This window comes from Gopherus evgoodei, chromosome 10 (genome assembly GCF_007399415.2).
Source record: "Gopherus evgoodei ecotype Sinaloan lineage chromosome 10, rGopEvg1_v1.p, whole genome shotgun sequence".
NCBI classification, from domain to species: Eukaryota; Metazoa; Chordata; order Testudines; family Testudinidae; genus Gopherus; species Gopherus evgoodei.
Window position 1 is genome coordinate 43,962,873 of NC_044331.1, and position 576,716 is coordinate 44,539,588.

At 46.4% G+C, this 576,716-nt stretch overlaps 4 protein-coding genes, 1 long non-coding RNA gene and 1 other non-coding gene across 32 annotated transcripts; 3 read left to right on the forward strand and 3 right to left on the reverse strand.

Annotated features, from left to right (window-relative positions):
- Positions 1–5,382: 5,382 nt before the first annotated feature.
- On the reverse strand, positions 5,383–9,310 carry LOC115658959. Its single transcript, XR_004002412.1, has 2 exons — positions 8,109–9,310; positions 5,383–7,072 (listed from the first exon to the last, which is right to left on the reverse strand). It is a non-coding gene; the product is annotated as an uncharacterized LOC115658959 (long non-coding RNA).
- Positions 9,311–10,919: 1,609 nt separating this feature from the next.
- Positions 10,920–50,009, reverse strand: HEXA (hexosaminidase subunit alpha). Of its 3 annotated transcripts, XM_030577401.1 has the most exons (14): positions 49,765–50,009; positions 31,080–31,178; positions 29,822–29,887; positions 29,578–29,624; positions 28,905–29,015; positions 26,978–27,079; positions 25,405–25,537; positions 24,075–24,255; positions 23,297–23,383; positions 21,925–21,997; positions 20,392–20,572; positions 19,834–19,924; positions 13,195–13,299; positions 10,920–12,570 (listed from the first exon to the last, which is right to left on the reverse strand). In XM_030577401.1, the coding sequence occupies exons 1-14, from the start codon at positions 50,003–50,005 to the stop codon at positions 12,507–12,509; spliced, it is 1,581 nt and encodes a 526-aa protein (XP_030433261.1). In that variant the 5' UTR covers positions 50,006–50,009; the 3' UTR covers positions 10,920–12,506. The 3 variants fall into 3 exon arrangements, 2 of the variants coding, with proteins under 2 accessions (XP_030433261.1, XP_030433262.1); XM_030577402.1 differs by lacking the exon at positions 26,978–27,079; XR_004002290.1 differs by lacking the exon at positions 10,920–12,570 and having other exon boundaries at positions 13,212–13,299; positions 19,834–19,920.
- A 37,030-nt stretch (positions 50,010–87,039) lies between these two features.
- On the forward strand, positions 87,040–225,590 carry ARIH1 (ariadne RBR E3 ubiquitin protein ligase 1). Of its 2 annotated transcripts, none has more exons than XM_030577593.1 (14): positions 87,040–87,493; positions 128,737–128,804; positions 155,035–155,179; positions 173,914–174,006; positions 174,351–174,406; positions 181,657–181,723; positions 183,660–183,766; positions 187,438–187,480; positions 189,240–189,311; positions 210,235–210,365; positions 210,471–210,528; positions 219,910–220,182; positions 221,063–221,175; positions 224,052–225,590. In XM_030577593.1, exons 1-14 carry the CDS (start codon positions 87,125–87,127, stop codon positions 224,134–224,136), a joined length of 1,680 nt encoding a protein of 559 aa, XP_030433453.1. In that variant the 5' UTR covers positions 87,040–87,124; the 3' UTR covers positions 224,137–225,590. The 2 variants fall into 2 exon arrangements, with proteins under 2 accessions (XP_030433453.1, XP_030433454.1); XM_030577594.1 differs by having other exon boundaries at positions 219,922–220,182.
- Positions 225,591–230,676: 5,086 nt separating this feature from the next.
- BBS4 (Bardet-Biedl syndrome 4) lies at positions 230,677–336,612 on the forward strand. 16 transcript variants are annotated; one of them, XM_030577496.1, is made up of 19 exons: positions 230,977–230,992; positions 243,982–244,033; positions 259,683–259,830; positions 267,768–267,937; positions 285,079–285,158; positions 290,216–290,505; positions 300,081–300,144; positions 301,156–301,267; positions 302,971–303,043; positions 311,326–311,379; positions 316,142–316,269; positions 317,784–317,838; positions 319,213–319,281; positions 320,456–320,608; positions 320,760–320,931; positions 323,742–323,811; positions 328,408–328,549; positions 329,622–329,832; positions 332,904–336,612. In XM_030577496.1, the coding sequence occupies exons 7-19, from the start codon at positions 300,117–300,119 to the stop codon at positions 333,053–333,055; spliced, it is 1,419 nt and encodes a 472-aa protein (XP_030433356.1). In that variant the 5' UTR covers positions 230,977–230,992; positions 243,982–244,033; positions 259,683–259,830; positions 267,768–267,937; positions 285,079–285,158; positions 290,216–290,505; positions 300,081–300,116; the 3' UTR covers positions 333,056–336,612. The 16 variants fall into 16 exon arrangements, with proteins under 16 accessions (XP_030433349.1, XP_030433345.1, XP_030433347.1 ...); XM_030577490.1 differs by lacking the exon at positions 290,216–290,505 and having other exon boundaries at positions 230,976–230,992; positions 285,079–285,153; XM_030577486.1 differs by lacking the exons at positions 267,768–267,937; positions 290,216–290,505 and having other exon boundaries at positions 230,975–230,992.
- Positions 327,989–328,144, forward strand: LOC115659305. Its single transcript, XR_004002524.1, has one exon. It is a non-coding gene; the product is annotated as a U1 spliceosomal RNA (small nuclear RNA).
- An 8,169-nt stretch (positions 336,613–344,781) lies between the features above and the next one.
- On the reverse strand, positions 344,782–366,917 carry ADPGK (ADP dependent glucokinase). Of its 9 annotated transcripts, none has more exons than XM_030577049.1 (8): positions 360,950–362,311; positions 360,763–360,839; positions 355,878–356,103; positions 353,353–353,415; positions 352,097–352,217; positions 348,676–348,872; positions 347,755–347,853; positions 344,782–345,773 (listed from the first exon to the last, which is right to left on the reverse strand). In XM_030577049.1, the coding sequence occupies exons 2-8, from the start codon at positions 360,828–360,830 to the stop codon at positions 345,222–345,224; spliced, it is 1,326 nt and encodes a 441-aa protein (XP_030432909.1). In that variant the 5' UTR covers positions 360,831–360,839; positions 360,950–362,311; the 3' UTR covers positions 344,782–345,221. The 9 variants fall into 9 exon arrangements, with proteins under 9 accessions (XP_030432909.1, XP_030432911.1, XP_030432914.1 ...); XM_030577051.1 differs by lacking the exon at positions 360,763–360,839 and adding an exon at positions 359,815–359,948 and having other exon boundaries at positions 360,891–362,311; XM_030577054.1 differs by lacking the exons at positions 360,763–360,839; positions 360,950–362,311 and adding an exon at positions 366,896–366,917.
- Between the last annotated feature and the right edge of the window lie 209,799 nt (positions 366,918–576,716).

A 576,716-nucleotide genomic window follows, 5' to 3' on the forward strand; every position in this document is an offset into this window, starting at 1 on the left:
CGCACAGCACTGAGCCCAGGCCTGGCGCATGGTGTTCTGCAGCTCCCGCCCCATCTCTGCCCCTGCCCAGCCTACCCTTCCCACAGCAACAGGGTCACCTTGAGCTGCCCCTTCCCCTGGGACTGGGCTCGATCTCCAGCTGGGCTGGCTCCCAGCCCTTTCATCTCTTGCACAAGGGAAGAGTCTCAGGCTTAGGGAACATTGCAGTCACGCCCATACAGGAAACAGCTATAAATGATCCTAGACAGGCTCCTCTAGATCCTAGAACCTGCTCCTTCTTGCTGCCATTAACACTTGGCAAAGGGTCACACTAGGTAAGAGCCTCTTGATTTCATGTCCACTCGATTCTCCCTCAACAAGGACCTAACCCACGCTAAAACCTGATTTTAGGTCGTTCCCCAAGGTGTAAATCAGGGGTAACCCCAATGAAGTGGCTGGAGTTCTGCACATCAGGGAATCAGTGTTGATGGTTATTCCTGACACCCAGCTCTGTCCTGACTACTCAGCAGCCATGGCGATGTAGTGTGAGCGTTGACACAGCAATATGCTAGTAGGCACATGTAAAATGATGCCATGGTTGAATAAAAACTAAGGGATCCAGCGTGGGAGAGATGGGCTAGCCCAGGAGAGACAGCAGAGAGCAGCTCTTAAGGACATAAATGAAGGCCTCAATGCCTTGTTGCACCTGGGACTGAGCCAGTCACTCAAGCCCACACAGTTGGGAGGAGGGTTGGAAAATTACTGATTATCCCATCAACATGGCAGATTCAGTCGGTGATTCAAATGACTCGGAGCTGTCATGTCCCATTCTGCTAGTAGTGGGAGTGGGAGGAGCTAGAAAAAGTCCAAGCCCCAGCTGAAATGTCACCCTCTCGAAATGTATCTGAACTGACATGGCTCCTTGGCATGATCGACTTTTGGTGCTAATTCAGACCTGATCTGGCCCTAATAGGCCAAGTGCTCTATGAATGGCTTACAAAAGACACTCAGGAATCAAGTGCAGTTGAGGATCTACAGCTTCAATTGACCACCTCCCACCATGTGAATGTTAGGTTGTTTCGGAGCCTACAACCATTTGGGCAGTTGCCGGCGGGGTGGAGTGCTACTCCACTTATACTGAGATGACTGGGAGCCCTTAGCATGTTTTTCCAGGTGACTTTCACTCTGCAAGAGCAGGTATCTCCTGCTAGAGAGAGAGGGTGAAATCCTGGCCCCATCAAAGTCAGAAAGATTTGCCATGTTTCCTCGATTGTCCGGTATGGGCATGGGCAGGCAAATGGGTCCTAAACTATTTTCAGGGTCTTGATAATATCAAGTTTGTGACAGACCATGAGCCACCCACACCATTAATAAACAGCAACAGCTTAGTCAAGGTGTCCTTCGGTCCCAGAGATTTCTCATAGACTCATATACTCATAGACTTTAAGGTCAGAAGGGACCATTATGATAATCTAGTCTGACCTCCTGCACAATGCAGGCCACAGAATTTCACCCAACCACTTCAATAACAAAACCCTAACCTATGTCTGAGTTACTGAAGTCCTCAAATTGTGGTTTGAAGACCTCAAGCTGCAGAAAATCCCCCAGCAAGTGATCCGTGCCCCACGCTGCAGAGGAAGGCATTTGGAGAAATTTAAACCTGTATGAATCATAGAATCATAGAAGATTAGGGTTGGCAGAGTCTTCAGGAGGTCATCTAGTCCAGTCTCCTGTTCAAAGCAACTAAATCATCTCAGCCAGGGATTTGTCAAGCCCAGCCTTAAAAACCTCTAAGAATGGAGATTCCACCATCTCCCTAGGTAACCCATTCCAGTGCTTCACCACCCTCCTAGTGAAATAGTGTTTCCTAATATCCAGCCTAGACCTCCCCCACTGCAACTTGAGACCATTGCTCCTTGTTCTGTCATCTGTCACAACTGAGAACAGCCTAGTTCCATCCTTTTTGGAACCCCCCCTTCAGATAGTTGAAGACTGCGATCAAATCCCCCCTCACTCTTCTCTTCTGCAGACTAAACAAACCAAGTTCCCTCAGCCTCGCCTCATAAGTCATGTGCCCCAGCCCCCTGATCATTTTTGTTGCCCTTCGCTGGACTCTCTTTAAATTGTTCACATCCCTTCTGTAGTGGGAGGCTCAAAACTAGATCTAGGTCTGGGTCTAGATCTCTCTGGACGCTATCCCTACCCTCCAGGGTATCTGCCTCTCCTCCCACTTTAGTGTCATCTATGAACTTGCTGAGGGTGCAATTCATCCCGTCATCCAGATCATTAATAAAAATGTTGAACAAAATCCTGAGTGATCCCATCTTTTCTTCAACTCTGGGTAATAGAGAAGCCTACGTAGTTACCACTTTGAGGGGCAGGTCAGCCATGGCAGAAATTAGACCTGATTAAACTAGCCCCTAGTGTTATACAACTAAGTGTACTCATGGCTACCAGACATGGTTGGCTCAGTCACCAGTGGGGATCCCACATCCAGCCTGTGACTCCTCTGCAATGAGATGGGAACTCTCCAAAACTGCAGGGCTGATCTCCTATGGCCATCATGTTGTAGACCCACAGACCTTGCAGGACATGATGGAGAGGCTACATGTGAGACACCAGGGCCTCACAAAATGCCAGGCATGATTCTCAGTACTGTGGCCCAGCACAGAGCAGGAAACAGTGAGGAAGGATGGCCCAGTGGTTAGAGCGCTAGCCTATCACTTGAGAGACCAGCTCTGAAGTCCCAGTTCTGCCAGACTGTATGTGTGACCTTGGGCAAGTCACTTGTCCCTCAGTTCCCCCTCTGTACTATGGGGATAATACCCTGCTTTGCCAGGGGATGGATAGATTAAGGATTTGTGAGGTGTTCAGGTACTATGGCAAAGGAAGCCCTACAAGCCCCTAAGATAGTTTGATGTGAAAAGGAAGGTGGCACCATGTGACTCTTACCAAATGACCAGAGAGACACAACTCTAAGGAACTCTTAGCATGATGTGAGAAGTTTGGAGGAGCCTAGCATGAGAGCTGCGTAAAGACCAGGACTTACCTATCAGGGAGCCATTGACCTAGGGCCATAAAAATTGTATTTCTCATTGGATCACCAGGTCACAGAGTAATAGAAAGGCAACTTCTCTCCTTCTGGCATCCAAGAATAATAACCCTGGCCAACAGGCCATTGTCTGCCCACCTTGAATGCCAAGCTTGGGGAATACAGTATTTTTTCAGGCATATTTATGCCAGTGCCCACCACCCAGCAGGGGATGGACTGGCCAAGAGAGGAGCACAGAGAATTCTACCCTAAACCCCCCATGCTAACACTGCTGAGTTACACCCCACCAGTCCCTGCAGTCAGCCCAGGGACTCATCAGAACAACTCTGCCCCAGCCCTAGACATAACTTCCATCCCACATGGCCCTGAGGAAATAGCTCCAAATCCAAGCACACTCAGGCCTTCTGTAACTGGAGGAGTGCAGCCCGACTCTTAAACCAGTTTTGGTTATCACCTGTCCTCACTGCACCCTGACACCCTACCTGGCTGAGACTGGTACCAAGTACTCAGTGCAGTAGACCAGGGCCATCCTCAGCTGCCCTGAAAGCCTGCTGATTGGCTGTGTGACCCTCAGAGAAAAGGCGCTTATCCCACAGCTGAAGATTGTTATGGTGACACATGCCCTCACCCTCCGGAACAGACTTTACACATTGGGATGTGAAGTCCAAGTGCATCCACTAGACAAACACAAGCTCAAGGCCAGCTGAGTGGATCCAGGCAGGGGCTGAAGCAGGTGACTTGGCTGGATCTCTACAGGCTGTTGGTAAGTATTTACTCTCGCTAAGGATGGTTTGTGCTAAAAAATGGTGGGTAAGATGTGTGTGCTGTGTCTTTGAATTGATAGCAAGAAGCCAGGTGAGGTGGGGCCTGGAAGATTGTAGCAGAAGTGATAGAGAAGCAGAGAGAGGGAGGAGATTCTGGGATAATGCTGGTTCCCTTATTCTAATAAAGCTCCTTGTTCAGTATTAGAAGAAAGTGACTCTGGGATTCTTTACCATTGGCACATAGCAAAGTATTAATCTGAGCCCTTTGGGTGGAGGCAGGGAGAGCATCTCTGGAGGTGGTGGGGGGCAGACACAGCCTTTATCTGAGGCCCTTGGGCAGGCATGGGGCAGTGTTTAAATGGTGGCATTCAGCGGGCTCGGCACAGGATCTGAGCCCCTCAGGTGAGTATGGGGCAGGATTTCAATGGTGATGATTGGCGAGGGGGACTGGGCACGGGATTTCTCTGAGTCCTTCCAGTGGGTGTTGTGTGTAGGTAACTAGAGAACCAGCCTTAAACAGCATGGCCATGGCAACCAGGAGCCCAACCGGCATGCGGTAATGAAATGCCACCTGCAGCTGGACCAGCAGCCCCCTCCTGGGCCAGGTACCTGCCAGCTCCGTGGTGTGGGAACTGCTGCATCATGGCAACTGCGCTAGCAACCAGGAGGGGCCTACCAAGCCGCTTGGCATGCAGCTGCTGGGAAGCCAACTGACCTCCTGGATGTGCCCCCCCTGCAGCTGCGCCCAGTGCTGCAGAAGAATGGCCCCTAGGGAAGCTGGTGCTGGCAGGCCTAGAGAGCTCCCCTCTCTGCCCCATGCACAAGCAGCTGCCAGCGAGACTCTGCTCCCTCCAACAAGTCCCCAGCATGGACTCTCCTGCTTGGCCTTGGGCCTCTCAGCCTGCTATGGGGTGGGATGGCTCCGGAGAGGTGAGGGGTGAAGGGGGTGCTCTCACTAAGGTCAATGGTGGAGGAGGAAGAGGCTGTGCAGCCCGCGGTAGGCCACTGGGAACCAGAGGCAGCTGTAGAGGGCATTCCTCGAGATCACGAGTGAGAGCATTTGGAGAGGGAGAGGAGAGCTCTGGTGACTGCGGGACAGGATCTGGGAGGGGATGTCACATGGCATAGCTCATACAGCCCTTGGAAGAGGGGAGGGGAGCAGTCCGTTACCACACACACCAGCATGGCTGGCTCCTTGGGGGCAGTTGCATTGAAGGCCAAGGATGGAAGGGGCCATGGAGAGGGGTGTTCTCCTGCCTAGAGCTGATCTCTACAGGGCAGACAGCCTGGGGTAAGTGGGCCCTGCTGCCTGCACTGCACCTGCCCTGTGGATAGACAACAGCTGCCAGGTGCTTTTCACTCAGCATCCCCACTGCAAAGCTCTGAGCAAGGTAATAATCAGCCGTCTGCTCTTCCAGCGGAGCAGAACTGGAGGATGGAAAGCTGCATGCAAGAGCACCGCACAGCGGGGACTCAGGGTCACCAGCTGTGCCCTCCAGTTCTCAGCTCTGAGCTCCTAGCGGGCATGGAGGCCAGCAAGGTGTGGGTTCACTTCTCAGGGGGTTCAACAAATGGCTGAGGCAAAACCAGGAGAGCAGCAGCTTTTATTTCAATGGCAAATACCTTTTCCTAAGCATACCGAGCTCTGGAGATTTCCCAGCTCCTGGGGCAAGGGTTTACACACTGGGGAGCAAGTGAGAGAGCATCAGGCTGCAGATGGGGTATATCCAGGTGTGTTTGGGCACAGCTGAGTGATACGTTGGACATGTGCACACACCACACACGCTTAGGGGCAGAGCGTGCAAGCATACCCGCAGATCTATGAACATACACGTGTGCACGGTGCTGTGGGCATCTGACAGCATCTGGCTGTGCAGGTGGCTATAGATCTCAGATGGGTACACGTGGCTGTGGCAGGACAGCTGGGCGAGCGTGCCTCTGGATGCATGGCTGTGTGTGTGATGGGGCATGGCGGATGCAGGTGTTTGGTGCGAGCATCTCTGTGTCTGGTGCACTCAGGGCACTGACATCTGCAATGGAGCTGAGTCCTGCTTGCCAGTCAACAAGGGAGAGACTAAGGCTGCTCCTAAAGGCACTAGTGGCATGAGGTGCCTCCACTCTCCAAGGCAGAGGCTACTCCACTCCAAGGCCATAACACCAAAAGTTGTGTTATTACCAGCTCTGGATTACTGTTTGCTTCCTGGGCCTTTTTTCCTCTCCAGAGAGAAGGAGCATTTTCACTCCCACTAAATTGTCACTGGGCTGTCAGTCACTACTGTGGAGTGTCAGTGCTGGGATGGGCTCGGCGCACTGCTGACGCCATTGGCGCCAGCAGACAGGTGGTATCATTGGCTGTGCTTTGCCTCCCCCACACCAGACGCTGCAGCAATGACTAACTCCATCTGCTTCTCCCCAGCCCCCTCCATGCTGTGGCCCCTCACTTCCATCCCCTCCCCTCTTCATAAGAGCCTGGGAACACCAAACCCCCATGTGTGGCTCCTGGACTGAAGTCTGGGGTGAGCTTCCTGCCACAGGTAGCTCTGGCCAGAGCCCAAACTTGCTTCACAGGGGAGGCTTCCCTGGTATCGCTTGGGGCAGGGTGGGGTGAGCCTTGTGTGCTGGATGCGGGGGTACACTGAGACCCATCCATCGACCTCAGCGGTGTTACACCAGGGATGAATTTGGGCCTTGGCTCTCAACTTCCCACATGGGACTCAAGACTCAGCTGTCACCCTCTCAAGCTGCCTCCTTGTCTTAGCAGTGTTGGGCAACTCTCCACAAGGCCAGGCCGCAGTAGGGAAGCTTGTGGGACATCAACATCTGCTCAGTTCTGCAGCCAAACCTGGGCCCCCATCTCACAGGCAGTCCGAAGCTGTGGGTACAGAACAGGGCAAAGCTAGGTAAATCTCAGCCCCCACCATGTGTGCGCAGGACCATAGTTCAGCTGAGCGGAATATCCAGCTCCCATTGGCAACACCTGGGAGTTCCCCCTGAAGCACCCATGGGTGCAGCTGAAGTCAATGGGAGGTGCTGGGGCTCAGCACTTCTGACAAACCAGCCTATAGGCAGCGAGTCAGTCATTCCAAGGCCACTGCTGGAAATCTCTGATCTTACCTAAGCTTGGGTAAACCAAACTGATCCTGGCCTCTGGGTTACTCCAGCCTGATATTCACAGCAAATCCCTGATGTGGATCGGGCTGCTTTGTCCCACCTGCACCTCCATTGCATCCCATGGTCTCTGCAACCTTGTCCAGACAGGCAGCAGACTGTCCTCATGCTGTGGAGTGCAAGAGAGACAGCAAGGAAGCCCAATGGCTCTAGGAACAGGGAACGGGACAGCACCTTTGCCTCCAGGCTGGCACAGCAGATCTAGCCCAGGCTGACACCATCACAAGTCAACACCAGCATATGGTCACTTGGTGGCCAATGGGAGGGGTTCTGACTCCACATTACAGCTGGCCCCATATGGGTAGGTGCAGCAGAGAGACCGAGGATCAAATGGAGTGTGGGAAGTCTAGTCTACTCTCTAGAGGTTCTCATACTGTGCCAGTCACCTCATACCAGCTAGGTGGTATGCTGATAGGTGCTACAGGGGAAAGTGACCCTGCTGCTATCTGTGCGGGGCCGGTCCAGTCCTGTGTCCATCTAGCCCCATTCCTCACCTCTGGTCTGGCAGCTCCATGCTGGGCTAAAGACCCCCATAATGGCTGCTGAGCTGCGGTGAGGGGTTGGCCCTTTGAGAGCAGTGTAAGACATTTTACCAACAGTCCCAGAGCAGCTGACATATGGGATGCAAGAGCTGGTGAGGGGATGGGGAGGGGAAGAGAGGCAAGAAGTGAGGGTGAAACAGGCTGAGAGGAGGGAGACACCCCGCTCTGGGTGGGGGGAGAAAGAAAAGGCCGGAGGCAGGAGGTGAAAGGAGCAGTCAGATAGAAAAGACATATAATGGGAGGCTGAACCCCTCTCTTCCATGCCAAACAAGCAAGGCCCTTTGCTACCAAAGCACAGAAGAAGCTCGCCCTGCTACTTCTCAAGCTGTGCCCATGCTGTGTGGTAGAAAGGGCTCCCCAAGGCAGCCTCATGTTCACTGCAAACTGATTGGAAAGCCAGCCTATGGGAAGTGTGTGTGGGGGTGGGGAGGAACAGTGTCTCTGCTCAGAGGCCAGGTGGCCAGGCCTGACAGCACAACTAGCAGCCCCAGGAGTGTGCACTTCTGCGGCTGGGCGGGAGGGCCCCACTCTCCTCACCCCTGTGCTCTGAAGCCAAGATCGGGCGCAGTGTGAGGCAACCCCTGCCAGTCAGCTTCTGCCTACCTGTGCCGGCTTCATGCAGAACAAAGGCATCTGCGCTGCATAGTAACAATTTACACTGCATGGGAAAAGCTACAGCCACCTTTAAAAATAGAAAGGGATGAGAATCCTTCCCCTTCACGTGGGCCACCCCTCGCAGCTCCTCACAGAAAGGGAGAGGGGCACTCGTCCCCAGAGCAGCACTGCCCCCAGCTGGCACCTCAGCCACACTGCCTGAAGTACAAACAGCCATTCCAAATATGATCATTGTCCACTGGTATCTGCCTCCCCCAGCCCTGTGACTGTGCCAGGAAGCCTGGCTGAGGGGTGACTGGGCGGTGTTACACTCAGGAATCACTGCCACAAAAGGGAAACCAGGCATGTTCCCCAGCGGGGTCACCCAGAGCTGAGGCCCTACTGCCAGTGAGTGTGGGGTCGCTGGGGGAAGAGGCTTAGGGGGGAAAGAGGTAGAATGGGGGTGGGCCAGGGGCAGAGCAGGGGGGAAGATTAAGAGGCAGGGCCAAGGGAGTTGTCCCAGGCCCCACAGCCACTAGGGATGGGCCTGCCCCTTGCAGTAGGCTCAGACCGTGGGGGGCCAGCTGGGGGATAGAGCTGGCTGCCAGAGCTGGTGCTGCCACGTATGCAACGTGCAACTGGCTAGGGCACCATGAAATTTGGGGCAATTTGGTGCTGCAAATTTCCTGGTGCCCTACGCAGCTACGTCTTCTGCGTATGCTAGGGACAACCCTGCACGCAGGCCTTGCGACCCCACTCAGAGAGTCAAAATGGCCCCAGTGCATCCGCTCTTTCTGGCCACAGGGGGAAAGATGGAGGCAAAGGAAAGAAGCAAAATGTTGAAACAGTCCTGTCTCCCTGTTGTAGCTTTTACTTCTGTTCCCTCCCCCACTCCTCATGGCAGTTATAATGGCGGGGGTACACAGCTGCCTTCTGAAGCTGGGCCCATGCAACTTACATCTGCTCTCTCCCTGTGCAGCACACAAACTTTAAATGGCAAAGCCCACTCTGCATGGCAAGCGGGTGTTTGGTATGTGCCCCTACAGAGAAAGCAGCATATCTCACCTTCAGCAAACATCCAACATAATTAGGCTTGGAAGGAGATGATTTTCAATCGGTCAATGTCAGTTGAGGTCACCATACACAAACAAAGTGAGGAAAAAATATTTCCATCAATAATAATCAAAATGTATAGCTAGGCAAAGTAAGAAAAATGCTGCTTGAGAACTTGATTTAAGGATATTTACTTTGTATATTTTGACATGTAATGTTCATAATTTGTGTTTTAACAGTTATAAAACTTTTTGAATCTCAATATCGACTGTCATTAAATAATTGTGTCGCCCTCCTCTCCCATAATTTCCCATACCTGTGAAAATTTAAATGGATAAAAACAAAAAAAAATGCTTAAACAAACATTGATATTATCTGAAAAAATTATATTAAAATAATCAAATCTGCTAGCTTAAACATAAGAATGGAAAGGAGTGTAACACTTTATATTGCTACAAAGGCATTTAATCACGTATTAACAATATCAAGCATTCCAAAATCATGACTCAACGTCCACCCCACCAAAAAAAAAGTCATGAGATTGCTTTAAAAATCATGAGATTTAAAAAAAAAAAAGAAGAAATGTTGGGATCTTTTTATTCCCCTTGTGGAGTTTTGAGCCCTAAGGGGTCATGTTTTCAAGCTTATCCCCGCACCAATGAGGGCTTGAAGTTTTTAAAATGAAAGCTGAGATCTCACATGACTCCAGGAGTTGGGGCTTCAAGAAAAAATACCAAGCAGTGCCAGTCTCACGATGAAATCATGAGAGCTGGCAACACCTTTTAAGATAAAAATGTATCTGGATTTTCCAGAAAATTGCTCTCAATAAGTTGAATGATGTTTACAATAGTTACAAACCTACATGGATAAAAGCAATACTATTGCCTAGCTCTTCTATACTGCTTTTCATCCATAGACCTCAGAGTTTTTATCATTCCCGTTTTACAGATGGGGAAACTGGGACATGGAGAGGGATAAGTGACTTGCCCAAGGTCACCCAGCAGACTTGAAGCGGAACCAGGAATGGAACCCAGGTCTCAAGTTCCAGTCCAGTGCTCTAACCACTAGGAAACATGGCTTTCCAGTGATCTTTATCATAAAAATCATGCATATTAAACCACTTGCAACTAAAGGCACCAATTTTTAATATTGCATTTGGGAAGTCTGCCTCATTCAGCACAGGCTGTGTGGCACAATCCAATGTACTTTAAAGACAGCAGTTTCCTATTTTCTTTTTTGTTTTGTTTTTTAGTAACATACATTGTAGGCAGTAAATTAATTTACCCCCGTCTTTAAATTAGATACAGTGATTAGGCTGTTTCAACTTTTCTTACCCTGTAGGTCATGGCACTGCCCAGATTGCTGCCTGGAAGGGGCACTCTACTATGGAAAAGGTTGGGACATGCAACACTATTTCATACTATAATGCAGGGTCCCTGGAAATGCTCCCTCTCCTTCCCTCCGTTTAACAGCACCCTCCATGCATATAGGCCAGTACTGAGGGCTTTAGCTCGGCAGTGATTTTCAACCTTTTCTCATTTGCAAACCCCTAAAACATTTCAGATAAAGTTGTGGATCTCTTTGGAAATCTTAGACAAAGACTGCGGACCCCCAGGGGTACACGGACCACAGGTTGAAAACCACTGGCCTACAGAAACAGCAGATCTCCCAAGTCTGTCCCCTAGTGGTGACAGGAAGGACTGCAGACAATCATCCCTTTAAGAATATATTCTAGAACTAGAGATGAAAAATAAATTGAAACTCAGCCACTTCCGGATATTTTTAATGAAAATGTAACAGTCATAACATCTGAACAGTTGTAGAGAAGTGACAGCCAGAAGTGGCTCATTTAAAGCAAAGTTGCATAGTGTTCCTATAGTGCAGCATCTTGTCCAGTACAGAAAAACTAACCCAAAACCAGATACCAGTTGGACTTTCACCAGGAGATCCTATCTGTCCAAGACAAGTGTCTCAACTCACTGATCATCCAGTGAACAGCTGAGCTGGTCCCTACCTCTACGAGTGTACAATAAATTCAAATGAAGACAAGAAGATGATAAATCTGAGCCAACCCTTGCTGCAGGAACTCCACCGGGAGGTTGGATACACTGACTGAGTCCTGTGTGAGGCTGCATACCCAAAGGGACTGGCCAGTGAGGGCCCAAATGGGATTGTAATATCGTTGGGCAATTCTCTTAGAGCTTCCTAAAAAGGAGAAGGCAAGAAGGAAGCTGAGGGAGGAATCTGGAGTGACTGCCTCACAGAGGCTTTGGGGGGCCACTCTCTTGAGACAGGCAAGAGAAGGCGGCAGCATCCAGGGTAAGGAGCAGAGGCAGTGGTATGAAGAGGAAAGCACGACTGGGCTGTAGGCAGAGTGGTTAGGAGGAACAAAGGGAAAAGAAACAGCAGAACAAACAAGGGTTGGGCTGAATGGCCTGGGCTAGCCAGTCCCCACTAACAGCTTGTGCTTGGTGTGGAGAAAATCTTACATGCCAACGGTGTGTCCACACTAGGAAACAAGGGGGGGATTACCACACAGTAACAGTTTAGCATGGAGAAAGTAGTCTGTAGTTTTAACACCTTTAGTGGTCAAGGTAAAAGCTAGGCAGAGCCTAAGGTTTCATCTGACCAACTAAAACTACAACTGCCTGCCCCACCTGGCTAAACCCCTTGTGCCCCCAAGACCTGAGACCACTCACAAGCTATATAGTTAGGCACACAGCACGAGCCAGGCCAGCCTGGCTTCCCAGCAACATCATCATGCTCAGGCATGTCCAGGACAGGGAGCAAACCCTGAGTTGAGGCCTCTGCTCCCAGAGGTAGGCAGGCATGGAGGTAGATGGGAGTGGAGTTGTTCTGCGTGCACTAGGAGTCGGGTGCAGTAGCACGGCAGTGCAGGGTCTGCAGGTTCCCATGCTGGTGGAGGTGGCAAGTGTCTGCTCTGAAGTGATGCTCACACTGGTACTGCGGTGCTGCATATGTCACTACAAAGTAAAGAGGCTTTGTAGCTGCCAACCTGGCAGCTCCAGCCTGGGCTCTTCTACACACTAAACCCTGTGCATCCCCAGTGTGATAGCTGACTGAAGCCCAGCAAGCTACCCTGCTGCAGATGGGCCAGGAGCCTCACACAGCCTGCTCTAGCACTGGGACGGACTGGAGAGGCACCTTCTCTCTTTGGGACTCCTCCTTTATTGTATTTAAAATTCAAACAGTAGAAAAAAGGCAAAGTATCTAAATCGGCTCATTGCAAGAACAAGAGCAACAGGGATGCCCTGTAGCACATGGGAGCAGTTATCATCCAAGAGACACACACAGCATGCAGGGCAAAGGGGTGGGGGCAGCTGAGCTCTCCATTCAGAACCCACTGTATTCAGCATCACAGTATCCTGTAAAGAGAGGCTGCGCTGGGATGCCTCGCCTGGAACAGAAGAGACATAGGGATGTTACACGGAACCCAGGCATTCAGGCTTCCAGTCCTTAAAGGGGAAGGAGTTACTCTAAATCTTTTGGTGCCCTGATGAAGGTGATGTGCTGAAGTAAAGGGTTCATTTCTTCTCTCCCCGGCATACTGAAGTTTTGAGGTATCTGATGATATTTTAGGTCTCAGGAAAGTGAGAGTTAAGATCAGTTTTCACAGGCTAAGCAGGGTGAAGCCTGGTCTCTACTTGAAGGGAGACCCTCAAGAAAAATCCACATGCTACAAGAAGCAGTGCTGGCAACTCTGTAGGGAGTATTCTGCCATTGAATCAGCACTGAACCAATGCTTCAGCATGGCACTAGGGGTGCTGTGCTGCTGCGTGGTGCCATCTACCAGAGTTGGCAAACTAAGGTCCTGACCACTCATGGGAATTAATGATGCCATGGCACTTTGCATAACTCCAGTGCCCTGGTGAAATCCCAGCTCCCAGTTATGGTCTGCCTCCCTAAATTCCCTAGCAGTTCCAAAGGGACGGCTCACTGCTGCGCCACCCCAGAGCTGACTCAGTGATTTCCTGTGTCCAGCTGGAGTCTGGATGAAAGGAGCTAAGCCAGTCACCATTACCTGAGCAGCGTGCAGCGGAAATCTGCCAGTCGTATATATGCATCTTGCAGATCTCTCACCGTCTTATTGCTCCACAGCCTCTCAGCTATGGCCCCAGCTCTTGGCCTTGAGAAAATGAGATGCAAAGATATGTTACTCTATGCAGGAGGTCAGAGGGCTGCTAAAAGCAGGGACTCCCAAACACTCCTGCACTGAACTGTGAGATGAGACTTTTCCTACTGAGGCAGAAATGCAGGGATGTCAGCAGAAAAGCCGGACTAACCTCCTGGGGAACGTAAAAGGCTCCAGTAGCAATCCCTGGGAGTGGAAAGGCACTACTAACACCCAGGTCGCTATACTTTGCTATACGTGGGGTCAGCATAGACATGATTTAACTGAACAAAAGCCTCTCCAAGGCCAGGAAAAATTGGAACAATGATGGAAGAGGCTGGGGAGCTGTGAGAAAAAGAATGTCAAATATTATTAGTAACTATTAGTCCTTAAGACCTTAAAAGAGAAAAGCAACCATTCTATTCCATTCTCCATGGTAACCAGGACTGCAGCCACTACCCTTCTGTCTGTTCCAAATGTTAGTGGGCAAGCTATGGCCTGCGGGCCACATCCGGCCCATGGGACCGTCCTGCCCAGCCCCTGAGCTCCCAGCGAGGGAGCCTAGTTCCTGGCCCCTCCCCTGCTGTACCCCTTCCCTGCAGCCACACAGCCACATGGGCCGCTGCTCCCACTAGGCTGCGTGGGGAGCACAGCTGGCTCTGGCCGGGTGTTGCGGCTTCAAGCTCCTGCTGCTGGTAAGGAGGCAGGGAGCCGGGGAGTTGGGTAAGGGAGCGGGGCGTCCTGGGGGGCAGTCAGGGAGGAGGGGGCAAGTTGGATGGGATAGAGGTTCTGGGAGGGCGGTCAGGGGATGGGGAACAGGGAGGGTTGGGAGTGGGAGTCCTGGGGGGCCTGTCAGGGGGCGGGAATGTGGATAGGGGTCGGGAGAGTAGTCAGGGGAAGGGAGCGGGAGGGATTAGATGGGGGTAGGATCCCAAGGGGCAGTTAGGGGCGGGGGGGGTCTCAGGAGGGGGTGGTCAGCGGATAAGGAGCAGAGGGCAGTTGGATAGGGGGTGGGAGTCCCAGGGGGTCGGAAGTGGGAGGGGGCAGATGGGTGAGGGGGCCAGGATGTTTGGGGAGGCACAGCCTTCCCTGCCCAGTCCTCCATACAGTTGCCCAACCCCGATGTGGCCCTCGGGCCAAAATGTTTGCCCACCCCTGTCCTAAAGAAACTCAAGACAACAAGAGATTAACATCCACCTCCACAGTGCAAGACAGATGGGGTTAAGAAACCACAGACCCCCAGAAATAAGAAATAGGAAACAAACTCTGCAAGCTCTTGTTACTCAGACAAGTTCCTCTCATGACCTGCATGTGTATAGAGCATCTTGTGATGCTAGCTGCCTGCTATGAACACCCCATTTCTCTTGCCCATCAAATCCCGAAGGAACACCTTGCTTTCCTACAGCAGTGACCATTAGCCTGTTTCATCCTAGGAATGAATTAAGTGCCAGAGACTTTTTTTTTTTTGGGGGGGGGGGGGGAAAGAGGGTGAGCAACTATAAATCAAATAAACTGTTCAAATAGTAGCTTACTCAGAAAACTAAAGGTTCCACAGGCCAAACTTCCCAATACTCCAAGAAATCCAAACCAACTAGCTTTCACCTCAAATTTGAAGCTGTACATTTGCTTGCTTTATGAATAAAATGCAACCTCTCTCCAGTCTTGTTCCTCCAAAATATTTTCTCTTGTATTGCAAGCCCTCAAGGATGTGAAATGCTGCATATATAATCAAAGAATGAATGGACTAGGTCCACTACATTTAGCAGAACTATAACGGATTTTGTTGGTTTTCTTTCTCAATGATTGTTGCCCTCTAGAAGTGATATTAATTGTAACGAACAAGGAGGAAAAAGCTCATTGACAGATATAAGCACCTATACAGGGTACAGCTTTGAAATATTGAAAGAAATTGCTTAAAGGGGAGAAAAGTCCAGTTAACAGTAGGGATTAACAGAGAAATACAGTCCTTGAAATAAAGAACAAAAACCTCGGATAAAAAAATCTCTGATGAAAAAACACCATTTACTGGATATTGAGGGAAGCAGCGGGAAAACTGAGTGCTGAAATCTGAGAGTTTGTTTGGTCAGTATCCAATTGGCAATAAGAGCCACGCCCCCTCCAACATTCCCTGTCCCTGAAAAGGTGTAAAACTGAGGTCACCGTGAGGGTGGGGCTCAGTTTGCTGAACCTTCTCTCCAAAAAATGCTGCAGAAGTGAGATTCAATACCAGACACCTGACCAGCCCCTGGAATGGGCAGACTCTCCCTTTCCAGAGTTCCCAGCACAAAGGCCATGTCTACATCTAAAATTTTGCAGCGCTGGTTGTTACAGCTGTATTAGTACAGCTGTATAGGGCCAGCGCTGCAGAGTGGCCACACTTACAGCAATCAGCGCTGCAAGTGGTGTTAGATGTGGCCACACTGCAGCGCTGTTGGGCGGCTTCAAGGGGGGTTCCAGGAACGCGAGAGCAAACCGGGAAAGGAGACCATCTTCGCCGCGGTTTGCTCTCGCGTTCCCCGAACCACCCTGCAAACCGCAGGGAAGGAGACCTGCTTGCTCGGGGTTCCGGGAACGAGAGAGCAAACCGGGAAAGGAGACCAGCTTCGCCGCGGTTTGCTCTCGCGTTCCCCGAACCACCCTGCAAACCGCAGGGAAGGAGACCTGCTTGCTCGGGGTTCCGGGAACGCGAGAGCAAACCGGGAAAGGAGACCAGCTTCGCCGCGGTTTGCTCTCGCGTTCCCCGAACCACCCTGCAAACCGCAGGGAAGGAGACCTGCTTGCTCGGGGTTCCGGGAACGAGAGAGCAAACCGGGAAAGGAGACCAGCTTCGCCGCGGTTTGCTCTCGCGGTCCCCGAACCACCCTGCAAACCGCAGGGAAGGAGACCTGCTTGCTCGGGGTTCCGGGAACGAGAGAGCAAACCGGGAAAGGAGACCAGCTTCGCCGCGGTTTGCTCTCGCGTTCCCGGAGCCACCCTGCAAACCGCAGGGAAGGAGACCTGCTTGCTCGGGGTTCCGGGAACGAGAGAGCAAACCGGGAAAGGAGACCAGCTTCGCCGCGGTTTGCTCTCGCGTTCCCCGAACCCCCCTGCAAACCGCAGGGAAGGAGACCTGCTTGCTCGGGGTTCCGGGAACGAGAGAGCAAACCGGGAAAGGAGACCAGCTTGATTACCAGAGGCTTCCTCCTTCCACGGAGGTCAAGAAAAGCGCTGGTAAGTGTCTACATTGGATTACCAGCGCTGGATCACCAGCGCTGGATCCTCTACACCCGAGACAAAACGGGAGTACGGCCAGTGCTGCAAACAGGGAGTTGCAGCGCTGGTGATGCCCTGCAGATGTGTACACCTTCAAAGTTGCAGCGCTGTAACTCCCTCACCAGCGCTGCAACTTTCTGATGTAGACAAGCCCAAAGGAGGGGTGAGATTTCATTTCAGAGATTGTATTTCTTTCTGTTCTTTAAATAAAAACCTGAAATTTCCCTTGTTGAGTCACCACCCCCTTCTAGTGAGACCTCAAGGAATCCGATATTGGATATATAAAATTGTCCTAAGAGAACCTCAAATAATAACTTGAAGCAATTGCTTTGATGTTTTAAACTAGTCCTTTGTGTACCAAACACTAGGACCACACTGCTAAGATTGCCTTAAAACAAGCACATCCTAACTCTTTGCAGAATTACTAGAAATAGGACAAATGTACTACAGATACTAAAGAACTGATAACTGACAATTATAAGCATAAGAAATATTGGTTATTTGTACTATTCTATGGCATAAACAGCATGTTGTATTCAGCACATGCTAGAACTTCTGACATCTAAACTTGACTATAGACTATTGATTATATACTTATGTGGTTCTGGCTGAATACATAAACTTGTTGATTGGTTAAGAACAACTCAGTGTCCTGATTAGAAAAGCACTGTCCCAAGGTAAAAGTAGATCTGAAAAGAAGGCAATGTGAATGAGTAAGCTAGTGCTCCCTGTACTCAATAAAAAGGCGTTCTCTGCATTGTTTTCCATTCCAATATTGGCTAGAGCATTTATTCAATTGGCAAATCTAGTTCGTTAGATTTCAGCTTTAAAATCTAGCTGACACCTGAGCACATTAATAACATTGCCCCATTCATGCTTCCAAGTCACTGGGAAAGCAGAGTGTCATTTGCATGCGGGATTAATGGTGTGGCTGCAGCTCAAGCCAGCACACCCAAACTAGCTTTAATCTATCTAGCTTAGGGTCCAGATTAGTGAAGCTGGGAGCATGAACTTCAGCACAGGCTGTACAAATCTTTCCACAACTGCCATGGCTTCGCTGTTACTGGTACCTGAGCTAAAGTAAAGCTAGCTTGGATATGTCTACAAGTGTGGCAATCACACCCTGTGATTGCAGTGTAGATAGACCCTAGAAGGTGGGTGGTGGGAAAGAGGAGAAATAGGAGTCTCTTAGCAAACAGGATGTTATGCTAGTCCACAGCCAATATACTGAGTGTACTTAAGGAAACCCGCCTGCTGGTTCCTCACAGATGTTCCTTAAACAAACAGCACACTGCTCGTGTGCACCAACATGCCTATCACCGCCATACCTGGAAACAGACTGAATGGGGTGAGAGGGCAGAGCAGACAACACAGGATTATGTGCTCACTGATATTTTGCAGCAAAAACATGAGCCCCCGCCCCTGCGTAGTAAAGTGTAAGTGGAGAAGAGGAGAAAGCTGAGCTGAGGTTGACCAGTCTTTCTACAGAGAATTTAAGACAGGAAGATTGGCTAAATCCTGCATAAGGGTCCCTGGATCAGGTATTGACCAACAGTTATATTCATTCATTTAGAGCTTCATAAAGGGGAAACAGCAGGAAGGAAACAAAAAGAGGATGGTAGCATGACAACCTCACAGAGGTTTTACAAAGCCTCCCTCTTGGGGGAAGTAATGAGTCCCACAGAGCCAGAGAATACTACTGACACCTCTCCTTTGCCAACTGAGCTGGGGGGCCTGGAGCAGGCCAGTTTGGCATGAGAATGACAGGAGCAGAGCAAGGTCACTGGGCTGGTGGGACAACATTTTAAGTCAATGAAATTATTTTTTATTTTTGTAGTAATTTAGCAAGTGAGTGTTTAAAAAAAACAAAAGCCCTTGGAAAACAAGAGCTCAAGGAACCACTTTGGGCCCAGCCTATGGTATCAGCCAGTTAACTCTGCTCCAGAGGGAACTGGAGACTGTAAATAATTAAGGCCATTCAGTTCAGCACAAGGCAGTTAGATGGAGGTGAGTTTCACAGTAAGGCACAAGGACCAAAGCCTGGTACCATTCAGCACCCAAAAGATGGGGACTCTAAAGCACTGAAGCAGAGCAGCTCATTTACAAAGGTTGCATGTATGCCTACCACCCAAGGCCTGTGCATTTACACTGGATACATACGCAACTGGAAGGCCGCTGTCTGCCAAGATGTGCCAGTACATCTACATTCTGAAAACAGGGAATCCTGCACTGCACAGTCTTCCTCCCATAGAGTGTCGTGCTAGGCACAGGTCCCCTACACCCTGAGCTGCTGTGATGCACTCACACAACATGGGGCTTCCCCTTTTGCTCCCCTCTGTGGAGTTTCACTATATCCAAGCAGATAGCCATAAATTCAGGTTTATAGGTGAGCCAGCCACTACAGTGATGGGAGACAGATTAGGAGACCACCACACCTGCTGTACTCCCACTGAGACACAAGGGCCCAATTCTCTTCTTCTCACAATCTCACCCTACTGGCCCCAGTGGAATGGAGTTCCCTGCAATTTACACAACTCAGTGGACAATCGGGCCAAGGACAGTTGCTCATGTTAGAAGAGAAGGGCTCACGCCAGCCCTCCATCATAGAATCATAGAATATTAAGATTGGAAGAGACCTCAGGAGGTTATCTAGTACAATCCCCTGCTCAAAGCAGGACCAATCCCCAACTAAATCATCCCAGCCAGGGCCTTGTTAAGCCTGACCTTAAAACCCTCTAAGAATGGAGATTTCACCACCTCCCTAGGTAACCCATTCCAGTGCTTCACCACCCTTCTAGTGAAATAGTGTTTCCTAATATCCCACCCAGACCTCCCCCACTGCAACTTGAGACCTTTGTTTCTTGTTCTGTCATCTGCCACCACTGAGAACAGCCGAACTCCATCCTCTTTGGAACCCCCCTTCAGGTAGTTGAAGGCTGCTATCAAATCCCCCCTCACTATTTTCTTCTGCAAGACTAAATAAGCCCAGTTCCTTCGGCTTCTCCTTGTAAGTCATGTGCCCCAGCCCCCTAATCATTTTCGTTGCCCTCTGCTGGACTCTCTCCAATTTGTCCACATCCCTTCTGTAGTGGGGGGACCAAAACTGGACACAATACTCCAGGTGTGGCCTCACCAGTGCCGAATAGAGGGGAATAATCACTTCCCTCGATCTGCTGGCAACGCTCCTACTAATACAGCACAATATGCCATTGGCCTTCTTGGCAACAAAGGCACACTGCTGACTCATATCCAGCATCATACACTGTAATCCACAGGTCCTCGGATGGGTTCTCTTACCAGAGCCTGGGCGTCAGGTTAGTTACATCCACAAATTCACCCCACATGCAGGCCTCTCCGCCAATCACAAGCGCCTTCTGCTCAAGGCTGCCTGTCAAAAGAGATGCTTGTTCAAATGACAAAGGATTGGAAGATGGGGTGAGATCCATGGAGCAGTGTGTGGCATGTCCCCTCTGTCTCCAGCCCACAGAGAGGAGTTTGTTACAGCCTCCAGCTACAGAGCCTGGCTCATCAGCTCAAGCTGTAGAGACTCAGGGTTCTGCCCTGGAGGTTCCCGATGGCAGCCATCAGCTACACATGCTGAAGGACAGTTTGACTGGTTTCATGCCAGAGGGAGGCTGTTCAGTGCCCATCCCCTGACTGGCAGGACAGCTGCCAGTCACTGGAGCCAAAGCCACAGGCACTTGTGCTCACTCGGTTCGGCAGCAGAAAGTTCTCGACTGGCTTGCTTGTTAGTTGACTGACCAGCCAGGATTGTCACATCACCCTGTTGACAGCTAGCTATGTGTGAGGCCCCGCAGGGGAGGCTGACACAGCCCACAAGCGCAAGGGACACACCTTCAAACTCCAGAGGCTCCACCTGGTAAGCCGCCTGCCAGTCCTGTCCATATGAGATGCGGTTGAGATACCAGGGGGCAGACAGCAGGGCCCTGTAACCAGCCTTGGTGACTCGAGCCACCTCCTGCTGGTATGGCCCAGCGTTCTCCCGCCACACATGGATGATGGTGTCTGGCTTCACCTGGCCACACATGACAGAAATACGCATGATGCTCCATGCAAGGCGTCACTGTGCCCCACTCCCCTAGCACTTGAGAAAAGCCAGGCCGACAGCCCGAGGCAATCTGCAGCACACAGCACTGCAAGGCACACACCACCCACATGGGGACCTTCAGCAGGGACATGGGAACAGTGCAACCCAAGGACGACCGTCAGTTCACACTCCCCAGAGCCACATACACTCCTGAGCTGTACACACTTACCTCCTGCTAGCTCAACCCTGGACCCTGCAGCAGAAATGGGAAATCACTGCTGCATTGGTAATGGCAAGAGTTAGTGAGATGATTCTTCTGGACAACCACACCCCAACAGCAATGCAGCACAGGCACGCCGCGCCCTCATGTGAAACTGACCCCATGGAGGACACTCACGTCGTGCTTTCTACTCCACGCACCCAGCCCAAAGGGTAAACTAGGAAGGATGCTCTAGCAGCCAGGGCACTGGACTGAGACTCTGAACTTTCTACATGACCTCAGACAAGTGTCTGAGCTCTGCCTGCGCCTCAGCACCCCATGCTACAGCCCCTTCGGGCCTTCCAGTGAGAAAAGAGTGTGAGGTGCTCAGTTACTATGGCAATGAGGGCCAGGTAAGTACCTAGACTGCTAGCTCCCAGGGGAGTCCCTGCTGCTCTTCCCCTAGCTGACACCCTCTCTGACCCACACAATCCCCTCACGGTACCAGGCAGAAGTGGCTGGCTTCAGCTGGGGAAAGAGAAGAGAAGGGGCCTGGAGAGAGAGATGCTGGGAGTGCCTTCCCTGAGGGGGGCTCAGCAAGGCTACAGCAGCAGGGCAGCTCTGAGTTCTCAAATGCCATGCCAGCAAGTGACAGTGCCTGGCTGTATTCCTCATCCATCCCCACCACCAGCAGGGCCATGGTGTGAGCCAGGCCCCTGCGCTGGCTTGGAGTGGGTATAGCGAGCAGCTGATACAGTAGGCTGTGACTGAATAGGTACACCTACTGTGGAGGAAGCTATGGGTCCAAAGGGAGAGAGTGCCCGGGACAGGATCAAAGATCTGCCTTGATTATGGGATCAGGCCACAAGGATCCAGGGGAAGAGCCATAGCCAACAAAAGAGGGAAAAAGCCCATGGGTGAGGGTGGAGAATTCCTGCCCCCCCTCTGCCAACCCTGGCCCAAGAGCGAACCCAGTGCCTGGCAGAGCCCAGCAGGGGATGGGGCAGGAGGAGACCATGCAGTAAGCAGTCATCCCTCCATGCAGCCAGGCCCCTCCCTTCCCAAGACACACTGGGACACACTGCATTGGCTGTTGCTGAAAGCCAGAGGCCTGTAGCAGGGAAAACAGAGCAGCTCTCACCTTCACACCATTATCAAACACCTCCTGCCACACCACGTAGCCCTTGCCATAGGAAGAGATGATATTCAGCAACCTGGAGCCAGGAGAGAAGCAGTACAGAATAAACAGGGACAGCTCCAGCCAGCAGATTCCAGCCAGAGCCTCCATCACTTAAGTCACGGCCTGTGTCTAGACCAGGGGTATCAAACTCAAATGACCACAAGGGTCACATGAGGTCTAGTGCATTGACCCAAGGGCAGCATCACTGACATCCCCACTCTCACTGCCCCTGGCCCCACCCCCACCCCTTCCATGAGGCTCCCCCCACCCCACCTCTTCCCACCCCCTTCCTCAAAGACCCCACCCCAACGCTGCCCCTTCCCTGTCACCAGGGGGTGCAGGAGGTGTGCAGGGTGCGGCAGGGGCCTCAGAGCAGGGAGTTGGTGTGTAGGGTGCAAGAGGGGTGCAGCAGGTGGCTCAGCGCAGGGAGTACAGGAGGAGTGCGGGGTGCAGCAGGGTGCTCAGGGCAGGGAGTTGGGGTGCAGGAGGGGTGTGAGCTCCGGCCCAGCGCCGCTTACCTAAAGCGGCTCCGGGGTGGCAGTGGCGTGCATCGTGGCCGGGGTAGGCTCCTGGCCCCATGCCGCTTCACTCCAGCATCCAGAACCACGCCGCTGGGGGAGCAGGGGTGGGCACAGGGCTCTGCTGCTGCTCCTCCAGGTACCTCCCACGAAGCTCCCATTGGCCGCGCTTCCCTGTTCCCGGCCAATAGGAGCTGTGGGGGGTGCTACCTTGAAGAGAGGCAATGCAGGAGCCCTCTGCCTCTTTCCCCCTCCCCTCCGGCCCAAAGGGACGTGCTGCCAGCCACTTAAGGGAGCAGCGTGGGGTTCACGGCGCCACAGGGGGCAATCCCGCGGGCCGAATCCAGCCCACGGGCTTTAGTTTGTCCACCCCTGGCCTGGAGGTAGGCAGAGGGGCAGAGGAGGGGAAGCTTGGCGGGCCGCACAAAAGAGTCCCACAAGCCGCCGCGTATTTGAGACCCCTGGTCTAGACAGGAACATTACCTAGGCCAGGTGCTTACAGCAAGACAGGAAGTTACCTTGGTTCTCTCCCTTCCTCATTCCAAGGCAGGTCCTAAGCAGGGCTCCCAGTACATCCCCCACCCACTATCATCAACCCTGGTCCCCTCTGGGGTAAACTCTCCACACAAGCCTGTGCGGGACAAGGAATGGTGGGGCCATACCCAGGTACCAGCTTTGGAGTGGTGGTGGGTATTCTCAAGGGGTCTTGCTCCCCAGGAGGAAATAGAGCGGTGGGGTGGATGTGTGAGCCACGGAAGGCAAACTGGTTGTGCCACAGCTGCTGCTTTTCTGATGGCCCCTGCCATGGCCCTCACCTCTGGATGTAGAAAGATTCCAGTTTGGTGTAATCTTGGCCAAACCCCATCCACTGCATGAAGGCCTGGATTTCCGGATTCGACCTCCTGCGCGCCAAAGAGAGGAGCAGTATGAAATCACAGGCCACACTGCAGAGTGTCCAGTGCCCTGGGGACATGTGCCAAGAGTGACAGGAAGGAGAGCAAGTTATGGCGTTGCTATGCCACACTGGCCATATCTACAGGGTGGGAGGGATCATCCCTGATGGCCCGATGGATGCAAGCCCAAGAGCTGTCTCTGGATGGGCTGGTGGTGTCTGCTTCTCTCAGGCAGCTGCTCAGTGCTAATGTCTCTTGCCTTGTGTAGTTAGACAAAGACTGGGGGCTGATTTGTTTTCTTAGGCCAAGAGTAACTGCTAGTGAGGAAGAATGGTCTGTGGCCAAGGCACAGCTCGGGGGACCTGGGTTGTGTTCCCAGCTCTGCCACAAACCAGTGTGATCTCATGTCTCTCTGTGCCTCGGTTCCCCCTCTGTGCAATGGGGATAATAGCACTGCTCTCCCTGTCTCTCTCTTCGATTTAGCCTGGAAGGTCCCTGGGGCAGGGACTGTCTCTTGCTGTGTTTATGTACAGTGCCTAGCACAGCAAGGTGCCAATCTCATTTGGGACTTCTAAGCACTGCTATAATCCAGACCCTTCCTAGCTAGTGATCACAGTCGACAGTCCAAAGCCATTTACCCCATGGACCTGTCCCTGCTATCCCAGCCCCTGTTGACCCACTACAAAGAAGCATAACCCACCAGCAGGTGAAGTCAACCTCGTCGCCGCCAAGGTGGAGGTAGAAGTCTGGGAACACGGTGCTGACCTCCCTAAAGAGCTCTGTCATGAACTGGTAAGTGGTGTTGAGGATGGGGTTGACCGGCCCATAGGCCCCGGAGGGAATCGAACCTGCATAGCAGGGCGTCAGCAAGCCCGGAGCACCTGGGTTAATACCAAAGAATGCTGTATGGAAGAGTTTATGTGCCACCAAGCTCTGGGTCACTGGCTGGCCAATGCCGCCTGCTGCTCCCCAATATGGGAGGGGACAGCCAGGCAACTCCAGGCAGAGCAAACAAGGGGGTCAGAGAGAGGAAAGTGCAAAGGCTCCGCGCAGGACAAGCAGTTGCTTGGTTCGAGCCATCTTCTCCCATCTCATGCTTCAGTGACACATATCCCAGCACACAGCCCCCACAACACCAAGTGAGCATGTCCCAGCCTCAGATCAAAACACTGTGCACAAGCGGACAGGGGCAGACTGTGGCAAGAACGGGGAGGTGATGTACCTAAGGTCAGCCAGCAGGTTAGTGGCAGGACTGGGAATAGACCCAGACTTCCGGACTCCCTGTCCAGTGCTTCATCCAGGTCAGGCAGCCTCAGGCATGCCAAGTAAGGCTGAGAACTATGCGGTTGTGCTGGAGCGGGAAGCTGGATGCAGGGAGTCACCTCTGCAGGATGGGAAGGGGCCAGAACCTGACCCCCCTCCACACCAGGCTCTTAGCCTACGTGGGGAGATGGACTGGGAAATGCAACAGTTGCATGGATTAAGGTCCTACAAGGGGGCCATGGCTCCAGACTATTGTGCTCCCGAAGGAAAGCACAATACTAACTGGACTAGCCAAGATCTGGGCCAAGACTGGATTACAGGCCCACACACACCCCATCCTCTCCCTTACAAATTCAGTACTTGTGAAGCAGATTAGCAAGCAATGTTCTGAGACAGGCATGAAGCAGGTGTGTGCAGAGATGAGCTGAGGCATACTGGCAGAGGCGTTGGGGGCCCACGACTAGGATAGCAAGGATCCTGTAGATCAGGAGTGAGGTGCACAGTCTGGTGAGGACAGCACAAACAGCGCCTCCCTGTACTATACCTGGTTATATCCTCCCCTGAGTTCCTCACATCCACCAGACAAGCAGACATAATAGCTAAGAGCAAGTTATTGGCCAGGCCCAGGCTCTGACAAAGAGATGCACACACATCTAGCTGGATATCAGTGCTAAGACCTAGATCACTGAGACCCATCTTTTGGCACAACCCCAGAATCCCCAACCCATCCTTTGTTCTGGGCCCCCTGGGCAGGCTCAGTTACTTACCTGGGCCCCAAGAGAGAGTGTGGCCAGGGGTGTCAAACTCCGAAATGACTCGGATCCCACGTAGCCTGGCATACTCAATCACCAGCTTCACGTCGTTCAGCGTGTACACATGGGTGGCAGGATTGTAAGCCCCCTGGGAGAGCACAGGAAGCATAGGTCCCTACTACTCCAACATATGCCCATTTCGACCCACCTCGCTCTACCGTTAGCCATAGCCACTAGTCAGCTCCCCGCTGCGCTGACAGGAAAAGCCCCGTGCCCGGCCCAAGCAATCTGTAATGACTGAAAAGCTTTGGTGCAGCGCACAGATATCTGCCTCCATCCCACAACAGTACCAGCTGGGCAATAGCCACTGGCAGCACCACTTCCCACTTGGGGCAGAGGAGTCTGGATAGACAACCCCTGCCAAGTAACTGGCCGCACTTTACGTGCTCCCCCAGCAGGCCAACGTGTGGTTGGGAATTCCTCCTGTCAGGCTGCTGCCCAGTCCGGGTTTCCAGCAAGTTTCCAGGAACTGCATCAGTATGATTTCCTTACATCTGTTCTGACACGGTCATGTAAGAATGAAAGAAGATGGGGAACTGCCCCTGGGGGACCCAGATCTGTCCCCAGGGCTGCTAACAAGGAAGCTCTTGCTCATTACAAGTCACCAGCATTGCTCCTTACATTCTAGGGTGAAATTTGAGCAGGGTTCTCAAACTTCATTGCACTGCAATCCCCTTCTGACAACAAAAAATATACAAATCCCAGGAGGGGGGACTGAAGCCTGAGCTCGCCCAAGCCCTGCTCCCTGGGTGGGGGGCAAACCAAAGCCAAGGGCTTCAGTCCCAGGCAGAGGGCCTGTAATTTGAGCCCCGATGCCCAAGGCGGAAGCCATTGGGCTTCTGCTTCGTCCCCGGGCATTGGGTCTCGGGCTTCCATAGTTTGAAAACGGCTGCATTAGAGAATGCAGCTCTTAAACTGAGGCCAGTCATGCCAGCTAAAGTGCAGCACATGGCCACGGTCTCTCCATTCACAGCCCTGGACCTGCATTTCCCACTGTCCCAGCTCTGACCCGACACTGCATTGCCTGTGCATCTCAATCCTGCCCTAACCCTCACCCTACTATCCCAGCCCTGGATCCATCAGACACCAACACTGCCAATTATGCTAAGTTATGCATGTTGCGATTCAGTGATGCAAATATTGTCCAGGGCCTGGACTGAGATCACTGGACTCATTTCACTTGTGATCCAGGCTTCTATTTCAAACCTGATCTTTCCTTGCAACACAAAGCCAAAGAATGCATGATGCTGCAGTCTCCAACAGATACTAACAGAATCAGGTACTGAGGGCAGCACAGAGGTTTGGCCTGGAGGCATATGGGCTGAGGACCACTTTTTACATAGAGAGAACATGCATGGACATCCATCAGGAGAGGACAAGAATATGGGGCCCACTTCTCGTTTGCAGGACATGGGATTCCAACTGGTTTTAATGGGGGCCTCATATATCAGTGGTGGGAGAACAGGGCCCCTGGAGCTTGCTCTGACAGCATGCTTTAGGGTGCTGCACAGGAAAGTGGATGCACTACCTTTCGGCTGAGCTCCGGGAAGGCTGCGCTCTCATACGGGAAGGAGGGGTCATCCACGATGTGCCAGTGAAATACATTGAACTTGTTATAAGCCATGACATCCTGGGGAGCCATAAGAGAGCAACAGTTCAGATAAACATACCCATGCCCTACTCTGGCAGCTCAGCCAGCCTGCTTTCACACACCTTCTATGCCAAAGTGGCCTCCAAGCAGGGATCAGGGCACCCAGGGCTATTCCCTCTCGACTTCCATTTGGAACAAGCTCCAGTCACAAAGACAGGCTCATACACATACACGAGCCCTTCCTGTTCCCTCTTGGATCTGAGAATCACGGGGGATCTACCCATTGTTAATTGGAAAGAGGTTCTGCAGGTCTGCCCTTGACACTTGTGAAACTGCCACAGGATCTGCACAAGAGGAACTGATGGAACATAACTGTGTTGCCAACGCAAAGGAATCCTGCACTAACCCGTTTACTTTGGCTTGGCAGGGCTACAAGCACAGTAAAGCCTTGGATTGTCACTAAGGTCAGCAACTAAGACTCCAAAAACAAAGTGGGCAGACCAATAAGGGCCATTTTTCAGAGCCAAACACCAGTCTGAAGAGTGGCTGGAAATATTCTATTTCAGACTAATGATCTGGGGTCCCTTGCTAAGGGACAGTTACACAGACCTTCCCATGGCTTCTTACGTCTCTCCAAGCCCTAGATCACTCTCTCCTTTCCTGTCATTTTCAGAGTCAAAGATTCGAAGGGCAGAAGGGAGCATTATATCATCTGGTCTGACCTCCTGAATAGCACAGGCCAGGGAATTTCACCCAGTTACTCCTGAAGCAAGCTCAAGAGTTTTAATCCATCTTCTCCTCCCTTAAATTGGGAATCATTTAAAGAGACACTAGTCCATCTCAAGACTGCCCCACACTTGTTCCTGTAAACCACGCTTGTCCTGCTGTAGGAACCGCTTTGCATTTCATTCTGTGAAAGGGATGCCAGCATCAAGAGAGGGTGAGAGAGATTAGGCTCAAGGAGGTGAACGAGTCCCTCATTTACAAAGATCCTATAAATAAGGCCAAGTAAGGAAATACCCTAGGTACAGCACAGAAAGGCCCCAGGGGTACTCCCTTTGTACGGAAAAGGGAAACCATGTGCAGGCAGGTGAGGCCCCTTCATTAGTCACACTGGTCTATAGTCCTATACTCCCTGGGGCTGGCAGGAAACACCAATGCTCCCCAGCGTGGAGGTGAGGGAGACTTGGGGAAAAGATACCAGAAGCATAATTCCAAGGGACTATCTGCAAGGATTCCATCTGGCCCCGTTCTTGCTGGAAAAGCACAGAAACATCAGCCACTGTGGCTTGCTCCAAGTGCAGTGGGCTAGTGTTCCTACTGCCTAGAGAAAAGGCCAGCTTTGAAGCGAAGGGAAAAGTCTGTGGGGCTCTCTCTCTTTCTCCAATTCATCTGCACAGAGAATGAAAACAGCCCAAATGAGGCAGCTGCGAGTTCCCCAGGGAGTGAATCTACAAGGGGCCTAAGGAGGACAGCAAACCAGAAGGAATACAGGGCATTAGCAGCATTTGTCCTTGGTTTAGATCCACCCCCACCCAATCCCCTTCCGACAGCCCCTCTCCCCACTATGGCGGAAACCCATCAGGTAGCTTCACTCTGTGAGCTTCTCTCCTCGCCCTTGAGCGTTGCCATGGTGCTTTATCTATACCCAGCTGTAAGGGCTGGCCCTGGCTGGGAGGAACTATCTGATCCTGTAGCACCATTAAACACGTCTGCAGAGCCAATGCAGTGCCCAGTCTCAGAGGCCCTCAGCTGCCCTGCAGAAGGGAATGGCTAGCCAGACTGCCCTGCCTACAATGCCACATCAAAGGCTGGCAAGCCAGCCAGCAAGGCAGGGCATGTGCTTGGGCACCCGGGCACACACCAGAGTCTCTAGGATGGCTCTCAGAGGCAGGTAGTGGCGAGATGTGTCCAGCAGCAGGCCTCGGTGAGCAAAGCGGGGAAAGTCCATGATGTTCGTCTTGTTGAGGTAGAACTGCAAGAAAGGGCATGTGGGTGATGAGCAGCTCCTCAGGGAAGGCTCAGAGCAAATACACAGATACCCTAACATCATCAGGAGAGTGCTTTCTACAGCAGGGTTAGCTGCCTCCCCAGGCAGAGATCTCTACCTCCTTGGGGCACAGGAGGGCTGGGCAGGAGCACTTTCATTAGCCTGCAGATAGCATTTTGGAAAAGCCAGCTAGAAGAATCAGTACAGAGCTCCAGGACATGGCTCCCTCCAGCCAGGGGCTTGGCACTATTCAGAGCCTTATACTGTCAAATCATGTGGTCCCCAGCCCTATCTGTGCTACCTCATTGGTGCTCCAGGAGTTGACTTGCGTCCCAGGTTTAAAAATTCCCCCCTGAAGCCCCAATCCTTGAGGTGGAAGACTCAAGAGAATTCTCTTTGCAGTCCATCCGCAGTGTGGCCACATTTAGCAGCTAAGCAATACTTCCCCCATGAGGCAGAGCAGGGCAGGGCATCCCCACTAGAGTTTGCACCCACCACCCTGCCCTACATCAATGCCTCCCTCCAGTTCAGCAAGTGTCACACTCACCATCCTGTCCTCATCTCTCCAGATGAGCTGGCTGAAGGTCTCCAGGCCTGCAAGAAGCAGACAGACAGTTAGGCTTTGGGCATGGATTCCTCCCCAAGGAGGAAAGCCCAATTAACAAAGCAAGCTAGAACACATTGGAACAGGGAGACGCTCCATCCAATGGGCCTGGGAGTAGAGGCAGCAGCAAGGCTCAACAGAAAGCACTAAAGGGGACAGACACCCCAAATGAAAAATGCAGCCTCACCTCGGAGAGCTCCCCAGACACTCTCTGAAGATAGCAGCGAAGGGTCCTCCGAAGTGGACAGCTTGTCTGAAACACAGCAACACACAGGATGTTGGCACCTCTAGCAAAGCCCTCCCCAGCCAGGTGAGCCCCACTGCGAATTACAGCCCCAGTTCCATGACATGGATTGAACTGGGCGCTGCCAAGTTTTAGATAGCTTAAAGAGGAATGTTTCAACAGGAAACCTTGCTCCCAACCAGAGTCCAATCCACACTGCTTGCCTAGCTTAGTGCCTTTGGCACTCTTGGGTCACTTCAACAATAACTGGTGTACCCCAACAGATGAGACTGAAAGGTGGACTTCTGAAATAATGGAAGATGTGTGGGAGCCAGATATAATCAACCCCCTCCTTAGCCTTCCCATTTATACAGTCTCAGGTGAAAGTGTTTCAAGAAAGAACAGGGCAATAGTAAACATGACTTTTGTATGAAAAGCAACATAGCCTAGCAGATAAAGCACTAGAGATGGGGTCAGAAGACCTGGGTTCTACTCCTGGTTCTCCCACTAGCCTGCTGGGAGACCTTGGGCCAGTAGTCACTTCCCTGTCTGTACCTCAGTTTCCTCAAATGTAAAATGGAAATCATGATACTGCCCTTCTTTGTAGAGGGCTTGGAAATCTAGAGATAGAGAGTACTATATATTCCTGACAATTGTAGGCCCAAAACCAGCCTCAGAGTCACTTGCTCACCAGTGAGGCACGACTCAAGATCCTGGGTATAACAGACAGAGCGCTCAAGTTTCAGAGGGGTAGCTGTGTTAGTCTGGATCTGTAAAAGCAGCAAAGAATCCTGTGGCACCTTATAGACTAACAGACATTTTGGAGCATCCGACGAAGTGGGTATTCACCCACGAAAGCTCATGCTCCAAAACGTCTGTTAGTTTATAAGGTGCCACAGGATTCTTTGCTGCTTAGACAGAGCACTGAAGTTTTCCACAGTAATGACCCGGGATGGACCCCAGCACTGTGGGTTCCAGAGAACAGGAGACTCCCTGGTTAAGTATCTTATTGACAGCTGCCAGAAGTCATTACTCCCTAAAAGAGGGCACATTTTGTACAGCTGTGTACACCCTTCATTTGTTGCACTGCATCCAGGGCTTCCTGGCAAAGCTGTTTGGCTGCAGCTTATCACCTCCTGGTTTAAAGTGGGCCTAGATCTTTGGTCCTGATCATAGCTACCCAGCCAGCACAGTTCTTGCTTTGTGATAGACTGATGCTTACAGCTCTCCACAGAGTCCATGTCGGGAAAGCCATCACAATGCGGCGTGGAAACGGAGACCAGCAACTCAGTGCAAAGAGGCTCCCAGGGTCGCGTATCTTCTGCAACACACAGAGAATATGGATTAACCAAACACTGATTCAGCACACTCTGCCTCCCAAGCCCAGTTTTGCAGGATAACTGCTGTCTGTTAAGTGATGGAAATGCTGACTGATCCCTGCTCACGTGTGTGGCAGGTGTGGCTTTTAACTACAGGCTGGAGCTAAGGAAGGTTGGAAGGGCTGTGAGGGCAGAGTGAACTAAGGTCTGGAAGAGAGGTCCTGCAGAGAAACTCTACTAACAGCCTAGTCATGGCGACAAAACTTAGACTGAGCTGAATGTCATGTTACTGTTGCTTCAACTGCAAGTAAAAGAACTGCCCCAGCAAGTGGGGCAAATGCAGGTGTTAATCCAGAGAGAAGCAAGAACTCTGCCTGTTTATAGAATCATAAAGGTCAAGAGACAGGGGCTTCATCAGATCAAAGGGGACAGCAAGTTCCAAACTCAAAGACCTGTTCTGGAAGACATTGCCAGAGCAAACAAACAACCCAGCCAACCCTTTGCTAGGCTGCTGCCTAATTCTCTCATTCCAAGAAAATAGTAACGTGAGTAATGCGTGTGGCCCCTCGGACTCTAACCCAAACACCTGGAAGAACAGCCTGAAGTAGGAGAATCTGATGACCGCTGCCTTGGACATGATGGGAGAATGAGCAATGGGACCAATACCTAACAAACCACCTGAGCAGGAAGTGCCACCCTCACCAGTGCCATAGGCCCTCAGTGCTAGAGAGGTCAAAGGACAGGCTGGTTAGACTGATTAGTGGCAGCTAAGGGAGACCAGAGCCCACATTATCACCAGCTCACACAGAACTTTGGACAGCAGAACTCTGTTTGGAAAGCAGAGAGGGGAGGTCATGTTTTATTAGACTGAGGCAGGCAAACTTTTTGGCCTGAGGACTACATCAGAGTTGCACAACTGTATGGAGGGCTGGGTAGGGAAGGCTGGGCCTCTCCAAACAGCCAAGCCCCTGCCCCCTATTCACCCCCTGACTGCCCACCTCAGAACCCCCAACCCATCCAACCCCACCTACTCCTTGTCCCCTGACCGCCCCCTTCCGGGACCCCCATTCCCTGTCCAACCCCCCTGCTCTGTGTCTCCTGACTGCCCTGCCCCCTGACAGCCCTCCCCCCAAGGTCTCCCACCCCCTATCCAACCGGGTTCTGCTCCTCATCGCCTGACCACCCCCTCCCAGGACCCCTCGCCCCTAACTGCCCCCTGGGATCCCACCCCTTTATCCAACCCTCCCTGTCCCCTGACTGCCCTCCCGACCCCTATCCACATCCCCACCCCCTGAAAGGCCCCCTGGGACTCACACTCCCAACCTTCCCTGTTCCCCATCCCCTGACTGTCCCCCCAGAACCTCCACCCCATCCAACCGCCCTCTCCTCCCTGACTGCCCCCTAGGACCTCCCGCCTCCTTACCCCCCCCACCCCATTGTCCCCTTACCAGCAGGAAGAGTTCGCAGCTGTGACACCCGGCCAGAGCCAGCTGTGCTCCCCACACTGCCCAGCGGGAGCGGCAGGCCAGAGCACGGCCCGCACGGTGACATGGCTGCGGGGGAGGGGTCGGGGACGAGGCTCCCCAGCTGGGAACTCAGGGGCCGGGCAGGATGGTCCTGCAGGCCACTGTATTTTGCCCACGTCCCTATTAGACAGTCTCAGGGGCTGCAGGGTCCTTGGATGGAGACACAGACCCCGTTTCCAAACACTGTGAGGGAAGATGATGATGCATCTCCGAGTGCATCAAGAGGCTTATGGAATGGAATCTTATCACCAGGCTCCAATCCAATGAAATTAGCAAAGAGAGTCCCCACTGATCAGACCCCTCTCATGTGGTTGGCCAAGGCAACAACAGGGTCGGAGGAGACTAGCCCCAGCCAAAAAAAAAGTGGAGAGGATACAGTGGCACTTAGTGGCCCACTGGGTGACAGCCCTAGTCATTCCTTCCTGCAAACCAGAGCCCAGTTTTGATTTGGGGTAGGATTTTCCGAAGTACCCATTATCAGCCTAACTCTGCTCCCCCTGGAGTCCCTGGGCAAAAACACTCATTGACTCCAATGGGAGCAGCTAGGTCAATCTGAGCAATGGGTGGGACTGTCCAAAGCAAGGATGATTAATTGAGGGGCTGTAATGTAAAGCCACCACTGGGAACCATGATCAGCTATGTCCAGTTTCAGCTCAGAAAGAGTTCAGCTCTAGAGTAGAAAGAGGTGCTGCCCACCAGGCCCAATGGCACCTGCTTATACTTTGCCCACTTTAACCAGCACCATTAGCTACTCCCCTCCCTGAGCATTAATTCATGGGGGGAACCAGTGCCAACATGCTTTGGCTAAAGATGAAGGGGATCAATATGCTAAAGGATCTAAATGAGAGTACACACAGTTACAGAGACTAAGACTTCCCAAGGGCTCTGTCCCTCCAAGTTTCAGATGGCATGAGGGTCCACATGCTGTGAGTTAAAGTTTGCAAAATACTTCCATGACAGATTGCAGGATATGGGGAGGGAAGAAGGGGTGGGTAGCAAGCCTTTTAATTTAACTCACAAATACAGAGAGGTCAGTAACAAAGGCTGCCACATTGCCCAGGCTGGGTAAAGCAGAAAACCAAGATCCCTGAGTGTATCAGGGATGGGAATGTCCCTTTCGCACAACCCCACTACTGGAGGGAGAGAGACAGCAATATCCATCACTGAACTGAAGAGGTAAGGCCTCGGCTCACCGCAGGACTCTTCTTGGGACCAAGAGAAAGAAGGGACAGCATTGCCTAGCCTAGTCAAGTGGAGAATTGAGTCAGGTGAATAAGGGATTTTTTAGATGGACTTCTTTCTGAGCAGGCAGAGGAAGGCCAATAGAACAGGCTATAAACAGCTCTCTCCAAGTGCAGAGCAATAGCTGTAGTTCTCCTCTTGCAAGGCTGAGCCAATAGGGGCAAAATTGTTTCTAATGCAAAGGTCTTTCAGAATTTTCCATCAGGAATCTGCTGTCCTTTAAGCAGCCTCGCTAGGAAGCAGTGGAGTTGTCTGCTCAGTGATGAACCGAGAGCTGGCAGGGCACTCACTAGCCAAACAGCCCATATGATTCTAACCTGTCCCAGATAGAAATGAAAACCACTGCCCCAGCTCTCCAAGGAGCATGCGAAGGGGAATGCTACATGCAACAGAAGTGGGTTATGTAAAGAAAGCACTGAGCCTTGATGGAATCTCCCCCGACAACCTTGCCCCATGACGACCGGCCCAGTGAGATCTAACAACCAACCCCACTGAATGCAGATAATCCTCTAATACAGAGAGTGCAGGGAGCATCAGCAAAGTGCACCCATATGCCTTTGAGAGAGGGCCATCCCCAGGATGGGATGAAATCCACTGCCAGCAAGGAATTTAATGGTGCAACAATAACCAAGCAGAGCCTGCAGCTGAGTCCCACCCAGCCAGCCCCATGCATCTCAACTAGAAAGAGTATGTTTGACTATCAGAGAGAGAGCAAGCAGGCAGCAGAGCAGCCACACCCCTTTGAAAAACATAGATAAAGCAGGCATCCAGAGGGAAGGGGACATGCTCGCCATTTGAGCTGAGACCAGCTCTGGGACATGGAGACAATCACAAGGATCCAGGCTAAGAGCAGTGCCAGGAAGTTGTTGTATGAATCAGCTATTGTCAGAGACTGGAACACAAGCAAGGGTCTTTAAAAAAAACAAAACAAAAACAAAACCACAATCACAGCAAATTAGGGTCAGTGAAGCACCAAAAGTGATTGGAACTGGGAGTGCAGACTTGAGTTCCCAACAAGGTCCTGAGACCTGCACTGGCCACACTTCATTTCCAGGAATTTAAGATGTTGAGTTTGCTGTTGGTTGCTTTCTTCAGGCAACCAACAGAAGTTACTAGATCACAGGCCCTGGTTCTCATGAGGGACTTCAAATCATAGATTCATAGATTCTAGGGTCAGAAGGGACCAATGTGATCATCTAGTCCGACCCCTTGCACAAAGCAGGCCACAGAACCCTACCCATCCACTTCTATAACAAACCCCTAACCTATGCCTGAGTTACTGAAGTCTTCAAATTGTGGTTTGAAGACCTCAAGCTGCAGAGAATCCACCAGCAAGTGATCGATGCCCCACGCTGCAGGGGAAGGCGGAAAACCTCCAGGGCCTCTGCCAATCTGCCCCAGAGGAAAATTCCTTCCCGACCCCAAATATGGCGATCAGCTAAACGCTGAGCATGTGGGCAAGACTCACCAGCCAGCACTCAGAAAAGAATTCTCTGCAGTAACTAAGATCCCATCCCATCCAATATCCCATCACCAACCACTGGGCATACTTATCTGGCAATAATCAAAGATCAATTGCCAAAATTAGGCTCTCCTGTCATACCATCCCTTCCATAAGCTTATCGAGTTTAATCTTAAAGCCAGATATGTCTTTTGCCCCCACTACTCCCCTTGGAAGGCTGTTCCAGAACTTCACTCCTCTAATGGTTAGAAACCTTCGTCTAATTTCAAGTCTAAGCTTCCTAGTGTCCAGTTTATACCCATTCGTTCTTGTATCTACATTGGTACTAAGCTTAAATAATTCCTCTCCCTCTCTAATATTAATCCCTCTGATATATTTATAAAGAGCCAGCATATCCCCCCTCAGCCTTCTTTTGGCGAGGCTAAACAAGCCAAGCTCTTTGAGTATCCTTTCATAAGGCAGGTTTTCCATTCCTCGGATCATCCTAGTAGCCTGACTCTGAACCTGTTCCAGTTTGAATTCATCCTTCTTAACCATGGGAGACCAGAACCGCACACAGTATTCCAGGTGGGGTCTCACCAGTGCCTTATATAACGGTACTAACACCTCCTTATCTTTGCTGGAAATACCTCGCCTGATGCATCCTAAAACCGCATTAGCTTTTTTAACGGCTATATTACATTGGCGGCTCATAGTCATCCTGTGATCTACCAATACCCCAAGGTCCTTCTCCTCCTCTGTTGCTTCCAACTGATGCGTCCCCAATCTATATCTAAAGTTCTTATTATTAATCCCTAAGTGCATGACCTTGCACTTTTCACTATTAAATTTCATCCTATTACTATTACTCCAGTTTACAAGGTCATCCAGATCTTCCTGTATGATATCCCAGTCCTTCTCTGTGTTAGCAATACCCCCCAGCTTCGTGTTATCCGCAAACTTTATTAGCACATTCCCGCTTTTTGTGCCAAGGTCAGTAATAAAAAGGTTAAATAAGATTGGTCCCAGAACCGATCCTTGAGGAACTCCACTAGTAACCTCCTTCCAGCCTGACAGTTCACCTTTCAGTACGACCCATTGTAGTCTCCCTTTTAACCAGTTCCTTATCCACCTTTCAATTTTCATATTGATCCTCACCTTTTCCAATTTGACTAATAATTCCGCATGTGGAACTGTGTCAAATGCCTTACTGAAATCGAGGTAAATTAGGTCTACCGCATTTCCTTTGTCTAAATAGTCTGTCACCTTCTCAAAGAAGGAGATCAGGTTGGTTTGGCACTATCTTCCTTTAGTAAAGCCATGTTGTACTTTGTCCCAATTACCATTGACCTCAATGTCCTTAACTACTTTCTCCTTCAAAATTTTTTCCAAGACCTTACATAGTACAGATGTCAAACTAATAGGCCTATAGTTACTTGGATCACTCTTTCTCCCTTTCTTAAAGACAGGAACTACGTTAGCAATTCTCCAGTCGTACGGTACAACCCCTGAGTTTACCGACTCATTAAAAATTTTCGCTAACGGGCTTGCAATTTCATGCACCAGTTCCTTTAATATTCTCGGATGAAGATTGTCCAGGCCCTCGATTTTGTCCCATTAAGCTGTTCAAGTATGGCTTCTACCTCAGATGTGGTAATGTCCACCTCCATATCCTCATTCCCGTTTGTCATCCTTCCATTACCCCTAAGCTCTCCATTAGCCTTATTAAAGACTGAGGCAAAGTACTTATTTAGATATTGGGCCATTCCTAGGTTATCCTTAATCTCCTTTCCATCCTCAGTGTGTAGCAGTCCCACTTCTTCTTTGTTTTCTTCTTATTTATATGGCTATAGAACCTTTTACTATTGCTTTTAATACCCTTTGCAAGGTTCAACTCTACTTGGCTTTTAGCCTCTCACTTTATCCCTACATGTTCTGACCTCACTAAGATAGCTTTCCTTGCTAACCCCACCCTTCTTCCACTCCTGGTAGGCTTTCTGCTTTTTCTTAATCACTGCCTGAGATGCTTGCTCATCCAGCTTGGTCTACAACTCCTGCCTATGGTTTTTTTCCCCTTTCTTGGGATGCAGGCTTCCGATAGTTTCTGCAGCTGCGACTTAAAGTAATTCCAGGCCTCTTCTGCATTTAGATCCACAAGTTCTTCAGTCCAATCCACTTCCCTAACTAATTTCCTTAATTCTTTAAAGTTAGCCCTTGAGAAGTCAAAAAACCTAGTCCCAGATCTATTTTTGTTTATCCTTCCATCTAGTTTGAACTGAATTAGCTCATGATCACTCGAACCAAGGTTGTCCCCTACAACCATTTCTTCTATGAGGTCCTCACTGCTCACCAAAACCAAATCTAAAATGGCATCCCCTCTTGTCGGTTCTTCCACTACTTGGTGAAGGAATCCATCAGCTATCACATCCAGAAAAATCTGAGCCCTACTATTCTTGCTAGCACTTGTCCTCCAGTCTATATCTGGGAAGTTAAAGTCTCCCATGATCACACATTTCCCATTAGTGTTTACTTCCTTAAAAACATTAAAGAGGTCTCTATCCATCTCCAAATCAGATCCCGGCGGTCTGTAGCACACCCCAAGCACTATCTCAGGAGATGCTCTAGTAGCTTTCTTTCCCAGTGTGATTTTTGCCCAGACAGACTCTGTCTTGTCCATTCCATCACTTCTTATTTCTTTACAGTTAACTTCCTCATTGACGTACAATGCTACTCCACCACCTTTGCCTTTATTTCTGTCTTTCCTAAACAGCACATAGCCTTCAATACCCGTACTCCAGTCATGACTACTATTCCACCACGTTTCTGTTATCCCTATAATATCCGGTTTCACTTCCTGCACCAGTTCCTCCATTTTGTTCCCTAGGCTCCTCGCATTAGTGTACAGACATCTTAATTTTTGCCGTTTGGCTTCACTCACGTTAGGCACAGACATTCTACGACCAACATCACCTGTTGGTCTGTTATCTACACTACCCTTCCTCTTTATGCCAATTCTTCTGTCCACGGCTGTATCCCCTCTTACGTTGTTTACTTTCCTCTCAAGGTTAAATTCCGGTGTGGAGATCTCCTGAACATCTCCCAACCATCTCCCCCAAATTTCTAGTTTAAAGCTCTCTTAATCAGGTCAGCGACCCTCCATCCTAGAAGTCTATTTCCCTTCTTGCTCAGGTGAAGTCCATCCCGAGAGAACAGTCTTCTGTCCGTAAATGCTTCCCAATGGCCGTACATCCCAAAGCCCTCCTTATAGCACGACTGCCTGAGCCATCTGTTGATTGCCATAATCTTGTTACACCTTTGTCGCCCTTCTCTAGGAACCGGCAGAATCCCACTTAAGATCACCTGAGCCTCGATTTCCTTAAGCGTCTTACCCAGTCTGGCATAGTCTCCCTTGATACATTCCAGAGAGTATCTAGCCGTATCATTCGTTCCCACATGAAGGACAATCAACGGATTCTTTCCCGCTCCCGCTAGGATCCTTTTCAGCCTCAGGTCCACATCCTGTATCTTAGCACCCAGCATACAACACACCCTTCTGTTCTCCCGATCAGCTCTAGTTACAGGCCTGTCTATTCTTCTCAGTAAGGAGTCTCCAATCACGTAGACCTGCCTTTTCCTGGTGACAGTGCACTTCTCCGGTCTATCCCCTGCACCCACTGGCTGCAAGTCCTCTTGATTCCTATATCCCCTTGCAATCCTCCTGGGGCTCACATTTGGTGTTGCCTCCATTGACTCCTCCCCTCCTCTTGCAGGACTATCAGCTCTTCTCTTTTTCCATGCCCTCTCTCCTTCAGCGGCCACCTGCTGTGCCCCTTCTTCATTTTCCAACTCCGCAAACCTGTTCCTGAGTTCTATTTCTCCTTCACTGGCCCGTCTTTTCCTCTGCCTGGTTCTCTTAGTCACATGCTTCCACCAGCCACTTTCCTCACCAAGCAGTCTCTCTTCTGAATTCTTTGGTCCTGCTTCCATCTGCACATCTGAGCTTATCCCTTCAGCCCCCTCGTGTCTGTGCTCCATCATCTGCTCAACCCCCTGTCTAAACTCAACCAGAGTTTGCACCTGCATCTCCAGTCCTCAGATCTTCTCTTCCATCAGCTCTATCAGGCGGCACTTCATGCAGACAAAGCTCTTTTCAGGCGCCCCCTCCAGGATCATGTACATGCCGCAGCTTCCACATCCAGTCATCCTCATTGTGTCTTTCACTGCTACTTCTGTATCAGTCATGGCCTTCCCACCTGGAGCCTGGTAGTCAAACCAACTCAAGCCCCCAGCAGGCACCAGACCACCACCATATCCCTTAAGCAGCTTGTCAGTTCCTCTGTCTTGGTCTCCCCTGCAACCTCCCACTGAAACTCCCCTGTTTACAGCTCTGTTTGCTGGCTCCTGTGCCGCTGCCTGACTGGCTGGCTACTTATATAGGACTCCTAATCAGGTAAGCCCCACCCCCTAATCAGGGCTCCGCTGCTCTCCCAGCACACTGCCCCTAGCAGCCTCCACACACACACACACACACACACACACACACACACACACACTACACAATACAATCCACAAACTACAAAAACCTGCTTCTCCAACAGAACTCCCACTGAAACTCCCCTGTTTACAGCTCTGTTTGCTGGCTCCTATGCCCGATATCCCCTGGGAGAGCAATACAGCAGGGCACAGACAATCCAGGAAGTTTTTGGGAAGTGTAGGGGACAATTTCCTAGTGCAAGTGCTGGAGGAACCAGCTAGGGGCAGAGCTCTTCTTGACCTGCTGCTCACAAACAGGGAAGAATCAGTAGGGGAAGCAAAAGTGGATGGGAACCTGGGAGGCAGTGACCATGAGATTGTCGAGTTCAGGATCCTGACACAAGGAAGAAAGGAGAGCAGCAGAATATGGACCCTGAACTTCAGAAAAGCAGACTGACTCCCTCAGGGAACTGATGGGCAGGATCCCCTGGGAGAATAAAATGAGGGGGAAAGGAGTCCAGGAGAGCTGGCTGTATTTTAAAGAATCCTTACTGAGGTTGCAGGAACAAACCATCCTGATGTGTAGAAAGAATAGTAAATATGGCAGGTGACCAGTTGGCTTAACAGTGAAATCCTTGCTGAAGTTGCTGATCTTAAACACAAAAAAGCAGCTTACAAGAAGTAGAGATGACCAGGGAGGCATATAAAAATATTGCTCAGGCATGCAGGAGTGAAATCAGGAGGGCCAAACCACGCTTGGAGTTGCAGCTAGCAAGGGATGTTGAAAGTAACAAGAAGGATTTCTTCAGGTATGTTAGCAACAAGGAGGAGGTCAAGAAAGTGTGGGCCCCTTACTGAAAGGGAGGCAACCTAGTGACAGAGGATGTGGAAAAAGCTAATGTACTCAATGCTTTTTTTGCCTCTGTCTTCACAAACAAGGTCAGCTCACAGACTACTGCAGTGGGCAGCACAGTATGGGGAGGTAGTGACCAGCCCTCTGTGGAGAAGGAAGTGGTTCAGGACTATTTAGAAAAGCTGGACAAGCACAAGTCCATGGGGCCGGATGCACTGCATCCGAGGGTGCTAAAGGAGTTGGCGGAGGTGATTGCAGAACCATTGGCCATTATCTTTGAAAACTCATGGCGATCGGGGGAGGTCCCGGATGACTGGAAAAAGGCTAATGTAGTGCCCAACTTTAAAAAAAGGAAGGAAGAGGATCCAGGGAACTACAGGCCAGTCAGCCTCACCTCAGTCCCTGGAAAAATCATGCAGCAGGTCCTCAAGGAATCAATTCTGAAGCACTTGGAGGAGAGGAAGGTGATCAGGAACAGTCAGTATGGATTCACCAAGGGCAAGTCATGCCCGACTAACCTAATTGCCTTTTGACGAGATAACTGGCTCTGTGGATGGGGGAAAGCAGTGGATGTGTTATTCTTTGACTTTAGCAAAGCTTTTGATATGGTCTTCCACAGTATTCTTGCCAGCAAGTTAAAGAAGTATGGGGTGGATGAATGGACTACAAGGTGGTTAGAAAGCTGGCTAGATTGTCGGGCTCAATGGGTAGTGATCAATGGCTCCATGTCTAGTTGGCATCTGGTATCAAGCGGAGTGCCCCAAGGGTCGGTCCTGGGGCTGGTTTTTTCAATATCTTCATTAACGATCTGGAGGATGACATAGATTGCACCCTCAGCAAGTCTGCAGATGACACTAAACCAGGAGGAGTGGTAGACACACTGAAGGGTAGGGACAGGGTCCAGAGTGACCTACACAAATGAGAGGATTGGGCTAAAAGAAATCTGATGAGGATCAACAAGGACAAGTGCAGAGTCCTGCACTTAGGATGGAAGAATCCCATGCACTCCTCCAGACTAGGGACCGAATGGCTAGGCAGCAGAAAAGGACCTAGGGGTTACAGTGGACGAGAAGCTGGATATGAGTCAACAGTGTGCCCTTCTTGCCAAGAAGGCTAACAGCATTTTGAGATGTATAAGTAGGAGCATTGACAGCAGATGAGGGGAGAGATAGCTCAGTGGTTTGAGCATTGGCCTGCTAAACCCAGGGTTCTGAGCTCAATCCTTGAGAGGGCCATTTGGGGATTGGTCCTGCTTTGAGCAGAGGATTGGACTAGATGATCGCCTGAGGTCCCTTCCAACCTTAATAATATATGATGATGTGATCATTCCCCTCATTTGGCTTTGGTGAGGCCTCATCTGGAGTACTGTGCCCAGTTTTGGGCCCCACACTACAAGGAGGATGTGGAAAAATTGGAAAGAGTCCAGAAGAGGGCAACAAAGATGATTAGGGGGCTAGAGCACATGAGTTATGAGGCTAGGCTGAGGGAACTGGGATTATTTAGTCTGCAGAAGAGAAGAATGAGGGGGGATTTGAATGCTGCTTTCAACTACCTGAAAGGGAGTTCCAAAAAGGATGGATCTAGACTGTTCTCAGTGGTATCAGATGACAGAACAAGAAGTCATGGTCTCAAGTTCCAGTGAGAGAGGTTTAGGTTGGATAGTAGGATAAACTTTTTCACTAGGAGGGTGGTGGAGCACTGGAATGGGTTATCTAGGGAGGTGGTAGAATCTCTTTCCTTAGAGGTTTTTAAGGTCAGACTTGACTTAGCCCTGGCTGGGATGATTTAGTTGATAATTGGTCCTGCTTTGAGCAGGGGGTTGGACTAGATGACCTCCTGAGGTCCCTTCCAACCCTGATATTCTATGACCTACAAGCCCCTAAATGATTGAAGTTCTGACTACCTACGCAACTGCCTCCCTCACCACCTGATACCATGACAGCTGCCATCAGCTAAGGCAATTTGAGTTTGCAGCCCCCTGTGTGGATGGGAGATTACTGTTGGGAGGGTGTTCTCAGTGTCAGTGTGAAACAACACCTCCATCTGCCAGAGGCCAGGTTTAGCAACCAGGTCATCAGGCTGCAAAGTTTATTTGTTTGAACAGGCTCTTTCAAGGAGGGCAAGAGGAGGTTGAGTAGATGGGAATATTTTGGGGAGCTCAGAGAGAGTTTAGTTTGCGGGCACTGGATGCTCACTCCAAATACAAACAATCCAGACCAACTAGATCAGAGTTCTGCATGAGCACATTTTGAATAAGTAGATAATCCACACTGAAGTCTCCCCAACTCTCTGAAATATGATCACTAGGCCCCTTTCTAACTGGAACTTCAATTCAACACTGGTTCAATGGAACACAATATTCCTTTCCATATATGGCTTGGATTTTTTCCTTTTCTGTGTTATACCTGACAAAACCTTGCAATAAGATTTTTTTTTATATCAACACAATTAGACAAGTCACAAGGGAGTAATTTGAGCCCATATGAGCCACTGTACTTTGGAAAGACTGCAAGGACATGTTGAAGCTGAGGAGGAAGATCTGAGCACACACGATCACGAGCCCAAACACTAAGAAATGTTCCAAGTGATTTGATGGGCATGTTTTCCTGCTGGCATAGATGGTGAAGTGTGAATAATAGTTTTATTCTTAGTTTTCAGTGTAGTGTAGCCATGTTAGTCCAAGGATATTAGCAAGACAAGGTGGGTGAAGTAAGATCTTTTAGTGGACCAACTTCTGTAGGTAAAAGATGAGATTTTAAGCCACACAGAGCTTTTATCAAAGAATATCAGGGTTGGAAGGGTGCTCAGGTCATCTAGTCCAACCCCCTGCTCAAAGCAGGACCAATCCCCAGACAGATTTTTGCCCCAGATTCCTAAATGGCCCCCTTAAGGACTGAATTCATAACCCTGGGTTTAGCAGGGCAATGCCCAAACCACTGAGCTATCCATATCCCCCCTTTTGTCAGGTCTGGGAAAGGTCACACAATATCACAGCTAAATACAAGGTGGAACAGATTGTTTAGTATAAGTAGTTAACTCATATTCTAAGAGACCACTCTGTGTAAGTTTAGATTTCTAGCAACATCTAGAAATGTGGGGTCCTTTCAGATCTTAAATCAAAAGTTTTCCACTGCTATTTACAAGAGTCAGATTTGAGAGAGAACCACTTGTTTATTTTCCTATCTGGTCAAACCCCAGCTCTATTCACCTGTAATGTTAGCATAAGGTGCATTAACAGTAGATTGTGCAGAGTAAATTCTAATACTACCAATTCCCTTCTTTCCTTGTCCGCTTTGATCAATGGTGAAATGGTTCAAATTATTAGGCATCTGATTTACTGTTTATTTTTTATTAATGGGATGTATTTTGTGTTTCTCAGAGCTATTGTTTCAGGCTGTCTGCAGACTTAGGCAAACATTACAGCCTCAGTGTACATTGGTTTCACAGCCTCATGACAACAAGGGCTAGGGGAATATTTTTAAATGAAAGAGTAGATTCTGGAGGACATGATGGCAGCCACAACAAAAAGTTACCGGCTTACTGGGAAGTCATGAGCCATCCCACACCAAGTTTCTGCCCTTCAGCACTTCACCTTATAGCATGAACCCAGGAGTAAGTCATGTCCCCTTCCTGCCAGGATTAGAAAAACCTTGCTTTTTGTCTTGGGAACAGGAGTGCTTGACAATTTCCCCTACCAAAGCAGGTGCTCCTGGATGGAGAGAATGTGGATGGAGAGAATCTGAGGATACAGATGCCTTTGTGAGGGGGTAATGTGGAGGGGAATTCTTCCAACTACTCTTCATACAGCGAGCAGCATGTTCAGGGCCAGGGCTATGCTGGAAAGGGAAAGAGCTGAGACAGTGGAGAAAACCAGAGCTGGTGCAGTTACAGCAGCAGCAACCCACTACAAGCGAAATGGGGGGACGCAAGGTAAAGAGTAGAACCCCAATGCCATGGATGGGATTTGAAGAGAATGAAAGAAGCCAAGAGACCCAAGGAGAAAGCGACAGAGAATGTATTCACACACAGAACCCTCCCAGAGAGCGAAGTGAGGCAGCTGATTCCTTACTGCCTCTGCACTGACAGCATGAAGGCTTGGAACTGGCCCAGCTTGTTTTAATAAGAGACTAGACCAGTAGTCCCCAAACTTTTGAGGGTCACCCCCCACCCATCTGCGCCCACCTGCCCAGGGGGATGGGGAAGACATGGACGGGGTAAGGGGGCCGAGGCTGGGGCCAGAGCTGTGGGGTGGGTCTTGGGCTGGGAGCGAGGCCAGTGGCCAAACCTGGGCAGGGGGCCGGAGCTGTAGTGGGCTGCGGTGGGGACCGACAGCCAGACCCACAGCCAGGTGCGGCTCTGCTCCCATCCCAGCCTTTGCCCTGGACTGGGAACAGAACTGCGGCCAGTGGCTGAGGGTGAAGTTGTGCCGAGGCCAGGGATGAGGCCAGGAGAGGGGGAGGTGGCTGGGGGCAGGACTGGAGCAGAGCTGAGAGGGGCTGGACGGTGCTTCCTCCCTGCCCCCCATGGGGACTGGCTCAGGCCCACCGCACCCTCTCCCCAACGTTTCTCCACACCCCCTATGGGTGCCTATCCCACATTTTGGGAACTTCTGGACTAGACATATTCTCCTGCAGTGAATGCCCTCTTATATTTACAAAAGTAATGAACTCCAATAAGGGGCAATCCTCCAAGTACTGACCTTGGGTTACAAGCACATGTACCAGAATTGTAGGCCTCACATCATCTATGCCTAGGTTACCATCACACCCTGTGAACACCCAAAGAGGATGGGGTGGAATAAAATAAGTGCTACTTTCATCTTCGGAGCAGGAGCATCGACTAGTAGTTGAAGTGCTAGTGTGAAGGACTGCTCTGGATTCTGTTCCCATACTTATAAACAGTTATGAGTTTGGGCAAGTCACTTACGTCCAGATCCTCAAAGGCACTTAAGCACCTAACTTTGACTTGGAGTTAGGCACCTAAATGCCTTTGAGGGTCTGGCCTGTCAGCTCTGCCTGTTTCTCCATCTGTAGAATGGGGGTGACACTTCTCTGACGGCAGTACAGGTTAATTCATTTATATTTATGAAGCACCTTGAGGCCCAGGCACAAAAGGGAGGAATGTAATTCAGAACAGAACACACAGGCCAATTCAGCAGCCTCATCCCATACAGATGAGAGTTCAATGAGCATTCAAGTTACTTCCATATTTAATCAAGTATGGTCAATTTATCACAGGGGTCTGCAATCTTTCAGCAGTGGCGTGCCGAGTCATGTATACAGTCTAATTTAAGGCTTTGTGTGCCGGTAATATATTTTAATGTTTTTTAGAAGGTCTATCTATAAGTCTATAATATATAACCAAACTACTGTTATATGTAAAATAAACAAGGTTTTCAAAATGTTTCAGAAGCTTTATTTAAAATTAAATTAAAATGCAGGTCTTATCAGTTTAGTGTGATCCTTGCCCTTGCTTTTCCTTGCTGAGTTTTCCAATGTCTGGCACGTATTTGGATACTTTAAGCTGCACTCAGGCTTCTGAGTGATCAGTTGTTACCCAGCTGGAACCCCAGATAGGCAACTTAGGTGAGTGGAGCTGGCGGCTGGTAGGGCACAGCAGAGCCTGAGGCCTGGACTCTGTCTGGCAATGGGCCTGCGCTGGAACTCCAACCGGAAGCAAGGTGAGTGGGGCTGCAGCAGGGGACCCCGGCTGACAAGGGGCCAGCAGCCAGAACCCAAGGGCAGTGACTAAGCGGCTCAGCCCGCCGCTGCCGCTCTGGGGTTTCTGCCACTGGCTTCTGCCAGCCAGAGTCTCAGCCCACTGCCAGCCTGTGGTTCCTTCACCCAGGCCAGCAGCACGCGCTGAGTGGGACTGGTGGCGGGATGCCGGCTGGCAAGGGGCCAGCAGCGGGAACCCCAGAGCTGGGGTGGGCTGAGTGGCTCAGCCCGCCCTGCTCTGGGGTTTCAGTCGCCGGCTCCTGCTAGCTGGGGTCTCAGCCTGCTGCCAGCCTGGGGTTCCTTCACCCAGGCCAGCAATGGGCACAGAGTGGGACCAGTGGCAGGCTTCTGGCTCGCAAGGGGCCAGCAGCAGGAACCCCAGAGCGGTGGCAGGTTGAGCAGCTCAGCAGGTGCTGAGTGTGACCGGCGGTGGGATCCTGACTTGCAGGAGCTGGCAGTGGAAACCCCAGAGTGGTGGCGGGCTGAGAAGCTCAGCCCGTACTACATTCCATCAAAAATTGGCTCGTGTACCACCTTTGGCAAGCATGCCATAGGTTGCCAACCCCTGATTTATCACCACTCTTAGAATTAAGATTGGATTGCCAATGAAAATGGGATCTAGTGTCTGCCTGTGTTAGACAGAACTAACAAACAAGATCCAGGAAGTGAGATGGGGAGCAAAACTGCTTTGTTCGCCTGTCTGGAGGCTTGGTAATCATTTGTTTGAGTATGCTTGAGTGTTTTATACACATGTTCAGGGGATGTTTGCCAAGTCACTGCTGTGCTTCATCTGGTATTAAGGATTGGGATATCTGTTACAAATGATTAACCTGACATCTCAGTGTGATTTTGTTTATGTTTCTTACGCTTTTATGTTAAAATTGTTAGTTCTTTGGTGCAGGGAGAACACTGAACTAGGAATCAGAAGACGAGGGTTTTACTCCAGCTCTAGCACTAGCCTGCAGGGTGACCTTGGGCAAGTCATTTCACCTTCCTGTGCTCCAGTTTCTCCATCTGTTAAATGAGGATAATGTTACTGACCTCCTTTGTGAAGCACTTTGAGAGTGTGGAAGTACAGAAAGAACTGACAGGGATTTGTAGGGGATCTTAACGCATGACAGTCTCTGTTAGCCAGAGTTAGGCTAGCTGTAACCCTAATAACGCGAGATTTGTAGAAGCGAAGATTGTGTGAGGCGAGTGGAAAAGAACTGCGCGAGAAGTTGTTTTTCAACTTTGTGTAGATAATACAATACGTAGACTGGCATCTCTTTAAGTGAGAAAAACAAGATATCAGAATGACCTATGTACAAACAAAATGCAGCTGTTGCTTATTATTGTCTGTAACAAAAGTATAAATGCTTGCTGTAATTGTTTACCTGTTGAAAGACCTGTCTAGGAAAGGAGACCCTATGTCCTAGTGCACTCTCTTCCTGTTGTAGCTGCTAAACAGAATAAAGTATCTGACTCTGCTGCACCTAAACAAAAAGCGAGAACTGAGTTTTTCTCTGACAAGAGGTACTGACGAAAAGGCTGATGTAAGAGCTATGTATTATTTTCATTCAGCAACTAGTACATCTTTACCTTGATATAACGCTGCCCTCGGGAGCCAAAAAATCTTATCGTGTTATAGGTGAAACCGCATTATATCAAACTTGCTTTGATCCACCGGAGTGCGCAGCCCCGCCCCCCCAGGAGCACTGCTTTACCGCGTCATATCCAAATTCGTGTTATATCGGGTCACGTTATAACAGGATAAAGGTGTACAATGGGACTCCAATCTATGACTGGGGCTACTAGACTCCAATAGACAACTAATAGCCAGTTTTGTTCTCAAAGGAAGCCAGTTTGGGTATGAATCAAGGGAAGGGACCCATTAGGAGGGTTGAAACAACTGACTTTCCAATGTTTTGAAAACTCAGAATTCACAGCACCATACCACAGGTTCATTTTAAATGAGGAGCCCACTTTGGCTCTCAGTTTACCAACATATAATCTTACTATGAAATTTAAGAAGATTAAGCTTTTTAGAAGATAGAAAACAGATGTGTGTGCATTTAAAGGAAGAACTTACATATTACTTGTGTGACCCAGGGAGAGGCAGGTGGGCTCATATATACAAATCTAACTGTACCCACTCACAGCCTCCTGCCCCAATTGGGCTAACATGATTTTGGCTTGTAGTATTTGTGGGACAACAACTATAGATCAATGTTACAGCCCAACAAGTCCAGTACTCACTACAAAGAAAAAGTTGTGTTAGAACACAGATGTTCCATAAGCTATTATTATAGGACATGTAGCATAGATGTGATCTAAAAGTATCACCTGAATTATTTTTGCACAGCTGCTATTTGTTGCCCTCTATCCATACACGTTAATTTCCAACTGTAAAACCTGCTTTGAGGAGCAAGGGCATGCAGACCAGCAGGAAGCACAGACTTTTGGCTACTGTAACCAAAAGCCAATCCAGTGCATACCCTTTTCATAATCAGACATGCAAACACTTTGAGGACACCTTGTCCAAAGGCTGCCGTTTTGCAACTGACAGGAAGAGGGGCTACTGGCTAAGTCAATACAGTCACATTATTAACCTACACTGTGTTAAACCAAAGCACTCCATTTCCTTCACTCTCAGAACCAGGAGTCATGTAGCTGGTAGCATATTTGTTTGTATTAATTTTTTATTTCAAGTTGCCAGTGCTGCAAAGACTGCAGTGGAAGACATGTGCCTGAAGAAGTGTCTCTATAGGTCTCTCTTTTAAAACTCCATGGAAATACTGCTACTGATCTTGAATTTTGTAAAAGTTTTGATGTCAATGCCCAGTGCTGACATAGGGCAAGCTATCCTAACCCCACCAGCCTTCAGTCCAGCCAAGCACCCCACTTTACACAAGGAGTTAGTGCTTTATTTTGTGCTTCCCGAACAGGACGGAGGTAGCAACATGAAGCACCCCAACACAAATAAGCATTCTGGTCTGCAGTATCCATACAAACCCCAGCCCAGGCCAAATACCTGCACCACAGGAGAATCAAGATGGTACCTGGCCTGCCAGCCTCGAGCCTTCATTGGGAATACCAAAATGTGGGTCTTCGCAGACTAGGGAACCATTTAGTAGAGCAGGATCACACCCCCCACTCTAGAGCAGTTCACCACATCCTCCCCCGACTATACCACCCTCCTTCACCAGAGCATCAATCACACTCCATCCCCCTCTCACCACACCGCTTTCCCAAACTCCACGGCAGCCCGGCCCAGCCTCCCCTCACCATAGCGCTCCGCCCCCCCCACCGAGCAGCGCTATATCCGTGGAGCCCCCGCGCCCTCGGGCCCCTCACCTGGCGCGCGCGGGCCGGCGTCGCGTAGCAGCCGCCAGTAGCGCGCGAAGGCCTGGTCCAGAACCGCGCATCCCGGTCCCACCGCCGACGAGCGCGCGTAGCCGAACCGGAACTGGCCGGGGCTCAGGCGGCAGCGCTCCCCGCCCGGCGACTCGCGAACCAGCTGGGGCTGTGGCCACACGGCGCCCGCGGGCACCGGCACCAACCCCACCAGCAGCAGCGCCAGCCCCAGCTCGGCCATGACAACCGGCACCGGTCATGTGACTCCAGCCTGGTCAGGTGACGGCGGGTCGCGTGACAATCACCCCCGCAGGCCACTGGCGGGGGCAGGGGCAGTGGAGTCCAGGGCTCTGGCTACAGAAGCGGGGTCTCCCAGGAGCCTGCCCAGGGGGCGTAGAGAGCAGGGTGTTCTGCGGCCAGGGCCTCAGCTTCACACCAAGGGCCTTGCACAGCCGCTCACCACTGGGGCCCTCATTCCCTCCAACCGCTTCAGCCTCAGGCCCGGGGATAGGGAGCGCCCAGCTCCCTGGTGCAGGAAGGCACAGAGCCTCTAGAGGGCCTAATCCACACACGGTGCACAGTTACCACACAAAGGCTGCTTATACTGGGGCCTGGTTTCATTTGAACTTAAAAATTAGATCAACCAGCTGCATTGTTCAAGGCAGGCACGAGTACCGTATTAAGGGTACATGACACTGCTAGGGGGACATAATTCTATCACCCACCCAGCTACTGCCTCCCAGCGAGATAGATTAATTACAATGACAGAAAGCCCCCTTCCGTCAAGATAGGAAGCATCTACAGTGCCATGTAGCTGTGCTGCTGTAGCACTGATGTAGCCTAATACAGCTATTCTCCCATGAGAAGGAGTGTGTGCTGTCCCAGTATAAGGGAGCTTTATAGCTCTATGACTTTGTCCTGATAGGAGCTGTACAGCTATATTGGTAAAAAAAATTACATCCCTAATGGATATACCAATACCCTGTTTACACTTGACTACACTACTGGCTGGGTTTTATAATTACAGATTATACACTGTCATTAATCTCACTTGTCAGGGGAGCCTTTCAAGGAGCCCCAAACTGTCAGTGTTGGTAGCAATCCCAATGCCTTATAGTTCACAGGTTCAGCTGAAAGATGGCTCCCAAGGGCCTCTAGTTTGACTCTGTAACTTGCAATGACAGAAAAATAGTGCAAACAATATGTCAGTGATGGAGAGTTTGAACACCACAAGCACTGGGGTTACCTAGGGAGGTGCTGGAATCTCCTTCCTTAGAGGTTTTTAAGGTCAGGCTTGACAAAGCCCTGGCTGGGATGATTTAGTTGGGGATTGGTCCTGCTTTGAGCAAGGGATTGGACTGGATGACCTCCTGAGGTCCCTTCCAACCCTGATATTCTATGATTCTGTGAAATAAAACAAATGTTGTTTTGGACTGGAACATGAAGCATCAAGTCACATGGCAACATCCAGGGCATATTGGAGTTGGCAGGCCCCTAAGTTTCTTCTTTTTTTCACCCTACAACAATGCCACATAGCTTCACACACACACTTTTTTTCTTTTCCTAGCTCCCATTTCAGGAGGAGGTATCCACCCTCAGTTTACCCTGTATTTCTATGGTGGCTGGTCTGTCCAAAAGCAGTACTAATATTTAATCACATAAGAAGAGCAGGCTCCGGAGAAATAGCAGAACTGCACTGCCCAAACTCCAAATATTGCCATTGCCTCTTCTATCACATATTGCTATGTACAAGATGGCAAGAAGCTCTGTGACCTCTGAGCAGGTTTCAGGACAGAATTAGCTGTAGGAGCCATTGATCAGCTGTTATTTTCAGCTTTTTCATTGGGCTGGAGGGGTCTGAGCCATGGGGAGGGAAATGGGAAGTGTCCATAGTACATATTGGAGGTGAGTCCCCTGATTCCTGCTAGTTTGTGTTTGTCCTTGCTGAACGACCTGTTCTGGGGATGAGAACTGACTCACACCCTGGTGCTCTGTGCCAGAGGTGGGACGGGAGCCACTTCCAGCTTGTTCTGTTGGGCAGAGTGGAGCTCAGAGGTTTCTTTGGGGCCTTTGCTAGGGAGATTGGATGGATCCCCAGGGGGCACAGATGCTGGGGGGTATGCGGCTGAGGATGGGAATAGGTCAGTTCGCACTCAGTGGGGCAGGGGGCAGCCTTAACTAGAGATGAGTGGGATCTGGGGTGGGGTGGAATTTGGGGTTTGCCCTCATTGTATCTGCAGCTGGGCCCAGCCCATGCTTTGTGTTCCAGCTAGAGGTGCCCATGGGCAACACCAGTGTGGGCAGAGGTGTAGGGTGGTTTTGTGCCTCTGCGATTTCAGATTCTCAGGCAGAAGCTGCTTCTGGCTTCGACTTGTTATTGAGCTCCTGGGAGAGGGAGAGCTGCAGTCGCTGGCACCCAGAACCACGACCAGTTCCTGCAAAGGGATGGGGACTGTGGTGAGGCCCAGGGAAGGGCAGTATGTACAGTTGTGGGGACCCCAAAATCCCTTGGGGTCAACGTCTGTAAGGACATACAACTCACCCCCATGAGAACAGCCCAGTGGGTCCCCAAGGCCAGTGTGACTCTTCCCAGGTGTATCCAGGGTGTGAAGTTCCTCGCTATCACATGCCCTTAGTATGAGAAAGCTGTGTCTGTGCCAGGTGGGGGTCAGCTCCCCAACACCGCTGGTCATGGGCCCTCCGAGCACCTCCCTGGAATGTCCAGTCCCTGATTCACTGGACACTTGCAGTATTCACAGATCCGCTGCTTCCAAAACCCAGCGCACTCTAGCTTACCTGTCCCACCTGAGATCATCACTCTGCTTAACACACAGCACTTCAATTTGTTGACAGTGAAATCAAGGATAAGTTTATTTAGCAAAGCCCAGAGATTCAAGTGATAACAAGTAGAAGTGTTAGAAACAAATGGTTACATATGGAATAAAATCATAACACACATTCTAACGCCTAGACTTCATTAACTAGGTACACTCATGTCTTGTAGAGTAATGCTCACCCAAAGTCTCTGCAGCATTTTACAGCCAGGTTGTCTGTGACCCTCTTTTTATGAGACAGATAAACTGTCAGCTTGCCTCCTCGGCAAAGGGTCCCCTGTGTTTCCTTGCACCCCACATACACCAGAACAATCCTTTGTCTTTGTTCATAATCAGGATCCTTGCCCCTCCTACCCCCGCTGTTTCTTTCATCTTGTAGATTTTGCAATCTCTTATGTTGCCTAGAGGCCTCCATTGTGAGGCAGACAATACACACATGGCCAGATGGGGAGATAGTGTCAGGTATCTCCTGCCTGAAAGGAACATCTCTGAGGTATGACACCTCCTGGTGACCTGCCTTGACTCCAAGACCTTAAGGGCATAATTGGACATATAGATACAGTAATTCCTCACTTAATGTTGTAGTTATGTTCCTGAAAAATGCGACTTTAAGCGAAACGATGTTAAACGAATTCAATTTCCCCATAAGAATTAATGTAAATAGGGAGGGTTAGGTTCCAGGGAATTTTTTTTCACCAGACAAAAGACTATATTATATATATACATACACACATGGTATAAGTTTTAAACAAACAATTTAATACTGTTACACAGCGATGATGATTGTGAAGCTTGGTTGAGGTGGTGAAGTGAGAGGGTGGGATATTTCCCAGGTAATGCCTTACTGCTAAATGATGAACTAGCAATCGGCTGAGCCCTAAAGGGTTAGCACGTTGTTAATGTAACTTCACACTCTACAAGGCAGCACGAATGGAGGGATGGGAAACAGCATGGCAGACAGAGATAGAGACACGCACTGTGTGTGAGAGAGAGTGTGTGAAAGATGCTTATTGCTCCTTTAAGTATGCTGACCCCACTCTAAGTACACTGCCTTTTTAAATAGATCAGCAGTTGAGACAGCAGCCAGCAAGCTCCCTCCATCCTGAGCCCTGTCATGTCCCCCACCCCCCACGCTATGGAAATGGGGTAAGTGGGCTGCAGGAGCAGGGGGGAGGGGGACACCCTGACATTAGCCCCCCCTCTGCACCGCCCCTTGCACAGCAAGCAGGAGGCTCTGGAGAGCAGCTCCAAGGCAAAGGGCAGGAGCAGCACATGGCAGTGGGGGGAGGGACAGCTGAACTGCTGGCAATTGATAGCCTGCTGGGCAGCAGGGGAACTGAGGAGAACGGAGAGCTGATAAGGGGGCTGCCAATCCACCCTGGTTCCAAGCCCCCATCAGCCAGCTCCAACAGGCTGCTCTTCCTACAAGCAGTGGACAAAACAGGTGGCTGCCAAACAACCTTACAAGGGAACATTGCGCAACTTTAAACGAGCATGTTCTCTAATTGATCGGCAATGTAACAACGAAACAACATGAACCGGAACGACTTTAAGTGAGGAGTTACTGTACAGAACTCCTTCAGTATTCTCCATACACACATTTCACAGAGATTATGATGACTAGTGGGTTATGGCTCTCAGTAGAGACCTGACAAGCTACCCTTTGGAGAATTGCAGATCTCCAACCCAGGGGATCCCTGTAAACTGCTGTGTATCCCCTGTGCCCTCTGCCAGTAGGCATCAAGGGGTCTCTGGGTCACAACTGGTCTCCTCTTTCCAGCAGTGGCCTATCCTCGACACTTCAGTGAGAGGCAGTATCCCTCATGCACCTGCTTAATTGTGCCCCTTGGACTGGGTGAATCCTCCCTGCCCCTGCTCCCTAGGGAATCAGGAGGTTTATAGCCAGGAACATCTGCTCCCAGCAGTGCTCTCCCATCCCCCACAGGGACACTGGCAGCTCCTGAGCCTGCAGAGTCACTGTGTTTCCTCCATACTCTACAGCTGGGGTGAAGCAAGGGTCCCATTGGAGCCAGGTGCTGGCCCATGACTGCTCTGGGGGATGGTGGCCCAGTTGGGTTAGGCTGGGGCTCTTGGTACCTAGGGGATGGTGGCCCAGCTGGGATTTGCGAGGAATCTGGGAATGGGGGGCCCAGTTGGGTCAGGGTGGGGCTCTTGAGTCTGGAGAATGGGCACCCAGGTGGGTCAGGCTGGGTCTCAGGTTGGTGGGGTGCAGCGGTTCCCACTCCATGACATTGTGAGTCTGTCCCATTTCACAAGGAAGGGCTCGGGGGTGGGGGGAGCGGGGCAGAACAAGGTGCTCAAGAGACCTTGGAGGGACAAGGCTAGATGGCAAAGCAATGAGCTAGGCAAATGCAGCTACCTCAGCTGGGTTCTGCCTGGTGCCTTCGCCCCTGCCCGCTCCAAGCTCCATCACTGAGACCCTTTGTTTTGCAGATGGGGTCCAGGAAGCCCTGGGGATCAGAGCAGAAGAAAGGCTCTGGGGCGAGAGCGATGGGTTTGGATGGAAATCATGAGGGGGGAGAAGTGGAGTGAGGCAGATGTTGTTTGGATGGGGGTTGCCGGCCCACTTCTGGGACACAGCGTCAGCCATCACAGGCTGGATCAAGGGCCCCTCAGGCTGCCCCCAGCTGAGCCCCCTGTGCCAGGTGAGGGGAGCTCATGATGCAGCTGTGGTGAGGGGGACCCTTCCTGACCCCTGTGGGGATCGACTGACGCCCTGATGCCTGAGGGCCCATTACAGCGAGGGGCCAGTGCAGCTACAGAGGGGCATGTTCCGGGGCCCTTTTAAACCAGTATGTTGGGGCATGAGTTCCGCAGGCCGCAGCGATGGGGAGACACCTTTGGGAGATCACACTGGGGGGTAGAATCCCCTGCAGCCAGTGCCCTCTCTCACATGGAGCACAGAGCCAGCGCCCCCCAGAGAGAGACAGGACAGAGAGGGACTGGAGATGGGGTTGATATTCAATAGGGCTCAAAAAGAGACTGGATTCTTAATAGCGACTAGGAAAAACAATTTATTATTATTACATTTTGTATTAGTATTTATTATATATTACTATTAATTAGGATGTTAATTATTATTATTTACTATTTATCTATATATTATTAATTGCTATTTTATTAGTTGTTACTATTAATCCCTAATTGTTGTTGTATTTTTGCACTTTTCCTGTTACTCTTTTAGGGATTTTTATTCTCATACCATAGTTAGTGGGAGCTGGGATGTGGCTGAGGTGGGGAGGGGTAGGCAGAGGTGGGACGGGGAGGTGTTACTGTGGTTGTGTGTAACGGGCTCTCTGTTCCCCCCAACATCCAGGCAGCTGAGTCAATGGTTCTGGTGGCCAAGGTGAAGGAGCTGCCCCATCAGATAACGCTGACACTGAAGGACATCTCTCCCTGTCTCTGTGTCCATCTGTCCACATAAGAGGCAAGTGGGCTGGCTAGAGAGTCAGTGTCCAGCGATGACACATCAACTCTGGGCATGGGATTGCTGCTCACAGGCTCCCGTCTGTGCTAATCACTGTGAGTTGGGCGTAGGAGCTGACCTTTTCCATGACATTATTACAACAGTGGTTCTCTGGGGCCTCTGCCTCAGGAACAGATGCAGCGTGGCCAAGAAACAGAAGGAAATGACAAATAAATTAACCTTCCAAAAAACTCCGGTAACCTCAATCATGGGAAGAAATAGGGAGAAAAGAATCCCCTCCGAGAAACGCTAATCTCATCACTTCCTGCCCTTGTGGGTGGTGCTCAGGGCTTGGGTGAGATGAGAGTGGGAGAAACATCTGAGTACTTAGATTGTAACCTCTTTGGGGCCCTGGGGTCATCTGCTGTTCTGTGTCTGTACAGCACCATGCACAATGGGGGCCTGGGCCATGACTAGTGCTCCCAGGTGCCACCACACCAAGAGTCATCATGTGGCTCATAATAGTAGCCAGAAGTATAACTGCGTTCAAAAAAGAGTTGAATAGGTTCATGGAGGGTAGGTCCATCAATAGCTATTATTGATCATGGACACAACCCCAAGCTCTGGGTTTCCCTAAACATCCAACTGCCAGAAGCTGGGACTGGATGACAAGGAATGGATCACTCTATCATTGCTCAGTCCTGTTCACTCTCTCTGAAGCTGTCACGGAGTCACCGGGCTAATAGGCGATGCTCTGGAAATACTCCATACGAAGCCAGTCAGGACTCTGGGGAAGCATGTTTCTCTCTCTGAGCACACTGTCTCCAGAGCAACAAGCTTACACAGCTTCGACCTTTCTGGGTCTGACTTCAGAGCATTCAGCATCGTCTTTTCACACCGTGCACTTCCTGCAGCGAGTCCACACAGGCGGAGCTCCTGGGGAAACCAGAGGGTCCTGCACCCCAACTTTGCAGTCAGCCATGACTCTCAGCCAGCTAGTGAAACAGAAGGTTTAATAGACAACAGGAACACAGTCTAAAACAGAGCCTGTAGGTACAGAAAACAGGACCTCTCAGTCAGGTCCATCTTGGGGGCTGGGGAGACCAGATCCAGGTTCTAGGTCTCCCCTGGTCTCCCCAGCCAGCTCCAAACTGAAACTCCCTTCAGCCCCTCCTCTGGCCTTTGTCTCTTTTTCAGGACAAGGAGGCCACCTGATCTCTTTGTTCTCCAACACCTTCAGTTGGCACCTTGCAGGGGAGAGGCCCAGGCCATCAGTTACCAGGAGACAGAGTGTCAGCAATTCTCTGTGCAGACAGCATCACATCTGCCATCTAGGGCTCTGCAACAATCATACACCCTTATTCCACCACCTAGATACTTCAGACATGCATAGAGGAAACCAAAGCACCCACACAGTATTCAGAGAAAACATTAAGAACATTCCCACTTCATCACAGAAGCATCTGGCACTGGCCACTGTCAGAAGACAGGATACTGGGCTTGATGGAGTCATAGAGTCATAGACTTTAAGATCAGAAGGGACCATTATGATCATCTAGTCTGACCTCCTACACAACGCAGGCCGCAGAATCTTGTCCATCCACTCCCACATCAAACCCCTAATCTATGTCTGAGCCATTGAAGTCCTCAAATCGTGGTTTAAAGGCTTCAAGGTGCAGAGAATCCTCCAGCAAGTGACCCGTGCTGCATGCTGCAGAGGAAGGTGAAAACCCCCCAGGGCCTCTGCCAATCTGCCCTGGAGGAAAATTCCTTCCTGACCCCAAATATGGCAATCAGCTAAACCCTGAGCATGTGGGCAAGACTTACCAGCCAGATACCCAGGAATGAATTCTCTGTAGTAACTCAGATCCCATCCCATCTAGTATCCCATCACAGGCCATTGGGCATATTTACTGCCAATAGTCAAAGATTGATTAATTGCCAAAATTAGGCTATCCCATCATACCATCCCCTCTGTCATAACTATAAAGGGAAGGGTAACAATCCTCCTATATACAATACTATAAAATCCCTCCTGGCAAGAGGCACCAAAATCCTTTTACCTATAAAGAGTTAAGAAGCTCAGGTAACCTGGCTGACACCTGACCCAAAGGACCAATAAGGAGACAAGATACTTTCAAATCTTGGTGGGGAGAAGCTTTTGTTTGTGTGCTCTTTGTTTTTGGGTGTGTTCGCTCTTGGGACTAAGAGGGACTGGACATCAATCCAAGTTCTCCAAATCCTTCTGCACAAGTCTCTCATATTTCAAACTTGTAAGTAACAGCCAGGCAAGGCGTGTTAGTTTTATCTTTGTTTTCTCAACTTGTAAATGTTCATTTTGCTAGAGGGTTTACCTCTGTTTGCTGTAACTTTGAACCTAAGGCTAGAGGGGGTTCCTCTAGGCTCTTGGAATCTGATTACCCTGTAAAGTTATTTCCATCCTGATTTTACAGAGATGAACTTTACCTTTTCTTTTAATAAAATTATTCTTCTAAGACCCTGATTGATTTTTCATTGTTTTAAGATCCAAGGGTTTTGGATCTGTGTTCACCAGGACTAATCGGTGAGGGTATACTCTTAAGCCTACCCAGGAAAAGGGGTGTAAGGACTTTTGGGGAGGAATTAGTCTCAAATCTGCCCAGGAAAGCGGAGGTTAGGGACTTGAGAAATATTTGGAGAAAGGCAGAGTTCCAAGTGGCTCTCCCCTAAGATTTGGAACATGCTTAGTGGTGGCACCTTACTGTTCACCTAAGCTGGTAAATAAGCTTAGGGGGTCTTTCATGCAGGTCCCCACATCTGTACCCTAAAGTTCAGAGTGGGGAAGGAACCCTGACACCCTCCATAAACTATCAAGCTTAGTCTTGAAGCCAGATTTGTCTTTTGCCCCCACTACTACCCTCGGAAGGCTGTTCCAGAACTTCACTCCTCTGATGGTTAGAAACCTTCATCTAATTTAAAGTCTAAACTTCCTGATTGCCAGTTTATATCCATTAGTTCTTGTGTCCACATTGGTACTGAGTTTAAATAATTCCCCTCCCTCCATGGTATTTATCCCTCTGATATATTTATAGAGAGCAATCATATCTCGCCTCAGCCTTCTTTAGGTTACGCTAAACAAGCCGAGCTCTTTGAGGCCTGGTCTACACTACGAGTTTATCTCGCATTTAGCAGCATTAAACCGAATTAACCCTGCACCCGTCCACACAATGAAGCCCTTTACTTCGATATAAAGGGCTCTTAATATCGATATCTGTACCCCTCCCCAACGAGGGGAGTAGCGCTGAAATCAGTATTGCCATTTCAAATTAGGGTTAGTGTGGCCGCATTTGACGGTATTGGCCTCCGAGAGCTATCCCAAAGTGCACCATTATGACCACTCTGGACAGCAATCTGAACTCAGATGCACTGGCCAGGTAGACAGGAAAAGCCCCGCAAACTTTTGAATTCCATTTCCTGTTTGCCCAGCATGGAGCGCTGATCAGCAGAGGTGACCATGCAGTCCCAGAATCAAAAAAGAGCTCCAGCATGGACCATACGGGAGATACTGAATCTGATCTCTGTATGTGGAGATGAATCTGTTCTATCAGGACTCTGTTCCAAAAGACGAAATGCCAAAACATTTGAAAAAATCTCCAAGGCCATAATGGACAGATGCCACAACAGGGGCTCAACACAGTGCTGTGTGAAACTTAAGGAGCTGAGACAAGCGTACCAGAAAGCCAAAGAATCAAATGGACGCTCATGGCAGGAGGGGCGACTGACAACTGTAGCTATCTCACAGTTCCCGCACTCTCCGAAAGCCATTTGAATTCTGGGCTGAGCTCCCAAAGACTGAAGGGTCAAAAACATTGTCGCAGGTGGTTCAGGATATATGTCATCACCCCCCCGTCCGTGAAAGCAAAGGGGAAAAAGTTGTTTCTCACCTCGGCCAGGAGCACCCATGACAGCAGAAGAGGGTACAGTATGACTGATAACCATCATTGCCAACTTGCAAAAGGCAAGAGGATGCTGTTGTGTAGAGCTGCAGTACCATGTCTGCAATCCAGAGAAAAGAGCATGAAATGATTGTCTGCCATTGGTTTCACGGAGGGAGGATTGACTGACGACATTTACCCTAACCACCTGCCAACAAATTTTTGGCCCTATCAGGCATTGGAATCTCAACCCAGAATTCCAATGGGCAGGGGAGACTGTGGGAACTATGGGATAGCTGCCCTCAGTGCAATGCTCCGGAAGTTGTCACAAGCCTCGGTGCATGGACGCACACTGTGAATTAATGTGCTTAGTGTGGCCACATGCACTCGACTTTATACAATTGGTTTCCAAAAATCGATTTCTGTAAAATCGGAATAATCCCATAGTGTAGACATACCCTGAGTGTCCCTTCATAAGACAGGTTTTCCATTCCTCGGATCATCCTAGTAGCCCTTCTCTGTACCTGTTCCACCCAGAACTGGGCCCTGTCATACTGAGAGGCTCTATCCCTGCTGTGAAGAGGAGGAAGAAGTAGGGATCTGCCATGACACCTTACAGCTGGGACTGCTGGACATGCTCATTTCAGGAGTCTGATCCTGGAAAGTGGGCAGTGACACTTGGCTAATGCTGGGCAGCAGAGTCACCACTCAGAAAGGGGGGATGGGAGAGCTCAAGTGAGCATGTTAGTGTGGCAAGGGGCAGGGCTGGTGCAACCATTTAGGCGACCTAGGTGGTCGCCTAGGGTGCTAGGATTTGGGGGGGCTCCATTTTCTTTGGCAGCAACTGCAGCGGCCAGATCTTTGGCTGCCCTGGTCGCCATTGGCGTTTAGGCGGAGGGAGCTGGGGCAGAGGAGCGTGGGGAGGGCCGCCTGCAGCAAGTAACGGTGGGGGTGGCATGCAGGGGAACTCCCTGCCCCAGCTCACCCCTGCCCCGCCTCCTCCCTGAGCATGCCGTGGCTGCTTCACTTCTCCCGCCTCCCAGGCTTGCGGTGCCTAAGCCAATTGGCGCCGCAAGCCTGGGAGGCAGGAGAAGTGAAGCAGCCACGGTGTGCTCGGGGAGGAGGCGGGAGAAGTGAAGCAGCGACGGCGTGCTTGTGGTGCTCGTGCTTGTGCGCGGAGCAGGGGTGAGCTAAGGTGGGGGGGGTGCCTCAGGCGGAGGGTGAGGGGTGGGGAACTGCTGCTGGGGGAGCGCCTCAGGGCGGAGGAGGGGAGCTGCTGTGGGGAGGGCACAAGGTGGAAGTTTCGCCTAGGGCATGAAACATCCTTGCACCTGCCCTGGCAAGGGGTAACTAGGGTCTCTGGGCAGTGCAGGCCTTTGGCTAGGGGTGCAATGGCCTCATGGGTTGGGGCATTGGTTGCAGAAGCCCTGGCCCCAACGCTGGGTCCTCATCTGCATTCATTGGCTCTTCCCTTGGCTTCATTTCCACATTGTGCCTGTTTTGGAGCATCAGATCCCTGGTCCAGCGGCCCAAGCCCTTTGAGGATCTGAGTCTGGCCAGGGGACTCCTCTGCAGGGCTCTCAGGGCCCATCTCTGGGGGAAAGGGACTAGTGTCAGGGAACCCTGGAGTAGAGTTTTGGGCCCAGCTTTGTGGCTGCAGATAAATGACTCTTGGTTGTGGGGGTTTCCTGGGGGAAAGGTACACTGGAATGAAGCTGAGGAGATACTTGGGGGAGGAGAGCTCCAACCTCATGGTTAGGGGGCCTTTGAGGAAAGTGGCCTTCCTCTCTGGGATGCAGCCCTCTGTCATTCTCCTGATTTACAATACTCTCTCTGCAAAGACCCTAAGTGTGATCCATTAGTGTCAGCCCCAAAATATAGCACAAGAGGACTGAGTTAAGGATCTTGGGAAAGGTAGTTCAGGCACTTCCTGAGCTTATGAGTGATTGGCTTTGCCACCTAAATGTATGTTTAACATCAGGGTGTGGGTGAAATACACCAGGGGAAAGAGACAGGGCCCAGATTTGGGGGTTTGTCTCAGGACCTAGCCCATATTGTCTAATACGTAAACGGAATAGCAGGAGCCCTGGAAATGTGGTTCCCTTACATTGAAATCCCCCACATAAGAAATGCATTTGGGAAATATTCTGTTACATTTCCATGTTTCCATGACAACTAGCAGCTCTTCTCTGCCTTACCCAGGGAAGGTGCTGTTGCAGATAGTGACACTGGCCCTTGTTCTCCTCCCACTCCCACACCAAGTTTCACCCCTGTGCCTCCATTCCTTTCTGTGGGATTCCCTCCTGATTCCTCTGGTGTGAGATCAGAATCAGACCTGCAGGTCCAAGTTAGGGGAAACGCACTTCTGGGAATGGGGAATGTTTCCATGAATTGACTTTTATGGCATCAGAGGCCCTGGTTCAGCAAAGCAGTTACGCATGTGCTTTATTTAAAGCATGTTATAAATCCTACTGGAGTAGAATTTAGGTATATGCCTAAGTGCTCTGTTGAGCTGGGACCTGAGGGTCAGATTTTTAAAGGGATTTTGGCACCCAAAGATGCAGATAGGTGCCTAACTCCCTTTGATTTCCAGAGTGACCTGTGAAAATATGCCCCAGGTGCCTCCCAGACACCCAGGGCTCATCCCCTAGAACCGTGAGGAAGGGAAGCACTGAGGGCTTTGACAAGGTCACCCCAGGGTCTGTGGCAGAGCTGGGGATGGAGCCCAGGACTCCAAAGGCCCAGGCAGTGCTTCAACTACAAGTCCATTGGTTCCTTGCCGGGCGCCGGCTATTCCAGGGGAGCCTCATGGGGCTGGGATACTTGTTCTCTAAGTGCAGCCATGTGTTCAGAGAAGTGGACTACACTTTCGCTGCAGATACTGTCCAGAATGAGGCCAAAAGGCCAGATCCTGGGAGAGGCTGCGGGGAACAGAGTTTCTGTGGGAGTTAGGCATCTTGCAGGATTGGGCCTCCAAACAGCTGGCTGATGCTGCCATGACACACCTTCATATAGCTGTGTCCCCCTCGCAGAGCCCCACCCCTGTGGGTAGCTGCTCCCCATTCATGCCCCAGCTCAGCATGGCACTTAAGAATGTGCCCAAATGTGCTTGTGAGGAGTCCTACTGACTTCAGTCCCCATGGCACTGGCCTATTCCTTCCATACAGCAGTGCTAGGTTACTCAATGGTGTAGCAACACCTGTGGAACTCAGTGGGCAGAGCACAGGTTGCAGGATGCACATGGCTGGAACATTAGTTGCCCTGTCTCTGTTAATAGTTCTCTTAATGAAGATCCAGTTTAGTTTTAGAGACATGGAGCCCTCTCCGATTATTATCCAACGTGTGGTACATGAAACAAGGGGCAGATGCCCCAAAAGGTAATGCAGAGTTGGGTGTTTCTGAAGGGTCTTTCAATCCCTCTCTGTGTCTCTTCCTGCCTAAAGACAGCCTCCAAGTTATTTAATATGGTTTGTTGCTCCCTGTTAAATATGGTTTTTGAAACTCTGGTTTGTTGTAATAATTCAGACAACAGTAAATGATTTTGGAGTTACCGAACAACACTGGACTCTTAACATAAGAACACGAGAACGGCCATACTGGGTCAGCCCAAAAGTCCATCTAGCCCAGTGTCCTGTCTTCTGACAGTGGCCAATGCCATGTGCCCCAGAGGGAATGAACATCCCCTGTCACCCATTCCCAGCTTCAGGCAAACAGGCTAGGGACACCATCCCTGTCCATCCTGGCTAATAGCCATTGATGGATCTATCCTCCATAAACTTATCTAGTTCTTTTTTGAACCCTGTTATAGTCTTGGCCTTCACAACATCCTTTGGCAAGGAGTTCCACAGCTTGACTCTTCCTCCAAGGAACTTAACCTTGTTCATGGTTTTTTAGTCCTTAACAAAAATGGGTCCTGATCACTTTTGTCCATTTTATGTCAGTGAAATTCCACTGACTTCAGTGGGGTTACTGCTGATTTACACCTGTGTGAGAGAGGAATCAAATCCTGGGAGTGAAGGGGCCTGTCTACAACCCTAAATGTTGCCATGGTTAAAATCACATCTTCGGTTGAATCTCTGCAATGTTGTGTATAGACCAGACCTAAAAACATTCTGCAACTGGTCCTTAGCAACGCTACAGTTCCACTTTTTGTGTATTATTTTTGTTGTTGTTTTAGGGGACTTAGTGTCTCTCAGGTGTGATTCAAAGACTTTCACCTCCCAATCATTGGCTTAATTTGAAGCTAAGCCATTCACAAAAAACATCCTTAGTGAAGAAGGATGCTTAAGCATGTGTTTAACTTTAAGCATGTGCTTAAGTCCCACAGCCTCAAGTGCCGTTTGAATCTGGCCTAAATCAGTCATGGCCAAACATCATTAGCATCAGATAGCTCTTTGATGGCCTATGTGAAATTAATTGATGGTCTTAGTATACTACCTAGGGGAGAAGTTTGAGCCTTAAATTAAAAAAAAAATGCTAATTGGCCTCATTTGGGTAGTTCAGCAGACATCCAGTACTGAATAAATAGACTGAGCCCCCTTAAGCCTGGGGGGTCCCTTAAGGTGACTGATGAGCAAAGATGGGGTAGGGAATACTGTGGGGGATTTCACCATCGTCCATTTTGTACCTGTTGTGCAGATATTTGAAGATATATGTTGTGATCTCTTCAAATTGCATCAGCTGTGCCATGGTCCAGGAAAAGTTGCTTTAGGAAATGGTGCTGCTGATTCAATCTGGGACATACTTCCCCTTGTGCCAGTGCTATACTAGTGACTCAGCTGTGCTGCTGGAGGACCTGCCTGGTAATAAGAATCCCCTGCCATTATTCTCAAGAGAAAAGAGAGGACCTCCACTGTCCTGCTAATTTTAAACTTGGATCATTTTGGGCTGTCTAATTTCAGTGGGACGAAGACAGTCTGCGGGCTGTCAAGTGGAGCCTATAGCTTCAGCACTATTCTCTTCATGTTTTCGTAAAGCATAGAAATGTCTGATATCATCTAACACTTACTTGTAACATCATTTGAATCCTTCTGTAACTAGCAGCCAGATTTAATATGTATTCCTCCCCAGCAAGAACTGGGAGAGCTAGCATAAAGGAAATAGTAAGAACTGGTTGAACAGTGGCCCAATTCAGCAAAGCACGTGCTTAAGTCCCACTGAATTTAAGCATATGCTCCAATGCTTTGCGGAAATGGAATCTAAATGAGGGTGCTAGCTGCTAAATCCGGATGGGTTTGCTTTCCACATCAATTAACATAAATTATCCTGGAGATCTGATTGGACAGCTTGCTCTAATTCCCTGTTTGCTTTGCTCTTTGACCTAAAGGCTCCTTCAACACACTCAGTCCTGAGTGACACCAGCTTCCAGTCTTTGCCTTGGGTCAAGTGGACCTGTTTATATGGTGGGCTGAGGACAGCATTGGAAAACAGAGTTATTCTTTCAGAGAAGCCAGCAGCTGCATGCATCTCTCTGACTTGAATTCTGACATTTCAGATTAAAGGGATTTCTTTTCCTACTTGCATTCTAGTCATTTCTATCAATCCCTTTTAATCTTCTTTAAGAGAATTAAGAGGAAATATTTGAATGGGATTTAAAACACAATGAGGGCCCGATGCTGTGAACATTTATCCGATGCAGGAACTTTACTCATGCCTGTGGTCTGCTGGGAGTAACAGTAATGGTGAACCCAAACATTTGCAGGATTGAGCCCTTATATTGCAAATCTCTGTACTTTTGGAACAAGGTAGCTCAGGACAATGTCACATAAGAGCTGGAATGTAACAAGCCACCTGGATGAAGTGGTGTCTGGCATATTTACTGTGCTATATTGGAAGTAAAACAAGAATGTATTTCCTTCATTGCTGTCATAAACAGATAAGTAAGAGTTAATAGAACAGAAGTACTTCATCTCTCTTTTGCCTATAAAGGGTTAACAAGTTCAGTGAGCCTGGCTGTCACCTGACCAGAGGACCAATCAGGGGACAGGATACTTTCAAATCTTGAGGGCGGGAAGTTTTTGTGTGTGCTGTTAGATTTTGGTTGTTGTTCACTCTGGGGGCTCAGAGGGACCAGACGTGCAACCAGGTTTCTCTCCAATCTCTCCGATACAGGCTCTTATAAGTTCAGAATAGTAAGTATTAGGTAGATAAGGCGAGCTAGCTATGTTTGTTTTCTTTATTTGCAAATGTGTATTGGCTGGAAGGAGTTTAAATTTGTATTTTGCTGAAAGGATTTTAATTTGTACTTGTATACTTGGGCTCGGAGGGTATCCCAGTGTCTATAGCTGAAAGACCCTGAACATATTCCATCTTAAATTTACAAAGATAATTTTTACTGTTTTTCTTTCTTTAATTAAAAGCTTTTCTGTTTTAAGAACCTGATTTTTTTTTTATTTTGGTGAGATCCCAGGGGATGAGGTCTGGATTCACAGGGAATTGATGGGGAGAAAGGAGGGAAGGGGGAGAGAAAGGTTATTTCTCTCTGTGTTAGGATTACTGTCTCTCTCAGGGAGAGTCTGGGAGAGGGGAGAGAAGGAGAGGGAAGGTGAATTTTCCTCTCTGTTTTAAGATTCAGGAGAGGAGGGTAACCAGGGAGGGGAAGCCTGGGAAAGGCAACGGTGAGGGAAAGGGTTTACTTTCCTTGTGTTAAGATCCAGAGGGACTGGGTCTTGGGGTTCCCCGGGCAAGGTTTTGGGGGACCAGAGTGTACCAGGCACTGGAATTCCTAGTTGGTGGCAGCGCTACAAGTACTAAGCTGGTAACGAGCTAGGAATTCATGCTGGTACCCCATCTTTTGGACGCTAAGGTTCAGAGTGCGGATTATACCATGACAATTGCGTTTGGAATAATTTATCTGGGAGTCAGTTTTACTAAAGTTTTTACTGCTAATATATAGTCATTCTAATCCTGTAATGTAAGCCAATCTCTTGGATGATCAGGGCTAAGAGTTAAAGTAACTGTAACCTGAATTGGTGGCTGTTATGGTTAAAAAATGACAGCTAAGTACAATGTAACACAGTTATTAGTAAAGAAGATCCTAAGCTAAAGACAGTTTTGATTTGGTACCTGATGGTGCAGAGAACTTGGATTGACTACCCTCTCTGTATCAGACCCTGGTTCTAATGCAGAGATTCAGTCCGGGGTAATTTTGCACCAATTAAAAAGCAATCCATGACATTGCAGCTGGATTGGTTGTTGACATTCACAATATATATGGCTTCCTATTACATTATTCTGCTGCTGAATAGATTTAACAGATGAATGCGGTTAATTTATTTTTCAGATAGAGTGCAGTGAAGAAAGGACTTCTGGAGATGTGAGGGCACAAGGAAGCATGACAAAATATTAGCAATTTCAGTATTAGCAGGCAGGCAAATTCTCAGCTGTGGATATATTTGTGAATGGGAGCATTTTAACAAATAGTAACTTAAAAGGCAAGTTTACTATAAAAGTTTGGGATGAGATTTTCAAAGCCAGGGAAAGGATGTGGCTATCCAGTTCAGGCAGCTTTTGGAAACCTTTACCCTCACCTTGAGGGGTATTTGCACAATCAAAAACATATTGGATTATTTTATTTTTTTTTTGGGTAAAGCATCTATTTGTGGGTGTACAAGCACAAATATCTTTGTTGTTTTCAGCTCACAGCTTTGTTGCTTTCAATACTGGGCAAACTGCAAATATTTGTATAGTATCTAAACTAGTAATACAGTGGTATTAGTTAATGAGTTTATTGGCAGTCATTAACTAGTTAAATCAGGAAGTCAAAGTCTAGTCTAGAAAAACCCTTCCTGTGTGATCACTTCAAATGTCTCCAGCTAAACAGGGCTGGGTCAATAGTGGGAATGAGACCTCCAAAGAGTACCTAGGGTGATGCTGCAGGAAGTGATTGATCGAGTAGGTGGCACTCTTTCCTAGGAGCAGCCCTGCTGCCTTTGAAAGAGATGTAAAACCAGAATCTTGACCATGTAAGAGGATTGTAAGCTCTTTGGACAAGGTATGTTATTTTCTATATTGTACAGAACCTAGTATAACTGCTGACTTGGTTGATGCTTCTGGATGCTACCACACTATAATGAGGATAATATTAAATTAAAGATTTTGTGCACTTGTCAGTATAGGAATGTAACCTTCCTGGCCAGTCCAACTCAGATAGCTGCATTCTGCATATCTACAATTTCCTGGCTATTTAATTTTGCATACAATCTTCTTATCTCTTTGGAACTGGTGCTGTGCACTGTTAAGCAGTTGACATGTTCCATCCCTATAGCTATATACTGCATTTCAGCACTGGGTGAAATTATTCCTATATTTCAGCATAAGTTTGTGAATCCCTTCGCTGTAATGAAAAGCATCTCATACTGTGCAAGTTATAATCCTAATACAACAAATGCATGCATGTATAAACCAGTTTAACACATCTGACAAAGTGGGTATTCACCCATGAAAGCTTATGCTCCAATACGTCTGTTAGTCTATAAGATGCCACAGGACTCTTTGTCGCTTTTTACAGGTTAACACAATGTGTCTTTGTTGCCCTCTAGTGGCTAGACTATTTAGAGGCATCTATGAAAGCTACTCACTGTCAGTTTTTGGGACCTACTCCTTTAATCAAGAAGTAGAGGCTCATGCTTTAATCCCCAGAGGTCCCAGAGATGACCTAACCAAGGGCATCATTACATGAGGAAAGAAAAAAAGTTGTAACATTAAATACAGAGGCTTGCGCCTTCTTATAGGTAGCAGGGAGGTTCCTCTATATTCAAGGGAGGCCTTGCAATAGATACAGTCTGATTTGTATCATCTGCTATTCTTCGACTCAGAGCATGGCCCTTTGTATGTTTGTTTTGCCTACCCACTTCCAGACGTCAGCAGCATTGGCTGAGAGGTGGACATGTTGGTAGATAAGCTCCTGAGAATCATGCAGGCTGAGAATCTTCAATGTGTGAAATTCTCAGGTCTGTGTGTAGTGGGGGCAGGGTTTATGGAGCCATGAATTCTGTCTGTGAGGACAGTGACAGAGTTAAAGCAGTTAGCTGAACCTAAATCAACTAGTAGCCAGAGATGTACATTGGCAAATTGCTCAGTCTATAATGATATGTCTACACTATAAGTGCTACAGCAGCACAGCTGTGCTGTAGCACTGTAGTGTACATACTTACTACAGTATCAGAGGGGTAGCCGTGTTAGTCTGGATCTGTAAAAGCAGCAAAGAGTCCTGTGGCACCTTATAGAATAGCAGATGTATTGGAGCATGAGCTTTCGTGGGTGAATACCCACTTCATCGGATGCATCCGATGAAGCGGGTATTCACCCACGAAAGCTCATGCTCCAATACATCTGTTAGTCTATAAGGTGCCACAGGACTCTTTGCAGCTTATATTTACTACTGTGACAGAAGAGAGTTTTCCATTGCTGTAGTAAATCCACTGTCTCAAGAGGAGGTAACTAGGTTGATGGATTTTTCCAACCCTGAGCAGTGTATCTGGTTGACCTAAGTTTTATATGTAGACCAGGCCTAAATGAAATGAGTGTGTTGAAAGCCTCTAGTTCAATAAAGCAGTTAAGCATTTGCTTAACTTTACCTATGGTGATGATTACAATGCAATATTTCCTCTTGTAAGTTTCAGTGTTATCAGTTATTAAAACTGTTCATGTAATTATCATAGAGTGAAATAGCACAGGGTGCCCACTTACACCTAAATCACATTTTAACCTGGATAGAAACACTCAAGGAAAAATTAAAAACAAGAGCAAGCAAAATCCATACTTCTTCAAAAATTGTACTCTAGATACAATTGTAACTAGGCAGCAGTGTCATTTTACAAGGAAATATTCTCTCTAAGGAGTAAGTTGGTAATCAGTGAATATCAACATTATGGAATTGTGATGAATAATTAGCCCCTGGATAATTGAGTTCCATAAAATTGTATGAAAAGGAAACCAGAGAGTGGCAAAGTCTTGACACATATCTTGTAGTAAATGAATCAGTTTCTCCATGTTAAAGATTCTGTCAGTCATAGAATCATAGAACTGGAAGGGACCTCAAGAGGTCATCTAGTCCATTCCTCTGCACTCAGGGCAGGACTAAGTATTATCTAGACCAGGGATCAGCAATGTTTGGCACGTGTCCCATCAGGGAAATCCGCAGGTGGGCTGAGGCGGTTTGTTTACCTGCCGTGTCCGCAGGTTTGGTTGATTGCAACTCCAGCTGGCCATGGTTTGCCATTCCAGGCCAATGGGGCCTGGAGGAAGCGGCATGGGCCGAGGGCTGTGTTGGCTGTTGCTTTTCACAGCGCCCATTGGTCTGGAAGGGCAATGATGGAAAATCCCCAATGACGGAGATTCCACTACTGCCCTAGGCAATTTATTCCAGTGCTTAACCACTCTGACAGGAAGTTTTTCCTAATGTCCAACCTAACCTTGCAGCAACTTAAGCCCATTTAAGCTAAATCCCTTCTCTTTCTGTAGGAGGAGAATCTCATTTTCACCTTTTGCACAAGGGCAAGAAGATGATCTCGTGGCTGTTTATAAACATTTATCATTGGGATGAGACCCAGAAGGAAAAATTCAGGTGTAAAAGGCAAGCTGTGGTCTGAAACTTCTCTGTTGAATAACAAGAAAGCAGGGTAGATTTGATTTAAATCAATTTATTTAAATCATGATGTAAATCTCTAGTCAGGAAGACTCGATTTAATCATGGGTTTTCTACATAAAAATGCATTCTTCTTGGTTGTTATAACTTTAATACATAGTCTTCACAACTCAGAGATGGATGTCGGTTCATTTTTAGAAGGTACACACTATACATCTTTTAAATGATTTATTTGAAAACTTTTCAGATTAGCTTTACAGCTATATCAGAAAATGAATAATTGTTTGGTTATTTCATTTACCAAAGGTAAGTTGAAGCGGATATTATGAAGTCATTGGGAAGTGAACTATTCTCCAGTTCAACAGGTTAATCATTAATATGTTGTAGGATTTCTTGCCATGCTGTATTAGGAGGAGAACATCACCAGACAACATTTAAAATGGTGTATTTACTAAAAGAACAACAGGGCCAGCTCCAGCTTTGCCACGCCAAGCAGCGAAGAAAGAAAAAAAAAAAAAGCCCAATTCCATAGAGTGATTGAGCTGCCGCCAAAGTGCCGCCAAAGAGGAAGTGCGGCACTGAAGGACCCACTGCCGAAATGGCCACTGCAGGCCCGGACACGTTGCCCCAACAACGGATGACTGCCACCCCTTTCTGTTGGCCGCCCCAGGCTTCCCTTCACTGGTGTCCTGGAGCCAGCCCTGACAAAAACATTATCTATTCTGGATTTTTTTTCTTCAACAGCAAACATGATTTTTTTAATAAAACAAGCATATGAATTTTTGAATTAGTTAAACATTAAAGTTTTTAAATTCAGGTTTGTTTTGTTAAAATTGTTTTGAACTAAAATAGTAAATGAAATATAGTCAATTTAATTTTTTTTTTATATCAGCCAGGTCAACATGGGAAGCCTAAATATTGCTTCTGCAACTACTTCAGTCATCTTCACCTTCATTTTCCTGTTCATAATCCGAAAAAGAATACAAGCTTTCCTGCTTTTTCAGGTCCTAAACTATTTCTCAATTTGGAATGAGTTAGTTCCAAAGGAAGAAAATATTCTTTCTACAACGCAGAAGAAGCTACTGCTGTTAAAAGTGAGATTATCACTTCAACAGTCTCTGAATCCAAGTGTATCATGGTACAATCCCCACTCTGAACCTTAGCGTCCAAAGATGGGGTACCAGCATGAATTCCTCTAAGCTAATTACCAGTTTAGAACGTGTAGCGCTGCCACCAACCAGGAATTCCAGTGCCTGGTACACTCTGGTCCCCACAAACCTTGCCCGGGGACCCCAAGACCCAGACCCTCTGGATCGTAACACAGGAAAGTAAACCCTTTCCATCACCGTTGCCTCTCCCAGGCTTCCTCTCCCTGGGTTACCCTGGAAGATCACGGTGATTCAAACTCCTTGAACTCACAAACAGATGAGGACCATTCACCTTCCTTCCTCCTTCTCTTTCCCCCTCCCAGACTCTTCCTGAGAGAAGAGAGAAAGTAATCCTGACACAGACAGAAATTAGCCTCTCTCTCCCTCTTCCCTCCTTTTCCCCTACCCAATTCCCTGGTGAATCCAGACCCAGTCCCCTGGGGTCTCACCAGAATAAAAAACAATTAGGTTCTTAAACAAGAAAAGCTTTTAATTAAAGAGAGAAAAACAGTAAAAATGATCTTGTAAATTTAAGATGGAATAGGTACAGGGTTTTTTAGTTATAGGAGCACTGGGAATGACTCTCCAGCCTAAGTATACAAGTACAAATTAAAATCTTTTCAGCAAAATACCAATTTGAACTCCTTTCAGCCAAATACACATTTGCAAATAAGAAAACAAACATAAGCCTAACTCGCTTTATCTATCTAGTACTCACTATTTGGAATCTATAAGAAACTTATCAGGAGATTGGAGAGAAACCTGGTTGCATCCTGATCCCTCTGAGCCCCCAGAGGGAACAACAACCAAAACTAACAGCACAGCACAAAAACTTCCCTCCCTCAAGATTTGAAAGTATCCCTGTCCTCTGATTGGTCCTCTGGTCAGGTGACAGCCAGGCTTACTGAACTTGTTAACTCTTTACAGTCAAAGAGATATAAAGTACTTATGTGCTATTAACTTTTCTTATCTGTTTATGACAAAGTGCTTAAGTGATTTCCACCAGTTCACTGCTGTGACTTTCTTTAAAACATCATCAGCAAACATAGATTTCTTGAATGGTTCTTATTCCCAAACTGGGTCTCTTTTACAGCCTGCTGCCATTATAGGTTTTCCCTTCTAGTGAGAGAATGGTATGGTAGATCTCAAATCAATGAAGGCTACACTGAGAAAGACCTCAAGACTTCTGGAATATGCTGCTCAAACAGTTTCACTTTTGTTTCTACTGCTTGTCCCTCCCTTCTCACATTTATCTAGCCAAAACAGCTAGCCAAAAACTCAAACAGCTAGCCAAAGCAGCCAAAAACTCAAACAGCTAGCCAAAAACTCAAAAGGTAATAACAAAATGTTTTTTTAAGTACGTCAGAAGCAGGAAGCCTGCTAAACAACCAGTGGGGCCCCTGGACGATAGAGATACAAAAGGAGCACTTAAAGATGATAAAGTCATTGCGGAGAAACTAAATTAATTCTTTGCTTCAGTCTTCATGGCTGAGGATGTTAGGGAGATTCCCTAACGTGAGCCATCCTTTGTAGGTGACAAATCTCAGGAATTGTCACAGATTGAAGTGTCACTAGAGGAGGTTTTGGAATTGATTGATAAACTTAACAATAACAAGTCACTGGGACCCGATGGCATTCACCCAAGAGTTCTGAAAGAACTCAGATGTGAAATTGTGGAACTAATAACTATGGTTTGTAACCTGTCCTTTAAATCAGCTTCTGTACTCAATGACTGGAAGTTAGCTAATGTAATGCCAATATTTAAAAAGGGTTCTAGAGGTGATCCCAGCAATTACAGACTGCTAAGTCTAATGTCGGTACTGGGCAAATTAGTTGAAACAATAGTAAAGAATAAAATTGTCACACACATAGAAGAACATAACTTGTTGGGAAAAAGTCAACATGGTTTCTGTAAAGGGACATCGTGTCTTCCTAATCTATTAGAGTTCTTTGAAGGGATCAACAAACATGGACAAGGGGGATCCAGTGGACATAGTGTACTTAGATTTCCAGAAAGCCTTTGACAAGGTCCCACGCCAAAGGCTCTTATATATGTAAGCAGAGTCAGGATGAGTGCTACCCTGACATCTGGTGGTGAATTGTAGGGAATGTGGAAAGAATTCCAAGAATTTCAAAGAATGGGGAAAGATTTGCATTGGCATCCACCCCCCACTTAGCATAAACCCACAGCAGACTGGGATGGTTATTTTAACAGCTCTGGGATCCTCAATTTCTTTGTTATTGGGACAGGAGGAAAAAAAAAGTTTGTCACCCTGATTGTGTGAATGGGGAGCTGTGGGACTGCTTTGTGACAGAAATGACTCAATCTCAGTTGGGTGGTATTTGCTAAACATGGGACATGGGTTCCAAAACCCCATGAAGGGAGAGAGGTTGGGGACTGGTGTGTGTACCTGATGGTATGGGCCCCCCCTGTGAGGGCCTGGAACACCAATTGCACATCCTCCTCTCTCCACTGTTAAAGAGTAGAGCTAATTTTGATTCTATTAGGAGTCTATCTAAAGACTGCTGAGCTGAATTCACATTGAGCCAATAGTGCACCAACACCAGGGCTCCCCTACTAAGAGCTGAAATCACTGAAGGGGCTGGGCTGAGCTGAGCTGAGTGCTGTGTTAACCTGTGAGGGCGCCTGAAGACCTATTGTTAAGCGGCTGGCAGAGCGGAGCAGTTTGCAGTGTGTTGAAGCAGCCGTGGTTGGAGCAGTGGGCAGAGTGAAGTGGTTTGCACGGACAGCTGGAGGAGTGGCACAGCTGGTGTGGTGGAGCGGGTCATGGTGAAGGCTGCAGCAGAACTTCACGGAAAGGTGGAGCAGTTGGCCCTGGCCCATGTAAGGTGCCCCTTAACACCTTGTGTGGACTCTCTCCCTCCCCTTTCCACCCAGGCTGGGGGGGTAAAACTTGGCAGATAAACTCTTGAATTCTGGGGTGGCACTGACCAGAGACTTTTTGGCTGTTGGGCTTTGGGGTAATTGGACTTAAGACCCTAAAAGGGAAAGGACATTGCCAAATGTACTTGGAGGTGGGTTTTGTTTATTGTTTGTGTTATAATCCTGTTTGTGGTGTTTCTCCAGTTGGATGCCGCATTGTTTCCTTCCTTTATTAAAAGGATTTTGCTACACTTAGACTCCGTGCTTGCGAGAGGGGAAGTATTGCCTCCTAGAGGCGCCCAGGAGGGTGTGGTATGTAAGTGTCCCAGGTCACTGGGTGGGGGCTCGAGCCGGTTATGCATTGTGTTATTAAAACGGAACCCCTGGATACTGAACCCGGCCCTTGTTGCTGCCAATTCAGAGGGGCAGAAGGGTTACATATAAATTAAATTGTCACGGGATAAGAGGGATGATCCTTTTATGAATTGAGAACTGGTTAAAAGACAGGGAACAAGGGGTAGGAATAAATGGTAAATTTTCAAAATGGGGAGGGGTAACTAGTGGTGTTCCCCAAGGGTCAGTCCTAGGACCAATCCCATTCAACTTATTTATAAATGATCTGGAGAAAGGGGTAAAGAGTGAGGTGGCAAAGTTTGCAGACGATACTAAACTGCTCAAGATAGTTAGGACTAAAGCAGACTGTGAAGAACTTCAAAAAGATCTCACAAAATGAAGTGACTGGTCAACAAAATGGCAAATGAAATTTAATGTGGATAAATGTAAAGTAATGCACATTGGAAAAAATAACCCCAACTATACATACAATATGATGGGGGCTAATTTAGCTACAACGAGTCAGGAAAAAGATCTTAGAGTCGCGGAGAGTTTTCTGAAGACATCCATGCAGTGTGCAGCGGCAGTTAAAAAAGACAAACAGGATGTTAGGAATCATTAAAAAAGGGATAGAGAATAAGACGGAAAATATCTTATTGCCCTTATATAAATCCATGGTGCGCCCACATCTTGAATACTGCATACGGATGTGGTCTCCTCATCTCAAAAAAGATATACTGGCATTAGAAAAGGTTCAGAGAAGAGAAACTAAAATGATTAGGGGTTTGGAACGAGTCCCATATGAGGAGAGATTAAAGGGGCTAGGACTTTTCAGGCTGGAAAAGAGGAGACTAAGGGGGGAATATGATAGAGGTATTTAAAATCATGAGTGATGTGGAGAAAGTGAATAAGGAAAAGTTATTTACTTGTTCCCATAATATAAGAACTAGGGGCCACCAAATGAAATTAATGGGCAGCAGGTTTAAAACAAATACAAGGAAGTTCTTCTTCACACAGCGCACAGTCAACCTGTGGAAATCCTTGCCTGAGGAGATTGTAAAGGCTAGGACTATAGCAGAGTTTAAAAGAGAACTAGATAAATTCATGGAGGTTAAGTCCATTAATGACTATTAGCCAGGATGGGTAATGAACGTTGTCTCTAGCCTCTGTTTGTCAGAGGGTGGAGATGGATGGCAAGAGAGAGAACACTTGATCATTACCTGTTAAGTTCACTCCCCACTGGGGGAATCTGACATTGGCCACTATCGGTAGACAGGATACTGGGCTGGATGGACCTTTGGTCTGACCCAGTATGGCCATTTTTATGTTCTCATGTCCAGACTTCTTCTCCTTGTCCAGGTCTATTCCACCCCCAACAATCTTCTATTCATTGAACTTTTTGAAACTTTGCACTTTTAGAGAGAGGTAAGGTATTGATTCTGTGTACACAAATTTGCAGAGGGACAAAAGGGTTGAGGTCTATTATTTCTCACCTCTATATATTATTTATTTATTTATTTAACAACATTTTTGCTGTTAACAAGCATGTTACCTCTGGAGACACAAATCCACAGTTTGAGAACTGCAAAACTAAGCATCTCTGATGGTATCTTTTAGACTGAGCACTGAGTCCAATTGGGTAGATAGAAAGATTAACCTAAATAATCTATACAGAAGCTCCATGGGACCCTATAAAATAGAGACATACCTATCTTACAGAACTGGAAGGGACCTTGAGGCTAGTAGTCCACTTCCCTTCCTTCACTTGCAAGACCAAGTACTAGTCCTCACAGTCTCCCCTGCTCAAGATCCCTAAATTGCCTCCTCAAGGATTGAACTCACAACCCTGGGTTTAACAGGCCAATGCTCATCTCTCATGAGAGTGGGTCCCTAATCCATGAACTATTGGAACTCATTTACAACACTTTTCTTAACCATTACATGAATATATTGTCTCATACTATGGAATTAGAATTTATAATCCCTATTCCATGATCACATATCTTTGAGCTATAATGTATCTTAATTCAAACTATCTTTAGATAGGTTTTTCCTCAAAAAGTATTTTATCAAAAAATCTGATTTACATAAAAAAATCCATTTTTTTTTAATCTTTAAAAAAAAAAATCATTGATTTGTATCCACCCTAACAAGAAGGAAGAAAATTTGGAGCATGGTCACCCACAGATTTAATGAGGTGCCTCTTTGAAAAGAAAAGACAGTTTGCTAGGGTTATGATCTGTTCTGAACTTAAATGAGGCTTCTTGACACAGGATGTTAAACATGTTTCAATATTAGCAACTGAGAATGGTTAAATATGTATTCTAGGTGAACATGTACTGTGCTGTCGTGTAAACAATGTTGATGTATTCCTGCTAGTTACTTAAACAGGGAATTTGATATTCCAGAATAAAATTTAAGGATGTATAAAAACTAGAAATTAAACTTGTGGCAGATGAGCTAGTGAATATTGCTGTTTCTTAGTGTCTGGGAGCCTGGGAAAGACAATCACTGTATAGATGGTTTGGTGGTATAATATAATCACAGAAATTCTGCTCTAGAGCAAGATTTGAGGACCTCAGCTTGAACAATTTGTTTGGTTGGTAATAAACTTATGCACAAAAAAAAAGACAATTCTAATCACCACTGATAGCAGAGAATCAAGCATAGCTTTTTAGTAAGGTGTTCATGATCAGTTGGAGAAAAAGGCAAATTACCAAAAACAATGGCGTGATCTCTTGTAATGTTGTCCTGAATAGCAGTGGCATCTCCTGTGAATGGATAGCTTTCTAACCTAGTTTATAGATGTGACTATTCAGTTGACGCACCTCTGCCACCCGGCCAGGGGCAGCTCTAGCTTTTTTGCCTCCCCAAGCACGGCAGGCAGGCTGCCTTTGGTGGCATGCCTGTGGGAGGTCCCCGGTCCTGCGGATTTGACGTTATGCCTGCGGGAGGTCCGCTGGTCCCGCGGCTTCAGTGTACCCGCTGCCGAATTGTCGTCGAATCCGCGGGAGTGGCGGACCTCCTGCAGGTGTGCTGCTGAAGGCAGCCTGCCTGCTGCCCTCTCAGGGACTGGCAGAGCGCCACCCGCGATTTGCCGCCTCAGGCACCCGCTTGGAGAGCTGGTGCCTGGAGCTGCTGCTGCACCTGGCAATAGAAAAGAGAGATACAGCCCAATGATGGGACTGAAGATGAGGAAAGTTAGTAAATAAACACAACTATGACATAGTTGGCATCACAGAGACCTGGTGGGATAATACGCATGACTGAAATATAGGTATAGAAAGGTACAGCTTGTTCAGGAAAGACAGGCAGGGGAAAAAGAGAGGAGGTTCATAAATACCATAGACTCTAGGACTGGAAGGGACCTCGAGAGGTCATCGAGTCCAGTCCCCTGCCCTCATGGCAGGATCAAATACTGTCTAGACCATCCCTGATAGACATTTATCTAACCTACTCTTAAATATCTCCAGAGATGGAGATTCCACAATGTCCCTAGGCAATTTATTCCAGTGTTTAACTACCCTGACAGTTACGAACTTTTTCCTAATGTCCAACCTAAATCTCCCTTGCTGCAGTTTAAGCCCATTGCTTCTTGTTCTATCATTAGAGGCTAAGGTAAACTAGTTTTCTCCCTCCTCCTAATGACACTCTTTTAGATACCTGAAAACTGCTATCATGTCCCCTCTCAGTCTTCTCTTTTCCAAACTAAATAAACCCAATTCTTTCAGCCTTCCTTCATAGGTATGTTCTCAAGACCTTTAATCATTCTTGTTGCTCGTCTCTGGACTCTCTCCAATTTCTCCATATCTTTCTTGAAATGCGGTGCCCAGAACTGGACACAATACTCCAGTTGAGGCCTAACCAGCGCAGAGTAGAGCGGAAGAATGACTTCTTGTGTCTTGTTTACAACACACCTGTTAATGCATCCCAGAATCACATTTGCTTTTTTGCAACAGTATCACACTGTTGACTCATATTTAGCTTGTGGTCCACTATGACCCCTAGATCCCTTTCTTCCATACTCCTTCCTAGACAGTCTCTTCCCATTCTGTATGTGTGAAACTGATTGTTCCTTCCTAAGTGGAGCACTTTGCATTTGTCTTTATTGAACTTCATCCGGTTTACCTCAGACCATTTCTCCAATTTGTCCAGATCATTTTGAATTTTGACCCTGTCCTCCAAAGCAGTTGCAATCCCTCTCAGTTTGGTATCGTCTGCAAACTTAATAAATGTACTTTCTATGCCAACATCTAAGTCATTGATTAAGATATTGAACAGAGCCGGTCCCAAAACAGACCCCTGTGGAACCCCACTTGTTATATCTTTTCAGCAGGATTGGGAGCCATTAATAACTACTCTTTGAGTACGGTTATCCAGCCAGTTATGCACCCACCTTATAGTAGCCCCATCTAAATTGCATTTGCCTAGTTTATCGAATATCATGCGAGACCGTGTCAAATACCTTACTAAAGTCTAGGTATATCACATCCACTGCTTCTCCCTTATCCCCAAGACTCATTATCCTATCAAAGAAAGCTATCAGATTGGTTTGACACGATTTGTTCTTTACAAATCCATGCTGGCTATTCCCTATCACCTTACCACCTTCCAAGTGTTTGCAGATGATTTCTTTAATTACTTGCTCCATTATCTTCCCTGGCACAGAAGTTAAACTAACTGGTCTGTAGTTTCCTGGGTTGTTTTTATTTTCCTTTTTATAGATGGGCACTATATTTGCCCTTTTCCAGTCTTCTGGAATCTCTCCCATCTCCCATGACTTTCCAAAGATAATAGCTAGAGGCTCAGATACCTCCTCTATTAACTCCTTGAGTATTCTAGGATGCATTTCATCAGACCCTGGTGACTTGCAGGCATCTAACTTCTCTAAGTGATTTTTAACTTGCTCTTTTTTTATTTTATCTTCTAAACCTACCCCCTTCCCATAAGCATTCACTTTGTATAGTGTAAGGTATTGCCGTATATATTAAAAATGTATACACTTGGACTGAGGTTGAGATGGAAATAGGAGACAGACTTGTTGAAAGTCTCTGGGGTAATGATAAAAGGGGTAAAAAACAAGTGTGATATCATGATAAGGAGTCTACTACAGACCACCTAACCAGGAAGAAGAGGTGGATGAGGCTTTTTTTAAACAACTAACAAAATCATTCAAAGCACAGGAGTTGGTCAGTAAGGGGACTTCAACTACTCGACATCTGTTGGAAAAATAACACAACAGGGCACAGATTATCGAACAAGTTCTTAGACTACGTTGGTGATAATTATTTATTTCAGAAGGTGGAGAAAGCTAGTAGGGAAGAGGTTGTTTTAGATTTTATTTTGACAAATAGGGAGGAACTGGTTGAGAATTTGAAAGTGGAAGGCACCTTGGGTGAAAGTGATTATGAAATGATAGAATTCATGATTATAAGGAATGGTAGAAAGGAGAACAGCCAAATAAAAAATAATGGATTTCAAGAAGGCAGACTTTAGCAAACTCAGGGAGTTGGAAGGTAAGATCCCTTGGGAAGCAAGTCTAAGGGGAAAAACAATTTAAGACAGCAGTTTTTCAAAGAGACATTATTAAGGGCTGTCATGGTATAATCCCCCACTCTGAACCTTAGCGTCTAAAAGATGGGGTACCAGCATGAATTCCTCTAAGCTCAATTACCAGCTTAGTACTTGTAGCGCTGCCACCAACCAGGAATTCCAGTGCCTGGTACACTCTGGACCCCCAAGACCCAGACCCTCTGGATCTTAACACAAGGAAAGTAAACCCTTTCCCTCACCGTTGCCTTTCCCAGGCCACATTGCTCCATTTCCTGCCACAGGTGAGAGTGGGGGGTAGGACTTTCCCTGCACTCACTGGTGGCGGGAAGTGAAGCGCTGCGGCTGGGAGCTGGTGGAGTAGAGTGGGCTGGGGCTGGGTTACTCCGCTTCCTGCTGCTGCCAGAGAGTGTAGAGTCAGTGAGGGAAGAGGTGGAATGGGGGCAGGCTGGGGCTGGAGGGAGTTGTCCAGGGTTCTATACCCCCCTAGGGACAGCCCTGCCCCTTGCAGGAGGGGCCAGCCGAGGAATATGGTTGGTCGCTGGTGCTGCCGCTGCCACGTATGCAGCATGCAGCTGTGTAGGGCACCATGAAATTTGGTGCCCCAAATTTCATGGTGCCCTACGCAGCTGCATATGCTGCGTATGCCTAAGGATCGCTCTGGGTGTATAACTAGCTGGAAAACTGCTCCTAGAGATTAGTTATCAGTGGTTCATAGTCATGCTGAAGAGCATAATGAGTGGGGTCCAGCAGGGATCAGTTCCGGGTTTGGTTCTGTTCAATATCTTCATCAGTTATTTAGATAATGGCATAGAGAGTACACATAAAGTTTGCAGATGATACTGAGCTAGGAGGGGTTGCAAGTGCTTTGGAGTATAGAATTATAATTCAAAATGATCTAGACAAACTGGAGAAATGGTCTGAAGTAAATAGGATGAAATTCAATAGGGACAAATGCACTTAGGAAGGAACAATCAGTTGCACACATACAAAGGAGTACTAGGAAGGACTACTGCAGAAAGGGATCTGGAGGTCATGGTGGACCACAGGCTAAATATGAGTCAACAGTGTAACACTGTTGCAAAAAAAGGGAACATCATTCTAGGATGTATTAGCAGGAATATTGTAAGCAAGACACAAGAAGTCATTCTTCCACTCTACTTGCGCTGATTAGGCCTCAACTGGAGTATTGTGCCAGTTCTGGGTGCCACATTTCAGGAAAGAGTCCAAAAAAGAGCAACAAAAATGATTAAAGGTCTAGAAAACATGACCAATGAGGGAAGATTGAAAAAAATGGGTTTGTTTAGTCTGGAAAAGAGAAGACTGAGAGAGGACATAACAGTTTTCAAGTACATAAAAGGTTGTTACAAGGAGGAGGGAGAAGAATTGTTCTTCTTAACCTCTGAGGATAGGACAAGAAGCAATGGGCTTAAATTGCAGCAAGGGAGGTTTAGGCTTGACATTAGGAAAAACTTCTTAACTGTCAGGGTGGTTAAGAACTGGAATAAATTGCCTAGGGAAGTTGTGGAATCTCCATTATTGGAGATTTTTAAGAGTGGGTTAGACAAACACCTGTCAGGGATGGTCTAGATAATACTTAGTCCTCCTGTGAGTGCAGGGGCCTGGACTAGATGTTCTCTTGAAGTCCCTTCCAGTCCTATGATTCTGTAACTTCTGTTTACTCCAACTCCTCATCAGATCAAGCCCTTATGTACAGGGTGGAGATAAGAAGCTACTCCTGACACAGTGAGACCCCAGATCTGAGTTACCATTTTCCTGCAGGCGACCAACACTTGCTAAGAGAAGAAGCCAGCCCCCGTGTTGCGCGGCTGCAATTGTGATGGGTGGAGGCAGTTGAGCTGGATTCCCTTTGGTCCAAACCCATGTTTCATGGGAGGTCCTTGCGTATAGAAGTCACTTCCACTTTGATCCACCTGAGCACAGCCTAATTCTAGTGATCTTCGTCACCTCTCTTCCCAGACATTTGGGAAGGGTGACGAGAGCATGAACTGTTGGGATGGGGTATGGAGGATCTAAGAGAGGTTAATAACAGAGCACTGTAGTTTAGCTGGTTAAGGCAGCTGTCTGGTAACCAGAAGAGCCTGGGTTCAAATCCCAGTGGTGCATAATACAGGGTTTTTGGTAAGCGGTGTAGTCTCTAGTGCCTAGATAGCTACAAGAAGCCTGAATTCTATTCCCCATTTGACCACTAATGTGCCATATGACCTTGGTTAAGTTATTTGCCTGGCTAAAATTCTCTAGCCTGTGAGATTCCAAAGGTCAGGCTAGGTGATCATAACAGTGCCTTCTAGCTTGAAAATTATGATTACTTAAGGGGTATTGCTGTATGGTGAGGGCAGTGGATAGTTTTGCCTATAAGTTAGTGCAGTGTTTGAATGGTGTCAGACACCTAGGACCAGAGTTTCAAAGGTTCTTAGGCACCTAGGGAAACAAACAGGCATGCAGGAGGGTTTTCAAAAGTGCCAGGCAGTCAATGGGAGTTAGGTCCTCTATGGTGCTTTGAAAATCCCATTGTGTGCCTGCATCTTTAGGCTCCTAAATACTTTTGACAATCTGCTCTTAGAATATTAAATAGAAAAAATGTTGTTAATGCATCGGCAAGGCTGCCCAGTGATAACCTATGCTCTTCCAGAACACTGAGTTCAGCAAAATTCAAACCTCTGAAAAGCAGGAAGTACAGAGTTAAGGAAATGTCCACACAAGCTTAACTTGGCTCCCAGGAGCTAGCTTTATAAAATTAACTAATAATTGCTGGCAAGCACAGTAGCTTATTTGGCAAGTTATTATTTAATTTATTTTATCTGTTTATTTATATTGTGGTAGCACCTAGGAGCCCCAATCATGGATCAGGACCCCATTGTCCAACAGATCCTTTGTTGCTGCCTAGACCAGTGTCCTTTGTTCCTGTGCGGCTGGGCTGGGTTTGTCCCATACACACCCTGTTATAGTTTTGGCTTTCAACATTCCCTGGCAAAAAGTTCCGCAGGTTGACTGTGAGTTGTGTGAAAAAATACTTCCTTTTGTTTGTTTTAAACTTGCTAACTATTAATTTCATTGGGTGACTCTTAGTTCTTGTGTTATGTGAAGGAGTAAATAACACTTCCTTATTCACTTTCTGCAAAACAGTCAAGATTTTATAGACTTCTGTCATATCCCCTCGTAGTCTTCTCTTTTCCAAGCTGGAAAGTCCCAGTATTTTTAATCTCTCCTCATATGGAATCTGTTCCATACCCATAATCATTTCAGTTGCTCTTCTCTGAACCTTTTCCAATTCATATATATATATTTTTAGATGGGGCAACCAGAACTGCATGCAGTATTCAAGATGTGGGTACATCATGGATTCATATAGTAAAAGTGGAGGAGTTTGGTCTGCCAGACCAATCAGCAAAGCCAATACTGACAATCTACATGAAGAGGCTGCAAAACACCATGCCTCTAGACTGTATCGACATGCACAAAGCCTTATAAGACAATCACTGTCAAAGCCAATTTTAGAAGTACTTAATGAGGCTGTTAAGAATGCTGGACACACAACACAGTTTATGCGAACAAACATGGCTGTCGCATCATACTTTCTATTTAAGCAAGAGATACCACTGTGATGGGTTCAGTCACAGAGATCCCCTTGGGACTGTCACCTGATGTGCTGAAATTACCTCTGAGCCCATTTTCCCTGATGGCTTAGGACTCCAGAACCCTGCTTGTTGAGCCAGACACTCCAGCCTGCTGCAGCACAGACCCAGGTCTGAACCATGCCCCCAAAACTGCAGGCTTTAACTGAAAACCACTCAGCAGGTTATTTATCTCCAGCACCCAGACACCCTACTCCCCAAATAAATCCATTTTACTCTGTAAAAAGCTTATACCGGGTAAATTCATAAATTGTCTGCCCTCTATAATACTGATAGAGAGATATGCACAGCTGTCTGCTCCCCCAGGTATTAATCACTTACTCTGGTTAATTAATAAACAAAAGTGATTTTATTAAGTATAAAAAGTAGGATTTAAGTGGTTTCAAGTAATAGCAGACAGAACAAAGTAAGTCACCAAGCAAAATAAAACAAAACATGCAAGTCTAAGCCTAATACATTAAGAAACTGAATACAGGTAAAGCTCACTTTCAGAGATGTTCCAATAAGCTTCTTTCACAGACTAGACTGCTTCCTAGTCTGAGCCCAATCCTTTCCCTGGTACAGACTTTGTTAGTGCCAGCAGGCATCTTAGGTGAAAAGCAGGGATTTCATATGACTAGGAGCCTTTTGTTCTGTTCCACCCCCTTTTATATCTTTGGCACAAGGTGGAAATCATTCGTCTCTTACTGGGTTCCAACCCTTCTAAATGGAAAAGCACAAGGTATAAGATGGATTCCAGTACCGGGTGATATGGTTACATGTCCTGTGAGACCCCCAAGCCTCCATTCTTTCTGGCCTGACTCACACAAACACAGGAAGGCTTAAAAGTAAACAGAGCCATTTACAACCAATTGTTCTAGTTAATGGGAGCCATCAAGATCCTAAGCCACCATTAATGGACCACACTTTGCATAATTACAATAGGACCTCAGAGCAATACTTCATATTTCTAGTTTTAGATACAAGAATGATACATGCATACAAATAGGATGAACACACTCAGTAGATTATAAACTTTTGCACAAAAATATTCCAGTTATATTATATTTACACTCAAAAGCATATATCCATAAAACGTATGGAGTACAACATTACAACCACATACTACAAACTGGAGGCCAATGTTAAATGCATTGTCACTTGTTAATCTTGAAGTTGGGCACTGGTTCTGAACAAGACCAGCAAATGCTCACTGTCTTTCTACAAGAAACTCATCTGACTGGTTAGAAGCATGAAGTGCAACAGAGAAAGACTCAGCAGTTGAAAAAGTGAAGAACTCTGTCACCACATTCAAAAAAATGTGCATACATGGTTGATGAATGCGCCAATGCAAATGGGCACCAATTATTAAGTCACTGTGTATGTTATCTTGCTGTCAGTGGTAGGCCAATAGATGCATTTCTAGATGTTAAGGTTATAGAACACACTTTGGCTGCAGGTTCAGGTTATAGAACCCACATCTTAGAAGAGTTAAATGCTTGTAAATTGAACCTGAAACAGATGGCTGCTTGTGCATTTGATGGAGCTGCAAAAGTCTCTAGAAGACATAGCGGAGTACAAGCTTTGACCCATCCCTATGCTAACCCCAAATCTCATCCACTCATCTCTATACCAACCCCCTACTGCAAATCCCAACCATCCATCCCTATGCCAACCCCCCAAATCCCATCCACCTATCTCTATGCCAGCCTCCCACCCCAAATCCCATCCATCCATCCATCCCTACCAGGGCTGGCTCCAGGCACCAGCTTATCAAGTAGGTGCTTGGGGCGGCAACTCTCGAGCGGGGCAGCACTTTCAGGTATTCAGCGGCAATTCGGCGGAGGGTCCCTCACTCCCGCTCAGATCAAAGGACCTCCCGCTGAATTACTGCAGATCGTGATTGCGGCTTTTCTTTTTTTGGCTGCTTGGGGCGGCAAAACCCCTGGAGCCGGCCCTGATCCCTACGCCAACCTCCCACCCCAAATCCCATCCACCCATCCTTATGCTAACCTCCCACCCCAAATCCCATCCACTCATCCTTATGCTAACCTCCTACCTCAAATCCCATCCACCCATCCTTATGCTAACCTCTCACCCCAAATCCCATCCACTCATCCTTATGCCAACCTCCCATCCCAAATCTCATCCACTTACTCATACACCAACTCCTCACCCCAAATCCCATTCACTCACCCACCCCTACTCTAACCTTGCAGCTCAAATCCCACTAGCCCATCCCTACGCCAACTCCCCACCCCAAATCCCACCCGCCCCTCCCTTTGCCAATCCTCTACTGAACCCCCCATAGAATTGCCTCCCCATCCCTATCACAAATCATCCCTGTGCTGACCCCTCCCAACATGCTATGGGATGGGGCTGCGGTGAAGGGGCTGCGTGCCCTGCTGGTGGGGCTTGGCAGTGTGTGCCAGACATGGGCTCACACAGCCTGAACTGGGCCCCCGCCCCCACCCCCACACAGAGGGGCCCATTGGTGACTTACTTGCTTAGCTACCACAGTGGACATTGCCTAGAACCTTCACCTACAGACTAACAGTGCAGCAATGGGGGAGGGGAAAGAAAAGGGCTGCCACACTCAACATGGCGGATACAATGTGAGGCCTAGCAGGGTTTCGCCACATCCAAGATGTCCTCCTTAACGGTGCGTAAACCAGCCGGCGGAACCTTTTGACACACTCAAGATGGCAGCCGCAACGGAAATGAAACCCAGCGCTTTGCCACGCCCAAGATGGCCGTCGCAACGCTGCTGAAGGCCAGACCCTCCTCCGGCCTCACTCAAGATGGCGGCCGCGATGTAACGGCGCGCACGGCAGAACCCCGCCAAGCGTACGTGCGCGGTGCGTGCGTGTGGCGACGCGCGGTGACGGAGCTGGTCCGCCGCGTCCCTTTGTTGGCTCAGCGGCGGCGGCGGCGCTGTGTGTTGTTGTCCCGCGGGCAGAGCCAGGCCGCGGCGCAGGAGCAGCCAGGAGCCCGCGCGGGGGGAGGGCTCAGGGTCGGCGCGGGCAGCCCCGGGCCGCCGCCTCGCCATGGACTCGGACGAGGGCTACAATTACGAGTTCGACGAGGACGAGGAGTGCAGCGAGGATAGCGGCGCCGAGGAGGACGAGGAGGACGACGACGAGGACGACGAGCCCGACGACGATAACCTGGACCTGGGCGAGGTGGAGCTGGTGGAGCCCGGGCTGGGCGTAGGAGGCGAGCGCGACGGGCTGCTGTGCGGGGAGACGGGCGGGCTAGGCCCCGGCGGCGGCAGCGGGCTGGGCGGCGGGCCGGGCCCCGGCGGGGGCGGCGGCGGCCACGAGCAGGAGGAGGACTATCGCTACGAGGTGCTGACGGCCGAGCAGATCCTGCAGCACATGGTGGAGTGTATCCGGGAGGTCAACGAGGTCATCCAGGTGCGGGCCGGCCCGAGCGGGAGGGAGGCGGCCGGGCCTGAGGGATCGGTTGCCGGGGACCCGCCCCCTAGTCGGGAGCGGTGCAAGCGCGGCGGTTTCGGGGGGTGGGGGTTAAAGCAGCGGGCCGCCTTTGGGGGCGGTGACTGGCTGAGGGGCACACGGGATGGGGGGCGGCTGGCAGTGGCAGGTTGGGGGATGTTCTCCGGGGTGGGTGGTATGTGGGATGCAGCCACCAGACTGGCGGGGTTTGCCAAAGGCCAAACAGTTTCTCTGCAGAATTATCAATGAGGCGGGCGGTGATAATCTTTCTCGCACCCACGATAACAGCACAGAGGTCTGAATCGTATCAGAGGCAGGGACCCCGGGAAAAAATCTGCTGCTGCAGCTAATCTCTTTTGTCTCTAATGCCTGTACTATCAGATTAGCCTGTTGTGGATCACCTGATCTTTGTCTCCTGCGCATCCTTGGAATTCAGCTTCAGGTTGGAATTTGGGGTGTGGAGGAGTGGGGCTAAAATCATCCTCGGACTCCTGTAAGGTTTCAGCTCTATCTTGGTATAACAACTATTCCATACTTGACATCTCAGGAAACTTGTTGCTTGCAGTGTCTTAATCGAGAGGACTAAGAGATGGTTCTAAACCTGTAGTAATTTATTAGCTAAAGTATGTGGTTCTCCCATCTCCTTCTGACTTCCGTTTACCATTTTAGTTAAGTATGACATGCTGTTTACTTCTGTAGTCTGATTTGATGAGAGGATGGTAGCACATGCACAGAGAGGAATGAGAGCATGATTGCTTCTACTAACTCAGAAAATAAAATTTGGTTAAGAGGACAGGCTTCCTCAAATGCATGGTCTCCTGTTGATGAATTTGGATTGTTTCTTTTGATGTAACTATTTGATGTAACCTTCTCTCAGGACTGGGTGAGCCCAAGAACTGCCTCTTAAAAAAACAAAACAAAAAACACCATCACCACCAAACAAAAAAACAAACCTTCTGGTCAATTAACTGTGTTGGAGTTGAGCAAACTGAAGGTAGTTTTTGTTTTAATGTGTGTGGGCGGGGGGGGGGGAGAGGATGGGGGAAAAAATTTTACTTAAAAAATTAAGATTTTTTTTTTGGTCTATCCAAAGAACTTGGTGTGTATAGACCAGTATACATACCTTTGGCTAACATTGCAAAATGCTTGTTCTGTCTGCTTGAGTCACTATTCAGTTTATACAATAAAATGGAGATACATTTGATACTCAACAGAATTATTTCCTTACATCCAGATTCATCCCCCTCACTTGTTCCTGAGTGTATTTAGCAAGTTATGTAGTTAGTAAGTACATACAATGTGAGTAATGAATGTCACACTGACAGATTATTTTTTCTGGCTGTCTGGTTATAGAAAATTTAAAAAAATTAAATACTATAACAGAGTGGTCTAGGTATTAAACAGTCTTCCAAACCAAACCTCTTATGTAAAAATCTTCTACATCAGAACGCTAACAACTGACAATGTAGAAGAAGCTCTCTATCCTAAGTGTTGCATTTTGTCATAAGGTAACTTAAGCTATCATGCTTATGTTGGTACTGTATTATGCTGCATTAAATTATTAGGCCACTTTCAGCATGGTTCTTTGCCTAAGATATGACATTCTATCACTAATGTAAAATTAAAAAACACAGGCAATTTGAACCAGATTAGCCTTACTCTAGTTCATTTGTGGACTGGATGCATTCACAGTGCCCAAGGTTTTGATTACAAATTAGTAAATGGTAGGAATTCTGGTGATGGTTAAAATTTTGTTGTTAATTAAAAGGGCTGCTTCATCTACTGCCTTCAGACAATATGACAATATTTTTATACTGATGACTCACTACTTAGTCTCTCTTAATGCATTTTGTTGCATCTGAACCAGCTTCCTGACTGCTTCATAGCAGTGACATGAATTTGCTTTACACAAGCTTACCAAGGCCCATATTAAGCTTAAGAGCAAGGCTATTGTATGTTATAAATCAGAGAGTCATTTTGACTATCATTTCTAATTTTTCTTTAGTCTTTTTCTGTTTAATTATAAGTTGTGTAGATGAGGCTTTGTGGTTGAACAGCAGTGACCATGAGTTGATAGCATTATTATTCTAGAACCAGAGAAAAGGTTGTACAGTTGTACTCACAAAAAACTAAATCCTGCCCTTTAGTATCTCTTCCATTCCAGTGCTGATTAGGATAGATGAATATGATTTTTATTGGATTTTTGTATTTAAATATATCTATATTTTTAAACTATTTACAATTAAATTTGAAATTGATGAACTTATTATAATCTCTTAATATTTAAATAAAAATTAAGCAGTACATATTTGCTGCTGAAGTTTTAAAGAAAGTTAGACTGCAGAACTGGTGAGGAAATCACTTGCTAAGCGTCTGGAACCAAGAGTTTGTTGCAGTGCTAAGCCACTTCTTGACAGTAGTAGCCTGTTTTGCAGTTGCAGAGAATGTATTATCTTCATTTTTAGTTTGTTCAGCTAGTTCAGTTTAATGAGTAGTTTATTCAAAGTTGAGAAGCCGATTGGGAGCTGAAAAAGCAGGAAAGCTTGTTTTAGTATTCTGATCTGGGGGCGGCGGGGAATGAGGTGTGAGGAAGAGATCTACTAGTTCTAAACTCTTGAAGGACATTGCTTCTGGTAACTATCAGTTAAATACCTTAATGACAGAATACTTTCTTAGTTTAAATAAATCTGTTTTTAAATACAAATAATGTTTTATCAATTTTTTTCTGATGTATGCTGCGCAATTAAGGTAGTTTTATTTAACTAATAAAAAGTTTTAAAATACTACTTGCACATTTTAATTGAATTCCAAGTTCCATCCAAATGCATCGTTACACAAATCACAAGTAAAAAGTTAATCTGTGTTAATATAAAAAGTTAAATAAATGTAATTCACCATTTTCTAACATCATAAATTCAAAAATTAAGAATCTGAATAAATGTTAGTTAGACTATATCTTCTGGTTAGGCAAAAAGTGCCAAATATGTATAAAAGCTGTATTTAGCTGCAAATCAACATGTTTTAGTGAACCAATCAAAGAGAACCAACTTTTCCTTAGGAAAATAAAGTAGAAATGCAAAACAAAATTAAAATTGATGGTTTAAAAAGGTTTCCTGCTTGCTGATTTAAATTGCTTTTAAAATTGATGATTTAAATCAAAGTGATATAAATCAGTCCCGATTCATTCCTCAGCAGTCAGTCAGTTGTACCAAGTGTGTATGTAAAGTTCTAGAGAAGAATTAAGGGGCCATTGAGGACTAGATTGAAAATTGCGTTTTTCTAGACTTGAACCACTCAGCAGCTTCTCTGCCTCAGTCGTTCATTTCTAAGTCAAGGTGTGGTCTTTTGTGCATATCTTTATTTTTTTAATATTGCCTCTTGGAGCAGTAGTAGTTGTGTGTATGTGGTCACCTAGACTCCTATAGTGGGCCTCTCGAGACAAGACGTCCAGAGTTATGTAAAGTTTAAAAAACAACAACCCCCCCTCCCCCCACAAAAACCCAAAACCAAAAAACCCAGCCCACTGCTCATATACATGCAAGATACCCTGATCCTTCATTACATTAATATATTCTGCGGCCAGAAGGACCATTGTGGTCATCTAGTCTGGACAACACAGGCCATAGAACTTCCCCAAAATAGATCTTAGAGCATGTAGTAGCAGAGACCATTAATTCCACTGGGGTCCACACAGACATTATGGTCTGTCAGTCCAGAACAACTTGTAGAATCAAAGCCATTTTACTGCTGTTATATATTTTTATGGCTCTGAATTAGCCCTAAGTCTGCAAGACTTTTTTGTTTAATTCACGAATTCAGAAAATCAGTTTCAGTGCTTGGGCTAGAATAGTAACAAGTAAACTTTTGACCTACAATCAGCTTAGGCGCTAGAGGGAATTGGAGGAGGGTTGTTGATTTGAATGCCAGTGGATTTAAAATCTGTTCATGGATAAATAAACTTTATTTGGTATTTATAAAGATATACAGTCAGGCTTTTATTTTGTTTAAATTGATTTTCCAGTGATTGCTATTCTCTACTCTGTTGCTTTCTGATAAAAGATTCCAGGATTCTCATCTGTGTTCTGTCTGTGACATTCAACCAGGATTGCTGGTGCTGTTTTAGGTTCAGTAAACCTTATTTAAGTTCGCGTAGTAGTACTGGCCCAGATTCTGCTGCAGATCTGTGGTTGCAGTCCCACTTGTTCCATTAGATGTTTTGGCTTCTCTATATCTTCATTCAGCTTACTGATAGCGTTGAATGTCAAGCAGTGGATAAAACGGGTGGGTAAACTTTTTGGCCCGAGGGCCACATCTTGGTGGGGAAATTGCACGCAGGGCCAGGAATGTAGGGCTGTGCCAGGGAGTTGGGGTGTGGGAGGGAGTGCGATGTGTGGGAGGAGGCAGGAAGGGGCTCGGCAGGAGGGTGGGGTGCAGGAGGGGTGTGGGGTGTGGCAGGGAGGGGCTCAGGGCAGGGGGTTGGGGCGCAGAAGAGGGGTGCGGTGCGGGCTCTAGCCCAGCGCCGCTTACCTGGAGCGGCTCTGGGGTGGCAGCGGTGCACTCTGGGGCCAGGGCAGGCTCCCTGCCAGCGGCGGGCACCACATCTCTTCAGCCCCTGGGGTAAGAGGGGCAGAGGGCTCTGCGCACTGCCCTTTCTTGTGGGTACCTTTCCTTTTCTTAGCCAGTGGGAGCTGCAGGGGTGGTGCCTGGAGACTTTGGCAGCGGTGTAGGGCCTGCAGCTCCACTGAGGTGGCAATCCCATGGGCTATAGTTTGCGGACCCCTGGGATAAAATCATGTTTACAGCTATTTTGTAATGGATGATCATTCATATCATATTAAAGTGAGATTTTTGATGAAGAGTTGCCCAATATCCAGGAAGTTTAGCATTGTCTGGCAGTTCTTCCAGAATTAGTGAATATACCTGTGTCTGCTCAGAATCTAGATGCAAAAGTTAGACTGACTTTGTAGAATTTTTTGACTGAGCAAACTTGCAGTTGTAGCAAAGAGAAAAATACTAATTAAAGCTGGCGAAGCTACACAAGGATAAAACACAGAATCTGGCTGGTATAATTTCCATGTGCTAGCAGGTTCAATGGGTCTTTGGCTATATTAAAACATTTGTGAGAAAGCATAATAAAGGCAAGTCTTAAACAGGAACAGTTTATTATCAGATTTGATTTGGTCTGAGCCCATGCTGAAATTGTAACTTAATTGAAATAAAATTGTAGGGCACAAGCATAGCAAACTAACTGATAAGTCTCAAAATGTGATTGTAAACAGGGAGTTATCATCGCGGAAGTATGTTTATAGTGGGGTCACACTGGGATCTATTGGTCCTGCTCTATTTAACATTTTTATTTGAGAAAACAGAATCATTGCTGATAAAATTTGCAGGTGACTCAAAAATTGGGGGAATGGTAAATTTTGAAGAGGACAGGTCACTGGGAGCAATCTGGATTACTGGTAAACTGGGTGCAAGGAAACTGTGTTTTTAATATGACTGAATGTAAATCTAGAAACAAAGACTGTAGGCCATATTTACAGAATGAGCGACTTTATCCTGGGAAGCAGTTACTCTGGAAAAGATTTGGGGGTTTGTGTGTATAATCAGCTGAACATGAGCTCCCAGTATGCTCCTGTGGCCAAAAGGGTTAATGCGATCCTTGGATGCATAAACAGTAGACTCTTGAGTAGGAGTGGACAGATTATTTTACCTCCATATTTGGCACTGGTGCGACTCCTGCGGGAATATTGTCCAGAACTGGTGTCCACGATTCATAAAGGATGTTGATAAATTGGAGAGGCTTCAGAGAAGAGCTGTGAGAATGACTAAATGATTAGAAAACATGCCTTACAGTGATAGACTGATCTCCTTGAGTCTATTTACAAAGAGAATTAAAGGGTGACTTGGTTAGTCTATAAATACCTCCACAAGGAACAAATATTTAATAATGGTCTGTTCTAGCAGAGAAAGGTGTAACGTGATCTAATGGCTGAAAGTTGAAGCTAGACAAAGTCAGACTGGAAATTAAGAGTAGTTTACCAAGGATCAATTTACTAAGGATCGTGGTGGATTTTCCATCAGTGACAATTTTTAAATCAATATTGGATGTCTTTCTAAAAGAAATGCTCTGGGAATTAATTTGGGGAAATTCCCTGGCCTGTTAGAAAGTCAGAGTAGATGATCACAGTGGTTCCTTCTGGCCTTTGAATCTATGAAAACTTAATTGCAAATTTCCTGATGACAGAATTTGTCATGCTGTTGAAATGCTGACTGATTATGTCATTTTTTTTTTTCTGAGGCTGGATACTCTACATTACAATTAAAACATCACATAGTTTGCGTCATCAACTCCCATCAAGAATGACCATAGAATTCTAGGACCATTCTGGAGATTATGTTAAATGATATAAGTTCTTGGCCCAATGCCAGTGATTCAGCAATCTGCAATTTCTTGACCTTTTAATCTGAAAATGACTGCTTCCAGAACTAGGTGAAACTTCTTTTTTACCTCTAGAGTCTGGTGTACCAGAGCCAATGGAAACAGTACCAAATTACTCTAAACTGCTGAAAACACCGCATTTATTATATCGGCATGCTTGCAGAGACATAAGCAGAATTGCAGATGCTTGGTAAGGTTTGCTACATATAGCAATAAGCATTTATGTTGCTAATATCTGGTTAGAAACTCACTCTTCTTTTGAGGAAGAACTGTCATGGGGTGCAGCTAACACAAGGGGAAGACGTGTAAATAAGTCACTTAATTCCAGATGGGAACATCATGAGTTTTTCAGCTAACCAATCTTGTAACTATAGGTCAGAATGTTATCTGTGTTATTTCAGAATCTGATTGTGTACAGCACTGAACCATTTTGCAAACCACTTTGGGTTTTGATCATCAAAATAAGTATTCAGATTTCTTACATATTTTCCCCAAGGCTTTTGCAGATTAACTTACTGGGCTGATTTTTAAATGAACAAACATATATGCTGGGAGATGTCTGAGATCTGATCCACTAACAGACAAGGCTTTCTTGTTAAAAGGGACACTTCCGATACAAGTGACTTTCTTGCCAAGTATTTCTTCTGTCAAATCTTTATTAATAGGATTATGCCTGAATAAATGGTTCACTAACTATGTTAGTATTGAGGCTTTTCTGTATCAGGTCGCTACTTCTATCTTGACTCTATTTATTTGCATTCGTTTTATTTTGTTCTTCTGTAAATAACACAAAATTGTGAAAATTAAGTTTTAATCTTTTGATCCATATTTCTACTTATTTTGATGTCTCAGTAGAATGGTTAGTAATGTGGATAATTAGTTTTGTTTCTTATAGCTTTCTTTTCTTTTCATTTCAAGCAAAAGACTTGTGTGACTTCAGTCTTTTCCCCATCTTGGTAAACAGGCTTTACTTGAGCCTCTGAATTATATCAGTAGTACTGTTGTCCGTAGCAGAACTGGTCTTTTGCAGTCATGGAATGGATAAAGGTATTATGAATATTTGACTAAAAATCCTAGGTGGCTGACATGGCAAAAATATTGCTCAAATCTTATGAAGAACCCACTGACATGTAAGGGAAAAACTGTTGAGAGTCTGGCAGGGTTTCATAATTGCATAATTTTGTAGTTTGGTGCTCTGTCCTGCAAGGATGTTGAGCATTTTGGCCCTGATTCAGTGAAGTGCTTAAGATTGTGCTTAGTTTTAAGCATGTGTTTAAGTGCTTTGCTGGATTGGAACGAAATGCTCAGCACCATGGAGGATCCAGACCTAGTACAAAAATACCACTATATCTTAAATTTAACATACTGGGTTCTCAGTAGTTGAACAGATGAAATGTAGTATATTTGAGTGCTTGTAGTATTGAAAATTAGCACCTCAGTTAGGGCCTAGTCCTGCTTCCATTGACATTAGCAAGTCTTGTTGATCTCTGTAGGGGGAGAATCAGACCCCTACTGGATAAAAGCCTTCACACAGAGACAAAGAATATCCAGGCCACTCCTAAGTTGCAATGCAGTGTTTGTTAAAAGTATTGAGGAACAGCCTTTTCAAGAGTACAGCACAAATGGGGCCGTGCAAATTCCCCAGAATGCTCTCTGGCAGTTCAATAGAGCTCTTTTGTAGCAAACGTGAACTTATTGTTGCTTGGAAAAAGTGGTACTATGAAACAATGGTTTTCCTTATATGTTCTGGTTAGTACAGAATGCACTGATTTCCGGCCATGGGATTTATGAAATATCCTCAATGTTGACTAGACTCAGTATTGCTGGCAACACAGTCAAGACGTGTTGCCCACAGCAGGATTGATTTGCTAGTGGCTGCAGAAAATGCTGATACCATACTGGCTTGTATTAAAAATCTTACCTAATATCTCAGATGGACTCTTGAATTACGTGCTCAAAACTGCCTGATGCTAGCATTCTAAGTAGGCGTATGTTGTAGGAATAGGCACATTTAAATCTAATTGGCATTATGTTCTGATCTGTCCTAGTAGCCTGTATGAGGTAAATTGTGACACCTTGGAATCTGTCTTTTCAGTGAGTACTTAAACAGTATTTCATTACAAGCTAGGGTCCTAAGCATTGTGATGCTAGAAGGAAATGCTTTATTAAACTTCATGCTTCTGTCATATGGTGTTTATAAGGTGTTTCATTATAGCAGGAATGCATTGTGTTTCCCAGGAGCAGGGCAGCTTTCATTCTGACAAAGCTCTCCTGTAAGAGCTGCTTCTTGTAATTATTGTGCAGGTTTAAAAATGATTATATGGTACTTGTTTGTACAAATTGGTCAATTGGCTCACCTGTCAGTTAATTTCAGACATTTTCCATTGCATAAAATAGCTATTCTTTGGAATTAAAGATTAATTTTTTATAGGATAGTTTAAACAAAAAAAAGATCCTGCATCTTGGCAGGGGATTAGACTTGATGACCCTTGTGGTTCCTTCTAACCCTGTAGTCCTATGATTCTATATATATATATTTTGAATTCTTTTCTTTAGTAGGATAGGCAAGTCCACTATATTTGTACAAGTTTACATAGCTCTGAAGTTCAGGTTACTAAGTGACATATTTGGCTAATGCCTTAGACTTCTGTCTCTAGCAGTGAATTACAATTCCAGCTCTGGTAATGAGTTTAAAAAAATAATAATTTGCTGGTCTCATTCTTGCCTTTAGCTTGATTTCTTGCAAAAATCACCACACATCAGTGGGATTCTGGCAGCCTTCACGTAAGAAGCCCAGGACTGTACTAGGAGATTGACACGGGTCAGCACTAGATGTGTTGGAGATGCTTTCATGGTGCCTGAAAACATTTCCTTGTTCTAGCTCCTGTTAAATCAGAGGTGGGCAAACTATGGCCCGCGGGACCCTCCTGCCCGGCCCCTAAGCACCTGGCCCGGGAGGTTAGCCCCTGGCCCCCTTCCCTGCTGTCCCCCTACCCCACAGCCTCAGCTCACTGTGCCATTGGCGCAGTGCTCTTGCTGGGCAGCGCAGCTGCAGAGCCGCGGCCTGACCTGGTGCCCTATGCTGCATGGTGGCATGGCTGGCTCCAGCCGGGTGGCACGGTTACCTGTCCTGGTGCTCTGGGTGGCTTGGCTGTAGCGCTACCAGTGCTCTAGGCAGCGTGGTAAGCGGGCAAAGAGCACGGGGGGTTGGATAGAGGGAGGGGAGTTCGAGGTGGTAGTCAGGGGGCGGGGGTATGGATAGGGGTCCAGGTGGTCAGAGGGCATGGAACGGGGGGGTTTGAATGGGGGCAGGGATCTCAGGGGGGCAGTGAGGAATGAGAGGAGGGTTTGGATGGGGAAGGAGTCCCAGGAGGGCCATCGGGGTGAGAAGCAGTGGGGCGGGGGGGTCAGATAGGGGCCTAACAGGCCCTCCATACAGTTTTGGAAACCTGACATGGCCCTCAGGACAAAAAGTTTGCCTGCTTCTGTGTTTAATGTTCACTTCCATGAGCACCAAAAGTCCCAACTTAAAAAATAAAAGAATCGGTGAAACATATTTAGTTAATATATAGCTAGGGCATTTAAATGAACCAGGGTTCACCTACTAGTTCTCGCCAGCTGAAATGAAAGAACTTGACATGCCAAACTATAATGTATTACTAAATGAATGGCTCACTGTGTGCCACTGCACAGTTACAACTGAGACTGTAGTTTTCATGGAACTCTTAACTTGGAGCAATATATGTTGTCTTGGACATCACCTTACCTGTTCAGAGGCATGAAACCATAGTTCAGGTTTTGAAGCTTGCCACAACTGAGGATCAGTTTGCTTTTGGTTTTAATCTTGTATGAATTTTATTTTCTTATAGGAAATAAAAGTAAACTTGGTGCTTTACCATATTTTATGGTATGGCAATGATACAAGGCAGCCACTGTGCATCCCACTTGTGCATGTTTTTCACATCTTGCTCAGAGCTATACAGAATGCAAAGTTAAGTTTAGTAATATGAAGCACTGAGTTTTGATATGACAGCGAGTCTCTAGTTCGGGGTATATTAAAGTTACACCTGGAAAACTACAGCATTTGTCTGAAGTGACACCATTAACTCAGATTAAAAGTAGTTTCATAAACTGCATCTTCAAATCCACCTGCCAACTGTTGTACTTTTTCACATTCCTATTCTGAAAAGTGTTCCTCTTTCCCATTACTTTGTGAAAGTGCCAACTCAGTAGGAGAAACTGACTACACAAAGTGGTGTCAGATGCATTAGAACAGGCTGGAGAAATTTTCTTTCGCCTGTACCTTTGTGTTGTAACAATAGTGGGTTAAAAACTTTCATACAGAAGTTATGTTTAGGTTGTGCCTCTTAATGCAGAATATAGTTTCTTGTTCTATTAGCCAAAGTGACTTAGTGACTGGTACAGTTTAAAACACAAAGATTCTACGTCTTGTGGATGTGCAAATACAGACTGTTGCTGGGTTTTTTAAGTGTAGTTATACAATAGCATCTGGGTTTGCCAGAAAATTGCAGTCTTGTTGGTTGTAAACATACACAGATACTGTGTACTATGAATGGCATGTTAGAGCAGGGCCATGATACCAATTCAAGTTGAATTCCATGTAGGTGAGTATTAAAAACAACCTCTACCAAGCTTATAGGGATGCTGGTGAAAGGGTATTATCATAAAGAGGAAGCGTCTGGCTCTGCTTTTAAAGTATTTGAATTCTGTTTTGTAGTCTGATATGAACATAGTAGTTTGCCATTGAACATATCACTATTCTGGGCTTTTTTGGTCAAGAATATTGAGAAGCCAAAGATTATTTTTAATCAGCGTTTGGCTTCTTCACCTGCCATTCTTATTCCACACAACTTTATATTTTGTGCTGTGAGCAAAGTCATTTAGCTTGTGCACTCTGTTCAGTAATGTTTTTGATTATTTCCCATGTCAACTCAGGTCCAGTATAGTTTGTATTTTTCTGGAGTTCAGTGTTGTTTCCTAAGCATTTAAAATGCCAGTATCTGGAATACAGACAGATGACTTTCAAACACACACTTTTTACATGGCATAGTTCAGAGTACTTATTCTTAGTATTCAAAATACTTTGTACATGCAAGTATAATGAATTAACTTATCTGAAAACAACAGCTCAAGCAACTATTTGCACTAAGCCTTTCACTTTCTCAGTGTTAGTGGTCCTAGAGAAAACTTTGGCCAATATCTATACTTGCAGCTATAAAACAATTTAAGTCCACATTTACATGCCTAATGCTATGATTTTCAAAAGCTAAGTAGGACCTGTGCTTCTAAGCCACATAGACACTTTTGAAAATCCAACCCTTAGTAGCCTACTTTAGGCACCTATTTCTGAAAACTTTGACCACTATTTCAGAATCAGCGTGCACATCATTGTAACTTCCGGAAACACTAACCTTTTTGACAGCCTCTTTTGAAGGCAGGGCCTACTGGTGCTACTGTTTTGGGTAGCGCTAGGGAGCAGATAGGCAGGGTTCCTGGCTGTTGAGAATTGGGACTCTGTCTATGGTGAGGAGTGCTCCCAAAGGACTAGGTTGTAGTGAGGGAGCATCCTGATCTTGGTGCACATCTCTAGGAAAAGTATGAAGTCAAACTCAGCTGCTGGCATGCAGTGCTGCTGCACAGCTATGCCAGAGCTGTGTCCTTCCCCTGCTGCCAGGAGCTGCCACAGCAGTCCTGCATTTTCCTTGGCAGCTGGGGCATGCTCCAGTTTTCAGCAGCTGTGGGGGAAGAGGAGGAATCCAATGCTGCCATTGGGGTAGAGGAGCAGTTGAGGATTTTGTAGCCAATGCCAGCAAGGGAAGTGACTGGTTCCTAACAGCAGTCTAGGAATACTTAAAGAAATCACCTGCCTTATACAAGGAGCACCTAACAAGAATTCTGCTCCTTAGGTTCTCTTGGCCCTAATGGAGTTCCCCTACTGTACTCTGTGGTTTCATCCTGAAACCATGGAGTTCCCTCACTCCACTTTTCAAGCAAGGTCATTTGCATCTGTCCTAAACAAAAAAAAACTCATATCAAGGAAATGTTTTAACCCAGTCTTTACTATCTGGAGACCTTGGGGAGCAGTGGGAGACTCTGGACCACTTTCCCCCATACTCTGTACTAGGGGTAACTGTGGCTTGATTGTGAAGGCTAGAGTGAAGCATGCAAGTGAGGAGTCTTTTGTCCTAGCTGGCTCACCTCCATCTCTAATTTCTTGGTCTGAGCTAGCCCACTCTAAATGTTAGAAACATCTTAAAAGCATGCCTTTACCCTCAACAAATATCAGGTCTGAGAAATGGGGGAGGAAGGGGACTGGTGGCAACAGCAGCATGTGAAGCTGTGCAAAGCATGATGGGGATCTAGCTACTTCATAAATTGACATGTCAAAGGAAGCCTTCTGCAGCTGTACTAACCAGTTACTTTGATTTAGGCATTGGGATGTACGTTAATTTGAAGGCCTGGCTGTAGTTTGCAGGATTCTTCATCTGTTTTTTCAACAGCAGACTAAGTTGGGTGAAATAAAAGGTTTTTTGGTGAGTAAAGAGCTGCGTGTGGGCAAAAAAAAACCCGTCTTGCAGTTGTTTTACCTTTTGATGCACAACAAAAATGTGTGAGCAATTGGCTAAACTCACTGTGCAACTGCAGAACTACATGTCAACTGGCAAAATAACTTCTGTGTATTCTCTCTCAAGTATTTTAAATTTGGATCTACCCCATCCCTTAATTCAGGGGAATGTAGGACGAGACTCTACTTCAAAAATTAAAATGAAACCATCCCAAACCTTTCCACTTCACATATTTGCTGTCTTCACTCATATCTGCTCAGTACCCTGAGAGGACAAAGTTTACAGCTGTCAGCACTGCAGAGCCCCGATAGTTGCTGAAGAACTAAGCTGTTTTGTGCCTCATGGATCAATGAAATAGCCAGTGAAGTTCAATTCCAGACTGTTTAATGGTGGTTATGATGTGATATGATATGAAAGAAACACAGCTTTGCTCTTGTAGGTACTGGATAGATTTTTATAGTGCTTGTAATTTAAGTCAAAACTTTTTTTTGTTTTAAACATGGAATGTACATATATGGGGCAATGGGAAATAATTTAACACTGCCCTACTATGGTGTGTCAGGTCTACATTAGAAGTGTTTTGCCATTTAGGGTACACTGATATCCTATGCTGGGAAAGCACACTTAGCAAATATACAGTGTGTACTGGCAAAATTGTGGTTTTGTCTGTACTTGGATTTTGATGACACAGCTGTCTGGTTGCACCATCATACTCCTGACTGAAATGTCCTGGCAGCAAAAACACAAATAGAGGTTAAGGGAGCGTATTTTCTATTTTTAATACAATAGGAAATGTAAATTTCCCCAGAATTACACCTCAAACTCATCATTGTCAGTTGTCATGTTTTCTGCAGGCATGCTGAGAGAGGTAGGCCTTAGGAGGAACTTGAATGTTATGAAGGTAGCTGAGTCCATGCCTTGTAGATGAGCTTGGGAAGGGCATTCTATGCATAGGAACATGACATGGTATGGAGGGGCTTGTTTGAGAAGCTGACAGATGAGTAGATGAGGCCAACATCACTAATGGGGCCATGGGGTGATACGGAATAAGATGATGACTGGATCTAGAATGGAAATAGTTGACATTCTGTTTCTTATGCATGCGCACACTTGAACAAGTCCATTGTAACAGATATCACAATGGATTATTTCACTGACAGTATCATTCCTATGAATCCTTTAGGTATGTGTGGTGAGAAATTGCAAATTACGTACAGGATTGCAAGGAGGTCCTTGGTTCAAAGAATGTAACTTTCCTTCAAATTTTACTTTAGAGTCAGTTTGATGCTCATGAAACTGAGGGATTATGGGCAGTTACTGATAAGCTTCCCATTATGACTCTGCTTGTAACTTTAGCAGACCCTTGCTGTTTCAGTACTTAGGCCTTTCAAGCATGGGATATCAAACCGGACAAACTATGCATTCTGTTTGTGTTGTGAACATGCAAACCTACGAAGCTACTACCTCTTGCTTGTCTCCTAGAATAGGACTTGATCTTTGGGTTTGTGACCTCTACATCACCAAGCCCTCATGTGTGTGTGTGGTGCATACACATGCTTTTACCTTTTGGAAAACTGCTGCAAGGCTGTTCCAAAAATCTTATTTACATCACAGTTGATATCATTGGGGATTGCACCTATTTTTGCTCAACAGTAGAAAGCAAACATAAGCTGTGTTCAGTGGAACTTACAAAATAAAGTGGGGAACAACATGAGAGAGCCAGAATAATCTGGACAAATAGGAACTGACTCTTCCAATACACTGTTGTAGGGAGGAAGAGTAACTGGGTGAAAATTATCTCTTCATATTGATGTTTTTCATAGGAAGAAAGTCCACAATCTACAGTCCATTGAGGTACTTGGATCCCTTATGCGGACTCTGGAGTTTGGAACTTTAGTATGCTGAGATTAGGCAGCTGGAGAGAATGATTAGAAGAAAGATTAGGAGTTAAATATATAAATCTTGGTTAGGAGACAGATAATGTGTGTGGGGTGGGGTTAGTGGACACAAATCTGGAAGGGTTTATATTGTGAAAGCAGGTGTAACTAGAACTAGTAGGACAAAATTGAAATTGAGTCTAAATGCCGCCTAATGATGAGATTGGACTCTTGGACAGTCTCCCAAGGAAGTGTCAGAAGCCTCATTTCTTGATGCATCTTAAACCTAGACTGGACAAAATTCTAGGAAATATATCAAAGGGTACAATACTGCATTGACAGAGAACTCCTGGATAACTTCATCGCTTTTCTATGAGTCTATAAACTGAAGTTGTGATAATGCACTCTGTTTCTTTATAAATTCTGAATGCATCTTTCTAAATTTAACCAAACTTGTGCTAGATCTGTCTTCAACTTAACTGTCAGCTTTCACTATGGTGGAAGGATTTTGTGTGGCAGGAACTTAAAACCGCCTGGCAAGCATGTAGGACGGGGTGGGGAACCTTGTTTCTATCAGCGGCCACTGACCCACAGAGAAAAAAAATCAGTCGTGGGTCGCACTCCACCCCAGGAGAGGGGCACAGGCTTGTGTCTTCCCCTAGACTTGGAGGTGGGGCCAGAAAAGAGGAGATTGGGGTGTGAGGTCTGGGAGGGAGTTCTGGGCTGGGGTGTGGGCTCTGGCCAGGCAGTGCTTACTTCAGGAGGCTCCTGGTTGGAAGTGCAGTGGGGCTAAGGTAGGCTCCCTGCTTCCTGGGGCTCTGCTCTGCTTCTAGAAGTGGCTGCTGTGTCCAGCCCCTAGGCAGAGGGGCCAGAGGAGCTGTGGAGCCTGCACTGGGTGAGCGGGCATTGCACGGAGCTTCCCTGATCACTTCTGCTCCTAGAGGCTGCAGTGATATGCTAGTTGCTTCCAGAAGCTGTGTGGAGCCAAATGGGCTTTTAGTGGCCTGGGAACCCTAGCTTCCTCCTGCAGTGGGCTGGATCCGGCCTGCGAGCTGTAGGTTCCCCACCCCTGACCTAGGAAATGAGGGGTGGAACACTCCTGTACTATTACCATAAAGGTCTGCAGAACAAACCCACCCAAAGAGCCATTGTCAATGGCCAGAGTATTTCAAATAATAATTTAAGGACTTCTGGGTGGATTGAGTCAGTTTTTTTCTGTTTTTAGATATGAACTAGCCAAGGGGGTTTTGAAAAGCTTTTTTTTTCTGTAGAAAGTATACATAAGACTTTTCTTACTTACATCTGAGCTTGTTTAGCTTTGAAGGATCTAATTCAAATAATATATTAAATAAATGTTCTTACCTGTATTGCTGATAACTGAAATAAATACTGAATTGTAAAAATGCAGTGTGTGTACTTGTAGGTTCTTATATTTTTCTGTCAGTTTGGGCAAAGGAAGTTGATGATGCAGCCTAGTTTTGGATAAGCTTTTCTGTTAACAGTTCAGATAAATGAGGTTCATAGCCAAGCCTGTCCTATCAAAGGTGCTCTGTGTATCGTGGTATAGATCTTGAGGGCTGTTAGAAACATAAGATATTTTGCCCTTGGCTAGGAGTGTGAAAACTCCTTACTGTGCTATTGTAACTAGCCTGGAGTCCCATTCTGGAAACTGGCTATGTAAATAGCTCACTATTTGATTCTTGCTTCATTTTCTCCCTGGGTCTCTGGATTTCTGTTGATGCACTTTCTCACATCCTTCTTTGTTTTTTGCCGTGGAACTTCTGATGCCAACACTTCATCTTCCTATAAATGTGCATGTTGCTTCCTTTGTGCATAATGAGGGACAAGCGAATCCTGTCCTGCTTACCTCCAGTCCTAGAAAGACTGGCATTGGAAGATTGTTTCAGCAGTCTTCGCTCTACCACTAGTCATAACTATGGCTACGATTATGTCATGGAGGTCACGGAATCCATGACTTCCAGAGACCTCTGACATTTTCCACTTCATCCCAGGAGCAACTCTCAGCTGTTGCTGGTGGCAGGGGCCCTGTAGCTCCCAGCTGCTACAGGTACTGGACCCTCCTCCTTCTCCTTTTTGTCAAGGATATTTTTAGCAAAAATCATGGGCAATAACCAAAAATTCACAGAAGCCCGTCACCTGTTCCTGACATTACTAAAAATATCCCTGGTCATGGGCTTCTGTGAATTTTTGGTTATTGCTCATGACTTTTACTAAAAATATCTGAGACACAATCTCAGCCTTAATCATAACAGAAGTTATTAAAACATGTTGGATATGCCAAGATGCTGCATCATTTTGTGGTGATCTTCTTTGGATATCAGAGTGCTCTGTGGTTTGTCCCTCTCCAGTAATGGGCTTTTCATTCAGGCTAGCCACAATGTTAGTGTCTAGTAAAATGGAGGAGGTGGTAATAGTAATTCTGTGAAAGGAGGGCCTGATATTCATTCAGTGCCTAGTGACTGATTTGACCAGACAGTGTCCAGGGAGCAGGTAGACTGTGCAGTCTGGAATATGGCATCTTTAATCCCATTAAAAGTGTGTTGATGATAGCATAGCAACATTTTTCCTTTACTCAAAGTACAAAAAATCCTGCTGTTACTGAGTGGAAGTAATCAAAGTAGTTCAGTGGGCAGGACAACATGCGGCCTGCTCCTTTTTCTCTTCCAAAAATTCTTGGAAACCTTGACTGACAGAGACAGCAGCATTGCCATCAGACATGGGCAAACAATGTCAGTCTCTTGAAATGTAGCTATGACAGAATTAGGCAACCAAGCCATTTCCAAGCTCATATGGTTGAGTGCCACATAGACTAGAGACCTCAGAGTAAGTGGTCCCAGCTGGAAAATGCTGGCATCTCAGCCAGATAAAAATGCAAGCAGTTGGAGTTCTTCATAAATTCAAATGATAAACTACATGGCCTAGTGTCAGAGCTAAGTTAGAACACTGTGCTATACAGTGCTAGCAAACAAACAAGTAATGATCCAGAGGAGCATTGTAATAAACAGTTATGCGACACTGTCAATAAACTCAAGTTTAGAAGATTTCCCCTGCCAATCTCAATAGCTTCAGTAGTTTGCAGTTTTTAAAGGCCTTGCCTTTTGTTGTGTGAAACTCTCACAATCAGGATAATACTGACTATGAGGAAGTGGTAAAATTGAATGTGCAAATTGTCAAACGCACAAAGTAAACAGGGAAAAAAATCTCTTTTCCTAATCTTTCTTTTATAGGAATCTTAGTGTTAGTTGCAAACAATAGTAGGTAAAATAGCTTCACAAGCTATTGTCAGATTTAGTCCTCTGCCATTTTTTCCCTGTTCTTCCCCTCCAAAAAAAAGTAGTCTAGCAGAGAAACGTTACTTCTTATGTGAATGAAACTGCCAGATCCACAGCTCTCTGAGGCTATGTCTACATTGGAACTTTGTCAGCAAAACTTTTGTTGTTCAGGGGTGTTAAAAACGCACCCTGCCGAATGACAAAAGTTTTCCAGATGAAAAGCGCCCCAGCAGGAGAATTTTGTTGACTTTGTTGGCAGGAGAGTGCTCCTTGGTAAGGGGTGGCCTTGCCATGAGGGGAACTGAGGCGGCCGCCTCAGGTGCTAGACTATAGGGGGGCGCCACTAGGACCCAGAGTGTAGAAAATTGTCTGCTGCTGGTGCATATGTATTCTCTAGATTCACAGAGATGGTGGAGTGCTGTGCTGAAGGAAGAAGGGCCCAAGAGACATAATAGGCAGGCAGGTGAAAAGGTTAGGGGGAATAACGGAAAGCAGCAGGAGCTGCAGGGAGAGAGGAGGAGGAGCCTCTCGCATACCTCTCTGTTACCCCTGGGAGCCTGGACTGATTAACACCAGCTTCTCAGGGAGCTTCCTGTTTCCTGCTGTTTCCCTGAACCCACTTGAGAACAGGCAGTGTAGGAGCCAGGTAGGCCCTTAAGACACTGATATCTTCCCTCACTCAGGCCCTGCTACCAGCCTGCTTATTTGTCCCCTTCAACTGAGTGTTGAGAGCCGCTATAGCTGGCACAGAACAGCAGTCATGAGTGAAAGAAGAAAACGCTCCTCTGGGGCAGCATTCAGAAAAAGAAAGAAAGCAAAGGAAGCCTTTCTATCTAAGCAGGAAGGAGCTCTCCTGAGATACATAAGACATAAATGTTCACAGTGAGCCTTCCGGCCCCAGTGAGGATGTGAGTGGTGAGAAGATGCCTGATCTTCCAGTTAGTCAGAGTACAGGTGACCTGGCAGCTACTGCAGCATCTATATCTCCATCTCAAATGGATGTAACCATGCACATTCCTGAAGAAAAGTGTAGATCAGAGAAGAGTGTAGTGGAGGTGCAAGAAACAGCAGCTGCTGAGTTTAGTTCCTTAAGTGCAGATGATCCAGGACTGTGGATCCTCTTGAGCAGTAGCCTGAGAGACTTCCTTGTACTGCATGGGCCACAGCAAGTGAAAAACTTCATGTTCCCCAAAGACAGTGAAAACAGAAGTTTCCATCCAACACTTTACTGGCGTGAAATCCCCAATGGTGACAAAGTGGAGAGGCCATGGCTTATGTATTGAAAAACTCAGAATGCTGCATACTGTTTTTGTTGCAAACTCTTCCAGTCTAATGTTCCAGCCACATTGGGTTCTACAGAAACAAAGGACTGGAAAAAATCTGGCTAGAAATCTGGCATGCCATGAGAAGGCAGCAAATCATCAGAGAGCATTCCATAGGTGGAAGGAGCTTGAGAGGAGACCATAGATGATCAGCATCAAGAGAAGATTGCATCAGAGTCTCTACTGGCAAAATGTTCTGAAAAGGCTCATTGCCCTTGTGAGAGTGCTTGCTACCCACAACCTAGCACTGTGTGGCACTTCAGATTGACAGTATGTGCCAAACAATGGAAACTTCCTTAAAATTGTGGAGCTGATGGCTGAGTTTGGTGCTGTATTCCAGGAGCATCTAAGAAGAGAACATGACCTATGAAGGAAGGCTGAAAGAATTAGGTTTATTTAGTTTGGAAAAGAGAAGACTGAGAGGGGACATGATAGCAGTTTTCAGGTATCTAAAAGGGTGTCATCGGGAGGAGGGAGAAAACTTTTTCACCTTAGCCTCTAATGATAGAACAAGCAGCAAGGGAGATTTGGGTTGGACATCAGGAAAAAGTTCCTAACTGTCAGGGTAGTTAAACACTGGAATAAGTTGCCTAGGGAGGTTGTGGAATCTCCATCTCTGGAGATATTTAAGAGTAGGTTAGATAAATGTCTATCAGGGATGGTCTAGACAGTATTTGGTCCTGCTATGAGGGCAGAAGACTGGACTCGATGACCTCTTGCGGTCCCTTCCAGTACCAGAGTCTATAAGAGTCACCACCCAAGAAATGTACACATACCACTACCTTGTAAAAGCAATTCAAAATGAGATCATAGTTACTGGCAACAAGAGTCAAACGGAAGATTGTGGCAGATCTGAAATCAGCAACCTATTACTATGTTATTCTGGACTGCACACCTGACATCAGCCATATGGAACAAATGTCTTTAATGGTGTGTTTTGTAACAATAAGAGAACCTAGTGAAAATGTCCCTGCAATGGTGACTGTCAGAGCATTTTCTAGAATTTATTGGCATTGATGATACTACAGGAGCTGGTATGATAAGTGTGCTTCTTAAAAAGCTGGAAGATACAGGGATTGCGATAGCTGACGTGAAAGGTCAGGGCTATGATAATGGTGCCAACATAAGAGGAAAGAACAGAGGAGTGCAGACATGGATCTGAGAGTTAAACCCTTTGAGCTTTTTTTGTCCCATGCAGTTCTCCTTCATTTAACTTAGTGGTCAGTGATGCAGCATCAGCTTCTAGTGAGGCTGCTGAATTTTTTAATGTAATTGAAAGCATCCATTTTTTTTCTCTGTATCAACTCACAAGCTATTCTGCTGGGTAGGAAATATAGAAAATGTGGCAAAAGACCAGCTTGGCTTAACCATGAGATCTTGCATGATCTAAAAAATAAAAAGGACTTGTATAAAAAATGGAAACTAGGACAAATTACAAAGGATGAATATAGGCAAACATCACAGGAAAGCAAGGGCAAAATTAGAAAGGCAAAGGCACAAAATGAGCTCAAACTAGCTACAGGAATGAAGGAAAACAAGAAGACTTTTTATCAATACGTTAGAAGCAAGAGGAAGAAGACCAGGGACAGGGTAGGCCCACTGCTCAGTGAGGAGGGAGAAACAGTAACAGGAAACTTGGAAATGGCAGAGATGCTCAATGACTTCTTTGTTTTGGTCTTCACCAAGAACTCTAAAGGAATGCCTAACATAGTGAATGCTAATGGGAAGGGGGTAGGTTTGGAAGATAAAATAAAAAAAGAACAAGTTAAAAATCACTTAAAAAAGTTAGATGCCTGCACGTCGCCAAGGCCTAATAGAGGAGGTATCTGAGCCTCTACCTATTGTATTTGGAAAATCATGGGAGACGGGAGAGATTCCAGAAGATTGGAAAAGGGCAAATATAGTGGTCAGCTATAAAAAGGGAAATAAAAACAACCCAGGAAACTACAGACCAGTTAGTTCCCTTCTGTGCTAGGGAAGATAATGGAGCAAGTAATTAAAGAAATCATCTGCAAACACTTGGAAGGTGGTAAGGTGACAGGGAATAGCTAGCATGGATTTGTAAAGAATAAATCATGTCAAATCAATCTGATAGATTTCTTTGATAGGATAATGAATCTTGTGGATAAGGGAGAAGCGGTGGATATCGTGTACCTAGACTTTAGTAAGACATTTGATACGGTCTCGCATGATATTCTTATCAATAAACTAGGCAAATACAACTTAGATGGGGCTACTGTAAGGTGGATGCGTAACTGGCTGGATAACCGTACTCAGAGTAGTTATTAATGGTTCCCAATCCTGCTGGAAAGGTATAACAAGTGGGATTCTCCAGGGGTCTGATGTGGGGCTGGCTCTGTTCAATATCTTCATCAGCCACTTAGATATTGGTATAGAAAGTACACATATTAAGTTTGCAGATGATACCAAACTGGGAGGGATTGCAACTGCTTTGGAGGACAGGGTCAAAATTCAAAATGATCTGGACAAATTGGAGAAATGGTCTGAGGTAAACAAAATGAAGTTTAATAAAGACAAATGCAAAGTGCTCCACTTAGGAAAGAACAATCAGTTTCACACATACAGAATGGGAAGAGACTGTCTAGGAAGGAGTACATCAGAAAGGGATCTAGGAGGTATAGTGGACCACAAGCTAAATATGAGTCAACAGTGTGATGCTGTTGCAAAAATAGCAAGCATGATTCTGGGATGCATTAACAGATGTGTTGTGAGCAAGACACAAGAAGTCATTCTTCTGCTCTACTCTGCGCTGGTGAATGTGTGTTCCATTCAGTGTCAACCTGATGGATATCTGACCTAACAGATGCCCTGTCTCCAGTTTCTCTGGTACATAAATTAACTGTGATAAAGGACAGGAGGGGATAATATCTGTCCTAGTGGCCCCAGAGTTGAAGAGATTACAATGGGGCATCTCTCCAAACAGCGTGGCTATGCCCCCAAACTTGCTAATGGGTTGGCTAGTAAAAGGGAATACATTCTAGTGCTGAGTGGATTTCTTGGAAGTCAGATGGTGCATTGAGCTGCTGCATATCCCATACCTCCAGGCACTAGTGCTGTGTCCTGACATTAACCTGCCTCCTATCCCTAATTATGGATACACAGGGGCACTGTTTGGAACCTGATCCCTATGCACCTTCTCCCCTGAGATCCCGGTTGTATCCCTCAGAAGTGGGCGTCTTCAGTGCTGTCGGTATCATAGGTGAAGGAGCAGACTCTAAGGGCTTTGGAACATAAACAAAAATAGTCTCCAGGCAAATGCAAGGAGACTTTATTCTCTCTGTCACTTTTTTTCACTGTGTGATCCCACATGGTTCCATCCTCCTTCCCAATTACTGAATAATGTTACATTGACTTCTCCAGGATGCTGCTTTTTCGAGCCAAATTGTGATGGGACTACTAGCAGCAACTGGCTGAGAGTTGTTGACATCAATGTACTGTTGCATCATCTCCTGTGGAACATGAGGCTCCCAGCTGATCGTGATATCCAAATAGGCAGGCTTCCCTCCCCACTGGAATTCCAGGTCACACCACAGATTGCCTTCAGAACAAGAAAAACAGGAATAGAGAAGCAGGTTGTCCTGTGGCTAGTACAGAGGCATGGGAGTCAGGACCTATGGATTTGAATCCTGGTTCTGCTGCTAACTCCCTGTGACTCAAGCATTACACTTTTTTGGAAGCAAAGTAATGGTATTTTTGGACAAAATCCCAATCACTTGCAGTTAATGAAGGTTTAGTTACACTTTTTGCAGGACCTGGGGTTGTCCATCCTCATAGGGACTTGAGGCTTAATTAATGGTGAAGAGGATTCAGAGCCCGCTTACACTGGGAAAATCAACCAGCTTTTACAGTTTTCACTTCCAGCAGCCTGGGCTGGCTGGTAGCAGTGGAGTGGGAACTGCTTTTAAATGAGTTTTGGAAAGCAATTTTGAACATCATTTTGGTTAGAGCTTTGCCCTACCTCCCTGTTCCAGCTGAGTTAATGTGAACTTTTACAGTCTACCATTGAAAAATTATTTTAGGATGTGGTCCACTTCCTTTTGTAGATAAAACCCATACATTCAAAATACTCCATTAAAACACAACCAGAGTGCCATTCCCTATGATGACACCATACTGGCTATCTCACTCCATGATGTAACACTGATGACCCCTGTCCTTTCCATTAACATGCAGTGATAATACGTGCAGCTTGACATTTGTGATTAAGACACTGGACTAGGATTTGGTGTCTGCTTTCAGTTCCCAGCTGTAACAGAGTACCTGTGCAAGCACAGACCATAACTTACTCTGTTTGTCCCCATTTTACAGATGGGGGCGAGAATACTTTCCCTGCACTATTTAGAATATAAGCTCTTTGGGGCAGGACCTGACTCATTTTGTGTACAGTGTTTAGCAGTATTCAGCCCCCGTCTTAACTGGGGCCACTAGGCAAAACTGCAGTACAACTAAGAATTGGCACCTTTTTCACAAATTCCATGTACACATTACCTTACATGGGGAAAAATGAGATCTGCTGGTGCAAAGCTAAGACAATCAGACCACCACGGCCTTCCCTAGCATCCTAGAAATCCCACACAAGGAACAAGCTCACTATTTTCCAGGGTGTAGGTCTGTGCTGCACCAGTTGCTGTACACTGAGAACTTAAAACATTGACATAGATAGATATATCTATAAGGGGTGTGGATTTTCACCTTTCAAACTAACCTCAGTATAGACAGTGCTAGGTCAATGGAATAATTCTTCAGTTGACTTACCTACCACCTCTCAGGAGATGGTTCTCCTGTCACTGCAGTTAATCCCCTTTCGTTGCTGTAGACTAGAGAGTGTCAGTCCTGGAGTGCCACAGCTGCAGTGGCGCACTGGTGCTGCTGTAGTGTGTTAAGTGTAGACATACCCATAGCTCTTTGTATAAGAGGCGTGGTTACACGTGACAAAGTTCCTTAGCTACATCATTCCTTTTTAAGGCAAATATAGTCTTCCACTGTCCTTGTAAATCTCTGAGCCAATGGAATATGTTTTTCATCTAACTCTATGCTTTAATGCAGGGGTCGGCAGCCTTTCAGAAGTGGTGTGCAGAGTCTTCGTTTATTCACTCTAATTTAAGGTTTCACATGCCAGTAATACATTTTAACATTTTTAGAAGATCTTCTAGAAGTCTGTAATATATAACTAAACTATTGTTGTATGTAAAGTAAATAAGGTTTATAAAATGTTTAAGAAACGTCATTTAAAATTAAATTAAAATGCAGAGCCCTCCAGACTGGTGGCCAGGATCCGGGCCGTGTGAGTGCCGCTGAAAATCAGCTTGCATGTGCCAAAAGTTGCTTATCCCTGCTTTAATGCTTTAATAGCTATGGCTATTATACTGGCTTGACAAGATGTGGAAATTGAAAGGGCTGCCAATCATCATTCCTGGTCTTCCAACATGAGGAAGTTGTTCTAAAAGACCATTAACAGACCAAAGTAAGTGTTGAAAGGTATTAATGGCTGCCATCTGACGCCTCTTTGATTCAAAGATAATCACAGACCTAGGCCTAGGCTACCCTAAAAAGTTAGGCTGACAGAGGTTCTTGCATTGACCTGTTTGTGCATGTGTCAGTTAGAAACATATTTTGAGTGCAAATGTAAGCGCCGAGCTACAGGGACAAAGTAAAACCACCTCCCTGAATGATGTAAAGACATGCTCAACCTACTGATGTCCATGCTGTGCGAGGGCAGACACTGCATGACTTGTGTTGACTCAACAATCCTCCAGCAGTTATTCGCATTACCCTATTCCCTGCAACAGTGACCGCTCTGGTAGCAACTGTGACCTACAGTGTCTAGGTGCCACGAAGACCGGAAGCCACCCCCTCTTAAAAATACCCTGCATATTTTTGAAATGCCTTTTCCTGATTGCCCAGGTGGCTGAGCACACCTAGCAGATCTTCCTTGTTGTGTGCCACTGGCAACACTGGCTCCGTGTGTACTGGATGCATGCTGGCCTGGAGTAGACAAAAGGTATTGGATCTCCTGGGGGAGAAGAAGCTGTCAAACTCAACTGTGGACCAGCCATAGAAACACGAACATCTATGAAAAGATTGCATGGGAGAAGTCAATGGTGTGTCAAGCATTCCTCCAGGCTCACTGGAAGGAGCAATTAACTACCTCCTGTTCTTTTTATATCTGTGTCTGTTAAATACAATTGAGGGACTGCCCCAAGCACAAGACTGGTCAGAGCTAAGTTCTGTGGACTGAGAGGATTTCCCTGATTGTAAACATGGGTTTTGATGTTGGCTTTCCAGGCTGTGTGTGTTAGAAGGAGAAAGCCAGAGGAGAGCCTGTAGAAGCAGGTGAGTTTTTGATCATGAGAGGAAACAAAGCTTCTTGGGAACAGAGATCGCTGAAGTTGACAACATCCTTGGGTATTTCTGAGCAAGGCAACTGCCTGCTCTTTCTACTGCATGCAGGGAAACAGGACTTGGTGTACACACATTCTTTATCACTTACATATTGAATTCCCATCCTAAAAGAAACTAACCTGCAAGGCTCCAAATATTGGTTAAATGCTTGGGTCTAAGGGGCAACAGTAGCATTTGCTAGAAACTAAAATTATACCTGGATGAAACTAAGGGCCCTCTGCACCTCAGGATTGCAAAACTCTCTGGGGTCCCAAAGTCGGGTATAGTATAGAGCTTCCAGAGCAGATGGGGGCAAACTACAGTGCATGGGACCGTCCTGCTCGGCTCCTGGCTGGGGAACCTAGTCCTGGGCTCCTCTGCCGCTGTCCCCTCTCCCCTGCAGGCGAGTGGGCCGCACTCTGGCCCGCCCCTCCTGCTGGGGAGCGCAGCTGGCTTGGGGAGGGGGGGAGGTTGGATAAGGGGGTGGGATCCTGGGGGGCAGTTAGGGGTGGGTTGGATGGGTTGTGGGTACTGAGGGGGGCAGGAAGGGGGCGGATAGGGGGTAGGGGGCATGCTGTTTGGGGAGGCCCAGCCTTCCCTACCCAGCCCTCCATACAGTTGTGCAACCCCAGTGAGGCCTTTGGGCCAAAAAGTTTGCCCACCCCTGTTTCAGAGGCATCTTATCTAAGTGGCTCACTGTAGTACATTAACCCTTGTGTGGAGTGTTACAGCCTTAGGGTAAAAATTGTTTGTTCTTTTTCTGTAATGAATATACTAAGATGCTGCTGGGTTATATTCTGCTGTAATGGCAGCCTGTCTTACAGCCCTGTGGATAACATTTCAGAAATCTGTAAAGGGTTAAACCAATGGTTTTCAAACTTTGTATTGGTGACCCCATTCATATAGCAAGCCTCTGTGTGACCCCCCCCTTATAAAATAAAAAAAGGGGGGTAATTTAATTTAATGGGGGGCTTGGGGCTGTCCCTAAGGAGCTGACTACTCAGTGATCTGCGTGTAACCATCTTGCAACCTCTTGAGGGATTCATGACCTCCAGTTTGAGAACCCTGGGTTAAACTGAAGAACTGTTTGCCAAGGGACCAAGATTCGGTGATGCTTTGTTTTCTGTTTCTTGAAAGGTATCCAATGGCATTGGTCACTGTTTATTTGAAAGTGCCTATAAATTTGTGGGACTTTCTTCTGGTGTTTTTTAAAGGCTTAGCTTTATATACTAAGATGTACCACAATGAAATGCTAATAGTCAAAATATTCCTGATTGCAGATCTGTAAAAATTTCTGTTGAAAATCTGTCCCTATTCTGAAACCATTGATCCTTATTGTATAAAAGCAGATTTCAAAATCTGACCTTTTTTAATGCCTTGATTGCCTGCAATCCATATGCAGTTTTTAATTGTCATGATGCAGTAGCAGAGCTTATGCAATCATCTGAGACTGCTTGAGGAGCTTGACAAATCAAGTTGATTTCTAGTTGAGAAATGTTACTAGTGCAGAGGCTGAAGTTAACATTCCTCACTTGGGAATTCATACTGGTATTGTCATTTGTGTATTCAGTGTTTTAAGAGCTTGATGAAGCAAAGTAACCTTTTGTGCCTATTAATGGTTAACCTAGAACAGGGGTAGGCAACCTATGGTTCTGCACACAAGCTGATTTTTAGTGGCACTCACACTGCCCGGGTCCTGGCCACCAGTCTGGGGGGCTCTGCATTTTAATTTAATTTTAAATGAACCTTCTTAAACATTTTAAAAACCTTATTTACTTTACATACAACAGTAGTTTAGTTATATATTACAGACACAGAAAGAGACTTTCTAAAAACATTAAAACGTATGACTGGCACCTGAAACCTTAAATTAGAGTGAATAAATGAAAACTTGGCACACCACTTCTGAAAGGTTGCCGACCCCTGACCTAGCAGCTTTCCAGAGAGCACTCAAACAACAAAATATAAAGCAGTTGATTAGTCTCTTTCTGTCCATTATTAGGCTACATTAGTGACTGGCTATCTTTTTGTGCCATAACTATATATATCATTTGTAGAAATATTGAACTGAATTCTAAATCACTGCCCTGATGCGCCATTGCCAGCCAGCCTTTTTTCAGTAGGCACTGCAGCAGTCTGGGCCTTTAGGTGGAACTTGGAGGACAGTGATGATGAACTGATGAGTTCTGGAAGGCCAATTCCAAGCTTAGGAGTGGCATGCCAGAATGCGTGGAAATATTTTGAAAGTGACAAAGCAGACATATGAAACTGACCTAATTAGCAGGGTTGAAAAGTAGAACACGCGGCAGGTTAGAAGGCTTGTCTACAGTGCCCCAGCTTGCTGTTCAGTAACTTGCTGCGTGGACACTGCTATGGCGCACTGAAAGTCCCAAAGAGTGGCTTGGCTTGCTTTTAAGTGTAGAGACATTACTAGGTGGCAAGCTTGTGTGCTATAGAGTCACACCTTGTTTTGCTGCAGAGTAACTTGCTGTGTAGACGAGCCCAGAGTTCAGCAGGGCTTTGCAAGTGTTAAGTTCAAACCTGAACTGGGGAGGAAAGAGAAGGAACCAACGGAGGGATTCAAAAGGGGTGACATGGTCGAAAAAGGAGACAAGGTGTTTGATCTTAATAACTGCATTTTATGTGGACTGGAAAAGTAAAATTGCAATCGAAGGTCAGTAAGGCAGAGCTTAGAAGAAACCAGATGGGAAATAGGATGTGAACAAGCTTCAGCTTTAGGGATAGAAAGGCTGCATCTTGGTTAGGAAGGATTTGGTTGTGGCTTGAGGGGTTGTGCTAGAGAGGGAGGAGTTTTGTGCAGGTCAGAAGCCTGAGTGACTGATGGTATTCAGTGGCAAAAAATTGGGGTCACTGCATGTTAGTTTAAACTGGCAGAGACATGTTTTGGAAAGAGTGTCAGAGGCTGTCACGTCTGATTCCCCACTCTGGCACTTTGAGTGCAGAAAGTGGGAGCCCGCAAGGACTCTGAAAAATTAATACTGGCCATTCCAGGCTTATATTAAACTTCCAGGGTTACAGCTTTTCTCTGACCTTGGATAGGTAGATGCTGCCACCACCCAAGTGCAAAACCCCTTTGAGAGACCAGAGGGCACACTTGGGAATTCCTTCCTGTGGGGTACCCTTAAGCCCTTTTCATCCACCCCGCCCCCTGAAGAGCTGAAAAGAAAAATAAAGGAAATCAGCTGTTGCCACCAGCTAATTAAACAACATATGTACAAACCTCTTAGGACACAAAAATCCAATCCTGTTCTTAAAATGGGTAAATTTTATTAAAAACAAAAAGAAAATATATCTGGAAACTCAGACTATTGCTAGCTTTAAAAAAAAACACAAGGATTATGCATCAAGAATAATGTTCTTGATGTCCAGCTTAAAGGTTACAGGTGAAACAAAAGCATTTGGGGTTAGCACAGAGGAGTCCACAAGCCATAAAGAAATAGAGAGAAACCTGATTGCATCTTCCTAGACATTTCCTGATCTACTTACTTATCTGGGGTTTCAAATGAGTAGTTTCTAGGTATAATACCAATGAATTTTCATACCTGGCCCCGAGCTTCTTACAGCATAACTCTGCCCTGTCTGCTTCTCCCTGAGAACAACAGACAGACAAAAAGGGAGTCTTGTTTCAATTTTAAAAAGTTCTAGTAGTCCCATTGGCTCTCTTGGCCAGGTGCCCACTCACTACTTTTAGCCCTTTACAGGTAGAGCAATTAGAGAACAGCAACTAAGAGGGATTTTATAGCTACTGGCTTGCTGGGTGTCCATAAAAGGGAGCTCTTTCCCTCCCCACCCCTTTCATTTATCACAGAGGCAGAATGGGTGAAGAGGAGTCCGGGAGTGTAGAAACATTTACAAGTAATCAGTACAGCAATAATAGCTGAAAACATGTAACAATACATGAAACATGTAACAAAACATGAAAACAATAGCAGCTGAAACCACCCAGAGATGGTGTAGACTAAGAGGAGGAGGTACTACTAGTACAGCTCTGTGTTGCCTAGGGGGCAATAGGAGAGATGAAGAGGACCAGCCAGAAGACACTGAATAACTGAGCATTCAAAAGCAGAAGCAGGAGAAGAGAATAATATTATGGAAACCCAGTTGAGGGTCTTTGAGGGTGGTGAAATCATGCTGTTTGATGCTAAAAAGGCAGAACTACAGAAGAGAACAAATTTGTGATGGAGGAAGTCCATGTGGTCACTGAGGACTGAGGGCTTGGCTACACTTGCAGATGTAGAGCACTGGGAGTTAAGCCAGCCTTTGGAGACCGCAGCAGGGAAAATGCTGCCGTGTGTTTACACTATCTGCTGAAAATGCACTAGCGGAGCCACATTAGCAGCCCTTGCAGCGCCACAAAGAGCAGTGCATTATGGTAGCTATCCCAGTGTGCAAGTGGCTGCAGCATGCTTTTCAAATTATGGTGGAGTGTGACAGGAAGTGTGTTGTGTGTATGTGGGGGGAGAGACTGTGTTTTGGGGGGCAGAGAGTGTTAGCATACTGTCTTGTAAGTTCAGACAGCAGCTGACCCCCTTCCCCACCTCTCTCTCTCTCTCTCTCATTCACAAGGGCAGCATTCCACAGTAATGGTTTGCTTTGTCCTGGAGCAGATAAGCATGCTGGCTGCCAGAAATGGAGCTTTGAAAGGGGATATCCACATGCCTGTAGCAGAGTTCAAAATAGTGACAAGAGTAGCCACTTGACTTCAGGGGATTATGGGACGTTTCTGGAGATCCATTACAGCATAGTAATGCAACTTGTTGTCCATACTGACACCTGGGCATTTCAGCCGGGGCACAGCAAGTGTTATGCTTTTCATGGAGGTGGATTACCAGGAGCGCTTCAGCTGCAGAGTCCAGGCACTCTACCAGTGCCAGTGTGGACATCTCAGGAGTTAGGGTGCCTAGGGCTGATTTAATGTACTCTAATTTGGAATTGTAGCCAAGCCCTGAGTCATGCAATAGCAGTTGAGTGGTTGGAATCTGGAACTGAGCCAGGATTGGGGTTTATTTTAATAGGGTGGACTTTGTGCTGAAAGAGAAGGGTAAAGAGTCAAGTGGAGGGGAGAGGAGTGGGAGGACTTGACAAGTCTGCAGAGGCGAGGGAGGTGGCAGAAAAGTGAAACTGGTGCATTTGGTGTGAGGGGTAATGTTAAATGAGATAACTTAGCGGTTGATGAGAGGAAACTCATATGGAGAAAGATGCAGGGGCAGTGTTTAGCCATGCAGCCTTGTCTTCACTGTTTTGGTGAGTGGGGGAGTTGATGGGGTTTGAAAGTCAATTAAGGAAGTGTGGGTAAGATGGGGGAAATTAAGGGATAAGACTGGAAGTCTGGAAGATGAGCCCATGTGGATTAAGGTGGCAGGCTGACTACAGGGCAGAGCCAGGTGTCAGGTCAGAGGAGCGTAGTTGACAGCTGTGGGGGAGGGAAGAGAGGGTGAGTAGTTTGATGCAGTGTTGCTTGGAATAGGGAAGAGATGACAAGTGGGAGAGAAGCATGCCCTCTATATCTGGCAGTAATAATGGGTTATGGGGAGGAGAAGCCACGAAGAGTGCAGCTGCAGAGGGAGCGTAAGATGGGGAAATCCTGGCTTCAGTGAGGGCAAGGAGATGTGGGGAGCAAAAATAAAATGTGAATGATATTGGTTTTTTAGATGAAACAGGTATTTGAGAATGGGGAAGGGTGAGAATGGAGGTGAGGCTGCAGATTATGGGGTGAAATATACTGGGCTGTTGGCTGGCAAGGGTTGGCTGGTGGTGGAGGGAATGCTGGCTTGAGAGATATGACACCAAAGGGGGGAAAGGGGGATTGCAAAATAGGAGAATATAGGGGTGAGGGTGGATTGGCAGTAGGTGCCAGAGCCTCTTGTGGAGGGGATGATGAGATTGAGGAAGAGCTGACAAAAGGATAGGAGGGAAGGGAAAATGAAGATTAAGATGGTACAAAGGCCATGTCTATATGTACAGTACTGCTGCTGCATGTGTGGTGATGATGCTCTATGCTTACGAGAGAGCTCTCCCATCTGCATAAAACTATCTCGGCAAGTAGTAGAAGCTGTCTTAGTGGGACGAGCTCTCCCACGGATATAGTGCTGTGCACACGAACGCTTATGCTGGCATAATTTACGTTGATTGGGGGTGCTTTATTCACCTCCCTGAGTGACATAAGTGATGCCAGCATAAGCTAAATGACTGCTGATGAAGTGATTTGACAAAGATTAGGCAGAGGATTATTAGGCGGCAGTTATTTAAATTATTGAAGAAGCCCCCTGGACACTCAGTCTGAGTTTGTTGAACATTTACATGTTTCAAAGCCATGAGTCCTGGAATTACTCACCTGTAAGGCCCAAGATATTTAACTTTGGTAAACTGAGAGATGCCTGTCTGGGATTTCTATAGAAATCCCCTGTAAGAGTAAATGGCCTCTTTCACAATTAGAGTGCTCACAATAGAAGTGTAAAACAAATTGAGCCTTGTTCTGGCAATGTTCTGTTAGTATGAATCAGGCTAAAAGAAGGTGTAAACATACCGAACAACAAGTGCATGTAATGTTTAAGCTCTAATTCAGTGACGGGGCCGGTTAGGATAGAAGAAGGCTAAAATAGCACAGATGACTAGGTTATTGTTTAGTAGGCGGTAGTGTAGATTTCAAGTCAGCTACTAAACGAACAATAGAAACAGGTATATAATGTTCAGTGCGTCCTATCAGTTGCCTTCTTTTGTGTAGCAGTATGGGACTTGAGCCATTGCCATCAAGACGGAGATTTAAAGCCCTCTACTCACTTAGGTAGGACACTGGAGATTTGTTGGGATGTTTTTCTGAGCCGCTGTTGTTGGCATTGATGCACTTTTATATTGGATATTTGCATCTGAGTCCTGACTCCCATGTTTAACTCCCCCACCCCATTAATTTAGACCATTCCAGAGAGCTATGGAAGTGTGTGCAACGCAGAGGTAGTCCTGGACATGAGTAGCTTGAGGTCCAGAAGCTTGATAGCTACCCTTAAACTGGATCGTGAATATGCACAAACGACTGTGGAGGGGACAGGCTTTATTATATTGCTCAGATAATGGAGAGGATATGATAGGTTTTTATACAGGTTGCTACGTATAAATGAGTTTACCTTTAGCAGTGGTGTTGCTAAAATACCCAAGGTATAACATTTCATATCAATATGTGGACCTAGATCAACACTACACAATGCTGACCTGACCTGTACACTAGTTTTATAAGACAGATCAGTGACTTGGCAGAGAGAGGATTTTCTACACATGCTCAAAAATGCTTGGCATGTCAATGTTGGCAAACCCCCTTTGACTGTTTAAATATTTGCAGCATGAGATGACTGCAGCACTAGCTTGATGCTGCTTTATTAAAGGAAGATGTCTGTGGTGGTTGTACATGTGGTTGGCAGTTGCCAACTTTCACGTGGTAAATAAGCACCCTGACTTTCACAATAAAACAAAAATCAAGCTAATCCCTTTTCAAAACAAGTCAATCCCAAAGAACCCCAACACTGTGATTAGATCCCCCCCATGTGCAGTCTAGGATTGTGGTGGGCCCACTGTGCACCCCTGACTCTCCCCCCCCCATCCCTGCTTGCCTGGAGCCGATCCACCCCCCCCCCCCAAAAAGGCAACAAGCTGCAATGAGCTACAAGCCAAAAACTAGCCAACAAGCAACTAAGAAGCCAGTTAAGCCAAAAACAAGCCCGATTTCTGCTCTTTTTCCTGCAGGTTTGACATGTCTGGGCTGTTTCAAGCACTTAACTTCCAGTTTTTAAACTGCTTATCTTACAGTCCTGTCTTACACCAGCTTATATAAGATGTCATCGCCAGGTAGAATTTTGCATTCTGTTTGTTCAAACACCTACTTTGAAACCAGCCGGCTGCTACTTGGTAAGGAAATTAAATACCATCTTTCTTAGAGTGTATGCCAGTGGAATGTACCTGAGCCTGTCATTCAAATACTTGAGCCATTTGAAGAGCTGTAGAGAGGTTCAGGCAGAGTCAGCATTTTTGAGGGTCTCTGCATGGTCAACTCATGAATATGAAGTAGTATGACACAAGACATAGATAGCATGTTCAATCAGAAGTTGTATTTGAAAGGTTTGACCACGTAGAGTCCAAATAAGGCTTAACAGTGGCATGTAGGTTCTATTCCCTGCTGTCAATTTAATCCTTTGATGTAAATTTTCGAAATGCAGAAGCTGCCACATTTAAATAAATGCTGTATAATGGCAATATCCAAGATGAGGAATTTATCAATGCCCTTGTCTTGAGGGAGTGGAGGAGTTTTGCTGGGGAGCTAAGCACGAGATGAGTTATTATTAAAAGGCTATTTTATGTGTACTGAACACTCAGATTGGAACAGCAGGTTGGTGAGAAGCTGATTTCTTCAAATGCGTTTTTGTTTATCATCATCTAAAAGAGTTAAACTAGAAAACTTGTCTTGAAACTGAATGCAGTGACCAATCAAGTACTGCAAAATATCACTCAAATGCTGTTTTCAAAAGCCCCATTTTAAATTAATGTTCTCATAATCTCTCCTAAACTAGTTCACAATTCATATATTAATGTATGTACAGGGTTTTAACTTTTCTCTTTGGGGAGAGGGACTTTCCTCTTTCATGCCCCCCATATGGGAATTGGCCAACAATATATGGGAAGGTTTCTTTTGGTAGCCAAAAGAAATTGAATCTAACACTAAGTGGAATTGTAGCTTAGCTATAAATACAGTCAACCCCTCAAAATTAAGGCATTTGTACTTCAATCACCCATCACTTCCCAGTAGAAGTACTCCAAAACTCCATCAAACCTGCATTCTAAAGTTTATAGGATCCTCATCTGTGTCTTCCCTGCATTTTTCTTTTCATGTTTGCTCTCTACTTCTGCTGTATCTAAACACCAGAAATAGGAAGGTTAGAGATACTCATTTAGAACAGATTGAGTCTTCAGACAAGTAGTGACAGTCCTTCAAATTCTGTGAAGCAGTTTGGATTTTCTTCCCTTCCTCTATAGGCAGATTTACTATATGTATATTTTACTAGAGTTGTCAAAGCTTGTCTTTAAAGTGTTGCTAGAATTTCTTTCAACAAAATGGCTGCTTTCCTCTTTTTTAGGTTTCCCTTACTATCAAGATATCAGTAGCTTTTTGACTAGCTTCTAGTGAGCAGTAGGCAACCTTCTTTCTAGCTCTAAACATGTACAGTTAACATGTCTTGTGTGATAAATCTATTTTGGCTGTCCTCTCAAACATTGTTTGAATATAAATCTAATATTGGAACACAAGTTAGTTTCTCCCTTGCTTGCCATCTGTTTCTGGCTGCTTTATTTGGTTATTAAAATGTATTTTTGTAAACAGGAGATGTCCTTATAACCCAGTTCTTCCTGCTACTGCTTCAGACTAAATCCTATCTTTGCATCATCACAGCCTGCCTGTAGCAAATGTTTCTGGTGGCACAAACAAAGGATTATTATCGTGTGCACAAGAGAAGTAACTCAACGAATAGGGGAACAAGGAAGCAAGATGATATGCTGGTGATGTCTATTAAAATGCATCAGTTTAACTGTCCTGTAAAGTTCCAATTCATTGTATAGGGAATAAAAGAGCAATAAGAGTAAGTAAATATATGTTCATACAGTAGTAGCAGTGTTAAAGCATTGCACAGTCAGGTTTCACAATGAAAGTAACTTCCTTCAAAAACATAGTCTCAGGCATCAATTGCACAGATTTTTTTGGGGGGTGGGGTAACTTCATATTGGGCTGCTAGTAGTCCCTTTTAAAGTAGCACAATCCTTAAAGCCAAAGATTTTCACATCTGCAGTTAATTGTGCCTAAAATAACATGTTGATTGTTACCAAATTAAGCCTTTAAAACTTTTCTGCTCCCTGGTTTCCAGGGTGCTGTATTGCTTAATTCATGGACAAAGATTTTACTTCTGCTAATACAGTAGGGACAAAGGGGCAAAGATGTTGTGGCCTGCCTTCTGTATCAACAAAACAACTAGCTAAGTTTTAAATCTTGAATTTTTGCTGTGGAAAACAGAACCTAGTTTTTTGGATCTGGTAGGAGCTTGGTGTGCTGCTAGTAAATCTTTGACTACATTTAATTAATTTGGTAGTGAAGTAGCTAAGGGAAACTGAACCCCAGCAGGTTTGTAGAGGTGAACCACTTTTTTCTGACTGCAAACACATTGCAACATACTGGGCCTGTAATGTGACATTACTGTCACAGGTATAATTCTGGTGTAGCATACCCTTTAGTGACACTAAAGTCTTCCACTATTGAAGGAAGAGAGGAAAAGAGTTTTTCTTCATTGTTACATTGCTGAAGATGTCTTGGGGACCCTGACTTAGAGGATTTGCTGTAGAAAGCTGCAGTGCCACTTTGCTGGGAAAAGAGCAGAATCCACAAATGAAACTAATTCATCTTTCAGTCTTTCAAAATACTTACTGTAAAATGTCAAGTCAAACAAAAATTTTTCACCAAAGTGCAATCTGTATCCAAAGCATTTAACTAAAAATTGTTGCTGATCTTCAAAATAGCATAGTCACTGGTCTTAAGATGCCTGATGCGTCTGTATCCACACTGTCCTCCTGCTTTCCCTCCTGCGCTACACAATTTATTACAAAAAGGGCCTAGCTATCTGCTGCTGCTGTGCCAAGTTGATATCTGAAGTGCTTAGTGGGAACTCGCAGAAGTGTGAATTTAGTGGTCCAAGGGCCTGGTGGGTGCTGTAGCAGAGGGAGGACAGTACTTCAAGATAATTAAGACCATCTTCGCACCTCAAGGGGGAAAAAAATAGGAAAACATTGCTTCCTTGTTCATCCTTCTGACAAATTCACTGCAACAGGAAATATCGTAGATTACATTTGTAAAAAGGCTACATGTTTTCTTGTTGGAGATTTGCTTAGAATTCGAGTGCAAGGCAAAGCTAACTGTCTTTGATTTAAACAATGTGTTTTATTTTAATGTGTGGTGATGCTGGGATGACTAGCTGGAGAAAACCATATATGGCATTTGTCTGATATGCTTGGCAGGACAAGTTTTGGTGATTGTAAATTTTGAAATTGTAACTTGTGGCCTAGGTAGTCTAGTGGTAAAATCTACTCAAACACCAAAAGGACAGTGTCACAGAGGGTGGCCCTTTCAAGGGAATTAGGGCCAGTCTTACTATGATGGGCTCTGATAAGGGGAATGAGCCAACCCAGATCCACCCAGGTGACTGTATGGAAGTTAACTCTTTAGGGAACCCCTGGGCTTAATAAAGGCTTACGAGGGTTCAGTCAGCCCCAGAATGCAGAGGGGATACTCCTGGGAAAAGGAGCTTTTCAGGGGATCTCTTAGCTCATCAGAAAAAGGAACCTATGAAACCTGCTCCTGCAGAGACCAGGTTCCAAAAGGGCTACAAGTGAGAGAGCCCTAGGAAGGCCCAGTGCCAACAACAGGATCTTGCCAGACAGTAGCAAGAGGCCCAGGTCGTTGGGGAACTGCATGCTGCTCCAGAGAAGAGCTGCATCAGCTTGACCTCTGCAAGGGCCCTGAGTCTGCAAAAGGAACCCTTCCCAAGGTGATGGCAGGAGGCCTGACTCCAGAAGAGGGTCCCAGGTTGTGAGGGCATTAGTAGTGAAGAGCCTGGATAGAGGACTCGTGCAGAAGACAGACTGATAGTAAGTTGGATATTAGGAAAACTTTTTCACTAGGAGGGTGGTGAAGTGCTGGAATGGATTACCTAGGGAGTTGCTGGAATCTCCTTTCTTAGAGGTTTTTAAAGTCAGGCTTGAGAAAGCCCTGGCTGGGATGATTTAGCTGGGAATTGGTCCAGCTTTGAGCAGGGGATTGGACTAGATGACCTCCTGAGGTCCCTTTCAACCCTGATATCCTATGATTCACTCACCTACCCCCAAGCTAGGATACAGGGAGTGAAGACTTGATTTCATGTCTATTTGGCCTTTGATTAAATAAACTGCATCCCCAAAGAGGCACCGGTAGCAGTATACAAGTCTCACTGAATTTATTGATAGCCCACAAGGGGAAACTAAGGCAGGGACACATTAGCTGCTCCACACTGGGCTGCCAGGAGAACATAATAACGGCCATACTCGGTCAGATCAGTGATCCCTCTAGTCCAGTATCCTGTTTTCTGACAATGACCAGTGACAGATGCTTCAGAGGGAATGAACAGAACAGAGCAATTTATTGAGTGATCCATCCCATCATCCAGTTCCAGTTCCTGGCAGTCCAGGGTTTAGGGACACAGAGCATGGGGTTGCATCCCTGACCATCTTCATTAATAGCTGTTTGTGGCCCTATTCTTCATGAACTTATCTAATTGTGTTTTGAATGCAGGTATGTATATATACTTTTGGCCTTCACAACATCCCCTGGCAACTAGTTTGATAGGTTGACTGTGTATTGTGTGAAGAAATACTTCCTTGTGTTTGTTTTAAACATGCCGCCTATTAAGAACCGGGGTCACTCAATTAAATTATATGAAGGGGTAAATAACATTTCCTTATTCACTTTCTCCACACCATTCATGATTTTGTAGACCTTCATATCCCCCTTAGTTGTCTCTTTTCCAAGCTGAACAGTCACAGGCTTTTTAATCTCTCATATGAAAGCTGTTCTGTACCCCTAATCATTTTTGTTGTCTTTCTCTGCACCTTCTTCAATTCTAATATCTTTTTTGAGATGGGGTAACCAAAACTTTATGCAGTAATCAAAGTAAGGACATACCATGGATCTATATAGTGGCATTATGATATTTTACTGTCATCTTATCTATCCCTTTCTTAATGGTACCTAACGTTCTCTTGGCTTTTTGACTGCTGCTGCACACTGAGTGGATGGGTAGTTCTCTGAAAACATGATTGCTTCAAGATCTTGAATGGTAACTTCTAATTTAGATCCCATCATTTTGTAAGTCTATTTGCAGTTTTTTCCAACATTCATTACTTTGCATTTATCAACATTGAATTTTATCTGCCATTTTGTTGCCTAGTCACCCAGCTTGTAACTCTTTGCGATATGCTTTGGCCTTAATTATCTTGAGTAATTCTGTGATGTGCTAAAGTTGGCAGCTCACTACCTCCTTTTCTAGATCATTTATGACTGTGTTGAACAGCACTGGTCCTAGCACAAATTCTTGGGGGACTCCACTATTTCTCTACTGTGAAAACTAACCATTTATTCTTGCCCTTTCTTTCTTAGCTTTTAACCAGTTACCGGTCTGAGAGGACCTTCCCTCTCATCCCGTGACTCCTTTCTTTGCTTAAGAGCCTTTGGTAAAGGACTTTGTCAAAGGCTTTCTAGAAGTCCAAGTACACTGTATCCACTGAATCATCTTGGTTCACAGGCTTGTTGACTCCGTCAAAGAATTGTAATAGATTGATGAGGCATGATTTCCCTTTACAAAGGCTGTGTTGACTCTGTCGTGCAGCGCAATGCCAGTGTTGACACAGATGCTCTGAGGGCAAGCTCTCACACTATAACAGGCATCTATTTTAGTATTCAGTTCAGTTACTACAGGAAATATTTATGGTTATATTGGACATAATTACGTGATTATCTCCTGTCTGTTCAATACTTGCATCACCCCAGTACTTCAAGGGCTTTTCCTGTCATTCCCATCCACTGAGAAATGGATCTTAGCCCACTTTGATTTTGCTTGCACTAAACAGAGAATATCTGTGGGATGTTAAGATAACTGTTATCCAGAGCTTCCTGAAGAAACATGATTGGGTTGTTGTGAGTTTATGTATCTAGGGTCCGAGCTGATCATTTGAGAAGGGAAGTGTAACAAGATAATGAGTCTTGTCCTTTCTGTAACAGCCACGGTATGCTTTCAGACACCTGGTGGTTGGTTGATCCTGGTCTGTGGGATATCATTAAATTACAGATCATATGTGATGGGGACCACATCCTTAAAGAAATCTCTCCCAAACCCCTCTTCTGGCCTTCAAACTCTCTTCCAACCTTGCCAAGTTCAGCATCAGAAGTAAGCTCCATGTAGATTAGGACCTACCAAATCAAAGTGATACCAGACCCTACCATAACAAATGCAAAGCCGGCAGACATATTTCCACTGCTGTGATGAACAATACTTGCCACAACATACTTTTTAAGATCCCTGGGTCCTACCCATGCATATTACAACATGTTGTGTATCTCATACAATGCACTAAATGCTCCAATAACTGTGGGTGAAATCAAACAATCATTACGATCTCGAATGAACTCTCTCAGAAGAATGCTAAAAGACAAAAACACTATAATCTGTGGGTGACCATTTTTTATACAGTCGCTCAACCTCTGATTTCAGTCCTCCTCCTCAAAGGAAACCTGCATACCACCTTCAAAAGACAAGCCTGGCAGCTTAAATTCATATTTTTGCTAGATACTAAAAATCATGGTCTTAACAACACTGGATTTATGGCTTATTACAACAGTCTGTAACCCACTAACCCAATTTTTTTGTCCTATGACTTGCAGGGGTGTTAACAAGCCACTTCACCTTGATTAAGCAGCAAAGAGTCCCTGTGGCATCTTATAGACTAACAGACGTATTGGAGCATGAGCTTTCGTGGGTGAATACCCACTTCGTCGGATAATGTATTCACCCACGAAAGCTCATGCTCCAAAACGTCTGTTCGTCTATAAGGTGCCACAGGACTCTTTGCTGCTTTTACAGATCCAGACTAACACGGCTACCCCTCTGATACTTCATTGGTTCCTTAGAATGTGTTAACTTCTTATGCTAAACAATCTGTTCCACTTTGTATTTAGCTGTGACTCTTAAGTACCTTTCCCAGACCTGAAGAAGAGCTCTGTGTAGCTTGAAAGCTTGTCTTTCACCAACAGAAGTTGATCCGAAAAAAATACTACCTCACCCCCCTTGTCTCTTCAGTGATAAGCAGTAGAAATGAAGTCAGCTGCTGTGGTGACTTATATGGAGCATTGAGTCTACAAAAGTTTTTTCCATTTTGCTTAAATGAATTTCTTAGGGTAGCACTTATGAAAAATGCTTATATTCAAACAAATGTTAAGCCTATTTAATTTTTCAAATGTGTTTATCTACTTGGACTAATAATTCACCCAATGTGGAGATGAGGACAGTACAACTTGTCAATAAACATTTAGAATCCGTGGCCTCCATGTTTGCTTGTCAAGAGCCTTATTCAGGTCCCTGATCACCCATGGACTGAGTTACAAGAGTGTACTGTTGTTTGTTGTACATTATATTTTTTTTTTTTTCTAGAATCCGGCAACTATCACCAGAATACTACTTAGCCATTTCAACTGGGATAAAGAGAAGCTGATGGAAAGGTAAGTAGCCACCTTTTCGATAGACAGACACCTTTCACTTGAAACCCATAAGAAGTGCAGATGACTGGATTGATCTAGTCATGGATTAGATGAATACAACGTGTATGGAAACTCTGTGAGGTAGAGGAAATCTTTCCTTTTTACATAGCAGTGCACACCAGTTATTGTTTTAGCCCTGATAATTTTCAGAGGCTAATGGGGAAAGTAAATACCCATGAGGGGTATTTTTTTGCTTTTTTTTGAGGGGGCATTTGTTGCTCTTGACTCTTTTTTCCATCCCCCAATTCCCTTCCAGTTTCATGTGTATATGCTCTCTGAATTTTGTGTTTCTGCAAGAATTCCAAATGCCCCAAGACAGGGTGGGCAAACTATGGCCTGTGGGCTAGATGCAGCCCACGAGCTGTTTTAAGCCAGCCCATGCGCTCCTGCTTGGGAGTGGGGGCTGGGGCTTGCCCCGCTCCAGCTGGGGCGCTGGGTTGGGGGCTGCACTGCATGGCCCTGCTCCAGCTGGGACGCTGGGTTGGAGGCCGCACTGTGTGGTCCTGCTCCAGCTGGGATGCCGGGTTGGGGGCCACACCGTGTGGCTCTTGGAAGCCATGGTATGGCCCCGCTCCAGCTCCTAAGTGTTCCAGTGGAGCTGCAGGGGGGTGCCTGTGGATGAAGCAGTGTGCAGAGCCGCCTGGCCGCACCACCAGGTAGGAGCCGGAGAAGGGACATGCCACTGCTTCCGGGAGCTGCTTGAGGTAAGCACTGCTCTGAGCCTGCGCCCCGAGCCTCTCCCCCTGCCCCAATCATTCTCCCCATCCCACCCTGCTCTCCAAACTCCTTGATCCCAGCCTGGAGCATCCTCCTGCACCCCAAACATCTCATCCCCAGCCCCACCCCAGGGCCCGTACCTCCAGCTGGAACCAACACTCCTTCCCATGTTCCAGCCCTGATCCCCCTCCCGCCCTCTAAACCTCTCAGTCCTAGCCCAAAGCATCCTCCTACACCCCAAACTCCTTATCACCTGCACCCCCAACCAGAGCCCTCCCTCCACCCCCATACTCCAACCCAAATTTCATGAGCATTCATGGCCCATCATACAATTTCTATTCCCTGACGTGGCCTTCGGGCCAAAATGTTTGCCCACCCCTGCCCTAAGAGAAGCAAGCACGCACACACACGTTTCTGTTACCTTGTAAATTCTTACAATACTCAGATTGGGTGCGTTCTGCATGTCATCCTTGTGTGTTGGTCTTTTTTTGCGTCTAACATGTTGAGTCTTGGGTGGCCAGAAATAGACTCTTCATTAATCCTGCAATGACTAAATTGCTCTTGACCTATACAGGGCATCAGTATAGTATGTTCTAGCCTACCTTGTTTTCATCTTTTGGACACTGATTTTTTTTTGTCTTTTTTGGGGTTGTGATTTCAATCTTGAGTTTTCTATGGAAAAGTATTTTGCTGCTACCTTTTGATTTCTAGTCATTGTTGCCGGAACAGAATGTTTCTTCTGAAAACACAAAGATTTGTACTTTTGGAATGAAAGAAGGCTTTGCTAGTTTGTGGTGTTGCTGTATAACCTCTGAGCCCAAGTCCAGCAGCTAGATTGGTAACAAAGGCAAATATGATAGTCTCTGTAAAAGAGAATACGGGAGCCAGGAAAGTCAGGGTTCTCATACAAGTTGATTATATATTGGGACATCAGTCTAGAAACACTGGTAAGGCAGTCGTGCTGGTTCTTTACCTTGACCTCACTTATCTTCTCCTTGCTGACGTTAGAACTCCACTAATTTAAGACAAGAAAAATGTAACTAGAGAGAGAGAGTGTGTGAGCCTGTGCAGTGCAGTAGTATGGAATCTTGTAGGATAACTGCTTTTTCTGGCCTGCATTGGTTACAGGGGGATCTCTGGCCTATGAAGCTGTTTAGAAGAGATAGTGATAGGGTGATCCATGGCCTATTTTGGGTACATGTGGAAACCATTTCTTTGGTATGTGTTGGGAGAATGTGGTCACTGATCAGTACAGGTTCAGTTAATTGGAGAAGTGATGGTGGTGGATGTCCATTCCACATAATGGAAAAAGGCAGGATCTCATGTGACCCATATATAAAGGAATGTGGGGTTTAGCCCATAATGGGAGTATGGAAGGAGTCTGACTTTAGCTAATTAGTGGGTGGGTTTGCAGTTCAGATGCTCTTACGTAGCTTTGCTGCAGGATAGTAGAGGTCTGTAACAGTAGCTGAATCGTATATGGTAGTCAAGGGTAAGGAGACAAAGATAAGGCTGATATTAAAACCTTAGCCATTCCCAAAGTTTTGACATTGAGATTTTCTGAACTACTGGTACAACTTTCTAGATTCCTGACTTTCAAACTTAGTAATATTTTAAGAGCTAATATTGAAAATATCTAAAGGGTTTTTTGTTTTGAAAGAATGCACTTATGTTGAGGTCACTTAACTAGCTGACTGCAAGCAGTAACATTTGGATTCTTCTATAAAGCTGCTGTCTTTTTCTGTGGTCTTATTTGTCTGAATTTCCCCATGTTGAGTATTCAGCCAGGTCAAATTCTAATCTGGCTGCCATCCTGGAGTTTTCACTTTGCAATAGTGGACACCTGGACATGCTTGCTTAAGCATCAACACTTGTTCTTGGCTTTCTCACTTACCACCTGTATACTGGCCAGTAGGAAGTAGAATCAGTTTGAGAAAGGAAGACCACAAGTGATATTTTAAGGGGACATTGTTGTAAGATTAGGCATTTAAAAGGATTTTACAGAACCCAACAGAAATCTTTTAAATACACATGTATTCTTGTAACATACTTCGGTAAATATCAACCTTGAGTAATGTCATTTGTTACAATGCTTGTCTTTTGTGCAAAATTTGAAAATTACAACCATAAAGCAAGCTCTGTAATAGGTGATCCTTGCCAGCCAATGCTAGTAAACAACATTATCAGCTTGCTAACAACATTTCCTATTACATCAAGGGTATTAAAACAATTCCTCCCAAGCCACTATTGATGCCCCCAACCCTCTTTTCCCAGAAACCCCCCCAGCAAAGCTTTGTAGCACTCCCCTGAAGCTCAGATGTGTGAAACCAAGGGGGGTGGTGGTTTCATGAAAGTTTGTGTGTTCATTTTTCATAGAGAAGACCCAGCTGACAGCCTCTTTTTATACCAAGGTGCTAGCTTGAGCGCTTCTGATGACTAGTTGGTGTTACATAATATAGTGGCGAGGAGATAGTCATTTGAGCATTCAGGGCTTTAAATTTCACTCTGCTTCAGTGAGTTGGGGGCAGAGCTGGAAATGAGCCCAGAGTCCACAAACCCATCTTTTGCTCTCATCCCTCTATTTCAGTGAGAAGCTTCTATTTAAAAGAATGTGGCCACCTACTTAATGTAGATATGGTAGTCTTACAAAACCAAATACATATTTTAAAGGCTTGTTTAGCTTTAAATATTCTCTGGCAAGTGTTAACTTGGCATTGTGCTAGTGTAGGTGATACTGAAAATGACTAGTGTTTTCCTTGTCTGAGTAGAGTGGAATCCAGAAGTCAGCCAAAAACAAAATAAATTCTGTTAAAATGTATTTAAAGGTACTAGCAATATGCCTTTTTTTAAAGAAAGTAACTTTTGACCACACACTGTCCACTTACACATCCCCCTCTGCAGTGTTGGAGAGTCAGACAGAACGACGTTTGCAGCACTTACTGGTTCTTAATATTATCAAACTTGTGTTCCTAATATAAAGCACATAAATAAGTAGCCTGATTTTTTTCATTGATTCTGAGTACCCACATACCCTCATTCCTTCAGCGGTATAAAACACTTCCTGTTGAATTATAAGAAGGCAGTACCATGGGTGAAAGCTATCATGATATAGTCTTTTCTCAGAATATGGAGATCTCCTCTCTGTCCCTTGGTACATTTTGCAATTGTCATGCACATTTTATATTGAACAGGTTAATTTTTATACTTTTGTGATGACACTTTTGGTGTGGCATTATGAAGAGTCCAAATCATGCTCTATGCGTTTATCTTATACTCAGAGCAGGTTTCAGCAGATTCTGTTTAATGGTATTAGCAAGGCATTCAGTCAAGGGAAACAATTCTATCCAATGACTAAGCATCCATTGTCCTCAATGTGTGTCTGAAAGCAAAATTGGTATTTGGAAAGGATCGCTGGAAGGTTGAGGTTTGCGTGGAAGTAATATTATTTAGCAGCAGTTAACATTTGATGCCCAACATGCTGCTCAACTCCAGGAGAACCAAAAAATGCTCAAGTCTTGCTATTTCTCCCTCTTGATCTCAAAGATTTACCGTATCTAAAAGGGTGTCATCAGGCGGAGAGAGAGAACTTGTTCACCTTAGCCTCTAAGGATAGAACAAGAAGCAATGGGCTTAAACTGCAGCAGGGGAGATTTAGGTTGGACATTAGGAAAAAGTTCCTAACTGGCAGGGTGGTTAAACACTGGAATAAATTGCCTAGGGAGGTTGTGGAATCTCCCTACATCTCCATGTATCAGGGATGGTCTAGACAGTATTTGGTCCTGCCATGAGGGCAGGGGACTGGACTCGATGGCCTCTTGAGGTCCCTTCCAGTCCTAGAGTCTATGAATATACTCAATCATATGCTGGTTCATTTATAAGCTGACCCTCCCAAGATGGATAAGTAAAAATGGAAAAATTTTATGACCTGTTCATAAGCCCACTCTATAATTCAGGGGTAAGCAAACTTTGACTCCTGGGCCATGAGGATAAGCCGCTGGTGAGCCAAGATGGTTTGTTTATCTCGAGTGTCCGCAGGTACGGAGGTAAACCGAAGTAAACAAAATGTCCTGGCATGCCAGCTGTTTACCCTGACGGGCCAGGACAGCAGCTGCTAAGGAAACTTTTTTTGTGGGGGAGAAGCTGGGAGTCAGAGGAGTAACCCCATGACCCCCCCCTTTAACCTGGGACCCCCACACTCTCTTTCCCTGTCCCATCCCATCTTATCTAGGAAGGGCCGGGGAGGATGTCTCTGGCCTGGCCGTAGCCTGCTCCGGCGGGCCAGACCGGGTGGCCTGGCCGCAGTCTGCTCTGCAGGGGCAGGGCCAAGTGACATGGCTGCAGCCTGCCAGCCCTGGAGCTGCAGCTGTTTCGGAGGCTGGGGGGAGAGCAGCGTGTCCAGAAGCAGAAACGCTCTTGCCCCGCCTCTTCCCTTCTGGCCCTGCTGCCTCTCCTTGCTCCCTCTGTTGAGGGGAGGGGCTGTGTCCCACCTCTCCCTCTCTATACCCATTCATAAGCCGACCTCCTTCTCTGATGCTTCCCTTTTTTACTTAAATTCAGCTTATGAACGAGTATATAGGGTATGCTACTGTCATTGCAGTTGGCAGGATGCTGATGCTTGAATTTCCCCAAAGCTTGAACATGCCTCTGGATGTATAAACGTTACTAGTTAGTTTGTGACAGGAAAATATACATCCTTATTCTCTATATGACTTGTTTAGAAATGACAAATGTGCACGGAACTGAAGTTTTGCTACCTTCCATAATTTACACTTTTATGCCTGGGCTTTGAGCTACTACATCTGAATCCCTTACTGCTGAGTATATCAAAGATGAATCTAGGATTTTTCCGTTTAAGTGTCTTCTAAATGGTTACTTTCCATGATCAGATGTGGTAGTCTTCAGCTTATGGAGTAGTATGTTTAGTTTTATTGTTTTCTAATATTTCTACTTCTGAAGATAAGTTGGAGTGGGATCAAGACTACCAGACACCAGCTTGCAGGATCCTGAACCCTCTTCCTTCCAGCCCTTGGCTCAACCTGTCTTCGAAGTTTTAATGGTCAGCCTGAGTTAGTCCATCTGTACATATGTGAAGTTTATGAAATGAACAGTTGCCTTTCATGACTTTTCATATTGTGACAAAGCTTTGTCCTTGTCTCCGTGGGTCCTGTGTTTCTTGGTGGATTTCACTAGCCTCAGAGGCTCACTGTGACTCTCCACGTAGCCCTTCTCTCTCTAGAGGCAAGGATCACAGCCTACTGAGCCATTTTCATCATAAGCCAGTGAGGGAGGTGAGGAGAAACTATCCTCCGTTGCACAGTCTGTTGTCTCCCAGTCTCAGTGATTAATCGGGGGAGTAAAGGAGGGAGCCCAGGCCCACCCTCTACTCTGGGCTACAGCCCAGGGACTCTAATAGTATCAGCTATGGTAGCTGACCTTTTAGAAACAGAATGCATACAATACCCTGGGCAACTTCCCCACAGCAATCCCCACTTCCTCCAACTCCACTTCACCCTTACCTCAGGGCCTCCTTCCTCGTGCCTGATATGATGTGTGCTGCTCAGAGTTTGGCTACACTTGCAGCTGTACAGCGCTGGGAGTTAAAGCTGTCTTCGTACAGCTGTGTAGGGAAAGCGCTGCAGTGTGGCCACATTTGCAGCGGTGTTGGGAGTGGTGCATTATGGGCAGCTATCCCAGTGTTCAAGTGGCTGCAACATGCTTTTCAAAAGGGGTGGGGTGGAGTGTGACAGGGAGCGTGGCGGGGAGAGTGGATTTTTGGAGCCAACACTGTGTTGTCAGCTCCCTGCCTTGCAAATTCCGACCACTTCCCCCACCCCCTCTCATTCACTCTTAAATGCAAATAGCCTTCAGACCAGATAAGCAGCTGCTCTGATGGACTTTCCCCCCGCCCCGTGCTGTTTCTCTCCTCAAGCAAACACTAGCTATGGATATTTCCTGCCTGCCTCTGCTCTAGCAAACAATTGCTGTGTTTGTTTTTTTAGATAAGCGGCTCTGGGAGCCCCGAGTTCACAACAAAACAGAGAGGCATCACAACAAAACAGAGTTCTTTAGTTAAAAGCATTATGGGAAAATTCCGGAGGTCAGTTACAGCATAGTAAGATTAATCACTGTTTACACCGGCACTCCAGTGCTGCAGCACCAGCGCTGTTCTCTTTATTCCTCTCGTCCATGTGGAGTACAGCCAGCGCTGTAGCCAGGGAGATACAGCTCTGTATGTGCCTTGCCAGTGTGGGCAGGGAGTAAGTTACAGCGCTGTAAAGCCACCACCAGCGCTGTAACTCTCAAATGTAGCCAAGCCCTATTAGTCTCTCCAACAGTGCAACTTCCTCCCATGGCTCCTGACGTGTGTCCACTTGACTAACTGGGAGGTTTTTAACAAGTTTCAGCCAGCCCCGATTGGTTTCACGTGTCCCAGGGTTTGGCTACACTTGCAGGTGTGCAGTACTGGGAGTTAAAGCTGTCTCCCTACAGCTGTGTAGGGAAAGCACTGGAGTGTGGCCACACTGACAGCTACCAGTGCTGCAGTGTGGCCACTTTTGCAGCATTTGCAGCGGTGTTGGGAGTGGTGCATTATGGGCAGCTATTCCACAGAGCACCTCGTCCCATTTTGGCTCCATTTTGGTGCTGTGGGTTGTGGGAAGGGGGCGGAGGGTGCGGGTCATTCTGCTTCCTGTCCCAGCGCCCCGGGATGCATCGCTTCACATCCCAGCAATCCCTGTGTTTCCGTCCACATTTGGCGCCATCTTGACTCTCTCAACGGTTTCTGTGCAGCGCAATTTCTATGGGAAATGGAGCCCGAACTGCTGAGGAGTATGCTGATGAGTCTCGCCAGCACATCACGTTTGGCAGTTGAGCTATTCCTTAAGATACAAAGTGATGAGGAGTCTGACGATAACGAGTCGCCTAATGCGTATGACACTTAATTGCTTCTGGCATTCACGGAAATGCTCAGCACCGTGGAACGCCGCTTTTGGGCTCAGGAAACAAGCACTGAGTGGTGGGATCACATCGTCATGGAAGTCTGGGATGACGAGCAGTGGCTGCAGAACTTTCGGATGAGAAAAGCCACTTTCATGGGACTGTGTGCTGAACTCGCCCCCACCCTGCGGCGCAAGGACACGAGATTGAGAGCTGCCCTGATGGTGGAGAAGCGGGTGGCTATTGCCATCTGGAAGATCAGTCGGGAACCAGTTTGGAGTGAGAAAGTCGACTGTTGGAATCGTGTTGATGCAAGTTTGCAGGGCCATTAATTGCATTCTGCTAAGAACCATGACTCTGGGGAACGTGCAGGACATTGTGGATGGCTTTGCACAAATGGGTTTCCCTAACTGTGGAGGGGCGATAGATGGGACGCATATTCTATTCTGGCACTACCCCACCTAGCATCCGAGTACGTTAATCAGAAGGGGTATTTCTCTATGGTTCTCCAGGTGCTTGTGGATCACCATGAGCATTTCATTGACATTAACACAGGCTGACCTGGAAAGGTGCATGATGCATGCATCTTTCGGAACAGTGGCCTGTTCAGGAAGCTGTAGGCAGGGACTTTTTCTCCAGACCGGAAGATCACAGTAGGGGACGTTGAAATGCCTATTGTGATCCTTGGAGACCCCACTTACCCGTTAATGCCTTTAGCTCATGAAAGTGTATACAGAGAAGCTTGACAGGAGCAAGGACCGGTTCAACTACAGGCTGAGCCGGTGCAGAATGACTGTGGAGTGTGCTTTTGGCCATTTAAAGGGATGCTGGCGATCTCTGTATGGGAAGCTAGACTTGGGGGAAAGCAGCATCTCTGGGGTTATATCCGCGTGCTGTACCCTCCATAATATTTGTGAAGGGAAGGGTGCAACATTCAGTCAGGCATGGACCTCCGAGGTTCAACACCTGGAGGCTGAATTTGCACAGCCAGAGAGCAAGGCTACTAGAGAGGCCCAGCACAGGGCTTCAAGGATTAGGGATGCCTTGAGGGAGGAATTTGAGGCTGAAAACCAACAGTAATGTTTGGTGCCTTGCACGGGAGTGAAGTGCAATGGTTACAATGCTAGTAGGAATCTGTTTTTTCCTAAGCTGATTTTCAGTGCCTGTTTCTTTCCTAGGCTAAGGTATCTTTGACTTTCTGCAATAATAAAGACTGTTTTCAAATCCAAGAATTCATTTATTGAAAAGAAAATAACTGTATTGACAGACACACAACATTTTGGGAACCTAAAAGGGCAGAGGGGTGGGGTGGAGAACTGTACAGTCACAGGTTTGAATATGTCCTGTCTGGAGTGCTGTGCAATGACTGCTGCACTTCAGGATGCCTATACTGCATGGTGATGGGAGTTGAGTGCAGAGGGTAAGGGTCGTAGTTCCCAGGGCTGGTTGGTGAACGTACAGGTGTTGAGGGCAGCCGGTGGTGGTAAGAACCTGGATGCTGGGGAAGAGTGTTTGAGCTGACATTGGGGCACAAGGGAAAGAGCTTTGGGATGGGGAGGGGCCGGTGCAGTATGTAGTGCTCTGCCTGCATGACTACGAGCGCCTGGATAGAGTCCGCTTGGCGTGCCAGGAAGCTTATCAGCTGCTTTGTGCTTTTCTTCCTGGCCGCTGTGTTTTTCTGGTGGATCCTGCTTTCCCTTTCCCTCTAGTCCTGCACTTTTTGATTCTCTGTGGCAGAGTGATCCATTACTGCTTGCAGCAGGTCGTCTTTGCTTTTTCGCGGCTTCTTCTGGAGGTTTTGGAGTCTTTGAGCTGTTGATAACATGGGCAGCCGAGAACTCAAGGTTGCTTGTGGAAAGGCAAGAAAGGCAACACTTAACAGAGGCAGCATTGTTTATATCTCAGACAGTTATTCCCACACAGTGAAGGAGTAACATTCTTCACAATAGCATAATTTTCCCATACCAGAGAGAGCACACAGGAGCCCCGAAATGATGAGTAAGGGGGACTGATTGCTTCAGGGCTGTACTGTCCTCGGGGTTTCTGTGCATTGGGGAAAGCAAACAGCTGCAGGGGGCACCTACACTGAACACTCTCCCAACATTTTCCACAGGAGTTGATCCTGGAAGATATCTCGCTGCTGCTGGTCACCTGGGAAGAGCGGGAGGGTCTTCAACAGCAATGCAGATTCCACCCTGGCCCCTATGCAGCTTGCCTGTGTGCAGCAATGGTTTCCCCCCACCCCTCGCTATTCCACATCTAGGCATGCATGCATGCAGAACCCTCCCTCCTCTCTTGAAAAATTTCCATCCTGAAAATAAAAGCCGCTTATCAAAATAAAAGCCTCTGTCTTCCACCAAGTACCAGTTGCTGCTACTCGCTACCTTCCTCCTGGCTTGAGAAGAGCTCCTGGCTACATGCCTCCAGGGACTCTGGGGTGTCTTCCCCCACCCCTCACTCTCGGTTTCCTTTTCCCCCCACTCCGCCGCCTCCCCCCCCCCGGCTCTGAAGTGTCCATTGTGGTCCTCGGATTGGCAGTGGGGTCACCCCAAGTATCGCATCCAGCTCTTTGTAAAAACGGCAGGTCGTGGGAGCAGCGCCGGAGCAGCTGTTTCCCTCGTGGGCTTTGCAATAGGCACTCCACAGCTCCTTCACTTTCACCCTACACTGCAATGCGTCCCAGTCGTGGCCCCTTTCCAGCATGGCCCTTGATACTTGCCCAAAGGTATCGTAATTCCTACGGCTAGAGTGCAGCTGGGACTGCCCAGCTTCCTCCCCCCAGGCACTGATGAGGTCCAGCAACTCGCCATTGCTCCATGCTGGGGCTCATTTGGCATGTGGAGGCATGGTCACCTGGAAAGATTCACTGATTGCATTCCGCACCTGGCTGAGCAAACAGGAAGGGGTTTTTTAAAATTCCCGGGGCATTTAAAGGGTGGGTCACCTGAGGCCAGGGCAGTAGAGTTTGAACTGATGAGCAGAGTGGCTGAACAGGCATTCTGGGATACCTCTGAAGGCCAATAACAGCGCTTTTGGTGGCCACACTGGCGGAGCAGTGCTGCATCACCAGCACTGCAGTCGTTATTGCCCAGGCCGAGGTGGAGTACAGCCAGCGCTGTAGCCAGGGAGATACAGCGCTGTATGTGCCTTGCAAGTGTGGATGGTGAGTGAGTTGCAGCACTGTAAAGCCACCACCAGCGCTGCAACTCTCCACTGTAGCCAAGCCCCCAGTCAACCTAGCTGTCTCTGCTATTCTCTGGAAGGATCTTAATTGGCCTCAGGTGTCTTGATTAACCTGGAGCAACTGCCATTTGACTACCATGGTAACAGGGATTTGTTTAGCCTGGGGCTAACATACCTGTTTCTCACTGCTTTCTTATAGCCATCTGGCCTTGCCCCATCACAATATCTTTCTAGCCACTCACCTGACATCACTTCTTTGGATACTGAAAAAAGGTATACTTGTTACTCAGTCTTCAAGCACAGCACTAGTCTGAAAATGACTTGTAAAATGGTATTGTGTGGGGGTGCTATGTTCATGTCTCAATGATTTTATGGCAAAAGCTTGTGGTTAACAAAGAAAAATCACTGTTTGTCCACTATATAAACTCGGGGGATATGAAAGTCAGGCTCGGTTTTGTTCTCATTCATCACCAGCAATGAACATGGTCTTTTCCCCATGTCATGGTATAATCCCCACTCTGAACCTTAGCGTCCAAAAGATGGGGTACCAGCATGAATTCCTCTAAGCTCAATTACCAGCTTAGTACTTGTAGCGCTGCCACCAACTAGGAATTCCAGTGCCTGGTACACTCTGGTCCCCTCAAAACCTTGCCCGGGGACCCCCAAGACCCAGACCCCTCTGGATCTTAACACAAGGAAAGTAAACCCTTTCCCTTACCGTTGCCTCTCCCAGGCTTCCACTCCCTGGGTACTCTGGAAGATCACTGTGATTCAAACTCCTTGAATCTTAAACAGAGAGGAAAATGCACCTTCCCCCCCTTTCTCTCTCCCCCTCCCAGACTCTCCCTGAGAGAGAAAGTAATCCTTACACAGAGAGAAAATAACCTTTCTCTCCCCCTTCCTTCCTTTCTCCCCACCAATTCCCTCGTGGATCCAGACCCAGTCCCCTAGGGTCTCACCAGAATAAAAAAAACAATCAGGTTCTTAAACAAGAAACGCTTTTAATTAAAGAGAGAAAAACAGTAAAAATTATCTTTGTAAATTTAAAAAAATGGAATAGGTACAGGGTCTTTTAGCTGTAGACACTGGGAACACCCTCCCAGCCTAAGTATACAAGTACAAATTAAAATCTTTTCAGCAAAATACCAATTTGAACTCCTTTCAGCCAAACACACATTTGCAAATAAAGAAAAGAAACATAAGCTTAGCTCGCCTTATCTATCCAGTACTCACTATTTTAAACTTATAAGAGCCTCTATCGGAGAGATTGGAGAGAAACCTGGTTGCACGTCCAGTCCCTCTGAGCCCCCAGAGTGAACAACAACCCAATTCTAACAGCACACACACAAACTTCCCTCCTTCAAGATTTGAAAGTATCCTGTCCCCTGATTGGTCCTCTGGTCAGGTGACAGCCTGGCTCACTGATCTTGTTAACTCTTTACAGGCAAAAGAGAGATGAGGTACTTCTATTCTATTAACTCTTACTTATCTGTTTATGACACTCTATGAAAGGGAGCGTAGGTCCATTATCTTAGGACTTGTGTTTAACTTCAGTGGTGCTGCTAACCTACTCCTGTTCATATACACACATCTCTAGCTTGAGTTAGCTGGAGCTGAAAGCACCAGCTATCTGCTCAATTGGAGGGTGGATTGAAGCTTGAGTGCTGCTGATGTTCAAGTTAGTAATGTATTGGGATGCAGCAGCTCATCATCTGCTAACCTGATCACTCTGTGTCGTTCTAGTGATATTTTTTAGTGTATCTGCTCTCACTTGAGCTGGCTAGGCTAGGCTAGCTTGAGTGTAGTAACTCAAGCCATCTGTTACAGTGAAGACAAACCTTAGTTTTCTGCTGGAGGAAAAAACAGCACTATCAGCAACTTTCATTTGTGATAACTGTCTGTGTTACACTTCATTCTTTATTTAACCCCAAAGCATAGTAGCAAATGGTGTGGCAACAGTAGACTTAGCAACAGAGCCAGTTAGTGCCTGATAACCAGGAGTTTTTCACTGTCATGACTGAAGAAGAATGAATTGTTTGGATTTTCTTCAGTTTTCTCTCACAGGCCAATCTAGTGTCCAGTGGAAAAATCCAGTTTCATGCGTTTGTGGAAGCTGTCCTCAGAGATTCTAGGGTATGGATTAATGATAGTTCTGTCAATTTGGCCCAATTTTTTTTGTAAAGATGAGCTTTTAAAATACCCAGTTCCAATAGAAGTGCTTCCATGAGATTTACAAATGCTAGTGAAAGTACTTTAAACATAAATGCCCCTATTATGTTTGCAACTCAAATATTGTGATAATACATGAGAATACATCACACCTATAAAGGTAATCGGCATGTAGTGTTTCTCCAGAGCCATATAGTCCTTAACACATTGAGTCCACTAAGGACTTCAGGGAGGGCTGACTATAGTATTCAGATCCTTGCTTTGATACTAGATAGAAATGGTTGCCTTGGTTTGTCACCATAGAAATCAAAATATGATTTAAGACAATGATTTTCAACCTCTTCTGTATTAAGACTTCCTATTACAACAAAGTGTCAGTGTCTTCCATCTAACCGTAAAAAAAGGAAAGATGGTTGCAGTCTGCTTGGACCTGTTTGAAAATCTGTGGCGTAGCCCACAGGCCCTTTGCCTGTTCTGGTTTCTCTTAATCAGTAAGACACTTGTGCCCGCTCTGAACTTTAGCTTCCAAAAGATGGGGTACCAGCATGAATTCCTCTAAGCTCAATTACCAGCTTAGTACTTGTAGCGCTGCCACCAACCAGGAATTCCAGTGCCTGGTACACTCTGGTCCCCCCAAAACCCAGTCCCTCTGGATCTTAACACAAGGAAAATAAACCTTTTCCCTTACCGTTGCCTCTCCCAGGCTTCCCCTCGCTGGGTTACCCTGGAAGATCACTGTGATTCAAACTCCTTGAATCTTAAAACAGAGAAGAAAATTCACCTTCTTCCCTCCTCCTCTTTCCCCCTCCCAGACTCTCCCTGAGAGAGAAAGTAATCCTAACACAGAGAAAATTAACCTTTCTCTCCCCCTTCCCTCCTTTCTCCCCACCAATTCCCTGGTGAATCCAGACCCCGTCCCCTGAGATCTCACACCAGAATAAAAAAAAAAATCAGGTTCTTAAATCTTTTAATTAAAGAGAGAAAAACAGTAAAAATTATCTTTGTAAATTTAAGATGGAATATGTTACAGGGTCTTTCAGCTATAGACACTGGGAATACCCTCCCAGCCTAAGTATACAAGTACAAATTAAAATCTTTTCAGCAAAATACCAATTTGAACTCCTTTTAGCCAAATACACATTTGAACTCCTCCCAGCCAAATACACATTTGCAAATAAAGAAAACAAACATAAGCCTAACTCGCTTTATCTACCTAGTACTCACTATTCTGAACTTATAAGAGCCTGTATCAGAGAGATTGGAGAGAAATCTGGTTGCACGTCTGGTCCCTCTGAGCCCCCAGAGTGAACAACAACCAAACGCTAACAGCACACACAAAGACTTCCCTCCCTCAAGATTTGAAAGTATCCTGTCCCCTGATTGGTCCTCTGGTCAGGTGACAGCCTGGCTCACTGATCTTGTTAACCCTTTCCAGGCAAAAGAGATATGAAGTACTTCTATTCCATTAACTCTTAACTATCCGTTTATGACATGCCCTTTCCTTGAATTCCAAGGTGTCAAACAGCTTGAATTTCCAGGGGCTCTGGCAAATGGGTAAATATCTGAAATTGCACCAAATCAGGTTGGTGTCATCATGTTATGTCATCTGGTAAGATACCAGAGGAAGGTGACAAGGCTGTAGTGGCACCCAGAGGGTATCTCATGCATCCTCATTCTTGATAGCAAAAAAGTCAGTTTGGGCTGATTGAAGAGATAATGTATTAACTCCTTCCCCACAGTGTCCAAAGGAAGTAGAAATCTGGATTGCTTGATTGGTGATCTTTTAGGATGGTTCTTAGGTGGCTGTGTCACAAACATAGTCTTCTCTGTTTAGCCTAACCAAAAGAAGGCTGAGGGGGATATGATTGCTGTTTATAAATATATCAGAGGGAGGGGAATTATTTAAGATTAGTACCAATGTGGACACAAGAACAAATGGATATAAACTGGACACCAGGAAGTTTAGACTTGAAATTAGATGAAGGTTTCTAATCATTAGAGGAGTGAAATTCTGGAACAGATTTCCAAGGGGAGTAGTGGGGGCAGAAGACATATCTGGCTTCAAGATTAAGCTTGATAAATTTATGGGGGGGATGGTATGATGGGATAGCCTAATTTTGGCAATTAATTTGGCAACTGATCTTTGATTATCAGCAGGTAAGTATGCCCAGTAGTCTGTGATGGGATGTTAGATGGGGTAGGATCTGAGTTACTACAGAGAATTTTTTTCCTGGGTGCTGGTTGGTGAGTCTTGCTCACATGCTCAGGGTTTAACTGATTGCGGTATTTGGAGTCGGAAGGAATTTTCCTCCAGGGCAGATTGGCAGAGGCCCTGGAGGTTTTTCGCCTTCCTCTGCAGCATGGGGCACGGGTCACTTGCTGGAGGATTCTCTGCAGCTTGAGGTCTTCAAAGCACAATTTGAGGACTTCAGTAACTCAGACATAGGTCAGGGGTTTGTTACAGGGGTGGGTGGGTGAGATTCTGTGGCCTGCACTGTGCAGGAGGTCAGACTAGATGATCGTAATGGTCCCGTCTGACCTTAAAGTCTGAGTCTATAAAAGTTAGGAACCTCTGGGAGTGGCATAGCTGACTCAGTAAAAGATGTGTTGGCTGTATATAATAGATAAGCTGTGGCATAACATGTTTACTGTACTCTGCACACAGCAGATAGCAGTTGGGGCCACAATCTCCTGGTATAACCTTGAATCAAATATTGAGATTTTCAGGAGTATGTATATCTAATTTTTCTAGTATGTGAATCTTAACCTTAACAAGGAATTCTTGGATTTGTAATATTTGTTTGGGAAGTAATTCCCGTGTTCATGTAATGCATTTTACTCCCAATTATTGATAGATACTCTAAATTTTAACTCTGTGTTAATACAGCTATTGTCTGAGTATGATATAAGATTTTCAAAGGCACACATGATGGTTAGGCACTTAATTCCTTTTGAAAGTCATTGGGAGTGGGCACCTACTCTCTCCCCCTTAATCACTTGAAATCTGTGTCCTTTTAGAAAAAATAAATTGTCTGCTAGAACAACTAATACCCATTGAGAGCGTTTTCCAAATGCCTCTGGCATGTTTCCATATTACAGTAAAAGCTCTTTATCCAGTACTTCCCCAACTGGCAAGTTCTATAAACTGGCATTTCTGATCTGCACAGAAAGTCTGTTTTATAGTGTGGTTGATGTGGGACTGGCAGGGGGCTGAGGCGTAGGAGGGGTTTCAGGGCACGCTCTGGGAGGGAATTTGGGTTTGGGAGGGAGCAGGGGATTGGAGCACTGGAGGGGCTCAGGATGCCAGATGTGGGGAGGGGTACTCACCTCTGGCAGCTCCCCTCAAGTGGCTCCCCATCCCTGCAGTTACTGGTGGAGGCATGGCCAGGTGGCTCTGCAGGCACAGTGCCTCCATCCCCACTCCACGAGCGCTGACTTCAGGGCTTCCAGCTTATTGGCTGGGAACTGTGGCCAATGGGAGCTGTGGGGGGTGCCAGGAGCAGCAAGGACAGGGAACCACCGAAGGTGAGTGACGAGGACCATCTCCCTTCCCCCCACCCCCCCCCAAATAAAGGCAGCCGAAGCCCCATCCTGGACTTACTCCTAGAGTCTGTTTCCCATAGCCCCTCCCACGCACCTCTCCCAAATGCCAAAGCCCTCCCTCTGAGTTAACCAGCATTTTTAATTTTACTGGCACTGCCCCCATTCTCCTAGCATGCCGGTTAAAAAAGCTTTTACTGTATTCAGATCTCCAGTCTAAGTACAGAATTTTATTACATGGAAGAAAATACCTTTTGAATGAACTTTTCATATGCAATTGCGATCAGAATGACTGTTTACTAAAGATTAGTTGAACGGGGAACTTGAAAATGCATTTACACTATCATCTGCTAATAACTCCATTAAATCAGGGAAGTTGCTTAATAGCATGTGAGTTCTGAGATTGAGTCTTGTTACTAAGAGTATTATAGAATCATAGAAGACGGGTTGGAAGCGACACAGGAGGTCTAGTCCAACCCGCTGCTCAAAACAGGCCTGATCCCAGCCAGGGCTTTGTCAAGCCAGGCCTTAAAAACCTCTAAGGATGGAGATTCCACCACCTCCCTAAGTAACCCATTCCAGTGCTTCACTACCCTCCTAGTGAAATTGTTTTTGCTAAATATGAAATAGTTCTTCCTAATGGTGTCCTTGAAACCTCTTGTAGTCTAGATAGATGGGCAACAAAAATGTGTTAATTAAAAGATGGACTCCCTAATGCCTGTACTCTCCATGAGCATAATTTTATCAGTGTGAAGAATGGGCATAATTTAAATTCTCTAGTTCTAAAACTGGATGTTAAGACCATGATTCAGTGCTGGATAGCTGATATCCTACTGCTCATAAATGGGAATTAATTTGCTATATTGGTTGACACTTACCCAAATTAGATTTCATATATTCCTTTTCACAGGAATCTAGCTCTGATAGTTATGCAAAAACTTAAAATACAACATTGTAAGAAACACTCAATTGGAGACACTACATAAGACTCAATACTACTTCATTTCAGACTGTTTCTACTCAGATTTTCGGAGCTTGAGAAATGACTAAATGTCCTAGCCGGAAGGTCTTTACTAAAAATTTGTCTGATACATTGCTGTTTACAGTGGAATGTAAATTGTCCTGTTCTTCTGGGATTGACATTATCTTCTGTTCTAGTTATGTTTCTGCAGAAAGAAAAAATGTCATTAAAATAAATAGATATCACTGATTGTGTACAGGGAACAGATCTCTTCTTTGAGTAAGCAGGTGCTATTTTTACATAGTCCCTTTCCAGAGTGAGACTCACAAATACAGTAATCTTGAACTAGGAAAATGTGTTTTTTCAAAACACTGACCTGGATATCCAAACTGCCTACCAAATCCTTGTAACTAGTTGTAAGGGTGTACATCTTCATTGTCTGTTCGCATATTTCTGTAATTCTCTTCACGCAGCATCCAAGAGTATTTAAATAGTCACATCAGTTTCTTCAGAATGATGTGGCTAAAAGTCTTGAAGCAGCAAATAGGTGGAATAAAAATAATTTCATTTATTTTGAGCCTTCCAGATACAGCATAGCTGAGAGTGAGCTGAATTTTACTTCCTGTGCATCACAATTGTTCACAAGCCTGCAATTAGATGGGTAGTTAGTTACTGACTCACTCAAATCCTCTGAAAGTATTGGGGTCAGAGCAAAGTCTGGCCTACAGAATCTCCCTTCTTTCAGTCCCATCAGTGCATGCTTTTGACTTAGGTAGACCCCTTCTGGCAGTGTTAACTCCGTGACCCTTTTTTTGAGGATGTATTACCAAAATGCTTGAAACTGTGATTTTAAGACAGTTGAATATGTGACTTATACTTGGAGGTATCTCAGTACTTCCAAATCTGCTCTGAAATCTGCCAAAGAATTCGTTTACTTATGTCTCTAACTCTGAGCCTGTTTTATCCCCAACCTTTAGTGCAGTGTGACATGTTGAGGATCATTTAAAACTTTTCATGTTGTAACCGTGTAGCTGTTGTTGGCAAAAATTGAAAGGAGGGAGGGAGGGGAAATAGTCGATCTGAAATTGTTACTAATTTGGCGTTGAGAGGAGGAAGACCACCTCAGGTGAAAAGTAGTAGTTAGTGGTGAAAAGATGATGATTAATGGGATACAGTAATACCAAGGTACAAAATGTATACAAATGACAGAGTAGGTCATGCTGGTGGAGGAGTGGTACTATATGTGAAAGAAAACGTTGTTAAATATAATAAACTTAAATAAATCAAACTGTACAACTGAATCTCTATGAATAGGAATTCCATACTTGAATAATAGTACGGCAGTAGGAATATACTGCCAACCACCTGACCAGAATGGTGACTGTTATTGTGAAATGCTAAAGTAGATTAGAGAGGCTGTGAAAACAGAAAACCCAGTAATAATAGGGTGAGAGGTTTCAATTATCCCCATATTGACTGGGAACATATCACCTTGGGATGAGGTGCAAAGATAAAATTTCTAGATACCATTAATGACTGCTTCTTGGACCAGCTAGTCCTGGAATCCACAAGGGGAGAGGCAATTAATGATTTAATCCTAAATGGCACACAAGGTCTGGTCCAAGAGGTGAATAGAGCTGAACTGCTTGGTAATAACAGTTATTAAGGATATAATTTGGTCACGAAGGTGATGGAATCCATGACTTTAACAAACCTCAGTGATTTCCATATCAGCCCCATGTGGCAGGGCTCAGGCTGCCGGCCTGTGAATTTTAATAAAAATCCCTGTGCCAAAATCTTAACCCTAGCGATCACAATGAAATTTAATTTTATAGCTTTTGGTGGGGGAGAGAGGAGAATACCAGTGAAACACACCCACTAATTAACTTCAAAAAAGGGAACTACACAAAAATGAGGAAGACAGTTGAACATAAATTAAAAGAAACAATTACAAGAGTGAAATGCTTGCAAGCTGCATGGAAACATTTTTAAAACGCCATAATAGAGGATCAAACTAAATGTATGTGCCCAATTATAGTAATAAAAACAGAGAACCAAAAATGCCAGTCTGGCTAAACAACAGAGTAAAAAAGGTGGTTAGAGACAGATATCCATTAAAAATTGGAAATCAGATCTCACTGAGGAGAATATTAAGAGGCATAATAAATTCTGACAAGCTGAATATAAAAATGTTATTAGGCAGGCTAGAAGAGAATTCAAAGAGCAACTAGCAAAAAACTCAAAAACTAACAGCAAAAATGTTAAGTACATCAGAAGCAAGATGCCTACCAAACAATCAGTGGGGCCACTGAACAATCGAGGTACTAAAGGAGCACTCAAGGAATACAGGATCATTGCAGACAAGCTAAGTGATTTATCTGCACTAGTCTTTGTTGAAGAGGATGTGAGGGAGATTCCCACACCTGAGCCATTCTTTTTAGGTGACAAATCTGAGGAACCGTCCCAGCTTTAGGTTTTGGAACAAAGTGATCAATTGAACAGTCACTGAGTTCAGAAGGAACTCAAATATGGAATAACAGAACTATCACTTTATCAGCCTCTGTACCAGATGATGGGAGGATAGTTAATCTGACACTGATTTTAAAATCAAAGGTTCCAGGAACTCTCATGGCAATTGTGGGCCAGTAAATCTAACTTCAGTACCAGACAAATTGGTTGAAACTATGGTAAAGAACAAAATTATCAGACACATATATGAACATATGTTGTGGGGAGGGAGAGAGGCAACATTGCTTTTGTAAATGGAAGTCATGCCTCACCAACCTATTAGAATTCTTTGAAGGTGTGAACAAGCATGTGGACATGGGTGATCCAGTGGATATGGTATACTTGGACTTTCAGAAGCCTTTGATAAGGTCTCTCACCAAGGGCTGTTAAGCAAACTAAGGATTCATGGGATAAACAAGAAGATTCTCTAAAGGATCAGTAACTCGTTAAAGGCTAGGAAACAAAGGATAGGACAGCGGTCGGCAACCTCTGGCATGCGGCTCACCAGGGTAAGCACCCTGACGGGCTGGGCCAGTTTGTTTACCTGCCGCACTGGCCGTGGTTTGTCGTCCCAGGCCAATGTGGGTGGCAGGAAGCCGCGGCCAGCACATCCCTCAGCGCTTTCTGCTGCTCCCATTGTCCTGGGATGGCGAACTGCTGCCAGTGGGAGCCGTGGTCCACCGAACCTGCCAACGCAGCAGGTAAATAAACTGGCGAGCTGTGTGCCAAAGGCTGCCGACCCCTGGGGTAAGAATAGGTCAGTTTTCACAGTGGAGAGAGGTAAATAGTGGTGTCCCCCAGGGACTGCGAAATATTACGAAGGGATCTCATAAAACTGGGTGGCTGGGCAACAAAATAGCAGATGAAATTCAGTGTTGATAAATGCAAAATAATCTGCATTGTAAATCTAGTTAGGAATATTTTTTCCAAAATGGTGGGGTCTGAATTAGTTGTTACCACTCAAGAAAGAGATCTTAGAGTCATTGTAGCTAGTTCCTCTGAAAACATCCTTTAAATATGCAGCAGCAGTGGGGAAAAAAGTTAACGATGTTAGGAACCATTAGGAAAGGGATGGATAATAAGACAGAAAATATCATAATCCATGGTACGCACCACACCACTGCTTGTTGGCATTTCTGGTCTCCCCATCTCAAAAAAGATATAACTGGAAAAGTTGCAGAGGGGGCAACAAAATGACTGAGGGTACGGAACAGCTTCCATATGAAGAAGAGATTAAAAAGACTTGGGACTGTTCATCTTGGAAAAGAGACTATTAAGGGAGAAGATGATAGAGGTTTATAAAATCATGACTGGTGTGGAGAAAGTGAATAAGGAAGTGTTGTTTATCCCTTCACATAACACAAGAACCAGGGGTTACCCAATGAAATTAATAGCAGCATGTTTAAAACCAACATAAAGTACTTCATACAAGGCGCAGTGAAGTTGTTGAACTTATTGTCAGGGGATGTGAAGGCCGAAAGTATAACTGGGTTCATAAAACATATTATGTTCCTCTGTGTCTGATAATTCTGTTCTTTGCCATAGTTCCAGCCAGTTTGCCTGGTACTGAAGTTAGACTTATTGGTCTGTAATTGCCATGAGACCCTGGCACCTTTTTTGTGTTATAAATCAGTGTCATATAAATTATCCACCCATCATCTGGTACAGAGGCTGATTAAAGAGGCTAGGTTACATACCACAGTTAGTAGTCTGCAATTTCATATCTGAGTTCCTTTAGAACTCAGGTGAATACCATTTGGTCCTACTGACTTATTACTGTATAATTTATCAATTTGTTCCAGAACCTCAATCTGGGACAGTTCTTCTGATTAGTCACCTAAAAAGAATGGTGCAGGTGTGGGAATCTCCCTCACTTCCCTTGCAGGAAAGACCGATGCAAAGTATTCATTTAATTTATCTTCAATGGCCTAGGCTTCTTTGTGTGTTCCTTTAGCACCTTGATTGTCCAGTGGCCCCATTGATTATTTGGCAGGCTTCCTGCTTCTGATATATGTGAAATTTTTTTGGCTATTTTTTTTTTCTTTTGCTAGTTGCTCTTTAAATTCTCTTTTGGCCTGCCTAATACTTCTACACTTGACACTGATAAAATAAATTAATATAATGAGTATGCAATGAGTTTATTAAACCATTCTAGATTTTTTGGCTCCTTATCTTTGCTGTATTTGAAGAGAATTACAAGCTGTGATCAAATTTAGTCTCTCAACTAACATCAAAAACTGTTCCAAGGCCCAGTATATTGTGGTGTTCCCAAATTTACCACTTCCTGCAGAATTCAGAAATTTTACACTGAGTTCTAATACCTATGCAGTGTTTCTGGGTCTGAAAACCCCTTCAAACAACTGCTGTAACAGATGCGAACTGTCCCCATTATCTTAATGGTATGTTAACTCATAACCCTAATGACATTTGAAATGTCAGCATCATTATATAAACTGCTGGCTGGTGTGGCATGCCAAATTAATATGCTCATTTGTTGGATGCAGTGGTGGATATTGAGATTGGAAATAGTGGGGTAGCAGCTGGCTGTTCGGATGGGGAAACTGGAAGTTCAGGTCTCCAGCCTGCCCTTAAAGGAACGTAGGGGAGACAAACATCCCCATCTCACTTTTAAAAGCCTCAACACCTTCTTGTGAGGGGACAGGTCCCTAAAATCTCTGCAACACTTTCCCAGGGATCAGAAGCCCATTCTCCAACACCACTGCCAGAACGCCATCTAACATAAGTTTAATTCATTAAAACTCAATTCGTAAATTTAGCTGAATCTGTGGCACTGCAATGTTAGAAATCAAGGTCCTTGCTGCAACATTTATGACCATCTTGTAGGTAGGGTCCTCTGTAGTCTCAGGTACTTACACACTGAGAAAATAGCTTTGCTAAACTGGATTGTTATAGATGATACATTGGGGAAATGGACTAAATGAGCCCTAATAGGACACTTCTGATTAGTTTTCAAGTACATAAAAGGTTGTTAACGAGGAGGAGGGAGAAAAATTGTTGTTCTTAACCTCTGAGGATAGGACAAGAAGCAATGGGTTTAAATTGCAGCAAGGGCGGTTTAGGTTGGACACTAGGAAAAACTTCCTAACTGTCAGCGGTTAAGCACTGGAATAAATTGCCTAGGGAGGTTGTGGAATCTTCTCCATTGGGGGATTTTTAAGAGCAGGTTGGGCAAACACCTGTCAGGGATGGTCTAGATCAGCGGTCAGCAGCCTTTCAGAAGTGGTGTGCCAAGTCTTCATCTAGTCACTCTAATTTAAGGTTTCGCGTGCCGGTAATACATTTTAAAGTTTTTAGGAGGTCTCTTTCTATAAGTCTATAATATATAACTAAACTATTGTTGTATGTAAAGTAAATAAGGTTTTTAAAATGTTCAAGAAGCTTCATTTAAAATTAAATTAAAATGCAGAGCCCCTCGCACTGGTAGCCAGGACCCGGGCAGCATGAGTGGCACTGAAAATCAGCTCGCGTTCCGCCTTTGGCGCATATGCCATAGGTTGCCTTCCCCTGGTCTAGACAATACTTAATTCTGTCTTGAGTGCAGGGGGCTGGACTAGATGACCTCTTGAGGTCCCTTCCAGTTCTCTGATTATACCATAAGAAATTTGCTCATGTCCTTAGTATCTCTTCAGTTGCGAATGTTTGATATCCTTTTGGGGCTCATTGAATCAATTTGGTTCTCATTTTTACATCCTTCCTTTGTAATTATAACTTGCAAACAATGCTGGTGCACAAGCAGCAGAATTCTTAGTTGATGGTGGTAGAGAATAGAATTTCATTTACAAAATATTAATAAGCTTTTAATTTGGCATGTAAAGCCTTTTAATACATGTACAGCTGGAGGAGAATTGCTGAAAACTCCTGGGCTCTAGAACAATTGAAGCAGCGTTAGCCCCCACTGACAGGAAGGTGAGGTTAGCTAGTTATTCTTCCAGCTGGCATAGTCCCAGGCTTTTGTGTGAAACAGGTGTTTCTTTCCAGCAAGCAGTTTCGACTGCCCAGTGAGAGGAGGCTTTGTTGTTCCCACTAGAGCCCAACATTCAGATGTCTTGATTTGGGGCAAATTGGATACATGGTTTTTAAAGACTCTCTTTGACCATGACTGGTTCTCCACACACCTAGCTACATGGACAAGTGTCTGCTGGAAATAGAATTAAGACAATCAAATCCAGTTCTACTGAATCACTATCAAATGGTGGTAACTTTATGGCAGTTGCCACCTGGGTTGGATTTAACTGTCTGACTTTTGTTGGGGAGGAAGTGCTGTCACAACAAATAGCCCTTTTTGTTCCCCCATGTTGAGCCATTTACAATGAATTGAGTTCAGCTGTTCATCTGTCTGGCTTGGTGAGTCACCGAGAACTACCACAGCCTCATGGAAGATCTTGTGATATCTTGATGTTGTGTTTTCAAAGTCAAATCGTCTTGGTGCTCTGTAATTCACGGAGAAGGGAATGATGATCTCCCTGAACCCTTCTGCCAAAGCGGTCTTCAACTTGCCAACCTTATGATGGAGGACGAGGGGCATCAAAATACTGGGGTGACCATGGCTGTGGGATTTGGAAGAAAAGTGGTCCTTTTTTAAAAAAGGGAAGGGCAGAGGGGAATGAAGATGAAGAAAGAATAATGGCAAATTGGCAATCACTAGAGAAATATTTTTCTCCTTTGGTTTTATTAGTGTGTTTTAACTAGTTCCAAGCATGGAAGGGATGGGGGAAGGATAGCTCAGTGGTTTGAGCATTGGCCTGCTAAACCCAGGATTGAGAGTTCCCTCCTTAAGGGGCGATTTGGGGATTTAGCTGGGGATTAGTCCTGCTTTGAACAGGGGGTTGGACTAGATGACCTCTTGAGGTCCCTTTCAACCGTGGTATTCTATGATTCTAAGCCTCTCTGCTTGGGACACCACTCAGCTAATAAAACGCTTCATGTTATAATGTTGATGATGGATTAGATACTACTGGGGGGCATTCTGCACCAAAAAAAAAAAAAAAAATCTGCACACACTATTTTAAAATTCTACAAATATTATTTGTCAAAATAATGCTACATAATCATGCCAGTTTCAATTTTGATATTTATTTCCAAATACCTGTCCAGCAAGTATGTCTGTAACAATACAGATGCACACAAAAATTTGAAACAGTTTCTATTTCTCTGCCCCTCTTACCCCTCTCCCTCCCCCAGCCCAATTGGAGGGCCAGACAACCTCTCCCCTCCAGAGCCCATCTGCGCGGGGCCCCCAGCCAATACACTTGAACCCCCTCCTCTCCAAAACCCAACCATGGGGACCCCTAGCCCAGATACTCACACCCCTCACCCATCCTCCCAAAGTCCAGGGAACTGCTGTCTGTGGGGCTGAAGCACTCTTATCAAATTATCCTGTTAATTTGTTTGCCTGTCTCATTCTTATTGTCCTGTACAATATCAATTAAAAAAAAAACTACTTGCTTTTTTAAATAGCAGGTGACTCTGTCAGAAAACCTAACTAGCTTTTTGATTCCAAAACACATCATCACTTCTGCTTTACTGGCCCTGAATCAAATTTGTCCTATGAAATTTTATTGAAGGATGCCTTTATTCCTGTTTCCCAATTCTGGCAATACCTTGTTGTCACTCAAATTCATAATCACACAATCTAAGTTTTACTTTATTATAGGAGGCGAAGGCTAAACATGCTCAATCTTCATCTTCCTCAGATTTGTGTACTAACTTGGCTGGAATTCATGAGGTCTTGGCAATGCCCTGTGACACACCCATAGGTTTCCACGGGAAATGGACTCAGGCCCCCAAATCTCCTTTAAGTTATACATTTGGCAGTTTCTTAAGTCTTTATAGTACAGTCCTGGACAGTGTTCCAATGAAGAGTTATTGTGTGGGCCTATTCTTTTTAAAAGTAACAGGGCTTTGACAGTTTTTTCTGAAACTTTGGACATAACTGAATTTAGTACAATTTACTCAAAAGCACAACCTGATCAAAGACACTAACACAGAATTTGAATTGAAATTATCGTCTGGTACAAGCAAAATTCTTTCATTCATCAAAAATTAGTGTCTAGCTTCTTTGAAAAGAAAGAATTGTTAAATAATTATTGCCTCTGTTTTATTTCTGTTCAAGTGTGGTGGCTACATTCTCATCCCCTTCCTGTGTGCATCATGCAGGTATTTTGATGGCAACCTGGAGAAGCTTTTTGCTGAGTGTCATGTAATTAACCCAAGTAAAAAGTCTCGAACACGTCAGATGAACACAAGGTCATCAGCCCAGGACATGCCTTGTCAGATCTGCTATCTGAACTACCCCAACTCGGTGAGTACCTGGCCGCTCAAGGAAGAGAGCAATTGTTTATAGCCCAGTGCAAGTCTCTTTTCTTAAACTGAAGAATCGCAGTTGTTTTCACTCTGACAAAAGACATATTTTATGGGCAAACTGATTCCTTTAAATGTGTTACCACTTAAAACTTGTGTAAGCACTGAGAAATAGGAAAGCAGCTCCAAACAAAAAATTACCTTTGCAAAGGGACATTGAAGTCACTAGGGCAGGGTTTCTCAAACATTATTGCACCGTGACCCCCTTCTGACAACAAAAATTACTGGGAGACCCCAGGGGACCAAGCTGTAGCTGCCTCTTCTCTCCCTGTAGGGGGCACCGAAGCTTGAGGGCTTCAGCCCTGGGTGGTGGGGTTTGGATTTTGGCTTCAGTCTCAGGCCCCAGCAAATTTAACAGCCCTGGGGACCCCATTAAAACAAGATCATGACCCACTTGGGGTCCCAACCCACAGTTTGAGAGCCACTGCACTAGAGGTTGAAACATCTATCTAGGTAGAAGTGAAAAGCCTTTGTTTCCAGGATCAGAGTTCAGGGTGCTATTTCTCTTGAAGCAGTTATACTTCACAAGTATTGTAGGCCCCAGTGTCCTATAGCAGCACATTAAATCCAAATTACATGGCAGGGACTATGGAATTATGTAATCTCTTCCTCCCCTCCCTCCTGGAATCCTCTACTTTTAATTTCTTCTCTTCCATTCAGTACAGAATGGTTAAACAATTTATTTCCTTAGTCATTTAGAGTTTATTTTTAAAAACCAAATTGAGGACAGGATGGTAATTCATCAGAGAAGCAAGAGTACAAGCACATCTTCAAACTTCAAAGTTTTGCAAATGCTAGTTCTGATTTTTTTTTTCATGCAGATACAGTAGAACAGGGGTGGGCAAAACTACTGCCCATGGGCCAGATCCAGCTGGGGTTGCCACTATTGTGGCGCTGCGGGCTAAGGCAAGCTCCCTGCCTACCCCGGCCCTGTGCCACACCACTCCTGGAAGTGGCCAGCCCCACAGCCCGGGGAGAGCGGGGGACAGAGGGCTCCGTGCACTGCCCTCCCCTGCAGGCTGGCCTCCCCCCCCAACCCCGCTCCCATTGGCTGGGAATGGGGAACCGCAGCCAGTGGGAGCTTCGGGGTGGTACCCACAGGCGAAGACGGCAGGCAGAGCCCTCTGCCCCCTTCCCAAGGCTGGGACCCTTCCTGAGTGCGCCACTTCCACCCCAGAGCCATTCAAGGTAAGTGGTGCCAAGCCAGAGCCCGCACCCCAAACTCCTCCAGCACCCCAACCCCCTCCTCAAGCCCCCTGCCACACCCTTTCCGCACCCCAACCTCCTGCCCTGAGTCCCCTCCTGCATGCCACACACCCTCCTGCACCCCAACCCCCTACTCTGAGCCCCCTCGTACACCCCTCATCCCTGCTGTGCCCCTTCCTCCACACTGCACCCCTTCCCACACCCTTCACTCCCTCCTGCACCCCAACCCCCTGCCCTAGCTGTACATTCATGGCCCCACATGCAATTTCCCCACCCAGATGTGGCCCTTGGGCCAAAAAATTTGCCCACCCCTGCAGTAGAACCTGAAAGATATGAGCACCAGTGAACCAGACCCAGTGGAACGGGAAGTCCTCAATCAGGCAGCAGTGCAAATAAAAAAAAAAAAAAAAGCAAAACCTCAGGACTTCAGCCATTGGGGGTTGAGGCTGCAGCTTCTGCAGGGGACGGGGGCGTTGTCAGGGCTCAGAGGTGGAAGGACTGGGAGCTTCTGACTCACGGGAGCACTGGGGTTTAGGCTTTAGATAGGGGATGGGAGCACTGGGGCTCAGAGCTTCAGTCCTGCGGTTCCACTCCTGGTTTCAGCCTCGGGATGGGGGGTGCCAGGGCTCAGGGCTTCAGCCCCGTGTCTGTCCCAGCTTCAGGTGCCAGGGCTTGGGCTTTAGCTACAAGGGGAGGACCGGTTTCAGCCCCAGCACTCCCCCCGTAGTTAAAGCCCCAAGCCCTGGCAGACTCTTTGCTCTTCCTGCCCCGCTCCCTGCTCCCAGTTGAAGCCAGGAGTGGCACCGGTACCCTCCGCAGGGCAGAGGTTGGGAACGAAGCTGATGGGCTGAAGCCCTGAGCCTCCGGTGCCCCTCGAACGATGGAGTGGGGCTGAAGCCCTTTGCTCCCCCTATGTTTAAAGCGCTGAGCCCTGGTGCTCTCCCGTGGGGCAGAAGCCCTGAGGGCCTAAATGTGGCTGAAGTCCATAATCTCTTGTTCAGTGTTATGGAACATTTCAGAGTTAGACGTTCTCCATTCCTGAGGTGTATGGAACTCTTAGGTTCTACTGTATAGGTAAAATATAATCACTTTGAGTTACACTATTAAATTTGTGATGCACTAAATCTTTTCATATAGAAGTGATTAGTTTCAGAAAAGATTGTGGCATAACATTTGAGCAATGAAAGAAAGGTGTTACTTAACAAAGCGTGACTAAAGGCTGCACTGAAAACCATTGCCATGTATCCAGAGTTAGGTTTGTTACATTCCAGCTGTATATTGACAGTTACTGTATTTGCAGATACATTATGGTACACTTTAAGGCAGTGGTCCCCAACCTTTTTGTGGCCAGTAGCACATTCATGTTTTCAGAAGTGTGTGGCCGGCGCCATCAATTTTTCAAGGCTTATTTTGTATTTGTACATTAAATAATACGAAAAACATCATATTTAATATAACACATATGAATCCAGAGAGAAGCCGGAGAGAAGCTGCGAGGACAGAGAACACCGGCGCCCACAGTCTGCAGACCCGGAGTACTGTCCCCGGCAGGCATGGGGCCGCGGCTTCCCTCCGGCTTAAGCCGTGGCCCTGCGCCTGCCAGGAACCAAGAACACCAGCGCCTGCAGCCCCGGAGTTCTCTGTCCCCATCAGGTGAGGGGCTGTGGCTTGTCTTTCCTGCTGGGCAGGAGACAGGCCCCGCGCCTGCTGGGAAAAGAGAACACCGTGCTCGCAGCTTGAGTTCTCTGTCCCCATCAGGTGCAGGGCTGCGACTTCTCTCCCCTGCTGGGCACTAGGCGGGCGCACATAAATGCCCCGGTGGGCACGATGGTGCCCACGGGCACCACTTTGGGGACCATGGCTTTAAGGGGTGCTGTCAGGTTGTGGGCAACAATGCAGTAAAGCTGTTCGGCAAAGCATAAACCAAACCATTAGATCAAATTATTTTTTAAAAGGTCAGATACTCAATGAGACATGCAGAGAAACGTCACAAGTCTAATACTGAGTGTTGTAAAAAACACTAGAGGAGAAGCTGGTGGATATAAATAAAGTAGGACAAGATAGAAAACTTTTTAAAAGAGTACATGATAGGATTAAACTGAAATGTGGAGTCTAGGGAAATGACTGGAAAATGAAATTACACTGTTTTCTATAGCGAATAAAACTAGCAGATGTGGAATTATTTATCTAATTCTTTATACTATATGCACAGTAGTTCTATGTTTGTGGAATAGCTTAGGTGGAATGGTCCTCCAGTGGCTGTAGTTCAGCCTGCTGAGTCGTTGTGGCAGTTTACTTTCCCAAATGTAAGTTATATGTATCAAGGTGGCTGCTGTGTGCCATGCAGACAAATAACATAACAATTCCCTTCCCAGAAAGCTGACAGTTTGGGTGTTGGGATACTACAGATGGACAGAACAAACAGGGAGAGGTAGGATAAGATTGGTAGAAAAATGTAAGGCTCTGAAACACAGAAGTCTCAGCTTTTCTGTGGCTTTGCCATCAATCAACATCCATCAGGAACTTAGTTTTCTTTATTTGAGCTTGCAGTTCCATATGGAGTGGGAATGATCTTCAAAAACAAGTGGCACCCTGGTTTGATCTCTTTTGAAAACAGGAAACCTTTATATAATCAAGACATGAGAGCTTTCCATTTTTATGCTAGGTTTGTTTATTAGCCTACTTTTCAGGTCTCCATTTTGCACTTTGGTTTCATGACCTGCCTTGAAAAAGAGTACTGTTTTGTTGATTGGCATGGCTGCAAGACTTTCCCCAGTGAGGAATGGGACGTGCGAGCTCTGTGTGCAAGGAAGAGCAATGCACAGACTCTACCACCTGCGAGAGTCTCAGCATTGTGCTGCACTGGAGGAATTTACCATTGGGTACCCTCTAGCCAGTAAGGAATAAAACATTGTCCTCCAGAAATGAAATATAAATGGTTGAGGAAATATAAACTTGCCCAGTCCTCCTCCTTTTATATCTTCAGAGTCTTCTGCACTCCCTCTTTGCCTTTAAAGGTGAACTGCAGGGGAGATGAGTGTAGATCTGCTTTGTTGTATAAAGATATTTAAAAAATCTGCTTGAGTAGAAATTCATACTTGTTTTTCATTAGAAATTCATGTCTAGTCTACCTTGGAAAAGTCTGACTGAAGAGTTAGTAGGGTTATGACATTGCAGTATTGAGAAAGTGAAACTTGGCTAAGAGCGAAATGATTTTGATTGGCTATTAAACTGCCTAACTTAAATAACTGAGAAGGGACATCTTTATTCACTTTTAAATATCGGTGTTCATTTGAGAATTCCAGCAAGTCTAGCAAAGCCAGGGACAGGCAAACTTAGCATTCCTAATACAGAGTTCTAAGAAAGCAAAGAAGCCATCTTAAACAAACTTTGAGTACCTTTTATCTATCATGAAGAAACAGAAAGGGCACATGTCTGATTTCTCTCCCCTACCCCCCCACTTACAGGTCACCTTACCTCTTAGAGTGTGCATGCGCACCCCCATACCCCCAAATAAAAAACCACTTTTCACTGTTCTATATTGAAAGTGGAGCATAGTAAATTCAACGCAAACCTCCTGCCCCAAGTGGGCTCCTCGCCCATATCTGTACTACCACTACATATTTATACCTTGCCCATCACTGTGACATCTGCCATAGCCCCTTCTCCACATGCTGCTTTTAAGCATCTGGGTATTAGTCATATCCATGAAGTTAATCTTACACTTTCAGGCCCTGGATTGTTTGGACTGTTTTCTTGGCTGAGGAATGGGCACTGCTTATTCAGTATCACAGTGGGAAATTATCTAGCTCAGAGATTCTTATCTTTTTCTTTCTGATGCCCCCTCAACATGTTATAAAAACTCCATGGCCCACCTATGCCACAACAAATATTTTTCTGCATATAAAAGCCAGGGCCAGCTTTAGGGGGCAGCAAGCAATGCAGTTGTGTGATCTGCAAAGCTAAGTTGCTCAGGCTTTGGCTTCAGCCCCGGATGGTGAGGCTCGAGGCCCTGGGCTTCTGCCCCGCACAGCAGGGCTTTGGCTTTCCTTCCTGGCTCCAGCAAGGCTAGTGCCAGCCCTGCTTGACAGACCCTCCCAAAACCTGCTTGGGGCCCCCCAGGGGGCCCTGGAACTCTGGTTGAGAACTGCTGATCTAGCTGAAAGTGTGGAAACATGGTGTTACTCCTGCTTCCTGGTTTTTCCAAACCTGTGCTTTGAATACATTTGCCAGACTCCATGCTTGTCTTCTGGAGATCTTCATAAACTTCTTTTTCAGTAAAATCTCGCCCTTTTTTCCCCACAGGAAAATAGACTGTCTCAGTATTCTGCTTTCGGGGATGTGTGTGTGTGTGTGTGTGTGTGTGTGTGTGTGTGTGCGCGCGCGTGCATGCATGCATATAATTGCTTCAGTGCTTTCAGTTTCCAGTAAATCTTCCATAATAAGTAATTTTAAAGCATTGACAAAGACAGACTGCATTTGACAGTTCTGTTTCTCATACCACCATGGGAATACCAGTGAGTTAAGTATGGAGGGTTTTACACACAGCAAGCTCAGCACAGTTGGCAGTAGCGTATTGGCCAAAACAATGTAATAACTGAATTGCCTATCACTCTTGGAATAGGGGTTCTCACAGGTCAGGATTGAAGGGAAGGGGGCATCAGATAATGTTCTGGAAATTTCATACTGACACTTGACATGGATTTTCATGTGGCCAAAGAAACCCCTGAGGTTGAATAAAGTTACTGTGCTATGAACAGCAAAGTTAAAACTTACGACTGCAAGTCCCCTCCCTGTCACAATTTTGGGACCAGTAATTGTAACAGTATGCTCCCTGCTGTAGTTCCATTTGCTCCATTTCCTGTTCTCTCAGGGAGCCTGAGTGCTCACTGTAGGTGTTTCTGCTTTCCTTTGTACCTTGAGAGCAGTAGCGTAGGGGTCAGTAGGAGAACAGTCTAGTCCTTAGCTTAACTGGAAGGAGGCTAGTGTCTGTTAGGGAAACGCCTCCAGGGTGAGGGTATAAAGTTTAGGCAAAATGGAAGGAAATCCTCCATTTTTTTCAGCATATGAAGAATCGGGGGGAAATGGTGCAGAAAAACCAGGTCCTTTAATCTCTCGTCCTTTTTTTATGAAAGGCATGAGTCTCTGTTCATGCTGAGGTCGCTGTCAGTCACCTAGTTTGGATTGAATTGAAGCTTTGCGTTGGGGGTATGACGGTGCTGTGGACAGTAGGGATTATTCAGTGAGTGGAGGAATGATAACAGAAATGTGGGAAATGGCATAAATGTTTTGTTTCAGTTTTCACCAAGAAAGTTAGTAGCGATTGGTCGTCTAATATAGTGAATGCCAGTAAAAATGAGGTAGGATCAGAGGCTAAAATAGGGAAAGAACAAGTTAAAAATTGCTTAGACAATTTAGATGTCTTCACGTCACCATGGCCTTATGAAGTACATCCTAGAATGCTCGAGGAGCTGACTGAGGGAGATGTCTGAGCCATGAGAGATTAGCTTGAAAAGTCATGGAAGACGGGAGAGATTCCAGAAGACTGGAAAAGGGCAAATATAGTGCCAACCTACAAAAAGGGAAATAAGGACAACCCAGGGAATTACAGACCAGTCAGCTTAGCTTCTGTACCCAGAGAGATAATGGAGCAAATAATTAAGTAATCAGTTTGCAAACACCTAGAAGATAATAAAGTGATAATACAGCATGGATTGTCAAGAACAAATAATGTCAAATCAACCTGATAGCTTTCTTTGATAGGGTAACAAGCCTTGTGGATGGGGAGAAGTGGTAGATGTGATATATCTTGACTTTAGTAAGGCTTTTGATACTGTCTCGCATGACCCTCTCATAAACTAGGGAAATGCAAGCTAGATGGAACTGCTATAAGTGGGCACATAACTGGTTGAAAAACTTTTCCCAGAGAATAGTTATCAGGAAGGGCATATTGAGTGGGGACCCACAGGGATCAGTTCTGGATCTGGTTCTGTTCAATATCTTCATCGGTGATTTAGATAATGGCATAGAGACAATACCAAGCTGGAGGGGCCGCAAGTGCTTTGTAGGATAGGATTAAAATTCAAATGATCTGGACAAACTGGAGAAATGGTCTGAAGTAAAAAGGGTGAAATTCAATAAGGACAAATGCAAAGTATTGTATCTGGTGCGCACATACAAAATTGGAAATGACTGCCTAGGAAGGAGTACTGTGGAAAGGAATCTAGGGAAATAAATTGCCAAGGGAGGTTGTGGAATCTCCATCACTGGAGATTTTTAAGAGCAGGTGAGACTAAAACCTGTCAGAGATGGTCTAGATTAGTGTCTCCAATCTTTTTACACTGAACATCACTTTTTGAATTTAAGGGCATCCCAGAATCTACCCTGCCCTGCTCACCTCCATCCCCACCCTCTGTCGCTTGCTCTCCCCTACCATCACTCACTTTCACCAGGCTGGGGCAGGAGGTTGGGGTTCAGGAGGGAGTGCAGGTTCTGGGCTAGGGTCGAGGGGTTTGCAGTGTGGGAGGGAGCTCTGGCTGAGGGTTGGGAGCAGGATGGCGTGAGGGGTGCAGGGCTCTGGAGGGAGTTTGGGTGCAGGCGGGGGTATGGGGTGCTGGCTGTGGAAGGGGGCTCACAGCTGAGACAGGGTCTTGGGGTGCAGGAGTGGGATTGGGGTGGGGGCTGGCTCCGGGAGGTTGCAGGTTGGATGGTGGAAGAGAAATGCTGGTCCAGGAGCAGTGCAGAGATCCCTGCCAGCTACGGGGCATGCTGGCCACTTCCAGGTGTGGTGTGGGGCTGGGGCAAGCAGGGAGCCTGCCTTAGTGGCCCTTCTACACCACCGGAGATCACGATTGACTGGGAGAGTCTCCAGGATCGACCAGTGGATCGCAATGGACCGATTGGTGACCAGTAGTTTTAGATAATACTTAGTCCTGTCTTGAGTGCAAGGGAGTGGACTAGATGACCTCTTGAGGTCCTATCCATTCCTATGAAACTATGGGGTATATATAGACCTAAATAGATATTTTAAAAACTGAACATTTAACCTAAAAATCCAGAATCCTTTACCTACTTAGTTTAGAACAACTTTGATTTCTTTCCTCGGTCATCCAAAACACTGCAGTTTTGCTAAGAGTTCCTTTCTGCTTTTAGAATGCTGGGAATTTCAGAGGTTTTAAATTTTAAAAAATGCTAGAAATTCACAAGAGACAACTTTGTGGTGCAGAGATTGCAGATAGTATCACACTCTGCCTTCTCTGACTAGTGGGAGTGTAGATTTTTGTGTTCCTTTATAGTAACCCATCTGACCTGTTCAGGAGAGGTTTGATTGAATCCCAAATTCTATTGGCAGAATGGTGGCCACCATGACACAAGTTTTGAGAATGATGGGGAATACCTGTTGGAGAAGAGCCTTTTTGCTGCTATGTCACAAGTCTGAATCCAGCAGTGACAGTTTGGCCTAAGTGAAACTTGTTGATCTGTTTGGTTCCTAATGGATTGGTGTCAGACAGTCAGTAATCACACTGTGACATCTTGTTGGCAGTCTTAGAGGTGAGGATAGGAATTGAAAGGTAGACAGAACTTCGGCCTTCCTCCCGCCCCAGTGTCCCTTCAGATCAGGTTTGATGGGAGCATTAACAGCATAGTGTTTCTGGGAAACTTGTTCTGTAGCCCATGTGGTGCACTTGTTCTGTGGATAAATAGATGGCTTTCTGTGGAACTGTCACTGTGGTACCTTTCACTGAGCTATTTATTAAAGAAGAAAAATGTTTTGAGTGGAGCTGCTCTCAATAATGTCAGTCTTGGATCAGCAGAGTCCTTGCTGTGTTTGCTCAGTTTATTGCTTACAAAAGAGCAGACACTGATATCAAAGGTAGTGTAATATTGATCCTAGAGTTCTTGCAAATAGGAATATGCAAAAAGCAGGAAAATGACTGTTCCTGGCCCCCCTCAAATGGGGTCATTAGAATCTCATCAGTATAGAAAGGTAAGGGTGAAAGTAAGGTAATGTCTGCCCATGATATGCCATTTTTGGAACAGAAACATTACTTATCAGCTGTCACAATTTCCAGGGTGTGTGGAGGGAGCAGCTTTATTGGTAGTTCTTCGAGTGCTTGCTCATGTGTATTCAACAGTAGGTGTGTGTGCTCGCCACGTGCACCGGTGCCGGAAGTTTTTCCCTCAGCAGTACCCGTAGGGGGAATGCTGCTGCGACCCCTGGAGTGGTGCCTCTATATGTGCTATAAGGGGAGCCGCACGCTCTCCCCACCCTCAGTTCCTTCTTGCTGCCAGTGATGATGCATCGGAACTACTTGCTCCAGATTGCTGCAGCTTGTCCCATAACGTGTTTAGTTATTAGTAGTATCTGTGTTAGTTCAATAAAGTTTCAGCTTAGTTAATTATTAGTGTTCGGGCCGGGGCATGCCCCGGCCTCAGGGTTTAAATCGTGCGAGTCTTGCAGGTATTCGATGCCTAGAAAGTGACCTGCACACTGATTAGCTCTGCTGCTTGGGCAAATCTCATATTGGTGACCACTGTAAGATCTTGCAGGTCCTTTAAACCCAGAACTTGAAAAGAGAGACATTAGACTACAGGCCTGTCATGGAGTCGGCACTGGCCCCAACCCCGGTGCACAGAGTGGAATCAGCACCGGGCACTTTGTCTTCGGTGCGCAGCGATCTCCCGACACTGCTCCCTGTCCAAGAAGCAGAGAGAGGCCCCATCCTCTCAGAGGCATTGACGGAAAGCAAGGGACGAGGCTAGACCCATGTCAGGCAGCCCCAGTTTCCCTCCCCCTCGGGCTCCAGAGCTCTGACTCGGGTTGAGCGGAGCAGCCCGGTTGTGTCAACTCAGGCCTCTCCTGATGTCCACATGCCTTTGACACTGGGGGCCCTGCAGGTTACCAAGGACATTATGACTCGGCAGGTGCCCGGGGCTGCCGGCACCTGGACCGTGCTCCAGAGGCAAGCCGTCTCTGGACTCCTGTCAGTCAACACTGACCCGACACAGATCCTGGTCAGGGGGATTGCTCTTGGGCTCACTCGGTGCTCAGTGTCGTGTCAGGACCTAGCCTCTGCTTTCATCGCCCAACGGGTTGTCTGGTCAGGTGCCATCAGAGCGAAGTTCAAGGAACCGCTCCACGCCGAGTTCAGAGTATTGGCGGGACAGGCGCAGATGCCGTAGACGCTCCCATTCTTGGCAGAGCTGCCGAAGCTGCTCCTGACGTGGGTGCCGTCGCCGGTCATGCTCCAGCTCTCTTGCCTTGAGGCACTTTGCTCCTGGCGGGAATCGCCAGCTTCGCGTTGTCGGGGATCCAGGCGTCGAAGCGTCTTGGGGTACCAGCTCAGGGCTGCACTGTTGCTCTACGTCGGAGTCCCAGTCCCATGGCAGATGCTGCTCCCGGCACCACCGCTTGTACCACTCCCATGGCACTGATAGGTGGTTGGTAACCCCAACCTTGACGTGGCGCCCTACAACTCAGCTGGGTCAACCCAACTGTCTGGTGCCGCCGGTGCTGCACCAGAGTCAATGACAAGGGCCCCCATGGCAAGACCAGTGATGCCACTGGACCCCCTGGCCCTCCGTAATGCCCAGCAAGGCTCTTGGTCAATAGCAGGGCCATCGGTGGCTCCTTCAGCCAAGCTATCCAGACCCCCAAGGGATAGATCGGCGAGTCATGGATCCTCGGCACCGCATGAGGAGTCTGACCAAGGGTTGGATTCTGTGGCACCGGCCGACATGCAGAGCCCTGTACCAGCCTTCTCCGCTACACCAGATGACGCAATTGCAGCCCCACCCACCTCCACACTGCAGGAGGACGTCAGGGCTCATCAGGAGCTACTAAAGCAAGTAGCATCCAGTTTCCAACTCCAAGCTGAGATGGAGGGACCCTCAGACTCGTCGTTTAACGTGCTCTCATCCTCAGTACCGGGCAGAGTGGCCCTTCCGCTGCACGAAGGATTTTAAGGCGCTGGTGGAGGAGGGCACTGCCGCCACAATGGCTACTCTGCAGGCGGCGTTGGATGCAGCTGACACGGCTTGCTTGGTCCATGGCCTTGGCCATGTCCATGCGCAGGGCATTGTGGCTACTGCTGTTTGGACTTTCCGTGGAAGCACAGTCTCTGGTGCAGGATCTTCCCTTTGACGGCAAGGACCTGTTCGCCAGAACTAACAGACGTGAGGCTCCATGGCATGAAGGACTCATGTACTATCCTTCAGACCCTTGCGCTCTAACATCCCGCCTGAGGTAAAGCCTAAGACGTAAGCTTCGTCCCTGTGCCCCAGCCGAGTACAAGCCCGCCTCCAAGAGGTCCGGACCCGAAAGAGGTGACCTAAGAGGCAGCTTCACTCTGCCCCGCTGCCTGGGCCCTCCAGGGGCAAACAGCAGGGCAAGAGGCAGTTTGACTGGCTGCAGGAGAGGGTACCCAGTGACCCCCAAGAGGACCTTCCTACTTATACAATTTACCTTCAGAAACCTCTTGTGTGCGTTCTTATGGAATGGTCCCAAATAACATCGGAATGATGGGTCCTCAACAAACATTTCCCAGGATTACACGCTACAATTTCTCACCCCCCCCCCCCCCCCCCCCCCGGACGGCAAGGGGGATCCATCGCATTTATCCCTGCTACAGCAGGAAGTGGGTCAGCTCCCCAGCTTGGGAGCTGTGGAGAAGGTTCTGTGAGAATTCTGGGGAAATGGGTTTTTCTCTCATTACTTCCTGATCCCCAAGGCGAAAGGGGCGCTCAGGCCCATCCTGGATCTGCAAGACCTCAATCGGTTCATGGCAAAATGTCGGTTCCGCGTGGTCTCTCTGTCATGTATCATACCCGCTCTGGACCCTGGTGATTGGTATGCGAGCCTGGACCTTCAGGACGCATACTTCCATATCCATATATTTGAGGGGCACAGATGCTTCCTGCATTTCCTAGTGGGACAGGACCACTACCAATTTACGGTCCTCCTGTTTGGCCTATCCACCGCGCCCAGGGTATTCACAAAGTGTATGGCGGTAGTGGTGGCCTATCTCGGATGCCGAGGGGTGCAGATATTCTCCTACCTCAATGACGGGCAGCTTGTGGTCCCAGGTGCAGAACCACATGGACCTGCTCTTGGCTACATGTGCCAACCTAGGCCTCCTAGTAAACGAGGCCAAGTTGACATTGGTTCCGGTGCAGCGCATAGAATTCATAGGTGCTATCTTGGATGCCTCCAAGGCCACAGCCTCCCTTCCCTGGACAGGTTCCAGACCCTGAAGGGGCTTATAGCCTCGGTCACAAAGTTCCCCGTCATCACAGCCAGGACATGCCTGTGGCTCCTGAGCCACATGGCAGCATGCATGTGTGTGGTCCGCCACGCCAGGCTTTAGATGAGGCCCCTCCAACTCTGGTTGGCCTCAGTTTTCCCAAGCCCGGGACAAACTAGACAAAGTCTTCTCAGTATCAGCACGGGTGATTGCCACGCTACAATGGTGGTCCTCTCCAGCCAATATACTCCAGGGAGTTCCCTTCCAGGACCTGAGCCCGTGTCCGACGCGTTGGACCTGGGCTGGGGGGCCCACATAGGGAACTCACAGACCCAAGGGATGTGGTCAGCTGCAGAGCTGTCCCTTCACATAAACGTCAGGGAACTCAGGGTGATAGGCTTAGCCTGTATGGTATTCAGCTCCCAGCTGCATGGCAAGGTAGTCAGAGTACTCATGGACAACATCACTGCGATGTTTTACATCAACAGGCAAGGCGGGACAAGGTCCTCGGTCCTCTGCCTGGAAGCCTTCAGCCTCTGGGAGTTCTGTATAGCCCATGACATCTCCCTGAAGGCTTTCAACCTACAAGGCATCAACAATGCACAGGCCTATTGCTTGAGCATGGTTTTCTCCTCCCGACACAAGTGGTCGCTCCACTTGGAGGTCACTCACCAGCTCTTCCGAGCATGGGGCACTCCCTAAGTAGACCTGTTTGTAACCTGACAGAACCACTGTTGCCACAGGTTCTGTTCCGGGCGGAGGAACGCGATCTCAGATGCCTTCCTCCTGTCATGGTCGAGTCAACTCCTCTACGCCTTTTCCCCATTTCCCCTCATTGGTAAGGTCCTGGAGAAAGTGAAAATGGACAAGACGTGCGTCCTCCTGATCACCCCAGCTTGGTCCCGGCAGCACTGGTATGGGACCCTCCTGGGGTTGCTCGTGGCCCCTCTGCAGCCGTTGCCGCTCCGCCTGAACCTACTCTCCCAGGACCAGGGCCACTTCCTCCACCCCAATCTGGCCACCCTCCATTGACAGTGTGGCTGATCAATGACTAGATGCGGAGGAGAGAAGGTGTTCGGAAGGGTCAGCTGTGTCCTCCTCGAGAGTAGAACGCCATCCATGCGCTGGGCCTACCTGGCAAAGTGGTCCAGGTTCTCCAAATGGGCGGGCGAGTGGGATACTTCCCCAATGTCTGCTCCACTCCAACTTATCCTTGAGTACCTTATTCACCTTAGAACTCAAGGCCTGGCCCCTTCCCCCTGTCAGGGTGCACCTGGCGGCTATGTTGGCATTCCATCCGCCGATCCAGGGCTGCTCGGTTTTCTCCCATGCCGTGACCGGGCTCTCAAAGGGCTAGACCGGTCCTTTCCTTATGCTATAGCCCCTGTCCATCAGTGGGGTCTAAATTTGGTGTTATCCCGCCTCATGGGGCCCCCTTTCGAACCTCTGTCCACAAGCTCATGGTCTCACCTTTTCACGGAAGGTAGTCTTCCTTGTGGCCATCACGTCAGCCCGGCGGGTCTTGGAGCTCAGGGCCCTGACCTGCGACCCCCCCTTACACAGTCTTTCACAAGGACAAGGTTCAGCTTTGCCCACACCCGGCATTCCTCTCTAAGGTGTTCTCTGCTTTCACATGGGACAGGACATCTTCCTGCCTATCCTCTGCCCCAAACCTCATGCCTCTAACAAGGAATGTCACCTCCATACGCTGGATGTGCACAGAGCACTAGTTTTTTATCGGGATCAGACTTAAGCTGTTCCGCAGGTCTTCACAACTCTTTGTTGCTTCAGCCGAGCACATGAAGGGTCAACCGATTGCCACCCAGAGGCTTTCCTGGTGGATTACATCGTGCATCCACACATGCTACAACCTAGCAAGGGTTCCCGCACCACCTATCATAAAGGCTCACTCAACAAGGGCTCGGGCCTTGTTGGCGGCCTTTGTGTTCCATGTCCCTATCCAGGACATCTGTAGAGCCACTACCTGGTCCTCAGTACACATGTTCACATCGCACTATGTGATCATCTCCCACGCCAGAGATGATGCTGGTTTTGGCAGGGCTGTGCTTCAGCCAGGGAATTTTAAACTCCTGTCCACCTCCATCAGACATAGCTTGCAATCACCTACTATGGAATACACATGAGCAAGCACTTGAAGAAGAAAGGACAGTTACCTGTTCCGTAACTAGCGTTCTTCGAGTTGTGTTGCTCATGTCTATTCCACATCCCGCCCTCCTTCCCCTCCGTCGGAGTTGGTCCAGCAAGAAGGAACTGAAGGTGGGGGGAGCACGTGGCTCCCTCTATAGCGTGCTATAGAGGCATCACTCCAGGGGGCTCAGCAGTGCTCCCCCTACGGGTACTGCTGAGGGAAAAACTTCTGGCACTAGTGCATGTGATGAGCACATACACCTACTGTGGAATAGACATGACCAACACATCTGGAAGAATGCCAGTTAGGGAACAAGTAACTGTCCTTTCTTCTCAGTTTGCCTGTAGCTAACTGGCAAGAAGGGAAGTTCCTCAAAGTAAAGGCTAGATAGAGAAGCAGATGTTCTGTACAGCTTGGGAGGAGGCAGTGACTGACAATGATAGTTCCCTATTTCAGCTTTCTTGCTGGAAGCCATCAAAATCAGTCTTGCACTAAGGACACACATTTATCTCTTCTCTTTTCTGGGGATGTTGTTTCCTTTGGTATAGCTGCTTCCATAAGGATAGTTAAAGGATTTCTTTGTTAATGATTTTAGGCTGTGAACCCCCACCCCATGCAGATCAGCCTTCTGTGCCATGGTAACCATAGATCTGGAGTAAATCAGTGCAATCTTCAAATCTGTGGTCTCCTAGAGTTCCACCCAAATGTGCCAGAGACTTCTCGAAACCTCAAAAACAAAAACTCTTTCCATTTGACTAAAGCTCCATCTCCAGGGGAGTACTGTTTGAGCACAGGAATGTTTGCAGAGCCTCAGATGTCATATTGAATGAGATGTTCAAATAATAGAAAACTGAACCAGTTCTTCTCCCATGTGGAGATTATGGCCTTGTAGCTGCCTGCATCATTGATAACTGAGTGCTGACAGAAGATTAAGGTCTTCTCCCACAGGAAGCTTCCACTTAGAGGCAAAGCCCTGTATAGATGTCCCTTGGCCTTCACTTGAGCTGTCTAGGTTAGTAGAGGGGAAGGAGGAATGGACCTGAGAGTGACTCCAGGCAGAACTACTAATCTAGACAGCTCTAGTGGAGGTCAAGGGACCCTCTAGCAGGGCCTTGAGACGAGTGTGTAGGTGAGTTTTCTCCCCCGCCCCCCGGAGCGGTACCTGAATAGGTGGTCATGCTAGTGAAGGAAGTATAAACTAATTATACTCCAGTGTCAGATGCCCGAAATAAAGAAACATAAAACTTGTAATCTTGAATGTTGTTTGTAACAATACTTTTTCTGAAAAATTGATTTTTTTTTTCCAAGTTGAAGGTCTTTTAATTGACAAAATCTTGCTGCTATTGTATCATCCTGCTGTGCAGGAGACACCCTGTTATCTGTATAACCTTATGCAAGTGTATGGTGCTTTACAGGCAGAATGTAAAATGAGGGTTCAATTAGAACTTGCACAGTGGCAGTAAGGGAGATTTCCAAAACACCCCCCCCCCCATGATTTGAAACATAATTGTCCTGTCTGAATCTCATTTATGTAGTACCATCACTTCAAAATTACTCTTCTTTAGGAGTCCTATTTATTGCGCTTGAGTCCCCTCCCCTATTTCCCCCCCCCCCAATATATGCCATCATGTGCCAGCAATGCCCCTCTGCCATGTACATTGGCCAAACCAGACAGTTTCTACGTAAAAGAATAAATGGACACAAATCAGACATCAAGAATGATAACATTCAAAAACCAGTTGGAGAACACTTCAGTCTCCCTGGCCACTCGATTACAGACCTAAAAGTTGCAATATTACAACAAAAAAACTTCAAAACCAGACTCCAGCGAGAGATTGCTGAATTGGAATTAATGTGCAAATTGGACACCATCAAATTAGGCTTGAATAAAGACTGGGAGTGGATGGGCCTTTACACAAAGTAAAACTATTTCCCCATGTTTTTCCCTGCCCCCCTAGTTCCTTACATCTCCTTGTCAATTGCTGGAAACGGCCATTTTCATTACCACTACAAACAGTTGTTTTCTCTCCTGCTGATTATAGCTCACCTTAACTGATCACTCTCCTTTTAGTGTGTATTGTAACACCCATTGTTTCGTGTGTGTGTGTGTGTGTGTGTGTATATATAAAAAAAATCTTCCTACTGTATATTCCACTCCATGCATCCGATGAAGTGGGCTGTAGCCCACATTTATCTTTATGCTCAGATAAATTTGTTAGTCTTTTTACGTAATCACTTGAGTCCCAGAAGGTGTTTTGGCACACTTTGTGTAGAGGATAATGCACATAAAGTCAAAGTTGTTCTTGCTGGGTCACTGTCTGCATGATAAACATATCAAATCTCAGTTAGAAATAAGTTACCAACAATAGGTTCTTCAGCCTTCTGAACAGATGAACATCTGGGTTCCAAAGGGGCTAAAGAGTACCAAGCAAGTTGACATACTCAAAGTTAACTTTTTTCACTCCATGCATCTGATAAAGTGGGTTATAGCCCACAAAAGCTTATGCCCAAATAAATTTAAGTCTCTAAGGTGCCACAAGGACTCCTTGTTGTTTTACTAATACAGACTAAGATGGCTACCACTCTGAAAGTTAACTGTATACGTCAGTTCACATAGACCTCTAATGCTGTAAACTCCTGTTACTCAATGTTAGTCCTATAACCCATCCTATTCCCTCTTTTTTCCTTGCTGCTTCTACCTGCTTCAGCAGTATCTTAGCTGCCTTGGGCAGAATGTGGTAGGTAATCATTTGGAACTGTGAGCGATTGAGCGTGATCTTGAAGTGGAGGGATGAGAGTGCAGGAAACAAAACGCGTGGGTATCTTTTTAACTCTAACCACAGTTCCTAATGCAGGATTTGTTAGTGAAGGCTAAGATTTAGTCATGGGTATTTTAGTAAGTCATGGGCAATACACAAACATTCATGGCCTATGATCAGTCCCTGACTACTATATTAATACCTCTGACTAAAACTTAGCAGCTCTGGGGGCTAGTGACTAACCCCTGCACTGGCTGCGGGGGCTACTGCCCCCAGGCAACTTGTTGCTCCAAGGCCTCCAAACTGCTCTTCGGGGCCTCCCCAGGACCAGCTACCCCCAGGACTGCTGCTCAGGTGTTCCCCGGGGCCACCTGAGCAGTGACTAGTGTAGATGACTCCAGGCTGCCCCCAAGACCACTGCTTGGGGGCTCCCTGTGGCTGCTTGAGCAGTGGCCATTGTGGCTGACCCCCAGGGTTGCTCCTGGGACCACTGCTTGGGTGCTCCCCGGGGCTGGCTTCTCCCAGAGCTGCCAGTGTGGCTGGCCCTGTGCACCCGAGCAGCTGGCCCCAGGGCCAGCTATTCTGATGGCCCTGAGGTCAGCCACCCCAGCCACTGTAGCTGCAAAAGTAATGGAGGTCGTCAAATTCACAGAATCCATGACTTCCACGACCTCCGTGACGGAAAGAGCGGCCTTACTTACAGTAATAAAGATAGGAAAAAAGGTGTCTCATACCAGGTGCATGAGTCAAAAGCTACATCTAGCTAGAGGTGTTGGTGTGATTCCCAGCTTGAGTAGACCTACTCACGCTAGCTCTTGAGCTAGCATGCTGCAAATAGTAGTGCAGCTGTGTAGCATTAGCACTGGAGGCATGGTCTAGTTGCCTCAAGAACATACCTCTAGAATCCAGACAGGTTTATACTTGATGCGAGCTAATCTGTGCTGCTGCTTTCGCTACCATGGCTACACTACTGTTTTCAGCATGTTAGCTCAAGAGGAGCTAGCGTGAGTAGGTCTACTCCCGGCTCCATGTAGACATAACCTAAAATGAAGGACAACTTAGAAGTATTTGAGGAAGGAGGGGCAAATCCTACATCTCCATTTTTCCTGCTGCTGTTAGGGATGCAGACTGCAGCTACATTGAGTGCACATTTAAAGCTGCTGTAACAATGTGGTGGTATGATGATGATGCAAGGTAAACAATACGATATTGTTGGAACAGTCAGATTCTGTACTGCAAGTAAGAGATGAGTAAGCGAAACTGCACAGCTCCAGGAAGGATGGAATGGATACAGTGTCACATGTCTTTATTGTTGCAGTACTTTACTGGCCTAGAGTGTGGACATAAGTTCTGTATGCAGTGCTGGAGTGAATATTTAACTACCAAAATAATGGAGGAAGGCATGGGACAGGTAAATATTGGATCTCTGTGACTTGTGCTGGTCTTGTGTTGGGGAAGAGGGAAGGATGGGATGGAGGCAGGGGTCTTTTCTAACAAAATGAATAAACAAGGCTTGGAGGTTGAATTCTTCATCTACAGAGTGCATGTGGGTTTCATAGGGAACTGTATGGGCTCTGTCTAAGCATCTCCCTGGTTGAACATGGTCATGCTGCTCAAGGAGGTATGTATATGGAGTTCTGATTTTGTTGAGCCAATATGGCCAGTTTGCAATGAAATCCTGTGGGGTTCCTCATGAGGATAAAGGGGCACAAAAAACATTCCAAGACCTTACTTGATCCATTTTTCCTTTTTCAGACTATTTCATGTCCTGCTCATGGCTGTGATATCTTAGTTGACGACAATACAGTTATGTAAGTACCACAGTTGAAGGCTGGCATCATGTTACCCTTCCTCTGTTAATGATTTTCCATTTTTCTCCTCCAGTAAATGTTGTGTGTATGAAATGGCTCATTTAAAGCTCCTTTAAAGTCTTAAAGTGTAAAGAAATTGATGTTCAAGGCACTGTGTTGGTGTACTGATTATCAGCTCTGTGCTAGAGGGGAGAATCTCTGCCATACTTATTAAACTTACAAATAGAATAAATGCACTTGCACACTATCACCAAAACCCCAGTTAATTGCCTATACAGTTGTTAGTTTCCTCTCATCTGACTAGGAATATAGAACTTCCTACGGCAGGTCAACATGCTGGTCCATCAAGTCCTGTATTCTGCTTTGGCAGTGAAAAATACCTGAAGCTTCAGAAGAGTACTCTTGTAATGCGTTTGGCCAACGCTGATGGATTCCTTCACCAAGTTGTTGAAGAACCAACAAGAGGGGATGCCATTTTAGATTTGGTTTTAGTGAGTAGTGAGGACCTCATAGAAGAAATGGTTGTAGGGGACAACCTTGGTTCAAATGATCATGAGCTAATTCAGTTCAAACTAGATGGAAGGATAAACAAAAATAGATCTGGGGCTAGAGTTTTTGATTTCAAAAGGGCTAACTTTAAAGAATTAAGGAAATTAGGGAAGTGGATTGGACTGAAGAATTTGTGGATCTAAAGGTGGAGGAGGCCTGGAATTACTTCAAGTCAAAGCTTCAGAAACTATCGGAAGCCTGCATCCCAAGAAAGGGGAAAAAAAACCACAGGCAGGAGTTGTAGACCAAGCTGGATGAGCAAGCATCTCAGAGAGGTGATTAAGAAAAAGCAGAGAGCCTACGAGGAGTGGAAGATGGGCGGAATTAGCAAGGAAAGCTACCTTATTGAGGTCAGAACATGTAGGGATGAAGTGAGAGAGGCTGAAAGCCATGTATAGTTAAACCTTGCAAAGGGAATTAAAATCAAGAATAAAAGGTTCTATAGCCATATAAATAAGAAGAAAACAAAGAAAGAAGAAGTGGGACCGCTAAACACTGAGGATGGAATGGAGGTTAAGGATAATCTAGGCATAGCCCAATATCTAAATAAATACTTTTCCTCAGTCTTTAATAAGGCTAATGAGGAGCTTAGGGATAATGATGACAAATGGGAATGAGAAATGGGAATGACAAATGGGAATGAGAATATGGAGGTAGATATCACCACATCCGAGGTAGAAGCCAAACTCAAACAGCTTAATGGGACAAAATCAGAGGGCCCAGATCGTCTTCATCCAAGAATATTAAAGGAAGTGGCACACGAAATTTCAAGCCCATTAGCAAGAATTTTTAATGAATCAGTAAACTCAGGGGTTGTACTGTACGACTGGAGAATTTGCTAACATAGTTCCTATCTTTAAGAAAGGGGAAAAAAGGTGATCCGAGCAACTGTAGGCCTGTTAGTTTGACATTGGTAGTATGTAAGTCTTGGAAAAAAAATTGAAGGAGAAAGTAGTTAAGGACATTGAGGTCAATGGTAATTGGGACAAAATACAACATGGTTTTGCAAAAGGTAGATCATGCCAAACCAACCTGATCTCCTTCTTTGAGAAGGTAACAGATTTTTTAGACAAAGGAAATGCAGTGAATCTAATTTACCTCAATTTCAGTAATGCATTTGACACGGTTCCACATGGGGAATTTATTAGTTAAATTGGAAAAGATGGGGATCAATATGAAAATTGAAAGGTGGATAAGGAACTGGTTAAAAGGGAGACTACAATGGGTCGTACTGAAAGGTGAACTGTCAGGCTGGAAGGAGGTTCCTAGTGGAGTTCCTTAGGGATCAGTTTTGGGACCAATCTTATATAACCTTTTTCTTACTGACCTTGGCACAAAAAGTGGGAATGTGCTAATAAAGTTTGTGGATGACACAAAGCTGGGAGGTATTGCCAAGACAGAGAAGGACTGGGATATCATACAGGAAGATCTGGATGACCTTGTAAACTGGAGTAATAGTAATAGGATGAAATTTAATAGTGAAAAGTGCAAGATTATGCATTTAGGGATTAATAACAAGAATTTTAGTTATAAACTGGGGACACATCAGTTGGAAGTAACAGAGGAGGAGAAGGACCTCTGAGTATTGGTTGATCACAGGATGACTATGAGCCGCCAATGTGATATGGCCGTTTAAAAAGCTAATGCAGTTTTAGAATGCATCAGGCAAGGTATTTCCAGCAAAGATAAGGAGGTGTTAGTACCATGATATAAGGCACTGATGAGACCTCATCTGGAATACTGTGTGCGGTTCTGATCTCCCATGTTTAAGAAGGATGAATTCAAACTGGAACAGGTTCGGAGACGGGCTACTAGGATGATCCGAGGAATGGAAAACCTACCTTATGAAAGGAGACTCAAAGAGCTTGGCTTGTTTAGCCTAACCAAAAGAAGATTGAGGGGGGATATGATTTCTCTTTTTAAAAATATCAGGGATTAATATCAGGGAGGGAGAGGAATTATTTAAGCTTAGTACCAATGTGGACACAAGAACAAATGGATATAAACTGGACATTAGGAAGTTTAGACTTGAAATTAGACGAAAGTTTCTAACCATTAGAGGAGTGAAGTTCTGGAACAGCCTTCCAAGGGGAGTAGTGGGGGCAAAAGACATATCTGGCTTTAAGACGAAGCTTGATAAGTTTATGGAGGGGATGGTATGATGGGATAGCCTAATTTTGGCAATTAATTTGGCAACTGATCTTTGATTATCAGCAGGTAAGTATGCCCAGTGGTCTGTGATGGGATGTTAGATGGGTGGGATCTGAGTTACTATAGAGAATTCTTTCCTGGATGCTGCTGGTGAGTCTTGCCCACATGCTCAGGGTTTAACTGATCGCCATATTTGGGGTTGGAAGGAATTTTCCTCCAGGGCAGATTGGCAGAGGCCCTGGAAGTTTTTCACCTTCCTCTGCAGCATGGGGCACAGGACACTTGCTGGAGGATTCTCTGCAGCTTGAGGTCTTCAAAGCACAATTTGAGGGCTTCAGTAGCTCAGACATAGGTTAGGGGTTTTGTTATAGAAGTGGATGGGTGAGGTTCTGTGGCCTGCATTGTGCAGAAGGTCAGACTAGATGATCATAATGGTCCCTTCTGACCTCATAGTCTGTGAGAACTCTGCAGTGCTGCCCATTCCACATAGGCTGTTGTGAAAGATGCCTCCTGACCCCTTTGTAGGGAATTGTATTAATTACACCCTGAGTCATGAGATTCAATTACCCTTTTATGTGAGCCAGTGTGGGGTGGAGCAAGGCACATTGTTGTGGTGTAGTGAGACTTAATTTTAGTTTTTGCGTAGTATTTTAGATGCCACTTTTTTAAGTACACTTTCTTTGTAGGGATCTTCTATTAGTGGGAATCCAAACTTACCCACCAGTGTGGCTTAGACTACAACAGTGCAACATGAGACTTGCCCAGAGGCATGTATCTACACTAGGAACTTGCAGCGGTGGAACTCTCTCTATAGTTCCACCCAGGAATTACTCTTCTCTGAACAAGCGGTTCGATTTTAAATTCCTGTTTCCATTCTTCCCTAATCTTGCAGAAGAACCTCTGGAAGGTTTCGGAGGTGTATGAGCCATAACACCTTAACTGAAAGTGTGAAGGATGCTCAACTTTTAAGAGGCTTGAAGCTATTAAGTAATTGGAATTAAACAACTGCAAACAAGTTGTTTTTAATATTCTGAATAAAAAGCCCTTCCCTACAAACTTTCATTCTTAGCTCATGTGATGTCACCTTTTCTCTAGCTCTCCAGCCGTAGCCTTCCAGACTACACAGTACCTGAATTTCTACTTCCTTTTTTTAAGGTATATTTAAAAGAAAAAACACTTTTTTCAGGGCTTCTTAAACCACCCTTAAAGCAGAGAAAGCATAGACCCAGTTCCACCTTCCCCCAGCCTATGAAGCAGTGGAGTCTCTAAGCTGCTCTACCTGTGAGCAGGCCAGTTTCAGCAGTGAAGATACTCTTTCCCAGATCCATCACTGTATAGCTATATTCTTGTCAGTTATGCTTCCTATGGCTTTTATAGCTATTGATCTTGTGGGGAAGAAGGTTATCTTAAATCGTTCAAGACCTTCAAACCAGCTAAAGATAATCGGTTCTATCCCTTCCTCACCCTGTCTAATGCTGCTGGTAATTGCTTTAACCTATATGCCATGTTGTTGCTTTCATTAATAAGCACAGCAAGCTGCCTTTATTACTGGTGCCAAATGGCTGCTGCTGTCACGTAGCCTCTGCAGTCCAGTAGCAACTGGCTAGAATCTTCCTTCTCAGCTTCTCTACAACTTCTGGTGACATTTATGGTACAACAACAGTATGTCTCATTCCCATTTGGTCTAGTGCTAAGAAAGTTCAGACAAAATTGAAAGGACAGTGTTGAGGAACTCTGTAAAAGATTGGAGGATGTAGCAAGACAGAAGTGCTATTCTCCAGCTTAGTGCCTTATTTTTTAAGTTAAAGGACCGCTTAGGTGAAGCTTAATGGAGCTGTTGTAAAAACATTTCCCTAGTATATAGCATTTATTTCCTGTCCTTTTGTTGCCAGTAGAGGTTAGTGAGTAAAAAATTGTCAAGCAGCTGCTTCTCCTGCTTGATTCTTTCAGTGAGGTCAGTCTGTATGTGTACCTTAGTTTGTTAATGAAGGAAGAAGGAAGCATGGCTAGTTGGCTAGAGCATGGGGGTGGGGAATTGGAAAGAGATGGGTTTTATTCCAAATGACTATTGATTTATGACCTTGGGCAAGTCACTTACCCTGTTTGCCTCAGTTTCCTTATCTGTTTAATAATTCCCACCAGCTTATGGGAATTTGTGATCCTCAGGTGAATGGCACTATAGAAATGCAGTTGTCATTTTAAAGTGATACTTTTTCAAATCCAACAGACAGGAGCAGGGTGCAGTTGTGAAGGTGGCTTATTTGCCTAGTTTGGTAAACAGCACATATAAGGGATTCTAGTGCCACACTAGCTGTATTCTAGTTAATTTGGGGGTAGCTCTTGCATCCTAAATTTTGTCTTCGATTATGTGGAGCTTTTGGAAAATTTGGAGCTGAAATTTATCATTACTATTCTCATCCCAGAGGTGTACTTCTTAGTAAAGTTCCATACATGTATATTATGAATTAAATTAAAATTAATTGTATTCTCAGATAACAAATGCCTTCATTTAAAAACTGGTAAATTAGCTATGGACTTGGTCCTTAATGATAAGTTTTTGACATGTTTGAAGACATTTTAGTTCAGAAATACGTACAGATTTGAAAATCCCATTCTGCGTATGCACAATTCTGTGCTTTGCATTAGGTCAAAATCTCTCAATACTTGTATGTGCTAGAGTTAGTCTGGAGTGCTGTACGATTCAATGCAGGTTCATTTCAATCTTTATTATTAATATGAATATGTGAATGCTCATTTGATTACACCATGAAATGAACACACATCTATGGATGAAAAGTCCTACATAAGAGCTTGGTATAATATTTCTTACTGTGTACTAGTTTCAGTATTTACTTCTAAGTGGCCCTCTGGATATAAACAGATTAGTGTGCATGTATGTAGTAAAACCTTTTTAGTATTTATTCCAGTGTGTGATTACAAAGTGTTTTTAACAATAACTTGTTCAAAGTGTAAATCATTTCAACTTCATAGGTTGAGATTTTAAATACTCAAAAGGAAACTCATAGTCCTCAAGCGGTCATAAGTGTGCTGCCTTATACACATGAAGGCTTTAGGGCTGTCAAACAATTATTAAAAAAAAAGGCAATTGTGAGATTTTTTTAAAGTTGCAATTGCAGTTTTAATTGTCCTGTTAAACAATAGTAGAATACCGATTTAAATGTATTATACATATTTTGGATGCTTTTCTACATTTTCAAATATATTGATTTCAGTTACAACACAAGTATCAGAGGGGTAGCCGTGTTAGTCTGGATCTGTAAAAGCAGCAAAGAATCCTGTGGCACCTTATAGACTAACAGACGTTTTGGAGCATGAGCTTTCATGGGTGAATACCCACTTCTTCATGCATGTGGTGGAAATATCCAGGGGCAGGTATATATACTAGCTAGCAACTACAGAACCAGTTTCTCCTCTCTTGGTTTTCATACCTCAACTGCTAGAACAGGGCCTCATCCCCCTGATTGAACTGACCTCGTTATCTCTAGCTTGCTTGCTAGCATATATATACCTGCCCCTGGATATTTCCACCACATGCATCTGAAGAAGTGGGTATTCACCCATGAAAGCTCATGCTCCAAAACGTCTGTTAGTCTATAAGGTGCCACAGGATTCTTTGCTGCAGTTACAACACAGAATACCAGGTGTACAGTGGTCATTTCATCTTTTCGATTATAAATATTTGCTCAAGTTATTTAGTTAATTTGTTTTGCAATAATTGCTTGAGTTAACTGGTGACAGTCCTAAAGTCTTGTTTGTGTAAGTGTTTCCAGTAATGCATAATTTAATGTTATTTACAATGCACCAGTCCTAAACTCAGCATATACAACATAATTATAAAACCCAGAATCATGCAGATTGGATCAGTAAATATAACTGAAAGTGCTCCCGAACTCCCCTAAAACAATTGAAATGATTAACTTAGTGAGATTTTATTTGCTTTTGCCACTGTCCAGAAGACAATGTATTTTGCTGATCTTGCAGCTTTAACTTGTTGCCTTTCTGGGTATGACTGTATCAGCAATATATCATTAACGTTTAAGCTGATGGTCATTAACATTCAGTTGAAATCCAAATAACATTTGGGCATACCTGGTGCTAGTCAGTAGCGCAGCAAGTGCTGTCTGGAGCTTTTGAAAGCAGTTTATAGGAAACATGCAAATCTGGCATGAATAGAAATTAGCAAAATTGTTTACTGTACATCTTGGACTCTTCAAGAAAGCCTTAGAAAAATTCAGGTACACTCCTCAAATCAGTCTTGTTTGAACTGTACAACTTTCATTTGTGCTTCTGTATTAAGAATCTGAAATGAAAGTTGTAAGGTTCAAAGTGTTTGTATTGTGTTGTTGTAGTGCTGCACAAGTAGGAAACAAGTAAGTGTTCCCGGACTGTGGATCCTGATACATGTTTGTGTAACTGCAAGCATATGGGAAAGCAACCACATTCTTACACTGTCTCTTTAGCTGTTGACTGTGTAAATAAATGAGTTTTCTACTACAATGAATGTTTCTGCATTTCTCTTCTTTCCATAGGCGTCTGATCACAGATTCAAAGGTTAAATTAAAGTACCAGCATTTAATAACTAATAGTTTTGTAGAGGTGAGTTTTTTTTATTTGAAATTATTTAATGAAAGAAATCATTCTGTTTTAATCTTTTTATTCTTCTACAAGAAACAGTGAGATCCCTTTGTTACCTAGCTTTGATTATTTCCATTTGTAGTGGTGTGTTGAACACATTTTTGGTTGAATTGTGGCTCAGTGGTTGGTGTTGCGGGATGGGGGCTTGTTTCTGTTTAAGTCTAAAGGCTTATTGTTAACACCCTTTTGTTTTAATTAGGTGGGTTCTCTTGTGCTAGGGGACAATGTAGATTTCTAAATTGTGAGAGGATGTATGCATGTGAGAGCTAGTTGTCAACATTTTTCCTTTGCTATGTTAAAGCTTTCTTGAAATGGGCAAGCATTTGTCATTGAAGGCTGAGTTTGCATTGACTCCTATGGCAATATGCTCCAAGTCAGCAGAAAATGAAGAGCTTTCTAAGTTTAATGGCTATAGACTTCTGTACAGGAGATGATCTAATTGTTTGTAACAAGGTAGCGCTTGTTCAGCAAGTGTTTATAAGCCATTTAGCCTATGTGCAATTATGGGGAAAATATTAAACACAGTATACCAGGAAAACACATGACCCAGAAAGATATGTACTGGGTGAGAGGGAGACACAGTGGAACATTACTTAGAAATTTAGAAAATTACTGTCACAGTAGATGGGCAAAATGCAGTAGGTGTTACATAAGTCCTGAGAGGGATTTAATGGTCCTTGTCTTTCCAATGTGGTAATCACTGTATTTGGGTAAGCTTTTTTCAGCCTCAAAACCAGGACACACCTAGCATTAAAGTGTAAAGGTACCCCAAGTGCCAGTCTTTAAGACATGATGATGTATAACTGCTTTGAATGAAATGTCAGTGTTCTGTTAACTACTGGCTCAATAACTGACAAATGAATAAACCTAGATACAGAAACGAAGATTTAAAAGATGCAAGTTGAGAAATTTTCATTGTATTAACTCCCTCACTGCATCTGTGTTGCAAATATTCAGGTATACTGTAAGTAGCCTGTTCAGTAATCAGAAATAGCTTGGGAAAGTTAAGGTTGCAGTCAAACAATAAACTTCTTGACTCTTGTTTAAATTGATCTTCTTGACATTGCACTAATGTAGCATTGGGGATGCACGGTTGTTACAATCCACAAAGGTTTATAATGGTTAGAAGAAGTCCTAGAAGTCCATTGGTGGCTGCAGTAAAAATGCAAACAAAGCAGTGGAATGTGTTACCAGAGGGATTGAGAATGTGTATGGCTTGTAAAGGTGAGTTCCTGGACATGGCTGTAGGTAGACAGTGTTTCATTGAAAGAGTGTCACTGCAGCACAGAGGTTGGGAGATGGGCCAAACTGCTCGATGTTAGTTGAACCAATACTTCCCCAAAGGAAAGCTTAAACATTTTACACTTTCTTCATGAAAAGTATCTTCCCGGTAGCCTAGTAGATGCATTCAGAATACAGGAAATAAAAGTGGGACAGCAGTAACTGTTCACACTACTGCTTGTTCAGAAAAAAGGTTCAACAGTGAAGTAATTGACTGATTTATTCAGTCACTTGTTCTGTGGGGATAGTGTGAACATGTAGAATAAGCAGACGTGAGGCCACTGCGGATAGGAATTTAAGACAGGAAGGATATGTCTACATTGCAGCTAGACACCCATCGCTGGTCCATGCCCATGCTAGCTGAATGGGTTCAGGCTGCAGCCCAAGCCTGGAAGTCTACACTACAGTTAAACAGCCCTGCAGCTCAAGCCCGTGTGCACAAGTGAGGTGGGATCAGCCAGCTGCGGCTTTTTTATTGCAACGTAAACATACCTGAAGACTCTTAAGGTTAAAGGATACTGGGACAATGGGATACAAGGGGGAAGGAAAATTTGTTAGGGTGAGTGTCCTTTTCCTGGTAGTTCTTCGTGCCATGTTTTCTCATTTTATTTTCTAGTGTAATCGACTGTTAAAATGGTGTCCTGCCCCAGACTGCCACCATGTTGTTAAAGTTCAGTATCCTGATGCTAAACCTGTTCGCTGCAAATGTGGACGTCAGTTTTGGTAAGAACACTCTTCTGAATTAATTCAGAGCTTCCAGGACCATTCAAAAGTTAAGAGTTAAGTACTGTATAAATATCTTGTTGAGAAAATGTTTAAGTGCCAGAAGAGTCAATATGAGCGGGGAGAGCTTAGTAACCATTTGGAAGAAGGGGAGAGGTTTTAAAAGCAAGGATTAGTTTTGTGGTTCATCTTTCTTTTGCTTCAGTTGCAAATGTTCTTGCCCATCTTTCTAATTGGAAAATAAAAATGTCTTTCAAGTGAAAATATCTAGCAGCTGACAAGGAGAAATCTCTCTCTCAGAGAAATTTCTGGTGCAATTCCAAATCTTTTGGCTTCTCTCCCTCAATTGATTCACTTAACGAAGGGAACAGGAGTCATGTTCAGCAAACTGAAGATGCTTAAGTCAGTTCCCTCATTAACCGAATCATCTGAGAAATCATTCTGAGAGCACTTGGTGATGGGCATATGAAATTAAAAGCTGAAGCTGGGAAATGTATTGATAAATGTCTGGAATTTCATTTTAGAAATGGCAAAATTAACATGTTGACAGTGTAGGGTCATCTTGTGGATAAAATCTAGGACTGAGAATCAAGTCAGTACCATTACTCACTCAGTGGCCTTTGAAAATTCAGTCATCCTCTCTCTACATTGGTATCCCATCTAAAGTGAAGGTAGTTCATGTTCACAGGCAGGTTAAGGCTGAATTAATCAGTTTGTCAAGTGGGAAAGTGCCTCATATGCGAGGCGCCTACAGCAAGGAATTATTATTTATATTGTGCATAAAGTGCTTTTTAAAGGGGCTTTCAACTCTAATTACATCTTTCCACATTCAATGGGAGAATCAACAGCTGTAACCAAAACCCAACAAACAAGTTTTTAAATGCTCTTGAAATGAGCTGGGAAAGAACTGCCTGCGACCTGAGTTACATGGAAATCTGCAAACTGTTAGGGCAGTTAACCTCATTCAAACAGATGTTGTTATTTAGTAGAGGAAACACTTTTGGGGAAAAAAAAGTTTTAAAACCGACATGGAAACTCCCAGATGTCTGTTTTATTTTACAAAGCAGCCTTTTACTTCTGGATGGAAAACTAATCCATTTCAGATCTAATGTTAGTAGCCAGGCCCCTTTGGGAAAACTCTAAAGTGTTTCATGCACCCATCAGGAGGCATGGGATTCTAGTTTAACTGATTATCAGAGGGATAGCCGGGTTAGTCTATATCCAGAGTAACAACAAGGAGTCCGGTGGCACCTTAAAGTCTAACAAATTTATTTGGGCATAAGCTTTCATGGGTAAAAAATCCCCCACTTCTTCAGATGCATGAAGAAGTGGGGGTTTTTTAACCCACGAAAGCTTATGTCCAAATAAATCTGTTAGACTTTAAGGGTACGTCTACACTACAGGATTATTCCGATTTTACATAAACCAGTTTTGTAAAACAGATTGTATAAAATCGAGTGCATACAGCCACACAAAGCACAATAATTCGATTGTGTGTGTCCATGTACCGAGGCTAGCATCGATTTATGGAGCGTTGCACTGTGAGTAGCTATCCCGTAGCTATCCCATAGTTCCCACAGTTGCCCCCGCCCATTGGAATTCTGGGTTGAGATCCCAATGCATGATGGTGCAAAAACAGTGTCGTGGGTGATTCTGGGTAAATGTCGTCACTCATTCCTTCCTCCATGAAAGCAACAGCAGACAATCATTTCACGCCCTTTTTCCCTGGATTGCCCTGGCAGATGCCATAGCATGGCAACCATGGAGCCCGTTTTGCCTTTTGTCACTGTCACCGTATGTGTACTGGATGCCGCTCACAGGCGGTACTGCAGCGCTACACAGCAGCATTAATTTGCCTTTGCAAGGTAGCAGAGACGGTTACCAGTCGTTCTGTACAGTACGCTGTGCACATTCTAAATTGGCGATGAGATGATGGTTATCACTCGTTCTGTACCGTCTGCTGCTGTCATGGGTGCTCCTGGCTGACCTTCGCTGAAGTCGGCCGGGGGCACAAAGACAAAAATGGGAATGACCCCCCAGGCCATTCCCTCTTTTATGGCGTATCTAAAAATAGTCAGTCCCCCCAAGAATATGGGGCAAGTGTACTAGAGAACCAGAGAGCACAGCTGCTCTGTGTCAGATCCCACAGAAATGATGAGCTGCATGCCATTCTAGGGGGTGTCCTTGCAACAACCCCACCCGTTGCTTCTCTCCTCCCCCAACCCTTCTGGGCTACCGTTGCAGGGTCCCCCATTTGTGTATGAAGTAATAAAGAATGTAGAAATAAGAAACACTGACTTTTTAGTGAGATAAAATGAGGGGGAGGCAGCCTCCTGCTGCTATGATAGTCCAGGCAGTACAGAATCTTTTCTTTAGACATGAAAAGGGGCGGGGGGGCTGATGGAGTTCAGCCCCCAGTTGCTATGATGAGGATGGTTACCAGCCATTCTGTACCATCTGCCGGGAATAACCGGGAGTCATTCCTATTTTTACCCAGGCGCCCCTGGCCGACCTCACCTGAGGCCAGCCAGGAGCACTCACGGGCTGATGACGAGGACGGCTACCAGGCCTACTGCACTGTACCGTCTGCCACCGGGGAAGGGAGGGAAGAGGATGCTGCTGTTTATTGCCCCAGCACCTTGTCTACCGACAGCATGCAGTAGACATACAGTGACATTGAAAAAAGTCAAGAAACGATTTTTTCCCTTTTCTTTCACCGGGGGGGGGGGGGGGGGGCGTAAATTGACGAGATATACCCTGAACAACCCCGGACAATGTGTTTGACCCTACAGGCATTGGGAGCTGAGCCAAGAATGCAAATGCTTTTCGGAGACTGCAGGGACTGTGGGATAGCTGGAGTCCTCAGTCCCCCCTCCCTTCCTCCATGAGCGTCCATTTGATTCTTTGGCTTTCTGTTACACTTTTCACACAGCGCTGTGCTGTGGACTCTGTATCATAGCCTGGAGATTTTTTCAAATGCTTTGGCATTTCGTCTTCTGAACGGAGCTCTGATAGAACAGATTTGTCTCCCTATACAGCGATCAGATCCAGTATCTCCTGTACGATCCATGCTGGAGCTTTTTGGATTTGGGACTGCATCGCCACCCGTGCTGATCAGAGCTCCACGCTGGACAAACAGGAAATGCAATTCAAAAGTTTTCAGGGCTTTTTCTGTCTACCTGGCCAGTGCATCCGAGTTCAGATTGCTTTCCAGAGCGGTCACAGTGGTGCACTGTGGGATACCGCCCGGAGGCCAATACTGTCTGTTTGCGGCCACACTAACCCTAATCTGATATGGTAATATTGATTTCAGCGCTACTCCTCTCGTCGGGGAGGAGTACAGAAACTGGTTTAAAGAGCCCTTTATATCGATATAAAGGGCTTCTTGTGTGGACGGGTGCAGCGTTAAATCTGTTTTACTCTGCTAAAATCAGTATAAACGCGTAGTGAAGACCAGGCCTGAGGTGCCACCGGACTCCTCCTTGTTTTAGTTTAACTGAAATACACTTACAGTAATTGCCTTCAGCAAGATCTGGTGCCCAGATCCTTTCAGTGGAGTAACCCAAGAGACAAAAACTACTGTAAAAGTAAGTTTAATGGAGTTATGATTTAATTATAAGCATAGTGTGATAGCTAAACTTCTGTGAATTAATTCTCTTTTTCACGTACAGCTTTAACTGCGGTGAAAATTGGCATGATCCTGTTAAGTGTAAGGTGAGCGTCTCCAGCTTCTTCCCTGAACCCACGGCTTTGCAGAATTAAAGGGCTAAAGTTAAACTGCTTGTAGGACCCCCGGCAAAGTAGCATGGTACTGTGGGTGTTTAGTGTCTAGGTACGAGCCCATAGCTGCCTTACAATAACCACTCTCACTCATGAGCTTAGTTTGGGCGGGTGTAAGCAGGGTGTTGCCCTCAAACTGCAAGCCTCGGGCGCATGCAGAATTTGTCCACCCACGTTTGGCCCCATTGGCCTGACTGGAGATGAGAATGTCTGGACTACGCCTATTGCTCCCACCAAGGAGCACTGTAGGCTTCTGCCTCTTCATGTGAAGGAAGTGACAAGCAGCACCTGAAGTCTGTTAGTGGTCTTTCGGGTCACAGCTCGGCGTTGCCTTTGTGAAAAGAGTGTTTTAGATTCAGTGTTGTGGGATAATGTTACATCAGTAGAGATGGGTGACCTCAGGAATAACGCTTCACTCTACAATGAGTATTCCTATTCTCACAACACTCCTGTGAGTGCTTTATACCTTAGTAACCTCATATGATTGCTTCTGGTTTTTAATATTTTAATCTCAGTGGTCCTGATTTCCAGCAAGATCTGTGGAAAAGATTATTATTTTACTACAGTAGCACTCAGAGGCCGTAATCAAGATTTTGTAGGACCCCCTTGAGTTAGGCGCTGTGCAAAACACACAGGAAGACTTGTTCCATGTCTTGAAGACAATTCAACCTAAGATCTTAAGTGGAAGAATGAGCGCAGTTAGCTACCATTGGGGCAGTAAAGGAGGGCAGGGGGGTTAGCTCAGTTTAATCAGCATTCCATGAGAGGTTCAATCAGGTCTCCTGATCATTACAAGGTATAAGAAATACCATTTTCTTCTTCAGAGATTTAAATCATTGACTTAGCACTGTTCCTCTAGAAATGTAGGTAAGTAGATGAAAGTAAAGGTTGTGTATGCTTTTTCAAGTCGCCCCAATGTGCATCTGAAATGCACACTTGCAGCAGCTTTAATACAAAAAACAATTTACAGGAGGGAATAATATGTAATTCTCTCATGACATAAAACTAGCTAGGACATCGTAGGAAACTTATCCTGTGGAGGCTTTGCCTCTTTGAGTTTATGCAGAGAAATGTTGAACGCTGCTAGTCAATGGAATGTAGCACATGAAGATCCCCAGAGACCCAACATAGCAAATGGGGTAATACACATATCATTAGAGAAGAAAAGCAACACTGTTGTACAGCTGTCAGAATATCACAGCTAATGTGAAGGAGGGAAAAATAGCGTTAGTACTCTTTCCTGCTTTTCTTAGCTGGGTAGACTAGCAAAGGGAAACTGAGATTGTTAGTTTAAGTCTGTGTGCTTTCTAACTGGGCCATGTTGGTATTTGGGGCAGAAGCCTGCACAGAAGCAAGTTACATCCAGGGCTTACCTTCCAAAAACTTGTTGTTCTTCTGGACTCACGAGTAAGACAGTCCCTAGAAGATGGCATTCTGGTATATCTATGGTCCTATAATACTCTTTTCTAGGGTTTATCTAGTGATTTTTGGCAGACAAATTTTCTGCCACAAAAGGAATTGTCAAGTTAAAGCTCACTCATTCCACCTGCTTGGCAAATGGTGTCATTCAGGTGTACCTTTTTCCCTCTCCTTTTGTATTAGATGCTTAGTGTTAGCTTATTATAATGTCTGTGCTAGAAAGATTTAAACTGTATAAAGTCTATGGATTCTATTTTTTTCACTTTCTGAACAGTGGTTAAAGAAGTGGATTAAGAAGTGTGATGATGACAGTGAAACTTCCAATTGGATTGCAGCAAACACAAAGGTTGGTTTCAATTTCCTTCATAAACTACTACACAGAAGCGCTGATGGAAGCCAGAACAGCAGCTTAAACCTTTGGCATTAGGAGTATGCTCCACCCCAGCACAGTGTTGTCAACGTCAAACGCTGATGACCACTAGTAAGATAAAATGATCATCCTAGGTGCAAACAGAAGTGCATCTGCTAATGGATGGATAGATTCTTCATAGTATAGCTGAGGGAACTGGCATTTGGTTATTTGCTTTTGTACAAAGAGTTAATTGGAAATCCAAAGCATGGTGAAGCTATTGCTTTTAGGCTTCTGTCCAGCACTGATTGTGCTCATTCTGTTTGTAACTGTGGGAGATGTTTATGCCCCCTGTGGCTTGGTTAGGCTGGGTTAATTTACGTCTGCCTTTAAAAATCCCTTTGGTTTGGCTTTTCAGGGGTGGTTTGTTTCTGTTGGGCAGGATTCCAGATGGAGGACTGGCAAACCCAGCTGTTAAGATTTTATTATGCAAATATATTGGTTCCAGCCAGCCCATCTTTACATAAAACTCAGTGGTATGTTTTGTGTGCTTTGTGAGAAGTAAAAACAAGGGTTGGCATGGTAGCAAGGAGGCAAAATATGTAACTATCATGTGGGGAATGTAGTTCAGGAGCAAACCTGGGCCTTTGCCTGTGAAGACAAGAGGCTGTGTGTGTGTGAGATTTGCTGGGAATGTCAAGGGATTAGGAAATGGCCGCTCTGTTTCTTATTAATTTTGCAGTGTAATCTGGTAACAGCATTGTTTGCTGTAGACAGCTGCTCCTGGTCTGGGGCGTGCATTGCTTATTTTCTGTTTAAGTTGGATCAGATACATTTAGTGGGATCAGAACTACCCACTGTACTGAGATGTTTGGTTGAAGTGCTGCTTCCATTGCAAGACTCTGTTCATTTTCTGTCTTTCTCAAATTCTGAAACTGCTATGCTTGTGCTCTGCTTCTAGGCAAACTTCTGGGAATTTCTCAGTAACACTTTTTTTTTTAAGCTTCCGTGGAAAATACAATGGTTTCCTAATGCGTTCTGAAGCAATGGATTTCAGCCTTTCCAGGCTACTGCACCCCCTTTCAGGATCTAATTTGTGTACCCCAAGTTTCATCTCTTAAAAACTACTTGCTTACAAAATCAGACATAAATACAGATGTGTCACAGCACATGATTGACACATTGTTTCCTTCCTCATTTTTACCATATAATTATAAAGTAAATCAATTGGAATATAAATATTGTACATACATTTCAGTGTATAGTATCTGGAGCAGTATAAAACAAGTTACTGTCTGTATAAAATTTTAGTTTGTACTGACTTCATTAGTGCTTTTTATGTAACCTGTTGTAAAACTGTCTAGATGAGTTGATGTACCCCTGGAAGACCTCTATGTACCCCCATGGGTACATGTAACCCTGCTTGCGAACTACTGTTCTGAAACATACTTACAAACAGCAGATACCACTTTGTTCAAACTTTGCTTGCTCCTTAGAGCTCACTAAAGCCAAGCTTGAAGGAAATTGGTTCCATAGCTTTGATAGAATCATCAAAAATAGATATTGTTTTCCTCTAGGATTTTTTGCTTAACCTGAATCTGAAAGATTAGGGGGATGCAAGCATAGTAGACTTAGATGCACACTTAGGATGACCAGATAGCAAGTGTGAAAAATTGGGATACTTTTTCTGGGAGGTGGGGAATATAGTTGCCTTGTAATACAAAGCCCCTGATATCAGGATGTCTGGTCAGACACAATAGACTTTGCTACTCAGTACTGTTAATTTAAAGTAGCGTTAAGGATTGGTAGTACCATGAAGTGCTTTTGTAAATACTTTGTCTCTTTCTAATCTTGAAAGATGGAGGTGGTCTTCCTCAGCGCTCTTAAAAATGTTTAAAAATGGGAATTTTAAACTTTACCTGGATCTGAATCTGTTGCATGGGAGCCATACCTAGTAGTGGTGCTGAGAGCTGGAGTACAATGGTGTGTCAAGATCCAGGATCTACCTGGATGGGCAGGAAGCCTCTTTAGGAACACACATCCATAGAGGGTGGGGGAAAAGGAAGTTGGGGGCTCGCCATGCTAGTATGAACCCTGCTAATCTGTCAGCTCCTGAAGTTCTGAGCTAGCAACAGTAGAGATGTGTGTCCTAGAACATCCCTGATTTTTTAAGTTACTCTTTATAATATAAGTGTACAAGACACATCTAGAGCAAGAAAATACTTTGATAGCCAAGACTGTGCAGTAGCAACAAAAACCAGTGTATGGTAATTACATCAGACATCTGAGCAGACCCACTGCCATGGAGTCTTATGGTATGTGTAGCAATTGGTTTAACTACAGGACAATGTCACAATTATTCTTCTCATAGAAGTGACTGGATTGAATTGAGGAAAGCTGGCATGAAATGTTATCTACCCCCACTAATGAACTCTCTGCCTGCTAGTGGGCAGTGAAGACATGGACGATTGTAATTTTACTCTAATGATTAAGTACTAGCAATGATGACCGGAACACACTCAGATTGAGCCTTGTCTGGTGATTATTGGTATGCCTCAGGAGAACCAGAGCAGCACAACATTCTGGCAGGTCTGCAGGCTTGCCAGCAACCTTCCCCACTCTCCCTCATTTCTCCCCCTCCACCCCCCCGGCTGAGTTGCCCACTGGCTGCAGTCCAAATTCCCAAAGAAACCTGAGCGCACATCTGACTGTGGCACATGTTTACCACCAGTCAAAAAGGAACTAAATATTTGTATTCTAAAAAATCCTTTCCTGCTCAAGCACAAGAGAAAGAAACAGCTATACATAATGATTCCAAAGGGCTTTTAGGCCCAGAATAATTCTGCAATTTATAAACTGAGGTACTTCTTAAAGCAGAGGGCCTTGAAAGGAACTGAAATAATCCAATTTTGAAACTCCCTCTTGGGTGAAATAGTCTCTCTTCATCAATGTCTTATGAAAAATCTAGCTTTAATGTTGAGTTTCATTTACATTGCCTTATTTTCGGGCAAAGATATTGCTGCTGCTTTTAGCCTCCAAAAAATTATTGCTGTCCTTATAAGAGATGGCCTCGTTGGCACAGAAACCTATGGCAGTATTCATTCTTTATGGCCTCCTCTCTGTGCGGGAAAACTCCCCAAATTTTACCAAGACCAAGGCGTAATTTGGGAAGATATCTAGTCTGTGTTCTGTATATTCAAATTCATGGTGGTCTTGTTGCAAATACACTAGGATAACATGGAATACATTTTGTTCAAGCTTGTCTTATAACAAAGGAGTACCACGAGGCTTTAAGGAAAGTAATGGTAAGGGAAAACCAAACAACTGCTCTGTGAGAGACCACAAATGAAACCTAGCTTAATGTGGTTTGCATTCAGGAATTACTGTGCATTCTTCTCTATGATTTAATTGATTGGATTTAAAGTGAAGATTGTTGTTAAATTATGTTTAATGTTGGAGTTGGCCTGAAGGCTTCTAGCAGGAGTTAGCAAAACTTTATTCTTTGGCACATTGGAGCTTTGTCAGATCACCTAACAGATGGCTGAAAGTACCACTTAGCCTTGTCTACATGTTAAACCAGTGAAGCTTTCCCTAAATCAGTTTAAAATTACACCATTTAAACCAGTGCAACTTCAAGTCATTACGGCCTTAAATTCTCTCTCTCCTTTTTTGGGGAAGCCAGGAAGTTGAAGAGGCTTTTTGTATTCCTTGCTCTGTTTTCAATTTCTATCAGATTCCAACATTATAGTATCTGAGGAAATGTTCATCTAACCTTTTAGACATGGTTTTGGGCATGAAGACAACTTCTGTGCTAAGACGACTAAATGTTTCTTTAAAGCAGACCTTTAAAACTGTGCTTCCTTATGTTACATAGGAAGGCCTGGAAAAAGTGTTTAAATTTCTGCTTGTTTTTACTTTAAAATACCAAGAATGTCAAGTCTGGTTTTCCCTAGTTTTTTCTGAAGGATGCCTGGAAAGTCTTAGCACATGATATGGAGGGAGTGAGGACACTGAATTTTTAACCCAGGCTTCCTTTATCTGAAATATTGTTAGTCATTGAAGTTAATAGGTGTTAGCAAAAGCAGCATTAATCTGATTAAAAATTCCTTCCCTTCACAATTACTCCACTCTTCTTCTGCTGGTATGATGTCACACTTTCACTGTCCTCCAATCATCATAGTGTCTTCCAAGATGGACAGGAGTCAAGTTTCTGTTGTATAAAACAGTTTTTGTCAGATCTTTATCTGTTATAAAGAAGCCCAAACCCAGTTCTCTTTCTTTTCAGGTCACTTTTAAACATCTGAATTTGTGTTCCACCCCCATGTTGTTTGGAAATACTGTATTTGTATTTATATTGTATACTATAGCAAGTCCTCTTTGGGACCCAGCTCCAAACTAAAAATTTGTCCCTTTCATATCTTGCCACTGCGGTTCAGTATAGAACCATGAAAAGGATCTTACCTCACATGTGGGACTCCCATCTTTTTCTCCTTTCAGATAAGCAGGAGTTTGTTAAAGCAACCCATGTAGCTGAATAATTTCTAGGTGTCATTGCATCAAGCTCTTACAGCCTAATTCAGTGGGCCCCCAACCTTTTTTGTCTGGCAGGCGCCAGACAACGAGCCATGGAGGACCGTGGCAGTGGATGAGCATCTGCCGAAATTCCGCCGACAAGCGGCAACGTCAATAGGCATCGCTGCTGAAAATTGGTAGGATTTCAGCGGCAATGCCTCTGGATGATGCAGCTTGTCGGCGGCATTTCGATGGATGCTTGTCCGTTGGCCAGTACACAGGCACACTTGGAGGCCCTGCGGGTGCCATGGCGCCCGCTGCACTGCGTTGGGAATCCCTGGCCTAATTCTAATAAACAGGACTCAACAGAATCCAGAATTGCAGGAGACCTGTTGAAATGCATCAAGCTGATCTGGGCATTTGACAATCCATTTTTACATCTGGAATGTAAGTGCAGGTATTTTTGTGGGGAGAACTAGAATGCAGACCTAACGCCCTTTTTCCTGTGAAGCGTTACACAGGATTGGTCAGGGGAATAGCTCTTCTCATGTCATGTTGCTGCAGGAAGCACTGCCACTCCTTTACCTACATTGAAATAGGAACTGCATTTTATGAATTGACTAAATCCATGTTAATCTGAGCATAAAAGTAGTGGAGGGCAAGCATCACAAAAAAGGGTCTGGCAAATGGGAAACAGGTTTGCCCTGACCTTTGTTTCCAAGCAGAAGATTTGAGTCATAACCATATATTCTTCTTTGAGTGATTGCTCATGTGTATTCCACAATAGGTGTGCATGCTTGCCACGTGCACCGATGCCAGAAGTTTTTTCCCTAGCGACTCCTGGAGTGGTCCCTCTATGGCGTGGTATAAGGGGCACTGCGCGTTCCCCCCACCCTCAGTTCCTTCTTGCCACCAGTGAAGGTGCTTCGGAACTGCTCTGCTCTAGCTTTGCTGTAGCTCGTCCCCAAAACTGCTTGTTCGTTCAGTGTATGGTACCTGTAGTTAGTTAGTTTAGTTAGTTTAGTTTAGTTTAGCTAGAGCGCCCGGGCCAGGGCATGCCCCGTGCCCCAGGTTTTAAGTCGTGCGACAGTTGTATGCTTTCTATGCCACTGAGTGATCTGCACGCGAACTGTCTGTGCTGTTTGGGGGAAATCCATCTCAGCGATTGCTGCAAGATTTGCAAGTTGTTTAAGTCTCAGACCAAGAGAGAGAAAGGGACATCAGGCTCTGGGCTATTCTGATGGAGTTGGTGTTGACCCTGGTTCCGGCGTGCTGCTCAGAGTCAGCACCGCGGTGTTGGTGCATGGTGACCTTTCAGCGCCATTGACTAGTCAGCACCGTTCCCCATCCACAGGGCATGCCAAGAAGGCTAGAAAGAGGCCTTCTTTGATGCGGCACGGGAGTAAACCCAGGACAGAGGCTAGACCCATGTCGGGCAGTCCTCAATCCCCACCAGCCACTAGGCCTCCGACTCAAGTTGAGCGGAGTAGCCCGGCCCATTTGGAGCGGGCCTCCAGATGTCCTCCATGCAGGAGGCCGTGCAGGCGGCCTGGGATGGTTATGTTCATGCCAGTACAAAGAGCACCACTGATGTTGGCCCCGCGCTCCAGAAGCAAACCACCTCTGGGATCTCCGCAGTCGCTCCCAGCTCGGTACCAGTCTTGGTTGAGGGAATGTTCCTGATGCCGTTTGCCGCCCAGCGACTGGTCAGAGCAAAGTCCACATGGATCGCCCTCGACACCCCCCTCGCTGTCTGGTTGGGTTCCATCTGACTGAGACTGTCAGCACCGCTCCACCTTGAGGAGCGAACACTGAAGGGACCGAGGCATACGTCGCCAAAGGTCCTTGTCCTGGCGGGGTTATCATAGCCGGTCACGGCTCGGACATAGACAGCGTTCCTGTTCGGCATCCTGCTCTAGGACCCTGTCGGGCATTGCCTCCGCAGCCCCAGGCGTCGATTGCCAGAGCTGCTCCTGGCACCGCCACTCCTTCCAGTTCAGGGACAGATTGTGTGTCAGCCCAACCTTGCTTCTCTTCATAGTTGTCCATAGGTGGGCGAGGCTAGACAGTAGGCCAGACCAGACAGCTGGCCCTGCAGGTGCCACGGCAGGTGCAGTGGCACCAGGCACACTGTGGCTAGCCCAATGGTACCAGTGGGCACCATGGCCTCTGATGCAGCCCCTGGTGGTGACACCTCGGTGGCTGGAGCCTCAGAAGGACCATCGGCCTCCCTCTCCAGACCTCCAAGGAAGGAGTCGGTGGGATGTACATCCACAGCACCGTGCCCGGAGACCAACCAGGTGGTGAACTCTCTGGTGCCGGTGGACACCCAAAGTACTGCGCCAGCCTCCCTGGATGAGGTGATTACGGCCCCACTTCCCTCCGTTCTGCAGGACCACCTTAGGACCCACGAAGAACTCTTTTAAAAAAAAAAAAAAAAAAAAAAGGTGGCATCAAGCCTCCACTTCCGAGCAGAGGAGATGGAGGAGTCCTCAGACTCCCTGTTTAATGTGCTGTCCTCGGCACCGGGGAGGGTGGCCTTGCCTCTCCATGAAGGCGTGGCAAAATTTCAAATGCCCTGTGGCAAACACCAGCCTCATTGGCCCCCATCTCCAAGAGAGCAGAATGCAAGTATTTTGTACCTGCCAAAGGGCATAAATACTTACATGCCCACTCTGCTCCTAACTCCCTGGGTGGTGAGTCGGTCAACCACAGGGAGCGGAAGGGCCAACCAGCCCCTACCCCAAAAAATAAAGATTCACGTAGGTTGAACTCTTCTGGAAGGAAAATTTATTCGTCCTCAAGCTTCCAGTTATGGGTAGCGAACCAACAGGCTCTCCTAGGCTGGTATTAGTTCAATCTGTGGGGCTCCCTGCCCAAGTTCAAGGTTGCCCTCCAGGAGCACAACAGGAAGGAGTTCAAAGTGCTGTTGGAGGAGGGTACAGCAGCTGCCAAGGCAACCCTGCAGGCAGCTTCGGATGCAGCAGGCATGGCCACGCAGTCTATGGCCTCAGCAGTGTCCATGAGAAGGGTGTCATGTCCTGCTCTCTGGGCTATCCAATGAGGTGCACACCTCCCTCCAGGACCTCTCATTTGACGGCAAAGCTCTGTTTGCAGAACAAATGGATACAAAGCTGCATGGCCTGAAAGACTCTCGCATGACCCTCCAGACTCTGGGTCTCTGTGTTCCGGCTCTGGCTAAACCTAAGTTCAAGCTGCCGCAGCCTCCCACTCAGGCCACCCACCCAAGATATGAGACTGCTTATAAGAAGTCATGGGACTATAAGAGGCACCTGCAGAGGCAGTCTCGCCCTGCCCCCCCAGCCTGGGTCTTCCAAGGGCAAGGAGGCGGGGAAAAAGACGGTTTTGACGGGACGCCCGGGGACGTCCTGCTAGTTCTCATACGGGATTCACCCCCAATAAAGCTTCCCTGCTCCAATCGGTTGTGTGCTTTCCTCCCGGAGTGGTCATGGCTGACCTTGGACTGATGGGTCCTCAACACCATCTCTTGGGGCTGCGCCCTCCAGTTTACTTCCTCACAGCCTAACTACCCCCTCCCCCCTGTCCCTCCTGGGGACCTCTTGCACGAGGCCCTGCTTGAGCAGGAGGTGGGGTGGCTCCTGGACCTAGGAGTGGTGGAAGAGGTACCCAGGGAGTTCAAAGGCAATGGGTAGTACTGCTATTTCCTTATTCCGAAGGCCAAAGAGGGGCTCAGGACAATCTTGGACCTGTGCCACCTAAACCAGTATGTGGTGAAGCTCAAGTTCCGCATGGTGTCCCTGGCCTCTATCATCTCCTCCCTGGATCCCATGGACTTGTATGCCACCCTCGATCTGCAGGACCTGTACTTCTACATTCATATATTTGAGGGGTACAGACACTTCCTCCATTTCATGGTCCTTCCGTTTGGCCTGTCCACTGCCCCCAGGGTATTCACAAAACGTATGTCGCCCACGAAGGCTCCGGGGGGTCCAGATCTTCCCCTATCTGGACGACTAGTGGTTAAGGGCAGCTCCTGTCCATGTGCACCACTTTGGGCCTGTTGGTAAACGCCAAGTCCACTTTAGTCCTGGTTCAACGCATTAGAGTTTATCGAGGCGGTTCTGGATGCTTCCTTGGCCAGAGCCTTTCCTCCCACCGGACAGGTACGAGACCCTGAAGGGGTTCATCAATACGGTCACAAGGTTTCCGGTGACAACAGCCAGAGTGTGCCTCCAGCTCATTGGTCATATGTCGGCATGCACGAATGAGGTCCATCACGCCAGACTCAGGATGAGGCCCCTCCAGCTCTGGTTGGCCTCAAAGTTCTCCCAAGGCCAGAACTGGATGGACAAAGTCCTCATGGTAGCCGAACCAGTGATCACCTCCCAACTGTGGTGGTCCTCCCCAAGAAACATGCTCTAAGGGGTCTGTTCAGGGGCAGGGCTCTGTTGCTGGAGCTGGTGTCCATCCAGGTCTGATGGGTTGGGGGGCCCATGTGGGGAATGTTCAGACCCAAGGTCTGTGGTCAGCTCGGGATCTGATTGAACACATAAACGTCAAGGAGCTCAGGGCAGTACGGCTGGAGTGCATGACCTTCTGCTCGCACCTGGAGGGCTGGGTGATCAGGGCCCTCATGGACTCTAAGACTTTTTAAGGTCAGAAGGGACCATTATGATCATCTAGTCTGACCTCCTGCACAATGCAGGCCACAGAATCTCACCCCACCCACTCCTGTAATTAACCTCTAGCCTATTTCTGAGTTATTGAAGTCCTCAATAGTGGTTTAAAGACCTCAGGGTGCAGATAATCCGCCAGCAATTGACCTGTGCCCATGCTGCAGAGGAAGGCGAAAAACCTCCAGGGCCTCTGCCAATCTGCCCTGGAGGAAAATTCCTTTCCAACCCCAATATGGCGATCAGTTAAACACTGAGCATGTGGGCAAGACTCACCAGCCAGCACCCAGGAAAGAATTCCTCTGTAGTAAACTCAGATCCCACCCCATCTAACTATTCCCATCGGGCATATTTACCTACTACTAATCTCAAAGATGAATTAATTGTCAAAATTATGGCTATCCCATCATACTATCCCCCTCATAACTTATCAAGCTTAGTCTGAAGCAGATATGTCTTTTGCCCCCACGACTCCCCTGGAAGGCTGTTCCAGAACTTCATTCCTTTAATGGTTAGAACCCTTCGTCTAATTTCAAGTCTAAACTTCTAGTGTCCAGTTATACCATTTGTTCTTGTGTCACATTGGTTACTAAGCTTAAATAATTTCATCCCTCCTGATATTTATCCCTCTGATATATTTATAAAGAGCAATCATATCTCCCCTGAGCCTCTTTGGTTAGGCTAAACAAGCCAAGCTCTTCAGTCTTCTTTCATAAGACAACACAAGCCTCTTGTCCTACATCACCAGGCAAGGCAAGGCCTTGATCCTCTGCCGTGAAGCCCTCAGGCTGTGTATAGCCCCTGACATCTCCCTACAGGCCTTTCCGTCCGCCGGGCGCCCAGATTGCGTGGCAGATCGCTTGAGAGGGACATCTCCTCTCAGCATGAGTGGTCTCTCCACCCAGAGGTGGTGCACAGGCTTTTCCAAGTGTGGAACTCCCCAGATGGACCTGTTCATGAGTTGGCAGAACCGTCGCTGTCCCCGGTTCTGCGCGGGGCGGGGGAGCTCTATCTCTGATGTCTTCCTACTGTCCTGGTCAGGCCAGTTTCTCTACACCTTCCCCCCATCCTGCTTATCGTCAAGGTCCTGGAAAGTTAAAGACGGGCAAGGTCCAGGTCCTTCTGATTTGTCCCGGCATGGTCCACACAGCATGGTAGGGGACCCGCATGGGCCTGGTGGTCACCTGCCATGGCCATTGCCGTCCCGCCGGACTGCCTCTCCCAGACCAGGGCTGCCGCCTCCACCCCCAACCTCAGCAGCACTCCACCTCAGGGTGTGGCTGCTGAATAGGGAGGAAAAGACATGCTCTGAAAGGTTTCAGCGTGGTCCTCTAGAAAGCAGGAGGCCCTCCGCACGCCGAGCCTACTTGGCAAGTGGTCTTGGTTTTTCCAGATGTGTGGACAAGTGGGGCATTTTCCCGGGGGCAGTCCCAATCCATCTTATCCTGGGTTACCTCCTTCACTGTAGAGCCCACTGCCTGGCACCCTCATTAGTCAAGGTGCACCGGATGGCCATATTGGCCTTCCATCCGCCGGTGTAGGGCCACACTGTATTCTCCCATGCTATGACTGGCTGATTCCTTAAGGGTTTGGATTGTCTCTTCCCGCATGTTAGGCCCCCAGTCCCACAGTGGGACCTAAGCTGGATGTTGGCCCATCTTACGAGCCCCCATTTAAGCCACTAGCCATGTGCCCCTGGTCACACCTCTTGTGGACGGTGGCCTTCCTGGTTGCCGATCACATCGGCTAGGCGGGTCTCAGAGCTCAGGGCCCTGACCTCTGAGTCCATTACACGGTGCTTCTTAAGGATAAGGTTCAGCTCTGCCCACATCCCTCGTCCTCCAAAGATGGTCTCTGCCTATCAATGGGTCAGGACATCTTTCTGCTGTCCTCTGCCCCAAGCTCCATGATCTAGTGAGGAGCGCGACCTCACATGCTGGCTTTCTACCTGGCGGCGGAATAAGCCATTCAGAAAGTCCGCACAACTGTTTGTTTGCCTTGGCCGAGCACGTGAAAGGTGGCTCTCTCTCCACTCGGCGGTCTCGAACTTGTGCATCCATACCTGTATGTCCTGGCGGGCATCCCTGTGCACCAATTGTGAAGGCACACTCGACTCAGGCGCAGGCCCTCGTCGGCGCCTTTTGGCCCCACATCCCCATCAGGGACATTTTGTAGGGCTTCCATGTGGTCTTCAGTTCACAGTTCACACGTTCACTCACACTATGCGATCGTCTCCAGACGACGGGCGGAGGGAAGCTCAGTGGTTTAAGCATTGGCTGCTAAACCCAAGGTTGTGAGTTCAGTCCTTGAGGGGGCCATTTAGGGAACTGAGGTAAAAATCTGTCTGGAGATTGGTCCTGCTTTGAGCAGGAAGTTGGATTAGATGAGGTCCCTTCCATCCCTAATATTCTCTGATTCCATTGACGAACTCCTACACACCTCCACAGATATAGCTTTGGAATCACCTATTGTGGAATACACATGAGCAATCACTCGAAGAAAAGACAGTTACTGTTTCCATAACTGGTGTTCTTCGAGATGTGTTGCTCATGTCTATTCCACATCCCACTCTTCTCCCCTCTGTTGGAGTTGTCTGGCAAGAAGAAACTGAGGGTGGGGGGAGCTCGCAGTACTGCGCCATGGAGGCGCCACTCCATGGGTTGCTAAGGCACTCCCCTACTGGTACTGCTAGGGAAAACTCCCATCACTGGTTCACGTGGCGAGCACGCACACCTGTTGTGGAATAGACATGAGCAACACGTCTTGAAGAACACCAGGAAAAGGAACTGTCTTATAATACACTCACTTAGGGTTACTTCCTGCATCACAGCAGGTAGATAATCTATCTGGAATAATCCACTGATTTGATTTCCTGACCAATGTTATTGCTTGGCCATAGTTCTTTATGTTCAAATCTTCCTTCCCTTAGTCCCCTCCCCCTTTCCCCCTTCCCTCTGCTTCTTAATCCATAAATGATCTCTCCTATGCATTTTTAGTGACTGAATAGTTACTGCTATTGGTTTTTCTGCTACTGTTCAGCATTTCTTCTAATTGGGGAACTCGTCCATAGACATGCTGATCTTGCTGTTTTATTCACCTTTCTTGGGCCTTGAAGGAGTATGGAGATTTCAGTGATGTGATGAATCAGGTAGCACAGTGGTTATAGATAGGGTCTTTGTACCTGTTTGCATTGTGGCAATTTAGGATTCCCAGTCATGGGCCCAGGGCCATATTTGGCCATACACTGCACAAACACATGAGAAAAAGATGGTCCCTGCCCCAAAGAGCTTAGTCTCTGAGATACCTTTTTAGGTGAATTTTAATGCTTGTAATTGAAGAAGTCAGATGGTACTAGTTAAGGATAATATTAAACAAGCAAGTGATCTGGAAGTGCACCACAACAGTTCCCAAATGCACCTCATTCCTGAGCTGTCAGCCTGTTTCAATTCTAAATGGATCATAAACAGGGACTGCCACCCCTACTGATTTGTAATTCCTTGTCCTCTTTTTCTGTTCTCCCCCCCACCGCCATAAGAACACAATACAAAAAATCATCTGAAACCAAATGTATATTCAAAGGGAATTTTTCATAATTGCACCAGACACCCACTTCCACTCCAGAGCAGCATACCTTGGACCAATGTTTGGTTAATTGTTGGACCAGTAACATATAATGTTTTTTAATTTAGCAGCATAATAAAAACCAGATATGTTGTTCATAAGTCTCAGCAAAATTATGCAGAAAATGTGGCTTAGTGTCTTGAGTCTTTCATGCAAGTGTGAAAGGTATCCATGTGGTAAATCATTTCTGACTCCCTTGCATTTAAACGAAGATGAAGGAGAGAGAGAATGAAATCTCATTAGAAAGAAATGACATTAAAATCCCCATTGTAAGCTAAAATGTTGGATACCCTCCTGGAATGGAGACCTGTCTGAATTTCTGTGGCTCATAGAACTGGAATAAGAAGCCCATACGGGTGGATACTTCCCAGCCATATGACCACCTGGCTATCCAAGGTTCTTGTGCATAACAATTCATACTGAGACTCCCATGTGCCCTTCTCAGCTTATTCTTCTAGATCACTTTTGCTTAGTGATGTAAATTTTCTTTGCTCTCTGTGGATGGGATGGTTCCATTTCTGGTTAGAAACCTGAATTTTGGCCATTTTATTCACAGAGAAGCTGTAGGAGCTATAGGAGCACCAAAATCCCTTTGCTGCTCAGCCAGTGAAGATATTGGGGCCCTTATTGAAGATGGATTGGAAGGATGCAGTGACACAGTTCCAGCTTCTCTTACAGTAGCAGTTATCAGCTTCCAGAGGGGGTTCTAGTATCACCAGTTACCACCCAGTTTCTCTCTGATCATCTCAAAATGGCTAGAAGGCGGTGAAGGCATTTTTGTTTGTGCATAGAGTATTCAGTTTTCCTAATCCTGGTCAGTTTAGTTCTGGGCTTGAATGTAGCCCTGGTTTCCTTGGCTGGTTGGGTTTCTGGTGATGGAAGAAAGCAAAGCGTCTGATTCTCAATCAGCTGTCTTTTCAACTATTGGCCATGAAGTGTTACTACTTAGTTGGAGACCCTGGCATGGATACAGCTGCTCTCGGCTGGCTCAGTTTCTTCACTTTCATGTGACCTAGAGTGTTGTGTTCAGCTGCACTGTTTGCTCTCGTGAGGTCCCACAAGGTTCTATATTGTCATGCACCCTATTTATGTGAATGTGGAGATAGTGAAGAACTGAAATTTCTTGTGAATGGTTTGGCTCGATTTCTGTTTTGTTAGACTTAGCTAGTGCATTTGATTGGCTTGTCCAGCATCCTGCTAGGATCAAGGTTTTGATTAGGGTAAGTTGGCAGTGATTCAGCCTGGAAGAGTTGAGTTGTGCTATAGGGGAACCAGCTGGAAGAAATAGCAGGGTTGATATTTTGCTTCCTTTGTTACAGGAAATCTGTTCTCTTATTACTGTTTTGCAAACTTGGTGTCCTCCTGGATCTCCAACTATTTCCAGGTGGCCAGGTACCAACAGTGGGTAAAGCACCTTTTAATTAACACAAAGGCAGTGATATCTTAGTCAGTGACCTTCTCTCAGCAATCTAGGCCATTGTCATAATTGGATTACTGCATGTGGGGCAACACCTAAAGATGGTGCAGAATGCCACAGACTGTTAGTTGAAGGGTATTTCTTGAAGAGAGAATCATAGAAAAATAGAATATCAGGGTTGGAAGGGACCTCAGGAGGTCATCTAGTCCATCCCCCTGCTCAAAGCAGGACCAACCCCAACTAAATCATCCCAGCCCAGGGCTTTGTCAAGCCTGACCTTAAAAACTCCTAAGGAAGGAGATTCCACCACCTCCCTTGGTAACCCATTCCAGTGCTTCACCACCCTCCTAGTGAAAAAGTTTTTTTCCTAATATCCAACCTAAACCTCCCCCACTGCAACTTGAGACCATTGCTCCTTGTTCTGTCATCAGATACTAGTGAGAACAGTCTAGATCCAATCCTTTTTGGAACCCCCTTTCAGGTAGTGAAAGCAGCTATCAAATCTCCCCTCATTCTTCTCTTCTGCAGACTAAACAATCCCAGTTTCCTCAGCCTTTCCTCCTAATCATGTGTTCCAGCCCCCTAATCATTTTTGTTGCCCTCTGCTGGACTCTTTCCAGTTTTTCCACATCCTTCTTGTAGTGTGGAACCCAAAACTGGACACACTATTCCAGATGAGCCTCACCAATGCAGAATAGAGGGGACTGATCACATCCCTCGATATGCTGGTAATGCCCCTACTTATATAGCCCAAAATGCCATTAGCCTTCTTGGCAACAAGGGCACACTGTGACTCATATCCAGCTTCTCGTCCACTGTAACCCCTAGGTCCTTTTTCTGCAGAATTGCTGCCTAGCCAGTCAGTCCCTAGTCTGTAGCAGTGCTTGGGATCTTCCATCCTAAGTGCAGGACTCTGCACTTTGTCCTGTTGAACCTCATCAGATTTCTTTTGGCCCAATCCTCTAATTTGTCTAGGTCCCTCTGTATGCTATCCCTACCCTCCAGCGTATCTACCACTCTGCACAGTTAGTGTCCTCTACAAACTTGTTGCGGTTGCAAACTACGCTGCCCTCCAGAACATTAATGAAGATATTGAACAAAACTGGCCCCGGGACCGACCCTTGGGGCACTCCGCTTGATACTGACTGCCAGCTAGACATGGAGCCATTGATCACTACCTGTGGAGCCTGACAATCTAGCCAGCTTTCTATCCACCTTATAGTCCATTCATCCAGCCCATACTTCTTTAACTTGCCGGCAAGAATACTGTGGGAGACGTATCTAAAACTTTGCTAAAGTCGAGGAATAACACGTTCACTGTTTTCCCCTCATCCACAGAGCCAGTTACATCATCCTAGAAGGCAGTTAGGTTAGTCAAGCATGACTTGCCCTTGGTGAATCCATGCTGACTGTTCCTGATCACTTTCCTCTCCTCTTAGTGCTTCAGACTTGATTCCTTGAGGATCTGCTCCATGATTTTTCCAGGGACTGAGGTGAGGCTGACTGGCCTGTAGTTCTCCAGATCATCCTCCTTCCCTTTTTTAAAGATGGTCACTACAGTAGCCTTTTTCCAGTCATCTGGGACCTCCCCTGATTGCCATGAGTTTTCAAAGATAATGCCAATGGCTCTGCAATCACATCTGCTAACTCTTTTAGCACCCTCGGATGTAGCGTATCCGGCCTCATGGACTTGTGCTTGTCCAGCTTTTCTAAATAGTCTTGAACCACTTCTTTCTCCACAGAGAGCTGTTCATATCCTCCCCATACTGTGCTGCCGAATGCAGTAGTCTGGGAGCTAACCTTGTTTGTGAAGACAGAGGCAAAAAAAGCATTGAGTACATTAGCTTTTCTCACATCCTCTGTCACTAGGTTGCCTCCCCTCATTCAGTAAGGGGCCCACACTTTCCTTGACCACCTTCTTGTTGCTAACATACCTGAAGGAACCCTTCTTGTTACTTTTAACATCCCTTGCTAGCTGCAACTCCAAGTGTGAGTTGGCCCTCCTGATTTCACTCCTGCATGCCTGAGCAACATTTTTATACTCCTCCCTGGTCATTTGTCCAATCTTCCACTTCTTGTGAGCGTCTTTTTTGTTTAAGATCAGCAAGGATTTCACTGTTAAGCCAAGCTGATTGCCTGACATATTTACTATTCTTTCTGCACATCGGGATGGTTTGTTTTCTGCCGCCCTTAATAAGGATTCTTTAAAATACAGCCAGCTCTCCTGGACTTCTTTCTCCCTCATGTTATTTTCCTAGGGGATCCTGCCTATCAGTCCCTGAAGGAGTCCAAGTCTGCTTTTTCTGAAGTCCAGGGTCCATATTTTGCTGCTTTCCTTTCTTCCTTGTGTCAGGATCCTGAACTCAACCATCTCATGGTCACTGCCTCCCACGTTCCCATCCACTTTTGCTTCCCCTACTAATTCTTTCCTGTTTGTGAGCAGCAGGTCAAGAAGAGCTCTGCCCCTAGTTGGTTCCTCCAGCACTTTCACCAGGAAATTGTCCCCTACACTTTCCAAAAACTTCCTGGATTGTCTGTGCCCTGCTGTATTGCTCTCCCAGCAGATATTGGGGTGATTGAATTCCCCCATGAGAACCAGGGCCTGTGATCTAGTAACTTCTGTTAGTTGCCAGAAGAAATCCTCATCCACCTCGTCCCTTTGGTCTGGTGGTCTATAGCAGACTCCCATCACATCATCATCCTTGTTGCGCACACTTCTAAACTTAATCCAGAGACTCAGGGTTTTTTGCAGTTCCATACAGGAGCTCTGAGCAGTCATACTGCTCTCTTACATACAGTGCAACTCCTCCACCTTTTCTGCCCTGACTGTCCTTCCTGAACAGTTTATATCCATCCATGACAGTACTCCAGTCATGTGATTTATCCTACCAGGTCTCTCTTGTTCTAATCATATCATAATTCTTTGACTATTCCAGGACTTCCAGTTCTCCCTGCTTATCTCCCAGGCTTGTTGCATTTGTGTATAGGCACTTAAGATAACTTGCTGATACGTCCTGCTTTCTCAGTATGAGGCAGGAGTCCTCCCTTCATGTGCTTTCCTGCTCGTGCTTCCTCCCAGCATCCCACTTCCCCACTTACCTCAGGGCTTTGGCCTCCTTACCCCAGTGAACCTAATTTAAAGCCCTCCTCACTAGGCTAGCCACCCTTCTTGTGAAAATGCTCTTCCCTCTCTTTAAGTGGAATCCGTCTCTACCTAGCACTCCTTGGAACACCATCCATGGTCAAATCTAAAGCCCTCTCTCTGACACCACCTCCGTAGCCTTTCATTTTCCTTGCACAGGGAGGATGGACGAGAATACCACTTGCGCTTCAAACTCCTTTATGCTTTTTTCCAGAGCCACGTAGTCTGCAGTGATCCGCTCAAGGTCATTCTTGGCAGTATCATTGGTGCTCATGTGGAGAAGCAGGAACGGGTAGTGGTTTGAGGGCTTGATGAGTCTCAGCTGTCTGTCCGTCACAGCATGAATCCTAGCTCCTGGCAAGCAGCACACTTCTTGGTTTTCCCGGTCAGGACGGCAGATAGATGACTCAGTTCCCCTGAGGAGGGAGTTCCTGACCACCACCACGTGCCTCCTTCTTTTGGGAGTGGTGGTCATGGAACCCCCATCCTTAGGACAGTGCATCTCATGCCTTCCAATTGATGCGGTCTTATTCTGCTCCCTTCCCTTCAGGTGTCATCTAGTCCATTCTCTGCATTAGTGCCTGTGGAGAGAACATGAAAATAGTTTGCTCATCTGTATCTGCATTGCTGGTACATGGACATTCCTCTTTCTTCTTCTGGAGGTCACATGCAGCCAGATTTCTTCACTGTTCTGCTGTCCCTGTTGCACAGCTTGCTCTGATTCTTCAGAATATCGTGGTCCACCACTAAGGAGCTACGGTAATAAAAATAAAAAATCAAACGAGTGCAGGTCATGGGGCACTAGCTTTGTAATAGCTTCCTGATGCAACTTAACTCATTGTCTTTAACCTAGAAAGCCTTAGTTGCATTAGGGTCTGGTGGAGATAATTCTCTCTGGGTGTGATATTGTGGAGATCAGAGGCACTTGAGCTAAGTGCTCCCTGTGCAACTGTGAGGGTAGAGAAGAGGAGACCATTTTGGTGAGAATTTGACCTTTGGGTCACATTGCAAGGTTTGCTTGCTCTTCCTGTTGTTTTTTTTCCCTCCCTAGGAAGAAGGGTCACAGGTGGATGATGGGAAAGGCTTGGGTTTTAGCCGGTGACTTGCAGAGGAGGCTTGGTTTTGGATACTGGTCCTTAGTTGTATTTTAAATGTGGACATATGCTCAGAGTAGCTGGATATGAGTCAGAGTAGTGGGTGGGCACTCTTTAAAATCTGAATGAAGAACAGTGCAGACTGAAGCGAAAGAAAAGCCATGTACTTTACAGACTGAACCTTTTTCTTTGAGCTCCTTCTGTGCAGGGGATGTGTATAGAAAAGGAATAATTCAAACATCTGAAAGTTTAAACTTAACACTTTAGAGGTCCAGTGGTTATGGCACTAGCCTGGGTCTTGAGCAGTCTGGATTCATCTCCTCCTTTGCCACAGATTTCCTGCGTGACCTTGGGCACTTGCCTTTGACACTCAGTGTCTCAGTTCCCCATTTGTAAAACTGAGATGGTATTGCTGCTGTACCTCTCAAGGGTGTTGTGAGGATGAATACATTAAAGACTCAGGTGCTTAAATAGTACCGTGATGACAGGGTAGGGGGCAGCCAAGCATCTAGGAAATTTGTTTTCCTGATACTTCTGAGGACTTGAGGAGAATAGTTACCTACTCGTTTCTAATGCAACATGGCTAACCTGGGATCAGGGAGCTTAAGGAAGTTTGATTGGTTGCACGGTGCTCTGAAACAGAGAAATAACATTTCTTCCCTGTTCCCAAGCCAGGAGTTACATTTAGAAATACCCTATTTCTGCCTCAAGACTCCAATCCTCAAATGTAAATGAGCAAAACTGAAGTTCAGATTGTAAAAGTGATTTTGTACAGTATGTTGAATTGTGTTCCGAAATAAATGGAGTGACTGCTGAATAATACCTGTAAACCAATTTTAAATCTGTTTTAGTCCATTGTAGAGCATGTCTCTACTGCACAGGTATGCCCCATGAGTGCAAGAAGTAGAAATCATATTCTTGGTATTTTTGCAATTTGGCAAATAAAGTGTAGAGATGTCCCCTTAGCTGGTAATGCTGACTGTACCCACACACACTCTCTCTACTGCTATAGCCACATAGCAGTTTGCATATTGGTTTGAGAGGTCTTGGAAATTTTTTTCTCTGGGTCTTGCTTCAACTGTTTACCACACAGTAGGCAAGTCAGCAAATATCTTGTGTCTAATGTAGAAATCATTAAATTACCCTAAAGAAATATGTTTGATTTCCTGACAATACCATGTAGGAGGGAAGGTAGCCCATGAATACAATGAAGGATGAGACAGTGTCTTTCTAATGACATGGATGGTTCACGTGGCTGGGGCACTGGCTTTAGGAAAATCTGTTTTGGAAATGGTTGCCACAGGTAGTGCTGCATTCCTGGCACCCTTTTACCTGAAGCCAACTGAAAACTGTTGGCAAGCTCCAGAGGGATTATCACCTAGGCCCTTGCAGTAATGCAAGGCCTTGATTGGGGTGGCACGTGAGGGGAGAGGAGAGTACAACAGGAATGTGGAAAGCGCTACTGGGAAAGTGTGTATGAGATGGGAATCCTTAATTCCATTCTAGTTTCTTGTAGGCATATTCAGTGAACTAATGGCCTGTTTAGTTGATGGGGTGGGGAGGTTGAACTTTAGAAGGAAGAACTTTTTTGTGTGTCTGAGATGTTTTTTAGATGAAATGTGATAACAGTTATTGTCACTGATCCAGGACAGCCTCCAGGGCATTTTAAGCTCTGATATTGAGTGTATGTGTTGGAATAGACCAAAAGTTTTGCTGTGAATAAAGCAGGATGCTGCAAAAAAACTTCTGGTGTTCATTACAAGAACTGTCTGCAAAACAAACTCTTCTGCCTAAATTGGGATGTTGAGACGTTCTGCCCAAACAGAGGAAATATTTGAGTACAGTAGCTCTTTACATATGGGGGACAACTTTAAAAATTAGCAGTTTACATCAACACAGATTGGCTTCTGTACTTGACAGCCAGATATTTAAATACTTCACAATTTTCAGCCAATCCAAAAAGTCTTGCTAGTATAAGTCTATCTTGGCCTATCTCAGCCTTGGTCTTCAAAGTTTAAAAAAAGTGAATCTCCCAACATGTATGGAGCACATTTAATCTTACTACAAAATACTCTCCTGTTCTGTGAGCCACTCCATTAGGTGCTGGTAGCAGTAGAGCAGTTGTTGATTTTACTGAGGATCATAAAATTACCTTTTTCCTCTGGAGTACCAGGGCAATATTGGCAAGTCAGCTAACAGGGACTAATCATGTAACCATATGAGTTATTCTTCAAGCTTTTATAGTCATGCCTCTTCCAGTATTTGAAAGTCTCTTGGGGCCTGATTCAGGAGAGAAGAGGATCATATTGACTTTTCTCCTGCCTATTTCGTTTCTGAGGGCGTGTAATTTTTTACAGCTCTGTGGTATACTGAGTTGGCTATATTAGGTTCATATTTGTGTTGTGTTCTAGCAAGATCTGAAAGATTAGAGCACATGTCCTGCTTCTAACATTAATAGCAGTGTCTGTTCTGTTCACAGGAATGCCCAAAATGCCATGTGACCATTGAAAAAGATGGAGGCTGCAATCACATGGTCTGTCGGAACCAGAACTGTAAAGCAGAGTTCTGCTGGGTATGTCTTGGCCCTTGGGAGCCACATGGATCTGCCTGGTAGGTTTAGTACCTTAAACTGGCGGAAGGACAGGGCAGCTGTATTGCCAACATTCTACATGTTTTAACTTCAGCCCATGAATTCGGTCTTTTGTCTTTTTTCAGGTACAACTGTAATCGCTACAATGAGGATGATGCAAAGGCAGCAAGAGATGCACAGGAGGTGAGTACATAACTCTTGGTGGAGATTGAAAGAACCTCCAGTTTTGAGGAAAAATTTATTTTGAGTTCTGTAAACCTTTAAATACTATATATTGTCACTTCTTGTTAAAATACACAAATAGTGAATGAAGGTTGACCGTTAACCTCCAGGAACTGAATGAGCCAAAGTCCAAAAGACAATTAAATTTGATCATAACGATGAAATTTTCCTTTTGAGACAAGGTCAATGTACAATGTCCTCAGAACATTTTAAACTATGTGCTGTTTGTTGCCTGCTGGTTTGTTGATTGCAGGCATCACATTCACTGAGATGTTCTTGAAAGGCAGACTTACTGAATTGCATCTGGGTTAAATATTGTAGTGTGAATATGGATAATGCAATCAGGAGGACTCTCTCAAACGGAGGGATTGCACCCTGTGTACTGCAGATTGCAGCAATTCATTTCATCCACTTTGGCTAAGTATTCCTATATAGCTGGTAACATGCTTATTTCCTGAAACACCCTCTACTACAAATGGCTGTAACATGTACTGAAGTATATTATAAGCCATCATCTTCACAGCATATTTATCCTGTGCATGTCATTAGTACCTCAGCTAATCTGCTGGTGAAAAGAAAATTAAGATGCTTTTGATTCATGCCTGTACTATTAATCAGTGATGCATTTCTCCATACTAAATATATTGCACCTCTTTCCCATACTCTGAGATCAGGTTTTTCCTTGATATAATGTAAATATCAGTATTGTGAAACTATTTAATATTTCGTCTCTAACTGCTAATCTGAAAATGTAATTTAAAATTTTTTTGGCTGTACAATCAGTCTTGGTCATAAGTATTATTTCTTACAACCACATTGTAGTAACCTATAAGCAGCACTTAACTTGGAAGGGTGTAAATCAGTGTTCTAATTAGGATATTAATTTCCTTTGTGGGTTAGACTCAGAGGTTGCAGTCAGGATCAGGCTCTTGTGTGCTGCACTGTACACATACTGGAATGAAATGACCCCACAGTGGATCACTTCCTGTTGTTAAATTCCTGAAAACAATTGTTGAATGTTCATAAGGAGATGATTTTGACATCCCAGTGGGCTATCGAGCATCTAACAACTGTACTGAAGATGTGGATGTACTTTGTGGGTCTAACAGCATGGAATGGCAGGGATTAGCAGTGATGCTGAGACAGAAGAGATTAATCACCATTCTGATCTGGTTGGGGTTTTGAGTGGACAATTTTATTTTCCACTTAGAGGCAGTAGTGGCCCCAAAGGAGCTATGGTTGAAATGGGGGCACAGATCTTGAGGTATCCAACAGGAACCAGAGGGCCTCCTTTTAATAAATAAATAAATAAATAAATGTTCTTCCTTAGATTTTGTTTTTTGGGTGCCAGCATGCACGCAGTCCTGTGCTTCATCTACAGATAACTGGCTTTGTAAGGAGATGCATGCTAACTAAGGTCTTGTGACAAAGACGTATGCCTACTTGTCAAGTGCCATTTAAAGGGTACGTAATACCAGATGACCTGTAACAAGTCATCAGTACAGATGAGCTGTAATAACCCCTCTGATATAGTTGCGCAACTCTTCCCATTATCAAAACTTCTCTGGCAGTTTTTTTTGACCTGCTCTAATGTCTGCTTGGTTTGAGCAGGGATTTGAAATCTGCCAGGGGGATGGCCCTGTGGTCAGAGGGGTGCCTTTTGCTGCCTGGCAAAAATACATTAAGGGATTGGATAAAATGAGCTTTGAAGGGATAGTAAGTTGTTTAAGGCCAACCCTGGCTGGCTAGCCTACCTTTCTTGTGTGTCTTTACTGCTGTAGGGATAGGGTGGATGCCTGTTTAATATTTAATACTGAACAAAATTTCCACTCCCCACATTTTCTTGTGGTCACATGTGCAAACAACAAAACCTCTGGGCAGGGGACACACCACTGTTCTTTCTTCTGCTGCTGACATGTCCTCTTCCTTGTCGATCTCAGTATTTTTGACTTAAGGCATGAATTCTCTGACTGCCTTCCCTCTCCCATAACTAGATGGGAGTGGGAGGCCCCAAATTTCTGTTGTAATCTGGGTCTAGAAGAGTTGACTGCGCATGCGTGCGCACACTCTTGTGATTTGATTTCCCCCATCTTCTGAAACTCGGGCGGGTCATGATCTAGAGAAGGTTGAGAACCACTGACTTAAATGAAGATACACTTGACTGGGAGCAAGTGAGGTTCTAGAGTTACGTTCCTTGCTGACTGTTGGTGTTAATTTTGTACCTTTCACAAATTTTATTAAGAGCAAAGCCTCATACTCCCCTGAGATTACACAAGGGTCACTTCTGGCAGAACTGGGAAGAGACCCGCTATCTCCTACATAGTGGAACATAGTCTCACTTGCTTAGCCATACTGCCTCTCAGAATCTGCCATATCTGCACGTGGCTGTGCTGTCTGTAAAATGGGGCAGCTCTTGTGTATATATAACCCACTGCCTTCAATGTAGTGCTCATCCTTCAGTGGCTGTTCCACAGAGGAGGATAACCTTCTCCTGCTGACAGCTGCTGAAGTTCTTCTTCGAGTGATTGCTCACATCCATTCCAGTTAGGTGTGCGCGCCGCGCGTGCACGTTCGTCGGAAACTTTTTACCCTAGCAACTCCAGTGGGCCGGCAGGTCGCCCCCTGGAGTGGCGCCGCCATGGCGCCCAATATATATCCCTGCCGGCCCGCCCGCTCCTCAGTTCCTTCTTACCGCCGTGTCGGTCGTTGGAACTGTGGAGCGCGGCATAGCTGTCCTCCACGTCCCTAGCTCTCCTAGTTATCTATCGTTATCTATTGTTATTCTCTAGTTCTATTACAGTTGTTAAATAGTCTGTTAAGTTGATAGTTAAGTTAGTTAGTTGTAAAGTACTTCTTCGCCGGGGGCTTAGCCCTCCCGGCACCCGGCACCGGGCTCATGCCTGGTTCGCCGGGCTTCAAGCAGTGTGCGGCCTGCAAGAAGCCCATGCCTACCAGCGATCCCCACGAAGCGTGCCTGAAGTGCCTCGGGGAATCGCACAGATCTGACAAGTGCCGCATCTGTAAGGCCTTTAAGCCGAGGACAAAGAAGGAGAGGGATCAAAGGCTCCGAACTCTCCTGATGGAGGCGGCACTTGACCCGACGGCTTCGCAGGCCGTGGTATCGGCACCGGCACCGGATCGCTCCGGCACCGAGAAGACTCCTCGGCACCGACCCTCTCCGGCACTGGAGCCAGAGCCAAGGCCGTCGAAGTCTAATACTCCGGCCAGGCAGACCCGGCTAGAGCGCCCGGCCTCGACATCGGCCGCGGCGCCGCCGGCACCGTCAGCACCGTTGACTCCGGGCCCGGCGGGTCCGTTGAGTCTGGTGCCGCCGAGCTCCCCCATGAGATCTGGGGTTGAGATAGTGGTCCCATCCACACCGGAGACCTTCGCCTCGGCTCGGGACCTTATTGCCCTGACGGAGCCTACTCGGCTGCCACCCCCGGTACCTCCGGTGCGGGTCGCGTCCAGAGGCAAGCCCATGATGTCGGCACCGCCCACAGACAGTCGTTCCCGATCCAGGTCCCGACGTCTTGGGCGCTCCAGATCCCGACGCCGCTCGCAGTCCCGGCACCGCTCCCCTCAGCGGTACCGGTCGCACTCGCGGCACCGGTCGGCATCGAGACGGTCGCGGTCAGGCTCCAGCCGACACCGGCACCGCGACTCCAGGAGCAGGTCCCGGCGCTACTCGCCGCACCGGTCGACCTCCCGGCACCGAGCTGGTGGCAGATCCCGGTCCCGGTCCCGGTCTCGCTCGACCTCCCGGCACCGAGCTGGTGGCAGGTCCCGGTCGACCTCCCGGCACCGAGCTGGTGGCAGGTCCCGGTCCCGGTCGATCTCCCGGCACCGAGCTGGTAGTAGGTCCCGGCACCGAAGCGGCGCCCGGCACCGTGACAGATCCCGGTCCCGGTCCCGATCCCGGCACCGATATGACTCCCGGTCCCCGGCACCGAGACGATCCTCCGTGCCGGCCCGCGCAGACCCGTACTATCCAGGGTCGGCCCCACCGTGGCCCTCGAGGCAGCCGTCCGTATCCTCCCAGGCGGACAGCGGCTACGCGCTGGGCACCGACCGGCAGGCGGCGCTGTTTGCTGATCCGCCGCTGCAGGACCAAGGCCCTCAACAGTGGGGATTCTGGACACCCTGGGCGTACCATCAGGCCCAGGGCCCCCAGCAGCTCCCTGCTAGGCCGGCGACTGCGGAGCGTAGGGCCCCTGAAGCCTCCTTGTCTCGCCCCCCTCCCTCCCCGGAAGGGGACGAAGGGTCCAAACAGCAGGACTCCGCTGTGGCTCCGGAGACAGAGGCGAGGGCTGAGGAAGACCCTCAGTTGGACACTATTGTGCCTGGGGTCTCATCATCCTTCTCCGCGGATGAGGCGGTGGCGGGTACCTCCTCCAACAGTCCCCCCCCGCTGGATCTTAGGGCGCACCAGGACCTCCTCAGGCGATTGGCTCAAAACCTGAATCTGCAGGCAGAGGAGGTCTCGGAGATAGAGGACCCAATTGTTACCATCCTCTCTTCTGATGCTCCCACCAGGGTCGCCCTGCCCTTTATACGGACCATCCAGGCCAATGCCAATACTATCTGGCAGTCCCCGGCCTCCATCCCTCCGACAGCGAAAGGAGTCGAGAGAAAGTACATGGCCCCTTCTAGGGGCTATGAATATCTACATGTTCACCCCACTCCCGGTTCACTGGTAGTGCAATCGGTGAACGATAGGGAGCGTCACGGCCAGGAGGCTCCGGCCCCCAAGTCCAGAGAGGCCAGGCGGATGGACCTCCTTGGCCGTAAGGTGTATTCGGCTGGGGCGCTGCAGCTCAGGGTCTCCAACCAGCAGGCCCTGCTGAGCAGATATGCCTTTGATTCCTGGGTGGCAGGGGACAAATTTAAGGAGCTGCTGCCACAGGATGCTCGCCAAGAGTTCACGGCCATCTTGGACGAGGGCAAGAAGGTCGCACGCACGGCCTTGCAAGCCTCCTTGGACGCTGCGGACTCGGCTGCCCGTACCCTTGCGTCAGGAGTTACGATGCGTCGCATCTCCTGGCTGCAGGTTTCCGGCCTTCCGCCGGAACTCCAGCATACTATACAAGACCTTCCTTTCGAAGGCCAGGGCCTATTTTCTGACAAAACAGACCCCAGACTCAAGAGTCTGAAAGACAACCGAGTCGTTATGCGGTCCCTCGGGATGCACACTCCCGTGACGCAGCGTAGATCCTTCCGGCCGCAACAACAACAACAACAACAACGCAGGCCGTTTTCCCAGTTCCGCCAGCGGCAGGACCTTTACAGGCGCCGCGGCAGGAACGGGAGGCGCAGGCAGTCGGGGAACCAAGGGGGGCAGAACCAAGGCTCCTCAAAACCCCCGCCTGGTCCTAAGCCTTCATTTTGAAGGTGCGCTCGAGGGCGCAGTAACAGTTTCCCCTATGGATCCTTCCCCCCCGTTTTCCAACCGCCTTTCGTTTTTCCTCCCGGCGTGGTCCCAAATAACATCGGACCGCTGGGTCTTAAGCGTGGTGCAGACGGGGTACCGCCTGCAGTTTGTTTCGTTTCCTCCTTCCCGCCCTCCTTCCTCGTCCCTCTTCAGGGACCCCTCTCACGAGCAATTCCTTCGGCAGGAGGTGCAGACGCTCCTCAGCAAAGGAGCTATAGAGGCGGTTCCCGAAAACAAGAAAGGCAAGGGGTTTTATTCCCGCTATTTTCTGATCCCCAAGGCCAAGGGGGGCCTCAGGCCTATCCTCGACCTGCGAGAGCTCAACAAATACCTCGTGAAGTTGAAGTTCCGCATGGTATCCCTGGGGACCATTATTCCATCCCTGGATCCGGGAGACTGGTACGCCGCCCTCGACATGCAGGACGCGTATTTCCACGTTGCCATTTGGCCACGCCACAGACGCTTCCTCCGCTTCGTTGTGGGGGCTCGTCATTATCAATTTGCGGTCCTCCCGTTTGGCCTGTCCACGGCCCCGAGGGTGTTTACAAAATGCATGGCAGTTGTCGTGGCGCATCTTCGGCGCAACCGTGTCCACGTGTTCCCTTATCTGGACGATTGGTTGATTCGGGGCACGTCGGAACAGCAGGTGAACAGCCATGTCCGCGTGATCACCGGCATGTTTGCGAGTCTGGGCCTCTTGATAAACACAGACAAGTCCACCCTGAGGCCCACTCAGAAGGTGGAATTTATCGGGGCCGTCCTGGACACCACTGTGGGCAGGGCCTCGCTGCCTCGGCAGCGGTTCCAGACCATGGCGGCGATCGTTCAACGCTTGCAGTCAGCCCCGTTGACGTCAGTGAGGACATGTCTAACCCTGTTAGGCCACATGGCGGCGTGCACTTTTGTGACCGACTACGCTCGGCTCCGCATGAGGCCTCTCCAGCTGTGGCTTATCAGTCATTACAGGCCAAGGCAACCGTTAGACATGTTAATCACAATCCCCCAGAAGGTCTTAGATTCCCTCGGCTGGTGGTTGGACCAGTCCGTATTGTGTGCGGGTCTTCCCTTTCACCCGTCTCAGCCCTCGGTATCCCTGACAACGGATGCCTCAGATCTAGGCTGGGGGGCCCACCTAGGGACCCTGCGGACGCAGGGCCTATGGTCCCAGGAGGAGGTGGGGCTACACATCAACATGAGGGAGTTGAGAGCGGTCCGCCTTGCTTGCCAAACGTTTTGTCATCAGCTTCAGGGTCGTTGTGTAGCCGTGTTCACGGACAACACGACGACCATGTATTATATCAACAAGCAGGGCGGCACCAGGTCCTCCTCCCTGTGCCTCGAGGCGATACGACTCTGGGACTTTTGCGTAGCCCACTCCATTCACCTCAGGGCTTCCTTCCTTCCCGGAGTACGGAACACGCTGGCGGATCGATTGAGCAGATCCTTCCTGTCACACGAGTGGTCCCTTCGCCCGGACGTCGCTCTCTCCATTTTCCGGAGGTGGGGTTATCCCCGGGTGGACCTCTTCGCGTCCAAGGGGAACAGGAAGTGCCAAGCGTTCTGCTCCTTTCAGGGCAGGGAGCCGGGGTCGATAGCGGATGCCTTCTTCATCCAGTGGTCGACCCACCTGTACTATGCATTTCCCCCGTTCCCTCTGGTCCACAAGGTCCTCCTGAAGGTGCGCAGGGACAGGGCTCTCGTGATCATGGTGGCCCCGGCGTGGCCCAGGCAGCACTGGTACACCATGCTGCTGGACTTGGCCATAGCCGACCCAGTTCCCCTGCCTCTTCATCCGGACCTGATTACCCAGGACCACGGGACCCTCTGTCACCCAGACCTGCAGTCGCTGCACCTAGCGGCGTGGCTCCTGCGTGGCTGACTGGTTCCGAGCTGCGCTGCTCTACGCCTGTGAGAGAGGTGCTCTTGAGCAGTAGGAAACCGTCCACAAGAGCCACATATTCAGCGAAATGGAAGCGCTTCTCCTGTTGGTGCGTAGAGAGAAATCTCCGCCCTATGGAAGTTTCGGTATCCGAAATCTTAGACTACGTTTTGTCCCTCAAAGGGCAAGGTCTGGCCTTATCGTCGTTGCGAGTCCACCTAGCAGCTATCTCCACCTTTCACCCGGGTGCGGACGGTCGCTCCGTTTTTTCTCACCCGACGGTGTCGAGATTCCTTAAAGGGCTGGAACGTTTATTCCCTAACGTCCGTCCCCCTGCTCCAACCTGGGATCTTAACCTGGTGTTGTCCCGGCTCATGGGGCCCCCCTTTGAGCCGTTAGCTACTTGCTCCCTGCTCTACCTCTCTTGGAAAACTGCCTTTCTAGTGGCTATCACCTCAGCTAGACGGGTGTCGGAGCTCCGAGCTCTGGTGGTAGACCCCCCATATACGGTCTTCCACAAGGATAAGGTGCAGCTGAGGCCACACCCTGCTTTTCTGCCCAAGGTGGTCTCAGCCTTTCATATCAACCAAGAGATTTTCCTTCCGGTTTTTTTCCCAAAACCTCACTCCTCAGGCAGGGAGCAGCAGCTCCACTCGCTGGATGTCCGTAGGGCTCTCGCGTTCTACATAGAGAGGACTAAGCCCTTCCGAAAATCCCCCCAACTTTTCGTGGCGGTAGCAGATCGTATGAAAGGTCTTCCTATCTCCTCCCAGAGGATATCCTCTTGGGTTACGTCCTGTATCAGGACTTGTTATGACTTGGCCCATGTCCCTACGGGCCGTGTGACTGCGCATTCTACCAGGGCGCAGGCGTCGTCGCTGGCTTTCCTAGCCCGTGTGCCCATCCAGGAGATCTGTCGGGCAGCGACCTGGTCATCGGTCCACACCTTTGCTTCCCACTACGCCCTGGTCCAGCAGTCGAGGGAGGATGCGGCCTTCGGAACTGCAGTGCTCCGGGCCGCGACTTCTCACTCCGACCCCACCGCCTAGGTATGGCTTGGGAGTCACCTAACTGGAATGGATGTGAGCAATCACTCGAAGAAGAAAAGACGGTTACTCACCTTTGTAACTGTTGTTCTTCGAGATGTGTTGCTCACATCCATTCCACACCCGCCCTCCTTCCCCACTGTCGGAGTAGCCGGCAAGAAGGAACTGAGGAGCGGGCGGGCCGGCAGGGATATATATTGGGCGCCATGGCGGCGCCACTCCAGGGGGCGACCTGCCGGCCCACTGGAGTTGCTAGGGTAAAAAGTTTCCGACGAACGTGCACGCGCGGCGCGCACACCTAACTGGAATGGATGTGAGCAACACATCTCGAAGAACAACAGTTACAAAGGTGAGTAACCGTCTTTTACTCTATTAGCTCAGGTACAGAAGGTCCAGAGTTCAAACCTTGCAGATAATTGGGTTAGGGTGTTGCGCAAAATAGAATGTTTTTTCTTTTTAAAAACCTACAAAATTACATACGAAAATCTACATTGGATTATTAAAGAAAAACCAGGCACTCAGCAGTTAGTACATGCCAGAATTAAACCTGCTATTGTGCATATGCACTAACACATTCCTCCATGCTTTCCTCTCCTCTCCAAATAGGAACTGTGCCTTGGTCAGTGCTTGGCATGACAACCCATGTGAGCATGTGTTCTGTAAATGGATTGTGTTTTAGAAGTGTGGTTTAATTATTCTTCTAAATGTCATGGGTGGGATTTCCTCCTGAAGTGCTAACGCCCTCTGTGCGACTTGATTTTCCCCAGAGGGTGTGGACCTGCCTACTCAGAGCTGCACAATGTCTGGGTGTGTTTCAGTGGTGCCCTGGTCCTATCTGAGCCTGATCTTTTGAAAGGTGCAAAAACATCTACCGAATGGAAACTCTCTGGTCTGTTGGTCCCAGCTGGATTCCTTCAGACTATTTGTTCTCTCTTGGTTTTCAGCCATTACTTTGTTGTAACTATTTATTTTCTTTTCTCTAATGGGAATTAACACAGCGATCCAGAGCAGCCCTGCAGAGGTACCTGTTCTACTGCAACCGCTATATGAACCACATGCAGAGCCTGCGCTTTGAGCACAAACTCTATGCTCAGGTGAAGCAGAAAATGGAAGAGATGCAGCAGCACAACATGTCGTGGATCGAAGTGCAGTTCCTGAAGAAAGCAGTTGATGTCCTCTGCCAGTGTCGTGCCACACTCATGTACACTTATGTCTTTGCCTTCTACCTCAAAAAGAATAATCAGTCCATTATCTTTGAGGTAGGGAAAACACATTTGTACTCCTTACTTCCGGCAAGCAACACTACTGGGTACCATGGGGTGACTTGATCCATGGAAAGGAGTTACTCAGAGGCCATACAAATGTGGGTTTATTGAGTATTCTTGAGTGCTGGTGAGACTGTGTAATAATCAGAGGTCATCTAAGACCACATGAAACATTCCCTGCTAAGGAAAGGGGAAAGTAAAGTAAACTGGCACTGTAAATCATTGTCTAACTGCTGTCTCATGCTATAAAATAATCACTGTATTATGAGACCTACAAAAAGCAAGTTTTAGGTTTGATCTGTTGAAAGTGTCACCTAGATCTTAGCTTTAACATTGTTTATCTATCCAATATTGCTTGGTTTCAGGGCAGTAGCAGTAGAATAGTGCTCAAAAGCTAAAACAGTCCCTGAGTGTATGCTACATAGATAGAAGCAGTGGTGGCTGTTAACTTAAAGTCATTCACCATTATTCATGCAGGACCTAAGCAAAATGGTGTATGGCCTACAGTCTGTGGAAGAAGCATAGAGTAACAGACCAATATTAAAAGCTGTGCTTTGTCATTGATTATGGATGCACTAGCAAAGACGTTGTTAGTGTTGAGCGGAATTAGATGTGCAAAGGATAGGAGGGGAAAGGATTCTGCTTGCCCTACAGGAAAAACCAAACCAGGAAACAAGCATTATGTTAAAAAAACATGAAGGAAATTTTTGGTTGAATTGTGAAATGAATTCTCCTTTCAGCTCTGATCTGTAGAGGGGTGCACTCTGAAGTGTTATCCAACATAATTGTCCTCACTTGCTTCTCATTTAGGTTAGGATTTCTAGTTGATTTGAGGAAATGTCTACAAAAAACTGGACCATCTTTGTCTTTACAGAATAACCAAGCAGACTTAGAGAATGCTACGGAGGTGCTTTCTGGGTATCTGGAGCGAGATATATCCCAAGATTCGCTGCAAGACATAAAGCAGAAAGTACAAGATAAGTACAGGTATACTTTGAAATGAGTGTATGTCATATATTGCACAGACCCTGACATCATTCCTCCATAGGTCACTTTTGATATGGTAGGTAAGGGCCTGTGGAGAGTGCACGTGTAACAGCCAGGCTGAAAGTTTCTTCCAGACCGTATCCCTTCCAAGAGTCTCACTCATTGTTGGCCTTCTGCCATGTTTTTCTTGATCAGATCTCTGACCAGTCAGATAAATCCAGCAGTAGCAGCAGGCTTATCTCTGGCGCACACAAACCAAACAAGCATTAGCAATGCTGGATTCCTAGTGAAGACAGGCTGCCAGCACAGTTTACAGCATGGTCATCTAGCCCTCTTGGGAGCAAGCTGAACTGATGTGGTGCTGGAGGGAAGCCCACAGCAGGACTCTCAGCACTGTTAATTCTTCTTCTGCTGAGTAGTAGTGGGAAACTTTCAGTGTCCCTAGTGTAGATAAGGCTCCTCTGTGTGTGGTTGCCTTTGGACCATGCAGTTGCTGCAAGGAAGGAGATTCTGAAAAAAGATCAAGGAAGATTCATGTGTAGTGAAGGGATAGGGATGAGTTGGTTTAATGTTGTTTTCCAATAATTTTGCCCTGGGATGAGTCAACCAAAATGTTTTTGTAGTTGGGCAGCTAGACTCCATTGCATCTTTGCCTTCCCTGACTGCAAGCTAACCAATGAATAGGCTATAGTGAGAGAAGAGAAACATGCAAGAAAAGGGGGAGAGTCATGTACTCCCTCCCTTAGAGAGCACATATCCCGCTGCTCCTGAAAGTCCTTGAGGAAGTGTTCCTACAATATGGAAAAATAAAAGCTATAAACTAGATGGGAGACAGTACTATGGGCTTCAGTTCTGAGGCAAGAGGCCAGAGTTACTAAATGTCTGTTATGTCTTGCAGGAAAAGCAAACCACTGCACAAGTAAAATGAGCTCTACTGACTGGAAGTTTCCCTTGTGAATATAAACACTAATGATTGTACGATAAGCGGTACAACCCACTCTTGTAGTGGCTGGCAGCAGTACCAGAATGGAACATTTCCATTAGACTCTGGTTTTGAGGAGTTTGTAACTTGCTCATTTTAACTGGCATTAGGCTGTTGTTTTGGCTCTGATGCAGTTGCTCTTAAAATTTAATTCTGTTATCAACTATCCAAAACAAACAGACACATTAAGACTAAAAATGGTCCGGATTGCCTGAAAACACAGCAGGCAAACCCACGTTTATATTTCTGGGGAGACTGTGGCCTTCCAAGCATGTGCAGGTCCTTGATTAACCAGATACTACCTTAATCACACAGCTTTAAAGAATTCTTTGGGGAGTTCCAGTGAACATCCACCTTGTTCATTCAGCTCTAACTGTTTTTGGCCTATCAGCTTGTGATGCCCATGACATTTCTGGAAAACAGGAGTTCGAAAAAGCTAGCAAAATAGCTGAAGATTGGAAAGCAATTACTGTGCATGTTCCATTTATCACATGTTCCATGAAATCAATGGGACTTTGTGCTATGATTTACATTCCAACAGCTGATACCAGTGGGAAGAACTAGAATAGGTTCATTCAGATAAATCTGTCAGCTGGATCAGATGCTGAGTGTTAAGGCAAGACAATTCTGAGTGCTGCCAGTCTGTGGCTTTCCCTCTTGTTCCTAGATATGGTTGCATATGTAATCAAGGATTGTTGGCTGTTTGAAGATTCCTGCAATAGACATACAGAGACAACTTTTTTTCCTGTGCTAATGTGTATCTTGCCTTAGCTAGGGTGAGAGATATTTCGCTTTTGCAGAGAAGACATGACTCAGCTGTGAGAGTTCTTCAGGTGACACTGACAGACAAATATGCCTGGAAACTGAACTTACTGCTCTGGTTACATGCCGCTCTACCTCCAGTGGGAGCCTTTAACTCATGAGTTGGTTCCTAAATTCTAGCTTTTCATATTACAGCTCAACATTTCTGTGCGGCTGAATGGATTTGGCTCAGCTAACTGCTTTTCGGCTGGTGGTATTCCACCTGTGCTGTCAAGCTGCACTGATTAGCCATGGAATCAGTGGTGTGGTCATGCCTGCTGTACTGGGAAACAATTAATGGAGTAAGGGTGTGGTTTTTGTTTTTGTTTTGGTCCCTAACATGCAAGTGGGAGAGGGCAGAACTTGACATAGCCAGTGAACAGGGATTATGTCCAGAAATGTGTCAGTAAATAACATTAAAGGGACACTGAAGACTTATTTCTTATCTTTCTAGTTGGCTACTACACCTGAAATGAACATGGTTCCTTTTGATTCATTGCTTTGCCCCAGTGTCACTGATATTGGTATGAGCATACCTAGCTCTTGGATCAGTGTTAATTGCTGCTTCACCATCAGGGAAATCATCATGTTTTGAATGTATGCAGATTGGAGAGGCTTTTTAGGACATAGTGGGCAAACTTTTCAGGCACATGCAGTGGTGATTCGTAGGGCAGATCTTTGGTCCTTGGCTAACCAGCCCTTGCTTTGTCTTTGTTGCTTCCATCTTTACTATTTTGGAGGTGAACAAAATTGGACCCAGTCCTTTTGCATTATATTGGCTTTTCTCGTCTGTCGTCATAACGTGGTCCAATAGCTAGGGCACGAGGCTGAGAGTCAGCAGAACTTGGTTTCTGTTTCCAGCTCTGCCACTAACCTGTGCTGTGTTGTAGGTATGTTGTAGGTATTACTTCCTTCTCTGCAGATCAAAGCACTATATTACGCATGTTTGATGTGTTCCTCACAGACATCTTGACTGACTCCCAGGACTTGTCAAACCATGTCAAAGCATGACAGTCACTTGTGTACAGTGGCTAGAACAGCATACATGCAATTCCTAACCTGCATCTCAATGTGCTCTCCCCCTTTGCTGCAGATACTGTGAGAGTCGACGAAGGGTTTTGTTGCAGCATGTGCATGAAGGCTATGAGAAGGACCTGTGGGAGTACATTGAGGACTGAGACTGGCCCTGCATAAAATGAACTCTGAAAACTTTACCATCTAGAGTGCTCATGCAATTAAAACAAAACACACAAAAAGAGGCACTATGCCTATTACACCGCTGGGTCTGTAGTACCGGGATTCTGTTTTTCTAACAGAAAATTTAAGTAAATTATATTGTAATAAAAAAGGTAGATAAACCATTGTACAACAGTATTCTAGGCGGCCAATAAGAGTGTGACAGACGCACTAAAAAAAACCCCTCCAACTTTAACTTGTAACGTAGCTTCATTCTCCAAGCCGACTCCTTTTTTCTTTTCTTTTTTTCCTGTGTGTAGTACAGATGAAATTTAAACCAGTTTCTCGACACTGCTTTTCATGTCCAAACCAGCCATTTTGATGTACTTCGGTAAGGGGTTCTCCCTCTCCCTCCTCCTCTCATACACCCAAGTTCATGAATGAATGTTGATTGGCTCATTGTAAAGATGATTCTTGGGAAGGGGAGCAGGGGGGTACACAGCAAGGAAAAAACTTTGTATATGACTTTTAAAACAAAGAGGACAACACAGTATTTTTCAAAATTGTATATAGCGCATATGCATGGACAAAGAGCAAGCGTGGCACGTGTTTGCATAATGTTTAATTACAAAAAAATATTTATTCTTTAAAAATCTTCAAGATTATGTCTATTTGCTGAGCATTTTCTTTGTTTGCTTTTTTTAAGCCCTGGGATTGGGGTGGGGGAAGTGTGTGCTGGTATAGTGACTCTTTTGCAGGTTTTTACCTGAGAAGTTTTCTCCTCTTCCTGCATCTTTGATTCCTTGGCCTCCATGGTTTGTGTGTCCATTGCTGGCAACGGAACCACCCCTTCAAATTTCCAGCTCCTAATGCAAACTGATTAACTTGGTGTGCATTTCATTACAGATGAATGTATATTGTGATGCAGGATGCTTTGTCTTTTTCACCCAGAATGTCACCACAATCAAACCTAGCCATTCCCATGCACCAAGGACATGCGCTCTGAACCTGGCTGATGTTCAAATCCTATAGGAAGTGTGTGTTAGAATTTTTTCTTTTGGTGGAAGAAAAGGGGGATTCTCTCTTACACCACTTCTCAAAGAGCATTGAAAGAATTCAACTGTGGATCTCCTCTCCCTCCCCCTTTAGCTATCAAATGGAACATTCCTTGCTGTTTTTAAGTTTCACTTACATTATTACAAATCGTGACGTTGAAAAGGAAGATGGTGGAATTGTCTGTTTGTTTTGGGCTCAGTTATTGGGCAAACTGTCGTGGCAAGTATTAAACACTCCATCTAGTGCAGTAACAATTGAAATCATTGGGATTTTTTTCATTTAAAAGGAGGTAAGAGCTAATGAGTTTTAGCTACTGAGTCCATTTTTATTATTTCTGTAACGAGCTATGTTAAAGTACACACTTGGTGGTGGTTTTATTAAATTTACTTCTGTATAGGAATCCCTTCTGTGGTATTTTTCACCAGGCCAGTGTCCTGAAAGCTTGCTGATAATCTGCCAAGTTAAGGGGGAAGGAATAAAGAGGGGTAGCTGAGGCAGTCAGCAGAGGTCCCTAATATGAAACACCAGTTTCTGTTGAAGTAGTCTTAGCCATTTTCTTCAGCTCTCTTGCACCTGGAGAGGATGATGCTAAATGCTGACACCTACAGAAGGTTAGCTTTGCAATTCCACTCCTGCTGTGCATCAGCTTCCACTGAAAGGGCTTGTTTTCTTCAAGCCCTCTTTCAGAATGATCACATGCACCCTCACAACTTGTGTCCTGTGCACTTTTCTTTAGAAGGCTGCTGTGAGGGAAAATAATCTAAGGGTTTATATCTGTGTGTATACAGTAAAGAGCTCTGTTCTGACAGGGCTGGGCGCACCACAATGTAGACATCACTAAAGGACATCATCTGGCCTCATTTCTCATTAAAACTGCTCTATCCTTGCAGCTCTCTGCCACCCAAACTTTACTGATTGGCTCTTGAAAACATCAGGCCCAAAATGTATATTTCAGGTTAAAAATATAAATCAAAATGCTTCCTAAAATAACATCTCCACCTGGAGTCAACTGAGGGGCACAGCTAGCTGTGCTTTGTGGGTGGATGGGAGTCCCCTGAAATGAAATGTTCCTCAGCTGTTTAAATTTCCAGTGGTCAGGTTTTATCCTATTTGCTTACTGTCCCATCACCTGAGAATTGAAACCCAATGTACACATAGGAACTTCAGCTCCTAAAGATTAAGGGATATATTGTGTTCTTAAATCTTGATCTCTGTAGACCTCATTTAAGACAACTCATTAAAACCACCATCTCCCATGTAGTGTTTAAGTTCTGCATAGGCTGTCACTATTCACCTACTTGCTGACCCTTTATCACAGCTCTCAATACTCTAATTCTCCATATTTATTGAAAATTATCTTTTTCAGTAATGTGGGCTGGGCAGAGACTGTTTGAGCATTCACATCAGCTGGCAGGCCCTTTCCGTCTTTTAAGGGCAAATATACCACTACCTTGATATAACACAAATTTGGATATAACACGGTAAAGCAGTGCTTGGGGGGGCTGTGCACTTCGGTGGATCAAAGCAAGTTCAATATAACATGATTTCACCTATAATGTAGTTAAATTCTTTGGCTCCCAAGGACAGCGTTATATCGAGGTAGAGGTGTATTTGCAATTAGAATGTATGGACTGGATGCTTGACAGCAGCAATATGCAAAATAGTGAATGGGCCTCAATAACACTGAGCTAACTTTATGACAGGGTCCTACCAACAGAAAGCAGAATAGCAACACTGTTAGCTTGCCTTCAGAACCCTAAATCCCTTGTAACTCACTGCTGCTCTGGTGGTTTCTATACTATCTGGATCAATGACTGTTTTTAATTAAGTTTTAGTACAACTGCTGTATTAGAAGTTGAGTGATGTAGAGCCACCTCCACAAAACAAACACACACTCTATCTTAACTGAGCTTTCAGCTGAAAGGGCCCTATTAAGCATTGGAGGATGGTGAGACAATCAGATTGGTGGCTTGATTGATCTTAACCTCCAATTTTCCATAGAGAGAGCACCTCATGCTATGGAAATAACTCTTCTTAGGCAATTTCATTGTAACTGCTGGACTGTTCCATGTTATGGTTACAGAGGGGGAGAGAGCATTCCTAATGCTAATAAACTTTTATTTTGTTATTTCATTAGTTATTTTTGTGTTTGTCATAAGTTCCTCAGGTGCCCTGAAGGTACTTTGAGTGGTGTTGTAGGTAGAGTGCCTTATTCATAGTTTGTCTACTGAATGACACTCCTCTATCTGAAATAGTGACCCTGACATCATAGTATATATGTATTTGGATTTTTCTTATTAAAGTGTCCACTCAGATTCTGATGTCAGTTCCATGGCTGAGTTGTCCAGGACAACGACGATTCTTAACATCCATATATTATAAACGTACTGCCAAGCACTACCAGTGACAGAGATGGTGGCAGCCCATAAAAGCAGTAGTTCCGGTCTCCTTGAAACCTGCACATGGGGAAAGAGGCATGTGTGGGTCAGAGCTGGGTGGCTACCTCCAACAGTTAAAGCAAAACAGGGACAAATTGCGTTGTCATTCTAGAAATGGGCCTTTGTAGCCTCCAGTAGTCTGTCAGCAGTGGAGAAGCAGTTGATTAGCCTTCCTGATGACTAATGTTTGACATCTGGCTGCAAAGAGCCAAGGCATTCATGCTGCAGATTTCAATAATAATGCTATTTAGCCTCTGCATCCAAAGCTGGAGTTCTTGTATTTATACAAAATATCAGTGTCTGGGTATCTTCCTCCCCTCTTATGAACTGACACTGATTTTTCATTTGTCACTACTTTACTTGGGGTGGGGGAAATAGTGTAATGACTTCTGAGTTCAAAAGAAGTCATAAATTGGATGGGGGAATGGGATTCTTTTATAAGAGTTTAAAGCAATTAAAACTTTGGGGTAAGGTAATTAGCCCTATTTTCAAAAATGTTTGAAATTGAAAAAATTTGAGTGTTAAATGTTATCACTTCAGAATTTAAAAATCCTGTGTCCTTAGTTGGTTGAAAACCACAAAAATTCCCTTTGTGCTTCTGTGATATACTGTTCTCTGTCTAAAAGACCCACCTTCTATAAGCTCCAAAAGGAGAGAGCAATGGAATCGCTGCCCTAGGTGCCAGAACACGTGAACCCTTCTCTCCCAAGGTAAATCATACGATAAGAATACACAAGCCATTGAAACAAACTTGCTTGGGCCACTTAGCTTTTAACACTACTAGAGTATTGCTAATTAGCCAACTTGACCCCAGTCACTGGGGTTTTGGTTTTAATCGCCTTCAATTTTGTCTCAATCCAAGTCTTGTCTGTAAAGGAACCTTTGACAAGAAGTGACAAGCGTGTTTTCAGTTGTCCACACTGCCACTTATCTAGTTTAATGTTTGATTAGCCACTCTTTTTTTCTTTTCTTTTTCGAATTAGGCCTGTATTCTCAAAGGTATTTACATGCCTGCATGAATTTCAATAGGAGTTAGGTGCTGAATACCTTTTGATGGTTTTATTGGTGAGTGTGAAAAGCAGCCATACTTCATACATAAGCAATAACTTACTATATAGCTTGCCTATAACTCATGGCTGATTGTACCAGGTATTGGTACTCTTTCCACTTTGTTTAAGAGATGTGCCTTCAGCCACCCTGGGATTGCCGGTGTGCCAGGTAACTAGCTTCCTTAAAGGAAACAGGGTAGCTCTACTAAAAACTTGTTCCTTTCAGCTGCTTCAGTATTTTTTGTAAACTCTCCTCCCTTAAGTTCTAACAGCATGGTGGGTGTTAGGGGCTAGGTAAAGAGAGGCATTTTCCTATGAGCCAGCAAATGATCCTGGCAAGGGATTCTAATTCAGCTGGTACCTGCAGTTCCCATGGCAATGCTACCTTTTCTTCCCAGAGCTGTTATCCAGTTCTGTGAACAGAAAGGCATCCAACAGCTGAGGTGTAAAGACTTTCACAGCCATTTCTGCCAGGGGTCTATAGGTATTCTCTTCTAACTAGTACATGCAAGCTGTAGGATACACATGGCTCCTACAGGCTGTTTTAAACTGTTTACAAACTTAGTCTTCCTCCTGTTTAATTGTAGAGTTTGGGCATTTCTGTGCTACAGCTACAACAATGGCACAGCTGCAGCACAGTAGTATAGACACTTCCTACATGGAGGGAAGGGTTTTTTGTGTGTGTAGATGCAGTTAATCCCTTTCTTTAAGATGTGGTAGCTAGGTGGGGGAAAGAACTCATCTGTCAACTTTCTCTACAGCAGGGGTTAGGTCTCTATAACTATAAATTTTTCATAACCTGGAATAACATAGCTAGGTCAAGCTAATTTTTAAGGATCAGGCCTCAATTGAAGTGACTGAGTTCTGTCTATGCTATTCAATTTAGAATCATAGAATATTAGGGTTAGAAAGGACCTCAGAAGGTCATTTAGTCCAACCCATTGCTCAAAGCAGGCCCAGTCCCCAGAGATTTTTACCCCAGTTCCCTAAATGGCCCGCTCAAAGATTAAGCTCACAACCCTGGGTTTAGCAGGCCAATGCTCAAACCACTGAGCTATCCCTCCCCCTGAATATGGAATAAAGGTTACTTTAAGTATAAAGATTTGGTTTTACTTAATTCTTGTATGTTCTTTATTCAGACTTGCTCATGTGCAAAGTTAGAAGCAAGGAAAATTACTACTCTAGCCTTAATTCTAATCAATGATTTGGCTCTAGTCTATGGAGTCTACTGAGCTGATCCTGCATTTCCTGAAGTTCAGGGAAATTTTTGTTTCATCATTACTGGAAGTAGGTCCAGAGAGGGTAGAATAGTTCAAGCTTTTACTGTTATCAGCTTTGGCTTAAGGTCACCTAGGCATTACCACTGCTGTAGGATCACGTATTGATTAGAGTACTTTTATATTTTAAATTCTGTTCCCCTACCCAATCTTTTATGCTGCTCTTCTAAATAATGTAGGCTCCGCTAGTTAAGACAAAACAAAGTAGACCCAGATCCTCAAACGGCTCTAGGCCCCTCACCTGCATTCAGATCAGTGGGCTAGAATTACTGCCTACGTGCTCTGGAGCCTTAGCCCTTACAACCTGCTGAATGCAAACAGCAGGGAAGCACTGACCTAGGCTTTACGTGACAAACTACACCAGAACAATCAACCCTGCAGTGAAGCGGATCGAAAACTGACAACGAGGGCCAGTCCTGCCCCTACGGCTACCCTCCCCTCTGCCCCCAGCCAGGGCCCTGTGCCCCCTACCCGGCCATTTCCCCTGAGAGGGACAGCTGAGCAAAGTCCTCAGCTCGCTTCCGCCCTCCCCCAACCAGCTCTGGAGTCACTTCACTTCACTCCACCCCCCGAGACGGGGATCCCCTACTGGCTCCTGGCAGTTGCGCGCTCAGGACGAGCTCCGAGCTGGCGAGCACTGGGCTGGGCCCGTTGTCGACATCGACGCCCTAGTGCCCGCTGGCGGCGGCTCCCAGCCAGCCGGGCCGAGCACCGGGCGCAGCACCCAGCAAGGGACCGTTGCCAGGGCAGCCCCCACGCGTGGCTCAGCGATTAACTGGACGCAGCGAGGAGGCTCCTACCAGCCCCGCCCCCAGAGGCCAGTGTGGGTAGGGGCGGGGCTCCCCGGCCTGAGAGGGAGAGACGCGCCATCCACGAGGGGCGGGGCTTTCTTTCGGGCTCCGTCTTGTGGTTCGCTCCTCTCTATGGTTCCTCCTCTAAGCTCTTCCGGGTCAGCTGGTAACCTTGGTAACTGACAACTTCCGATGAGCGGGACCTGAGGGTAAAGCGATGGCGGAGCCGAGATTCGGAGCCGAGCTGGTAAGGGGGCCCAGGGACCCTCAGGAACCCCCTTCCCTGCTGGGAGCCTGCTGCCGGGGCCCTCTTTCCTCTGCCCCGCCCCCATGTGAGCTCCCTGGGGCGCGGCCGCGGCCCTGCACTCAGCTCCCCGCACAACCGCGAAGTCTCTTAGCCCTGATCCGGTAGCAGAGACCTTGGTCCCCGGGGCGCTGCTGTGCACGGGGCTTTTGGCGCTCAGCGAGCGCGGGGCTGAAATACCAGGTCAAGCTTCGTCTGTAAGGAGGCTCCCTCCGCCCACGGCATTAGCCATCGTAGGGCCCCGCTCGGCCTGGCTGCGCCTGGAAATTAGACTTCGTACCAGATCGAAGTGTCTCGGTGCCCTTGTGGAGGAGCCAGCCCAAGCGGTGGGAGACGCAAAATGAAGGACCCTTAAAAGGGGGAACGGGGTGGACCTCTCTGACTGGGATTGTTGGGGAGTGGGGGCAATGGGAACAGGAGTGCAGATGCAACATTAGTACCTGTGTTGTAACAGCAGGGCAGCTGCACCAGTACTAATGCTGCAAAAGCAGCAAAGAGTCCTGTGGCACCTTACAGACTAACAGTCGTATTGGAGCATGAGCTTTCCTGGATGAATACCCACTTCGTCGGATGCAGCATTTACAGATCCAGACTAACACGGCTACCCCTCTGATACGGTACTAATGCTGGTGTAAGCTCTGCTGGAAACACAGGGTGCTGGCATTTTCCCACCACCTTATCTAGATGATTTTCCAATCCAGTCCTGAAAACGGCCCAGATGCACTATTGCTCTGATGGGGATGGTGACCTAAGCCTTGAGGTAAATGAAATACTGGGAGGAAACACAAGGAGGAAGGTGCAACAGAGGGGGCCTCCTGATTCATACTGAGAAAACAGGGCAATCAGCTAGTTACCTTAGGTACAAAAGGAGCACTTAAAGATGATAAAGTGATTGCAGAGAAATTAAATGAATTCTTTGCTTCAGTCTTCCCAGCTGAGGATGTTAGGAAGATTCCCAAACCTGAGTCATCCTTTGTAGGTGACAAATCTGAGAAATTGTCACAGATTGAAGTGTCACTCAAGGAGGTTTTGGAATTAATTGATAAATTTAACAGTAACAATAACCAGATGGCATTCACCCAAGAGTTCTGGAAGAACTCAAATGTGAAATTGCGGAACTATTAACTGTGGTTTATAACCTGTCCTTTAAATTGGCTTTTCTATCCAATGACTGGAAGATAGCTAATGTAACACTAACATTTAAAAAGGGCTCTAGAGGTGATCCCGGCAATTACAGACAGTAGGACTAACATCAGTACCAGGCAAATTAGTTGAAACAATAATAAAATTGTCAGACACATAGAAGAACATGACTTGTTGGGCAAAAGTCAACATGGTTTCTGTAAAGGCAAATCATGTCTTGCTAATCTATTAGAGTTCTTTGAAGAGGTCAACAAACGTGGACAAGGGGGATCCAGTGGACATAGTGTACTTAGATTTTCAGAAAGCCTTTGACAAGGTCCCTCACCAAAGGCTCTTATGTAAATTAAGTTGTCGTGGGATAAGAGAGAAGATCCTTTTATGGATTGAGAACTGGTTAAAAGACAGGGAACAAAGGGATAGGAATAAATGGTAAATTTTCAGAATGGAGAGGGGTAACTAGTGGTGTTCCCCAAGGATCAGTGCTAGGACCAGTCCTATTCAACTTATTTATAAATGATCTGGAGAAAGGGGTAAACAGTGAAGTGGCAAAGTTTGCAGATGATACTAAACTGCTCAAGCTAGTTAGGACTAAAGCAAACTGTGGAGAACTTCAAAAAGATCTCACAAAACTAAGTGACTGGGCAACAAAATGGCAAATGAAATTTAATGTGGATAAATGTAAAGTAATGCACATTGCAAAAAAATCACCCCAACTATACATATAATATGATGGGGCCTAATTTAGCTACAGCTGATCAGGAAAGAGATCTTGGAGTTGTCATGGTATAATTCCCCACCCTGAACCTTAGCGTCCAAAAGATAGGGTACCAGCATGAATTCCTCTAAGTTCAATTACCAGCTTAGTACTTGTAGCGTTGCCACCAACCAGGAATTCCAGTGCCTGGTACACTCTGGTCCCCCCAAAATCCTGCCCGGGGACCCCCAAGACCCAGTCCCTCTGGATCTTAACACAAGGAAAGTAAACCCTTTCCCTCACCTTTGCCTCTCACAGGCTTCTGTTCCCTGGGTACCCTGGAAGATCACTGTGATTCAAACTCCTTGAATCTTAAAACAGAGAGGAAAATCCACCTTCCCCCCTCCTTCTCTCTCCCCCTCCCAGACTCTCCCTGAGAGAGAAAGTAATCCTAACACAGAGAGAAAATTAACCTTTCTCTCCCCCTTCCCTCCTTTCTCCCCACCAATTCCCTGGTGAATCCAGACCCAGTCCCTTGGGTCTCACCAGAATAAAAAAACCAATCAGGTTCTTAAACAAGAAAAGCTTTTAATTAAAGAAAGAAAAAATAGTAAAAATTATCTTTGTAAATTTAAGATGGAATATGTTACAGGGTCTTTCAGCTATAGACACTGGGAATACCCTCCCAGCCTAAATATACAAGTACAAATTAAAATCCTTTCAGCAAAATACAAATTTGAACTCCTTCCAGCCAAATACACATTTGCAAATAAAGAAAACAAACATAAGCCTAACTCGCCTTATCTACCTAGTACTTACTATTCTGGACATATAAGAGACTGTATCAGAGAGATTGAAGAAAAACCTGGTTACACGTCTGGTCGCTCTCAGAACCCAGAGAGAACAACAACCAAACAATAACAGCACACACACAGACTTCCCTCCCTCAAGATTTAAAAGTATCCTGTCCCCTGATTGATCCTCTGGTCAGGTGACAGCCAGGCTCACTGAACTTAACCCTTTACAGGCAAAAGACATGAAGTACTCCTGTTCTATTAACCCTTAACTATCTGTTTATGACAGGAGTCATGGATAGTTCACTGAAGACATCCACGCGGTGTGCAGCAGCAGTCAAAAAAGCAAACAAGATGTTAGGAATCATTAAAAAAGGGCTAGAGAATAAGATGGCCCTTATATACATCCATGGTATGCCTACATCTTGAATACTGCATACGGATGTGGTCTTCTCATCTCAAAAAAGATATACTGGCATGAGAAAAGGTTCAGAGAAGGGCAACTAAAATGATTAGGGGTTTGGAACTGGTCCCATGTGAGGAGAGATTAAAGAGGCTAGGACTATTCATCTTGGAAAAGAGTAGACTAAGGGGGGAATATGATAGAGGTATATAAAATCATGAGTGCTGTGGAGAAAGTGAATAAGGAAAAGTTATTTACTTGTTCCCATAATATAAGCGTTAGGGCCATCAAATGAAATTAATAGGCAGCAGGTTTAAAACAAATAAAAGGAAGTTCTTCACACAGCGCACAGTCAACCTGTGGAACTCCTTACCTGAGGAGGCTGTGAAGACTAGGACTATAACAGGGTTTAAAAGAGAACTAGATAAATTCATGGATGTTAAGTCCATTAATGGCTATTAGCCAGGATGGTAAAGAATGGTGTCTCTAGCCTCTGACTGTCAGAGGATGGAGATAGATGGCAGGAGAGAGATCACTTGATCATTACCTGTTAGGTTCACTCCCTCTGGGGCACCTGGCATTGGTCACTGTCGGTAGACAGCATACTGGGCTGGATGGACCTTTGGTCTGACCCAGTATGGCTATTCTTATGTACATGAACATGGGAAACAAGCAGGAAGAATTGGAAGTTTTGGCGCTGCCAAAGAACTATGATGTGATTGGAATAACAGACTTGGTGGGTTAGCTCACATGACTGGAGCACTGTCATGGATGGGTATAAACTGTTCAGGAAGCACAGGCAGAGGAGGAAAGGTGAAGGAGCTGCACTGTATGTAAGAGAGTGATATGAATGCTCAGAGCTCCAGCATGAAATTGGAGAAAAACCTGTTGAGAGTCTTTTGGAAGTTTAGATGTTTAGAAGCAAGAGCAACAAGGGTGATGTCATGGTGAGCGTGTGCTATAGACTAAAAAACCAAGAGGATGAGGTAGACGAGACTTTCTTTGGACAATTAACTGAAGTTTCCAGAACACAAGCCCTGGTTTTAATGGGGAATTCAGTCACCCTAACATCATCTGGGTGAGCAATACAGCAGTGCACACACAATCCAGGAAGTTTTTGGAGGGTGTTGGGGACACTCCTCTTGATCTGCCGCTTACAAACAGGGAAGAATTGGTAGGGGCAGTAGAAGTGTGTGGCAACCTGGGCAGCAGTGACCATGAGATGGTTGAGTTCAGGATCCTGACAAAGGGAAGAAAGGAGAGTAGCAAAACATGGACCCTGGAGTTTAGAAAAGCAGACTTGGATTCCCTTAGGGAACTGATGGGCGGGGTCCCCTGGGAGGCTAATATGAGGGGGAAAGGAGTGCAGGAAAGCTGTCTGTATTTTAAAGAAGGCTTACTGAGGGCGCAGCAACAAACCTTCCTGATGTGCAGAAAGAATAGCAAATATGGCAGGTGACCAACTTGTCTTAACAGTAAAATCTTTGGTGAGCTTAAACACAAAAAGGAAGCTTACAAGAAGGGGAAACTTGGACAGATGACTAGGGATGAGTATAAACATATTGCTCGAGCATGCAGGGATGTAATCAGCAAGGCCAAAACACAACTGGAGTTGCAGTTAGCAAGAGATATGAAGAGTGACAAGAAGGGTTTCTACAGGTATTTTAGTAACAAGAAAAAGGTCAAGGAAAGTACTATACCCACCTGGGGAAGTGAGGAAACAGATTAACAGAGCGAGATGGGTACCCAGAAATCACCTACTACAGGACTGGGCCAACAAGGAAAATAACAAAACACCACTGGCCATCATGTACAGCCCCTTGCTAAAACCTCTCCAGTGCATCATCAACGATCTACAACCTGTCCTGGAAAATGATCCCCCCACTCTCACAAGCCTTGGGAGGCAGGCCAATCCTTGCTTACAGGCAACCCCCCAACCTGAAGCAAATACTCACCAGCAACTACACACCACACCATAAAAACACTAACCCAGGAACCAATCCCTGTGACAAACCTCGTTGACTTCTCTGTCCTGATATCTGTTCTAGTGACACCATCATAGGACCCAACCACACCAGCCACACCATCAGAGGCTCATTCACCTGCACGTCTACTAATGTGAAATATGCCATCATGTGCCAGCAATGCCCCTCTGCCATGTACATTGGCCAAACTGGACAGTCTCTACATAAAAGTATAAATGGACACAAATCAGATATCAGGAATAGTAACATACAAAAACCAGTAGGATAACACTTCAGTCTCTGGGTACGTCCAGACTACCCGCCGTATCGGCGGGTTAAAATCGATTGCTCGGGGATCGATATATCACGTCTAATCTAGACGCGATATATCGATCCCCGAGCACGCTTATATCGATTCCGGAACTCCATCAACCCCAACGGAGTTCCGGAATCGACACGGAGAGCCGTGGACATCGATCCCACACCGTCTGGATGGGTGAGTAATCCGATCTTAGATATTCGACTCAGCTACGTTATTCACGTAGCTGAAGTTGCGCATCTAAGATCGATTTCCCCCTCCTAGTCTGGACCAGCCCTCTGTGAACACTCAATAACAGATTTAAAAGTAGCCATACTTGAACCAAAAAAATTAAATAAATAAATAAATAAAAGACTTCAAAGAGAAACTACTGAGCTACTATTCATTTCCAAACTTAACACCATCAATTTGGGTTTGAATAGGGACGGGGAGTGGCTGGCTGACTACAAAAGCAATTTTTCCTCTCTTGGTATTGACACCTCGTCTTCAATTATTGGGAGTGGACTACATCCACCCTGGCTAAATTGGCTTTCAACATTGGTTCTCCACTTGTAAGGTAACTCCCTTCTCTTCATGTGCCAATATATATTTATGCCTGTATCTGTAATTTTCACTCCATGCATCTGAAGAACTGGGTTTTTACCCATGAAAGCTTATGCCCAATAAATCTGTTAGTCTTTAAGGTGCCACTGGACTCCTTGTTTTTATTAATGATCTGGATGATGGGATAGATTGTACCCTCAGGAAGTTCACGGATGACACTAAGCTGGCAGGAGAGGTAGATACACTGGAGGGTAGGGATAGGGTCCAGAGTGACCTAGACAAATTGGAGGATTGGGCAAAAAGAAATCTGATGAGGTTCAGCAAGTATAAGGGTATGGCTACACTTGGAATTTCAAACTGCTGCCCTGGCAGCGCTGCGGGAACGCTGCCACGGCAGCGCTTTGAAGTGCGTATGTGGTCGGAGCGGCAGCGCTGCATATAAACCACATCCTCTACGGGTGTAGCGTGCAGCGTTAGGAGCTGCGCTCCCAGCGCTGCCGCCCTGATTACACTGAGGCTTTACAGCGCTGTATCTTGCAGCACTCAGGGTTTTTTTTTTTCACACCCCTGAGTGCAAAAGTTGCAGCGCTGTAAAGTGTGAGTGTAGCCAAGTCCTAAGTGCAGAGTCCTATGCTTTGGATGGAAAAATCCCATGCATCACTACAGGCTGGGGACCGGCTGGCTAAGCAGCAATTCTGCAGAAAAGGACTTGGGGATTACAGTGGATGAGAAGCTGGATGTGAGTCAGCAGTGTGCTCTTGTTGCCAAGAAGGCTAATGGCATATTGGACTGCATTAGTAGGAATGTTGCCTGCAGATAGAAGGAAGTGATTATTCCCCTCTATTCAGCACTGGTGAGGCCACATCTGGAGTATTGCGTGTGATTTGGGCCCCCCACTATAGAAAGGATGTGGACAAATTGGAAAGAGTCCAGCGGAGGGCAGTGAAAATGATTGGGGTCTGGGGCACATGACTTACAAGGAGAGGCTGAGGGAACTGGGCTTGTTTAGTCTGCAGAAGAGAAGAGTGGTGGTGGTGGTGGGGATTTGATAGCAGCCTTCAACTACCTGAAAGGGGGTTCCAAAGAGGATGGAGCTCGGCTGTTCTCAGTGGTGGCCGATGACAGAACAAGGAGCAATGGTCTCAAGTTGCAGTGGGGGAGGTCTAGGCTGGATATTAGAAAACACTTTCACTAGGAGGGTGGGGGGCACATAACAATCTTCAAATATTTAAAAGGTTGTTTGAAAGAGGACCATGATCAGATGTTCTCCATGTCCACCGTGGATAGGACAAGAAGTAATCGGCTTAGTTTGCAGCAAGGGAGATTTAGGTTAGGTATTAGGAAAAACTTTCTAATTATAAGCAGAGGTAAGCACTGGAACAGGTCATGTAGGGAGGTTGTGGAATCTCTGTCACTGGAGGTTTTCAAGAATAGGTTAGACAAACACCTGTCAGTGATGATCTAGGATTACTTGTTCCTGCCTCAGATCAAGGGGCTGTGGACTAGATGACTTCTTGAGATCCTTTCCAGCCCTATATATTTGTGAAGTCAGTTAATGATGAATGATTTAGAACAGAATCCAGCTTGCTCACTCAGGGCTCTTCCAGGCTATTATAAATAAAATGTAGTTGCTAAAATGAGCAGATTCTGAATACCCCTGGGGGATATTGGTTGAGTAAGGTGTTGATCAATAGAGTAGTACTTTGCTGTAGCAGTGGGTTTGTAAGGAGTGCATCCATCCCTGCTTCCTTTCAGAGGTGGAGTGAACCACTGATGTTAAATGTTATAGACATTTTGGTACCCACAGCTGCAGAGTTTGACTAGTAACTGGGCTCTGAGTGAATTCATCCCAAGATTGATTTTCAGATGAAAATCAATTTAATGTTGAGTCTTTAATCATTTAATTGCTGTGTTTCAGCTTGGCATAACACACCTGGTAAAAGGATTATGCTCTGAGAGCCAGTGTGTGACCTATTTTTATTTAAATCACTTGAGTGTGTCGTTAAGAATTTTTCAGTTTGGCATTACAGTCTGAAACTACTAACACTTTGATCTATGAAAAGTACAATGCTTATCACAAAGCAGCATCAAAACTTAAATGTGCCACTTCACTGCTTGTGCTAGATCTGTTGTCCCACATGTTATTTATTTAAATGTCCCCCAGATTTTCTTATCTTTGTGCTACTTTCGTGGACAGTAATATTTACAATGTAATAGACATTCAATCTTACTCTAGCTTTCAACAGGGGCAAGGATATTCTCCTTTATCTGGAGAGTTTTCCTTTGCCTTGACACCCGACAGGTAGTCTTAACTCCGTCACCCTCTGTTGTCAGTATAATCAGCTTATGTTTTAATTTTTGGAGACCTGAAAGAGATTTATGAACTGATTACAACAGAAATGTAATCACCATAATTAGTTTCCTTACTGAATCTAAGACTTTCCTGAAGGTAGAATCTGTTAGCTATGCCCTAGGGAGGTGGAGAAGGTCTTTTCATAGCACTTGACAAGCAGGCTTCATCATGGGAGCTCTGAGGTTTTATCATCTCACTGGGGACACGGAGCTTCAACAATATTGCTTGTTCTCCACTGAGTTGCTTCCAGTGTAAAAGAGAAGAATGTCCATACTCCAGTCTAAATGGATTCAGCACTTCCAACAAGTGTGCTGAAGTCTAGAGATGTAGCAATCTTGGATGAAATTGGATAACATTGTGTGGTGTGGCTAATTCTGTGCTGTGACTGTTATCTGGGATGTAGTAACATGAAACATAAACGTGAGATTTAGACATTTTAAGCCTAGACTCCCCAAACCAGTAGAAAATGTACTTTAGGGAATTATCTTGTACAGGACCCTGGGAAGTGGCAGGACACTGCACAGTAGTAACTTCCTTCACCCACCTTTGTGAGTCTATAAGAAAATGCCTAATAGGAAAGACAGGTGTTTGGATTTTTTTGCATTACTGAAAGTCTGAACTGTGGAAGTGGAAGGAGTTGCTAGTCAATTTAGAGAGAGAGAGGGAGTTTTTCTACTTTTATATCCATACTTCTGTTTAAGTCTTTTCTGAGTGTATAATTAACAATTTGTAGACCTGCCATCCCAAGGCAGATGTGATCATATAAAATTTTCACAGCTAGGCACTGGGATGCCAAAGGGAGATTTACAAAAGAGCTGCCCACAATCTCCAGTGTTGTAAGTGGCTAAAATTTGTTCTAGATTAAGGCCTGGTCTACATTTACAAGTTAGGTTGACATAGCTACAGTTAACAGGAGTGTGAAAAATTTACTCCTCTGAGCATCATAGTTAAATGAACCTGACCCCTGGTGTAGACATGGCTAGGTCAATGGAAGAAGTCTGCCATTGACCTAACTACTGCCAGTTGCTGTGGAAGAAGCATTCCACTGCAGGGAGAGCAGCTCAGACACTACCAGAGAAGGAAGGCCAGCTCACGTGAGTAGGGGTGAGGGGGCAGAGACAAGGATATAGGGGTTTAGATCCCCTAAAGGGACAGGGGGGCCCCATATCCTAGAATATATACCAGGGGAGAATGTGGGGCCAACAGGCATGCCTGCATCTATTCTCCCCCAGTCTCCCTTCCCAGTGTCCCTCCTCTGAACCTCCCTATCCCTCTCACCTCCCATCCCTATTTATTGATCCCTCTCCCCATGATGCAGCCCCAAACCCCTTTCACTCCTCTTCCCCCTAAAATGCCCTTCACTGGAAATAAGCCTTTGCACATCTAATTTTATTTTACAAGAATACTTTATTACATTTTCCACCCATTCTCCCACCAAAAAACCCTCCAAACACTGATGCACAGATTTTAAGCAATATGCCCTGAGACCATGTCCAGATTTCTGCCCAAGATTGGGTTCAAACTGACACTGGCTGTGTGGGTTAGAGTCAAAGAAGTACTGTTTATCTTTTGAGCTATCCTGGTGGTGTGAAATTTTGAAGGTTACACATTCTGTTAATTCTTCTGTCCATGTCTGCACAGTGTAATCTATTACAGTGGTTTTCAAACTTTTCTGGCGACCCAGTTGAAGAAAATTGATGCTCGTCACCCTATGGAGCTGGGGATGAGGCATTTGGGGTGTGGGAGGGGCTCAGGGCTGGGGCGGAGGGTTGGGGTGAGGGCTGCAGGGTGGGGCTGGGAATAAGGGGTTCAGGGTGTGGGAGGGGGCTCTGGGGTGGGACTGGGAATGAGGGGCTTGGGCTGCAGGAAGGGGCTCCGGGTTTGGGGGGTCTCAGGGCAGGGACAGGAGATTGGGGCACGGGCTTACTTCGAGCAGCTCCCGGTTAGAGGTGCAGTTGGAGTACCAAGGCAGGCTTCCTGCCTGTGCTGGCACCGCGGACCATGCTGTGCCCCAGAAGCGGCCAGCAGCAGGTCCAGCTCCTAGTCAGAGGCATGCAAATGGCTCTGCGCGGCTCTCACCCTGGTGCTCGGAACAGGGACAGGATGCAGAGCCATGTAGCTGCCCCCCGCCTAGGAGCTGGACCTGCTGCTGGCCCCTTCCGGGGTGCAGCATGATGTTAGAACAGGTAAGACCTAGCCTGCCTTAGCCGGGCAGCACTGCCAATGGGATTTTTAATAGTCCGGTCGGCAGTGCTGACCAGAACCTCTGTGACCCAGTGCCTTGCATTTCACGACCCAGTACTGGGTCATGACCCGCAGTTTGAAAACCAGTGATCTATTACGCACATGATCCTTAGAACTGTGTATTATGCACCGAACTGTAGCAGCAAATTTTTCTTCAAATAATGTTTTAATTTGATTTCTACCAAAAGGCCGGTGGGTGCCAGGCATTGTATTGGGGGAAGGGTGTGTGATCTCAGCCCTGGTTTAATTCCTATGGCAGCTGTTCTAGGGCGGTTCAAAAAACCTTGCCAGAATGAAGAAGAGGTCAGTGTAGCTGGAAAACTTGTCTCTCTCGCCAACAGATGCTGGTCCAATAAAAGTTATTACCTCGCCCACCTTGTCATTTTAACATCTTGGAACCAACATGGCTACAACAACACTTCAAATTGTCAGAATGTATCAACTTTAAGAAAAGCGGGTTTTTTCCAGAGGCTATATCTTGAGAACCTCTTGATCAAATGGTTCCAAAATTCGATCACTGACAGAACCCTGAGACCCTATGAGACGCATATAATTTCACAGCAATCAAAGTAACCAGGCAGATTTTAGAGCACTTAGAGTCGAGCTTTAAACAGAAAGCTGGTCTTAACCTTAACTGTTGGTGATGCATGAGATGGAATAGAATCTAGCTCAGTTGTATTGGCTTGCAGGAGTAAAAAAGCAATCAAACTCAACTTTGTAGATGCACACAGGAAGTAGATCTGCTCAATGTTTTGAGTGTAGAAACCTACTTTGAGTCAGTTGTGCTTTTTGTGTCTAAAGGATGTTTCCCGTTTGTCAATGCCTGCCTTAACTTCCTAAGTGTCTGCCTTAGCTCCATGGTAAGAGTCATATGTAAGAACAGCAAAAGGATTTTTGTGATCTTTATATGAATACTCTCCTCTTTGCTGTCAACAAATATCTGTCAGGTCTGCTACAAGCAGCACTCTTCTGCTTGAGAGTTTGACGTGTTTGGAATCAAACGTCAGTGTCTTGTGTGCAGCGCTCTGGCATTTCTCTGAAGCATTTACCGTTTGGCACAGTCAGAGGCAGAAGTCTGGGCTAGGTGTTCCTTTAATCTGCTCCAGTGCATTGCTATGATCCTAGTGTATATTCTCTCAATGTAGAAAAGATCTCATCTTCACTAATGCTCAGCAATTTCACAATTAGCTTTGCATCAAAAGCAGTGGGAGTCGATGTCTCTAAATGGCCAGGGATGCTAAGAATGTATCCTCCATCTGGCAGCATAGGCGCAGACTTCCCCTCTTTCCCCTAGGAGCTTGACACCTTCTCTGCCCCCATCCCCACTCCACCCCTTCCATGAGGCCCTGCCCCCTTCCCTGCCCCCATTCCAACCCCTTCCCTAAAGTCCGCACCCCAACTCCTCCCCCTCCCTGCCAATATACCAACTCCTTCCCCAAATCCCTGCCCCAGCCCTGCCTCCTTCCCTGATTATGCCATGTTCCCACTCCTCCTGCCCTCCCGAAGCATGCTAAGTGGCTGGGCGGGAAGCGCTGGGAGGTAGGTGAAGGAGCAGGGATGTGGCGTGCTCAGGGGAGGAGAAGGTGGAGGGTGAAGGGAGTTTGGCTGCCGGTTGGTGCAGAGCACCAACTAATTTTTCCCTGTGGGTGCTCCAGCCCCAGAGCACCCATAGAGTCGGCGCCTATGTTTGCCAGTGCCAAGAATAGAAAAGGGGTTAATAGATCTCCCCACCATATCAAAGCAGAGTAGTTTCCATAGCTTACATTTCCTCATCCAGAAAAGGTGGTATGCTAGGGTACAAGAATTAGACCACCCTATTCCAGCACCAGCCCTACCAGTGATGTCTTCAGAACAGCACAGAGAGCCTTTTGAAACACCCTGTTAATCAAATGCCTCTCACAGTTAATATTAGGACTCATTTCCTTAGGGCCAAATCCTGCAAACCCTTGCTCGTGTGAGTAGTTCCAGCAAGTCCTATGGGATTACTCATTACTACACTACTACAGAGAATCTTCCATTCTCCTTTGCTGAACCACTTCAGACCCACAGTGCTGTAATTAACTATGTAGGCAGCTAGTATTCTTGTGTAATGGACTTCTGCCATTCCCTCTGATTTTTAAGGAGCTTTTTATACGGTTGCATTTTCAATAAGCAAAATATGCCCATGTTATTCTCACTTCCCAAACCCTAATAAATGTAGGCGTACTAACTGTATTGATGTTAGCTAGCAATAAAAACACTTGTACTTATTAAGATCAGAGATTTTTCTTAATCTACACAAATAGCAAATATCTGGATTGAGCTTCCAACAGAAATGACTAGCATCTGGCTAGTACAGTAGATTCTGTTTAGCAGAGACACTGCTGTTTTTGCTTTGTGCTTTGACATTTGCCAGCTGTCCTTTTGGGGGGTTTTGTGGGGGAATTCCTTGAAGAAGTCTTGTCATTTTAACGCTGTCCTTTTCTATCATTTCAGGCTTCACCATTCCCAATAGCTACAGAATCTCAGAAACCCCGCCCAAGAAAAGGTTTGTTTAAGGATGTGCTTACAATAGTATTACTTAGGTAGGAGAACGTAACAAGATTGCTCTGTAATGGGTAAACCTGTCTGAGAAGCACACATGTCCACTACTAAACTTACTCCCACTTGTGATCCAATCTGTATATGAATCATTTGTTTTCAGAGGTGAAAAGCGAGTATACTCATTTACTGCACAATGTGGTCTTTAATCACTACTGTGTATGGCAGTGGTGGCCAAACTTACTGACCTTCTGAAATTTAAGAGCTGGGGCGTGCCTGCCAGTTGCTTGGGGCTTCAGCCTTGTGGCAGGGTGATGGGGCTAGGGGTTTCTGTTCTGCAGGGAGGGGGATCTTGAGGCTTCAGCCCCGTGGGAGGCACTTGTTTGGGCTCAGGGCTTCAGCCCTGCTCTTGCTGAAGCCCTGAGCCCCAGCAGGCATTCCATGTGTGGTTGAAGCCCTGAGACCCCCCATCCCTGCTGGGCAGAAGCCAGAGGTGACACAAGGGGTCACATGGCCCCCCAGATTTTTGCCAGGATTTTCTGGCCACACTTGCTCGCAGTGCCACTGGGCTCCCTGCTGCACAGCAGCTGCTGGAGCTAGCAAGCTGGAAGCTGCAGTCATGGGGAGAGGCAGCGGCAAACAGCTGGGAGTTGCAGGGAGAACTGCTGAGGGTAAGAGAGGGGTGTCTCTGGGGGGGCAAACCTTTAAATTGTGCCCCCGCCCAACAGGCACCAGTTGTCTCTGGCAGAAGTCCAAGCCCCACCACCCTGCAGCAGGGCAGAAGCCCTGAGCATGCACAGCACCTTCCCCCTCCCCGCCCCCCCCCAGTCTGGTAGACAGAGAATGGGAGTGAGGGGCACTGCAAGCCGCACTTTAACTGTAAAAGAGCCACAGTTTGGCCACCCCGGTGAATGTTTTATTAGATACATACTTACTGGGCTGTTCTGCAATTTTGGTTTTCATTTTCCTCTTGATTAATATGGGTTTGCTCATTATCTATTCTATAAATTCCTGGATTCTTTAAAGCGATACTTTACCCTAAAGATGCCATTGTGGAACTCCAGATTCATTAAGCTTAATGATTTTTCATATAAAATTTCCTTGGTTTGGAGGTAAAGAGTTGTTTTTGTAACTGCCCTCCTCAAACTTGCTGTGGTATTTAAGTGGGTTTGCACAGATTTAAAAGTAAGGCCTAATTTGGCCTGCAGAGCCTCTTATTGGTGATGCTATATGAAATGGGAGGAAAAATGCAGCTTGACTCTCAGATCCCTGAGGGTTTGTGGTGCTACCAGATAGATTATTATTATTTTACTTGCAAACTGAGCAAATTTGGTCTGGAAATACCCTTAATCACTTTTTAAGACAATTCAGGGAGCACTCAGCTTTGCTTCCAACACAGCTATTGATGTTTGGCATACACTCTGCCTCCCTGTCTGTGGGAAGTCCAGGCTGTAGTTCTAAATGCCCTGTGATGCAGAGAGCCTTAGTGCTAACTGTCATCCTCTCCCTTGACTCTCTATTTAAAGGGTGTAGATACAATGTGAGTACTAAATGGGCACTTATTTGCCATCTTAATGACAGCAGGATAATGTGTCATAACTTCTGGCTTCTAAAGGCAAAGCTCTTCCTTAAAGATCATCCCTCACTCTCACAGATCCTGGGAGACAGGCCAGTCCTTGCTTATAGACAGCCTCCCAACCTGAAACAAATACTCACCAGCAGCTGCACACCGTACAACATAAACACTAACCCTGGAGCCTATCCTTGCAACAAAGCCCGATGCCAGCTCTGTCCACATATTGATTCAAGTGACACCATCATAGGACCTAATCACATCAGCCACGCCATCAGGGGTTTGTTCACCTGCACGTCTACCAACGTGATATGTGCCAGCAATGGCCCCTCTGCCATGTACATTGGCCAAACCGGACAGTCTCTTCTCAAAAGAATACATGGGCACAAATCTGACATCAGGAATCATAACATTCAAAAACCAGTGGGAGAACACTTCAACCTCTCTAACCACTCAGTGACAGACTTGAAGGTGGCAGTTTTGCAACAAAAAAACTTCAAGAACAGACTCCAAAGAGAGACTGCTGAACTCAAATTAATATGCAAATTAGACACAATTAACTCAGGCCTTAACAGAGACTGGGAATGGCTGGGTCATTACACTAACTGAATCTATTTCCCTATGTTAAGTTCTCCTCACACCTTCTATGGGTCATCTTAATTATCACTTCAAAAGTTTTTTTTTCCCCTGCTGACGATAGCTCATCTCAATTGGTTAGACTCTTCCTGTTGGTATGCATACTTCCATCTTTTCATGTTCTCTGTATGTATAAATATCTCCTGTCTGTGTGTTCCATTCTGTGCATCTGAAGAAGTGAGCTGTAGCTCACGAAAGCTCATGCTGAAATAAATTTGTTAGTCTCTAAGGTGCCACAAGTACTCTTATTCTTTTTGTGGGTACAGTCTAACACGGCTGCTACTCTGAAATTTGCTGTATTGGAATTCTGCCATGGCTGAGCTCAGGAGTTCAGAGAAGCCATTTTGTTTCTCCTGAGGGAGAGGTTAAACTAAATGAAAGAAGGCTGTTGAATCCTGTCAGCTGAATTCTACCAATGGAACGGGATATGAGGCCATATCCCAAAGCTGCTACTTCATGGTTACAGAACACAGATCTTAAGGTTGCTGACCTGTGCATTGAGTCCAAGCCTCTGTACAGCAGATACCAGTTTTCACGTAGAGCTGAGAGGGAGAGACTGTTATAGCTGCAGGGTCTCTGTCAAAGTAGTTTAGCCCCAAAATCTTTCCCCTGACAGCGTTCTGTTCTGGGGTGAAAATGATGGCTGTATCATCCTGAAATGACTGACCCATGTCTTCCTAGATAGGCTGATCCTCCCACTTGCTGTGTGCTCTGGTCCTTTCCTAGTCCTTCACATCCATCCTTTTCTGTGAAGCCGCCTAATCTGATCTCCTCTCCTGTGATGCTCCCATGCCTGAGTTGTTTTGCAATGTCTTGTGTATGCATTATGTAATATTTGTATGAATTATATGGGGGTGGGGACATTGTCTTTCTGTTTCTAGAGCATGGTGTAGACTTACAGTGCTCTATAAATAGCAACTGTAGAGGGCCACAGATCTGATGTGAAGTTTCATAGAATGTCAGGTTGGAAGGGACCTCAGGAGGTCATCTAGTCCAACCCCCTGCTCAAAGCAGGACCAATCCCCAGACAGATTTTTTGCCCCAGATCCCTAAATGGCCCCCTCAAGGATTGAACTCACAACCCTGGGTTTAGCAGGCCAATGCTCAAACCACTGAGCTATCTCCCCCCCCCCCACTTTTGCTTCAAGGCCCTTTCCTGTAGTGCTATGATATATTAATCCATTCCTTCATAATTTGTAAATTTAACAATCCAAAAAAAAAATGTTGCCATCAACCTAACACACCAGTGGAGGGGGGTTATGGTTGAAGATGGCATGCATTAGCTTAGTTTTTAGCTAAGTTGTTAAATCGAGAGTCGGGTGTCTTGCATCTGTTTGTGTGAATTTATGTTAATCATTTGGGGAAACATGAGCTCCAGCAGTTAAGACTTCCTTGATGGGTCCACCGTTATGGCAGGTGAGATTTTTGTTCTGTGTAACCCCCTGACCATGGGCTATTGAATAATATTTTAGGAAAACCTCTCCAAAATCTTGAAAAGTCTCCACACTAATTCTATGAACTTTACATAAAAGTGCATTCTTGTTGGTTGTTATAACCTTAATACATATTCTTCACAAGTCAGAGATAGATGTAGGTTTCATTTTTAGAAGGTACACGCTATACATTTTTAAAGTGATTTATTCTGAAAACATTTCAGATTAGTTTTACAGCTATAGCAGAAAATGAATTGTTGTTTGGTTATTTCATTTACCAAAGGTAATTGAAGCAAATATTTATGAAGTCATTGGTAGGTGAGCTATCTCCAGCGCAACCAGTTAATCATTAATATTTGAGGATTTTCTTGCCATGCTGTATTAGAAAAAGAACATCAACAGACAGACATTTAAATTGTTTTATTTAACTAAAACAACAACGCTATGTATTCTGGATTTTTTTCTTCAGCAGCAAACATATAATATTTTAACAAAACAAGCATATGAATTTTTTAATTGAGTTAAACATTCAAGTTTTTTAAAAGCAGGTTTGTTTTTGTTAAAATTGTTATTAACTAAAATAGTTAAATGAAATATTAAAAAAAAAATTAAATTGACTATGCCAGCAGGTCAACATGAGAAACTTAAATCATGGCTTCTGCAGCTAACTCAGTCATCTTCACCTTCATTTTCCTGTTTTTTCATAATCTGGAAAAGAAAAGCAAGCTTTCCTGCTTTTTTCAGATCCCAAACAATTTCTCAATTTGAAATGAATTAGTCCAAAGGAAGAAAATATTCTTTCTACACTGACAGAAGAAGCTACTGCTGTTGAAAGTGAGATTATCACTTCAACAGTCTCTGAATCCAAGCGCTTAAGTGATTTCCACCAGTTCACTGGCGTGACTTTCTTTAAAACATCATCAGCAAACATAGATTTCTTGAATGGTTCACCCTTACTCTGAAGTTTATTATAGTTGGCATTAGGGAGGGATGATTGCTGGATGTCCATGTCATAGCCAATTCCTCTTCTTCAGCAGTTAAGGTTTGGCCCTCGTTCCAAGTATTGAGAATATTTGGAAGAAAATGAGCTGGAGATAGTGCTTGCCCCATTCGTTGTTTGTTTTTTTTTAATGTTTGTAATTTAACTCTGTCATTGCATATTTCTCTTTTTAAGATCTCACTCAGTTCCTTCCAAATTTCAACAGCGTCAGCAATAAAACAGCTATTTCCCTCCATTTTGTTCAAGACTGCAGAAAGAGGCATCAGGGCATTCAGCATGTGTTCAACATTTCTCTTAAACCCAATGTTGAAAACTTTGGCAGTAACAGTGTCATCTATTTTTTTGTGATTTTGTTCACAAACTGTCATCAGATTAGGCCAGTTCTTGATATAGTGCTCAGAACAGTCCACTACTGAGTTCCATCACATGTCTTGCGGGAGAGTTAGCTTGGTTCCTCCCACTTTTTTCAGAGCAGCTGCTGCAAAGTGGTTCTTACAGAACTATTTTTAAATTTCTACAACATTAGCCTTTATTTCTGGAACACCGAAGTCTTTGGCTAGGAGGTGCATCAAATGAGCACTGCAACTATATGTTATTAGCTTGGGACTCACTTCTAAATAATTTCTTCTCATCTTGGTTACATCTGCAGCATTGTCTGTGACCAAGCTGTGTACTAGACGTTTGATTTTTTTTTCACAGTTTGTTATAGCTTTTTCTACTGCTACTTCTTGTAAGTATTCTGCTGTGTGTGCATTTCCTGATGTATCAATTGTTTCTGTAAGGAAGACATTCCCTTCTTCTGTTGCCACACAAGCACATACAACAGGATCATTGTGGACATTGCTCCACCCATCAAGACTCAGGTTAACAATTTCATCTTCTAGACCTTTTGCACACTGCTCAATTTCTCTTTTATACATTTTATCCAGCAATTTGCCTGCGACATCTGCTCTGTTGGGTGGACTGTATCCTGGTCTTAATGACTGAATCATGTTAATGAAGTGTGGGTTCTCAGTCATATGTAAAGGAGAGTTTGTTGCATAAACAAGCCAGGCAATTTTTTCATCAATTACCTCTTTTTGTAATGTGCTGGTTCTTATCACAAACTTATCTATGGTTGTTTCTGGGTGATGGAGATTTTTTTTCTTTTTGCTACAGGTGATATACTGTGGCTGTGTGACATACATGATGTGACTGAAACACTATAATTGGCAGATAACTCTGAAACTATAGAAAATTATGGTGATCTTGAAGATGGATAGTCTTCAGAATCCTTTATGTTGAGGATGGATTCTCCTAAACAAAATAAGCCAATGCAGTTATTTAATTATTATTACCATATTGCTCATTTAGTATTACTCATTGCATTCACTGACACTCAGTACTACTTTAAAGGTGAAATTGTAAAAGGAAAATCTGCCTATTTCAGCTATTTATTTTTTATCACGACTGTATCTAAAATGATAGTACCATAGAGTAACAACTATATTTTTTGCTCAAAACATGAGAAGTCAAGAATAGTCCAGAAGGAAGACAGGTAGTCCTTAAGAAAGAAGTATGAAATAAAAAAGTTTACCAACCTGAAGAAAGGAACATGTCTGAACATGCTGGATCATCATCTTCAACGCAGCTTCCTCCTGAGAAGAAACACTTCTCATGATGTTTCATTCAGGCAACCAGGCCTTGCATTTCTTTGTTGCACTGTTTGCATTTTGCACGCATGCCTGTCTTACCCACAGGTAGAGGAACTTCATTAAAATATTTCCAAACTGGGTCCTTTTCACGTCCTGCTGCCATTATAGGTTTTCCCGTCTAGTGAGAGAATGGTATGGTAGATCTCAAATCAATGACAGCTACACTCAGAAAGACCTCAAGACTTCTGAAATATGCTGTTCAAGCAGTTTCATTTTTGTTTCTACTGCCTGATCCTCCCTTCTCACATTTATCTCCAGACTACTTCTCCTTGTCCAGATCATTCCGCCCCCAACAATCTTCTATTCATTGAACTTTTTGAAACTTTGCACTTTTAGAGAGAGGTAAAGGGGTTGACTTTGTGTACACAAATTTGCAGAGGGACAATAGGGTTGAGATCTGTTATTTCTCACCTCTATATATTATTTATTTATTTATTTATTTATTTAAAAATATTTTTGCTGTTAACAAGCATGTTCTTTCTGGAGACACTAATCCACAGTTTGAGAACTGTAAAACTAAGCGTCTCTGATGGTATCTTCTATACCGATCACTGAGTCGCATTGGGTAGATAGAAAGATTAACCTAAATAATCTATACAGAAGCCCTTGGAACCCCATAAGACTGGGTCCCTAATCTATGAATTATTGGAACTAATTTACAAAACTTTTCTTAAACATTACATGAATATATTGTCTCATACTATAGAATTAGAATTTATAATCCCTATTCCATGATGAGATACGTTCTAGCTCAAAGATCGTTTTAATTAAGATATCTGTAGATAGGTTTTTCCTCAAAAACCATTTTATTAAAAAAATCCAATTTAAATAAAAAAAATCTGTTTTTTTGTTTGTTTGTTTGTTTTTAATCATTGATCATTATCCACCCTGCCTGAAACATTGTGTTCAGTTCTGGGCACCACATTGTTTGAAAGAACTTGAGAAATGGGGGGAAATTTACTTTTGTTGCTCATCTCTGATTAGAGGGCTGGATCAATGGATTTGGTAGGAAAGACTCGAGAGCAACATACGTATAGCTTGGCTAAGTGACAACTAACAAGGAACAGGAACATTCTCCTTTCGTTTAGTTCTCCTTTGCTCAGCAGTTATGCAGAATGTATGGTGCTGGGAGAGGAGAATCAGGCCTGTGCCTCTTTTTTTCATCATGGCAGTGTTCCTTGCACTAAAGGTGGGCATTCTCTCTGCAATACCTGGCATGGCTGAGGTAGTATTTGAGGGGAAAGCTTTGGAAGGCTCCATGTTTGCCAGATACTATTTGCCTGCATTGCTTTTAGTGTGGTAAGCAAAAGCTTATTTGATCAGCCTGTTTGTTAATCTCTGGAAAATGAGGGCAAGAGCAAGATTTGTAGTGGGAAGTGACATAACAGTGTGTAGTGTGTGTGTGTGTGATGGTAAGGATGGGAAGGGAGAGTGGCATATGGTGTGTACTTTTACAGAGAGAAGTTGAGGGAGGAGGAGCAGAGCAATATTCCTTTTCAGTGATTCATTCTAGTACTTTACTGGAGTCTCTTTATGAGGCTCCTGCATTAACCAAGAAGCCTATTCTAATTCAGCTGAAGAGTTGATGATTTAAATTAGGGGACTAGAGACATCTGCATAAGCTTTGCTCTATAACGAGGTGTGTTTGCGCATGTTTTAAAGGAGCACTGTCAAGATACTCAAACCTGAAAAGGTAACATTATCTTGTGTCAGTTTTCCTTGTTTTAGATATTAAAATTCAATCAAATCAACATCAGTACAAGCAGAGCTACAAATTGATGGAGACAGGTTAGTTGGTTAATTGCAGACCCAGCCCCGCAAGCTGCTCTAGCTGAGTGAACTTCTGTGCCCACATGGAGCTCCCTGACTTCAGTAGGGCTCTGGTATCCGCCTGCACACAGATGCTTGCAGGATCAGGGCCTTGGAATTTCAGCTGTTTGTTCAGCACTTGGTACACTGGGGCCCTGATTTTGATTTAGCACCTCTGGGCTTTACAGTAGTACAATGCACATCGGAAAGTTTTTTCTCTCAGTTGACCAGATATGGTAATCACATAACTAGATTTATCACGTGGTGGTAGCTGAGATGTTGCATCCTGGGCACGTCACTTCAATGAATGTGAATTCTTTTGTATTATGGGGAAAGTATTTTGCTGGCATGAGGAGTGAGCTTACTTTCTACTCTGTTTCCCTAAGCTAGCCCTACTGTAGTAGGTATTTTCATTCAAGTCATCTAGTCCAGCCCCCTGCACTGCAGCAAGACTGAGGGCTTGTCTATACTTATGGCTAAATCTGCACTGCTGTGATTGGTGCAGTGATGTCGATTTAGCGGGTCTGGTGAAGACATCCTAAGTCGATGGCAGAACACTCTCCTGTTGACATCTGTACTCCACCTCCCTGAGAGACAGAAGATAAGTCATGAGGAGAGCATCTCCTGTTGACAGTGCGGTGTAGACACCAGTGTAAGTTGATCTAAATCAGGGGTTCTCAAACTGGGGGTCAAGACCCCTTGGGGGTCATGAGGTTATTACATAGGGGGTTGCGAGCTGTCAACCTCCATCCCAAACCCCACTTTGCCTCCAGCATTTATAATGGTGTTAAATATATAAAAAGTGATTTTAATTCATAAGGGAGGTCGCACTCAGAGGCTTGCTGTGTGAAAGGGGTCACCAGTAAAAAAGTTTGAGAGCCACTGATCTAAGTTACTTAAGGCTTTAGTGTAGACCAACCCTAAGTATTAGTGTTTGTCAAATCTGTTCTTAAAAACCTTAAGTGACAGAGATTCCACAACCTCCCTAGGTAATTTGTTGTAGTGCTTAACTACCCATATAGTCAGGAAGCTTTTCTTAATGTCTAACCTAAATCTCCCTTGCTGGAATTTAAGCCCATTACTACTTGTCCTGTCCTCAGTGGTAAGGAGAACAATTTATCACCTTCCTCTTTATAACAACCTTTTACATACTTCAAAACTGTTATCATGCTCCACTTGCTCTTCTCTTCTCCAGACTAAACACACCTGATTGTTTTTCAATCTTTCCTTTTATATCATGTTTGCTAGACCTTTAATCATTTTTGTTGCTCTCCTCTGAACTTTCTCCAATTTGTAGACATCTGTCCCGCCCAGTCTTTTTTTCTTTTTCTTTTTTTTTTTTCCCCCACTTAAGCTGCCGCTCCTCAGTTCTTGGAAAGTTTCAAGGAAAGGCACTGCAGGAAACGTTGCACTTCTTTTAACGAGGCACTAGTATCTGAGCAGAACTTGGCTGAGCAAATCTGCTTCTCCAAAAGAGCAGAGGCTGGGAGTGGGTTTCAGAGCACAATCCCCTCTCCTCTGCCTGCACAGTAATGGTTGCTGGCTGCATCCATTTGGGACTAAAGATCCACAAAGGAAGAACTGAAATAATGTCTTCTCTGTGTAGACTTTTATATATCAGTATATGCAATCTGACTATTGATGCCTTCTAAAAGCAATATTGCTCCGACTCAGGAAACCGGGGTTCTAGTCCCATCTCTGCTACTGTCTTGCTATGGCACCTCTGATGAGTCCTTTTCCTTCTGTGCCTCAGTTTCCCCCATCTGTAAAAAGGGGATCTCCCCCTTCTAGATCTACTTATGAAAAGTTCAACATAAGAGCTAAGTAATATTATTATTTATTATGCTGAGTTGAGATCCTAAGATTGCATTTGTTTGTGCTGGGTAGAAGACTGCTATTAAACTTCCTTTCCTGACTGTGGATCATATTTGTGAAACAATTTAAAAGCTGGTTATAAATTAGCTATTTCTACATACAGTGTGCAAGTGACCTGGTACTAGATTAGTGGTTTTCAAACTTTTTTTCTGGCGACCCTGTTGAAGAAAATTGTTGATGCTCATGACGCAACGAAGCTGGGGGTGTGGGAGGGGCTCTGGACTGGGGCAGAGGGTTAGGGTGCAAAGGTGAGGGCTGCAGCCAGGAATGAGGGGTTCAGGATATGGGAGGGGACTCTGGGATGGGGCAGAGGTTTGGGATGCGGGAGGGGGTCAGGGTTCTGTCCTGGGGGTGCAGGCTCTGGGGTGGGGCTGGGGATGAGGGGTTTGGTGTGCAAGAAGGTGCTCTGGGTTTGGGGTGGGGCTGAGGGCTGGGACAGGGGATTGGGGCGCAGGCTGACCTTAGGTGGCTCCTACTCAGCGGCGGTGCTAAGGCAGGCTTCCTGCCTGTCCTACCACTGCAGACCGTGCTGCGCCCCGGAAGCAGCCAACAGCATGTCCGGCTCCTAGATAGATGTGCGCAAGTGGCTGTGCACGGCTCTTACCTGCAAACGCCGCTCCTCTACTCCCGCTCCCATTGGCCAGGGAGTGCGGAACTGGTGCTTGGGATGGGGGCATTGCAAGGAACCCCTTGGCGCCCTGCCTAGGAATCTGTTGCTGGCTGCTTCCAGGCACCGCGCGATGTTGGAACAGGTAGGGACTAGCCTGTCTTAGGCAGGCAGCACCGCCGATGGGACTTTTAACAGCCCAGTTGGCAGTGCTGGCCAGAGCCACCGTGACCCAGTGCCTTATGTTCCACAACCCAGTACTGGGTTGCAACAGGCAGTTTGAAAGCCGCTGTCCTAGATAAGGCTCCACAGAATACTGTTACTACAGATCTTTAGAATCCTGAGACTTGAAGGTTGAGATTAAAGAGTGTCCCTTTTACAGACAGTTCAATCTAAAAAGGAAATGATGAGATCATTCTGAGAGTGTATAAATAAATGGTCTGGGGCAGGTTGTCAGGTTGGGAGGTGATGCAGGAATCAGGTTAGAAATCTCTAAACCTCACCTTAAAGAGACTGGTGGGAAATGAACACCAGAGAGCAGTGTTCTGTGGCAACCATTATGCAGGAACTGACATGTTAACAGTTAAAACCATTCATTATTTTGTCCTTTATTCCCTATGGGGAGAATTGCTCTGAAAATCAGTTCCCTTTGTTGCCACATCAAGATCTATAACTCTCTGTGTTGTTTATTTTTCCCAAACAAATGGTGATAGAATAAAGGGAGCTCTGCTCCTCGAATCAGGATGGAGTTAATATCAGCCTGCTGAGAGGGGATTTTAATCTCCCTACTGCATTTTAAATTAATCAGATATTTTCTGAAATGCTTTACTTGTTTTAATTGAAATTGACTGGCTCCCATCTTTCCAATTTCCTTTCCTCAAGCACTCCAATCAAATCATTTTACAGTAACCGATAATACTATATAGGCAAAGGCACTTTTCCCAGTGTGTATTGTTGGTCTTACGGAACATAATTCCAATTTATTTCCTTTTGTCATGAAAAAGGTTATTTAGAAAATGAAGTTTGGCCTCTCCTGTTAGTCTAGTCACGGCTGATAGGTTCGTGGACTAACTTTAAATACATTTTGAATCATACAACGTATGAGCCAGGCTTTGGCTCATATATATCAATAGCATTTTACGGTAGGGTAGAAAAGCTTTAAACGGAAACCTGAATATGTTTCTGAATGCAGTAGATAGAGTATACGTCCAGTAATGTTAGTGAATATTGAGCATACACTTCTGTTGGATTACAAAGAAGCAGGTTGTTGGATAGATACCCTCCTTAGAATCATAGAATATCAGGGTTGGAAGGGACCTCAGGAGATCATCTAGTCCAATCCCTGCTCAAAGCAGGAACAATTCCCAACTAAATGATCCCAGTCAGGGCTTTGTCAAGCCTGACCTTAAAAATCTCTAAGGAAGGAGATTCCACCACCTCCCTAGGCAGGGCCGGCTCCAGGCCCCAGCACGTGCTTGGGGCGGTATGCCGCGGGGGGCGCTCTGCCGGTTGCCGGGAGGTTGGCAGGCGGCTCTGGTGGACCTCCCACAGGCATCCCTGCGGAGGGTCTGCTGGTCCCGCGGTTCTTGTGGAGCATCCGCAGGCATGCCTGCGGGAGGTCCACCAGAACCGCGGGACCAGCGGACCCTCCGCAACCACGTCTCTGGGAGATCCACTGGAGCCGCGGGACCAGCGGACCCTCCACAGCAACGTCTGCGGGAGATCCACCGGAGTCGCAGGACTGGCGAGCGGCAGAGCGCCCCCCATGGCGTGCCGCCGTGCTTGGGACGGCGAAATGGCTAGAGCTGGCCCTGTCCCTAGGTAACCCATTCCAGTGCTTCACCACCCTCCTAGTGAAAAAGTTTTTCCTAATATCCAACCTAAACCTCCCTCACTGCAACTTGAGACCATTACTCGTCGTTCAGTCACCTGGTACCACTGAGAACAGTCTAGATCCATCCTCTTTGGAACCCCCTTTCAGGTAGTTAAAAGCAGCTATCAAATCCCCCCCTCATTCTTCTCTTCTGCTGACTAAACAATCCCAGTTCCCTCAGCCTCTCCTCATAAGTCATGTGCTCCAGCCCCCTAATCATTTTTGTTGCCCTCCACTGGACTCTTTCCAATTTTTCCTCATCCTTCTTGTAGTGTGGGGCCCAAAACTGGACATGGTACTCCAGATGAGGCCTCACCAATGTCGAATAGAGGGAAATGATCACTTCCCTTGAACTGCTGGCAATGCCCCTACTTATACAGCCCAAAATGCCACTTATATAGCCCAGAATGCTGTATTTTGGGCTGTGCTTCCTCAAAATGGACTCCTGTAGATCATTTTCTAAGTGACCATCTTCTCTTATGAATTTCAAGGAAGCAGTGGATATAAAAGCTGAAAGTGTTCCCCCAAATTCTAGCCCTTCTGTTATTTTATGGAAGTGTTGTCTAGTGGTTAGAACAGGGGATTTGCTTCTGTTCCTAATTCTGCTTCTGATTTCCTGTGTCCTTGGGCAAATCACTTCACCTCTCATTTTCCCCATCTACAGAACGGGTCTGATATTTAGTTACCACACAAAAATGAAGTAGGGTGCACTAATGCTAGCAAAGCACTTTGATACTGTAGATTTAGGATGCTATATAATGTACTAAGTATTATAATCTAGAACTAAGTCTTGTATAATTGCTACTAAAGGAGTAGCATATGGTGTTGCAGGGTGGAGGCAAGTTGCATGGACATAGCAATGTAGGGGAGTTTCAGTCTGAAACAATGCAATAAAATCTAGCTAGCTAGGCATTTATACCATGCTCATCACAGCAGGGAATCACAATTTAGGCCTCTCTCAAATCCAGCACTCAAAAATGTAGAGAGAGAAATAACTATATTAACCCTTTAGATTCAGGAAATTGGTAACTCCTGGATTTTACTTAGCATCCTTAACTAACATTACGATGTTTCCAAACACCACAGGTAGGGACCTGGACATTCACTAAGTCTCCAGTTCAGCAAAACACTAAGCATAGGCTAAACTTTGCTGAATGGCTTTGCTTTGAATTGGGGCCTAATTTTATTTATATGCCTTGGGTATTGGTTTGTTTCTTTAGAATAAACAGTGTTTGGATATTTTAGGTCCTGCGAATCATTATCATTAGATAAATTTTGCTTCTGTTCTATACAGCTTACATGGCAGCTAATCAAAACACCTCATTGGGCCACTAGTGCTGGAACTGAAGTTCGTTCTGTCTTAATGTATTCTCCATCACTGAGATGAAGCAAGTTACTGCACTATGTTTAAAACAAGCGATGAAAGAGGTTTATCACAGATAAACACACTAGGATCCAGTGTCCTATGTGTAAATAATAACACTGAATAGTAGGAACTAGCTGTTGCGGATAAATTTAATGGGAATATAAGAAGCATGTAATGTAAAAATGTCTTAAAACTGTAGTTTAAATCTACTTGTACACTAATTGGTACCGGAACTGTCCCTATGTATAGCTTAAAACTGTTACTTATTCAGCATGCAGAGATATGATTCACATGCAGATGACCTTTATAAAGTTTTCACAGCTAATTCTAACATGTCAAAATATAGTTTGCTTTTTAGACACTGGTATTGAAATCTTCTCAAGCAATTTATGTTGTTTTTGTCCAGCTAAATTGCCTTTGTCAGCATTTAACACAGCAATATTGATAGTCCATTATTTTTTGGACAGGCATAGAGCTGGTCTTTGAAGGGAGGAAATAGTTAGTGATTAAAAATGTATATTTTTAGAAACGATACTTGCAGATTTGACCAGCAACAGCACAAGCCCCATCTTCTTTAGTATTGCTCCTTCACAGTAGCTAGGGAAGTACGCTTACAGATAAGTAATGCAACTCAAAATACACACTTTGTCTCACAGCTTTTAGTTAATAAAATATCTTTAGCTTTTGCAGAAATTGACAAGTCTGAAGTTTATGATCTGTCCCTGGGATGCATCTGACTTTCTCTCCAGGTACTCCCCATGCTGGCGGATCAATGGATGGGAATCTCTTCTGCTCCTGGAAACGTGCTAAAGGATAAAACACACTGAATATCGCTAATGGTTTAGTACCCTGATAAGTTGACTTTGTGCATTGCAGAGCTGGTCATTTCTGAACTCCTAATACTTTCAAATTAATATAAATCCGTTCTTTGAGTCAAATTCAAAGGTGCCTTTGAAGTTCTAAGAGTGAAACTCTGCCTGAAAAATCCAGATTAAAACCACCACCCTGAATTAAATTAATTAATGCTTTTAAAGTGTGCTAAATAGAAAAGAATTTAGAAGAAATATCAGAAAGAAATGCCACTGCAAAACATAGTAACTTGGCCTAAGGAATAGGGGAACTCAGGAGACCTGGGTTCTATTTCTGGTTCTGCCACTGGCCTGCTGGCTAACTTTGGACAAGTCACGTTACTGCTCAGTGCCTCAGTTTCCCAGTGAGTACAATGGGGATAATGATACTGACCTTTTGAAATGTACTTTGATATCTGGTGATGGAAAGTGCTCTATAAGAGCTCACTAATTATCATCATCCAAATTATCCAACTTTTTGTGAGTTACAAACTGAAATAAGATTTTGGCCCATCTGGACCTAATAATCCTGGAGGGGGAAATAATTTAAAATATGAGTAAATGCTTCATGTATAGTATATATGAAATATGCTTTTAACCTTCTTATTGAAATTGTGCACTTTGATTCCACATCTGGTGTAAATATTACAGTGTGGAATAGAGGTTTAAATTAGTTTTTTTCCCCTGGTAGAATATTTCTTATCTAAAGTATTTTCACTGCATTTTCCTGACTATAGTAAATCTATAGGTTTTATCATAGATTTAAATGCAGAAGTAGTCATGGTTATAACATAAATCACTCAGAAGTCAGGGAATGTCAAAGTGAAGGTTCAATGTGTCAGTACACCTCTGTGTTCTTGTGCGAGTACATTAAAATCTGTAATTACATGATCAAGCACTATTTCTCAAATAATACAACAACATTTGTTTTTTTCTGCTGAGGTTGGTGTTGCCTAGTGATTTCAGCACAGGACTGGAAATCAGGAAGTTCAGTGTTGTAATCCCGACTCTGGAGCTGTTGGCAACTCACTTAGCCACTCTGCTTCAGTTTCCCAACTTGTAAAAATGAAGATCCGTATCTACATCGCAGGTCTGTTATGAGGTATATTTAGATAATGATTGAGGTTTCTTACTTTTACAACTTTAGATAAACATTGAATCTCAGATAACATCTTATCATATAATCAAAGAGTATATGGTAATATATAAGCAGCAGGTGGCAGAGTTAAGATGATTTCCTGGCTTTTAATTGTGTGCAACTTTGCTATTGCTGAATTCATAAAAGGTTTTATTTATTTATGCAATTTCCTAGGTTATTTTGTTTTATTTGTTTTTTGTTACAGAAATGAGAAAAATGAGGGGGCACAAAAAGGGAGCCTTAGTCTCCCAGGCTTTCAAGCTCCTTGAAAAATCCTTAATCCCAAGCAAATTCCTTTGTGTAATTTACAAACCCTACCACCTTTACATCTACCTTTATGTGCACCATTTAAAAGTAAACAATATTTCCCAATCTGCATTCTCAAGCCTGCATTTTCAAACATTCACAACTTTATTTTAATTACGTACAAAGCTAAACAAAAAGCCCTATGTTGAGAGAACATTAACTTTGCAAACTCATAAGTTAGGAAATGCCAGAATTAAGATTGCACAGCAACAGTAGTTCACTACTCTTGTACATATGCATTATGCTAGAGTCTTCAATGACATGCACATATTCAGTTTTGGCCATGTCCCCAACCTCAATCAGTGCACAGAAACGAAGGTGCTCGCTGAATGGGTAATTATTCAATATTTTATCCTCATCATTCAGTGTATGGCCTAAGCCTTATTTACCTTATACTATCCAAATCCTGTGTTGATTTCAAAATTATTAATTTCCTCGTGGGCTTTTCTATGGAGCTCATCACTGAGGTGTCTGAGAGCTTTACAAACATTAAATAATTTATCTGCACAACACCCCTGTTAGGTAGAGTGGTGTTATCTTCAGTTTACAAAGGGGTTCTGTGGTACAGAGAGATGAATGGCAACATTGTCAAGCGTCCTCTAATTTGGATGCTCAACTTAAGATGCCTATGGTCTTATTTTTCAGAGAACTTAGTATTTTTATAGCGCTTTATATGTCCACAGCAGAGCTCCCTTGCCCAGCAGCACATAACACTTATGGAGCAGAGTCACAGATAGTATCCTGTTCTCTAGGGTAGCACTGGACTGTTTTAAAAGAAACCACCCTTTCTCTTCCTGCAGTTTCCTGCATCATTCCATGTATGCTTTCCAATTTCTGCAACCGATGAGGCAGGGTTCTGTAAACAGCTTTATTCACTGCACATCCTGATTCATTTATCTGAACCCCATCTATCTTGTACACTGTATGGGGCAGATGTCGTGTGGGGGGGAGGATATGTATGTGGTGGGGGGGGAGTATGTAATCATGCAATTAAAGACTGTATCATAATGCATACACAAGGGGGAGGAAAAAAGTTTGCATAGGCAAAAGTTCAGCCTGAGACAGACATTGGACATGGAACATTTAAGCTAGAATGCTTCAAGTTTGGCAGAGTAATAAACAACGGAAAACTGGGTTTTATAATGGAAAGTGTTAGACACCTTAAACTATAGGCATTGCTGCCAGACCTGACTGTTACACATTCTATTTTTTACATTTAGAAAAGAAAGTATAGTTTACTGGGGATTGTTAACATATCAGGTGTGAAGTTTCAAAGAAGTCATTATTGAATTACCATACCTCTTCCTTCTCAGTATTTTCTTCAATACTTCTTTTATCATAACTGGAAAATGTTTTAAGCTTGGTTCACCACACAAAAAAGACCTTTCAGCAGAGACCGGGCACAGAAGAATTCAGGCCAAAGAATGCATCTTTCCGAAAGGGAATGGAGAACTAGACTGGAAACTTCTACAATACTGATCAAATCTAGTACTCCTGCTACGATAAATAACAAACCAGTTATGCACATTACAATAGTAATATCTATTCAGGATTATAAGTGTTTCTTTTAAGAGGGAGATATTCCCCTTCATGGGCTCTGGGGTTTACATGGTAATCATCTATTGATATTAATGTCCAAAACTGCACCACTTAAATCTTAATGCTGATCTCATTGCACAGCCTGTGCTGCTTCCATTATCGTACAAAGCTGCTCTTTTCACATTAAGTGTCTCACTGTAAGGTGGTAGTGAAGACTGCCAGCTTTGAACAGGCAAAGTGTCTCCCCTTGCTGGTGGGGTTCCGTGTGATGATGATAATTTCAAACCACTCTTCAAGGATGATTTTATGGCTAATGAGTTTTGGAATCAATATTGCAAAAATAATCCTGAAAAGGAACATGCGGCTTCTTAGGAGAGTGCTTAGCTGTCCAGTTCCATCTCCCTACCTGTGATTTACAGACCATGCAGATTTTATTCCCTACAGATTTGTCCTCTCTTCTTTCACTTTCCCATTTTCTTTGTCAAAAAGTACTATGCTTTTTCTCACATTGTCTCCCATAATCAGTGGGTCATCAAACATGCTAACTGTTGACTCAAGAGTTCCCTTCTCCACTTCCATCCTGGATCCTCTCCAATCTGCCTATCACCCTTTTTACTCTGTTGAAACTGCTCTCAACTAAATTTCTTATAACTTCTTCCTGGCCACATCACGGGGCCTCTTCTCTATCCTAATTCTTGACCTCTCTGCTGCTTCAGCACTACTGATCATACCTTCCTTCTTTTTAGCTTGTTCTGCTTTGATTTCTGTGCTGCTTTCCTTTCCTGGTTCTCCCCCTGCATAGCTTATACCTTTAGTGCCTTTATAGTATAGGCGCTGTTCTCCTCTTCCACTTTCCATAGGGAGGACACAAGGCTGTCATTGGCCCCCTTTCTTCTCCTTCTTTGGGAAATCGCATCTCACAACTCCAGCTACCATCTTTATGCCAATGACTCGGAAAGCTCTCCTTCACTCTTCACCTCTCTCTCTCTAGCCAGACCTGAATATCATCTAATTTCTCTGACATCTCCTCATGAATGTCACATCAACAACTTAAACTAAACATGGTGTGACGTTGCACTCCATATGTTTTATTGAAATATGCTAATGAGTGTGACTATAATGTAACTGGAATATGCTTTGTGCAAAAGGTCTCTTGTGAGGTATCATTACAAAGCTTATAATCTACTGAGTGTGTTCATCCTATTTGTATGAATGTATCATTCTTGTATCCAAAACTAGGAATATGAAGTATAACTCTGGAGGTCCTGTTGTAATTATGCAAAGTGTGGGCTATTAATGGTGGTTTGGAAGCTTGATGGCTCCCATTGACTAGGACAATTGGTTGTAAATGGTCTGTTTACTTGCAAAGCTTCCTGGGTGCCTGCAGGCCGGCCTGTGGGTAATGAAGAATGAGGTCTCACAGGACATGTGACCATGTCACATGATACTGGAATCCATCTTAAACCTGGTGCTTTTCCCTTGGTGGGGGACGGGCAGGGACCCAGAGAGACAAAAGATTCCCGCCTTGTGCCAAAGCTATAAAAGAGAGTAGAACAGAACAAAAGGAGCGGCAGTCATGAGAAAACCTCTAGTTTCCGCCTAAAGTGTCTGTTAACAAGGACTGTACCAGGGGAAGGGATTTGGGCCCAGACTAGGAAGGAGTGTAGTCTGTGAAAGAAACTTATTGGAACATCTCTGAGGGTGAGATTTTACCTGTATTCAGTTTCTTAATATATTAGGCTTAGACTTGTGTGTTTTTGCTTTATTTTGCTTGGTGACTTTGTTCTGTCTGTTATCATTTGAAATCACTTAAATCCTACTTTTTATACTTAATGAAATCACTTTTGTTTATTAATTAACCCAGAGTTAGTGATTAATACCTGGAGGAGCAAACAGCTGTGCATCTCTCTCTATCAGTGTTATAGAGAACAGACAATTTATGAGTTTACTCTGTATAAAGCTTATACAGGGTAAACTCATAAATGATCCTCCCTCTATAACACTGATAGAGAAATATGCACAGCTGTTTGCTCCCTTGGGTATTAAATGGATTTATTTGGGGTTAGGATCCCATTGGGAACTGGGTGCTGGAGATAGGTGGCCTGCTGAGCAGTTTTTGGTTAAAGTCTGAAGCTTTGGGGGTGTGGCCCAGACCTGGGTCTGTGTTGTAGCAGGCTAGCATGTCTGGCTCAACAAGGCAGGGTTCTGGAATCCCAAGCTGGCAGGGAAAACGGTCTCAGAGGTAAATTCAACACATCAGGTGACAGTCCCAAGAAGGTCCCTGTGACTGAACTTGTCACACATGGCCATACTGAACTCCTTATTTTTTCCTCCAAATCTCTCCCCATTCCTCTTTCTCTAACACTACTGATGACAATACCACCACCCTCCTGTCACTGAATCCCACAACCTGAAAGCCATGTTTGACTGCTCCCTCCCTCACATCCAGACTGTGTCTAAATCCTGCCATTTTTGCTTCACAGCATCTCTAATAGCTGACTTTTCCCCTCTGTTCAGACAGTCAAAGTTTTCTTCTAAGCCCTATTAAACCATCCACATGCATAATTGCAACCTCCTCCTCTCTGGTCTCCCTAACACCCAGTTAGCCCCTACTTCATTCCATTCAAGCCACAGCTGCCAAGATCATCCTCCTTGCTCAGTGCTCTGGCAATGTCAACTGACTCTTAAACTATCTTTTCTAACTTTGCCACCACCACATCAAGCTTCTTGTTCTTACCGTCAGTACCCAGTGTAACTGCACCCCTCCTTGCTCACCTGACCACCTTTTTTTTTTTTTTTTTTTTTTTTTTTTTTTTTGGTATCTATTCAGACCTCCACTTTGCCAGTGATGCTGACCTTGTTGCCCCATTCATCCATTTCTCCCATAGCCACCTTCTATCTCTTGTACTCTACACCCGTGCATGGAATACTCTGTCTGAGTTAATGCACCAGGCCACTTACTCTCTGATCATTCAAAACCCTCCTCAAGACTCTTTTTTGCTAGGAACCCTACAATAAATGAGCCAGCTAATAATTGATGTGTTGGATGGCAATTGGGATAAGTTATGCAAGTAAATACAAAAATAATGATGCGACCGTTGCAGACGTGTTAACAGGCCATTCTACCTTGAATGGTCCCTTACAGTATGTGCCAGCTATGTATGCTATACAATCTGTTCCACCTTGCATTTTGCTGTGATACTGCAAGTTCCTTTTCCAGACCTAAAGAAGAGCTCTGTGTAGCTCAGAAGTCTGTCTCTCACCAACAAAAGTTGATACAATAAAAGTTCTCATCCGCCTTGTCTCTCTAATATCCTGGGACCAACATGGCTACAAATACACAGCATCCAACCACCTCCTGTCCATTCTACATGCATATTTCATCTCCTTCCCTCCACCTTTGTCCGGTTATTTTGTCTTTAAGAGCCTAAGCTCTTTGGGATAGGTACTGTGTCTTTTTCTGTCTCAGAAAACACGTAGCATAGTATAGGTACTGTCACAGTCTAAGGCTATGGCTACACTAGAGCGTATGGCTTCACCACTGTAAGCTCTCTGTGTAGCTGCTCTCTTATAAAGTTCTCCAGCCCCCATGAGCAGTGGTAGCTGTGTCAGTGGAAAAAGTTCTCCCATTGACTTAACACTGTTCACGCTGGTGCTTAAATCGGCATAAATTATGTCACTCAAGGGGTGGTTAGTTCAGACCCCTGAACAACATAACTTACGTCGACTTAAACTGTAGTGTGGCCATAGCCTAAGGAAATAATTAAAGAAAAAAAAGACATAAGCAAGATATACTCTGATGTTTAGTTACATTAAAAATACCATCACCTTGTGTTTATTCTTAATGATGTAAATGGAAACTGAGTACTCAGCAGCGACCCCTCTTCTCTGTCCAATTTAGGAGCACCATTGACCAAAAGGGAAGCCCAGCGGGAGCTCCACCCATTTCTTGGCTAGCAAGATGGAGAGCATGAGACAGGATCTGAGGATATAATGCTTTAAATAGGAGTAAAAGTTTTCAAGGCTGAGCTCAGGATTTAGAGGACCCTCAAGAATGGTGGGAGCTAACTGTTATGGTAAAGATAGTTCTCCTTCAAGATTAACTTGACATTTTTAAAAAAAATACCAAAGTTTGTTTTAGATTCTTACTGGTAAGACTCAAGTTCTTGTTTCTGTGTTAAGAATGCAGCTGCCTGCACTGCAGTTTTTTTCGTTGATCTCATTGGTTCATGCAGGGAAACGCAGAATTGTGAGCTCAGATTCTGGCAGGAAAGTAAAAGAGCAAATAATTTTCAGATTTTTTATTTTAAGATGCATATGTTTGTAATTTAGTTTTACCCATGTTAATGTTTTTGGATCTGAAACAGTGTTTTGTATTGTAATAAACAGGGAAGTACATGTGTGCCACTGCCTTTTGTTGAATGATATCAGAACTTATCCAGCCCTATGCTGCTAACATCCAGTGGAGATTCTTCAGTGACTCCAGTGGCTCTTTTTTCACTGAGTTCTAATGTTGTGAATTTCCAAATGGCTGTGGCAATTATGAAGGCCTAGGTAGCCAAAGGTTACTGGTGAGTCTCATCTTACGTGAGGATTCCGTTCTGCGGTTAGCGTGTAAAGCGAAAACTGCGTATAGTCAAAATTACATTGAGTTGAATGGTGGGCAGAAACGCCTGCACTACAGGTACAGTATTAAAATTATTTTTCTCTTTTCTTTTCGTTTTTGCCGACCACGTAAAGCTGAAATCGCACATGTTAAATGCGCGTAAGATGCGACAGACCTGTATTTATTTTCAGATCCTCCCTGTTCACCTTTTAATGGCTGAAATTTAAGCAGTATTTATTGCCAAAATGTTCCTTTTAAAATAATGAATGGAGCTATTTGCAAATTGCAGATAAAAACAAATTTACTTGGAGTAAATCGGAGTTGTAATTGTCTTAAATGAGACAGAGACTATTTAACTTTGGGCTAATATCTTGTTAGTTATGCAAAGTAGCCTAACAATAGAAATTCTTCAAATTTGCATTTTCCCCTGTAGCTTACTGAAGGAGTCTGAAGATACAATTTTTCAGTAACAGAAAGCTCTTGTATTTAACTTTGGCTCATTTTCCACTAGGGGGAGGTGTAGAGTCAGGAATGTTTGCTTTTTGTTTAAAACTGTTTTTTATTATTATTTTTTAGTTTCATTCCAGTTTTCTGTGTGAAGTGAAGATATTAATATATGATAGTGAGATCACAGCTCTGAATTATGGCTTTCTTACCAGCATCAAAATTGTATATGACAAGTTTTATTAACCCCAGCTGACTGTAAATGACTAAACACCATACAGGTTTATTGTTTGATTTAAAGGTGCTTTGGCTTCAGTTTGCAAAGTAGAAAGAAGGGGAAAGTGAACAAAGAGGATGGCTACAGCTCGAGGAGCAGAAAGGTTTAAAAGAGATTTCTCGTCTTTTCACGTGTATGCATTTGTATATGCATTGTGTGTGTAATTTTATATGCGACTATTCTCAGTGTGTGGTGTGCAATATCTAAAATTTCCTGTTTAGTGTTTTTATATTTTGAGGTATTTTTCTGATAGCATTAATGAGTTTCTGAAGACTGTGTCCCCTTGATTATGATGTCCTCAACCCCCAAAGATGGGTCTGTGTATATCATGGGCTATGTTTTTGTATTGGTTTTCTTTTAAAGCTTTTACTATATTGTTATAGTCTGAATATAAACCTTTGGGAGAGAAGCAGAATCTCTGTGTTGAATCCATCTGCTTACCTGCCCAGCAAGGGATTCCCAAAACATTCACCATGTGCAAAACAATAGTTTGTTTCTAAATCTAAAAATCTCAGTATTAGAATTCAAAAATGTTTTCCATCCACCATCTGTATTTTACTGATGAGAAAGCAATCCACTGGATGTTTTGAGGAGTTCATTGTATCTCGTTGATTTTGAGCCTTATTATTTTGTTATGTTAAAGTTCTTTAAAAGATCCTTTTTACCACTACCACCACTACTATTTTAAAATTGTATTTTAATTCACTGTGCTGGCAGATTTGGAAGCTGAAGCAAGAAGGAGAAATACACAGATGTTTGCAACTCTCTTTCCCTTCAGTGTTTAAATAAATATGGCAATGAAAGCAAGGGGCTTGAATCTGGAATGTTACCACAGTCCTGCCCAGTAGCTAATTGTCCACAAACTACATGACAACTCTGAAAAAAATGTAAGCTCCAGTTGTCTTGCTCCAGTAGATTAAGAAATTACAATCATTGCTATAAAGTGTTGGAGCATCTCTCGAATTTCAGAATGCTTATGGAATTACTGCCACATTCCAAACTTAGTTTAAAAATAATATTAATGTTTTAAATGAAAATGTCTAGGATTTCTTTCCCCATCGTGTTTGATCCCTGGAGGAGGTATCTGTATAAATAGAAACTTGCTTCTTTTAAATTGGTCAATATGACACAAACACTGGATTATGGCATCCCTTTTTTTTTATTAGTGACCTGTAATATGTCAGCATCACCACGGCATGAGTTCTTCCCCCCCCTTTGTGGACAGTGTCAACAAAGACACCACAAGCTTAATGGGCCATAGTGACAGAACTCCTGTGCCATCCCTGAGCTGGTCTATCCATCTGTAAGGGTCCAGTGCTGGGGCTCGTCCCTCTCAGGCGCGGCAGGGAGCCAGGGCGCCTCCCTACAGGCAGCAGTTCATGTAGGCCGAACCCCTCAGCAGGGGCTGAGGGAATAGAGGGTCTGTAAACAAGGCAGAATCCTGGCCCTTCAGCAGGGTTGGGTACACACAAAGTCTGTAAGCCCGGCCCTGGGGCAGGGCAGGGCAGTAAGCAGTTCAAGCTCAGGCCTGTCAGCAGGCTGAGCAAACACAAAGTCTATAAGCCCGGCCCTGGGGCAGGGCGGGGCAGTAAGCAGTTCAAGCTCAGACTCTTAGGCAGGGGCTGAGCAGCAGTTTAAACTGTAAGTCTATATAGAAGGCCTCCTCAGGCCAGGGAGAGGTGGATGTCTGCCACCCTTGGAAGGGTGGCAGGGGGGACGCAGGCCCTCCCACTCCACTGCGTCCCAGCCCGGGGCCCTAGCAGCAGCAAGGGTTCGCTGTAGTCAGTGGGGAATCATGGCCGCAACACACTGACATTGGTTCAGCGTCCCCTGGAGCCAGACTGGGGTCGGCTACCCCCGGGCCACTTCCAGTCTCCCCCTTTCTAGGTACCTGTCCTCCGCTGGCGTTGTCCAGTGGGTCCCAGACCATGGGCTCCTCTGGATACTGGGCGGCGGGAAGCTCCGGCAGCTCCTCCGGATACTGGGCACGAGGCAGGTCAGGCCGGCGCTTCTCCGGGTAGTGAGCGCAGGGCAGGTCAGGCCGGCGCTTCTCCGGGTAGTGAGCGCGGGGCAGGTCAGGCCGGCGCTCCTCCGGGTAGTGAGCGCGGGGCAGGTCAGGCCGACGCTCCTCCGGGTAGTGAGCGCGGGGCAGGTCAGGCCAGCGCTCCTCCGGGTAGTGAGCGCGGGGCAGGGCAGGCCGGCGCTCCTCCGAGTAGTGAGCGCGGGGCAGGTCAGGCCGGCGCTCCTCCGGGTAGTGAGCGCGGGGCAGGTCAGGCCGGCGCTCCTCCGGGTAGTGAGCGCGGGGCAGGTCAGGCCGGCGCTCCTCCGGGTAGTGAGCGCGGGGCAGGTCAGGCCGGCGTTCCTCGGGTATGAGCGCGGGGCAGGTCAGGCCGGCGCTCCTCCGGGTAGTGAGCGCGGGGCAGGTCAGGCCGGCGCTCCTCCGGGTAGTGAGCGCGGGGCAGGTCAGGCCGGCGCTCCTCCGGGTAGTGAGCGCGGGGCAGGTCAGGCCGGCGCTCCTCCGGGTAGTGAGCGCGGGGCAGGTCAGGCCGGCGCTCCTCCGGATACCGGGCACGGGGCAGGTCAGGCCGGCGCTCCTCCGGATACCGGGCACGAGGCAGGTCAGGCCGGCACTCCTCCGGGTAGTGAGCGCGGGGCAGGTCAGGCCGGCGTTCCTCCGGGTAGTGAGCGCGGGGCAGGTCAGGCCGGCGCTCCTCCGGGTAGTGAGCGCGGGGCAGGTCAGGCCGGCGCTCCTCCGGGTAGTGAGCGCGGGGCAGGTCAGGCCGGCGCTCCTCCGGGTAGTGAGCGCGGGGCAGGTCAGGCCGGCGCTCCTCCGGGTAGTGAGCGCGGGGCAGGTCAGGCCGGCGCTCCTCCGGGTAGTGAGCGCGGGGCAGGTCAGGCCGGCGCTCCTCCGGGTAGTGAGCGCGGGGCAGGTCAGGCCGGCGCTCCTCCGGGTAGTGAGCGCGGGGCAGGTCAGGCCGGCGCTCCTCCGGGTAGTGAGCGCGGGGCAGGTCAGGCCGGCGCTCCTCCGGGTAGTGAGCGCGGGGCAGGTCAGGCCGGCGCTCCTCCGGGTAGTGAGCGCGGGGCAGGTCAGGCCGGCGCTCCTCCGGGTAGTGAGCGCGGGGCAGGTCAGGCCGGCGCTCCTCCGGGTAGTGAGCGCGGGGCAGGTCAGGCCGGCGCTCCTCCGGGTAGTGAGCGCGGGGCAGGTCAGGCCGGCGCTCCTCCGGATACCGAGCGCGGGGCAGGTCAGGCCGGCGCTCCTCCGGGTAGTGAGCGCGGGGCAGGTCAGGCCGGCGCTCCTCCGGGTAGTGAGCGCGGGGCAGGTCAGGCCGGCGCTCCTCCGGGTAGTGAGCGCAGGGCAGGTCAGGCCGGCGCTCCTCCGGATACCGGGCACGAGGCAGGTCAGGCCGGCGCTTCTCCGGGTAGTGAGCGCGGGGCAGGTCAGGCCGGCGCTCCTCCGGGTAGTGAGCGCGGGGCAGGTCAGGCCGGCGCTCCTCCGGGTAGTGAGCGCGGGGCAGGTCAGGCCGGCGCTCCTCCGGGTAGTGAGCGCGGGGCAGGTCAGGCCGGCGCTCCTCCGGGTAGTGAGCGCGGGGCAGGTCAGGCCGGCGCTCCTCCGGGTAGTGAGCGCAGGGCAGGTGTTAAACCTTAGTCCCAGATCTGGACCTTAGCGTCCAAAATATGGGGGTTAGCATGAAAACCTCCAAGCTTAGTCACCAGCTTGGACCTGGTACCTGCTGCCACCACCCAAAAAATTAGAGTGTTTTGGGGCACTCTGGTCCCACTGAAAAACCTTCCCTGGGGACCCCAAGACCCAAATCCCTTGAGTCTCACAACAAAGGGAAATAATCCTGTTTCCCTTCCCCCCTCCAGGTGCTCCTGGAGAGATACACAGACACAAGCTCTGTGAAACTACACAGAGTGATTCCCCCTCTCCGTTCCCCAGTCCTGGGAACAAAAAGGACTTTCCTATTCCCCAGAGGGAATGCAAAATCAGGCTAGCCAATTCAACACACACAGACCTCCCCTGATTTCTTCCTCCCACCAATTCCCTGGTGAGTACAGACTCAATTTCCCTGAAGTAAAGAAAAACTCCAACAGGTCTTAAAAGAAAGCTTTATATAAAAAGAAAGAAAAAATACAAATGTTCTCTCTGTATTAAGATGATACAACACAGGGTCAATTGCTTAAAAGAATATTGAATAAACAGCCTTATTCAAAAAGAATACAAATCAAAGCACTCCAGCACTTATATTCATGCAAATACCAAAGAAAAGAAACCATAGAACTTACTATCTGATCTCTTTGTCCTTACACTTAGAAACAGAAGACTAGAAAATAGAACTACTTCTCCAAAGCTCAGAGGAAGCAGGCAGGCAGACAAAAGACTCAGACACACAATTCCCTCCACCCAAAGTTGAAAAAATCCGGTTTCCTGATTGGTTCTCTGGTTAGGTGTTTCAGGTGAAAGAGACATTAACCCTTAGCTATCTGTTTATGACACGCCCCCCAAATTGCAGACAGTGGGGAAGCTTACTGGCGGCAATTTCCTTTTAGAACTTGAAAATAAACAGATTAATACAACACATGCACCTTTACATATACTACTAAGTATATAACTAACAGACTTTTACATGTTAAGAACACTTTTTAACTACTGGATTCTGGGAAACTTTTACGGGAGAGTGCATCAGCAACTTTGTTAGAAGCTTCTGTGATGTGTTGAATGTCAAAATCAAAATTTTGGAGAGCTAAACTCCAACGAAGAAGTTTTTTGTTGTTCCCCTTGGCAGTATGAAGCCACTTTAGTGCAGCATGGTCAGTTTGTAGTTTGAACCGCCGTCCCCAAACATATGGGCGTAGCTTTTCCAGGGCGTACACAATGGCATAGCATTCCTTTTCACTGACTGACCAGTGACTTTCCCTCTCAGACAGTTTTTTGCTGAGAAACACGACAGGATGGAAGTTGTGATCTGTTGCTTCCTGCATGAGTACTGCTCCTATACCACGCTTAGATGCATCCGTGGTTACTAGGAATGGCTTGTCAAAGTCCGGGGCCCTGAGTACAGGGTCAGACATGAGGGTTGCCTTAAGTTGGGTAAAGGCCTTTTGACACTTATTAGTCCACTTAACTGCATTTGGCTGGGTCTTTTTGGTCAGGTCGGTCAATGGGGCAGCGATTTGGCTGTAGTGTGGTACAAATCGCCTGTAGTATCCGGCCAAGCCTAAGAAGGATTGGACCTGTTTTTTTGACCTTGGGACAGGCCACTTTTGGATAGCATCCACCTTGGCCTGTAGGGGGTTTATGGTTCCTCGACCCACCTGGTGCCCCAGGTAAGTCACTCTGTTTTGGCCTATTTGACACTTTTTGGCCTTAACAGTTAGTCCTGCCTGCCTGATGCGCTTAAAGACCTTTTCCAGGTGTAGTAGGTGTTCGGGCCAGGAGTGTGAAAAAATGGCCACATCATCGAGGTAGGCAACTGCAAATTCTCCCAGTCCAGCTAGTAGACCGTCTACCAGCCTCTGGAAGGTGGCGGGTGCATTTTGAAGGCCGAAAGGAAGGACATTGAATTCATACACCCCCGCATGGGTGACAAATGCTGACCTCTCCTTGGCAGGTTCATCTAGCGGTACTTGCCAGTACCCCTTGGTTAAGTCTATTGTAGAGATGAACTGGGCACGTCCCAACTTTTCCAATAGCTCATCAGTGCGTGGCATTGGATAGTTGTCCGGACGAGTTACCGCATTTAGCTTACGGTAGTTCACGCAAAAGCGTATTTCCCCATCTGGTTTGGGTACCAGAACCACTGGAGATGCCCATGCACTGGTCGATGGGCGGATTATACCCATCTGTAGCATGTTTTGGATCTCCCGTTCTATAGCAGCTTGGGCATGAGGAGACACCCGGTAGGGTGGGGTTCTGATTGGGTGAGCATTACCTGTATCAATGGAGTGGTATGCCCGTTCAGTCCGTCCTGGGGTGGCTGAGAACAATGGGGCGAAGCTAGTGCACAGCTCCTTGATTTGTTGCCGCTGCAGACGTTCCAGGGTGGTTGAGAGGTTCACCTCTTCCACGCCACCGTCTTTTTTTCCGTCGTAGTAGACACCGTCAGGCCACTCAGCCTCATCTCCCTGGACTGTAAACTGACAAACCTGTAAGTCTTTGGAATAGAAAGGCTTGAGAGAATTAACATGGTACACTTTAGGCTTTAGTGAGGAATTGGGAAATGCTATGAGGTAGGTTACAGCTCCCAGGCGCTCTTGGACCGTGAATGGCCCTTCCCATGATGCTTCCATTTTATGGGCCTGTTGCGCCTTCAAGACCAGAACCTGGTCTCCTACCTTGAAGGAACGTTCTCTGGCATGTCTGTCATACCAGACCTTTTGCTCTTCCTGAGCATCCTTTAGGTTCTCTCTAGCAAGGGCTAAAGAGTGTCGGAGGGTGCTTTGTAGGTTGCTTACAAAGTCCAGAATGTTAGTTCCTGGAGAAGGCGTAAACCCCTCCCATTGCTGCTTCACCAACTGTAATGGCCCCTTAACCTTGTGACCATACACAAGTTCAAATGGTGAAAACCCTAAACTGGGATGTGGTACAGCCCTGTAGGCAAACAGCAACTGCTGCAACACTAGGTCCCAATTATTGGAGAATTCGTTGATGAATTTTCGTATCATGGCCCCCAAAGTTCCATTGAACCTTTCCACCAGGCCATTGGTTTGATGGTGGTACGGGGTGGCAACCAAGTGATTCACCCCATGAGTTTCCCACAGTTTTTCCATGGTCCCTGCCAGGAAATTAGACCCTGAATCTGTAAGGATGTCAGAGGGCCAACCTACCCTGGCAAAGATGTCTGTTAGGGCCAGGCACACAGTGGTAGCCCTGATGTTGCCTAGAGCTACTGCTTCTGGCCATCGGGTAGCAAAGTCCACTAAAGTCAGTACATACTGCTTTCCTCTGGGCGTCTTTTTTGGGAAAGGGCCCAGAATATCCACAGCTACTCGCTGAAATGGGACCTCAATTATGGGGAGTGGCTGGAGAGGGGCCTTGACCTGGTCTTGAGGCTTACCCACCCTTTGGCATACCTTACAAGACCGGACATACTTGGCAACATCCTTGCCCATCCCCTCCCAGTGGAAGGACTTCCCCAACCGGTCCTTGGTTCTGTTCACCCCAGCATGGCCACTGGGATGATTATGGGCTAAGCTTAAGAGCTTCCCCCGGTACTTAGTTGGAACCACCAACTGTTTTTGCGGCTGCCATTCTTCCCGGTGTCCACCAGAAAGAATTTCCTTGTATAAAAGTCCTTGGTCTATAACAAACCGGGATCGATTAGAAGAGCTGAGAGGCGGTGGGGTGCTCCGTGCCGCCGCCCAAGCTTTCTGAAGGCTGTCATCTGCTTCCTGCTCAGCCTGGAACTGTTCCCTTGAGGCTGGGGTCATCAGTTCTTCCTCAGACTGTGGACTTGGGCTTGGTCCCTCTGGAAGCGATGTAGGTGATGGGGTTGTTTCCGTTGCTGGTGAACCGCTCTCCGCTGGTGCACCTGAGGGTATTTCAGGCTCTGGCTGAGCCTTTTGGGTATGGCTGTCTTTTGCTTCTGCCAGTTCTGGCTTGCTGGCGCCCTCTGGCGTTGAGTTTGAAGATGTGGTTGCACTTGCTGGTGCTGGTTGCTGTTCCAGTTCCGGGCCTGGGACTGGAGATGCTGTGGCTGTTTCAGTGGTAGGCATGGAATCCGGGTCCACTACCTCTGTCTGGGTCTCTGGTAACACAGACGGGGCCTCTGTGGACGGCTCAGGAACAGGAATGGGTCTGGAAGCTTGCCTGGTTTGGCTACGGGTAACCATTCCCACTCTCTTGGCCCGCCTCACCTGGTTGGCCAAGTCTTCCCCCAGTAGCATGGGGATAGGATAATTGTCATAGACTGCAAAAGTCCACATTCCTGACCAGCCTTTGTACTGGACAGGCAGTTGAGCTGTAGGCAAGTCTACAGCTTGTGACGTGAAGGGGTAAATTGTAACTTTGGCCTTTGGGTTGATGAATTTGGGGTCTACGAAGGATTGGTGGATAGCTGACACTTGTGCCCCCGTGTCTCTCCACGCAGTAACCTTCTTTCCGCCCACTCTCAAATTTTCCCTTCGCTCCAAGGGTATTTGAGAGGCATCTGGGCCTGGGGATCTTTGGTGTGATGGAGGTGTAATGAATTGCACTCGCATGGTGTTCTTGGGACAGTTGGCCTTGATATGTCCCAGTTCATTACACTTAAAGCATCTTCCATCTGATGGGTCACTGGGCCGAGGTGAGTTACTGGAGACTGGTGAGGTTGAAGGGTAGGGTATCTGTGGCTTTACTTGGGTGGTATGTGGGGTCTTTGGCTGTCCTCGGTTGTAGGGTTTATGGTCTGTGTGCCCCCTGGGGTAATTGTTCCCCTTGACAGTAGCTTTCTTGCTTTCTGCCAGTTCCATCCATTTGGCTCCAATCTCCCCCGCCTCAGTGATATTTTTGGGATTTCTATCTTGTATGTACCGTGTGATGTCTTCAGGAACACCGTCCAAGAACTGCTCCATTTGTATGAGGAGGTTCAGTTCTTCCAAGGTTTGAATGTTGTTTCCTGTTAACCAGGCCTCATAGTTTTTTGCAATGTAGTAGGCGTGTTTGGGAAATGACACCTCTGGTTTCCACTTTTGGGTTCTGAAGCGCCGACGGGCATGATCTGGGGTTATCCCCATCCTGTATCTGGCCTTGGTTTGAAAAAGTTTATAGTCATTCATTTGCAGCTTAGGCATTTCAGCTGCCACCTCTGCTAAAGGTCCACTGAGGTGTGGCCTTAATTCTACCATGTACTGGTCTTCGGGGATGCTGTACCCAAGACAGGCTCTTTCAAAATTTTCCAAGAAGGCCTCGGTGTCATCACCTGCCTTGTAGGTGGGATATTTTCTGTGCTGTGGAGCAATAGTTGGCGCCGGGTTGTTAGGGTTGGCTGGGACATGCAGCCCAGCTTTTGCCAAGTTCAGTTCATGCTTTCTCTGTTTTTCCTTCTCTTCATCTTCTTTTTGTTGTTTTTCCATTTCTCGGCGGTGGGCCAACTCTTCCTCTTCTAGTTTTCTTTTATGTGCTGCCTCTAAGGCTGCCTGTTCTCTTTGGTAGGCTGCCTGTTCTCTTTGGTAGGCTGCCTGTCTGATCTGTTCTTCTCTTTCTTTCATCTCCATGTCTTTTTGTTTTATTTCCAGCTGTCGCCTGTGTTCAGCTTCTCTTAATTGGTCTTCGGCCTCAATTTTTGCCTTAGTAGACATGGTTCCTGTTTTCTTGTGTTGGGGTGCCCTCCGGTGTTTATCTTCTGAACTGCAGGCTTTGTTCCCTCCTGAAGTGTGCCTAGCAACAGTGCTTTTTTCCTTTTCTCTCTCTAGCTAATGTTCAATGAAGGGAAACCAGAAAAACCACTTTATTTGCATGCATATAAGTGCTGGTACTTGCCTCCTAATGGGAGGGCTATTGCATGACAAAAGACCCTTAACAGTTTGGTAATGGCTTCTCGCTTAACATGCAAACCACAAACTACCAGAGAGAGCAGAAAAAAAATTCTCTCTGGTTCCCTTTTAAAACCAACTGTTTCTCTCTGCTAAAAAGCCCTTAGCAGAGAAAAGAAAAATATAATATTCCTACTGGCTTCTGGATTCTGTCTATCTCCCAACCGCTGCCACTCATGTTAAACCTTAGTCCCAGATCTGGACCTTAGCGTCCAAAATATGGGGGTTAGCATGAAAACCTCCAAGCTTAGTCACCAGCTTGGACCTGGTACCTGCTGCCACCACCCAAAAAATTAGAGTGTTTTGGGGCACTCTGGTCCCACTGAAAAACCTTCCCTGGGGACCCCAAGACCCAAATCCCTTGAGTCTCACAACAAAGGGAAATAATCCTGTTTCCCTTCCCCCCTCCAGGTGCTCCTGGAGAGATACACAGACACAAGCTCTGTGAAACTACACAGAGTGATTCCCCCTCTCCGTTCCCCAGTCCTGGGAACAAAAAGGACTTTCCTATTCCCCAGAGGGAATGCAAAATCAGGCTAGCCAATTCAACACACACAGACCTCCCCTGATTTCTTCCTCCCACCAATTCCCTGGTGAGTACAGACTCAATTTCCCTGAAGTAAAGAAAAACTCCAACAGGTCTTAAAAGAAAGCTTTATATAAAAAGAAAGAAAAAATACAAATGTTCTCTCTGTATTAAGATGATACAACACAGGGTCAATTGCTTAAAAGAATATTGAATAAACAGCCTTATTCAAAAAGAATACAAATCAAAGCACTCCAGCACTTATATTCATGCAAATACCAAAGAAAAGAAACCATAGAACTTACTATCTGATCTCTTTGTCCTTACACTTAGAAACAGAAGACTAGAAAATAGAACTACTTCTCCAAAGCTCAGAGGAAGCAGGCAGGCAGACAAAAGACTCAGACACACAATTCCCTCCACCCAAAGTTGAAAAAATCCGGTTTCCTGATTGGTTCTCTGGTCAGGTGTTTCAGGTGAAAGAGACATTAACCCTTAGCTATCTGTTTATGACAGCAGGTCAGGCTAGCGCTCCTCCGGATACCGGGCACGAGGCAGGTCAGGCCGGCGCTTCTCCGGGTAGTGAGCGCGGGGCAGGTCAGGCTAGCGCTCCTCCGGATACCGGGCACGAGGCAGGTCAGGCCGGCACTCCTCCGGGTAGTGAGCGCGGGGCAGGGCAGGCCGGCGCTCCTCCGGGTAGTGAGCGCGGGGCAGGGCAGGCCGGCGCTCCTCCGGGTAGTGAGCGCGGGGCAGGGCAGGCCGGCGCTCCTCCGGGTAGTGAGCGTGGGGCAGGGCAGGCCGGTGCTCCTCCGGGTAGTGAGCGCGGGGCAGGCTGGGCCCGGCGGGAGCTCAGGCACCAGCGTCTGTCCTCTCCAACAGCCTGCGGCCAACTGAGCGCTGAGGCCGGGCTTTTATACTTCCTGTCCCGCCCCTTGACTTCCGGGGGGCAGAGACAGGCGGCGGTGACTCCACCCACTGAGGCACCTGTTCTGGCTCATCCCTCTCAGGTGCGGCAAGGAGCCAGGGCGCCTCCCTATGCCACCCAACTCTGGTGATGGTCAGATGAAGGTACAGCACTTACCTTTTTGACAGAGCCTTCCCATACCGTCAATGCTCCAATTCATTAAAAAAAAAACCTACACAAAGTCTGCCCCAAAGGAGCAGAGAGAGAAAACCACCTCTTTGTTCAGGTTTTTGTTGTCATTAATTTTGTGCAGCGCTTGGCTACCATGGTGACAAGTTCTATATAAAAGCCTTAGATAACTCTGTCTAAGGTCAGCTTGGATTCGCTTGTTCACAAGTGGCGTTAATTGTAACCCCCTGCAATAAAATCTGGACCAAATAGGTCATGGAGACTGAATTCTCCTTTCTCTGCACATATTCGCTGCAGAACTGGTTTGAGACGTGTTGGTGCAAGGCAGTGTGTGAAAAGCTTTCACTGCCACTGTCCATTGTGTAAATCCCCAATAGCTACACTGAGGTCTTCAGGCTCAAGAACTGTCAGGCCAGCACCTTCCACCAGCACTAATTTTTGCCAACTTTGATTTTTAATTTTTGCCCCTTAGGGTAATTTGACTTCTGTTATTACTTTGATATCTCAGCATAGCCTCCATGGACTGCTGTTGACATTACGATGTTCTCTCCATGCACATACCCATACACTGGCATGAGTTCATTGTAAAGTCAGTTGGCAGCTAGGATTTTAAAATAATGAAAAAAAAATCTTTGACAAAAGAACTATTCAGTACATTCGGGGTGCAATCTTGGTCCCACTGAAGTGGCATAACTCCCATTGACTTCAATTGACAAATCCATCCTTATTATAATCCCATTAATTAAAAAAAAACATAGTTACAAGAATTAACTTGATCAATTATGTCAATTTCTCTTAATTTTAAAAACACCTAAAAGCCCAAGCTCCTAGGGATTGATTGCATGGTTCATGTTAAAATGTAGCCTTTTTAGTTAGAACTTGGCAAAAAGCAATTGAATCCATTTCCAAATTCAGTGTTTCCTATTCTCTCTAATAGTGCAACTGTTCCATCTTTTTCAATTATTTTTTCTCTTGCTAAAAAAAATATTTGGTACCCCATGTTAGCCCATCTGGATTTGTCCAAGGTTTCTAATGGAGTTGCCAAGTTTCATTCCACTACAGAAATGCTATTAGAGATAGTACAGTAAGTAATGTACAGAGGGCTTTAATTTCAAGGCAGAATCACATGCAGAAACCCACCCTTAAATGAGAGGATTCAAAAATTTAATGGACAGGTTTTATTTCTGAATTTCTTATGCTGATTGGCCGAGTTTATTGTAATAAGTAGTTAAATCAGCAGCAGAGAGAAACTCAGGTATAATCCCCTATTGATGATGGCTGGAAGTGAGCATGCTAAGACTGCTGCTTATTATAAGTAAATTGGATAGCTTCACTCTTATCTTCTCCTCCTCCTCATTTATTTTCAAAGGCTGTGCTTCTTCATATGTCTAGATTATAAGCTTTAGGGAAAGGATGATCTTTTTATTATGTGTGTACCATGCCCAGCACAATCGGGTTCTGATTAGGACCTCTGGGTACTACTGCATACAAATAATGCATTAATAAGAAATCCTGATTCTGAAATGAAGTTCTTCTCCTCTGTTTGTACCGTCTCTCTCTCTCTCTCTCTCCCTAGTGTCTATATTCTGGGATTTTTTGAAATTTTGGGTTTTGATCCCCATCTTTTAACGTGTCCTCTGTGTGGTGGTTCTCTCTTCCTCTTTACCCCGTCTCCTTGTGACTCATTTGCTTGCCTCTTGTCATGATTGGTGGCCTTCCTCCCAGTTTCACCTGAATCCATTAAAGCTTGGCTTTCAAAGCTCATTTGGGGGGAAGGTGAAATGGAGCGGGGCTCAAAGTATCTCAAATAAACAGAGGTGCTAGAAGAGATGAGCTTATTGAATGGGGCCATGACTCTGCCCCAGTTCAGTTCTTCATCCATTGAGTCCAGTAGCTGAGAGCCTGAGTGCAGGAAGCATCTGTGAATCTCTTCTCCACCCCAAGAGGAATGTCTGGCCATTCACTGATCAAAGCTCTGAGCTGGAACAATGCTAAGGTCCCCCCACTCGGCTGGCACAACTGAGAAAATCTGGGAGCAAGTGAAGAGTCAGTTTGAAGGCCTGTGTACTCTAGCCGTGTTCACAGTATAAAGGCAGTTCTTTTTGGCACCTGGCATCCTCTTCTTCTAGAGAATGATTGCTGCTCTTGGAATCATTTCTCCTGATATCTCATTCCCTGTATTTCGAGCCTTTCAAGATATTTTTAACACTCCAGTGGCTTCATAAGCCTTTAATTAAAATTGAAGAGTGCTGTTTAATGGCTTGTATATACATATTCTGCAATTACACGATATGAAGAATCACAAATAAATTAATTTCATGTGGATGTTTTCACAGAAGGTATGAATTCTGAGTTTCAATCTTTGGAGAAAAAACTCTAATAGGGCAAGCAAAATGAAGAGAAATGACAGTGCTACAGAGACACACAGTCCTTGACATCTTATACTGTTCTGTCTGTGTCTTCCACTACAATTAGTTCCTTAAAAGGCCACTGTCAGAAAAATCACATAGGTGGAAGTGGGCTGTGCAATCAATCACTAGTCACCAGAAAAACAGTGAGTCTGCGCGGATTCCCATTTGGATTCCATCATACCATGTCGGAGAATCTCGCATCTGCGTTGACTAAAGTATTTAAGCATAGTTGAGGCCAAAATCGCTGCCTGATTCGCTGAATGAGACTTGCATTTGTAATCTCAAAAGAGAGAAGCCCAGAAGATTAGGTTGAGAGTCACGGAGCAGTCTCCCTCCTGAACACAGAGGTAAAAATTCAGGCCAACTCTGACCTGGGTCTTGGACAAACTGCTTCACAGAGAACCGTCTGTTTTATGTCTAGCTGGAATGGTGTAAAACCCGTGTGAGCAGTTTGATAAATATACTCCACTGAACCTGGCAAGGGCCCAGCCACATTCAGTAGTCTCTCTCAGTGCTGAGAAGATCATGAGATCAAGTCAAGTGAGAATAAATAGTTCCTGATCTTTTTTCAAATTCATTAGAGGGTTGAGGCATGGTGCCCTCATTCATCTCTTCTCTTTAACCTCTCACTGCAACCCCCATGGGTTGGTCTGGTCAAACCCTGCTATTTAGGCTATTACAAAGTCTCTGTATATGAAGATGACACACTGCTGTTGCTTGGCAGCCCAGCTCACTCTAGTTCAGATGTTCTGTGGGTAATCATCAATATAGAAAAATGCCTGGCTATTGAACCAGTAGTCCTTGAGGCAGAGAAAAAAACAATTGGTATATGCCTTTTCTTTGTAGTTCGGGACACTGAAACAGCTAGGGATTCATATCATTTCCTCTTGTATCTGTAAATTATCTCCCTTCCCTTCAGAAAATGCACACTGACCCCTGGCATTGGAAAGATTTCTGTTAGCTGTGAAAATGAATATAGTCAAGATGGTTACTCTTCCTTGTTTTATCTACCATACTACCATACTCTTTATCAAAATATCTTTTTTGAGAAGATTAGCTCTCTTATCTGTTTGGAAAGATGGGAAACCTAACTTAAAATGGTCTGTCTTTTGTGGCCTTGGAGAGATGGGAGGACTAAAACGCTCTAATTTTAAACTGCATTACTAGGCTTTCTTGCTCAGTGCAGTACAACACTGGCAAAGTATATTACAGTTTTGGCTATGGCTATTACAGTTTTGACTACTGATGATCCATATCAGGCTAATATGTATTGGGATTTAGAACTGGGTAGTGGCCAATTTACTACACTTTTTGTGATTTACAATATCTTAGGGTATGGCTACAGTTGTACTTCAAAGCGCAGCCGCAGCAGCCCTTTGAAGTTTCGAGTGTGGTTGCAGCGCCAGCGCTGGGAGAGAGCTCTTCCAGCACTGCACGTACTCAACATCCTTTACGGGTGTAGCTTGCAGCACTGGGAGCTGTGCACTGTTTACACTGAGGCTTTACAGCGCTGTATCTTGCAGTGCTCAGGGGGGTGTTTTTTTCACACCCCTGAGCGCGAAAGTTGCAGCGCTGTAAAGCGCCAGTGTAGCCATGGCCTTAGTTTATAACCTTGCCAACAGTGTCTTATAAGGAGAAGGTTTTGTTGGACTATTGCAGCATAAGTAACTTACACATGAAGAACATTATAGAATTATAGGCATCCTGCATAACTGAAGAGGATTGCAAAGTGACAGCTCTACCCTCCCAGACCTCCTGATGAATCAACAGCTTTGAACAAATCAAGAACTATTTAAGCAACAACTTTAACTCTGCCCTTGTAGTGACCCAAAGGAGAAAAAAAAAGAAACACTTCAAAACTTAGGCTCATCTAATCTGTGACCACAATTGCTAAAATGCCTTAAACATAATTAAGGATATGATTTAACACGGAGGTCATGGAAATCATAAATTCCACCACTTTACCGGATCTCCGTGACTTCTTTGGCTTCAGCTGTCAGTGGCTGTGCGCCTGCATGGCTGTGACCAGGGCTGGAGCTGGGGCTGTGCACAGCTGCACTGGAGCCAGGGCTGTGTGCCCATGTCTGGGGCTGGAACTGGGGCTGTGCACCCCTGAAGCTGGGGCTTGGGCTGTCAGTTCCCCCATGACAGGACTTGGGCTGTCAGTCCCCCCCCTCCCACCGTGGGAGTCTAGCTGTCATTCTCCCCCTCCATCTCCAGCCCTCTCTCCGTTTATTTTTAGTAAAAGTTACAGGCAAGTCATGGGCTCCCATGAATTGTTGTTTATTCCCTACAACTTGTTAGTGATTTTTACTAAAAATAACAGTGACAAAATCTTAATCTTAAACATAATTATAGGGTCATTGCATAGTGCCACAACAGGGCAGAGTTAAGGTTGTTTGGGTGCCCAACTGTGCATTTCCACACCTTAACATATTTTGATTTCTTTTAAATCTAACTCTGAATTTCCTGGGCTTAAAATTCTAGTTTTTTTTGCAGTAATTAAATCATCCCTGTAGTGTATGTTATCATAGAATATCAGGGTTGGAAGGGACCTCAGGAGGTCATCTAGTCCAACCCGCTACCCAGACAGATTTTTACTCAAGTTATTGATGTGTGCTGTTCTTAACTGTGCTGCCATTTTAACATAGATTTTTCTAGAAATGTAGTGTGAAAAGCAAATTGGCTTTTAAATTTTTTTTCCATTTCAATTATTCAAAGTAGTATTTGTAGCACAGCTGAAGAAACTTGTCAGCTAACATTGGGTGGGAGGAGGGGGGAGATTGTGTTGTTCTTCACTTGTTTTAACCTGCATTCTTTAAGTACTCTCTGCTTCTCACATGTAGCAGTGAGCTGTGAGACTGCCATAGTGATAGTATAGAATGCATGTTTCCTATTCGCTGCAAATCATAAAGTTAAAAGTAAATGAGTAAATTACATTAGTAAAGTTAAAAGTTTCTAAAAGATGATAATAGTTGGATCTCCTGCCATGACCCACTCTGGATTTCTGAAATCTGCTGGATTTCCTCTTTCTCCTAGCTGATCTTGACCTGTGCTGAAAGCTGGTGGCAGTTGCTATGGAAATTTAAAGTGGTATTCCTATCTGTCTGTGCTGTCATTATGAAAGCAAAGTGCACACCTCTATTTGACAGTTGTATAGATGGGTCTGCATTCCACGGGGTAGGGACAGGGAGGAATGCGTCCTAGTGCTCTATCATCCTTTCTGCTGCTGCAACAATCTTTGCCTTGCTTTGGTGCTACTCATCTGTCATTATATTGACTTGCAAACATTTAGCTTTTTTGCCAGTTGCTATGGTTGCTTCTGGGCTGCCAGCATCTGCACTGCAGAAATTAGAAACAAATAATATATTTCAAGTCTTAAAGAAATGCACAAGAATGAGTTAAACTTTTAAACCCAACATGAGCATTACCTGCCAAGCAATACCCATTTGTGACTTGCCATGACTGCTGCAAGCTCCTTACAATTGATGTACTAGAGCATATTTCTCTTTCTTCTTCACTACATCAGAGATTTTTCATCAGTGGCATCACCATATCCCACAAAGGTGTGATATTTTGTAATCTTGCACAGTTTCAAAGAATTAAATTTGACGACTTTAAATTATTAACAGCTTCCTTAGCATGTCCATTCCTCAAGCTCTTTCTGTGTCTGTGGAAGCCCAAAACCGAACAAACCATTGTTGGCATTAGACCAGCATTTCTCGAACTGGGGTCCACGAGGGTATTCCAAGGTTCTGCGAGCCCCACTGATCAACTCCCCCCCTTCCCTTCTTCATCTCCTCCCCCTCTCTCCCAGCACCTCCTGCAGGCTGTGGAACAGCTGAGGGAAGTGGTGCAGTGGGGGCAGGGCCTGGAGCTGAGCGGGGTTTGGGGGTCTATGAAAATTTTTTGAATCAAAACGGGAGTCCTTGGATTGCTAAAGTTTGAGAACCTTTGCATTAGACTACAATGTATGCAAAGGCAAGGTGTTGGTATTGCTTGCTCCAGCAAGCTGTACTGGAAGGAGCAGATGTCTCATGTCTTATGAAGTGCTATTGTTCGGATTTTCAGTGAAAGATGCTTATTTAGGCTATTCATTGAACAGTATGTTCTATCTATCTGTTTGAAACTCCTTTTGCTTTCTAACACTGAAGGGCAGACTCCCGGCTTTGAGTCAAGAGACTAATAGTGCTCCCTGGTGCAGTTTTCTAGTTTAGGTTGTACTGCATGTGGAGACTTTCCTTACCAAAGAGAAATTTTTCTGGCCTGACTTGTGTTGGGTGACCAGATAAGTGTGAAAAATTGGGACACGTTTTTTGGGGGGAGGTTGGGGGGGAGAGAGCATAGTTGCGTGTATAAGACACAGCCTCTAAAATCAGGATGGTCCCGTTAATATTGGGGCATCTGGTTACCCTACATGTGTGAGTGTTCTCTGCTGGATCATTTCTCAATGTTTTGAGTGTTCTGCTAATGTTTTCCACACAGTGCCAGAGCTGCCAATCTTGGAGAGAAGGAACTGGCTGATACACCTGCACTACATCCGCAAAGATTATGATGCATGTAAGGTAAGAGCTAGTCAATGGGAAATGGTTCACTTGTTTCATTGTTTAGTTCCTAAGCCAGATCTGTATTTTCTATAGGAAGTCTTAGTTGTGGTAAACACGTTTGGCTAGGGTCTCAGCTGGTGTTAATATGTGTAGCTCTATTGATCTCAATGGAGCTACAACAATTTGTAGTACTTAAGGATCTAGACCTCTGGTTAGCATTTCTAGGTATAAAACCTAAGGAGTATTTGCCGAATTAGTCGTCTTAGGTAGAGAGTAGTATGGGTCCCAACTACATTCTTTCCTGAATTGACAGAGAGAAAATATAGGTAAAGCAAATGTGAAAACTACTTTGTTTGTCTATATTTTGCCTGTTTACAAATCTGTACAGTTTAAGTTCTTCTTCAAGTGCTTGCATATGTGCATTCACAGTAAGTATGGGCACGCCCTTGTGCACCAGTGCCAGAGAGTTTTCCCTAGCAGTAACCATAGGCATGGCCCCATCCCTGGCCAAACTCCTTCTTACCGTTGGTGGTCAGGTCATTGGTGCTCTTTGTGAACTACTACTCGATCTAACTAGTGTTCCTCAGAAGTCTTTGGACTTCTTTTCTTTTCTTCCTTTATAATTTTAAGTTTATTTAATTTGATTTAGAGCTACTTTTGGGATTTTTCCAGCTGGCAGGTCCCTGGGATTCAAACCTTGCCTAGAATTCAAGAAATTTATCCCTGTTAATGACCCTCACTCCTACTGCCTCAAGTATTTGGGTGATGACCACATCAGAGATGGGTGCTTTATCTTTCATGGCTTAAAGGCTAGAACTAAAACACGAAAACCACCTTGTTCATCTAAAGGAAGCTCTTTGAAGTGCTCTCCTGGTCATATCAGCTGAAAGAGGTCTCAGAAGATCTCCATTTCTGGGTCCGTCCTTTTCAAGGCCTAGAGAGTCAGAGTTCTAGCCTCAAAAGTCCAAGCAGAAGTCTGTATTAAGCTTCTTGATGTCTAGGGTGCAGGACTCTTCCACATATGGTCAGTCAGGTACCAAAGGTAGAGAGTGCCCTGTGCCTTGCTACTCCCCAGTACCAGGTCACTCAGAGTGCTTTCTCAGGGACCATCAAGACAGGCTACATTGGTAACAGAACAGTCTTCCCTGATCACTATAGATCAGCAGCTCATGTTGGTATCAACTATGATGGAGGCTTATATCACAGCTAGAGACTTACTGTATCTGTTGGTGCTGCCATTGCCTTTGCTTCAAAGCAAAGACCTTGTGCAGTACCAATGCAGCCTTCTAGAATAGATCATCGTACCATGTCATTCATCCATAGCACTGTCTGCCTTAGGCTCGATTCTGCCCCCTAGTGTGGGACTGGTTCTCGATTCCTTACACCACATATTATCAGCCGCCAGGAAGCCATCTATGCTGCCACTGGTACCGTGTTCCTGACATAAGTCCTGATTAAGATTGCCAAAGACCCCTCCAGGCATCACACCACCCTGTTCTTCAAGTCATCATCAAACTCTGAAGTCAACTCTCAGGTGTCCTGGTACCCAAAGTCTAAAGCTTACTTTGGTAATTGCTATCATTATTGTGGCTTTGAGAAGAGATTGTCCAAGAATTGGGATGCTTGGGCCAGACAAGCCTGAGGCCTGGTATTGTACCGGGGTGTGTGTGTGGCCTTAATAGTTGCCTTAGGGGAAAACACCTCACATCTCTTCTTCATCACCTGGCAAGTTCTGGTATGGGAGGCATCATCCCCAGTACTGGATGACTAAAGTATGCCAGGAGTTACTCAGGATGATGGCAGTCTTTCTGGAACTTGTAGAGGAGAATACACACAAACTCATTGACATTCTCCATCTTTCTGCAGCAGGGAAAGTAGCCCTGCCTATGAACAATGCCATCATGCAGCCAGCTGAAACAATATGGCAGACCTCTTCCTCCATTCCTCTGGTGGCGAAATGAATGGATCAGAAATACCGGGCTCCATCTCTGGAGTTTGAATAGTTCTATCTACATCCCAGCTATGGCCACAGTGAATGAGAGAAGTTGTCAGGGCCAGGCTAAGACTACCTCCAGGACAAAAAAGACTGAAAAAGCTTGATCTCTTCGGCAGAAAAATTATTCTATGCCAAGTCTACAACTCTGGCTTGCCAACTATCATTTTGGTTGTGCTATGATTTGTCCAACTGGGAAGCCATATCCCACTTTGTCACCAAGCTGCCTGAAGATTCAAGGGCGCAGTTTGAATTGGTCATGGTCAGGGTTTTTTATTCCCAACACTTTCTCATTCTCAAAGCCAAAGGCGGTCTCATATCAGTCTTAAATCTTTGGAACCTGAACAGGTATGTCAAGAAGACGTTCTGGATGGTTTCCCTGGCCATGATTATCTTTTCTCTAGGTCCAGGAGACTGGTATAGTACCCTTATAGTATACCTTTTTCAACATCTGCTAGGGCATTTCTGCCTCTCTCCAGGTTTCAAACTCTGCAGGACCTATGTGTGTTCCTCAAGGAGCATCCCTGGACCACTGTAAGGGATTGCCTCAGGATTCTAGGTCATGAGGCGGCATGTATATACGTCACCACACACACCAGACTTCAGACCGCTGCAGGCATGGCTCAGTTCAGTCTATCATCCTCAGATTCACCACTTGAGACAAGCTGGTTTGTGTTTCAGACACCGTGTTATCTTCTCTGAACTGGTGGCTGAGCCAACCCAACATGTGCAAAGAAGTTCCCTTCGCTTCCCTTAATGACTATGGTAATAGATGCCTTAACCATGGGGAGGGGAGCAAATGAAGTGGGGGGATAGCGCCCTTTTATGGACACGCAGCCAGCCAATTAACTACAAAATGCCTCTTAATCCCTGAGTCAGAATCCCTGTAAAGGGTTAAAAAAACCCATAGGTAAAAGGGAGGGAGTGGGCACCTGACCAAAAGAGCCAATGGGAGGGCTAGAACTATTAAAATTGGGGAAAAAAATTTCCCTTTGTCTGTCTGTCTGGTTGTCCTGGAGAGGAGACACAGAGCAGCATTGCTGTAAGACGCTTTAAGCCAGGTATGGAAAGCTATCAGATCATACCTAGAAACTCCTCATTTGAAACCCCAGATATGTAAGTAGATCAAGAAATGTCTAGGAAGACACAATTAGGTTTCTCTCTTTTATTTCTTTATGGCTTGTGGACTCCTCTGTGGTAACCCCAGGTGCTTTTGTTTTGCTTGTAATCTTTAAGCTGGACTTCAAGAAAACCATTTTTGATGCTTAATTATTATATTTGGTCTTTTTAAATCTAGCAAGAGCCTAAGTTCCCGATGTATTTTTTTTTGTTTTGTTTTTTAAATAAAATTTACCTTTTTTAAGAACAGGATTGGGTTTTTGTGTCCTAAGAGGTTTGTGCATATGTTGTTTAACTAGCTGGTGGTGACCGCTGGTTTCTTTTTCTTTCTCAGCTCTTCCCTGAAGAGGGTGTATGAAAGGGCTTGAGGGTACCCCACAGTAAGGAATTCCCAAGTGAGCCTTCCTGGGTTCTCAAAGGGGTTCTGCATTTGGGCAGTGGCCACATCTACCCATCCAAGGTCAGAGAGAAGCTGTAACCCTGGGAGTTTAATACAAGCCTGGAGTGGCCAGTATTAATTGTGCCAGAGTGGGGGAATTAGCCTTGACAGCATCCAAGCCTCATCCAGGTCCAGGGGTTGTGGACTGCCCACTAAGCCAGGCTCCATATAAATGTTTTAGAGTTGCAAGTGATACTATATGCATGTTAGTAGTTCCATTCTCACATCCAAGGCAAGACTGTCCAGGTTCTCACCGATAACACCACAGTAGTGTTTTATGAGAACAAACAAGGTTGTGCCAGATCCAACAGCCTTTGCCAGGTGGCAGTCAAGTTATGGAACTTGTTTATTTGGAACTCAGTCACTGTCAAGGCATCGCACCTATTACGGGTTCAAATGGCCTGGTGCATTGTCTGTGCAGATCCTTCAACTTGGACCACAAACATCTCTCAACATGAATGTTCTAGTTTGGGTGTTTCACGTAGGGGGCTTTCTGTCTGTGGGACTATTTATGACTCGGTCAAACAGGAGGGGTTCCCATTTCTCTTTCAAGGCAAGTCACAGATGTGGGTCAGTATTGAAACCTTTCCTGTTTCCAGGGAACAAGGACCTCCTCTATGTGTTCTCACTCGTGCTCCGATTCCCAGGGTCTTCATCAAACTCAAGCAAGATCACAGCAGAATGATCCTTATTTCTCCAGCTTGTCCAAGACAGACTTGGTATTCAGACCACCACAAACTGTCCTCTCAGGAACCTTTTCTGTTGCCAGTGACCAAAGATCTCCTAATGCAGAACCATGCATCCATGCTGCACCTGAATCCTCTAGTACTGCACCTCACAGCATGGTTCATCAGTGGTTGAGTGCAGAGGAAGTGCATTGGTCAGTGGCTGTCCAGAATGTCCTTCTGAATAGCAGAAAACCTTCCCCCAGAGCTGCCTACCTAAGTGGAAACATTTCTCCATTTGGGGAGCCTCCCATAATGTGTATCCAACTCAGGCCAGCATTCAGACAATCCTAGACTGTTTTTTGCAAATTAGAATTCAGTCTAGCATTCAGCTCTGTTAGAGTACATCTGGTGGCCATTTCAGCTTTCCATCCTCTGATAAATGGCAAGACTGTCTTAACTCACCCCATCTCTACCAGGTTCTTGAATGGTCTGAAGAGATTATTCCCACCAGTCTGAAAACCAGTACCTTCCTGGGATTTGAATTTGGTGTTGTCTGCACTTATGGAACCTCTCCAAGTCTTTTTTGCACCTGTCAGCAGAGGTATAATTTTTAGTGACCATCACTTCTGTCAGGAGGTAGGTGAACTGAATGAATAGGTCACTGATTTACCGTATACTGTTTTCTACAAGGTCCATCTTAGATCACACCCTCAGTTCCTCTCCAAGGTGATCTATGAATTCCACATGAACCAATTTATGTACCTGCCAGTTTTCTTTCCAAAGCTGCATGCACACAGGGTGAAAGAAGGCTCTCCACTCTCAATGTTTGTCGCTTGTTGGCTTTTTACCTGCATAGGAAAAGACCATTCGGGCCTCTTCCCAGCTCTTTGTGCCATACACAGAACATATGAGGCGCCATCCAGTCACAACTCAGAGACTTTCCAAATGGATCACAAGCTGCATCGCAGTGGCTTGTGCTGCTAAAGGAGTGATGCTTCCTGATAGACTCACAGTGCACTCAACCAGAGCACATGGAACCTCATCAGCATTTCTGGCACGTGTCCCAATCGCGGACATCAGTACAGCAATAACGTGGTCCTCAGATCATGCTTTCATCAGACATTATGCGCTCTCTGCCGCTTCAAGGTAAGATGCAAATGTAGCAAGGTGGTCCTACAATCTCTCTTCCAATGAGGCTCTGAGCTCTACCTCATGAGGTATACCATGCATCTACAGTGTAATTGATATATGCAAGCACTCGAATAAGAAAAAACAGTTACTTACTTTCTCGTAACTGTTCTTCAAAATGTGTTGCTTATGTCCTTTACATGACCCACTTTCCTTCCCTGATGCATCAGAGTCTACTAACAGGTTCCAGTGTGAAGGAGCTGAAAGTGGATCAACTCTGCCCTTTATATCTTGCTCATAGCACAAAGAGCTAGATAGTCAGCAGGGCCACCCCTACATGTACCACTAAGGAAGACTTTCTGGCACCGGTGCACAAGGCATATACACACCTGTAGTGTAACTGACATGCAACACATCTTGAAGAACAGTTACTCTTAACTGTGTGTGTGGGAGGGGTTTCCCAGTTGATTCTTCTTACTGCCTTTTAAAACTCAAATATCAAAATGAATACAGGTTTTCCCGGATGATTATAACTGTATTGGATAGTGCAGAGTCTCTCAAAGGTACTGCAGAGGCAACAGAAAGACATTGCATTGGGCAAACACCTCCCATAAGAGAGTGAGAGGAAAGATCTTGACTTTGCTTGATTGAAGGCCGTTCATTTACACATAATATGTTGCACCTTTTGATGTGTCTTCAGATTGGCGAATAGGCTGGAACTGTTCAGTGGTGCAGAACTGTAACACAGAGCAAAGAGTATAGTAAGTCATTTAAACAGTATGGTCTGTAGACAAGATTAACACAGTTCATTAAAGGGGATCTGCAAAGGGATAGTAGGAGGGGAATTGGCAATTGGATTGTTTTTTGCTACTCCTGCTTGTTTCCTTCCCTCCTCCCCACCCCCGCACCCCCCTTTAGAAATGTCAGGGATGTCAGATCTTGGCTTTCCCATATCTTTGTTGGAGAACTTCTTGGTTCACTGGGAGCTCACTCAGCTACTAATTGAAGGTGTGCTTTGAATCCTTAGTACAGAAAGCTTTTCTCTCAAATCTTGGAGTTAAATAGGTGTAAACAAAATCAGTGCTGACAGTCTGAATAAAAATCACTTCCCCTCTCTATTAAGCTCGTTGCATTTAAAGAGGAACAAACCTAACTTTCTTTTCCTTTGTAGATCAGTTGTGAATCAGCAGCTCTCACACTGGTCTGTGAAGCCACACTAGTCTGTAAAATCCTTCTTGGTGGCTCATAAAATGAAACGTTGAGAACAAATTCAGAAGGATTGGTCAGGGCTATGGCCTGTGAAAGGATATCCCTTTCTCTCTTGCTCATGAATGTGCTCATGTGCACAGACTTGTGGGTACACGATCACAAAGCAGACTCCAGAAAGAAGTATGTGAAGGTCTAGCATCTTAAAGAATGAGGAAATGAGTGGATCAGCCCCTCCCATTGTCACGGCCCCGGCGATCTAGTCCACTGCAGAGCATGAGGTTTAAATAGTGTTTGAGTTATTCCTTAAAAATCCATTATTGCGCAGATGTTTATTGAATGAACAGTTGCCCTGTCAAGGCTTAGCTAAGAAGTGACTCTGATCTGTAAACTCTAATGGCAACAGTCATTCCTTTGTCAGCTCTCGGAGAGAGGCATCCTGCTTTGCATTAGTTCTTGATTTTCATAACTTTGACCTGAATTCTGCTTGACTTTTTGCCCCGACTTCTGTCTATTAAAGAGTTTTTAAAATCCACATATTTAACAGTGATGCTAAGCATCAGTGCAGAATGACTTGTTCCGCCGCCCACACCTTCCAGAAATGAAAAGGTTAACTTGATTAGTACTTTTACACTTCCACTCCCTCCAATTTTGTTTTGGTGTTTCTGAGATTTTTTGGTAAATTTTGCTGCTTGTGGAAATAAGAGACTGATGGTACTGGCTGTTAAAACCTGATGGCTTGGAAGCTGGCCAGATGCAAGACAAACTTCTGTACACAGCCCTAGGCTGCGACACCCTCTGCTATTTCTATACAGTCAGTAGCATAGGCATTGGTGCTAGACTGTGTTCAGTAGTTTTGTGATGCAGATACACACTTACCCGAGAATAAACAGAGATTGTCAAAGACTTCACTTTGAAATCCAGCTCTTCATTGTGTGCATCTTCATAGATTATTTTTCAGCTTCAAATCCAGTTTCTTCCCCCGTCATCCATTTTTTAAATCCCCTCTATTTTCTGTTGCACACAAGGAAGGAATAATTTAAAATAACCACATTTTTAATTAATTAAATTCACCTGGTTTGGTCTTCTACCAGGATTCATAAATTTTGTCAGCAAGTTAAGGAAAATTGGGGAGGAAAAACTGGGATTATAATTCATTGTCTTTAGCACTTTTGCTACGTGATTTTTCAGGGCTTAAAGAATTAATCAAATGTCTCTAAAAGAGAGCTATTTGTTGTTCTCTCTTGCTCTAAGAGACTGATACCATGTGGATGGAAAAATGTGCTTCCTCTGTAATCAATAAGAGGGTGTCACCCAGGGCTTTCTGATCCCAAAGCAGTGATAACTTAACTGTTTCTCTTCAGGAATAGATCCATGGGACACAGCTCCTCCATCTGATAAATGATTGGTACAAACGAGTGCTTTTACCTAAAACTACTTTTTTATTAGCTTTCAAGCACATATACACACTCATGCTGTAGCAGTAGGTTTTAGAGCATTCCAAAACTTTATAGTTACCCAGAGTTTGAGATGATTTTGAGTAATCAACAGCCAGGTTTCTAGGGGCCCTCCTTCTGTCCAGCTGCTGGGGAGTTTAGGTGTCAGCTCCTTGCCCAAAGAACAGCTCCCTCGGGCTGTTCCGAGGTGTTTAGTTTTACTTTTTTTAATAGCTAACTTTTACAAATCACATAACTTATAGTAACTCCTAGTGAGTTACCAGTTTTTCTAGTTTTAGCAAATTGCTTATTATTTTTATTAATAAAAAATTCCTAATATTTCTAGCCAAAATAAACTTGTATATTAGAGGCACTCAAATACAAGATAGACTTTAGGGTCAGAAGGGACCAATGTGATCATCTAGTCTGACCTCGTGCACAATGCAGGCCACAGAACCCTACCCATCCACTTCTATAACAAACCCCTAACCTATGTCCGAGTTATTGAAGTCTTCAAATTGTGGTTGAAGACCTCAAGCTGCAGAGAATCCACCAGCAAGTGACACATGCCCCACGCTGCAGAGGAAGGCAAAAAACCTTCAGGGCCTCTGCCAATCTGCCCTGGAGGAAAATTCCTTCCCGACCCCAAATATGGCGATCAGCTAAACCCTGAGCATGTGGGCAAGACTCACCAGCCAGCACTCAGGAAAGAATTCTCTGCAGTAACTCAGATCCCATCCCATCCAACATCCCATCACCAACCACTGTGCATACTTATCTGGCAATAATCAAAGATCAATTGCCAAAATTAAGCTATCCCATCATACCATCCCTTCCATAAACTTATCAAGCTTAGTCTTAAAGCCAGATATGTCTTTTGCCCCCACTACTCCCCTTGGAAGGCTGTTCCAGAACTTCATTCCTCTAATGGTTAGAAACCTTCGTCTAATTTCAAGTCTAAACTTCCTAGTGCCCAGTTTATACCCATTTGTTCTTGTGTCTACATTGGTACTAAGTTTAAATAATTCCTCTCCCTCCCTAATATTAATCCCTCTGATATATTTATAAAGAACAAGCATATCCCCCCTCAGCCTTCTTTTGGCTAGACTAAACAAGCCAAGCTCTTTGAGTCTCCTTTCATATGACAAGTTTTCCATTCCTCAGATCATCCTAGTAGCCCGTCTCTGATCCTGTTCCAGTTTGAATTCATCCTTCTTAAACATGGGAGACCAGAACTGCACACAGTATTCCAGGTGAGGTCTCACCAGCGCCTTATATAACGGTACTAACACCTCCTTTTCTTTGCTGGAAATATCTCGCCTGATGCATCCTAAAATTGCATTAGCTTTTTTAATGGCCATATCACATTGGCAGCTCGTAGTCATCCTGTGATCAACCAATACTCCAAGGTCCTTCTCCTCCTCTGTTACTTCCAACTGATGTGTCCCCAATGTATATCTAAAATTCTTATTATTAATCCCTAAGTGCATGACCTTGCACTTTTCACTATTAAATTTCATCCTATTCCTATCACTCCAGTTTACAAGATCATCCAGATCTTCCTGTATGATATCCCGGTCATCCTCCGTGTTAGCAATACCCCCCAGCTTCGTGTCATCCGCAAACTTTATTAGCACATTCCCGCTTTTTGTGCCAAGATCAGTAATAAAAAGGTTAAATAAGATTGGTCCCAAAACCGATCCTTGAGGAACTCCACTAGTAACCTCCTTCCAGCCTGACAGTTCACCCTTCAGTACGATCCGTTGGAGTCTCCCCTTTAACCAGTTCCTTATCCACCTTTCAATTTTCATATTGATCCCCATCTTTTCCAATTTGACTAATAATTCCCCATGTGGAACCGTGTCAAATGCCTTACTGAAATTGAGGTAAATTAGGTCTACTGCATTTCCTTTGTCTAAATAATCTGTCACCTTCTCAAAGAAGGAGATCAGGTTGGTTTGGCACGATCTACCTTTAGTAAAACCATGTTGTAATTTGTCCCAATTACCATTGACCTCAATGTCCTTAACTACTTTCTCCTTCAAAATTTTTTCCAAGACCTTACATACTACAGATGTCAAACTAACAGGCCTATAGTTACTCGGATCACTCTTTCTCCCTTTCTTAAAGATAGGAACTACATTAGCAATTCTCCAGTCGTATGGTACAACCCCTGAGTTTACCGATTCATTAAAAATTCTCGCTAATGGGCTTGTAATTTCATGCGCCAGTTCCTTTAATATTCTCGGATGAAGATTGTCTGGGCCCTCTGATTTTGTCCCATTAAGCTGTTCAAGTTTGGCTTCTACCTCAGATGTGGTAATATCCACCTCCATATCCTCATTCTCGTTTGTCATCCTTCCATTATCCCTAAGCTCCTCATTAGCCTTATTAAAGACTGAGGCAAAGTACTTATTTAGATATTGGGCCATGCCTAGGTTATGCTTAACCTCCTTTCCATCCTCAGTGTTTAGCGGTCCCGCTTCTTCTTTCTTTGTTTTCTTATTTATATGGCTATAGAACCTTTTACTATTGGTTTTAATTCCCTTTGCAAGGTCCAACTCTACTTGGCTTTTAGCCTTTCTCACTTTATCCCTACATGTTCTGACCTCACTAAGGTAGCTTTCCTTAATAATCCCACCCTTCTTCCACTCTTTGTAGGCTTTCTGCTTTTTCTTAATCACCTCTCTGAGATGCTGCTCATCCAGCTTGGTCTACAACTCCTGCCTGTGGTTTTTTCCCCCTCTCTTGGGATGCAGGCTTCCGATAGTTTCTGCAGCTGCGACTTGAAGTAATTCCAGGCCTCCTCCGCATTTAGATGCACAAGTTCTTCAGTCCAATCCACTTCTCTAACTAATTTCCTTAATTCTTTAAAGTTAGCCCTCGAGAAGTCAAAAACCCTAGTCCCAGATCTATTTTTGTTTATCCTTCCATCTAGTTTGAACTGAATTAGCTCATGATCACTCGAACTAAGGCTGTCCCCTACAACCATTTCTTCTATGAGCTCCTCACTTCTCACCAAAACCAAATCTAAAATGGCATCCCCTCTTGTTGGTTCTTCAACTACTTGGTGAAGAAATCCATCTGCTATCACATCCAGAAAAATCTGAGCCCTACTATTCTTGCTAGCACTTGTCCTCCAGTCTATATCTGGGAAGTTAAAGTCTCCCATGATCACACATTTCCCATTAGTGTTTACTTCCTTAAAAACATTAAAGAGGTCTCTATCCATATCCAAATCAGATCCCGGCGGTCTGTAGCACACCCCAAGCACTATCTCAGGGGAGGCTCTAGTAGCTTTCTTTCCCATTGTGATTTTTGCCCAGACAGACTCTGTCTTGTCCATTCCATCACTTCTTATTTCTTTACAGTTAACCTCCTCATTGATGTACAATGCTACTCCACCACCTTTGCCTTTATTTCTGTCTTTCCTAAACAGCACATAGCCTTCAATACCTGTACTCCAGTCCTGACTACTATTCCACCATGTTTCTGTTATCCCTGTAATATCAGGTTTCATTTCCTGCACCAGTAGCTCTAGTTCCTCCATTTTGTTCCCTAGGCTCCTCGCATTAGTGTACAGACATCTTAGTTTTTGCCGTTTGGCTTCACTGACATTCTTTACCCTGTTAGGCACAGACATTCTACCACCAGCATCACCTGTTAGTCTGCTATCTACACTACCCTTCCTCCTTATGCCAATTCTTCTGTCCACGGCTGTATCCCCTCTTACTTTGTTTACTTCCCTCTCAAGGTTAAATTCCAGCATGGAGATCTTCTGGACATCTCCTAACCATCTCCCCCAAATTCCTAGTTTAAAGCTCTCTTAATCAGTTCAGCGAGCCTCCATCCTAGAAATCTATTTCCCTCCTTGCTCAGGTGAAGTTCATCCTGAGAGAACAGTCTTCTGTCCATAAATGCTTCCCAATGGCCGTACATCCCAAAGCCCTCCTTATAGCACCTCTGTCTGAGCCATCTGTTGATCGCCATAATCTTGTTACACCTTTGTTGCCCTTCTCTAGGAACCGGCAGAATCCCACTGAAGATCACCTGAGCCTCGATTTCCTTAAGCGTCTTCCCCAGTCTGGCATAGTCTCCCTTGATACATTCCAGAGAGTATCTAGCCGTATCATTCGTTCCCACATGAAGGACAATCAACGGATTCTTTCCTGCTCCCACCAGGATCCTTTTCAGCCTCAGGTCCACATCCTGTATCTTAGCACCTGGCAGACAGCACACCCTTCTGTTCTCCCGATCAGCTCTAGTTTCAGACCTGTCTGTTCTTCTCAGTAAGGAGTCTCCAATCACATAGACCTGCCTTTTCCTGGTGACAGTGTGATTCTCCGGTCTATCCCCTTCGCCCACTGGCTGCAAGTCCTCTCGATTCCTATTCACCCTTGCAATCCTCCTGGGGCTTATATTTGGTGTTGCCTCCATTGACTCCTCCCCTCCTCTTGTAGGACTATCAGCTCTTCTCTCCTTCAGCGACCACCTGCTGTGCCCCTTCTTCATTTTCCAACTCTGCAAACCTGTTCCTGAGTTCTATTTCTCCTTCACTGGCCCATCTTTTCTTCTGCCTGGTTCTCTTAGTCACATGCTTCCACCATCCATTTTCCTCTCCCAGCAGTCTCTCCTCTGAATTCTTTGGTCCTGCTTCCATCTGCACGTCTGAGCTTATCCCTTCAGCCCCCTCGTGTCTGTGCTCCATCATCTGCTCAAACCCTCTTCTAAACTCAACCAGAGTTTCCACCTGCATCTCCAGTCCTCGGATCTTTTCTTCCATCAGCTCTATCAGGCGGCACTTCATGCAGACAAAACTCTTTTTTCAGGTACCCCTATTCATTTACTTTTTTTTATTTTTATGGTTTGTTAACGTTTTCCTCTCGTCCCATTTTAATTAGCAAAACTGCAAACATGAAGCTATTTGTCCTTGTCTCTTAGCTAGGAATAATTTTTAGGACTCTGTGTGGTGGTTGGTTTTCAGCTAGCAGTGGCTGGACACACAAAATGGCTGGCTACAATTATGTTAAGTTCTGGTGTTACAATGGGATATTTAGAAATGCGTGAGAGATCTTCTTATGAACATCTAATACTAATCTAATCTGTAAATGCAAATGTGCAGATTTCTGGGAGGAGTCTGTTAGCTGAAAGACCAGCAGATACAAATCCAAGCGGAAGGACAGCTTGGGGTTTCTTTTCTCTTGTATTGTCTTGCTCTCTCACCCCGGGTTTTCTTTCACCTTGGATCTTAACATATGCATCTTCCATCCACACATGCTAAAGTGAGTGTGTCCTCATTTTCGACCCCACAAAACATTTCACAGTGATAACGTTTCACTGTAATGACCTCCCCACTCACACTCCCTCAAACTCCTTATAAGCTAGATTTTAGGTCAATTTTCCCCCCTTATTTTCAGTCCCTTCCTTCAGCTCCTTGCTTGAGGTGGGGGTTGCTGGTGCGGATAACATTGCTGGCAGGAATATCAAAGCAGCACCAACTTACTGCTAGAGTGGAAAGAGACAAAGTCCCCTTTCCACCTCTCCCACTCCAATCTGCTCCACTCTTAAGGAGCCAGTTTGTGGATGAGGGAGAAACCTCAGAGCCCTTTTTCTGTGAAAGATCAGTGCAATCAGTTCTTAGTCATACTCCTTATCCTCTCAAAGGTCCAATCTGGTTTTTGAAATGTTTTCATTCTGTTAAATGACCAGAGTATAGTAGAATGAAATCTTCAGATCCGTTGGCACTATGGAGTATCTCCAGCCTGATCCCAGATCGTCAGACACATGAACATAGCCAGTAGGAGTTTGACACTTTTATCAGTTCCTTCCTCCCCTTACTCCGAGAAGTATCACTTGTTCATTCTGCTTTTGTTGATTCAGTTGCAGCTGCTCCAATTTATTAATTTCTTCACAAAGCGCCTCGAGTGGAGGCCTCTGTTAGCATGGGATGTTTTTATAGATTCCATGTGGGATTTTCTCTGGGGAATATCTAATTATCTTTGGCAATAGAAATGAAGGGAGCAGTAGTAGAAGGGCCACAATTCTCCCAATGTAGTTCTCCCATATAGACTGTAAAGGGGTTCTACTGAAACTTTCCCTGATAGAAAGCTTCTGTCTTGGATTTCTTCTCCTCATTCTTCTGTTGTATGGTTACCATTTTTATCATGAACAACCTTCCCTCACACTCAGAAGGGTGATCAAAAATATTCCTTTAAAAAAATCATACATCCATGCGCGTACAGTTTCTCAGGTCCAGTCCTGTTGCTGCAAAAGTGCTGTGTGATGGAAATAAACATTCTTTGAAAGCTGAGCTCTGCAAATTACAAGTATTGAGAATTTAGTTATGGTTCTTGATAGCACCATTGTTAAAATTTTGGAAGTCTAAAACATTAATAGAACTGGAGTTTATCCCCAGGAATTTGCTACAGCTGATGGGTGAAGTGGAAACATTTATTTCAGAAGTCATTTTACAGGGCATCTCAGAGCACTAACTCTGATTGATGAACATTATTGTTGTTATATAGCATGCGGAGTTACCTAGTGTCACCTTTGCCAGATCCATAAGTGGAAGGAAATCAGCAAGAGCAGCGCAGTAAGGCACTGTATGGTGTTTGTTGTTAAATTCAGGGTAAACTGAAGATTGAAGATATTGTGCCTTTGTGTTATGAGCATTGGTGTAGTGCAGTTGAGTTAATCACAGTACGTAGAAAACATGCTTTCCAACTAGATTGAGGTGGATATTTAGCCAGCCTGAAATAAACATCACCTTAAATATACAGTTTCTCTTTACTGAAATACTGCTATCTGAAGGATTTTTATAGGGTTTTTTGTAAACTACTATATTATTGGATTGCCTGTTTCTTTAATATGAGGGACTAATGTTCAACTGTCCAACAGATGCTCTGGTGACAAGGAATTCTGTTTGATATAATTTTCACTTCATTGTTTCAGATTGCTATCAAAGAGCAACTCCATGAGACTCAGGGAATGTGTGAATATGCGGTCTATGTTCAAGGTATGCCAGATGAAGACTTTGAAAATAATCTGTCATCCTGAGTTACTTCTGGTTTGAAATGCAATGCACTGTTTTAAAAAACCAACAACCCACAAATATAAATACCATATGTGAACTCTAGCAGGACTTAATGAAAATGTGTTTGAGTGAATAGACATGCAATAACTTCTGAAATGTTTCTGCTTGCCTGGTTTAATTTTAAAATCCAAGGTTATCACTTTAATGAACAGATGAGGATTGGTTCTTCTTGTGAGTACGTGGGTTTTTCTTGGTAACCCGATATCTTCAGATCTTCCTGGAACTGCTGATGTTTGGCTCAGGTTATAATTGGCCCTCTACATTTGACTATGTCATGTGAAATGTGTTTTTTGTTAAAGCCATGTTCTCTAAGGTAACTGTTTGGTTATGGTTTCCTTTAAGGATGCATTAAAGTTCAGTATGCAGTGGCTGCTGTGTTTGCTTACACAATCAGAACGTAACCAGTGCCAATTCATTGCCTTGGAATGTTATGAGAATGAAAAGCATTATCTCAAACCACCCTCGATTCTTTAGAGCAGCACAATCTGTTCTAGAGATGAAAAGAGATTTATTTTGTAAAGGAACATGGCCCTAAAGGCTGAAGTTCCCTGTTTCGTGTTGGCAGAATGCAGGCGGGAGGATGATCTGAAGGTCATCAGTGGGCATCAGTGCTGCAGTTCAAATTGCAGTACACTGGAGCATTTCAGGGGCTAAGAGAATTTCAGACTTTCTGTTACTGAAGACTTAGGGCTCCCTGCCCTCTAAAGTGGTTTTCAGCCTCGAAGCAAACACAGTCCTGTGTGCACCCTAGCTTAGTCAGTGCTGGCACCTCAGCCCGCTCAAATGAGTTATGTTGCTGTAATAGAGGAAGCAACTGAATGGAAACTGTTACAGTTCATCTGTCCTCCCTGTACAGTGGAGGCCTGCTAGTGATGCAGCTTGTCTTCCCTACAGGGTAATGGGCTAATTTGTCTTGTGTGTGTTGCTTTGCAGCCTTGGTACTTCGTTTAGAAGGGAAGATTCAAGAGTCCCTAGAACTTTTTCAGACATGTTCCATTCTAAATCCTCAGAGTGCTGACAACCTCAAACAGGTGGCACGATCATTGTGAGTGTAATTTTATTCTTACACTTTGAAGTGTCTCACAGTACATGGGAAACTTTGTTTTTGTTCCAGATGCAAAGTTTAATACCTTTTAGATCCCAAGTATGTTTCCTCACCATTGGCACTTGGATTGGTTTCCATAGACAAGAACTCCCTATTAAATTAGGATCTCTAGCACAGTGCATCTGTCTATTTGTAATCATTGATGCTCTTTCATGACTTTTTTCTTCGTTGTATTTTTAATGCTTGGGGAAAAGTAATACTGATGATTAGATCAAGAGCTGTTAATGCAGGTATGTGCTGTGCAGGTTTGTACCATCAAGCCCTGCCTGTGTGCATGTGATTGTGTTGGGCACCTGTCTCTTTGGGAGTTAGGCGCCTTTCTCCCTGGGTCAAGGGAGTATTGCAGAGGCAGTGCATTCATGCTGATGAAGAGAGCACTCACTTCTCTCATCAGTGATGTCTCCATGGCTCCATGTCTAGTTGGCAGCCGGTTTCAGGTGAAGTGTCCCAAGGGTTGGTCCTGGGGCCGGTTTTGTTCAATATCTTCATTAATGATCTGGAGGATGGTGTGGACTGTACTCTCAGCAAGTTTGCAGATGACACTAAACTTGGAAGAGTGGTAGATATGCTGGAGGGTAGGGATAGAATACAGAGGGACCTAGACAAATTAGAGGACTGGGCCAAAAGAAACCTGATGAGGTTCAACAAGGACAAGTGCAGAGTCCTGCACTTAGGATGGAAGAATCCCATTCACTGTTACAGACTAGGGATCGAATGGCTAGGAAGCAGTTCTGCAGAAAAGGACCTAGGGGTTACAGTGGACGAGAAGCTGGATGTGAGTCAACAGTGTGCCCTTGTTGCCAAGAAGGCTAACGGCATTTTGGGCTATATAAGTAGGGGCATTGCCAGCAGATCGAGGGATGTGATCATTCCCCTCTATTCGGCATTTGTGAGGCCTCATCTGGAGCACTGTGTCCAGTTTTGGGCCCCACACTACAAGAAGGATGTGGAAAAATTGGAGAGAGTCCAGCAGAGGGCAACAAAAATGATTAAGGGGCTGGAGCACATGACTTATGAGGAGAGGCTGAGGGAACTGGGATTGTTTAGTCTGCAGAAAAGAAGAATGAGGTGGGATTTGATAGTTGCTTTCAACTACCTGAAAGGGAGTTCCAAAGAGGATGGATCTAGACTGTTCTCAGTGGTACCAGATGACAGAACAAGGAGTAATGGTCTCAAGTTGCAGTGGGGCAGGTTTAGGTTGGATATTAGGAAAAACTTTTTCAGTCAGAGTGGTGAAGCACTGCAATGGGTTCCCTAGACAGGTAGTGGAATCTCCGTCCTTAGAGGTTTTTCAGGTCAGGCTTGAAAAAGCTCTGGCTGGGATGATTTAGTTGGGAATTGGTCCTGCTTTGAGCAGGGGGTTGGACTAGATGACCTCCTGAGGTCCCTTCCAACCCTGATATTCTATGATCCTCTGGCTTGCTAGAGATCACCATTGACTCACTACAAAGAGATCCTCCTCCTCCTACTTAGATTGTAGACCTCTTAGGACAGAGATATGTCATTGGTAGATTGCAAAGCAGTATGCAGACCTTTGGGGTATGTAAATAATATCATTCTCCTTGGCTGGTAGGTTGGTGACTGCACAGTGTGGCCTCATGCTGAAAGGGCAGGGAAAAGTAAAAATTGAAATTCTTTCACAGGTTTCTGTTAGGAAAACACAAAGCAGCTATTGAAGTATACAGTGAAGCAGCTAAACTCAACCAGAAGGATTGGGTAAGTACAGAGCCTTTTGCCATATGTAGCTCATTAGAATCTTTCTTGGGGCACAGTCAAACATAGACCCATGCAACATGTTTGCATTCTGCAGGAAATCAGCCTTCCTGTCAAACCCTGCATAGTCCTGTCAAACCCTGCACAGTACACACTGAGCTAGATTACTTCAAGGGTAGATATGGAAAGCACCTGTCCAGCCCAGAAACCCTCCAGTACCACTGATATAGAATCATAGAATATCAGGGTTGGAAGGGACTTCAGGAGGTCATCTAGTCCAATCCCCTGCTCAAAGCAGGACCAATCCCCAGGCAGATTTTTGCCCCCGATCTCTAAATGGCCCCTTCATGGGTTTTAAAGAGTGTTTTAAAAAAGAAAATGAATAATTTACGGTTGAACAAGATGTTTCATTTTGACAAAATAGCAGTGTTTCAGCGTAAACAAAACATTTGGACCCATTTTAAACCTTTTGGATTGTTGTAAAATAAAAATAAAGAAAATTTCTACATGCAAGTTGTTTCCAACTGAAAAATCAAAATGTTTAGATTTTTTTTTTTAATTTTTATTTGTTTTCCACCAAAGCAATTTGGCAAAACCAGCAGTAATTTGGGAAACATTTAGGGGTCTTTGAATCTGAATTTTACCTGGAAAATGTTTTAGCCAAAAATTGTCACCCAGCTCTGCTTTTATCAAATGGATTGGCTTTCAAACCTGTTCTTTCCTAAGGATAGGTTTGCACTGCATTCGAGAGATGTGATTGCAGCATGTGTAGACCCACCCCAGCTATCTTTGATCTAGCTAGCTCGAGTAACAATAGCAGTGATGCCATAGCAGTAGGGACAGCAGCTGCATCCTAGGCAGGTGACACAAACCCATGCTGCAGCAGCTTCGCTGCTGTTGTTCCTCAAGCTAGCTTTGATCTAGCTAAATTAAAGCTAGTTTGAGTATGTCTCCAAGTGCTGCGAATATACCTCCTGATTGCAGTGTAGACCTACACTAAGAAAACAAACTATCTGTGGCATGGGCTGGGCATGGCTTTAAACCTATAGTTCTTCTTCGAGTGGTTGTTAATGTCCATTCCAAGCAGGTGTGTGCACGCTGGGTGCACGCCAGCTGGAAGATTTTCCCATAGCCACTACGGCGCCCTATAAAGGGGCCCGCCGACCTTTCACCCCCTTCTCAGTTCCTTCTTACCGCCAGTAACAGCTAGCTGGAACTTCTGTTGTGCATAGCAAGTTAGCAGTGTCCTATCCTCGTGTATAGTCCATGTATATAGTTAGTTTACTTAGTCATTTGTATATCGTTTTTGTTAGTTGGGAGGTTCCCCCCATGTTTTCGTCGCCCATTGGGGCATGCCAGGTCCCCCGGGTTTAAACTCTGCAAGGACTGTGGGAAATTCATGCCTAAGAGTGACCCGCACTCTGCTTGTTTGAGGTGCCTCGGAGAAAGCTGCACCAGTGCTCTATCTGCAGTGGCTTCCGTCCGAGAACTCTCAAAGACAGAGCTCAAAGCTTAGAGTCCTCCTCATGGAGGCTGCCCTGCGGCCACCCTTTGACTGGAACCAGCCGAGGTGGTGCCCAGCACGTCTTCCTCAGTGCGGAGTGCCCCGGCACAGGCATCAGGACTTATGGCCCAGCCCAAGTCATCTAAAAGCCGGCACTGGACGGAGTCGGGTCATAGGAAGTTGACCTCAGTGCGGCACCGCTCACCATCTCCGGTGCCTGCTAAGAAGAGGAAGCCGGTGAGGGAACGGTCACCCCTCCAGGACCCCCAGAGGCCAACGCCGGCCGCAGGTGCAAGTGGGCAGGCTAGGCTACAGCCCTCAGCTGCTCCGTCGACTCCCGCACCGCAGAGAGGGCGGTCAAGTCCGGACCAGCCTAGATCCCCGGACCTCAGCGGAGACTTGCGCCACTCTTCGACACCTGAGGCATTCGAGGTGGCCTCAGACTTGATGAGACTTCCAGTGCCGGCCTCCCCGCACCGTAGTAGGGAGCTGCCTACCACGGCCCGTCCCCAGTACAATCGAGGGGCAAGCCGGCTGTCACCTCTCTCCCCGCACCGCGCCGCTAGGGCGGCACTGGACCAGATAAGAGGCTCCCCGCCGCCTCAGCATCGCTCTCCAACAGCACTGGATGCTGCTCCTCCCAGGTCCTCTTACTCAGAAACTTCAGATTCAGAGGCAGACTCCTACTGATCCAGCCGGTCACGGAGCAGGAGACTGGTTTCAGGGGTGAGCCACCAGCGTTACCCACAGTGGCAGCAGCAATGGCATCCGCCCTCACAGTGGCCGTTTTGGACCCCCTGGGCCTACCGCCAGTCGGTAGGTGTCACGGAGTGTGGGTGAGTCCGGTCCATCACCCCTCTTCCTGGGACCCACAGTGACTCTCAGCCAGCCAGTAAAACAGAAGGTTTATTGGACAACAGGAATGCAGGTTACAGCAGAGCTTGCAGGCACAGTCAGGACCCCTCAATCGAGTCCTTCTGGAGTTTCAGGGTGCTTGGGTCCAGCATAGGATCTCCCGAATTACCCTCACCCAGCCCAAAACTGAAACTGAACTGCCCCTCCTCCAGCTGGCCGATTCCTTTGTCCAGCTTCCCAGGCCAAGATGCTAACCCTCTCCCGCCTACCTGGCTCAGGTTACAGGCTTAAAGATCCTGTCCCTCACCTAAAGACATCCCTGGCTCTCCCATCCCCCACACAGACAGCCCCTACTCCATCACAGTAGGCCAGGCGTTCGGTCCTTGATCAAGGTTGGCCTCGGTCTCCTCTGCGTCGGTGGCCCCGGCGCAGCTGCCTCCTCCACCGGCATCATCGCCGAGCAGGGGTGTGCCATATCCAAGTTCAGCACCCCTTAGCCGGGCAGCGGCACCCGCAGCGGCTACAGTTCGGGCTCAACAGGCACTGCCAGATACGCCAAGCCATTCACTGGTGACCTCGGTACCAGTCGCGGTGCCACATTTAGAATCAGAACTGGCCCCGCAACCACAGTACTGTGTGCTGCAAGACCCCGAAGGGCTGCATGCACCTGAGGAAGGGCCGATCCAAGTAATTTCCTCGTCTTCCTCCCCAGACAAAGCGGTCTCGGGCACGGCTGGGGCACCGGCCTTGGAGGACACTCGGATCCTCCAACAACTACTCCGATGAGCAACTCAGAGCCTCGCAATCCAGGCTGAGGAAATCGAGGTGGACGCGGATCCGGTAGTAGACATCCTGGCTCCCTCAGGGCCATCCAGGGTGTCTCTTCCATTGATCAAAACTATAGCGGATACGTCCCGCACCCTATGGCAAACGCCAGCTTCACTGGCCCCTACTGCCAAGAGAACGGAGCGGCGGTACTTCATCCTCTCTAAAGGGCACAATCACTTCTACACCCACCCGCACCCCCCACACTCCCTGGTGGTGGATGCAGCCAACCCACGGGAACATCAAGCGTTTCAGGGGTCAACACCAAAGAGCAGGGATGCTAAAAGACTTGACCTCTTTGGTAGAAAAGTATACTCCACAGCAGGCCTACAACTCCGTATTGCCAACCAACAGGCAATCATAAGCCGATATGCTCATAACACATGTTTAGCCATGTCGAAGTTTATGGAGCTCCTTCCCCAGGACTCAAGATCAGAATTTTTGGCCCTGCTAGAGGAGGGGAAACTGATCTCCCGAGCCTCTCTCCAGGCTGCCCTAGATGTGGCGGACTCAGCCTCGCGCACCCTGGCCACAGGTCTGGTCATGAGGCGGGGAGCCTGGCCCCAGGTCTCGGGCCTTCCTTATGAGGTCCAGCAGACCATTCAAGACCTCCCCTTCGAGGGGCAGATGCTGTTTTCAGAAAAGACAGACAAGCGTCTGCATAGCCTAAAGGACTCGAGGGCCACGCTTCGCTCACTGGGCTTGCATACCCCTGTGACCCAGCGCAGACAGTTTAGGCCGCAGACGGCCCCACGCCCCTACCAGCCTCAGACTCGCCAGGAGCTGGGGCGCAGGAGGGGCAGAAATGGCAGGAGGCGTCACCAACGCCACCCCTCCGGCCAGGTGTCTGGTCAATCGAGACCAGTATCGGGGCCTAGGCCCCTATTTGATTGTATGGTTGAGGGCGACCTACCTATCGAGACTCTGGATCCTTCTATTCCTACCTTTGGGTCACGTCTGTCCCCCTTCTACCGTGCCTGGTTCCGAATCACATAGGACAGCTGGGTGCTCCGCACGGTAGAGAGGGGATATTCTATCCAGTTTTCCTCCCTCCTGCCCCACCAACCCCCCTCCCCGTCCCTCTTCAGGGACCCATCTCACGAGCAACTTCTAATTCAGGAAGTGAAGTCCCTCATGGAGGCAGGGGCGGTGGAGGAAGTCCCTCGGGAGCTCAGGGGCAAAGGCTTCTATTCCCGATATTTCCTAATACCAAAGGGGGCCTGAGACTCATCCTGGACTTGCGGCGGCTGAACAAGTTTATACGGAAGCTCAAGTTCCACATGGTCTCCCTGTCCTTGATCATCCCCTCCCTGGATCCAGGAGATTGGTACGCCGCCCTCGACTTAAAGGACGCTTATTTCCACATCGCCATAATTCCTCGACACCGTCAGTACCTCAGGTTCGTAGTGGCCGACACCCATCTGCAGTTCACAGTGCTCCCATTCGGCCTGTCAGCTGCCCCAAGGGTCTTCACAAAGTGCATGGCAGTCATGGCGGCCTTCCTGCGCAGGCGGGGCATCCAGGTATTCCCCTACCTGGACGATTGGCTCATAAAGGGTCGCTCCAAGGAGCAGGTGGAGGCCCAGGTGTTGTTCATAAGGTGGACCTTTCTCAGTCTTGGCCTCCTCTTCAACGAAGCCACGTCCACCCTGTCTCCTACACCACGAATAACGTTCATGGGGCGGTTCTGGACTCCACCCACGCCAGAGCATACCTTCCAGAATCCAGATTCTGTGTGATTTCTGAGCTCATCCTTGGACTGCACCATGCCCTGATTACCACGGCGCAGATCTGCCTCCGGCTGTTGGGTCACATGGCGGCATGCACCTATGTGGTGAACCATGCCAGACTCCAGCTTTGCCCGCTACAGTCCTGGTTAGCGACAGTATACCGCCCGGCCAGGGACCCCTTGGACTCAGTGGTGTCCGTTCCCCACTTGGTGCTAAGCTCGCTACGGTGGTGGCTCGACCCCAGAAAGCATGCATGGACGTCCCCTTCGCTGCCCCTCAACCCTCCCTCTCCCTGGTAACGGATGCCTCGGATCAGGGTTGGGGAGCGCACCTGGGACACCTCAGGACGCAGGGCTTGTGGTCGCAGGAGGACCTCGAGTTGCATATCAATGTCAGGGAGCTGAGAGCGGTTCGCCTGGCTTGTTTGACCTCCGGTCCCACCTGGCCGGCAGATGTGTTTCAGTCCTCTTGGACAACACATCGGCGGTCCTTTATATCAACAAACAGGGGGGTGCACGCTCCTCTCCCCTGTGCAGGGAAGCCCTCACGTTGTGGGATTTCTGCATCCACAATGCTACCCACCTGACGGTATTCTACCCTCCGGGGGAGCAGAACGGCCTGGCAGACACCCTCAGCTGCTTGTTCTGGGGTCACGAGTGGTCCCTCCGACGGGACGTAGTACGCTCAATCTTCCAGCTCTGGGGCTTTCCCCAGTTAGACTTGTTCGCCTTGAGGGAAAACAGAAAGTGCCAACGATTCTGCTCCCTCCTGGGCCGCAGTCGGGGTTCTCTGTCGGACACCTTCCTCCAGTCTTGGCGGGTCGGTCTGCTCTATGCCTTTCCTCCGATTCCCCGATACACAGGGTGATTTTGAAGATTCGCAGGGACCACTCACGGGTAATCCTTATAGCTCCAGCGTGGTCATACCAACATTGGTACACGTCACTCCTGCACATGTCCGTTCCGGCGCCCCTGACGCTGCCCCTACTCCCGGATCAGATCACATAGGACCGGGGCTCCCTCCGCCACCTGAACCTGGAATCTCTCCACCTCACAGCCTGGATGCTCCATGGCTGAACCAGGCGGAGATGCAGTGCTCCCAGCAGGTCAGACAAGTGCTGCTGGGTAGTAGGAAACCATCAACCAGGGCCACCTACCTGGCCAAAGGGAAGTGCTTCTCCATATGGTCGGGTCAGTGAGGTCACAATCCTCTGGGGGGTCCCTATCTCTATTATCCTAGACTATTTGCTTCACCTCAGACAACTGGGCCTCTCCCTCTCCTCGATATGTGTTCCCTTGGTGGCCATCTCGGCTTTCCACCCGGGAGAGGGGTGTACCTCGGTGTTTGCAAACCCGCTGTTCGGGTGTTTCCTCAAGGGTATGGACAGGCTATTTCCGCATGTTCGTCAGCCAGCTCCTGCCTGGGACCTGAATCTGGTCCTCTCCGTCCTCCCAGGACCTCTCTTTGAGCCCCTGGCTTCGTGCTTCCTGTTGTACTTGTCATATAAGACCACCTTCCTCGTGGCGATCACCTTGGCCAGGAGGGTGTCAGAGCTCAGGGCGTTAACATCCGAGCCCCTGTACACTGTCTTTTATAAGGACAAGGTCCAACTTAGACCTCACCCGGCCTTCCTCCCCAAGGTTGTATCACAGTTCCACATGGGACAGGATATTTCTCTCCTGGTGTTTTATCTGAAACTTCACTCTTCCAGTGAGGAGTGGAGGTTACATTCCCTGGATGTCCGCAGTGCCTTAGCCTTTTACATTGAGTGTACCAAGCCATTCAGACGCTCTACTCAGCTCTTCATCGCGGTGACGGATAGGATGAGAGGGCTCCCGGTCTCCTCTCAGCGGATCTCTTCATGGATCGTGACCTGCATCCGGGAATGCTACCACATAGCTAAGACCTCTGTCCCTCCGGTCACGGCCCACTCCATTAGGGCGCAGGCCTCCTCTGCAGCTTTCCTGGCTCAGATCCTGACTCAGGAGATCTGTAGAACGGCCACATGGTCCTCCATCCACACGTTCACGTCACACTATGCCATCATGCATCAGGCTAGGGATGATGCAGCCTTTGATCGTGCAGTGCTCCAGTCATTAGTGAACTCCAACCCCACCACCTAGGTTCAGGCTTGTGAGTCACCTGCTTGGAATGGACATGAACAACCACTCGAAGAAGAAAAAACGGCTACCCACCTTTTAGTAACTGTTGTTCTTCGAGATGTGTTGTTCATGTCCATTCCAATACCCACCCTCCTGCCCCTCTGTCGGAGTGCCAGCAAGAAGGAACTGAGGTGGTGGAGGGTCGGCGGGCCCCTTTATAGGGCGCCGTAGTGGCACCACTCCAGGAGGCGCCAGGGCCGACCCTATGGACGCTGCTATGGGAAAATCTTCCAGCTGACGTGCACGCAGCACGCACACACCTGCTTGGAATGGACATGAACAACACATCTCGAAGAACAACAGTTACCAAAAGGTAGGTAACCGTTTTTTTTCTACCCCATCTGGCAGGCATCAACAGGTATCTCCATAACACGCTCAGTGCTGGAGTCAGAGTTGATACTTTCACTTTCCTTGTGTGGAAGCACCCTACCGACTCAACCCAGCCTTGACCTGTGCTTTGTGTCTTTACTGTCCTTCACAATCGGAAGGGTTGTGCATAGGAGAGGGCCATTCTGTTGTGATAGGAGGGTAAAATATTCCACAGACTGCATTCTCTCTGCTAGAGATCTACCTAGGGAATGTAGAGAATTTCTACACTGGTAAAGTGGGGTACGTTTTTAGCAGCAGAAGAAGGGAAACTTATGGGGGTGCTCTGCTGCTTGGCATTGCTCCTCACATCCCCCAGAATGGGAGAAGACAGGCTGTAGCTTGTCTGTTAACAAATTCTTAGCCATGAACTGGATTGGTGTAAATGTTTCCTATGGTGCCACCAGCATAGTTAGGATGCTGAAAGGATCCCAGCCTCTCTGGTACAGGACCTGTATTTTGGTCGGTCAGGCCCACTTTCAAATTGTGTTTATCATAGACTAAGGATGTTTTGAGAGGGTCTCTTGGTATAATAGAGGTCACATGTGATGGATTCATATCTCCCCATTGGGAATCCAGTGCAGTCTCAGCCAAGTATAGATCCCTTTGCACAGGCCTTCCCTCTTTTGTCCTCACTGTTCTCTTGCTGTCACCTCCCCTGAGATGTACTCTTCTTTATACTGCGGGTCAAGACAAGTAGATATCAAAATGGCTGAAGTGTAGCAAGTTCTTTGAACTACAAAGTCCATGGAGGTTCCCATCCAAACCAATAACCGTTACTAGTCTTTTTCTGATTATCCAATGTCAAATTCACCCTTATGCAGCTTTTTCCTTTATATGTAGGAGATCTGCCACAACCTGGGCGTGTGCTACATGTACCTGAAGCATTTCAACAAGGTAACTCGAGTGCTTGTCTTGTCCAAACAACATCACTCAGAGCCTGTCTACATGGTGTGGCAATGCGCAACAGATGGGTGTGAATTCTAATGCGTACCAACGTGTTGTGCACTAACTAGTCCGTGTAGACGCTGCTGGTGTGCACTAAAACTTCTTACATTAGGGAAGTTTTAGTGTGCACCAGCAGGGTCTACACAGGCCAGATAGTGTGCAACAGAATTTTGTTTAAACTTTGTTTAAAACTGTTTAATGTTGCACAGTTAGGGTATGGGTATGTCTACACTACCCGCCAGATCGGCGGGTAGCGATCGATCTATCGATCAATTTATCGCGTCTAGTGTAGATGTGATAAAATCAATCCCAGATCGTTCTGCCATCGTCTCCGGAACTCCACCATGGTGAGAGGCAAAAGCGGAGTTGACGAAGGAGTGGCAGCGGTCGTCTTGCCGCTGTCGTCACAGGCAGGTAAATCGACCTAAGATACGCCAACTTCAGCTACGCTATTCGCATAGCTGAAGTTGCATATCTTAGGTTGACACCCCACCGCCCACAGTGTAGACCTAGCCTATGTCTACACTGCGAAATTAGGTTGAATGTATAGAAGTCAATTTTTTAGAAATTGATTTTATACAGTCGATTGTGTGAGTCCTCACTTAAGACCATTAAGACCATTAACTCGGCGGAGTGCGTCCACAGTACCGTGGCTAGCATCAACTTCCGGAGCATTGCACTGTGGTAGCTATCCCACAGTTTCCACAGTCTCCCCACCCATTGGAATTGTGGGTTGAGATCCCAGTGCCTGATAGTTCAAAAATATTGTCACAGGTGGTTCTGGATACGTTGTCAGGCACCCCCCACTCCCACCCCAGTGAAAGTAATGGCAAACAATCATTTCTCACCTTTTTTCCTGGGTTACCCGTGCAGACGCAATACCACGGCAAGCATGGAGCCCGCTCAGCTCACCGTCACTGTACATCTCCTGGGTGCTGGCAGACGTGGTACTACATTGCTACACAGCAGCAGCTCATTGCCTTTTGGCAGTAGACGGTGCATTACGATTGGTAGCAATCGTCGTCATACTCCTGGGTGCTCTTTTAGCCAACCTCAGTGAGGTCAGCCGGGGCATCTGGGCAGACCTCAGTGAGGTCTGTCAAGGGTGTCTGGACATAAATGGGAGTGACTCCAAGTCATTCTCATTTTAAGTTTCGTCTCCTGGAGATTCAGTCCTGCCTGCAGTCGTACTGCACCGTCTTCTGACAACCAGCCAGGAGCCAGCGATGGCTAGCAATCGTACTGCTCCATCCTCTGGCAAGCAGCCAGGAGACAACGATGGCTAGCAATTGTAGTGCACCATCTTCTGGCAAACAGCCAGGAGACAACGATGCCTAGTAGTCATACTGCAACGTCTGCTGCCAGCCTAAGATGTATAAGAGAGATGGAGTGGATCAAAACAAGAAAGAGACCAGATTTGTTTTGTATTCATTTGCTCCCCCCTTCCCTCCCTCCGTGAAATCAACGGCTGACAATCGTTTCGGTGAGGTCTGTCAGGAGCACCTTGAAAAGTTTAATGGAGATTCAGTCCTGCCTGGAATAGTGGGGGGAGGGATAGCTCAGTTGTTTAAGCATTGGCCTGTTGAACCCAGGGTTTTGAGTTCAATCCTCAAGGGGGCCATTCTGTGTGACAGTTGTGTGTTTTTTTCCTTGATGCAAACCCATCCTCTTTGTTGATTTTAATTCCCTGTAAGCCAACTCTGTAAGCCATGTCATCAGTCGACCCTCCCTCAGCACTGCTGTGAGTACCTGTTATAGCCTCTGTCCTTCATGCCCTTGGAGATTTTTTTCAAATGTTTGGGCATTTTGTCTTTTGGAACGGAGTTCTGATAGCATGGATTCATCTCCCCATACAACGATCAGATCCCATACCTCCGGTTCAGTCCATGCTGGAGCTCTTTTGCGATTCTGGGACTCCATCATGGTCACCTCTGCTGATGAGATCTGCACTCACCTGCAGAATGCCACGCTGGCCAAACAGGAAATGAAATTCAAAAGTTCACAGGCCTTTTCCTGTCTACCTGGCCAGTGCATCTGAGTTGAGAGCGCTGCCCAGAGCGGTCACAATGGAGTACTCTGGAATAGCTTCAGGAAGCCAATACCATTGAATTACAACCACACTACCCCAAATTCAACCCAGCAAGGTCGATTTCTGCACTAATCCCCTCATCGGGGGAGGAGTACAGAAATCGATTTAAAGAGCCCTTTAAGTTGAAAAAAATAGCTTCATCATGTGGACGGGTGCAGGGTTATATCAATGTAATGCTGCTAAATTCGACCTAAACTCGTAGTGTAGACCAGGGCTTGGGGTATATTTACACTGCAGTTTAACACCCACAGCTGACCCATGCAAGCTGGCCCAGGCTGCGGAGCTGTAAAATTGCAGTGTGGGCATTTTAGTCTTGAGTTAAGCAACAGGACTATAACTGCAAATGTGGACATCTTCCTAAATGTTTGTCGTTCACTCTAGGCTAAGCCATAGAATAAACTTAATTTCCTGTTTAAAAGCAATGTGGGGTATTTATATGTGCCATTGCAGTTGTGGGAATTAATTTGAGTAAACTGGCAACCAGTGAACTTGGGTTACAAAGCGACCACGAACTCTAGTCCAGACAGGGTCCAATGGGCCTTGTCTGAACTAGGATTTTCCAGAGGGTATTTCCATTTTTCAAAGAAGTCTTCTAGCCATTCTGAGATGACCCCTAAAGTTTGCCTGTCTAGCTGGATAACAAACCACACTCTGACATGAGGGGATGCGCCTCCTGTCTTTGGAGCCTTTTACAAAGGTGTAGATGAGTTTCTAGCCTCTTGGAGGTGGTTATAACCTGTGGGATGTACCTTCTTGAAGATGGGAAAGGTGTAAGGCCCAAATCCTGGCCCCAGCATATGGTCCAAGCAGCTGGGCTTAGTGGTGTGAAGTTCTCAGGGGCTGAGGAATGGCTCTGCACAGGGCTGAGGGCAGGATTTGGAGATTCTATGTTGGAGGTACCAAGGGGTCCTATACACTGCAGAGCAGCTGAGCTCGAGGGGCTCACCTCTTTTCCGTGCCTCCATTGCATGGGCTTGCTAGTGATGTGGAAGCTATTCACACAGGAAGCCTGGAGCAGAAGTCATAGAGCAGCCCCACTGCTGTGGAGTGGATGGATGGGGGTGGATGCATTGGCAGTGCTTCTGGTGCTTAGCAACTAGTAAAAGAACACCTAGGAAATTTGAAATTGGACTCTCAATTCCCTTGCACTCCCTCCAAACATGTCATTTCATGCTGCTCACTTAGATGTCACTGCATGGCTTCACCTGATGAGAACTGAGCTGCTGGTGTTGATTTTGTGAGGTGTCCATTTTAGATGGAAAACACAGCATTTCAAGGGAACGAATGGTTCCCAATTTGATCTTCCCACTCCCCGCCTCTAAAAATGTAAAAATTCCCTTACCAATCAATCCCTGGCAGAGATCAAATATTGTCTGCTGCCTCAGGTGGGAGCTATATTCATCTTAAAATCCGTACTGAATTACACAATCTAAGTGCACCATCAAGCAGGGTGGTGGACTCATTGTATCTGTTACAGTCAGCATCACAGCAACGTTGTAGTTAGGTCAGGCCCCCTTTAAAACTGCTTCTATTAAGAATACTGCAATCCTTGTGTTGAGCTCGTACTTATAGCACTGCACGGATACAAAATGTGTATTTGCATCCGATCCTCAATCTGCAAACATGGTCCGCGGATGTCTGCATCCACAGGTGTGCAAGGCTCTACTCATACTCCTTTCCCTATCATTGCAAAGCAACAGTAAGATGTTTAGAAGGTAGGTCCATATCTGGGACCTGCCATCTGTGGTGATGTCCCTTCATTCATTTGGCTTATGGGGAAAATATATGTATATGAGACTACTTTTGAAAGAAAAAAGTATCTCAAATTTGGGATCTGTTATGCTATAAAGTGTCCCATTAGTCTGACAGCCTTACCTCTGGGGTGTGCATACTTCTTACGTAACATCACATGGACCTATAAAATGGAATGAAGCCCATGGAGACTGCTGGCTGTTTAACATTTGCTGGTAATGAATATCCGGTACTGCATAAATCCTTTTCAGTCTTTTACCTTGTCAGCATCTCTTCTTTTAATGTGCCATGTGCTAGAAAGCTGCAAACTTTTATTGCCCTCCTACTGGCTCAGCTTGGGAGGAAGAGGAAGATGTTATAGTAACATGAGTTTGGAATTGTTTCCCATTGGAGGGGATTTACGTGTGCCTGGCTAGAGCTGATGAATTCTTTTTGTATTTACATGGCAATCCTGGCTCATTGCTAGCATGAGCATTTTGCAGAAAAGTGAACTGTAAGTGCATATGTTAAGGTAACAAACTTAGCAGCCCCCAAGGGATCTCGGTTACTGTACAGGAACAAACAGGCCTCTGTATCTCTCTTGGCAGATCAATATGTTTTGCTTTGGCTTGAAGTGCTCAGCTTTGAAGTGCTCTCCCTAAAAACTCATGACTCCTGTTGCAGAGCTTTATTCAACAACCACCTCATAGGCTGGGCCTTTATAATAAGATTCTTCAAGCTTGGCTGAAACCTTTGATCCCTTTTCTCTCCATGTAGTAACACGAGGGTTGGTGCTCACAGCTGACAGCTTTTGGGTCATTGCTTCACTGTGAACTGTGCAACCACATTGATTTTACTCTCTGTCTCTTCTGTGTGTGGTTTTGTGTGTAGGCAAAAGACCAGCTGAACAATGCCTTGCAGCTCAACAGGCATGATCTGACATACATGATGCTGGGAAAAATTCACCTGCTGCAAGGGGAGACCGACAAAGCCATCGAAGTCTATAAGAAAGCAGTGGAGTAAGAATTTCATCCCCCACCTCTTAGGAGAATTTTGATTGGTGAATTCAGGAATGTGTCTTATGTTTTTAAAATGACAGTGCTCCTGGGCAGATCTGGAGTTTCTCAGCTTTGTACTATCTCTGATCTTGGCTGCAGTAGTCTTACTCCAGCTGACAATGTGTTAGGGACAGAGGTACCTCTTTGAAGCCCTTGCCAAGAGAAGAGTGGAAGACACATGAATGGAGGTGCTGGCAGCAAATGTATACAGAATCCACTTCTCAAATCCCATGATTCATGTGCTAAAGCCTGAAACACAGAGTTGAATGATTGCTGCTCACAACTGTCCCCGCTTTACTGTTGGCAAGAGCAGTGAGCAATCAACAGCCATTTTGAACTTACTGGATTGTTATATACTTCACTGGGTGAATCTTTGGTGCATGAAAGTGAGTGTCTAAAAGTGAGGCTTGAGTCAGGCTGATGCTGTGAGTTTTCCAGCCTAGTCCCTCAATCCTGATCTGCATTGTCCCACACTAGCTAAATTAGCAGTGGTTTTGCATAGTGGACAATACTCCCAGGAAAGACTACTGGCAGTTACTGCTGCTCATTGGAACTGTGCACACAGCTAGTCTGAGCTAAAGCATCCTATTAGTTTTGTTACCCCATCCTTTCCTGTTTCTCATCCCCCTGTCAGTGGTGGTGTAATTTATTATTTGTATTATCATAACCAAACAGAGAACACAAAGACCTTACAACTGAAGTATGCCTCGCCTATTGGAGATTCCAAACTCTGTCCTTGCTTTATCCTTGTACAGCACTTTGCACAATGGGATTTCAACCTGGTTGAGACCTATAGGTGTTAGCACAATGCACCTTCCAAACTGGGGTTTGGAACCTAACTCTCTGTATAAGCAGCTAGTTCATTAGTATATGGTGTCCGCAACCTGCTTTTTCTCTCTCTGCTGCTCATTATTCATTATATTTAGTATTTGCTTGAAAGGCCTTGAAAATGGGGAGGCTTTTTGAAGAGCCTACAAAACTGTACAGATGAGGGCTTGGGAATCACAAATGGCAACTGAAAACACGTGACACGTTCATTTTAAGTGTCCATTTTGGGTGAGTCAGTGTTGTTCTCAGTTCAGCTGAATGGGGTAGTGTATGTTACCCATCAACCATAAAGCTATCGCCTGCATTCTGCCTTGGGAAAGGTGATCTGTTTCCAGCTCTGACACTGACTCACTGAGAGATCTTAAACAAGACATTTAACCTCCTGCACTTCACTTTACCCACATAAAATACTCCCTCCTTCCCAGAGGGGCATGAGGAGTGATTCATTTTTGTAAAACATTTTGAGGTGTTCAGATATAACATGTGCCATAAACACCACGCGGAGGTGGTGAGGGCGATGTTATTAGCTGGTTTTATTAGCAGTAGTAAGAGGGATCTTTCTTACATTGAGTGGAGTCTCGGGTTCCGTACTGCACCCTGTATTAGTACCACCAAGACATTGTAAAACTTTGGGTTTTGTATTTCAGGTTTTCTCCAGAAAACACAGAGCTGCTTACGACCCTGGGTTTACTCTATTTGCAGGTACTAAACACTGTTGCTACTATGTGGACCTAATTATATTTTAAATAGCCTGGCAGTTGCATCTGGAATAAAGTTCTATTCATCTCCGTGTGAGTTTGACATATTTCTCAAAAGGCCACATCAGACAAGATGGAGCTTGCTCCTCTGTCTCTTCTTTTCTCATTTGGCTCCTGAAGGGGGGTAACTTGATTTCCTGGTTCTGAGCCAGAGCAGAAATTCTGTTTGGCTACTGCCCTAATTGTGTTACTCATTCTCCTAAGTACAATAAAACTTGACTAGTCATTATCTTGTTTCTGGGTATGGAGCTTAGTGAGTTATTCTCCTAGGAGAGCAGCCATGAAATTGTTTAACACTAATGCACCTTGGAGAAAATTGGAATTGATTTAAATAACACAAGCACGTTTATCACTGGGGACTTGGGTCATGAGCAAAAGATCATCTGTCTCCCAAACTACCTCCTCACTGCAGTATTTGGTACAGCTGTCATCCTTTGCTCAAGGGGCTGCAGGCCAAGATTGAAGGACATCAGTAGAGCTGTGGAGGGAGCAGGAGAGGCAGAGCGAAGTATGGTACTTGGGCAGAGTAGCGTGGGCAGAAACTTGCACAACTGTCCACACTGTGACTTCCCTTGTTTGTGGTGTGTCACATCCCTGGACTCCAAAATTCACTCCAAATACCTTGCCAGTCTTGATTGTCTCCATGAGTCACAGCAGGGTTAGATACCTGCTGTCAGTAGGCACTGGGGCAGTTCTGGGGGAGGAGGAAGGTAATGGAGTTTGAATAATGAGTTGAATTGATATCTTAATTATACCAGTGTAATTCCTGAGCATCTCCATTGAATCCAGTGGGACTTAAGCATGTGATCAGGGTTAGCCTGACTACTGTATGGGCTGCAATGCTGCTGAGCACTCAAGTCCCATTGACTTCAGAAGTTGAGGGCAGTCTAAGCAGATAGACTTTAGGGCATTTCTGTCCAGGGAAGGGCACTGTGAAGAGCACGGGGAGGGAGGAAAAGTGGTCAGGGAATCTGTGCTGTGGCTTATGGTGCTCAGGAAGTCAGTCCCTGCTCCTTTGTAGAAAAAAATCCAATTCATTCTTATTCCCCAACACAACTATATGGAAATCTATTTTCTGGGCTAGACAGTCTGCATCAAGTTGAGTTGTGTTCCCTCTTTTATCAGAGGAATCCGTTTTGTTCCAGCTGGTTGTGGATTGTGAAGTAAGAGCACTGCACACGTGAGAGTGTAACTGCAACAGAATAAAGCTAACTCTTCTGAATCCCTTACTTTAAGTGATAACCAAAAACACTGTTTGTTATCTGCACATTTAACCCTTCTGAGCCTGCATTTCTGACACTCCTTTGTCTTTTCCCAGCTTGGGGTTTATCAGAAGGCATTTGAACATCTTGGAAATGCACTTACATATGATCCCACCAATTATAAGGTACCATAAAGAATATATACAAGCCAGTTTAGTGATGGCATTAGGCCCATAAAAACTAATTCTTGTGTAAAATATCCCCAGTACCAGAGCATGGGCTGAAAAGGGGGCCATGCTCCCAAAAAGCTTGTTCCAAAACGCATTTCTGTGGCCTCCATTTGATGAGGCTAGAGGGTGTTATCTGTGGGGCCTATTTGCTTATAATGGAAAGTTTTAATATATTTTCCATAGAAGAATTTTAAACAAATGGAAATTGCTTTTCTCTAATCTATTACTTCAAACTGTTGCAATTCATCACGAGAACTGTGCATCACATTCCTGGGAATTCAGTGTACCTCTGCAACTTTCTGGAGCAGAACACAGACACAAGTGAATAAGGATGGTGTGATGGAACATCATTCCTTTGCTAGTCTGCACAGATCATAATTCTTACACGGTCTCTCTGTGAGCTATAGTGAGGGGTAACTTTGGTCTAGCTAGTTGAGGATGGGATCTGAATAATGGGGATAATGTAAATCATTTTGAGATCTATGGATGGCAAAGCAATGAATAAATACAAACCAAGTATTATTATGATGAAGACTACATTACTTTTCCAGACTTTACGCCAGCTCACTGTGAAGTATTACAAATAATTTATTAGACAAATGTAGTTTAGTTTAAACTAAGTAAATTTTGGTGCAGTATCTTTGATTTTCTTTTTAATCACATATGTTCAGTAGTTTGCTGTCACCCTCAGCCAGTAGTGTGAGCTGTCCAGGGTTTGCTGTACATGCCTTGGAGTTAAGGAATGTTTTCATCTCCCCTTAAGTTGCCCTGAGAAGGTTTCTGTTCCAGTTTGTCATATAAAAGAAACCTTTTCAGAGCCCAGACTTCTGGAAGCTGTTATTGTGAATCACTGAAAGAGTATTAGCTAGTCAGGATGCAGCGTTTATTAGCCACATTGAACAGGAAAGAGAATGTGGAAAGTGTGGGACCCTTCCCAATGCCCTGCCCTCTCCGAGCCAGGATGTAGATTTCCCAGTTGTTCTCAATTCTCTAGCAGAAAGTTCCCCAAAGAGAATCTTCACTCAAACCATTGGCCTTGTTTTTAGTTTAATAACTTTGTAGCATTTTCTCCTCACTGTGTTTGGGGAAGCTCAGTGTCTCAACCACTCACTGTCGAGCTCTTTTGAAGGCTATCTTGGCAGCTGGCAGTATGATGCAGACTCACGGTGATTTTGATGTAGCCCTCACCAAGTACAGGGTAATAGCCTACACCATGCCTGAAAGCCCCCCATTATGGAACAACATTGGAATGTGCTTCTTCGGCAAGAAGAAATACGTGGCAGTAAGTGCCTGGTTCCCTTCCATTTCCAACTATATTTAATTTGATTTGTGTAAGAACAAATATAAAACAAGGAGCCTCCCTCTGTGGTGGAGACTGGAGAAAGTCTTGACCACTCAGGGCACGTTACTAGCAGTGTTGTTCCTCTTTGCAGGCTATCAGTTGCCTGAAGCGAGCCAACTACTTATCTCCTTTTGACTGGAAGATTCTGTACAATTTGGGGCTAGTCCACCTGACAATGCAGCAGTATGCATCTGCTTTCCACTTTCTCAGCGCCGCTGTCAACTTCCAGCCCCGGATGGGAGAGCTCTACATGCTCCTGGCAGGTAAATGACCCTTCCCTTCTGCCCTCTCCCCTTACTCCTACCCCACAGAGCTGTATGAATATTGTCTTTGGGAAATACCAGATTTTACGGTGGGAAAGCAAGAGGTGATGCCAGTTGTTATCTGAGACTGGATAACTCAGCACTCTGGTATTCAAAAGATTTTCATCACCAGGTCATGGGCTGGTTTGAAATCAGATCAGCAGTGACCAAAAGTCAATGCCTTCTTGCTCATCGAAATACAGTTTTTGCTATAGACTAGTGTGTAGTCCCACCAAACCAACATGGCTGATCCCAGCTTTTGTGGGAGGACCATTGTGGGGTGATGCAGAGAAGCTTGCACTGGTGCTGCTCATGCAATGACTTCTGTGCTTAGAGCACTGGGGCTTCTGTGGTATCCTCAGTCTGGCACTCCTCACCAGCACTAAATCCAAGGTTAGAAAAACTAGAAACCAGGCATTGCAAGCCCACTGGTAAGGGGATTGTGTACATTCAAGAGGGGGATTCACCTTGTTCTGTCTACTCTGGTAGAGGTGCTGGGAGATTAAACAACCTGGGTAAGCACAGAGGTGGATTTACAGTAAAAGACAGGGTGCCCTGGCATGGGACCCACCAACAACAGAGGGCCCAAGTGTCGGGCAGCTGCAGGGGCAAAAGCTTGGTCCTGCCGGCTCCTAGGGCTCATGCTGCAGGTTCCGCACCCACCAGCCAGGCTCTCCTCTCCCCCGCCTCCTCCCCTGAGCGTGCCGCTTCCCCCACCACCAAACAGCTGTTTGCCGGTGCTCAGGGGACGAGGTGGGGGCAGGGTCTTGGGGAAGGGGATGGAATCAGGGCAGGGCGGAGCAAAGGTGTGGTCCCCACATTCACCCTACACATACCCCCCCAAACCCCTGCTGTGAGCCACTCGGGGTAGGGGGCTGGAAGCACCCCCACCACCCCAGCCCCCTGCCCTGACTCCTGCCCCCTCCACTCCCAGTAACCTGCTCTCCCTGACTCCTGTACCCCCCACACATACCCAGCCCCCCATGCCCTGACTCCTGCACCCCCCTACATCCCCACCCTGAATACCAAATGGGAGCTTCTGCACCTCCCCCCCCACATTCCCACCTGCACCCCTTTGCACCAAATGGGAGCTGCCTCAGGTAAGTGCTCCACACCCTAACCTCTTGCCCCAACTCTGAGCCCCGTCCTGCATCCTGATTCCCTCCCAGACCCTGCACCCCCAGCCCTGACTTCTGCACCCCTCTCACACTCAGCCCCCTCACATCCCGTGCCCTGACTCTTGCACCCCCCACATCCCTACTGAGCACCAAACGAGCTCCTGCACCCTCCCCCCCATTCCCACCTGCACCCCTCGCACCAAATGGGAGCTGCCCCAGGTAAATGCTCCACACCCCAACCCCAAGCCCCCTCCTGCATCCTAACTCCTGGCCAGACCTGAGCCCCCTCCTGCACTCCAACCCGCTCCTGCACCCTAACTTCCTCCCAGACCCTGCACCCCCAACCCTGACTCCTGCACCCCCCTCACACACTCCCTGCCCTCCCTGACTCCTGCACACACCCCCACCTGCACCCCTCACACCAAACGGGACCTGCCCCAGGTAAGCGCTCCACACCCCAACTCCCTGTCCCAGCCCTGTGCCCCTTCCCACACCCTAACTCGTGGCCAGACCATGTACCCCAATGTTTTTTTTACAATTTTTTTTTAAATAAAACGCTCTTATCCAAAGTGCTTTATAATAGGTAGCTAATGGTACAAACAGTGTTTGGAAAAATCATTAAGTGGTCCGCCGAGACCCTCAGCCATTTTCAAGTGGTCTCTGGAAAATGTTAGACTACAAAAACAATCAAGATACCTCAGTTTATTTTCATTTACTTGCTATTACTTATAGGAGGAGGATGAAGAAAAAAAGAATGAAAAACAGGGGCAGGGGGGAGGTAAGAGAGAGTGTTCTTTTTCTTGGCTGGGTCCCAAAAATGAAGCGGAGGACAGGGCCCCACTAATTCTAAATCCGCCACTGAGTAACCTGTATAGAAGCCCTGACTTTGAGCAGGTAGCTTAATTGCAGGATTCCTAGAATCCAGACAGATAGCTAATGTCTCTCTTCTTTCTGGGACTCAGCTCCTGGTCTCATACACTTTAAGATCAGAAAAGGCAGCAAAGATTCCTGTGGCACCTTACAGACCAACAGACGTTTTGGAGCATGAGCTTTCGTGGGTACAGATCCAGACTAACACGGCTACCCTCTGATACTTTAAGATCAGAAGAAACCATCGTGATTATCTAGTCTGACCTCCCGCACATCGCAGGCCACAGAACCTCACACACCTCCCACCCACACTCCTGAAATAGACCCATAACCTCAGGCTGAGTTACTGAAGTCCTCAAATCATAGTTTAAAGACTTCAAGTTACAGAGAATTCACCATTTTCTTTCCATTTACTTACTTTACTGCAGTTGGCTGGGTGTGGAGGTATTCATAGTGGTATTGGTTTCTGCATAGAAGCAAGACGTGCCGTGGAGTGGGCATAGCTAGCTACAAAAATCTTGATTGACAGGTTTAATAGGAGTGTTTGTCCCATGCTTTCAGCTAGCTAAACAGTTTAAAATCAGTTCCTGTGGAGGTGTCATTGCTGTTCCTGATTCCAATGCAGAGGTTCCAAGAGCAGTGGAATAAAGCATTGACATTTAGAACTATCCTTTGCAAATAGGCTGTATGCCTGGGAAATCAGAAAAATCCATTTCTGAGGAGTGCATTGGAAGCTTTGCATTGCTAGTGAGCTTATTTGTGTTCCTGTGTTTCTTCGGACAGTGGCTCTGACAAACCTCGAAGATGTTGAGAATGCTAAACGATCCTATGAGCAAGCTGTAGCGCTGGACCAGTAAGTCTTAATCCTAATGTATTGAGAGTTGACCTGCTCACTTTAGTAGCAAAGTTCTTACTCCTGTTAGCCCTACACAGCACTGGGAGAGACAGCTGGAGTCTCTTCCCAATCATGCATCAGCAGAATTGTTAACTGTGGTCAAATCATGTGGACAAATCCTGCCCTCAGTTCCCACTACAACCATGCAATCTCATTGAAGAAATGGGGCTTGCATAATGTTACTTGTGAAGAGGTGTAGGGAGGAAAATCTCAGGCTGACTTAGGGAACCTGATGAGAATTTGCAAGGCTGTTTGAAAGCTCATAAACTGAGCACATTTAGACACGAGTTATTGAGAGACAAGATACACAGTTCCCCACTGTGCTCTTTTTACTGAGTTGCTTTTGAAAGTCGAACTGCACCTTTGCCAATAATGTGTCATAGGTAACTTGGGAACACTACACAATATACCTACAATAAGGGAGCATGCTGCATATCTGAAACAAGCATTCAAATCAAATTCACTGCCCACCAAGTCCTTTATCTTTCTTCCAGCTTTCAGAATCTAAGCCCCTCTGTGTGTTGTCAGGGGATCAGATGAGTTAAGGAGCGCATTCTGGCTGCTTGGTAGTGTGTTTTGTGGGTAGATCAAAGAATTCAGCTTTACAAATACTGCCTAAGTACCTGGCACTCTCATGATGCCGCAGCCATGTAGAATTAGCAGAAAAACAAAACCGCATAAAAACTGACGTTAAAGCCAACGGCTATTAATTGCTGAGAGGCAAACTCAGGCTGTTTTAAGCCTTGGATCTCTGTGGTTTGTTCAGTTGACATCCCTTGTACTCTCTCCAGTTATCCCATTCCCACGGATATTCTCTTCTGGTATATCTCACAGTTGACTGCAGTTTCTGTTTCCATCTCAATAAATAATTTTTATAGCAGCAGCAGCAGCAGCAGCAGCAGCAGCAGCAGCGTGATATTTGCCCTGGGTGCCAGACTGAGGTCTGGAAAGAAAAGGAGCTTGTGGGTGTCTTTATAAAAGATGTCTCCTCTTTCTGGCAGTGGCTAATATACAGGTCTCCTTTCTCCCATTGCTTCCTTAAATAATGATTGTCTTACCTATCCACTTCCTTCTCTGCTCTTTGGGGACAGCTCATCTGAATCAGCTCTCGCCTACCCCCACTCCAGTGTTTTTTGCATAAAGGTTGTTCTCCATGGTGTATCTATTTCCTGGGCTCTGACAGAGGCAGTGAGGTTTTTAGATGTGGGATCAGTTCTTTAGAAATTAGCTTCTGTGTTGACAGAAATTAATAAGTTAGGTCCTAAACGTGATCAGATCACTTTTTTAACAGTTTCCTTAGTTACGGCATTGTTGCATTGTTTACTCGTGACCCATAGTCATGGCCTAAATTTCTGCTAACCTGCACAGCTGCCTATTATACGACGTGCTGACACTCAGGGCTGCGGCAGGGAGAGATGCCTCTCCTCAAACCTGCTGCGGAGCCCCTCCCCCTTCCCTGACCCAGCCCAGCCCCAGACCTGCCGCGTCCGGGGGAAAGGCGCCCCAGCCTGGCCCCGGACCTGCCGCGGCAGGGGGAGAGGTGCCCCTCCCCCAGCCCTGACCCGGCCTGGATCTGCCTCTCCCCCCGAGCCCAGGTGCTGCTGTGGGGAGACAGAGCCGGGGCGGGGAGTCCTCCCTCTCCACTGTAGCCCCGGGGAGCCCTAGTGCACCACAAACTCCTCATCCCCAGCCCCACCCCATAGCCCACACCCTCAGCCCCGCACCTCCACCCTCTGCCCCAGCGCTGAGCCCCTCATCCCCGGCCCTACCCCAGAGCCCACACCCCCAGTCAGAGCCCTCACACACCCCAATCCACACCCTGCACCCCAACCATCTGCCCCCACCCGGAGCCCCCTCCCACACTGAACTCCTTGGCCCCACCCCACCACATGAATTTTGTTATGTGCACCAATAGGAAGGTGATGTGTCACATAACAAAATTTATTCTGCACATGGGTGGGAAAAATTAGACGGAACGCAGGTCATGGTCTGCACACAGTCTGATTTGCTGCTTCTCAATGTCTGCAAAGCTTCAGTCTCCAGCACTTGAACCTTTCACAAAGAGCGTGGCCTCTGTATTGTAGGAGAGAGTAAAGGTGCTGGTCTCCATGGCCAGCACCAACAGCCTCTTTTCACACCGGGACTGGGTGTCAGCCCCCTCATGCGACTTTATTGATTAGCGTTCAGAAGCACTGCCCACTTGCTCTGCATGTGTTGCAATAGATGCAGATGCTTCATCCTTGCTCTTACATGCAAGGTCATCCTCCCTGGGGGAGAAGTACAACTATAAACTGTGCCTCTAATCCACTTGCTTATTAGTCTCCCTCCCCTTGGAAGGTGATTCTGATTCTATAGAGGACCTTGCCAAACACAGCCCATGGCCCTCTACCTCAGCCTGCAAGTCAGAATGAACTGCGAGCATCAGGCCACTTGGATCAAGACAGAGCATTGCCTGCTGGGACCCGTTGTCTCAGTGGATCACCTGTTTGTATCCACAAGGAGGCAGACACATTTTGCTCAGTTTTCTACAAAGTTTGTGCTGAGTTCAGACTCCTAGTGAGTTGTCAGTGCAGGCAAATTTGGGAATCTCAGAATGTAAGCCATGTTATCTGTTCAAGGAAGAAAGGGGACCTGGCCACTGATGTCCATAAACCAACAGAGAGCAGAGGGAGTCAACTGTTTCGCTTGTTTAGCTTGCCCACACAACTGGCGCTGTCAGAGCACTGCAGGAACTACCGGAGGGAAAGCGACTGCATGGGGTTATTGTGCATTAACTAAGACCCTGGAAGTTTTGGAGAATGAGAATTCTGGGAGACAAACTGCGTTTCTGAAATATGCACAGCATTGCATCCTTAGGACTGCACCACACAGCACCCCGACATCGGGGAATGCCACAGCCTCTTTGTGCACACGCATTAAGACAGTCCTCAGTTACAGGACCACCAACTGTTTCTCTTTGACTGCATACACATAAAGGAGCAAAGTTAATCTTTGACACATTTTTAACATTGTCCTTGTATGGAACTTTTTACAGACTTTTTGGGTGGAAGGGAAGGAAGATGGGGGGGGGAAAAGGATGTGAGAACTTTGTTCTGCAGCATCCTGAGGCTCTGCTGGCTTGTCAAACACTGTCAGTGGCATGTGTCAGTTCCAGAACCTGGAACCGTGTGGTCTTACGCCACCAGCTTGTCTTGTCCCACAGTTGTGAGGAGAGAGCCCTTCTGCAAATCTTCAGAGCAGCGGAAGCCTTTCATGGATCAGAGCAGGGCTTTCCCAGCACAGTGTAAAGACCCCCCCGAACACTGAACCACTGGGCACTTTAAGATTTGCGGGTGTTCAGATGAGGAGTCCATAGGATGCTTCCTACCTCCTCCTGTTGACAAGCAGCCTGACTTCACAGCTGCCAATTCACCCAGCTCCCCTGGGGCAGGGGATGGGAGACATGGACGAAATTTGTACAAAGGTGCCGCACACTGCAGCTCAAAGTGTCACTCACAGGCACTTACTCCAACTGCAGATCTGCTAAGGAATGCAGCAGTGGGGCTTCCCTCCAGTGGTCCTTGGATGGTCCTTGGGTGCCCAGGTTTAGCTTAGAGAGAGACTTTAGCAGGAGGCTAAGCAGTCGGAGGAGCCATTAACATTGAAACCAGGTTTGCGTGGAATACTTCACTTGCTCAGTGCACACAGTTCACTGAGCACAAATTTCCCTACCAAACTGAGGGTGCCTGCTGCCATTTTGGAGCAAGTTGTATACAACTGTGCACACAAACCCAGTTTGTGTTCATGGCTTCTCTGTCAGCCAGGCTTCCCCAGGTGCCTCCATAGCTACACACCTGCCAAGAAGCAGAGTAGCTCACCCTGCCTTGGTGTTCTCTAGGAGCTCTGCAGCAAACCTGCTCTTAGCCAGAACACACTCATGCACACCGTCTCATTGGGGCCGTTCCTGCACCCCACTGTAAGTGACAGCCCCAGCCATTTAGCCTGTAGAGCTGGTCCCAAACGTTGCACAGTTTTTTTTGTGGGTGAGGAAAGTGTATTATTTTTCCTACTTCAGAATTGCTGAACCAAATGTGCTTGGTCTTTCAAAAACAATTTGCTTTCCAGCAGAGATCAAGCATGGAACATGTCAGCCTGAAAGGTTAGGAGCAGCAGAAACCAGGGGCTTCAACTAGAAACAGCTGAACAACTGGCTCATCCATTGCATTGCAGGTGTGCTGACCCCTGCGATTTCCCGAAATGCGGGAAACTCGACTGCATAATTTGTGGTAGTGGGGGACTGCGTTCACTCTCAAAAAAAAAAACAAAAACAACGTTAACACTAGAGCAATCTCACTGCATTGCTCTGAGCACTTGCTTCCCAGGAAGGTTGCCATGGTTACATGTGGAGCACCTGGAGGCTGTTTGGTTTAGTAGTCTGTGTAGCGTGGGATCACCAGCTTTGCCGGATGTAGCCAGCTCAGCACAGTGCTACTATCAGGATAGGTTCTCACCTGAGATTTAAGAATGTTACTCTTGGCAGTGTATGTTACTGATCCTGTGGTATATCTGCTCCAGGTGCAATCCCCTGGTCAATCTGAACTACGCTGTGCTGCTCTACAACCAGGGGGATAAGAAGGGAGCACTATGCCAATACTACGAGATGGAGAAGAAGGTCAATGCCCTGAAGGAGAACAGCACTCTCGACTTTGATCCTGAGGTATGTTAATAAGAACAGCCAGCTGGAAGCAAATAGCTGGTGATCCTGTGCTGTAAGAGGACTTGTCCGCATGGTGGGGTACGGGGATGGGAGGATATCTGAAGTGCACTGATGTGTGGTGCATTAATTGGTCTTAGTAGACCCTGCTGGGGCACACTGAAGGGTCCCTAAAGGTTCTGAGGTGCACCCTAGCTGAGTCAGAACCATTAGGTAACCTTCACTGTGCCTCAGGAGGGTCTGCATGGCTCAATTAATGTGAATCTTTCAGTGCTCTTTGGAAACCACACCTCTGCACAGCATGTTAACTCACTGAGTGGTATCCAGGAGCAGGAGGGTCCCTATACCTTTTGGGACCTGAGTCCAGTTAATAGAGAATGGGTCAGTTATCTAGCTGGACCAGGTGCCCAGTGAAAGCTACTTGCTTCATCTCTGCTATTAAAATAGCAAATGGATTTTCAGAGCTGTGCTTCTCTACAGCACTGTGGCTGCGCTAGCCAGTTACATGTAACTCTGTGCAGTGTATTGTGATACTGAATCTGAGCTCATAGCTCCTGGTAAGAAACAAAATGCAGTGTCTCTTTCCATCTCCCATCCTCCGAGTGTGTGAGATTTGGGGAAGAAGTCAGTGACCTCATCTGAAACCTTCACAATCAGCTCCTCCTCACCCAGGTTTCTCAGGGCCGAGTGTCGAGCTGTAGTGTATTGCACAGCCTGCCTTTCTTGAAAAAGAATGCACCTTTAGCGAGGGGCACCACTTACTCCCGCGCCTACGACTAGAGTGGAGGCCACTGTGAGTTGCCATTTCCTGTTGGGAAACCCTTACACTGTGTGTCACGTTGCCTCCGAGCTGGTCACGGTTCTTGCTGTAAGCCCAGCTCTAGAGTGAAGCTGCTGCTAAAACCCACAGTTGGAAGTGGAGCATAGTGGTCCCTGCGTGAACAGGTGCTGCTACCCTGGCTCCTGCCGCAAGTGTTCCTGATGGTGATTTTCTTTCTTTCTTTCTTTCTTTCTTTCTTTCTTTCTTTCTTTCTTTCTTTCTTTCTTTCTTTCTTTCTTTCTGTTGCACGAGAAGATGGTGGATGTGGCCCAGAAGGTGGGAGCTGCCCTGCAGGCGGGGGAGAGTCTGGTCTGGACTAAACCCGTCAAAGATTCCAAATCAAAGCAGCGAGTTGCTACATCTAGCAAACCCTCTAGCACTCAGCAACCTCTGGGCTCTAACCAAGCCCTGGGTCAGGCCATGTCTTCAGCAGCTGGGTATGGGAAGACTATGCAGCTTTCTACAGGTAGGTCTCTTTTGCATGTCTGTATGGCATGAGAGGAGAGGGTGTTGGGATTAGAGGAAGTATTCACTGCCAAGTGGGCACATCTGTCCCACTCCCTGTACCCTGGGATATGGAGTATATTTCGCAAGACACTTGCATGTCTCACATGTAGGCACAAGAACTTGGCATGTGACAAGCCCAACTCCATGAGTTGTGTGTGTGTGGAACAAAAGTGTTCTCCCTATGGAATACGAGCACTATGTTTTATAGCGTAGTGCTCCTATGAGGTTGCTGAAATCGAACAGTTTCTCTTCCTGTCCTAGCTATGCTGGTGAGTGTGTGACCATGAAATCAGTTTCTTCCCTTGGCTCTGGGATGGAGGTGATGTCAACAGTGGGATCCCTTGTCTTCCTTCATTAGAAAACAAGTGGCTGAGATTGGAGGGGGCAGAAGAGAGATGCAGGCTCCTGGTAGAGGGGAGAAGATGGAGGGGGGCCATCCTCTCATATTCACAAAACAAACACTGGGCTGTTCCAGGTAACTCAAGCAGCAGCCAGACCCCCTCCCTTTTAGTGAGTTCCATCCTACTGCAGATAGAAAATAGAATAAAATCATCATCAGTCAATGGGCAACAGCGAGACAGGCTACTCCTTGTTGACACTGTTGGGGCATGTTATGTTAATGTGGATGGAACAGATGGTCATGTAACAGAATACACTCATCTCTCACAAGCACCCTGGTCGAGTGTGTGCGCACCTGCAGTGTCCTCAATTTCCTCTGCTCACAGTGCCCCCTGTTGGCCACTGCGCCTGTCAGGCAAGTCTTTGGTGACTCAGTCCTCTGGCCAAGTCACACTCTGTCCATGTGTGCAACAAACAAACCCCTCCTGGGGTACACAATCCAAAATGTTCCCAGTGTCCTGGAGCCCTCCCTGGGCGCAGTCTTCTAAAACAGTCCAGCAGGGCCCATCGTGGTGCCCTCAGTTGGTGTGTCCTCCTCTGCAGCTCTGCCTGGGCTCAGTCTTTAACTAGTCCAGCAGGGCCCATCACGGTATCCTTGCTTGGTCCAGCTAGGTTGCAAGGCTCCTACTTGGAACTGAGCAGTGCCCCAAGCGGTTCTTCCCTGGGGACTCTTTGCCCATACTTGAGTCCTCAGTGACCCCAGCTTCCTGCTGAGCCACCCCCCTTAGGCTCAGTTTGCTGACCACAGCTCCCTGCTGAGTCAGTCCCAGTGCAGCCCGCTTCCATGGGGTGCCCCAGTTCTCATTCCCTCCCTTCCCAGTCCCACACACTGCTCTGGGTCCCAACCCAGGGAACCTTTTAAGTATAGCAGTTTCATGCTGTGTCTCTTTAGTAATTGCTGCTCTGTGTTTCCCTGGGCCACTTCCCCGTGGCCCATCTTAGTTGAATCCCAGCAACCAGCTCCTTCCTCTCCCCGGACTCCCCCAGTCCCTGTCAGTGGACTGATCTATCCAGCCCACTGCCGTTCTAGGCAGCTTGGAGGACCTTTCTATTGCTCTTTTCTGGGGGGGCAGGCCCACAAGGCCTCCAGGAGGGGGCCTCAGTGCCCAGTCCACCTGGTCACAGGTCCAAAGAGTCAAAAGTGTGAACTTGACTCTGAAACTGTCCAACATGAAACAGCGTTAAACATGGTTCAGTGTTTAACACAGAGACCTCAGCCTGCCCAGTACCATGGCAAACACACCATTGAATGCCTTTGTAACCTTTCAGTAAAGATACAAAAAAAGAGGGAAAAACAGTTATAGTCTTTGAAATATAAAGCATTAAACAAGGCTTTCATTTTAACAACAGGGGAGCATTTTTAGAAGAGTTTTATTAACATAGTAATAACTGTCCTTTGGAGAGAAAAGAGAAGTTAGTTGAGCTGGGCTGGAGCTGCTGCTGTTGTTGCTAAAGTGCGACCCTGTTTCCTAAGAAGACAAAATAGGACAAACTCCGACAAAAGGGGAGAGAAAAAAACAGCACAGATAAAAATGCAGCTTCTGGCTCTAGTGTTGACTTTCACTTGCAAACTCACTGCTGGAAAAACACAGGCCTAGCACATGGTCCTGTCAGCCACTCTGATACCTGGCAAACTTGTACCAGCCTCAGGCTCTTCAGGGCATTGCTTTTCATTTCCTCTCTGGGCATAGGCTCACAGCGGTATTGCAGAATATGCAGTCTTGGCCAGCTAAGCCAGACTCTTATTAGACGGAAGGGAAAAGGAGAGGGATGGGAAAGAGAAGAAATAACATGAAGAAGGAAGTGAACACACAAGAGGTGACATGTAACATTTTGGAGGGGGGAGGAAATGTGACCACTCCATGCATTGCCTCTGGCCTTTCCTACTTCCCCCATGCCTCCCACACCCACTCTAATCCAACACCACTTTGCCCCCACTCCCCTTACAGCTCCTTCCCCACTTACTGTTGAAATGGTGCTTGTTAAGAACAGAAGATGCAGAACTGGAAATTAATGAATGTGTCAGATACTAAGCCTAACTGGTGGACACAATAATGTGGGGCTGGGCTGGGGTATTCCACCCACCACTCCCTTTCTGAGTCCTTAAAAGAAATATTTTGTGGGAAAAGTATGAAGGAACAAAAAGAAGCAGGGAAGAACAATCAGAGGCAACTGGAGGAAGCTCCACCATCATGGGACCCCAGGCCTTCTTCATCCTGCTCCTGAGAGGTGTCCAGACGAGGCCAGAGAGAGGGACCCAGACAATATCACCACCTCTGCCAGCTCTAGCTGAATCCCAGCCACCACCAAGGATGAGAGGACTTTACCAACAGTAGCAATAACAAGAGCTTCAGCTCACCTCAACTAACTTCTGCTCTGTTCCCGAAAAGGACAGTTGTTGCCATCTGTGATACCATCAAAGAGACTGTAAAGCCAAGCCCTGTTTAACACTGGTCAGTGCTGGACACTGACTGGGCTGTGTTAATGCCTTTAGCCCATATAATCCATCCAAATTCATACATCATGCCTAGGTCACTGCACATGCACAGCCTTTTGCTGTAAGAATTAGAGGACGTTTCCTGTGGCATAAAGAGGAGTGTATGGGACTCTAACCCTGTGTTGTATCATCAGGTGCTGGAGCATCGGCTCCCCTTGCAAAGCCCCCGTCACTGCCTCTGGAACCTGAACCGGGCTCAGAAACAGGCCCCGAAGAGACCACACCCCCTACAGAGCCCCAAGAACGGAGAAAAGAGAAGCGCAAAAGCAGGCTGACCACAGAATAGAACAGCAGCACTGGACGGACTGGGCAGGCGTGGGGCCTGCTGGGCTGTTGGGAGCAAAATCTTCACTGCCACCCCTTAACTCAAGCAGTGGGGAAGGGCAGCTGCCCCCCAGCATGGCCTGCAGTGACTTCACCATACTGTGAGCTTAGGCAAAATGCAGCTGGATGCCAATACAGTGACATTAGCACCTGGCCTCATCCTTGTCCCAGTGATTCTTTGCTCCATGGCACCCAGAAGAGGTTCTGATGAGCTGCCCATTAGTGCTGCTGTGGGACTGCATGAGGTAATTGAGGTGCAATCCCCTCCTTCCTTGAGGGCAGGGCTGCTGTAGCATTGCACACAGTGCTTAGGTGCTGAATCACTGAGATGGGCTGAGTCAGCAGGATGGTTTAGCAAGGGCCAACCACAGTGACTGCACAGCTTTTAAAGCAGTAGCTTGGACCAGTTCTCTAGTTAGAGCCCAGAGAGGATCATGCCCCTTTAGCAAGTGAGCCTTTTAGCTGGCTCAGAGGAAGCTCTACCAGCCCCCTGTAGTAAGGTCAGTGGAAGAACTGGAGGAGGGGAGAAGCTAGAAAAATTAACAGGACAATTGAGTGGAAGCCAGATCAGTCCACGAAGTGAAACAAGCCTGAACGCAGGCCTGAAGGAGGGGCACCAGTTCAGGCTATGCTCATTGACGATAATGTGAGAGGCTACTCTGCATTGCCCAGAGGGAGATGTGTGCAACCTGCATGCCTGTTTACCAAAGCCCAGCCTCTCGTCAGGGTTGTCCAAAAACCTGGGGAAAGCTTTTCCAGCCCCCTTTTCTCAGGCAGCTAGCTCACACTGGGAGAGGAGCTCCCTCCCTCAGAGCTGGTCGCAGTGCTGTCAGTCCTGCAAGGTAGAGGTGACAGGGACTGGGGAGGGAGCATACTTCTTTGTAATAGACTCAGCCTTCAGCCAGTAGCAAATGAAAGGAGATTGGAGTTTCATCCATAGTGTAAGTTTCTTGCTGGCAGAGCAGAGCAGACTTACGGCAGGCAGGGGGTACCTTGATACCCTACTAACTCGCTGCCTCAGTTGGGTGGGAGTTTTAAAGTATGTGGAGTAATTTGCCTTCAACGTCCAGCTCTCCTGTTTGTTCTGGTGGTGACAGGCTGGAACCAATTCCATTCCCACAGTCACTAAGTGACAAGGGACAGGCTGACAGAGCCAAACAGAATTGGAAAGTGGCTGCTTTCATTTCTGCCTTTTCCAGCATCCCTGGGGAAGTTACAGCTGTAGCCTCTTTTGGGAACTTACACCTGTAGAGAGTTCTCTTCCTGAAACGTAGGTAGTTCTGGGAGGTAGCAGGCACGAGGATGTGTTGGAACTGAGAATTAGCCTGTTTCCTTAGGGTTACTTACCTTCTGATCCCCTTCCTCCCTCCCCCATAAGTTAAATGCAGTTGACACTAACTGGTCTAATCTTATTAAAGCCATTGAGGTTGGACAAGCTGGGTAGTGACCGTCTCTACAGTTCCATCAGTTCCCACCCTTTCCAGACTCGACTGCAGCCTACAAGGGAAAACTGGCACCTTGTTTGTTTTTTAAACTTCAGTCCATTCAGCCCCACACGTGCTGGGAGGGGAACGATTATTACCACTAAAGAAATGGTGGTAACCCAAAGTGCCTGTGCACTTGGGCTGTCTTGTTCTCCGGAAGTGATGGAGAAGAGGGGACCATATTAAGGGCTTCTCAAATATAGCCCTTTGTGATAATCACTAGCACTCAAGAAAGTAACATAATTAGCCTGAGCCAGGGCTGTTGTTGGGACAGCCTGAGTGAGGAAGATGATTTGGCAAAGACAACACAGCAAGATCCTCAGTGTGCTCCCTTCCCCATAACTTGCTGCTAGTTATACCAATTTGGTCATTTAAAGTTTCCTGTTGCTAAGATAGCTCTCACCTTTTGAACAATGTAGCTATTGTCAACTTTACCCTAGCCTGGCAGGGGAAACTTTCTCCAGCAGCTGCCGCTAAGCTAAGCACCTCACACCTGAATGGAGCCATCTGAGGCTGTTTTCCTTCTGAGTTAAGAGACTAGTTAAACTAAAGGTGAGGCCAGTTTCTCTGCCCTTCACCCACTAACAGTTTGTATCTCCTAGCTGCTCTACCCTCAGTTCCACAGAATGCTCCAGCCAAAAAAAGCTGCTTTTTCAACATAAAACAGAACCACTGCCATCTACATAAAATGTCAGGATGGTGTAGCCCTTGTCCGCCTTGCCCCACAGTGATTGCAATCACTCTAATCACTGCTCAAGCCCCTAACACACCTTAGGCCACTGAATTAAAAACTTGTGCAAGGAACCCTTTGTTAGTGTGACAGGAACCTACAGTGTGTTTCACAGGTTTTCTGTACCTACAGCTTCCACTGCTTTCTGTGTATCAGGTGCTCAGACCTCTGAAAGGCCTAGCCTAGGCATCATTTACAAGTCCTATTCTAGCTGTATTATGGGATAATGACCTTCAAGTTTCATCAGTGTTATTCTGCATAATCAACAGTAACTAATCAGAGTGTACAAGAGAGGGCAATTAACGTTACTGGATCCTTAGTTTAGTCACCGAATGCCTGGTGCAATGTGGGCTAGGTTCTGGGAATAACAGCAGCCCCCTGTTATACATTCCAATTAACTACTATTGTGCAAAATGACCCTAATGCAATTTTAAAGTTATTAAAGCACAATCAGGAACCAAAGTTAATGTATTTTGAGGGTTTAGCTGACAAATGGCTGATGAAATCTTGCTCTATTAAACACTCTAAATGAACAGCAACAGTTCACAATTTGTGGTTTGTAACCAAAGAAGTGCCCTGTTTAAACTAGGTTTGACTTCTTCACAACCCATTTAACTGGTTTGCAGTTGTTTTACAGTAGCTCCTAGAGGCATCCCTCTGGATCAAGGCCCCCCTGGGCTAGGTGCTGTACAAAACAGAGTTCTTTCCCTGGAGAGCTTACAATTAGTAGGTGAAATGGGAAGCAACTTACTTACTAGAATGATCAGTTATGATTTAGGTGTCATGTTAGGTGCAATTTTATGTTGAAATAGTCATGCTGAATGTTGCACCCCATGGAAATGACAGTATGTGAGAGGATTGATTTTTACCGGAAGAGCACAAAGCTGGGCAAGGAGTGCTCTTCACTTCTAAAGTATGGAGATAATTTTTTTTTTAATAAACACAATTTGCTTCAGCATCAGCATCCCCCCTTCAAACCTCTCTGTGCAGTTTCTTCAGCATTTAGGTGCAATACAGTTAAACGTGGGCAGAGGAAGGTTTATTAATTTTATAAGCAAAGCAAAGTTGCTTTAATCCCTCTTGTTGAGGTACTGCTTTATACCTTACATTAAAACCCCTTTCAGACGAGGGATGGGATAGGACAGCCACTTGTGTTTGTACATAAAATAGGTGACCAGACCATGGAATGGTGACTGCCTATGCCCATGGGAAGGTGATCCACTGAAACGGGAAGGCTGAGGCCTTGGCTACACGTGAGAGTTACAGCACTGCTGGTGGCTTTACAGTGCTGTAACTTACTTACTCCCCGTCCACACTGGCAAGGCACATACAGCGCTGTATCTCCCTGGCTACAGCACTGCATGTACTCCACCTCGACAAGAGGAATAAAGAGAATAACACTGAGGTGCCAGTGTAAACAGAGAATAATCTTACTATGCTGTAACTGACCTCTGGAAGCTTCCCATAATGCTTTTAAAGTAAAGATTATGCTCTTTGTTTTGTTGTGAACTCGGGGCTTCTGAAGCTGCTTATCAAAAAAACAAACACAGCTACTGTTTGCTGTGAATGAGCTCCCTTTGGAATGCCCACATCCAGTGTTTGCTTGAGGAGAGAAGCAGCATGGCATGTGGGGGGGGGGGGGGGAAGGGGCAGGGGGAGTGTCCGTTTTGGGGAGGCTGCTTATCTGGTGCTTTCAGTGAGCGAGAGAGGGGTGGGGGAGGGGGTCAGAAATTGCAGCTGCTGACAGCGTGTCGGCTCCAAAAAGCCACTCTCTCTCCCCCACACCCCACCCCTTTTGAAAAACATGTTGCAGCCACTTGAACGCTGGGATAGCTGCCCATAATGCACCACTCCCAATGCCACTGCAGATGTTGCAAATGTGGCCATGACAGTGCACTGGCAGCTGTCAGTGTGGCCAGACTGCAGCACTTTCCCTACTCAGCTGTACGAAGACACGTTTAACTCCCAGCGCTGTACAGCTGCAAGTGTAGCCATACCCTAACCCTAACCCCCAAATACTAGTCTGCACGGTAGTGAACTGTTGGTTGAACTGTTAATCTTACTCTGAACAGTATCTGTGGAAGCAGAGGAAGGCAAGGGGTGGGGAAAGGACTGTGAGGGCTGTTTCTAGCAGGTTATGAAATGCATTTGCTACACTTAATTGATTCAAGCAGCTGCTGGCCTACTGACAATTTCACAATGTGGTGTGGCTCATGAGGAGCCACAAACCTTGGTCTTCAGAACAGAGGAGATACCTGAAGAGCTACACCCTATTTGCCCTGTCTCCAGAAGTGTGTGGCCCCTTTTTTAGGCTCCTGGATGCTAAGATAATCTGATGCTTTTACAACAGGGATTTCATGTTTACGGAGTACACACATGGATGGTATACTGAGAGGTGTTTTAAATAACCTTTGGGGAGAAGTAGACAGAGAGGATCAAACAGACAGGGACGGCTCCAGGCACCAGCACGCCAAGCACGTGCCTGGGGCAGTAAGCCCCGGGGGGGGGGCGCTCTGCCAGTCGCCACAAGGGCAGCAGACAGGCTGCCTTCGGCGACACGCCTGCGGAGGGTCCGCTGGTCCCGCAGCTTTGGCGGACCACCCACAGGCTGCCGCAGGACCGGGGACCTCCTACAGGCAAGCTGCCGCAGACAGCCTGCCTGCCGTGCTTGGGGCGGCAAAATACCTAGAGCCACCCCTGCAAACAGAGCATTTGCCTTCTGTGGACTCAGACTGTGGGACCTTGTTACTCTCTAGACTTGAGATGTGTGAAGAGGGAATTTAAATTTGGGGAGCATGTTTAAGTGTGTAAGTATAGACTGCTGTGGCACCTTATAGACTAACAGATGTTTTGGAGCATGAGCTTTCGTGGGTGAATACCCACTTCTTCAGATGCATCTTGCATCTGAAGAAGTGGGTATTCACCCACGAAAGCTCATGCTCCAAAACATCTGTTAGTCTGGATCTGTAAAAGCAGCAAAGAATGCTGTGGCACCTTATAGACTAACATGGCTACCCCTCTGATAAGTATAGACTGTAGATGAGGATAATAAATGGAACTGGAGCTCAGCATGTGGTTTTGCATACAATGGATTCACAGTAGTACTCTCCACATTTGACCTTGCTGATGGAGAGTTAGGAAGACTGGTAATGAAAGAAAGGTAAGTGTAGGGATTTTTCAGTGGAATTTCTGCTGTTTTTGTTCCCCTTTCCCCCAAGCAAGCAGCTGGCCTGAAACATAATACTGAAGTGACAGTTTTCCATCAAGAGGGAAACACCAGCAGCTCAGAAAGAGCTGAGAGTTTGATTTCTAGAGCCATAGGTGCCCAAGCTTCTTTTGTGCACATCCACATCAGACCTGCTTACACTGTCCCATCGAGCTTCCGGGAAAAGACAGGCGTGCTAAGCCACCTCACAAGAACATGTGCTAGAATAAGAGCCCTGCAAATTTATATCCACTGATGAAGATAGCCATGGACCGTGTTTGCGGATACAAATTTTGTGTCCACATTGGGCTCTAGTAATAGGCTCTAAGGGAAAGGACATGCAGCAAAGGCTGTCATTTCAGCCAGGAGTAGCCTAGAATTAAGTCACACACATGCTGTTCCAAGCTAGGAAGATGGGTTTGCACTTAAAAGAGCCCCTTCTACCAAGACAGACAACTTTATAAGCTGATTGGGAAAAAAAAGCTTTACTAAAATAGTGTGACAAACTCTATACAGAAATGCACTACAAAAATCAAAGAATAGCATATAAAAAGTACTTCACATACTAGGATGTTTACAATAGAAAAGAGACATTAATTTTACCTCAAGGAAGGTTCCCCCATGCTTTCTCCCCTCCCCCAAGTCAAACTGTACAGAAACAATTTCCTGTGGCAGTGCTTCAGATATTGTACAGTGGAAAAAAGGTAGGTTCAGACACTAGTTCACGGATTGGCAACCTTTGGCAGGCCCGGACCATTTATTTACCTGCAGCATCCACATGTTCGGCCGAGCACAGCTCCCACTGGTCACAATTCGCCGTTCTAGACCAATGGGGGCTGCAGAAAGGGGTGGCCAGCACATCCCTCGGCCCGCGCTGCTTCCCGCAGCCCCCATTGGCCTGTAAGGTGAACCATGGCCAGTGGGAGCTGCGATTGGCCGAACCTGCGGATACTGCAGGTAAACGAACTGTCCCAGTCTGCCAGTGGAGTTCCCTGATGAGTCGCGTGCCAAAGGTTGCCAATCGCTGCACCAGTTTGTTTTGTCAAACAGCAGCTTTCCTGAGAAGTTCTTAAGGAAGCTTTTTGGCTCTTGCATTTTAACAAGATCATTCACCCCTAGGTGCCATGGTTTGTTCTTCAGATGCCATTCCCGATGCAGGATGACACCAGATTAAGTTTTAAAAATCACAGCCAGTTTCATATATGCCTTTCCCATTGCTGGTTCTGAAAGAGCAGGTGCTGTGTATACAATGGCCAACCTGTGTTTGTTCCTTTTTCTCAGGGAAACCCAATAGACATAAGTCTGACATCCACAATGCCCTGAGATTTCAGTCTGGTCAAGGGTTATATCCCACTTGAACTATTATGCAAGAAACTTCATTAGAACATAAAACGGGGTGACTGGGCAACAAAATGGCAGATGAAATTCAGTGTTGAGAAATGCAAAGTAAAACATAATCCCAACTATACATATAAAATGATGGGATCTAAATTAGCTATTACCACTCAAGAAAGATCTTGGAGTCATTGTAGATCATTCTCTGAAAACATCCACTCAATGTGCAGCAACAGTCAAAAAGGCAAACAGAATCATTAAGAACGGGATAGATAATAAGACAGAAAATATTATATTGCCTCTATATAAATCCATGGTACATGCACATCTTGAATACTGTGTGCAGATGTGGTTGCCCCAACTCAAAAAAGATATATTGGAATTGGAAAAGGTTCAGAAAAGGGCAACAAAAATTATTAGGGGTATGGAACGGCTTCCATATGAGGAGAGATTAATAAAACTGGGATTTTTCAGCTTGGAAAAGAGATGACTAATGGGAGATATGATAGAGGTCTGTAAAATCATGACAGGTGTGGAGAAAGTAAATAAGGAATGTTATTTACTCCTTATAACACAAGAACTAGGGGTCACCAAATGAAATTATTAGGCAGCAGGTTTTAAACAAAAGGAAGCTTTTTTTGCACAACGCACAGTCAAACTGTGGAACTCCTTGCCAGAGGATGCTGTGAACTATAACACGGTTAAAAAAAGAAACTAGATAAATTCATGGAGAATAGGTCCGTCAATAGCTATTTGCCAGGATGGGCATGGATGCAACACCATGCTTTGAGTGTCCCTAACCTCAGTTCACCAGAAGCTGGGAGTGGACAACAGGGGATGGATCACTCAATAATTGCCTGTTCTGTTCATTCCCTTTGAAGCACCTGGCACTGGCCACTGTCAGAAGACAGGATACTGGGCTAGATGGACTTTTGGTCTGACCCAGGATGGCCGTTCTTATGTAGTTTGATTACATTTTGAGAACATTCCTGTTATAAGCCCAATGTAGATGGCACCAGCCCCACATATGTATTTAGGCTTGGAAAGATTAGTCTTTACATTTCAATAAACCGTGATCTCACTGTACACACACAAACCCATGAAAAAGTAATTCCAGCTATGATGATCAAAATGTAGATAGCCCAAGTAAAACCAATGCTGCTTGAGAATTACTTAGAGTTCCACCTTAATGTGTACAAAACATACTGTATTGCTTGCATTACTGCTATTTAGGTAACTAACTTTTTGAATCTCAATATTGATTTTGTCATTAAATTACTGACCCCCAATAATTTCCCACAACCATGAACATTTAAATTAATAATCTAAAAAAAAAAAAGCTTTTAGAATCAGTATCTAACTATAAAAAAAAAATCAAATTCAGCCAACCCCGTGTGTTTGTGTATATTCTATTAAGAAAGAAGAGAGCGAGAAGGCAGCAAGAAGTGATCCAACTCCATTCATATATCCAGTTTAGACTTTCCAACCTCACTCAGAGCTGGAAGGGGGCTTGTCTCATCTATTTAGTAATAGCTCTGCTGTATTCTCACATCTGTCATTCAAATAAAATACTTTGTTGTAGCCTCTGCTTTAGTTGGCTGGTGAAAGACAAAGGGTTGTAAACAGTAAGTCTCACCCAGTGCAAAGGAAAATAAAGGCAGTGGATCTGCTTTGAGAAGCATCCGTTCCTCTGGCTTGCTCAGCCATTTCTTATTGCTGATAACTGCCTGGTGCAGTATCCCGGCTGTGTACAGCTGCTTCCATGCTTTTCAGTAGACTACGTTCTAATAGCACTGTATTATATTAGCTAGTGAATAGATACCTAGATTCTAAAAACACAAGCACCACCACCACCATCCTCCTCCAATAGCTTGGTTTTGGGCCAGAAGTACTTGACAGCGCCACTTTAAAATAATTTGCTCTATGCATGTATACCAGCACCTATGCCAGATATCTCAAGATTAATGCAAAAAACCAGTGGGATATCTACAAATGAATAGTGTTCTTTTCCCAGCTAAGCAATAAGCTCTGAGGAAAAAATATATGCAGAAATTGGTACAGATTACTAATGTAATCAGACTGGGTTATGCTATGCTTTTGCCATTCTCTCAAGAGTCTGTTCCCAATTGCCTCTTCACCATATTTCAGAAAATGATTGGAAAACTATCTGTGGCACATAATTACTCAGTTGTTCCTTAAAGTTCAACACATAATTGCAACATGTAACTCAAGGCAGAGCACAGCCATTACCAATGGATTTCACAGTCTAACATAGGCCATGCCTTTTATTTTGCCAATAATCCCTTGTATTTCAGTGTTGCAAAAGCCAGAAGCAGCAGCCTATACCTTAAAATTCTTAACCATTCTTAAAATAACTTTCTTGAGAGAGAAAGAAAAAGACAAATCCACACGCTGCAGGTTGCACATCAAGTTTCTGCAGATACACAGAACTGGCGTCTCCACAACTGCAACTGAATGAAATCAACAGCCTAGGATCCATCAGCTGATGCAGTCTCTACTGAGAAGTGCTTAAGGCTAAGGTAAATGATAGGACAATTTCAGGACCTGCTTTCCCTCCCCCCACCCCCACCCCTTCCTTTTAAAAGGAAGGCCTACCAAGAGTGGGCCTAGCCAGCTTTCCCACATTGCACAGGGAAAGAGCTGAGACACAGGAAGAAAAGTAAGTAGTTTAGTGACACTTCTGGGCATCTTCATGTGGCAATAAAACAGCCCGTAAAAATGGAGCCCTAGAATTTAAATGGCTGAGTCTGGAATCAGCTCTATCCTTGAAGGGCAGGAATCACAGCACCAAGGACACTATGAAGCAACTTCAAGGGCTATCTGCCCTGCACTGATCCACAAGGTATTTTTGCCAGACTTTATTTTAAACAATTTAAAGCAAGGTTTAAATTATGGATTGTTTTGGTCAGATTTAGGAAAGGATAAGGATATTGCAGCTGTATAGCTAAGCAAGTTCTGTGCTGGATACTGATAGAAATTAACATATCACAAATGCAGCTGCCCTTAACCAGCAACTAAATGCCAAGGCCTGCTGGCTTAGTGCCATGCTGGTGAGCTCAAGCATTGTGTAAGCAGCAGTTGGAAGGTAAGACACTGCCCAGCCTACAGAACAGCTGGGAAAGTCCTGCTCAGGAGCCTAACACTAATCAAGTTTTGGATCACCTACCTATGTGGGTTTCATAGCATGATTCATAGCAATATAGAGAAGAGAGAAATGCAGGTGAGAACGGTTTCAAAGTTATTTTAAAGCATATTTGATACTCATGCTACTCTAGCCTTCCCTTCACAAAAGTGAAACAAGTACTGGATTTTTTTTTTCCCCAGCCCATTTGGCTAACAAATTCATTCACATGCCCACAGTTGGGGGGGATTTTTTTAATGCTCAGAGAGAAAACCAGCTTTTAACTCTGCTGATTCATTTTCTAGCTCAGAGCTTCAAAGCAATGAGACAACTTTGAGTATAATTTAGAGCTGGCAACAATGACATTACAGCTCACATAACTGAAACAACAGCACTTGGAATAGCTAGAGTAATTTTTCCACTTCTATTAGTCAACAAAAGCAGTTCAAAATACCAAGCAGTGGCGAGGAGCTGGCACTATTGCTGTCAGATATAGGAAGGAGACCCTCATAGACATACAGTGTCCTACAAGTGTATGAGAAATGTTCTGGGTGAAACTCATGTTTTGTTTATTCCATTGTTTGGCCTGGAAAGGCACATTTGAGTTAACTGGAGCTGGTTTGGGGCACAGAAAGCATGGAGTGAGGAACTGCAGGATGCTGCCTTCCAGTTTCAGCTGCTTATTGTGTGGGCTCTTTCAACAGGTAGCCAGAAAGATAGTACCAACATTTATCAACCATTACATACACATGCCAGTCATACTGAGTTTTCAATCAACACTGAAGTAGACTTCTATTTTGCTTCTGTGCCAGCGTAGGCTTACAGTTTCAGCTTATTCTCAAAGGGAAGCAGGCAACACAGAAAGCCTTAGTACAATGCTGTTGAGACAAGTGGTACCAAGAGAAAAAGGATACTCTAAACAACATGTTTAATTAAAAAAAATGCTAAGCTAAATATATGCTACAAGGCAATTTTCTTGTGGTGCTGACAGTAAGATGTGCATGCTGTGTTTCTGTGATGTACGAGGTTGCCTAAAGCAGTGGAATTATATGCACATAGGCAATTCATAATAAATAAACTGTGCTACACACACCAAACATACTTCCAATCTCAACTGGAAGTCTTCTTCCTAGCATTTCTCACTAGTACTTGGAGAGGATTTCTAGCATGTGAAGGACAGGTCAGTTCAGCTACCTTAAAACCAGTAATGACTCTCCTATCCAGAGACCACCCAAAAGAACAAGACCCCTCCAAATCGAAGATATGCAGGTCCAAGAATTACACAACAGCACTAGCATAAAAATAAATCAAGTCTTCATCAGCAATAGCCTATCCATAAACTGGAGGATGAGGCTGGCATGAGCATACACCACAAAGGAAAGAATGGTGAGCCTTGCTAGCTGAAACACAAGGCGATTTCTGTGCAACTAAGCCACATTTAGATTTGAGGCTCATTTTAAGGTAAACAAGCACCTAAGCTATCTCCCAAAGGACAGGTCTTCAGTATCTTATTCTGACCTATCCAGAAATTAAAAAAGGAGCTTGTGTGTATTCAGGCTCTCATCCCCAGCTGCGCACATACCCAAAACAATTTACAGAGCTTCCAGTGAAGCTCTGTGCATTTAAAGAATATGTACAGTACATGTCACATTGCAGCACTGTTTACTCTGGCTCCCTCCTATGCTTGGGGTGCTGAGGTTGAGAGGTAATTTTGTCAATAAGTGATATGATCACAATACTGAGCAAGTGGAAGGGTTGCTCTTGTCATGTAGCAATATGCTGCTAGGAGATAATGCAAGAGCCTTTTATTTTTGCTTTATCAGAAGCAAGACAGGGCTGAGGACTGCTGTGTACTCCCTGGGATTCATAAGCATGAAATTCTGTCTGGCTGCCTTGCTTTCAAGCACTATAGACACAACTGGCTTAAATTAACAATCAGCAACTCTGTTCCAAACAGGGATTTTGGTATCAGTTTCCCTCCTCCCGACATGCTTAAGACAAAAAGCCAGTCTCCAAATTAAAATCCTACAACTTTTACATTAACATGAGAAAACACTCTCAAGTCACTGCCAAGTGGCTGGAATGTATTCTTTGGCTCTTCTCAGATAATATCCAGAGACTGTTTAATATCCCAAATTCCACCCCCAACCATACTGTCTGAAATCCCCTTGAGAACACCGCATTTCCTCAGACACTATATTCTTGGAGAAAAAGGTGTCTCGTTTCCATAGGCTACTGAGGGTATAGTTCTGAATATAGGAGTCCTTCAGCTGAAATAGCATCTCCAAGTCCCACGGTCCGGATGGGATCTTTACACACCAAAACAGGGGTGAAATGGAATGAGATTCCCTCTCTGTGCCATTGTGCCACTGGATCACCTGGATTTAAAGAGATTTTGGAGGGTGCCTCTGTATGGGAGGTCACAAACTCCAAGGGAGCTTTAAGAAAGACTCTGTCAGTATCAATGGTTTCAGTTGCACAAGCCTGTGTCCCTGCCACTCTGGCTCCAGCAGCCACAGCTGCTATCTGGTTGCCCCAATACCCATCCACTGTAACCAGAATGTGATAGGCCAGTGTGTGGAAGTGGATACGGGTAAGATCAGATGCCTTGTCCATGGTCCTTCCATGCTTCTTCAGGATCCAGAAAAGGATGTCACTGACAATGCCCACATCTGGAACTCCATTCCAGGAACCAAGGGAGGCATGAGGACCAGAGGCTGACTGGGTAAGGAACAGCAGCTCCTGTTCATTTAGCCCGACAGAGTTCACCAGGGGGAAGACCTGCTAACAGAAACAGAGTGAACGACAGTTTTTCTTCAGACTTAGAGGCAGAATCAGATTTCCCAGCTTCCTAATTTTAAAATGATGTTGTCTCAGTACATTCTTAGCTATTATGCATAATGGAGTGGGGGTGGGGGACTCCTGACCCTTAGGGCCACAGATTGCGTGCACATGGGGAGGAAATAAGTTTGGTTTCTTGGGAAGGTTGAAGCATATTTCTCTGCACAAGCACCCTATCCAGCTGATTTATACTATGGCAGCAGAAGAAGCCAGGCATTCTACTTTCCAACTGAATACATGTGGAGAAAAAGAAGGGGAAAGGTTCCAGTGACAACCGAGGCTGTGGAGGGGACAGAAATCATATCCAAACTGGGTTGAGTTAGCTTTGCCTTTATCTAGGAGGAGCAAAATCAGAATACAACTAAAAAAATCCACCCAAGACTCTACTCACTTCTATTACATGAATACAAAAAAAAAATCTAATTCACTCCTCTTAATACAGCTGTGCAGCAGTTTGGAAGAGATGGATCAATCTGCCAAGGCCCAAATGTGGGACACAACTTCTGACAAAGATCCAAAATAAGAGACACAAAATAATTATTCCTGCAAGAAACGTAACATGCTGTGGAATTTGTTCGTTCAGCACAGATAACTTTCTGTAGCCTTCATTTTGTCATTTTATTTCCAATATAAATAACTTTCAACAATGAAAGTAACAGAATATGAAATCCATATGAAACACAGGTAGGCTTGGCAGAATTCAGTTTTTTCTCCTATAATTGTGACAGATGTGTATTTTTAAGCTTTTTAAAAAGATTTTTATCTATTTAAATGTTCACAATTGTGCAAAAGTATGGGTTTTAAACATTTATTTTTACCTTCAGTGATTTAAATTTTCACAGTTGTAGAAAATTATGGGGGGGGGGAGGTCAGACATTTATTTAATGACAGCAGATGTTGAGATTCAAAAAAGTTAAAGCTTTATAACCATTAAAACTCAAATTATCAACATTGCCTGTCCAAATATACAAAGTAAACAGCCTTAAATCAAACTAATAATTTCTCAAGCAGCATTTTTCTTACTTTGCCTATCTGTAAATTTCAACAATCATTGATGGAAGTATGTTGGCTTGTGCATACACAGTCAAGTTTATGTTTATTGACATTTAAAAATAAAAATCTAATCCTTCCAAGCCAAAATATATGCAACTTGGGGACTAAAAGGAGTGACATCCCTTTGAATGAGGGAGCATTGAGTGGTATGTATGCATGCAAAAACATCTGAAAGAAGCTTCAGAAGCTTAAGTATTTTTTTTTTAAAAAACAGCTCCAGTTCAAATCATGGTTCTATCAGAAAGTTATAGGACTGCTAAATCTGAAACAACTGTCTGAGATTACTCATGTCAAATCATCTAAATCTACAGAGAGTTCTTGGGTCCATTTGAATGATCATGGCTTGGGTTATTTCCCTACCGCAGTTGCAAAGGAGATTGATGGCTGTGAGCAACAAGGCAGCAGAATCCAAGTGTTTGCCTACAGTAAATCATGCAACTTCAGCTGCTGAGTACATTCATTTTTGCACACATCACCTAACGCTGACCTCAGATAATTTAGGAAAACAGAGTGTTGATTGGCTGAGAACATCAGATGATATCCTCTCAGTAGGATATTCCATTAAGGTGTTTCCAAGACAGATATTCCCTTTATACTAAAGAAAACACTGTCTACTACCAATTATGAAAACATCATTACACTTCTGCTGTTAATGCACTGTTGAGTGGGTGTGGGAACCTCAGCGGAGCAGTGACCTCAGCCGGAATACAATGGCTTTGCAGGCTTTATACCTAAGATACTCATTGCTCTCAGAAGAGGCAACTCCAATCCTAAATTTCCATTTACGATCACCCACCAGTCAGTCTGTATGCTGCACCCATGATGGATACAGACAGAGAGTGAAATGGGCATATCCTGTCCTTTTGGTTACCTGATTCATAATCTTGCTCATGAGATCCTGGTCAGTCATACTGGCCAATTCCAGGTGTATGGGGATATCAGTGGGGATATCAGAGATGGAAGTCACAGCCTGCAGAAGGGAAGGCAAGACATCTTTAAGAAACAGAATGAATAAAAGCTTTTGGGCTCAGATATAGGCACCCTAACCTGCTCATGTCTGGATGCAATCAGATTTCTATTTCTAAATTATCTAGCTGGCAAAAGGACTATGTTGCTCAGAGGAAGAAATAGGAGCAGCCTCTAGCTTTCTCACTCTCAGAGCACAGTAGCATCAGACCATAATCTAGATCCAATCCTGCATTCATCTAATTGCCCAATGCAGAAGACTTTCCAGACATGAAGCAGCCCCAAATGCTTGCTCCTGAAGCACAAGAGAACACACTGAATCAGGAGGCAGTCAGCTGTAAGATAAACAAAGAGCAACTTCCACACAAGAGAGGCTCAGTGCATCTTCTGCTTCAAGCAGGAAAGAATCCCTTTTGGATTACCTGACACAGCTACTGCCTACAGAATACAGGGGTCTCAGTTGCAGCCTTGACTATGCTAACATGGGATGGAACACAGTGCATTCAGCCACTGGATGAGGCTCCAATAACTAGATAAATCCACCACAGTCTAGCTACCAGCGTGGCAGCTTCTTCCTTGAAGACTCCGCTAGATCCAACAAACAGTAATGTCAATGTTAGAGGATCTCAACCAACCCATAAGACTAGAGCTCATGATGTTAGCTGTACAGTTTCAGAGTACAAGCCTTTGGCCCACAATAGGAGGAAAGCAAATCGAGCAAAGACATCCTATAACTGCATGCTGAATTCTCAGGAAGTCAGCAGCCTGTGCTACAGTGTTTACTGAGGCTGGAATGAAGGAGATGGTACGGTGCTCAGGTTCTTACCTCCAGAAGTCTCTTCTCACGCACTTCTCTGCTCTGCCCTTCCATCATGTGAAGCCCTGAGAGCACTACAAGGTCTGGCTGAAACTCATCCAGGCTGGACACAAACACTTCCAGCATGTTCATGGCTCCATTTGACAGGTCATGGGAGAAGATAAATCGGTTGGCATTGGGAGCTCTCAACTTTCCCCATTCTTCACCTAGGAAGAAATCCCCCAATCAACAATAAAACAATTAAACCAAATAACTAGAGGATAGTTTCTGGATCCTCACTGGAATCCCAGCATCAATCAGAGCTGGCATGGCTCCCTAGAAACCTAGCTAGGTAGAGTTTGACCACCTGATCAATACTTGACACTTGTGCTGTGTGTCATATTTAGGCCTGAATATATACAAAATGGTTTCACCCATCCCCACTGGGTACCTCTGGACACCGAGGTAAAGGGGAAAAATAGGTAAATTTGTGTTAGACTCTAACAGGGACACAGATTATACAAACCACAGTCTAATTGGTCAGCTGTTCACTAACTCCCAGCTGTCTACAGATATAACCTCAACACTGGAGTACACACAAAAAAATCCATATACCAGCTATGGTAAATGGGTTGTGGCGGAGTGGGGCTGGGGGGGGGACAGCCTGAAGGGGATGGGGAATGTAGGGACAGAGCCAGGTGGAAGGACAAAAAGCATTACTTGTATTGCTACCTGCAATTTGAAGGGAGGAAAAGTTACGAGAGCCAGAGCCAGTGGGTGAGTTTGTTTGCTCAGATCTTACAGACTGATGGAGGATGAAATCAGTGTCTGGTTAGGCTGTTTTCATGCTGACATCAAGCCAACAACACTGGATTTAACTCAAGCTGCCCATCAGAAAAATGTTATAAAGAGCTTCACAGTGCAGTATGTTAAGGTCTATGGAGGACACAACATCCATAGCTCAACTGGTCCACACAAGGGAACTATAAAGCAGTGCATTTCACACCAAAGCAGCATCGAGGGAAGACAAAGGTGCCTGTCATCCACATGGACTGTGTACTTCATACATGCTTCCTGGAACTGAGGAAGAACAAATCTACACAAAGCAAGCAGCATTTTCCATTGGCTATAAGACAAAGACATGTCAACTGTGGTTAGCTGGCCCATATCGAGAGTTCTGGAGGAAGAATACTTTGAGGAAGAAAGCTCTCAGTTCATACAAACAGGATGCAATAAAAAGGGAGGTACTAGAGAGTTTAATTAGCATAGGCTTTTGTAAGTGTTGGGGTCATTCTGGAGCCTGCTGCAATGATAGAGTAAACTTTTTAATCACACATGCAGCATTTCAGATACCTATGAAGTCCTGCTCAGTTTGTTTGGAAAAGACAGCTTTCACTTGTCATCTTGTTCATTGCCACTATGCAAAAGAAAGCCAAGTAGTCTTAGTCCTGGGGTTACAGGTAGCCACATGCAGAAAGAGTTCAGACTATACGGTCCCCTCTTTTTGAACTCAGGGAAGGCTGTCAGTCTATTTTAATGTTAAACACAGAAGTCCAGGTGTTTTGTAATTATACCCATATACACTGCTTAGGACATACACTTCTAATCAAACCTTCTAAGCTAATAATGTTTTTGGGCAATGGTGAGACTATTTACATTCCTCAGCTTACAGCACACAGAGATATATAGCTCTGAGTGAAATCTGATAGGACAGCAACATAACAGCATTGGAGCAGGATACAGCATTTATAGGGACCACAGTTCGAAGGAAAAGAGTTTCAAAATAGTTTAAGATGATTGTTCACCTAGCAGGCTACCACAGCTCACAGAACAGATGGAGCTACCAGATTAACTCCAACACTGACAGCTGCTAATACTGATAACTTACACAGTCCTTAAGTTTACTGACATGCAGAAAGCTTAAAAATACATTATAAAACCAGAAACACCTTCGAGCTTTGAATAAGGTATCTATCACCTTGACACTTCACCACCATAGTACACAGGTTTGGGTTTTTTAAGTCTCATAGTTTGGGAAAAACCAGGACAATTGTCTCACCTGTAAATTGGTGCCCTACAACAGCCTTCTGCTAAGTCAGATCTACTACGGGGAAGCCGAAGTCACTTCAACTTGAGGCGCAGGTTTATGCCAGTATATTTTTCATTACAGCTAAATCTAACAGGCTATGGTACAGCATCAGTTCCTGAAAATATTTCCAAAGCTAAAGACAATCTAAAAGACAAGTAAAGAAGCTCTGGATTGGTGATCTCCTCTCTCAGAAGACCCATTCACAGGTAGCTAGATGTCCAGTTCTATGCAAGTGGCCACCACCTACCAATACAGACCTACTACTGGGACATACAAAGAGCTAGAAAGGGAGGAAAACATAATGAGAAGAGGCAAAAGTTAATAACTAGGTGCAGTCAAGGATTCTTGGCATAGCCCCTTCATCCAGAAAGAGATCCTAAAATAATTTACAGACTACAGTGGGATCACCGATCACTGATGCAAAAACACTGGGAATGGAACATGGCAGCTATTCCGTTATCAGCAAAAATACACAACAGGTTTTAGGAAGGAAAGTGAAGAATAGCTTCTTCAACTGAAATCATAGATGGTCGTTTAAGAGGCAAGATGTAATTCTCTCAGGTTAGGATCTGATCAGCATATTTACCAGATGATACCGTAATCACAAAGGGTCAATAGTTTGGTTTTACACTGCATTCCAAAGATGGCACTCTCTAGGAACACAGTGCCCAAGTCATGACTCTGGGGCATCTGGTTCAGGGGCACAGTGCCACTTAGTGAATTGTCAATGCCACTTATTGCCATGGCCAGGTTTTCCTCAGAGGTCTCCCAAATGACTAAATACAATCCTCTAATTTATGGGGGAATCACTATGCAACGGGAAAGGTACTGTTACTGCAGCGGTTTTCATGCTCTATGTGAACTATTTAATAAGGAAACCATCTTAGGGATTGTCTCTTCTGAACAATCCCACACATCCTTATAGCAGATGTAGAACCTTATTGTATGAAAAGATAAGATGAATCACCTGCTTTGATGCAATGAATATGGCTGGTTGGTTCCATTCTCACCATTTCCTCTCTCAATGTACAGTAGGACTTTTAGTATGGGACCATTTTTCCTTGCCTTCTCTACTCTAGCTCATTTTACAGTTTGGGTCTCTCTTCTTGTCACCACCACTCCAATTCTGGAATCTGTATATCTGGGGTTGAATTTGCACCAGAAAGAAATCCCAAAGATTAATGAAATAGCTACACGGAGTTTTGGCAGGGGTTTTTTTTTAGTTGTTGTTTTTCGTTGATGGGTCAAACAAACCTCTGGAAATCCTTGATTTGGGCTGCCAAATATTTTCCACTGCAATCAACTAGACCTAATCAGTCTTTTACCCCTTTAATGTTCAATATACTGCAATATTCAAAGTACCTGCTTGATACTCCAAGATGAGGTGGAATTCATCAGTTTCTTGCATAGATTCTGGTGGAACAATTACATTATCATCAAGTAGTTCATGGAGTTTAGGACCAATTGGACCACAAAGAAGGATCTAGAAACAAAACAAAACACAATCTAAACAAGGATGCAGTGGCATGTCCTCTATGAGCAAAATCTGTTAAGTATCTTCTCTGTACTCGTTAAGTAGCACTTCATATTTTCCTGAAGGTAACAGTCACTTTGACTGCTCCCACATTCATTCACCTGTTTGCTTAGCAGTAATGGTGGGGGGCAAAAGGGGCATGTATGCAGACAGTGCACAATACTTTCTCAAGGCTTGTTTTTTAATTTATTTATTTATTTTTTAAAAGATTTGAATCATGGCTACCAGTTTCATTAAAGTGAGGGGCTGATGATCAACTGCTGTACAAGTTTTTCAAGACTATTCCAATAATGCACATCTGTTCCTACTCACAGCACCCTTCATATTCCAATACAGTTTAAGAAAGAGTGTGGGGGAGGGACACTCTCCAAAGACTGCTAAACTGTGCAATAACTGTAACATGAAAAAACACCTATTAGAAATATCTTCTAAAATTGAAGTGTTTCTTTAGATGAGACTTGAAACCACGGTGAATTGCTAGTACATTCACCCAGTGACTTGATTTGCTTATCAATATAGCTAAATTTCTATATGAAACAATATTGCCTAGAATGAATATCTGTATTTTGTATTGTATGGAAACCCCAACTTCAGGCATCACAGGATTAAAACAGGAAATGTAGCAGTTGCTCCACAGTACCATACTGATAGCCATCAAATACACCCATGGCTGAATTTGTTTCAGACAAACAATCTGGCTACCACTCACTGCACCATAAAGAGTTCCCGAATTTCACAGACCTATCCTACAGGACAGCAGAAATTAAAGGAGGACCAAGACCACCCTATCATGCATATTTGGTCTATTAAAGACCATGTCAATACATAATTAGTGGTGATAGAAAGATTAACTCATGGGATACAGCAAAAAGAATGTTATTATTAAGACAAAATATATTGGATATAGAGAAGCTTACAAACCAGATACATTTCCTCTTTGTGTGGCATAACAAGCAGTTGTGCTGGGTCAGACTCAGCTTCCACTAAGGAACATAATCTAGTGATGTGATCCCCAGAATATACATACGAGTGGTTTGGAGCCCGATTACAAACAATTAAATAAAACCAAGTTTGAGACACTTACCTTCAGGTTTGGATTTGTTGCAAGTTTCTGACCAATTAGGGCAGCATTTCCTCCCACATAGAGCTGTAAGAGAAAGCATATGTGTGTAATATTAATAGTTTTATAGATGGACTTCTACATATCTGCAATAACTTTGTCAGAACAAATGAAGTTAACAATGTGTTTTGCTAGGACTGCGTCAGAATAATTCCATAGTTCTCTGTCCAAGACTGTTTCCTCCAATTTAACAATTTTTGACCCAGGGTGTCGTTATTTAGCCAGTATTAGCCTTCTGACAGCCCACTCAACCATACATTTCAATTTGTTCACCCCCTAAGCTTTCCCAAATGCTGTTCATTTAATGTTATTTTTATGGGGGGAGGTTATGTTTTATCCTTTTTAGTGAGCTGTGCAAACAATCATTTTACAATATAAAAAAAGATTTATCAAGCTCACAAATGAGAGAGAATCTGACACACATCATAAGCCAAACTGATGCCAGAATTCCAAGTAATTGAAAAATCAAGCAAGATTTACTGAGCTATTGTGATTAACTGTTTCTGTTGATACCATTTTGCTAGATATGGAGCTCCTTCAGGTAAATTCATTACCACTGGCATCACAAGACAAAAGTTGTGAAATTCATAATCCAGTCACCGTGAACATGTACAAGACCAAACCCACAAAGCAGCTAAACCACAATATGGACTTGTTTTAAATCACAGAATCATAGAATATTAGGGTTGGAAGAGATCTCAGAAGGTCATCTAGTCCAACCCCCTGCTCAAAGCAGGTCCAACACCAACTAAATCATCCCAGGCAGGGCTTTGTCAAGCCGGGCCTCAAAAACCCCTAAGGAAGGAGATTCCACCACTTCCCTAGGTAACCCATTCCAGTGCTTCACCACCCTCCTAGTGAAAAAGTGTTTCCTAGTATCCAACCTAGACGTCCCCCACTGCAGTTTGAGACCATTGCTTCTTGTTCTGTCATCTGCCACCACTGAGAACAGCCGAACTTCATCCTCTTTGGAACCCCCCTTCAGATAGTTGAAGGCTGCTATCAAATCCCCCTTCACTCGTCTCTTCTGCAGACTAATTTGATCTTCAACTCCTCCCCACCTTGCTGTGTAGAAATCAGGGAATTGTTCAAAAGCTATAGGAATTATGAGAACTAGTTTTAAGAGAAAAATAGGTGGAAAGCCAGAGACCAGAGGAAAATGAAATAAAGAGGACTGGAATGTCTAGAGAAAAGGTCACTTGAAAGTCCAGTGAACTCAACAACTCACACAAAAGCCACAACATCAACTCCCTCCACACAAATGGGCCCTTTGGAGCTTGGCTTCTACTTGGATTCCATCTGAACATTCCCCGAGCCTGCTACCTGTGCTCAATAGGCCCTATATACAGAGAACAAAGCCTTAAAGCTTCTTGAGATGAGCAAATCCAAAATGGTGCTCTGGATTTCACAGCTCAGCTAGACCCAAACAATATGGACTACCCATGGTATCACAACAGTGTTCAAACAATGGTTGGGAAGGACTGGAGAATGTAATCCTTTTGACAGGGATGAATGACTGGAGTTAACAATTTAAAGGAGTGACAGAAAATGAAAAACAGAAGGGAAAGAGGGAGTGATGACAAAAGAAAACTCCAGTTACAAATCAAACCCCGGGCATGAAAGTCAAGGTGCAAAACATGCAACAGAAAGACAAAATTGCAAAAAAGTCAGAAGATCATGGAAACCTAGAATAAGAAGTCAACTACAGAGGAATTCAGAACTTTTCCTGGCTTGGAAGAGCGTTTGGAAAACTCTACATAAATAATTTGCAGAAATTATCTACCTTAACATGAAGTGCCAAACAGACACATCGCAAAAAACTCCAGAAGGCCCAGTGTACACCAGAGCAGATGAGCCAACTAGGAGACGGGTGTTTTAGAAAGATTGCCTACTCTCTTTAGCTCTCTCTAATGCCAGAGAGTTGTGCATTTCCAAGCCTTATATCGTGCAGCTTCTGAAATTTATGGAAATGTTTTCAGTTCTTTATTCTTGGATCCACGCCCTCACCACCTGCACCATTTAAAAAAGTTAGAGCTTTCTTTGTGGTACCAGCCCTGCCCCTCTGTCATAAAACAGACATTTCATTTGTTGCCTACGTTATATTCAACAGCATTCTTGTAAATGCCATTTAAACTATCAGAGCCAAAGTATATGCTATGCAGATTTTGGCAGGCTGGGATGTGCAGAAGGAAGACACAATTCAACATTCTGCGATTTAGGATCCTACCGGATAGGCGGAGTTAGAGGAAAATTACACTTTCAAAGAAAGAATCTGTGCATTAGCAGAGTGTTTAGATTCTTAGCAGCTTCATATAAAGTGATCAAGTTTTTCTAAAGTTAATACAGTAAAGCAGCAGTGTAAATTTTTATTTCCGGAATCTCTTGCACGATCATTCTGAAGTATGAAAAGGGCCGTGAAAGCTGCTATACAGTTTGTTCATGTACAAAGAATAAGCCTTCTCAGTCTAGCCCTAAAATAGAGAACACACCTGTGCCCCAGGGTACTCTGAGGCTGCTTGTGCAATGTGATCGAAGGTCTCCGCATCACTGAAGAAGCGCTCAGCAGCTGCCCCCTTCTGCATGAAATGGATGAAGGCTTCTTTCAGGTCCTTTCTGGAATTCAAGATAGCATGATCTTTCCCATCCTCAGGATCAAGACCAAGTGCCTGCAACAGCTTCACACCGGAGACGATTACATCTACACAGGCATTGACTCTGGAGAAAGAGGACAGAAAGAAAAAGTGAGCTGGGAACACAGAGAAAGAGAGACTTGGGGGGACGTCAAAAAGTTTTGGGAGAAAGTTGCTGTGCTTTGGCTTATTGAAATTGTTAGCACTCTGATTCCAGAGAATTTTACAAGCAGCTTCAAGAAATGCATCAAGCATTGCTTTAACTGACAAATGCTTTTGACCCATTTTTATTCAACTAAAAGACTGTGGACTAGGGACAGATTTCCAACTTTTATTCAATCCTCACACAGGCATGAAACAAAATTTGCACAATAGCAGTGCTTATTACCTGCCAGCGTGGATAAAAATCAATGAATTTTTTAATCGAATTTTTTTAATTTAAATCAGATTTTTTTGATAAAATGCTTTTTGAAGAAAAACCTTATCTAAAGGTAAGTTTAATTAAGATATCTTTGAGCTATAATGTATCTTATCATGGAATAGGGATTATAAATTCTAATTCTGTAGTATGAGATAATATATTCATATAATGTTCTAAGAAAAGATTTGTAAATGAGTTCCAGTAGTTCATGGATTAGGGACCCTTATGGGGTTCCACAGGCTTCTGTATAGATTATTTAGGTTAATCTTTCTATCTACCCAATTGGACTCAGTGCTCAGTTTAAAAGATACCATCAGAGATGCTTAGTTTTGTAGTTCTCAAACTGTGGATTTGTGTCTCCGGAGGTAACATGCTTGTTAACAGCAAAAATATTTTTTAAATGAATAAATATATATAGAGGTGAGAAATAACAGATCTCAACTCTATTGTCCCTCTGTAAATTTGGGTACACAGGGTCAACTCCTTACCTCTCTCTAAAAGTACAAAGTTTCAAAAAGTTCAATGAATAGAAGATTGTTGGAGGTGGAATAGATCTGGACAAGGAGAAAAAGTCTGGAGATAAATGTGAGAAGGGAGAGACATTTGCTTGTTTTGTTAAAATATTATATGTTTGCTGTTGAAGGGGAAAAAATCCAGAATACTTAACATTGCTGTAGTTAAATAAAACAATTAATTTAAATGTCTGTCTGGTGATGATCTCCTAATACAGCATGGCAAGAAAATCCTCCAAATATTAATAATTAACCTGTTGAAGTGGATATAGTTCACCTCCCAATGACTTCATAAATATCTGCTTCAATTACCTTTGGTAAATGAAATAACCAATCATTCATTTTCTGATATAGTTATAAAACTAATCTGAAAAGTTTTCAAAATAAATCACTGCTTAAAAATGTATAGTGTGTACCTTCCAAAAATGAAACCTACATCTATCTCTGAGTTGTGAAGAATATGTACTAAGGTTATAACAACCAACAAGAATGCACTTCTATGTAGAAAACCATGATTAAACCGAGTCTTCCTGACTAGTGATTTAAATCAGTTTGATTTAATTCAAATCCCCCTGCTTATGGATGCAGGGTCGGAAAAGAAACAAGACTGGACTGGAACTGGGTTCTGTCTGATAAAGACTTACCCTCATTATCACATTCCGGTGTAGAACAAAGGAATGTTTCTTATTTCTCAGTAGTTTTGAGGACTATGGTCTTCCATTCTGACCCAAGTTTTACCATTTTATATTTGTTCACCGTTCCAACCCCCAGAGAAGTCAGTCAGCTCTCTGCTACAGGTGAGAAAATCTATTTGGGACATGAAGATCCCAATGGTGCATAGGGATGTACAAGCATACATATGCAAAATGTATGACATATAAGCATGGAGCAGGCACTTGTTTATAGCCCCAGAGAATTCTGCCGTTTTAAAAGGCACTCTGATACCGAAGTGATGATAGTGCAAGAGCCTGAACAGAATCAGGAACGGTGCTTATACTTGTAATACATCTGTAAGGGGGACTAGATGGCTCAGGAGATCAGCAGTGACACTCAGAGCTTTCAACTACCGGCCACAGATTCAAACCCACATCAGCTCAGTAACCGGTGTGGCTTTAACCCAGTTCCCCATTACTTCCGCTCTCTTCCCCCAAACACACAAAATTTGCAACCTTGTAGTCAATCTCCAGAGAGGCTAAGGAGATGGGCCCACTAAGTCATGATTAATTTACAGAGGACAGCATGGGGAAGCTTGCATTGATACAGTTCATACTGCACCTGTTCGGTGAATATACAGGACTTCACACAAGCAAGGAAAAAGGGAGAAGAGACAGAGACTCCATGAAGTCGAGCAGGGATTTTGTTATTGCTGCCAATTTTACACGGAAGGTGTTCTGATACGATGGTGATGAGCAGCAATATAAAGCCCTAACATAGCTAGCTGGAATACATACAGCACCTTTCACTAGCACTGAAATTCACACACCTAACTGAAGAGAAAATTCGTTAAAGCATATTTATGGCTCAGAAAATTCCTCTGCTAATATTACATGTACGTTTAAGTGCAAGAGGTTACAAAGGTTTGCCAATATACTTAATATAATAAGGAATAGGTTTTTGTTTTACTTTTGAGGTTTAAACACGTGTGCAATTTAAAGTTGCTAATAACAAAACTGAAAGTTTCTCAGCTCAAACTGTCTGAGCGCCACGGTTAGGCCAGTGTCAAAGAACACCAGTGAATGTTGCTAGTAGCTGGACCCATTTGTAAGGAGCTAGGAGAGCATCCTCAGCTGGAAGATTTGAAGATCATTTGTACAACACACAGATAACACCATTCCAAGCTCCTGCAGATACCATATCTTCCTCTCTCCTTGAATGAAACAGGAGCCAGTATTATTATATTTAGCTATTTGCAAGAAGTTTTTGGGACAAATTCAGAGTTGGATGTAAGGAAGCCTGAACTGCTGCAGCATCTTCCAGCCCTTCACCATACAAATTACATCAACTGATTCCATGAGATTCACACCCACTTACCAATATGTAATTTACACCCCCTTACATATAATCTCTGGATTTGACCCAATGAGTCCAAGTTAGTGTAACCTACATGCCGAGAGGCCAGAAGAGGGAGGTATAACAGGAAAATCATCTAACACAGGGGAGGGCAAACTTTTTGGCCTGAGGGCCGCATTGGGTTTCATAAATTGTATGGAGGGCTGGTTAGGGGAGGGGGTTGCGGCCCTTCCCCGCCAGGACTCCTGCCCCATCCAACCCCCCCCATTCCTACCACACACACCCACTCCCTATCCCCTGACTTCCCCCAGAACCCCACCGCCACCCCATCCAATCCCTCCTCTCATTCCTGATGCCCCCACAAGACCCCTGCCCCATCCAACCACCCCTTCTTCCTGTACCCTGACTGCCCCCCCGGGACCTCTGCCCCCATTCAACCCTGTTTTCCCCCAACCCCATGCACACCCCCACCCGCTGACCACCACCCCAACCTCCCCTGCTCCCTGGACCCTTACTGCGCTGCCTGGAGCACCTGTGTCTGGCGGCACTACAGCCGTGCCGCCCAGCTGAAGCCAGGCTACGCCACCACCATACAGCACAGAGACCGGGTCAGGCTGGGCTCTGCAGCTGTGCTGCCCCAGGAGTTCACAGCCCCACCACCCAGAGCATTGCGCCGGCAGCGGAGCAAGTGAGCTGAAATGGGGGGGGGAGGGGAACAGCAGGGATGGGGTGGGGGGTGGCCTCCTGGGCCAGGAGCTCAGAGGCCAGGCAGGATGGTCCCGCAGGCCGGCTGTGGCCCGCAGGCCATAGTTTTCCCACCTCTGATCTAACAGGAGGAGAATGTAAGACTCACCTCTGAATTGCGCCCTTTTGTTGCTACAGAAAGATGTTGAGCAGGCAAAAATGTTTCCTTTCCAAATACATCCCACATTTAGAACATGGCTAGATAGGGCTAGTGACAATGGTATTCATATTTCAGTGTCTTGTCTAAATTTGAAGGGAGTGGAAAACAGTCTGAGGTCTAGTTTATACTAGAAAGTTAGGTCAGCATAACTATGACTCTCAGGGGTGTGAAAAATCCCCGCCCTAAGTGGTGTCGCTAAGGGCATGTGCCATGCAGCGCTTTAACATGGCTGTGTAAGCGCAGCACCAGCGGTGAGAGAGCGAGCTCTCTCAGCGCTGTAAAAAACCCACTGCCACGAGGGGAGTAGCTACCAGCGCTGGTGCACTGTGTACACTGGCACTTTAGAGCACTGAAACTTAGCACTTGGGAGTGTGTTTTTTTACACCCGAGTGAGAAAGTTGCAAAGCTGTTAAGTGCCAATGTAAACAAGGCCTAAGCCCCTGTGTAGAGAGCACTAGGTCAACAGAAGAATTCCCTCCCATTGGCATAGAAAGTGTCAACACTTAAGCACTACAGCAGTGCAGCTGTGCTGTTGTAGCATTTTAAGTGTAGACACTCAGAAGATTAGTAGTTACAAATCTGTCACTCTTGGTGAGACAGTGCTTGGTACCACCAAAGATTAATACCCAAATTCAAGGATTGTTGCCACTCTGGATTTGTTTTTCATTGTTTTCTATAGGGTGGGGAAGGTGACAGAGAAAAATCCATATGCACCCGTCACACATTTCAAGGGTATGGATGGGGTGAATGGGAACTGGAGAAGTACCATTAAACTGATTATTAACTGGAAGTCATGCAAATTCAATCTCTACCCTAAAATTAAACAATTGCTTCCCATTCCCCAAGGTCTCTCTCTTGAAGTTTTGGTTCCATTGACTCTTCTACCAGCCTCGCTACCTTAGGTTTCTTTGTTTCACTCTTTCCCACTTGTTTGAGGTTCTCCTGCCCGCATTGCTCAACTTCATCTCAAAGACCTGGAAAAATACAGGAAAAAAAAAAAGAAAAAAAAAAAAAAAGCTACACACCCACACAGTGCCCACTTCTCCAGGCCAGGATGCAGCTACCAGCATGATCCATGTTATACCTTTGGCTGGCCAGGATGGGTTGTTGGGCTGAGGGAACACACTCTTCTCCTAGGATGGTTCCAGCCCTTGAGAAGAGCCTTGCATAGATCACTGGCATATTTTAAGGAATGCTTATGTGAACATTTTTATTCATTGTGTTTGGGGTCAGCATTTCTCAGATACCAAGAAAGGATACAATTACTGGGACAAGTCAAGCAATTACTATACTATCATCTTTCTGAACACAGCTTTCAGTCACATCACTTCCCCATACCAGGAATTCCAGCCATCCACACAGCTAGTGCAGCACATCCAGTTTACACTATGTTCTTACATGGCCCTAATTACCTGGCTACCTGAGTGCCTACACTTGCACTTTCAGTCAAGAATGAAAAGGATAAAAGTGGTAGGCAGACTCACTAAGCACTGCTCCATGTCGGTGACCTTTCTTGCCTGATTTGCACTGCCCACAAGTTAAATGCAACAAGATACAAACTAAAGGACATTAAAGGCCTGGCGGGTTCTCAGAGTATGAGCTGCAATACTTTGTGAAATATCAGAAACTCCTCTGCATCCTGCAATGAGCTTATATACTACAGAACCGAGAATCCACACACAATAGGAGGAGAATGAAGAAACAGTAAGATCAACTACCATTTCTACCTCAAAGCCACCAGAGCAAAGGTCAGGAGCCCGGTGTTTTAATATACCATTAATAATGCAATAATGACATGAACCAGTTATGGTGTTTGAAGTGAAAGCTGCTCCTACACCTCTAATAATTTTCCAGCTATCTTCCTTCTGCCTCCAACCCCATTTCTCTACCACACCCTCCATGCTGTTAATGTACTCCTTTAACATTTATGCCAAATTAAACTATTTTACTATTTTTTTAGGAAAAATCTGCATCCATTGTGAAAAGTTTCACTCTGATACAATTTCAAATGATCAAGACATACCCTGCCCAACTGTTTTAACACCAGCCACAAAGTAATAATTTAGGGTTGAAAAGAAATTACTTCACACCTGAGGATTAGTCAGCTAGCCATGGTATAATTGTGCTGTCATGCTCTGAAATGTAAAGGAAGCAGAATCAAGTATTTAGTTGCCCTTCATCAGTCTGGTGGGGCATACTAACCCCACCTACTGATTTCTGGAAGGCATTACTGAGAGCCTGTGGGCTCAATCAGCCTCATCACCCTGCTGCTACACCTGCAGTAGGTATCAAGCCTGGAGGGAGGAGTCAAAAGAGATGAACAACACAGCTCACCTGGGGGCTGATGAGAAGGACAGCAGGCTGCTGGCTCTCAGTGACAGAAAGCTGGTGACAATCAGGCATTTGCATGTGACTTTTGTAGCTGGCATTACTAAACATTCATATGCCCCTTCATGCTTCAGCCACCATTCCAGAGGACATGCTTCCATACTGATGAAGCTCATTTAAAAAAATGTTAATTAAATTTGTGACTGAACTCCCTGGGGGAGAATTGTATGTCTCTGTGTTTTTTACCTGCATTCTGCCATATATATCATGTTATAATTGTCTTATATGATGACTCCGCATATGTTGTTCATTTTAAGAACACTTTAGCTGCAGATTTGGCAAAATGCAAAGATGGTGCCAATATGAGACTTCTAAATATAGCTACAGCACTCGACCCAAGATTTAAGAAACTCAAGTGCCTTCCAAAATCTGAGAGGGATGAGGTGTAGAGCATGCTTTCAGAAGTCTTAAAAGAACACCACACTGACACGGGAAACTACAGAACCCAAACCACCAAACGAAAATCAACTTTCTTTTGGTGGCATCTGACTCAGATGATGGAAAATAAAGATGCATTGGTCTGCATTGCTGTCAAGGTTCCTTCCCCACTCTGAACTTTAGGGTACAAATGTGTGGACCTGCATGGACACTTCTAAGCTTAATTACTAGCTTAGATCTGATACACTGCCACCATCCAGAATTTCAGTGTCTGGCGCACTTTCTGTCCCCCAAAAACTTTCCCCTCCCTGGGTTGCCTTGAGGGACGTCACCAATTCCCTGGTGAACACAGATCCAAATCCCTTGGATCTTAAAACAAGGAAAAATCAATCAGGTTCTTAAAAAAGAAAGCTTTTAATTAAAGAAAGAAAATAAAAAATCATCTCTGTAAAATCAGGATGAAAATACTTTACAAGGTAATCAGATTCATATAGCCCAGAGGAACCCCCTCGAGCTTTAGGTTCAAAGTTACAGCAAACAGAGGTAAAATCCTCTCAGCAAAAAAAAAAAAAAAAAAAAGGAACATTTACAAGTTGAGAAAACAAAAATAAGACTAACACGCCTTGCCTGGCTATTACTTACAAGTTTGAAACAAGAGAGACTGATTCAGAAAGATTTGGAGAACCTGGATTGATGTCTGGTCCCTCTTAGTCCCAAGAGCGAACAACCCCCAAAACAAAGAGCACAAACAAAAGACTTCCCTCCACCAAGATTTGAAAGTATCTGTCCCCCTATTGGTCCTCTGGTCAGGTGTCAGCCAGGTTTACTGAGCTTCTTAACTCTTTACAGGTGAAAGAGGTATTAACCCTTAACTATCTGTTTATGACAACTGCTTTGGATTATTATTGAGCAGAATCCTTCATCAGCATGGATGCATGTCCTCTAGAACAGTGGTTGAAGCATGAAGGGACATACATGAATCTTAAGCATATCTGGCATGTAAATATCTTGCCACGCTGGCTACAACAGTGCCATGAGAATGCCTGTTCTCAATTCCAGGTGACGTGAACAAGAAGCGGGCCACATTATCTCTTGAAAATGTAAACAAACTTACTTGTCTGAGTGATTGGTTGAACAAGCAATAGGACTGAGTGGACTTGTAGGCACTAAAGTTTTATAAAGTGAAACCCTGCTATAACGCAATGTTTGGGGTCCAAAAACTTGCATGCGCTAAATGTGGGGTCGCGGTCAAGCCAGTCAGTTTGTCAGTGGTCCCCACCGCAGTGCATTGATGTGCGCCGCCTAGTGCCACTAGTGCCTAGTGCCCAGCAGGGAAGAGGAGCCACGGCCCCCCACCTGCTGGGGACAAAGAGCTCCAGGGCTGCGGGCACCAGTGCTCTCTGTCCCCGGCAGGCGTGGGGCCGCGGCTTCTCTCTGGCTTCAAGAGGAGCTGCGGCCCCGCACCTGCCGGGGACAGAGAGCACCGGCGCCCTGCAGCTTTAAAAAGTTCTGTCCCCGGCAGGCAGGGGGCCCCAGCGTCTTTTGAAGCCGGACAGAAGCTGCGGCCCTGTGCCTGCTGAGGACAGAGAGCACCGGCGCCTGCAGCCTCGGAGTTCTCTGTCCCTGGCAGGTGCGAGACTGCAGCTTCTCTCCCCTGCCATGGTGTTGGGGACCACTGGTAAAGTACTGTATTATGCCTTAAAGGGGAGCCAACCTATGATCACGCTATATGCGAATTCGCATTATGGCAGGGCACGTTATTATGAGGTTTGACTGTATTTTATTTTTGATTGCAGTTTTTTTGTACATAATCCTACATTTGTAAGTTCAACTTTCATGATAGAGATTGCACTACAGTACTTGCATTAAGTGAACTGAAAAATACTATTTTGTTTACAGTGCAAATATTTGTAATAAAAAATAGATATGTGAGCACTGTACACTTTGTATTGTTAAAACTGAAATCAATATAGTTGAAAATGTAGAAAACATCCAAAATATTTAAATAAGGTATTCTATTATTGTTTAACAGTGCAATTAATCAAGATTAGGGCTGTCACGTGATTAAAAAAAATTTAAACATAACTTAATACCTCTACACTTGTATTATACCCTTGCTTTTCTTTATTAGCAGAGAGTCTTCTTGCATCTTCAGCCATTTCCTTTTGCTTTCTCCCTCCATCACTTATTTTCCTTGTTCCTGCTCTACATCAAGTTCTCTACCTCCAGCTCTAAATTTCTTTCCACTCCCACAAAAATCCCCCTCAGTGCTCTACTTTGTTATCCTACTCCCCACATGCGCCTTACTCTCTGCTCTCGTCTCCTACCTCCAGGGAATGAGCCAATAGCTCCCCAACCAGCCATTCAGCCCACTAATATGTCCAAGTTTTGCACTCACTTTCAGTGAGAAGGGTTTTCAACCCCAATAAATATGATCTTATCTAATAGTCTCTAAGTAGTCCTTTGACTTCTGTAACCCTTTTACAGGAAAGTAAACTGAGGGCTCATCTATGAGCACTATACTCAAGATATACTCTCAAATATATGATCAAAGATAGAAAAGCCAAGAAGCTTTCTGCACAAGTGGTCGCTAAATGAAGAAAGACAGTAGTCTGTACAGTCTTAGCCTCCCACACAGCTCTGCCAATACACCTAACCAAGAGTTACAGTTTACTTGTCTATTCCCTCTCCGACCACTTGTGCAGAGATTAATACTGATGTCAATTTGTGAGATCAGGATGAAATCAAATAACTTCCACTTCAGACAAACAAATTAAATACAGCTCTCCAAAAAGCCTTGCGTAATCAGAACCCTGATTATAAATGCAATACACTATGCCTTTCACATTTCCTTTCTAACACAGTGCTCACCAGGGATGGACACTGCTCCCAGTGTCACTTCTAGCTTTATTTCCTACTTTTAGCATGTATTTTGAGATAACCTCTTAACAGTTCTCAGAGTAGCAGCCGTGTTAGTCTGTATGGGCAAAAAGAACAGGTGTATTTGTGGCACCTTAGAGACTAACACATTTATTTCAGCATGAGCTTTCGTGGGCTACAGCTCACTTCTGTGCGTTCTATTCTGTGCATCAGAAGAATAGAACACACAGACAGACAGGAGATATTTATACCTACAGAGAACATGAAAAGGTGGAACATTGGTATGTATACTTCCACCTTTTCATGTTCTCTGTAGGTATAAATATCTCCTGTCTGTCTGTGTGTTCTATTCTTCTGATGCACAGAATAGAACGCACAGAAGTGAGCTGTAGCCCACGAAAGCTCATGCTGAAATAAATGTGTTAGTCTCTACGGTGCCACAAGTACTCCTGTTCTCTTAACAGTTCTGTGTTCCTACAGCTCCGTGGGGAGCGGTGATAGAGAAATACGCCCAACACGTTGACAAAGCACAAACTACCATACACAGCAGGCCTGGGTTTGTCTCACAGCGACTGCCTGGTCTCTGGGCTGGCTGCCCCCGGGAGTCCAGCCAAAGATCTCTGCCCCATAGGCAAAGCCCGCCCTGCACGTCGCCCCTTCCTGCAAGAGCGTCTCTGCCTCGGTGCAGGCCTGATCGTTGCCCTGCCGCCAAGAGCACTCGGTGCGGGGTGACTCCGGCAGGGCCCAGCCCCAGGGACCGGAGCCCAGCTCAGGACTCCTCCCGGGATGGGACCCGCGCTCCGGCCGGGCAGAGCCGCGCCGCCCTACGTGACTCACCCCACGGCCACTCTGCTCCACGGCCGGGCGGGCCGGGTGATAAGCGCCTCCCAGGCCGCCGCCATGCTGCTCTCGGCCGGCTCGGCCCACAGGCGGCCGGCCAGGTAGCGCAGCGCCGCGCCAGGCAGCTCGGGCTCCCGCACCAAGAGGTAGCCCGCGGCCAGGGCCAGCAGGGCCACGCACACCGACCGCGGCCACATGGCGCGGCCCCGAGCCCGGCCCACCCGCCCGCCCGCCCGCCGAGAGCCGGGGTCGGGGGCTCTAGCTGTCCGGCTCGGCGGCCCCCGGCAGGCGGGTCTGGCCCCAGCCCAGCTGCCCGGACTCTCCTCGGGGGTCTCCTGCCTTCTAGTTCAGGCGACTCTGCCTAGGACCCGCCACGTCCTAGGAGCAGGAATCAATTGACAGTCAGCGGAGCCTCCCTACGCTATCTCCGTAACGCCCCTCCGGCACGCGCCCCGACCTGCCTTAAAAAGGTTGGGGAATAGCGACTAGCTCTATAGGAACAGCGCAACCCGTCCCACCGGTATCTGCGTAACTTCCGACTTACCCTAGATGGGCTCCGGCTGCGCAGCCGCGCACCCAGAGTAGCGCAGTGGTCGCGGAGTACAGCAAACAGAGTGCATGTACCAACAGGGGAATAGGGAGAGGGGGAACAAGAATGTACCACGGGGCGGTAGGGGGTATAAGACCACATCCTTTAGCGATGAGGGACAGTCCAGGAGGTGCATGTAGCTCAGGCCTCTTGTAGCAGCCTGTCTCTGTGCCCCTAGGGTTGGATAGGGGGCAAGTGATTACTGGGGGTGCTAGGCTCGGGTTGCTGTGCCAGCCAGTCAATGAGATATAAGAGTGAAGCGAAGTGAGATTACTCAAGCCCAGTATTGTGAACTTTGCGTAATTGTGAAAGTGTACTTGTGTTTTAAGATTTAAAGAGTATACGTACCCATTAATGAAGGACATATTTAATGAGATGCCAGAGATATCTACTGAACCGCTATCTACACAGTGCTTCAATTCAAGAGGACAAAGGTGAGAAAAGCAACCTTTTGAACTGAAGGACTAAGGTTAATATTCTAAGGCTGTCACTTACTGTAACACTAATACTGATCCACCCAACATTGGTGCAAAGTTCAGTTTCTTGATGTTAGTATATTTCAGTTATTCTTAAAAAGTTTCTATAAGCTTAGAGAAAACAATTTTTTTTATTTGCTTATATGTGGCATGACTAAATACAGATTTACAGATCCTAGCGTGCAAATTTGTCTTATATGACAGGGATAAATCACACATGCAAATCATGCATCAAAGTCATGAAATGGGATACAAATGCAATAAAAAAGGTACTCAAAGGTTTAACAAATGGTGAGGGCGTGCCAAAGACACTCCTTGCCTGGGGTGCCATTTGGTCAGAGACAAACACCCACAAGATCTTTATCAAGCATTCTTAAAACTACAATTCCCACCTAGGGAAGTGAGGAAACACTTTTTGAAGTGCTTGTACAAATAAGCCCTGCTTTGGGTCCCATAAGAGAAGAGATTAAAGAGGCTAGGAATTTTCAGCTAGGAAAAAGAGGGGACTAAGGGGGGGATATGATAGAGGTATATAAAATCATGAGTGATGTGAAGAAAGTGAATAAGAAAAAGTTATTTACTTGTTCCCGTAATATAAGAACTAGGGGTCATCTAATGAAATTAATGGGCAACAGGTTTAAAATGAAGGAAGTTCTTCACACAGCACACAGTCAACTTGTGGAACTCATTGCCTGAGGAGGTTGTGAAGGCTAGGACTATAACAGGTGTTTAAAAGAGAACTGGATAAATTCATGGAGGTTAAATCCATTAATGGCTATTAGCCAGGATGGGTAAAGAATGGTGTTCCTAGCCTCTGTTTGTCAGAGGGTGGTGATGGACGGCAGAACAGAGATCACTTGATCATTACCTGTTAGGTTCACTCTCTCTGGGGCACCTGGCATTGGCCGCTGTTGATAGACAGGATACTGAGCTGGATGGACCTTTGGTCTGACCCAGTACGGCCATTCTTTTGTTCTTAGATTGACAGAGCAAGACGGGTACCCAGAAATCACCTACTACAGGACAGGTCCAACAAGGAAAATAACAGAACACCACTGTCCATCACATGCAGCCCCCAACTAAAACCTCTCCGGCACATCATCAACAATCTACAACCTATCCTGGAAAACAATCCTGCACTCTCACAGACCTTGGGAGGCAGACCAGTCCTCACTTACAGACAACACCCCCAACCTGAAGTAGATACTCACCAGCAACTACACACCACACCACAGAAACACTAACCTAGGAACCAATCCCTGTAACAAATGTTGTTGCCTACTCTGTCCCCATGTCTACTCTAGTGACACCATCAGAGAACCCAGCCACAACATCAGGGACTCATTCACCTGCACATCTACTAATGTGATATATGCCGTCATGTGCCAGCAATGCCCCCTGCCATGTATGTTGGCCAAACTGGACAGTCTCTACGTAAAAGAATAAATGGACACCAGGAATGGTAACATACAAAAGCTAGTAGGAGAACAGTTCAGTCTCCCTGGACATTCTATAACAGATTTAAAAGTAGCCATACTTGAACAAAAAACTTCAAAAACAGACTTCAAAGAGAAACTGCAGAACTAAAATTAATTTGCAAATTTAACACCATTATTTGGGCTTGAATAGAGGCTGGGAGTGACTGGTTCACTACAAAAGCAACTTTCCCTCTCTTTGTATTGAAACCTTCTCATCAATTATTGGGAGTGGACTACATCCACCCTGATTGAATTGGCTCTGTCAACACTGGTAAAGTAACTCCCTTCTCTTCATGTGCCAATATAATAATGCCTGCATCTGTAATTTTCACTCCATGAATCTGAAGAAGTGGGTTTTCTACCCATGAAAGCTTATGCCCAAATAAATCTGTTAGTCTTTAAGGTGCCACTGGACTCCTCATTGTTTTTGTGGATACAGACTAACATGGCTACCCCCTGATATTTGGTCTAGAGCCAGTCTTGTGTGCCCTTGTGTAATGTCTCATGGGCATCAGGCCACAATGCCTCAAACCAGATTGAGCCCTTTCCCCTCCCCACCCCCCTAAACCACTCATCCCCAGGATAACCAACCCCACACCTGCAAAGATCATGAGTCTGACCCCCCCAAAAGTCATGAGACTGGCTTAAAAATTAGATTTAAGAATAATTTGTGTGTTTTTACCAAGAAGTGGCTATTGTAACAAAGGGCAAAATTCATAAGTCATGTCAGAAATGATGGGATAAGTAAAAAAAAACATGGAATAGCTTGATACTTGTGATGACAAATTGCAAGTGGGTGACTGTCAGTGGCTGGGTAAAAGCAGCAAAGAGTCCTGTAGCACTTTATAGACTAACAGACGTTTTGGAGCATGAGCTTTCGTGGCTGGGTAGTGTGTGGAAGAGAGGAAGTTATACCTAGACTTGGAAAGACCCGTTTTTTACGGGTAAATGTAGGTGTAACCCTTCTGCCAGTCAGAGTTCACAGCAACAAAGGCTGGCTTCAGCATCTAGCGGTTCCTTTTCAACAATACAACACAAAACCAGCTTGAGCCCCCACCCAGTGACCTGGGACAATTACGCAGCACTCTCTGGACACCTCTCAGAAGCAATACTTTCCCTCTCGCAAGCACAGAGGCTGAGTGTAGCAAAAAAAAAAATAAATACAAGGAGGGAAGTAACCCAGCATTAATTTGTGGAAACACCACAACCAGGGCTCATAAACATAAATCATGAGCAAAGGACCCCCCTCAGGAAGTCCAGCAACCCAAAAGTTACTTTAATGTTCCCATCCCTTCTCTGCACCCCACTCACAGTTGTTGTCCTTGGACAGTGCAGACCCAGAGTTCAGAGGTGCATCTGCAAAGTTCACCTCCCATCTGGGTGGAGGGAGGGATAAGGAGGCATCTTACTCACTCAGTTGCTTAGGTACTCACTTGCTGCCGCCCCTCACTGCGGGGCACTGCTCTGTAGGGTGACCAGGTGTCCAGTTTTCAACCGGAGGACCTAGTCGAAAAGGGATCCTGGTGGCTCCAGTCAGCACCGCTGACCAGGCCATTGACTGTCTGGTTGGCGGCACTGCACAGCGGGGCTGGCAGCCTCCCTGCTAGCCTATGCATGCCACAGCTCTTGGGAAGCAACTGGCATGTCCCCCACCCCAGCTCCTACGTGTAGAGGCAGCCAGGGGGCTCCACATACTGCCCCTGCCCCAAGTGCTGCCCCTGCAGCTCCCATTGGCCAGGAACCATGGCCAATGGGAGGTGTGGGAGTGGCGTCTGCAGATGGGGCAGTGTGCAGAGCTGCCTGGCCATGCTTTCATGTAGGAACCGGAGGGGGGACATGCCAGCTGCTTCTGAGAGCTGCTTGAGGTAAGCACTGCCCAGAGCCTGCACCCCTGATCCCCTCCCAGGCCTCGTCTCTGGCTCTCTGAACCCCTCAATCCTCAGCCCCCTCCTGCACCCCAAACCCCTCATCCCCAGCCCCACCCCAGAGCCCACACCTCCTCTTGCATCCCAACCCACTGCCTCAGCCTGGAGCCTCCTCTTACACTCTGAACTCATTTCTGGTCCCACCCCAGAACCCACACCCCCAGCTGGAGCCTTCACCCTCTCCCACACCCCAGCCCCCTGAGCCACCCAAGTGAAAAGGAGCAAGTGAGTGAGGGTGAGGAGGCAAGCAACAGAGGGAAGGGGGACGGAGTGAGCAGGGGGTGGGGCCTCAGAGAAGAGACAGTGCATGGGCAGGGCCTCAGAGGAGGGGCAGGCGGCAGCACAAGGGTGTTCAGTTTTGTGCAAGTAGAAAGTTGGCAACCCTACTGCCCTGGCCCTCTCCACTAGCTACCCTGTTCACCAATTGCTACACCCTCAACCCACCACACTGTTGGCCACTCTTGCTGTACCTCTGCCAGCCACCCTGCTGGTTGCTTACCAAGTTGTCTTCAGGGCCCACCACTTAACATAACTCTCAGTGATTTCAGCTGTTAGTGCAGGAGCCTCACTGCTGGTACACACTGGGCAATCTCTTGTATCAGATACACTGTCCCAAAGAGATTTAATACTTAGACCTAAGTATCAGTGATTTTAGCTCTGTAGTATGTAACAAAACTCTCAATTTAGTCTAAATTAGCTCTACTATGAGACAGCACAGAAAGAAAAGGTTAAATGCTGTATACAGCCTTCAGAAAACAACCATACCACCAAACACAAATACCTGGGCTTTGGAACTCATGTGCCCTGCCTAGCGAGTGCCATTTAGTTGTGAGTGAGTTCCTCATTTGGGAAATGCCAAGTACAGTTCTGCTGCTCATGATTCACACAACAAGGATAACAACCCTTACAACCAGGAGACACCAGCCAAAAGTGATCATTTGGACAAGCAAGCCCATCATGCTGACTGTCTAGGCAGGATGGGTGTGCCCATGCAAATGAGATCAGTTTCTGAGGTCCTCTTCCACTAGATGTCATCCACTAGTTCATCACTAGATGCCAGGGGAGAGTTCATTCAGACTGTGCTTATATAGGTAAACACCAACTTCACTGTATACTGTGGCAAATTGCCGGTACTGTTATGCTGGGTCTCACATTCTCTCTTCTTTGGGGAAGGTTTCAGGGCGCCATTGCTTGCCTCTGAACCGGTATTTTAATTACTCCACTAGTGTCCTTGAGGAGGGGAGTGGAGAGGGAGGGACCTGGGCCCGCCCTCTTCTCCAGGTCCCAACCCAGGGACCCTGAGGTTTGTGGTGAACCACTTGAACTAGCGGTTCCTTCCCCTGGGCTACTTCCCTCTCCTGCCCTTCAGCTTGTGAAGGGGCTTCTTGCCCTCCTTCTACACAAGCCAGGTGCCCCTTACCTAGGGTTTCTTTTGGATTCTCAGCCCACCTGCATCACCCCTCCAAACTTTCCTTTTGTCTCTCTTCAAATACTGTTCTCTTCTCCAACTCCTTTAAACTGCTCTCTGCTCCAACCAAACCTTCCTGCTCCAACTCCCACACTGTCTGACTGAAGCAGGGGTTTTATCACATGACTGGCTTCAGGTGCTCTAGTTAATCTGTAGCAAACCTTCCTCCTCTTGCAGGGAATAAGGCTCCCTGCTAACACTCTCCTGCTGCCCTCTGGCCATGCTGTATCCACATATCCCCCACCCCTGCTCAACACCAAGGGGTTGGCCTACTTGGGACGAGAGGCAGTGCCGTCATGATAGCCATCAGCATTGCCATGTTGGCTTCTAGCTCTATGCTGGACCCGAAAATGGAAAGGCTGCAGAGAGAGGAACCATCTTGTCACTCTGGCCTTTCTCTCCTTGTTCTTGTGCATCCAATGGAGTGGGGCGTGGTCTGTCACGAGGGTAAACTACCACCCCAGGAGATAGTAGCAGAGAGTCTCCATAGCCCATTTTATCGCCAGACATTCCTTTTTGACAACAGTGTACTTTTGTTCCCTGAGGTACAAGATGCGGTGCTCCTCCTCCCCTACCATCTGGGAAAGGACAGCACCGAGCCCCACCTCCAAGGCGTCCGTTTCTAGGATGAATTCCTTCTCGAAGTCTGGGGCTATGAGTACTGGATGCAGCACAGGGCTGTCCGTAAATCTGCAAATGCTTCTTCTGTCTCATCAATCCACTTTACTATCTCGGAGCCCGAGCTTTTATCAGATCCGTCAATGGCCCTGCTCTTGTGGCAAAATGAGGGATGAATCTCTGATAGTACCCTACTATCCCTAAAAATGCTCTGACCTGCTTTTTGCAGAATGGTCGAGGCCAACATTGTATTGCCTCCACTTTGTTCCTTTGGGATTTTACCAAACCTCTCCCTGCTACATGCCCGAGGTATCTGGCCTCAGCTAGTCCTATCACACACTTGAGAGGGTTAGCAGTGAGACCGGCCTTTCGCAGGGTATCCAGCACTGCTTCTACTTTTCTAGGTGTGTTTCCCAGTCAGGGCTATCTATGACTATGTCGTCTAGATAGGCGGCGGCATACTTGGCATGGGGTCGTAATAACTTATCCTAAGTCTTTGGAATGTTGCATGGGCCCCATGGAGTCCGAAATGGAGGACAGTGTATTGAAACAGGCCATCGGTGTAGAGAAGGCAGTGTTTTCCTTGGCATCCTTGGCCAGGGGAATTTGCCAATATCCTTGGTCAGATCCAGAGTGGTTAGGTATCGGGCCTTGCCTAACTGATCAACTAGCTCGTCAATGCGTTGTATTGGGTAGGCATCGAAGTGGGATACTTCATTCAATTTCCAGAAGTCGTTACAAAACCTCAGGGTGCCATCAGGCTTGGGGACTAGAACGATCGGACTGGCCCACTGGCTGTGGGATTCTTCAATTACCCCGAGTTCCAGCATCTTCTTCACTTCCATCCTAATTTCTTCCCTTTTACCTTCCGGTATTCGGTATGGTCTTATCGTCACCCTTACTCCGGGGCTGGTGACAATATGATGTTGGACTAGAGTCGTTAATTCAGAAGACATCTTTACCTGTCCCTGTGGGTCGTCTGTCTGAGATAGAGCTCCTTGAATGACCAGACACGTCTCTCTGTCATGCCAGGGCTTCAGTAAGTTGATGTGGTAGATTTGCTCTGGCTTTCGGCGATCTGGTTGTCTAACCTTATAGTTCACTTCCCCAATGGCTTCCACTATCTCATATGGTCCATGCCAGCTGGCTAGAAGTTTGCTTTCTGCTGTCAGTACTAACATCATCACCCGTTCCCCCCGGCTGAAATCTCCTTACTTCGCCCGACGGTTGTAATATGTCCGCTGGGCCTCTTGTGCTTTTTTCCAAATGTTCCCATACTATCAGGGTTACTCGAGTTATTCGCTCTCTCATCTGTGTCACGTGCTCAATGACATTCTTTCCTGGGTTGGTTGTTCCTCCAATCTTCCTTGGCGATATCTAATGTCCCGCTTGGGTGGCATCCATATAATAGTTCAAAGGGAGAAAAACCCGTGGACCCTGGGAGACTTCCCATATAGCAAACATTATATATGGTAGAAGGGTATCCCAGTCTTTTCCATCCTGTGCTACCACCTTCCGGATCATACTTTTAAGGGTATGATTAAACCGCTCGACCAGTCCATCTGTTTGTGGATGGTAGACTGAGGTCCATATGGCCTGGATGCGGAGCAGGGCACATAAGTCTGTCATTAGTTTTGACATGAATGGGGTTCCCTGGTCTGTCAGGATCTCCTTAGGGATGCCCACTCTGGTGAAAACCTGTATTAGTTCTTTTGCTATTGCCTTGGATGTGGGGTTTCTTAAAGGAATGGCCTCTGGATACTGCGTGGCATAGTCAAGGATGACTAGTACATTTCGGTGGCCCCGTGCTGATTTTTCTAATGGGCCTACTATGTTGATGGCTATCCTCTTGAAAGGGATGTCAATATAGGCAAAGGTACTAATGGGGCCCGCACGTAGGTCGGGGGCTATACAACTGGCATTCAGGGCAGGAGGCACAATAGCGCTGGACTTCTGCGCATATCCCTGGCCAATAAAACCTTCTTAGGATTCTATCCAGTGTCTTGTCTATCCCCTAGATGTCCCCCAAATAGATGACTGTGAGCTAACTCTAGTACTGTCCTTATGTGTTCTGTGGGACGAAGAGTTGCTCTACTTCTTCCCCTCGTATTTGCTCTATCCTGTACAAAAGATCACGTTTGAGCACATAATATGTCCTTGGGCCTTTGATTTTTTCTTTCCACAGGCACGCCTTTACTTCCACTACCTCCTCCCTCACATTCGCATATAATGGATCTTCAGCCTGGTCCTGCCCAAAGGTCTCACGTGCAGTACCGAACTGACCTAATTCTAGGGGGCCTATTTCTACTCTTCCCCCTGGGGTGCTCCCACTTGGGCTAGGAACCACCTCTGAGTCCTCCTTCGCCTGATTATCTCCTGGTCTCCTGAGCGGGTTCGCCTACCCACAAGGGAAGTTTTTGATTCTCTGCTAGAATCCTGGTCCCTAATCTTTTACCTGCCCTTCGTTCTCACCTAGACCTTCGAGGTTTTCCAGGGGATGCAAATAACTCTGGAGAAAATTCAGCAAACATTGGGGTGAGGCTATCTGTAGCTGCCTCCATCTCAGCCTGGGGGTTGCTATCCTCCCCTGGCTCTATTAGGGTAAGTAAGCTCTCAAACCTGGGGAAGTCTCTCCAATCAAAACAGGGTAGGGGAGCTTGGGGACCACCCCTGCAGAAACCCTGTTAGTATTTCCCCTGGATCTCAATCCGTACTGGAATTGTAGGGTAAAAATTCACGGTGCATGTACGCACGTTACCCCTGTGTTTTTGGCCCGGGTTAGTTGGTCTGTTCCCGCCAACTTCCCCGAGACCAGCGTGACAGCACTCCCAGAATCTATTAATGCTATGGTCTTTATACCATTCATTTTTACTGGTCTGGTATATCCATGTGAGGTCATTGTGACCCCTACTAGGCCGATTAGGCCACATTGCTCCCCGTAATCCCCAGATTACACTGCATAGGTTCTTCCTTGTTGGGGCATTGGGCTCTATATGCCCCAATTCCCCACACTCATAACACCGCCCCCTTATTCCGGTTGTCACCCTCTGCCTGGGGCTATTTGGCCAGCCCCCCACCTCTCTCTCCAAACCCCCAGGTCCCTTCCTGGCCTTGAGCCATTCCTCAGTGTCTTTCCTCCCAGTTACAGTTCTCGACAGCCCGGGGCCTTGGGTTTGGGATTGGTTTCCTGGAATGCCGTGTCTCCCCGCCTGGGTCTGGAACAGTTCGCGGGCTGCCAGCTGTCTTTCCACGAGGGAGACAAACTCATCATAGGTAGAGGGATCATTCTGGCCAACCCAAGACCTGAGACCTGGTGGTAGCCCCCTCATATACCGGTCCAATACCAGTACCTCCATCATCTTCTCAAAGCTAAGGGCCTCAGGGCGCAGCCATTTCCGGGTCAGGTGGATCAGGTCAAACAATTGTGATCGGGGTGTCTTGTCCTCCGTATATTGCCACTCATGGAACCTCTGGGCTCGCAGTGCCGTCGTTACTCCGAACCTGGCCAGGATCTCTGCCTTTAGCTGGGAATAATCTGCTGCAGCCATATTGTAGTAGACCTTCTGGGCTTCCTCACACAGGAATGGGGCAAGGATACCAGACCATTGATCTCGGGGCCAGGCCTCCCGCAGGGCTGCTCTTTCAAAAGCCAGGAGGTATGCCTCCACATCATCCTCCCGTGTCATTTTCTGTAGGCAATGGCTAGCCCGTATGGTTCAGGTCCCTTCACAGTTGCGATTCTGCTTCATAAGGGCCTTCATCTGGTTCACTAGGTCTTTCTGCAGGGCTCAGTCCTGAGCAGCCTGACTCATCAACAGATGATTGGTCTCTTGCTACATTCTAGTCACCTCCTGTTGGGCGATTGCTTGGACCCTGGTAGCCTCCTCCTGGGCTGCAGTGGCTTGTAGAAGGGCGTTGACCACGTCATCCATCTTAAGGATGGGAGGGTTTTGCCTAACCCTAGACTAAGTCCCCAGCACGCAAATCCCACCCGACACCACGTGTGACAAATTGCCGGTACTGTTATGCTGGGTCTCATGCTTTCTCTTCTATGGGGAAGGTTTCAGGGTGCCATTGCTTGCCTCTGAACCAGTATTTTAATTACCCCACTAGTGTCCTTGAGGAGGGGAGTGGAGAGGGAGCGACCTGGGCCTGCCTTCTTCTCCAAGTCCCAACCCAGGGGCCCTGAGGTTTGTGGTGAATCACTTGAACTAGCGGTTCCTTCCCCTGGGCTACTTCCCTCTCCTGTCCTTCAGCTTGGGAAGGGGCTTCTTGCCCTCCTTTTACACAAGCCAGGTGCCCCTTACCTAGGGTTTCTTTTGGATTTCTCAGCCCACTGCAGCACTCCTCCAAACTTTCCTTTTGTCTCTCTTCAATACTGTTCTCTTCTCCAACTCCTTCAAACTGCTCTCTGCTCCAACCAAACCTTCCTGCTCCAACTCCCACACTGTCTGACTGAAGCAGGGGGTTTTATCACATGACTGACTGCTGCTGCTCTAATTGGCTTCAGGTGCTCTAGTTAATCTATAACAAACCTTCCTCCCCTTGCAGGGAATAAGGCTCCCTGCTAACACTCTCCTGCTGCCCTCTGGCCATGGTGTATCACAATACACACAAACCAATGAAAATATATTTCCATTGATAATCAAAATTTATAGATAGGCAAAGTAAGAAAAATGCTGCTTGGGATCTTAGAATTTTATTTATGGATATTTCCTTTGTATGTTTTGATATGATGCTAACAATTTGTATTTTAACAGTAATGAAGCTTTAATTTTTTGAATCTTGACTATAGTCATTAAGTAATTATATGAACCCCTCATAATTTTCCACAATTGTGAAAATTTAAATCAATAAAAATCCTTAAAACCCTTAATTTTAATTTTAAATTTTTTAAATTTTTAATTTTAAATTCACCCACGAAAGCTCATGCTCCAAAACGTCTGTTAGTCTATAAGGTGCCACAGGACTCTTTGCTGTTTTTACAGATCCAGACTAACACGGCTACCCCTCTGATACTTGAGTGTACAAGTTATGATAATTTACTAGTTGCTGAAAGCCTGTGTAATTCATATTAGGTGTAATTTGTAAAGTCATCTGTGTATAAAAGCTGAAAATGGGGGCTCTTGTTTTCCACATGCTTTGTTGATGCTGTTTGCACACATTCCCCATAGTCTGTGCATGAAGCTGGCCCGTGGTTGGCGGCACAACCACTGAATAACTGTTACTCCCACCTTATGTGATCAGTGGTCACATTCCAAGTGCTACAGACCCTTTGGACTCCAGCATTCCCATTGATGATTGAACCCTGGTCCTGTTCTAAACAAAAAAAGCACTCAGCCATGCTTGTAGAAGTTTCCTTTGCATCACATAGACTCAAGTTTGTCTCATTGCAGCATCTGGTCTTCAAAGCCAATCAGCTGCTGGTATGCATGTTCCCTCAGTGATAAGTGTACATTGTGTGGAGGCATCAGCATCAAAAGAGTTCATATAAGATGAGGAGGGTCCTTCGATTCAACCAGTTGTATCCTGCTATATGAGTATAACAGAAATATCTGCTAAAACCATTCAGTGCAATCAGGTTTCAACCTGGGGGAGCATGTTTATTTATAGCCCTGCCATAGAACATCATAATTAGACATGCCCATAAGACAGTTGCAACTCATTACATTGGTACAGTTCTGGGATTCCATTGTTAGCACTGTTTCACCTGAGACTTGAGTTACAGGCAGATTCATAGAATCATAGAATATTAGGGTTGGAAGAGGCCTCAGGAGGTCATCTAGTCCAACCCCCTGCTCAAAGCAGGACCAGAACCAACTAAATTATCCCACCCAGGGCTTTGTCAAGCCGGGCCTTAAAAACCTCTAAGGAAGGAGATTCCACCAGCTCCCTAGGTAACCTGTTTGAGTGTTTCACCACCCTCCTAGTGAAATAGTGTTTCCTAATATCCAACCTAGACCTCCCCCACTGCAACTTGAGACCATTAATCCTTGTTCTGTCATCTGCCATCACTGAGAATAACCTAGCTCCATCCTCCTTGGAACTCCCCTTCAGGTAGTTGAAGGCTGCTATCAAATCCCCCTTCACTCTTCTTTTCTCCAGACTAAATAACCCCAGTTCCCTCAGCCTCTCCTCATAAGTCATGTGCTCCAGCCCCCTAATCATTTTCATTTTTGAATAATTAGTTTACAAATCATTGCCTACATTATGACATTAGATAGTGGTTAGCCAGAATCCCAATTTGGGGAGATTATTTTTAAAATCTGATGCTGATCTGATTTTTTAAATCTGAAATGTGCTGGATTGTCAGCCCTGGAAACTAATTTCTTCTCTTTCCCCACAGAACAAGTACCACACAGGCAACTTTCCAACCATGTTCTGCAGGAACCACCTCTAGGGACAACTGCGGTTCAGTCTCTATGGCCCATTCCATCACTGGACTTTAATGATACTACCAGTTAGGGATAACTGAACAATTAGTTTTATGATATTGACTCCTGCCTGCAAAAATACAAAACAAAAACAAAACTACAACACACTTGCCCGTGCAAAGCCTTTTCACTTAAGGAGCTAAAGAGGCATCAGTTGGTAATTACTTCTAGCCAGTACAGAGCTGATATTGATTCAAACTGCCAAATGAGAGGTGAAACAGTCAGTTTAGAAGTGAAAGTCTGTCCCTTATTCCCAATCCCTTGAGCCATCTGGTTTCCCATGTATTTTTGTATTGGGTAGGGGTGTATAAATGGGTATTGGATTAATAAAGAACTGTGGCTCAGGCCCAAGAAGAGATAAAATGTTAATAAAAATCTTATTTACTTCTACAAACATTACAAATTTGGGTTTCAACTTTGTGTGACATGTTAGCAATAGCTTACCCCTATTGTAAGAACCACCATTAATAACTTCTTCTTAAACATGCAGAAAGAAGAGGGTGGGGAGAGGGTTAATGCACATGAAACTTAAAAAGTTAAATAAAAACTCAATTTTAACAATTTCCCCTAGTCCCTTCTGTGTAGTTATTCTTTTATAATGAAAACCCTTTCACTGACCGTTTTTGATGGTATTAACTATTGTCATTGGGGGAGGAAATAAAAGAGAGGAAGCCAGTTTCGATGGTCTTGAGTTATTGAAGGCGGCTGAACCTGTTCCGACAAGCTCACACAAAATGGGAGAAAAGATTATAGTAGGGACAGACAACAGATGCATTTTCCTCTCTGCTTGCACACTGGCTATGGGAAATTACAGGCACAGCACAAGGTTGTTAGCCACTCAGAACTGGCACACTTTTACCAGTGTTAAGCGTTTAAAGGCCTTTCTTTGAGCTTGCCTGTCTGATCCCAGGCTCACAGAAGGTTTGCAAAAGGTGGCCAAGTAAGTACCGGGTGCAGCTAAGGGAACAAGTCGCTTTGGAGATGTTTGCAATTCCCTGATCCCGAAACTGTCCATGTATAGGAAACCTCAGCTCTTCAGTCCTAGTCCGCTTAGTATTGTAGTGGTACAAAGAATGCAGAGGGGAGAGGTGAGCCCTAATCTCATTTCCACCTATTCCCCATTTTGCACCCTCCGTTCCTCTCATTTTACTGCTTCTTTTGTTTATGCACACTTGGCTTTATGCCTTTTATCATGCTGGCTTAAGCTACATCCCACTTGTCTACCTAACACCCATTCTGCTCTATCAAACCAATCCTTTCACATCTATTTCCTACCTTCTCCTCTTCTCCAATAACCTTTCTACAACCTTCCCTTTGAGTCCATGCCTTGTTTAATTTGGGTTGTAAATGCTTTGGGTTTCTTGTTTCATGTCTTGGTTTCTGTTTATGAAATGCTGTGTGAATTTTCTGACACTTTTTATGTGATGTTTCATAATAGCCAGTGGCTATGGAGTAGAATTTGTCTGTTAGCCAGTGGATCTGTTCTAGATAATAGAATATGTCACAGGACTAGGAGCTTTTGGGTAGGGATGCTAACAAACATTCAGAAAGAAACAGTTTGTGTGGAACTGTGCAGAAGAACAGGTAAACACTGATTAAAACAGGAGCTTTGTGTGTTCTCAGAAACTGGGCAAGGTTCCCCATCTTCGCTCTGCCAATGTACCTCAATCCTGAAGCGCAGCACCCCTGCTAGTCTGCTCCATAAGATACACAGTGCTGCTAATGCGTCTCACTCTTGATCTGCAGTACCCCCGGCTATTCCAATCCTACCAACTGTACTAAATTGTGCCAAGTTGTTTGGTTTTGGCTACAAAACTCATTTTCACTTGTCTCCTAACAAGACACCGAGTGACTTTCATCCAAGCACTGTCAGCACCAGACAAAAGGAAGAACATGTGAACACCCAGCCTCCTGCTAAATTCTCTAATTATGTAGTGATGTGTTAATAACAAACACTTTCAAGTCTTGGCAATCGCCAAATGCATGTCAGCACTGTAGTCTATCAAAAGCAGGATCACACAGGAAAAGTGTGTCTGGTTTTAAATCACTTCATTAAGTAGCTTAACAGTCTGGACCCAGAATTTAAATTCCAAATAGACATCTAATGTAAAGCCCTGAAATGTCAATTGTTTAAATGGGTCTACAGACTCTGGGATCATCATGTTAGATGCATGTGCTTTTGCAGAAGCGAACAACTCTGAGCAACTCTCCCCCACTCCCTTTAATTTTAAATGCTGCTGGTTTTAGAAGATGAATCATTTAAAATAGGGGCGTCATTTCAGAAAAATTCTTTGGTGGGGGGGGCAACGTTGTGCCAGCATATAGAATATCATATGGGATTATACTATATCCTGCAAAGTATGGAGTAGGGAAGGCAGGGAGGCTAGTAGATATCAGAAGTAGAAGATATCACAGAGCACATGGACCTATGAAAAGTCTAGGGAGAGGCATCTGCCCCATAGCAAATGCTGCTGCTAATTTAAGTCCTGCTTTTTAAGAACTCTGCAGTGCTGGTGTGATGGCTGTCAGCATAGCTGAAATGCAAGGACTGAACTGGGGACCTTTAGAGCTGAAATCATGAGCACCTATAGCTTAGCTAAAGGGCTGCCCTCTGGAGGTGGGGCTTTAACAGACTCACATCCTCTGTGGATCAGGCAGTGAAGGGAACACAACATACACTGCAGCTGATGCAAGCATGAATTCGAGATGATGACGAAAAACCCTTAGCAATCAGAATTAATGCCAGTGACAGGACCTTACTTTATGGAGCAAAGGGTAAAGATCAACAAAGCTAAAAGAATTCAAAGTCTCAACAGAAGAGGGAGGTAAGGAAATTGTATCAGTAATCTCAAGAAAGGTGTGGAGAAGTTTGAGAATCAAGGTAACTTGGTTCTGTCTCCAGTCCTGTCATGTTTGGCCAGGGCCGGCTCTACCATTTTTGCCACCCCAAACAAAAAAAAAAAGCCGCTCGAACTGCTGCCACTCGAACTGCCAAAGCAAAAAAAAAAAAAAAAAAAAAAAGAGCCACCCAGACTGTGCCACCCCAAGAATGGACAGAATGCCGCTCCTTAGCATGTGCCGCCCCAGGCATGTGCTTTCACTGCTGGTACCTGGAGCCAGCCCTGTATTTGGCTCCAGACTAGTGCAGACCCCATCAGATGCACTAGATGAAGGACGCTGCTTCCCTTTCAAGCCATCTGAAAAAATAAATCCATGGATTAGTAAGGCCCAGAACCTCAAAGTCAATCAGACACCTAACTCCCTGTGATTCCAATGGGAGTTCTCCCTCCAAGGACTTGCCTCTAACACTCGCTCCTTGCCCGCCCCCATCGCTCGCTAGATCGTCCCCACCTTCCTCGCCCCTCCCCAGCTGGGCTTCCCCTGCTCCAGGGCTGGGATGGGAGCTGCTGCAGCCTGACAAGGAGCCTGCCTGCAGGTAGGAAGTGGCCCCATCTGAGCAGGGTCTGGTGCAGGTTGATGACCCAGTGCCTACTCCTGCCCTGCGGTAACTGGACTTTTGGTGTCCAGTCAGAACATCTGACTGGATACTTCCTGGTCCCCTTTTCAATCAGAATTTCCTGTCAAAAACCAGGTACCTGGCAACCCTAAATGGCACCTGGACAGAGAAGCCAAAAAATGGGCTGTCCAGGTAATGCCTGGTGGCAGGTAGGTGGCAACCCTAAGTTAAACACCTAAATATCTTTGAAGATCTTGACCCAGAGTCTACAACCAACATGCTCAGGGGAAAATAAGTAGAAGGAAAAGAACAGAACAGGACAAGAAACAAGGTAAAGACTCAGTAGAAAGAAGGGAGGGGGAGGGAAATGTAATTTATGACAGAACTTCAGCCCCAATTAAGGTGGAAAAGGGTGGAATAAGCATGGGGCAGGGGAGCCCAATCAGAATTTTGCTAAGAAGAGAACCCAGGTTACCTGACCAGCTGACCCAAATTTGAATGGCGTTGTGACTCCATGCACCAGGCCCCAAGGCCACTTGTTCAAATTTGTCATCCCAGCTGGGAAGGGGCCCTGCTGTTATTCCACCCAGCTCCTGCCAGGACCCCCACCACACACCCACACACATTGTGTCCCTACGAGTATGGAAAAGCTGGAGCTGGGGATAGCCTGAGGATCTGATGCTCTTCAGGTCTTTCCACTTGCAGAGGGGAGGCTGCATAAGGGCGTGCTGAGTTTACTCAGCCACTGTGCTTGTGTAGCCTTAATGGCCCTCTCATTGCACAACTGTTCAGTGTCTGGCTTGAACATCCAAACTGGACTCTAGACTTAGGATTGGGATGGGCAATTCTGGCCTCCTGTCCTAGGCCTATTCTAGGGGCATACAGGAGCTGTCATGGGCAGGGAAAGAATTGCCCTGGTGGAGAAGAAACATAGGGCTACTGACATGAGCCCCATACTGCTCTGTTCCTCACAAATCCCGAAACAGAGGGCAGTCCTGGGACATGCCCTTGCCCTGCGAGGAGCCCCACTGCTACCTTTGCCCCCTTCTCTGCCCTTCTGAGGCAACCAAGCACAGAAACTGTGCCAGGGACTGAAACAACAGCAACTGGAAACAGTAACAACCAGGTCCCAGGGTCTGCTTCCAGCACACAGACAGGAGCTTCTGACTGACATAATTTGACTTTTGCAATATTTTTTGTCAGGCACCTTTCAACACACTCACTGAAAAATAAAATAGGATTTTGCCATGAGCCTATGCAGTGTTCAGCCGACAGACGGCTGTTTCAGAAACTTCACTGAGGAGATCCCCAAAACTATTGGTATATTGCATAGTCCATATTACAAACTACTCAAAGACATCATGGCTAATATATACTAACTGACACTATTCACAGAAACTGGTGTGTAACAAAGATTTCTTCCTAATGTCTATTTACTACAGGTTGAATAGATTCATCTTTTGGTAGTACAGCTATCTCTGGCATTTGTCACCTAGATGAACAACAGCATGTAGTGACAGAGAATTTGGTAGTAGTATAAGGGGAACCAATGGCAGTAATTGTGGCTGCAGGTGAAAACAGATCTTAATATGTCAGTGAAAGGTGTCTCCAGACAGATGACAGCTTTCTCACGCAAGTAACCTGCAAAGAACTAGATAGCTGCATTTCTCCTTGAGAAGAATAGAGAGTGATACTGAAGAAAAAATATCAGAGAACTCCAAACAGAGAGGAAGAAACCAAAAGTAATCAGGCCATGGAGGAACTGAAAAATAAAGCACAGGGAAAATACCTTCTTTATTCTCAATTAGCAAAATTAACCCCAGTGTAAAGGACTAGCACAAAATCTGATACATCACTGAAGCCCCTCTTAAGCACTATTTTGAATACTTCAGTGATACATAGGCTTTATGCAGGTTCTCTGAACAGGGATGAATTTGAGTCTGCTTTTGTTATTTCAAAATACCAGTAAACAGGGCCGGCTCCAGACCACAGCGTGCCAAGCGCGTCCTTGGGGCGGCATGCCGCTGCGGGGTGCTCTGCCAGTTGCCGGGAGGGCGGCAGGTGGCTCCGGTGGGTCCGCTGGTCCCGCGGCTCCGGTGGAGCATCCACAGGCATGCCTGTGGGAGGTCCACCGGAGCCGCAGAACCAGCGGCCCCTCCGCAGGGATGCCTGTGGGAGGTCACCCGGAGCCGCGGGGACCGGCAAGGGGCAGAGCGCCCCCCGCGGTGTGTCGCAGTGCTTGGGGCGGCGAAATTGCCAGAGCCAGCCCTGCCGGTAAAGATTTCCACACACTTAATATTTTCCATTGCCTTTCCTTTGCTGAAGGCATGAGAAGGTGGTGTCCTGTACACAACTCAAGTATCATGCATATTCCACACTAAATGAAGCAACTGCACAGATTGAAAAAGCACCCAGTAGCTGTCATCCAGACTAAAGCGGGTGGACCCATTCAGAGCCAAATGCTGCCAAAAAGGTATCAACCTGTGGAAGGCAGCCATACAATTAAATCCTCTTACCAAAAATGAGAAACACCAGAAGACGGACACTGTGAGCAGTAGGAAGAGAGAACAGGAGGAATAGCTGCAAAAATACAAAGACTGACTCCAGACTGTGCAAGGAGTAAGATGTGCGACACTGCTAGGCAGCATGTACTACAAGTCTGAAAAACATGGATGATAATTCACCCTAAATCAGTCCTCCCTTTAACAGTGCAGCCTGTAGTTTGGAGGACTTTGTTCCAGAAATGACAAGAGATAAAAGAAGGCTATTATTATCCTTGGCATTCCTGGGGTTCTGAGGAAATTTCATTGCTTTTCTCTCCATTAAGAGATAATGCCCCAGTAAAGAGCTTGAGCTAAGAGACTACATGGAAGCAAACCTCCACTTCAAGTGTGAAGCCAGACCATGGGAAATACTATGGAAATCTAATAACCATGAAGCACTTAAATGCCTGTAGAACACAGGAAAACAGGCAAAGACAACCTGAGACCTCTGGATATGAGTGAAACATGAGCTGAAAAGCTCCACCAGGACACCAGCGCCTTCCTAATGATGGAAGTGGCTAGCAGATGTCAAAGAATATGAAAGAATATACACAAGGTGCCAAAATAAGATCCACATCAATTGCACCATCTTATATGCTCAGAGCTAAGAGACATAAAGCTGCCATGTGTGAGCTGGCTGGGGTAACTGCGTCAATGAGGCTTTGCAGGTGCACTAAAGAATTCCAACCAGCCTGCCTATTGATGCACCCATACCAATCCTATATGTTAGACCAGTGGTTCCTAAACTTGTTCTGCCGCTTGTGCAGGGAAAGCCCCTAGCAGGCCGGGCCGGTTTGTTTACCTGCCACGTTAGCAGGTTCGGCCAATCACGGCTCCCAGTGGCCGCGGTTCGCTGCTCCAGGCCAATGGGAGCTGCTGGAAGCGGCAGCCAGTACGTCCCTCAGCCCACGCCACTTCCAGCAGCTCCCATTGGCCTGGGAGCAGCAAACTGCGGCCACTGGGAACTACAATAGGCTGAATCTGCAGACGCGGCAAGTAAACAAACCGGCCTGGCCCACCAGTGGCTTTCCCTGCACAAGTGGTGGAACAAGTTTGGGAACCACTGTGTTAGACAATTACTATGGTGACAGAGATACCTCCAGTAACCACACCCAGCTTGGCTGTATCCAAAATTATCAATTTGCTTTTCTCAAGGCAAGTGTTGTGACAATAGTCAGTTTCCCCTTAACCAGTAGAAGAGGTCAGTCAAGGGCTGATGGCCCACCTTGGACAGTAATCTTCCCTTCGAGGCAATCTAACCTCTCCTTTAACAGCTACATGGACAAACATCCCAAGAAGGGGGGCATCTGGGCCCAACACATAACTTCCCCAGGAGGTCTATGTCACGTGCATCTTACAAGCTCAGAGGGAGCACAGGTGACGTTGCAGAGGTCTATGTCCTTATGCAAAATCTTCAGGCTAAGGCATTACGCGCTCTGCTGTTACAGTGACCCTCATGTCACATCTAATAATGTTTCGCTGTTTTGTTCACAGGACAGAGGACTCACCCAGTGAAGGCTCCAAAGACAAAGACAAAAAGACAAACTGGACTTATGAGAAGACAGTAGGCAGTGTCTATGTTAGAACGTGAATGCACTGATTATGATGGAATGTGTGACTGTGGGGCTGAAGTATGTGGGGTTCAGGGATCACTCTCGGATCAGGGGATCCACAGACTTCCTGTCTCTGAAGCTAAGTTGCTTCAAGGTACAGTTCTCAATATCACAAAGTGAGCCACATGACTGAGTTATACGATGGGTTGCTCTTTTGAGTCTTTACTGTTTTAGTTAACATTATTTAATATAGAGTGGCAGCTAAAGGTCCTGACAAGATCATGAAGACATTGTGTTAGGTGCTATACAAACAGTCTCTGTTCTGAAGAGCTTACAGTTAAAATAGACAAGATGGATAATGAGTGGGAGGGGAAACAGAAGCCTGGAAAGAGGACGAGATTTGCCCAAGGTCACATGGCAAGTCAGCAAAGGGGTGGGAATAGACCCCAAGTTTCCTCATTCCCAGTCCAGTATCCTAACCAATGGATCACACTGTTTTTCATAATGGTACTCTACATAGGTGCAGGGGTCCACTTGACAGATCCAATTGCAAAATCAGCACCTTGGAGTTTCCAGGACCTGTGTTTTTTCTTGAAGAGCCTGGGGAGGATGTGAATTCCAGTGCATCATTCCCTGCAATCTCGCACGTGAGTAAAACCTTTATTTTTAAATGTATTTTTATTGGATTTTAGGTATGGAGAAGAAATAATAGTAATAAAACCAATAATACAATAATATTAATACTAATACCTAGCTCGTATATAACTTTGTTTTAATCCAAAAATCTCAGAGCACTTTACAAAGGAGTTCAATATCATTATCCCCATTTTTACAGAATAATAGTAATGTAGGCCCGGAAAGGACCTTGAGAGGGCATCAAGTCTAGCCCCTGGGCTTAGGCAGGACCAAGAAAACCTAGACCATCCCTGACAGGTGTTTGTCTAACCTGTCCTTTAATACCTCCAGTGATGGAGATTCCACAAACCCCTGTGAAGATGGAGAAACTGAGGCACAGGAAGAAGAAGTGGCTTGCCACAGGTCACCCAGCAGGCCAGTGGCAGAGCTAGGAATAGAACTCAGGTCTCCTGAGTCTCAGTCTAGTGCTCTACCCACTAGGCATGTGCCATAAAAAGAAAGCATTGCACAGCAAGGGAAAAAAAGAACAGAAATCATGATACTGTATGTACCCTCCAAGCAAGGACAGTACTTCTTATCAAAATTAGACCCACAAGATTAAACAGAAATTTCAACATCATGGGCCTATTTTATAATAGAACCCTAGGAACACAATATAACAGGGCCTGAAAATTGGATCACAATATCCAGATAAGTATCAGAGGGGTAGCCGTGTTAGTCTGGATCTGTAAAGCAGCAAAGAATCCTGTGGCACCTTATAGACTAATAGACGTTTTGGAGCATGAGCTTTTGTGGGTGAATACCCACTTCATCGGATGCATGTAGTGGAAATTTCCAGGGGCAGGTATATATATCTGTATAGTCATTAGGTATCCTGATAGTCATTTTCATTGGTGTGGAATAGACGATTTAAAAGTTATGGATAATTTAAAAGTTACAAAACCTAGATTAACAATAAAGAAAGAGAGCACATAACAATGTGGCAACAATTCAGAATGGGTAGTGTGATGGGGTGTATACCCCACACTAACAGAGAAACAGTTAACTGGAGCCAGGAGCAATTAGCACACCCAGTTGCATCTGGAGGGTGGGCCAGGCCCAATTTAGAATAAGGCCCATGTGGGGAGGACCTGGGTGATTGAGTCCCAGGTATGTGTATGTGGGACTAATAAAGGACTTCAAGGAAGAAGAAAAGAGGCAGGAGTTCAAGGGGGATAATAGGTCATGGGATCTTCCCCTGAGAAGGAAGCTCTGACAAAGGGGCCAGGAGGGAGAGACAGACACACAGAGAGCCTGAGGACAGGCAGACAAGAAGCTGGACCCTGAAGATAAAGTTCTGGGAAGTGTTGCTCTGTGCAAGATCAGGAAAGAATGCTACAGAGCCAGGGAAGGGGCAAGGGCCCGGATCCACAAAGGTGAGTAGGCATTATAATGCTGAGCATCACAACACCCAACTCTGAGGCTCCTAGAAAATCACTGGAATGCACAAATCCTAAGTTAGGTGCTTAGGCTTCCTGTACAGTGCATGGGGAGGGACAGGCACCTGAGATCAGGATCCAGAAAAGCCAGTATGCTAGGTACGGAGTCCCCTTAAACAGCCACTGATGCTGCTGAGAGCAGTGTGTGCTAAGCCTAGCGAAGGAAGCAGGTGCCTGGGGTGGCCAATAGAAGGGGGCAGCACTTTGTCCGTTATTGGGGCGGCATGTTGAGGTCTTCAGTGGCACTTCGGCAGTGAGCCCTTTACTCCCTCTCTTCCTCTTCGGCGGCACTTCAACAGTGGCTCAATCCAGCTTTTCTTTTCCTTTTTTTTCTTCACCGCTTGGGGTGGCAAAAGAGCTGGAGAGAGGTGCTGAAATGCAAGCTGCACCTATCTCTGCTTGCGATCCACAGCCAGGAGCCTCTCTCCAGAAATCACAGGGCCTAGACACCTGGCAAGAACGGTTTAGGCTTCTGCCTAACCCCATACAAAACAAGCCGCGAGGGAGGCAGAGGTCTCCTTTGTGACCTTTAGCCCAGTGATTAGGGCACTCTCCTGGAGAGGGCCCTGTTCAAATTCCTTCTTATCAGGCCAAGGGGGAACTGAACTGGGGGGAACTGAACCCACATTCTGGGTGAACACCCTAATCGCTAAGCTAAAGGTTATAAGGGAGGCCTTGGCACCAGCTCCAGCTGTTTTATGTGATGTTAGGTGGACTCAGGAATGGATCATGCTGAGGATCAGGCCAGGATAGGTGTCCTGAGGCAGCCAGGCATGTGACCCTCACAGAGGCGGGATCTGAGACACAGCAGAAACTGTTATGCAGGTTGGCGTTTGTTTTCACAATGGATGAATGAGTTTGTGTGCCTCAGTTCTTGGGTCCAACCTCAGGCACTTTAAGGGGAGCTGTATCTCAGCCCTTTCTGAGCAGCAGGCCCTTTTGAGGCACCTCAAGCTGGGCTCTCCAAAACTGAGGCACCGAGAATCACTCTTCACAACTGAAACTTTAGGCAGGGGAGTCTTAAATGTTTGCACTGATCTCTTCTGAGGTAACAATTTTCAGAAGCGGAAGCATTTCCATAATTCAGGGTACAGGAACCAAATGCTCTGGAAAGTCCAGAATTTGGAAACTTTGAGCCCTTCTTTAGATTTCCATAGTTGCTAGTGAAGAACTTTTTTTACTGGAAATATTGCCAGTTTAGAGTCCCAGAGTCTTTTATGATCTTAATCTCAGTCTTAACCTGGCTCAGTCACTGCTCAGGACTGGTAAGGCAAGCCCTAAAAAAGAAATAGATTCATACATTTTAAGGCTAGAAGAGAGCATAGTGACCACCTAGTCTGACCTGGAGCCCCTTCCCCAATGATTCCTGCATCCACCCATAACTTCTGTTTGAGCTAGAGTGTGTCTTTTAGAAAGACAGCCAATCTCAATTTAAAGACTTCATGTGATGAAGAATCCACCACATGCCTCGTTAAGTTGTCCTAATGGTAAACTGCTCTCACACTGTTAAAAGTTTGCCCTGTATTTCTGGTCTGAATTTGTCTAGTTTCAGCTTCCAACCATTGGATTTTTTCTACCTTTTTCTGCTAGATTAACAAGCTGTTTAATATCAGAAATCTCTTTCTCATGCAGATTGTGATCAAATCACCTCTCAACCTCCTCTTGGATAAGCTAAATAGACTGAAATTTTTTAGTCTCTCACTATAAGGTAAGTTTTTCCAGACCTCAAATTGCACGTGTAGTTCTTTTCTGAACCTTTTCAATATGTCAACAATTGGACAAGTCCCACATGGATTCCATCCTTCCTTCTACAGAAAACACTGATTAATATAAAATATCCAATTTAACCTCTATCGCAGTGATCAGTTCTTTGAGGGACTGGCCTTCCTCCTTTCCTGCACCTCCTAAGGAATACAATGGTGCCAGTGCCCTCCACCCCAAGAGTTAATGAACTGGAGTAGTTAGCCCAACCCTTCAGGGTTGACCTTACTTTCCCCATTTCCTTTGTGATCTCTTACTGGTAGGACAGAGAGGAGATCTGACACTCTCAGAAGAAACATGTTGAAATGGTTTTTCCACAGGGAATTGGGGGAAATGGTGGTCCCCAGTGCTGGAATCGCTCTGCTGCACAGCTGCAGTTGTTGGTGCCAGGCTCCGGCCTCCAGTGAAGCCTTGGGTAACACCATTTATGCTTCTCTGAATTGCTGCAACTGTTCATAGAGAGAGAGGGGACAGGACATGTTGTGGGAAATGAGGCCTGAGATTGGGAGGAGGGATTCAGCTGCCTACAGGAGTTGAAAGGCGACTGGATTTGGCCCAGAGTTTTGGGATGTAGTGCTTGGAAGTCACCTGCTACCTTTTCCCTTCAATGGGAGCTGCAGGAGCTCAGCGCCTGTGAAAGAAACTAAGCCAGAGTCCATGGAGTGAAGGAAATCTGATTTGTGATGGGGGCGGGGGGGGAATAGGGAGAGATGGAAATTGCAGATCTGGCAGATGAGGGAATTCTCATAAAGTCACAAACGAGCAGAACAGGCAGCAGGATGTGTCTGCGCACAAGCGCACGCTGGTTGTGGATCTTGTATGTAGTTGTGCCCTGAGGGCTGCAGAAGCTGGAGTGTGGCCAGAATGCACTAGAGGGCGCTGTGTGCTTTCCATTCTGTTCCCTCCCTGCTTCACAGCATGGCACATCCTATCTTTTCTGCCAGTTTTATTGCAATAGCACATATTCCATGGATTAGGGACAATATGTTGGATAAAACAGACAATAACAGGCAGAAAATAGGAGTGGAAGATTCACTTTGAAGCCCAGTGATTCCAGAATTTAGTGGGAAAAAATAAAATGCTAGAAACCTTAGATCTGTCCAGCCCAAAGGGAAGAGTGGACAGAAAAACAATGTGGTTTCAAACCATGATTGCTAGTGAATTTTGTTACAATTCCATCAGCTAGTTATCTAGACACTGCCAGCCACAGTCACAGTCTGAATGGGAGAGGGGTCTAATGCCTCTGAGGTTTGTATTCTCCTCTCATTTCTGTGGAAACATCTTCTGGATCTTTAGGGGTATGGATGCATCATAAACCACCTTGGGGAAAGTGGCCCTGCAGCTCTTCTGAGGCACTGCCTAGCTCCCCCATCCAGGAAGGGATCCCAGGGAAAACACATGTCACCAGAGTGTGTTTTGGCATCACCACAGTTGCGTGGTGCCCGTCTGGCCCCGAAGCAATGCCTAATTTATTATTTTTAAAAATAATAAAGAGATGAGATTTGAGATACCTCTTCCTACCCTGGTTTAATCCTCCCATTCCCCCATCTTTCCCAGGGCTTGGGCCCATTCCACTGTGAACACACTGTACACCACAGGGTAACATTTTTAATTTCCTAGGAGGAGCACATCTCATGCCAACTGACAGGCTTTTTTGTTCTGCATCAGGCATTTTATTAACCCCCTGCTAGATCGTGCGCTCTCTCTGCCTAGCTACACCCGCTGCGTTAGTGATGAGTGTGTTTGTAACAGCAGGCCTGCCTTGGGAGATTATGGAGTCCTGTGGGCAGAGAGCAGTGGGTTTGCTGGCCTGTGTGCACAGATTGCTAGCTGGAGCTTTGGCTCCATCTACTTTCTCTGCTGAGGTGGGGGGGGGGGCAGGCGGAGAGGACCTTTCATTCTTCCTCCAGCTCCAGCAGTTTCATTTCAAATCCCACCAGAGCTGCCCCAAATCTTCTCACTTGCAGATTTGGTGTCACACCTGTGAGGTCGGCTGGATCCTGGCGGAGGGGTGGATGCTGAGAGGCATATGGTAGGTGATGTGTTGCTGAGGGATGATGAGAGGGTTAGCTAATGCAAGGACATCTGCCATGTTCCTAAGCGCTCTGCTATCCTTCGCCTTCTAGTAACCGACATCATTTATCTTGCATCTCAAGCAAAACCTGAGCATTTCTAATCAATAACCTCATCCATTTCCCCTCACGTATTTAATGCCTTAGTTCCATAAAACGTTTGTCTTACACAGAAACAAAGAATTTATGGGGAAGACCTAGGACTGCTGGGTAGTTGATGAGGCTGGATTATTCAGACAAATGGATTTGGGACACGCGCACACACACACCTCCATGTTTCCCTCCCACAACACTGCAATTTCCAAATATCATCCTACCAAACCATTTTAGATACCTGCCGTGCAATAATTATCCTCCAGGCCAATACAGCATCTCTTAATCTGAGATCAATACCATCATCTGACAGCCACGATTAATTAAACTAAGTACCACATTCGGCACTTTGATTCATATCATCCTAGAACAGCCTTCTATGTATTATAATCCATACATGGGTCTAATAACGTCCTCAAGTGAAAGGGAGGGAAAGATTGACACATCAAAAACAAGTTCATTAAAAATCTGAATGATATAGGAAATCTCAGTCTAAGACAAGTGGTAAACAGATGAGCTAGATCCTTCTCTATTGCTTATATAGCTCACACCATGAGCAAAATCCTACATCCAGTGAGTAAGAGTAGCAGAATTAGGCCTACGATGATTATTCTGATCTCTAGCCAGCCACTGAGGCTGTATTTTATCTCACATTTTGTTCTCATTTTTGCTAGTGAAGTTGTTTTAAAATTGGAGATGGGTCTGAACCAGAATTTTGAATCCAAATCCTTTTCCCCTGAGCTATGGGGGAATTCACATGGAGATCTGAGTTTCCCAGCTCAGGGCTGTCTCTGTGACAGACTGAGGCACAACATCAGATAATAACAACAACAACAGTAAAGCTTTTTACTTCTAGAGCACTTTTAGCTGGGCACTTCAAAGTCCTTTATAATAAGCTCTGATTTTACAGGTGGGGAAACTGAGGCAGATAGTGCTGTTGTGCCAGATGATACAGTGAGTCAGTGGCAAAGGCAGAAATAAAATCCAGGAGTTGGATCCCTCCTCCATTCTGCTGCCTTCCTCAAACTGGGCAAAGTCTCAGATGTAGATCTGGGTCTGGATCCAAAAGCTGTGATCTGAGCCCAGCTCTAGTTTAACCTCAAAGCAGTAAGCCAGCCAGTCACACATGCTGCTTATGTGTATGGTTAGAAAGAGCCTCTCTGAGAAAATCTGGTTTCAAATATTTTTTAAACTGTGCCCTGCACTCATCCTCTTATAGCTGCTCCTTTTCAGATGTGATTTAGAGTCCTTTACACTTGCACCCATGGAATTTCAAATTACATGCCTGGGAACTGGGGTGCAGTGGTTTGTGGGAAGCTCCTGGTGTCAGTGTGGAGACTATGACTTAGCAAATCTACTTCAACAGAAGTGCTAGGAACCTCACTGTATGTAGCATGGCTACACTACAGAGACTGTACTGGCATAGCTGGCATAAACCCACAGTATAGCTACCCACAACCCCAGTGGAGAGGAGTTTTCTATCGGAGTAGGAACACCACCTTCTGGTAGGCTTGGCTACACTACAGACCCTCCAGTGGTCCAGCTACAGCACTGGCTGCTGTAGCACCACAGCGTAGACACTTGCTAAGGTGATGATGGGTTATTCTGTCGCTCCCACTAGGGCCAGCTCTAGGCACCAGTGCTCCAAACATATGCTTGGGGCGGCACTTTCCAAGGGGCAGCACTCCAGCTCCTTTTTTTTTTGTGCTTGGGGTGCAAAAAGCCAGGAGCCAGCCCTGAGCAGAGGTGAGCTGTGGCAGTGGGGGGTATGGGGAGGGCCGCAGGAAGTAACCCGGGGGGGCAGAGGTACTGGTCCCCCCCAGCTCACCTCCGCTTCACTGCCGCCTGATTCCCCCGAGTGCACCGTCGCTCTGCTTCTCCCCCCTCCCTCCCAGGCTTGCTGCAAAACAGCTGATTTGTGCTGCAAGCCTGGGAGGGATGGGGGAGAAGCAGAGCGGCAGCGGCTTGCTCAGGGGAGCAGGCGGAGCGGAGGTGAGCTGCAGCAGTGGGGGGGCGTGGGGAGGGCCGCAGGAAGTAACCTTGGGGGGAGCAGAGGAACCACTCCCCCCCTCAGCTCACCTCTGCCTCCTCCCCCAAGTGCGCCACCACTCCGCTTCTCCCTCCTCCCTCCCAGGCTTTCTGCACGAATCAGCTGTTTTGTGGCAAGCCTGGGAGAAAGGGGGGAGAAGCAGAGCCAGGGATTTGGGGAAGGGGTTGGAATGGGGCAGGGAAGGGGTGGAGTTACCCTTCTCTCCCAAATCCTCCTGCATGCCATGAAACAGCAAGGAGTGGGAGGCACTGATCAGCGGGGCTGGTGGCTAGGGTGACCAGATGTCCCAATTTTATAGGGACCATCCTGATATTCGGGGCTTTTTCTTATATAGGTGCCTATTACCCTCCACCCTCTGTCCCAATTTTTCACTCTTTCTATCTGGTCACCCTACCACCGGTGGGTGGGAAGCACAGGGAGGGAGAGGGAAGCACTGATTAGCGTGGACTGCCGGCGGGCAGCAAACACTGATGGGGGAGGGGGCAGCTGATAGAGGGGCTGTCGGAGGGTGCTCAGTACCCACTATTTTTTCCCCATAGGTGCTGCGCCTATGGTCGCTCCATAGCTAGGTCAACAGAATAATTCTTCTGTCAACTTAGGGGTTCTACACTGGGGTTTAGGTTTGCTTACCTATGTCTCCAGCTGTGTAAATTTCTCACTTCCTTGAACAACATAGCCAGGTCAACCTCAGTTTTGGGGTAGGCCAGGCCTCAGTGACAGTAGCTACATTAACGGACATATTTGTTTGTCAACATAGCTGCATCTATAGTGCATCAGATGTCAGTCAGGAGTGTGGCTTTTTTCATACCCCTAGCTGATGTAGCTATGTTGACCTAGCTATGTAGCTAGATTTGATGTAGCTCTGTAGACCAGGCATGAGAGTCCTGATCCACAAGACTGAGAGTGGCAGATCTAACCATCCCTAAGCACTCTGATAGGTTTGACATCTCATTTCTCCAGTGCAGCCATCTGGGAGATCCACAAGGCATGCAGCATCTTCCAAGTTATATAGGTATTTCCTTTCTGCCCTTGTAGGACAAATCACCATGTATAGTCATTGAAGGGAAAAACTCAAGCTTCTAGGTCAACTCCAGATCCATGTTTCCTCATTAGAAAGAGGCTATGCTTTCCTAAAGAGCACATAAACAGGAATGTGCCCCTGATGCTGCCAAGGAGTGACATGCTTGACTAGGGCTGGCTAATAACATTTACACTACGGGTGTCCATAATGGTTGGAGAAAACAACAGAGATGTGCCAGGGCTCTGAGTCTTATTCTCAGTTACAACAGCTTCAGGGAGCTTCAAAACCTGAGGCATTCAAAACTTGAACTTAACAAAGAGTGAAAAAATGTGTGTATGTCCGTTTGAATTTGAAAGTGCATTCCAATTCAACCCCATTACTAGTGCTTTCAGGTTTGCTTTCTGCAGACTTTCTAGCAATCAACCTCTACCAGCATGAATACTTGCAACAAGCAAAGGTGAAAGCTTAAATGTTTGTCAAAAGCAAATTTCTTGTCGCATATCTGATGCCACATCTAATGAGGGAAGAGAAATGATAGCATGTGATGTGTGTAAGTGACCTGATGAGTATGTACATTCCTGCTAGTAGAGAATTGTTCCCTGTAAAATCTTGCAAATTATTTTGTGCTCAGCTGAGAATTTTGCAAATCAACTGACAGAGAAGAAGAAGAACAGTGAATTCTGCAAAATAAATTATTTATTGTGAATTCTCTTCCTCACTCAGTTTAAACCCCTGCTTGCACCCTCATGTTGGAACACAGGATGGATCCCTTGTTGTTACTTGCACTTGTTGTTAAGTGTCAGTTCATAAATAGCAAATCCTGTATTTGCCATCAGGCTGATTCTCTGTACGAATGAGCCAAAAAAATACAGATCTCTATCCCTCCTTCCTGAGGAACCTGAGGTTGTGGATGAAGCAAAGGGTGACCAGGCAGCAAATGTGAAAAATCGGGATGGGGGTGGGGAGTAATAAGAGCCTATATAAGAAAAAGATCCAAAAATCAGGACTATCCCTATAAAATTAGGACATCTGGTCACCCTAATGGAGCAATACAACACAGTGTTTCTGGATTAAAACTGGTAGTCTTAGGTTTGTTGCACAACTGAGTAACAAAGGCCACTGTGCTTTCATCAGCCACACAGTGCAATTCCGCCTCCTACACACACACAGTAAAAGGCACTGCTGGTGAGGTTTTACTGCCAGTATAAAATGAAAATTATATACAAAATAAAGAGGAGAAAATTCTTATCTCTGCAGTGTACTATTGTTCAGGGTATGACATCACTGGGAGCCAATCAGCAAGCACCGCTTATGCCTGGACTTCTAATAAAAGCCACTTCATCAGAATAATTTACAGTAATAATTTATTCACCTTCCATGGAATGATACTGCCTAGTCCTCGCCCTGCCACAGAGAAAGCTGAGCACTTCACATTGGATGACTGCATTGCCAGGATTGCATCCAACTAGAGATTTTATTATCAATAATAATTGTTTGTATTGCTAGAGCACTTAGAAGCCCCAGTCATGAATCAGGACCTTGTTGTGCTAGGTGCTGTACAAACACAGAATAATGTCAATCCCTGTAGCAGTGGGAACTGGTATAGAGTGGTGGTATTGGACAGGCAGCATAAGAGAGCCAGCTGATGAACTATGCGATTCACTGCCACCCCAAAACTCAGTCAAGGATCATCGGGGTTTCAGAACCGCTTGGTGAACCTGAGCTGTGGTGGGTGAGCACCTCACTCTCCTTGGGCATGCAGGGAGGGGCAATAGGGTTTTTTGGTGGGAACCATGAAAAATTCAACACTTTCAGCTGAGATTCACTTTGAGTTTAGTGGGATGTCTGAATGCAGAAAAAGTGTGTGACCCCGAACTGCAGAGATGCTCAGCAGCGCCTGTGACCCAGGTGTGTGCAGCATGGCTTCCTGGGCTGCAGCTGCACTGAACAGAGAGAATACTAATGCACAAAGTAGTCCTGAGTGTCCTCGACTAGTCAGGTAGCTGCATTAGTCTCAGAGCATCCCCTTGGAGCCTCCTTCAAACCTGTAATGTTCTCCTGAATGATCCTGAGGCTGTTAGATGTGGCAACCAGTCTGCTCTTTCCAGCCAGGCACAATAGCCCTGCAAGCAAACGTGCAGCCTTCTGCACGCTCAGGGCAAACGTGTAGGGGCAATTCAGGAGTGGGTAAAAGAGACGCAAAGCCTTGGGGATTCCTCTGTTTGCTACACCAAGCGGTTGCTTTGAGCTGCAGACTCAGCTCCATGGTAATTTGGAGAGGAAAACTCATAGACTCATAGGTCAGAAGGGACCAATATGATCATCTAGTCTGACCTCCTGCACAAGGCAGGCCACAGAACCCTACCCATCCACTTTTATACAGCCCCTAATCCAGGACTGAGTTATTGAAATCCTCAAAACTGGTTTGAAGACCTCAAACTGCAGAGAATCCACCAGCAAGCGACCCATGCCCCACGCTGCAGAGGAAGGCGAAAAACCTCCTGGGCCCCTGGCAATCCGCCCTGGAGGAAAATTCCTTCCCGACCCCAAATATGGCGATCAGCTAAACCCTGAGCATGTGGGCAAGACTCACCAGCCAGCACCCAAGAAGGAATTCTCTGCAGTAACTCAGTTCCCATCCCATCCAACATCTCCCCACTGACAATTGAGCAGACTTATCTGGTGATAATCCAAGATCAATTGCCCAAATTAAACTATCCTATCATAACATCCCCTCCATATATTTATCAAGCTTAGTCTTGAAGCCAGATAAGTCTTTTGCCCCCACTACTTCCCTCGGAAAGCTGTTCCAAAACTTCACTCCCCTAATGGTTAGAAACCTTCGTCTAATTTCAAGTCTAAACTTCCTAATATCCAGTTTGTACCCATTCGTCCTCGTGCCTACATTAGAACTAAACTTAAATAATTCCTCTCCCTCCCTAACGTTAATGCCCCTGATATATTTATATAGAACAAGCATATCCCCCCACAGCCTTCTTTTGGCCAGGCTAAACAAGCCAAGCTCTTTGAGTCTCCTTTCATAAGGCAGGTTTTCCATTCCTCGGATCATCCTAGTAGCCCGTCTCTGGACCTGTTCCAGTTTGAATTCATCCTTCTTGAACATGGGACACCAGAACTGCACACAATATTCCAGATGGGGTCTCACCAGTGCCTTATATAACGGTACTAACACCTCCTTATCCCTGCTGGAAATACCTCGCCTAATGCATCCTAAAATCGCATTTGCTTTTTTAACAGCCGTATCACATTGGCAGCTCATAGTCATCCTGCTATCGACCAATACCCCAAGGTCCTTCTCCTCCTCCATCGCTTCCAACTGATGCATCCCCAACGTATATCTAAAATTCTTATTATTAATCCCTAAGTGCATGACTTTGCACTTTTCACTATTGTATTTCATCCTATTACTCTTACTCCAGTTTACAAGGTGGTCCAGATCTTCCTGAATAGTATCCCTGTCCTTCTCCGTGTTAGCAATACCCCCCAACTTTGTGTCATCCGCAAACTTTATTAGCACATTCCCGCTCTTTGTGCCAAGGTCAGTAATAAAAAGGTTAAATAAGATCGGTCCCAAAACCGATCCTTGAGGGACTCCACTAGTAACCTCCTTCCAGCCTGACAGTTCACCCTTCAATACGACCCGCTGGAGTCTCCCCTTTAACCAGTTCCTTATCCACCTTACAACTTTCATATTCATCCCCATCTTTTCCAATTTAACTAATAGTTCCCCATGCAGAACCATGTCAAACGCCTTACTGAAATCGAGGTAAATTAGATCTACCGCATTTCCTTTATCTAAGTAATCCGTCACCTTCTCAGAGAAGGAGATCAGATTGGTTTGGCACGATCTACCTTTAGTAAATCCATGTTGCAATTCGTCCCAATTACCATTGACCTCTATGTCCTTGACTAATTTCTCCCTTAAAATTTTTTCCAAAACCTTACATACTACAGAAGTAAAGCTAACAGGCCTATAATTACCCGGATCACTTTTATTCCCTTTCTTAAAAATAGGGACTACGTTAGCAATCCTCCAGTCGTACGGCACAACCCCCGAGTTTATCGACTGCTTAAAAATTATCGCTAACGGGTTCGCAATTTCAAGCGCCAGTTCCTTTAATATCCTCGGATGGAGATTGTCCGGGCCCTCCGATTTTGTCCCATCAAGCTGTTCAAGTTTGGCCTCTACCTCAGTTGCGGTAATATCCACCTCCATATCCACATTCCCACTTATCATCCCTCCATCATCGCTAAACTCCTCACGAGTCTTATTAAAAACTGAGGCAAAGTACTTATTTAGATATTGGGCCATGCCTAGGTTGTCCTTTACCTCCATTCCATCCTCAGTGTATAGCGGCCCCACTTCTTCTTTCTTTGTTTTCTTCTTGTTTATGTGGCTGTAGAACCTTTTACTATTGGTTTTGATTCCCTTTGCAAGGTCCAGTTCAATGCGGCTTTTAGCCTTCCTCACTTTATCCCTGCATGTTCTGACCTCACCAAGGTAGCTTCCCTTGCTAATCCCGCCTTTCTTCCACTCCCTATAAGCTTTCTGCTTTCTCCTAATCCCCTCTGAGTTGCTTGCTCATCCAGCTTGGCCTACAACTCCTGCGCATGTTTTTTTTTCCCCTTTCTTGGGATGCAAGCTTCCGACAATTTCCGCAGCTGCGACTTAAAGTAATTCCAGGCCTCCTCCGCATTTAAATCCGCAAGTTCCTCTGTCCAATCCACTTCCATAACTAATTTCCTTAACTCTTTAAAATTAGCCCTCGAGAAATCGAAAACCCTAATCTGAGATCTACATTTGTTTATCCTTCCATTTAGTTTGAACTGAATCAGCTCATGATCACTCGAACCAAGGTTATCCCCTACCACCATTTCTTCTACGAGGTCCTCACTGCTCACAAAAACCAAATCTAAAATGGCATCCCCTCTCGTAGGTACTTCAACTACTTGATGAAGAAATCCATCCGTTATCACATCCAGAAGAATCTGACCCCTATTATTCTTGCAAGCACTCGTCCTCCAGTCTATATCCGGGAAGTTGAAGTCTCCCATAATCACACATTTCCCCTTTGTGTTTACTTCATTAAAGACATTAAAGAGGTCTCTATCCATATCCAAATCAGATCCGGGCAGTCTATAGCACACCCCAAGCACTATCTCAGGGGAAGCTCTAGTTGCTTTTTTACCAGTGTGATTTTTGCCCAGACAGACTCTGTCTTATCCATTCCATCACTTCTTATTTCATTACAGTTAATCTCATCATTGATGTACAAGGCTACTCCACCACCTTTGCCTTTCTTCCTGTCTTTTCTAAACAGCACATAGCCTTCAATACCTGTACTCCAGTCATGAGTACTATTCCACCAGGTTTCTGTTATCCCTATAATATCCGGTTTCACTTCCTGCACCAGTAGCTCCAGTTCCTCCATCTTGTTACCTAGGCTCCTCGCATTAGTGTACAGACATTTTAATTTTTGGCGTTTAGCGTCAATGACATTCTTTCCCCTGTCGTGCACAGACCTTCTACCACCAGCATCACCCGTTAATCTGGTTTCTACTCCACTATTCCTCCTTGGATCAATTCTTTGGTCCGCAAGGATATCCCCTCTCACGTTGTTTACTTCCCTCTCCAGGTTATATTCCGGCGTGGAGATCTCCTGAACATCTCCCAACCATCTCCCCCAACTTCCTAGTTTAAAGCTCTCTTGATGAGGTCGGCGAGCCTCCATCCTAGAATTCTATTTCCTTCCTTACTTAGATGAAGTCCATCCTGAGCGAACAGTTGTCTGTCCGTAAACGCTTCCCAATGACCGTACATCCCAAAGCCCTCTTTGTAACACCAATGCCTGAGCCATCTGTTGATCGCCATAATCTTGTCACTCCTTCATCGCCCTGCCCTAGGAACCGGCAGAATCCCATTGAAGATCACCTGAGCCTCGATTTCTTTGAGCGTCCAGTCTGGCATAATCCTCCTTGATACAGTCCAGCGAGTAACTAGCCGTATCATTCGTTCCCACATGAAGGACAATCAACGGATTCTTTCCCGCTCCCACCAGGATCCTATTCAGCCTCAGGTCCACATCCTGTATCTTAGCCCCTGGCAGACAGCACACCCTTCTGTTCTCCCAATCAGGTCTAGTTACAGGCCTGTCTATTCTTCTCTGTAAAGAGTCTCCAATCACGTAGGCTTGCCTTTTCCTGGTGACAGTGTGATTCTCCGGTCTATCCCCCACACCAGCTTGCCGCAAGTCCTCTCGATTTGTATTCGCCCTTACAATCCTCCTAGGGCTCATACTTGGTGCCGCCTCCATTGACTCCTCCCCTCCTTCTGCAGGACTAGCTGCTCGTCTCTTTTTCCTTGCCCTCTCTCCTTCAGCAGCCTGCTGTGCTCCATCTTCATTTCCCAACTCAGCAAACCTGTTCCTGAGTTCTATTTCTCCATCGCTGGCCCGTCTTTTCCTCTGCCTGGTTCTCCTAGTCACATGCTTCCACCGTCCACTTTCCTCACCCAGCAGCCCCTCCTCAGAGTACTTTGGTCCTGCTTCTATCCGCTCGTCTGAGCTTATCCCCTGCGCCTCATCATGTCTGTGTTCCATCATCTGCTCAAGCCCCCTTCTAAACTCAGCCAGAGTTTCCACCTGCATCTCCAGTCCTCTTATCTTTTCTTCCAGCAGCTCTATCAGGCGGCACTTCATGCAGACAAAACTCCTTTCAGGTGCCCCCTCCAGGACCATGTACATGCCACAGCTACCGCATCTGGTCATACTTAGCATGTCTCTACCTGCTGCCTCTGCCTCCATCATGCCGTTCCACCTCTGTGCCTGGCAGTCCACGCCTCACGCCGTTCCACAGGCCACCAACGAACACTGGACCCCTGCCCCTTCCCTTGTCTGCCTTCCTGGTTTCTCTGCCTCGGTCTCCCCTGTGACCTCCCCCTGGGAACTCCAACTGGAACTCCCCTGTTAGCAGCTCTGTTCGCTGGCTCCTGTGCCGCTGCCTGAGTGCCTGGCTCCTTATATAGGACCCCTAATCAGGTAAGCCCCGCCCCCAACTCAGGGCTCAGCCTCGCTCCCAGCACACAGCCTCTAGCAGCCTGCACACACACTCACTCACTCGCACACAAACTCCACAATACAATCCACAAACTACAAACTACAAACTACAAAAACCTGCTCCTCTGACAGAACTCCCACTGGAACTCCCCTGTTAGCAGCTCTGTTCGCTGGCTCCTGTGCCGCTGCCTGAGTGCCTGGCTCCTTATATAGGACCCCTAATCAGGTAAGCCCCGCCCCCAACTCAGGGCTCAGCCTCACTCCCAGCACACAGCCCCTAGCAGCCTGCACACACACTCACTCACACACAAACTCCACAATACAATCCACAAACTACAAAAACCTGCTCCTCCGACAGAACTCCCCTGTTAGCAGCTCTGTTCGCTGGCTCCTGTGCCGCTGCCTGAGTGCCTGGCTCCTTATATAGGACCCCTAATCATGTAAGCCCCGCCCCCAACTCAGGGCTCAGCCTCGCTCCCAGCACACAGCCCCTAGCAGCCTGCACACACACTCACTCACACACAAACTCCACAATACAATCCACAAACTACAAACTACAAAAACCTGCTCCTCCGACAGAACTCCCCCTGGAACTCCCCTGTTAGCAGCTCTGTTCGCTGGCTCCTGTGCCGCTGCAGCTGTCTGGAGTGCAACGGCAGCCCACATATTGTATTGCTCTAAAGCCATTTGGAACTCCCATTCAATGTCTCTATGAAGAAGATTTGCCATCTCCAAATTCCTTGTACTGATGTCTGTGATTTGAAACTCTTGAAGCATATTCAGTGGGCTCGAGTGTGCTCCAAGGCTTATTGCACCTGACAGACTGGCACCAAATACCTCCCTGAGACGTGGGGAGCACAGGGGGAAGTAGGCCACTGCTGCAGCACACTTTAATTGAGTGACCAGATAGCATGTGTGAAAAGTTGGGCTGGAGTGGGGTAATAGATGCCTATATAAGATAAAGATACTAAGATAAAGCCCCAAATATTGGGAGTGTGCCTATAAAATCGGGACATCTGGTCATCCTAGCTCCAAGCAGTCGTCAATCTTTCCCTGTCGTTTTGGAGAGATGCACTTTGGAGAGCAGCACTTGAATAGATCTTAAATATCCAAATAATTCTTTATTGCACCCAGATCCCTCCAGCAGCAGGTTTTGTCTCCCCTACAGCCTGCAGCAGTGCAACCCCCTGAAAAGAATGCATGGTTGTATTGGCTATTCCCCGTGCATCACTCCAACCTGTAGCCCAGTCAGTGTGGGTGTGGATGCCAGCTGCAATACTATACACTCATACCCCTTTTCAATAAACTTGCCACATGTTAATGACTTGACTTGCACAAACTCCTCCAGCAGGTATTACACCCATTCCACAGGGGGAAGAAGGAAACTGAAATGTATAGGCTCAAATTTTCAAAGTGACCTCTTATTTTGGGCACCTTTAATTTTTGGGGCCAAGTTGAGATGGTCTGAGCCTGTTTTTTTAGAGATGCTGGTCTCCCATGGGCTTCATTTGGATTTGTGCTCTGCACCTCTGAAAGGCACCTCTCCACCTGCCTCAAGTTGGACATCCAAAATCAGTAAGTAATTTGCTTTAGGTCACATGAGAAGTTAGTGGCAGACCCAGGAACAGAATCCCAGGGTCCGGAATTCCCACATTGACTGCTAGAAAACAATTCCAGTATTGTCACTGATCTGTTGAAAGTGCTTGTGAATACATTTTTCCAATACACAGTTTGGTTAAAAATGTTTGTTTTTAAGTGGAAGGAATTTGGCACAGCACAGATGCATGAGTCAGTTACGAGGGCAGCAACCAATGGGAATGCAGGGATTTGTATGTGTTCCAGTGACTGACACCAGTGTTAGTAGCTAATCAGAATGCAGGGATTTGTATAATATGGCACAGTTTGTGAAAACTGCCAAATTGTCGTGTGTCCATAATTGGACATCTTTCCTCTCTGATTGGCTAAGACAATGTCATTTTAGCATAATAGGCCACCATAGGGACTAATCACTTTTGCTCTTTTGAAATTCAAAACAAACTAATTCAATGAGCTAAATTAATTTGCTTTCGAAATCCTTTTGCAAACACACCCAGCCAGGCTTTCTGCTGGACATTTCTTAAGTAATTTTAGCCCCTCAACTTAATGTGCTGCATTGATCCCAGCGAGCAGAACAACCCCACAGGATAAATAATCTGTCTCTCAACAATTCCGTAATGAAGTGTTTAGCCAACAGTCCATAAAGCTCTGAAGGAGTCTAGTGTAGCAGTCTGATAGGAGTCCACCCGGGCTATAATCGTGCTGCACTGAAAAATTATTCTCTTAGGGTTGGATTCTGGCCTTCGTACAAGTGTATGGAGGGGCAAGAGGAACATACACAAAGCCACGCTGAGACAGAACAGCTGCCAGAGCTTCCCTTAGGGTTGCGTTTTTCATCCCACCCCAACTATGGGCTGTGCCTGACCTCCTCCATGGGTTCTGCTCTGCATTGTTACCTTCCATATGATAAGAACTGAGGGCCTGATTCTGACAAGTACTGAACACCCTAATTGCAAACAACTTCAGCAGGAGTCCCTGGTGCTCAGCACCTTTCAGGATCAGATTGTTGTGCTGAGCCCTGAGATCTCTGTTCAGTGTCTAGTCAATCCTTATCACTCAGGCAAACACCCATGGGACCATGTCAAATTTCAGGGTAACTAACCATGCCTTGTTCCCCCTCCATGGTCCCTTGAGGTCATCCACAAAAGGTTTCAGGCTCCCAACTATCACCTCTCTTGGGTGGAGACCTGCATCTCTCCCTCCTGACCAGCTCTATGTCTTACTCTGTGATATCCTCAGCGAGCCAGCCTGCCTATAGGCGATCACCTGTGGGTTACTTTCTCACCAACAGCTACAATCAGCGTATGGCCAGAAGTTACTAGGTAGCATCAGCTCTTTCTAAGCAACCACCTTTATTCTTAGGGTAAAAGCAGTATGGAGAAAACAGTTCTTATGTGCATGCTAGAAGCTCACCAGAGCTTACCCCTCAGTCTTATGAGGCCCAACTGGGCCAAAGACTTTCCAACCCTTCTGCAAAGGTTGGGGGCCCTGCTTAGGGAGAAGGTGCCATCCATTTGACTCAGGGTCTTCTCTCTGATCCAGCACTTTAAATCCAGCCTTTTTATACCAAAGGTCCTTTCTTTGTTTGTTGGTCTCTGGAAAAAACAGCTTGAACCATTCTATGGAAACCCCACCCACCCCTCCCCGGGGAGTGGTACCTCTTTGGAGGTGTTTATAACCTAAGTGGTTCACCTTAATCATCAACACACACACACACACCATCCCTCCCTGTTTTGGTTCCTTGAGGTGACCCTTCCTGCCTTGGAGTTACGTACGCTCCCTGGCCCACAGTCAGACATGCGCTTAATACAACAAAGGCCCCAATGATGTCACCTGGGATTGCAATATCTGTGACTAGCCACATCCCAGAGTCCTTGCACTGCTTTTACTTAGTTCTTGCTCAGGCAAAAAAAAAAGTCCATGAGAGTGTCATTGGGTGGCCACCTCCTGGGTTCTGTCTTGTGGCATTAGGTCAGCTGTGTGAGCAGCTCCTGCCTCAGTTTCCCTGAGGATAGCTCAGTGGTTTGAGCATTGGCCTGCTAAACTCAGGGTCGTGAGTTCAATCCTTGAGGGGGCCATTTAGGGATCTGGGGCAAAAATCTGTCTGGGGATGGGTCCTCCTTTTGAGCAGGGGGTTGGACTAGATGACCTCCTGAGGTCCCTTCTAACCCTGACATTCTATGATACAAGGGGCTTTTTCAATAACTCCCAAACTCTTTTGCCCATTCAGGTTCTGGTTTATTAAATTAACAAAACAGTAAAAATAAAGTCCTCAAGTCCCCCCTCAAACCCATCCATTTCCCTCCCAGCAGGTTCCCCCGGCCTTTCCTGCCTAAATCTGCCTCCCCAAGTCCAAGGTTTCTCTGCTGGAGCCTCTCTCCTCCCCTCTGTCTTCCTTAAGAGCTCTCTTCCTCTGCAGCTACTAGCTGCCCTTTCTGGGGGAATCAGATGATCCCTGGTCAGGTGTGCCTCCTTCATAATCAGGGTTGCGGGGGTCCAGGCCTCTAGTCCTTAAGGGACAAGCCATTTGTTTACAGAGAGTTTTGCCTGAGTGAGGACTGATCATGGCTGTCAGGCAACCAAGAGAGATGCCTGCTTCCTCCTCAACACCCTCCGTGTCTAGTTGTGTTACTCTGACAGGTGCTACTTTGGACTTTAAGTCATTAGCTACCCAAGGTGAAATCCTGGCTTTGTTGAAGTCAATGGGAGTTTTGCTACTGAAACAGTTAAGCGGAGTCAGGATTTCATGCCAGGCATTTTAGTCCAGACTCCTTAGCTGGTTGGACTACATCTGTGCCTGTAAGCAATGTTCTGACTAAAACAGTGCCCCGGGGTGGAAGAGGAAGACACAAGAAATGGATGGGGCAGGAACTTGGGAGGGAGGATGGCTGAGGTATTCCATCTCCATTGTTACCTGCAGGACCCCTTTAAGAGTTGTGTATTGATTTACTTGAAACTACATCCCTGGTCTCACATGAGTGCAATCAGAGGAAATGGCAGGCCAGCTTCGAGGAGTTCATCGCACATTTTCCAAGAATTGCTTGTCATATTTGAAGATAAAATGAGAAGATAACCTACTCACACACAGAGACTGAGGCTGAAGGCTGCGAGAGTACACAGAAAACAGTTTCAGAGCATGGGGGTGATATGATGAAATTCTATAATAGGAATGAGAATAAAGCTGTGCTTGATAGACTTAATGCTCTTGTAAATGGAGCCATGTTGAAAGTATCAGAATTGCTGGTGCAGTTAAGAGGCAGAATCTGGAGACAATGGGCCAATTTATCCTTCATGTCACTCTATTATTTACTGGCCAGTAGCTGTCAGGCAAACTTTGGAGCACTTAGTCCCATGGAACCAATTCACCTTAGCTCTGTCTAGGGATGATGTGTCAGAATTAACTCCTTATACCCCAGGACAATATTGTGATGTGTGTGTCAGTTGACTAAGGAACAAAATCTTTATGTTGATGAGTTCTAGTGGCTCTACTGGAATTTTTCCAGGTTAATAGAGAGAAGGCAGCACTTAGGTATGGTTCAAAATTGACGCTAATCTCTCACCCCCTACCGGGGGCTAACATCTGAAGACTAAGAGAAGATTACAGTTGTCACATTTGTATTTCTGAGGAATGAAAACAGGGTGGGGATCAAGGATGTCTTGAGTTCTAATCTTGTTGCCAGTGCCAGTGTACCAGTAAGCAGAGATAGAAAACACATGTATTTATCAGTCACCCTGACAGCAAACTGAAGATAGTTTTGCCCTAGTTGAGTTTTTTGCATCAAATGCATATCTGTGATGCTTAGGTTTCTGGTTCATTCTCCCTCTGGAGTTCTGATGACGGGAAGAATCAATCACTGGGCACTCTCTGCTGATCAGGGTAATTAGGCACAGCTGTCTGAATTGCTGGTTCTGTTTGTGGTTCCTCTGTAACAGCACTAGACCCATCCACATTCCTGGTAACTCCAAGGGCCACAGCCTCAGGACCAGCCATTTGGGGCCTCGTGCAGCCCAAGGAGAGAGCCGCTTTGTGGCTTCCTGTCCCTGGTACCTGTTCAGTTCTGAGGAGCAACCTTGAGCTGCCTCAGGGCTGCTATAAACTGCTTCACCTGTAGCAGGCCCCAAGACAGGTTCCAACAGCCAAGGATCTCTAGGTCACCAGGAATTGTTAGTGTACACCAGTGCCCCAGACACACTCCTTCCTCCAGCCAGACCCAGAGCCAGCAATGCCGGCTCTATGCTGTATCCTGTAGGTGTAGGTATTTACTAGGTAAGGCGTGGGTATAAGCTAAAGCAGTAATGCTTGTAAGACAATAGCTTAGCTAAACTAATCAAGGCTTAAGGCCCCAAAAGCCTGAGCATAAGCAGCTAACCAGGAGACACCCTAGACCCTAAGAGATCACAAGACAGATTGCTGTAATGACTAAACTGCTGACAGTGACCACAAGATGCTAGTTGATATCAGCTTTGGATATTTATAAGTTAGAAACATCTGCAGATGTCTGACCACAGAGTGCCGTGGTAGCTAATTGACATCTGTGCTAATAAGTTTGAGGTAAACAGCCTTGTAACCTATGAGGGAAAGACACCTCGATGTAGTAGGGTGAGGAAATTCAAATAAGAACAAGGGATGAAACCCCTACTGAATATGCATAGTTGCATCAGTGTAAGACATTATAAAAGTTGTATCCCAGTCTGTGTGCTTTGGGAGATGTAACATTTGGGAAATGCCAGGAAGGTGATTTCTGGTGATGGTGATGAGGAAGATGAGGAAGATGAGGAGGTGGAGGAGGAGGAGGAGGAAGAGGAAGATAATGACTGACACTTCAGATTGTACTGTGAGGGACAGTGTGAATATATGGATGCTCAGACCTCATCCTGTATTATCTCTATCTACCTTGCTAGCTTGGAGTGTTAGTAACTTTGCTGACTGTGTTCATAAAACTATTCCAGACACAGAAGGTTTTTTCCTAAGTTTGAGTGTTGGAACTGTGCACATTGGGGTTCCCACTGGACAGTCATTCTAACAATACTGGATATGATCTTGGGACAAGCACCTACCAAACCTCAGAGTATTAATGAGGACTTCTTAAGTAATCAACATAATTAATACATAATCAATAGATCAGGCAGCAACATCATTAGGGATTCACCTACACTTGAGAAATTCCCCAGAAAGGAATGTAAGGCTGGAGTGGCGTAGAGAAGCCTTAGCAGGGGCTGGGTGCTAACTGTGGAATGGTAAATGGTGAACTATCACTTCTTGGCTGTGTGAGGAATTGCAGACATCTCATTTGTCTTGAATGCACCTGTCTTGTAGGTCCAAAGAGTCCGTCATTGGTCTTGCTCAATGGCAGAGGTCCAACTTTTCCCACTGTGATGGAGTGTATAAACTCTTGAATGTGCTGTTGCAGGAAGGGATTAGAATAGAACTAGAGGGAACCTGAGTATTCCAGCTGAACCCAAGTGCAGCTGAGGATATGAAAAGACCTATCTTTCAGTAGTGGGGTGCTCTGGGTAGAGCAGATTTCAGAATGGTAGCCGGGTTAGTCTGTATAAGCAAAAACAATGAGGAGTCCTTGTGGCACCTTAGAGACTAACAAATTTATTTGGGCATAAGCTTTCGGTGGCTAAAATTCACTTCATCAGATGCATGGAGTGGAAAATACAGTAGAAAGATAATATAACAGTACATGAAAAGATGGGAGTTGCCTTACCAAGTGGGGGGTCTGTTCTAACGAGACAATTCAATTAAAGTGGGTTATTATCAACAGGACAAAAAATCACTTTTGTAGTGATAATCAGAGTGGCTCATTTCAAACAGTTGACAAGAAAGTCTGAGTAACAGTAGGGAAAAATTAGCATGGGGAAATTAGTTTTTAGTTTTTGTGTGACCCATCCACTCCCAGTCTCTATTCAGGCCTAATTTCATGGTACTCTCAGTTTGCAAATTAATTACAGTTCTGCAGTTTCTCATTGGAGTCTGTTTTTGAAGCTTTTTTGTTGAAGAATTGCCACTTTTAAATCTGTTATTGAGTGTCCGGAGAGATTGAAGTGTTCTCCTACTGGTTTTTGAATATTATAGTTCTTGATGTCTGATTTGTGTCCATTTATTCTTTTGCGTAGAGACTGTCCAGTTTGGCCAATGTACATGGCAGAGGCGCATTGCTGGCACATGATATATATATCACATTGGTAGATGTGCAGGTGAACAAGCCCCTGATGATGTGGCTGATGTGGTTAGGTCCTATGATGATGTCCCTTGAATAGATATGTGGACAGAGTTGGCAACAGGGTTTGTTGCAGGGACAGGTTCCTGGGTTAGTGTTTTTGTTGTGTGGTTGTAGTTGTTGGTGAGTATTAGCTTCAGGTTAGGGGGGCTGTCTGTAAGCGAGGACTGGCCTGTATCCCAAGGTCTGTGAGAGTGAGGGATCATCCTTCAGGATAGGTTGTAGATCCTTGATGATGCGCTGGAGAGGTTTTAGTTGGAGGCTGAAGGTGACAGCTAGCAGGACACTTACACTGAGAAGCTGAGCAGCAGGGCTTGCTCCTGCATGGAGTGAAAGAACTTGTGTAGGTCTGAGCCCAAAAATACTCCTATACCCTGAGGAGAGAAGGAGCCTCCTGCAGGAATGGATGTTAAGGTCTGCTGAACTTTTTCAGAAGCTTCAATTTCCACAACTCTTTGAAATTTTGCTGCATCTGTCACATTCATAGACTGTCTAGTGACTTAGACTACTCCCATGGCTCACTAGAATTATCTGGACATGCAAATGAACCAAGCAGGAATAAGACACTTTCTCGTGCTGTTACTTTTCTTATTCTCCCCACATGGCAAAATCACCCCTTTTATTGCCTTTCCTTCATTACAGCCTTTTAGACTCGGGAGTTAGTGTCACATACATGTCCTGTGCTGTTGAACTCCAAGTTGTTTGCCATGCTTTAATTTATCTCTTTTGTCTTCAGAGGAAGAACTCAAGTTTCCATGCTGCCACATCTTGTCCTTTCATGGCCCTCTGCTCCAGAGACAGATTAGGGGTTTTGGGGCTGTGGGCCAGAGCAAGTGGGAGCTCCTCCCCACCTGTTCTGCCTGCAGTCCCCTTGTCTCCCCTTTGCACCTGCCAGGGGGTGGGGTGGGGCACGGGGCGAGGACTTGCCATGGTCCCTGATAGGAGTGCCAGGTAGGCGGGCGGGGAGAGTGGGGCAAGCCTCCATGCCCTGTCTCATTCTCAGGCAAGAGTACTAGGTGGGCAGAGCACATTGGGGCACACGGGTGCCTATTTTTCTGGGGCCCCTTCATTGGCCGGGGCCACTGGGCAAGGGCCACATTGGCCCAGTGGCTAATCCACCACTGCTCTGATCACTGCTTGGCTTCTCATACATTCAGAATTAAGGTTCACCAGTAAGGTTTTCTCCAGAGTCAGATCTAACTCTAAGTGCCATTTCTGGGAAAGTACTTTATCTAAGATTCCGGTGACATGTTTGTTTCCTACGGGCTCCCACTCAGCCTCTCCAGACTCACAATTAACTGGCAATTTAGATGAACTCAAATGTTTCTGTTGTTTTCACAGGTTTCTGTGGTAGTAATGTGCTCTCTCTTGTGAATTAGGTACATCTAGAAATAAAGAATGTAGGCCACACATTCAGGATGGGGGACTCTGTCCTTGGAAGCAGAATTTCTGAAAAAGAATTGAGAGTCAAAAATGATAATCAGTTGAACATGAGCTCCCAGTATGATGCTGTGACCAAAAACGTTAATGCAATTCATGGATACATAAACAGGGGATCTCAAGTAGGATCAGAGAAATTCTATTGCCTCTGTGTTTGGCACTGGTGGAACCGCTGCTGGAATACTGTGTCCAGTTCTGGTGTCCTCAATTCAAATAGATTGTTGATAAATTGGAGAGGGTTCAAGAGAAGAGCCAAAAGAATAATGAAAGGATTAGAAGACATGATAGACTCAAGGAGCTTAACAAAGAGAAGGTTAAGGGGTGACTTGATTGCAGTCTATTAGTACCCGCATGGGGAACAAATACTGGATAACTGGCTCTTCAGTCTAGCAGGCAAAGATATAACAGACTCCAGTGACTGAAATTTGAAACTAGACAAAGTCAGACTGGAAAAAAGGTGTACATTTTTAACAGAGAGTGTAATTAAACACTGGAACAACTGACCACAGGGTGTGGTGGATTTTCCATCACAGGCAAGTTTTTTTGGTAGTTTTTCTAAAAGATCTGCTCTAGTTTAAACATAAATTAATTCAGGGCAGTTCTATGGCCTGGGCAACACAAGGGGTCAGACGAGATGATGCCTTCAGCCTTAGAATGTGTGAAAATGGGCAGAATCCAGCAGTACAACTCCTGGCCCAGCCAGATGCTGAAGTGCCTTCAAGGAACCTGCTGCAACCACACCCTGCCTTTAGCTATGTTCAAGCCTTAAAGAGACAGAGCATAGGAAATATAGCTCCGGCACACCAACAAGCTTTGAGGAAAACAAAATTATTATTCTGCCTCATCCCTCATCCCCACACACCCCCAAAGAGGCACTACTGCAATGTACAGTTACTGTTGAGTGCTGCATAGTCAGACAAGCTTCGAAATTGTGTCCAGTCAGATCTTTGCAGTTTAAAATTCCTCTCTCTTCTTAGTGCTAATGATGCAATGTGTACTTCCACTGCCACAGAAAACAAAAACAGGATATTGAAATTAGCTGCCAGCAGCCAACACATTCCTATTCTCAACACCTCCGGATCTGAGACAACGTTACAAGCAATGCCCATACTGTGCTGGATGTGGACCTGTTATGTACTAATCTAGACATACTGCACTGTAACCATGAGGTGAATACTGGGGGTGACCTGGTCAAGGAGACAGTCACTGCATAGCTATACCGTGGTGTTGTGCTTTCCTCTATGAATATATTGGTTTAGTTTAGTAGGGGTTTCTTGGAAAAACAAACAGGAAGGCAACACAACAGCTATAGATAAGTGGCCTCCCAAGAAACACTTGGGAACAATTCCAAGAACTTAGCAATGAAGACGCTACTTCCAGGCTCCAGCCCAGAGTTACATGGCTGCTTGCCAAGGCTGGGAGCCCAGAGATCAAAGGGACACTAAGTAGTTAAAAAGACTCTGTGGAGAGACAAAAGAGGAATGGTCAGTGAGTGTGGTGAGATGGACACAGACACAGACTGCCTTAGACTCGTCCTGTGTCTGAAGCAGTTGGAGCCTTCTCTAGCTCCTTGTGGGATTGTGAATCTTAGAGGGAGACAGGCAGGCATGCATGGAGATGGTTTGTTGTTTTAAGATCTCAGTAAATAATACTTTGCTTTAAGGAGGCTGCTTGATATCTGGATACCATGGTCATTTCTCCTGGAGGGAACAGAACAGCAGAGTCTGAGCCTAAGTTGGACTTTCTGCAGTGACCACAGTTAGCACCAGGGGAGGGAACTGCAGCCCAAGGCCCAGTCTTTGGGGAGAGAATCACATGATTCCACCCCAAGAGAGATGATAGCTTGAGGCCTGAGACCTGAGGTGTAAGTAGCCTTTGAACTCTGACAAACCCATTCTCACTAAGGACCCAGGCCCCTCCTGTTTACAGACAACTGCTATTTAATGGCACACAAGGCTGACATTTTAGGTTTATTCCCCGCACCACCACACGCACACTATAGTCAGAGCACTATCTGATGCCAGGGACTGAACGTTACATCTGCATTTTGTTATATGTCCATTCCAATGTCTCTCTGGAAGAGAGGAAAAGCCCATGGGAGTGAACTTACAAAGATTGCCCAGAAACCATTGGCCAACTCCGGATCACTGTCTGCAATCTTCAAACCTGAGTGAGGACAACCAGATCCAGCTCTTAGCCAATCATGTCGGCATGTATGTGATTTGAGACTGCACCTATTAAAGTGCCCTTGTTGGAGAGCTTTGCACACAATCCATAGCGAGGAGGTGTTCAGTTTAAGTTTCCAACACTTGAGATGGAGCTATGCCAAATCCTGCAACCAAGCATGGCCTATACTTTGAAGGAATTAGGATACAGTTGATCCGGATCTGAACTCCAGTACTCCACATGCACAAAGGAAATGACTTCCATTTTTCTTTGTTTTAATATCTTCCCGTGTTGTAATAGCAATAATGACCTCCCAGTCAGACATTTCTGGACATTTAATGACAATTATGATAAGGTTTCTTCGCTTCACCTCAGATCCTCCAACCAGTCATAAACTGCCAGGAAATGTCTGACCCCCAAATTATTACTGGTGAGCACAGAAGCACTAATGTTACCTTGGGTTTAGCAAGGTAAAGGTTTTCAGTGTCATTCCTTTTACTGCCTGAATTCTGCACTAACTGGGTTCACAAATACGTATTTATACAAGCAGAAAATGTCATTATTCTGTCCAATTATAATCCCAAATTAAGAAAATTAATTGAAGTATGGTTTGAATAAGCAAGATATTGAATTGAGCAGGTTTTGCCTAAGTAAATATTTTCCACTTTGAAACCTAATCTATTCACTTAATAATCTAAAGCTCAGTTTTATTAATTTATTCCCCCCCCCCCTTTTTTTGGTTTGCAGGAAAAAAAAAGTCTATTCCATTAGGAGCTGTCACTGGTTTAAGAGGATTTTACTCCACATTTTATAGTTTGACTCAAAGAAAATTTATTCTTGCAATAGGTTTAATGATACTTAGCTAAAGTCAGCTGCAATAAAAAAAGCTTTGGCTTTTGTCAGACTTGCACATTCTTGGCTGCCAGCAATGATTAATCTTTCCCCTCCTCAAATTCAGCTCATTACTTAGGTTTGACTCAGGAGTGCCTATTCGCTCTAGAGTTTAAGTCAGGCTTTCTTGCAAGGCTCCATCAATGTGCTGCAGGTGTGACCATGGGTCCCAGTTGTCTTCCCTTCTTTCCAGGCTGCCTTTGCACCCTAACACCAATCTGCAGCACCCTCCATTTGAAACATCCAAAATGGATTAAGCTAGTTTGAAAGAAATGCACTTTCATTCCAGAATAAGATTGTCCAGACATGGAATTATTCAGGAAGTTATTCTGGTATAGCTGTCCTTGAATAGCTATTCTAGAATATCTCCATGTGTAGACAAACCCTAGAAGGCCTAAGGCTCTTCTGGAGAGAGAAACCTGGCCAGCGGGAAGGATAGTCCAGTCATTATGAAAAGAGGAAGACTGGTGCAGAGAACATAAGTGGCCTAATGGTTATGATGATAAGCTGCAATTAGGAAGATCTGGATTTAAATCTTTGCTATCCTACAGCCTGCCTGCGTGATTGTGAGCTAGGTGCCCCAGTGCTGGTTTTGGCACCACTGCAGTGCACAAAACTGTCCTACACTCTATGAACACATAAACCACCGAAGCTTTCAAGGTAAAAGCTCCCTTAGCGTCTGCATTCCTGCCTCTGAGCATGTGCATAGCTGCCTCCCTGTAGGTATTCTGGTGCACATTTCCTGCTGAAGCCCCAAGGCAATTCACAAAGCAGTGGAAGGTAAGTGTTCAGCCACCTAAGTCATATATGGGGCCTGATCCAGCAGAATGGGTCCTGTTCAAAACAGGGGTGCCCTGCTCTGGGGGGATCTGAACAGGGGTCTCCTACCTCCCCTGTGAGTGCTCTGAAGGCTGAGCTAGGGGATACATTGGTGGGGAGTGGGGACTTAGTCTCTTCTATTGGAGCTGTTCTACTGTGGATAACTAAGGAAAGCATAAATGGAGCAGGGGGACTGGACCTGGGGCTGCCCATCTCCCAGGTGGGTGCTCTAACCAGCAGACTACAGCAGTTCCCATTCATGGACAGCTAAGCAGAGACAGGCACCTCCCTGCACCTGGACTAAGGTTCCTACCTGTCATCAGCATCTCTCATTGGCTGGCTTAGGCAGCTCCCTGCCTAGTGTGCTGCCTTTAGTGAATCACATTTGAAGGCATGGATCTCTCCCCATTCGTGGTATAGGGAGCCTGGATGCCTCACTCCGGCTTTGTGGATCACGGAGTTATTCCTGTGATTTTTCTAGCTGCCTAAAAGTTAGGCGCCGTGATGCTCAGTGCTGCAAAGCAGAAGTCCCTTCATGGATGCCACCCTTAGTCTCTCTGTGCCTCAGTCCCCTATCTATAAAATGGGGATAACAAAGCTGCCCTATATCACAAGAGTGTTGTGCAACCAGCACTCAGATGCTAAGGCAACAAGAGCTGGTCACAGGGTGGCCGGCCCCTTTTAGGGAAGTCAAGGGCCAGTCTACCTAGGAAGGACTTCTTCAAGGAGAACAAGCCCACCTGCAAGTAATTCACTGCCTAGGTGGCTGGTTGGCAGCTAATTGACTAATGAGCACCTGGACAAGAGAAGGCTACCAGAGCTCAGCTGAAGGAAGAGATGCTAAGAAGAGGAGCTCCAAGGAAAACAGAGCAGGAGAAGGCCCAGGGAAATGAATGTAGGGCAGGACCTCCCCAGATAGTTGCAGGAGGCCCAGACTGCAAGGAGCTGTGAACTGCCAGGCTGCCTGAAGGGGACTCTGCATCAGCCAGCATAAGGAGAGAGAGAGAGAGCACTATAAGGAGCTTCTCTGTGAAAGGGGCCTGAAAGTAGGAACTAGCCCAGGGAAACAGCAGCAAGTCTGAGGGCATAGGCCTTAGCTACTTAGCGTGGGGCACCTTGGGCAACACCCAGAGTAGAGGGAGAGCCGAGTTTTCCTACTGACCCCAAAGGAAGGGGATGTAAAAGCCCCCTGAGGCAAGGGGGGACAAGGACTATCAAATACAGGGTGGAGTTGAGATCACTAGACTTCTGCTTTGTTAGACTCTGCTTCCCTGAAAAGGGTGAGGACTAGAAGTGGCTGGGCTGTAAGGCTGAGTCTGAGAAGGGGAAAATCACTGCAGGCTTGGAGGGGCTGTAAATAGGAGGCACCAGTGTCGAAGAGGCTGCTGCACCATGCCCAGCAAAGAGGGGGTGTGCTTGCTGGCATGTGGTCTCCTTGACTTTAGCTAGACAGCATGTCAGTGCTTTACAGTGTGTGCTTTTGTGGTGTGGCCAAACAGCTGTGATGTGAAACTAATGTTTTAATTCATGGCCAATTCTGGTAAACAAATGCAGCCCTTTAATGACTTTTATAGATTAAAGAAAAAACATGGGAGGGAAACTGAGGTACTCAACCTGCTTTCCAAGAGAGACCTTTGGCATTACAAAGACACACTTTTTATGAGCACTTTGATTCACATTAGAAGTGAATTAGTTAGCTATGAATCTGCTGCTTGCACTCTCTCTCTCTCTTAACACCTGTATCCTTTCAGCTTGGAGGATTGTAAAACACTCTGCATAAAGAGATCATTTCACCCATGTCTGAAAAGCAGCCATTTCTGGCATGGAACATGGCAGCTGTTTAGCAGTACCACACAACAGTTTGTAAGAGGGGAAGCGAAAGTAGAATAGGAAATGTACAAGACACCTGAGCTAGCATCTGTATGTTTTGAGAAAGGGTTTGTTAATAAGCATAAGGGGTCAGGACCTTTGTTTTATATCTTCTCAGATGCCTGCTCCATGCTAGAAAATATCCCTGTGCTGATAATGGCTGTCAGCAATAGGAGCTGCTAAGCCGGTGCTAATACTGCCTAGCTCCAAGCACAGGGAAAGACAAGCTGCTTTCAAGGACAGTTGAGAAAACAAGATTAAGTGCCAGGCTGGTCTGAGCAGGTTTTATGAGCAGCCCTAAAACAACAAGACCATGTGAGCACAAGGACAAGGCACCAGTGCTTTTTGGAAGGGAAAAGGGAAGTTTCTAAGTGCTTATGATAAATCATAAATTCATTCCCACAAGAAACACTTTGGGCACCTAAGCCACCTCCAAGTAGTGGGTTCCTGCTCATGGATTGCAAAGCTTAGATAGGCACCCCCCCTGCAGTCCAGACTTACCCATTGATTCTGGGAAAGGGGTGGGGCTTAGTACTCACCCCTGTGCTCAGCACCTCCCATTGGCTAGTTTAGGCAGCTCCCTGCATTGCCTGCTGGCTTTCATAACTTGCAACCTAAGGTAGCATTCTCTTCCCATACCTTGTATGGGGAACCTAGGTGCCTAACTCGGTTTTGTGGATCAGTGTTTGTTCCTGTGACTTTTCTCGATGCCTAAAAGCTGGGTGCCATGATGCTCAGTGTTGCAACATCTAGATCCCTTTCTGGATCTGCATGGGTGTCCATGAGCTAATGCACTTTGATAAGAGACATGCAGTGTGCGCTGATGTCTAAGGGTGGCTGGCACCTAGAAATGAAGCAGCTTTAATGTGCCCAAACTGATATTCCCAGACTGGCCAATTAAGACAGCAGGGCAGCTCCTGGGACCATGAAGAGCTAGGCTGTCAGTAAGGAAAGGGGAGATAGAGCAGCAAGGAATTCCCTTGGAGATGCTGCCAGGGGAGGCCATGGGAACCTACTGGTGAAAGTCCCCAGGCAGAAAGCCCTGGATGGCAGTGATCAGTTAAAAGAGCATGGAAGAATCATGCAGCTGGCTCTGAAGCAGGCGGGACTGAGAGAGGCAAAGGGGCAAATCCCCTGGGAGCTGTAGCCAGGGGTGAGCTGAGGACCTGTCTGGAGTTTTTACCTATGTTTGGAAAATAAAACTGCCCATAAAGAGAGACTGGGTGTGGCAGCAGGTCCTCATGGGCTGGGGACAAGCAAGCACCTTATAACTGCTTTGTGCAATGGGTCATAGAAGAGGTAAAATATAGTGATGTAGCATGGATTTCATACACAGTACATGGCTACTGTCAAAGGAGGTTGGTTAGGGCTTAGCAGCCCTGACAGTATCCCTTAAATCTCAGGAAAGTCTTGACTGTGAGCAGTGCCTTATCACCCATTGATGGCAGCAGGAGTTGGGAGTCAGGACAAATATGGAGGGGAAGCATATAGTGTCCGTGCTCATGCTGTCTGTCTGTCTGATCTGATACCCCTTCCTCTTTTCATTCATCTAGCCCTCCTTTCTATAACTACTTAGCCCTCCTCACTGTAATTGCCGGGTGCCTCCTATTTCTTAAGGGATGCCCGTGTTTTCTCTGTCTTCCTTCTCCTTTTGTTTTTCTCATGAATGAACCAATGAGAATACTCTCAGGGAGGAGGAGGGGAGGAGACATTCACAGATGTGTTTTATATATGGCTTTGAGAGTGGCAAGATCAATGGCCAGTCTCATTTCCTCCAGCAACGAGTTCTATATTCTTGGTCTGGCTCCCATGGAAGTTCTGTCACCAGTGGTCACAAGCCTACTGGCCAACAGCATCATTTTGCCAGTGGAAGGCAGCTGTCAGGGGAGGTCCTGGTAGCCAAGACCAATTCCATTTGCCTGCTCTGTGGAAGTTTCCATGGCTGTCAATCTCCCAGTGTTCTCTAGCACTGAATTGACCAACTGGTCCTGAAGACTCCGCTATGTACATTCCTCATTCGCGCCCATTCCAAGTGCGTGTCAGCTTTACTCCCAGACAAGACGTGGGAAGAACATTGCCCCATCTGCTGCTCCTCCATCATTCCTCATCAGCCAAGTAAACAATTTACAAGGGGTTTATACACAGCATGGTTTGTTTAGGATATTGTCTGCATGTCAGCCTGAACAGCTCCTCATCCTGCAGGGCAGTGGGAACTCTACACTGACGTCTGCATGTCTGTGACTGATCTAGTCGGAGGAGGCAAAGGGTGCAGCAAGGAACAGCTGGGACCGAGCAGCTTGTCAAGGAGTTGGGATCACTTTGGCTGAGTCTTGGGAGCACAGTCGAGATGAGGGGTGGCAGTGCATGTGGATAGCATGTGCCAAGTGGAAGTGTCTAAGAGGAAGGAGTTGTGTACACCCACGAATTAGCTGGGAGCCTGATGGATTTAGAGGATCACGCCAGGGTCACATGCACACACCATAGCTGGAAAGGAGCTTCTCTGTGTTGAGATGAAGAGGAAAGTTGGCTTGTGATGCTGCGCCCTTTGCTGGACATGGTTACATAGGAGAATGGAACAAATCTGAATGGAAAGTCATTAACTGTACACCACCTGAGTACTACTAGAAGTGCTACAGGAACCTCCAACATTTGAGAGAAGCAGAGACTACTTGGGCATTATCGGAATTTGTTCTGAATCTCTTTGCCAATAGCCCATTTAGGAAAATAAGGCAGTTAAATCAAAAACTCCTGCATCCCAGGAGGTTAAGGTTCTAAAATGCCCATTCTACATGCAGTCCATTCACAGCTACTAATTCAGTAACCAGGGGGCAATTTTCCACTGTGCCATGTCATCTCTTATTACACCTACTTGGCACAGTTATATGCCACCAAATCAGAATAACTTGACACCACTTTGCACCCCCCACACTGGTGTAAATGAGGCTGTGGTCACATGGCGATGGAGAATGACGTGGATAGGGTAGTTCTTCTCAATGAAGTATAGTTGCAGGGGCAGTTGCATCCCAGATAGCAAAGCACCATGCTGATTCTGTAAAGCAGCAGCAGGACATCTGGAAGGGCTCTCAACAGATAAACCCACAAAGGCACTTTGGGGTGCCCCTTCTGAGTGCATATATGGCTAAGGAGGGTTACAGTGCCCTGTCCCTAATGTCAGTTGTGGGGGGAGGGGGATTCCTACCATGCCTGAGAAAATAGCACAGTATGTTTGCCAGCTCCCCCAAACTGTATCTCATCCATCTGAATAGGGACTTCTGCCATGCACATCAGCAGGGTCTTTGATCACTTCATAAACAAGCAGCAAGGTGCCAGAGTAGGCTGGGTAAGAAGATGCATGCGTCCACCTCTCTTCCTAGCAGAACTGTATCCAGCACTGCCACAGGTAGCTTTTCACACTGGAGCAGCATTTACCCCTGGCCAGAGACTAAACTTCAAATGTAGAGACAGCATTAAAAAACACCCAGTGAAATCAACAGGGGCAGATTTCAGAGCCAGAGCATGGCCAGCAAACATGCAGCATGGAGCCCAATGATCACGTCACCTTAGGCTTTTTTAAATCTAAAAAGTTTAAAATAAAAGCTGTGTCTCCTCCCTAGCTTGTGTATTTCCAATTATTTCCAACTATTGCAACCTTGTCCCATAGGGACACTCTTCCTTGGTACATTGTTCTATGATGCTGTCCAGCTCCCGCCTTGCAGTCTCATCTTTCTCATCTGTAAGGAGAGCAGTCACTCCGCCATGTCTGTGAGAGTGTCAAACACATGTACTTTTTGACACATCTTCATGGGCTCATTGTGTGTTCAGCACTAATCGTTCCATGACTAGTGGTGAGAAACAGTCGAGGCACAACATTTCCATTTCTGATAAAATGTTATCAAGAGGACCCGACCCTATGAAATTCAAGTAGCTCTGGACTCCAAGGGACAAACTGATCACCCCGATGTCTTTTGTAAAATAATACATCTTGAAAGACATAATCTTGTGAACTGAGTCTAAAGAAAAATATGAATATTTTCCCATATTAACAAAGCAAAATGACCATTTGATCAACATGGCTAATATCCATGGTTGCATCTGCAATGGCAGTAAAAGCTTTGCTTATGTGCAGTTATTAACTATATGCTTCCCGGTTTCGGATGCTAAAAGACTCAAAGTTCATCAGTAATTGTCTTGCTCAAGTATTTGATTCTCTTGGTGTCACTGATCTGTTGGGCAAAAATTGGATTATGTCTGGCAAGTAGCTTAATGATGCTCAAGTAAATACCACAATTGTTGCTCTCTAACATTTCACGCTGATCATGAAAAGGAAGACCTAAATTAGCTAACACTTTGACTATGTCAAACAATATTTTTATTACTTCTTGCCACTTCCTAATATTTTCAGATGCTTGTGTATCAAAACATGGATTGATACTATGGTCCTTCGTGAACTATGACTGCATATGTTTTTGCTCCTCCCATGAACAGAAATTGATTTTGGAAAATTCTTCCAAACTTTGAAACCTGTTATAACATCTCAAAGATCAATGGGGCTATCTCCAAACAACCAACAAATGTGATAGTATGCATAATCTGAAAGATAGGAGTATGCTAGCCACTTGACACACAAATTGTCATGCAGTGCATTTTTCATTCTGTAAAATGAAGATGGAAAAATGGTGGCTTGTTTGTGGGAAAAAGGAAACTGTTCATTTGGCATATCACTTTCAGTGGACTGGCAAGGATCAATCTGTACAAGCATACACAATTGCTCTGGTGATAAAACGGAATCTTGAAAGCAGGTGTTACCAGATGAGAACTTTAAACCTATTTCAGCAGGAAGACTGCTTTGACCTGCTTCATTGTTGACCTGCTCATCTACAGGGCCTTTGGATTTGATTGTTTCAAGTTCATCTCCAGGGTCTTTGAGTCTTTCGATTTTAAGACAGTCTATTGGGTTGTTGGTTTGTAGTTCATCTCGGGGTCTTCAGTTGTGCTGGTTTCAAGCAAATATTGTCAGGAAATATCATCGACTACTATTATAGGTGCAACTTCAGTGGTACTGCATGAATTGTTTTCCTGACTTAAACCCTGACATGATAGATTCATGCTTGCTGAATTGAGATCCAGTCCTGGACTTTTTATTTCATACTGTGGGGTTGACCTGGAAGTTTACAAACCAATAGTTGCTGCTGCTTAGGATTTTTGGAGGCAGTTCATAACAACAAAATCTTTCTTCTCATTTTCTAAACTTGTATTTGTATTTATGGTTTTCATTTTCAGATAGTTATTCTCATACTGGAACATAAGTTGGAACTATAGGCCTAAATAAAGTATATTTTGTGCTGCTTAATTTATCCTTCAGTTATGGGGATAAATCACAGGATTTATTTTCTATGCACAGTCTAGCAGATTCTATCTGTAGACCTAGAGTGGGGAACGGGTGAGGAGAGGCCAGAGAAAGCACACTTCCCTCTCTGTGTCCCATGGAAAGAGGAGGATATGGAAATAAATTACATTTTCCAACAGCAGCCCTTTCAGCACTGCAGCATGGCCAGTGGCGGCAACCCCTGCTGGATGGGTAAGAAACTCCTAGTACTACTGGGCATGCTCAAGTGCTGTGGGATTTTGCACAGGCATTGCAGGACAGGTGGGTGGGGTCCCCTGTGACCCCTATAAAATGGGGCTGATGGCCAGGCATGGTATGATACATACAACCCATGCAATTGCATAAGCCCTGATGCCCCTTGGAAAGGTTACTGACTCAGCAACTTGTGAGGGTGGGGCCTCAGAATCAAGCGGGGCAGATGGGAATCACAGAAGAATAGCAAGTGCAGCTAGGGTTCCCAACTTTCTAATCACACAAAACCAAACACCCCTTCCCCAAAGCACCTCCCCTCACTCACTCCATTCCCCTCCCTCTGTCACTCGCTCTCCTTCACCCTCACTCTTATTCACAAGGCTGGAACAGGGGGTTGAGGTGTGGGAGAGGGCTCTGGCTAGGGGTGAAGGCTCTGGGGTGGAGCTAGGGATGAGGGATTTGGGGTGTGGGAGGGGGCTTATGACTGGGGCAGGGGGTTAGGGTGCCAGATGGGGTAGGGGCTCCAGGAGGGAGTTTGGGTGCAGGAGGGCGTTCCGGCCTGGGGCAGGGGGTTGAGGTGTGGGAGGGAGTGAGGGCTCCAGCTGGGGGTGTGGGCTCTGGGGTGGGGCCAGGAATGAGGGATTTGGGGTGTGGGAGGGGGCTCAGGGCTGGAGTAGGAAGTTGGGGTGTGTACAAGAGTTCGCCGGGGATCGACCCTCTCCAGGGCGGTGGGAGCCACACCGGCTCACTACAGCCCGTTGGTTCCGGGAATTAGTCCGGCCAGGTGGTCTCCACTAGGTAGCCCTTGCTGTAGCTGGCTGAAATGCGGTTGGCCTGGCCCCGGCTCAGGGTGGGGCCACACCGCGAAGTCTGAGTTCCAGCCCTCAGTCAGGGCTGAACAACAGGACGGGGCAACAACCACTGAGTCAAGGGGCTCAGGCCCTCCGGCAGGGCTGAGCAGTAACAATCAGTTTAAGCCCTGGCCCTAGGTCAGGGTGGGGCAACAAACGCTGAGTCGGGGGCTCAGGTCCTCAGGCAAGGCGGAGCAGTAACAATAGGTTTAAGCCTCCTCAGGCCAGGGAGAGAGGGAGTCTGCCACCCAGAAGTTGGGTGGCAGGAGGGACGCAGGCCCTCTCACTCCACTGCGTCCCAGCCTGGGGCCCTAGTAGTGGCTGAAGACCTGCTACTTAGTTAGTGGGGATCCTGGCCGCAAGACATTGACATGGGCTCTGGCCATGCTGCAGTCAGACTGGGATCGGCTGCCCCCGGGCTACTTCCACACTCCCTCTCGGGCCTACCTGGGTCCTGGTGTTGGCCTCTGGGAGATCCAAGAGCATGGGTTCTTTGGGGCAGGATGCGATCAGCAGGTCCGGCAACTCCTCTGGATAGCGGGCGCAGGGCAGGTCTGGCATGTCTGGGCGACCGCCTTGGGCCACAGGGGCCTCACAGTCGCAGGCACCAATAGGGACGTCTGCTCTCTCCGGCGGCTGGGCTCCTACTGAGCCCTGAGGCCCAGCCTTTGTAGTTCTGGGTTGCCACCTGACCCTCTGAGGGGCAGGCTCAGAGCTCCCTAGCTCCGCCCACTCCTGCCTCCAGATGGGCTCTTCCCCCTCTGGGGTAGCAGGGAGCCACACCGCCTCACTACAGAGTGCATGAGAAAGTGAGAGGTGTGGTCTCTGGCAGGACAGTGCTTACATCAGGCAGCTCCCAGAAGTGGCCAGCATGTATGGCTCCTAGGAAGATGGGCAGCGGGCTACGTGTGCTGCCCGCTCTGGCAGGCACCACGCCCACCGCTCCCATTGGCCGTAGTTCCTGGCCAGTGAGAACTGCAGCGAAGCCGGCGCTCAGGGTAGAGGCAGCATGTAGACTCCCCCTGGCTGCCACTGTGCCTCGGAGCTGGACAGGTCTTCCGCTTCCAGGAGCCGTGTGGAACCAGGGCATGCAGGGATCCTGCCTTAGCCCTGCAGCGCCACCGACCGGACTTTTAGTAGCCTGGTCTCTTTTCAGCTTTCTGTTCCAATCAAAAAATGGATGCCTGGCAACCTTAAGTGCAGCTGCTGAGGGCCCTACACTTGGAGGATCCCTGCAGCTCAGGGCTGCTCAGCCGCACAGTATGTTTCCGGTCCAAGCGGCTGCCAGTGTTTGCGGCCTGCTGGAACATCTTGGGAATGCCATGTGCCAGTCCCCACTGCCATGCTTGAATTTGTGCCTCCAAAATGGTGGCTCATGAATTGTGATGAGTGGGACCACCAATGGCAGAACCTCCAGCTTGGCCGGAGGCCCTTCCTCTCCTCCCACTGCCCGGGAAATTCAAATGGGGAGCAGGACCCAGCATGCTGCTCTTCCCAGGAACTCTGACTCTAGTTCTGGTGGGAGCAGCTGCGGTGCAGGTTAACTGCTTTGGCTTCCATAGCAGCAGTTCTGGCTCTGGTGGGATCAATGGTTATGGCTCTAGTGGTACAGGGCCCCAGGCCAGAGGGAGCACATGGCATGGCATGGGGATGGGCAAGGATGAGGATGGGGATGCAGAGGCAGGAATGAGTGTGGGAGGTGGGGGCAGTGAAAGGTTATTTAAATGTGGGAGATATGATGGCAGGTAGGACCCCCAATAAAAACCTCTTATTCCTCTGCCACTGGCAGATCGGGGGGGCTGGATCATGTGGGGCCTTGTCAGCATTTGCTTACACTGTTAAATCTGCCACTGGAATTCAGCCCTCCCTCTGCAGGTAAAATAAGTTACTATCCCATAGTGCTGCAGCCACAGGGCTGTTACAGTAAGGTGCACTGTAGTATGCTTAGGTATAGGGTGATAGCTAGGAACTTATGTCTACACTGCAATCAGAGTGTGATTGCAGCTCAGACAGGCGTACCTGCACTAGCTTTGATCTACCAACCTAGCATGGGTAAAAATAGCAGTGGGCATGTGGTGGCATGGGCTGCAGCCCAGGTAACAACCCAAGTATGTACCCAGGGTCACTGGTGACCTTCTACAGCCCACACTGAAGTTTGCGCCACTGCATCTCCACCTCTGGTTTTACTGTGCTAGCTAGATTAAAGGTAGCGCAGGTATGCTAGTCCGTGCTGCAATCATAACTCTGATTGCAGGGTAGACATCCCCTTAGAGAACATTGCTGTCAGGATGGGAAAGAACAGCATACACGGAGGAAGGAATATAGCCTGAACGTTGCACTATCTTGGCTGCCCGGTTTTATGCTTGTACAATAGCCATTAAGCTCTCTGTTTCTCAACACTCAGCTCTTCTGAGCATCAATATATCGCAGGTCCCCCCCAAGCCACAAAATCTGGATCTAAACTTCTCCCAAAGCCCCAAGGGTAGGGTTGGGGGGAGATTGCTTTTGGGCCCCACCCTAAACGATGATGTCAATCTGTCTGAAAGCAATCGTGTATTATTATGCAATTCCTTTTCTCACTGCCACCCAAGCCAACAAACAGTTTGAAGTTTGAATCTAAAAATCCTGACTTAAAAAGGAAGATATTCCAGAATTGCACTTCTAATCTATAGCTGAGTGATCTAGCTTCCAGAAGAAGCAAACAGATGGACAAAGCCAAACATCATCAGAAGCCAGATCCGACCACGTTTTCTATCTACAGCATCACACTTTCCAAATATTTCATTCTGTGTGGTCACCAGCAGCGATTCCAGAGATAATCCACTGTCTCCTGTTACAATTTCCTCCATAACTGGGGCTCAGCACGAATGTGCCTGTAAGCCAGTTGTGTCGGGGCTCGTCCCTCTCAGGCGCGGCGGGGAGCCAGGGCGCCTCCTAGCATGCTGCAGTCTGGGTAGGCTTAGCCCCTCCACAGGTGTTGAGGGGGTACAGGATCTGCAAACAAGGTAGAGCCCCAGCCCTCTAGCTGGGGTCGGGGCTCTTAAAGTAAATAAGCCCCAGCCCTTGGACAGGGCAGGGCAGTAACAGTTCAAGCTCAGGCCTCTAGCAGGGGCTGAGCAAACACAGTATTAGCCCAGGCCCTTGGCAGGGCGGGGCAGTAGCAGTTCAAGCTCAGGCCTCTAGCAGGGGGCTGAGCAAACACAGTATCAGCCCAGGCCCTTGGCAGGGCAGGGCAGGGCAGTAGCAGTTCAAGCTCAGGCCTCTAGCAGGGGCTGAGCAAACACAGTATCAGCCCAGGCCCTTGGCAGGGTGGGGTACCAAACACAAGTCTCGTTAGCTCTGGCCCTCTGGATCAGGACAGAGCAGTGGCAATAGGCGGGAAGAGAGGGAGTCTGCCACCCGGTTACGGGGGACAGGGGGAACGCAGGCCCTCCCACTCCACTGCGTTCCAGCCCGGGGCCCTAGCAGCGGTCAAGACCCGCTGCGGTCAGTGGGGATCCTGGCCGCAACACACTGACATGGGTTCGGGCTCTTCAGGAGCCAAACCAGGGTCGGCTACTCCCTGGCCACTTCCAACCTCCCCCTCTCTGGGTACCTGGTCCTTGCCAACGTCGTCTGGGGGGTCCCAGACCATGGGCTCCTCCGGGTACTGGTCGTGGGGCAGCTCAGGCCACTCCTCGGGGTATCGGGTACACGGCAGGTCAGGCCGACATTCCTCCGGGTACTGGATCTGAGGCAAGTCCAGCCAGCGCTCCTCCGGGTAGTGGGCGCGGGGCAGGTCCGGCCAGCGCTCCTTCGGGTAATGGGCGCGGGGCAGGCTGGGCCCGGCGGGAGCCTGGGCACCAGCGTCTGTCCTCTCCGGCAACCTGCGCCCAACTGAGCGCTGGGGCCGGGCTTTTATACTTCCTGTCCCGCCCCTTGACTTCCGGGGGGCGGGGACAGGCAGTGCTGGCTCCGCCCACTGAGGCACCTGCTCTGGCTCGTCCCTCTCAGGCACGGCGGGGAGCCAGGGCACCTCCTTACACACACCCCCCCCTCAAGGCTGGCTCCCAGGTAACGGGGCCAGGCTCGTCCATGCCCCCATTTGGGAAAGGAAGTCCGCGTTGGCGTGGTCCTTTCCGGCCCTGTGGCGGACGGTGAAGGCGTAGGGCTGCATGGCTAAGTACCACCGTTGAAGCCGCATGTTGTGGTCTTTCATACGGCATAGCCATTGGAGGGCAGAGTGGTCAGTGACCAAAGTGAACGGGGCCCCAAGGAGGTAGTAACGCAGGGCATCGCAGGCCCACTTCGCTGCGAGGGCCTCCTTTTCGAAGACTGCGTAGTTTTGTTCTCTGGGGAACAGCTTCCGGCTGATGTAGAGAACCGGATGCTCCTCCCCATCCTCTTCCTGTGAGAGGACAGCCCCGAGCCCGACTTCCAATGCATCTGTCTGTAGGACGAATGGTCACTGGAAGTCCGGGCTAAACAAGACTGGCTTGCTGCAGAGGCTTGCCTTAAGTGACTGGAAAGCCTCGTCACACTCGGGGGTCCAGCGTACGTATTGCAGGCTGTCCTTGGTAAGGAGCCCGGTCAAGGGGGCGGCCATCACTGCAAACTGAGGAATGAACCGCCGATAATAGCCCGCCAGCCCCAAGAACTGGTGGACTTGGCGCTTCGTGGTTGGCGGTGGACAGGCGGCAATGGCCTGAACCTTGTTCACAAGAGGTTTCACTTGTCCATTGCCAACGGTATACCCCAAGTAGGTGGTCTCACGCCAGCCGATGCGGCACTTCTTAGGGTTGGCCGTTAACCCCAACTCCCGCAAGGACCTTAGGACGGCGGTGACCTTGTCCAGGTGGGTTTCCCACTGCCGACTGTAGATGACCACATCATCTAGATAGGCTGCGGCGTAGTCGTGATGCGGTTGGAGGAGGTGGTCCATCAAGTGCTGGAACATTGCAGGTGCCCCATGAAGGCCGAAGGGCATCCGCGTGAAGTGGTACAGGCCGGTCGGAGTGGCGAACGTGGTTTTCTCCCAGGAAGCCGGATCCAGGAGAATCTGCCAATACCCCTTGCTTAAGTCCAGGGTCGTGATATAGCGGGCCTCTCCCAACCAGGCCAGCAGCTCGTCGATTCGGGGCATGGGGTAGGCATCAAATTTGGAGACGGCGTTAACGCGCCTAAAGTCGATACAAAAGCGCTGGGAGCCATCGGGTTTAGGCACCAGGATGATGGGACTACGCCACTCACTTTGTGATGGCTCAATTACTCCTAGGTCTAGCATCGCCCGTACCTCATCTTCAACGATTCGCCTTCAGTGATACGGCAGGGGTCTGGCCGTGGCCCAGATCACCACCCCCGGCTCCGTCTGAATCTGATGATAGGCCATGGAGGTGTACCCCGGCTGGGCAGTAAAAGTGCAAGGGAATGCTTGAAGGAGGCAGCGGGTTTGCTCGAGCTGCTCTTCTGTCAGCGTTTCCCCAAGCTGGGGCCCCTCGAGGTCTTCCGTAGTGTGTACCTGGGGCCCTAGTTCGGGTTGTGGTGGACAGGGATTGATCAGCAATCCTTCTCGTTCCCGCCAGGGTTTAAGGAGGTTAACATGATACCGTGGAGCTCTTTCCATCGGTCGGGCTGACGAATTTCATAGGTGACGGGGCCCACCTTTCGCACCACCTCGTACGGGCCCTGCCATCGAGCCAGGATCTTGGACTCGCTGGAGGGGAGGAGGAGTAAGACCTGGTCTCCAGGTTGGAAGTCCCGGGTGCGCGCATCCCGGTTGTACGTCTAGGCCTGCATCTCTTGGGTGGCTTTTAAGTTTGCTTGTGCCAGGGTCCCAGCCTGTTTGAGACGCTCCTGGAGCTGGATCACATATTGCAGGAGACCCTGGGCGGGTGAGGGGGTTTGTTCCCAGGTCTCCCTCATCAGGTCCAACAGGCCCCGCGGTTGGCGGCCATACAATAGTTCGAACGGTGAGAACTTGGTTGAGGCCTGGGGGACTTCTCGCACTGCCAAGAGCAAGGGCGGGAGTAGCTGGTCCCACCGGCGGAGGTCTTCTGGGGGGAATTTCCTCAACATATCCTTGAGGGTTCGATTAAACCTCTCTACCAAGCCGTCGGTTTGGGGATGATACACCAAGGTTCGCAGTTGCTTGATCCCCAGGAGCCTGCACACCTGCTCCAATAGCCGTGAGGTGAAGTTGGTCCCCTGATCCGTGAGGCTCTCCCGGGGCAAGCCGACGCGGGCGAAGACCTTAACCAGTTCGCCGGCGATGGTGCGGGCGGTGATGTTACGGAGCGGGATCGCCTCGGGAACCGGGTGGCGTAGTCCAGCATCACGAGTATGTACTGGAACCCTGCAACACTCTTAGGGAGGGGTCCCACCAGGTCCATGGCCACCCGCTCGAAAGGGGTCTCGATTAACGGCATCGGGACCAGCGGTGCCTTGGGCGTCCTCACCGGCGCGGTCAACTGGCAATCCGGGCACGAAGTACAATAGTCCTTCACCTCGTGGTATATCCCCGGCCAATAGAAGCGCCCCAATATTCGGGCTAGGGTCTTTTCAGTACCTAGATGTCCAGCAGCCGAGACGTCATGGGCCAGTTTCATGACCGCCCGCCGATGACAGCGGGGTATGAGGAGTTGTGATCGGGGCTCCCTGGTGTGTGCGTCCCTCTTGACCCGAGACAAGCGGTTCTGTCGCAACTCGAAGTGTGGCCACCGGGCAGCTGCCCGGGATCAAGGATAGTCCCATCCACGGCGACGAGCTGGTCATATGCCTCGCTGAGGGTGGGGTCAGCTCTTTGGTCCCGGCAGAAATCCGTGGGGGCCGAGGGATCCTTGGCCTCGCCCGGGGAAGCATCGTCCCTGTCCTCGGCGGCGGGGTCCCCCGGGGGGGTCCAGCTCATCCTCTTCCATTTCTGGGGGCCCCCGCTCATCGTCCTTCTTTTCTAGGGCCTCTCCTTCCAAGGCTGGTACGGGACCCAGGCTGCCTCCGGCATGTCGGCGTAGGACGGCCGGAAACCCAGGCCAGCCCCGGCCCAGGATCACTGGATACGCCAGACTCGGTGCGAGACCTACCACCATCCGTCGGGTCTCCCCGTCTATTGTCAGTTGGGCCCAGGCGCTGGGGTACGGCCGTATGTCGCCGTGGATACATTGTAAGCGAATTTCCCCCAGGCGTGCATCCGCCGGGGGACCTAAGTGGTTGCGGATTAATGTCTGTCCACAACCGGAGTCGAGGAGGGCCACGGTTGGGTACCCCTCAACCATCACAGGCGCCGTAATCTTGGCGGGCTGTCGGCGCCGGGCCCGAGCCTCCCTGGAGCAGACTTGACCAAAGGTACACTCCATTTGGGGGCAACCTCTCTGGAGATGTCCCGACTTGCCGCAAGAGAAACAAGGCCCTAGGGCGGGTCGTCCGACTCGGGGCAGAGTCCTGGGGAAGTCCCTGGCGGGGTTCCAGGGCACCTTCTGGGGAGCGAGAGTTGGGGCTTGGGCCGGCTGTGCTGGTGGGGCTGCAGCCCGGGTGGGTGTCGCCTTCTTCTTGGGGTTGGGGCGTTCTGGCCCCGGTGGGGTTGGTCGGCCTGTCGGGCCCACCAGGGTTTCTGCTGCCAGGAAGTCCTCCATCAGAGTGACAGCGGCAGCCAGTATTGCCGGTCGATGACGGAGGACCCAGGCCCTTCCTCGCGATGGCAGGATGTAGGTGAACTGTTCGAGGATCACCTGCTCTGCTAGCTCTTCCGACGTTCGACGGTCGGGCTGCAACCACCGCTGGCAGGTCTCCCGCAGTTCCTGGGCTACCATACGAGGCCGGGCCCCCGTGGGGTATGTCAGGCCCCTGAACCGCTGTCGAAACGTCTCCGGGCTCACATCGAGGGTGTCCAGGATGGCGGATTTCACCTGACTATAGTCCTGGGTGGCCTCGGCAGTCAGGCCTCGGTAGACTGCCTGAGCCACTCCTGTCAGGTACGGTGCCAGGATGGAAGACCATTGGTCAGGATTCCACCCCGCGACGGTGGCCACCCGCTCAAAGGTGACCAGGAAGGCCTCCGGGTCATCACCCGGGCCCATCTTGGTCAGTCGGATCGGTGGGCGGGGCCCCGGGCCGCCATCGGTGCCCCCCAACTGGAACCCCTCTCAGGGCCCCCGCTCTGCTGCAAGGTGCTGGAGGCATTTCAGCTGGAACTCCTGCTGCTGCTGAACCAGGTCCTGGATCAGCTGGCGTTGTTGAATCCCCAGCTGCTCGATGAGCTGCTGCTGCTGCTGGAGCTGGGCGGCCTGCTGCTCCTCTTGCCGTCGTACTGCGCCGCCTGCTGCCGATCCTGGTTCTCGGTCAGAGGGGCAGCGAGGTGGAACAAGTCCGTCTCGGGGGAGGGGGCTCCCTCTCCCACGGCCCCCCGTTCACCGGCTTTAAGAGTCCGCGCCCACATCCTGGGCGATATCCCCCCAGTGGTGCTTCCACGTGTAAGCCGGTTGTGTCGGGGCTCGTCCCTCTCAGGCGCGGCGGGGAGCCAGGGCGCCTCCTAGCACGCTGCAGTCTGGGTAGGCTTAGCCCCTCCGCAGGTGTTGAGGGGGTACAGGGTCTGCAAACAAAGTAGAGCCCCGGCCCTCTAGCCGGGGTCGGGGCTCTCAAAGTAAATAAGCCCCAGGCCTTGGACAGGGCGGGGCAGTAACAGTTCAAGCTCAGGCCTCTAGCAGAGGCTGAGCAAACACAGTATCAGCCCAGGCCCTTGGCAGGGTGGGGCACCAAACACAAGTCTAGTTAGCTCTGGCCCTCTGATCAGGACAGAGCAGTAGCAAAGTCAAAGGGGCCCAGCCCTTGGTTCGGGTGGGGCACCGAACACAAGTCTCGTTAGCTCTGGCCCTCTGGATCAGGACAGAGCAGTGGCAATAGGCAGGAAGAGGGGGAGTCTGCCACCCGGTTACGGGTGGCAGGGGGAACGCAGGCCCCTCCCTCAAGACCCGCTGCGGTCAGTGGGGATCTTGGCCGCAACACACTGACATGGGTTCGGGCTCTTCAGGAGCCAAACCAGGGTCGGCTACCCCCGGGCCACTTCCAACCTCACCCTCTCTGGGTACCTGGTCCTTGCCAACGTTGTCTGGGGGGTCCCAGACCATGGGCTCCTCCGGGTACTGGTCGTGGGGCAGCTCAGGCCACTCCTCGGGGTATTGGGTACACGGCAGGTCAGGCCAACGTTCCTCCGGGTACCAGATCTGAGGCAAGTCCAGCCAGCGCTCCTCGGGGTAGTGGGCGCGGGGCAGGTCCGGCCAGCGCTTTTCTGGGTAGTGGGCGTGGGGCAGGTCTGGCCAGCGCTCCTCCGGGTAATGGGCACAGGGCACGGGGCAGGTCAGGCCAGCGCTCCTCTGGGTAGTGGGCGCGGGGCAGGCTGGGCCCAGCGGGAGCCCGGGCACCAGTGTCTGTCCTCTCCGGCAGCCTGCACCCAACTGAGCGCTGGGGCTGGGCTTTTATACTTCCTGTCCCGCCCCTTGACTTCCAGGGGGCGGGGACAGGCAGTGCTTGCTCCGCCCACTGAGGCACCTGCTCTGGCTCGTCCCTCTCAGGCGCGGTGGGGAGCCAGGGTGCCTCCTTACAGTGCCCTTTTTCATTTGCTTCAATATCATCATCCTTAAAGAAAGCTCAGCAATTTCTTCCTCCCTCTTGTGTCTGCACTTCTCTCTTAATGCATGGGATGGCCCCAGTGTGACCTGAGAAGAATTTTGGAGGGCTGCATTCCGGACATTTCTGTGGATTCTTAAAATATTCAATTAAAAACATATTTTCCATTGAGGGAGAGTGGCTATTTGACTGCTGTCCAGAAGGAGTCTAGCTTTACAACGGGCTCTCGCTGTAAATATTTAAACAAAAAATAATCTTGTCTAGCTAAATTAAATCTGGTTTAAGTCACATGTGGAAATGAATCTGGTAGTTTCAGCCTACCCCTTGTGACTGTTTGTTCGCTTCATTGCAGAAACCACCAGATAGTTTGTCACAGTTGGCAGTCTGTGCTCCAGCAAGAGCAGTAGGGGCTGAGGTGCATTGGTTGAGCTGTAGGAGGCCCAGGAGTGCAATAGAAGGATGGCTGCAGGCCACCATGGATGTGCATTGGCAGACTTGCATGGTGCTGAGGCCTGGCATATTGGGGGAAGCTGCATGTCAGGAATGGGGGGAGTTGGGGGTGGGGCAGGGCTGGAATAGCCAGGAGAGGTGGGGAATGAAGTGCATCAGCCAAGCGACATGGGCACCAGAGCTGAAATAGCAGGGGGACTGCAGGTCAGGAATGGGACACTGGTGGAAAGTCACTCCACTATGGTGACAAAATTATATTTCAAACAACGAAGTTTTTGCATGATCAATAATAATCTGTGATAGGCAGCTGCACCCAAATGTCAGGACTGTCCCTATAAAAGTGGGACACCCAGTTACACTAATTCTGCCCTGGGAAAGCAGCTGCATCACTGAATCCATTTGCAGAAGGGCAGCGGCAGTGGCAAATGGATTCAGTGATGCGACTGCTTTCCCAGGTGTCCCACTTTTACAGAGACAGTCCTGATATTTGGGGCTTTGTCCTATACAGGCTCCTATTACCCCCCACCTCATCCTGATTTTTCACATGTGCTTTCTGGTCACCCTGGGCGGAGTAACCACTGCAAAGGAGCTGTTGTAGTCTGATGATGCAGCCAGTGGGGCAAAGTTTAAGTAACATTATGGGCAGTAAGGCCTGATTCTCTGCTTCCTTGCCTCTTGTGTTATCATCTGCCTCTGCACAAAGTGAGTGTGAGATGCTACCGCAGCAGAGTGGCATGTTCCATGCCCACTTGGCACAGGTGTAAATGACAATACCTGGAGCAAGGAAATAGAAAATCAAGCCCAGTGCAAGATCTGGTGTGAATTTTATCCAGAAGATGGTAGGGAATGAGTTAAACCTTTCTCTCTGCCTCCCTTCCTCTGTGGGGCTTGGCTAAAGTTACCACACATTTGACCTTTGCTTGGCGGCATCCAGTGTGCCTCAACTCCTTACTCTGCATTTGAGCTGAGGGAAGCCCTGTTGTATGCGCATCTGGCCTTTAAAGAGGCAGGCTATTCTTTCCAGCTATGTCTGTGTTGTACAGTAAAGCTTGCCATGCAGCTGTCCAAGCCCCTCCTAGCCCCACAGTGTCCTTTACTGCTGTAGCTGACCTTATGGCCTTATCTTCTATATCACCACAGCAGGAAACTGGTGACTGTACCAGCCTGAGAAATCTAATAGTTCACTGAAGTTATCAGGCTGCTGGTTAAGACATTGCCAGCAGCCTGAAATTTTTGAATAACTCATCACAGCATCTGCTGTGAGAGGGAGGGGGGAAGGGGCAGTGATGGGAAGCTCAGTATGAGCTGGTGCCAGAAGTGAAGGAAAGTCAGAAGACCCCCTCCACAATCAGTCTGCCTTCAGTGCCCTGGATGGAGACAGGTGGGAAGAGGATGAGCCAACATCTCAGTGGCTGAGTCCTCTCCACCACAAAGAAGAACTTGGAGCTCAGCTCTCAGTCTGCCAGCGCTTCCTTGACAGAGAGGGTGCCCCTCATGCCCAAAAAGCTCATAATCAGCATGCAGCTGGGGGTGGAGGGATGGGGGGGGGAGGGCAGGCACAGGCCAAGGGGAAAAGCCCAGAAGGTGCATTAATGAAAAACAACTGAGTTTGAAAAATGATGCCGTTGGGTCAAAGCAATGCCGTGGATTACAACAGGGCAATCCCCAGCCTATGGTGTCAGGCAAGAAAGCTCCAGAGCGGGAGTAGTTCAGCCTTCTGGCCATGTTTTACTGTTCTTGCCTTTCAGAGCTCAGCCAGTGTGTGTATTATGGGGTCATAGCTGAGATGGTAACCTATTGGTGGAAAGCAGTGTGGTGAATGGTTGGAGCACACAACTGGGAATCAAGCCATTTCCTTTCCAGGCTCTGCAACCACTTCCCAGCTAGGAATTATGAGTCAGCATGGAAAGCACAATGTAATTGATAGGGATGATGATTAATAACAATGTAGGTAGCAAAGGCTGATTAATGATTTGCAAATCCACTTTAGGAGCCCGTAAGTTCCCTGAATCTTATGAATATACACTTACTATATTGGGATTATTGTGCTCAGATCCTGCTCTCTCACACTGAGCTGTGCGTGTGTATGTTTCAGCCCTGGCATGCCGGGCCTGGCTCCAGAGGTGTGTACTCTACATGCATCTAAACTGCTTTGTGTTTGGATGTATAAGAAGCTGTAATGATTCCCATTTGGGTTTGACCTTTTGCTCGATATTAAGCCTCACTGTGACGCACTGAGATGAACACTGCAGTGAGTGCAATTCCTCATGATGAAATATCTCTCCAGTGGGTAATTCCAGCCTCATCTGAGCTATTTTTTCCCCCACTGAATCATTTATTCCTAGTGTCAGAAAACTGCTGACGACTCTCCCCACCAGCTCTTGGTGCTCTGAGCCTCATTGATTCCTCAACTCTTATGCCGGCAAATCTGCTACCGCAGCAACCTCCTTCCACTTAGATTTTTTCCTGGGGGATGTTGGGAGAAGGGGAGGATCCCAGGAAGGGGAGAGCTTCTCTAACAAGTCCATTCACAATCAAGGGGAGATGTGGTTTATTTAAGCTTCCTGATCCCCAGTCCATGTCTTTCTGTTTGGAGGCTTTTCACACTAGTCCTGATGCTGTGAAATACCTTCTCACTACATTAGAGAAGAAACATGGGTGAGGTAATTTATTAGCCTAACTTCTGCTGGTGAAAGAGACAAGCTTTTGAGATTACACAAAGTTGTTCTTCAGGTCTGGGAAAGGTACTCTGAGTGTCACAGCTAAATACAAGGTGGAATAGACTGTTTAGCATAAGGAGTTAATGTTGTAAGAGACCATTCAAGGTGAAGTAGGTAGCTAACACCTCTGCAGTCATAGGACAATGGAAAGTTAGTGGGTTATAGATTGTTGTAGACAGCCATAAATCCAGAGTCTTCCATGATTTTTGACGTCTAAAATTATGAATTTAAGCTCCTAGGCTTGTCTTATGAAGATGTTGTGTAGATTTCCTTTGAGGATAAGGATTGAGAGATCAGATGTGGAGTGATCATTTTGTGAAAAAGTGTTAACCCCTATGTTTTTGCTTCTTGCCATTTTTCTGTGTGAGTTATTTGAGAGTGTAGTGATTGTCTGTTTCATCAACAAAGATGCTATTGGGACATTTAGGGCACTGGATGAGATACCTATCACAGCATGTGGTGTATGTGTAGGACCCATGGATCTTGAAAAGTGTGTTGGGGGGGATATTGATCATTGTAGCAATGGAGATATGTCTGCAGGTTTTGCATCTGTTGTTCTGGCAGGTTCTGGTGTCGCTTTGAGTTGTGGGTCCTGGTGTGTGGGGAGCTTGCTTCTGAGGATGAGCTTGGCAAGGTTGGGGGGTGGAGTTGAAGGTCAGAAGAGGGTCTTTCAGGATGTGGTCCCCATAGATTTTGGATTGTAATTGTTTAATGATATCTCTATGAGTTTCAGTGTTGGGTAATAGGTGACAACAAAGAAAGTGAAGTCAGAGGGTTTTTTCCATATTGAAGCAGGCCCATTCCATGATGCAATCTACTTCTTTCATGGAGTGATCTTCTTTGGTGAAGGTGGCTTTAAGTGTGTTAATGTGCATATCCCAGACCTTCTCCTCAGAGCATATTCTGTGATATCTGAGTACCTGGCTGAAGATAACAGATTTCTTGGTGTGTTTGGGGTGGCTACTGGATCTGTGATGAGAAGTGTGGTGATCCATGGGTTTCTTTGTATATAACTGCCTGTAGGGTTCCACTGTGGAAGCTGATTATGGTGTCCAGGAAGCTGATGCTGGTTCAGGAGTGTTCCAGAGAGAGTTTGATGGATGGATGGTGGTTGTTGAAGTTGTGATGGAAGTCTGAGGGAGTTTAGGTTGCCTGTACAGAGGATGAAAATGTCATAGATGTATCTGAGGTATATAATTGGTTTTGTGCTGTATTTGTCCAGAAATTCTTTCTCAAGATGGCTCATGAAGAGGTTGGAGGAACTATCTTGGTGCCCAGGCCTGTTCCCATGGTTTGCCCAAAGTCTTTGTTGTTGAATATAAAGTTGTTGCGTATGAGGATGAAATGGATGAGTTTGGTGATGTGTTTGGGGTGGATCTCTGAGGGCTGGCCATTGTCTTATAGATATTTGAGGCAGGCAGAGGTGCTGTCTTCATGAGGGATGTTGGTATACAGGGAGATTATATGTATGGTGGCAAGGATGATGTTCTGATGGAGGTTGCTAATCTTGTGGAGTTTCTGGAAGAAGTTAGTTGTGTCCTGGAGGAAACTGGCCCTCTGTATGGTGAGTGGTTTGAGGAAGGCTTCTATGAGTCCTGATACCCCTCCACTAAAGAGTGCTGTGGCCAGATATGATGAGTCTGCCTTGATTTCCTTATTTGTGTATCTTGAGATGCATGTAGAAGGTTCCTGGAATGGATTTGTGGGGAATGAGATTGTAAAGTTTCTCTTAAAGTTGTTTGGGGAAGGATTTGATGATATCCTTAAATCTCTTTCATCATGTAAACTCCTTATGCTAAACAATCCGTTCCACCTTGTGACACACTGAGTTCCTTTCCCAGACCTCAAGAAGAGCTCTGTGTAAGCTTGTCTCTCTCACCAACAGAAGTTGTTCTGATAAGAGATTTCTTCACCCATCCTGCCTCTGTAATATCTTGGAACCAACACTGCAAACAACAGTGGAAGATATTGAATTTTCTCAGTACATGGCTCCCATTGTGGGCTTGGAGACAGGGCTTGTCAGAGCTTCTCTGTAAAGTGTGTTATGCTGGAAGGTCATATTTTCAGGAATAGTATCAGAGGGGTAGCTGTGTTAGTCTGGATCTGTAAAAGCAGCAAAGAGTCCTGTGGCACTTATTTGCATCATGGTGTCTAGGAAGTGGACCTCCCGTGTAGATTGGTTCAGGCTGAGGTTGATGGTGGGGTGGAAGCTGTTGAATGTCTAGCCAACTACAAAAGCAGTTTCTCCTCCCTTGGTGTTCACACCTCAACTGCTAGAAGAGGGCCTCATCTTCCCTCATCCTCGTTATCTCTAGCCTGATTCTTGCTTGCATATTTATACCTGCCTCTGGAAATTTCCACTACATGCATCCGATGAAGTGGGTATTCACCCACGAAAGCTCATGCTCCAATACGTCTGTTGGCCTATAAGGTGCCATAGGACTCTTTGCTGCATTTTCAGGAATATGAATCATATTCCTCAGTCCCAGGCTAATAGGCAGTTTTAGGTGTCATGCAGAAACAGATACAGTTCAAGGAAGGCAAGGGCAACTACTCAGACATGAGTGTATCTCTGGGTATAAATAGGCGTGGATGCATTAGCACAGTGAATCTGGTTTCCAGGCACAGGGTTACACAGAAGGCCAGGTGTTTGTGTGTGGGGGAGGGGGCACATTGCATTCTTCCCTCTGGAGCACTAAGCAACATTGTCTGTGAGGATCAGGCTGTGTGTGTGTATCATACACAATGGAATTCCTGGGATTGCAAAGAGCCCTGGCCTTTCCTGGCTTCTAGTCTCATGCTTAACAGGCTAACTCCATTGCTCACAGCAGGGATGAATCTGAGCCACTCTGCTCAGGGGCAGAGAGAGCAGCTCCTTTCTATGGAAGTGAGTAAATGTAATCGCTCACACACCCTGCATGCAGGAATGAGAGCATGGGGACCTCTGGACTTGCCATGGTCAATCTGTTTTAGGCACTTTGTCTGGCCCCCATCACCATAGTACCTGAGCACCTCCCCCTCTTTAATGCATTTACCCTCCCAGTACCCCAGGTGATAGGGCAGTGCTATTATCCCTATTGTACATGTGGGGGAACTGAGGGTATGTCTACACTATGGGATTATTCCGATTTTACAGAAACCAGTTTTTTAAAACAGATTGTATGAAGTCGAGTGCATGCGGCCACACTAAGCACTTTATTTCGGCGGTGTGCGTCCATGTACCGAGGCTAGCGTCGATTTCTGGAGCGTTGCACTGTGGGTAGCTATCCTGTAGCTATCCCATAGTTCCTGCAGTTTCCCCCACCCGTTGGAATTCTGGGTTGAGATCTCAGTGCATGATGGTGCAAAAACAGTGTCGCGGGTGATTCTGGGTAAATGTCATCACTCAATACTTCCTCTGTGAAAGCAACGGCAGACAATCATTTCGTGCCCTTTTTCCCCTGGATTGCCCTGACAGACGCCATAGCATGGCAACTATGGAGCCTGTTTTGCCTTTTGTCACTGTCACCATATGTGTACTGGATGCTGCTGACAGAGGCGGTACTGCAGTGCTACACAACAGCATTCATTTGCCTTTGCAAGGTAGCAGAGACTGTTACCGTCCCTATTGCACTGTCTGCCATTTTAAATTGGTGATGAGATGATGGTTATCAGTCATTTTGCACTGTTTGCATTTGGAAATTGGTAATGACAGTTATCAATCCTTTTGTACCGTCTGCTGCTGTCATGGGTGCTCCTGGCTGGCCTCACTGAGGTTGGCCGTGGGCGCATAGACAAAAATGGGAATGACTCCCTGGGTCATTCCCTTCTTTATGTTTTGTCTAAAAATAGAGTCAGTCCTGCCTAGAATATGGGGCAAGTGTACTAGAGAACCATAAAGCACAGCCGCTTCGTGTCAAAGCCCCAGAGATCCCGCAGAAATGATGAGCTGCATGTCATTCTAAGGGGTGCCCCTGCAACAACCTCACCATTGCTTCCCTCCTCCCCCAACCCTCCTGGGCTACTGTGGCAGTGTCCCCCCATTTGTGTGATGAAGTAATAAGAAATGCAGGAATAAGAAACACTGACTTTTTAGTGAGATAAAATGAGGGGGAGGCAGCCTCCCGCTGCTATGATAGTCCAGGGAGTACAGAATATTTTCTTTAGATATGGGGGGGGAGGGCTGATGGAGCTCAGCCTCCAGCTGCTATGATGAGGACAGTTACCAAGCCTTTTGTACCATCTGCTGGGAATGACCAGGAATCATTCCCATTTTTGCCCAGGCGTCCTCGGCCGACCTCACCGAGGCCAGCCAGGAGCACTCACGGGATGATGAGGACTTTTTTTTTGCCATCTTGTACCATCTGCCATCAGGAAAGGAAGGCGAGGGGATGCTGCTGTTCATCGCCGCAGCACCACGTCTACCAGCAGCATGCAGTAGACATATGGTGACATTGAAAAAAGGCGAGAAACGATTTTTTTTCCTTTTCTTTCTCAGGGGGAGGGGGGATAAATTGACGAGATATACCCTGAACCACCCCGGACAATGTTTTTGACCCTACAGGCACTGGGAGCTCAGCCAAGAATGCACATACATTTCAGAGACTGCTGGGACTGTTGGATAGCTGGAATCCTCAGTCCCCCCTCCCTCCCTCCATGAGCGTCCATCTGATTCTCTGGCTTTCCGTTACGCTTGTCACACAGCACTGTGCTGAGTCCCTGCTGTGGCCTCTGTCTATCATAGCCTGGAGATTTTTTTCAAATGCTTTCTCATTTCGTCTTCTGCAGCGAAGCTCTGATAGAACAGATTTGTCTCCCCATACAGTGATCAGATCCAGTATCTCCCATATGGTCCATGCTGGAGCTCATTTTGGATTTGGGACTGCATCAAAACCCATGCTGATCAGAGCTCCACGCTGGGCAAACAGGAAATGAAATTCAAAAGTTCGCAGGGCTTTTCCTGTCAACCTGCCAGTGCATCTAAGTTCAGATTGCTTTCCAGAGTGGTCACAATGGTGCATTGTGGGATACAGCCCAGAGGCCAATACCACTGAATTGCGGCCACACTAACCCTAATCCGACATGGCAATACCGATTTCAGCGCTACTGCTCTTGTTGGGGAGGAGTACAGAAATCGGTTTAAAGATCCCTTAATATCAATATAAAGGGTTTCGTTGTGTAGACGGGTGCAGGGTTAGTTTGGTTTAATGCTGATAAATTTGGTTTAAACGCGTAGTGTAGACCAGGCCTGAGACACAGAGACTAGATGACTTGCTAAAGGTCACACAGGAAGTCTCTGGTAGAGCAAGGCACTGAACTCAGGTCTCCTGAATCCCAGCCTAGTACTATATCTAATGGACCATCCTTCCAACCAGTCAGGAGCCTGCCTGGGGCTCTCAAATAAGAGTGACGTGACCCTGGTACATTAATTTGCTCCTCTGGAACCGTAAGTTGTTCTTTCTTAATTCTCCATTGGACACTGGGATTCCACCATCCTTTTCCCTCATGCAGCATTGCTTTCATTTCATAGAACAACACACCCAGGTTAGTGAAATCCTCCTTGACGTTGGTCAGTGCAGTGCAGTTCCAGAACAACTGCACAATGAGTCCTGTCTCCTAAACCCTAGTGCAACTTCCATGGTACTTACCTTTCTGCACCCTCTTGGTGTCATTATCCAGTAAACTGCAGGAATTTGTCATTAGTTATGGGGCGTTTGGATAAAGCAAGAGCTGAACTGCCACCCAAACAGGAATCTGAACCCCAGACATTTCTGAAGTTCAGTGCAGCTGGGCTAACTTTGCTTCTCATCACTCTGCCTTCCCTGGATGTCACTGTGCCCAGAGGCAGGGCTGGGGAGGAGAAGGTGCTGATGAGCTCTGGGGCCCAACTGGCAGCAGGAATTTAAATGCCCCAAATCACCTCTTCTGCTGAGATTCCCAGCTGTGGTTTACAGGTACAGAGCCACTTGAAGTTTACTCAGCACTATATTACCAAAATGTCAGGTCTGCTTAGCTGAGAGCCAATGACAGCCAGACAAGGATAAGGAAAGGTTGCTTTATTTTGCAGAAGAAAGGAGAGTTTTGTACCTTGGTATAAAGACTCTACTTTATATAAAAACCAAGAATTTTTTATACACATTTATATGTAGGCTTTGGTTGTGTTAGCATTTGATTGGTGGTTAGCAAACCCTGCATTTTTGTTATTTGCTTAGCAAAAACCGGCTTAGAACCAGCTTTAACTGCCTTAAGACCGATAAAGGAACACAGTTTAAAAGGTTAGGCTACTGTGTTTGTGAGGTGTTTAATTTTTTTAATGGTTGCGAGCTATTATAAGGCTACTAGTTGTTTGAGGGTTGCTGCTGACTGTTATAGGTTTTTTTTCCGGCCTGATAATTCAAATTGTCAGGCCCGATACGCAATTTGCGATTAAGCTCGAGGGAGAGATATTGTGTTTTTTTACGGACAGTAGAGCTTTTAGTAACAGCACTATATAAATATTTTGCATATTGCAATATTATTTAAACGACATATAGAAAGAAAAGAAAGAAAATAATTTATTTGATAATTTTACGGAAAAGGCCAGTAAACTATGACCCAAGGTCTAGGAGGAGGTTTTTTAAATTAAGGTTATGCTTAAGAGATATAGTGTAGAAAACAATAGCTGCATCCTTGAGGGCCTCCAAATTTTTTTTAATTAAACCAGAGCGATTAACATAAAAACAGCATTATTTTTAATGCGAGCACAGGCCCCCTCAACTTTAGCATTTATGGCATTTAGCATGTGCTTATTTTGCAGTGTTACTTCTGCTACGTTATTGATTTTTTGTTGTAATTTTTGGAAAGCATTTAAGAAGGCATTAGCTGCTTTTTTTAAGTTTTGCAGAAATGTTTACTACTGCCCTTTTTAGCTTTGCTACTTTTAGTTTAGGAATAAATTTACGTATAAAGGAATGAAATTCCATTTGCCTAATTACTAGGGAGTTTTCGGCACGTTTAACCCGAGCCCCTTTTAAGGATGTGAAGAGCTTGTGAGAATAAGTCCTCAGGTTGAGGATTTGGCATGAGTCCAGTGTGGTGTTTACTTGAACGTTTGGTAATATTCTGGCCACACCACACCGGCCATGCCAACCCGGCGGGAGAGCTTTATAAGCATTATGGCTACAAATAAAATACAGACCGGGGCTTTGTAAATAAAGGGTGAGGGAGCTTCCTGCTACTCGGTGATGCCAATTTACCTTAACATTTTGATGTTTGGAGTTGCCAAATACCTGGCCCCGGCACCGCCAATAGGATGCATTTAAATGTCCCATGGCGTGGGTGTTGTTTAAGATACCTCCACAGTATGTAACAGCAAACAAGTGTGATGTAAAGCTTACTGGCGCCCCCTAGCATTTAGAAATTTTTACAAGGGATGAGTGAGGTGATAAAATGCCAGAGGAGATGTTTATATAATATGCATGGATTTTATTTATGGGACCCAAGGGAAGGAATGAAGGAAACCACTTTTTTTGATAATGTTTGCCCGTTAATTTTGCAATATAGGCTTTCTGAAACTGACAGGGAGGTTTTTGGGTGTTTACACCAATCTTTAAGGAGTGAAAGGTTTTATTTTTAATACTAAACCTAAGGGTTTGATTGCAGGCTTTTAAGGGGATGTAACCCAGTTTTTTTCCGGTCCCGTTAACAGCTTTAAAACATAGGGCCAGCTTATACCCAAACCCAAGGATATCGAAGAGAAGGACCCTTTGGGCCTTCCAATTATGATGCCAAACCTTAGACTTTTTTTATACTTATTGGACTGGTATTTTTTTTTTACCATTATTTAGCTTTTTGCATCACTTGTAGAGAGAGAGTTTTAGAGAGGTTTAAAGGTACAGCCCACAGTTTTATTTTTTTTTTTAGAATGAGTTCGGTGACACAACCAGCAGTCAGACAAGTGTTCCAACGTGGCCAGTCGCTGAAGAGTTATAGCCGCTGGGTGCGGATTAGCTTGTACAAGAGGCAGGCTTAGAAATAATAGTCACCGCAGCACCGTTTGAGAACCCATAGTCACAAAGTCTCAGGATTTTGTTCGTCGGAACAAAAGGTTTAGTCCCTTGAGAGGTTCAGTTTTCCAGGTATTGTCTGCTTCTGGCTTTTCCGGGTCATGGTGAGAAAAGCTGGTGGTGCTTCCTCGAAGTCCGATGCCATCTGCTTCTGGCCCCGGCCTAGGGGCTAGCTTGATTCGGGTGTAGTGGATTTAGGTATTCAATTTTTTTACTTGAATTGCAGTGTAGGAGGTAAGAAGGACTTGAAAGGGTCAGCCCACCAGGGTTGGAGAGGCTTGATTTTTTATATTTTTACATAGACTTAATTCCCTGGCTGGATCCGGTGAGCAGGTACATCAGCCGGTAAGGACTGAAATTGGGCTGCATATTTGTGAAGAGACATGAGAGTATTTTGAAGGGAAACAATGTATTTGGTTAACTTTTTGTCCCCCCAAGTGGCTAAATTAGTTACAGGTCCTGGGTCAGCAAATTTGGTGTATGGCCTGCCCAATAAAAGTTTAAAAGGTGAGAGACCAAGCCGACCCCTAGGGGCAGTTTGAACTGCCAAGAGGGCCAAAGGCAGAGCCTGAAGCCATTTTAACCCAGTTTGTGCACATATTTTGGAGAGCTTAAGCTTTAAAATTTGGTTTATTTTTTTTATTTGTCCAGAAGATGGTGGTCGCCAAGGAGTATGTAGAAGCCAGGTGATACTTAGGGCTTTTGCAAAGTATTGAATAATACTGGTCTACAATTTTTGGGAAGTCGTCTGCTTCAGAGATAAAATGTGATATTTATTATGTATTTTGATGTGCTGAATTCAAATATGACAATTAAAACAACCGATTGGCTACTGTTTCTAAGATATTTAAGTTTTTACATTTTATGTCTATGTATATTGTGCAGATAGTAGAGTTTTAATCATAAATTGTAAACCTAGGTCTTTTCATGTGTTTATGGTTGCTTTACATGATAATATTTCACCTGTCCTGTTTATGTAACACTTTAAAAATCAGCAAAAGGGTTATATAAATAAAATTTATTATGAAACAAAAGGCAAAAAACTATTATGTACATAGTTTAGTCCTATTCAGTGTCTACTCGGCGCTTCTTGGCTTGTCTCTTGTATTCATTAAATGGAGCATCTCTTGTCACTGTCCAGCAATAGTCTGCAAGCATTGATGGGCTCCATTTGCCCTGATAGCCTGCCAGGAGATTCCACTGCTGTAGTCTGGAGCCCAGCAGCTCTGCCTTACTCTTGGGTAGTTCCAAATCCCTGACAAGGTCATTCAGTTCACCTTGTGTTATGAGGTGTGGTTCGGAGGAGGAGGATGGGAGAAAATGTGAGTCCTGTGACACTGATGGTTCAGGACCAGAAGTTTCATCCTCTTCCTCTTCCTCGTCTGACTCAAGGGAGAATGATTCTGGTGCATCAGGAACCGGGAGTCCTTCTCTGTGGAGTACTGGGCGTATAACTGATGGAATGTTTGGATAATGCACAGTCCACTTTTTCTTCTTTGACACACCTTTCCCAACTGGAGGCACCATGCAGAAGTAACAATTGCTGGTATGATCTGTTGGCTCTCTCCAAATCGTTGGCACTGCAAAAGGCATAGATTTCCTTTTCCTGTTCAACCACTGGTGAAGATTTGTTGCACAAGTGTTGCAGCGTATGTGTGGGGCCCACCTCTTGTCCTGATCTCCAATTTTGCAGCCAAAATAAAGGTGATAGGCTTTCTTAACCATAGTGGTTATAGTGCGCTTTTGTGATGCAAAAGTCACTTCACCGCAAACATAGAAGAAGTTATCTGCACTGTTCACACAAGTACGAGGTATCTCTGCTCACTTTGGCTAAACAGAAATGTGTCCCTTTGCAAAATCAAACACTGACGAATAAGAGAGCAGGACACTGTATAATTTCTAGAGCTGATACAGGGCAATTTGTTCAGCAGAGTGATGTAAGCTTCGTTATGATTGCATCATCCATGACTTCTAGGAATAACATGATGCAATTCATATCATGTATGACACAATACTAGCTTCAGATTGCATCATTCATTGTTTTGCCTCAAAAGCAAGTACTGTCCAAACCCAGTCATAGATTTATTCATAGATCCAGTTAAAGATGTATTTTAGTCATTTCTAGTTTAAATTGAGATCCCTTCCCTTTATAACTCACTTATCCTCCTCCATTCCCAAGTCAAAGGTCGTATATACTGACCCAATAGCATATCTTGAAAACTAGAGCCAATCAACAATTTTAAGCATCATTTTCGTTCTCAGTGACCCAGAATTAGTAAAGTTGGACTACATTTATTTCAGAAGCATTTTGGCTGTAGAGCAGTGTAACCTGGGCAGTGAAATGAGTTCCTTGATTAGAGTCAATAGACCTATGAGGATCAAACCTGCAAATAACATGGTTTAATAAGGTTTTTTCCACTTCCAAGGCAGTTGCTCGTTTAGTTGGGAATGCTTTGGTCCAGCCAGTCAGTTGGCATACAATTACAAGAAGATACTTATAGCTTTGGCACTTGTGCATTTTTGAGTAGTTGATTTGGAGCCGTTTAAAGTGTGTATATGCCCATAACCTTGCTCCAGAGGGGCCTTTTGGTTTCCCCCTTGGATTGAATGTTGCACAAATGTTACAGGTGGAAAGGACTTTTTTTGCTTTTTGGAATACCCCAGGGGCATACCAAAGTCTGTTTACAATAGCTGCCATGGCCTCTGCTTTGCCGTGTGTTTTTTGGTGTAGTTTAAATAGGGCAGGCCGCAGAGCAGCCCAGGGCAAGGCTCTTCTCCCATCAGGTAGCTGCCACTCTCCACTTGGTGTCTCAGTGGCCCCTACGTCCTCCTAGCGACTAACCTCTGATGGTTCAGGGACAAATGGGACCGGTGTTGACGGGGGAGAGGGTGCGAGCACCATTTGGTCGGTAATATAAGGTTGTAGAGAGATCGCTTTTGATACTGTATTAGCCAATTGGTTTTCACGGATGGTGGGATTATTTTTTTTTTGGTGGGCATGAACATGAATAATGGCAATTTCGGACAGCAGGTGCATGGCCTTTAATAGTTTCAGAATTAAGGGCCCATGTGCTACTTTAGTGCCACCGGAGGTAATAAAACCCCGCTCTGCCCAGAGCTGGCCCATGGCATGGCAAACGCCCAAAGCATATTTTGAATCAGTATAGATGTTTACAGATTGACCTGCTGCCAGCTCACATACTCGGGTGAGGGCTACCAATTCTGCCGCCTGGGCTGAGGTGGAGGGTCCCAGGGGTGCAGATTCTAATACCTTAAATTGAGTAGATACTGCAAATCCAGATAATTGTTGGCCCTCCACAACCCGTGCCGAGCCATCTGTATACAGTTCCAGGTCAGCATTTGGAATGGGCACATCTGAAAGATCTGGTTGAGGTTTTTCCTGATAATGCACTACTTGAAGACAATTATGTGAAGGCTTATGATTGTTGTCCGGAAAAGGTAAAAGGGTCGCAGGGTTCAAGGTATGGCATTGCTTAATTTTTAAGTTGGTTTTGGACAATAAAGAAACTTTTAAATGGGTTAGTTTTTGAGAGGTTAAATGCTGAGTGCCCTTTTGGACTAGCAGTATTTGGACTGCATGTGGGGTCCATAGGACCATTGGATGGCCTAAAGTAACCTTTTTTGCTTGGGGTACCAGAAGGCCATCAGCAACTACTGCCCGAAGGCAACCAGGAAAGCCTTGTGCCACCGGATCCAATTTTTGGGAATAGTAGGCCACAGGTTGTTTTTTGGGCCCAAAAGTCTGGTCAGGACATCCGAGGCCACCCCTAGTCGCTTATGCACATTGATAATTGGGGAGCCCAAGGGCTGGGGCTGAGACCAAGGCTGTTTTAATCCCCTGAAAGGCTTTGACAGCCCCAGAATTCCAGTGCAGGGGCTCCTCAGCATCATGGGTTATTTGCTTATAAAGGGGCTTTGCCATTTTTTTAAAACTTGGAATTTAAGAAAGGCAAAATCCTGCAAGGCCTAAAAATCCCCGCATTTCACGTTTAGTCTCTGGCCGTGGGATGTTAAGGATTGACTGGATACAGGCACTAGTTAGAGTTTGATGTCCTGGGGTCAGTACATGACTGAGGTAGGTTACCTGGTCCTTGGCAAACTGAAGTTTAGAAGGAGACACTTTATGTCCCTTATTTGCCAAGCAATTCAGCAAGTAAATAGTGTTTGTTTGGCACGTTACCTGATCAGGAGACCAAACCAGAATATCATTTACATACAAGAGATAAGTGGACCCACCATGTAGCTTAATATTAACTAAATTGCCTGTCAGGATAGAGTAGAAAATGGTTGGCGATTCAACATATCCTTGTGGTAGCCGAGTTCAGGTCAGCTGTTCTGCCCTCCCAGTCTCTGGATCCGTTCATGTAAATGCAAAGATATTTCAGCTGTCTTGATCTAGGGGAATACTGAAGTAGTCATTACACAAGTTTATTACCGAATAGCAAGCAGTACCTGCTGGAATGGCAGTCAGGATAGTGTGAGGGTTAGGTACCACGTTGTGTTTAGCCTGAACAACTTTATTTACTGAATGCAAGTTCTGGACAAATTGGTATACTGTTTTTTTTTCCTGGATCTGTGTCAGGTTTTTTGACTGGCAGAATGGGGGTGTTGAAAGGAGACTTGGTGCGAACTAGCACTCCCAACCGCAGAAATGTGGTGATAAGGTTCCAGAGGCCTAGCAGAGCTTCTTGAGGGATGGGGTACTGATGAATTCGAGGAATTACAATGCCTGGCTTTAAGGTTATACACACTGGTTCTGTCCGGAGAGTGCCCAAGTCGGTTTTTAAAGTGCCCCATAGGGAGGCTTTTACCTTTTATCTGAGTTGCTCGGCTAGGATCGGGTCCGCAGGCAAGCTTGAGTCCTCTGAAGCCTGGGTCAGAACAGCACATAGCTGGGGAAGTTGGTTTTGAGGTAACCGGAGGACGATTCTGTCATTTGAAAAAAAGATTTGAGCATGCAATTTACACAACAGGTCTCTGCCCAAGAGGTTAACTGAGGAATTCGGAGCTAGCAAAAAGGCAGGGAAAGTGGAGGCACCAGAAATTTCCATAGTAGCCTCCTGCAACACAGAACAGTCAAATGGCTTTTCGCCAATACCCATTACTGGAATACTTTTATTTAGGAGGTTTCCCTTCTTCGACTTGACAGTAACAGTGAAGAGGGCAGCCCCAGAGTCCAGAAGACAAGAATAAATGGTTCCTCCCAAAGTTACACGGACCTGGGGATCATTGGAGGAACAAACATAAGTGGTAAAATTATTTGAATAAGTGACAGAAGAACTCCCTGGTCGCCGTCATTTTTTACTATTGATGGCTGTTTTTTTTACAGTCATCTGCTGTAGCGGTGGGTCTGGGTGGCGGGGCTGCTACCCTGTGGGTCGGTATGGGCACTCCCTCTTCCATTGACTAAGCTGCTTACAATAGTTACACATATTTTTGGCGTGTCCTGGGGCCCCCCCTTTCCATTTTAGGTTGTATCTTGGGGGGTCCCCTCAACCCTCCTTGTTTTTTATTCCCAGCATTTACAAGAGATGCCAGCATTCTTACCTGCTTTGTTTTTTGTACTTTTTTTTGTGTGTTATATATATGGGTGGCAACGCTTACCAGTTTCTTCTGGGATTTTTTTTAGCGCCCTTAAGTCACTGTAACCGCTTTTTGATGTCCAGGGCTGACTGAGAAATAAAGATAAGACGGACCGTGGATTGTGCATCTGCAGTCTTGGGGTCTAGGTTAGTATAGGTACAAAATGCTTTACAACGTTTTTTATAAAAATCGCAAGGGTGCTCCTTGTTCCCTTGCACAGTATTATGAACTTTTGACCAATCCAGAGTTTTTTTTGCCTGCCTGTTTGATACCTATAAAAATGCAGTCACAGAATCTCTTTAAATTCGCCTAGTGGGCTGGATTATTCGGGTTTCATTGGGCCAGATTAGCAAGGGTTATAAGGTCACGGGAATGGCCGCCACCTTCCGTGGCAGCCCGGGCATCCCGAAGGACTCGATCCTTCTCCTCTGTGCATAACAAACAATCCAAAAGTTGGCCCACATTTTGCCAATCAGGATTATGAGACTGGAAAATGGTACGGAATCGCCTATGGATGACATCCAGGTCATCCCTGAGGCGAGGTGTAGTGGTTTGCCAATTCATAAGGTCCGCTGTGGTAAATGGAACATGAATGTGATGGTTCACAACATTCCCTTCTGTCATTGGAACTGGGATGACCCGGAGGGGTGCTTGAATTAAATTGCCCATGGGTTTCTTCCCATAAACTGACCCCAGTCTAGTGTGGCTAAGAGGCTAAAAGACTCTAATCCACTACTCGTCATCCCACCAGTAGCCGGTTCGTCTACTCGAGCTGTAGTGTCCTCAATTTTTCCGGGTGGGGTTTCTGTGGTAGGGCTGCTATCTCTGAACACACAGCTGCAGATGAAGGTATAGAGCCCGTCTCACTTGGTAGTGCTACTGCTACCGGTGGCCGAGGTCGAGGATAATATATGGGGGGATTTTCTTCCCAAAAATCGGCCTCTTCAGGGGCAGAAGATTTTGGGTATAGAGGGGCTTGAATCTGTATTTTCTTTAAGCGACAATGAGCTTCATCGTCGCACAAGAACCAATAATTCATTTGTCCCCGTGCCTGGTTTTCCAGCACCCTGCGCAGAGGAGTTAAGTGAGTCGGAACGTCAAAAGACCCGAACTCGGACCAGTCGGTACCCAGAACTGGCCAATCCTGGGTACAAAGCTGCAATAAGCGCCTCTTTGACATTCCTTTCTGAACACCAGGTAAAGGCCATTTATTTAACATGTAATTCAAAGGGCTTTCCTTAGAGGGGTTCCGCTGAGACCCACCCATCCCTTTTTCTGGCACTCAAATAGAGAATTAAACAGAGAGAAGGAGAGAATAATGGTCTAATCCAAAAAATCCAAGCCAGCAATCTCTGCTTACACTGACTGCTACAGGGGACGGAACAGAAGGATCTTAATACGCACACTATGGCTTCCACCCTGAGGAATTACGAACAAAAAGCTCAGTTCCTCCCACACACCTAACACCCAAAGGTATAAGACAGAAATACAGTAACTAAGTAACCAGAATATAACCAGAACCCGGGAAGTGTTTCCTTATCCTATTAGGGCTCACCTTATTGGAGCATGAACCCCAGGGGCCACGGTGAAGTGAGGAGGAGGGGCTAAGCACCCCGGTGGCACCGCTCCTAGTTCGCTGCAACCATCCAGAGTCCGATGTCTGAGTTAGGAGGATCCGATCTGGGTCGCCAGAAACTGTTACCGAAATGTGGGGTCCCCCTAGCTGAGAGCCAATAACTGCCACACAGGGATAAGGAAAGGTTACTTTATTTTGCAGAAGAAAGGAGAGTTTTGTGTCTTGGTTCAAAGACTCTACTCCATACAAAAACCAAGAATTTTTTATACACACTCACACACAGGCTTCGGTCATGTTAGCATTTGATTGGTGGTTAGCAAACCCTGCACTTCTGCAATCTGCTTAGCAAAAACCATCTTAACTGCCTTAAAACCAATAAGGGAAGACAGTTCAAAAGTTCAGGTTACTGTGTCCGTGAGGTGTTCAATTTCCCCTAATGGTTGCCCACTATTATAAGGCTACTAGCTGTTCAGGGGTTGCTGCTGACTGTCACAACTAGATTTATTTTGTATTTAAAGAAGGCTTTTGTAATCTCCTGCAGATACCCCCTTTGGATTCCTGACCGGGATTTTGGAACAACCAGAGAAGATCTTACCCTCTGGAGAATCCAGCTATTCTCCCCTGTCTTGCACCTTGTCACTTACACATGTGTGATATGAGAGTCCACCAGTCTTTGGGAGGTTAGTCAGGGCTGTCTGGGTGCCCATGCAGTGCCAATATGATCAGAGAAGGTCTCAGTCAGGCACTTCACTACTGAGTCTCGGGGCTTTGATTTAAAAAGTTCCCAGCAGCCTGGCCCTGGACATGAAGGCTGACTTGATTTCCATGCCCAGGAACATAGTGTTCCCATTATTTCTGTTCTTAACCATACTTTTCCAGTTTATTATCTACAGCGTGCTCACAATGTGACCCTGCTTTTTCCCAGCACCTCTTCTATCCTGGCTCAACCTCTTCCACCCATTTCTTGAGTGTTTGAAGACAAACACCAAAAGATGTGTGAAAAGGGCAATCTCCTTAGCCAGCTCAGCTGCCCCCACGTTGTGAGACATTGAAATGCACCTGTGCCTCATTGTGACACAGGACATGGGCTCCACCTGTTCAAAGACGGTTATGCAATGCTATGGACATCGTAGTGGCATGGTACTCAATGGGTTAAGGCAAATGCAAGAACAATAGCAAGTGCAAAAATGTACCGACTAGTGACTGTGGGAGAGATGAGGCTAAAATTAGAAAGCTGATGCATATCAGAAGCTATAGAGGCTGCTCAGCTTTGGCAGATACTTAAGTCACTGTTTATTGCAGTGCTGCATGGGAACAGAAAAGATCAATATTTATTAGTCACAGAAAACATAATTTTGCATGAAAAGCATTGATTGGTCTGCCATCTGAAACAATGGCCTTATATCTTCTTTGTTATTTGGTCTGGATTACCTTTAAATTAGAGTACTTCCCTCTTAACAAACAAAGATGGGAAAGGAAAGCAGGACTCAGGAAAACATACAGTGAGGATATGCTCTGGGGGGACCAACAACCTGCCTGAGGTTAGGGCGGTTGTATTGCTGTTGGCAATGGGAATTGGAAGAAGAGTCTTGGCAAGGAGCTGAGGTGGCACATTTATGACTCACTCCTCTCTTGTGTTTGGAAATAGAGGACAAAGTTCTGGGATCAGGTCAGGCTCCCAGCCTATAACAAGGAAGTGTACACTAGTGGTTAGTGCAGAAACCTGGTCTCTCGGGTTCCACTCCTCTCTCTGCTTCTAACTCACCTGTGCAGGTCACTTTCATAGCATATGCATGACGCTGGATTTGAACATAAACGGATCACCATTTTGGTCACCAGTGCACATTGTATATTAAGTTTTCATTTTTGTAGATCCAACAACAAAACAGAAAACCCACACGAGGCTCCCGCTTGTGCCTGTGCATAAGCAGTGAAACTGCCATTTCCAGAACCATGCTGGCATCACTGAAGATGCTGGTGCACAAATAAAGGTGGTTTTGCAGGAGGCTGAATCAGGACTTCTGGGTTCTATTTCCAGGCCTGCCACTGACTCACTGTGACATTTGGAGCAAGCCACAAGGTAACCTTTGTAGGCTACACTTTCAAGAGGGCTCAGTACCTACAATCAGGGCCACATTCCAAAAGAATCCCATTCCCATTTAGGCAACAAGCTGTGTCCTGCTTATCAAAAGAGCTGAGCATGTTGGGCACTGAGGGTATGTCTACACTACAAAATTAGGTCAAATTTATAGAAGTCAATTACTTAGGAAACAATTTTATACGGTCGATTGAGTGTGTGTCCACACTAAGCCCATAAAGTTGGCGGAGTGTGTCCACAGTACTGTGGCTAGTGCCGACTTTTGGAGCATTGCACTGTAGGTAGCTATCCCACAGTTCCTGCAGTTTCCGTTGCCCATTGGAATTCTGGGTTGAGCTCCCACTGCCTGATGGGGCAAAAACACTGTTGCGGGTGGTTTGGGGTACATGTCGTCAGTCTCCCCTCCCTCCATGAAAGCAATGGCAGACAATCATTTCACACCTTTTTTTCTGTGCGGGTGCCATACTGCTTTCAGCAGATGGTGCAGTAGGACTGCTAACTGTCATCATCAAACGACCGCTTCCACTGCCACTCTGCTCTCCCGCTCTCCTAGTGCCATGAATCCACTTAGCACGTCCTCTTATCATTCTGAATAAATATCTATTCTTGTGGCATCCGCTGCAACTCTGCTGTCCTGCCCTTGTCTCGCCATACCACGGTAAGTGTGCAGCCTGCTCAGCTCAGCTAAGGGACACCACCATTGTTGTAACCTGGTGCTGCTGGCAGAAGATGGTGCAATAGGTCGGCAAAACTGGCCATCCAACCACCACTTCCTCTGCCACTCTGCTCTCCTGGTGCCATGAATCCAACTCACAGGGTCCTCTACATGACCGTCGTCATCCACCGCTTCTGCTGCAACTCTACTCTTGTCTCGCCATACCACGGCAAGCATGCAGCCTGCTCAGCTCAGCTAACGGACACTGCTGCCGTTGTGTCCTGGCAGCAGATGGAGCAGTAGGTCTGCAAAACTGGTCTTCCAACCACCACTTCTGCTGCCACTCTGCTCTCCTGCTCTTGTCTCAATCAATAACAAATTTCTCCATGTTGACTGTCATGGGCTCCCGCTTCTGCTGCAACTCTGCTTTCCTGCTCTCATGAATCCACCTCGTAGGTCCTCTTGTCGTTCTCTATAAATATCTATTCTCATGGCATCTCTCTATAAATATCTATTCCGTCATCCACCGCTTCCACTGCAACTCTGCTCTCCTGCAGACGCCATACCATGGCAAGCATGGAGCCCACTCAGATCACCGTGGCAGTTCTGAGCATTGTAAACATCTCACGCATTATCCCGCAGTATGTGCAGAACCAGAATCTGCAAAAGCAGGTGAAGAGGCAACGGCAGTGAGGGGACGAGAGAGATGAAGACATGGACACAAACTTCTCTCAAAGTATGGACCCCAGCAATTTAGACATCCTGGTGAAAATGGGGCTGGTTGATACAGTGGAATGCTGATTCTGGGCCCAGGAAACAAGCACAGACTGGTGGGACCGCATAGTGTTGCAGGTCTGGGATGATTCCCAGTTGCTGCGAAACTTTCACATGTGTAATGGCACTTTTGTGGAACTTGGTGACTTGCTTCCCCTGCCCTGAAGCTCCAGAATACCAAGGTGAGAGCAGCCCTCACAGTTCACAAGAGAGTGGCGATAGCCCTCTGGAAGCTTGCAACACCAGACAGCTACCGGTCAGTCGGGAATCAATTTGGAGTGGGCAAATCTACTGTGGGGGCTGCTGTGATCCAAGTAGCCAAAGCAATCACTGAACTGCTGCTCTCAAGGGTAGTGACTCTAGAAAATGTGCAGGTCATAGTGGATGGCTTTGCTGCAATGGGATTCCCTAACTTTGGCGGGGCAATAGATGGAATGCATATCCCTATCTTGGGACTGGACCATCTTGGCAGCCAGTACATAAACCGAAACGGGTAGTTTTCAGTGGTGCTGCAAGCACTGGTGGATCACAAGGGATGTTTCACCAGCATCAATGTGGTATGGCCGGGAAAGGTACATGACGCTCTCATCTTCAGGAACTCTGGTCTGTCTGAACAGCTGCATCAAGGGATGTACTTTGCAGACCAGAAAATAATCGTTGGGGATGTAGAAATGCCTATAGTTATCCTTGGGAATCCAGTCTACCCCATGGCGAATGAATGCCATGGCTCATGAAGCCACGCACAGGCACTCTAGACAGTAATCAGGAGCTGTTCAACTGTAAGTTTAGCAAGTGCAGAATGGTGGTAGAATGTGCATTTGGACATTTAAAAGCACACTGGTGCAGTTTACTGACTTGCTTAGACCTCAGTGAAACCAATATTCCCATTGTTATTACTGCTTGCTGTGTGCTCCACAATATCTGTGAGAGTAAGGGGAAGATGTTTATAGCGGGGTGGGAGGTTGAGGCAAATTGCCTGGCTGCTGATTATGTGCAGCACAGCAGGGTGCGCTGAGCATGAGGGAAGCTTTGAAACCCAGTTTCACGACTGGCCAGGCTATTGTGTGAAAGTTCTGTTTGTTTCTCCTTGATGAAACCCTGCCCCCTTAGTTCATTCTACTTCTCTGTAAGCCAACCGAGACCTCTCCCCATCGATCACCACTTGCAGAGGCAATAAAGTCATTGTTGTTTCAAATTAATGCATTTTTAATTAAGCCGTCACACAAATAGGGAGATAACTGCCAAGACAGCCCAGGACGGGTGGTGGAGGAGGGAAGCACCGGGTTGGGTGGTGGAGGAGGGAAGGACAAGGCCACACTGCACTTCAAAACTTATTGAATGCCAGCCTTATGTTGCTTTGGCAGTCCTCTGCGGTGGAGTGTTTGGGTACCCAGAGCCCCTCACATTCTTGGGTGTCTGGGTGAGGAGGATATGGAACTTGGGGAGCAGGGCTGTCAGTTACACAGGGGCTTCAGCTGCCTGCGCTCCTGCTGCCTTTCCTGCAGCTCAACCAAATGCCGGAGCAGATCAGTTTGATCCTCCAGTAGCCTCAGCATTGCATCCTGCCTCTTCTCATCATGCTGCCACCACCTATCATCTTTCTCCAGCCATCTATTCTCTTGCGTGTCCCTCCTGTCCTTGCGTTCATTTTGTGCTTTCCTGGACTCTGACATTGTCTGCCTCCACACATTTTGCTGTGCTCTTTCAGTGCGGGAGGACTGCATGAGCTCAGAGAACATTTAATTGTGAGTGCATTTTTTTCACCTTCTTATCTGTGCTAGCCTCTGGGACGGAGATGATAGGGGGAGCGTTGAAACATCTGCAGCTGTGGGAGGAAAAAAAGGGAAAGTAGTATTTAAAAAGATACATTTTTTAGAGAACAATAGGTAGACTCTTTCACGGTGAACCAAGCTGTTAACATTACATATCACATGTGCTTTTGGTACAAGGTCACATTTTGACTCTGAATGTCCCCTTAATAAAATTCCCGTATTTCAACCAGGTGTCCATGAATGATATCACTCTCCGAATGCATTCCAGTAGTTGTACTGTCCGCGAATGCATCCCAAGTCTTCAGGGAAAATTAATCATTAAACACGCTTGCTTTTAAACCATGTATTATATTTACAAAAGTACACTCACCAGAGGTGCCTTCTCTGCCTCCAAGGTCTGGGAGCCCGCGTTGGGAGAATTGGGAGGATATTGTCTCCAGGGAGATAAACAGTTCCTGGCTGTCAGGGAGAACACTTTCTCCGCTTGCCTGCTGTGCGCTACCCTCCTCCTCCTGATCATCATCTTCCTCATCCCCCAAATCCTCATCCCTATTGCATGCCATTCCCCTTTGCAGGAGTCCACCAACAGGTGTGGGATAGTGGTGGGGGTACCCCTAGAATTGCATGCAGCTTATCATAGAAGCAGTGATGTCTGAGGGTCTGACCTGGAGCGGCCGTTTGCCTCTTTGGTTTTTTTGGTAGGCTTGCCTGAGCTCCTTAAGTTTCACGTGACACTGCTGCAGTTCCCTGTTATAGCCTCTGTCCTTCACAATGGAGCACTCTGGGATAGCTCCCGGAGGCCAATTCCATCAAATTGCGTCCACACAACCCCAAATTTGACCTGGCGATGTCGATTTCAGCGCTAATCCCCTCATTGGGGAGGAGTGCAGAAATTGATTTTAAGAGCTCTTTAAATTGACAAAAATGACTTCGTTGTGTGGACAGGTACAGGGTTAAATCAATCTAATGCTGCTGAATTCGACCTAAACTCATAGTGTAGACCAGGGCTGAGATTTCTTGAAACTCTGGCCATGTGTGTCATAAAAGGAGTTGCCAGTTCTGAAACCCCTGCCCTGAGTATGGATGCTGAGCCCTTGGAAATCTGGCCCCAAATGTCTGATTTTTCTGTCTGTGAAATAAGGATGAGGATGATAATACTACCCAGCAGTGAGACTAAATAGTTGTGTCTGGGAAGTTGAGTGGTTCTGCCTGGTTATCTGAACAATGAATTCAAACAGGAGTGAAATTCTGTACAGGTTATGAAACAAAATTTTTGAAATGCCATCTTTTCTTGCCCTAATGGAACTGCCCATTGTCATCTAAACCACTAAAGGCACTCAAGAAAAATCTGGCACACGTAGATGAGGCATTGGGGGAAACACCTGAGAGAGTCCTATGTATATTACAGCTTCCACCGTTGCTACCACCATGGCAGAGGAATTATGGGTCTCATTTTTGCTAGTGTCGATACAGTCTAAGTGGCTGGACGCACACTCCCCATGAGGGCTGAACTGTGCCAGAGCTTTTGAGATGTCAGGCCCCTAAAGCCAAACACAAAGGGTGTAAAGAGGAGGAAAGTTACTCCCAGGCCAGATTAAGCCCCAGCCAAGCTCTGTGTCTCCCAGGAATAAGTTAGGCAAAGGACATGTTCTGGTAACACTTAGGGTGACCAGACAGCAAATGTGAAAAATCGGAATTGGGGTGGGGGTAATAGGAACCTATATAAGAAAAAGACCCAAAAAATGGGACCATCCCTATAAAATCGGGACATCTGGTCACCCTAGTAACACTTCTCACTCCAGAGCAGTCTGAAGTGGACCATTTAGCAATAATCTGGTTTATGTATGGCTAATTATTCCATGAGTCCTACATCAACTGTCTAGGAGACTGAGGAGCACGGTCTAGGAGACTGAGCCCAGCACAGGGATTTCAGGAGTTATTATTAACTTGCTGAGTAACTTTTGGGCAAATCTCTTCTCCAGTCTGCCTCAGTTTTCCACTCTGGAAAAGGGGGAGAGTAACTGACCCACTCCACGGGCTGTTGTGAGGATTTATTTGTGTCTGTAAAGCATTTTGACAAAATGTCATCCTGGCATTGCTGCTTCTGGCTGCTGTGGCCAACTCTTGTGCATCATTCTCCAGACTCTTTTTAAGAAATGCAAGTGTTTAAGTCACTCCTTGTACTTTTTCTCTCAGAGACTGAAGCCAAAGGATATTTCAGGGTGGGCTATCTAATTACATCACCACCCGGCAAAGAGGTACAGCGAGATGTGAGGAGAACACACAACTTTGCTGCATGGAGTCTTGTTGAGAGAGCTATAAATTTTGAATTAGGATATAAAAACTGCCTGTGCTGAACAGACCAATATTCCATCTAGCCAGTATCCTGTCTCCAAGAGCGGCCCATGCCGGATGCCTCAGAGGAAGGCATAAAACCCCCATAATGCACCTAATTGTGCAATACTATCCTATGGGGGGAGATTTTGAGCTGACCCAGCTGGTGAGCAGTTCTTGCCCTGAAGCAGAAGAATCAATAGCCGTTATGATATTCATCTTAGCTAGTGTCACTGTGGATGCTGTTCTTACTCACATAAATGTCCAATCCTGTTGAGAAACTTACTAATGCTATTTGTTCTATTGCTCTTTCGATAGCCTGTTGTGGAGCTGCTATTCTCATTCTCAGGGACATGTGCGCAGGCCACATCCTAGGTAAACTGCTGCTGTTTGCTGTCAGAACCAGAAAGGGGTTTAATTCCCACTCTTCTTCCTCCTATTGATTAGTGATTAACCTCCCACATGTTCCCTCTATAGAGAGGCCAGGATGTGAAGGAGGGGGATTGGTGGGCTTTGCTGGGTACACTGATTTTCTGCTGGGGCAAGATGTGGCACACAAGAGGTTAAGTTCCTTTGACTCTTTGTTATATCCAGAGCCTTACAACACTCCTTAAAGAGATGGAAACAGGTGATCTGATTCCTTGTTGGCAGGCTGTGATCCCCTCACCCTCTACACCTGCTTGGTGTCATGGCTTATGTTTAGAAAGCATTTCCACGGTCTGGCAACACCCTGGTCTTGTTACCCCTTTGCTTGACAGGTGTTCCAGCCAAACCCTGCTGTCTCCTGGGCTACAGGGGAGAGACACCTCAGCCCTTCAGCCAGCATCAGCAATCTGACAGCAAAGGCCTCTCGTGACACATCCTGCCCTTGAGCTGGGCTGCCCTTGCCAGGGCTGGACTCAGTAGCTGGTGGTTTGATGGGTGGGCTCATTGCACTTTCATGCAGGAGGCACGGTTGTGGTGGAAACTCCAAGGGACTTTTGCAAAGGGAACAGGTTTGATTCTACAGTTGGATGAGGGAAAGCGTCCTGTTCAAGGAGCCCTGTCAGCATCCCTCATAGAGGAGGCTGCTCTCACTTATCCTCTCCCCCACCCCCTTGTGTTCCTGGGCGCACAGGCCTGAAAGGATTTAGTGAGGGCAGCGGATGGAAATTAGAGCTAAAAGTGGCTTGTCAGGGGTCTAGTTGGTGAAGGTCTGCACTGCCAAGTGGGCGACCTGGATTCTGCTCTCTGCATGGGTCACTTGCTCTCCATCAGGGAGTGCTGGGAGCGGGAAACTCAGCCCCTGGGTGAAGATGGCGGGTGTCTCAGAGTCCACCACCAGCAGGGAGCACTCAGGCCAATGTCATGGTGAGGTGACAAACTTCAACAATAGCCTCATCTGTTACTCAGGAGTCCTGAGCTGGGAGCAGCCTGGAGCATGGGAGATGGTAGAGAAAAGGGGAAGGTACAGGAAACAGAACCCAGGAGCGGTGGAGTTGTGCTTGCCTGCTAGCAAAAACAGCAGAGCAGAATTGAGCGAGGAGAGCATGTCTCAGCAGAGGTACCAGGCAGGGAGCTGACTGAGTCCAAGCTAATTAGACCATTAAACCTGGCAAAGGCACAGACACTTGTGTAGCATGGCACAGAGAAATGAGCGTCCACTGATAACTCCCTAATAATAAATGTCTCCAGAAATTGTTCTGTTCAGCCAGTACTGGCTATTGTTGCTTATGTTCCTGGCCAGATTCTCCTCTCACCTCCAGGCAAACCTCACTGATGCTCGCGGAGATGCACAGGTGTAACTCACATTCCTTCCACATGTTCCCTTTGGGTATGGCTACACTTGAAATTTCAAAGCGTTGCCGCAGCAGTGCTTTGAAGTGTGAGTGTGGTCGGAGCGCCAGTGCTGGGAGAGAGCTCTCCCAGCGCTGCACGTAAACCACATCCTCTACGGGTGTAGCTTGCAGCGCTGCAGCACTGTTTACACTGAGGCTTTACAGCACTGTATCTTGCAGCGCTCAGGGGTGTGTTTTTTTCACACCCTGAGCGCGAAAGTTACAGCGCTGTAAAGTGCCAGTGTAGCCAAGGCCTCAGTTTCTTTCTCCTATTAAGGGCTTCATGCCTTCTCTTGTACAGTGCTTCCACACACTCTCATGTACTATGGAATAGCTGCCCCCTTCCCAGGCACCAAGTAACCATCTCTCCTTCTTAAATCCCATGTTTCCCATGGAGAATTCCAATACTGCATGCAGCAGGCCTCAGAAAATCATGAGATTTGCTTAATAATGATGAGAGTTTTAAAGATAATATTTTTAGATTCTTTTTATTTGCCTTCAAGTTTGAAATCTAGAGGGTGTTACCATCTCAGACCTTTCCCTGCAACCACGAGAGCTAGCAACAAAACTTTTTTATTAACACAAGTTGAGAGTCTCACCTGACCACATCACTCCAGGAGCTGGGGCTTTAATAAGAACACCAAGTATCACAAGATTCACATTAAAATCTCAAGAACTGGCAATATTGTAATTCCAGGGGAGATCTGCCTAGGGGTGGCATCATTACAGATTCTTAGCATGAACTGTTACATTTGTCTGTCAGGGTTTTGTTGTTGCTCAAGTTACAAAATTTGCATCCAGGTTTTGAATACTCCAAACCACTGGGGTGTTCAGAGCTCAGGTTAGTTTCAGGCTGCTATAAAGCTAGGGGCCTGGTCAGATGACAGAAGCAGATGTAGATCTCTGGGTTCAGAGTGCAAACATCCACAAAGGCCTGTGGTGTTTCAATGCAGGCAGGTACTCTGGAGTGATCTCTAGCTGGCAGCTCTCCAGGGCAGAGGCTGTGTCTGTCTGCATGTCTGTACAAGCACAAAAAAGGCTACTTCTGGGGGGCATTCTGCACCAAAAAAATTAAAATTCCGTGTACAATATTTACAATTCCACAAAATTCTGCAAATTTTATTTGTCAAAATAACACTACACAGTCACATCAGTTTCAAATATTTTGGTAATTTATTTCAAAATACAAAAAATTCAAGTATGTCTATAACAAAAATTCCCCCAGGAGTAGAGTTAAAGAAACCCTTATGACAACCCAGTTCCTGTTTCTCTGCCCCCTTCCCTCTCAGAGCCCAGCCAGGGTGCCGGATACCCACAACACTCCCCCACCTGAGCCCAGCTGCAGTGCCACCCCAAACCCCATACCCCTCCAGAGACCTGTTGTGGGGCCCCCATGGCCAAGAAACCTGAACCTCTGCCCCCCCAGAGCCCAGCTGCAGGTCTCATTGCCCAGATACCTGCACCCCCTACCCTAAAAGCAGACACTTACTCCTACCCCCTCCCCGAGTCCAGCCATGTGCCCCCCCAGTCCAAACACTCACTCCCCTCCCCTCCAGAGCCCAGCGATCCAGGGGGAGAAACAGCCTGATGCTTGGTCGTGGACTTGTGTGGAGTTTCCTGCATGCCCTGTCTCCTTCCCTCAGGGCATGCAGGGAACTGCAACTACTGGGAACCCTCTAGCTCCCTCACTTCCCCCCCAGCAGTGTCTTCTATTTGTGAGCTCAGTCCAGCGTCCCCTAGTGGCTGCCAGCTGCACTGAAGCCCATTTCTGTGGGGGAAAGGAAATTCTGTGCGCACATTAATTTCTGCAAAATTCTGCATTGCGCAGTGGCAAGAATTCCCCAGGAGTAATAGGCTTATGGCATGGCTACACTGCAGTTTAAAGCCTGCAGTAGCAAGTCTCAGAGCCCAGATTTACAGACCTGAGCTTGCAGGACTTGCGTTGCAGTGCTAAAAACAGCCATGTAGGCCTTCGGGCTCAGGCTCTGAACCCAGGAAGGAGAGGTAAGCTTCAGAACCCAAGCCACAACATCTGCATAGCTGTTCTTGGTGCTGTAGTGTGTTTTAAACTGCATTAGAGAAATATGATAGAATAGCAGGGTTGGAAGGTCATTTAGTACAACCCCCTACTCAAATCAGGACTAATCCCCAGGCAATTTTTTGCCCCAGATCCCTAAATGGCCCCCTGAAGGATTGAGCTCACAATCCTGGGTTTAGCAGGCCAATGTACAAACCACTGAGCTATCCCTCCTCACCTCAATGGGTAAGAGTGTCACCCCTGTTCTGGGCCCTTTATGCTGGGCAAAGGGTCTGGAGTGCCATAAGGGTGCTTTAAAAGACTTGGATCTGGCTCAGGGAGAACGCATGTAGCCCCCTAGAGATTCTGACCTACCCTGCTATAATGTAGACAGCCTCCTGATTGACTGGATTACATGGGAATCACTTTGGACTTGGGAGCAGCCTAGAAGTGGGAGGGTGCAATTGTGGCTTGACATAACCTTAGTCTCTGCTTCCCAGTAGGTGCAGCATAGACCCTCACCCAGTAACTTCATAACCAAAGCATCGGAACATCACTGGAACTGAATTGCAGCAGCCAAGGAGCATGACTTTTCCCCTAAGAACAAGTATTCTTGTCTTTAGGTTTGCTAGTTTAAAAGTATACAGTGCAATCCTTGCCTGAAGCCGTCATACCTGGGAATACTCCAGCCTTCCTGAATTCTAATGAATGAGCCTGGTTTCTGAGAACAGCTACTGTGTTTGCACAACCAGCTAATCCTTTGTGAATGGCATTTACAATCATTCTTCAATGAAGAGCAATTTCTTTTTGCATTTCTTTTGGAGCTAACATTTTTCAGTCAGGTACTGCTTTAATTAGTGTGGCTTTCTCACTGAGGGTACGTCTACACTACGGGATTATTCCGATTTTACATAAACTGATTTTGTAAAACAGATTGTATAAAGTTGAGTGCACGCGGCCACACTAAGCACATTAATTCGGCCATGTGTGTCCATGTACCGAAGCTAGTGTCGATTTCCGGAGCGTTGCACTGTGGGTAGCTATCCTGTAGCTATCCCATAGTTCCTGCAGTCTCCCCTGTCCATTGGAATTCTGGGTTGAGATCTCAATGCATGATGGTGCAAAAACAGTGTCGCGGGTGATTCTGGGTAAATGTCATCACTCAATGCTTCCTCCGTGAAAGCAACGGCAGACAATCATTTCACGCCCTTTTTCCCTGGATTGCCCTGGCAGACACCATAGCATGGCAACCTTGGAGTCCGTTTTGCCTTTTGTCACTGTCACCGTATGTGTACTGGATGCTGCTGACAGAGGCGATACTGCAGTGCTACACAGCAGTATTTATTTTCCATTGCAAGGTAACAGAGATGGTTACCAATCATTCTGTACCATCTGCTGTGCCATTGTAAATTAGTAATGAGATGATGGCTATCAGTCGTTCTGTACTGTCGGCTGCTGTCATGGGTGCTCCTGGCTGGCCTTCGCTGAAGTCGGCTGGGGCTGCAAAGACAAAAATGGGAATGACTCCCTGAGTCAATCCTTCCTTTATGGTTATCTAAAAATAGAGTCAGCCCTGCCTAGAATATGGGGTAAGTGTACTAGAGAACCAGAGGGTACAGCTGCTCTGTGTCAGATCCTGCAGAAATGATGAGCTACATGCCATTCTAGTGGGTGCCCCTGCAACAACCCCACTCGTTGCTTCCCTCCTCCCCAACCTTCCTGGGCTACCATGGCAGTGTCCCCCCATTTGTGTGATGAAGTAATAAGAATGCAGGAATAAGAAACACTGAGTTTTAGTGAGATAAAATGAGGGGGAGGCAGCCTCCAGCTGCTATGATAGTCCAGGCAGGACATTAAACGGTGGCGGGGAGAGGAGCCCAGCATCCCTCTGCTATGATAGTCCAGGCAGTACAGAATCTTTTCTTTAGACATGAAGGGGGGGGTGCTGATGGAACTCAGCCCCCAGTTGCTATGATGAGGACAGTTACCAGCCGTTCTGTACCATCTACCGGGAACGACCGGGAGTCATTCCTCTTGTTACTCAGGTGCCCCCGGCCGACCTCACCTGAGGCCAGCCAGGAGCACTCACAGGATGATGAGGACAGCTATCAGTCCTTTTGTATGGTACCGTCTGCCACCAGGGAGGGGACGGGAGAGGATGCTGCTATTCATTGCCGCAGCACTGCGTCTACCATCAGCATGCAGTAGACATAGAGTGACATATAAAAAACTCAAGAAACGATTTTTTCCCCTTTTCTTTCATGGGGGGGGAGGGGTGGTAAATTGACGACATATACCCTGAACACCCGGGAAATGTTTTTTGACCCTTCAGGCACTGGGAGTCAGCCAAGAATGCAATGCTTTCAGAGACTGTGGAGACTGTGGGATAGCTGGATGTCCTCAGTACCCGCTCCCTCCCTTCATAGGCATCCATTTGATTCTTTGGCTTTCCGTTACGCTTGTCACACAGCACCGTGTTGTGGACTCTGTATTGTAGCCTGGAGATTTTTTCAAATGCTTTCTCATTTTGTCTTCTGTAACGGAGCTCTGATAGAACAGATTTGTCTCCCCATACAGCGATCAGATCCAGTATCTCTTGTACGGTCCATGCTGGAGCTCTTTTTGGATTTGGGACTGCATCACCATCTGTGCTGATCAGAGCTCCACGCTGGGCAAACAGGAAATGAAATTCAAAAGTTAGCAGGGCTTTTCCTGTCTACCTGGCCACTGCATCCGAGTTCGGATTGCTTTCCAGAGCGGTCACAATGGTGCACTGTGGGATACAGCCCGGAGGCCAATACCGTCGATTTGCGGCCACACTAACCCTAATCCGATATGGTAATACCGATTTCAGCGCTAAATTGGTTTAACACTGCTAAAATCGGTTTAAAAGCGTAGTGTAGCCCAGCCCTGAGGTACATGCTCCACTTCCAGCAACCAGCAGTCTTACAAATTGGAAAAATAATGAATCAAAAGGCCACCACCAACCTGAAAATCATATTTCTGCCTGAAAAGCATGGTACCATTGCATTGAACCCCTATGTGACTAATACTAAAAGAATTTGTATATATTTTCCATTTGTTTCCTCTTGTTCGTTGGACAGCATTTTGGAAATAGTCTGTTTCACTGTTTCCCCTGTATAATTGGCTAGACCGCAATCCTACAACCATTAATACAAGTGAGTAGTCACGTTGCATAGATTCCCAAGAGTGCATTGGCATTTGCGGGATCCAAGCCTTTGAGAGTCAGGTTTTTTCCCTTGCTAAAAGAAACCTTGTAAAAAATCAACAGGGGAGTAGAAAAACCCTTAAATTTTTGTAAAATATTTTTATTTCAAATTTTGCTGCTGGGTGTGGAATTTTAAAAAAATTAGTCAGTGTTAAAAAAAATCAAGTTTCTAGTGTCCCTTTTTTAGCCCTATTAGAAAATATCAATCCTGTACTTTTTACTTGGGCAAAATTCTCCTTGGGATCTAGAACGTGAGGCTACAGAATGGCCAGAGGGTGTGGAGGCACTACAAGATTTCAATGTTTTGGGGACCAGCTATCTAGGAACATCATGGTTTGGGGTGTGTCTGGATGCTAGCAGTGACCTAAGGGTGGCATGAAGTCCTTACGGGGAGGGGCAGGGAAGCAGAGGGAAGGCTGAGGGTTGTAGGAGAGGTTGTTTATTAGCCAGTATGAATAACAGCTCTTTCCAGAGTGAGTCGCTTCCTTCACATTCAGCTTCAGGTGTGATTTAAATCTAAATAAATTGGACCTTTTTAATTTGGTTTCTGAAAATATCAGAAACTCACCACTGCCACCACCTATGATGTGGTGTAATTAGGGATTCCACTTTGAACAAATTGGCCATGTTGCATCATTGTCATGGTTACAAAGTTGGATGCACGTCCAACCCCTCTCTGAGTGCACCCCCATAGGAGATAGGCCTGGTGTAGTTAGCTGTCCTGGAGTGGAATTAGGTGACTCTCTGTGACATGCAGTGCTGGCTGTAACACCATGGTCACTTAGGTAATTTTGTAATAGAGAAGATTACAGGCTCAGCTGGACTCAACCTGTTAGGTGAGGATTCTTGACACTTGTGGGCAATGACTGGGCTAATGAGGTAATTACACCTCTACCTCGACATAACACTGTCCTTGGGAGCCAAAAAATCTTACTGCGTTAGAGGTGAAACTGTGTTATACTGAACTTGCTTTGATCCTCCGGAGTGCAAAACCCCGCTCAGCTCCCCTCGGAAGCACTGCTTTACCACGTTATATCTAAATTTATGTTATATCGGGTGGCGTTATATTGAGGTAGCAGTGTAGTTCAATAACAGAGCTATATGATTGGCAGGAACAGGAAGTAAGGAAGAGTCAGCTGGGTGTGGTAGAGAAAGCTGGGTGGAAGGTTCTTCCTGACAGGCCTGTGCTATGTTCTGCAGTGCTTGGAATCTGTTTAAAGGTATACCATCGGAAAGGAAATGCACTCTGTAGGTCATGAAGAAGAGACTATGTAAATGGGCTAGGCAGTGCATCACATTGGGTAGCTTAGGGAGCACCCTATGACACTTCCGCTCCTAGACTGGGACCTGGGTTGCAGCATCCTGTGGGTCAACCATGCTTACCTAGCTGGTGTGACTGGGTTTAGTGTTTGCTGGCCTTTCCTTTGGGAGTCTGTGACCAATGGTGAATAGAGTTGGGATGCTGGCCAGGGTTGGTGCAAGGATATTTTGCGCTCTAGGCAAAACTCCCACTTTGCGCCCCCCCACCCCCACCCCCTGGAGTCACACCTTACACAGGGGTTAGGTTCTGAGGTCAGCGCTTAAGAGGAAAATCGCATATAGGGAAAATTACCATAAAGTACAGCACACACAGTATGCACTGTATACACTAGAACAGGGGTCCTCACCCTATGGCACGTATGCCAAAGGTGGCATGTGAGCTGATTTTTTTTAATGGCAGGCTGCGGGTTTTGGCCGCTGCTGAGCCCGCTGCCGGCAGTGGGCTCAGTGGGGCCGGCAGCAGGCTGATCGGGCAGGTGGCCAAGGCCCTAGACCAGGAGCGGGCTGTACTGCTCAGTCTGGGGTTCCATCCACTGGCTTCTGCCAGTCGGGGTCCCAACTGCCAGCCCCGCTCAGCCCGTGAATGGAACCGCAGGCTGGTGGACAGAAGCCTGGGTGAATGGAACCCCAGACCGTTCACCCAGGCCAGCAGGAGGCTGAGCAGAGCCACCAGCTGGGGCCCCGGCAGGCAGTGGGCTGAGTAGGGCCAGCGGCTGGGACCCTGGCTGGCAGCGGGCTGAGCAGGGCCAGCAGCCGGGACCCTGGCTGGCAGGAGTCAGCAGACGGAACCCCAGACTGGCAGTGGGCTCAGCGGCGGCTGGGACCCACAGCCTGCCATTATAAAAAAATTGGCTCACGTGTCACCTTTGGCACATGTGCTGTAGGTTGAGGACCCCTGTTCTAGTGTATACTGTGTGTACTGTACTTTATTGTAATTTTTGCTGTACGCGATTTTCCTCTTATGCTCTGACCTTAGACTCTAACCCCTGCATAAGATGTGACTCCACTGTAGTGTAAAAAAAAATTTTGGGGCACCGCTTTTTGGCACCCCCAAATCTTGGTGCTCTAGGCGGCAGTCTAGTTTGCCTAGTGGTTACACCGGCCCTGATGCTGGCAGACCAGGTGTTAGCTGGTCTCACCTGAGCACTGACAAATATGTAGCTGGAATCAGTCTGGCTCAGCTGTGTGCAGTATTGTTAAAATAGGGATTGGAATTATAAGAATGTATTTAGACTTTATTGAATGCTTGTGAGTTGCTGCAGCATTAATCTCATAACATCCGTATCCATATTGTAAGGTAACATTTGAACGCTTGTATTGTCAGCCTCTGTATAAATTGTGACTGTGTAAATCACAAGCCAGGAAAGAGAAGGGGTCTTGTAACACTTGCCTAAAGTAACTTGAGCATGAATACCACCGTCAGGGACATAATACAGTCAGGAGCCAGGCACAAACCCCCCAATTTGGTTTCGAATTGTCTACTTAGATTCACCAACCAAATATCAGTGTGCTTGGTTAAAAGGCTAATCTGTATGTTAGCAACAGAATGCTTAACCCTTCTTTAATTATGCCATGGAGATTGGCTGTAACTAGAGCCACGAGCCAGCTAAATTGCTTCTGTCAATGTTTTATTGGACTACGTCAAAGTAAAATCGATGAAGATTTAACAATAATAAACCAACTGATTTGCTAGACCAGACTAAGTCATAAACAGATTAGTGCGCTGTGGAGGGAACGGCTTCTGCATGCATATGTGAGCAGATCTGGCTTCTGGGGTGATTCCCTTCCATAGGCTGATGAGGTGAAGGAATTCATAAAGAGGCAGACAGTGCTTAGCCATAAGGGGATCAGGGTTCATAATGTCTCTAATTTTGCTATTGCCCCTTAATGTCACAAGGTATCAATGACCTACTTACAGTAATATAGAGGCAAGCTAGCATATGATTATTGTGTTGTAGGTTTGCTGGAACTTAATTAATTGACAATAAATTCAGACTAATTAATTTTTAAAATGTAGCTTATTTTCAGTGGCTTTTTGGGCATGCTTACAGGCGCATATGTGAAAGCGATTTCCTTCACCATCTTGTAACAAAAAAGCTGAGCTGGCTATGTGCACTTTGCAAGAAAAATAGCTGCTCCCTGGAAGAGAAATTACACAGTGAGGTTTAGCCCCCAAATGAATTCAAATATCTGCAATATAAATCTCAGGGGAAAAACAGGGTTTGTAATGGAAATCTTCCCTCACTTTAAATTACAGTGATGCACATGTGAACATGAAATTCATCCTGCAGTATCCAGGCAGCTCCCAGCGCTGGCCACGTGTCCCCACAAATAAAGCAAATAGTACAGAGTACCTGCAAAATGACCTTTCTTCTAACAGCTCCAATGCTTTTGTGCTGTAAGAGGCAGGATAAGATACGTGAAGTGACAGATTGCTACCGACAGTGTAAGGCTATTTCAGCTGCATTTCTCTACAGTCACAAGGATATATCCAGGGGTTTGTTAGGTGAACAGCATTGCTTGCCAATAACCAGATGGTCTAAGCCCTAGAGACAGGCTGATCATAATATATTTGCTATTTTGGTGGAATTACTATCTATAAAATCAATAGATATATGTGTGTATAAATGTGTAGTTATGTATTATGTGTATGTACATCATAAGCAGGGTTTGAAAGCACTGCCTTTATTAAGGATGTCCAACAATTCCCATTTTAAGACCTTTGGTCAGTTTGCTTAATTTTGCCAAATTTTAAACTGTTTGGGCGGAATTTTCCCACACTAGGTGTCTGCCTCAGGCTGAAATTTTCCAGAAAGTTTCTGTGGAAATGGCTTAGATGTTTCTGAGGATAAAGCTAGGGGCAAACACATTGTTTTGCCATTTAAAAAAAATTGGTAAATTTTTCTTTGCAAAGCTGTGGTGCCTCCAGGCTGTGGAACAGGGATTTGAAATTTGGCACAGCGGTGCCCTTTATATGAGGGTTGTGCATTTGGCTATTCCTGCTGCCCCCCAGCAGTGTGGTGGAAGAAGGCACCTGACTCAAATGCAAAGGGGGCAAGAGCTGGACAGAGGAAGGAATAGATCAGGTCAAGGACCTGATGAGACAGGGACAAAGAGAGAAGAGAAAATGGTTCTAGGAGCTAGGGGGTTGGGGTGAGAGGCTGATTCCTGTTGGGCAAGGAGACTGGAAGCTGGAGAAGACTGGGCCTGGGAAACAGTAGGTGGGGAAAATCGGATGGAGGTGACAGATCTGACAAGGAGCTGAGGTATGTGGGAAAGACTGGGACTGAGGTAAGGAACTGGAGTGAGTGGGAAGAATGAGATTAGATGAGGACCCTGGAGAGGGAGCCTGGGACTTGGGACCATGCAGGGGTAGGGAAGAGGGAGTAAGGAGGGGGACACCGGAGACCAGGGGATGGGAGAAACAGGTTAGACAAAGAATTGGAAGGGATGAGAAGTCTGAAGGGTGGAGACTGGCATTGGGTATACAAAGAGAATATGACTGGGACAAGGAGCCAGGAATGGGGAAGAGACAAGACTGGGACAGGAAGACAGGAACTGTTGGCTGAGATGGGGAAGAAGAGTCCTGTTTGCGGGCCATAGGAAGAAGGGTCTATACCCCACTGCATCTCACTCTGGTCCAGAGCGTGGAATGGAACTCAAGAATCCTTAGCTCTCCCATTCCTCTGCAATGACCAATGTCTCATTCCAGCCTACTATTGCTATCAGCACCAGTGGCAGAGATCTGTGCAGTGGATTTAAGGTTCCAACCCTGCTGATGAACCATGTGGGTCTCAATATAATGCCACATGATGGAATTTCTGATTTTTTTTTTCAGTTTTCTTTTTTTAAAAACCTAGGCAATCGCACTTGTGTGTGTGCGCGCATCCCCACCCCCACCTATATTAAAAGAACATTTCAGATTGCAAAGTCAAGCCTTCAAAATTAGAAAATGACAAATTAAAGATGATTGGGGGATGGGGGGAAAACTGACTGGTTGAAGAGAAAATGTTAGCTAATATTAGTTGCTGTTGCATGAACACTGTATACAAATGATGTTAGTAGCTAATTTGGATATTTGAAAATAATTGCCATTATAACCATAGATTTGTTGTTTTAATGCTGAGGAAGGTTGGCATGGACAGCCATGGTGAATGGAGCCCTCTGTTTATCTAGGCAGCATCAGAACAAGGTTCTCAACACATTACCCCTGCCAGCTTGCCTCAACCCCAAGATGGGGTGGGGAATACTTCCTCTGGGGTAGCAAGCATAGTTTGGTGTCCATGGCCCATGCAGTTAGATCATAGATTATTTGGGTTGAAGGGACCTCGGGACATCATCTAGTCCAACTCCTGCTCAAGCAGGACCAATCCCAAATGGCCCCCTCAAGGATTGAACTCACAGCCCTAGGTTTAGCAGGCCAATGCTCAAACCACAGTCTTGGCCTCTGCTGAGTCATCCAATGGGTGCAAAAGTGGTGTTGAGTTATGATGGGAGAGCTAGAAATGAGACCCACCAAACTCAGCTCACATAGGGGCCTCTAAAAATCCATTCAATGAGAAATACTTTCAACCTCTACTGAGCTGAGCTATATTCAAACTGGCAACCTACTGGTGAAGGCTCTGTAATCTATAGCAATGGCCTGAGACATCCAATCCCCAGTAAGTGCTAACTTAATAGGAAGTCCTACATCAGGGGTTGGCAACCTTTCAGAAGCGGGTGTGCCGAGTCTTCATTTATTCACTCTAAGTAAGGTTTCACGTGCCGGTAATACATTTTAATGTTTTAGAAGGTTTCTTTCTACAAGTCTATAATATATAACTAAATTATTGTTGTCTGTAAGTAAATAAGGTTTTTTAAATGTTTAAGAAGCTTCACTTAAAATTAAATTAAAATGCAGAGCCCCCAGACTGGTGGTCAGGACCCGGGCAGTGTGAGTGCCGCTGAAAATCAGTTTGCGTGCCGCCTTCGGCACGCGTGCCATAGGTTGCTACCCCTGGCCTACATACATAAAGTATGAATGGGGATGAAGAGATAGACACTGAATATACAATAGATAGATCATGTCTATACATTTTATATGTAGTACTAAAGGTGAATTAAAATTGCAAAAGTTAGAAAATCCAAATTAAGCTGAATGAGGCAACCTTAACTCTGCCCTCTTGCATAGGTGCAACTATAAAAAAGTTGGGGGGGATGGGGAAGGGATGAGTGGAGTAATTCTTTCACCCCAAAGTTGCAGGGACAAGGTGCAGGCTTCAAAATGTGCTTGTTTCCTCCCTCTACCATCAGTGTGCATGTGCCAATGTCTGTGCACACATGCAGGGCTCTGTGTCCCTCTGTCTTCTCTCTCTCCTTTCTCCCACCAGGAGGAAGTCCTGCTGTATCTGGGTTTCCTCCTCCCCTGCGTGCAGCGCTACCTGTTGTCACTTTGGTTCCTGGATGTGTCAGTTGGAATCCAGCCTAGGGTAATTACAAACATTTCTAGCCCAGTACAAAAGCAGACTGGAGTGTCCAGACCAGCCTGAACAAACATGTTCACTGCCTTGAGTTAGCTGGCAATCAATTAACGTGAGGTAAAAGTCCACTAATGTAGACACAGCCTTAGGTAACATAAGTAAAATTATACATTTGGAGTAAATTTTCAATGTGTTCTTTGAAGCCTCCATAATTGAAACGGTTTGGGCAATTGCCACCAAATTTCCAAAATCAAAACATTCTACTGTGCACTGAACATAAATCACAGCCATACTTTTCCCTGTGTAACATTGTAAGGGGCAATGATTATGGGGGTATAACAGAGCCTGGGTTACATCCTAACAGTGGCGCTGTTGCTGAGCAGTTTGTAGCCAGTGATGTTTTTTCTAATGGTCTGTAACTCAGAAACTGCTCAGCAATTTTCTCTAAACTTGAAAAAATAAATGTAAAAAATACTTTTCCTTTAGAAAAAGCCTGTATATATTCAGACCAAATCAATTTTGCCAACCAAAATTTTGGGGATAAGGGTGCTAAATAAGTGGCTTATAATGGAATCTGGCAGCAACCTTTACTATGGAGAGACTATTGTTTCTTCATAATAATTCCGCTTCCTATAAGGAAACCCACACACACAAACCTCTCTCTGTGACATTTGCCACTGGAGAGATTTATTTTTGTAATAAGTCTTTGCAGCAAGACTTAATAAAAACAAAGGGGAAAGTTTATTAATTATATTTTTTACAGCTAATGAAACTAATATTCAATTGAAATAATTTCAGGCATCTGCTGTGATAGCATGATCCATTGTCAATAATAAATGGTTGTGCTTTCCCCTGTTGGCCTGCTGGATCAATCTGTAATAATGACAAATCTGCCCCTTTCCCCATATTTTGGTTCAAAAGGATATGAAACCTTCTCCATGCTCGCCCACAAAGAAGAGGCTGGAGCCAAATGGTAGCTTTTAATACTCAGGAAGTCCCAAATAAATCAGTGCTTTTTGTTTAATGTTCTGATGAAACTGGTGCTCATGAAATAGTGCACCAGTATCAGGATGAGAAAGGGGAGGGAGGTGTGCTATTCACATACTGCTCTGCCTATGCACCACAGTCCTGGCCTAGGCCATCCTATACTGCCCCATCCCTGGCAACCCCAGCACCACTCTTCCAGTGCACTTCTCCAGCACTTCCTGCTATTGCAGCCCTGGAGCCTCTTCTAAGCAAAGAATGTCAGCTTGTACTGAAATGCCATGCAGGAATGAGACTGGTCAAACTCACTTCAGCTTGCTTTCAAACCCCCTTCACCAGCGGTGACAGGTCAGTGCATTAGATACCCTTGTAATAACTCAGATAGTCACTGAAGTAGCTCATGTTCAGTATCTGATGTAAATGGTGGATGTAAGCCATCTCTTACACACTGACATTTGTTGCCCATAAGGGCCAGGAAGTTCCTCCTTTAATATTGCTCTGATACTTTGCTATACTGCTGCTCCTTCCTGCCAGAGTGGGAGCCTGTACATTATATACTGGCCCTGCCACTTGAGCCAAAATCAGAATCTGTTTGCAATATAGGGCCTATGTCACACACTTGAGTGATTCTAATTCTATCCGCTTGGGGGCAGTTGCTTACAACCTGCTACACTGCAATAGTTTATTGCAAACAGTCCATTACACTTCACATATGATTGAAGTGCAGCCACCTCTAGGGTAGAACATATTTTTAACATCACACAACAAGCTACAGAACAGTTTAGGACAGGAAGTGAGGAAGAAATCTGTATCAGAATTGTAACCATGCAGATATTTTATCACACAGAATGAGCATATATCCCTGCTAAATGCAAATACACATCCTATGTGACATTCACTCTCATTTTACTTTATAAACTATCAGTACAGTTGGTGGTTTTTCCCCATGGTGTTCACTGCAAATAACTGTGATGGGTGAAGTTATTAGCTCTAATGGCTATGGACACCTCAAGACAACAGTCCTTCATGCATAAGACGTTGTCTGGAAATTCTAAAAGAGGTGTTTATACAATGGCATGCCACAGAGATTGGTGTTCAGTCTGATTTTATGTAATATCTTCATTAATGACCCGGGTGAGGGAGCAAACAGCATATTAATGGCATTTGCCGATGACACTATATTAGGAGGTGAAGACGAAATAATGCAAAGGTAGGTTAGAAACAAGTAACACAGTGGGAGGTTAGAAACAGAAACAGGCCTGGAAATAAGGAGATCTGAGTCCTATCTGCTGCTGGCTTTCTGATTGGATCAAATCTTTATTCTGACAAAAAAGAGGTGGAGCCTAATGCTGAACATGACCATTGGATATATTGAAACATGGTGTATTTTTTCAAGCTAGATATGCTCTTTGTGGCTTCCAAACATGCAAATGTGTAAGCATTCAAGTAAGTTTGCTCAGGTGAGTAGTCCCAGTGGAGTGTCCTTGTTCTCCCCTGTTGGTGTGTCTGAAGCCATCTGTTGTCCCTTGTAGCATTTTGGGGCAGGGATGTCTTTTTGTTGTGTGTGTGAACAGCATATAGCACACTGAGGTCCTAGTCCATGTCTGAGACTCCTAGGCTTTATAGTAATATTGCTGCTGCTGCTTCTACTACAATAACAATGAGCTGTGATAGTTGTGGGAGCCAATGCTGAGATGGCATGGAGGAGGGGACGATAGGGTGTTTGTCTTGCTCATCTCCTGCCTCCCCCCCACAAACTAGAATGCTTTCTAGAACCTCTTTTGTCCAAAGATCTCAAAGAGACTTTCCCAGCATTACTCAGATGAGCCAATCAATCCTTCTAAGAGGCTGAGAACAGTTCTCAGACTCTCAGGAGGATTGGTCTGCTCATCTGAGAACTGTTCACAGCCTATCAGCTGTTGGGTGGGGGAGGGATGTAGCTCATTGTACTTAGCACATACTTACTGCTATATGTATTTCTGGATCACCCCAATCTTAGAGGGCAAGCCGAGGGCTAGTTAGTCCTGTGAGTATCCGCTCGCTAGTGTGAGTGATGGCTCCACGTGCAATCTTATCCTTAATGTTTGCCCAGCAGCAGTCAGCAGTAGAGGCAGGGATTGAAGCCAGGGGCCCTCAGCCCCTGCTTCAACCACTAGCAAATGCTTCCTCACCCTCCCCACCCCGGAAACCCCTCCGCAGAACCCCCCATGCAAGAATGGCTTTGTCTTTTGGAGGTGGGATGGGCACCACCGTAGTGAATGGCCAGGCACATTTTTGGGGTTGTGTGTTGACTGAAAACTTGGCTGTGCTGGTCCAGGGAGAACAAAGGATTGTTGTTCAGCTGCCAGGAATTGGCGTCTCACTGCCTGTCTGTGTACATAGATCTGTAGATTTAGGCTGGGCTGTGTGGAATGGCCGTGGGGCAGCAACCTGTTTGTGTTAGCAGCCATGGCTCTCCCCTGTGATAAATGCATCCCTTGTTACTGGTCCATGCTGACGCTACCCTGGCTTCTCAGGCCCTGTGTATTGACCTACTTGTCCATTTTGCCTCTGGGCTCTTGCTATTGCTGAGGCATTTTTTTTTTAATAGTGACTCCTAAAGAACTGGCTCCTTCACAAGTGACTCACTCCTGGGACTGGTTGTCTCCTGGGAGACAGGTAGGGGTGAAAGTGTGAAGATCACAGTGGGGTAACAGGTTGGGTGGCAGGGCTGTCTGGAGTTAGCCCCACCGCCAGCCCATCAGGAATGCTAATTAATTTCCAGCCAGCACCTTCCGCCTCCCCCCTGCCCCTCCTGTGCCTTCCCAGGCAAAGTGCCTCCCTGCTACCAGTTCTTCACCTGGCCCCAGGACCCAGCAAAGGAAGCCAAACAGGGCAAGTGTGCATATCCTAGGGGGAAGAATGGACCCGAGCTGGGAGGGGAGCTACCAGCAGAAGGGGCATACTGGGAGAGCAGGAAAGTAATCTGTTTAGGGAGGGGGCTGCAGGTGGAGCACTCAGCAGGAGGTTGCCGGAGAGACAAGTGGTGGCTGAGGCCCAGCTCTGTTGGGAGGAGAGAGAAAAGCCAGGGCACTGGGGGGCGCGGAGAGGAAGAAGGGGAAGATTAAGCATGTTTTAGTCTTCATAAATTTCAGCTCCTTGGCATGGTGTGGGATTAGCGCCTCAGCACTGCAAGGTTTTAATGAGGCTGTTAGTTAATAAAAGCAGATGGGAGGCATTTCCACTGTGTAACTGGCTGTCAGCTGAGGGATCGGCTAATGGGATTTTTTTTTTTAAGTCATACGTCCTAATGCTGAGTCCCAATCTGGGGCTGAGCACCACAGGCACCTGTCTGATCCAGAGGGACATGCTCCCTTGGCACTCTAGCCCAGCTTGAGCAGTTATTTTGCTTCTTTAAAGTATCTGATTTTATTGACCTCTGAAAATATCTCTGGGTTCTGCTGTTGTGCCTGTGGCCTGCGGACACGGGGCACTCAGTGATCTGAGCAGAAGTCCATCAAATTGTTCTGTATCTCAGATCTGGGGAGATAGAACCAACCACTCGTCCTCCCACTATTTTCATCTAAAAAGAACAGGAGTACTTGTGGCACCTTAGAGACTAACAAATTTATTTCAGCATGAGCTTTCGTGAGCTACAGCTCACTTCTTTGGGTGCACAGAATGGAACACACAGACAGGAGATATTTATACATACAGAGAACATGAAAAGGTGGAAGTATGCATACCAACAGGAAGAGTCTAATCAATTGAGATGAGCTATCATCAGCAGGAGAAAAAAAACTTTTGAAAGTGATAATTAAGATGACCCATAGAAAGGTGTGAGGAGAACTTAACATAGGGAAATAGGTTTGATTAGTGTAATGACCCAACCATTCCCAGTCTCTGTTTAGGCCTGAGTTTAGTTTTTGGAGAGCTTAGCACATCAGAGGGATCCGATGGCTCAGATGGAGGCCTGTCTCTCCTCACCCTAGGAGGAGCAGGGGAGCTGTGCTCTTCAGAGGGTTGGGTTTGAGATGTCCATTCCAGGGTAATTCCCTTTAGGACATTGCCCCTTTTGCCGAGGAAGAACTGTTGTCCAATGGAGTGTACATCTGCATGGTGCCTTTGCCAGCAGTTTTCTGTAATATCAGTAGGGTTGCCAACTTTCTAATCACAAAAAAACTGAACTCCCTTGCCCTGCCCCATCTCTGAGGCCGTTCCCCTACTCACTCCATCCCCCATCCCTCCATTGCTCATTCTCCCCCATCCTCACTCACTTTCACCGGGGGGGGGGCCGAGGGTTGGGGTGCAGGCGGGGGTGATGGCTCTGGTTGGGGATGCAGGCTCTGGAGTGGGAGAGAAATGAGGGGTTCAGGGTGCAGGAGGGGGCTCTGATCTGGGGCAGAGGGGTTCGGAGTGTGAGAGGGGGCTTAGGACTGGGGCAGGGGATTAGGTGTGGAGGGGGATCCAGGCTCTGGCTGGGAGTGTGGGCTCTGGGGAGGGGCTGGAGATGTGGTGTTTGGGGTGCAGAAGGGGTTTCAGGGCTGGGGCAGGAGGTGGGAGTGGGGTGCGGGTTCCAGGAGGGAGTTTGGGTGCAGGACGGGGCTCAGGGCTGGGTCAGGGGACTGGGGGGTGGTCTTTGAAAGGGAGTTTGGGTGCAGGAGGAGGTTCTGACCTGCAGAAGGGGGTTTGGGGTGCAGGGTCCAGCTGGGAAGTCCTGACCTCAGGTGGCTCCAGGAAGTGGCTGGCATGTGTGGCTCCTAGGTGGAGGGGCAAGGGGGCTCTGTGCACTGCCTGTGCCCACAAGAGCACCCCCACCCCCACAAGCTCCCACTGGCTGTGGTTCACAGCCAGTAGGAGCTGTGGAGCCAGCGCTCAGCATGGGGGGCAGTGAGCGGAGCCCCCATAGCTGCCCCTGCGCCTAGTCTGGACATGCCAGCCACTTCTAGGAGCCATGCAGAGCCAGGGCAGGCAGGAAACCCTGCCTTCGCCCCCTGTGCTGCTGATTGGACTTTTAGCAGCCCAGTCAGCTCTGTTGATCAGAGGCCTCCGGGTCTCTTTTTGGCTGGGTGTTCCAGTTGAAAACTGGACACCTGGCAACCCTAACCATCAGTGTGGTGCCTTTGGCCCTTTCCACAACAATAATTGTATTAAAAAAATCACAGGGGCAAGATGGGGTCAAAATAGCAGTGTTTATAAATTTACCCAGCATGCAAGGCCTAGTTACACATACACACCACTGCTCTGGTTGACTTCTAAAACTGAATACAGTGATCACCACTAAAGGACTCACTGATTATCTAAGGGGGTATTACTCAGTTCCTGTATACTACATTCAGGGAATCAGGGCTGACAAGACACTTTGAATCCTGAGGCCTGTTATGTGTTGTGCATGGGGAAACTGAGGAAAACAAGGGTGTGTCAGAAGCTAAACCCTTCTGTGCATGCTTTCACTTTGGAGAGGGAGGTGTTGGAGGGAGAGGTCCCAGAGGGAGCCCTGCTACCCTGCGGGGGACAATATTCCTACAGAGGGGCCAGATCCTGGGATGCCACTTCCCTCCTCTGCAGGGCCCACAGCCTCTCCCCATTCAGCAGATTATTTGGAGGAAACTTGGAGATGTGTTGTCTGTCCCTCCGTCAGTTTTACAGCAGAAAAGAAGACTGTGGCCAAGTGAGGACTTCAGGAGTGGAGCTCTGCAGAATTCTGGGGAGAGGAAACTCTTGCCCCAAATTAGTTAAGGGTCTTTTCCTTTTAACCTCTTGGTGGAAGATCCTTGTAAAAGTCTGGAAGAGAGTCTTGGACAGTAAACGTTAAAAACAGATGGCTTATGTGTGCACGCATTGGAAAAAATAATCCCAACTAGATGTACAAAATGATGGGGTCTGCATTAGCTGTTATCACTCAAAAAGGTGAACTTAGAGTCATTGTGGCTAGTTCTATAAAAAAGCGCGCTTAATATGTAGCAGCAGTCAAAAAAGCTAACAATGCTAGGAGCCATTAGGAAAGGGATAGATAATAAGACAGAAAATATCATAATGATTCTCTTTGAATCCATGAGATGCTCACACCTTGAATACTGTGTGCAGTTCTGGCCACCCCATCTCAATAAAGAAAAATTAGAATTGGAGAAGGTACAAAGAAGGGCAATGAAAGTGAATAGGGGTAAGGAACAGCTTTTATATGAGGAGAGATTGAAACTACTTGACTGTTTTGCTTGAAAAGGAGTTGGTAGAGGTCTACAGAATTATAAAGGGTGTGGAGAAAGCGAATAGGGAAGTGTTATTTATCACTTCATATAACTCAAGAACTAGGGGTCACCTGATGAAATTAATATGCAGCATGTTTAAAACAAACATAAGAAAGTATTTCTTCATACAACACACAGTCAACCTGTGGAACTCATTGCCCTGGGATGTTGTGAAGGCCAAAAGTATAACGGGGTTCAAAAAAGAATTAGACAAGTTCATGGAGGATAGATCCATCAATGGCTATTAGCCAAGACGGTAAGGAACACAACCTCAAGCTCTGGGTATCGCTAAACTTCTGACTGCCAGAAGCTGGAACTGGACAACAGGGGATGGATCACTCAAAATTGCCCAGTTCTGTTCATTCCCTCTGAGGTCTCTGTCACCAGCTACTGTCAGAAGACAGGATACTGGGCTAGATGGAACATTGGTCTGACGCAGTATAGCTGTTCTTATATTCTTGTGTGGGTGGATGTGGTAGCTGACTGGAGAATTTGATTGGACTCTTTCAAAAATCTGTGATGCTTCCTTGAGTGAACCATTGGAGACTGCAGCTTTGCATGTTTCCTTTTCTGATACTGAGGATTACATGGTGTCTTTATAAAGACACTGTTTTCCCTAACGATTTTCAGACTACATGGGTGCTTCTTCTGCAGATACCACACCTTCAGCAAGACCCCCATCCCTTTGAGAATGTACCATGGTGCTCTCAAATCTGGGAGGTTCCTTTATAGCCAAAAGTTGTTCTGACTGGATTTTTACAAAAAATAAGATACAGTGAACAGTTGTTTTGTTTGGTAACACTTCAGTTTACCTGCATATTATATTTTCAGGTGTTTCCTCACCCGCTGGCTTAAAGACAGGCCTGCAAGAGTCATATCAAATCCTGTACACAAGGGCAACCAGTTTGGAGAATAAACCAAATACTGCTGTTGTATGGGTGAAATCCCGCTGGCCTCAGTAGGTAGCACTAGTGTCCCTAGGATGGGCTCAGTGGTATGATTAGCCACTGACTGGAACATTTCAGTTTTTAACAGAGGGACGGATTCTCAGTTAGACTCATGTAAATCTGGAGTCAATTCAGTGGGGTTATTCTGGAATTAAATCAGTGTAACTGTGAGCAGAGTCTCTTCCTGAATTTTTGCCCCCTTTGTTGCGTCCTCCAATACTGCAGCTCAGAAAAGCAGAGGCAACCAGAATGCCCTGAAACCAGCTGTGGATTCCTGTTGCTCTCATGTAGTAACCTTATCTGATCAGCCTATATGAGCAGAAGCAGGATTTTCTTAAAGGCACAGACGCATTCCAGGTCTCATTTCCTGGTTTATCCCAAGCTTCTCCATCAGCTGTAGTTTCTGTCCTAAAGAGGAGATGCCCCAGCTACTCTCTACAGATCTGCACCCTTATTGGTGGTTGGTGGTGTGCTGTGGAGGGACATCTGAGCTGAAGAGCTTGGAACGCATGGATTCTCTACATCCTACTCTATCATCCTGCTGCCTTTATGTAGCGCAGCTTCAACTATTCCTTGCTGCAATGAATGTGGTTTGCAAAGGAACTTTCTCACTGAGAGAAAAGCTGCCAGGCTCCAGTAGACCAGCACTCCTGAAACTCCTCGGGCTTCCTCCTCTGTCAATGTCAAGTGTAAGAATTGCAGTGGTGCTCAGGCTCTCTTCCCCTGTGCCTCCCACACTGTACCTTGGCCTGATGTTCTGGCTCCCTGGTTCCCCTTAGCACTGTCACAGATGGACCAAGGCTGCCTTTCCATAGCAAATTCCCCCTGCTCCCCCTAATCCATTGATCCAGCTCCTTTCTCGGGACATACAAGCTGTCTCACTCCTCGATCCCCCTTCAGTTGCACACACCCTCGCTGCATGTCATGGAGGGCCTGCCTGACTTCCAGGCCTGCATCTCTTGTGGTCCAAAAGTGCCTCGTTCTCTGCAAAAGGCCATCCCTGCCTATAATTCTGTACCATCACCATCCATGGGGGAGGCCACTGGTTGATGTCCATCACCAGCTGCCTTCTCATCTCTCCTTTCACGCTTCCCTTGGGAATATCCCAGAATTCCTTGACATTGTTTCCTGATGTCCTCTCTGATTTCCCTCCTCTGGGCTCTGGCAGCTCATTGTGTTTGGCTGTCTCTCCTAGTGCCACTGCCTCCCCTGGACCTTCTCTGCTTGCCCATCCTGTCAGTTGATTTTCTTGCCGTCTCACTGGAGGCTTTGCTTGCTGCCTCTGCTCCCTATTTTGATACCTTTCCCCTTGTACTTTATACCTATGGGGAGGACATACTTTGGGTGTTTACCAGCAAAGCAACCTGTCAGGTAGTTAAAAAGCATGCACTGGCTCTACCCAAAGATCCAGACCTAATTCTTACTAAAAATTAAAACTCCACAAAGCCCATCAGCACTGGGCTGAAGCTCATTAGACAGAAAAATAAAATGAGGCACAGAGGCAAAGTGATTTGGCTAAGATCATACAGTGAGACATTGGCAAAGCTAGGAGTAGAATCAAATGTAAACCGCACTCCCTCTACAGGGCCTGCCATAGACCGAAAATTCCCACTTGCAAGACTTCATGAACATAAAATTCCTTCTTGGAGACTGATAATATCCCTCCCATCACTCAGTAGATGGGCTATTCCTGCACGCAGACTTCGTTCAGGGAGCTGTCTGTAGCTCACACGTGCCTCCTTCACTGAATCTCAGCCCCCTCTTTACTTTGCCATCCCAGCATTACTCAGCACACTTGACAAGCCTTCCCCGAGCCTGGACTTGCTGAATGGCTGGCCTTGCTGAGTTTCAGGGCATGTTACACCACAATCGCCCAGGGAAGTTAGGAATCGACTTTGAGTTTGGTTCTTGCTCTTAAGGCTAGAGTCCATTTCTGTTTGACTGTCTTGGCTGCATTGTCTGGTTGTGAGTTGTTCTAGCTGTGGTGACTTTTGCTCTCTACACAACACTAATAATAATAAGAAAGCACCCAGACATGGCTGGCTCCCAGTAACCATACACAAAACATTCAAGGCCTAGCTACACACATCCGCTGCTCTTGTGTTTTAAAAGCCTTCAGAAATCCACAAAAGATTGTGAGGGTCACTGGTAGGGTCACAACATATTTTAAGGTTATACTGCTCTATTCTTATACACAAGGTAAATTTCCTTTATCAGAATAATCAAACACCTCTGCTTGCAAGGGCTGGGACCAATCATTCAGTGGTTCAGAAATGCATCACTTAGCCTTCTGGGAGAACCTAACACAAGGTTCCCTCAAAGCAAAAGCCAGCCCTATTCCACCTAGGGCCAGAAAGGGAATCTGCTTTATTTCCATCAGATGCTTAGACAAGGAAAATTCTAGCATTTGGCTCCATGAGGGAGGGGCGGAGAGCTGAATGCAGCCCCCAGTTATGTTGCATGAGTTAATTATTACAACCCACCATTCCTTACTGCACTTTGTCTGGCATAAGCATATGTTCTGGCTCCCCTCGTGATAGCTCTTTAGAGCAGCAGCCAAAGACCGGCTCCATTTCAGTTATGATTTGTTAATGTTCCCTCTGGCTTTATTCCTAGAAGACATGTCTTGGCATTGTGAAGGGAAGCTGATATTGAACATATGGCTTACTGTAGAGCACTAATCTTCCCAGAACTCTTGCACTTTGAGGCAAAGCCAGATTGTAGGATAGAAGGTTGGCATGTCTGTCAAGTGTCTCTTTAAATATACTTGATAGTGTGGAAAGCCATTGCACCCGTTTAGGAAAATTAAACCTTTGCATGTAAAGTGCACTTGAGGTTGTCAAGTTATTCCTAGCTATAACACTGTGTAGCCCTTTAAGGGTTTCACACGCCCTTTTTATAATCAATAATGCTATGTTTTTTGGGCCTATCTTGTAGGGTTCAGTGACTGGCAGATAAGCCCCCACTCCCTCTAGAGAATGGCTTCTAAGGATTAGAGTTATAGGGACACTGGTTGGGTCATCTACATAAAGCTTCGGTTACAGATGCAGCAGAAAATGTGAAGGATTTGCTTGAAAGGTAGGATTAGTATGGCCTAGTTGATAGCATGCTGGCCTTGCACTCAGGGGATATAGGTTCTAGGCCTGATTCTGCTGCTGGGTGAACTTAGGCAAGTCATGTCATCAGTCTGTGCCTCTTTTTGCCCAGCTATAAAAGGGGGGCAGTGATGGCGCTCTGTCTTGTAAAGCATTCTGCATTGTGTGGATGAAAAATGCTATATAAGAACAAGGTATTATTTATATTAAAGTCCTCAAGCTGAATTACATTGTCCCTAAATAAAGATTCTACAATATCTGACTTTATTACATGACAGGCCTGCAGGGACACTGAAATTGTTTAGGAAGCCACAATGCTTTTATTATAGAGCTTTCACTTTTTTCATCTCCTTCATACCTTCAGGTCCCATACCGTTATATGGGAATTTGAGATGCTCAGTGTATCTATTCTGATGGACGAGATCATGTTTCTTACTGTTGTCTGTTTGCTATAGATCTGTTCTATTTATATACAGGCCCTGCTGGTTTCTCCATAATGTTCTGTTAATGATTATGATCCCATATATTGCACCTTTCATCCAAGTAGACTGAAAAGCACTTCATAAATCATATATGCAGTATGCTGGAATCACCTTGCCTGTCACTAAAATGCGGCCACCTCTGGGGTGCGGCACAGCAGCTGTTTAACACCACAGAGGAAAACTACTCAGCAGGTGAGGATAGGAAATGAAGATTACTGTGCCTGGTTGAAACGACAGGGGAATTCAGATAAGCTGCACATGACTGACACTTCCTGGAGGTACCCAGGGCTGTGAGGCACCTTGCTACCACCTGCCCTTAGTTTGAGGAAGCAGTGTCTGTGCCAGCCAGGGGTCAGCTCCATGAATCCACTGGCCATGGGCAATACAAGCCCTCCCTTCTAGGCCTCGCAGGTCCCACTCTCTGTACAGATTAGTGATAGGCCTACCCCAACCTCTGAGCACCTCCCTGGCATTTCCAATCCCATGTCCACTGGAGACTCCCAGCATTCACAGAGTTGCTGCTTTGAAAGAAGCAACATACTCCAGCTAACCATTTTGTCATGAGCAGGACATGGACAGTCTGACCTAGTGGTCAAAGCAGGAGTCAGGAGTCAGGCCAGGTCACATAACAGGAAGTCAAAGTCCAAGACAGGCAAGAGGGCAAAGCTAAAGTCGAGCATCAGGAGGCCGGCAGGGTTAGGTTAGCAGGAGATCAGAGGCAGGAGACAAACTTGGGAGCAAAACCATGGATTGATAACTAGTCATGGTGGGTCAGGATATTGGGAAGTCAAGCCAAAGAAGCAGGAACCACAAGGCACATGGTCCAGAGCAGGGTGGATCTCAGTTGCATGGACAGGTTCCTGTTCCTGTGCTGGGTTTATATAGGAGCTGTCTGTGGACCCCCCAGCTTCCTGCCAATCAGGACCAGAGTCCTCTGAGGTTTCAGCTTCTGTTTTAGCTACTGTTAGCAGGTGGCAGGTTGGAGCTTTCTAGATCCTGAGCCCTGTGGATGCAGGTTCACCACTGTGCCACATGACACACAGCACTTGAGTATGTTTGTGCCGTAGCACTCCATATATTTATAGAAATATGCTTATAAGGGTAGATATAATGTAACTAGAATATGCTTTACGCAAAAGGTCCCTTGTAAGGTATCATTGCAAAGCTTGGTAAGGTGATAGGGAATAGCCAGCATGGATTTGTAAAGAATAAATCATGTCAAACCAATCTGATAGCTTTCTTTGATAAGATAATGAGCCTTGTGGATAAGGGAGAAGCGGTGGATGTAGTGTACCTAGATTTTAGTAAAGCATTTGATACGGTCTCACATGATATTCTTATCAATAAACTAGTCAAATACAATTTAGATGGGGCTACTATAAGGTGGGTGCATAACTGGTTGGATAACTGTACTCAGAGAGCAGTTATTAATGGCTCCCAATCCTGCTGGAAAGGTATAACAAGTGGGATTCTGCAGGGGTCTGTTTTGGGACTGGCTCTGTTCAATATCTTCATCAACGACTTAGATATTGGCATAGAAAGTACATTTATTAAGTTTACGGATGATACTAAACTGGGAGGGATTGCAACTGCTTTGGAGGACAGGGTCATAGTTCAAAATGATCTGGACAAATTGGAGAAATAGTCTGAGGTAAACAGGATGAAGTTTAACAACGACAAATGCGAAGTGCTCCATTTAGGAAGGAACAATCAATTTCACACATACAGAATGGGAAGAGACTGTCTAGGAAGGAGTACGTCAGAAAGGGATCTAGGGGGTGTAGTGGACCGCAAGCTAAATATGAGTCAACAGTGTGATGCTGTTGCAAAAAAAGCAAACGTGATTCTGGGATGCATTAACAGGTGTGTTGTGAGCAAGACATGAGAAGTCATTCTTCTGCTCTACTCTGCACTAGTTAGGCCTCAACTGGAGTATTGTGTCCAGTTCTGGGCACCGCATTTCAAGGAAGTTGTGGAGAAATTGGAGAGGGTCCAGAGAAAAGCAACAAGAATGATTAAAGGTCTTGAGAACATGACCTATGAAGGAAGGCTGAAAGAATTGGGTTTGTTTAGTTTGGAAAAGAGAAGACTGAGAGGGGACATGATAGCAGTTTTCAGGTATCTAAAAGGGTGTCATCAGGAGGAGGGAGAAAACTTAGCCTCTAAGGATAGAACAAGAAGCAACGGACTTAAACTGCTGCAAAGGAGGTTTAAGTTGGACATTAGGAGAAAGTTCCTAACTGATAGGGTAGTTAAACACTGGAATAAATTGCCTAGGGACGTTGTGGAATCTCCATCTCTGGAGATATTTAAGAGTAGGTTAGATAAATGTCTATCAGGATGGTCTAGACAGTATTTGGTCCTGCCATGAGGGCAGGAGACTGGACTCAATGACCTCTCGAGGTCCCTTCCAGTACTAGAATCTATGAATCTATTAATCCTATTGTATAGATGTATACTTCTTGTATCTGAAGCTAGAAATATGAAGTACTCTGAAGTCCTATTGTAAGTATGCGAAGTTTGGGCCATTAGTGGTGGCTTGGAATCTTGATGGCTCCCATTAACTAGGACAACTGGTTGTAAATGGCTCTGTTTACTTTTAAGCCTTCCTGTATACGTGTGGGTGCCAGCCAATGGGTAATGAAGTTTCACAGGACATGTGAACATGTCACATGATACTGGAATCCATCTTAAATCATGTGCTTTTCCGTTTAGAAGGAAGGGTGGGAACCCAGAGAGAGTCAAAGGATTCCTGCGTTGTGCCAAAGCTATAAAAGGAGCGGAACAGAACAAAGGAGGGCTGCAGTCATGAGAAATCCCCTAGTTACCACCTGAGCTGGAACTAACAAGAACTGTACCAGGGGAAAGAACTGGTCCCAGACTAAGAAGGAATCTAGTCTGTGAAAAAAGCTTATTGGAACATCTCTGAGGGTGAGATTTACCTGTATTCAGTTTCTTAAATGTATTAGGCTTAGACTTGTGTGTTTTGTTTTATTTGCTTGGTAACTACTTTGTTCTGTCTGTTATACTTGAAAGCACTTAAATCCTACTTTTTATACTTAATAAAATAATTTTTATTAATTAACTCAGAGAAAGTGATTAATACCCTGGGGAGAGCAAACAGCTGTGTATATCTCTCTATCAGTGTTATAGTGACCAGACATTTTGAGTTTACCCTGTATAAGCTTTATACAGAGTAAAGTGGATTTATTTGGGGGTTGGGAGCTGGGTGTCTGGGTGCTGGAGATAAGTGACTTGCTGAGGCAGTTTTTGGTTAAAGCCTGCAGCTTGGGGGCGTGGACCAGACCTGGGTCTGTGTTGCAGCAGACTAGCATGTCTGGTTCAACAAGGCAGGGTTCTGGAGTCCCAAGCTGGCAGTAGAAAATGGGCTCAGAGGTAATTCCAGCACATCAGGTTGACAGTCCCAAGTGGGTTTCTGTGACTAAACTGTCACAATGTTTACAGTAAAACAAGAAAATGTTTACTGAACAAAGCACAGAGATTCACGTGATAACCGTAGAAGTGTTGTGAACAAATAGCTACATATAAATCATGACACACATTTCATGTCTTATACAGCAATGATCACCCAAGGTCCTTCCAGCATTTTACAGCCAGGCGAGGCTGTGACCTTCCATTCCTGGGACGTTAGGCTGTCAGCTTGCAAAGATTATGATGCCCAGTGGGCTACTGGCTTTCAGTGGAGATCTCACATGCTGCCTTTTTGTGAACTATTCTGCGTATGTCTGACTCGGGATTCCTCTAAAACTCTATGCCCCCCCTCTGGCAGCTGGCACTTAGTCCCCTCATCACAATAACTCTCAATGGCTTGCCCAGGTCTTGGTGGGAAAAATCTTTGAAGAGGTTTCTCTACTGTCTCCCAAGAGCATCTACAGATGCTGAGGCTTCCATGCCAGGGCTGCTTCTTTCTGGGATTTACTTTCCTCCAGACCTTGAAGCCCACTCTCCTCTCTGGGCCAAGATCTCTGGGCTAGTACATCTCTCCCTCTCTCTGGCATCTGCTTGAAACAAAATGATTTCTGCTGTATTTTCTTTTACTCTACAATGACCTAATTAGTTAATTTTGCATTACAGCATCTTTCAAAGTCATTTGTCAGAGCTCATCAAAGCTTCCTGACCCTTACACTGTGGGGAGGTGGATTATTAGCCTTTCTAAGGTCAAGGTCAGGGGAGTTGTTTCCTTCACTTGAGGACTAGCATTGCTTACAAATTAATCTTTTTGCCTCCTCATTCAAGATCAAAACCATGATCAGCTGGAAGAGCATTAGTGTAATGCTCATTCAAGTACCATCTATGCTGCTAATGCAACGAAGCGACAGGCGTCGTCTTTCCCAGCAATCAGCCCCCTCCACTCTCAGGATGAACTGCAGGCAGTCCCATGCAGACGTGCAAGCTGGTGGGGTAGGACATGAAGTAAGGGGCCTTCCGGGCCCCTGTATTGGTGCTGGACACAATCAGGTTCCTGCACTCATGAGAAAATGGACCATAAAGTCCAGATTGTGCCCAGCCCCTATGCAGAAGCTGACATCCCTTGGACAGTCAGGACAGTGATGCTGCCTCCTTCACGTGAACCATGCCCAACCCCCTGTACTGGCCAGTGGAATCCAAAGGGCAAGGGCCACATCCTGGCAAAGGATGGAGCAGCAGCCATGCCTCTCCTGTGCTCCCTGGCAATCCTGTGTCAGTCAGGCATATTGCCTCTGGGAGCTGCTGTTAGAGCAGTGCACCTCTACACCACATACAAGGCCAGGATCGGCTTTGAAGGCTCTACATACATCCCTAAAGGGTGACCCGTGTGAACAGGAGAGCACCAGGGGAGCAGGGGATGACAATGATTGCTACTTCAGTAGCACCAAAGTGCTCACAAACTAGGGGCAAATCCTGCTTTCCCCTCATCCACCTTTGAACACACAACCAGCTCTGAGGTGCAGCATAGCAGCTGTTTAACACACCATTTGTAGAAGGGGGCTATAAAGGGAAGGTATTATATCACCCCTCCACCCCCTATTTCTGAGGGCTGAGAAGAAAGTTGGGCCATCACTTTGGGGCAGTGGGCAGATGCCATCACTGTGCGCTGTTGCTGCCAGCACTGAGCATGCAGCAAACATTCAGAAAAGGAAGCAAAGCAGAGCTCATCCACTTAAAGCTGCAGGGGAATTGAAGGATCAGAAATAATTAACCAAGATGGAACTCAGTCAGAACACTGGGGCTAACCCTTTACCCTTGCAAAAAGGGTCATGGGAACTTTAAGGAGTACAAGTCGCCAGGCCCTCGAATTTAGATCTCCTCTGAAGTCTGGCTAGAGTCAGTCCATGTTTCAGTGTAGGTAGCACTATACACCCTCCTTGAGCCTGTGTGTTTATTTTCCCTAAGATGACAGGATATGCCATTTCCCCTACTATATTATTCTTGTTTGGTGTTGACCACAGCTCTGTCATGTGCCAAAAAAAGTCCTCTTCCAGCCAAGTGCCTAACGCATTGACAGGAGAGGACATAAGAATGACCAGGCTGGGACAGACCAATGGTCCATCTAGCCCAGTGTCGTGTCTTCCGACCATGGCCGGTGCCGGATGCCCCAGAGGGAATGAACAGAATAGGGCCATTTACTGAGTGATCCATCCCCTGTCATCCAGCCCCAGCTTCTGGCAGTTCGAGGTTTAGTGACACCCAGACCATGGGGTTGCAGCCCTGGCCATCTTGGCTAATAGCCATTGATGGACCTATTCTCCAGGAATTGATGTAATTATTTTTAACCCAGGTATATTTCTGGCCTTCACAACATCCCTGGCATCCACAGGTTGACTTTGTTTTGTGTGACAGAGTGCTTCCTTTTGTTTTTTTAAAACCTGCTGTGTATTAATTTCATCAGGTGACCCCTGGTCTTGTCTTTATGTGAAATAACACTTTTCTCCACACCGTTCATGATTTTATAGACCTCTATCATATCCCCCCTGCGATGCTGGCAGACCAGGTGTCAGCTCATACCAAAGGTCCAGGGCATCACTGAACACTGAAAAATGCATAGCTGGAAACCAGTCTGGCTCACATGAGGGTTAGTACAGTTAAAATAGATATTAGTGTCATAAGACTTTATGGAATACTTGTGGGATGCTGCAAGCTCATCATCCTACTTTATAATATCTGCATCCCATCCTATAAAGTTATATTGAGTGTTTGGTGAGTTAGGTGCAGAAGTTAACAATGCAAACAGGAAAAGAAGCATTAATTAAGATGGAGTTCTTGGCCTGCACACAAGATGGGCCCATTCAAGGCAGATGAGGCATTGTGTAGTGTCAAGGGCAGACAACCTTGTTGACTGCATTCCTAACTCTCTACAGGAAGGGGAATCCACACACAAACTCATCTCATCAGCTTGGATTCTGGGCTAAAGGGAATGATAATCCTTGACAAGCAGAAACAGGGATTGTTTACTGTCTGGACTAAGAGGGGTAAAGATTCCTAAACATAAGCCAGAGAGCCCCATGCTGCTTGGCATGGATCAGCCCTAAAGGAAATATAGAGCTGTCCATTACAGAAGCTTATATTACCTTTTTAAATCTAAGACTGTAGCTCATTTGTGTGTGTGTATGTTTCCTGTTTTAACCTTGTAAATAACTCTCTTTTTAGTTAATACATTTTAGTTAGTTTGTTACAGGATTGGCTACAGGTGCCTGTGCTTTGAGATCTGAGTACAATTGACTTGGGGTAAGGGACTGGACCTTTGGGACTGGGAATACCCTAAATATTGTTGTGATTTTGTGTGTATGTGTGTGTGTGACCATCTATCACATAGTCCAGCTTGCTTGGGTAGCAAGATAGACTGGAATGCCCAAGTAGTAAGACTGTTATAGTGCTTTAGGAGTTTGCACTTGTTACTGGGTTGGTGAAATATAAATACAGCACATACAACCTGTTTGGGGTGTCTGCCCTGCTTTTTGACAATCTGGCATGAGGTTGACTCTTTTCTAAGATGAACAGTCCTAGGCTTTTAATCTGTCCTCATATGGAAGCTGTTCTATACCCCTAATAATTTTTGTTGACTTCTCTGAACTTTTTCCAGTTCTAATATATCTTTTTGAGATGGGGGTGACCAGAACTACATGCAGTGTTCAAGGTGTGGGTGTACCATGGATTCATATAGTGTCATTATGATATTTTGTGTCTTATTTTCGATTCTTTTCTTAATGGCTCCTAACATTGTTCGCTTTTTTGACTGTTGCAGCACACTCAATAGATGTTTTCAGAGAACTATCCACTGTTTCTCCAAGATCTTTTTCTTCTGTGTTAACAGCTAATTTAGACCCCATCATTTTGTCTGTATAGTTAAGATTGTTTTCCAATGTGCACTTCTTTGCATTTATCAACATGGAATTTCATCTACCATTTTATTGCCCAGTCACTCAGTTTTGTGGGATCCCTTTGTAACTCTTTGTAGTGAGGTTTGGACTTAACTATCTTGAGTAACTTTATATTGTCTGCAAACTTTGTCACCTCACTGTTTATGCCCTTTTCCAGATCATCTGTGAGTATGTTGAATAGGACTGGTCCCCGTACAGATCCTTGAGGGACTCTGCTATTTACCTCTATCCACTGTGAAAACTGATTGTTCATTTCTATTCTTTGTTTCCTATCTTTTTAACCAGTTACCAATCCATGAAAGGACCTCCTCTCTTATCCCATGACTGCTTACTTTCCTTAAGAGCCTTTGGTGTGGAACCTTGTCAAAAGCTTTCTGAAAGTCCAAGTACACTATAATCACTGGATTCCCCTTGTGTCCATACTTGTTGATACCTTCAAAGATTCTAATAGATTGGTGAAGCATGATTTCTCTTTTCAAAAGCCATCTTCATCTATGTTCATCTATGTGTCTGATAATTCTGTTCTTTACTATAGTTTCAACCAATTTGCCTGAAGTTAGGCTTGCTGGCCTGTAATTGCCAGGATCACCTCAGGAGCCCTTTCTGAAAATTGGTGTTACATTACATATCTGCCAGTCATCTGGTACAGAGATTGATTTAAGCTATAGTTAGTAGCTCTGCAATTTCATATTTGAGTTCCCTCAGAACTCTTGGGTGAATCCAATCTGGTCCTGGGGAATTATTACTGTTTAATTTAATAATTTGTTCAACTCTGCTACTTCAGACTTTCTCCATTCTTGATGAAAGCACCTGCTGGAAGACTCTAATGATGCTAGATGGCAAAGATTATTGATTTTAAAGAGGAATAAGTCTAAAAATCTAAGAATCATTCCAAAGCTTTGTGCTATGTTCAGCTCTTGACATCTGTGGAGTGTCTTATTCTTATGTGAGAGCTTAATTTGATCCATTAAATCATGGAGTATCTGGATGAACCAGAACCTGGGTGTTGCACTTTGTGTTTAGAGTTCCAAATGCAAAGTTTTGCTGCATCCCATGCTGACAAAATAGGTATGTCTTTAAAATAACACCTTAGTGTGTCTCACTCCTTGCAGCACGCAAATTAAGAACAAGGGTGCCAAATGCACTGAGACTAGGGCACGGATGTACAAAATATCCCACAAATGCATGTGTGCCCTATGTTCCTTCTGCATTCCAGGGGAGCTGTGCTGTGCTCACTTGTGCTATCTCGAATGTCAAAAGGGTATATGACCAGACAGGGCCGGCTCTAGCCATTTCGCTGCCCCCAAGCACGGCGGCACACCGCGGGGAGCGCTCTGCCACTTGCAAGTCCTGCAGCTCCGGTGGACTTCCCGCAGGACGTGTCTGCGGAGGGTCCGCTGGTCCCGCGGCTCTGATGGACCTCCCGCAGGCATGCCTACGGATGCTCCATCGGTGTCCGGGACCAGCGGACCCTCCGCAGGCACGCCTGCGGGTGGTCCACCGGAGCCGCCTGCCGCCCTCCCGGCAACCGGCAGAGTGCCCCCCATGGCATGCCGCCCCAAGCATGCCGGCCCTGTGGCCAGAGCAAGAAAGCATGGCTAATTACCAATGCTGGGTGCAGATTACATACAGTAAGACACAAGGCATGGTTAAATACCAACACATCAGAGGTGCCAGAACAAGGGCGCTCAGGGGGGTCATACCCATCCCACTTTTAGAAAGTGGAAAGGCCTGGCCCATCCTCTTTTCACCACTGCGGACCCTGTCCCCTTCCCCACCTCTTCCCCCCCAATGTTCCACCCTCAAGCCAGCCCAGCAGCTGGTGGAACCCGGCTAGTTGTGGAAGCTGCATGGACCCTCCACCTGCCCGCAGTGCGAGGGGGCTGAAAGCGGCCCCCAGCTTGTGTCCCCACCCGGCCAAGGGCAAGTGGAGGTGGAGGGTCCACAACTCCACGCTGGCTCACCACAGCTGCCTGTGTGGCTCTCCCTGACCTGGCTCTGGCCAGGGGCAGGGCCTCAGAGCTGCAGCCTGGCCATGATAAGAGCCGCAAGGCAGCTGTAGGGAGCCAGGGGGTGGGAACACGGGCTGAGGCTGCTCTCCTCAGGCCCTTCCACTGTGGGTCCCCACAGCCGTCTGTGTGGCTCTTATCATGGCCAGGCTGAGACTCTGTCCCCCTGCCTGGGTCCCTCCACCTGCCCTGGGCGGGGACAAGGGCAGGGGGCTGCTTTTGGCCCCCAACCTGAGTAGTGGGGAAGCAGGCTCCCCAGCCCCACTCCAGCTTCTGGCTTGACCAGGGGCAGGGCCTCTGGGGGAAGAGGAGGGGCAAGGCGAGGCACTGGGTAGAGAAGGTGGGGCCTCAGGGGATGGCGGTCCCCCACTTTTGGGAAGGCTCTGAAACCCTTGCTTCACATTCACACATATACAGGTGCATACATCCCCCTCAACACACACACACAGGCTGTATATAAAGTAAGGCAGCCTTGCATACATATTGGCATGTGACACTGTGGCTGTGGTGAATGCAGTAGCATAGGGTCCATGAACAAGCAATGAAGAGTGAGTATTCTGAGTGGCAGATATGTAGGATCACACTCAATAAGGACAAAAGGCAGGAATGTACAGTGAGGGTCCGGGAGGAGGTAAGATAGGTCCCAGGAATGCAGCAGGGGAAGCAAGAAAAGTGTTTGATATCACTGGACCGAATCACCTTGGGCATCGGCAGGGACTCATCCCACTCTGAGGCAGGAGTGTGCTGCACCCTGGCAATATCACTGAGATATTAGCATAGGGCCTGTTAGCACAGCCACACTTGCTGGGGTAAAGGAAAGACTGAGATACCATCTGCTCTATGGAGTCATCGCCACAATTCCTTGCGGTACATGCACTCACTTGGACTGGCCCAAGTGAAGAATACAGGTCTCCTTAGGCAGTGTTGTCTTAACTCTCATTGGGGGATTGGCAATTGAACCACTGGAACAACTGTACTAATCATTAGAACATGACCAAGAGCCATGGGGAGTTCTCCATCACTGACCATCAAGACTGGATGTTTTTCTAAGAGAGCTCCTCTAAGCATTATTTTGGAGAAGTGGCCTGTGTCACAGAGAAGGTCAGACTAGATAGTCACAGTGGTCCCTTCTGGCCTTGGAAGCTATGAATGTAAAACCTCCATCACATGCTATACGTGTGCCAGTTTTGCTGCGGTAGCTATGTGGCAAACAGCCATGTGCCTCCTTCATCAACTGAGCCCCTCTTCACTTCCCCCCTCCCCCAACAGCTTTTTGTGCACAGTCCTTTGTGAACTCCTCAGTGGGGCACCTCTGGGTGCCCAGTGTTTGCAGTTGGGTCCGGGCACCAGCTGGTACATCCATTCACTTAGCAGGTCTGTTTCTGCACTGCTTGGAAGAGTGGGCCCTCTGGAACGGAAGAGGGGACAGAAGGGCAGAGGAATGATGGAAGAAGGAGAGAGGGCAAAAGGAAAGGAGAGTGAAGCAGAGATAGGGAATGGAGCAAAAGCGGGTAGGGGTGGTGAATGGCTGGGAGAAACAGAGATGGAGGGCAGAAAGGGCTGCCTTGCCTTGTGTACTTGCCATACTCAGGGGTGTCTCTGCTTTACACTGAGTTCTCTCTTCTGTCTGCTTGTTTCCTAATTGCTGGTCTTGTAAACTGTTTGATTTATGGCTCTGTTCATCAGTTCTGGCCCTCGGGTATAACATGCTTTCCTTCCAAGTTGGGAAGTGAATAGCGAATTAACAGCCTAGCCTTGACTTAGGTTCCAATAAGGCGCTGAGCGTTCAGGGATCTTATTGTTTTACATGTGCCAAGTCTAACTGCTTAATTTTTACTTCTAATTTCATTGAGTTTATGCAGCGACTCCCTCTCCTGAGCAGCGCTGCATCATGGATGCTCAGTCATCAAGGCAGCCGTTTGCCGTGTCCCACTAGAGGAGCCTCCAAGGACAGTGTCATTATTAGTTTGCACAGAGAATCAATCTATGTCCTTGCAGAGGGTTGGAAGCTAATGTTCTGTGTAATGCACGTTTGTCTGGGGACCGTGGGTCCCCTTACCTCCTCAGCTGCAGAACAGGGGTGAACATCAATCTGCTGAGCAAAAATCATCCTGACAAAAGCTGGAGACAGACTAGTAAAGTGCAAAGGTGGCAGTATCTGTAACTAACGTCAGCAGTTAACCGCTGGAACCAGATTACCAAGGGCTGGGGTGGATTCTCCATCACTTGGAGACCTTCAAACAAGAATATGTCAATCGTTCTAAAAGATATTCAAGTTCCATGGCAAGTCCGGTTGCAGGAATCGCTGAGTGAAATTCTCTGACCTGTGCTATGTAGGAGGTCAGGTGAAATGGTCAGAAAGGTACCTATGACCTAAACCAATGATAGTCTGACCTCAGTGGGGCAGTAGCCAAATTAGTGATAACATTTCCCAAACAGCTACTGTAGCGTGAATTCATGGTTTCATTTACTACATTTATATTATTCTCACAGAAAAAATGACATAGTAAAAGCATTCCTGATGATAATAACTAGATTTGATTCTTAACCAATCACACAGTGTTGAATATCATGTGCTGCAAAGAGCTGCAGGAAACACATGAAAGAGCCACTTGGGGCTTGTGAGCATCACTCTTGAGTATCGCTGATCTAAACACATCAAATATTGGTTTCAGGGAGACTTGATGAGCTGGAATTTCCAAAGGAGCTATAGGGAATTAGGCACAGGCTGAAATTCACTGGGCTCCGAGTGCTCCTAACTACAGTTAGACTGTCCCCAAAATCCCTGCCTTTGATCCCACAAAGTTATATAGTGAGCGGGAGACTTCTGGTATGGTGTGAGCCCCTAATTTATCATTGGACTGTATGCTGGGTGAATCCTTAAAAACAGAAGTGCTGGATCACACTTCCAGAACTATTCCTCATTGGTCTGGAAGTACCAGAATGCCCCCAAAGTGCCAAAATGGCCTTCTGGAGTCTTCTGGCACAACTTGAACCCTGGGATGAGCAGGGTCTGAGCACATCACTGGGAGTTCTGCTAGCTGCACCTAGCTGCAAACAAAGCTCTTCAATGGCCTGGCCAGCTTGTTCTCTGCATTCCAGCTTGGATGAAGCAAGGAAGGATCTGTCCACCTCAGCCACCCAAGCGGGGTGGAAGAAGGCCATGGTGGGGGATGGCAGAGAAGAGTAACATAAAGGAGCTATTGTGGGAATGAGGAGCACACTAGTGTAAGAGCAGCAATGGGGACAATCATGCCTTGGGCCATTGACTTTTGGCACCCTAAATGACAGTGTGTGGGGGAAGGAATCCCTAAATCCTGGCCTAAGTGGATGATAAAGGTCCAGAAGAGAAACAAACCTCAAACCAGCCTTGAGAGGAAAGAACATATTTATTCTTCTGAAGTCGTACAAACCACATTAGCCCTAAGGAAGCTGTTCAGCAGAAATGTTATTTTCAGAGGTCCTAGGTCCAAGCATCCAGGACTCTGGCAGCTGCTAGAGGATGGTGTCTCCAGGAGGGTTTCAGCTTTCTTGACCATGGGACGCTGTTCCAGAAGGACTACTATGCAGAGATGGGGTCCACCTATCAAGGAAGGGGAAGAGCATATTTAGATACAGACTGGCTAACCTAGCAAGGAGGGCTCAAATTAGGTTTGATGGGGCTGATGACAAAAGTTCACAGGTCAGTCCAAAACATGGAGACCTGGAGAAGGTTGATTCTGGAGGGAGTATGTGTCATTATAACAAAGATAAGGGAGAGGCAAGAGAGAACAAAGTGGGGAAAACAAATCAATATCTTAGATGTCTGTATACTAATGCAAGAAGTATGGGGAATAAGCAGGAACAACTTGAAACGTAGTTAATAAACACAACTATGACATAGCTGGCATCATAGAGACCTAGTGGGATAATAGACATGACTGGAATGAATATTAGTATAGAAGGACAGAGCTTACTCAGGAAGGACAGGCAGGAAAAAAGGAAAAGGTGTTGCTTTATATATAAAAAATGCATGCACTTGGACCAAGGTTGAGATGGAAATAGGAGACAGACTTATTGAAAGTCTCGGGGTATGAATAAAAGGGGTAAAAAAACAAGGATGGTCACAGGTGCTGACTCTAGGGGTGTTCTGGGGGCTGGAGCATCCATGGAAAAAAATAGTGAGTGCTCAGCACCCACCAGGCATCTGCTGATCAGCTGTTCAGTCGCGGGCAGGGAGCGCTCAGGAAGGGGGCAGGGGCTGGCCTCAGGGGAAGGGTGGAGGTGGGGGTGGGAAGAGGAAGAATAAGGGTGGGGCTTTGAGGGAAGGGAAGGGATGGAGTGAGGGCAGGGCCTTGGGGCAGAGTAAAGGTGGGGTACTCACCCAGGAAAAACTAAAGTCTGTGAGGGTGATGTCATGGTAGGGGTTTTACTATAGACCATCTAACCAGGAAGAAGAGGTGGATGAGGCCTTTTTTAAAACAGCTTACAAATGATCCAACGCACAGGAGCTGGTGGTGATGTGGACTTCAACTACTCAGACTCTGTTGGGAAAATAATACAACAGGGCACAGGTTATCCCAACAAGTTCTTGGATGTATTGGAGACAATTTTTTATTTCAGAAGGTGGAGAAAGCCTAAGGGAGAGAGAGCTGTTCTAGATTTTCATTTTGACAAATAGGGAGAACTAGTTGAAACATTTGAAAGTGGAAGGCAGCTTAGATGAAAGTGATCATGAAATGATAGAGTTCCTGATTCTAAGGAATGGTAGGAGGGAAAATCAGCACAGTAAAACAATGGATTTCAAGGCAGGCCAACTTAGCAAACTCAGGGAGTTGGTAGGTAAGATTCCCATGGGGAGCAAGCAGGGCCAGATTTCCAATAGCGCACAGTAGGCATGTGCCTAGGGGCACTGGTGTTCTAGGGGCACCTTACCTTTCTAAAACTGTGTGCAACATGAAGGTCAACTGTAGGCAGAGTGGGGCACTGAAGATGCTGTGCTTAGGGGTGCACCTAAAGTGTAAATTCAACCCTGGATGGAAATCTAAGGGGAAACAACAGTTCAAGAGAGGTGGCAATTTTAAAGAGACATCAGTAAGGAACACAAGACTATGTGAGCCCACTGCATAGGAAGTACGGCAGGAGACCACCCTGGCTTAACCAAGAGATCTTCAATGACCCAAAACTCAAAAAAGAGTCCTGCAACAAGTGGAAATAGGTGAAATTACAAAGGATGAATATAAATATAATAGCAAGTATGTAGGAACAAAATTAGAAAGGCCAATGCATAAATGAGATCAAAACTAGCAAGGACTAAAGGGTAACGAGAAAACATTCTATACATACATTAGAAGCAAAGGAAGACCAAGAACAGGAAGGTCTTTACTCAGTGCGGAAGGAGGGAACAATAACAGAAAATGTAGAAATGGCAGAAGTGCTAAATAACCTTTTGTTTCAGTTTCACCAAAAAGATGAGTAGCGATTGGGCATCTAACATAGTGAATGCCAGTGACAATGAGGTAGTATCAAGGCTAAATAGGTTAACCCTTCTGACAGGTGGAGCCATCAGCAAACCAGGGCTGGGTTCAATACGAGTAGTTCCTTTCACTGATGCAACACAGAACAGCTCGAGCCCCCACACAGTAATCTGAGAAATTTACACCACCACTCCTTGGCACCTCTGAGAGGCAATACTTCCCCACTCGCAAGCACAGAGTCTGAGTGTACAGAAGAAACTTTTAATAAAAGGAAGGAAGTAACTGGGTGTTAATCTGAGAAAATACCGCAAACAGCATTCATAAACATAAACCATGAGTAAAAGACTCACTCCCAAGTAAGTTTGGCAGTGTCAGTTTCCCCTCAGGTTCTTAAGTCCAGCAATCCAAAAGTCCCTTCACGTGCATGACCCTTCTCTGCCAGTCCCTCCCTCAGTTGCTGTCCTTGATCAGTGCAGCTCCGGAGTTCAGAGGTTCATCTACAGAGTTCACCTACCCTCTGGGCGGGGTAAAGAGGTACCTTACTCGCTCCACTGCTTGGGCACTTGCTTGCTGCCCTCTCTGCCAGCCACCCTTCTGGCCACTTCCACCGGCTGCCTGCTCACCGTGCCTGTCCACCGCCACCCTGCTCGCTGCTCATTGCACCTCTCCACCATACCAGACATTTGTTCACCAACTGTTAGTTGTCTTCTGCTGCCACCTGCTCTCTACCATGACCTCTGCACATCAATCACCTAATAATTTTCAGCTCTTTGCAGACTGGGCAGAAACACCACCCCATCTCAAGTTACGTCAGCTCTCAGTGATTTTCCAACTCTTAGCAGAGAGGATAGAAATACAGTCCTACCACAACTGACTTCAACTCTGATCAAAGCATTAACATAACAAAGAAGCTGCTAGGAAATCTATTTAACTCTATTGTTTGAACAGCGGGGAGAAACAGATTAATATCAATCTAGCCAAGACCCTTAATAAGATGTATAGCCTCCTGACTCAGGATTCTATACTCTCTTACAGGGCTCTGCATTCAAGCCCTGGCTTAATGACATACTTTCAGCTGAAGGTGACCTCCCTCATTTGGGACAGGCTAAGCACAGTCCTGCTTCCCTGTATTCCCATAATAATTACAAAAATTTTGGTAACAGTATTTCACTACCCCTGCATTCAGTACCAAAGCTATTTATACCCAACACCAGCCATAATTGATTACTTTGACACTGTTCTATGTGCTGAATATCTAAGCAGAGCAGGAGCAAACTGTATTTACATAAAAACACCCAATTCTTTCCCCATGCCAGCTGCGCAAACCTCCCCTGTCCTTAGCTAGAGGATTCCTCCATTGGGCTGCCACTGAGTGTGATGGCATGTCCCAGTCTCACACACACACACACACACACACACACCTGCAGTCGCCCATCCAGGAAAGGCTTTTCCTGTGTCTGCTGTGGGAAAGTCTAATCTGAGCATGCTCTGAGCACCATGTAAAAGGGAACAAAGAGAATGAGTGATTTTCTGCCTTGGGCCAGGATTTCTTCAAGGCAAACACAGGACTTGCTGAACGGCACCAGTGGCATGACACATGTCTTACTGATGGTTTTAATAACTAAACTTTCCCTCTTAATATGTTTGAATGTGTTTGTTTAATCCCTATCTTCCCACTGTGAATAGGGTTGCCAGGCACCCAGTTTTTGATCAAAACACAGGGTGAAAAAGGGACCCTGGTGGCTCCATCTGACACCGCTGACCAGGCTGTTGAAAGTCTGGTTGGTGGCATAGCGGGGGCCTGGGGCTAAGGTGCTCTGCGAGGCTCTCAGAAGTGGCTGCCAGGTCCCTGCAACCCCTAATGCGTGGGTGACCAGGGAGGCTCCACGAGCTGCCCCTGCCCTGAGGGCCAGCTCCACAGCTTCCATTAACCGGGAACCATGACCAATGGGAGCTGTGGAGGTGGCACCTGTGGGTGCGATGGGCAGTGTGCAGAGCCTCCCTGGCTGCCCATGCATCTAGGGACTGCAGGGACCTAGTGGCGGACTTCTCGGGAGCCACCGTAAGCACCGCTGGGAGCCCGCACTCTGAACCTGCTTCTGCTCCCTAACTCCCTGCCCAACCTGGTGAAGTGAGTGAGGGTGGGACGAGCGATGGAGGGAGGGGGCAGCGCCTTGAGGAAGGGGTGTGGCAGGGGTGGGGCCTCAGGGAAGGTGGGGCAGGGGCGGGGTAGGGTGTTCAGTTTTTCTGCCATTAGAAACCCTAACTGTGAAGTGCTGACGTTATTTTTCCAGGAGATTGGTATTATATACATTTTGCCATTGATAATGTCTAGGCTCTGAGAAGAGGCATTTTCTGGGTTAGCAGCAAAGAATCCTGTGGCACCTTATAGACTACAGACGTTTTGGAGCATGAGCTTTCGTGGGTGAATACCCGCTTCCTCAGATGCATGCATGCATGCATCTGAGGAAGCGGTATTCACCCACGAAAGCTCATGCTCCAAAACGTCTGTAGTCTATAAGGTGTCACAGGATTCTTTGCTGCTTTTACAGAGCCAGACTAACACGGCTACCCATCTGATACATTTCTGGGTTATGCACCATGCTTAATCTCAACCAGGCAGAGTTGAAACACCTAGGTATATGTCTGAGGAGTGTGCTTAACACATCCTGGGCTGTCCATATAGGCTTATGTCTCTTGACATGGTGCATTTATCCTGAGCAGCCACTCTGTTAAATGCACATGGATCAGGTGTCACCTTTCCTGAACCTCTCCCAATGGCCTGACGTGCCCTGAGGCACAGTCTCCATGAGCCTTTGAGCGGGGTGGAGTCTGGTGAGTGAGGTAGCCAGGTACCATATCCAGCTGGGATCACAATCTGGCCCTTATGTCAGCACAGTGCTTTTGAAATTTTGGAGGGAAGATGCAAAATATTATGATTAAATAATTATATAAAGGAATTGCAAAATAATGCAAAGTATTATGATTAAATGAGCTGTCAGCATTCTCTCCTTCCAAATACCTTAAGAGCCTACAACAGGAAAACATCTCTTGAAATGCAAGGCACATGCATTTGACTTCTGAGACCCTTGCAGCACAAGCAACAATACTACATTAATGTGCATTTGGGAACTTTTGTGCATGCCAGCAGGGTCCCATGGGCTAGTCAGTGCATAACACACTGGTGCTCATCAGAACTGCACCCCTCTGAAGTACATTTGGATCTAAATGCCTCACAGTCTGGGATGCAAAAGCGCAACAAAAGGAGATCAGAAGAGCATCTGTGCACATTCTGCCTTCCACTTCATTAATAGGAATTACTACAACGAATCTAAACACCCATACAAAGGCCAGGCATTATCACTTACTGATAAAAAGCTTTTTAAGGGCAAAATGCTGTGGGAGGAAGTGGGGGATTGAGCAGTAGCATCCGTGCAGGTAGTCTGTAATATTTCCTGAGGTGCGTGGCAAGCAGGATGGCTCAGACAGAATGCATGCAGGGGGTTCAAGGGTTAGGCCATACCTTGAAGCTGGCTAACCATGCCACCATGGGGCTGCTAGCAGGACCCCATCAAAGCTCAAGAGAGCAGTAGCTTGGAATCCTGACTGTGTATTTGGCGAGGAGGCAGAAGAAACTCCCTGTACCCTTCTCTCTCTTCATCTCCATGTGCCCACACTTGAGAGGGTGCCCAGTGGTCACTGTCTCTAGTTCGTGCAGTGCTTTCCCCATCAAAATGCTTGTACCCACCTTGCCCAGCAATGGAGGTGTCTGTGGGAGCCAGCTGTTATAATTCCACTACTGAACTGAAGGGAAGGTTGGGATAATTTACCTTCCTAAGACAGTCCCCCACCCTCCCTCTTACATGGGTTCCTCAATACTGTTCCAATGTTGGACTCTCGGACTATCAATCTCTTGCAGCCTCACAGAAAAAAGACCAAATGGTGAATGATTGCTACGGCCGACTGTTCATCTAAGCACTGAAGAAGAGAGAATGTTATAAGAGAACATTAAGTGTTTGCTCTGTAACTATAAAAATGTTTGCTAAGACTAGCAGTCAGGGAAGAAGCATTACCGAGTGTGAAATACTAGTTCATCACAAGAGGTGGCATCTCCTCCCCAACAGAAGAAGCCTGGAGGCACCAGACAAACTATTGAGGAACATCTGTGAACAAAGGCTTTTTCTTTCCCCAACATCCATAAAGAGGGTATGTGCACAAGCCCTTGTCCCATCACAGCTTGAGCTCTGAGAAGTGGGATAAAAATCCCTGTAAAAAAAAATTATCACTATGCTGCTTGAAATTTCAAAAGGGCAAGATTTCTAAGCATAAGCAAAGGATCCCAGCTGTTTGGCTTGGGTTAGCCCTACAGAATACATAGAACTTGCATATTATAGCAGCTACTATTATCTTCTGGAACCTAAGACTGTATCTTGTTTGTGTGTGTGTGTTACCTGCTTTATTCTTGTAAAAAACACTCATTTCTTTTTCTTGGTTAGTTAGTATTTTCTTTGATTTGAAATCTGCAGTACAATTGACCTGGGTAAGAAAAGTCCTTTGGGACTGGGAGTAACCTGAATATTGTTGAGATTTTTGGTGTAAGGGACCCTCTATGACAGAGGCAGAGGAGTCTGTGACTCCATGGTAAGGCTGTACAATGCCTGAGGAGTTCCACTTGTTATGTGGTTGGTGAAATCTAATACAGAACACACAATCAATTTGGGATTTGAGCCCCCGTTCTTTGGCAATCTGCTCTGAGGCTGGCGCTCATGCTCGTGAACTACTCGTGGACAGCTTGACCCTCTCCATAGCTGGAATGTTATGGAGGAGAAAAGTTCTACGAAGTGCTTCCCACTTTGTACTAACCTAATTTCTACCTTGGTCAGTGATGTGCAGCAGCTGATCTCTGCTAGGTATTGGGAGAGCATGGTGGTGGTGTTCTTGGCATCAGCTGTAAGAGAGATGTGCAGCTGGGTATCATCTGTGCACTACTGGCATTTGTCTGGGTGCTGTCTATCAGCCCCACTTGTGGCTTCATATAAATGCTGAAGAGAAGGAGAAACAAGATTGGGCATTGTAGGATCCCCACAGAGAAGGATTCTTGGAACAGAGGAATAGGTTCTCAACACTATCGTCCTCCCCACACAGCTGAGCATTGTGTGACACTCCCAGTATATTTAGTGGGCTTGATTCAGTGCTACGCTGAGGCTCCTTTACATCACCTGGCAGAGTTAAAGTGACCTAAAATGAACAGAACTGTGACCCTGAGAATAGCCCCTCTGCAGGTGCCCTTCCTGGCCAGGGTAGCACTAGTGTCAAGGGGATCTGGGATGCATAAGGGGAATGGCTGCACTATGCTTTCTGCTTGAAGGGCCTAGTGGGCTATGGGAAGGGGAATGTAAGTGAAGGCAGCTCTACGGCTGCTGTAACTTACATCAGGGACCAGGCAGGGCTCTGCACACCCCTAGAATTAGGCAGCATGAGATTGCTTACATTTAATATAAAACACCCCTTTCCCCTGTCTCAGGTACTGGACTATTGAATTGAAAAATCAGACTGTGATAAATGAAAGGGGGGAAGTAGCTCCCTTTTAAGGACATCCAGCCAGAGAGTTAATTCCATGGGGAATTAGCCTTGACATGGTGGCAAAGCAGTGGGATCATTTTGAACCAGAGGCACAGATGTCAGGATTTTACAAAGACACATTTTTTCCTTTTGAAAGCCTGCAAAGCCAGAGAATCCTTTTTTTGCTGCCTGAGGTGGAACAGGCACGCAAATGGTTCAGCCTGCAAAGCCAGGGAATCCAACAAGCAGTTTATTTTCCCTCTAGCTTTGTGGCAACGAAATACTAGGCTAGATACCCCCATCACTTGATCGCTTCCAGTGAGACCAAGCCCAGTCTAAACCCAGCGAGGAACTAATGCCTCCAGCATCAAGGAGGCAGTTCCAGGCAGAGCAGGAAGCATAGTGAAGCCTCAAGGGAGCTTGGATGGTGGGCATGGAGCGGTACACCACCTCTCAAAGGAGGACTCTTATAGAAGGAAACCTTTCTGGTTTACACAAGGAGGACTGGCATCCTCAGAGGCAGTTGGTTATTCCAACTAAGTATAGGGAAAAGCTCTTGAGCTTAGCCCATGATCACCCTAGTGGCCATGCTGGGGTGAACAGGACCAAAGACCATTGCGGAGTCCTTCCACTAGGAGGGAATGGGCAAGGAATGTGTCTACCTATGTCCTGTCTTGTGAGGTGTGCCAGAGGGTGGGATAGCCCCAAGATCAGGTCAAGGCCCCTCTCCAGCCACTCCCCATCTCTGAGGTTCCATTTCAGCATGTAGCTGTGGATATTCTGGGTCCCTTTCCCTAAGAAGACACCAGAGAAAAGCTGTACATACTGACCTTCATGGATTTTGCCACCTGATGGCCAGAAGGAGTAGTTCAAAGCACAACAACAGTACTAAAAAAGTGTGAGCTAGGCATTAGCAGACCATTTTGCCATGGTAGGCTGGCCCTCTGACATCCTTACAGATTCAGGAACTAACTTCCTGGCAGGGACCATGAAATGTCTTTGGGAAGCTCATGGGCTGAACCACTTGGTTTGCCACCATCAAAACAAATGGCCTAGGTGAAGAAGTTTAATGGGACTTTCGGGCCCATGATACATAAATTCATGAATGAGCACTCCAATGATTAGGACCTAGTGTTGCAAGCAGTTGCTTTTGCCTACAGGGCTGTACTACATCCCAGTTGGGGTTTTAACCCTTTGAATTTGTTTAAACTAGTTAAGGGGCCATTACAGATGGTGAAGCAGCAATAGGAGGGGGTTACATCTTCTCCAGGAGCTAACATTTTGGACTTTGTAACCAATCTGCAAAACACCCTCAAAAACTCTCTAGCCCTTGCTCGAGAAAACCTACAGAATGCTCAACAAGAGCCAAAGACCTGATATGATAAACATGCCAGAGGCGCATTCCTTCAGAGTAGATGACCAAGTTATGGTCCTGAAAGTGCTTCAGGCCAATAAAATGGAAGTGTCATGGAGGGGCCATTTATGGTCCGAGATCACCTGGGAGCTGTTAATTACCTCATAGCATTCCCTAAAACCTAAAAGTATACCATGTTAATTCTCTAAAGCCCTTTTATTTCCAAGAAATCAAGGTTCTCCAGTTTACAGCCCAGGAGAGAGACGACGTTGAGTGGCCTGAAGAAGTCTACTATGAAAAGCAAATGGTGGCATAGAAGAGGTGAGCCTTTCCATAATCCTTGGGGCATAAGCAGGGACAGCAATCCAGGAGCTGTGCACCAGCTTCGCTATGTTTTCAACCACCCCAGGATGCACAGAACAAGGATACCACTCCACAGGACACAGGTGATGCTCACCCAATTAGAGCCCAACCCTACTGGATGGCTCCTTAAGCTAAAACCGCGATAGAAAGGGAGATGAAGGACATGTTACAGATGGGTGTAATCTGCCCCTCTGAGAGCACACGGGCCTGGTTCCCAAACCAGATGGGGAAATCCACTTCTGCATGGACTATAGTAAGCTAAATGCTGTAACTCACCCAAAGAACTATCCAATGCCACACACAGATGAGCTATTGGAGAAACTGGGACATGCCCAATTCATCTCCACCTTAGACTTAACTAAGGGGTACTGGCAAGTGCCGGTTAGATGACCCAGCCAAGGAAAGGTCAACCTTCATCACCTATGTAGGGCTCTATAAATTTAATGTGCTCCCTTTCGGACTGTGAAATGTACTCGCCACCTTCCAGAGAGGTAGGTAACTTTCTGGCTGGAGTTGCGGAATTTGCAGTCGCCTACCTTGACGATGTGGTCATATTCTCAGATTCATGGGCAGAACACCTGGAACACCTCCAAGATGTCTTCCAGCTCATAAGGGAGGCAGGATTAACCATTAAGGCCAAGAAATGTTAAATAGGTCTAAACAGGGTAACATACCTTGGACACAGGTGGGTCAAGGAACTATCAACCCCCTACAGGCTAAAGTAAATGCTATCCAAAATTGGCCTGTTCCTAAATCAAAAAAGCAGGTCCAATCCTTCTTTGGCTTGGGCTGGATATTACCAATGATTTGTACCACACTACAGCCAGATTGCCTCCCCACTGACCAATCTAACCAGGAAAAAACAGCCAAAGGCAGTTCATTGGTCCTGAGAAGTGTCAGAAAAGCCTTTAACCAGCTTAAGGCAGCCCTTACGTCTGACCCTGTACTAAGGGCCCGGCCTTCAACCAACCTTTTGTTGTAACCACAAGATGTGTCCGAGCATGGAGTAGGAGTAGTTTTAATGCAGGAAGGACCAGATCAACAATTTCATCTGTCGTGTTCCTCAGGAAAAAAACTTTCTGAGAGTGAAAGCGATTGGTCAGTCTCAGAAAAAGATGTTACACCATTGTGTTTGCTCTGGAGGAGTTATGCCCATACATTTGGGGATGGCGTTTCCACCTGCCGACTGACCATACTGCACTGAAGTGGCTTTACACAGACAAAGAGACTAACAAAAAAACTTCTTCGGTGGAGTTTAGCTGTACAAGACTTTGATTTTGTGATACAACACTTTTCAGGAGCCTCTAACAAAGTGGCTGATGCACTCTTCACCGGGAAGGTTTTTCCAGAATCCAGGCCAGGTAAAAATGTCCCTATATTCTAAGTCATTATAGGTCCTTAAATGTGGAAAATACTGTTTAGTTCTTCATGTAATTATTAGTAAAATTAGAGGTCTGTGTATCTTATTAACTCTGTTTCCTAAACCTCCAGGAAGAAATCCAAGCCGGGGTGGACCAACCTGGACCAGGCTGGCCAGCACTGGCAGTGATTTGGGGGGCATGTGATAAATGAAGGGGGACACCCAGCCAGCCAGTTAGCTATAAAAATCCCTCCTAGTAGCTGTTCTCTACTGTGCTTTACCTGTAAAGGGTTAAAAGTCTCACTGCTATACATAGGTAAAAGGAAGTGAGTGGTCACCTGACCAAAAGAGCCAATGGGAAGGCCTAAAACTTTTTAAAATTGAGAAAAAACTTCCCTTTTGTCTATCTGTGGTTGTTCTCCGGAGACACGGACAGGACGAAGTTATGTTGTAAGCAGCTAGGCAGGTATGAAAATCCATGAGTGTCATACCTAGAAACTATCATTTGGAAACCCCAAATATGTAATTAGATCAGGAAATGTCCAGGAAGACCTGATTAAGTTTATCTCTTATTTCTTTATGGCTTTTGGATTCCTCTGTGCTAACCCAAGTGCTTTTGTTTTGCTTGTAACCTTTAATCTGGACCTCAAGAAAGCGATTCTTGATGCTTAATCCTTGTCGTTGTTTTTTTTAAATCTAGCAAATGCCCAAGTTCCCAGATGTATTATTTTTAATTAATAAAATTTACCTTTTTAAAGAACAGAATTGATTGGTGTGTCTTAAGAGGTTTGTGCACACTTTGTTTAATTAGCTAGTGGCAACAGCTGATTTCCTTTTTTTTTTTTCTTTCTCAGCTCTCTTCATAGGGGAGGGGGGTGAAAGGGCTTGAGGGTACCTCACAAGAAGGAATTCCCAAGTGTGCCTTCCTGGTTTCTCGAAGGGGTTTCTGCACTTGGGTAGTGGCAGCATCTACCCATCCAAGGTCAGAGAGAAACTGTAACCTTGGGAGTTTAATACAAGCTGGAGTGGCCAGTATTAATTTTTAGAATCCTTGCAGGCCCACCTTCTGCACTTGAAGTGCCAGAATGGGGAATTAGCCTCGACACAGGTCCAGTGCATTTTCCATGAACAAAGTACAAACATCTCCAGTAAATGCTGGAACTGTATTGTTTTGCTTGTTTCCCCTGTAGTGCTGCCTCACAGCTTGGTTGTGGCAATGGGAGAGAACTGTTGTTTAAATGGGAAAACAAATTAACATATCCCACAGTCCCTCATCCTCTTTTCCAGCAGGACACACATATGTTCCGGGGAGAAGTTGGTGGAAGCCCCTTGCTGAATATCAGTAGGCTATCGCTGCCTGGATCTCTGCTCCTTGAGCTGTGTTCTGCAATCCCCAGATTGCTTCAAGTCAAGAGTGAACATTAACTTACTACTCGCCTCCTGTTCAGTGCTGTAGCTAGCTCTGCTGCCTCATATTGTGCTCTAATTGGAAAGTAAGGGAAAGTTTACCCTGTTAGGTGGGGGTGAGCGGGCTATGGGGGAGGGAATCACCATAACCAGTTCATATAGTGTGGTTCCTTACCATGTAACTGCAGTTCATTGAGACCATCACCTCTGCAGATTCACTCTTGTGCAGAGCAGTACAAATATCTGATTTTTTAGTTTGCTGATTTGTTCTGAAAAATTTGGTGGGGGTTTGTTTTGGGGTGCCCCAGAAGAAATTTTTCCAAATTTTTGGTGAATAAACAAAATATCCTTTAGGATCAAACAAAAACTTTTGTTTCATTTTAGAGCATTTTCAAAAGTTTAGATTTTACATTAATTTTTTTTTAAAAAATTATAAACAAAAAGTCATTTCAAATGGAAAGATCTAAATTTCATTTTGAAAACAGTGAAACAAAATGTTACAATTACTTGGTTTTGGCTTTTTTTCCCAGCTGAAATAATTTAGTGAAATCTACCCCAATATGAAAAATATTTTGGTTGAGCTGAATCTGCATTTTTCAGCAGAAAAATTTCAGTGGAAGCATTTCACTCACTATTTGTCCCTCTAAGGAGACCAGGAATTAACAAAGAACACACCGTTGTCAAGAGGGTAAATCAAGAACACACCTCCTCTTATTCCAAGCACCCCAGGTCCAAGAGGCGAGTGAATGAGAATCCTGAAAGGTCTGACATGATGTTAGCGATTATCCCCTCTCTATGGTCACCCCACACCAGGATTTGAACCCTTGGAGCATGAATAGCTTGAGAGACACCCAATGGAAAATACAGCCATAACTGCAAAAGAGAGGGCCCAAACGCCGACAAAGAACAAATCTGTGTGCATGGGAGGAACTGTTTCCCCTTCTTTTACTACAGCCATGTCACTTAGGCACCCTAGTGCAGAGATCTGAAGTTCTGTTAATAGCAGGTGGAGGTCAGGTTGTTTTTTTCCCTCAATTTCTTTGTTCAGTGTTTAGGTAGCTGGTGGCTGGAAGGATTGCCTGTCTGGCTACATTAAGGAAGCCCTCAGCTAAACAAAAGCTTAAGTGTTTTTTCAGGGAAGGAGGGATTTGTTTGCTTATGGGTTTTTTTTATGAATTGTGCAATTTATTTTAATTAGCTCCTCTCTCTTTACATGGGTCTCATTTAGCTAGAGAGCAAAATTCTGAAAGGAGGATTTAAAGAGTGAGTGAGAGAAAAGAACACTCATTCGGGTTGGGATTATAAATTTATTCACTCATTTTATCACCCAAGGGAAGGAAAAGGATATGCCCTATACTGAGTTTAAGATAAATGTAAGGGGTGCTTTTTACTGTTCTGTCCCTTTCTCTGGAATCTGAGTTCACCCCAGAGAATGAAATAAAATGAGGCAAGCTTTAGTTACTATAGCTCTGTCATGAATTGTATGACATCATGGGGTGTACAGAGTTTATAAAGTATCAGAGGGATAGCCATGTTAGTCTGGATCTGAAAAAGCAGCGAGGAGTCCTATGGCACCTTATAGACTAACAGATGTATTGGAGCATGAGCTTTCATGGTTGAATACCCACTTCGTCGAATGCATGTAGTGGAAATTTCCAGAGGCAGATATATATATGCAAGCAAGAATCAGGCTAGAGATAATGAGGTTAGTTCAATCAGGGAGGATGAGGCCCTCTTCTGGCAGTTGAGATGTGAAAACCAAGGGAGGAGAAACTGCTTTTGTAGTTGGCTAGCCATTCACAGTCTTCACTTAATCCTGAGCTGATGGAGTCAAATTTACAGATGAACTGAAGCTCAGCAGTTTCTCTTTGAAGTCTGATCCTGAAGTTTATAAAATCATCTAGTCAGGTGTTCATTGAGGATGCTCTTCAACTGGGTATGGCTGGATCTATGAGCCTTTGAGGGCAAACAGTGATGGGACTGATGTCTGGAGTTTGGATATCTGCTCGGAGGAGACAGGGACAAAATGACTGAGGTCTGACCAGAATAGGAGAATGTTTCTGAGGAGACCCATATTCACCTCCAAACAAGGGGTCCAGTCTAGAAGTAACCAACATTGTTGGTCTGGTGATCAGCTGTGGTAGGCATGTGGTGGATGGAAGGTGTCATTGACCAGCACATAGGTGGTCATCCCTATACAGGAGTTGGTAACTAGGAACTGGAGCCCAGGGTCAGAGGCCAGAACCAAGGGTCACAGCCGGAGTTAGGAGCCAGGAATTGGAGTCGAGGGTCAGAACTGGGTTACCTGGAGTGAGGAAAGGCTGGGAGCTATGAGCTAATGCTTTGAACAGTCACTGAACAGTCTGCTGACTCTTCCAAGCAATCAGGCACTGTGGCCAACAAGGCAGCTTGGAGACTGGCTGTGTTGCAGGCCCTGATTCACGACTGGAGGTTTCTTTGGGCCCTTGGGTGAGAGGTGTTCTCTGCAGGGACGTTGAAGTCTCTTAATGCAGTGAGATCTGGGGACTGCATCACTATGTCAATGAGCATCTCTACCTGCTCTCCTGGGAAGCCTCCCCTGTTTGGAAGTTAGTAGGATTTCTAGGTTGGCTTGTCAGCTGCTTTGTAAATGACAATTCTCTTCCTTCCACTCTTCTGCACTTGAGGCTGGACTGAGGTCAGATGTTTTACTCTGCCCCCATTGTTCTGGGGGTTTGGTGGATGGGGTAGGTGACTGAGATGAGGTAGCTTGCAATCTGTCCTCTCACCAGGTGCTGATAACACAGACCAGAAGGAGGAAACCCATCATCTCATGATGCGGGAAGGCCTTGTGAACCATGACTCTTGCTTTGACAAGCATGACTTTGAGACCTGGGTTACAGCTGAGAGTGGTGCTCATCTGAGGGGCAGCTGCAGGCCCATCTCCCTGGGGTGGAGGTAGATTGTAGTGCCTTTCTGTTGAGGTGTGGGCTGACCTCAGACATCCACCTGTCCCATTAGCACTGAGGCTGGGGGGGGCAGGGTAGTGAGCAGCCACCTTTGAACTGGATGCATTGGAGAACCAAAAGAGTGGCAAAGCTGGCCCACATTATGGGTCCTTTGTACCAAGCTGTAGGAGAGGGTGTAGCAGGGGTAGTTGTGGCTCTGATTCTGAGCGCCAAAGAGTGGACTGAGGAGCAGGTGGCCTTTCCCTCCTCCCTTTTCTTACTTCTGTCCTTTCCCACCACCCTTCTTCCTCTCCACTCTCCCTCTCTTACCTCAGCTTTTGGGGAAGAAAGTGCCTCTCTGCCTGTGCACAGACTCTAGGGAACTGCAGCTTGGGAGCTGGGAGGGAAGAAGGAAGGTGGCGGTGGTGGGGCTGGGAATTGGACCCTATAAAGTCCATCTTCCTACTGGTATCAGTTTCTTTTGCCCTCCAAGCTGGAAGTTGATTGGTGGTGGCAGCAGCTGGGAAGCAGGGACAGGCAGCTGGAGAATAATCAGCTACGGATCAGGGTAGGGTTTACCTATTGTATAAGACTGTGAGGAAGGAGCCCTCCTGGTACAAAAATTAAAACCTCTCCATCAAAGCAGTATAAAGCACACCCTGCTGCTACAAGACCTCCAGTCCATATCTTAAGGCCGGCAGCGTTGCCTGCAGACTTTTGCCCTCCTAGCTGAACTCTGTGACTTCTATCTCCACTTATTCTTCCTCAGGGCACCTCCCTGATGTCTGACCGAGCTCAGGGTCACCCTCCCCATCCCCCACTTGAATTCTCTTTCTTCCTTCCAGCTCCTGAAACAAAGGTATTGATGGAATTTATACCTGTGGATGAAGGTGTGTGAAACTGTCCGGATTTTGTGAGGGCTTCATCAGCTTTTATTGCTTTTCAGTCCTCAGGTTCCAAACCTTCCTTTGGCTTGTAAAAATTGCCCATTGAGTGCAGATTCTGTCCTTATCCCATCTGTTGGCTCCTTTGATTATGTTATTTATATAATTTAGTTTGTCTTGTCTTTTATTGTACTGGAACAGTGAGGGATTTTTGTTTCATCAGTTTCTATTTAGCTTGTCAATGTAGCACACGATTTTCAACCTCTCCCTCCCTTTGCACATGAGCACAAAGGCTAGTCCAGAGGAGAACAAAGCAGTTGACAGTTTTAAAAAGGCACATTTCTCTTAAGCCACCCTTTAATGACTTTATAAACTGACCAGACACCCTGATTAAGATGGGACAGTCCTGATTTTGTTCTACCATCTCAACTGACCCTTATAATTTCATTAAAAAATGGTTAAAGGGCATGCAAATGACAGTTTAGAGCAGAGGATTGAGAGCCAGGACTCCCTAGTTCTTTTTCCAACTCTTAACATAGGCCTGACCACTCCACACCTCATCAGTCTGTAAAATGGATATAATATTTGCCTATGTCATTGAGGTCTTGTGAGAGCTACTTACTTTATTTAGACTCTAAATGCTTTGGGGCAGAGACCATTTTTTGTTCTGTGTTTGTATAGCACCTAGCACGATGTGGTCCTGGCCATTAGCAAGGCTCTTAGATGCTACCACAGTACAAAGAAATAACGATGATAATTCATGTTTGTAAAATGCTTTGAGATCCTCAAACAAAAGGTATTGTAGACAGGCAAAGTATAACAAGTTTTGACCCCACGTTTCATATATGGTCCTTAAAAGTTATCTTGAGGATTGTAAATAGCTGTTTCCTTTAATGGCCATTCTGTTGCCAAGGCAACAGTTCTCACTTATTTTTGTGTTTAGGGCTCTCAAAAAAGTGTATTCCTTGTGCTAGGGCAACACTTACCCAACACTATTACTGAAAGAGTTATACTACTATGAATAGATGCTGCTGCTTTACAGGTGAAGAAGTTCTCGCAAGATTTAGATGCCACGTAAGTTGAAGCTGTTGTTAAACAAAAGCAGGCATGTTAATTTCAGCTCCATTCATTTTCTTCATTCACATATTTCAGATCTCTATGTCTGCTAAAAGGATAAACCATGGAAGGGAACAAATATCTTGAAACTTGCAACAGGGTAGTAAAGGCAAAGAAAGCACCAAAAAAAAAAGTTAGAGTTCAAAAACTGATTAAAAACTTTCACCTGCTTTTGACTGTGTGGCAGGGCAACAACTCACCCGCACAGCGCCTCCTGCTGGTCGTCCAGGGAATTAGCTCTTCCAGCCTGAAGCGCCCTCTGCAGGCTGGTGTCTTGCCTGCTGCTGGCCCCCCTGTCCCTACAGGACCCCGATGCCCTTCTGTGACAGGGTCCAGCCCCAGGGAAATCCCAACCCCCTATCCTCACCTTGCCTCAGTGATTACTGTCAGTTATCATCTAGCCCCCGCTCCCTGGGGCAGACTGCAGTCTGTAATGGCTACTCTTCATCAGCCAGGGGAGTTGGGCTAGCTGCCTCTACCTATTTCTGGGCTACGCCCTGCAGCCCTAATACCATTTTATGGGCCCTTACTTCGGCCTGCAGCCTGGGGCTTTGCTAGACTGGAGCTCCCCAGCTCCCTCTGCCCTTCACCAGCACTACTCCACCCTAGATACCCTTCTCAGCTTCCCAGGCAGCCAGGTCCTTCTCTCTTAGGAAGCTAGAGAGAGTGTTTTTTAATTTCTTCTGGCCCACCGCCCTCTTATAAGGGCCACCTGGGCCCTGATTGCACTGGCTGCAGCTGTGGCTGCTTTCCCAGCTTTTCCCCTGTCACAGCCCTCTCCCAGGGCTGTTTTAAGCCTTTCAAAGCAGGAGCGGGATGACCACCCCGCTACAGACTGGTATACAACTTTGATATGTTTCCAGATGGGAAACATACTCAGAGTGTCACAGCTAAATACCAGGTGGAACAATTGTTTAGCATAAGTAGTTAACACATATTTCAAGGGACCATTCAAGGTGAAGTGGCCTGTTAATACCCCTCCAATCACAAGGAGAAAGGAAGGGGTGGGGGGAAAGGCAGCGGTGGGGGCAGGGCTTGTTAGTAGGTTATAGATAGCTGTAATAAGCGATAAATCCAGCATCTCTGTTCAGTCCATGATTTTGAGAATCTCACAAAATTATGAATTTAAGCTCTGAGGCTCATCTTTTGAAGATGGAGTGCAAGTGTCCTTTGAGTAAGAGGACAGAGAGGTCAGATGTGGAATGATCATTTTGTGAAAAGTGTTCACCCACAGGTTATATGGTATTTTTGTTTCTTACCATTTTTCTGTCAGAGTTCATTTGAGAGCGTAGTGATTGTCTGGTTTCACCTATGTCTTTTTTATTGGGATATTTAATGCACTGGATGAGGTACATATGTTGCAGTGGACCCATGGATCTTGAAAGGTGTGTTGTGGCAGCCGGTATTACTCATAACAGTGGAGATATGTCTGCAGTTTCTATATCTGTTTTCCCTCCTCCATTCCTCCTCTCCCACCTCCCCTCCACGGAGTGTTAATGGGCTTCTTCACTTTAGAATCATAGAAGATTAGGGTTGGAAGAGACCTCAGGAGGTCATCTTGTCAAATACCCAGCTCAAAGCAGGACCAACACCAACAAAATCATCCCAGCCAAGGCTTTGTCAAGCCAGGCCTCAGAAACCTCCAAGAATGGAGATTCCACCAACTCCCTAGGTAACCCATTCCAGTGCTTCACCACCCTCCTAGTGAAATAGTGTTTCCTAATATCCAGCCTAGACCTCCCCCACTGCAAATTGAGACCATTGCTTCTGAGACTATTCTTCTGTCATCTGCCACCACTGAGAATAGCCAAGCTCCATCCTCTTTGGAACCCCACTTCAGGTAGTTGAAGGCTGCTGTCAAATCCCCCTTCACTCTTCTCTTCTCCAGACTAAATAAGCTCAGTTCCCTCAGGCTCTCCTCATAAGTCATGTGCCACAGACCCTAACCATTTCCATTGCCCTCGGCTCAGGAGCGGCTCCAGGGTTTCTGACGCCCTAGGCGGACGGCCATTTCGCTGCCCCCCGCGGGTCCGGTGGACCTACTGCAGTCATTCTGGAGGACGGTCCGCTGCTGGAAAGGCCCTGGTGGAGCTGCCACAGTGATGCCGGCGGGTGGTCCGCTGGTCTAAAGGCTCCGGTGGACCTGCCGCAGATATGACTGCGGTAGGTCCGCCAGAGCCTTTCCAGCAGCAGACCGTCCGCCGGCATCACTGCGGCAGCTCCACTGGAGCCTTTCCAGCAGCGGACCGTCCGCCGGCATCACTGCGGTAGGTCCACTGGACCCGCGTGCCGCCCCCCCTGGCAAAATAGCGCCCCCCTCAAAATTCTGGCGCCCTAGGCCATTGCCTAGGTCGCCTAAATGGTAGCGCCGGCCCTGCCTCCTCTGGATTCTCTCCAATTTGTCCACATCCCTTTTATAGTTGGGGGATCAAAACTGGACACAATACTCCAGGTGTGGCCTCACCAGTGCCAAATAGAGGGGAATAATCACTTCCCTCTATCTGCTGGCAATGCTCCTACTAATACAGCCCAATATGCCTTTGACTTTCTTGGCAACGAGGGCACACTGCTGACTCATGTCCAGCATCTCGCCCACTGTAATCCCCAGGTCCTTTTCTGCAGAACTGCTGCCTGTAGCGGTGCATGGGATTCTTCCTTCCTAAGTGCAGGACTCTGCATTGTCCTTGTTGAACCTGATCAGATTTCTTTTGGCCCAATTCTCCAATTTGCCTAGGTCACTCTGGACTTATCCCTACCCTCCAGCATATCTACCTCTCCCCATAGATCAGTGTCATCTGTGAACTTGCTAAGGGTGCAATTAATCCCATCATCCAGATCATTAATAAAGATGTTGAACAAAACCAACCCCAGGACCGACCCCTGGGGCACTCCACTTGATACCAGCTGCCAACTAGACATCAAGCCCTTGATCACTGCCCAGTGAGCCTGACAATCTAGACAGCTTTCTATCCACCTTATAGTCCATTCATCCAATCCATACTTTTTTAATTGCTGACGAGAATACTGTGGGAGACCATATCAAAAGCTTTGCTGAAGTCAAGATATGTCACATCCACCGCTTTTCCCATATCCACAGAGCCAGTTATCTCATCATAGAAGGAAATCAGGTTGGTCAGGCATGACTTGCGCTTGGTGAATCCATGTTGACTGTTCCTGATCACCTTCCTCTCCTCTAAGTGCTTCAAAATGGATACCTTGAGGACCTGCTCCATGATTTTGTTGGGGACTGAAGGGAGGCTGACTGGTCTATAGTTCCCCGGGTTCTCTTTCTTCCCTTTTTTAAATATGGGCACTATATTTGCCTTTTTCCAGACCAGGACCTCCCCTGATCACCATGAGTTTTCAAAGATAACAGCCAACGGCTCTGCAATCACCTCTGTCAACTCCTATAGCACCCTCAGATGCAGTGCATCCAGCCCCATGAACTTGTGCTTGTCCAGCTTTTCTAAATAGTCCTTAACCTGTTCTTTCACCATTGAGGGCTGCTCACCTCCTCACCATACTGTGTTGCCCAGTACAGCAGTCTGGGAGCTGACCTTGTCTGTGAAGACTAAGGCAAAAAAAACATTGAGTACTTCAGCTTTTTCCACATCATCTCTCACTATGTTGCTTCCCTCATTCAGTAAGGGTCATACACTTTATCTGACCTTGTTGTTAACATACCTGTAGAAAACCTTCTTGTTACCCTTCACATCCCTTGCTAGCTGCAACTCTAATTGTGCCTTGGCCTTCCTGGTTACACTCCTGCATGCTCTAGCAATATTTGTATATTCCTTCCTAGTCATCTGTCCAAATTTCCATTTCTTGTAAACTTCTTTTTTGAGTTTAAGCTCACCAAAGATTTACTGTTAAGCCAAGCTGTTTGCCTGCCATATTTGCTATTCTTTCTGCACTTCCATATGGTTTGTTCTTTCTTTAAAATACAGACAGCTCTCCTGCAGTCCTTGCCCCCTCATATTAGCTTCTCAGGGGATTCTTCCCATCAGTTCTTTAAGGCAGTCAAAGTCTGCTTTTCTGAAGTCCAGGGTCCTTATTTTGCTACTCTCCTTTCTTCCTTTTGTCAGGATCCTGAACTCAACCATCTCATGGTCACTGCTGCCTAGGTTGCCACCCACTTCTACTTCCCTACCAATTCTTCCCCGTTTATAAGCAGCAGATCAAGAGGAGCATGGCCCCCAGTTGGTTCCTCTGGCACTTGTACCAGGAAGTTGTCTCCTGCATTTCCAAAAACTTCCTGGATTGTCTGTGCCCTGCTGTATTGCTCTCCCAGCAGATGTCAGGGTGATTGAAGTCCTCCAAGACCAGGACCTCCAGTACCAGGGCCTGTGATCTGGAAACTTCAGTTAACTGTCTGAAGAAGGCCTCATCTACCTTAACCTTCTGATCCAGTGGTTTATAACACATGCCCAACACAACATCACCCTTGTTGCTTTTGCCTCTAAACTTAACCCAAAGACTCTCAACAGGCTTGTCTCCAGTTTCAAACTGGAGCTGAGCAATCATGCTGCTCTTTTACATACAATGACCTTGAATGGTCCCTTGAAATATATGATAATTAGTTATGCTAAACAATCTGTTCTACCTGGTATTTAGCTATAACACACTGAGTACATTTCCCAGACTTAAAAGTTTAAACTTGAAAACTTGTCTCTCACCAACAGAGGTTGGTCCAATAAAAGGTATTGCGTCACCCACTTTGTCTCTCTCATATCCTGGCAACAACATGGCTACAACAACACTGCATGTCTCATTATTGTTATAGCTAATGCTAATTGATAACAGTCAGTTAGTAAATGAAGTGTATCCTTCAGACCAGGAGAGGGAGGCAGTAGGGGAGAAGAGTAAAGAACTACTACATGGTGGAGAGCTGGTAGTGACCCACTCACTGCTTAGCTGCTGTGAGAATGTGTTTACTGTTTCTCCAAATCCCCAGCAGGCCAAATCATGTGCTGCCACACAGCAGCTCAGCTCAGCAGTGTCTCGATCAGGCCTTTTAAAATCCTTGCTTTTGGCCTCTCAGCTGCTTAAATCAGTGGAACGAAGCATTAGAGAGGAAAAGCGAAGCTCAGCTGCTAATAGAGTAGGAGCACAGTGGAAAGGACAGTCAAGTTAATAGAATGAAGCCCAGGCACCTGGCTGCCAGCATCACACCAACAATTACCCTACACCTGACTACACTGGCATCTGATAAGTTTTCAGAAGTCAAAATGTGTCTCAGTGCTGCTAAGGAATGAAAAGGGGGAGATTTCAGCCTCGGAACAAAGGATGATGACCTCCTCTGAATCACCTCCAACAACATTCTTGACTTGCCATTGCAGATATAAACAGTGGTCCCACTTCCCATCCTCCTGTCTCCAACATGTCCCATATCAGATGCTTCAGATGAAGGTGCAAGATACCCTAAATCAACAATTATGGTATCACCTACCCACGGGGGAAGTTTCTTCCTAGTCCCTTTGTTCTGAGGTTGCTTAAGCCTCAAATTTCTCGGCATTGTATCTCTTCCAGATGTTTGGTTGTGGTGGTGATTTTTTCAATCCTAACTAATGTAACTGTTTAGTTCCTTGGGAAATAGTCACTTGTTTTTTATTAATAATATTTTATTATTTGTTTGTATTGCTGTAGCACCTAGAAGCCCTAATGCAGAGGATAACATTTACAATCCTGAGAACAGAGGAAGCCACCAACTCAGTGTATGACCCCTGGTTCTTCCCATGGAAAATAGGATTGCCAGCTTTCTAATGGCACAAAACCGAACCCCCCTGCCATGCCCCGAGGCTCCGCCTCTGCCCCGCCCCTTCTCTGAGGGCCAGCCCCTACTTGATCCATCCCCACTCCATCCATCACTCGCTGTCTCCAACCCTCACTTTCACCAGGCTGGGGTGGGAGTTGGGGTGAGGGAGGTGGGTGAGGGCTCCGGCTGGGGGTGCAGGCTCTGGAGTGGGGCTGGGGAAGAGAGGTTTGGGGTGCAAGAGAGGGCTCCAGGCTGGGGTCAGAAATGAGGAGTTCAGAGTGCCAGAGGGGGCTTCAGGCTGTGAAAGGGGGTTGTGGTGGATGAGGGCTTCGGCTAGGGGGGTGGGCTCTTGGGTGGGGCCAGGGATGAGGAGTTTGGGGTGCAGGAGGGGGCTGGGGTAGAGGTTTGAGGGGTGCAGACTCTTGGAGGGAATTTGAGTGTGGGAAGGAACTTTGGGCTGGGACAGGGGCTGGAGTGTGGGAGAGAGGATTTGGGGTGTGGGGTCCCAGTGGCACTTACTACAGCTCCCAGGAAGCAGCTGCCAGTTCCCTGCAGCCGCTAGAAGCATGGGCGTCCAGAGAGGCTCCACATGGTGCATGCTGCCCTCGCACCTGCAGGCGTCTCCCCAGCAGCTTCCTGGCCAATGGGAGCCATGGAGCTAGCCCTCAGGGCAGGGGTAGCACATAGAGCCTCCCAGGCCACCCATGCGTCTAGGGGCTGCAAGGACCCAGTGGCCACTTCTGGAGCTGCGCAGATCTAGGGCAGGTAGGGGCCTTAGCCCCAGGCCCCCACTGTGCCGCCTACTGGACTTTTAACGGCCCGCTCAGGAGTGCCAACCAGAGCCACCAGGGTCCCTTTTCAACTGGGTGTTCCAGTCAAAAACTGGATGCCTGGCACCTGGAAAATCCTGATCTAATGAAGGTTTTCCCCACCCCATCTCTGATTGAATCCCAAAACTACTGGAATTAGAGTTAAAGGGACAAAGTTGCAAATAAATAGAGTTTATCAGGCACCAAGAGTGTCTGCAAGGGACAGTCACGTCACTATGTGCTGACAAGTGTAAAGACGTGCAGGCTGCCATGAGAAAGTAAGATCTTACTCAAATGTGGAAAATGTCATTTTCCCAGGATTTTTCTTTCCATTCATAGCTGTAGAAAATTGCATTTAATCTAGCAAGAACCCTGATCTCTGAGCAGTTTATCTGATGTTACTTTATTCCTAGGGACTGCAAATTTCAGAGTTTCCTCAGGGTTTTTAAATATGAAGCCTTGTTCAAAGACTCAAGTGTAGAAAAACCTAATTTCAGAGAGAGTCTTAAGGTCCTTTTTATACTAAACAAATACAGGTATGCAATCAGAAGGGGAATACTATTTGAAATGTCAATAATCCATTTTTCTTATTAATTATATGGTATGAGGTTAGTTTCAGTGATGATCACATGTAACTAATAGGGAACAGCTTCTGTGATACTTTTATTACTTTGATCGCACTGATTGAGAGCAGGCTGCGCTTTCCTTATCGTCTACAGATTAGGTACTAATTAAAGGGTTTGCTGTGAAACATCATGAATATTCTTTGCATGCAGATAAATGCTGAACATGCTCAATATCCTTTTATTTTCTATGGTTCTTAGACCTAACTAAAGCCCCAACCCATTAAAGTACTTAAGTATGTGCTTAAACCCCTTTGAAGTCAATCAGATTTAAACATATATTTCAAGTAACCTTTTACAGGGCCATAGACTGCTAGTTAGTAATAGGCTTAAGATCCTACTTTCAGTGAAGGACTCAAAGACATGATTAATGACGAACAAATCCCACTTACAATATTTCGATGACACCACTCTGATTTTGCCAGTTAATTTTATTTAATGTTAAACACAACAAGCAAATTTCATAGTGCTTGAAAAGCTCCTTCTCCAGGAAATACAATAAAGAGGATAAACAGAGAAGATAGAGAGCATTATCTGTTGCTACATTATGTTATTGATACCAATCAGTGAGGAATCATTACAGGAGTATTTCTGTACAGTTATAATAATACTGGTTCTGTGATGGCTTTAATGACTGGACCTTTGTTCTGTCTTCCAGCTGTGACTGTTGAATAACCAGTCTGCTTACTTTGGCAGGATGTTTTATGGAGTTAAGTGCATTTAAGACCATTGTTAAAATTAGAAATGTCATTTAGTATTATTTGGCAGCAGATAACTTTCCAGTGGTACACCTATGGAGTGTGCCCTAGGAAGCATCATTGTACACAGAAGAGCCGATTTAGACAACAGTTCCTTGGATACAGACGTTAAGCAACTAGCAACCTCCCACTTTATCTCTTTTGCGTTCTTTAAAATTCTGTATGTGAAATATTAAGATCATTAGCCACCAGTAAAACTCTTCCAAAGATGGATATTGCGCTAATTCAGGAAACACCTCTGCATATCACTGAATGTTGCATCCTACATTGCTCAGAGAGGGGTAGCCATACTAGTACATAAAAATGTACCCTTTAGTATGATGGATTAAGGTCTATATCAGGGTGGCTTGCTCCATGGGTTGGAGAGCCTGGGGCTAAGGGCTTGTCTTACTACTAGTGGGGAAGAGATTGCTCAGTGGTTTGAGCATTGGCCTGCTAAACCCAGGGTTGTAAATTCAATCCTTGAGGGGGCCATTTAGGGATTTTGTTAGGGATTGGTCCTGCTTTGAGCAGGGGATTGGACTAGATGACCTCCTGAGGTCCCTTCCAAACCTGATATTCTACAGTGACAGGAGAGCTTCTCCTGTCAGTACCGGATTTATAATGGTGCCAGTGGCACTGTGCCAACATTCAGAAGGGGCCCCAGCAGCCAGACCTTGGCCCTGTGCCCCATCCTGATGCATCACCCCCACTTGGCCTCTTTCCCCCTCCCCAAGACCCTGCTCATTCCTCTCCATCATCTCGCCTGACTTGCTCCTCTCTGCCCCCTCTCCACACATTTCCCACACACACCACCGGCAGCTTGCTCCTTTTGGCCCCCTCCACCTATGTGAGCAGCAGGCAAGGCCTTGGGGGGGAAGAAACCAAGCATAGTGGAGTGTGGGGCAGGGCCTTAGGGTGGCCCGTTAGGCAGATTAGAGGGCTATGGGGCCCTGGGCCAGAGGAAGTGGGGGCCCTTCCCCACCCCTTTCACCTGTAGTCCTCTCACACCCAGCAGGACTGTGAGTGGATGGAGTGGGTCAGGGCATGGGTGTGCTCATTTTTACATGACATTTTTACATGACCAGGTCCCATTGGCCCAGTGGCTAATTCACCATTGGCTAGGGCCCACAAAAAATATAATCCAACCCTGGGCATAGTTAAAACCTCCCCCTTGGGAGGCAGTAGCTACATTGGCAGGAGAAACTCTCCCACTGTCATAGCACTGTCTACACAGGGGGATAGGTCAGTATACGCATTGCTCAGGCGTGTGGATTTTTAACACCCCTGAGCCATGTAGTTATACCAATATAGGTCTGTAGTGTAGACCTGGCCTAAGCCAGGGTGAATCAGGTGATCCAAGTGTAAAAAGAGCAGGAAGTCGCAATATAGAGCATGTGACAAGGCACCTCTTCTCTCTTGCCAGCCTTAGCATTTCTCCCCTCTGCCAATGGTGGGCCTGGGGTAATCAGTCCCACTTAGGCAGAGTTTGCCTTCCCCTCTCCAGTGCTCCCTTTACTGTGTCTTCAGGGTAGGCCTGAGGGTAAGCCTAAAGGGTGCTCCTTCCCCATTTAAAAAAGGAAAATGGTCCCATAGATGCAAACAAAGGGTGATACTGTTCCCTGCCTGCTCACATGGACAGGGTCAGGGTGTCATCCTGTTGTTTGTCCTGGGATGTCAGTCCTTCCCCTAGCCAGCACTTGGCCTTATCTGCTTCCCCTGTGAGAAGGGGCACAGCCTCTCTTCCTGGAGACGCTAATTCCCTGCTGCTACTAGCCTGGTAACAACTGGTGTATCTATATCTTTCTCTCCACCCATTCTCTCACTAGAGGAAGGGTTTTAAAAGGTCTCAGGCAGCCCTTAATTGGAGTCAGGTGTCTCTAATTAACCTGAGGTTACCCGTCTCAGTTTTGTAGGAAAAAGGGGCCTTTAAGTTTCTAGGGCTAATACCTGTCTTCTTCAACACTCTCTTGTGGGTGTGGAGCTGCTGCTGGGCCTAGACCTCTTGCTACCTCAAGCTTCTGGTCTGGGCTAGACACCCCCCTCCCACACTGGCTGTGGGCACCCGGAGGAGGAACCCTGCCCATGCTGCCACCACCTGAAGTGCCAGCCCCTGCTGGTGCCCCTGCTGCCACCACCTCCCGCCTCATTGCCTGCCTGCCTGCTGGTGCCTCGAGGAGGAAGAAGACCTCTGTTGCTGGGGAGCATGCAGGAACCCAGCAGGACACTGTGGAGGGGGCCTCCTGAAGGACTGAGTAACTTTTCAAACTTTGCTCTTGTGGTGGAGGTGTCTACTGTTGCTGTGGGAAGATAGGATAGGGTGTGGTGCCTGCCCCATCTGTCCACCCTACCCCCACCTCTGTTGCTCCCTCCACCACCCCCCACTTACTAACCTGCCTCCACTTCTTACTCTGGGGACTCGGCTGTCTGCCTTGTCCCTTTTCCACCACTTGGGCTGAAGCAGCATCATGTTCAAACTGAGTTACAAGCACATGTGCTGCTCCCCCGGACTGCTTCCTCCTCCCTGCAGCCTTTGGCTGATGGACTCTCCCACCCTCTGCCTTGCCCACCCAGCCTTCTGCTGCAGTCTGTCCCTTTTCCCATTGCTACGTCCCCCCCACCTTTTTCCCTGGACCTTAGTAGCTTCAGTTTGTTTGCTTGCCCTGCCTTTCATGCTTGGGAGTTTTGTTTGTTTGCCTGCCCACTCCTACCCCTGAAGAGTCCTTTTGGTTTGCTTGCCCTGCCCCCACTCTGCTTCCAGCCCATTTGTCTCTTTCCCCTCCCTCTATAGTGCCCCTGTCTTGCCAACCTCTCTTCCTGAGGGCCACATCCTCTCCAAACGTGCTTGTACCCCTTCTCCCATTACATTGAGCTTGCTATTCACTGCAACCCCCCCATGATATTACAGTCCTTCTCCCTTCCCCTATGAGCCAGAGGAGCCAGAAATCCCATCTTGTGTCAGTGCCTGCACCACTTCCTTCCTGCCTTGGTAGGTGCCCCTGTTACATCTCCCCCACCTTGGTGCCCTCCTCCTCTGCCTGCAGCCTGGCAGGGAGGAGTGGTTGGCCTTAGTCCCCTGACTATGACAGGCAAAAAGGTGGGTGGGTCCCCTTGAGTGGAACCCACTACCCCTCCTTCACCTGTCCCCATGTCCCCTTCACCTGTTCCCATGTTCCCATATGGCTACCAACATGACCACCACTGCCAAACTACCTGTCATCACCCTCATTGGGGCACTGGCATCCATAGTTGCCCCTCCTTCTTCCCAGTTTACCACTGCTCCTGCTCAGACCCCGGGAGCAGCCCCCTACACACACACAAATGCCCAGACTAGTGTGCGGGCCACACCTCCGCTGCATGCAGTCTGGCAGAGTCCATGGAACAGAGTGCAGTGGGGTCAGTGCCAGGCATAGGAGAGGGCCCGTCCTAGGGGAAGCTTTCTCTTCCCCAGGCTGCCCCCCCCACTCCCTCCCGACACTCCATACCATCACCCTTGTCCTCTGGCCCTGCTCCTGCTAGCCAGCCTTCTGATAACACCTTAGAGGTCTTGGTCCTTGTCTAGGGGAAGCAGGGCAAGCTCCTCCCCACTGATGCGGAGGGGGCAGAGGACCCCTGTAAGATCAGGAAAGGGGCCACTGGGCTGAGCCTTCTGCCTTGCCCCCAGATAAGCTCCAGCTACTGGGGAAGTTGTGGCAGCAGGGGACCACCTTTTGGGGTCCCTCCTCATGGGGGGCCTCTGATGGACCCTCCTTCCCACCCCTTTGCCATCTGTACCCCCTGTCAGCACTGAGGCAAGTGTTGCCTCGGATGCTGGCCTGGAGGCCCCTGGGGTAGTGGGTGGAGATTCTTCCATTTCGAGGAGATTGAGCCCTGGGTCTGGCTCCAGTCACTCTGGGAGGATGACCCTCCATCAGCGGGTCTCGATCTGGACAGCTTCACACCATCCTCCCTTCCCTTCCCTTCCCTTCCCTCAGCCACTGCACCTATTCTTTCTCTTGGGGAGCTCCCAGATTCATCCAGCCGCGGCTGGCACCCCACTAGTGGCCGCTAAATCCACTGCAGCGACAGCCAGTGCCATGCAGACAGGCCCTGAGCCGTCTGGTTGCCCCACTCCAACAGGGGATGCTTCCAATTTCCTTTCCAGGTGGGGGCCCTGCTGTTGAACTTCCATGCCCTGATGCTGTGGCTGCGGGCGCACCACCCACTATGGTGCTTGAGCCTGGCATCTCCTGCTCCTTTTCCCCTCACCCCTGAGCCTGGCCAAGAGGTGCCAAACCCCAGTAGCTCAGCTGCTGGGTCCCCTGATCCCAGGTCTGCTCCCCTCCCTAATCCCGCCCCTGATCCCAGTCCCATGCCTGTTCCTGATGCCGTTCCCGTCTTCCCCCCTACATGTACCTCCCATGCTGACACTGCTCCTGGAGTCATCTTGTTCCCCTTCCTGTTGGACAACCCTCAGGGGGCTGCCTTTGTGTTCCTCTGTCCTGACCTCTTAGGGGCTGCTATTTTCCCTCTGCCACCTGCTTCAGAGATGGGGTCTGAGATGAGCTGTGTGGCACCAGTACAACAGATTGCTGCGAGGTCCAATGGGGGCCACAAGTGTCCCTGCCAGCAAGGGTCCCCTGCAGCCCTCACTATGACACCAATCACCTTTGCCACATTAAATACCCAGAGATGTAGGATGGGTTCTCTGCAGGTGCCATGTGCTCGCCTTCCTTTGAGAGGGGGATACTGTGTTTCCTTCCTGTAGGAGACCCATACGGATCCAGCCACCAAAGCTAGCTGGCAGCTTGAGTGGGGACACAGGGTATATTTTAGCCATCTTACAGCTAGTACGGCTAGAGTGGCTACCCAGTTCTACCCCAGCCTATGGCCTAAGGTGCTGGAGGTTGCTGAGGTTGTGCCGGACTGCCTGCTGCACCTCTGGGTCCACGTGAAGGGGCTAGCGGTCAACCTCATCAAAGTCTATGCCCCGACATCAGGCCCAAAGCAGCTGCACTTTTTTCAACAGGTGTCTGCCTTCTTCGGCACCTTGGATTCTCTCGAGTGCCTGGTCCTGGGTGGGGACTTTAACACCACCCTTGATGAGAGGACTGCTCAGGAACCAAGCAGTGCCCAGCTGCCATGGATGTCCTTCAAGAAATTGTCGACCATCAGTCTCTGGTGGACTGACTGGCACGACCACCAACCAGACGATGTCTCGCCATTCACCATTGTCCAGGTGGAGGCCCTGCGGATGTACCAGGGCCGGATTAACCTTTTGTGGGCCCAGCAGCAAACATTTGTGGGCCCCCATGGGGTCAAAGGAGCATGATGTGGGGAGGTCGTTCCACAGAGTGAAGGGCCAGCCAGGGGCAATGGGGCATAGCATGGTGGGGCCGGCCCTGCTCCACTCAGCCCAGTGCAAGGACAATGTATATAAACCGACAGTTGCCAGATGCACACTGGCACGCCCAGCCCTGTGCTGCCAGCATGTCCCTTCCCCTCAGGGGTGGGCCCATGCCTTGCTACACAGCCTCGACTCCCTGTGCTGAGCATCCCCCAGAGCTGCTATGCCCAGCACCCCCCCCCACACAAACCCTCCATCACAAATGCACAGTGGCCTGCACACCACCCACCGCTGCCAAGCACCCACACAAACACAGATGCACAACTACTGCCCAATGCACTTCTCCACAGCCCACCACCACAACTACATAGCACCCCACTCAGTTCCCCCATTGCCCAGCATCCCAACACGCAGACTGCCTTCCCTGGAGTCTGACAAAAGATAACCCAAAAAAATCAATTAGATTTAAAAAAAAAGACAAAAACTTTAATAAAGGAGGAAAAACATAAAAATTGTCTCTGTAATCAAGACGGTAAATATACAGGGTTTTTATAGCTTATAGACAATAGAAAGAAGCTTTCTCCAGCAGAAACACAATTTAAGCTACTTCCAGCAAGTACACATCTGCAAATAAAGAAAAACAAGTTAAAAGACTATAACCGCCTTTGTACTTACTTACTATTCTGAATAGATAAGAGACTGTAGCAGGGAAATTGGCAGAAACCTGGTTGTACCTCTAGCCCCGTCCAGGACCCAGAGAGAACAAAGCCAAACCAAAAACACAAATAAAGGTTTCCCTCCACTGAGGTTTGAAAGTATTTTGTCTCCTGATTGGTCCTCTGGTCGGGTGTTGCAGGTCACCGTTTGTTAACCCTTTACAGGTGAAAGAGACATTAACCCTTAGCTATCTGTTTATGACATCCCCACACACACACACACCTCCAGAGACCCACTCTCTGGCCACACTCACTGGCCCTGCTGGAAGGTGACAATGTCTGCCAGGCTGATCTGGGAGCACAGCTGGGGCCGGTTCAGTGCCAGGGCGGGGAATCACTCTGGCTTCTTGGGAGTGGTGCAATTAGCCAGGTCAGGGTCTGCCCCTGCCCTGGCTGGACTCCTTCAGGACCCACTTGCCTGGAGATAAGATGACTGGAGGGTAGGGATAGGGTACAGAGGGACCTAGACAAATTAGAAGATTGGGCCAAAAGAAACCTGATGAGGTTCAACAAGGACAAGTGCAGAGTTCTACACTTAAGACGGAAGAATCCCATTCACTGTTACAGACTGGGGACCGAATGGCTAGGAAGCAGTTCTGCAGAAAAGGACCTAGGGGTTACAGTGGATGAGAAACTGGATATAAGTCAACAGTGTGCCCTTGTTGCCAAGAAGGCTAACAGCATTTTGGGCTGCATAAGTAGGGGCATTGCCAGCAGATCGAGGGACATAATCATTCCTCTCTATTTGACAGTAGTGAAGCCTCTTCTGGAGTACTGTGTCCAGTTTTGGGCCTCACACTACAAGGAGCATGTGAAAAAATTGGAAAAAGTCCAGCAGAGGGCAACAAAAATAATTAGGGGGCTGGAGCACATGACTTATGAGGAGTGGTTGAGGAACTGGGATTGTTTAGTCTACAGAATAGAAGAATGAGCGGGGATTTGATAGCTGCTCTCAACTACCGAAAGTGGGGTTCCAAAGAGGATGGATCTAGGCTGTTCTCAGTGGTACCTAATGACAGAACAAGAAGTAATGGTCTCAAGTTGCAGTGGGGGAGGTTTAGGTTGGATATTAGGAAAAACTTTTTCACTAAGAGGGTGGTGAAGCACTGGAATGGGTTACCTAGGGAGGTGGTGGAATCTCCTTCCTTAGAGGTTTTTAAGGTCAGGCTTGACAAAGCTGGGGCTGGGATGATTTAGTTGGGGATTGGTCCTGCTTTGAGCAGGAGGTTGGACTAGATGACCTCCTGAGGTCCCTTCCAAACCTGATATTCTATGACCATATGTCCCTGTTTGTCCAGGACAGTTCCCTTTTGAAGCTCTGTCCTGGCCATCCTGACTTTTTTTTTTGGACAAAACCGACATTTATCCCATTTGCTCTTGCCAACTGATTAGTTGGCAAAAGCAAATGACCAAATGCCCAATTCACCAAAAAAATCTGGTGCGCCCCTCACCCCCCCCCCCAAGTGGGGTATGCAGGAACATGTGTATGGGGAAGTGGCAACACGAGGTGTCAGACAGCAGAGCTTGGGGGGTTAGGGGCCAGCCCCAGCCCCTGGCAGCAGTATGGGGAGGGTGTCAGCCCCAGCCCCTGGCAGTAGTGTGGGGAGGGTGTCAGCCCCAGCCCCTGGCAGCAGTGTGGTGAGGGTGTCAGCCCCAGCTCCTGGCAGTGGTGTGGGGAGCTGGGGCGAGGAAGGAATAAGGCCCTGTCCTGGCAGCGGCACACAGATCTCGGGGATGAGGGAGTCAGCCCCTGGCTGCAGCATGGGGAACTGTGGGGGAGGGGCCAGCCCCAGTGGCAGATTTAGAGTTAGTGGGGTCCTGTACTCGGCTTCATTTTTGGGGTCCCCCCATTGGGACCTAGCCAAGAAAAAGAACATTCTCTATCTCCCCTGCCCCCATTTTTCTTTCATTTTTTCTTCTTCCTCCTCCTATAAGTAATAGCAAGTAAATGAAAATAAAGTGAGGGTACCTTGATTGTTTTTGTAGTCTAACTTATTTTTTTCACAGACCATTTGAAAATCACTGAGGGTATTGGCAGACCACTTAATGATCTTTCTGAATACTGTTTGTACCGTTCGCTAACTATTGTAAAGCGCTTTGGATAAGAGCACTTTTTATTTAAAAAAAAGTAAAAAAAAAAAAGTTGAGGTGCGGTGTCTGGCCAGGACTTAGTGTGCGAGAGGGCACTCAGCTGGGGGTGCAGAGTCTGGGAGGGAGTTAGGCTGCAGGAGCAGGCTGGGGGTTGGAGTGCAGGTTCTGGCCAGGAGTTAGGTTGTGGGAGGCGGCTCAGGGTTGGGGCGGGAGGTTGGGGTGTGGAGTGCTTACCTGGGGCAGCTCCCATTTGATGCAAGGGGTGCAGGAGTCAGGGAGTGCAGAGGGCCCTGCCTTTGCTCTACCCTGCCCTGATTCCACCCACAGCCCCTCTGCCTCTTCTCTGCCGAGCATGCTGCAAACCCGCTACTCTCCCTCCCTCCTGCAGCAGCAGCAGCAAACAGCTGTTTGGTGGCAGGGGATGCGCTGGAAGGGAAGGGGAGGAGGCAGAGAAGAGACAGGGGGTGGGGGGAGCTTGGCTGTAGGTGGGTGCGGGACAGAGGCAGGGGATAGAGAAGAGCCGGCAAGGCCTTGGATGCAGCCCAAGCAGAGCAGGCTGGGGTCCCTTTGGAATCTGGGCCCGGCGCCTGTGGTGCCATTGTAAACCCAGTAGTGGTCACACCACTCCTGGTTGGACCTCATCTACTTATCACGCTGTCACTTTTCATGGGCCCACTTCTCCAGCATCCAGCCGACCCTATTCTTGGATTACCATCTGGCAACTCTGACCTCTCTCAGCGCGGAGATAAATGGCATTTTAATAACAGCTTACTAGAGGATGTGGGCTTCATGGCATCCTTCCAGGGGTTCTGGCTAGCTTGATGAGGGCAGAGGCACACCTTTCCCTTGGTGCAACAATGGTAGGATTGTGAGGAATGTACGCGCCAGGCTTTTTCTGCCATGACTACACTCAGGGCGCCAGCCAGTGGAAGGATGCAACAATAGAGCAGTTGGAACGGGAGGTCTTAGAGCTGGAGAGGTGTCTGGCCTCCAGCCCCAAGGATCCATCCCTCTGTGGAGTGTGCCGGGAAGAGCTCCAGGTATTCAATGACCACCGGGCCTAGGCACCTTCATTTGATCTCGCATCCATCTCCGAGAGATGGATCATGGCTCTCGCTTCTTCTATGTCCTGGAGAAAAAGAGGGGGGCAAAGATGCACATCACCTGCTTTTTGGCAGAGGATGGCACCCCCCTCATGGATCCAGAGGAGATGCATGGAAGGGCCAGGGCCTTCTACACCAGCCTTTTCTCCCTTCATCCAACTGACACCGCTGCCTGCATAGTGCTCTGGGACGAGCTCACAACAGTCAGTGTGGGCAGCTGGGATCGGCTAGAGCTGCCTCTTCCTCTGGCTGAGTTCTCAGAAGCCCTCCGTCTTATGCCCACTAATAAATCTCCGAGCATGGACAGGCAGACTGTGAAGTTTTACTGCATATTCTGGGACTTCCTCGGCCCAGACCGTGTCACCGTCTGGACTGAGTCCTTCAGGACTGAGGTCCTCCCTCTGTCGTGCAGGTGAGCCATGCTTGCCTTACGTCTGAAGGAGTGGAACCTCCGTGACCTTCTGAACTGGTGTCCCATCTCGCTCCTCAGCATGGACTATAAGGTCGTAGTGAAGGCCATCTCACTGTGGCTGGGAGTCTGTGCTGGTGAACTTGGTCCACCCTGGCCAGACCTACACTGTCCTGGGCTGTACTATCTTTGATAATCTGTGCTTGGTCTAAGATCTCTTGGAGCTCAGGTGTAAGAGATGATCTGTCATTCACCTTTCTGTCCCTGGATAAGGAGAAGGCATTCAACAGGGTGGACAATGGGTATCTCCTAGGCACTCTGCAGGCATTTGGTTTGGGGCCCCAGTTTGTGGGTTTTCTTCCAGCTGCATACTCCATGGAGTATCTGGTCAGGCTCAACCTGACCCTGACTGAACCAGTCAGCTTCGGGCAAAGGGTGCGCTTTCTTTATCTCCTCCATCAGAGGTTGATGGAGTTTGTGCTCTGTGAGCCAGAGTTGCGGCTAGTCCTGTTGACATATGCCGATGGCATGCTCCTCGTGGTCCAGGACCTGGGTGACCTGGTGTGGGTGGAGACTTGCCAAGCCATCTATTCAGCAGCCTCCTCCACCTGGGTCAACTGGGTCAAGAACTCTGGCCCAGTGATCAGGGATGTGTGGCAGTGATCTCCCTCTCACCCCTCTTCAGGTCACTCAGTGGAACACGGGTCCACTGTTCTGTTTTGGCGTTTCTTTCTGCCATGCATCCATCTCCTCTGAAGAACTGGCAAGGTTTAGAGGACAGGATGTCAGAGAAGTTGCGGAGGTGGATGGGACTACTCTGGTGCTTCTTCCTATGGGGAAGGGTACTGATGCTCAATCAGCTAATCCTGTCCATGCTCTGGCACTGGCTCAAACCCCGGTCCAGCCCCAGGTTTCCAGGCCAACCTCCAGAAGTTGGTTCTGGAGTTCTTTTGGCAGGACTGCACTAGGTCTCAGTGGGGTTCTCCATCTCCCCCTGGAGGTGGGAGGACAGAGCCTGAAGTGCCTGCACATTCAGGTCCATGTCTTCCGCCTCCAGGCCCTGAAGAAGCTCCTTTTGCGGTGTAGGTAGTCAGTCCAGTGTGGAGCACATTGGTGCACACCTTCCTGCTCCGCTTCCGAGGGCTCCGATATGACCAGCAACTCCTTTATTTCCATGTGAGCAGTCTTCTGCAAGACCTCTCTGGGATGCCAGTCTTCTACCAGGACCTCCTCCGGACCTGGAGGCTGGTTTCAGTGAGGAGGCTGGTTTCCATGGCAGCCACCGAGGGGGCAGACCTTCTCATGGAGCCCCTGCTACACAATCCCCAATTTCATGTACAGGTGGTAGAGAGGTTAGTACTAGCGCACCAGAGGTTAGTCATGGAAGAGTCACCAGAATCAGAGACCTCCTGGACTAAGACTGGGGAGACTGGGTGGACCCCATGACGCTCTCTCAGTGCATGGGGCTTTCCACCGTTCGTACTCCCCAGAGCGTACTTCAAGAGGTGAGGGCAGCCTTACTGCCTACTGCTCAGGTTTACCTCAACTGGGTCCTGCAGGAGGGTAGTCCCTGTATGCTGGGCCCTCCAGACCTTTTCATTGGACCTCTGCTCTGTGAATCCCCTAGATGAGAGCCGACTGAACGACTTGCAGTCAGTTTGCTTCCAGACTGCACCAAGAAAACTTCTGTACATGTTTGAGCTCCACGCCCTTCATTTCCTCACCCTCGTGTCCCACCCCGTATGAAGCTGCAGGGCCTATTACCACCTCTTGAGGTGGTGAGGAAGCTGGTGGGACAGCCTGTACTCCATCTTGGTCCCATGGCCCACTGAGGATATCAGTTGGAGGCTCCTCCATGGAGTCATGGGCATGTACTTGGCATGGGTCATCCCGTCCCTGATGCCTGTCCTTTTTGTGGTCTGAGGGAGACCCGGATACACACATACCTGGAGTGCGCATTGTATGTAAGAGAGCAGTATGAGCGCTCAGAACTCAAGTATGAAACTGCAGAAAAACCTGAGAGTCTCTGGATTAAGTTTAGAAGTGTGAGCAACAAGGGTGATGTCATGGTGGGAGTCTGCCATAGACCACCAGACAAGAGAGATTAGATGGACAAGGCTTTCTTCCAGCAACTAACAGACATTACTAGGTCAAAGGCCCTGGTTATCATGGAGGACCTCAATCATTCAGATATTTGCTGAGAGAGCAATACAGCAGTGCACAGACTATCCAGGAAGTTTTTGGAAAGTGTAGGGGACAATTTCCTGGTGCAAGTACTGGAAGAACCAACTAGGGGCAGAGCTCTTCTTGACCTGCTGCTCACAAATAGGGAAGAATTTAATAGGGAAAGTAAAAGTGGATGGAAACCTGGGAGGCAGTGACCACGAGATGGTCGAGTTCAGGATCCTGACACAAGGAAGAAAAGAGAGCAGCAGGATACGGACTCTGGACTTCAGGAAAGCAGACTTTGACTCCCTCAGGGAACTGATGGGCAGGATCCCCTGGGAGAATAACATGAAGAGGAAAGGAGTCCAGGAGAGCTGGCTGTATTTTAAAGATTCCTTATTGAGGCTGCAGGAACAAACCATCCCGATGTATAGAAAGAATAGTAAATATGGCAGGTGACCAGCTTGGCTTAACAGTGAAATCCTTGCTGATCTTAAACACAACAAAGAAGCTTACAAGAAGTGGAAGACTGGACAAATGATCAGGAAGGAGTATTAAAATATTGCCCTGGCATGCAGGAATAAAATCAGGAAGGCCAAATCACACTTGGAGTTGCAGCTAGCAAGGGATATTAAGAGTAACAAGAAGGGTTTCTTCAGGTATGTTAGCAACAAGAAGGTGGTCAAGGAAAGTGTGGACCCCTTACTGAATGAGGGAGGCAACCTAGTGTCACAGAGTTTAGGAGAGACAAGGCCTGCACCCCGGCTTCCTGCGATTCAGCATGACTCTCAGCCAGCCAGTGAAACAGAAGGTTTATTTAGATGACAGGAACACAGTTCAAGACAGGTCTTGCAGATATAGACCACAGGACCCCGTCAATCAGATCCATCTTGGGAAGCCAGGGGAGGCCTGGAGGTCCGTCTGGCCTCCCCTCCATTTTCCCAGCCAGCTCCAAACTGAAAACTCTCCAGCCCTTCCTCTCCCTTTGTCTCTTTCCCAGGCCAGGAGGTCACCTGATCTCCTTGTTTTTCAACACCTTTAGTTGGCAACTTTTCAGGAGAGCAGCTCAGGCCATTAAGTGCCAGAAGACAGGGTGTCAGCCATTCTCTGTGCAGCCAGAATCACACTGGCCCCCTAGGGCTCTGCAACATTCACAGTCCCCTAGACACTCGAGAAATGCATAGGGGAAACTGAGGCATCCACACAGGATTCAGAGAAAACATTAAGAACATTCCCACTTCGTCACACCTAGTGACAGAGGATGTGGATAAAGCTAACGTACTCAATGCTTTTTTTGCCTCTGTCTTCACGAACGAGGTCAGCTCCCAGACTACAGTGGCATAGCCAGGTGGAGGGAACAGGGGGAGCGATCAAAAAAAAAAAAGTATCAGGGGGTAGCCATGTTAGTCTGGATCTGTCAAAAGCAATAGAGAGTCCTGTGGCACCTTATAGACTAACAGAAGTATTGGAGCATGAGCTTTCGTGGGTGAATACCCACTTGGTCAGACGCATATGGTGGAAATTTCCAGAGGCAGGTATAAATATGCAGGCAAGAATCAGTCTAGAGATAACAAAGTTAGTTCAGTCAGGGAGGATGAGGCCCTCTTCTAGCAGTTGAGGTGTGAACACCTAGGAAGGAGAAACTACTTTTATAGTTGGCTAGCCATTCACAGTCTTTGTTTAATCCTGCAAATGAACTGAAGTTCAGCAGTTTCTCTTTGAAGTCTGGTCCTGAAGTTTTTTTTGCTGCAGGATGTCTACCTTTAAATCTGCTATTGTGTGTCCAGGGAGGTTGAAGTGTTCTCCTGCCGGTTTTTGTATGTTGCCATTCCTAATATCTGACTTGTGTCCATTTATCCTTTTACATAGGGATTGTCCAGTTTGGCCGATGTACATAGCAGAGGGGGCATTGCTGGCACATGATAGCGAATATTACATTGGTGGACGTGCAGGTGAATGAACCGGTGATGCTGTGGCTGATCTGGTTAGGTCCTGTGATGGTGTCGCTGGTGTAGATATGTGGGCAGAGTTGGCATCAAGGTTTGTTGAATGGATTGGTTCCTGAGTTAGAGTTACTATAGTGTGGTGTGTGGTTGCTTGTGGGAATGTGCTTAAGGTTGGCAGGCTGTCTGTGGACAAGGACTGGCCTGCCTCCCAAAGCCTGTGAAAGCAAGAGATCATTGTCCAGGATGGGTTGTAGATCATTGATGATGTGTTGGAGGGGTTTTAGCTGAGGACTGTAGGTGATGGCCAGTGGAGTTCTGTTGGTTTCTTTCTTGGGCTTGTCTTGCAGCAGGATGCTTCTGGGTATACGTCTGGCTCTGTTGATTTGTTTCCTTATTTCCTCATGCCGGTATCATAGTTTTGAGAATGCTTGGTAAAGATCTTGTAGCTCTTGGTCTCTGTCTAAGGGGTTGGAGCAAATGTGTTTATACCTCAGCACTTGGCTGTAGATGATGGATCATGTGGTGTGTCCGGGAAGGAAGCTGAAGGCATGAAGGTAGGCATGGCAGTCAGTGGGTTTTCGGTATAGGGTGGTGTTAACGTGAGCATCACGTATTTGTACCATGGCTCCTAGGAAGTGGACCTCCTGTGGAGATTGGTCCAGGCTGAGGCTGATGGTGGGGTAGAAGCTGTTGAAATCATGGTGGAATTCTTCCAGAGTCTCCAAGGGAGAACTGAAGGACCTGCTGCTGAAATGCCGCCGAAGACAAGTGGAGCGAGTGAAGATCCCACCACTGAAGTGCCACCAAAGACCTGGAGCACCACCAGGTGAGTAAAAGCCCTGCAATGGATGGCACATTTTTTTTCTGAATTGCTCCCCTTGTTCCCTCTGGGTGAGTAAAAATTAAAAAGACGCCAAAAAATTGACAAGGCACCACTTGTGTTCAGTGTGTGTGTGTGGGGGGGACTGCTGCCCCGCTCCCCTGCCTAGCTACGCTACTGCCAGACTACTGCACTAGACAGCATAGTATGGGGAGGAGATTACCAGCCCTCTGTGGAGAAGGAAGTGGTTCAGGACTATTTAGAAAAGCTGGACAAGCACAAGTTCATGGGGCCAGATGCACTGTATCTGAGGGTGCTATAGGAGTTGGCAGATATGATTGCAGAACCATTGGCTGTTATCTTTGAAAACTCATGGTGATCAGGGGAGGTCCTGGATGACTGGAAAAAGGGTAATGTAGTGCCCACCTTTAAAAAGGGGAAGAAGAGAGAATCTGGGGAGCTACAGACTGGTCAGCCTCACTTCAGTCCCCGACAAAATCATGGAGCAGGTCCTCAAGGTATCCATTTTGAAGCACTTGGAGGAGAGGAAGGTGGTCAGGAATAGTCAACATGGATTCACCCAGGGCAAGTCATGCCAGACCAACATGATTGCCTTCTATGTTGAGGTAACTGGCTCTCTGGATATGGGGAAAGTGGTGGACATGATATATCTTGACTTTAGCAAAGCTTTTGATATGGTCTCCCACAGTATTCTTGTCAGCAAGTTTAAAAAGTATGGATTGGATGAATGGACTATAAGGTGGATAAAAAGCTGTCTAGATTGTCAGGCTCAATGGGTAGTGATCAACGGCTCGATGTCTAGTTGGCAGCTGGTATCGAGCGGAGTACCCCAAGGGTCAGTCCTGGGGCTTGTTTTGGTCAACATCTTCATTAATGATCTGGATGATGAGATGGATTGCACCCTCAGCAAGCTTGCAGATGATACTAATCTGGGGGGAGTAGATATGTTGGAGGGTAGGGATAGGGCCCAGAGTGACCTAGACAAATGACAGGATTGGGCTAAAAGAAATCTGATGAGGTTCAACCAGGACAAGTGCAGAGTCCTGCACTTAGGATGGAAGTACCCCATACACAGCTACATGCTGGGGACCAACTGGCTAAGCAGCAGTTCTGCAGAAGAGGATCTGGGGATTACAGAGGGCAAGAAGCTGGATATGAGTCAGCAATGTACCCTTATTGCCAAGAAGGCTAATGCATATTGGGCTGCATTAGTAGGAGAGTTCCAGCAGATCGAAGGAAGTGATTATTCCCATTTATTTGGTACTGGTGAGGCCACATCTGGAGTATTGCATTCAGTTTTGGGGCCCCCACTACAGAAGGGATGTGGACAAATTGGAGAGAGTCCAGTGCTGGGCAACTAAAATGATTAGGGGTCTGTGGCACATGACTTATGAGGAGAGGCTGAGGGAACTGGGCTTGTTTAGTCTGTAGAAGAGAAGAGTGGGAGGATTTCATAGCTGCCTTCAACTACCTGAAGTGGGGTTCCAAAGAGGATGAAGCTCAGCTGTTCTCAGCGGTGGCAGATGACCGACAAGGAGCAATGGTCTCAATTTGCAGTGGGGGAGGTCTAGGTTGGATATTAGGAAAAACTTTTTCACAAGGGGGGTGGTGAAGCACTGGAATGGGTTACCTAGGGAGGTGGTGGAATCTCCATTCTTGAAGGTTTCTGAGGCCTGGCTTGACAAAGCTGGGGCTGGGATGATTTAGTTGGGGATTGGTCCTGCTTTGAGCAGGGGGTTGGACTAGATGACCTCCTGAGGTCTCTTCCAACCCTAATCTTTGATTCTATGAAGGTCTGGAGAGCCTGGGGCTTAAGCCAGCCCTTATTACAAGGATGAGTCATACCTGGGTTGAATCAGGTGTTCTCAGGAGAAAAAGAACAGGAAGTTGGAGTACACAGCGGAAAGCCCAGGAGACTGCAGCTCTGTCTGTAGACACAGCAGGAAACAAAAAGACCCCTGCAGGGACCTGAGCCAGCAGGGGAAAGGCTATAAAGGCCTGCTTGGAGGAAGACTGCGAATTTGTCAGTGTTTTGGATAAATTAGGAGAGAGACACTGAAATGACTGTGAGACCAAGAGGGCTAGTATGTACCAGAGGACTAGATAAATGAGACCCCTTGTGGGGATTGTTTGAACCACTTTTGAACTGTGAATTCTTAAAGGGCCCTGAAGAGGAGGAAGCAGAGGCTGGTGCCGGAGTGAGGCCTCTGGCCTTGAGAGGCTGCTTGGTAACTGTGTATGGCACTACAGGGCCAAATCAAGAACAAACCCTGTAGTGTGAAGCATTATACAAACACATAGCAAGAATCACACCCTTCTCTGAAGAGTGCTCAGTCCAAATGTATGAGGAAAACAAATGTTGGGGAGAAACCAAGGGATAGAGAGGTGAAGTGACTCACCCAACAGGTCAGTGGCAAAGCCAGGATTAAAACCAAGATGTCCTGACTCCCAGTCCACCATCCCACATATCAGACCACACTGGATCCCTTGGCGGTTAGATCAGTCATTAAAGATGAGAAAGGGAAATTACCCATGCAAGGTCTGTTGACCTTGCTGTTTGTTTCTGCTCTGGCTAAGGAGTGTATTTAACTGAGTTGCAACCATGGCTAGACACCTGCCAGTGTAGTAACAGGCAAAATGTTACACACTTAGGACAAGATACCATCTCTCCCAGAGATTTCAGTAGGGGCCTGCCAGGCACTCAGTGGGTTGACCCTGTCCTATTGCCTGCGTTAGGACCCTCACTTGTTGCAATTCAATTATCAGGCATACAAATTGCTGATTTTAGTGTTGCTAGGTGGTAACCTCCTAATGAGCCTGGCAGCACAGAATCTCCTCTGCCTTCTGCAGGGTGCTCTAGCAGGGTCTGAAGGAAAATCAGATCAGCTCAAATCCCCATTTTGAGTAGCACATGTCAGGTTGATTTCTGCTGCTCCAGCTCTCAGTGCCAGTGCCTTTTCCTTGCTTGGAACAACTCTCGCTTGAGAGAGAAGTATTTTGCCCCTGCAGTGGTAATTCCTGTGCCTCTGTGGCTGTACTCTAACCTGTACCCTTCCTGATGGCATGCAAGGCTATGTATGCTCCTTCACAGGGCTATCCAAATAGCAGTAACAAAGGCTGAAATATGTAAGTCTAACATCTTTGTTAGGAAATCTTTGGGGATGACCTTCTTTTACTGTTGGTTTGCAGGTGGATTTTGGACAGAACATTTACTGTAATAGATGTGAATCAGCAAGGATAGCAGGTAAATCATGTCAGACTAATTTGATTACTTTTGCTAATGAAATAACTATTGGTCTAGGTTGTGTAAATCTATCTGGATTTCCAGGTTTTAACACAGTTTTGCATGATGGATTATTGTATGAACTCTCTACATTTAGGTTAAAGTAAATAAGTACTAAGATGGAAAAGGAACTGGCAAGAAGGCAAAGAGTAATGGCTTGGAGTTAAAGGTGAGTATCTTTGAGGAATTGACTGAAAGCTCTCTGAGACTCTTCAATATATTTATTAAAGATGTAGATAAAATTACAACACAAGATCATTTAAAATTGCAGCTAGTAGCAGGAGCAGCTCTAGGCATTTTGCCACCCCAAGCATGGCAGGCAGGCCCTCTGAAGCCGCGGGACCAGTGGACCCTTCACAGGCAAGCCACCAAGGGCAGCCTGCCTGCCACCCTCGCGGCGCCAGCAGAGCGCCCCCTGCAGCTTGCTGCCCCAAACATGCACTTGGTGTGCTGGGGCCTGGAGCCGCCCCTGGCTAGTAGAAAGCTAGGGGGAGTGGGGAGGATGTAGCAGTTTGACAGGATAAACTTGACAAAAGATGTAAACAGACTCAAAAGTGCAATATGGTATTGAATGGCCCATGCTGATTTTGATGGTATTATGCCAGGGATGAACCATTGAGACTTACTGTAAGTGATTTACTTGATAATAAGAAGAGAGTGGCAAGCTTGGCTACTCACACAGCAGGCCTGGATCCTGCAATGAGGCCAGGACTGGGCCACCAGGCATTTGTCATGTTGGTTTTTACATGGGTTATGAGAACAGTTGCTGCTACTGTGTCAGTATGAAGCCAGTGCTTGATGGGAGAATTGCTTTGCTCTTTGTGGGCTTTGCTTGCTCTCTCACTAGGAAAGGCCAGGTGATTGGAGAGCAAATCTAATGTCATCCCTTGCTCCAACAGCTGCCAAGCCAGCAACACCCAAGTGCTTTGACTCCCTCTCGGTGTAGGTCAGGGTGTATAATAAACCCTTGAAGAATTCTTACCTTTTGATTCCTCTCCCACTGTCCCTTCAGAAGGGAGCTCAGCTGGCAGAGAATCTATCCCTAGAACACCTTTCCCACCACCCATTTCCCACAGTGATAGAGATGAGACTCCTACTGGTGCTTCTTCTATCCCAAAGGTTCCTGGAGTTAGCTGCTGAGGGAATGTCTTCACTACAGAGTGAATTCAAGTGAATCTGCCCACAAATTGCTCCTCTTGAGTTAGCCAAGCTTACATGAGAGTGGCCACACTGCAAAATAACACTTGAGTGGCTGTGTCCACCCTGACATTGCACTCATTTGTGAGTGGCACTTAGCCTTTTGGGGACACATCCCATGGTTCTTTGCACTTAGAAAGCTGAGCCACTCTGTGAATTCTTTCCCATGGGATTGTGAGAGAACTTAACACTAGGGGGCACATGGGGGGAATTGTGGGAAAGGATTGTAGGAATTGTGGCACTTGCGTGGAGCTGGCCTGTTCCATACCACGGAGAGGTCATGTTAGTAGCTGCTATGTGTTAACTTGAGCTTTAGCCTGCACCCCGTGTTGGACTAGCTAACTCGAGTTAAAAGCACCCTCACACTTGAGTTCAGGGAGTTTGGGAGTGGATGAGACTCAACTTTTTGTTTGGGCTTGGACTCCTGGAAAAGTACCAGCAGAGTGGAAGGATGGGATCGTTATCCCGCTCTATAAGGGGAAAGGCCCAGACGCTGAGCCCAGTAGTTATAGGCAAGTAGCTTTGCCCTCTTTCTGGAAAAATCTTCATACATGTCCTACTCACTTAGCATCAGCCTCTCCTTGGGAAACACAAATGATTAGGGGGCACTGTAATAGATGTGAATCATCTATTACAGTGTAGTCTGCAGAAGAGAAGAATGAGGGGAGATTTGATAGCTGCTTTCAACTACCTGAAAGAGGGTTCCAGAGGATGGATCTAGACTGTTGTCAGTGGTACCTGATGACAGAACAAGGAGTAATGGTCTCAAGTTACAGTGAGGGAGGTTTAGATATTCTATGATTTTGAGTCAATACTTGCCAGTAAGTCTTGCCTCATAGGTAGAAATGTCATGACTCCACCCATTCTATATTTGGTTTAAACAGCTAGTTCAGTCTTTGTTTTAAATTAATATTGTTGCCTCTCTACCAGTGGTTGCAGGTGTCGCAAGTCCGTTTCCCAGTGGAAGAGAAATCAGTGAGGTGGAGTCTGGGCTTATTCCATGTGTACTTTGTTTTATGTACACATATAGACTCATAGACTTTAAGGTCAGAAGGGACCATTATGATCATCTAGTCTGACCTGCTGCACAAAGCAGGCCACAGAATCCTACCCATCCGCTTCTATAACAAACCCCTAACCTATGTCTGAGTTATTGAAGTCTTCAAATTATGATTTGAAGACTTCAAGCTGCAGAGAATCCTCCAGCAAGTGACCCATGCCCCACGCTGCAGAGGAAGGCGAAAAACTTCCAGGGCCTCTGCCAATCTGCCCCGGAGGAAAATTCCTGCCCGACCCCAAATATGGCAATCAGCTAAACCCTGAGCATGTGGGCAAGACTCACCAGCCAGCACCCATTTTTGACACTAATCCTGGAAGACAGGTGGTCAAACAGCCACAGGACAATCTTTTATTTCAGTAATCTCAGCCCATAACTACCACTACAGTGGTAAAATAGATGTGCAGTTACAATGATATCCTTTATTTGCTTGATTATTATCTCAGGGTTTATGTTTGTCTGTCTGATCCCCATAAGATGTTACAGTAGCCTGTTTTTAAGGAGGTCAAATTGGGACATCTTTCCTCTGTAATAGATGTTCATTAAGTAGCAGACACGGGGAAGGGGCAGGGAGGGGAATTGCAGATGATTTTTTGCATGTGCTAAGTATTTACAGATTACACACAAACTATCAATAGGGGCAGACCATGTTGTAACGATGTTGCCTTTGGTGTCACACAACTGAGAGTATCAATTCAGGACAAATTGCTTAGAGCAGGGCAGTCACAGCTCCAGGCTGGTAGTTTTCCATCTCTAAGGAACACCGAAACAGAGAGGACTTCAATCTTACCTCACTGGCTAATCATAAGTCATACAAGCAATTCCCTTAAACACTCCAGTTTCCCAGTATCCAGGGCTGGCTCCAGGGTTTTTGCCGCCCCAAGCAGCCCAAAAAAGAAGAAGAAGAAGAAGAAGCCGCGATCACAATCTGCAGCTCTACCGCTGCCACTTCAGTCTTCGGTGGCAATTCGGTGGCTGGTCCTTTGCTCCAAGAGGCTGTGAGGGACCCGTCGCCAAAGACCCGGATGTGTTCCCCTCACCATTGGCCACCCTCAGCAGCTGCTTGCTGGGCTGGTGCCTGGAGCCGGCCTTGTCAGTATCACCACCAGTGCCACTTGTCATGGGGACGAATGGTTATGAAAACCAATACCTGGGTAAAAGAAAAAAGGTTCTCCTAATCACAAAGGACCAAGCCCTAGACCCAGGTCAATATACAAGTCAGATCTTACCCACAAATCATGCTGTTGCCAATCCTTTAGAATCTAAAATCTACAGGTTTATTCATAAAAGAAAGAAATATAGATGAGAGCTAAAATTGCCATTACTGTATGTAATTGATTCCATTTAACTAAAGTTCTTGGTTCAGGCTTGTAGCAGTGATGAAATAAACTGCAGGTTCAAATCAAGTCTCTGGAGTACATCCACAGCTTGGATGGGTCATTCAATCCTTTGTTCAGCACTTCAGTTTGTAGCAAAGTTCCTCCAGAGGTAGGAAGCAGGATTGAAGACAGAATAGAGGGATTTCCAAGGCATTCTGTGTTCTCTCTCTTGTGAGCGGAAACCCCTTTGTTCTTTTGTAAAGTCACAGCAACAAGATGGAGTTTGTAGTCACATGTCCATGCATAACTCAGTTTTTTGCAGACCAACACCATTGTTTACATGTTAGTTTGAATGTTCCCAGGAAAACTCAGATGTGGATTGGCATCTCCCAAAGTCCATTGTCAGTTAAGTGTGCCTTGATTGGGCACTTATTGAGAGTAGTCCTTTCTTAAGAAGCTAACCAAATGCTTCACTAAGGCTGCTTAGAATCAAACACACTGAGGGCTTGGCTACACTGGAGAGTTGCAGCGCTGATGGTGGGTTTACAGCACTGCAACTTGGTAACCGTCCACACCTGCAAGGCACATCCAGCGCTGCAACTCCCTGGCTGCAGCGCTGGCTGTACACCTGGTCTGCTTGGGGTATAATGATTGCAGTGCTGGTAATGCTCGTCAAATGTGGCCACCAAAAGCGTTGTAATTGGCCTCCAGGATATTAGGAGGTATCCCAGAACACCTGTTCAGCCACTCTGCTCATCAGTTCGCACTCTACTGCCTTGGCCTCAGGTGACCTGCCCTTTAAATGCCCCGGGAATTTTAAAAATCCCCTTCCTGTTTGCTCAGCCAGGTGTGGAGTGCAATCAATCAGTGACCATGCCTCCAAGCTCCAAACGAGCCCCAGCATGGAGCAATGGCGAGTTGATGGACCTCATCAGTGTTTGGGGGGAGGAAGCTGTGCAGTCACAGCTGCGCTCCAGCCGTAGGAATTATGATACCTATGGGCAGATATCAAAGGCCATGATGGAAAGGGGTCATGACCGGGACACGGTGCAGTGCAGGGTTAAAGTAAAGGAGTTGAGGAGTGCCTATTGCAAAGCCCGCAAGGCAAACCGCCGCTCAGGTGCTGCCCCCATGACCTGCCGTTTTTACAAGGAGCTGGACGCCATACTTGAGGGTAACCCCACTGCCAATCTGAGGACCACGATGGACAGTTCAGAGCAGGGAGAGGAGAGGGAGGTGGAGGGGGGGAGGAAACCGAGAGTGAGGGTACTGGGGTCGGGGGAAACACCCAGGAGGCATGCAGCCAGGAGCTCTTCTCAAGCCAGGAGGAAGCTAGCCAGTCGCAGCAGCTGGAACTTGTTGGTGAAGAAGAAGCAGAGGAGCAGGTTCCCGGTAAGCAGCTTTTATTTTCGGGATGGAAATGTTTCAGGAGAGGAGGAGGGGTTATGGCTGCATGCATGCATGCCTAGATGTGGAATAGCCCATTGATGTTGTCTATCACGTTGAGGTAATCGGCCTCGGTAATCTCTTCAAAAGTTTCTGCTAGAGCATGGGCAATGCGCTTGTGCAAGTTTATAGGGAGAGCCACTGTGGTCCTTGTCCCAGTCAGGCTAACGCGTCCGCACCACTGTGCCACGAGGGCTGGAGGGACCATTGCTGTACACAGGCAAGCTGCATAGGGGCCAGGGTGGAATCCGCATTGCTGTAGAAGACCCTCCCTTGCTTCCTAGGTAACCCGCAGCAGTGAGAGATCTTCCAGGATTAACTCCTGTGGAAAATGTAGGGATAGTGTTCACTGCAGGTCTCCCCGCAGCTCTCTGCTTTCCCCAACGCACAGAAAACCCCAGTGCAGCCCTGAACCAATCAGTTCCCCTTCCCAGGTGAGCAGCAGCAGTGAGATGGCTTCCAGGATTAACTCCTGTGGAAAATGTAGGGATAGTGTTCACTGCAGGTCCCCTCGCAGTTCTCTGCTTTCCCCAATGCACAGAAACCACAGTGCACCCCTGAACCAATCAGTTCCCCTTCCCAGGTGAGCCGCGGCAGCGAGATGGCTTCCAGGATTAATTAACTCCTGCACTCGTTACCCCTTACTCACCATGTCTTCGCTGCTGTGGGCTCTCTGTGCTGTTTGGTATGTGGAAATTATGCTGAAGTGAGACTGTGAACTCCTTCACTGTGATTATACACAATGCTGCCTTTCTGTTAAATGTTTCAATTTTTGTCTTTTTTCTAATAACACTGTCCTTGACTACTGCTAGAAATGGACTGGCCTTATCACAGACTGCTGAAAAGCTACAAAACCTGAGGGAAAAGCCACAAAAAAGCAAAGAAGATATAGTGAAAGCAGTTATGAATCAGTCTGCCAGAGAAAGTAAGAAGCTGCAGGACTGGAGAGACAAAATGCAGCACTGGAGGGAAAGAGAAAGCAGGAGAAAGGAATTGGCTAAGAAGAAAAGCACAAAGCAGCTGATAAGCCTTCTGGTGCGCCAAACAGACTGTATCCAGTAACTCGTAGCCATGCAGGCAGAGCACTACCATGCTGCCCCCTCCCCCCCATCACAAAGCTCTCTCCCTTGTGCCCCAATGTCAGCTCCAAACCCCTTCTCCAGCATCCAGGTTCTTACCACCGCCAGCTGCCCCCAACACCTGTACGTTCACTACCAGCCCTGAGAACTACGACCCTTACCCTCTGCACTCAACCCCCATCACCATGCAGCATTTTCATCCTGAAGTGCAGCAGTCATTGCACAGCACTCCAGGCAGGACATATTCATACCTCTGACTGTACAGTTCACCACCCTACCCCCCTGCCCTTTTCCTTACTTTCTTTTCAATAAATGATTTCTTGGCTTTTAAAACAGTTTTTATTATTGCAGAAAGTGAAAGATACAGTACCCCAAGGAAAAAACAGGCACTGCAAATCATTGTAATCATTGCACTTCACTCCCATGCAAGGCACCAAACATTACTGTTGGCTTTCAGCCTCAAATTCCTCCCTCAAGGCATCCCTAATCCTTGTAGCCCTGTGCTGGGCCTCTCTAGTAGCCCTGCTCTCTGGCTGTGCAAATTCAGCCTCCAGCCATTGAACCTCGGAGGTCCATTCCTGACTGAATGTTTCACTCTTCTCTTCACAAAATACTATGGAGGGTACAGCACGCGGATATAACCGCAGGGATGCTGCTTTCCCCCAAGTCTAGCTTCCCATAAAGACATCTCCAGCGCCCTTTTAAACGGCCAAAAGCACACTCCACAGTCATTCGGCACTGGCTCAGCCTGTAGTTGAACCGGTCCTTGCTCCTGTCAAGCTTTCCTGTATACGGTTTCATGAGCCAAGGCATTAACGGGTAAGCGAGGTCTCCAAGGATCACTATGGGCATTTCAATGTCCCCTACTGTGATCTTCTGGTTGGGCAAAAAAGTCCCCGGCCTGTAAGCTCCTGAACAGGCCACTGTTCCGAAAGATGCGTGCATCTGCACCTTTCCAGGCCAGCCTGTGTAAATGTCAATGAAATGCCACGGTGATCCACAAGCACCTGGAGAACCATAGAGAAATACCCCTTCCGATAATGTACTCGGATGCTAGGTGGGGTGTGCCAGAATAGGAATATGCGTCCCATCTATCGCCCCTCCACAGTTAGGGAAACCCATTGTGCAAAACCCATCCAGAATGTCCTGCACGTTCCACAGAGTCATGGTTCTTCTTAGCAGATGTGATTAATGGCCGTGCAAACTTGCATCACTCAATTCCAATGGTTCAACTTTCCCACTCCAAACTGGTCCCGACCGATCGGTATCTGTCTGGAGTTGCCAGCTTCCAGATTGCAAATAGCCACCTGCTTCTCCACCGGCAGGGCAGCTCTCAATCTTGTGTCCCTTGCGCAGCAGGGTGGGGGCAAGCTCAGCACACAGTCCCATGAAAGTGGCTTTTCTCATCCAAAAGTTCTGCAGCCACTGCTCGTCATCCCATACTTCAATGACAATGTGATCCCACCACTCAGTGCTTGTTTCCTGAGCCCAAAAGCGGCGTTCCACGGTGCTGAGCATGTCCGTTACTTCCACAAGCAATTTAGTGTCACACGCATCAGGCGACTCGATATCATCGTCGGACTCCTCACTGCCTTTGGAGCTGAAGGATTAGCTCACACTGCCAATGTGATGTGCTGGCGACACTCATCCAGCAAAGTCCTCAGCAGCTCGGGCTCCATTTCCCACAGAAATCGCACTGCACACAAACCGTTGGGAGACTCAACAATGACGCCAAACATGGACGGAAAAACAATGACTGATGGGATGTTGAAGCGTTGCACCACTGGGGCATTGGGACAGGAACAGAATGATCCGCACCCTTCCGTCCCCTTCCCACAACCCATGGCGCCAAAATGGGACTAGGTGCTCTGTGGGAGAGCTGCCCACAATGCACTACTCCCAACAGCGCTGCAAATGCTGCAAATGTGGCCACACTGCAGCGCTGGTAGTTGTCAGTGTGGCCACACTGCAGCACTGTCCCTACACAGCTGTACAAAGACAGCTGTAACTCCCAGCGCTGCACAATCCAAGTGTAGCCAAGCCCTTCGATACAAATGCGTAGCCAATATTTACAACGTCAAATACAAAAATGGCACATGCATACAGACAGCATAATCATAACCTGCAAATCATAACCTTGTCATAGATACCTCACTTGACAACCTTTGTACAATATCTGCTGCACATATATAACAGTGGTTGCAACAACGATCTATACGGTCACAGTTCATGACAATAATGTCACACGTACATAAAACATGAAGTGAAAATTGTATCAGAAGGTAAATGCTACAATAACTCTTAACTGGAAAAAAAACAATCACTATTCCTTATTTAACTTAGCACTAAGAAGAGTGAGAGACAGTTTCTTCTTAGAGATTCGTTTACCATTGGTATGCTGTAAAGTGATAGACTCAAAGAGCTCACTCTATTCAGTTTCACAAAGAGACTGTTACAGGCTGACTTGATTACAGATTATAAGTACCTACATGGGGAACAAAAAAAGTGGTTTAGAATTTGATTGCACTCATTGACTAGGACAATCGGCTGTAGATGGTTTATTTACCTGCAAGCCTTCTTGTGGATGTGAGGGCCAACCTGTGGGTAATGAAGAATGAGGTCTTACAGTGACATGTGACCATGTCAGCTCATACAGGAATCCATCTTAAACCAGGTGCTTTTCCATTTAGAAAGAGGGGTGGAAAATCAGAGAAACAAAGGATTCCTGCCTTGGGCCAAAGCTATAAAAGGGGGTGGAACAGAACAAAGGGGGCTGCAGTCATGAGAAATCCCCTAGTTACCACTTGAGCTGGAAATAACAAGAAATGTACCAGGAGAAAGGATTGAGCCCAGACTAAGGAATCTAGTCTGTGAAAGAAGCTTATTGGAACATCTCTGAGGGTGAGAAATATCTGTATTCAGTGTCTTAAATGTGTTGGGCTTAGACTTATGTGTTTTGTTTTATTTTGCTTGGTAACTTACTTTGTTCTGTCTGTTATTACTTGAAACTCCTTAAATCCTACTTTTTATACTTAATTAAAATCACTTTTGTTTTTTGGTAAACCCCAAGTATGTGATTAATACTTGAGAGAGCAAACAGCTGTTTATATCTCTCTATCAGTGTTATAGAGGGTGGACAATTTATGAGTTTACCCTGTATAAGTTTTATACAGAGTAAAACGGATCTATTTGGGGTTTGGATCCCATTGGGAGCTGGGTGCCTGGGTGATAGAGATAGGTAACTTGCTGAACAGTTTTCAGTTAAAGCCTGCAGCTTTGGGGGCATGGTTCAGACCTGGGTCTGTGTTGCATCAGGATGGAGTGTCTGGCTCAATAAGACAGGGTTCTGGAGTCCCAAGCCATTAGAGAAAACAGGCTCAGAGATAATTCCAGCATGTCAGGTGACAGTCCCAAGGGGGGTCCAATGAAATGGGTATTCACCCACGAAAGCTCATACTCCAAAACTTCTGTTAGTCTATAAGGTGCCACAGGACTTTTTGCTGCTTTTACAGATCCAGACTAACACAGCTACCCCTCTGATACTTGAATCCCAAGGGGCTCTCTGGGACCAAACCTGTCACAGGGCGCTCTAGGACTCAACTCTGAATTGTCTCCTCTGTCTGTAGTGAGGGGGCATAGTCTCCCTCAAAGACTGACACCAGGACACTCATACCCACCTCACCAGAAGCCAAGGGGTGGACAGGAAGTATAAAACATGGGCCCAGCAGCTCAGTTAGGCTGGAGCCGCTGGAGGAGACAGATAGCCTTTTGCTGGGGCTAGAGCCTGAAGAGGATCCCTGCAATGCTGAGGACTTGCCAGAGCCATTGCCTAACCAAGTACTGTCTACACCTCAATTAAATAGCCCTGTGAGCCCAAATCAGCTGGCACAGGTCAGACATGAGTGTGTATGACTGCCAGAGGTATGAGACCTGGGAGCAGGGCCGGTGCAAGGATGTTTCGCACCCTAGGTGAAACTTCCACCTTGCGCCCTCCCCCCACAACTCCCCCCTCCGCCCTGAGATGCCTCCCTTGCTGCAGATCCCCACTCTCCACCTTGAGGCACCCCACCCCCACCCCAGCTCACCCCTGCTTCATCTCCACCCCAAGCACGCCATCGCTGCTTCACTTCTCCTGCCTCCCAGGCTTGCAACACCAATTCAGCTTAGGTGCCGCAAGCCTGGGAGGTGGGAGAAGTGAAGCAGCTCACTCCTGCCCCAACTCCTCCCCGAGCACGCTGTGGCTGCTTCACTTCTCCTGCCTCCCAGGCTTGCAACGCCAATCAGCTTAGGTGCCGCAAGCCTGGGAGGTGGGAGAAGGGAAGCAGCGACAGCATGCTCAGGGAGGAGGTGGGGCAGGGGTGAGCTGCTTCACTTCTCCCACCTCCCAGGCTTGCGGCACCTAAGCTGATTGGACGGTGTGCTCGGGGAGGAGGCAGGGCAGGGGTGCCACCACCCCCCTTTACTTGCTGCAGGCGGCCCTCCCCGCGCTCTCCTGCCCCAGCTTCCTCCACCTAAATACCAGCAGCGACCAGGGCGGCCGAAGATCCAGCAGCTGCGGTCGCTGCCGAAAAAAATGGCGCCCCCCCAAATCTTAGCACCCTTGGCAACCGCAGGAAGGGTAAGAGGTGCAGATCATCTGGTCACTGTGAAGCTGCATTCCAGCCCTGGCTGTGCAGGAGCATGGTGGGTGAGATTCATTTTATTGTGTAATTATCTCTTCTTTGCAACACACACACTTTTTCACAAGGTCATCACCACCTACTGACTTTATTTCTGTGTCACACTGCCTACTCCTGTATAGTCAGAGGATGAGAGGATGAATTTCCCTTGCTGGCAGTCCAGCCTACAAGCCAGAAAGAAAAATGGAAACACAGGCTGTAAGACATGTCACAAAGCTACAGCTGGGCTCTTTCTGCCTCCCACACTGTGACTGATCTCTGCTTATTTTGGCTTGAATGCCAAGCCTGGATTTGAAATAGGAAAGTACTATTGTCTTTTATAAAGTTATTTCAGGAGGCAGCCCTGAAGGAGGAACTCAGAAAGCTGTAAGACAGAGCATGAGAGATCAGAAGGGAATGTGAAGAACACAAGCTGCCACTGTTAGGATCCTGGGGGTGGGGTTGGATGAAAAGGGGTCTCCTGCTGTTCCCTGGGGCAGAGCTGGCATTGCGGTGCCGGAGAAAACACAGGCAATGAGCTAATCTATCCAAACAGAAGGTCTTTACTTGGAGAAAGTGAACATGCTGGGCCACTTTCAGTGCTGCTATACTCCATTGGCTCCAGTGGGGCTGCACGGCTGTAACTGGAGCAGAAATTGTTCTGTCATGGGCTCTCTGTGGAGCTGGACTGGTGTGGATTTGCAAGGGGACAGGAGGAACTGATATCGGGATTATCAGCCCTGCAGGAGGGAATCTTTCCATATTTCATTTGAGGAGAGAAAGCCACTGAACTTACCGTAACAAAGCTTAAGTGGTGGCAGCATCATACAATGAACGAATGCTTACCTTCCCACTCCAGATCAGGCACCAAAGAAAAGATCTCTCCGTCTGCTTGTGTCCTCTATACTGCTGTTGAAATTCCTCCAGGCATTCAGAGAGTGATGGCTAAATCAGATACATCTAGTTGGTTTTACCCAACACAAAAACAAAGACAAGCTCCACTCCAAACCATTACTTACACCCTGTAGTGCCCTGGATTTTTGCATAAAATCTCTCTGTGTAGACAAAGCCTTGGGAGACAGCAAAAGTAGATGCCTGTAGTTTACCAACATAGGCATCCTCGCCTGCTGTCTCCCAGGGCTTTGTCTACATGGGGAGATTTTAGGCACAAATTCCCCCTTGTATTAGGGTCTAAATTATAGAGTATTAAAAATTTCAGAAGTGGCCCCAGCTTTGTGTGCTGTAGGACTCTGACTGCTGCTACCAGCAGTGCAGTTAAAATAATGGTAGCACCAGGGAAAGTTTTTAAAAATTCCCTAGTCTAATTCTGACCCTAGAGTTTTCTGTCTCTCTTGCAGTGTAATGTTGTGGCACAATGCAGGGTGTGTGTGTGTGTATGTGTGTGCGTGCGCGCTTTGAATGGCTATACACGTAAGTGGCAGCTCTACACCTGCAAAATGATTCAGTCAAAGAGATGAAGGAATGAACATGTAATACACTCAACTTCTAGAAAGGACTGCATCACAACTTTCTGTTGTGAGCAAGTGTTTCTCCAAGATCTCACTGCCCATACAGCCATTTAACCAGAAGAGATAAGACTGTAACAGGACAGAATCACGTTACCCTATGGAAGCTGATTGTCCTGTATTGTCCATCCCTCCTTCAATATCTTCCCCCCAGCATCTGTGGAAGCCAATCAGGAGTTACCCCCTGGTTTGCAGGTAACCTGGTAGCACTCCTGAATTCTGTCACGGGATGTTGCTACGTTTTAAACATTTCTGTTGCTGTAGGGAGGCAGTTGGTGCCAGTTAACACATACACACATATCCCCTGCTCCCTGCTCCCTGAATGGGAAACTTGCTACATGACACAAGTTTTTTGTGTGGTGAGCTAGACTGTTAGAGAGTAGTGTGTATGGGTTTTAAAATTTGTATTGATGGTTTGCAATTGTTTACACTTTTCCTTGCTTTTTGCATAATTTGGGGGCCCTTTATAGAGCTAAACTACAGTGAGGATACCAGCTCTCATTCTTAGGCCCTGGCTGTGTGCTGAGCTTGTGTTTGTCTGTCTGTTTGGTTTGTTTGTTTGAAGGACCGTGTGCTGTAGCTGGCAGTTGGAGGCAGAGCTATCAGGAAGGTTTGAAAGCTAGAAGCCTCTGGTAATTGGCTTAGCCTTAACCAGTGGGCGGGGCATTCACTCAGGCCAGGGCTTTATAAAGCTGCACACAAGCGACCAGGGAGCTTAGCGAACAGGAGCTGCTAACAGGGAGTTTTGCAAGGGAGTAGGAAGGGAGCAGGGGTCCCTTGTCGGTCTCCTCTGCGACCCATTGGTCCCCCTGAACCTATAAACCAAGCCACATCCAAAACCTTTCTGTTTACAGCAGAGCAGAGTGGACAGGGAGCTGCAGACGGGAATTTGAGAGAGTTGGACAGAGGGAGGCTTACAATGGTGAGGAGGACCCGCAACACCTGTGCCAGCACTGCTTCTGTCTCCTCCACCTCCGCCTGTAGCCAGACAGAGCACCAAAGCATGGATGCTTTTACCCAGATTCTGGTGTGGGCTTGCAAAGACTGTAATTTGCAATTTCCACTTACTGATATCCAGGCTGGGGGTGGCATCCAATGCACAAGGTGCCTACTGGTGGAATCTCTCAGGCAGCAGGTGGGAGAGCTACAGGAGGAGGTGGCTAGGCTGAGGAACATCCATATCCATGAGCAATTCTTGGACAGTATCCATGTGGAGACAGCTGATGTAGCTGTCCCAGTTCACAGGACTTCCAACACACCAGTGGAGGAGGAGATGCCTCAGGGTGTATCTGACACACCAGTGGAGGAGGAGGCTCAGGGTGGACACAGCCAGCTGGTTACTTCTAGCAGCAGGCAGTGCTCCACCCCTGCTGCAAACCCTCCTGCTGTGGTAAAAGATAACCGTTATGCTCTTCTTGATACAGGAGAGAAGGAATCACCCCCAACAGTTAAGGAGGTGAAGCCTCGTACCCCTAAGGCTGGGAGGTCTGCTGCCACCATTGATAAGAAACGTAGGGTAGTGGTGGTTGGAGACTCTCTGCTGAGGAGGACGGAGACACCCATCTGTCGCCCTGACCGTTCATCCCAGGAGGTATGCTGCCTGCCAGGGGCCCGTATCTGAGATGTTACAGAGGCATTGTCGAGGATTATCCGGCCTTCTGACTACTACCCCATGCTACTCATCCATGTGGGCACAAATGATACTGCGAGGTGTGATACTGAGCAGATCAAGAGTGACTACAGGGCTCTGGGAGTACAGGTTAAGGAGTTTGGAGCGCAGGTGGTATTCTCTTCGATTCTTCCTGTTGAAGGTAGGGGCCCAGGCAGAGACAGATGCATCATGGAGGTGAATGCCTGGCTGTGAAGATGGTGTCGCCAGGAGGGCTTTGGCTTCCTCGACCACGGGATGCTATTCGAGGAAGGACTGCTAGGCACAGATGGCGTTCACCTTTCAAAGAGGGGAAAGGCCTTATTTGCGCACAGACTGGCTAACCTAGTAAGGAGGGCTTTAAACTAGGTTCGACAGGGACAGGTGAGCAAACCCCACAGGTAAGTGGGGAACATGACCTGGGAGATGGGTTGGAAACAGGAGGGAGCACGGGCTATAATGGCAGTGAGGAAGGAGGGTCAGGGCAAAGCTGGGAGGCAAGATCAAACCAGTATCTTAGATGCCTATATACAAATGCAAGAAGTATGGGTAATAAGCAGGAAGAACTGGAAGTGCTAATAAATAAATACAACTATGACATTGGTGGCATTACTGAAACTTGGTGGGATAATACACACGACTGGAATGTTGGTGTGGATGGGTATAGTTTGCTCGGGAAGGATAGACAGGGGAAAAAGGGAGGAGGTGTTGCCTTATATATTAAAAATGTACACACTTGGACTGAGGTGGAGATGGACATAGGAGATGGAAGTGTTGAGAGTCTCTGGGTTAGGCTAAAAGGGGTAAAAAACATGGGTGATGTCGTGCTGGGAGTCTACTACAGGCCACCTAATCAGGTGGAAGAGGTGGATGAGGCTTTTTTCAAACAACTAACAAAATCATCCAAAGCCCAAGATTTGGTGGTGATGGGGGACTTCAACTATCCAGATATATGTTGGGAAAATAACACCGCAGGGCACCAACTATCCAATAAGTTCCTGGACTGCATTGCAGACAACTTTTTATTTCAGAAAGTTGAAAAAGCTACTGGGGGGAAGCTGCTCTAGACTTGATTTTAACAAATAGGGAGGAACTTGTTGAGAATTTAAAAGTAGAAGGAAGCTTGGGTGAAAGTGATCATGAAATCATAGAGTTTGCAATTCTAAGGAAGGGTAGAAGGGAGTACAGCAAAATAGAGACAATGGATTTCAGGAAGGCGGATTTTGGTAAGCTCAGAGAGCTGATAGGTAAGGTCCCATGGGAATCAAGACTGAGGGGAAAAACAACTGAGGAGAGGTGGCAGTTTTTCAAAGAGACGCTATTAAGGGCCCAAAAGCAAGCTATTCCGATGGGTAGGAAAGATAGAAAATGTGGCAAAAGACCACCTTGGCTTACCCTTGAGATCTTGCGTGACCTACAACATAAAAAGGCATCGTATAAAAAATGGAAACTAGGTCAGATTACAAAGGATGAATATAGGCAAATAACACAGGAATGCAGAGGCAAGATTAGAAAGGCAAAGGCACAAAATGAACTCAAACTAGCTATGGGAATAAAGGGAAACAAGAAGACTTTTTATCAATACATTAGAAGCAAGAGGAAGACCAAGGACAGGGTAGGCCCACTGCTCAGTAAGGAGGGTGAAACAGTAAAGGGAGACTTGGAAATGGCAGAGATGCTTAATGACTTCTTTGTTTCGGTCTTCACTGAGAAGTCTGAAGGAATGTCTAATATAGTGAATGCTTACGGGAAGAGGGTAGGTTTAGAAGATAAAATAAAAAAAGAGCAAGTAAAAAATCACTTAGAAAAGTTAGATGCCTGCAAGTCACCAGGGCCTGATGAAGTGCATCCTAGAATACTCAAGGAGTTAATAGAGGAGGTGTCTGAGCCTCTAGCTATTATCTTTGGGAAATCATGGGAGACGGGGAGATTCCAGAAGACTGGAAGGGGGCAAATATAGTGCCCATCTATCAAAAGGGAAATAAAAACAACCCAGGAAACTACAGACCAGTTAGTTTAACTTCTGTGCCAGGGAAGATAATGGAGCAGGTAATTAAAGAAATCATCTGCAAACACTTGGAAGGTGGTAAGGTGATAGAGAATAGCCAGCATGGATTTGTAAAGAATAAATCGTGTCAAACTAATCTGATAGCATTCTTTGATAGGATAACGAGCCTTGTGGATAAGGGAGAAGCGGTGGATGTGATATACCTAGACTTTAGTAAGGCATTTGATACGGTCTCGCATGATATTCTTATAGATAAACTAGGAAAGTACAATTTAGATGGGGCTACTATAAGGTGGGTGCATAACTGGCTGGATAACCGTACTCAGAGAGTAGTTGTTAATGGCTCCCAATCCTGCTGGAAAGGTATAACAAGTGGGGTTCCGCAGGGGTCTGTTTTGGGACCGGTTCTGTTCAATATCTTCATCAACGATTTAGATGTTGGCATAGAAAGTATGCTTATTAAGTTTGCGGACGATACCAAACTGGGAGGGATTGCAACTGCTTTGGAGGACAGGGTCAAAATTCAAAATGATCTGGACAAATTGGAGAAATGGTCTGAGGTAAACAGGATGAAGTTCAATAAAGATAAATGCAAAGTGCTCCACTTAGGAACGAACAATCAGTTTCACACTGAATGGGAAGAAACTGTCTAGGAAGGAGTATGGCAGAAAGAGATCTAGGGGTCATAGTGGACCACAAGCTTAATATGAGTCAACAGTGTGATACTGTTGCAAAAAAAGCAAACATGATTCTGGGATGCATTAACAGGTGTGTTGTAAACAAGACACGAGAAGTCATTCTTCCGCTTTACTCTGCACTGGTCAGGCCTCAGCTGGAGTATTGTGTCCAGTTCTGGGCACCGCATTTCAAGAAAGATGTGGAAAACTTGGAGAGGGTCCAGAGAAGAGCAACAAGAATGATTAAAGGTCTTGAGAACATGACCTATGAAGGAAGGCTGAAGGAATTGGGTTTGTTTAGTTTGGAAAAGAGAAGACTGAGAGGGGACATGATAGCAGTTTTCAGGTATCTAAAAGGGTGTCATCGGGAGGAGGGAAAAAGCTTGTTCACCTTAGCCTCCAATGATAGAACAAGAAGCAATGGGCTTAAACTGCAGCAAGGGAGATTTAGGTTGGACATTAGGAAAAAATTCCTAACTGTCAGGGTAGTTAAACACTGGAATAGATTGCCTAGGGAAGTTGTAGAATCTCCATCTCTGGAGATATTTAAAAGTAGGTTAGATAAATGGCTATTAGGGATGGTCTAGACAATATTTGGTCCTGCCATGAGGGCAGGGGACTGGACTCGATGACCTCTCGAGATCCCTTCCAGTCCTGGAGTCTATGAGTCTATGAGAATAGAAGTACTGTGAGCAGAACAGATGTCTTATTTCAACCCTATACATGGCTCCCTTAAGACAATAAAGACAGTAAAAATGTCACCACAAAGAATGAGATTTGAACCCCTATCACAGACCCTGTTCATTGCTGTGGTCCTTACATTTCCCTGACATGGCTGGATAAGAATTCCTCCGGTGCAGGCAATGCACAAGACAGCTATCAGCCGCTCTGCAAGACTCTCCCACAAGCCCTGCTGTAAGGGGAATCCAAGAGCATGAGGAGTCAGGTGCTACAACATTCTCAGCAGCGGTGCTGCCCCAGGGCTATCTAAGTGAGGCCAGCCAATGTTTCAGCTTTCAGAGCAGTGGAGACTCAGGAGGGTGCAAAGATGGCATACAGCCACCTTTACCCTTCCTCCCTCCTCCAGTCTTATGCAGTCTGTGCTGGCACAGACTCACCCAAATACCTACATACTGGGGTCATGAAAGCAGAGATTGACTATTAAATGGCTCACCTGGGCCTCTAAAATTAGACTTCAAACAGTCACTGGCTTTGGGGGCTGCTGAGCGACTAGGAATGACTGCATTTTACAGAGCAGCCTGAAGAGCCAAGTGTGGGTGTCATAGGAGGGTTGGGGGGGTAGGGGAACAATCTTTAAAGGGCTTTGTTCCATGTTACCTGTAAAGAGATAATGCCTCAAAGCTGCTAAGGGGGCCCTGGCCAAGACCATTTTACAAATATTGCCAGGCTGGCCTGGTGCAGTGAGCAAGAAAATGGAGTTCACCATCAAAGCCTGACCTTTAGCTGGCAGTGTAATTGAGGCACCAATCCTCCACCCTCCCTGAGGACAGGTAGGAGGAAGCAGGTCAGCCTTTGACACATTAGCAGTGACTCCTACCTGCAACCCAAGAAGCAGACTGACGAGCTCTGAGGGAAGTTATCTCCAGTTAGACAGGGCACAAGGCTTATTACCAGTCAGGCGAGGGTGGTTGTTAAAAGGAGATCTCTCAGCCTCTGTTGCTGCATTTGAGTTCTTCTGGCCTTTCTCTGCCTCGGCCTTGGACACTGAATTCATGAGACAATTCTAGAGGTGGGGTTATGGCTGGGGAGGCCCTGGCACTTGATGTGGAAGAGTGTTCATGAAAAATACGTAAATAAAGACCATTTACTAAGATGCAGGGGGTCTCACAGGTTAAATACTAGCTCCATAAGAAGTATGTCTGTCTAAACATCCTGGGCATTGCTTCTAGTGCACCCCTCATTCTCATATCATGGGACAGGATAAAGCAGAGGTCGGCAACCTTTCAGAAGTGGTGTGCAGAGTCTTCATTTATTCACTCTAATTTAAGGTTTCGCTTGTCAGTAATACATTTTAACGTTTTTAGAAGGTCTCTGTCTATAAGTCTATAATATATAACTAAACTATTGTTGTATGTAAAGTAAATAAGATTTTTAGAATGTTTAAGAAGCTTCATTTAAAACTGAATTAAAATGCAGAGCCCTCCTAGATTGGTGGCCAGGACCCGGGCAGTGTGAATGCCACTGAAAATCAGTTCTTGTGCTGCCTTTGGCACAAGTGCCATAGGTTGCCTACCCCTGGGATAAAGCATCAATGAAGAATTGAGAGCAAAGCTGTTCAATGATGAGCAACTGAATGCAACCAGCGAATGCTTTGCCTAACCCAATCTCTCTCTCTCTCTCTCTCTTTCATTTAATGTTTTTTATTACTCCCAATAAGAACTTTATGGACTTTATTCATCTCCAACTCAGGAGCCTGATCAATATCTGGTATTACACACTGCCCAGAAAGTGCTGACCTAGGTAGACACAGCAGCATATAGGGCACCAAGGAAGGGTCTCTTGCTGATTCCATTGCTGTTGCCAGATGCCCTCTTTGCTCGCCTTTTCAATCTGGGTAGATGAAGTATTGCTACCATCACCCTCTGTACCCCACTGCAAAGCACCTTCCCTGCCTGTGGACCACATGCATTGTATAGTGCTGGGGTCACCTGGAGCTCCTGGGCAGAGCGGGAACATGATTAGGTTCTCATATTTGTTGGCAATAGTATCAAGCAGATGGGGTGTCCCTGGCAAACCTATTGGAAAGAGATGTGTGCAGTGGGAGCTTTTTCCACTGCAAGGAGCAGTGGGGGCTATTGGAGGCTTTTTCTATTTCCTCCTCCAAAAAGGAAAAGGATGAAATGAACTGCTGAGCTTGTTTAAGAGGAAATCATTACCAGTTATACCAGTATAGTTAAACCACTAGAGCTGTACCGCTATCGCTCCTCCTGCGGACACTTTTATTCTGGAATAAGAGTGGCTTTTTTCAGGTTAGCTTGAATCCCTTCCTAAGTGGCGAAGTAAGTAAGTAAGTGTGTCCCCAGGAGGCATTGTACCAGTGTAATTACAGGGGTTTTAATTCACACCTGAGCTTTTAGCGGTGTAACTTCACTGAGTGGACAAGCCCTCAGTGACACGGAAGTCTTGGTTAAAGTAGAACAAAATAGGAGGATGGCTCAAAATCAGAGGGTGTGTTTCTTGGTAGGTCTTGTGCTAAGGAGGCTGTGAGGCATTATCCAAACCCCATGCTGGCCAGGAAAGGGTTATTGAGCTGCTGGGGCTCCATGAGCCTTTCCCTGATACACCTGCAAGAGGTGTCAGACTGGGCAGGAGGAGCTAAAAGGAGAGAGCCCAGGCTGGGAGGTAATATAGAGCTCCAGCTCTGAGAGAGTGGCCTGGCTGGGGCCAGGAACAGCCTGCTGCCGCCACTAAGGCGAAGGGATGCAGAACGCAGGTCTAGTGTTTGGATTTGCTATATGCGACTTGCCTATTGCTGCTGCTGAGTGAGACGGTTGTGGGTGGGATCCTGCTGGGAGGGGCCAACAGACCCATAAAACCCTTTTGTCTTTTGCATCTGGCTGGGGCCCCAGCAGTGGCTTCTTGTGTTAACTTCCACTCTCCATCTAAGAGTATGTCTACACTACAGGATTACTGCTATTTTACAGAAATCAATTTTTGGAAACAGATTGTATAAAGTCGAGTGCATGTGGCCACACTAAGCACATTAATTCAGTGGTGTGCATCCATGTACCGAAGCTTGCATCAACTTCTGGAGTGTTGCACTGTGGGTAGCTATCCCATAGTTCCTGCAGTCTTCCCCGCCCATTGGAATTCTGGGTTGAGATCCCAGTGCCTGATGGGGCAAAAAACATTGTCGCTGGTGGTTCTGCATACATCCTCCCCCTCTGTGAAAGCAATGGCAGACAACTGTTTCACGCCTTTTTTCCTGGGTGAACTGTGCAGACATCATACCACAGCAAGCATGGAGCCCGCTCAGCTCAAGACAGCAGTCATGAACATAGTAAACACATCCCGCATTATTGTGCAGTCTATGCTGAACTAGGACCTGAAAAACCAGGCAAGGAGGAGGTGGCTACGGCAGTGCAGCGACGAGAGTGATGAGGATATGGACACAGAATTCTCTCAAACCGCGCGCCCCGGTGCTTTGGAGATCATGCTGTTAATGGGGCAGGTTATAGCCGTGGAAAGCCGATTCTGGGCTCTGGAAACAAGCACAGATTGGTGGGATCACAGAGTGTTGCAGGTCTGGGATGATTCCCAGTGGCTGCAAAACTTTTGCATGCATAAGGGCACTTTCATGGAACTTTGTGATTTGCTTTCCCCTGCCCTGAAGCACCAGAATACCAAGATGAGAGCAGCCCTCACAGTTGAGAAGCGAGTAGCGATAGCCCTGTGGAAGCTTGCAACGCCAGACAGCTACCAGTCAGTCGGGGAATAAATTTGGAGAGGGCAAATCTATTAAGGGGGCTGCTGTGATGCAAGTAGCCAAAGCAATCACTGAGCTGCTGCTACCAAAGGTAGTGACTCTGGGAAATGTGCAGGTCATAGTGGATGGCTTTGCTGCAATGGGATTCCCTAACTGTGGTGGGGCAATAGATCAAACTCATATCCCTATCTTGGCACCAGAGCACCAGGGCAGCCAGTACATAAACCGAAAGGGGTACTTTTCCATGGTGCTGCAAGCACTGGGGATCACAAGGAACGTTTCACCAGCATCAATGTGGTATGGCCGGGAAGGGTTCATGATGCTCGCGTCTTCAGGAACACTACTCTGTTTAAATGGCTGCAGCAAGGGATTTACTTCCCAGACCAGAAAATAACCATTGGGGATGTTCACATGCATCTGATGAAGTGGGTATTCACCCATGAAAGCTCATGCTCCAAAACATCTGTTAGTCTATAAGGTGCCACAGGACTCTTTGCTGCTTTTACAGATCCAGACTAACACGGCTACCCCTCTGATACCAAATGCCTATAGTTATCCTTGGGGACCCAGCCTACTCCTTAATGCCATGGCTTATGAAGCCATACACAGGCAGCCTGGACAGTAGTCAGGAGCTGTTCCACTACAGGCTGAGCAAGTGCAGAATGGTAGTAGAAGGTGCATTTGGACGTTTAAAGGGCCGCTGGCGCACGTCACTGACTTGCTCAGACCTCAGCTAAACCAATATACCCATTGTTATTGCTGCTTGCTGTGTGCTCCACAATCTCTGTAAGAGTAAGGGGGAGACATGTATGGAGGGGTGGGAGACTGAGGCAAATTGCCTGGCCACTGATTACATGCAGCCAGACGCCAGGACAATTAGAAGAGCACACCAGGAAGCGCTGTGCATCAGAGAAGCTTTGAAAACCAGTTTCATGACTGCCCAGGCTGCAGTGTGAAAGTTCTATTTGTTTCTCCTTGATGAAAACCCGCCTCCTTGATTGACTCATTCTCTGTAAGCAACCTACCCTCCCCCTTCGATCACAGCTTGCTTTCAAAGGAAATAAAGTCACTACAGTTTAAAAATCATGTATTCTTTATTAATTGATTATAAAAAGAGGGAGAGAACTGACAAGGAAGCCCGGGTGGGGTTTGGGAGGAGGATAGGAAGGAAGGAAAAGGCCACTAAAAAAGTTCAAAATAATAGCCTTTTCCTTGGGCTGAACACTGGGGTGGAGTGGGAGGGTGCACGGAGCCTCTCTCCCCTCCCCCGTGCATTCTTACATGTCTGGGTGAGGAGACTATGGAACATGATGAGGGGGGAGGGCGGGTATACAGGGGCTGCAGCAGCACTCTGTGATCCTGCTGCCGTTCCTGAAGCTCCACCAGATGCCAGAGCATGTCCGTTTGCTCATGCAGCAGCCCCAGCGTTGCATCCTGCCTCCTCTGATCTTCCGGTCGCCACCTCTCATCTCAAGCATCTCTCTTGTCCTCATGTTGGTCCCTCCTGTCCTCACATTCACTGGCATCTTTCCTGCCACGTATCATTCCTGTGATACTGTGTACTTCCACTCGTTCAGACGAACTCTTTCATTGCGGGTCAATTCCATGATTTCAGAGAACATTTCATCTCGGGTTCCATTTTTTCGCCACTTTATCTGAGATAGCCTTCTGGATGGAGGAGGGAGGCTTGAAAAATTTGCAGCTGTGGGAGGGAGGGGAAAAAGGGAGAGAACTATTTAAAAAGATACATTTTACAGAACAATGTTTATACTCTTTCACGGTGAACAACACTATTTACATTACATAGCACATATGATTTTGGTACAAGGTCACATTTTGCATCTTAATATTGAGTGCCTGCGGCTTTGGTGTTAGAGATCACACATGCAGGTCCGGGCAATAGAATTTGGCTTGCATGAGGCCATGGTAAGCCATTGTCTTTCGGCTTCTGCAGCCTTCATAAAAGCAGTGCCCTCCTTTCCCACATACCAAGCAAAGCCCGTTGAGTGCTACAGTTTTCCTGTTAACATGCAGCAGCAGAAACCAAACTAACCCCCTCCCATCCAATTCTCTGGGATGATCACTTTTCCACTCCCCCCCACCGCGTGGCTGATATCAGGGAAGATCCCTGCTGGCCAAACGCAAAAAGCTCAGTGCCAATGCCCTCCTCTTTCCCCCTTTGCCCCCCGGCTTGTCTAACTGCAGGGAAGGATTTCTTTTCAGCCACAGGCAAACAGCCCCATAGGAACGGCCACCTCTGTCCCCTTAATTAAATTCCCATATTTCAACCAGGTTGCCATGAATATCACTCTCCTGAGGATAACACAGCAAGATAAAGAACGTATGTTGCTTGAATGCCAGCAAACACCAGGACCATATGCTGCCAGGCTTTGTCATGCAATGATAGCAGATTACTTGCTACTAGCATGGTGTGGTCAAGTGTCCTATCATGGAGGACAGAATAAGGCTGCGCTGCCCAGAAACCTTCTGCAAAGGCATTTGGAGTACCTCCAGGAGAGCTTCATGGAGATGTCCCTGGAGGATTTCCACTCCATCCCCAGACACTTTAACAGACTTTTCCAGTAGTTGTACTGGCCATGAATGCATCCCAAGTCCTCAGGACAAATTAATCATTTAAAAACTCTTGCTTTTAAACCATGTTTTATATTTATAGAGGTACACTCACCAGAGGTCCCTTCCATGGCTTCATGGTCTGGGATACTGCCTTGGGAGGGTTGGGAGGGTACTTCATTCAGATTGAGAAAAAGATCCCGTCCACAGAATCCTCAGGCATGGCTGCGATTACCCTCTCCTCAGAATCCACAGTTAGGGGTGGGGTAGTGGGGGTAGGCCCCCCAGAATTGCATGCAGCTCAGCGTAGAAGCGGCATGTCTGCAGCTCTGACTCGGACCTTCCATTTGCTTCTTTGCTTTTCTGGTAGGCTTGTCTGAACTCCTTAACTTTCACACGGCACTGTAGTGAGTCCCTATTGTGCCCTCTCTCCATCATGCCCTTGGAGATTTTTTTAAATGTTTTGGCATTTCATCTTTTGGAACATAGTTCTGCTAGCACAGAACTCCCCATATAGCAATTAGATCCAGTACCTCCCGTACGGTCCATGCTGGAGCTCTTTTTTGATTTTCGGACTGCATGGTTACCTGTGCTGATCAGCTCTCCATGCTGGGCAAACAGGAAATGAAATTCCAAGGTTCGTGAGACTTTTCCTGTCTACCTGACCAGTGCATCCGAGTTCAAATTGGTGTCCAGAGTGGTCACAAGGGTGCACTGTGGGATAGCTCCCGGAGACCAATACCGTTGAATTGCGGCCACACTAACCCTAATTCAAAATGGCAATGTCGATTTCGGCACTACTCCCCTTGTTGGGGAGAAGTACAGAAATTGATTTTAAGAGCCCTTCATGTTGAAGTAAAGGGCTTCTTTGTGTGGACAGGTGCAGGGTTAATTTGATTTAACACTGCTAAATTCGACATAAACTTGTAGTGTAGACCAGGCCAAAGTCCCTGTCCTGATCCTCTGCCTTTTTCTCAATTTCCCACTTTCATCCCCTCCTGTTCTTCCCATCTAGCACCATATAGTGCCCTTTACATCTCCTAAAGTCGTCGCCCACACATATGCCCTGCAAGCAGGGGGCAGGCAGCTGACAGGGCCATTTTGTTGCCTTGGGGAATTTTGTCCTTTGGAGTGGAGGGGGCATAGTGGGTGCTGATTCCTCTGATCTCCCTTGGAGCAGATAGAGCAGTCTCCCTTCTCCCCTTACCTCCTAGCTGGAAGGGGAGCTGGTGGGTAACAGAGTTTTGTGTGGAAGAGGCAGATGGGTGCCACTTTCTCTCCTCTCATTGGATGCTACTGCTCCAGGGAGACTGAGAAGCCAGGAACCCCTCATCCAGCCCCAGCTCCTCACACTGCTCCCATGTTGGACTACCCTGCCTGGGGAGGGCCCTCACTTCACCAGCCCATGAGGAGAGAACGCACTGGAGGAACTGAGCTCTCTCAAGCCAGGGAGAAGGGTGGAGCTCACCCTCTGCTTTCAGTTGGTTCCCCCTGAAGACATAGCCAGGAGAGCCCTGCCATGCAGCAGGGGCATTCACCTTTGTAACCTTGACCCATATCAGGTTCTTGTGGCCCAGAAATAAAGAGCAGTTTCTTAGCAGCACTTCTCAGGGTCATACTTTTACCAAACTCCCCACCAGATGGAATTCTATGTCTGGCTCCAGGGCTGGGCATCAGTCACACTTCACCAGCCCTAAATCCACAAGAAAAAATAAAATACACAGTGAAGGGGTGGGCTGTGCTACTCTTACTCACTGTTGCATGTGAGCAAGTGCTCGCCAGCATGAGCAGTGATGGCACAATCCACGCTTAATGTTCCTTCACAGACATTTCAGTGACTTAATTAACTTTCTGCTTGTGTTTTCTCCCTTCGCGTTCATGGCCATTTAAAACAGTGATGGAACATGGCAGCATGATAATGGGCATTTAATTCCCTTCTCAAGGGCCTTCAGATTATCTGTCACATCAAATACAGCAGGGGGACAGTTTGCAGAAAGGCAGGGGGGAGCTTCCCACGGAGACAGAAGCTTACAAACCAGGGCCCCTGAGCATCTCTGGGGAGATGTGCACATATGAGTTAGCTTTAAATACCATATGTGTTAAAGACAGAAAAAGTCTAGTTCTTGGAACGTGTGTGTACACATACACACACACATCTTTGTGGATTTCCTAGTCTAATTCTGCATCTCACTGCTCTTGTTGCTCTTACAATGTGAAAAGTGGATGTAGATCAAGATTAGGGATATATTTCATGCTCCTGCACAAACACAATGTCAGATAAAGAATTTGTCCCCTTAGACATGGAGATGAAAGGGTCTTTTCTCATAAGAAAGGAAATGCAGCCAAATACAAACCTGACAATTTCTTATACTCTCTTGACTTCCCTAGGAAGTTCAAACAAGCCAATTCTTTTAAACAGTGAGAGGAAAATTAAAAAAAAAAAACCCTCCAGGAGTTTATTAACATTCTCAGAATTGTTCTCCGAATCACTGTCTTGGTGAGTGACCTTTTCTGCTCTCCTGTTTGATCAGATCTGTGCTGTGATGGTGGCGAAGAAGAATACTGTGTGTTTTATGTGTTGGTGAACAATTAATAATTGTACCACATTTTACTGGAGCCGCATGTAAAATGCACCCTGGGAGGGAAAAATAACAGCTAACCAGGCTGTTAAACAGGCCGGAGCTTGTACTGTATTGTAGGAAAACAAAATGGGAGGGGGGGTCCTCTCACTCATTAACAGCAGTAAATAACTGACACTTACCTTGATTTCTCCTTCAGTTATTTCTTTATCTCCCCAGCTTCTGTGCTAGAAGCAGAGAAGAAATATTTACTGTAGTTTGGATGCCAGTGTTTTTATAGCCCTCTAATTCTTGTTTTTGTTTTCTCAGAAAGCCTTGATATAGACTGGTCTATATCTGCCCCCAGCACATACATCCCTCAAAAGACTCCAGTTTACCTTCTTCCTGCCCGGTGTTGAAAATTAAAACCAACTGTACAATAACCATTTGTCTAAACCTATAATACTCACATAATACAAGTGCATTGTGTATGCAGGTGGATAAGTATGGGAAGAACATGTACGGTGGGTTAGTCATTTTATATGTTTATAATCTAATTTCTGCAGGTTACACGACACACTGTTTTGTCCCTAGATTGCTTCTTGCATGTGCTGGTGAAAGATGCTGGATTGATAGCTCTGGAGACTGACATCTTCTACTTCATCGCAATACAGGTACTGCTTGGATAGTGGCAGAGCAAGCATCCCCATGCTGTCCTCTGCCTTAGAATTACCCTTCAGGGTGGGGCCTCTAGCTGCAGGAGAAGTTCAGTTTTCATGCCCAGTCAGCCGTCAGTATCTTACCAAGACAACCAACCAAGGTACCTACCTAATAGTTCCCAGGCCATGTGAGCATCTCCAATAGGCACTATGAACTGGACTGAGAACTCCAGCTCACTTCACTCAGGCCATCAACAACTGTGAGATTGTGATAAATGAAGGAGTGGGGGAGCTCCCTTTTATGGACACCCAGCCAGTCAGTAGCTACAAAATCCCTCTTAGTAGCTGTTCTTTAATTGCTCTACCCATAAAGGGTTAAAAAGTCTCACTGCTATGCATAGGTAAAAGGAAGTAAGTGGACATCTGGCCAAAAGAGCCAATGGGAAGACTAGAATTTTTTAAAATGGAGAAAAGACTCTCCCTTTGCCTGTCTGTTATTGTTCTCCTGGGGAGAGGCGAACAGGGCAGAGTTATGCTGTGAGAAGCTTGGGCCAGGTATGAAAAATCATCAGTATCATATTTAGAAACTACTCATTTAAAACCCCAGATATGTAAGTAGATCAGGAAATGTCTACGAAGACGTGATTGGGTTTATCCCTTTTATTTCTTTATGGCTTGTGGATTCCTCTGTGCTAACCCCAGGTGCTTTTGTTTTGCTTGTAACCTTTAAGCTGGACCTCAATAAAACTATTCTTGATGCTTAATCCTTGTAGTTGCTCTTTTTAAATCTAGCAATAGCCTGAGTTCCCAAATGTATATTTTTCTTTTTTTTATTAATAATATTTACCTTTTTGAAGAACAGAACCTAGATTTTGGTGTCTTAAGACGTTTGTGCACTTGTTGTTTAATTAGCTGGTGGCAACAGCTGATTTCTTTTTTTTTTTCTTAGCTCTTCCCTGGAGGTGGGGGTGAAAGGGCTTGAGGGTACCCCACAGGAAGGAATTCCCAAGTGCACCTTCCTGGGCTCTCAAAGGGGTTCTGCACTTGGGTAGTGGCAGCATCTACTAATCCAAGGTCAAAACTCCATCAGAGAAAGCTGTAACCTTGGGAGTTTAATACAAGCTTGGAGTGACCAGTATTAATTTTTAGAATCCTTGCAGGTCCCCACCTTCTGCGCTCGAAGAGCCAGAGTGGGGAATTAGCCTTAACATAAATGGTAATGACTTTCAGTCCCTCACTCCCTGGCTGAGTCCAGACCAGAGACTCAGGTTATGCCTACTCCACAACTGGAGGTGAGATTGTAGCATGTGTAGACATGACTGGGCTAAATGTAGTGAAGTTGTGGCAGCATGAGCCCTGGTAGTGTGAGCAAGAAGTATAAGTATATAGCCAGGGCTCCAGCTGAGTTTCTACAGCCCATTGTGAAGCCAGCACCACTGCATCTTCATGGCTATATTTAGCTGCTCTAGATAGATTTGTGCAACCTGAGCTGCAGACAAATGCAGTGTATACATACTCTTAGAGGTAAAGAGTTCTATATTTCATTGCTCCTCTCCAGAGCCAGGATTTCTGTGCGGAACTGTACCTTTAAGAGGCTCTGGCAAGAACCAGATGGATATGTTGTGCAGAGTCTTGTGTTAAGCAGACCTCTGTCAGACTCTTTAGCTCTGAGTGATTGCTGACCATTATGTATCCACGGGTTTTTTGTTTGTTTGTTTGTTTGTTGGGGGAAGAATTTTTTTTTTTTTGGTGGCTATATGGTGGTGTCAGGATTCATGGCCATCTACTATTAATCACCTGCCTCTTGGCATAGGTAGGAAGCTTTGCTTTGTGACTCTATGCAGAATGGGCATGGGGAGTCATGGAGGTATAGGCAAGACATGTCAGTGCATGTTGATCACTATGTAGTAAGCACAGCTATATACATGTAACTCCTAAAAGCATGTGTCTAACCCATCTTTATGAAGTCTTCTGAATAAAACTGATCCAGGAAACTCCTTTTCAGACTGTCAGCGAAATGTGTTCTTCTCTCCTCTGAATGTGTGCCAGATTGTAAATGCTTCAGGCCAGGGACCGTGTCTTTTTGCAATGTCTGCAAAGTGCTGTGTATGGTACTGTATGGTATTTATAACAAGTGTAGAATTCATGTGAGTTGCTGTGTTCCTATAGAGTAGAAATGACTGGATGTGGGTGAAACTGATACATTGTTGCAATTAATGTTATAGCCAGCATTAGTGATTGATGAGCTTGGCAATATAGTTGTTCAGATCAGGTTGAGGATCAATAGTGTGATATGCCAACTTTTTAATATGGTTAGACAGCTGTTTAGATCTCCTTGGCATCTATGTTCCATGTTTAATTAGAGGTAACTGGTGTGGTATTCTTATGCACCCATCGGCCCAGAAAGAGTTGGTGTAGGATTTTTATATGTAGATAAGTATTAAGATGTTTGGTGCATGATTGTCAAATAAAACACAAATGAAATCTTTATATATTTTTGAAAGGACTAAGATTCTAAAAGAATGGGATAGGATGGAATTCCATATAAAACTCTTATCAGGAATAGGAGATATTGGGCCACAGCCCAGTCTGACCCCTATGTAAATCTGGAGCAACTACACTAATGTAACCTCAGAATAACTTTGTTGATTTCAGTGTAACTATTTCTGGTAGGCCAGATTCTGATCTCATTGCACACCATGCATTTATGTTTTTAGTGCATGGCGATACTGCACTAAGGTTTGTGAATAACAATGTTCTTACCTGTACCTAATACCATACTTAAATCTTACACCAACAGCTATGCAAGTATGCTTAGCAAACACACTGCTCTTTGTTTGGTTTCTTTAAGAATTTATTTGAAGCAATTCCACAAAGTGAAAAGGACTCTGTCGAGGGTAATAGACATGCTCTTTCTGGGTTGTGAGCCAAGCAAATCTCTCACAAGAAAAGCACAGTCCTGCTTGATCAGTACCAATCCTCCAATAAACACCTAGATGGTGCAGGAAATAGTGTAGAAAGAGGAAGGGATGATTCGGTGCTGAGGTCACTAGTTGGAGACTTGGGTTCAATTCCCTGTTCTGCCACAGACTTCCTGTATGACCTGGAGCAAGTCACTTAGCCTCTCTCTGCCCTGTAAAAATGGGGACCATAGCACTGTCCTACTTTACAGGGGTGCTGTGAGAAGAAACATTAAAGATTGAAAAGTACTTTCAGCCTACTGCTGAAAAACACTATGTAAAAGAACTAGATATTACTATTGGTAGTTTTACTAGGTCATTAATTCTCTTCCCTCTGCAGAGCATTTGCATGATGCTAGTGGGCCAGTGCAGGTGGAAGTGCAGTTTCTCACCTGGGACATAAAGGAGAAGTTCTTTCATCCAGTTGTGCTGGTATTGGACTAACAAAGGTGCTGAAGGTCAGGATTAAGGTGCACTGGCCAAACTGAAGTAAAGGATCTAGGACTGGAATAGACAGGAGCACTGCAGGTTGGGACTGTAACTCAGTGACTGAACTGCCCAAGCTGTGCCTAGCTCTCGCCCACTCCTCACTTGAGCACTCTCATCCACTGCAAACATATCAGTCCAACATATATATACAGCTTGGGCAGTTCAGTCACTGAGTTACAGTCCCAACCTGCAGTGCTCCTGTCTATTCCAGTCCTAGATCCTTTACTTCAGTTTGGCCAGTGCACCTTAATCCTGACCTTCAGCACCTTTGTTAGTCCAATACCAGCACAACTGGATGAAAGAACTTCTCCTTTATGTCCCAGGTGAGAAACTGCACTTCCACCTGCACTGGCCCACTAGCATCATGCAAATGCTCTGCAGAGGGAAGAGAATTAATGACCTAGTAAAACTACCAATAGTAATATCTAGTTCTTTTACATAGTGTTTTTCAGCAGTAGGCTGAAAGTACTTTTCAATCTTTAATGTTTCTTCTCACAGCACCCCTGTAAAGTAGGACAGTGCTATGGTCCCCATTTTTACAGGGCAGAGAGAGGCTAAGTGACTTGCTCCAGGTCATACAGGAAGTCTGTGGCAGAACAGGGAATTGAACCCAAGTCTCCAACTAGTGACCTCAGCACCGAATCATCCCTTCCTCTTTCTACACTATTTCCTGCACCATCTAGGTGTTTATTGGAGGATTGGTACTGATCAAGCAGGACTGTGCTTTTCTTGTGAGAGATTTGCTTGGCTCACAACCCAGAAAGAGCATGTCTATTACCCTCGACAGAGTCCTTTTCACTTTGTGGAATTGCTTCAAATAAATTCTTAAAGAAACCAAACAAAGAGCAGTGTGTTTGCTAAGCATACTTGCATAGCTGTTGGTGTAAGATTTAAGTATGGTATTAGGTACAGGTAAGAACATTGTTATTCACAAACCTTAGTGCAGTATCGCCATGCACTAAAAACATAAACCATCAGAACAAACCTTTGTGGAGTAACTTAGCAGAAGGAGCAGGGCCTGGTGGTGGAGTCTGTATCGCACTGGCCCTTCACTTCACCTGCTAAAGTCACACCTGACAAAAAGCAGCACATTTGCTCCTAGCAGGGAGATGGGCTCAAGAGAAGAGGAGAGGAGGGAACAACCATGGGAAGAGACTCTGGAACAGACTGATCTACATGATAGAGATTTCATCTCTGCTAGCTTCATGTTACAAGACAAGGCACTGGAGCTCTCTATATCTCTATATCCAAGGACACCTGTGCATGTGAGATGTCTTGAGTTCAGTGCACACACAGGAGGCCCATTGGAAGCAGCAGCAATTTTCCAGGGACAGCCTTTCCCTGAACTCACGCAGCACCACGGAGCTGTAAAGCTCATTGAGATCAATGCACAAATGCCATCAGTGTCTCATTTAATTCTCCCTTTAAAAAGAATGAGTGAGAGAGGAGGGAATAGGTGCGGGGAGAGAAACAACCAATGCAGGGTGGTAAGGATGCTAATTAGAGCAAGGAGAGTTTTCCACTGAAGTTCTGCCTAGTGGAAAGTCATCTATAAAAAGAGCTCCAGTGCCTTGTCTTGTAACATGAAGCTAGCAGAGATGAAATCTCTATCATGTAGATCAGTCTGTTCCAGAGTCTCTTCCCATGGTTGTTCCCTCCTCTCCTCTTCTCTTGAGCCCATCTCCCTGCTAGGAGCAAATGTGCTGCTTTTTGTCAGGTGTGACTTTAGCAGGTGAAGTGGAGGGCCAGTGCGATACAGACTCCACCACCAGGCCCTGCTCCTTCTGCTAAGTTACTCCACAAAGGTTTGTTCTGATGGTTTTTCCATCACTCCCCAAACTGGTTTCTCTCTCTCCTCCCTCTGCACACCAACCCCTCAGTTCCTTCTTTCCACTTGCAGCAGCTATTGACCAACTCAGATATCTGGGGCTGGAGCAGCCCCCCACCTTACCCTTGAATCACTGACAAGACTGATTCATCTGCTCAGCATATCAGTGTGAGTGCATGCAAAGATGTACCTCGGCTGACTTAATTGTTTGTATCTGTGACCCCAATGTCTTTGTCAATAAAATGGTTTAATCTCAAGGGACTTGCTTGACGAACAGAGTCGAATAAATAAATCAATATGTAAATAAATCCGTGAGAGGAAAGATGAACCAGGACTTTGCAAAACTGTGATAAAGCATCTTAGGAGACTCACTGTTAGTATATTTCTCACCTAGTCTGACTAAGGAGACTGTAATGCCCTGGGCTGTGGGCAGGGGAAGGAGAGAAAGCACGAGCTATGACTGAAATTCCCTTCTGGATTGATCTGACAAATATATTTGACTTAAATACATTCCGTGGCTGATCTAATTGCTAGTTCAATCTCAGGCTTTGACTTATTAATTTTTTCCACCGTTGCCTTCTTGTTTCTGCTGTTTTTTTCCTGCATTTCAAACAGCCTCATGGTAGGCAGCAGGCACAGTCCATTGGATCTTTTATCAGCCCCAAATAATGACAATAATCACCCTTATTCAGCCCTTTTCAAGTGCCTGAGCGAAGCGGAGTGAGGACCTCAGGATCTGGGACATGGGGAGTTTCACCTGCATAAGGGCATCAGGGTTTGTCAAAGTGCAAAAATTTTCAGGACCAGTCCAGTTGCTTGTTCTAGGGCTGGAGTTAGGCCAGCTCTGCCCAAATGAAGGGCCATGCTGGTTAATTGCAGGCTAGCAACCAGAGTAAGTACACAGGGCCCCCATTGGGCTTGTATTCAGGAGGCTGCTGTACAGGCTTCAGCACCTTAATGTCTAAACTACAATTGTTATCCATGGTAGCTAGACTAAAGCTATCCTTGCTACAAACATCCCTTTGCTTTGCAATGTAGACATATTCTACATAGCACAAAATGGAACAGAGTGGCACACCCTTTCGTCTTCAATGCTCGGCCCCTGGGCTGGAGACCTGGCCATTTGGATGGAGATAGGGTACTGCACCTGAGACCCTGTCATGTCCCTGAGTGGTGCTTACATGTCTCCAGATTAGATCCTCACAACCTGTTTCTAGGGACAATGGCTCTGATTTTCCATGGCTTTGCCCCTTGTGTCATCATTCACACCTGTGCAATGCAGGGGTAAACACTGCTATTCTGATCTGGCAGCATTTTACTCCTGGTGCTGGCTGTAACTGGCAATACAAGATGCAAAGCAAGGGAGCATCAGGCCCAATGTTCAACCCACAAGTTGCAGTTCGGCCTGCCATGTTCCAGGCCATCCAGCCCTGGTCTAATGAAAGGGACCTTAGTAGCCTGTCAGAAACTTTGAGAATGTCAGTGTTTTCTGTGCTGGCCACATGAAAAGGAGAGGAGGGTAAACCATCCCTTGCATTGTCTCATGCGATTACTCCAGCTCTGAATTCCGATCCTTGTTTTGCAACATGCCATGTGGAATTTTATCACCTTCAACAATGAAATCTGTCACCTTCAAGTTGCTTTATTGTAATCTGGGGACTTTAGCCCCTTCCGCTATAACCCTGCTCTGGGCTGCTTCCGTACAATGCTGCATTCCACACCGCGCCATCACCAGCCTTTATTGATTAGCTCTTTACTGACACCAGCAGTGGTAGCTTGAGGGGCCACATTTTGACTCTCCTCACAGGAATCGGATGGTTAATTGATCTTGCTCCCTTCTCTTTTTGCTTTTCTTCTGTTGTGTGTACATCCAAATTCGCAAATTCTGTTGGCTTGTTTTTTTCCTGCTCTGGGGAATTAAAAAATAAATAAATAAACCAATAAGGTAGAAACTGCAATATATGCAGTTTAGAATATTTTCAAACCTGATTTTATTTAATTAAATGTAGGTTTTAAACTACCCAACCCTTGTTAGATAGGTTATGAAAATACCTGCATGTTTCTTTGAATCAGCTTAAGTGTTAGATCTTATCTGTGGTAACCAAGCTAATAAACCTGTGAGTGATTCTTCTTCAGCAGATGTAGCAACTGTCCTTGCAGCTCTTGAAATGTCATGTTTTGTGATTTCCCTTGTTTATCTGCTGATGTGATATACTGAGATCAGAATGCTTTTCTTTGCTGGTTTTTGTTGCTTTTACTGTACATGCTGCTTCCCTCTCCTCTCCTCCCCCCTCCCCCACACTATTAACTAATGAGAGCAGTTAGGGCTAATATGTGGGGGGGGGGGGAGTTTCCAATTGAAATAGTAGTTTGAGAAAATAAATATGGGCTGGTTGAAAATTTTCTGTTGAAGCTGGCTTTCAACTGAATTTGGTTTTTCAATTAAATGGGTTTTGTTTCTTTGTTGGCTTTATGGAAAGAGTTTGCTTACTGAAGAAAATTTTCACTTTTCATCTAACCTCCTCTCATCCTCAAACTAAAAATATTGTGGCTGAACTTTTTGGCTTCTGTTTTTTGACAAAAAGTTCAATTTCCACATAAGATTACAACAATCTTTTTTCTTGTTCATTGAAATATTCCACATGGGAAATAAATTCCAACCAGTTCTTTATATACGCACATGCATATACCTGAGCCTGGCATCTCAGGTTTTAATCTGCAACATTTCATAATAATCCTTCAGAAACTTAAACCAGAAATGTTTCCTTAACAAAACTGCATCTTTTTTTCTTGTATTCACTGTGGGTTGCTTTTGAAAGTTGAACTATGCATGTTGGTTTGGTATTACAGGATTACTCACCTCATTTTAGCTCGATGGCACTGATTTTTTTAATAGAAATTGAAATATTTATTTGAAAAATATGTGTAAAGATTGACAGCAACGTTACAGAAATGAGGAAAAGCAGGAAGTCAGGTCTTCTGTTGTTTGCAGTGTTGTTGTAGCCATGTGGGTCCCAGACCTGATGAAGAGCTCTGTGAAGCTTGAAAACTTGTCTCTTCTTCCCCCAACAGAAGTTGGTCCAGTAAAAGATATGATTTCACTCACCTGCTCTCTCTCATGTTTTCTTCTTGGCATTTCTAGGCATCTGTCTCTCTAGCTTTTAGGCACCAACCCAGATATTAAGATTGCAATTAATACTGGAGTTTACTTAATGTGTGCAGATCTGATATCCTTCCCACCATACACTGTCCCACCAGTAACCTTAGCTCTAG

Bases quoted from the DNA above. Each gene is read 5' to 3' on its own strand.
- ARIH1 (XM_030577593.1), top strand. From the start codon at position 87,125: ATGGACTCGGACGAGGGCTACAATTACGAGTTCGACGAGGACGAGGAG. The intron at 181,724-183,659 runs GTGAGTTTTTTT...TTTATTTTCTAG, and splicing joins TAACTAATAGTTTTGTAGAG to TGTAATCGACTGTTAAAATG. The intron at 220,183-221,062 runs GTAGGGAAAACA...TTGTCTTTACAG, and splicing joins ATCAGTCCATTATCTTTGAG to AATAACCAAGCAGACTTAGA.
- HEXA (XM_030577401.1), bottom strand. From the start codon at position 50,005: ATGGCCGAGCTGGGGCTGGCGCTGCTGCTGGTGGGGTTGGTGCCGGTG. The intron at 29,625-29,821 runs GTGAGGCTGCAT...TGCTTCTTGCAG, and splicing joins TGTCTGGGGAGCTCTCCGAG to GCCTGGAGACCTTCAGCCAG. The intron at 12,571-13,194 runs GTAATGGTGACT...CTTCTGTTCCAG, and splicing joins TTCCGCTGCACGCTGCTCAG to GCGAGGCATCCCAGCGCAGC.
- ADPGK (XM_030577046.1), bottom strand. From the start codon at position 366,548: ATGTGGCCGCGGTCGGTGTGCGTGGCCCTGCTGGCCCTGGCCGCGGGC. The intron at 353,416-355,877 runs GTGTGTTCTCTA...TTTCTCTTACAG, and splicing joins CAGAGTACCCTGGGGCACAG to CTCTATGTGGGAGGAAATGC. The intron at 345,774-347,754 runs GTAACCAAAAGG...TGTTTCTGTTAG, and splicing joins TGAGCAAGATTATGAATCAG to CAGGTCTTCCCCCTGGTGAA.
- BBS4 (XM_030577485.1), top strand. From the start codon at position 230,963: ATGGCGGAGCCGAGATTCGGAGCCGAGCTG. The intron at 301,268-302,970 runs GTGAGTGTAATT...ATTCTTTCACAG, and splicing joins AAACAGGTGGCACGATCATT to GTTTCTGTTAGGAAAACACA. The intron at 316,270-317,783 runs GTAAGAATTTCA...TTTGTATTTCAG, and splicing joins GTCTATAAGAAAGCAGTGGA to GTTTTCTCCAGAAAACACAG.